General features: G+C 44.2%; 1 protein-coding gene across 1 annotated transcript; it reads left to right on the forward strand.

Annotated features, from left to right (window-relative positions):
• The first annotated feature begins 40917 nt into the window (after positions 1 to 40917).
• Positions 40918 to 425808, forward strand: LOC148442167 (alanine aminotransferase 2-like). Its single transcript, XM_088464134.1, has 11 exons — positions 40918 to 41040; positions 246231 to 246320; positions 257354 to 257462; positions 288439 to 288572; positions 297638 to 297881; positions 311070 to 311149; positions 367342 to 367478; positions 385613 to 385784; positions 396560 to 396715; positions 423951 to 424060; positions 425718 to 425808. The coding sequence occupies exons 1-11, from the start codon at positions 40918 to 40920 to the stop codon at positions 425806 to 425808; spliced, it is 1446 nt and encodes a 481-aa protein (XP_088320260.1).
• The last annotated feature ends 90390 nt before the right edge of the window (positions 425809 to 516198 follow it).

Consider the following 516198-nt stretch of genomic DNA (forward strand, 5'->3'; position numbering starts at 1 on the left):
CTGTGATAATAACGCCACCTGGAGGTGGCGTTATCCAGGGTCTCCCCCGGTTACCGGGCTCCCACTCTGCTCTAACGGGGAGAGCAGAGACGGGAGCCGGTACCAGTAATCAGCTGTGTGGTCTAAGTAGAAAAAATTAAACATTTTTTTTTTTACTTACCTGAATCCAGGGACCGGTGATCGGGCCTCCGGTGATGGCTCCTCTCCGGTCAGCCGGTCTCCCACAGTGCACTGGGGCCCGGTCATCAGGCGGGGCTTAGCGTCGGTGGGGGGGGTAGTAGCGGTGGTCGGTCGGCGCATCCGTCAATGTTTTTGCTCTGCGTATGCACCACAGAGCACATCTGCGAACCAGCTATTGCTGTGGGAATGGCGTTTGCAGAGGCTACGCAGATCCAGAGCGCAGTGACTGACAGGAAGTGCCGTTTGTGGGTGGTGACACGCGGGTGGTCGGGCAAGCGTGCTTGTGCGTTTGGACGGCGTGTCAGGGGCGTGTATAATTAAGCCCTTGTTGCGGTGGACACGGTCTGAGGTCTAGTTGCGCAGAGGAAGTCTCGCTATGTCTGCGGGAGGGTCAGGTCATCCACTATTGTGCGTATGGCTCCGATGGTTCTCGATGTTACCGATGTCTTGCCAGGTATACAGGACACAAGTAAAGGGAAGCGGGTGGTATTATGTAGTGCTGGGCGTCCGCTTATTCAGCTGTGATTGCCCTGCGTATGCATTCATTAGCATATTCTCGCAGAGGCCGTGGGCGTGCGTCCGCATCCGTGCGTTCCTTGCTGAATCAGGCCCTGTGTTATTTGTGAATAGTCTCTGGCACCATCCCCTCTGTGTCATCCCATCATGCATCTCTCCTCTCTCTTTGGCTGGAGACCTCCCCCCACTCCCACCCAATTACTCTCTAGCGCAATCCCTCCCTGTGCCACTTAGCTCACTAATCTGAGGGGAACTCAGCACAAAGCTTACTCTATATAAGGGCAGGGGGCTGACTCAGGCTGGAGCAGAACTGCAAAGCTGCACGCAGGCTATTCCATCATTGTAACTATGAAAATGTACCTGGAGGTGTATGACACCCCCTGTATGACACCCCCTGTATGACACCTCGCTGTATGACACCCCCTGTATGACACCTCGCTGTATGACACCCCCTGTATGACACCTCGCTGTATGACACCCCCTGTATGACACCCCCTGTATGACATACCCAGTATGACACCCCCTGTATGACATCCCCCTGTATGACATCCCCCTGTATGACACCCCCTGTATGACACCCCCTGTATGACACCCCCTGTATGACATCTCCTATATGACACCCCCTGTATGACATCCCCTGTATGACACCCCCTGTATGACATCCCCTGTATGACATCCCCTATATGACACCCCCTTTATGACACCCCCTGTATGACACCTCCTGTATGACACCCCCTGTATGACACCCCCAGTATGACACCCCCTGTATGACACCCCCAGTATGACACACCCAGTATGACACCCCCCTGTATGACACCCCCCTGTATGACACCCCCTGTATGACACCCCCTGCATGACACCCCCAGTATGACACCCCCTGTATGACACCCCCTGTATGACACCTCCCTGTATGACACCCCCAGTATGACACCCCCAGTATGACACCCCCAGTATGACATCCCCCTGTATGACACCCCCTGTATGACACCCCCTGTATGACATCCCCCTGTATGACACTCCCTGTATGGCACCCCCAGTATGACACCCCCAGTATGGCACCTCCTGTATGGCACCTCCTGTATGACACCCCCTGTATGACATCCCCTGTATGGCACCCCCAGTATGACACCCCCTGTATGACATCCCCTGTATGACACCCCTCTGTATGACATCCCCAGTATGACACCCCCTGTATGACATCTCCTGTATGACACCCCCTGTATGACATCCCCTGTATGACACCCCTCTGTATGACACCTTCTGAATGACACCCCCTGTATGACACCTTCTGTATGACACCTTCTGTATGACACCTCCTGTGTGACACCCCCAGTATGACACCCCCTGTATGGCATCCCCCTGTATGGCATCCCCCTGTGTGACATCCCCCTGTGTGGCATCCCCCTGTATGACACCCCCTGTATGACACACCCAGTATGACACTCCTTGTATGACATTCTCTGTATGACGCCCCCAGTATGACACCCCCTGTATGACATCCCCTATATGAGATCACCTGTATAACATCCCCTGTATGGCACCCCCTGTATGACAACTCCTGTATGACGCCCCCAGTATGACACCCCTTGTATGACACCCCATGTATGACACCCCCAGTATGACACCTCCCTGTATGACACCCCCAGTATGACACCCCCAGTATGACATCCCCCTGTATGACATCCCCCTGTATGACATTCCCCTGTATGACATCCCCCTGTATGACACCCCCTGTATGACATCCCCCTGTATGACATCCCCCTGTATGACACCTCCCTGTATGACACCCCCCAGTATGACATCCCCCAGTATGACATCCCCCAGTATGACATCCCCCTGTATGACATCCCCCTGTATGACACCTCCCTGTATGACATCCCCCTGTATGACACCCCCTGTATGACATCCCCCTGTATGACATCCCCCTGTATGACATCCCCCTGTATGACATCCCCCTGTATGACACCCCCTGTATGACACACCCAGTATGACACCCCTTGTATGACATTCTCTGTATGACTCCCCCAGTATGACACCCCCTCTATGACATCCCCTGTATGACATCCCCTATAAGAGATCACCTGTATGACATCCCCTGTATGGCACCCCCTGTATGACAACTCCTGTATGACATCCCCAGTATGACACCCCTTGTATGACACCCCCTGTATGACACCCCCTGTATGACACCTCCCTGTATGACACCCCCAGTATGACACCCCCAGTATGACATCCCCCTGTATGACATCCCCCTGTATGACACCCCCAGTATGACACCTGTTAAATTTGTAAATAAACCTTTTAATACATTCCTGCCTATAAACCTCTAAGATTCACCTGCCTAGAACCTCTAAGACAAAACCTGCCTATAAACCCCTAAGATTCACCTGCCTAGAACCTCTAAGACAAAACCTGCCTATAAACCTCTAAACACAACGCTAATTGCGTACGCAGTATGACCGCAAATAAAGACAGGAGTGGAATCTGTGGTTCCAACGCACAAGTATTATTCAGGTAAAAGTACAGTCAGTTACACGCAATCTATACATACATAATTTAGGCGTAAAAGGAAATAATACAGACCAAGTACGGTTATACATACGCTGCGCCTCTGGACCCAGAGATAGACTTCTGACTAGATATCCTCAGTTCACCCAAAATTCAGCATGAACTGGCAAACCAGTGTTTGGACACATGTATTTATTCCCCCCCAGACTGAAACAGGACAAAGGGGAAACTTCCTGCTGATCTCATTGGTTCCCAGAGGAGGAGCATATGTAACGACACATTTAACAGGTTGTTTCAAATAGACTTTCCCTGCCTCTAACAGCCGGGGTCTTTCTGGTAACGCCTCCTGTAACATTCCATCAACTAAAACATTTTGTTGCTTATAAGTTCTGCGATCCGTAACTTGAGTCTGCATGATGCGATCTCTCCACCGATAACACCGGGATTCTGTAAAAAGCTTACGCATCAGAACGAGACCAAACATATCTTGCTTATCATGTATAATACCTTAGATATCAAAAACCTCTATTTCTTAGCATTTAAACTAACTTAACCAACTTGAATCATACATTTTGATGCTTATGGAACCTTATGTGCGAATATGTAGTGTGTGGGTATTCTGGGTTTGATATAAGGACGCTAGTTATTAATGGGTGAGATTTAAGTGCATAATCTCTCATACACGAAGTGAACATCCAGCAGTGTGGATGGCTGAGGGTTGTAATTCTACATGCCCTCTGTCAGCAGGCCCCCACCTGCTGTGTTCAAATGAAAACAAAACCTCTTTTGTTCTCACAGACTCTTGTGTGAAGTGCAAATGTATTATCACCTCAAACTGTGGGATTTGGAGCCATCTTGTCTAGGATTCAGGCAAATCCAATTGTGTAGATATTATATTACAATTGCCACAACTATACTTTATCTGCATCCAGGGATTCCCAATTTGTATGTAAAAATACCCATTGTCTCTTCTTATTTACTTCTACTTAGAAAGCTGTTTTTTCCCGTTGCCCTTGGTAGGTTAACAAAAACATTGCCATCTGTTCTTAGCTCCTGGGTTATAACTTGAATTAATGCTGACCTCACAAAATGGTGCCTTGCGATCTCATTTCCAAAATGGAGTCTTGCGGCCATTCGCAAGATGGCGTCGCTGTGATTAAATTTTAAACTGAACTTGTCTCACTCAATTATTCAACTTTGACACGCCACCAGTATGGCACCTCCTGTATGACACACCCACTATGACACTCCCTGTATGACACCCCCTGTATGGCACCCCCAGTATGACATCCCCTGTATGACACCCCCTGTATGGCACCCCCAGTATGACATCCCCTGTATGACACCCCCTGTATGACACCCCTCTGTATGACATCCCCTGTATGGCACCCCCAGTATGACATCCCCTGTATGACACCCCCTGTATGACATCCCCTGTATGGCACCCCTCTGTATGACACCGTCTGAATGACACCCCCTGTATGACACCTCCTGTGTGACACCCCCAGTGTGACACCCACAGTATAACATCCCCCTGTATGACATCCCCCTGTATGGCATCCCCCTGTATGACATGCCCCTGTATGACATCCCCCTGTATGGCATCCCCTGTATGACATCCCCCTGTATGACACCCCCTGTATGACATCCCCCTGTATGGCATCCCCCTGTATGACATGCCCCTGTATGGCATCCCCCTGTATGACATCCCCTGTATGGCACCCCCAGTATGACATCCCCTGTATGGCACCCCTCTGTATGACACCGTCTGAATGACACCCCCTGTATGACACCTGTATGACACCTCCTGTATGACACCTCCTGTGTGACACCCCCAGTATGACACCCCCAGTATGACATCCCCCTGTATGGCACCCCCTGTATAACATCCCCCTGTATGACACCCCTGTATGACACCCCCTGTATGACATTCTCTGTATGATGCCCCCAGTATGACACCCCCTGTATGACATCCCCTGTATGATACCCCCTGTATGACATCCCCTGTATGATGCCCCCTGTATGGTGCCCCCTGTATGACACCCCCTGCTGCATTTACGATCCCAGCACTGCAACCAAGTTCGCAGGCTGGGATTACCACCGGTCGTGATAGTGGACGTCGCCGGGCCGCCGGCCAGCTGAGTACGCCTCACCTTACTCAGGCTATTTGGCTTGCAAGGCCAGGAAACTGCATCTGTCAAAGCAGTACCTGGCCTTGCCACCCCCGGAAAACGTGGCAGACGTGCCCCCATTTCCAGGAACGGTGGCTGACCTTGCCCCTACACCACCCCTTAAATGCCTCTGCTGTCAATCAGGCAGAGGCACAGAAGGGGCTGCATGTGATTACGCAGTACACATTCTGCACACTTGCATAATCAGGAATCTGCGTTCAGCATTCCACTTGCGTGTACTACTGAATCAGCCCCTTAAAACTTAGAATGGTGGCATAGCTTTTAGTTGGAATTATCAATTTGGCAGGAAAATGGTTTTAGCGGGCAAACCTGGGCTGAAAAGTGCTGTGGTTTTTGTGGGAAAACTGACTTTTTTTGGGAAGTGGTGGAATGGGCCTTGTGTCAAATTAATCTGATGCCCATGGCCCTTTGTGGAGATAATCTGGAGCCTATGAGCTTCTCTATACCGTGTCCCTAATGCTACACTCTCCTTCATACACCCAGTGGGGGGGCTGATTACCTTCTTCATTTTCCAGTGATAGTTCCAGGTGTTGTTCCTCTCTACCTGGACATCCAAACAGCAAAAACTAGAGAGACAATCGAGTTGTACGATGGCCCTAGTTGTTATAGGTCCACACTAGCTCTTGAATAGCTATTTTCAGTCTCTAAGGTCTGGAGCATCTACACAAGGGTTATATTGAACCGCTCAAAGTTCCTTTGTTGATGATTTGGAGTAGTCCGAGACTTATGTGAGAAACCTTCCATCAATTTCCCTTGGAAACATGCTCCTTGGTTACAATGGAACATCTTGAGTTAAAAATATCACACTACAACTGCATTTGAAATGCGGATTGTAGTAAATATGGCCCTAACACTCACACCTTTGCTCTCAAATCTATGCTCTCATACTCATTCACTAACACTCTCTCACACCTCTGCTGTCACATTCTCACCTCTGCTCTCACACTCACAAGCCATGGCGGCATCTTGTTGGATAACAGTTCTCTGAGCAGCTCTCTCAGGGCCATTGCTAGGAGACATGGACGCCGCGCTGCTACTCCGTGAAACCCTCCTAGCTGGCTGCTCCGTCATCACTGCCTTGGCTGGATTGGTTCCTTCTCCTTTTTCTTTCCCGCTTGTTGGTTGCTCAGATGCCGGTGATAGTGTTCAGTACGTGCCTTCCGGTTCCTATGTGTGGAATTCATGCTCCTATGTGTTCCAGTTTCTCGTGTCCAGCGTGTATCTACAGTCTCAGCCGCATTTCAGTGTCTGTGTGGACTTCCTGCTGTAAACAACACAGCAGTCTCAAACTGCACTACTGCATTTGTATATACCCTTGTTATTCACATCCCCACAGTCTCAGCTGCATATCAGCATCTGAGTGCACTTCTGTGTCTCTGTCACGGCACTCTCAGCCGCATTGCAGTGTCAGCATGGACTTTCTGCTATGAGCTTCGTCAGGCTTTGCCAAGTATCAATCAGCTCTCAAGGCTGTGACTTGGTCACCAGTGTCATGATCTGGGCGGCGTTGCCATGGAGCACTCGGACCTTACCTATCCGGGCACTCTGGCAGGGTCCTTCCTGCGGCGGCTCCTGGAGGTGATCCGGGCGCTGGGGGGCTGATGGCAGCGGACCTCTGTGTTCGCCGGCGGCTGCTGGGCGCCGCCATCTTGCAGCAGACACGTGACCTGGGGGAAGCCTATCCCATCCCTGCATTGCTCCTGAGCTCCAGCCAATCCCTGCACAACCCATGGTACTTAAGGGTGCCTTGCACACTCTTTCCTTGCCAGTGCAACGTCGTACACAGCGTGAGCTGTGTGTTAGTTCCTGAGCTCCCGTCCGCTGCAGGTTGTCACAGTCTGTCTGTATTCGCAGTTCAGGTCCAGCTTGTCTTCCACTATCCCCAGTTCCAGTGTGTCGCTCTCTGTTCCTGCTCCCCAGGAGGGCCCGCCGTCCCCGAGACTCTGGTCCTAGTTCTCCACTCCGGTGCCCAGGTCCGACATACCTTCACTTCTGCAGCACCTGTCCTGATCTTCTTGTCATCTCATCATTCATGATTCGCACCCCCTTGAAACCGGCTTCCTTCCAGTACCAGCAAACCGGTCCACTGACGTCCTCTGTCTCCACTCCGGCTCCTAACCCAGACCCAGCCGTGACAGTTTGCACTGGCCCTATGGATACGGCTAGTGGGCAGAGTCCTAGTGTGGACCTTTTACAGGGTATTGCCAACCGGCTAGAATGTCTGGAAGCTTCGCAGCGGCAGTTAGCCCAATTCCTGCAAGATATGTCTCTTAGGCAGGACTCCTTACAAGCCTCCCTAGTTACGGTGAACATGCCCGCTGCTACCAACTCACCATCACTTCCAGTCGCTACTCCTGCTACCACCTCATCGCATTTGCACCTACCCACTCCGAGCAAGTTCGATGGGACGCCTAAACTGTGTCGTGGTTTTTTAAACCAGTGTGACGTTCATTTTACGCTCCAACCATCGAATTTTCCTACTGACAAGTCTAAGGTAGCCTACATCGTCTCTCTGTTGTCCGGTTCAGCCCTGGACTGGGTATCCCCGCTTTGGGAAAGATCTGATCCCTTACTGGACAACTACACCGATTTTCTGACCTCTTTTCATAGAATATTCGATGAACCTGGGAGAACTACTTCCGCGTCCACTGAGATTATGCGTCTCCGCCAAGGATCCCGACCAATCAGCCAATATGTTATACAATTCCAAACCTTAGCATCCGAGCTAAAGTGGAATGAGGAATCCTTAGTCTCCGCCTTCTGGAATGGCCTCTCGGAGAGGTTAAAAGACGACCTTGCCACCCGGGAGGTTCCTGCCAAACTAAACGATATGATTTCTTTCTGCAATAAGGTAGACCTACGTTACCGCGAGAGACAGGCAGAGAGATTCAAGGGAGATCGTTTTAGGTCCCGAGTTTCTAGTCCACCTGTGGCACCGTCGTCTGAACCCCCGGCTGACGAACCCATGCAAATTAACCGGACCCGGCTCTCTATTGAAGAACGGCAAAAGCGCTGCCGTGAGAATCTGTGCTTATATTGTGGTGAGCCCGGACATCTGGTCGCCTCCTGTTCTCGGCGTCCGGGAAACCCTCGCTCCTAACTGGCACTGGAGACACCAGGTTAGGAGTCTTGTCCCCGTCTCCAATCTTAAACGAATCCGTTATGTCTCTTGTATTAGACTTAAAACAAGGACCTCAAACAATTTTTTCTCTTCTTGATTCAGGAGCTGCTGAAAATTTCATTTCTGCCGAATTGGTTCAAGATCTCCAGATCCCGGTCACTCCTCTCACCCAAGCCATCTCCTTATCAGCCGTGGATGGTAGTCGAATATTCAACGGGAATGTCTCCTTACAAACCCAGGCCGTTCAAGTTCGAGTGGGGGCCCTTCATACAGAACTCATTCGCTTCCTGGTGATTCCCAAGGCCTCCCACAGGATAATTCTGGGATATCCGTGGCTATGTAAACATAACCCGCGTATCGACTGGAGTTCCATGCAAGTCACGGCTTGGGGAAACTCCTGCTTTGCCTCTTGCCTCCCTTGTATAAAGCCTATTAAAGAGATTAAAATACCAAGAGATTCGTCCGTGCCTCTTCATTATCGGACCTTTTCCGACGTCTTCTGCAAGACCAGGGCTGACGAACTTCCTCTGCATCGGGACTGGGATTGCCCGATTGATTTGGTTCCTGACAAGAATCCGTCCCGAGGCCGCATTTATCCCTTATCGTTGCCAAAGACCCAAGCAATGTCTGACTACATACAAGAGAATCTCCAGAAGGGCTTTATTCGGCCATCTACTTCTCCCGCTGGTGCTGGGTTCTTCTTTGTATCCAAGAAGGATGGAGGTCTTCGACCCTGTATCGATTATCGGGGTTTGAACAACATTACCATTAAGAATCGATATCCTCTGCCCCTTATTACTGAATTGTTCGACCATGTCAAAGGAGCTACAGTATTCACTAAACTGGACCTACGTGGGGCGTATAACCTCATTAGAATCCGTGCCGGCGATGAATGGAAAACCGCCTTTAACACCAGAGACGGTCACTTTGAATACCTAGTGATGCCATTTGGACTCTGCAATGCCCCCGCTGTATTTCAGAACTTTGTAAATGAAATATTCAGAGATTTGTTATATGTTTCAGTTGTCGTTTATCTGGATGACATATTGATCTTCTCCTCCTCTCTTACTGAACATCGCTCAGTGAGGGAGGTCCTATCACGCCTGAGGAAAAATCATTTGTACTGCAAACTGGAAAAGTGTGAGTTCGAAGTTCCCTCCATTCCTTTCCTAGGTTATATTATCTCTGGCTCTGGGTTAGAGATGGACCCCAAGAAGGTACAGGCCATCCTGGACTGGTCCCGCCCGGATTCCTTGAAAGCAGTCCAGAGGTTTCTGGGGTTCGCAAGTTATTACAGGAAGTTCATCAAAGGATTCTCAACCCTAGCGGCGCCAATTTCCGCCCTTACTTGCAAAGGAGCTAACCCCTCTATGTGGTCCCCAGAAGCGGAGACAGCCTTTCAAATGCTAAAACAAGCATTCATCTCTGCACCCATCCTGAGACAGCCCGACATTTCCGGACCCTTTTTCATGGAGGTAGACGCCTCTTCTGAAGCGGTGGTGGCGGTACTGTCCCAGAAGTTCGAAGATAACAGAATCCAGCCCTGTGGTTATTTCTCAAAAAAATTCTTACCAGCAGAAAGAAATTATCCGATTGGGGAACAGGAACTATTGGCAGTCAAAGCGGCCTTTTCCGAGTGGCGTTATCTCCTCGAGGGAGCCCAGTTTCCCATCACGGTTTACACTGACCATCGGAATCTGCTGTACCTGAAGAACGTCCAGTGCCTCAGTTCTCGCTTAGCTAGATGGGCAATATTTTTCTCCAGGTTTAATTTTATTTTGGCCTTTCGTCCTGGAACCCAGAATCAGAAAGCAGACGCTCTCTCCCGTTCACTCTCCTCCGAAGCTTTCTCCGGTCTTCCTAAGGAAACTCCAGTACTAGAGTCCAAGGTTTTCGCTACTATCCATATCCAGCCACCTCCCGGGAAAACCTTTGTTGCTCCTGCCCTCCGTAAACGACTCCTCACTTGGGCACACACGTCTCGTTTTTCTGGACATACTGGCATCCGCAAGACACTGGAATTCTTGCGCCGTTTCTATTGGTGGCCCGCCATGAAGTCTGAAATTGCCGAGTTCATTGCCTCCTGCTCTGCGTGTGCCCAACATAAATCCTCCTGATTACCTCTGGCAGGAGCCCTCTTGCCACTCTCCATTCCTTCTCGACCCTGGACTCATTTATCTATGGATTTTGTGACGGACTTACCTACCTCCAACGGATTTACCACCATTTGGGTCGTGATTGACTGTTTTTCTAAGATGGTACATTTTATCCCACTCTCCAAGCTACCCACCGCCTCTGAGTTAGCTAGATTCTTTATTCATCACATATTCCGCCCACATGGTCTTCCATCGGAGATCGTATCGGATCGAGGGGTCCAATTTGTGGCCAAGTTCTGGAGGGCCCTATGTTCTACGTTCCAAGTTAAGTTAAAATTTTCTACCGCCTATCATCCTCAATCTAATGGATCTACAGAAAGAGTAAACCAAGACCTAGAAACCTTCCTAAGGATCTATATGTCGTCTTCCCAGGATAATTGGTCCGATTCTCTTCCATGGGCAGAATTTGCGCACACAACAATTCCTACCACTCTTTGACTGGACAAACTCCCTTTAAGATTGTTTCTGGCCTCCATCCTCGAGTGCCCAAGTTTACAGACTTACCAACCTTCGATGTGCCTGCTGTGACCTCCACTATACAAGACTACTCTAAAATTTGGACTCAAGTTCACTCCTCCCTTCTGAAAACGTCCCTTCGATACAAGCTAAAGGCTGATACTAAAAGAAGGGCCATTCCTAGTATGAAGGTGGGAGATCAAGTGTGGTTATCTACCCGAAATTTACGACTCCGAGTTCCTTCGATGAAATTCGCTCCTTGGTTTATCGGTCCTTTTTCTATCATCGATGTCATCAACCCCGTAGCCTACAAGTTAAAACTTCCTCATTATCTCAGAATTTCGAACTCCTTCCATGTCTCCTTATTGAAACCGCTAATCCTAAATCGGTTCTTCAAGGTTCTTCCTCCAACTCCCAAAGTCAAGACTGTGAGGGGAGACGAATTCGAAGTTAAACAAATTTTGGATTCAAGACTCTGTTACGGTCAATTGCAATATTTGTTGGACTGGAAAGGTTACGGTCCCGAAGAAAGGTCATGGGAAAAGGCCGAAGATGTCCAGGCTCCCCGTTTAATCCTCGATTTTCATTCTAAGAACCCTAAGAAGCCTAGGAAATGTCCGGAGGCCGTCCCTAAAGGAGGGGGTACTGTCACGATCCGGGCGGCGTTGCCACGGAGCACTCGGACCTTACCTGTCTGGGCGCTCTGGCAGGGTCCTTCCTGCGGCGGCTCCTGGAGGTGATCCGGGCGCTGGGGGGCTGATGGCAGCGGACCTCTGTGTTTGCCGGCGGCTGCTGGGCGCCGCCATCTTGCAGCAGACACGTGACCTGGGGGAAGCCTATCCCATCCCTGCATTGCTCCTGAGCTCCAGCCAATCCCTGCACAACCCATGGTACTTAAGGGTGCCTTGCACACTCTTTCCTTGCCAGTGCAACGTCGTACACAGCGTGAGCTGTGTGTTAGTTCCTGAGCTCCCGTCCGCTGCAGGTTGTCACAGTCTGTCTGTATTCGCAGTTCAGCTCCAGCTTGTCTTCCACTGTCCCCAGTTCCAGTGTGTCGCTCTCTGTTCCTGCTCCCCAGGAGGGCCCGCCGTCCCCGAGACTCTGGTCCTAGTTCTCCACTCCGGTGCCCGGGTCCGACATACCTTCACTTCTGCAGCACCTGTCCGGATCTTCTTGTCGTCTTGTCATTCATGATTCGCACCCCCTTGAAACCGGCTTCCTTCCAGTACCAGCAAACCGGTCCACTGACGTCCTCTGTCTCCACACCGGCTCCTAACCCAGACCCAGCCGTGACAACCAGTCCACAACTTTGCCAAGCATCAATCAGCCCTCAAGGCTGCGACTTGGTCACCAGACCACAACTTTGCCAAGTACCAATCAGTCCTCAATGCTGTGACTGGGTCACCAGACCACAACCTTGTCAACTATCTATCAGCCCTCAAGACTGTGACAGGGCTACCCAGCCTCTCTCCTGACAAAGACTACCTTTTCAGTTGTCCCCATTGCTTCATAAAATCCTCAGCACTATTGCCTTAAGTCATAGGTGAATCTTATCCTAGGTTCATAGCATTATCACCAGCTATAAAGTACAATTACCACTATTGTGTTGAGGATCCTAAGACCATATCATGGAGCCCACTCAAAATCATGCCCAAGTCTTAGCTGCACAGATTCAGGCTCTCACCCAAATGGTCCAGGAACTTTCTCTCCAGATCGAGAATTCACAAGTTTTATCTGCTCAGGCTGCTATTTGTGAATCCAAATTGAATTTGCCTGATCATTTTTCTGGTAAACGCAAAGACTTTTTGAACTTTAAGGAGTGCTGCAAGCTATATTTCAGGCTGTGACCCAGATCTTCTGGTTCTGAAGCCCAATGAGTGGGTATTATTATATCTCTGCTTTAGGGAGATCCTCAAACCTGGGCTTTTGGACTTCCCTCCACTCATGTAGCACTTCAATCTGTGGATTCTTTCTTCTCTGCATTGGACTTATTTATGACGATCCTAAAAGGTAGCTATGGCTTAAGAGAGCCTTCGATCTTTAAAACAGGAGTGGAGAGAAGCTGAAGATTATTGCACAGAGTTCGACAAGTGGTCAGTTGACTGTGGATGGAACGACCCCGAACTCCGGAGTCAATTTCATTTGGGTCTCTCTGACCATATAAAGGACATTCTTGTTCAATACCCTGCTCCTGAGACTTTGAATGGTCTTATGCACCTGGCCATTTGAATTGACTGACAACTTCAGGAGTGAAGACAAGAGAAAGAACTGCCTATTTCCACTCCACGATCGCCAGTCTGGCTGACACCTCTTGATGAAGAGGAGCCCATGAAGCTAGAGGTTTTTGGTCTTTCCTCTGAGGAGAAATGCAGAAGACGGTCACAAGGATTATGTTTGTACTGTGGAGGAAAAGGACATACCGCTTTAGTTTGTCCAGTCAAGTCGGGAAAAGGTAAGGTCTAGATGTAAAGGGAGAACTACATCTAGGCTTTGCATCTGTATCTCTAAATAATTCTGTCCTTATTCTCACAGTAATCCAGGTTCATTACAAACAATTTCCCATTTCTACCTTCTTGGACAGTGGTGCAGCAGATAATTTTGTGGACATTTCATTTTTTAACACATTTAGATTTAGTTTCCGAGTCCTTACCTCAACCAGTTTCTGTTATTGGTCTAGATGGCAATAATATGTCCAAAGTAGCAGTTTTCTTCCAATCGCCTCCCATCTGGTTGTCCATTGGTGCCTTACATTCAGAAAACATAACTTTTCTTCTGTTTCAGTGTCCTCTGGCTCCTCTGGTTCTGGGACTACCATGGCTCAAGAAACATAACCCTGTTATCAACTGACAGACAGGTGAAGTTCTTCAATGGGGGTCCACCTGCTCTTCACGATGTCTAAACCTTCCTGTTCAACTTGCTGCCACCATTCAACCTGATTTGTCACCTGCGATTCCTGCTCCCTATCATGACTTAGCTGAAGTGTTTTCTAAGAAGAAAGCGTATACTCTTCCTCCACAGTGCTCATATGACTGTGCGGTTGACTTGCTGCTCGGAGCAAGACTTCCCAAAGGCAGGTTGTACTCCTTGTCCATTCCTGAGAACAAGGCTATGCAGGAGTACATTCAAGATGCTTTGGAAAAGGGTTTAATTCACCTTCCAAATCTCCGGTTGGGGCGGGTTTCTTTTTTGTGCAGAAAAAAGATGTATCACTCTGACCGTGTATCGATTATCAGGGATTGCATAAGATAACCATAAAGAACACTTACCCTTTGTCTTTGATATCCGTTCTGTTCGACCAACTTTGTGAAGCACCCATCTTTTTCAAGATTGATCTGCAAGGGGCAGACAACCTGATCTGGAGCAGTTGGGAGACAAATGGAAGACAGCTTTCAATACCCATTCTGGCCACTATGAATATCTTGTCATGCCATCTGGTCTTTCCAATGCCCCAGCTGTCTTCCAAGATTTCATACTGTAAATGATGTACTCAGGGAGTATCTTGGAGTTTTCGCTGTTGTTTATTTAGATGACATTCTCATTTACTCGAAGTTTCTGGAACAACATCGCCAGCATGTGATACAGGTGCTACGGAAACTCCAAGAAAATAATTTGTATGCAAAACCAGAAAATTCTGAGCTTGAGGTGAAGGAGTTCTCCTTCTTGGGATATGTCATCTTCTCCTAAGGATTTTCCATGGACCCAAGCAAAGTCATCTTGGATTGGGATCAACCTACCACACTAAAAGTCATCCAACATTTTCTAGGTTTTGCTATTATTATTGGAGATTTATTAAATCCTTTTCGTCCATTGCCACTCCTATTATTGAACTTACCAAAAAAGGAGCTGATACTACCAAATGGTCAGCCAAGATGCTTCAAGCCATTAATTTGCTGAAATCAGCATTAATTTCAGCTCCAGTCCTTCATCATCCCAATCCGGATCTTCTGTTTATTGTTGAGGTGGATGCTTCCGGAGTTGGTGTGGGTGCCATCTTGTCTCAAGAGGACTCTAGGTATAATAAATTCCATCCACGTGCCTTCTTCTCACGGAAATTTGCTGCAGCCGAGAGAAATTATGATGTCGGTAATCAAGAATTATTGGCAATCAAATGGGCATTTGAAGACTGGAGGTACTGGGTGGAGGGAGCTAATCACGTAATTACTGTGTTGACGGATCGTAAGCTTATATTGAGGCTGCTAAGAGATTAAATGCCAGGCAAGCACGTTGGGCCTTATTCTTCACTTGTTTCAACTATATTATTTCCTTTTGACCTGGCTCCAAAAATCTCAAGGAGAATGCTCTTTCACAAAGCTTTCAACCCATTCAGTTTTTTACAGTTTTGGAAGAGACTATCATTCCCACTTTTCATATTCATCTGGCCTTGACTAGGAGTTTATCAGATGCTCTTTCTGTATGTCAGTCTGAAGCTCCTTCAGGAAAATCACTGGGATTACTCTCTGTCCCTGAGAAATTTCGCAAAGCAGTTCTGTCGGGCTTCCATTCTTAGAAATCTATTGGTAATTTAGGCATCTCCAAAGCTGCTGAGTTACTATGCCACTCAGTTTGGTAGCAATCCATGTTCCAAGACATCCGTGAATTTGTTTTGGCCTGTGACGTCTGTGCCCAGAATAAATCTCCTCGTACTGCTCCTTGGGGTCTTCTACTTCCTCTTCCTACTCCATCAAAACCCTGGACTTATATTGCAATAGACTTTGTCTTCCAGATACTACCCTCAATCAAATGGACAGAAAGAATGGGTCAACCAGTCTTTGGAGCACTACCTCCGATGTTTTGTTTCCAAATACCAAAATTATTAGGTCTCTCATTTACCATTAGCAGAATTTGCCTTCAATAACTCTTGCCTTCATCTTCCTCCATTTCTCCATGTTTTTGTAATTCTGGGCTGCATCCTAGAGTTAATTCTTTTGACACTGCCTCAATTGGAACTTCTTTCTCCACATCAGTCTCTAGACTCTGGTCTGTTTGGAAGAAGGTTCACCAGTGCCTTCTCAAACCTTCTTGCCGCTCCAAGACATGGGCTGACAGACACCGTAAGCCATGCAGCTTCAAGGTTTTATCTGGCCATCCTCTAAGAATATCAACTATTACCATCAGTCACGGAAGTTGGTTCCTAAATTCATTGGTCCTTCAGAATCATCTCTCAGATTAAACCTGTTGCATTTCATCTGAAATTACCCAACACACTCAAAATCAACAATACATTTAATTGCTCTCTGCTCAAACCATTTTTTTCTGCTAGGTTCAGTTCTAGATGACCGGCTAGACCTTCACCCATTCTCATCCAGGGCCATAAAGAATTTATCGTGGAGAAAATCTTAGATTCCAGATTTTCAGTTCTTGATTCACTGGAAGGGGTATGGGCCAGAGGAGCGCTCCTAGGTTTCCGAGAGATCTTTACATGCTCCTGCCTTGAAAAGATTTTTTGAGAACTTTCCTGATAAACCTGGTTCTAGGGGATCCTTAACCCCTCATCAAGGGAGGGTACTGTCACAAGCCGCCGCGGCATCTTGTTGGATAACAGTTCTTCAGGCAGCTCTCTATAGGCCGTTGCTAGGAGATGTGGAAGCCGCGCTACTACTCTGTGAAACCCTCGTACCTGGCTGCTCCGTCATCTTTGCCTTCACCAGATTGGTTCCTTCTCCTTTTTCTTTCCCGCTTGTTGGTTGCTCAGATGCCAGTGATAGCGTTCAGTACGTGCCTTCCGGTTCCTGTGTGTGGAATTCATGCTCCTATGTGTTCCAGTTTCTCTCGTGTCCAGCGTGTATCTACAGTCTCAGCCGCATTTCAGCATCTGTGTGGACTTCCTGCTGTAAACATCACAGCAATCTCAAACTGCACTACTGCGTTTGTCTATACCCTTGTTATTCACACCCCCACAGTCTCAGCTGCATATCAGCATCTGAGAGGACTTTCTGCAATTACATTATGGCACTCTCAGCCGCATTGCAGTGTCGGCGTGGACTTTCTGCTACAAGGTTCGGCAGGCTTTGCCAAGTATAAATCAGCCCTCAAGGCTGCGACTGGGTCACCAGACTACAACTTTGCCAAGTATCAATCAACCCTCAAGGCTGTTACTAGGTCACCAGACCACAACTTAGCCAATTATCAGTCAGCCCTCAAGGCTGCGACTTGGTCACCAGACTACAACTTTGCCAAGTATCAAGCAAACCCACAAGGCTGCGACTGGGTCACCAGACCACAACTTTGCCAATTATCAATCAACCCTCAAGGCTGTTACTAGGTCACCAGACCACAACTTTGCCAAGTATCAATCAGCCCTCAAGGCTGCGACTTGGTCACCAGACTACAGCTTTGCCAAGTATCAATCAACCCACAAGGCTGTGACTAGGTCACCAGACCACAACTTTGCCAGGTATCAATCAGCCCTCAAGGCTGCGACTTGGTCACCATACCACAACTTTGCCAAGTATCAATCAAACCCTCTAGGCCAGGGGTCTTCAAACTTGGCCCTCCAGATGCTGTGGAACTACACATCCCAGCATGCACTGCACATAGTTTTAGCATGCTGTTATATCAAAAAGGTGGCAGTGCATGCTGGGATGTGTAGTTCCACAGCAGCTGGAGGGCCAAGTTTGAAGACCCCTGCTCTAGGCTGTGACAGGGCTATCCAGCCTCTCTCCTGACAAGGACTACCTTTTTAGTTGTCCCCATAGCTTCATAAAATGCTCAGCACTATTGCTTTAAGTCAGAGGTGAATCTTATCCTAGGTTCATTACACGCACTCACTCACTCACTAACACTCACATTTTTGCATCTGTTCTCATACTAACACTCTCATACCCACTCTCACATCTGTTCTTATACTCACACCTCTGATCTCATACTCAATTACACTCTCTCACACCTCTGATCTTGCACTCTCACATCTGTTCTCATACTAACACCTCTGATCTCGCACTCTTACAACTGTACTCATACTCAAACCTCTGATCTCACACTCTCACATCTGATCTCATACTCACTAACATTTTCTCACACCTCTGATCTCACACTCTTTAACACTTTCTCACACCTCTGATCTCATACTCACTAACACTCGCACACCTCTAATCTTATACTCACTAATACTCTCTCACATCTCTGATCTCACATTCACATCTGTTATCATACTCACACCTCTGATCTCACACTCACATCTGTTCTCATACTCACACCGCTGATCTCACACTCATGAATACTTTCTCACACCTTTGATCTCACACTTACTAACACTCTCATACTTCTGATCTCACACTCATTAACATTTTCTCACACCTCTGATCTCACACTCTCACATCTGATCTCATACTCATTAACATTTTCTCACACCTCTGATCTCGCACTCTCACATCTGTTCTTATACTCACACCTCTGATCTCATATCTGATCTTGCACTCTCACATCTGTTCTCATACTAATACCTCTGATCTCGCACTCTTACAACTGTACTCATACTCAAACCTCTGATCTCACACTCTCACATCTGATCTCATACTCACTAACATTTTCTCACACCTCTGATCTCACACTCTTTAACACTTTCTCACACCTCTGATCTCATACTCACTAACACTCCTCTAATCTTATACTCACTAATACTCTCTCACATCTCTGATCTCACATTCACATCTGTTATCATACTCACACCTCTGATCTCACACTCACATCTGTTCTCATACTCACACCGCTGATCTCACACTCATGAATACTTTCTCACACCTTTGATCTCACACTTACTAACACTCTCACACCTCTGATCTCACACTCATTAACATTTTCTCACACCTCTGATCTCACACTCTCACATCTAATCTCATACTCATTAACATTTTCTCACACCTCTGATCTCGCACTCTCACATCTGTTCTTATACTCACACCTCTGATCTCGCACTCTTACAACTGTACTCATACTCAAACCTCTGATCTCACACTCTCACATCTGATCTCATACTCACTAACATTTTCTCACACCTCTGATCTCACACTCACTAACACTTTCTCACACCTCTGATCTCACACTTACTAACACTCTCACACCTCTGATCTCACACTCAATAACACTCTCTCACACCTCTGATCTCCGCACTTTCACATCTGATCTTCACACTTTCATACACCTCTGATCTCACACTCTCTAACACTCTCTCACACCTCTGATTTCACACTTACTAACACTCTCACCTTTGATCTTGCACTCTCACATCTGTTCTCATACTCAGACCTCTGATCTCACACTCACATCTGTTCTCATACACACACTGCTGATCTCACACTCATGAATACTTTGTCACACCTTTGATCTCACACTTACTAACAATCTCACACCTCTGATCTCACACTCACTAACACTTTCTCACACCTCTGATCTCACACTCACTAACACTTTCTCACACCGCTGATCTCACACTTACTAACACTTTCTCACACCGCTGATCTCACACTCACACACCTCTAATCTTACACTCACTAATACTCTCTCACACCTCTGATCTCACACTTACTAACACTCTCACACCTCTAATATTACACTAACTAATACTCTCACACCCCTGATCTCACATTCACATCTGTTCTCATACTCACACCTCTGATCTCACACTCACATTTGTTCTCATACTCACACCGCTGATCTCACACTCATGAATACTTTCTCACACCTTTGATCTCACACTTACTAACACTCTCTTACACCTTTGAGCTTACACTCACTAATACTCTCTCACACCTCTGATCTCACACTCATTAACACTTTCTCACACCGCTGATCTCTCACTCAATAACACTTTCTCACACCTCTGATCTCGCACTCTCACATTTGTTCTCATACTCACACCTCTGATCTCACACTCTCACATCTGTACTCACACTCACACCTCTGATCTCACACTTACTAACACTTTCTCACACCGCTGATCTCACACTCACACACCTCTGATCTCACACTCACTAACACTTTCTCTCACCTCTGATCTCACACTCACTAACACTTTCTCACACCGCTGATCTCACACTTACTAACACTCTCACCTTTGATCTTGCACTCTCACATCTGTTCTCATACTCACACCTCTGATCTCACACTCACATCTGTTCTCATACTCACACTGCTGATCTCACACTCATGAATACTTTGTCTCACCTTTGATCTCACACTTACTAACACGCTCACACCTCTGATGTCACACTCACTAACACTTTCTCACACCTCTGATCTCACACTCACTATCACTTTCTCACACCGCTGATCTCACACTTACTAACACTTTCTCACACCGCTGATCTCACACTCACACACCTCTAATCTTACACTCACTAATACTCTCTCACACCTCCGATCTCACACTTACTAACACTCTCACACCTCTAATCTTACACTAACTAATATTCTCACACCTCTGATCTCACATTCACATCTGTTCTCATACTCACACCTCTGATCTCACACTCATAAACACTTTCTCACACCTCTGATCTCACACTTACTAACACTCTCTTACACCTTTGAGCTTACACTCACTAATACTCTCTCAAACCTCTGATCTCACACTCATTAACACTTTCTCACACCGCTGATCTCTCACTCAATAACACTTTCTCACACCTCTGATCTCGCACTCTCACATTTGTTCTCATACTCACACCTCTGATCTCACATTCACATCTGTTCTCATACTCACCTCTGATCTCACACTCATGAACACATTCTCACACCTCTGATCTCACATTCACGTCTGTTCTCATACTCACACCTCTGATTTCACACTCTCACATCTGTACTCACACTCACACCTCTGATCTCACACTTACTAACACTTTCTCACACCGCTGATCTCACACTCACACACCTCTGATCTCACACTCTCTAACACTTTCTCACACCTCTGATCTCACACTCACTAACACTTTCTCACACCGCCGATCTCACACTTATTAACACTCTCACCTTTGATCTTGCACTCTCACATCTGTTCTCATGCTCACACATCTGATCTCACACTCACATCTGTTCTCATACACACACTGCTGATCTCACACTCAGGAATACTTTGTCACACCTTTGATCTCACACTTACTAACACTCTCACACCTCTGATCTCACACTCACGAACACTTTCTCACACCGCTGATCTCACACTTACTAACACTTTCTCACACCGCTGATCTCACACTCACACACCTCTAATCTTACACTCACTAATACTCTCTCACACCTCTGATCTCACACTTACTAACACTATCACACCTTTGATCTTACACTCACTAATACTTTCTCACACCTCTGATCTCGCACTTTCACATCTGTTCTCATACTCACACCTCTGATCTCACACTCTCACATCTGTTGTCATACTCACACCTCTGATCTCGCATGTACTAACATTCTCTCACACCTCTGATCTCACACTCATGAACACTCACACCTCTGATCTCACATTACTAATACTCTGATGAAATACCCACTAACACTCTCTCACTCCTCTGATTTTGCACTCTCACATCTGTTCTCATACTGACACCTCTGATCTCACACTCACTAACACTCCCTCACACCTCTGATCTCACACTCACTAACACTTTCTCACACCTCTGATCTCACACTCAATAACACTCTCTCACACCTCTGATCTCCGCACTTTCACATCTGTTCTCATACACACACCTCTCATCTCACACTCACTAACACTCTCTCACACCTCTGATCTCGCATTCATATCTGTTCTCATACTCACACCTCTGATCTCACACTCATTAACACTTTCTCACACCTCTGATCTCACACTTACTAACACTCTCTCATACCTCTGATCTCGCACTCACATCTGTTCTCATACTCATGCCTCTGATCTCACACTCACTAACACTCTCTCATATCGCTAATCTCACATTCACATCTGTTCTCATACTCACACCTCTGATCTCACACTCATTAACACTTTCTCACACCTCTGATTTTACACTTACTAAAACTCACACCTCAGATCTCACACTCACTAACACTCTCACACTTTTGATCTTGCACTCTCACATCTGTTCTCATACTCACACCTCAGATCTCACACTCATTAACACTCTCACACTTTTGATCTTGCACTCTCACATCTGATCTCACACTCATTAACATTTTCTCACACCTCTGATCTCACACTTACTAAAACTCTCTCACACTGCTGATCTCACACTCACACACCTCTAATCTTACACTCACAAATACTCTCTCACACCTCTGATCTCACATTCACATCTGTTCTCATACTCACACCTCTGATCTCACACTCTCACATCTGTACTCACACTCACACCTCTGATCTCACACTTACTAACACTTTCTCACACCGCTGATCTCACACTCACACACCTCTAATTTTACACTCACTAATACTCTCTCACACCTCTGATCTCACACTTACTAACACTCTCACACCTCTAATCTTACACTAATACTCTCTCACACATCTGATCTCACATTCACATCTGTGCTCATACTCACACCTTTGATCTTACACTCATTAACACTTTCTCACACTGCTGATCTCTCACTCAATAACACTCTATCACACCTCTGATCTCGCACTCTCACATCTGTTCTCATACTCACCTCTGATCTCACACTCATGAACACTTTCTCACACCTCTGATCTCACATTCATGTCTGTTCTCATACTCACACCTCTGATCTCACACTCACTAACACTCTCACACCTCTAATCTTGGACTCACTAATACTCTCTCACACATCTGATCTCACACTTACTAACACTTTCACACACCTCTAATCTTACACTCACTAATACTCTCTCACACCTCTGATCTCACATTCCCATCTGTTCTCATACTCACACCTCTGATCTCACACTCACTAACACTCTCACACCTCTAATCTTGCACTCACTAATACTCTCTCACACATCTGATCTCACACTCTCACATCTGTTCTCATACTCACACCTGTGATCTCACACTTACTAAGACTCACACTCACTAACACTTTCTCACACCTCTGATCTTGCACTCTCACAACTGTTCTCGTATACACACCTCTGATCTCACTCATTAACACTCTCCCACCTTTGATCTTACACTCACTAATACTTTCTCACACCTCTGATCTCACACTCTCACATCTGTACTCACACTCACACCTCTGATCTCACACTCATTAACACTTTCTCACACCTCTGATCTCGCACTCTCACATTTGTTCTCATACTCACCTCTGATCTCACACTCATGAACACATTCTCACACCTCTGATCTCACATTCACGTCTGTTCTCATACTCACACCTCTGATCTCACACTCTCACATCTGTACTCACACTCACACCTCTGATCTCACACTCACTAACACTCTCTCACACCTTTGATCTCAAACTCACTAACACTCTCTCACACCTCTGATCTCACACTCACTAACACTCTCTCACACCTCTGATCTCACACTCACTAACACTCTCTTACATCTCTGATCTCACACTCACTAGCACTCACACCTCTGTAGGAATTATACATTTTGGATGGACTGGAGGGACACCTCCTTATTTGTTTGTATCTACAGTAATAAGTAATATATTACTTCAGGGGAGAATGAGGTCTGGTCCCCAGGCCAGTCCCAGCACAGTCCCAGCACTGAGCCACGTCTCCTGATCACTACAGGAATAATGGTGCTGTTTGGACACAGTGGCCTCTGATCTGTTCTACGCCTACATAGTAATAACATAACTAGGGAGAGCCATATTTGGAGTATTCAGACTACAGGCTATGTGTAATCAGAGAACGGTGTGAGGTTAATGAGTAACCCCTCCTCAGATTGTGCTATTTCCTGACTAGTTAAACTGTCTGTTAATAGTTCGCTAAGATGCATTATCTTCTGTTACCCTGACAGCATCTCTACTCCTAATACACAGTGGCAGTTTTGCCAGAATCGCTCCGGAGAAACAAGATAATACTGGGGAGACATCGGAGTGACCTGTAAGATAATACTGGGGAGACATCAGAGTGACCTGTAAGATAATACTGGGGAGACATCGGAGTGACCTGTAAGATAATACTGGGGAGACATCGGAGTGACCTGTAAGATAATACTGGGGAGACATCGGAGTGACCTGTAAGATAATACTGGGGAGACATCGGAGTGACCTGTAAGATAATACTGGGGAGACATCGGAGTGACCTGTAAGATAATACTGGGGAGACATCGGAGTGACCTGTAAGATAATACTGGGGAGACATCGGAGTGACCTGTAAGATAATACTGGGGAGACATCGGAGTGACCTGTAAGATAATACTGGGGAGACATCGGAGTGACCTGTAAGATAATACTGGGGAGACATCGGAGTGACCTGTAAGAAAATACTGGGGTGATAAGTGACGTAGTTGTAATTACTGTGTGTATATGCTGCTGTAATGGGGAGACATACAGTCACAGGGTGAGGGAGGGGGGATTGCACATCCCAGATTACTGATCAGGGGATTGCACATCCCAGATTACTGATCATTATATGGTATATGTACTTCCATCTTTAGCACTGCGCAGAGTCTGGCGTTGGTACTGCGTAGGTCAGTGTGATTTGTAGGCTTTTATAGGGCAGGATGTGTATCATAGTTGTCCATTATCCCAGAGTGTCCAGAGGAAACCTGGATAATTGAGAGACCCCCAGGCTAGTAGGTTAAGCTCACAGGTCCCCCATGCTACTAAAAAATGTCCACCACCCTAAAGCAATCAGAGTTGTGCTACAAGAAAATGTTCACCACTCCCCTACACTGAGAACTGATGTCACAAAAGAGCTATAAAACAAAGGTGCATGTCTACTACAGTTTCCTACTTTCCCAGAAAGTTAGTAAGAAAAGCGAACCCGTGAGAACAGAGGGAAGGTGGGGTTCCACACAGGGCCTGATACAGAGATGAACGCAGTGGTGATTACATATGCAGATCGAGCGATTGTCATTGCGCATGCATATACGACAGTCGCACTGTGCATGCACAGCAATTGCACTGTGATTACAGGTGCACAGACGAATCCATCGCAAAGTGAGTGCCAGGCTGTCAGCATTTTGGGGTGGTCTGAGAAACACAGGCGTGCCTGTCCCTCTGAATGCCTTTACATGGGGGTGTATAAAGGCATTGCCCTTTGCAATTTCCTACACAGCTCTGCTTGTAGGAGCAGCAGGTCTGATGGCCGCTCGATGTGCATCGATGTTACCGATATTTACACAGGTAAGCAATGTTATGTGCATGTGAGAAGGCAGAGATGGGCGTCCTTAAACTCAGGTGCTCTTTGGAATAGTTAGCATATTTTCACAGCTGTGCTCATTGCAAATTCACAGCTGCGATCGCATTAACGTCCATCTGTGAATCAAGGCCTCAGTTAGTATAATTGTATAGTGGATTTACAGAGAAAAAAAGAAAGACTCTGTGTTGGGGCATCTTATTCAAACAGCAGGAATAGTAATAAAATGTTAATTTTAATTCAACATTAGAGTAAACATTTTTGTAAAATATTTGTGCTGATCTGAAAAATGGAGATGATCAATTAGCATGTACCCAACGCGCTTTGCCTGGATAGTTATATCTTCCTCAGGGAAAGGATAAGATATAACTCTATCCAGATGAAATGTGTTGGGTACTTGTTGGGTGGCCGTCTCCATTTCTCAGATAAGCACAAATATTTTACAAAAATTGCACGAGCATTACTATAAGTTTACTTAGGGGTCAATCCTAATAGGTGCGAATTGTGAGTAGCGAGTTTGTTTCTTTAAACTCGCACACTTCGCAGCGAAGCGTGCTCCCGAGAATTCTCCAATCCAATTCAAAATGCCTATTGCACTACTCGCAGCGGAAGAGTGCGAATTGACTGCCAAATGAGATTTGCGAGAAATGCATGAAAATGTGGGGAGATCATCCTGGACCCCCCAAAATGGATAATTTTGTTACCAGGACCGTATAAAAGGCTGTTTGTGGGCATTAGGAAGGTACTGTAGATTTTTAAATGGTGTCAAATTGCTGATTTGTGTTTTGTTTTTTAATGCAAGAAAATTATGTAAAACAACCTTTTTTCATTTAATCTCAAACTAATTAGATGAAAAATGCAAAAAAAATTAGGAAAAGGGTGATTTTGGTTTACCTTTAGAGTACCTTGAAAATTTTTAAAAATATTGTAATTAAATTTGGGTTGCCTAAACTAACAAAAAGTTGATTTTGGACCAATTTGGGGGAAAAAAAAATGTACCCCCAAAAATGCCATGTAATTATTGGACTAATTAAGCTAATTGGAAACTTCCAAATGCCTGATAAGTTATAAAGGGGGATGTCCAAGGGGTTCACCAAAGTGTCCCGACATTTTAACCATAAAATAAATATTTTCCTTTCCATCTCTCACCCTCAGGTAGGTGTGAATGGAAAAATGCGAATTCAGTCTGAGTTGCAAAATGAATTCGCTATGCGAATTCGAAGTGAAAATAGCAACTCGCACCTCGCTATTCGCACCCAATTGGATTGACACCATAGTGTGATTTTTGTAATTGAATTACACTAAGTATTATTGTTTGTTTTTCATGTTGAGATGTTTTATGGAGCAGTGAATAAAAGATATATATTCTTATCACAGGGATTACTTATGGAATTAGTTTGGATGTTCAGATGAGCTACATTATATTTATTTTTGGGACGGGTCCACTTTATATAATTTTTTTAAATATATTTTTTCACACTTTTGGTGATTGCCAAATATTATTGCACCAGGAGATGCCATTGTCTGTTTGTTTCACTTTCTTTTTATACAATAGGCCCTGATTAAGAGGTGGACACTAACTGATTGCATTGCCAATGCTGGTGCCGTTTAGCAATTATTTCATACTGCTCATGCGCAAATTAATCTGAAAACTTTCCGCCATGTGGGCGTCTTATGGACATGTCACATGTGTGTTTTTTAAAGCGGGCTGTGTTCTCAGATGCACAGCTGCTTCCGCATCAGTCACATTTAGATGGAGACACTGTACGGGTTGGTGGTGGAAGCAATGGTGTAACGATGGTGGACTGTCTATTTCCAACGGCGGAGTTACTGCATACAGGAGAGCAGAACATGGGTGTCACAGTGATTGCACTCTCCTGTGCTCGCACAAAGGAAGGCAGAAACTCGCATCTGCATATAATCGCACCAGCGACTCCACCAATCGTAGCTAGAGTGGTCGCAGAAATGTCCATCTTCATATCAGGCCCATAGTGCATAATATATAGATGAAGTATATTGATCATAATAATGGTGTGAGAAGGGATAATGTAATTTCAGAGCCCCCTACTATTTCCCCCCATCCTTGCCAACTACCGCCACACCGCACCCTACCAAGGGTCTAAAGAAATAATGGGGAGTTTAATAAAATAGGTGTAAAATGATGTTGCTGTGATGCAGGGTCCTGTGTGATACCCATTGCGGTGCCATCTATCTCCCTGGTGAGGAACTTGACTTCTCCCATATGGGATATTGCTGACCCCACAGTTATTACATCATTTTTTTATCTTAATTTTTAGAAGTTTTTTTTCCTGGTTTGTTTATGTAAAAAGATAAATATAATGTAATAATACAATCGTATATAGGTTTGCATGCATTTATGGATCACTGGGGTGTCATACAGGAAGGGCAGTGGTGAGACTGGTCTGAGGGGAAGGGGAAGAATAATGTGTATTCTCTGACCCGTCTATGATGGGAGAGTATTATTTAGACATTGTGGAAAATTAGGGATTTCATCATCTCAGCACACGGGGAGTTTTCCATTAAAGTTGGCATTTTAAATGTTGCAGCAATATCACCAATATTGTGCCGATGCCTGCAAATCTCCAGCTACAGTATTATGGTTGGCCTTGAGCGTTACCAGTATTTTCTGTCCATAGTTCCGCATCCTGACTTGTACAATAGGGTCCGGAATTATTAGCGCATCTGCACCAAACTTTTGAACACAGTTGTTAAAGGGTCTGCCAATAGTTCTACCTATAATCCAATAACGGGAAACTGCCATTGTCGGATGGGGCAAATTGCAGGGAGCTCATAGTAATAGTTTTCATTTATTGCAGCTACAGCTAGATTAATGGTCTCTATGTTATTAGAGGATTTGTGAGGGATAATAAAGGCCAAGAACACATCTAGGCTTATCCTACATCTGCTCCAACAATTACTGAATCTGGTGTTATCCTACTGCTACTCCCATCATTATATGGTGTTATCCTACTGCTACTCCCATCATTATCTGGTGTTATCCTACTGCTACTCCCATCATTATCTGGTGTTATCCTACTGCTACTCCCATCATTATCTGGTGTTATCCTACTGCTACTCCCATCATTATCTGGTGTTATCCTACTGCTACTCCCATCATTATCTGGTGTTATCCTACTGCTACTCCCATCATTATCTGGTGTTATCCTACTGCTACTCCCATCATTATCTGGTGTTATTCTACTGCTACTCCCATCTTTATCTGGTGTTATCCTACTGCTACTCCCATCTTTATCTGGTGTTATCCTACTGCTACTCCCATCATTATCTGGTGTTATCCTACTGCTACTCCCATCATTATCTGGTGTTATTCTACTGCTACTCCCATCTTTATCTAGTGTGATCCTACTGCTACTCCCATCATTATCTGGGGTTATCCTACTGCTACTCCCATCATTATCTGGGGTTATCCTACTGCTACTCCCATCATTATCTGGTGTTATCTTACTGCTACTCCCATCTTTATCTGGTGTTATCCTACTGCTACTCCCATCATTATCTGGGGTTATCCTACTGCTACTCCCATCATCTGGTGTTATCTTACTGCTACTCCCATCATTATCTGGTGTTATCCTACTGCTACTCCCATCATTATCTGGTGTTATCCTACTGCTACTCCCATCTTTATCTGGTGTTATCCTACTGCTACTCCCATCATTATCTGGGGTTATCCTACTGCTACTCCCATCATTATCTGGGGTTATCCTACTGCTACTCCCACCCTTCCTCTGGTGTTATTCTACTGCTACTCCCATCATAATCTGGGGTTATCTTACTGCTACTCCCATCATTATCTTGTGTTATCCTACTGCTACTCCCATCATCTGGTGTTATCTTACTGCTACTCCCATCATTATCTGGGGTTATTCTACTGCTACTCCCATCATTATCTGGGGTTATCTTACTGCTACTCCCATCATTATCTGGTGTTATCCTACTGCTACTCCCATCTTTATCTGGTGTTATCCTACTGCTACTCCCATCATTCTCCTGGGTTGGAGGATAAGAGTAGAGGTCTGTTGTATAAAACTCATATCATATTAAATCCATACTGTAGTAGATAACCTGATGAGGACATTACTTTCCCCACCAAGCTGTGTCTGCATTGGGTGGATAGATGATGTGTGGTTTCCCATTCAGACCCTCTGTGCCCCCCCACACTGAGGAGCCAGTACGGAAAAAAAGTACATTTATAATGTGACTCCTTCCATTGTTTAATATCGGCCATGATTTACCTGCGCTCATTGGGGTTCAGGGACTTGTTGCACTGACCCCCCCCTCCCCCAGCGGTGGACATTAGGGGATAGTAAGTACTGTGGCCGCTCATTGAATTAGTGAAAATGGTTTCTGCGCCGTGGTGAAGTAACTGCCAGTGGGTGCGGGGCTGTGGTGTGTGTGTGTTACCCATTCCCAGACCTTCTTCCTGGTGACTGATAGCCATGAGCAGCATAAAGAAAGAGATGAGACAGTGTTCCACCAGTCCCACCAGCTCAGAGACAAGTCAGCCATATTGAGGGTGGTCAGTGAGCCCCGATGCTAATCTACATCCGAACACCACATAGTAAAGGGATCCTCCGTCAGCTTTACTCATCCCAGAAGATTGTCACAGACTTTGTGTGTCGCATTGTTATATGGGAAATCACCACTGATTACATAAAGCTAAGAAGGCCAGCCTCTGTATTACCTGCACCAGTTATCACAGTGACAGTAGCTGACAAACAGCAGTAAGGTGCAATCAGCGCAGGTGCAGTCAGCGCAGGTGCAATCAGCGCAGGTGCAATCAGCCCGCTAGCTCACTACCAGCAGCTTTCCCAGGACACGGCCAGAGCCTCATAGCACCATATAGGATAATACGGCTCCAGGATCGTACAAAGCACAAATCATTCAGGACTCAGCACTAGAGAAATATGCAGCTTAAACTTGTTATTCCCAGTCAGATAAAGGCTACAGAGGAGGATAGAGACTTTCTGCAGCTCAGTGCAGGAGACTTTGGTTGCACTAATCCCTGAGAAGTTATAAAGTAGCCGTTTTGTCTGGCAGGAAATTGCTCATTGTCACCATTCCAGGAAGGAATCATTAGTTTTTTCTTGCAGAGAAGTCTGTTCTTACCAAGCTTTAATGTTCAATATATAAGTTTGGGCTTAGAACCCGGACATTATACCCAGGAGCTTCACCAGCTTTAGAGAGTGAACCAGCGAGAAATATGCAGCTGGACTGTACACTACATTTTATAGGGCCACGAGGTTAAAGCAATGTATAAGTTACTGTACACTACATTTTATAGGGCCACGAGGTTAAAGCAATGTATAAGTTACTGTACACTACATTTTATAGGGCCCCGAGGTTAAAGCAATGTATAAGTTACTGTACACTACACTTCATGGGTCCCCCAGGTTAAAGCAATGTATAAGTTACTGTACACTACAATTTATGGGTCCCCGAGGTTAAAGCAATGTATAAATTACTGTACACTATAATTTATGGGGCCCCGAGATTAAAGTAATGTATAAGTTACTGTACACTACAATTTATGGGGCCCCGAGGTTAAAGCAATGTATAAGTTACTGTACACTATAATTTATGGGGCCCCGAGATTAAAGTAATGTATAAGTTACTGTACACTACAGTTTATGGGGCCCCGAGGTTAAAGCAATGTATAAGTTACTGTACACTACAATTTATGGGGCCCCGAGGTTAAAGCAATGTATAAGTTACTGTACACTACAATTTATGGGTCCCCGAGGTTAAAGCAATGTATAAGTTACTGTACGCTACACTTTATGGGTCCCCGAGGTTAAACCAATGTATAAGTAACTGTACACTACACTTTATGGGGCCCCGAGGTTAAAGCAATGTATAAGTTACTGTACACTACACTTTATGGGTCCCCGAGGTTAAAGCAGTGTATAAGTTACTGTACGCTACACTTTATGGGTCCCCGAGGTTAAACCAATATATAAGTTACTGTACACTACACTTTATGGGTCCCCGAGGTTAAAGCAATGTATAAGTTACTGTACACTACACTTTATGGGTCCCCGAGGTTAAAGCAATGTATAAGTTACTGTACACTACACTTTATGGGGCCCCGAGGTTAAAGCAATGTATAAGTTACTGTACACTACACTTTATGGGGCCCCGAGGTTAAAGCAATGTATAAGTTACTGTACATTACACTTTATGGGGCCCGAGGTTAAAGCAATATATAAGTTACTGTACACTACACTTTATGGGTCCCCGAGGTTAAAGCAATGTATAAGTTACTGTACACTACACTTTATGGGTCCCCGAGGTTAAAGCAATGTATAAGTTACTGTACACTACACTTTATGGGGCCCCGAGGTTAAAGCAATGTATAAGTTACTGTACACTACACTTTATGGGGCCCCGAGGTTAAAGCAATATATAAGTTACTGTACACTACACTTTATGGGGCCCCAAGGTTAAAGCAATGTATAAGTTACTGTACACTACAATTTATGGGGCCCCGAGGTTAAAGCAATGTATAAGTTCCTGTACACTACACTTTATGGGGCCCGAGGTTAAAGCAATATATAAGTTACTGTACACTACACTTTATGGGGCCCGAGGTTAAAGCAATGTATAAGTTACTGTACACTACACTTTATGGGTCCCCGAGGTTAAAGCAGTGTATAAGTTACTGTACGCTACACTTTATGGGTCCCCGAGGTTAAAGCAATATATAAGTTACAGTACACTACACTTTATGGGTCCCTGAGATTAAAGCAATGTATAAGTTACTGTACACTACACTTTATGGGGCCCCGAGGTTAAAGCAATGTATAAGTTACTGTACACTACACTTTATGGGTCCCCGAGGTTAAAGCAATGTATAAGTTACTGTACACTACACTTTATGGGGCCCAGAGGTTAAAGCGATGTATAAATTACTGTATTGAACTTTGGCCCTGATTCAGAGCCGCTCGTTAACAGCAGTACGCTCGTTGCGTTCCGATGTTGACTAACCGCGCATGCATCGGTGTTACTCTGCGCATGTGCGTACGGCAGATTGCGAGCTTTTTTTGTCTCGTTCGTCAAATAGCGTACAGGAAGTGACATGTCAAATGTGATTGACAGAACAGGGCGTTTTTGGGTGTTGACGGGGGAGGAGATGGAAAAACGCAGGCGTGGCGAGGCGTTTTTGGGGCGTACATACATTAACAAATGCGAACGTCAAATGTGTTCATACCAACTCATACGTCACTGGATGATCCTCTTTCCCTTCAAAATGCTCGCACAGCTTAGGGGCTGGATAACTCTACCACAGTGGCGATGGCCTTCTCCTCCGTCCCGGCACTCCACTCCACGATGTAGCATCGATTAATCACGACTTGTCAGAAAATCAATTAGTGTTGGATTGAAAACCGGCTTGGTATGTGTTTGGAAAGCAGTTTTTTTGGATAGCACAAAACCGAACGCAGGTGGAAATCATAGCTGCTAATGTCTGGATTACACAATCAATTAGCGTACATTTGTGGGGGTGTATTTTGGCCGCAATGTGTTGTTTTTGGACTATTGTAACAATAATGTCATCATGTTTAGGTTTGGTGCCTCATTTTGTGTTTGCAAGGTGATTTTTCCTCCTTAGGTAATGTTTTGAACGTTCCTTAACGAGCCCTTTTTTTCCAATGTGTAATTTTTTAGGTTGAACGTTGTTGGCTTGTGGGCCCGGATTAAATGTAACCCATTTTTACAATAATGTCAGAATACAAAGTCGTACATTTGTTGTAAATTTATTGGTATCCCACAAAAAATAAATGCACATATTTAACTAAAACATTTTTCATTCCACAATATTTATTAATTGTGCAAACAATAATTTTTGGGTAAACGTAAATGCAAAAATTAAAAACAATTCACAAGAAAAGAGAGGGAAGTTTTGGCCAGAAAGGAATATGCGGCAAGCACAGAAGGAGTGTGGGAAAAGTAGCCAATGCTGTCACCGTTTTTTCACCCGTTTGGCTGGGGGAGGGAGGGCGCCAGACCGGGTCCGGGATGTCATCGGGCTGGCCTGTCCAGAGGCAGATGTTGTGGCCTCTGGACTAGGCACAGGGCCAGGTACATTTGGAGGATTGGCTGATGTTGTGCCAGAGGTGGAGGATCCTGATGTTCCGGCAGGAAGGGAGGTCGGCTCCACCATGTGCTGGCGAACGAGCTGCTCCAGGGCAGTGGCGATGCGGATGTTGGCCCTGGTATTTTCCGCCAGGGCCTGGCCAATGGTCACGTTGGCCGCAGCATTTTGCTCCAGGGCCTCAGCCACCCGTACCAGACTGGCGTCCATCCTCTGCAGAATCTCCGTATGGAAATCCGATTTAAAATTGAGTTCTGTGAGGAGGGACACTGCCTGCGAGGGGGATTGCCCTGGACTGGCTTCTGCAGGGTCCTCAGCCGGATGTACTGGTTCCTCCCCTGCAGAGCCAGCAGAAATTCTGTGGCCAAGGCTCCCCTCTTGAGCAGACTCATCCGCCTGTGTCTCTGTTGGAAAAATGAGAAAAGACTCACATTAGAATCTACATATTGGCACAATAACATTTCAGAGTTGGTGACATCACAACATTTACCTGGGACGACATGAGGAGCCGCAAAGTCTGGCATGTCCGTATCCATGTTGGACACGCCAAACACCTCCACAGGCTGCACACACCCCTGTGCCAGCTCTTCTAAATCAGTCAACTCCAATGACACAGGGGTGGGACCCCCACCTGTCCCCGTTGCATGCCTAGCACTGTCCGCCAGTTTTTGCTTCAGGCGATATTTGAAGTCGGTCCATCTGTGGGATGAAATTGGAACTATTATCCTTTTGTTTAAAATGGGTTTTGGTTTTAGGGGGGGCAAGTGTTTACTTACCGCCGTTTGACATCCCGGGCTAGACAGACATAATCACCCACCCTATTGACATCCACGGCTACCTCTTCCCACATTCTCCACTTCTGGCTAGCACTCATATTCCTGTCTGCCTGTGGCAGGATGTCCACACACTTCTGAATCAAAACCTCCATCTCCTTTCTTGTGAATTGTGGCTGCCTTTTCTTTTTGGCAGCTTTGCCCGGAAAACTGGGCCCAGCAGCCTCTTCCATGTCATCCTCCTCACCTATTTGTGTAATTTTGGAGAATTGTCAACTTCACAACTTGCACAATATTATGTTTCTAATTAATCATTGAGTCAAAATGCCTGAAATACTTACCGCCAGACTGTTGTCCATTGTTTCCCTGGTCTGTAGCCATGTCTGAGCTCCAAACAAGAAATACACCAGAATGTTTGTTTTGGCTCGTGACGTATTTATACATGCGACCTTATTTTTCGGCCGCATCATTGATTGTGCGTTCCTATGATCCCTCCTTAATTTGTGCGGGAAACTAAACACTATTTATGGCTTGGTGCGTCTTGAGTCGAGGTGGCGTTTTTTGAATGTTGGAGGTTACGTTGGTTGAGTTGATTGTTGGCTGGTGTAGGAGTTTTCGTGTTTTGAAGTTTTTTTTTTGGATATCTTCGTTTTTTTTAGTTCCGTTCGCTTTTTTTTGTTTCTACTTTTTTTGGCGGTTTCCAGTTTGAGTAAGTTTTGGGAAGTCAAACTTTGGTTCAATTTGTGTCTCCTTCTGTTTATGATTTTTATAAATTAGTTTTGGCGTCATTTCATCTCTCTTAGGTTTTATTTTGGCTCTGCCCCAAAGACCTTTTGATCCGGATTCTAATATATTATCTCTTGGTAAGTTCATTTGTTAAATTGTTTTGTAAATTTTCTTGTTTGTCTTTACGCAACTTTGGTTGGCCTTACACATGTAACCTTTGATTTTCAAAATTCGAAGTTTTTTTTTTTTTTTTTGGTTTTTATGTGCGTTTTTCTAACTTGTATTTGCGAACTAATTAGCGCATTTTTACTACTTACTATTGTGACTTGTATTTGCTAACTAATTAGCGCATTTTTACTACTTACTATTGTGACTTGTATTTGCGAACTAATTAGCGCATTTTTACTAGTTACTATTGTGACTTGTATTTGCGAACTAATTAGCGCATTTTTACTACTTACTATTGTGACTTGTATTTGCGAACTAATTAGCGCATTTTTACTACTTACTATTGTGACTTGTATTTGCGAACTAATTAGCGCATTTTTACTACTTACTATTGTGACTTGTATTTGCGAACTAATTAGCGCATTTTTACTACTTACTACTGTGACTTGTATTTGCGAACTAATTAGCACATTTTTACTACTTACTACTGTGACTTGTATTTGCGAACTAATTAGCGCATTTTTACTACTTACTATTGTGTCTTGTATTTGCGAACTAATTAGCGCATTTTTACTACTTACTATTGTGACTAGTATTTGCGAACTAATTAGCGCATTGTGAAATGCTTATTCATCCCTTAAAATTGTTTGTGTTTTCTCGGTAGCATTTGTTGCTTACATTTGGCCTCAATTTGACGTAGTGTGCGCAACGTCGTTTTGCTCTTTGCCCAAATGTGTGTGTGTCCCCCTTTATGTTTTGTCTTGCTTAAATTTTTTATACAGAAATGGCCAGCATAAAATGATGTATATTTATGTTGTGATTTTTTCCAGTTTCAACATATCATGACAATACCCCGGCATGTAAGCATCAATGGATGGTATCTTCAAGCTAAGCAATAATTTTTATTTTTGGGGTGGGGTAAAAAGCCTGACATTCCAATCTTGCCATTTCAGGTTGATATGGGTTGGATTGTTCTGGCCCTGCTCCCGGAAGCCGACCAACCTCAATCTCGTCCCAGGCATAGGCATCGTAGGCATGAAAGGCCCCAGATATTTCGAACACGTGTCACCCTTTTTGGAATGCCCGATGATGAGGTTTTAAGACGCTACCGTCTTCCACCAAAAATCATCATAGACACTCTCTCATTAATAGAGAGTGATCTTGAGCGGCAAATTGACAGTCCTACAGCAGTACCACCACTTACGCAATTTATGGCGGTGTTACATTTCTGTGCCTCAGGATCGTTCCAAACAACGGTGGGAATAGTGGCGGGCATCTCACAATCCTCCTTTTCCTGGATCCTGAGGGCAGTGATGGAGGCACTTTTCATACACCTCCATCATTTTATTCAAATGCCTTTGGATATGGGTGCCCTTAGTGTGGCCAAGGCCAATTTTTACCAAATAGCTGGCTTCCCACACATCATAGGGGTTGTGGATGGTACTCACATACCACTTCAGCCTCCAGCATGGCTGGAGGCAATATTTAGAAACCAGAAATACTATCACTCCCTCAATGTAATGGTGGTATGTGATGCCTCCCTCCAGATCCTGTCCCTGAATGCAAAATTACCAGGAAGTGCACATGACTCCTTTGTCATCCGGCAATCAGGGATATGGCACAAATTAACCAACCTACAAGCTGGTGATGCGTGGCTTCTGGGTAAGTGGAGACCTTTAGTACATAACAATGTTAAGCTTCATACAGAGTGAGCCTGATGTTGACTATTCTTTTTCACAGGAGACAGTGGCTACCCTTGCACTCCTTATTTGGCTCCCACACCAGGGCCACAAAGTGAGCATAATTCCGCACTTACAGCCACCAGGCAAGTGGTGGAGCACTGTATCAGCCTTTTAAAAGGCCGATTCAGATGCCTCCACCGCTCTGGTGGCGAGCTCATGTATTTGCCGGATATGGTTTCAAAAATTGTGGTCCTGTGTGGGATATTTCACAACATCGCCATAAGGAGTGGTGTCCCAATGCAGCCAGAGGATGCCTTACCTGAGGATGGCCCCCCCGAGGTTGGTCGGAGGTCAGTATGTGGGGGGGCCATACGCGATGATGTGGTGGCCAGATTTTTTAGGTAATTATTGACAAAACAACAGTGTTTATACCTAATGTGGTAGGGTTTGTTTGAGAACAGCTAATTATTTATTTTTATTTTCTCCATCTTCTGTTTTTTCACATAATCTTTGGCACTCCAATGATGACTACTTCCTGCTCCCCTTAAAAAACCTGTATGTGGACATTTTGGGGATATATTCTGGAACCCATATTGCAACGCCATATTTGTGGAATCATGTTGGCATGGTCCTTCGTCAACCAGTTCTTGATTTGTTGTTTTTTTATTTGGTTTTGTTGGTATGTGTTGTATTTGTGATTATCACTGTGTGTTTTGTTTGTGAGTGACCACTTTGATTTTTCAGTTATGTTGTGAGTAAATGTTTGGAGAGTGAAATGTTGTACCTTTTTTGGAACGTTACAAGCAAGTGTAACCAGGTTCACACACGTTACATTTGACTAAGGGGTAATCCAGTACTGACGCCAGTTGAGCTAAAATGTAATCAGGGTCCAAACCAACACCCAAAGGAAGCCTGTACAATCATTTGGCTTCGTAAGATTGGCCTAAGCAGCTTGCACCCCAACTAGGAACCTGTAAAATGTAGTAATATCTAATTGTGACTACACCAAAAAAGGGAAATGAGATTGTTACTGTAAGGTGTTTCTTGTGGCTGTTTTACATAAAAATACAACACACAATCTTAGTGTCAAAAAATGGAAATCCTTGCAGGAAGAGTCTACTTATGTCAGGGTAAACAATCTGTGATTTTGAAAAAACGAATGAGCCAGAACGTTACTTCGAAAATAACACTTTATTTTTAAAATGGGCCAAAAAAAAAAAAAAACTAATCCCTAAGGAGGACCGACATACGGTCAAGGACCACCTGCACCCCGATTATATTGTGGCGCATCCGGGCCATACAGGTGGATAATTCTGCCCGACGCCTCTGTTCCTCTGTGGGTGAGAAAAGTGTGGGGATTAATACAACAATACTGAAACCACATTAAAAAACAAGCCAAAACCAAAACCCAACAAAAAAAAAACATAATTACACCATTAAAACACATCAAACTAAAATGGTGTAGGCCAAAAATAGAAGGCCAATGTAGAAATTCCGACAGGTGTGATATGTGTATGTTGAAATCAGCAGTAACAGGTAAAGGCAATCGCCAAAATCCCCAAAAGTGTAGCCAAAAACCCCCAAAAAAGGAACCACATATGATTACACACAAACAGTTTGTGTCGATAAAAAAACGCAAAGAAAAACATACCGGAAGATCCAACGCCAGCCCCGGAAGGCCCTCTTTCGTCCTCCTCGGAGGTGCCTCCATTCCCCAAAGATCGGGGCGGGGTAATGACTGACTCCGGGGAGGGGGTAATTCTAAGAGGGGTGGTTGGAGGAGAGGGGGAATTGGGACGGAGGGGAAGGAGGCCCGAAATTTCAGCCTGAGGGTCTTGGAAGGCTGGGGACGAGTGGGGAATAGGGGAATTACTGTTAGTGGAGTGTTGGCTGGGGGTTGGGGAGAGTGGCCGTGAGCACCGTCTGGCCGGACGATGACAGCGTAGTCTTCGCTGGGCCCCTAAAAGATGTGAAACAAATTGTGGTTAGTTTCAACACAAATCCGCGAAAAAAACCATTTTCGAATCCCCCCCCAAAAAATTAACCATGCAGATATGAGTACAATGAATAAATATGAAATACAGGGAAAACATGGCCATGCAGATATGAGTACAATGAATAAATATGAAATACAGGGAAAACATGGCCATGCAGATATGAGTACAATGAATAAATATGAAATACAGGGAAAACATGGCCATGCAGATATGAGTACAATGAATAAATATGAAATACAGGGAAAACATGGCCATGCAGATATGAGTACAATGAATAAATATGAAATACAGGGAAAACATGGCCATGCAGATATGAGTACAATGAATAAATATGAAATACAGGGAAAACATGGCCATGCAGATATGAGTACAATGAATAAATATGAAATACAGGGAAAACATGGCCATGCAGATATGAGTACAATGAATAAATATGAAAGACAGGGAAAACATGGCCATGCAGTTAGGGCCACAAAGACAAACATGAAAACCACAATCCATAAAACTTACTTTCGGCGATCTGCATGCGAAAGCATGCCAGCAAGCGGGGCGTCCGCTGTTGCAGGTCCGACCACCTGCGCTCCAGCTGCCCGATCTGGCGGCGTGAGCCGAAGGAGCGCAGGCGGGCCCGTACCTTCGCATATGCGGAACGCTTTTCGCGGTTGGTGATGGGTGGAGGCTGGCTGGTGAACCGCCTATCCATGACCTCTGTTAGCACCAGCAGCTCGCGCCTGGTGAATGCGGAGGCTCTCATGATGGCAATGGTGTTTTTCATAAAAATCATTTTTGATAAAGTGCCCCAAAATTTTATGATTGGCTAATGTATTTGGGTAATTAACAGGACCAATTCTATTGGTTAGTGTATGAGTCATGTGTTCGCCAGGGCCAGAAATCTCTTGAGACTTATGATAGGCTTGATGCAGTGACATGCGTAAGCTAATTTAAATAAAGAAATGAACTCCGGGAAATATGCGGGTAGAAAAACAAATAGAACAATTATTTAATTGGCTCTAACATGTATTTTGACAATTTAAAGCGAATGTTTAAGCCGTACGTATTCTGCGGGTAAACACAAACACGGACATAAATAAAGTTTATTGCATTGTGTTAAAAAAAAAAAACAATTAAGCTAATTGATATATTGATTGGCATGATACGATTGAGGGAGGTAGGCAGAATAAACGAGCAGTTAATCGAAATCTGACAGTCCAACTTCCGGGTAGTACTAGTGCGTGGGTTCCCTTCAAGCCACTTTGGGGATGTACGCTCGCTATTTGGCACGCTCGTTAGTTAGAGGAGGGGTCGCTTGAGTTTGGGGAGGATGTTTGTCTGCGTGCGAAAATACGAGCGTGTGCTTGAATTTAAATATTTTTTTACGTACGCCGAAAGTACGAACTGTCACTTGCGTCCGGGTCTGAATGAGGGCCTTTGTCAGATACTGTGGAAATTGTAATCTGTAACCTGCATTTTTTCTTAAATTGTTCACAACGTATAAATGGTTCTGCTCTAAGTTTATTTTATTAAAAGGAAAGTGCAAGTGCATCCATGTATTAGTACCAAGATTTCACTATAATGTACAATTGACTCCGCTGATTGACCAGAAGTTTTTCCAGCCAGAGAAGTTTATAAAGCAAAGGTCCAGCTGAATAAATATAATTATTGTTGTCTCAAGTGAAAGTTATTGTTAAAAACTATCATTTATATTGTGCATAGAAACTGTTTGGATTAGATATAAACATTTGAAGTAACAGGAACTTTTCTCTGTTTCCTCTAAGTGTAAACTTGAGCCAATAAATACTTTGCTAGAGAAAGACCCTGGACATAGTGTCTGTGTGAGGGTGACACCAATAGCACAACCTGTATCGGTCAGACCATGGACATAGCACAGCGCATATCCCTACTTACCTCAACTTCTGATACTTACCTTTAGCCAAAAGCCTACACTGTACTTACCTGAGTATGACATATGTCTACAGGAGTGGGGTCAGTAATCTCTCCCCTGATAATGACACCACATTTCTCTCTACATCTAAGTTGGGGAACGGTGACCTGAAGACAAGATGCTGCCCAGAAAAAAGCTGCTGACTTTGGAATCAATGAATCAGAGTGTTCTAGACATCAGCGTCGCCATCTTGGGATCCCTGTCAGTCCGAGCTGTGGAGATCCAGAGAGAGATTGAGGAGGTAACAGAACTAAGGCTCACTTTAGCTGGTGCAACTTAGCTTTGGCCGATCAGTTGTCTCTACCACAATATGACATAGCTAAGAGTAGGACCTAAGTGTCTCTACCACAATGTGACATAGCTAAGTGTAGGACCTAAGTGTCTCTACCACAATGTGACATAGCTAAGTGTAGGATGTAAGTGTCTCTACCACAATGTGACATAGCTAAGTGTAGGACCTAAGTGTATCTACCACAATGTGACATAGCTAAGTGTAGGATGTAAGTGTCTCTACCACAATATGACATAGCTAAGTGTAGGACCTAAGTATCTCAACCACAATGTGACATAGCTAAGTGTAGGATGTAAGTGTCTCTACCACAATATGACATAGCTAAGTGTAGGATGTAAGTGTCTCTACCACAATATGACATAGCTAAGTGTAGGATGTAAGTGTCTCTACCACAATATGACATAGCTAAGTGTAGGATGTAAGTGTCTCTACCACAATATGACATAGCTAAGTGTAGGATGTAAGTGTCTCTACCACAATATGACATAGCTAAGTGTAGGACCTAAGTGTCTCTACCACAATGTGAAATAGCTAAGTGTAGGACCTAAGTGTCTCTACCACAATGTGACATAGCTAAGTGTAGGATGTAAGTGTCTCTACCACAATGTGACATAGCTAAGTGTAGGACCGAAGTGTCTCTACCACAATATGACATAGCTAAGAGTAGGATGTAAGTGTCTCTACCACAATATGACATAGCTAAGTGTAGGACCTAAGTGTCTCTACCACAATGTGACATAGCTAAGTGTAGGACCTAAGTGTCTCTACCACAATATGACATAGCTAAGTGTAGGACCTAAGTGTCTCTACCACAATATGACATAGCTAAGTGTAGGATGCAAGTGTCTCTACCACAATGTGACATAGCTAAGTGTAGGACCTAAGTGTCTCTACCACAATGTGACATAGCTAAGTGTAGGATGTAAGTGTCTCTACCACAATGTGACATAGCTAAGTGTAGGCTGTAAGTGTCTCTACCACAATGTGACATAGATAAGTGTAGGACCTAAGTGTCTCTACCACAATATGACATAGCTAAGTGTTGGATGTAAGTGTCTCTACCACAATGTGACAAAGCTAAGTGTAGGATGTAAGTGTCTCTACCACAATGTGAGATAGCTAAGTGTAGGACCTAAGTGTCTCAACCACAATGTTACATAGCTAAGTGTAGGACCTAAGTGTCTCTACCACAATGTGACATAGCTAAGTGTAGGATGTAAGTGTCTCTACCACAATATTACATAGCTAAGTGTAGGATGTAAGTGTCTCTACCACAATATGACATAGCTAAGTGTAGGATGTAAGTGTCTCTACCACAATATGACATAGCTAAGTGTAGGACCTAAGTGTCTCTACCACAATGTGAAATAGCTAAGTGTAGGACCTAAGTGTCTCTATCACAATGTGACATAGCTAAGAGTAGGATGTAAGTGTCTCTACCACAATGTGACATAGCTAAGTGTAGGACCTAAGTGTCTCTACCACAATATGACATAGCTAAGAGTAGGATGTAAGTGTCTCTACCACAATATGACATAGCTAAGTGTAGGACCTAAGTGTCTCTACCACAATATGACATAGCTAAGTGTAGGACCTAAGTGTCTCTACCACAATATGACATAGCTAAGTGTAGGATGTAAGTGTCTCTACCACAATGTGACATAGCTAAGTGTAGGACCTAAATGTCTCTACCACAATGTGACATAGCTAAGTGTAGGATGTAAGTGTCTCTACCACAATGTGGCAAAGCTAAGTGTAGAATGTAAGTGTCTCTACCGCAATATGACATAGCTAAGTGTAGGATGTAAGTGTCTCTACCACAATGTGACATAGCTAAGTGTAGGACCTAAGTGTCTCTACCACAATGTGACATAGCTAAGTGTAGGATGTAAGTGTCTCTACCACAATGTGACAAAGCTAAGTGTAGGATGTAAGTGTCTCTACCACAATGTGACATAGCTAAGTGTAGGACCTAAGTGTCTCTACCACAATGTTACATAGCTAAGTGTAGGATGTAAGTGTCTCTACCACAATATGACATAGCTAAGTGTAGGACCTAAGTGTCTCTACCACAATATGACATAGCTAAGTGTAGGATGTAAGTGTCTCTACCACAATGTGTTATAGCTAAGTGTAGGATGTAAGTGTCTCTACCACAATGTGACATAGCTAAGTGTAGGACCTAAGTGCCTCTACCACAATATGACATAGCTAAGTGTAGGACCTAAGTGTCTCTACCACAATGTGACATAGCTAAGTGTAGGACCTAAGTGTCTCTACCACAATGTGACATAGCTAAGTGTAGGATGTAAGTGTCTCTACCACAATGTGACATAGCTAAGTGTACTAAGAGTAGGATGTGTCTCTACCACAATATGACATAGCTAAGTGTAGGATGTGTCTCTACCACAATGTGACATAGCTAAGTGTAGGACCTAAGAGTCTCTACCACAATATGACATAGCTAAGTGTAGGATGTAAGTGTCTCTACCACAATATGACATAGCTAAGTGTAGGATGTAAGTGTCTCTACCACAATGTGACATAGCTAAGTGTACTAAGTGTAGGATGTGTCTCTACCACAATATGACATAGCTAAGTGTAGGATGTAAGTGTCTCCTCCACAATGTGACATAGCTAAGTGTACTAAGTGTAGGATGTGTCTCTACCACAATATGACATAGCTAAGTGTACTAAGTGTAGGATGTAAGTGTCTCTACCACAAATTGACATTACTAAGTGTAGTATGTAAGTGTCTCTACCACAATGTGACATAGCTAAGTGTAGGATGTGTCTCTACCACAATATGACATAGCTAAGTGTAGGATATAAGTGTCTCTACCACAATGTGACATAGCTAAGTGTAGGATGTGTCTCCAGGCCTGCCAAGAGCCGTGGCAGGCCCCAGTAATAGGGGGAATGGTGGCCTAATCACGGGAGGCGTGGCCAAGCCCCCTTGGTGACAGAAAAAAATAGAAAAAAGATTTGCAGCGCTGGGGATGGGGGGCGATCTGAGCCCCCTCCGCCCGGCGCAAAGCCAGGGGGGGCGTGATCAGTGTGATCGCTCCCCTGCACAGGCATAGGAGACTGCTGTGGCTGCTGCTCAGCAGCCACGAGCAGTCTCCAACTGCAGCTCAGCACACGCAGTGTGCTGGGCTGCTGTAAGGGGGGGGCGCCAGGCCCCTCAGGAAGCCCGGGAAGTCTGTACCCACTCCCCCCCTCTCGGCACCCCTGTGTGTCTCTACCACAATGTGACATAGCTAAGTGTACTAAGTGTAGGATGTAAGTGTCTCTACCACAATGTGACATAGCTAAGTGTAGGCTGTAAGTGTCTCTACCACAATGTGACATAGATAAGGGTAGGACCTAAGTGTCTCTACCACAATATGACATAGCTAAGTGTTGGATGTAAGTGTCTCTTCCACAATATGACATAGCTAAGTGTAGGATGTAAGTGTCTCTACCACAATGTGACATAGCTAAGTGAAGGATGTAAGTGTCTCTACCACAATGTGACATAGCTAAGTGTAGGATGTAAGTGTCTCTACCACAATGTTACATAGCTAAGTGTAGGATGTAAGTGTCTCTACCACAATGTGACATAGCTAAGTGTAGGATGTAAGTGTCTCTACCACAATGTGACATAGCTAAGTGTATGCTGTAAGTGTCTCTACCACAATGTGACATAGCTAAGTGTACTAAGTGTAGGATGTAAGTGTCTCTACCACAATGTGACATAGCTAAGTGTAGGATGTAAGTGTCTCTACCACAATGTGACATAGCTAAGTGTACTAAGTGTAGGATGTAAGTTTCTCTACCACAATGTGACATAGCTAAGTGTACTAAGTGTAGGATGTAAGTGTCTCTACCACAATGTGACATTACTAAGTGTAGGATGTAAGTGTCTCTACCACAATGTTGCATAGCTAAGTGTAGGATGTAAGTGCCTCTACCACAATGTGACATTACTAAGTGTAGGATGTAAGTGTCTCTACCACAATGTGACATAGCTAAGTGTAGGATGTAAGTGTCTCTACCACAATGTGACATAGCTAAGTGTACTAAGTGTAGGATGTGTCTCTACCACAATATGACATAGCTAAGTGTAGGATGTAAGTGTCTCCTCCACAATGTGACATAGCTAAGTGTACTAAGTGTAGGATGTGTCTCTACCACAATATGACATAGCTAAGTGTACTAAGTGTAGGATGTAAGTGTCTCTACCACAATGTGACATTACTAAGTGTAGTATGTAAGTGTCTCTACCACAATGTGACATAGCTAAGTGTAGGATGTGTCTCTACCACAATATGACATAGCTAAGTGTAGGATATAAGTGTCTCTACCACAATGTGACATAGCTAAGTGTAGGATGTGTCTCCAGGCCTGCCAAGAGCCGTGGCAGGCCCCAGTAATAGGGGGAATGGTGGCCTAATCACGGGAGGCGTGGCCAAGCCCCCATGGTGACAGAAAAAAATAGAAAAAAGATTTGCAGCGCTGGGGATGGGGGGCGCTCTGAGCCCCCTCCGCCCGGCGCAAAGCCAGGGGGGCGTGATCAGTGTGATCGCTCCCCTGCACAGGCATAGGAGACTGCTGTGGCTGCTGCTCAGCAGCCACGAGCAGTCTCCAACTGCAGCTCAGCACACGCAGTGTGCTGGGCTGCTGTAAGGGGGGGGCGCCAGGCCCCTCAGAAAGCCCGGGAAGTCTGTACCCACTCCCCCCCTCTCGGCACCCCTGTGTGTCTCTACCACAATGTGACATAGCTAAGTGTACTAAGTGTAGGATGTAAGTGTCTCTACCACAATGTGACATAGCTAAGTGTAGGATGTAAGTGTCTCTACCACAATGTGACATAGCTAAGTGTAGGCTGTAAGTGTCTCTACCACAATGTGACATAGATAAGGGTAGGACCTAAGTGTCTCTACCACAATATGACATAGCTAAGTGTTGGATGTAAGTGTCTCTTCCACAATATGACATAGCTAAGTGTAGGATGTAAGTGTCTCTACCACAATGTGACATAGCTAAGTGAAGGATGTAAGTGTCTCTACCACAATGTTACATAGCTAAGTGTAGGATGTAAGTGTCTCTACCACAATGTGACATAGCTAAGTGTAGGATGTAAGTGTCTCTACCACAATGTGACATAGCTAAGTGTATGCTGTAAGTGTCTCTACCACAATGTGACATAGCTAAGTGTACTAAGTGTAGGATGTAAGTGTCTCTACCACAATGTGACATAGCTAAGTGTAGGATGTAAGTGTCTCTACCACAATGTGACATAGCTAAGTGTACTAAGTGTAGGATGTAAGTTTCTCTACCACAATGTGACATAGCTAAGTGTACTAAGTGTAGGATGTAAGTGTCTCTACCACAATGTGACATTACTAAGTGTAGGATGTAAGTGTCTCTACCACAATGTTGCATAGCTAAGTGTAGGATGTAAGTGCCTCTACCACAATGTGACATTACTAAGTGTAGGATGTAAGTGTCTCTACCACAATGTGACATAGCTAAGTGTAGGATGTAAGTGTCTCTACCACAATGTGACATAGCTAAGTGTACTAAGTGTAGGATGTGTCTCTACCACAATATGACATAGCTAAGTGTAGGATGTAAGTGTCTCCTCCACAATGTGACATAGCTAAGTGTACTAAGTGTAGGATGTGTCTCTACCACAATATGACATAGCTAAGTGTACTAAGTGTAGGATGTAAGTGTCTCTACCACAATGTGACATTACTAAGTGTAGTATGTAAGTGTCTCTACCACAATGTGACATAGCTAAGTGTAGGATGTGTCTCTACCACAATATGACATAGCTAAGTGTAGGATATAAGTGTCTCTACCACAATGTGACATAGCTAAGTGTAGGATGTGTCTCCAGGCCTGCCAAGAGCCGTGGCAGGCCCCAGTAATAGGGGGAATGGTGGCCTAATCACGGGAGGCGTGGCCAAGCCCCCTTGGTGACAGAAAAAAATAGAAAAAAGATTTGCAGCGCTGGGGATGGGCGGCGCTCTGAGCCCCCTCCGCCCGGCGCAAAGCCAGGGGGGGCGTGATCAGTGTGATCGCTCCCCTGCACAGGCATAGGAGACTGCTGTGGCTGCTGCTCAGCAGCCACGAGCAGTCTCCAACTGCAGCTCAGCACACGCAGTGTGCTGGGCTGCTGTAAGGGGGGGGCGCCAGGCCCCTCAGAAAGCCCGGGAAGTCTGTACCCACTCCCCCCCTCTCGGCACCCCTGTGTGTCTCTACCACAATGTGACATAGCTAAGTGTACTAAGTGTAGGATGTAAGTGTCTCTACCACAATGTGACATAGCTAAGTGTAGGATGTAAGTGTCTCTACCACAATGTGACATAGCTAAGTGTAGGCTGTAAGTGTCTCTACCACAATGTGACATAGATAAGGGTAGGATCTAAGTGTCTCTACCACAATATGACATAGCTAAGTGTTGGATGTAAGTGTCTCTTCCACAATATGACATAGCTAAGTGTAGGATGTAAGTGTCTCTACCACAATGTGACATAGCTAAGTGAAGGATGTAAGTGTCTCTACCACAATGTGACATAGTTAAGTGTAGGATGTAAGTGTCTCTACCACAATGTTACATAGCTAAGTGTAGGATGTAAGTGTCTCTACCACAATGTGACATAGCTAAGTGTAGGATGTAAGTGTCTCTACCACAATGTGACATAGCTAAGTGTATGCTGTAAGTGTCTCTACCACAATGTGACATAGCTAAGTGTACTAAGTGTAGGATGTAAGTGTCTCTACCACAATGTGACATAGCTAAGTGTAGGATGTAAGTGTCTCTACCACAATGTGACATAGCTAAGTGTACTAAGTGTAGGATGTAAGTTTCTCTACCACAATGTGACATAGCTAAGTGTACTAAGTGTAGGATGTAAGTGTCTCTACCACAATGTGACATTACTAAGTGTAGGATGTAAGTGTCTCTACCACAATGTTGCATAGCTAAGTGTAGGATGTAAGTGTCTCTACCACAATATGACATAGCTAAGTGTAGGACCTAAGTGTCTCTACCACAATGTGAAATAGCTAAGTGTAGGATGTAAGTGTCTCTACCACAATATGACATAGCTAAGTGTAGGACCTAAGTGTCTCTACCACAATGTGACATAGCTAAGAGTAGGATGTAAGTGTCTCTACCACAATATGACATAGCTAAGTGTAGGATGTAAGTGTCTCTACCACAATATGACATAGCTAAGTGTAGGATGTAAGTGTCTCTACCACAATATGACATAGCTAAGTGTAGGACCTAAGTGTCTCTACCACAATGTGAAATAGCTAAGTGTAGGACCTAAGTGTCTCTACCACAATGTGACATAGCTAAGAGTAGGATGTAAGTGTCTCTACCACAATGTGACATAGCTAAGTGTAGGACCTAAGTGTCTCTACCACAATATGACATAGCTAAGAGTAGGATGTAAGTGTCTCTACCACAATATGACATAGCTAAGTGTAGGACCTAAGTGTCTCTACCACAATGTGACATAGCTAAGTGTAGGACCTAAGTGTCTCTACCACAATATGACATAGCTAAGTGTAGGATGTAAGTGTCTCTACCACAATGTGACATAGCTAAGTGTAGGACCTAAGTGTCTCTACCACAATGTGACATAGCTAAGTGTAGGCTGTAAGTGTCTCTACCACAATGTGACATAGCTAAGTGTAGGATGTAAGTGTCTCTACCACAATGTTACAAAGCTAAGTGTAGGATGTAAGTGTCTCTACCACAATGTGACATAGCTAAGTGTAGGACCTAAGTGTCTCTACCACAATGTTACATAGCTAAGTGTAGGATGTAAGTGTCTCTACCACAATTTGACATAGCTAAGTGTAGGACCTAAGTGTCTCTACCACAATGTGACATAGCTAAGTGTAGGATGTAAGTGTCTCTACCACAATGTGTTATAGCTAAGTGTAGGATGTAAGTGTCTCTACCACAATGTGACATAGCTAAGTGTAGGACCTAAGTGCCTCTACCACAATATGACATAGCTAAGTGTAGGACCTAAGTGTCTCTACCACAGTGTGACATAGCTAAGTGTAGGACCTAAGTGTCTCTACCACAATGTGACATAGCTAAGTGTAGGATGTAAGTGTCTCTACCACAATGTGACATAGCTAAGTATACTAAGAGAAGGATGTGTCTCTACCACAATATGACATAGCTAAGTGTAGGATGTGTCTCTACCACAATGTGACATAGCTAAGTGTAGGACCTAAGAGTCTCTACCACAATATGACATAGCTAAGTGTAGGATGTAAGTGTCTCTACCACAATGTGACATAGCTAAGTGTAGGACCTAAGTGTCTCTACCACAATGTGACATAGCTAAGTGTAGGACCTAAGTGTCTCTACCACAATGTGACATAGCTAAGTGTAGGACCTAAGTGTCTCTACCACAATGTGACATAGCTAAGTGTAGGATGTAAGTGTCTCTACCACAATGTGACATAGCTAAGTGTACTAAGAGTAGGATGTGTCTCTACCACAATATGACATAGCTAAGTGTAGGATGTGTCTCTACCACAATGTGACATAGCTAAGTGTAGGACCTAAGAGTCTCTACCACAATATGACATAGCTAAGTGTAGGATGTAAGTGTCTCTACCACAATATGACATAGCTAAGTGTAGGATGTAAGTGTCTCTACCACAATGTGACATAGCTAAGTGTACTAAGTGTAGGATGTGTCTCTACCACAATATGACATAGCTAAGTGTAGGATGTAAGTGTCTCCTCCACAATGTGACATAGCTAAGTGTACTAAGTGTAGGATGTGTCTCTACCACAATATGACATAGCTAAGTGTACTAAGTGTAGGATGTAAGTGTCTCTACCACAAATTGACATTACTAAGTGTAGTATGTAAGTGTCTCTACCACAATGTGACATAGCTAAGTGTAGGATGTGTCTCTACCACAATATGACATAGCTAAGTGTAGGATATAAGTGTCTCTACCACAATGTGACATAGCTAAGTGTAGGATGTGTCTCCAGGCCTGCCAAGAGCCGTGGCAGGCCCCAGTAATAGGGGGAATGGTGGCCTAATCACGGGAGGCGTGGCCAAGCCCCCTTGGTGACAGAAAAAAATAGAAAAAAGATTTGCAGCGCTGGGGATGGGGGGCGATCTGAGCCCCCTCCGCCCGGCGCAAAGCCAGGGGGGGCGTGATCAGTGTGATCGCTCCCCTGCACAGGCATAGGAGACTGCTGTGGCTGCTGCTCAGCAGCCACGAGCAGTCTCCAACTGCAGCTCAGCACACGCAGTGTGCTGGGCTGCTGTAAGGGGGGGGCGCCAGGCCCCTCAGGAAGCCCGGGAAGTCTGTACCCACACCCCCCCTCTCGGCACCCCTGTGTGTCTCTACCACAATGTGACATAGCTAAGTGTACTAAGTGTAGGATGTAAGTGTCTCTACCACAATGTGACATAGCTAAGTGTAGGCTGTAAGTGTCTCTACCACAATGTGACATAGATAAGGGTAGGACCTAAGTGTCTCTACCACAATATGACATAGCTAAGTGTTGGATGTAAGTGTCTCTTCCACAATATGACATAGCTAAGTGTAGGATGTAAGTGTCTCTACCACAATGTGACATAGCTAAGTGAAGGATGTAAGTGTCTCTACCACAATGTGACATAGCTAAGTGTAGGATGTAAGTGTCTCTACCACAATGTTACATAGCTAAGTGTAGGATGTAAGTGTCTCTACCACAATGTGACATAGCTAAGTGTAGGATGTAAGTGTCTCTACCACAATGTGACATAGCTAAGTGTATGCTGTAAGTGTCTCTACCACAATGTGACATAGCTAAGTGTACTAAGTGTAGGATGTAAGTGTCTCTACCACAATGTGACATAGCTAAGTGTAGGATGTAAGTGTCTCTACCACAATGTGACATAGCTAAGTGTACTAAGTGTAGGATGTAAGTTTCTCTACCACAATGTGACATAGCTAAGTGTACTAAGTGTAGGATGTAAGTGTCTCTACCACAATGTGACATTACTAAGTGTAGGATGTAAGTGTCTCTACCACAATGTTGCATAGCTAAGTGTAGGATGTAAGTGCCTCTACCACAATGTGACATTACTAAGTGTAGGATGTAAGTGTCTCTACCACAATGTGACATAGCTAAGTGTAGGATGTAAGTGTCTCTACCACAATGTGACATAGCTAATTGTACTAAGTGTAGGATGTAAGTTTCTCTACCACAATGTGACATAGCTAAGTGTACTAAGTGTAGGATGTAAGTGTCTCTACCACAATGTGACATTACTAAGTGTAGGATGTAAGTGTCTCTACCACAATGTTGCATAGCTAAGTGTAGGATGTAAGTGCCTCTACCACAATGTGACATTACTAAGTGTAGGATGTAAGTGTCTCTACCACAATGTGACATAGCTAAGTGTAGGATGTAAGTGTCTCTACCACAATGTGACATAGCTAAGTGTACTAAGTGTAGGATGTGTCTCTACCACAATATGACATAGCTAAGTGTAGGATGTAAGTGTCTCCTCCACAATGTGACATAGCTAAGTGTACTAAGTGTAGGATGTGTCTCTACCACAATATGACATAGCTAAGTGTACTAAGTGTAGGATGTAAGTGTCTCTACCACAATGTGACATTACTAAGTGTAGTATGTAAGTGTCTCTACCACAATGTGACATAGCTAAGTGTAGGATGTGTCTCTACCACAATATGACATAGCTAAGTGTAGGATATAAGTGTCTCTACCACAATGTGACATAGCTAAGTGTAGGATGTGTCTCCAGGCCTGCCAAGAGCCGTGGCAGGCCCCAGTAATAGGGGGAATGGTGGCCTAATCACGGGAGGCGTGGCCAAGCCCCCTTGGTGACAGAAAAAAATAGAAAAAAGATTTGCAGCGCTGGGGATGGGCGGCGCTCTGAGCCCCCTCCGCCCGGCGCAAAGCCAGGGGGGGCGTGATCAGTGTGATTGCTCCCCTGCACAGGCATAGGAGACTGCTGTGGCTGCTGCTCAGCAGCCACGAGCAGTCTCCAACTGCAGCTCAGCACACGCAGTGTGCTGGGCTGCTGTAAGGGGGGGGCGCCAGGCCCCTCAGAAAGCCCGGGAAGTCTGTACCCACTCCCCCCCTCTCGGCACCCCTGTGTGTCTCTACCACAATGTGACATAGCTAAGTGTACTAAGTGTAGGATGTAAGTGTCTCTACCACAATGTGACATAGCTAAGTGTAGGATGTAAGTGTCTCTACCACAATGTGACATAGCTAAGTGTAGGCTGTAAGTGTCTCTACCACAATGTGACATAGATAAGGGTAGGATCTAAGTGTCTCTACCACAATATGACATAGCTAAGTGTTGGATGTAAGTGTCTCTTCCACAATATGACATAGCTAAGTGTAGGATGTAAGTGTCTCTACCACAATGTGACATAGCTAAGTGAAGGATGTAAGTGTCTCTACCACAATGTGACATAGTTAAGTGTAGGATGTAAGTGTCTCTACCACAATGTTACATAGCTAAGTGTAGGATGTAAGTGTCTCTACCACAATGTGACATAGCTAAGTGTAGGATGTAAGTGTCTCTACCACAATGTGACATAGCTAAGTGTATGCTGTAAGTGTCTCTACCACAATGTGACATAGCTAAGTGTACTAAGTGTAGGATGTAAGTGTCTCTACCACAATGTGACATAGCTAAGTGTAGGATGTAAGTGTCTCTACCACAATGTGACATAGCTAAGTGTACTAAGTGTAGGATGTAAGTTTCTCTACCACAATGTGACATAGCTAAGTGTACTAAGTGTAGGATGTAAGTGTCTCTACCACAGTGTGACATTACTAAGTGTAGGATGTAAGTGTCTCTACCACAATGTTGCATAGCTAAGTGTAGGATGTAAGTGTCTCTACCACAATATGACATAGCTAAGTGTAGGACCTAAGTGTCTCTACCACAATGTGAAATAGCTAAGTGTAGGATGTAAGTGTCTCTACCACAATATGACATAGCTAAGTGTAGGACCTAAGTGTCTCTACCACAATGTGACATAGCTAAGAGTAGGATGTAAGTGTCTCTACCACAATATGACATAGCTAAGTGTAGGATGTAAGTGTCTCTACCACAATATGACATAGCTAAGTGTAGGATGTAAGTGTCTCTACCACAATATGACATAGCTAAGTGTAGGACCTAAGTGTCTCTACCACAATGTGAAATAGCTAAGTGTAGGACCTAAGTGTCTCTACCACAATGTGACATAGCTAAGAGTAGGATGTAAGTGTCTCTACCACAATGTGACATAGCTAAGTGTAGGACCTAAGTGTCTCTACCACAATATGACATAGCTAAGAGTAGGATGTAAGTGTCTCTACCACAATATGACATAGCTAAGTGTAGGACCTAAGTGTCTCTACCACAATGTGACATAGCTAAGTGTAGGACCTAAGTGTCTCTACCACAATATGACATAGCTAAGTGTAGGATGTAAGTGTCTCTACCACAATGTGACATAGCTAAGTGTAGGACCTAAGTGTCTCTACCACAATGTGACATAGCTAAGTGTAGGCTGTAAGTGTCTCTACCACAATGTGACATAGCTAAGTGTAGGATGTAAGTGTCTCTACCACAATGTTACAAAGCTAAGTGTAGGATGTAAGTGTCTCTACCACAATGTGACATAGCTAAGTGTAGGACCTAAGTGTCTCTACCACAATGTTACATAGCTAAGTGTAGGATGTAAGTGTCTCTACCACAATTTGACATAGCTAAGTGTAGGACCTAAGTGTCTCTACCACAATGTGACATAGCTAAGTGTAGGATGTAAGTGTCTCTACCACAATGTGTTATAGCTAAGTGTAGGATGTAAGTGTCTCTACCACAATGTGACATAGCTAAGTGTAGGACCTAAGTGCCTCTACCACAATATGACATAGCTAAGTGTAGGACCTAAGTGTCTCTACCACAGTGTGACATAGCTAAGTGTAGGACCTAAGTGTCTCTACCACAATGTGACATAGCTAAGTGTAGGATGTAAGTGTCTCTACCACAATGTGACATAGCTAAGTATACTAAGAGAAGGATGTGTCTCTACCACAATATGACATAGCTAAGTGTAGGATGTGTCTCTACCACAATGTGACATAGCTAAGTGTAGGACCTAAGAGTCTCTACCACAATATGACATAGCTAAGTGTAGGATGTAAGTGTCTCTACCACAATGTGACATAGCTAAGTGTAGGACCTAAGTGTCTCTACCACAATGTGACATAGCTAAGTGTAGGACCTTAATGTCTCTACCACAATGTGACATAGCTAAGTGTAGGACCTAAGTGTCTCTACCACAATGTGACATAGCTAAGTGTAGGATGTAAGTGTCTCTACCACAATGTGACATAGCTAAGTGTACTAAGAGTAGGATGTGTCTCTACCACAATATGACATAGCTAAGTGTAGGATGTGTCTCTACCACAATGTGACATAGCTAAGTGTAGGACCTAAGAGTCTCTACCACAATATGACATAGCTAAGTGTAGGATGTAAGTGTCTCTACCACAATATGACATAGCTAAGTGTAGGATGTAAGTGTCTCTACCACAATGTGACATAGCTAAGTGTACTAAGTGTAGGATGTGTCTCTACCACAATATGACATAGCTAAGTGTAGGATGTAAGTGTCTCCTCCACAATGTGACATAGCTAAGTGTACTAAGTGTAGGATGTGTCTCTACCACAATATGACATAGCTAAGTGTACTAAGTGTAGGATGTAAGTGTCTCTACCACAAATTGACATTACTAAGTGTAGTATGTAAGTGTCTCTACCACAATGTGACATAGCTAAGTGTAGGATGTGTCTCTACCACAATATGACATAGCTAAGTGTAGGATATAAGTGTCTCTACCACAATGTGACATAGCTAAGTGTAGGATGTGTCTCCAGGCCTGCCAAGAGCCGTGGCAGGCCCCAGTAATAGGGGGAATGGTGGCCTAATCACGGGAGGCGTGGCCAAGCCCCCTTGGTGACAGAAAAAAATAGAAAAAAGATTTGCAGCGCTGGGGATGGGGGGCGATCTGAGCCCCCTCCGCCCGGCGCAAAGCCAGGGGGGGCGTGATCAGTGTGATCGCTCCCCTGCACAGGCATAGGAGACTGCTGTGGCTGCTGCTCAGCAGCCACGAGCAGTCTCCAACTGCAGCTCAGCACACGCAGTGTGCTGGGCTGCTGTAAGGGGGGGGCGCCAGGCCCCTCAGGAAGCCCGGGAAGTCTGTACCCACACCCCCCCTCTCGGCACCCCTGTGTGTCTCTACCACAATGTGACATAGCTAAGTGTACTAAGTGTAGGATGTAAGTGTCTCTACCACAATGTGACATAGCTAAGTGTAGGCTGTAAGTGTCTCTACCACAATGTGACATAGATAAGGGTAAGACCTAAGTGTCTCTACCACAATATGACATAGCTAAGTGTTGGATGTAAGTGTCTCTTCCACAATATGACATAGCTAAGTGTAGGATGTAAGTGTCTCTACCACAATGTGACATAGCTAAGTGAAGGATGTAAGTGTCTCTACCACAATGTGACATAGCTAAGTGTAGGATGTAAGTGTCTCTACCACAATGTTACATAGCTAAGTGTAGGATGTAAGTGTCTCTACCACAATGTGACATAGCTAAGTGTAGGATGTAAGTGTCTCTACCACAATGTGACATAGCTAAGTGTATGCTGTAAGTGTCTCTACCACAATGTGACATAGCTAAGTGTACTAAGTGTAGGATGTAAGTGTCTCTACCACAATGTGACATAGCTAAGTGTAGGATGTAAGTGTCTCTACCACAATGTGACATAGCTAAGTGTACTAAGTGTAGGATGTAAGTTTCTCTACCACAATGTGACATAGCTAAGTGTACTAAGTGTAGGATGTAAGTGTCTCTACCACAATGTGACATTACTAAGTGTAGGATGTAAGTGTCTCTACCACAATGTTGCATAGCTAAGTGTAGGATGTAAGTGCCTCTACCACAATGTGACATTACTAAGTGTAGGATGTAAGTGTCTCTACCACAATGTGACATAGCTAAGTGTAGGATGTAAGTGTCTCTACCACAATGTGACATAGCTAAGTGTACTAAGTGTAGGATGTAAGTTTCTCTACCACAATGTGACATAGCTAAGTGTACTAAGTGTAGGATGTAAGTGTCTCTACCACAATGTGACATTACTAAGTGTAGGATGTAAGTGTCTCTACCACAATGTTGCATAGCTAAGTGTAGGATGTAAGTGCCTCTACCACAATGTGACATTACTAAGTGTAGGATGTAAGTGTCTCTACCACAATGTGACATAGCTAAGTGTAGGATGTAAGTGTCTCTACCACAATGTGACATAGCTAAGTGTACTAAGTGTAGGATGTGTCTCTACCACAATATGACATAGCTAAGTGTAGGATGTAAGTGTCTCCTCCACAATGTGACATAGCTAAGTGTACTAAGTGTAGGATGTGTCTCTACCACAATATGACATAGCTAAGTGTACTAAGTGTAGGATGTAAGTGTCTCTACCACAATGTGACATTACTAAGTGTAGTATGTAAGTGTCTCTACCACAATGTGACATAGCTAAGTGTAGGATGTGTCTCTACCACAATATGACATAGCTAAGTGTAGGATATAAGTGTCTCTACCACAATGTGACATAGCTAAGTGTAGGATGTGTCTCCAGGCCTGCCAAGAGCCGTGGCAGGCCCCAGTAATAGGGGGAATGGTGGCCTAATCACGGGAGGCGTGGCCAAGCCCCCTTGGTGACAGAAAAAAATATAAAAAAGATTTGCAGCGCTGGGGATGGGCGGCGCTCTGAGCCCCCTCCGCCCGGCGCAAAGCCAGGGGGGGCGTGATCAGTGTGATCGCTCCCCTGCACAGGCATAGGAGACTGCTGTGGCTGCTGCTCAGCAGCCACGAGCAGTCTCCAACTGCAGCTCAGCACACGCAGTGTGCTGGGCTGCTGTAAGGGGGGGGCGCCAGGCCCCTCAGAAAGCCCGGGAAGTCTGTACCCACTCCCCCCCTCTCGGCACCCCTGTGTGTCTCTACCACAATGTGACATAGCTAAGTGTACTAAGTGTAGGATGTAAGTGTCTCTACCACAATGTGACATAGCTAAGTGTAGGATGTAAGTGTCTCTACCACAATGTGACATAGCTAAGTGTAGGCTGTAAGTGTCTCTACCACAATGTGACATAGATAAGGGTAGGATCTAAGTGTCTCTACCACAATATGACATAGCTAAGTGTTGGATGTAAGTGTCTCTTCCACAATATGACATAGCTAAGTGTAGGATGTAAGTGTCTCTACCACAATGTGACATAGCTAAGTGAAGGATGTAAGTGTCTCTACCACAATGTGACATAGTTAAGTGTAGGATGTAAGTGTCTCTACCACAATGTTACATAGCTAAGTGTAGGATGTAAGTGTCTCTACCACAATGTGACATAGCTAAGTGTAGGATGTAAGTGTCTCTACCACAATGTGACATAGCTAAGTGTATGCTGTAAGTGTCTCTACCACAATGTGACATTACTAAGTGTAGGCTGTAAGTGTCTCTACCACAATGTGACATAGCTAAGTGTAGGATGTAAGTGTCTCTACCACAATGTGACATTACTAAGTGTAGTATGTAAGTGTCTCTACCACAATATGACATTACTAAGTGTAGGATGTAAGTGTCTCTACCACAATGCGACATAGCTAAGTGTAGGATGTAAGTGTCTCTACCACAATGTGACTTTACTAAGTGTAGGATGTAAGTGTCTCTACCACAATGTGACATAGCTAAGTGTACTAAGTGTAGGATGTAAGTGTCTCTACCAGAATGTGACATAGCTAAGTGTACTAAGTGAAGGATGTAAGTGTCTCTACCACAATGTGACATAGCTAAGTGTAGGATGTAAGTGTCTCTACCACAATGTGACATAGCTAAGTGTACTAAGTGTAAGATGTAAGTGTCTCTACCACAATGTGACATAGCTAAGTGTACTAAGTATAGGATGTAAGTGTCTCTACCACAATGTGACATAGCTAAGTGTACTAAGTGTAGGACCTAAGCGTCTCAACCACAATGTGACATAGCTAAGTGTACTAAGTGTAGGATGTAAGTTTCTCTACCACAATGTGACATAGCTAATTGTATGCTGTAAGCGTCTCTACCACAATGTGACATAGCTAAGTGTACTAAGTGTAGGACCTAAGCATCTCTACCACAATGTGACATAGCTAAGTGTAGGATGTAAGCATCTCTACCACAATGTGACATAGCTAAGTGTAGGACCTAAGCATCTCTACCACAATGTAACATACAGTAGCTAAGTGTAGGCTGTAAGTGTCTCTACCACAATGTGACATACAGTAGCTAAGTGTATGCTGTAAGCATCTCTACCACAATGTGACATAGCTAAGTTTACTAAGTGTAGGATGTAAGTGTCTCTACCACAATGTAACATAGCTAAGTGTACTAAGTGTAGGATGTAAGTGTCGCTACCACAATGTAACATTACTAAGTGTTGGATGTAAGTGTCTCTACCACAATGTGACATAGCTAAGTGTAGGACGTAAGTGTCTCTACCACAATGTGACATAGCTAAGTGTAGGACGTAAGTGTCTCTACCACAATGTGACATTACTAAGTGTAGGATGTAAGTGTCTCTACCACAATATGACATTACTAAGTGTAGGATGTAAGTGTCTCTACCACAATGTGACATTACTAAGTGTAGGCTGTAAGTGTCTCTACCACAATGTGACATAGCTAAGTGTACTAAGTGTAGGATGTAAGTGTCTCTACCACAATGTGACATAGCTAAGTGTACTAAGTGTAGGATGTAAGTGTCTCTACCACAATGTGACATAGCTAAGTGTAGGATGTAAGTGTCTCTACCACAATGTGACATAGCTAAGTGTACTAAGTGTAGGATGTAAGTTTCTCTACCACAATGTGACATAGCTAAGTGTACTAAGTGTAGGATGTAAGTGTCTCTACCACAATGTGACATTACTAAGTGTAGGATGTAAGTGTCTCTACCACAATGTTGCATAGCTAAGTGTAGGATGTAAGTGCCTCTACCACAATATGACATTACTAAGTGTAGGATGTAAGTGTCTCTACCACAATGTGACATAGCTAAGTGTAGGATGTAAGTGTCTCTACCACAATGTGATATAGCTAAGTGTAGGATGTAAGTGTCTCTACCACAATGTGACATAGCTAAGTGTAGGACCTAAGTGTCTCTACCACAATATGACATAGCTAAGTGTAGGACCTAAGTGTCTCTACCACAATGTGACATAGCTAAGTGTAGGACCTAAGTGTCTCTACCACAATATGACATAGCTAAGTGTAGGATGTAAGTGTCTCTACCACAATATGACATAGATAAGGGTAGGACCTAAGTGTCTCTACCACAATATGACATACCTAAGTGTAGGACCTAAGTGTCTCTACCACAATGTGACATAGCTAAGTGTAGGAAGTAAGCATCTCTACCACAATGTGACATAGCTAAGTGTAGGACCTAAGTGTCTCTACCACAATATGACATAGCTAAGTGTAGGACCTAAGTGTCTTTACAACAATGTGACTTAGCTAAGTGTAGGACCTAAGTGTCTCTACCACAATGTGACATAGCTAAGTGTAGGATGTAAGTGTCTCTACCACAATGTGACATAGCTAAGTGTACTAAGAGTAGGATGTGTCTCTACCACAATATGACATAGCTAAGTGTAGGATGTAAGTGTCTCCTCCACAATGTGACATAGCTAAGTGTAGGACCTAAGTGTCTCTACCACAATATGACATAGCTAAGTGTAGGACCTAAGTGTCTTTACCACAATGTGACATAGCTAAGTGTAGGACCTAAGTGTCTCTACCACAATGTGACATAGCTAAGTATAGGATGTAAGTGTCTCTACCACAATGTGACATAGCTAAGTGTACTAAGAGTAGGATGTGTCTCTACCACAATATGACATAGCTAAGTGTAGGACCTAAGAGTCTCTACCACAATATGACATTGCTAAGTGTAGGATGTAAGTGTCTCTACCACAATATGACATAGCTAAGTGAAGGATGTAAGTGTCTCTACCACAATGTGACATAGCTAAGTGTACTAAGTGTAGGATGTGTCTCTACCACAATATGACATAGCTAAGTGTAGGATGTAAGTGTCTCCTCCACAATGTGACATAGCTAAGTGTACTAAGTGTAGGATGTGTCTCTACCACAATATGACATAGCTAAGTGTACTAAGTGTAGGATGTAAGTGTCTCTACCACAATGTGACATTACTAAGTGTAGGATGTAAGTGTCTCTACCACAATGTGACATAGCTAAGTGTAGGATGTGTCTCTACCACAATATGACATAGCTAAGTGTAGGATATAAGTGTCTCTACCACAATGTGACATAGCTAAGTGTAGGATGTGTCTCCAGGCCTGCCAAGAGCCATGGCAGGCCCCAGTAATAGGGGGAATGGTGGCCTAATCACGGGAGGCATGGCCAAGCCCCCTTGGTGACAGAAAAAAATAGAAAAAAGATTTGCAGCGCTGGGGATGGGGGGCGCTCTGAGCCGCCTCCGCCCGGCGCAAAGCCAGGGGGGGCATGATCAGTGTGATCACTCCCCTGCACAGGCATAGGAGACTGCTGTGGCTGCTGCTCAGCAGCCACGAGCAGTCTCCAACTGCAGCTCAGCACACGCAGTGTGCTGGGCTGCTGTAAGGGGGGGGCGCCAGGCCCCTAAGGAAGCCCGGGTAATCTGTACCCACTCCCCCCCCTCTCGGCACCCCTGTGTGTCTCTACCACAATGTGACATAGCTAAGTGTACTAAGTGTAGGATGTAAGTGACTCTACCACAATGTGACATAGCTAAGTGTACTAAGTGTAGGATGTAAGTGTCTCTACCACAATGTGACATAGCTAAGTGTACTAATAGTAGGATGTAAGTGTCTCTACCACAATGTGACATAGCTAAGTGTAGGATGTAAGTGTCTCTACCACAATGTGACATAGCTAAGTGTAGGCTGTAAGTGTCTCTACCACAATGTGACATAGATAAGTGTAGGACCTAAGTGTCTCTACCACAATATGACATAGCTAAGTGTTGGATGTAAGTGTCTCTTCCACAATATGACATAGCTAAGTGTAGGATGTAAGTGTCTCTACCACAATGTGACATAGCTAAGTGTACTAAGTGTAGGATGTAAGTGTCTCTACCACAATGTGACATAGCTAAGTGTACTAAGTGTAGGATGTAAGTGTCTCTACCACAATGTGACATTACTAAGTGTAGGATGTAAGTGTCTCTACCACAATGTGACATAGCTAAGTGTAGGATGTAAGTGTCTCTACCACAATGTGACATTACTAAGTGTAGTATGTAAGTGTCTCTACCACAATATGACATTACTAAGTGTAGGATGTAAGTGTCTCTACCACAATGCGACATAGCTAAGTGTAGGATGTAAGTGTCTCTACCACAATGTGACTTTACTAAGTGTAGGATGTAAGTGTCTCTACCACAATGTGACATAGCTAAGTGTACTAAGTGTAGGATGTAAGTGTCTCTACCAGAATGTGACATAGCTAAGTGTACTAAGTGAAGGATGTAAGTGTCTCTACCACAATGTGACATAGCTAAGTGTAGGATGTAAGTGTCTCTACCACAATGTGACATAGCTAAGTGTACTAAGTGTAGGATGAATGTGTCTCTACCACAATGTGACATAGCTAAGTGTAGGATGTAAGTGTCTCTACCACAATGTGACATAGCTAAGTGTACTAAGTGTAGGATGTAAGTGTCTCTACCACAATGTAACATAGCTAAGTGTACTAAGTGTAGGATGTAAGTGTCTCTACCACAATGTGACATTACTAAGTGTAGTATGTAAGTGTCTCTACCACAATGTGACATAGCTAAGTGTAGGACGTAAGTGTCTCTAGCACAATGTAACATTACAAAGTATAGGATGTAAGTGTCTCTACCACAATATGACATTACTAAGTGTAGGATGTAAGTGTCTCGACCACAGTGCGACATAGCTAAGTGTAGGATGTAAGTGTCTCTACCACAATGTGACATTACTAAGTGTAGGATGTAAGTGTCTCTACCACAATGTGACATAGCTAAGTGTACTAAGTGTAGGACCTAAGCATCTCTACCACAATGTGACATAGCTAAGTGTACTAAGTGTAGGACCTAAGCATCTCTACCACAATGTGACATACAGTTGCTAAGTTTAGGCTGTAAGTGTCTCTACCACAATGTGACATTGTTAAGTGTACTAAATGTTGGCGGTAAGTGTCTCTACCACAATGTGACATAGGTAAGTGTACTAAGTGTAGGATGTAAGTGTCTCTACCACAATATGACATAGCTAAGTGTACTAAGTGTAGGATGTAAGTGTCTCTACCACAATGTGACATAGTTAAGTGTACTAAGTGTAGGCTGTAAGTGTCTCTACCACAATGTGACATAGCTAAGTGTACTAAGTGTAAGATGTAAGTGTCTCTACCACAATGTGACATAGCTAAGTGTACTAAGTGTAGGATGTAAGTGTCTCTACCACAATGTGACATAGCTAAGTGTACTAAGTGTAGGACCTAAGCGTCTCAACCACAATGTGACATAGCTAAGTGTACTAAGTGTAGGATGTAAGTTTCTCTACCACAATGTGACATAGCTAATTGTATGCTGTAAGCGTCTCTACCACAATGTGACATAGCTAAGTGTACTAAGTGTAGGACCTAAGCATCTCTACCACAATGTGACATAGCTAAGTGTAGGATGTAAGCATCTCTACCACAATGTGACATAGCTAAGTGTAGGACCTAAGCATCTCTACCACAATGTAACATACAGTAGCTAAGTGTAGGCTGTAAGTGTCTCTACCACAATGTGACATACAGTAGCTAAGTGTATGCTGTAAGCATCTCTACAACAATGTGACATAGCTAAGTTTACTAAGTGTAGGATGTAAGTGTCTCTACCACAATGTAACATAGCTAAGTGTACTAAGTGTAGGATGTAAGTGTCGCTACCACAATGTAACATTACTAAGTGTTGGATGTAAGTGTCTCTACCACAATGTGACATAGCTAAGTGTAGGACGTAAGTGTCTCTACCACAATGTGACATAGCTAAGTGTACTAAGTGTAGGATGTAAGTTTCTCTACCACAATGTGACATAGCTAAGTGTACTAAGTGTAGGATGTAAGTGTCTCTACCACAATGTGACATTACTAAGTGTAGGATGTAAGTGTCTCTACCACAATGTTGTATAGCTAAGTGTAGGATGTAAGTGCCTCTACCACAATATGACATTACTAAGTGTAGGATGTAAGTGTCTCTACCACAATGTGACATAGCTAAGTGTAGGATGTAAGTGTCTCTACCACAATGTGATATAGCTAAGTGTAGGATGTAAGTGTCTCTACCACAATGTGACATAGCTAAGTGTAGGACCTAAGTGTCTCTACCACAATGTGACATAGCTAAGTGTAGGAAGTAAGCATCTCTACCACAATGTGACATAGCTAAGTGTAGGACCTAAGTGTCTCTACCACAATATGACATAGCTAAGTGTAGGACCTAAGTGTCTTTACAACAATGTGACTTAGCTAAGTGTAGGACCTAAGTGTCTCTACCACAATGTGACATAGCTAAGTGTAGGATGTAAGTGTCTCTACCACAATGTGACATAGCTAAGTGTACTAAGAGTAGGATGTGTCTCTACCACAATATGACATAGCTAAGTGTAGGATGTAAGTATCTCCTCCACAATGTGACATAGCTAAGTGTAGGACCTAAGTGTCTCTACCACAATATGACATAGCTAAGTGTAGGACCTAAGTGTCTTTACCACAATGTGACATAGCTAAGTGTAGGACCTAAGTGTCTCTACCACAATGTGACATAGCTAAGTATAGGATGTAAGTGTCTCTACCACAATGTGACATAGCTAAGTGTACTAAGAGTAGGATGTGTCTCTACCACAATATGACATAGCTAAGTGTAGGACCTAAGAGTCTCTACCACAATATGACATTGCTAAGTGTAGGATGTAAGTGTCTCTACCACAATATGACATAGCTAAGTGAAGGATGTAAGTGTCTCTACCACAATGTGACATAGCTAAGTGTACTAAGTGTAGGATGTGTCTCTACCACAATATGACATAGCTAAGTGTAGGATGTAAGTGTCTCCTCCACAATGTGACATAGCTAAGTGTACTAAGTGTAGGATGTGTCTCTACCACAATATGACATAGCTAAGTGTACTAAGTGTTGGATGTAAGTGTCTCTACCACAATGTGACATTACTAAGTGTAGGATGTAAGTGTCTCTACCACAATGTGACATAGCTAAGTGTAGGATGTGTCTCTACCACAATATGACATAGCTAAGTGTAGGATATAAGTGTCTCTACCACAATGTGACATAGCTCAGTGTAGGATGTGTCTCCAGGCCTGCCAAGAGCCATGGCAGGCCCCAGTAATAGGGGGAATGGTGGCCTAATCACGGGAGGCATGGCCAAGCCCCCTTGGTGACAGAAAAAAATAGAAAAAAGATTTGCAGCGCTGGGGATGGGGGGCGCTCTGAGCCGCCTCCGCCCGGCGCAAAGCCAGGGGGGGCGTGATCAGTGTGATCGCTCCCCTGCACAGGCATAGGAGACTGCTGTGGCTGCTGCTCAGCAGCCACGAGCAGTCTCCAACTGCAGCTCAGCACACGCAGTGTGCTGGGCTGCTGTAAGGGGGGGGCGCCAGGCCCCTCAGGAAGCCCGGGTAATCTGTACCCACTCCCCCCCCTCTCGGCACCCCTGTGTGTCTCTACCACAATGTGACATAGCTAAGTGTACTAAGTGTAGGATGTAAGTGTCTCTACCACAATGTGACATAGCTAAGTGTACTAAGTGTAGGATGTAAGTGTCTCTACCACAATGTGACATAGCTAAGTGTACTAAGAGTAGGATGTAAGTGTCTCTACCACAATGTGACATAGCTAAGTGTAGGATGTAAGTGTCTCTACCACAATGTGACATAGCTAAGTGTAGGCTGTAAGTGTCTCTACCACAATGTGACATAGATAAGTGTAGGACCTAAGTGTCTCTACCACAATATGACATAGCTAAGTGTTGGATGTAAGTGTCTCTTCCACAATATGACATAGCTAAGTGCAGGATGTAAGTGTCTCTACCACAATGTGACATTGCTAAGTGTAGGATGTAAGTGTCTCTACCACAATGTGACATAGCTACGTGTAGGATGTAAGTGTCTCTACCACAATGTTACATAGCTAAGTGTAGGATGTAAGTGTCTCTACCACAATGTGACATAGCTAAGTGTAGGATGTAAGTGTCTCTACCACAATGTGACATAGCTAAGTGTAGGCTGTAAGTGTCTCTACCACAGTGTGACATTACTAAGTGTAGGCTGTAAGTGTCTCTACCACAATGTGACAGCTAAGTGTAGGATGTAAGTGTCTCTACCAAAATGTGACATAGCTAAGTGTACTAAGTGTAGGATGTAAGTGTCTCTACCACAATGTGACATAGCTAAGTGTACTAAGTGTAGGATGTAAGTGTCTCTACCACAATGTGACATTACTAAGTGTAGGATGTAAGTGTCTCTACCACAATGTGACATAGCTAAGTGTAGGATGTAAGTGTCTCTACCACAATGGGACATTACTATGTGTAGTATGTAAGTGTCTCTACCACAATATGACATTACTAAGTGTAGGATGTAAGTGTCTCTACCACAATGCGACATAGCTAAGTGTAGGATGTAAGTGTCTCTACCACAATGTGACTTTACTAAGTGTAGGATGTAAGTGTCTCTACCACAATGTGACATAGCTAAGTGTACTAAGTGTAGGATGTAAGTGTCTCTACCAGAATGTGACATAGCTAAGTGTAATAAGTGAAGGATGTAAGTGTCTCTACCACAATGTGACATAGCTAAGTGTAGGATGTAAGTGTCTCTACCACAATGTGACATAGCTAAGTGTACTAAGTGTAGGATGAATGTGTCTCTACCACAATGTGACATAGCTAAGTGTAGGATGTAAGTGTCTCTACCACAATGTGACATAGCTAAGTGTACTAAGTGTAGGATGTAAGTGTCTCTACCACAATGTAACATAGCTAAGTGTACTAAGTGTAGGATGTAAGTGTCTCTACCACAATGTGACATTACTAAGTGTAGTATGTAAGTGTCTCTACCACAATGTGACATAGCTAAGTGTAGGACGTAAGTGTCTCTAGCACAATGTAACATTACAAAGTATAGGATGTAAGTGTCTCTACCACAATATGACATTACTAAGTGTAGGATGTAAGTGTCTCGACCACAATGCGACATAGCTAAGTGTAGGATGTAAGTGTCTCTACCACAATGTGACATTACTAAGTGTAGGATGTAAGTGTCTCTACCACAATGTGACATAGCTAAGTGTACTAAGTGTAGGATGTAAGTGTCTCTACCACAATGTGACATAGCTAAGTGTACTAAGAGTAGGATGTAAGTGTCTCTACCACAATGTGACATAGCTAAGTGTAGGATGTAAGTGTCTCTACCACAATGTGACATAGCTAAGTGTACTAAGTGTAGGATGTAAGTGTCTCTACCACAATGTGACATAGCTAAGTGTACTAAGTGTAGGAAGCAAGTGCCTCTACCACAATGTGACATTACTAAATGTAGGATGTAAGTGTCTCTACCACAATGTGACATTACTAAGTGTAGGATGTAAGTGTCTCTACCACAATGCGACATAGCTAAGTGTAGGATGTAAGTGTCTCTACCACAATGTGACATAGCTAAGTGTACTAAGTGTAGGATGTAAGTGTCTCTACCACAAAGTGACATAGCTAAGTGTAGGATGTAAGTGTCTCTACCATAATGTGACAAAGCTAAGTGCACTAAGTGTAGGATGTAAGTGTCTCTACCACAATGTGACATAGCTAAGTGTACTAAGTGTAGGATGTAAGTTTCTCTACCACAATGTGACATAGCTAAGTGTACTAAGTGTAGGATGTAAGTGTCTCTACCACAATGTGACATAGCTAAGTGCAGGATGTAAGTGTCTCTACCACAATGTGACATAGCTAAGTGTACTAAGTGTAGGATGTAAGTGTCTCTACCACAATGTGACATAGCTAAATGTACTAAGTGTAGGATGTAAGTGTTTTTACCACAATGTGACATAGCTAAGTGTACTAAGTGTAGGATGTAAGTGTCTCTACCACAGTTTGACATAGCTAAGTGTACTAAGTGTGGGATGTAAGAGTCTCTACCACAATGTGACATAGCTAAGTGTACTAAGTGTAGGACCTAAGCGTCTCTACCACAATGTGACATAGCTAAGTGTACTAAGTGTAGGATGTAAGTGTCTCTACCACAATGTGACATAGCTAAGTGTACTAAGTGTAGGACCTAAGCGTCTCGACCACAATGTGACATAGCTAAGTGTATTAAGTGTAGGATGTAAGTGTCTCTACCACAATGTGACATAGCTAAGTGTACAAAGTGTAGGATGTAAGTGTCTCTACCACAATGTGACATAGCTAAGTGTACTAAGTGTAGGATGTAAGTGTCTCTACCACAATGTGACATAGCTAAGTGTACTAAGTGTAGGACCTAAGCGTCTCAACCACAATGTGACATAGCTAAGTGTACTAAGTGTAGGATGTAAGTGTCTCTACCACAATGTGACATAGCTAATTGTATGCTGTAAGCGTCTCTACCACAATGTGACATAGCTAAGTGTACTAAGTGTAGGACCTAAGCATCTCTACCACAATGTGACATAGCTAAGTGTAGGATTTAAGCATCTCTACCACAATGTGACATAGCTAAGTGTAGGACCTAAGCATCACTACCACAATGTGACATACAGTAGCTAAGTGTAGGCTGTAAGTGTCTCTACCACAATGTGACATACAGTAGCTAAGTGTATGCTGTAAGCATCTCTACCACAATGTGACATACAGTAGCTAAGTGTAGGCTGTAAGTGTCTCTAACACAATGTGACATAGTTAAGTGTACTAAATGTTGGCTGTAAGTGTCTCTACCACAATGTGACATAGCTAAGTGTACTAAGTGTAGGATGTAAGTGTCTCTACCACAATATGACATAGCTAAGTGTACTAAGTGTAGGATGTAAGTGTCTCTACCACAATGTGACATAGCTAAGTGTACTAAGTGTAGGATGTAAGTGTCTCTACCACAATGTGACATAGCTAAGTGTAGGATGTAAGTGTCTCTACCACAATGTGACATTACTAAGTGTAGGATGTAAGTGTCTCTACCACAATGTGACATTACTAAGTGTAGGATGTAAGTGTCTCTACCACAATGTGACATAGCTAAGTGTAGGATGTAAGTGTCTCTACCACAATGTGACATTACTAAGTGTAGTATGTAAGTGTCTCTACCACAATATGACATTACTAAGTGTAGGATGTAAGTGTCTCTACCACAATGCGACATAGCTAAGTGTAGGATGTAAGTGTCTCTACCACAATGTGACTTTACTAAGTGTAGGATGTAAGTGTCTCTACCACAATGTGACATAGCTAAGTGTACTAAGTGTAGGATGTAAGTGTCTCTACCAGAATGTGACATAGCTAAGTGTACTAAGTGAAGGATGTAAGTGTCTCTACCACAATGTGACATAGCTAAGTGTAGGTTGTAAGTGTCTCTACCACAATGTGACATAGCTAAGTGTACTAAGTGTAGGATGAATGTGTCTCTACCACAATGTGACATAGCTAAGTGTAGGATGTAAGTGTCTCTACCACAATGTGACATAGCTAAGTGTACTAAGTGTAGGATGTAAGTGTCTCTACCACAATGTAACATAGCTAAGTGTACTAAGTGTAGGATGTAAGTGTCTCTACCACAATGTGACATTACTAAGCGTAGTATGTAAGTGTCTCTACCACAATGTGACATAGCTAAGTGTAGGACGTAAGTGTCTCTAGCACAATGTAACATTACAAAGTATAGGATGTAAGTGTCTCTACCACAATATGACATTACTAAGTGTAGGATGTAAGTGTCTCGACCACAATGCGACATAGCTAAGTGTAGGATGTAAGTGTCTCTACCACAATGTGACATTACTAAGTGTAGGATGTAAGTGTCTCTACCACAATGTGACATAGCTAAGTGTAGGACCTAAGCATCACTACCACAATGTGACATACAGTAGCTAAGTGTAGGCTGTAAGTGTCTCTACCACAATGTGACATACAGTAGCTAAGTGTATGCTGTAAGCATCTCTACCACAATGTGACATACAGTAGCTAAGTGTAGGCTGTAAGTGTCTCTAACACAATGTGACATAGTTAAGTGTACTAAATGTTGGCTGTAAGTGTCTCTACCACAATGTGACATAGCTAAGTGTAGGATGTAAGTGTCTCTACCACAATGTGACATAGCTAAGTGTAGGATGTAAGTGTCTCTACCACAATGTGACATTACTAAGTGTAGTATGTAAGTGTCTCTACCACAATATGACATTACTAAGTGTAGGATGTAAGTGTCTCTACCACAATGCGACATAGCTAAGTGTAGGATGTAAGTGTCTCTACCACAATGTGACTTTACTAAGTGTAGGATGTAAGTGTCTCTACCACAATGTGACATAGCTAAGTGTACTAAGTGTAGGATGTAAGTGTCTCTACCAGAATGTGACATAGCTAAGTGTACTAAGTGAAGGATGTAAGTGTCTCTACCACAATGTGACATAGCTAAGTGTAGGATGTAAGTGTCTCTACCACAATGTGACATAGCTAAGTGTACTAAGTGTAGGATGAATGTGTCTCTACCACAATGTGACATAGCTAAGTGTAGGATGTAAGTGTCTCTACCACAATGTGACATAGCTAAGTGTACTAAGTGTAGGATGTAAGTGTCTCTACCACAATGTAACATAGCTAAGTGTACTAAGTGTAGGATGTAAGTGTCTCTACCACAATGTGACATTACTAAGTGTAGTATGTAAGTGTCTCTACCACAATGTGACATAGCTAAGTGTAGGACGTAAGTGTCTCTAGCACAATGTAACATTACAAAGTATAGGATGTAAGTGTCTCTACCACAATATGACATTACTAAGTGTAGGATGTAAGTGTCTCGACCACAATGCGACATAGCTAAGTGTAGGATGTAAGTGTCTCTACCACAATGTGACATTACTAAGTGTAGGATGTAAGTGTCTCTACCACAATGTGACATAGCTAAGTGTACTAAGTGTAGGATGTAAGTGTCTCTACCACAATGTGACATAGCTAAGTGTACTAAGAGTAGGATGTAAGTGTCTCTACCACAATGTGACATAGCTAAGTGTAGGATGTAAGTGTCTCTACCACAATGTGACATAGCTAAGTGTACTAAGTGTAGGATGTAAGTGTCTCTACCACAATGTGACATAGCTAAGTGTACTAAGTGTAGGAAGCAAGTGCCTCTACCACAATGTGACATTACTAAGTGTAGGATGTAAGTGTCTCTACCACAATGTGACATTACTAAGTGTAGGATGTAAGTGTCTCTACCACAATGCGACATAGCTAAGTGTAGGATGTAAGTGTCTCTACCACAATGTGACATAGCTAAGTGTACTAAGTGTAGGATGTAAGTGTCTCTACCACAAAGTGACATAGCTAAGTGTAGGATGTAAGTGTCTCTACCATAATGTGACAAAGCTAAGTGCACTAAGTGTAGGATGTAAGTGTCTCTACCACAATGTGACATAGCTAAGTGTACTAAGTGTAGGATGTAAGTTTCTCTACCACAATGTGACATAGCTAAGTGTACTAAGTGTAGGATGTAAGTGTCTCTACCACAATGTGACATAGCTAAGTGCAGGATGTAAGTGTCTCTACCACAATGTGACATAACTAAGTGTACTAAGTGTAGGATGTAAGTGTCTCTACCACAATGTGACATAGCTAAATGTACTAAGTGTAGGATGTAAGTGTTTTTACCACAATGTGACATAGCTAAGTGTACTAAGTGTAGGATGTAAGTGTCTCTACCACAGTTTGACATAGCTAAGTGTACTAAGTGTGGGATGTAAGAGTCTCTACCACAATGTGACATAGCTAAGTGTACTAAGTGTAGGACCTAAGCGTCTCTACCACAATGTGACATAGCTAAGTGTACTAAGTGTAGGATGTAAGTGTCTCTACCACAATGTGACATAGCTAAGTGTACTAAGTGTAGGACCTAAGCGTCTCGACCACAATGTGACATAGCTAAGTGTATTAAGTGTAGGATGTAAGTGTCTCTACCACAATGTGACATAGCTAAGTGTACAAAGTGTAGGATGTAAGTGTCTCTACCACAATGTTACATAGCTAAGTGTACTAAGTGTAGGATGTAAGTGTCTCTACCACAATGTGACATAGCTAAGTGTACTAAGTGTAGGACCTAAGCGTCTCAACCACAATGTGACATAGCTAAGTGTACTAAGTGTAGGATGTAAGTGTCTCTACCACAATGTGACATAGCTAATTGTATGCTGTAAGCGTCTCTACCACAATGTGACATAGCTAAGTGTACTAAGTGTAGGACCTAAGCATCTCTACCACAATGTGACATAGCTAAGTGTAGGATTTAAGCATCTCTACCACAATGTGACATAGCTAAGTGTAGGACCTAAGCATCACTACCACAATGTGACATACAGTAGCTAAGTGTAGGCTGTAAGTGTCTCTACCACAATGTGACATACAGTAGCTAAGTGTATGCTGTAAGCATCTCTACCACAATGTGACATACAGTAGCTAAGTGTAGGCTGTAAGTGTCTCTAACACAATGTGACATAGTTAAGTGTACTAAATGTTGGCTGTAAGTGTCTCTACCACAATGTGACATAGCTAAGTGTACTAAGTGTAGGATGTAAGTGTCTCTACCACAATATGACATAGCTAAGTGTACTAAGTGTAGGATGTAAGTGTCTCTACCACAATGTGACATAGCTAAGTGTACTAAGTGTAGGATGTAAGTGTCTCTACCACAATGTGACATAGCTAAGTGTAGGATGTAAGTGTCTCTACCACAATGTGACATTACTAAGTGTAGTATGTAAGTGTCTCTACCACAATATGACATTACTAAGTGTAGGATGTAAGTGTCTCTACCACAATGCGACATAGCTAAGTGTAGGATGTAAGTGTCTCTACCACAATGTGACTTTACTATGTGTAGGATGTAAGTGTCTCTACCACAATGTGACATAGCTAAGTGTACTAAGTGTAGGATGTAAGTGTCTCTACCAGAATGTGACATAGCTAAGTGTACTAAGTGAAGGATGTAAGTGTCTCTACCACAATGTGACATAGCTAAGTGTAGGTTGTAAGTGTCTCTACCACAATGTGACATAGCTAAGTGTACTAAGTGTAGGATGAATGTGTCTCTACCACAATGTGACATAGCTAAGTGTAGGATGTAAGTGTCTCTACCACAATGTGACATAGCTAAGTGTACTAAGTGTAGGATGTAAGTGTCTCTACCACAATGTAACATAGCTAAGTTTACTAAGTGTAGGATGTAAGTGTCTCTACCACAATGTGACATTACTAAGCGGAGGATGTAAGTGTCTCTACCACAATGTGACATAGCTAAGTGTAGGACGTAAGTGTCTCTAGCACAATGTAACATTACAAAGTATAGGATGTAAGTGTCTCTACCACAATATGACATTACTAAGTGTAGGATGTAAGTGTCTCGACCACAATGCGACATAGCTAAGTGTAGGATGTAAGTGTCTCTACCACAATGTGACATTACTAAGTGTAGGATGTAAGTGTCTCTACCACAATGTGACATAGCTAAGTGTAGGACCTAAGCATCACTACCACAATGTGACATACAGTAGCTAAGTGTAGGCTGTAAGTGTCTCTACCACAATGTGACATACAGTAGCTAAGTGTATGCTGTAAGCATCTCTACCACAATGTGACATACAGTAGCTAAGTGTAGGCTGTAAGTGTCTCTAACACAATGTGACATAGTTAAGTGTACTAAATGTTGGCTGTAAGTGTCTCTACCACAATGTGACATAGCTAAGTGTAGGATGTAAGTGTCTCTACCACAATGTGACATAGCTAAGTGTAGGATGTAAGTGTCTCTACCACAATGTGACATTACTAAGTGTAGTATGTAAGTGTCTCTACCACAATATGACATTACTAAGTGTAGGATGTAAGTGTCTCTACCACAATGCGACATAGCTAAGTGTAGGATGTAAGTGTCTCTACCACAATGTGACTTTACTAAGTGTAGGATGTAAGTGTCTCTACCACAATGTGACATAGCTAAGTGTACTAAGTGTAGGATGTAAGTGTCTCTACCAGAATGTGACATAGCTAAGTGTACTAAGTGAAGGATGTAAGTGTCTCTACCACAATGTGACATAGCTAAGTGTAGGATGTAAGTGTCTCTACCACAATGTGACATAGCTAAGTGTACTAAGTGTAGGATGAATGTGTCTCTACCACAATGTGACATAGCTAAGTGTAGGATGTAAGTGTCTCTACCACAATGTGACATAGCTAAGTGTACTAAGTGTAGGATGTAAGTGTCTCTACCACAATGTAACATAGCTAAGTGTACTAAGTGTAGGATGTAAGTGTCTCTACCACAATGTGACATTACTAAGTGTAGTATGTAAGTGTCTCTACCACAATGTGACATAGCTAAGTGTAGGACGTAAGTGTCTCTAGCACAATGTAACATTACAAAGTATAGGATGTAAGTGTCTCTACCACAATATGACATTACTAAGTGTAGGATGTAAGTGTCTCGACCACAATGCGACATAGCTAAGTGTAGGATGTAAGTGTCTCTACCACAATGTGACATTACTAAGTGTAGGATGTAAGTGTCTCTACCACAATGTGACATAGCTAAGTGTACTAAGTGTAGGATGTAAGTGTCTCTACCACAATGTGACATAGCTAAGTGTACTAAGAGTAGGATGTAAGTGTCTCTACCACAATGTGACATAGCTAAGTGTAGGATGTAAGTGTCTCTACCACAATGTGACATAGCTAAGTGTACTAAGTGTAGGATGTAAGTTTCTCTACCACAATGTGACATAGCTAAGTGTACTAAGTGTAGGATGTAAGTGTCTCTACCACAATGTGACATTACTAAGTGTAGGATGTAAGTGTCTCTACCACAATGTTGCATAGCTAAGTGTAGGATGTAAGTGCCTCTACCACAATGTGACATTACTAAGTGTAGGATGTAAGTGTCTCTACCACAATGTGACATTACTAAGTGTAGGATGTAAGTGTCTCTACCACAATGCGACATAGCTAAGTGTAGGATGTAAGTGTCTCTACCACAATGTGACATAGCTAAGTGTACTAAGTGTAGGATGTAAGTGTCTCTACCACAAAGTGACATAGCTAAGTGTAGGATGTAAGTGTCTCTACCATAATGTGACAAAGCTAAGTGCACTAAGTGTAGGATGTAAGTGTCTCTAACACAATGTGACATAGCTAAGTGTACTAAGTGTAGGATGTAAGTTTCTCTACCACAATGTGACATAGCTAAGTGTACTAAGTGTAGGATGTAAGTGTCTCTACCACAATGTGACATAGCTAAATGTACTAAGAGTAGGATGTAAGTGTTTTTACCACAATGTGACATAGCTAAGTGTACTAAGTGTAGGATGTAAGTGTCTCTACCACAGTTTGACATAGCTAAGTGTACTAAGTGTGGGATGTAAGAGTCTCTACCACAATGTGACATAGCTAAGTGTACTAAGTGTAGGACCTAAGCGTCTCTACCACAATGTGACATAGCTAAGTGTACTAAGTGTAGGATGTAAGTGTCTCTACCACAATGTGACATAGCTAAGTGTACTAAGTGTAGGACCTAAGCGTCTCAACCACAATGTGACATAGCTAAGTGTGCTAAGTGTAGGATGTAAGTGTCTCTACCACAATGTGACATAGCTAATTGTATGCTGTAAGCATCTCTACCACAATGTGACATAGCTAAGTGTACTAAGTGTAGGACCTAAGCATCTCTACCACAATGTGACATAGCTAAGTGTAGGATTTAAGCATCTCTACCACAATGTGACATAGCTAAGTGTAGGACCTAAGCATCACTACCACAATGTGACATACAGTAGCTAAGTGTAGGCTGTAAGTGTCTCTACCACAGTGTGACATACAGTAGCTAAGTGTATGCTGTAAGCATCTCTACCACAATGTGACATACAGTAGCTAAGTGTAGGCTGTAAGTGTCTCTAACACAATGTGACATAGTTAAGTGTACTAAATGTTGGCTGTAAGTGTCTCTACCACAATGTGACATAGCTAAGTGTACTAAGTGTAGGATGTAAGTGTCTCTACCACAATATGACATAGCTAAGTGTACTAAGTGTAGGATGTAAGTGTCTCTACCACAATGTGACATAGCTAAGTGTACTAAGTGTAGGCTGTAAGTGTCTCTACCACAATGTGACATAGCTAAGTGTTCTAAGTGTAGGATGTAAGTGTCTCTACCACAATATAACATAGCTAAGTGTACTAAGTGTAGGCTGTAAGTGTCTCTACCACAATGTGACATAGCTAAGTGTACTAAGTGTAGGATGTAAGTTTCTCTACCACAATGTGACATAGCTAAGTGTACTAAGTGTAGGATGTAAGTGTCTCTACCACAATGTGACATAGCTAAGTGCAGGATGTAAGTGTCTCTACCACAATGTGACATAGCTAAGTGTACTAAGTGTAGGATGTAAGTGTCTCTACCACAATGTGACATAGCTAAATGTACTAAGTGTAGGATGTAAGTGTTTTTACCACAATGTGACATAGCTAAGTGTACTAAGTGTAGGATGTAAGTGTCTCTACCACAGTTTGACATAGCTAAGTGTACTAAGTGTGGGATGTAAGAGTCTCTACCACAATGTGACATAGCTAAGTGTACTAAGTGTAGGACCTAAGCGTCTCTACCACAATGTGACATAGCTAAGTGTACTAAGTGTAGGATGTAAGTGTCTCTACCACAATGTGACATAGCTAAGTGTACTAAGTGTAGGACCTAAGCGTCTCGACCACAATGTGACATAGCTAAGTGTATTAAGTGTAGGATGTAAGTGTCTCTACCACAATGTGACATAGCTAAGTGTACAAAGTGTAGGATGTAAGTGTCTCTACCACAATGTGACATAGCTAAGTGTACTAAGTGTAGGATGTAAGTGTCTCTACCACAATGTGACATAGCTAAGTGTACTAAGTGTAGGACCTAAGCGTCTCAACCACAATGTGACATAGCTAAGTGTACTAAGTGTAGGATGTAAGTGTCTCTACCACAATGTGACATAGCTAATTGTATGCTGTAAGCGTCTCTACCACAATGTGACATAGCTAAGTGTACTAAGTGTAGGACCTAAGCATCTCTACCACAATGTGACATAGCTAAGTGTACAAAGTGTAGGATGTAAGTGTCTCTACCACAATGTGACATAGCTAAGTGTACTAAGTGTAGGACCTAAGCGTCTCAACCACAATGTGACATAGCTAAGTGTACTAAGTGTAGGATGTAAGTGTCTCTACCACAATGTGACATAGCTAATTGTATGCTGTAAGCATCTCTACCACAATGTGACATAGCTAAGTGTACTAAGTGTAGGACCTAAGCATCTCTACCACAATGTGACATAGCTAAGTGTAGGATTTAAGCATCTCTACGACAATGTGACATAGCTAAGTGTAGGACCTAAGCATCACTACCACAATGTGACATACAGTAGCTAAGTGTAGGCTGTAAGTGTCTCTACCACAATGTGACATACAGTAGCTAAGTGTATGCTGTAAGCATCTCTACCACAATGTGACATACAGTAGCTAAGTGTAGGCTGTAAGTGTCTCTAACACAATGTGACATAGTTAAGTGTACTAAATGTTGGCTGTAAGTGTCTCTACCACAATGTGACATAGCTAAGTGTACTAAGTGTAGGATGTAAGTGTCTCTACCACAATATGACATAGCTAAGTGTACTAAGTGTAGGATGTAAGTGTCTCTACCACAATGTGACATAGCTAAGTGTACTAAGTGTAGGATGTAAGTGTCTCTACCACAATGTGACATTACTAAGTGTAGGATGTAAGTGTCTCTACCACAATGTGACATAGCTAAGTGTAGGATGTAAGTGTCTCTACCACAATGTGACATTACTAAGTGTAGTATGTAAGTGTCTCTACCACAATATGACATTACTAAGTGTAGGATGTAAGTGTCTCTACCACAATGCGACATAGCTAAGTGTAGGATGTAAGTGTCTCTACCACAATGTGACTTTACTCAGTGTAGGATGTAAGTGTCTCTACCACAATGTGACATAGCTAAGTGTACTAAGTGTAGGATGTAAGTGTCTCTACCAGAATGTGACATAGCTAAGTGTACTAAGTGAAGGATGTAAGTGTCTCTACCACAATGTGACATAGCTAAGTGTAGGTTGTAAGTGTCTCTACCACAATGTGACATAGCTAAGTGTACTAAGTGTAGGATGAATGTGTCTCTACCACAATGTGACATAGCTAAGTGTAGGATGTAAGTGTCTCTACCACAATGTGACATAGCTAAGTGTACTAAGTGTAGGATGTAAGTGTCTCTACCACAATGTGACATTACTAAGCGTAGTATGTAAGTGTCTCTACCACAATGTGACATAGCTAAGTGTAGGACGTAAGTGTCTCTAGCACAATGTAACATTACAAAGTATAGGATGTAAGTGTCTCTACCACAATATGACATTACTAAGTGTAGGATGTAAGTGTCTCGACCACAATGCGACATAGCTAAGTGTAGGATGTAAGTGTCTCTACCACAATGTGACATTACTAAGTGTAGGATGTAAGTGTCTCTACCACAATGTGACATAGCTAAGTGTAGGACCTAAGCATCACTACCACAATGTGACATACAGTAGCTAAGTGTAGGCTGTAAGTGTCTCTACCACAATGTGACATACAGTAGCTAAGTGTATGCTGTAAGCATCTCTACCAAAATGTGACATACAGTAGCTAAGTGTAGGCTGTAAGTGTCTCTAACACAATGTGACATAGTTAAGTGTACTAAATGTTGGCTGTAAGTTTCTCTACCACAATGTGACATAGCTAAGTGTACTAAGTGTAGGATGTAAGTGTCTCTACCACAATATGACATAGCTAAGTGTACTAAGTGTAGGATGTAAGTGTCTCTACCACAATGTGACATAGCTAAGTGTACTAAGTGTAGGATGTAAGTGTCTCTACCACAATGTGACATTACTAAGTGTAGGATGTAAGTGTCTCTACCACAATGTGACATAGCTAAGTGTAGGATGTAAGTGTCTCTACCACAATGTGACATTACTAAGTGTAGTATGTAAGTGTCTCTACCACAATATGACATTACTAAGTGTAGGATGTAAGTGTCTCTACCACAATGCGACATAGCTAAGTGTAGGATGTAAGTGTCTCTACCACAATGTGACTTTACTAAGTGTAGGATGTAAGTGTCTCTACCACAATGTGACATAGCTAAGTGTACTAAGTGTAGGATGTAAGTGTCTCTACCAGAATGTGACATAGCTAAGTGTACTAAGTGAAGGATGTAAGTGTCTCTACCACAATGTGACATAGCTAAGTGTAGGATGTAAGTGTCTCTACCACAATGTGACATAGCTAAGTGTACTAAGTGTAGGATGAATGTGTCTCTACCACAATGTGACATAGCTAAGTGTAGGATGTAAGTGTCTCTACCACAATGTGACATAGCTAAGTGTAGGACGTAAGTGTCTCTAGCACAATGTAGCATTACAAAGTATAGGATGTAAGTGTCTCTACCACAATATGACATTACTAAGTGTAGGATGTAAGTGTCTCGACCACAATGCGACATAGCTAAGTGTAGGATGTAAGTGTCTCTACCACAATGTGACATTACTAAGTGTAGGATGTAAGTGTCTCTACCACAATGTGACATAGCTAAGTGTACTAAGTGTAGGATGTAAGTGTCTCTACCACAATGTGACATAGCTAAGTGTACTAAGAGTAGGATGTAAGTGTCTCTACCACAATGTGACATAGCTAAGTGTAGGATGTAAGTGTCTCTACCACAATGTGACATAGCTAAGTGTACTAAGTGTAGGATGTAAGTGTCTCTACCACAATGTGACATAGCTAAGTGTACTAAGTGTAGGAAGCAAGTGTCTCTACCACAATGTGACATTACTAAGTGTAGGATGTAAGTGTCTCTACCACAATGTTGCATAGCTAAGTGTAGGATGTAAGTGCCTCTACCACAATGTGACATTACTAAGTGTAGGATGTAAGTGTCTCTACCACAATGTGACATTACTAAGTGTAGGATGTAAGTGTCTCTACCACAATGCGACATAGCTAAGTGTAGGATGTAAGTGTCTCTACCACAATGTGACATAGCTAAGTGTACTAAGTGTAGGATGTAAGTGTCTCTACCACAAAGTGACATAGCTAAGTGTAGGATGTAAGTGTCTCTACCATAATGTGACAAAGCTAAGTGCACTAAGTGTAGGATGTAAGTGTCTCTACCACAATGTGACATAGCTAAGTGTACTAAGTGTAGGATGTAAGTTTCTCTACCACAATGTGACATAGCTAAGTGTACTAAGTGTAGGATGTAAGTGTCTCTACCACAATGTGACATAGCTAAGTGCAGGATGTAAGTGTCTCTACCACAATGTGACATAGCTAAGTGTACTAAGTGTAGGATGTAAGTGTCTCTACCACAATGTGACATAGCTAAATGTACTAAGTGTAGGATGTAAGTGTTTTTACCACAATGTGACATAGCTAAGTGTACTAAGTGTAGGATGTAAGTGTCTCTACCACAGTTTGACATAGCTAAGTGTACTAAGTGTGGGATGTAAGAGTCTCTACCACAATGTGACATAGCTAAGTGTACTAAGTGTAGGACCTAAGCGTCTCTACCACAATGTGACATAGCTAAGTGTACTAAGTGTAGGATGTAAGTGTCTCTACCACAATGTGACATAGCTAAGTGTACTAAGTGTAGGACCTAAGCGTCTCGACCACAATGTGACATAGCTAAGTGTATTAAGTGTAGGATGTAAGTGTCTCTACCACAATGTGACATAGCTAAGTGTACAAAGTGTAGGATGTAAGTGTCTCTACCACAATGTGACATAGCTAAGTGTACTAAGTGTAGGATGTAAGTGTCTCTACCACAATGTGACATAGCTAAGTGTACTAAGTGTAGGACCTAAGCGTCTCAACCACAATGTGACATAGCTAAGTGTACTAAGTGTAGGATGTAAGTGTCTCTACCACAATGTGACATAGCTAATTGTATGCTGTAAGCGTCTCTACCACAATGTGACATAGCTAAGTGTACTAAGTGTAGGACCTAAGCATCTCTACCACAATGTGACATAGCTAAGTGTAGGATTTAAGCATCTCTACCACAATGTGACATAGCTAAGTGTAGGACCTAAGCATCACTACCACAATGTGACATACAGTAGCTAAGTGTAGGCTGTAAGTGTCTCTACCACAATGTGACATACAGTAGCTAAGTGTATGCTGTAAGCATCTCTACCACAATGTGACATACAGTAGCTAAGTGTAGGCTGTAAGTGTCTCTAACATAATGTGACAAAGTTAAGTGTACTAAATGTTGGCTGTAAGTGTCTCTACCACAATGTGACATAGCTAAGTGTACTAAGTGTAGGATGTAAGTGTCTCTACCACAATATGACATAGCTAAGTGTACTAAGTGTAGGATGTAAGTGTCTCTACCACAATGTGACATAGCTAAGTGTACTAAGTGTAGGATGTAAGTGTCTCTACCACAATGTGACATAGCTAAGTGTAGGATGTAAGTGTCTCTACCACAATGTGACATTACTAAGTGTAGTATGTAAGTGTCTCTACCACAATATGACATTACTAAGTGTAGGATGTAAGTGTCTCTACCACAATGCGACATAGCTAAGTGTAGGATGTAAGTGTCTCTACCACAATGTGACTTTACGAAGTGTAGGATGTAAGTGTCTCTACCACAATGTGACATAGCTAAGTGTACTAAGTGTAGGATGTAAGTGTCTCTACCAGAATGTGACATAGCTAAGTGTACTAAGTGAAGGATGTAAGTGTCTCTACCACAATGTGACATAGCTAAGTGTAGGTTGTAAGTGTCTCTACCACAATGTGACATAGCTAAGTGTACTAAGTGTAGGATGAATGTGTCTCTACCACAATGTGACATAGCTAAGTGTAGGATGTAAGTGTCTCTACCACAATGTGACATAGCTAAGTGTACTAAGTGTAGGATGTAAGTGTCTCTACCACAATGTAACATAGCTAAGTGTACTAAGTGTAGGATGTAAGTGTCTCTACCACAATGTGACATTACTAAGCGTAGTATGTAAGTGTCTCTACCACAATGTGACATAGTTAAGTGTAGGACGTAAGTGTCTCTAGCACAATGTAACATTACAAAGTATAGGATGTAAGTGTCTCTACCACAATATGACATTACTAAGTGTAGGATGTAAGTGTCTCGACCACAATGTGACATAGCTAAGTGTAGGACCTAAGCATCACTACCACAATGTGACATACAGTAGCTAAGTGTAGGCTGTAAGTGTCTCTACCACAGTGTGACATACAGTAGCTAAGTGTATGCTGTAAGCATCTCTACCACAATGTGACATACAGTAGCTAAGTGTAGGCTGTAAGTGTCTCTAACACAATGTGACATAGTTAAGTGTACTAAATGTTGGCTGTAAGTGTCTCTACCACAATGTGACATAGCTAAGTGTACTAAGTGTAGGATGTAAGTGTCTCTACCACAATATGACATAGCTAAGTGTACTAAGTGTAGGATGTAAGTGTCTCTACCACAATGTGACATAGCTAAGTGTACTAAGTGTAGGCTGTAAGTGTCTCTACCACAATGTGACATAGCTAAGTGTTCTAAGTGTAGGATGTAAGTGTCTCTACCACAATATAACATAGCTAAGTGTACTAAGTGTAGGCTGTAAGTGTCTCTACCACAATGTGACATAGCTAAGTGTACTAAGTGTAGGATGTAAGTTTCTCTACCACAATGTGACATAGCTAAGTGTACTAAGTGTAGGATGTAAGTGTCTCTACCACAATGTGACATAGCTAAGTGCAGGATGTAAGTGTCTCTACCACAATGTGACATAGCTAAGTGTACTAAGTGTAGGATGTAAGTGTCTCTACCACAATGTGACATAGCTAAATGTACTAAGTGTAGGATGTAAGTGTTTTTACCACAATGTGACATAGCTAAGTGTACTAAGTGTAGGATGTAAGTGTCTCTACCACAGTTTGACATAGCTAAGTGTACTAAGTGTGGGATGTAAGAGTCTCTACCACAATGTGACATAGCTAAGTGTACTAAGTGTAGGACCTAAGCGTCTCTACCACAATGTGACATAGCTAAGTGTACTAAGTGTAGGATGTAAGTGTCTCTACCACAATGTGACATAGGTAAGTGTACTAAGTGTAGGACCTAAGCGTCTCGACCACAATGTGACATAGCTAAGTGTATTAAGTGTAGGATGTAAGTGTCTCTACCACAATGTGACATAGCTAAGTGTACAAAGTGTAGGATGTAAGTGTCTCTACCACAATGTGACATAGCTAAGTGTACTAAGTGTAGGATGTAAGTGTCTCTACCACAATGTGACATAGCTAAGTGTACTAAGTGTAGGACCTAAGCGTCTCAACCACAATGTGACATAGCTAAGTGTACTAAGTGTAGGATGTAAGTGTCTCTACCACAATGTGACATAGCTAATTGTATGCTGTAAGCGTCTCTACCACAATGTGACATAGCTAAGTGTACTAAGTGTAGGACCTAAGCATCTCTACCACAATGTGACATAGCTAAGTGTACAAAGTGTAGGATGTAAGTGTCTCTACCACAATGTGACATAGCTAAGTGTACTAAGTGTAGGATGTAAGTGTCTCTACCACAATGTGACATAGCTAAGTGTACTAAGTGTAGGACCTAAGCGTCTCAACCACAATGTGACATAGCTAAGTGTACTAAGTGTAGGATGTAAGTGTCTCTACCACAATGTGACATAGCTAATTGTATGCTGTAAGCATCTCTACCACAATGTGACATAGCTAAGTGTACTAAGTGTAGGACCTAAGCATCTCTACCACAATGTGACATAGCTAAGTGTAGGATTTAAGCATCTCTACGACAATGTGACATAGCTAAGTGTAGGACCTAAGCATCACTACCACAATGTGACATACAGTAGCTAAGTGTAGGCTGTAAGTGTCTCTACCACAATGTGACATACAGTAGCTAAGTGTATGCTGTAAGCATCTCTACCACAATGTGACATACAGTAGCTAAGTGTAGGCTGTAAGTGTCTCTAACACAATGTGACATAGTTAAGTGTACTAAATGTTGGCTGTAAGTGTCTCTACCACAATGTGACATAGCTAAGTGTACTAAGTGTAGGATGTAAGTGTCTCTACCACAATATGACATAGCTAAGTGTACTAAGTGTAGGATGTAAGTGTCTCTACCACAATGTGACATAGCTAAGTGTACTAAGTGTAGGATGTAAGTGTCTCTACCACAATGTGACATTACTAAGTGTAGGATGTAAGTGTCTCTACCACAATGTGACATAGCTAAGTGTAGGATGTAAGTGTCTCTACCACAATGTGACATTACTAAGTGTAGTATGTAAGTGTCTCTACCACAATATGACATTACTAAGTGTAGGATGTAAGTGTCTCTACCACAATGCGACATAGCTAAGTGTAGGATGTAAGTGTCTCTACCACAATGTGACTTTACTCAGTGTAGGATGTAAGTGTCTCTACCACAATGTGACATAGCTAAGTGTACTAAGTGTAGGATGTAAGTGTCTCTACCAGAATGTGACATAGCTAAGTGTACTAAGTGAAGGATGTAAGTGTCTCTACCACAATGTGACATAGCTAAGTGTAGGTTGTAAGTGTCTCTACCACAATGTGACATAGCTAAGTGTACTAAGTGTAGGATGAATGTGTCTCTACCACAATGTGACATAGCTAAGTGTAGGATGTAAGTGTCTCTACCACAATGTGACATAGCTAAGTGTACTAAGTGTAGGATGTAAGTGTCTCTACCACAATGTAACATAGCTAAGTGTACTAAGTGTAGGATGTAAGTGTCTCTACCACAATGTGACATTACTAAGCGTAGTATGTAAGTGTCTCTACCACAATGTGACATAGCTAAGTGTAGGACGTAAGTGTCTCTAGCACAATGTAACATTACAAAGTATAGGATGTAAGTGTCTCTACCACAATATGACATTACTAAGTGTAGGATGTAAGTGTCTCGACCACAATGCGACATAGCTAAGTGTAGGATGTAAGTGTCTCTACCACAATGTGACATTACTAAGTGTAGGATGTAAGTGTCTCTACCACAATGTGACATAGCTAAGTGTAGGACCTAAGCATCACTACCACAATGTGACATACAGTAGCTAAGTGTAGGCTGTAAGTGTCTCTACCACAATGTGACATACAGTAGCTAAGTGTATGCTGTAAGCATCTCTACCACAATGTGACATACAGTAGCTAAGTGTAGGCTGTAAGTGTCTCTAACACAATGTGACATAGTTAAGTGTACTAAATGTTGGCTGTAAGTTTCTCTACCACAATGTGACATAGCTAAGTGTACTAAGTGTAGGATGTAAGTGTCTCTACCACAATATGACATAGCTAAGTGTACTAAGTGTAGGATGTAAGTGTCTCTACCACAATGTGACATAGCTAAGTGTACTAAGTGTAGGATGTAAGTGTCTCTACCACAATGTGACATTACTAAGTGTAGGATGTAAGTGTCTCTACCACAATGTGACATAGCTAAGTGTAGGATGTAAGTGTCTCTACCACAATGTGACATTACTAAGTGTAGTATGTAAGTGTCTCTACCACAATATGACATTACTAAGTGTAGGATGTAAGTGTCTCTACCACAATGCGACATAGCTAAGTGTAGGATGTAAGTGTCTCTACCACAATGTGACTTTACTAAGTGTAGGATGTAAGTGTCTCTACCACAATGTGACATAGCTAAGTGTACTAAGTGTAGGCTGTAAGTGTCTCTAACATAATGTGACAAAGTTAAGTGTACTAAATGTTGGCTGTAAGTGTCTCTACCACAATGTGACATAGCTAAGTGTACTAAGTGTAGGATGTAAGTGTCTCTACCACAATATGACATAGCTAAGTGTACTAAGTGTAGGATGTAAGTGTCTCTACCACAATGTGACATAGCTAAGTGTACTAAGTGTAGGATGTAAGTGTCTCTACCACAATGTGACATAGCTAAGTGTAGGATGTAAGTGTCTCTACCACAATGTGACATTACTAAGTGTAGTATGTAAGTGTCTCTACCACAATATGACATTACTAAGTGTAGGATGTAAGTGTCTCTACCACAATGCGACATAGCTAAGTGTAGGATGTAAGTGTCTCTACCACAATGTGACTTTACGAAGTGTATGATGTAAGTGTCTCTACCACAATGTGACATAGCTAAGTGTACTAAGTGTAGGATGTAAGTGTCTCTACCAGAATGTGACATAGCTAAGTGTACTAAGTGAAGGATGTAAGTGTCTCTACCACAATGTGACATAGCTAAGTGTAGGTTGTAAGTGTCTCTACCACAATGTGACATAGCTAAGTGTACTAAGTGTAGGATGAATGTGTCTCTACCACAATGTGACATAGCTAAGTGTAGGATGTAAGTGTCTCTACCACAATGTGACATAGCTAAGTGTACTAAGTGTAGGATGTAAGTGTCTCTACCACAATGTAACATAGCTAAGTGTACTAAGTGTAGGATGTAAGTGTCTCTACCACAATGTGACATTACTAAGCGTAGTATGTAAGTGTCTCTACCACAATGTGACATAGTTAAGTGTAGGACGTAAGTGTCTCTAGCACAATGTAACATTACAAAGTATAGGATGTAAGTGTCTCTACCACAATATGACATTACTAAGTGTAGGATGTAAGTGTCTCGACCACAATGCGACATAGCTAAGTGTAGGATGTAAGTGTCTCTACCACAATGTGACATTACTAAGTGTAGGATGTAAGTGTCTCTACCACAATGTGACATAGCTAAGTGTACTAAGTGTAGGATGTAAGTGTCTCTACCACAATGTGACATAGCTAAGTGTACTAAGAGTAGGATGTAAGTGTCTCTACCACAATGTGACATAGCTAAGTGTAGGATGTAAGTGTCTCTACCACAATGTGACATAGCTAAGTGTACTAAGTGTAGGATGTAAGTGTCTCTACCACAATGTGACATAGCTAAGTGTACTAAGTGTAGGAAGCAAGTGTCTCTACCACAATGTGACATTACTAAGTGTAGGATGTAAGTGTCTCTACCACAATGTTGCATAGCTATGTGTAGGATGTAAGTGCCTCTACCACAATGTGACATTACTAAGTGTAGGATGTAAGTGTCTCTACCACAATGTGACATTACTAAGTGTAGGATGTAAGTGTCTCTACCACAATGCGACATAGCTAAGTGTAGGATGTAAGTGTCTCTACCACAATGTGACATAGCTAAGTGTACTAAGTGTAGGATGTAAGTGTCTCTACCACAAAGTGACATAGCTAAGTGTAGGATGTAAGTGTCTCTACCATAATGTGACAAAGCTAAGTGCACTAAGTGTAGGATGTAAGTGTCTCTACCACAATGTGACATAGCTAAGTGTACTAAGTGTAGGATGTAAGTTTCTCTACCACAATGTGACATAGCTAAGTGTACTAAGTGTAGGATGTAAGTGTCTCTACCACAATGTGACATAGCTAAGTGCAGGATGTAAGTGTCTCTACCACAATGTGACATAGCTAAGTGTACTAAGTGTAGGATGTAAGTGTCTCTACCACAATGTGACATAGCTAAATGTACTAAGTGTAGGATATAAGTGTTTTTACCACAATGTGACATAGCTAAGTGTACTAAGTGTAGGATGTAAGTGTCTCTACCACAGTTTGACATAGCTAAGTGTACTAAGTGTGGGATGTAAGAGTCTCTACCACAATGTGACATAGCTAAGTGTACTAAGTGTAGGACCTAAGCGTCTCTACCACAATGTGACATAGCTAAGTGTACTAAGTGTAGGATGTAAGCGTCTCGACCACAATGTGACATAGCTAAGTGTATTAAGTGTAGGATGTAAGTGTCTCTACCACAATGTGACATAGCTAAGTGTACAAAGTGTAGGATGTAAGTGTCTCTACCACAATGTGACATAGCTAAGTGTACTAAGTGTAGGATGTAAGTGTCTCTACCACAATGTGACATAGCTAAGTGTACTAAGTGTAGGACCTAAGCGTCTCAACCACAATGTGACATAGCTAAGTGTACTAAGTGTAGGATGTAAGTGTCTCTACCACAATGTGACATAGCTAATTGTATCCTGTAAGCGTCTCTACCACAATGTGACATAGCTAAGTGTACTAAGTGTAGGACCTAAGCATCTCTACCACAATGTGACATAGCTAAGTGTAGGATTTAAGCATCTCTACCACAATGTGACATAGCTAAGTGTAGGACCTAAGCATCACTACCACAATGTGACATACAGTAGCTAAGTGTAGGCTGTAAGTGTCTCTACCACAATGTGACATACAGTAGCTAAGTGTATGCTGTAAGCATCTCTACCACAATGTGACATACAGTAGCTAAGTGTAGGCTGTAAGTTTCTCTAACATAATGTGACAAAGTTAAGTGTACTAAATGTTGGCTGTAAGTGTCTCTACCACAATGTGACATAGCTAAGTGTACTAAGTGTAGGATGTAAGTGTCTCTACCACAATATGACATAGCTAAGTGTACTAAGTGTAGGATGTAAGTGTCTCTACCACAATGTGACATAGCTAAGTGTACTAAGTGTAGGATGTAAGTGTCTCTACCACAATGTGACATAGCTAAGTGTAGGATGTAAGTGTCTCTACCACAATGTGACATTACTAAGTGTAGTATGTAAGTGTCTCTACCACAATATGACATTACTAAGTGTAGGATGTAAGTGTCTCTACCACAATGCGACATAGCTAAGTGTAGGATGTAAGTGTCTCTACCACAATGTGACTTTACTAAGTGTAGGATGTAAGTGTCTCTACCACAATGTGACATAGCTAAGTGTACTAAGTGTAGGATGTAAGTGTCTCTACCAGAATGTGACATAGCTAAGTGTACTAAGTGAAGGATGTAAGTGTCTCTACCACAATGTGACATAGCTAAGTGTAGGTTGTAAGTGTCTCTACCACAATGTGACATAGCTAAGTGTACTAAGTGTAGGATGAATGTGTCTCTACCACAATGTGACATAGCTAAGTGTAGGATGTAAGTGTCTCTACCACAATGTGACATAGCTAAGTGTACTAAGTGTAGGATGTAAGTGTCTCTACCACAATGTAACATAGCTAAGTGTACTAAGTGTAGGATGTAAGTGTCTCTACCACAATGTGACATTACTAAGCGTAGTATGTAAGTGTCTCTACCACAATGTGACATAGTTAAGTGTAGGACGTAAGTGTCTCTAGCACAATGTAACATTACAAAGTATAGGATGTAAGTGTCTCTACCACAATATGACATTACTAAGTGTAGGATGTAAGTGTCTCGACCACAATGCGACATAGCTAAGTGTAGGATGTAAGTGTCTCTACCACAATGTGACATTACTAAGTGTAGGATGTAAGTGTCTCTACCACATTGTGACATAGCTAAGTGTAGGACCTAAGCATCACTACCACAATGTGACATACAGTAGCTAAGTGTAGGCTGTAAGTGTCTCTACCACAATGTGACATACAGTAGCTAAGTGTATGCTGTAAGCATCTCTACCACAATGTGACATACAGTAGCTAAGTGAAGGCTGTAAGTGTCTCTAACACAATGTGACATAGTTAAGTGTACTAAATGTTGGCTGTAAGTGTCTCTACCACAATGTGACATAGCTAAGTGTACTAAGTGTAGGATGTAAGTGTCTCTACCACAATATGACATAGCTAAGTGTACTAAGTGTAGGATGTAAGTGTCTCTACCACAATGTGACGTAGCTAAGTGTACTAAGTGTAGGATGTAAGTGTCTCTACCACAATGTGACATTACTAAGTGTAGGATGTAAGTGTCTCTACCACAATGTGACATAGCTAAGTGTAGGATGTAAGTGTCTCTACCACAATGTGACATTACTAAGTGTAGTATGTAAGTGTCTCTACCACAATATGACATTACTAAGTGTAGGATGTAAGTGTCTCTACCACAATGCGACATAGCTAAGTGTAGGATGTAAGTGTCTCTACCACAATGTGACTTTACTAAGTGTAGGATGTAAGTGTCTCTACCACAATGTGACATAGCTAAGTGTACTAAGTGTAGGATGTAAGTGTCTCTACCAGAATGTGACATAGCTAAGTGTACTAAGTGAAGGATGTAAGTGTCTCTACCACAATGTGACATAGCTAAGTGTAGGATGTAAGTGTCTCTACCACAATGTGACATAGCTAAGTGTACTAAGTGTAGGATGAATGTGTCTCTACCACAATGTGACATAGCTAAGTGTAGGATGTAAGTGTCTCTACCACAATGTGACATAGCTAAGTGTACTAAGTGTAGGATGTAAGTGTCTCTACCACAATGTAACATAGCTAAGTGTACTAAGTGTAGGATGTAAGTGTCTCTACCACAATGTGACATTACTAAGCGTAGTATGTAAGTGTCTCTACCACAATGTGACATAGCTAAGTGTAGGATGTAAGTGTCTCTAGCACAATGTAACATTACAAAGTATAGGATGTAAGTGTCTCTACCACAATATGACATTACTAAGTGTAGGATGTAAGTGTCTCGACCACAATGCGACATAGCTAAGTGTAGGATGTAAGTGTCTCTACCACAATGTGACATTACTAAGTGTAGGATGTAAGTGTCTCTACCACAATGTGACATAGCTAAGTGTACTAAGTGTAGGATGTAAGTGTCTCTACCACAATGTGACATAGCTAAGTGTACTAAGAGTAGGATGTAAGTGTCTCTACCACAATGTGACATAGCTAAGTGTAGGATGTAAGTGTCTCTACCACAATGTGACATAGCTAAGTGTACTAAGTGTAGGATGTAAGTTTCTCTACCACAATGTGACATAGCTAAGTGTACTAAGTGTAGGATGTAAGTGTCTCTACCACAATGTGACATTACTAAGTGTAGGATGTAAGTGTCTCTACCACAATGTTGCATAGCTAAGTGTAGGATGTAAGTGCCTCTACCACAATGTGACATTACTAAGTGTAGGATGTAAGTGTCTCTACCACAATGTGACATTACTAAGTGTAGGATGTAAGTGTCTCTACCACAATGCGACATAGCTAAGTGTAGGATGTAAGTGTCTCTACCACAATGTGACATAGCTAAGTGTACTAAGTGTAGGATGTAAGTGTCTCTACCACAAAGTGACATAGCTAAGTGTAGGATGTAAGTGTCTCTACCATAATGTGACAAAGCTAAGTGCACTAAGTGTAGGATGTAAGTGTCTCTACCACAATGTGACATAGCTAAGTGTACTAAGTGTAGGATGTAAGTTTCTCTACCACAATGTGACATAGCTAAGTGTACTAAGTGTTTGATGTAAGTGTCTCTACCACAATGTGACATAGCTAAGTGCAGGATGTAAGTGTCTCTACCACAATGTGACATAGCTAAGTGTACTAAGTGTAGGATGTAAGTGTCTCTACCACAATGTGACATAGCTAAATGTACTAAGTGTAGGATGTAAGTGTTTTTACCACAATGTGACATAGCTAAGTGTACTAAGTGTAGGATGTAAGTGTCTCTACCACAGTTTGACATAGCTAAGTGTACTAAGTGTGGGATGTAAGAGTCTCTACCACAATGTGACATAGCTAAGTGTACTAAGTGTAGGACCTAAGCGTCTCTACCACAATGTGACATAGCTAAGTGTACTAAGTGTAGGATGTAAGTGTCTCTACCACAATGTGACATAGCTAAGTGTACTAAGTGTAGGATGTAAGTGTCTCTACCACAATGTGACATAGCTAAGTGTACTAAGTGTAGGATGTAAGTGTCTCTACCACAATATGACATAGCTAAGTGTACTAAGTGTAGGATGTAAGTGTCTCTACCACAATGTGACGTAGCTAAGTGTACTAAGTGTAGGATGTAAGTGTCTCTACCACAATGTGACATTACTAAGTGTAGGATGTAAGTGTCTCTACCACAATGTGACATAGCTAAGTGTAGGATGTAAGTGTCTCTACCACAATGTGACATTACTAAGTGTAGGATGTAAGTGTCTCTACCACAATGCGACATAGCTAAGTGTAGGATGTAAGTGTCTCTACCACAATGTGACATTACTAAGTGTAGGATGTAAGTGTCTCTACCACATTGTGACATAGCTAAGTGTAGGACCTAAGCATCACTACCACAATGTGACATACAGTAGCTAAGTGTAGGCTGTAAGTGTCTCTACCACAATGTGACATACAGTAGCTAAGTGTATGCTGTAAGCATCTCTACCACAATGTGACATACAGTAGCTAAGTGAAGGCTGTAAGTGTCTCTAACACAATGTGACATAGTTAAGTGTACTAAATGTTGGCTGTAAGTGTCTCTACCACAATGTGACATAGCTAAGTGTACTAAGTGTAGGATGTAAGTGTCTCTACCACAATATGACATAGCTAAGTGTACTAAGTGTAGGATGTAAGTGTCTCTACCACAATGTGACGTAGCTAAGTGTACTAAGTGTAGGATGTAAGTGTCTCTACCACAATGTGACATTACTAAGTGTAGGATGTAAGTGTCTCTACCACAATGTGACATAGCTAAGTGTAGGATGTAAGTGTCTCTACCACAATGTGACATTACTAAGTGTAGTATGTAAGTGTCTCTACCACAATATGACATTACTAAGTGTAGGATGTAAGTGTCTCTACCACAATGCGACATAGCTAAGTGTAGGATGTAAGTGTCTCTACCACAATGTGACTTTACTAAGTGTAGGATGTAAGTGTCTCTACCACAATGTGACATAGCTAAGTGTACTAAGTGTAGGATGTAAGTGTCTCTACCAGAATGTGACATAGCTAAGTGTACTAAGTGAAGGATGTAAGTGTCTCTACCACAATGTGACATAGCTAAGTGTAGGTTGTAAGTGTCTCTACCACAATGTGACATAGCTAAGTGTACTAAGTGTAGGATGAATGTGTCTCTACCACAATGTGACATAGCTAAGTGTAGGATGTAAGTGTCTCTACCACAATGTGACATAGCTAAGTGTACTAAGTGTAGGATGTAAGTGTCTCTACCACAATGTAACATAGCTAAGTGTACTAAGTGTAGGATGTAAGTGTCTCTACCACAATGTGACATTACTAAGCGTAGTATGTAAGTGTCTCTACCACAATGTGACATAGTTAAGTGTAGGACGTAAGTGTCTCTAGCACAATGTAACATTACAAAGTATAGGATGTAAGTGTCTCTACCACAATATGACATTACTAAGTGTAGGATGTAAGTGTCTCGACCACAATGCGACATAGCTAAGTGTAGGATGTAAGTGTCTCTACCACAATGTGACATTACTAAGTGTAGGATGTAAGTGTCTCTACCACATTGTGACATAGCTAAGTGTAGGACCTAAGCATCACTACCACAATGTGACATACAGTAGCTAAGTGTAGGCTGTAAGTGTCTCTACCACAATGTGACATACAGTAGCTAAGTGTATGCTGTAAGCATCTCTACCACAATGTGACATACAGTAGCTAAGTGAAGGCTGTAAGTGTCTCTAACACAATGTGACATAGTTAAGTGTACTAAATGTTGGCTGTAAGTGTCTCTACCACAATGTGACATAGCTAAGTGTACTAAGTGTAGGATGTAAGTGTCTCTACCACAATATGACATAGCTAAGTGTACTAAGTGTAGGATGTAAGTGTCTCTACCACAATGTGACGTAGCTAAGTGTACTAAGTGTAGGATGTAAGTGTCTCTACCACAATGTGACATTACTAAGTGTAGGATGTAAGTGTCTCTACCACAATGTGACATAGCTAAGTGTAGGATGTAAGTGTCTCTACCACAATGTGACATTACTAAGTGTAGTATGTAAGTGTCTCTACCACAATATGACATTACTAAGTGTAGGATGTAAGTGTCTCTACCACAATGCGACATAGCTAAGTGTAGGATGTAAGTGTCTCTACCACAATGTGACTTTACTAAGTGTAGGATGTAAGTGTCTCTACCACAATGTGACATAGCTAAGTGTACTAAGTGTAGGATGTAAGTGTCTCTACCAGAATGTGACATAGCTAAGTGTACTAAGTGAAGGATGTAAGTGTCTCTACCACAATGTGACATAGCTAAGTGTAGGATGTAAGTGTCTCTACCACAATGTGACATAGCTAAGTGTAGGATGAATGTGTCTCTACCACAATGTGACATAGCTAAGTGTAGGATGTAAGTGTCTCTACCACAATGTGACATAGCTAAGTGTACTAAGTGTAGGATGTAAGTGTCTCTACCACAATGTAACATAGCTAAGTGTACTAAGTGTAGGATGTAAGTGTCTCTACCACAATGTGACATTACTAAGCGTAGTATGTAAGTGTCTCTACCACAATGTGACATAGCTAAGTGTAGGACGTAAGTGTCTCTAGCACAATGTAACATTACAAAGTATAGGATGTAAGTGTCTCTACCACAATATGACATTACTAAGTGTAGGATGTAAGTGTCTCGACCACAATGCGACATAGCTAAGTGTAGGATGTAAGTGTCTCTACCACAATGTGACATTACTAAGTGTAGGATGTAAGTGTCTCTACCACAATGTGACATAGCTAAGTGTACTAAGTGTAGGATGTAAGTGTCTCTACCACAATGTGACATAGCTAAGTGTACTAAGAGTAGGATGTAAGTGTCTCTACCACAATGTGACATAGCTAAGTGTAGGATGTAAGTGTCTCTACCACAATGTGACATAGCTAAGTGTACTAAGTGTAGGATGTAAGTTTCTCTACCACAATGTGACATAGCTAAGTGTACTAAGTGTAGGATGTAAGTGTCTCTACCACAATGTGACATTACTAAGTGTAGGATGTAAGTGTCTCTACCACAATGTTGCATAGCTAAGTGTAGGATGTAAGTGCCTCTACCACAATGTGACATTACTAAGTGTAGGATGTAAGTGTCTCTACCACAATGTGACATTACTAAGTGTAGGATGTAAGTGTCTCTACCACAATGCGACATAGCTAAGTGTAGGATGTAAGTGTCTCTACCACAATGTGACATAGCTAAGTGTACTAAGTGTAGGATGTAAGTGTCTCTACCACAAAGTGACATAGCTAAGTGTAGGATGTAAGTGTCTCTACCATAATGTGACAAAGCTAAGTGCACTAAGTGTAGGATGTAAGTGTCTCTACCACAATGTGACATAGCTAAGTGTACTAAGTGTAGGATGTAAGTTTCTCTACCACAATGTGACATAGCTAAGTGTACTAAGTGTTTGATGTAAGTGTCTCTACCACAATGTGACATAGCTAAGTGCAGGATGTAAGTGTCTCTACCACAATGTGACATAGCTAAGTGTACTAAGTGTAGGATGTAAGTGTCTCTACCACAATGTGACATAGCTAAATGTACTAAGTGTAGGATGTAAGTGTTTTTACCACAATGTGACATAGCTAAGTGTACTAAGTGTAGGATGTAAGTGTCTCTACCACAGTTTGACATAGCTAAGTGTACTAAGTGTGGGATGTAAGAGTCTCTACCACAATGTGACATAGCTAAGTGTACTAAGTGTAGGACCTAAGCGTCTCTACCACAATGTGACATAGCTAAGTGTACTAAGTGTAGGATGTAAGTGTCTCTACCACAATGTGACATAGCTAAGTGTACTAAGTGTAGGACCTAAGCGTCTCGACCACAATGTGACATAGCTAAGTGTATTAAGTGTAGGATGTAAGTGTCTCTACCACAATGTGACATAGCTAAGTGTACAAAGTGTAGGATGTAAGTGTCTCTACCACAATGTGACATAGCTAAGTGTACTAAGTGTAGGATGTAAGTGTCTCTACCACAATGTGACATAGCTAAGTGTACTAAGTGTAGGACCTAAGCGTCTCAACCACAATGTGACATAGCTAAGTGTGCTAAGTGTAGGATGTAAGTGTCTCTACCACAATGTGACATAGCTAATTGTATGCTGTAAGCATCTCTACCACAATGTGACATAGCTAAGTGTACTAAGTGTAGGACCTAAGCATCTCTACCACAATGTGACATAGCTAAGTGTAGGATTTAAGCATCTCTACCACAATGTGACATAGCTAAGTGTAGGACCTAAGCATCACTACCACAATGTGACATACAGTAGCTAAGTGTAGGCTGTAAGTGTCTCTACCACAGTGTGACATACAGTAGCTAAGTGTATGCTGTAAGCATCTCTACCACAATGTGACATACAGTAGCTAAGTGTAGGATGTAAGTGTCTCTACCACAATATGACATAGCTAAGTGTACTAAGTGTAGGATGTAAGTGTCTCTACCACAATGTGACATAGCTAAGTGTACTAAGTGTAGGCTGTAAGTGTCTCTACCACAATGTGACATAGCTAAGTGTTCTAAGTGTAGGATGTAAGTGTCTCTACCACAATATAACATAGCTAAATGTACTAAGTGTAGGCTGTAAGTGTCTCTACCACAATGTGACATAGCTAAGTGTACTAAGTGTAGGATGTAAGTTTCTCTACCACAATGTGACATAGCTAAGTGTACTAAGTGTAGGATGTAAGTGTCTCTACCACAATGTGACATAGCTAAGTGCAGGATGTAAGTGTCTCTACCACAATGTGACATAGCTAAGTGTACTAAGTGTAGGATGTAAGTGTCTCTACCACAATGTGACATAGCTAAATGTACTAAGTGTAGGATGTAAGTGTTTTTACCACAATGTGACATAGCTAAGTGTACTAAGTGTAGGATGTAAGTGTCTCTACCACAGTTTGACATAGCTAAGTGTACTAAGTGTGGGATGTAAGAGTCTCTACCAAATTTATGACATAGCTAAGTCTACTAAGTGTAGGACCTAAGCGTCTCTACCACAATGTGACATAGCTAAGTGTACTAAGTGTAGGACCTAAGCGTCTCAACCACAATGTGACATAGCTAAGTGTACTAAGTGTAGGATGTAAGTGTCTCTACCACAATGTGACATAGCTAAGTGTACTAAGTGTAGGACCTAAGCGTCTCAACCACAATGTGACATAGCTAAGTGTACTAAGTGTAGGATGTAAGTGTCTCTACCACAATGTGACATAGCTAATTGTATGCTGTAAGCGTCTCTACCACAATGTGACATAGCTAAGTGTACTAAGTGTAGGACCTAAGCATCTCTACCACAATGTGACATAGCTAAGTGTACAAAGTGTAGGATGTAAGTGTCTCTACCACAATGTGACATAGCTAAGTGTACTAAGTGTAGGATGTAAGTGTCTCTACCACAATGTGACATAGCTAAGTGTACTAAGTGTAGGACCTAAGCATCTCAACCACAATGTAACATAGCTAAGTGTACTAAGTGTAGGATGTAAGTGTCTCTACCACAATGTGACATAGCTAATTGTATGCTGTAAGCGTCTCTACCACAATGTGACATAGCTAAGTGTACTAAGTGTAGGACCTAAGCATCTCTACCACAATGTGACATAGCTAAGTGTAGGATTTAAGCATCTCTACCACAATGTGACATAGCTAAGTGTAGGACCTAAGCATCACTACCACAATGTGACATACAGTAGCTAAGTGTAGGCTGTAAGTGTCTCTACCACAATGTGACATACAGTAGCTAAGTGTATGCTGTAAGCATCTCTACCACAATGTGACATACAGTAGCTAAGTGTAGGCTGTAAGTGTCTCTAACACAATGTGACATAGTTAAGTGTACTAAATGTTGGCTGTAAGTGTCTCTACCACAATGTGACATAGCTAAGTGTACTAAGTGTAGGATGTAAGTGTCTCTACCACAATATGACATAGCTAAGTGTACTAAGTGTAGGATGTAAGTGTCTCTACCACAATGTGACATAGCTAAGTGTACTAAGTGTAGGATGTAAGTGTCTCTACCACAATGTGACATTACTAAGTGTAGGATGTAAGTGTCTCTACCACAATGTGACATAGCTAAGTGTAGGATGTAAGTGTCTCTACCACAATGTGACATTACTAAGTGTAGTATGTAAGTGTCTCTACCACAATATGACATTACTAAGTGTAGGATGTAAGTGTCTCTACCACAATGCGACATAGCTAAGTGTAGGATGTAAGTGTCTCTACCACAATGTGACTTTACTCAGTGTAGGATGTAAGTGTCTCTACCACAATGTGACATAGCTAAGTGTACTAAGTGTAGGATGTAAGTGTCTCTACCACAATGTGACATAGCTAAATGTACTAAGTGTAGGATGTAAGTGTTTTTACCACAATGTGACATAGATAAGTGTACTAAGTGTAGGATGTAAGTGTCTCTACCACAGTTTGACATAGCTAAGTGTACTAAGTGTGGGATGTAAGAGTCTCTACCACAATGTGACATAGCTAAGTGTACTAAGTGTAGGACCTAAGCGTCTCTACCACAATGTGACATAGCTAAGTGTACTAAGTGTAGGATGTAAGTGTCTCTACCACAATGTGACATAGCTAAGTGTACTAAGTGTAGGACCTAAGCGTCTCGACCACAATGTGACATAGCTAAGTGTATTAAGTGTAGGATGTAAGTGTCTCTACCACAATGTGACATAGCTAAGTGTACAAAGTGTAGGATGTAAGTGTCTCTACCACAATGTGACATAGCTAAGTGTACTAAGTGTAGGATGTAAGTGTCTCTACCACAATGTGACATTACTAAGCGTAGTATGTAAGTGTCTCTACCACAATGTGACATAGCTAAGTGTAGGACGTAAGTGTCTCTAGCACAATGTAACATTACAAAGTATAGGATGTAAGTGTCTCTACCACAATATGACATTACTAAGTGTAGGATGTAAGTGTCTCGACCACAATGCGACATAGCTAAGTGTAGGATGTAAGTGTCTCTACCACAATGTGACATTACTAAGTGTAGGATGTAAGTGTCTCTACCACAATGTGACATAGCTAAGTGTAGGACCTAAGCATCACTACCACAATGTGACATACAGTAGCTAAGTGTAGGCTGTAAGTGTCTCTACCACAATGTGACATACAGTAGCTAAGTGTATGCTGTAAGCATCTCTACCACAATGTGACATACAGTAGCTAAGTGTAGGCTGTAAGTGTCTCTAACACAATGTGACATAGTTAAGTGTACTAAATGTTGGCTGTAAGTGTCTCTACCACAATGTGACATAGCTAAGTGTACTAAGTGTAGGATGTAAGTGTCTCTACCACAATATGACATAGCTAAGTGTACTAAGTGTAGGATGTAAGTGTCTCTACCACAATGTGACATAGCTAAGTGTACTAAGTGTAGGATGTAAGTGTCTCTACCACAATGTGACATTACTAAGTGTAGGATGTAAGTGTCTCTACCACAATGTGACATAGCTAAGTGTAGAATGTAAGTGTCTCTACCACAATGTGACATTACTAAGTGTAGTATGTAAGTGTCTCTACCACAATATGACATTACTAAGTGTAGGATGTAAGTGTCTCTACCACAATGCGACATAGCTAAGTGTAGGATGTAAGTGTCTCTACCACAATGTGACTTTACTAAGTGTAGGATGTAAGTGTCTCTACCACAATGTGACATAGCTAAGTGTACTAAGTGTAGGATGTAAGTGTCTCTACCAGAATGTGACATAGCTATGTTTACTAAGTGAAGGATGTAAGTGTCTCTACCACAATGTGACATAGCTAAGTGTAGGATGTAAGTGTCTCTACCACAATGTGACATAGCTAAGTGTACTAAGTGTAGGATGAATGTGTCTCTACCACAATGTGACATAGCTAAGTGTAGGATGTAAGTGTCTCTACCACAATGTGACATAGCTAAGTGTACTAAGTGTAGGATGTAAGTGTCTCTACCACAATGTAACATAGCTAAGTGTACTAAGTGTAGGATGTAAGTGTCTCTACCACAATGTGACATTACTAAGCGTAGTATGTAAGTGTCTCTACCACAATGTGACATAGCTAAGTGTAGGACGTAAGTGTCTCTAGCACAATGTAACATTACAAAGTATAGGATGTAAGTGTCTCTACCACAATATGACATTACTAAGTGTAGGATGTAAGTGTCTCGACCACAATGCGACATAGCTAAGTGTAGGATGTAAGTGTCTCTACCACAATGTGACATTACTAAGTGTAGGATGTAAGTGTCTCTACCACAATGTGACATAGCTAAGTGTACTAAGTGTAGGATGTAAGTGTCTCTACCACAATGTGACATAGCTAAGTGTACTAAGAGTAGGATGTAAGTGTCTCTACCACAATGTGACATAGCTAAGTGTAGGATGTAAGTGTCTCTACCACAATGTGACATAGCTAAGTGTACTAAGTGTAGGATGTAAGTTTCTCTACCACAATGTGACATAGCTAAGTGTACTAAGTGTAGGATGTAAGTGTCTCTACCACAATGTGACATTACTAAGTGTAGGATGTAAGTGTCTCTACCACAATGTTGCATAGCTAAGTGTAGGATGTAAGTGCCTCTACCACAATGTGACATTACTAAGTGTAGGATGTAAGTGTCTCTACCACAATGTGACATTACTAAGTGTAGGATGTAAGTGTCTCTACCACAATGCGACATAGCTAAGTGTAGGATGTAAGTGTCTCTACCACAATGTGACATAGCTAAGTGTACTAAGTGTAGGATGTAAGTGTCTCTACCACAAAGTGACATAGCTAAGTGTAGGATGTAAGTGTCTCTACCATAATGTGACAAAGCTAAGTGCACTAAGTGTAGGATGTAAGTGTCTCTACCACAATGTGACATAGCTAAGTGTACTAAGTGTAGGATGTAAGTTTCTCTACCACAATGTGACATAGCTAAGTGTACTAAGTGTTTGATGTAAGTGTCTCTACCACAATGTGAAATAGCTAAGTGCAGGATGTAAGTGTCTCTACCACAATGTGACATAGCTAAGTGTACTAAGTGTAGGATGTAAGTGTCTCTACCACAATGTGACATAGCTAAATGTACTAAGTGTAGGATGTAAGTGTTTTTACCACAATGTGACATAGCTAAGTGTACTAAGTGTAGGATGTAAGTGTCTCTACCACAGTTTGACATAGCTAAGTGTACTAAGTGTGGGATGTAAGAGTCTCTACCACAATGTGACATAGCTAAGTGTACTAAGTGTAGGACCTAAGCGTCTCTACCACAATGTGACATAGCTAAGTGTACTAAGTGTAGGATGTAAGTGTCTCTACCACAATGTGACATAGCTAAGTGTACTAAGTGTAGGACCTAAGCGTCTCGACCACAATGTGACATATCTAAGTGTATTAAGTGTAGGATGTAAGTGTCTCTACCACAATGTGACATAGCTAAGTGTACAAAGTGTAGGATGTAAGTGTCTCTACCACAATGTGACATAGCTAAGTGTACTAAGTGTAGGATGTAAGTGTCTCTACCACAATGTGACATAGCTAAGTGTACTAAGTGTAGGACCTAAGCGTCTCAACCACAATGTGACATAGCTAAGTGTGCTAAGTGTAGGATGTAAGTGTCTCTACCACAATGTGACATAGCTAATTGTATGCTGTAAGCATCTCTACCACAATGTGACATAGCTAAGTGTACTAAGTGTAGGATTTAAGCATCTCTACCACAATGTGACATAGCTAAGTGTAGGACCTAAGCATCACTACCACAATGTGACATACAGTAGCTAAGTGTAGGCTGTAAGTGTCTCTACCACAGTGTGACATACAGTAGCTAAGTGTATGCTGTAAGCATCTCTACCACAATGTGACATACAGTAGCTAAGTGTAGGCTGTAAGTGTCTCTAACACAATGTGACATAGTTAAGTGTACTAAATGTTGGCTGTAAGTGTCTCTACCACAATGTGACATAGCTAAGTGTACTAAGTGTAGGATGTAAGTGTCTCTACCACAATATGACATAGCTAAGTGTACTAAGTGTAGGATGTAAGTGTCTCTACCACAATGTGACATAGCTAAGTGTACTAAGTGTAGGCTGTAAGTGTCTCTACCACAATGTGACATAGCTAAGTGTTCTAAGTGTAGGATGTAAGTGTCTCTACCACAATATAACATAGCTAAGTGTACTAAGTGTAGGCTGTGTGTCTCTACCACAATGTGACATAGCTAAGTGTACTAAGTGTAGGATGTAAGTTTCTCTACCACAATGTGACATAGCTAAGTGTACTAAGTGTAGGATGTAAGTGTCTCTACCACAATGTGACATAGCTAAGTGCAGGATGTAAGTGTCTCTACCACAATGTGACATAGCTAAGTGTACTAAGTGTAGGATGTAAGTGTCTCTACCACAATGTGACATAGCTAAATGTACTAAGTGTAGGATGTAAGTGTTTTTACCACAATGTGACATAGCTAAGTGTACTAAGTGTAGGATGTAAGTGTCTCTACCACAGTTTGACATAGCTAAGTGTACTAAGTGTGGGATGTAAGAGTCTCTACCACAATGTGACATAGCTAAGTGTACTAAGTGTAGGACCTAAGCGTCTCTACCACAATGTGACATAGCTAAGTGTACTAAGTGTAGGATGTAAGTGTCTCTACCACAATGTGACATAGCTAAGTGTACTAAGTGTAGGACCTAAGCGTCTCGACCACAATGTGACATAGCTAAGTGTATTAAGTGTAGGATGTAAGTGTCTCTACCACAATGTGACATAGCTAAGTGTACTAAGTGTAGGATGTAAGTGTCTCTACCACAATGTGACATAGCTAAGTGTACTAAGTGTAGGACCTAAGCGTCTCAACCACAATGTGACATAGCTAAGTGTACTAAGTGTAGGATGTAAGTGTCTCTACCACAATGTGACATAGCTAATTGTATGCTGTAAGCGTCTCTACCACAATGTGACATAGCTAAGTGTACTAAGTGTAGGACCTAAGCATCTCTACCACAATGTGACATAGCTAAGTGTACAAAGTGTAGGATGTAAGTGTCTCTACCACAATGTGACATAGCTAAGTGTACTAAGTGTAGGACCTAAGCATCTCAACCACAATGTGACATAGCTAAGTGTACTAAGTGTAGGATGTAAGTGTCTCTACCACAATGTGACATAGCTAATTGTATGCTGTAAGCGTCTCTACCATAATGTGACATAGCTAAGTGTACTAAGTGTAGGACTTAAGCATCTCTACCACAATGTGACATAGCTAAGTGTAGGATTTAAGCATCTCTACCACAATGTGACATAGCTAAGTGTAGGACCTAAGCATCACTACCACAATGTGACATACAGTAGCTAAGTGTAGGCTGTAAGTGTCTCTACCACAATGTGACATACAGTAGCTAAGTGTATGCTGTAAGCATCTCTACCACAATGTGACATACAGTAGCTAAGTGTAGGCTGTAAGTGTCTCTAACACAATGTGACATAGTTAAGTGTACTAAATGTTGGCTGTAAGTGTCTCTACCACAATGTGACATAGCTAAGTGTACTAAGTGTAGGATGTAAGTGTCTCTACCACAATATGACATAGCTAAGTGTACTAAGTGTAGGATGTAAGTGTTTCTACCACAATGTGACATAGCTAAGTGTACTAAGTGTAGGATGTAAGTGTCTCTACCACAATGTGACATTACTAAGTGTAGGATGTAAGTGTCTCTACCACAATGTGAAATAGCTAAGTGTAGGATGTAAGTGTCTCTACCACAATGTGACATTACTAAGTGTAGTATGTAAGTGTCTCTACCACAATATGACATTACTAAGTGTAGGATGTAAGTGTCTCTACCACAATGCGACATAGCTAAGTGTAGGATGTAAGTGTCTCTACCACAATGTGACTTTACTCAGTGTAGGATGTAAGTGTCTCTACCACAATGTGACATAGCTAAGTGTACTAAGTGTAGGATGTAAGTGTCTCTACCAGAATGTGACATAGCTAAGTGTACTAAGTGAAGGATGTAAGTGTCTCTACCACAATGTGACATAGCTAAGTGTAGGTTGTAAGTGTCTCTACCACAATGTGACATAGCTAAGTGTACTAAGTGTAGGATGAATGTGTCTCTACCACAATGTGACATAGCTAAGTGTAGGATGTAAGTGTCTCTACCACAATGTGACATAGCTAAGTGTACTAAGTGTAGGATGTAAGTGTCTCTACCACAATGTAACATAGCTAAGTGTACTAAGTGTAGGATGTAAGTGTGTCTACCACAATGTGACATTACTAAGCGTAGTATGTAAGTGTCTCTACCACAATGTGACATAGCTAAGTGTAGGACGTAAGTGTCTCTAGCACAATGTAACATTACAAAGTATAGGATGTAAGTGTCTCTACCACAATATGACATTACTAAGTGTAGGATGTAAGTGTCTCGACCACAATGCGACATAGCTAAGTGTAGGATGTAAGTGTCTCTACCACAATGTGATATTACTAAGTGTAGGATGTAAGTGTCTCTACCACAATGTGACATAGCTAAGTGTAGGACCTAAGCATCACTACCACAATGTGACATACAGTAGCTAAGTGTAGGCTGTAAGTGTCTCTACCACAATGTGACATACAGTAGCTAAGTGTATGCTGTAAGCATCTCTACCACAATGTGACATACAGTAGCTAAGTGTAGGCTGTAAGTGTCTCTAACACAATGTGACATAGTTAAGTGTACTAAATGTTGGCTGTAAGTGTCTCTACCACAATGTGACATAGCTAAGTGTACTAAGTGTAGGATGTAAGTGTCTCTACCACAATATGACATAGCTAAGTGTACTAAGTGTAGGATGTAAGTGTCTCTACCACAATGTGACATAGCTAAGTGTACTAAGTGTAGGATGTAAGTGTCTCTACCACAATGTGACATTACTAAGTGTAGGATGTAAGTGTCTCTACCACAATGTGACATAGCTAAGTGTAGGATGTAAGTGTCTCTACCACAATGTGACATGACTAAGTGTAGTATGTAAGTGTCTCTACCACAATATGACATTACTAAGTGTAGGATGTAAGTGTCTCTACCACAATGCGACATAGCTAAGTGTAGGATGTAAGTGTCTCTACCACAATGTGACTTTACTAAGTGTAGGATGTAAGTGTCTCTACCACAATGTGACATAGCTAAGTGTACTAAGTGTAGGATGTAAGTATCTCTACCAGAATGTGACATAGCTAAGTGTACTAAGTGAAGGATGTAAGTGTCTCTACCACAATGTGACATAGCTAAGTGTAGGATGTAAGTGTCTCTACCACAATGTGACATAGCTAAGTGTACTAAGTGTAGGATGAATGTGTCTCTACCACAATGTGACATAGCTAAGTGTAGGATGTAAGTGTCTCTACCACAATGTGACATAGCTAAGTGTACTAAGTGTAGGATGTAAGTGTCTCTACCACAATGTAACATAGCTAAGTGTACTAAGTGTAGGATGTAAGTGTCTCTACCACAATGTGACATTACTAAGCGTAGTATGTAAGTGTCTCTAGCACAATGTGACATAGCTAAGTGTAGGACGTAAGTGTCTCTAGCACAATGTAACATTACAAAGTATAGGATGTAAGTGTCTCTACCACAATATGACATTACTAAGTGTAGGATGTAAGTGTCTCGACCACAATGCGACATAGCTAAGTGTAGGATGTAAGTGTCTCTACCACAATGTGACATTACTAAGTGTAGGATGTAAGTGTCTCTACCACAATGTGACATAGCTAAGTGTACTAAGTGTAGGATGTAAGTGTCTCTTCCACAATGTGACATAGCTAAGTGTACTAAGAGTAGGATGTAAGTGTCTCTACCACAATGTGACATAGCTAAGTGTAGGATGTAAGTGTCTCTACCACAATGTGACATAGCTAAGTGTACTAAGTGTAGGATGTAAGTTTCTCTACCACAATGTGACATAGCTAAGTGTACTAAGTGTAGGATGTAAGTGTCTCTACCACAATGTGACATTACTAAGTGTAGGATGTAAGTGTCTCTACCACAATGTTGCATAGCTAAGTGTAGGATGTAAGTGCCTCTACCACAATGTGACATTACTAAGTGTAGGATGTAAGTGTCTCTACCACAATGTGACATTACTAAGTGTAGGATGTAAGTGTCTCTACCACAATGCGACATAGCTAAGTGTAGGATGTAAGTGTCTCTACCACAATGTGACATAGCTAAGTGTACTAAGTGTAGGATGTAAGTGTCTCTACCACAAAGTGACATAGCTAAGTGTAGGATGTAAGTGTCTCTACCATAATGTGACAAAGCTAAGTGCACTAAGTGTAGGATGTAAGTGTCTCTACCACAATGTGACATAGCTAAGTGTACTAAGTGTAGGATGTAAGTTTCTCTACCACAATGTGACATAGCTAAGTGTACTAAGTGTTTGATGTAAGTGTCTCTACCACAATGTGACATAGCTAAGTGCAGGATGTAAGTGTCTCTACCACAATGTGACATAGCTAAGTGTACTAAGTGTAGGATGTAAGTGTCTCTACCACAATGTGACATAGCTAAATGTACTAAGTGTAGGATGTAAGTGTTTTTACCACAATGTGACATAGCTAAGTGTACTAAGTGTAGGATGTAAGTGTCTCTACCACAGTTTGACATAGCTAAGTGTACTAAGTGTGGGATGTAAGAGTCTCTACCACAATGTGACATAGCTAAGTGTACTAAGTGTAGGACCTAAGCGTCTCTACCACAATGTGACATAGCTAAGTGTACTAAGTGTAGGATGTAAGTGTCTCTACCACAATGTGACATAGCTAAGTGTACAAAGTGTAGGATGTAAGTGTCTCTACCACAATGTGACATTACTAAGCGTAGTATGTAAGTGTCTCTACCACAATGTGACATAGCTAAGTGTAGGATGTAAGTGTCTCTACCACAATGTGACATAGCTAAGTGTACTAAGTGTAGGATGTAAGTGTCTCTACCACAATGTAACATAGCTAAGTGTACTAAGTGTAGGATGTAAGTGTCTCTACCACAATGTGACATTACTAAGCGTAGTATGTAAGTGTCTCTACCACAATGTGACATAGCTAAGTGTAGGACCTAAGCGTCTCGACCACAATGTGACATAGCTAAGTGTATTAAGTGTAGGATGTAAGTGTCTCTACCACAATGTGACATAGCTAAGTGTACAAAGTGTAGGATGTAAGTGTCTCTACCACAATGTGACATAGCTAAGTGTACTAAGTGTAGGATGTAAGTGTCTCTACCACAATGTGACATAGCTAAGTGTACTAAGTGTAGGACCTAAGCGTCTCAACCACAATGTGACATAGCTAAGTGTGCTAAGTGTAGGATGTAAGTGTCTCTACCACAATGTGACATAGCTAATTGTATGCTGTAAGCATCTCTACCACAATGTGACATAGCTAAGTGTACTAAGTGTAGGACCTAAGCATCTCTACCACAATGTGACATAGCTAAGTGTAGGATTTAAGCATCTCTACCACAATGTGACATAGCTAAGTGTAGGACCTAAGCATCACTACCACAATGTGACATACAGTAGCTAAGTGTAGGCTGTAAGTGTCTCTACCACAGTGTGACATACAGTAGCTAAGTGTATGCTGTAAGCATCTCTACCACAATGTGACATACAGTAGCTAAGTGTAGGATGTAAGTGTCTCTACCACAATATGACATAGCTAAGTGTACTAAGTGTAGGATGTAAGTGTCTCTACCACAATGTGACATAGCTAAGTGTACTAAGTGTAGGCTGTAAGTGTCTCTACCACAATGTGACATAGCTAAGTGTTCTAAGTGTAGGATGTAAGTGTCTCTACCACAATATAACATAGCTAAATGTACTAAGTGTAGGCTGTAAGTGTCTCTACCACAATGTGACATAGCTAAGTGTACTAAGTGTAGGATGTAAGTTTCTCTACCACAATGTGACATAGCTAAGTGTACTAAGTGTAGGATGTAAGTGTCTCTACCACAATGTGACATAGCTAAGTGCAGGATGTAAGTGTCTCTACCACAATGTGACATAGCTAAGTGTACTAAGTGTAGGATGTAAGTGTCTCTACCACAATGTGACATAGCTAAATGTACTAAGTGTAGGATGTAAGTGTTTTTACCACAATGTGACATAGCTAAGTGTACTAAGTGTAGGATGTAAGTGTCTCTACCACAGTTTGACATAGCTAAGTGTACTAAGTGTGGGATGTAAGAGTCTCTACCAAATTTGTGACATAGCTAAGTCTACTAAGTGTAGGACCTAAGCGTCTCTACCACAATGTGACATAGCTAAGTGTACTAAGTGTAGGACCTAAGCGTCTCAACCACAATGTGACATAGCTAAGTGTACTAAGTGTAGGATGTAAGTGTCTCTACCACAATGTGACATAGCTAAGTGTACTAAGTGTAGGACCTAAGCGTCTCAACCACAATGTGACATAGCTAAGTGTACTAAGTGTAGGATGTAAGTGTCTCTACCACAATGTGACATAGCTAATTGTATGCTGTAAGCGTCTCTACCACAATGTGACATAGCTAAGTGTACTAAGTGTAGGACCTAAGCATCTCTACCACAATGTGACATAGCTAAGTGTACAAAGTGTAGGATGTAAGTGTCTCTACCACAATGTGACATAGCTAAGTGTACTAAGTGTAGGATGTAAGTGTCTCTACCACAATGTGACATAGCTAAGTGTACTAAGTGTAGGACCTAAGCATCTCAACCACAATGTAACATAGCTAAGTGTACTAAGTGTAGGATGTAAGTGTCTCTACCACAATGTGACATAGCTAATTGTATGCTGTAAGCGTCTCTACCACAATGTGACATAGCTAAGTGTACTAAGTGTAGGACCTAAGCATCTCTACCACAATGTGACATAGCTAAGTGTAGGATTTAAGCATCTCTACCACAATGTGACATAGCTAAGTGTAGGACCTAAGCATCACTACCACAATGTGACATACAGTAGCTAAGTGTAGGCTGTAAGTGTCTCTACCACAATGTGACATACAGTAGCTAAGTGTATGCTGTAAGCATCTCTACCACAATGTGACATACAGTAGCTAAGTGTAGGCTGTAAGTGTCTCTAACACAATGTGACATAGTTAAGTGTACTAAATGTTGGCTGTAAGTGTCTCTACCACAATGTGACATAGCTAAGTGTACTAAGTGTAGGATGTAAGTGTCTCTACCACAATATGACATAGCTAAGTGTACTAAGTGTAGGATGTAAGTGTCTCTACCACAATGTGACATAGCTAAGTGTACTAAGTGTAGGATGTAAGTGTCTCTACCACAATGTGACATTACTAAGTGTAGGATGTAAGTGTCTCTACCACAATGTGACATAGCTAAGTGTAGGATGTAAGTGTCTCTACCACAATGTGACATTACTAAGTGTAGTATGTAAGTGTCTCTACCACAATATGACATTACTAAGTGTAGGATGTAAGTGTCTCTACCACAATGCGACATAGCTAAGTGTAGGATGTAAGTGTCTCTACCACAATGTGACTTTACTCAGTGTAGGATGTAAGTGTCTCTACCACAATGTGACATAGCTAAGTGTACTAAGTGTAGGATGTAAGTGTCTCTACCACAATGTAACATAGCTAAGTGTACTAAGTGTAGGATGTAAGTGTCTCTACCACAATGTGACATTACTAAGCGTAGTATGTAAGTGTCTCTACCACAATGTGACATAGCTAAGTGTAGGACGTAAGTGTCTCTAGCACAATGTAACATTACAAAGTATAGGATGTAAGTGTCTCTACCATAATATGACATTACTAAGTGTAGGATGTAAGTGTCTCGACCACAATGCGACATAGCTAAGTGTAGGATGTAAGTGTCTCTACCACAATGTGACATTACTAAGTGTAGGATGTAAGTGTCTCTACCACAATGTGACATAGCTAAGTGTAGGACCTAAGCATCACTACCACAATGTGACATACAGTAGCTAAGTGTAGGCTGTAAGTGTCTCTACCACAATGTGACATACAGTAGCTAAGTGTATGCTGTAAGCATCTGTACCACAATGTGACATACAGTAGCTAAGTGTAGGCTGTAAGTGTCTCTAACACAATGTGACATAGTTAAGTGTACTAAATGTTGGCTGTAAGTGTCTCTACCACAATGTGACATAGCTAAGTGTACTAAGTGTAGGATGTAAGTGTCTCTACCACAATATGACATAGCTAAGTGTACTAAGTGTAGGATGTAAGTGTCTCTACCACAATGTGACATAGCTAAGTGTACTAAGTGTAGGATGTAAGTGTCTCTACCACAATGTGACATTACTAAGTGTAGGATGTAAGTGTCTCTACCACAATGTGACATAGCTAAGTGTAGGATGTAAGTGTCTCTACCACAATGTGACATTACTAAGTGTAGTATGTAAGTGTCTCTACCACAATATGACATTACTAAGTGTAGGATGTAAGTGTCTCTACCACAATGCGACATAGCTAAGTGTAGGATGTAAGTGTCTCTACCACAATGTGACTTTACTAAGTGTAGGATGTAAGTGTCTCTACCACAATGTGACATAGCTAAGTGTACTAAGTGTAGGATGTAAGTGTCTCTACCAGAATGTGACATAGCTAAGTGTACTAAGTGAAGGATGTAAGTGTCTCTACCACAATGTGACATAGCTAAGTGTAGGATGTAAGTGTCTCTACCACAATGTGACATAGCTAAGTGTACTAAGTGTAGGATGAATGTGTCTCTACCACAATGTGACATAGCTAAGTGTAGGATGTAAGTGTCTCTACCACAATGTGACATAGCTAAGTGTACTAAGTGTAGGATGTAAGTGTCTCTACCACAATGTAACATAGCTAAGTGTACTAAGTGTAGGATGTAAGTGTCTCTACCACAATGTGACATTACTAAGCGTAGTATGTAAGTGTCTCTACCACAATGTGACATAGCTAAGTGTAGGACGTAAGTGTCTCTAGCACAATGTAACATTACAAAGTATAGGATGTAAGTGTCTCTACCACAATATGACATTACTAAGTGTAGGATGTAAGTGTCTCGACCACAATGCGACATAGCTAAGTGTAGGATGTAAGTGTCTCTACCACAATGTGACATTACTAAGTGTAGGATGTAAGTGTCTCTACCACAATGTGACATAGCTAAGTGTACTAAGTGTAGGATGTAAGTGTCTCTACCACAATGTGACATAGCTAAGTGTACTAAGAGTAGGATGTAAGTGTCTCTACCACAATGTGACATAGCTAAGTGTAGGATGTAAGTGTCTCTACCACAATGTGACATAGCTAAGTGTACTAAGTGTAGGATGTAAGTTTCTCTACCACAATGTGACATAGCTAAGTGTACTAAGTGTAGGATGTAAGTGTCTCTACCACAATGTGACATTACTAAGTGTAGGATGTAAGTGTCTCTACCACAATGTTGCATAGCTAAGTGTAGGATGTAAGTGCCTCTACCACAATGTGACATTACTAAGTGTAGGATGTAAGTGTCTCTACCACAATGTGACATTACTAAGTGTAGGATGTAAGTGTCTCTACCACAATGCGACATAGCTAAGTGTAGGATGTAAGTGTCTCTACCACAATGTGACATAGCTAAGTGTACTAAGTGTAGGATGTAAGTGTCTCTACCACAAAGTGACATAGCTAAGTGTAGGATGTAAGTTTCTCTACCATAATGTGACAAAGCTAAGTGCACTAACTGTAGGATGTAAGTGTCTCTACCACAATGTGACATAGCTAAGTGTACTAAGTGTAGGATGTAAGTTTCTCTACCACAATGTGACATAGCTAAGTGTACTAAGTGTTTGATGTAAGTGTCTCTACCACAATGTGACATAGCTAAGTGCAGGATGTAAGTGTCTCTACCACAATGTGACATAGCTAAGTGTACTAAGTGTAGGATGTAAGTGTCTCTACCACAATGTGACATAGCTAAATGTACTAAGTGTAGGATGTAAGTGTTTTTACCACAATGTGACATAGATAAGTGTACTAAGTGTAGGATGTAAGTGTCTCTACCACAGTTTGACATAGCTAAGTGTACTAAGTGTGGGATGTAAGAGTCTCTACCACAATGTGACATAGCTAAGTGTACTAAGTGTAGGACCTAAGCGTCTCTACCACAATGTGACATAGCTAAGTGTACTAAGTGTAGGATGTAAGTGTCTCTACCACAATGTGACATAGCTAAGTGTACTAAGTGTAGGACCTAAGCGTCTCGACCACAATGTGACATAGCTAAGTGTATTAAGTGTAGGATGTAAGTGTCTCTACCACAATGTGACATAGCTAAGTGTACAAAGTGTAGGATGTAAGTGTCTCTACCACAATGTGACATAGCTAAGTGTACTAAGTGTAGGATGTAAGTGTCTCTACCACAATGTGACATTACTAAGCGTAGTATGTAAGTGTCTCTACCACAATGTGACATAGCTAAGTGTAGGACGTAAGTGTCTCTAGCACAATGTAACATTACAAAGTATAGGATGTAAGTGTCTCTACCACAATATGACATTACTAAGTGTAGGATGTAAGTGTCTCGACCACAATGCGACATAGCTAAGTGTAGGATGTAAGTGTCTCTACCACAATGTGACATTACTAAGTGTAGGATGTAAGTGTCTCTACCACAATGTGACATAGCTAAGTGTAGGACCTAAGCATCACTACCACAATGTGACATACAGTAGCTAAGTGTAGGCTGTAAGTGTCTCTACCACAATGTGACATACAGTAGCTAAGTGTATGCTGTAAGCATCTCTACCACAATGTGACATACAGTAGCTAAGTGTAGGCTGTAAGTGTCTCTAACACAATGTGACATAGTTAAGTGTACTAAATGTTGGCTGTAAGTGTCTCTACCACAATGTGACATAGCTAAGTGTACTAAGTGTAGGATGTAAGTGTCTCTACCACAATATGACATAGCTAAGTGTACTAAGTGTAGGATGTAAGTGTCTCTACCACAATGTGACATAGCTAAGTGTACTAAGTGTAGGATGTAAGTGTCTCTACCACAATGTGACATTACTAAGTGTAGGATGTAAGTGTCTCTACCACAATGTGACATAGCTAAGTGTAGGATGTAAGTGTCTCTACCACAATGTGACATTACTAAGTGTAGTATGTAAGTGTCTCTACCACAATATGACATTACTAAGTGTAGGATGTAAGTGTCTCTACCACAATGCGACATAGCTAAGTGTAGGATGTAAGTGTCTCTACCACAATGTGACTTTACTAAGTGTAGGATGTAAGTGTCTCTACCACAATGTGACATAGCTAAGTGTACTAAGTGTAGGATGTAAGTGTCTCTACCAGAATGTGACATAGCTATGTTTACTAAGTGAAGGATGTAAGTGTCTCTACCACAATGTGACATAGCTAAGTGTAGGATGTAAGTGTCTCTACCACAATGTGACATAGCTAAGTGTACTAAGTGTAGGATGAATGTGTCTCTACCACAATGTGACATAGCTAAGTGTAGGATGTAAGTGTCTCTACCACAATGTGACATAGCTAAGTGTACTAAGTGTAGGATGTAAGTGTCTCTACCACAATGTAACATAGCTAAGTGTACTAAGTGTAGGATGTAAGTGTCTCTACCACAATGTGACATTACTAAGCGTAGTATGTAAGTGTCTCTACCACAATGTGACATAGCTAAGTGTAGGACGTAAGTGTCTCTAGCACAATGTAACATTACAAAGTATAGGATGTAAGTGTCTCTACCACAATATGACATTACTAAGTGTAGGATGTAAGTGTCTCGACCACAATGCGACATAGCTAAGTGTAGGATGTAAGTGTCTCTACCACAATGTGACATTACTAAGTGTAGGATGTAAGTGTCTCTACCACAATGTGACATAGCTAAGTGTACTAAGTGTAGGATGTAAGTGTCTCTACCACAATGTGACATAGCTAAGTGTACTAAGAGTAGGATGTAAGTGTCTCTACCACAATGTGACATAGCTAAGTGTAGGATGTAAGTGTCTCTACCACAATGTGACATAGCTAAGTGTACTAAGTGTAGGATGTAAGTTTCTCTACCACAATGTGACATAGCTAAGTGTACTAAGTGTAGGATGTAAGTGTCTCTACCACAATGTGACATTACTAAGTGTAGGATGTAAGTGTCTCTACCACAATGTTGCATAGCTAAGTGTAGGATGTAAGTGCCTCTACCACAATGTGACATTACTAAGTGTAGGATGTAAGTGTCTCTACCACAATGTGACATTACTAAGTGTAGGATGTAAGTGTCTCTACCACAATGCGACATAGCTAAGTGTAGGATGTAAGTGTCTCTACCACAATGTGACATAGCTAAGTGTACTAAGTGTAGGATGTAAGTGTCTCTACCACAAAGTGACATAGCTAAGTGTAGGATGTAAGTGTCTCTACCATAATGTGACAAAGCTAAGTGCACTAAGTGTAGGATGTAAGTGTCTCTACCACAATGTGACATAGCTAAGTGTACTAAGTGTAGGATGTAAGTTTCTCTACCACAATGTGACATAGCTAAGTGTACTAAGTGTTTGATGTAAGTGTCTCTACCACAATGTGAAATAGCTAAGTGCAGGATGTAAGTGTCTCTACCACAATGTGACATAGCTAAGTGTACTAAGTGTAGGATGTAAGTGTCTCTACCACAATGTGACATAGCTAAATGTACTAAGTGTAGGATGTAAGTGTTTTTACCACAATGTGACATAGCTAAGTGTACTAAGTGTAGGATGTAAGTGTCTCTACCACAGTTTGACATAGCTAAGTGTACTAAGTGTGGGATGTAAGAGTCTCTACCACAATGTGACATAGCTAAGTGTACTAAGTGTAGGACCTAAGCGTCTCTACCACAATGTGACATAGCTAAGTGTACTAAGTGTAGGATGTAAGTGTCTCTACCACAATGTGACATAGCTAAGTGTACTAAGTGTAGGACCTAAGCGTCTCGACCACAATGTGACATAGCTAAGTGTATTAAGTGTAGGATGTAAGTGTCTCTACCACAATGTGACATAGCTAAGTGTACAAAGTGTAGGATGTAAGTGTCTCTACCACAATGTGACATAGCTAAGTGTACTAAGTGTAGGATGTAAGTGTCTCTACCACAATGTGACATAGCTAAGTGTACTAAGTGTAGGACCTAAGCGTCTCAACCACAATGTGACATAGCTAAGTGTGCTAAGTGTAGGATGTAAGTGTCTCTACCACAATGTGACATAGCTAATTGTATGCTGTAAGCATCTCTACCACAATGTGACATAGCTAAGTGTACTAAGTGTAGGATTTAAGCATCTCTACCACAATGTGACATAGCTAAGTGTAGGACCTAAGCATCACTACCACAATGTGACATACAGTAGCTAAGTGTAGGCTGTAAGTGTCTCTACCACAGTGTGACATACAGTAGCTAAGTGTATGCTGTAAGCATCTCTACCACAATGTGACATACAGTAGCTAAGTGTAGGCTGTAAGTGTCTCTAACACAATGTGACATAGTTAAGTGTACTAAATGTTGGCTGTAAGTGTCTCTACCACAATGTGACATAGCTAAGTGTACTAAGTGTAGGATGTAAGTGTCTCTACCACAATATGACATAGCTAAGTGTACTAAGTGTAGGATGTAAGTGTCTCTACCACAATGTGACATAGCTAAGTGTACTAAGTGTAGGCTGTAAGTGTCTCTACCACAATGTGACATAGCTAAGTGTTCTAAGTGTAGGATGTAAGTGTCTCTACCACAATATAACATAGCTAAGTGTACTAAGTGTAGGCTGTAAGTGTCTCTACCACAATGTGACATAGCTAAGTGTACTAAGTGTAGGATGTAAGTTTCTCTACCACAATGTGACATAGCTAAGTGTACTAAGTGTAGGATGTAAGTGTCTCTACCACAATGTGACATAGCTAAGTGCAGGATGTAAGTGTCTCTACCACAATGTGACATAGCTAAGTGTACTAAGTGTAGGATGTAAGTGTCTCTACCACAATGTGACATAGCTAAATGTACTAAGTGTAGGATGTAAGTGTTTTTACCACAATGTGACATAGCTAAGTGTACTAAGTGTAGGATGTAAGTGTCTCTACCACAGTTTGACATAGCTAAGTGTACTAAGTGTGGGATGTAAGAGTCTCTACCACAATGTGACATAGCTAAGTGTACTAAGTGTAGGACCTAAGCGTCTCTACCACAATGTGACATAGCTAAGTGTACTAAGTGTAGGATGTAAGTGTCTCTACCACAATGTGACATAGCTAAGTGTACTAAGTGTAGGACCTAAGCGTCTCGACCACAATGTGACATAGCTAAGTGTATTAAGTGTAGGATGTAAGTGTCTCTACCACAATGTGACATAGCTAAGTGTACAAAGTGTAGGATGTAAGTGTCTCTACCACAATGTGACATAGCTAAGTGTACTAAGTGTAGGATGTAAGTGTCTCTACCACAATGTGACATAGCTAAGTGTACTAAGTGTAGGACCTAAGCGTCTCAACCACAATGTGACATAGCTAAGTGTACTAAGTGTAGGATGTAAGTGTCTCTACCACAATGTGACATAGCTAATTGTATGCTGTAAGCGTCTCTACCACAATGTGACATAGCTAAGTGTACTAAGTGTAGGACCTAAGCATCTCTACCACAATGTGACATAGCTAAGTGTACAAAGTGTAGGATGTAAGTGTCTCTACCACAATGTGACATAGCTAAGTGTACTAAGTGTAGGACCTAAGCATCTCAACCACAATGTGACATAGCTAAGTGTACTAAGTGTAGGATGTAAGTGTCTCTACCACAATGTGACATAGCTAATTGTATGCTGTAAGCGTCTCTACCATAATGTGACATAGCTAAGTGTACTAAGTGTAGGACTTAAGCATCTCTACCACAATGTGACATAGCTAAGTGTAGGATTTAAGCATCTCTACCACAATGTGACATAGCTAAGTGTAGGACCTAAGCATCACTACCACAATGTGACATACAGTAGCTAAGTGTAGGCTGTAAGTGTCTCTACCACAATGTGACATACAGTAGCTAAGTGTATGCTGTAAGCATCTCTACCACAATGTGACATACAGTAGCTAAGTGTAGGCTGTAAGTGTCTCTAACACAATGTGACATAGTTAAGTGTACTAAATGTTGGCTGTAAGTGTCTCTACCACAATGTGACATAGCTAAGTGTACTAAGTGTAGGATGTAAGTGTCTCTACCACAATATGACATAGCTAAGTGTACTAAGTGTAGGATGTAAGTGTTTCTACCACAATGTGACATAGCTAAGTGTACTAAGTGTAGGATGTAAGTGTCTCTACCACAATGTGACATTACTAAGTGTAGGATGTAAGTGTCTCTACCACAATGTGAAATAGCTAAGTGTAGGATGTAAGTGTCTCTACCACAATGTGACATTACTAAGTGTAGTATGTAAGTGTCTCTACCACAATATGACATTACTAAGTGTAGGATGTAAGTGTCTCTACCACAATGCGACATAGCTAAGTGTAGGATGTAAGTGTCTCTACCACAATGTGACTTTACTCAGTGTAGGATGTAAGTGTCTCTACCACAATGTGACATAGCTAAGTGTACTAAGTGTAGGATGTAAGTGTCTCTACCAGAATGTGACATAGCTAAGTGTACTAAGTGAAGGATGTAAGTGTCTCTACCACAATGTGACATAGCTAAGTGTAGGTTGTAAGTGTCTCTACCACAATGTGACATAGCTAAGTGTACTAAGTGTAGGATGAATGTGTCTCTACCACAATGTGACATAGCTAAGTGTAGGATGTAAGTGTCTCTACCACAATGTGACATAGCTAAGTGTACTAAGTGTAGGATGTAAGTGTCTCTACCACAATGTAACATAGCTAAGTGTACTAAGTGTAGGATGTAAGTGTCTCTACCACAATGTGACATTACTAAGCGTAGTATGTAAGTGTCTCTACCACAATGTGACATAGCTAAGTGTAGGACGTAAGTGTCTCTAGCACAATGTAACATTACAAAGTATAGGATGTAAGTGTCTCTACCACAATATGACATTACTAAGTGTAGGATGTAAGTGTCTCGACCACAATGCGACATAGCTAAGTGTAGGATGTAAGTGTCTCTACCACAATGTGACATTACTAAGTGTAGGATGTAAGTGTCTCTACCACAATGTGACATAGCTAAGTGTAGGACCTAAGCATCACTACCACAATGTGACATACAGTAGCTAAGTGTAGGCTGTAAGTGTCTCTACCACAATGTGACATACAGTAGCTAAGTGTATGCTGTAAGCATCTCTACCACAATGTGACATACAGTAGCTAAGTGTAGGCTGTAAGTGTCTCTAACACAATGTGACATAGTTAAGTGTACTAAATGTTGGCTGTAAGTGTCTCTACCACAATGTGACATAGCTAAGTGTACTAAGTGTAGGATGTAAGTGTCTCTACCACAATATGACATAGCTAAGTGTACTAAGTGTAGGATGTAAGTGTCTCTACCACAATGTGACATAGCTAAGTGTACTAAGTGTAGGATGTAAGTGTCTCTACCACAATGTGACATTACTAAGTGTAGGATGTAAGTGTCTCTACCACAATGTGACATAGCTAAGTGTAGGATGTAAGTGTCTCTACCACAATGTGACATTACTAAGTGTAGTATGTAAGTGTCTCTACCACAATATGACATTACTAAGTGTAGGATGTAAGTGTCTCTACCACAATGCGACATAGCTAAGTGTAGGATGTAAGTGTCTCTACCACAATGTGACTTTACTAAGTGTAGGATGTAAGTGTCTCTACCACAATGTGACATAGCTAAGTGTACTAAGTGTAGGATGTAAGTATCTCTACCAGAATGTGACATAGCTAAGTGTACTAAGTGAAGGATGTAAGTGTCTCTACCACAATGTGACATAGCTAAGTGTAGGATGTAAGTGTCTCTACCACAATGTGACATAGCTAAGTGTACTAAGTGTAGGATGAATGTGTCTCTACCACAATGTGACATAGCTAAGTGTAGGATGTAAGTGTCTCTACCACAATGTGACATAGCTAAGTGTACTAAGTGTAGGATGTAAGTGTCTCTACCACAATGTAACATAGCTAAGTGTACTAAGTGTAGGATGTAAGTGTCTCTACCACAATGTGACATTACTAAGCGTAGTATGTAAGTGTCTCTAGCACAATGTGACATAGCTAAGTGTAGGACGTAAGTGTCTCTAGCACAATGTAACATTACAAAGTATAGGATGTAAGTGTCTCTACCACAATATGACATTACTAAGTGTAGGATGTAAGTGTCTCGACCACAATGCGACATAGCTAAGTGTAGGATGTAAGTGTCTCTACCACAATGTGACATTACTAAGTGTAGGATGTAAGTGTCTCTACCACAATGTGACATAGCTAAGTGTACTAAGTGTAGGATGTAAGTGTCTCTACCACAATGTGACATAGCTAAGTGTACTAAGAGTAGGATGTAAGTGTCTCTACCACAATGTGACATAGCTAAGTGTAGGATGTAAGTGTCTCTACCACAATGTGACATAGCTAAGTGTACTAAGTGTAGGATGTAAGTTTCTCTACCACAATGTGACATAGCTAAGTGTACTAAGTGTAGGATGTAAGTGTCTCTACCACAATGTGACATTACTAAGTGTAGGATGTAAGTGTCTCTACCACAATGTTGCATAGCTAAGTGTAGGATGTAAGTGCCTCTACCACAATGTGACATTACTAAGTGTAGGATGTAAGTGTCTCTACCACAATGTGACATTACTAAGTGTAGGATGTAAGTGTCTCTACCACAATGCGACATAGCTAAGTGTAGGATGTAAGTGTCTCTACCACAATGTGACATAGCTAAGTGTACTAAGTGTAGGATGTAAGTGTCTCTACCACAAAGTGACATAGCTAAGTGTAGGATGTAAGTGTCTCTACCATAATGTGACAAAGCTAAGTGCACTAAGTGTAGGATGTAAGTGTCTCTACCACAATGTGACATAGCTAAGTGTACTAAGTGTAGGATGTAAGTTTCTCTACCACAATGTGACATAGCTAAGTGTACTAAGTGTTTGATGTAAGTGTCTCTACCACAATGTGACATAGCTAAGTGCAGGATGTAAGTGTCTCTACCACAATGTGACATAGCTAAGTGTACTAAGTGTAGGATGTAAGTGTCTCTACCACAATGTGACATAGCTAAATGTACTAAGTGTAGGATGTAAGTGTTTTTACCACAATTTGACATAGCTAAGTGTACTAAGTGTAGGATGTAAGTGTCTACCACAGTTTGACATAGCTAAGTGTACTAAGTGTGGGATGTAAGAGTCTCTACCACAATGTGACATAGCTAAGTGTACTAAGTGTAGGACCTAAGCGTCTCTACCACAATGTGACATAGCTAAGTGTACTAAGTGTAGGATGTAAGTGTCTCTACCACAATGTGACATAGCTAAGTGTACAAAGTGTAGGATGTAAGTGTCTCTACCACAATGTGACATAGCTAAGTGTACTAAGTGTAGGATGTAAGTGTCTCTACCACAATGTGACATAGCTAAGTGTACTAAGTGTAGGACCTAAGCGTCTCAACCACAATGTGACATAGCTAAGTGTACTAAGTGTAGGATGTAAGTGTCTCTACCACAATGTGACATAGCTAATTGTATGCTGTAAGCGTCTCTACCACAATGTGACATAGCTAAGTGTACTAAGTGTAGGACCTAAGCATCTCTACCACAATGTGACATAGCTAAGTGTACAAAGTGTAGGATGTAAGTGTCTCTACCACAATGTGACATAGCTAAGTGTACTAAGTGTAGGACCTAAGCATCTCAACCACAATGTGACATAGCTAAGTGTACTAAGTGTAGGATGTAAGTGTCTCTACCACAATGTGACATAGCTAATTGTATGCTGTAAGCGTCTCTACCATAATGTGACATAGCTAAGTGTACTAAGTGTAGGACTTAAGCATCTCTACCACAATGTGACATAGCTAAGTGTAGGATTTAAGCATCTCTACCACAATGTGACATAGCTAAGTGTAGGACCTAAGCATCACTACCACAATGTGACATACAGTAGCTAAGTGTAGGCTGTAAGTGTCTCTACCACAATGTGACATACAGTAGCTAAGTGTATGCTGTAAGCATCTCTACCACAATGTGACATACAGTAGCTAAGTGTAGGCTGTAAGTGTCTCTAACACAATGTGACATAGTTAAGTGTACTAAATGTTGGCTGTAAGTGTCTCTACCACAATGTGACATAGCTAAGTGTACTAAGTGTAGGATGTAAGTGTCTCTACCACAATATGACATAGCTAAGTGTACTAAGTGTAGGATGTAAGTGTTTCTACCACAATGTGACATAGCTAAGTGTACTAAGTGTAGGATGTAAGTGTCTCTACCACAATGTGACATTACTAAGTGTAGGATGTAAGTGTCTCTACCACAATGTGAAATAGCTAAGTGTAGGATGTAAGTGTCTCTACCACAATGTGACATTACTAAGTGTAGTATGTAAGTGTCTCTACCACAATATGACATTACTAAGTGTAGGATGTAAGTGTCTCTACCACAATGCGACATAGCTAAGTGTAGGATGTAAGTGTCTCTACCACAATGTGACTTTACTCAGTGTAGGATGTAAGTGTCTCTACCACAATGTGACATAGCTAAGTGTACTAAGTGTAGGATGTAAGTGTCTCTACCAGAATGTGACATAGCTAAGTGTACTAAGTGAAGGATGTAAGTGTCTCTACCACAATGTGACATAGCTAAGTGTAGGTTGTAAGTGTCTCTACCACAATGTGACATAGCTAAGTGTACTAAGTGTAGGATGAATGTGTCTCTACCACAATGTGACATAGCTAAGTGTAGGATGTAAGTGTCTCTACCACAATGTGACATAGCTAAGTGTACTAAGTGTAGGATGTAAGTGTCTCTACCACAATGTAACATAGCTAAGTGTACTAAGTGTAGGATGTAAGTGTCTCTACCACAATGTGACATTACAAAGCGTAGTATGTAAGTGTCTCTACCACAATGTGACATAGCTAAGTGTAGGAAGTAAGTGTCTCTAGCACAATGTAACATTACAAAGTATAGGATGTAAGTGTCTCTACCACAATATGACATTACTAAGTGTAGGATGTAAGTGTCTCGACCACAATGCGACATAGCTAAGTGTAGGATGTAAGTGTCTCTACCACAATGTGACATTACTAAGTGTAGGATGTAAGTGTCTCTACCACAATGTGACATAGCTAAGTGTAGGACCTAAGCATCACTACCACAATGTGACATACAGTAGCTAAGTGTAGGCTGTAAGTGTCTCTACCACAATGTGACATACAGTAGCTAAGTGTATGCTGTAAGCATCTCTAACACAATGTGACATACAGTAGCTAAGTGTAGGCTGTAAGTGTCTCTAACACAATGTGACATAGTTAAGTGTACTAAATGTTGGCTGTAAGTGTCTCTACCACAATGTGACATAGCTAAGTGTACTAAGTGTAGGATGTAAGTGTCTCTACCACAATATGACATAGCTAAGTGTACTAAGTGTAGGATGTAAGTGTCTCTACCACAATGTGACATAGCTAAGTGTACTAAGTGTAGGATGTAAGTGTCTCTACCACAATGTGACATTACTAAGTGTAGGATGTAAGTGTCTCTACCACAATGTGACATAGCTAAGTGTAGGATGTAAGTGTCTCTACCACAATGTGACATTACTAAGTGTAGTATGTAAGTGTCTCTACCACAATATGACATTACTAAGTGTAGGATGTAAGTGTCTCTACCACAATGCGACATAGCTAAGTGTAGGATGTAAGTGTCTCTACCACAATGTGACTTTACTAAGTGTAGGATGTAAGTGTCTCTACCACAATGTGACATAGCTAAGTGTACTAAGTGTAGGATGTAAGTATCTCTACCAGAATGTGACATAGCTAAGTGTACTAAGTGAAGGATGTAAGTGTCTCTACCACAATGTGACATAGCTAAGTGTAGGATGTAAGTGTCTCTACCACAATGTGACATAGCTAAGTGTACTAAGTGTAGGATGAATGTGTCTCTACCACAATGTGACATAGCTAAGTGTAGGATGTAAGTGTCTCTACCACAATGTGACATAGCTAAGTGTACTAAGTGTAGGATGTAAGTGTCTCTACCACAATGTAACATAGCTAAGTGTACTAAGTGTAGGATGTAAGTGTCTCTACCACAATGTGACATTACTAAGCATAGTATGTAAGTGTCTCTAGCACAATGTGACATAGCTAAGTGTAGGACGTAAGTGTCTCTAGCACAATGTAACATTACAAAGTATAGGATGTAAGTGTCTCTACCACAATATGACATTACTAAGTGTAGGATGTAAGTGTCTCGACCACAATGCGACATAGCTAAGTGTAGGATGTAAGTGTCTCTACCACAATGTGACATTACTAAGTGTAGGATGTAAGTGTCTCTACCACAATGTGACATAGCTAAGTGTACTAAGTGTAGGATGTAAGTGTCTCTACCACAATGTGACATAGCTAAGTGTACTAAGAGTAGGATGTAAGTGTCTCTACCACAATGTGACATAGCTAAGTGTACTAAGTGTAGGATGTAAGTGTCTCTACCACAATGTGACATAGCTAAGTGTACTAAGTGTAGGATGTAAGTTTCTCTACCACAATGTGACATAGCTAAGTGTACTAAGTGTAGGATGTAAGTGTCTCTACCACAATGTGACATTACTAAGTGTAGGATGTAAGTGTCTCTACCACAATGTTGCATAGCTAAGTGTAGGATGTAAGTGCCTCTACCACAATGTGACATTACTAAGTGTAGGATGTAAGTGTCTCTACCACAATGTGACATTACTAAGTGTAGGATGTAAGTGTCTCTACCACAATGCGACATAGCTAAGTGTAGGATGTAAGTGTCTCTACCACAATGTGACATAGCTAAGTGTACTAAGTGTAGGATGTAAGTGTCTCTACCACAAAGTGACATAGCTAAGTGTAGGATGTAAGTGTCTCTACCATAATGTGACAAAGCTAAGTGCACTAAGTGTAGGATGTAAGTGTCTCTACCACAATGTGACATAGCTAAGTGTACTAAGTGTAGGATGTAAGTTTCTCTACCACAATGTGACATAGCTAAGTGTACTAAGTGTTTGATGTAAGTGTCTCTACCACAATGTGACATAGCTAAGTGCAGGATGTAAGTGTCTCTACCACAATGTGACATAGCTAAGTGTACTAAGTGTAGGATGTAAGTGTCTCTACCACAATGTGACATAGCTAAATGTACTAAGTGTAGGATGTAAGTGTTTTTACCACAATTTGACATAGCTAAGTGTACTAAGTGTAGGATGTAAGTGTCTCTACCACAGTTTGACATAGCTAAGTGTACTAAGTGTGGGATGTAAGAGTCTCTACCACAATGTGACATAGCTAAGTGTACTAAGTGTAGGACCTAAGCGTCTCTACCACAATGTGACATAGCTAAGTGTACTAAGTGTAGGATGTAAGTGTCTCTACCACAATGTGACATAGCTAAGTGTACTAAGTGTAGGACCTAAGCGTCTCGACCACAATGTGACATAGCTAAGTGTATTAAGTGTAGGATGTAAGTGTCTCTACCACAATGTGACATAGCTAAGTGTACAAAGTGTAGGATGTAAGTGTCTCTACCACAATGTGACATAGCTAAGTGTACTAAGTGTAGGATGTAAGTGTCTCTACCACAATGTGACATTACTAAGCGTAGTATGTAAGTGTCTCTACCACAATGTGACATAGCTAAGTGTAGGACGTAAGTGTCTCTAGCACAATGTAACATTACAAAGTATAGGATGTAAGTGTCTCTACCACAATATGACATTACTAAGTGTAGGATGTAAGTGTCTCGACCACAATGCGACATAGCTAAGTGTAGGATGTAAGTGTCTCTACCACAATGTGACATTACTTAGTGTAGGATGTAAGTGTCTCTACCACAATGTGACATAGCTAAGTGTAGGACCTAAGCATCACTACCACAATGTGACATACAGTAGCTAAGTGTAGGCTGTATGTGTCTCTACCACAATGTGACATACAGTAGCTAAGTGTATGCTGTAAGCATCTCTACCACAATGTGACATACAGTAGCTAAGTGTAGGCTGTAAGTGTCTCTAACACAATGTGACATAGTTAAGTGTACTAAATGTTGGCTGTAAGTGTCTCTACCACAATGTGACATAGCTAAGTGTACTAAGTGTAGGATGTAAGTGTCTCTACCACAATATGACATAGCTAAGTGTACTAAGTGTAGGATGTAAGTGTCTCTACCACAATGTGACATAGCTAAGTGTACTAAGTGTAGGATGTAAGTGTCTCTACCACAATATGACATAGCTAAGTGTACTAAGTGTAGGATGTAAGTGTCTCTACCACAATGTAACATAGCTAAGTGTACTAAGTGTAGGATGTAAGTGTCTCTACCACAATGTGACATTACTAAGCGTAGTATGTAAGTGTCTCTAGCACAATGTGACATAGCTAAGTGTAGGACGTAAGTGTCTCTAGCACAATGTAATATTACAAAGTATAGGATGTAAGTGTCTCTACCACAATATGACATTACTAAGTGTAGGATGTAAGTGTCTCGACCACAATGCGACATAGCTAAGTGTAGGATGTAAGTGTCTCTACCACAATGTGACATTACTAAGTGTAGGATGTAAGTGTCTCTACCACAATGTGACATAGCTAAGTGTACTAAGTGTAGGATGTAAGTGTCTCTACCACAATGTGACATAGCTAAGTGTACTAAGAGTAGGATGTAAGTGTCTCTACCACAATGTGACATAGCTAAGTGTAGGATGTAAGTGTCTCTACCACAATGTGACATAGCTAAGTGTACTAAGTGTAGGATGTAAGTTTCTCTACCACAATGTGACATAGCTAAGTGTACTAAGTGTAGGATGTAAGTGTCTCTACCACAATGTGACATTACTAAGTGTAGGATGTAAGTGTCTCTACCACAATGTTGCATAGCTAAGTGTAGGATGTAAGTGCCTCTACCACAATGTGACATTACTAAGTGTAGGATGTAAGTGTCTCTACCACAATGTGACATTACTAAGTGTAGGATGTAAGTGTCTCTACCACAATGCGACATAGCTAAGTGTAGGATGTAAGTGTCTCTACCACAATGTGACATAGCTAAGTGTACTAAGTGTAGGATGTAAGTGTCTCTACCACAAAGTGACATAGCTAAGTGTAGGATGTAAGTGTCTCTACCATAATGTGACAAAGCTAAGTGCACTAAGTGTAGGATGTAAGTGTCTCTACCACAATGTGACATAGCTAAGTGTACTAAGTGTAGGATGTAAGTTTCTCTACCACAATGTGACATAGCTAAGTGTACTAAGTGTTTGATGTAAGTGTCTCTACCACAATGTGACATAGCTAAGTGCAGGATGTAAGTGTCTCTACCACAATGTGACATAGCTAAGTGTACTAAGTGTAGGATGTAAGTGTCTCTACCACAATGTGACATAGCTAAATGTACTAAGTGTAGGATGTAAGTGTTTTTACCACAATTTGACATAGCTAAGTGTACTAAGTGTAGGATGTAAGTGTCTCTACCACAGTTTGACATAGCTAAGTGTACTAAGTGTGGGATGTAAGAGTCTCTACCACAATGTGACATAGCTAAGTGTACTAAGTGTAGGACCTAAGCGTCTCTACCACAATGTGACATAGCTAAGTGTACTAAGTGTAGGATGTAAGTGTCTCTACCACAATGTGACATAGCTAAGTGTACTAAGTGTAGGACCTAAGCGTCTCGACCACAATGTGACATAGCTAAGTGTATTAAGTGTAGGATGTAAGTGTCTCTACCACAATGTGACATAGCTAAGTGTACAAAGTGTAGGATGTAAGTGTCTCTACCACAATGTGACATAGCTAAGTGTACTAAGTGTAGGATGTAAGTGTCTCTACCACAATGTGACATTACTAAGCGTAGTATGTAAGTGTCTCTACCACAATGTGACATAGCTAAGTGTAGGACGTAAGTGTCTCTAGCACAATGTAACATTACAAAGTATAGGATGTAAGTGTCTCTACCACAATATGACATTACTAAGTGTAGGATGTAAGTGTCTCGACCACAATGTGACATAGCTAAGTGTAGGATGTAAGTGTCTCTACCACAATGTGACATTACTAAGTGTAGGATGTAAGTGTCTCTACCACAATGTGACATAGCTAAGTGTAGGACCTAAGCATCACTACCACAATGTGACATACAGTAGCTAAGTGTAGGCTGTATGTGTCTCTACCACAATGTGACATACAGTAGCTAAGTGTATGCTGTAAGCATCTCTACCACAATGTGACATACAGTAGCTAAGTGTAGGCTGTAAGTGTCTCTAACACAATGTGACATAGTTAAGTGTACTAAATGTTGGCTGTAAGTGTCTCTACCACAATGTGACATAGCTAAGTGTACTAAGTGTAGGATGTAAGTGTCTCTACCACAATATGACATAGCTAAGTGTACTAAGTGTAGGATGTAAGTGTCTCTACCACAATGTGACATAGCTAAGTGTACTAAGTGTAGGATGTAAGTGTCTCTACCACAATATGACATAGCTAAGTGTACTAAGTGTAGGATGTAAGTGTCTCTACCACAATGTAACATAGCTAAGTGTACTAAGTGTAGGATGTAAGTGTCTCTACCACAATGTGACATTACTAAGCGTAGTATGTAAGTGTCTCTAGCACAATGTGACATAGCTAAGTGTAGGACGTAAGTGTCTCTAGCACAATGTAACATTACAAAGTATAGGATGTAAGTGTCTCTACCACAATATGACATTACTAAGTGTAGGATGTAAGTGTCTCGACCACAATGCGACATAGCTAAGTGTAGGATGTAAGTGTCTCTACCACAATGTGACATTACTAAGTGTAGGATGTAAGTGTCTCTACCACAATGTGACATAGCTAAGTGTACTAAGTGTAGGATGTAAGTGTCTCTACCACAATGTGACATAGCTAAGTGTACTAAGAGTAGGATGTAAGTGTCTCTACCACAATGTGACATAGCTAAGTGTAGGATGTAAGTGTCTCTACCACAATGTGACATAGCTAAGTGTACTAAGTGTAGGATGTAAGTTTCTCTACCACAATGTGACATAGCTAAGTGTACTAAGTGTAGGATGTAAGTGTCTCTACCACAATGTGACATTACTAAGTGTAGGATGTAAGTGTCTCTACCACAATGTTGCATAGCTAAGTGTAGGATGTAAGTGCCTCTACCACAATGTGACATTACTAAGTGTAGGATGTAAGTGTCTCTACCACAATGTGACATTACTAAGTGTAGGATGTAAGTGTCTCTACCACAATGCGACATAGCTAAGTGTACTAAGTGTAGGATGTAAGTGTCTCTACCACAGTTTGACATAGCTAAGTGTACTAAGTGTAGGATGTAAGTGTCTCTACCACAGTTTGACATAGCTAAGTGTACTAAGTGTGGGATGTAAGAGTCTCTACCACAATGTGACATAGCTAAGTGTACTAAGTGTAGGACCTAAGCGTCTCTACCACAATGTGACATAGCTAAGTGTACTAAGTGTAGGATGTAAGTGTCTCTACCACAATGTGACATAGCTAAGTGTACTAAGTGTAGGACCTAAGCGTCTCGACCACAATGTGACATAGCTAAGTGTATTAAGTGTAGGATGTAAGTGTCTCTACCACAATGTGACATAGCTAAGTGTACAAAGTGTAGGATGTAAGTGTCTCTACCACAATGTGACATAGCTAAGTGTACTAAGTGTAGGATGTAAGTGTCTCTACCACAATGTGACATTACTAAGCGTAGTATGTAAGTGTCTCTACCACAATGTGACATAGCTAAGTGTAGGACGTAAGTGTCTCTAGCACAATGTAACATTACAAAGTATAGGATGTAAGTGTCTCTACCACAATATGACATTACTAAGTGTAGGATGTAAGTGTCTCGACCACAATGTGACATAGCTAAGTGTAGGATGTAAGTGTCTCTACCACAATGTGACATTACTAAGTGTAGGATGTAAGTGTCTCTACCACAATGTGACATAGCTAAGTGTAGGACCTAAGCATCACTACCACAATGTGACATACAGTAGCTAAGTGTAGGCTGTATGTGTCTCTACCACAATGTGACATACAGTAGCTAAGTGTATGCTGTAAGCATCTCTACCACAATGTGACATACAGTAGCTAAGTGTAGGCTGTAAGTGTCTCTAACACAATGTGACATAGTTAAGTGTACTAAATGTTGGCTGTAAGTGTCTCTACCACAATGTGACATAGCTAAGTGTACTAAGTGTAGGATGTAAGTGTCTCTACCACAATATGACATAGCTAAGTGTACTAAGTGTAGGATGTAAGTGTCTCTACCACAATGTGACATAGCTAAGTGTACTAAGTGTAGGATGTAAGTGTCTCTACCACAATATGACATAGCTAAGTGTACTAAGTGTAGGATGTAAGTGTCTCTACCACAATGTAACATAGCTAAGTGTACTAAGTGTAGGATGTAAGTGTCTCTACCACAATGTGACATTACTAAGCGTAGTATGTAAGTGTCTCTAGCACAATGTGACATAGCTAAGTGTAGGACGTAAGTGTCTCTAGCACAATGTAACATTACAAAGTATAGGATGTAAGTGTCTCTACCACAATATGACATTACTAAGTGTAGGATGTAAGTGTCTCGACCACAATGCGACATAGCTAAGTGTAGGATGTAAGTGTCTCTACCACAATGTGACATTACTAAGTGTAGGATGTAAGTGTCTCTACCACAATGTGACATAGCTAAGTGTACTAAGTGTAGGATGTAAGTGTCTCTACCACAATGTGACATAGCTAAGTGTACTAAGAGTAGGATGTAAGTGTCTCTACCACAATGTGACATAGCTAAGTGTAGGATGTAAGTGTCTCTACCACAATGTGACATAGCTAAGTGTACTAAGTGTAGGATGTAAGTTTCTCTACCACAATGTGACATAGCTAAGTGTACTAAGTGTAGGATGTAAGTGTCTCTACCACAATGTGACATTACTAAGTGTAGGATGTAAGTGTCTCTACCACAATGTTGCATAGCTAAGTGTAGGATGTAAGTGCCTCTACCACAATGTGACATTACTAAGTGTAGGATGTAAGTGTCTCTACCACAATGTGACATTACTAAGTGTAGGATGTAAGTGTCTCTACCACAATGCGACATAGCTAAGTGTAGGATGTAAGTGTCTCTACCACAATGTGACATAGCTAAGTGTACTAAGTGTAGGATGTAAGTGTCTCTACCACAAAGTGACATAGCTAAGTGTAGGATGTAAGTGTCTCTACCATAATGTGACAAAGCTAAGTGCACTAAGTGTAGGATGTAAGTGTCTCTACCACAATGTGACATAGCTAAGTGTACTAAGTGTAGGATGTAAGTTTCTCTACCACAATGTGACATAGCTAAGTGTACTAAGTGTTTGATGTAAGTGTCTCTACCACAATGTGACATAGCTAAGTGCAGGATGTAAGTGTCTCTACCACAATGTGACATAGCTAAGTGTACTAAGTGTAGGATGTAAGTGTCTCTACCACAATGTGACATAGCTAAATGTACTAAGTGTAGGATGTAAGTGTTTTTACCACAATTTGACATAGCTAAGTGTACTAAGTGTAGGATGTAAGTGTCTCTACCACAGTTTGACATAGCTAAGTGTACTAAGTGTGGGATGTAAGAGTCTCTACCACAATGTGACATAGCTAAGTGTACTAAGTGTAGGACCTAAGCGTCTCTACCACAATGTGACATAGCTAAGTGTACTAAGTGTAGGATGTAAGTGTCTCTACCACAATGTGACATAGCTAAGTGTACTAAGTGTAGGACCTAAGCGTCTCGACCACAATGTGACATAGCTAAGTGTATTAAGTGTAGGATGTAAGTGTCTCTACCACAATGTGACATAGCTAAGTGTACAAAGTGTAGGATGTAAGTGTCTCTACCACAATGTGACATAGCTAAGTGTACTAAGTGTAGGATGTAAGTGTCTCTACCACAATGTGACATTACTAAGCGTAGTATGTAAGTGTCTCTACCACAATGTGACATAGCTAAGTGTAGGACGTAAGTGTCTCTAGCACAATGTAACATTACAAAGTATAGGATGTAAGTGTCTCTACCACAATATGACATTACTAAGTGTAGGATGTAAGTGTCTCGACCACAATGCGACATAGCTAAGTGTAGGATGTAAGTGTCTCTACCACAATGTGACATTACTAAGTGTAGGATGTAAGTGTCTCTACCACAATGTGACATAGCTAAGTGTAGGACCTAAGCATCACTACCACAATGTGACATACAGTAGCTAAGTGTAGGCTGTATGTGTCTCTACCACAATGTGACATACAGTAGCTAAGTGTATGCTGTAAGCATCTCTACCACAATGTGACATACAGTAGCTAAGTGTAGGCTGTAAGTGTCTCTAACACAATGTGACATAGTTAAGTGTACTAAATGTTGGCTGTAAGTGTCTCTACCACAATGTGACATAGCTAAGTGTACTAAGTGTAGGATGTAAGTGTCTCTACCACAATATGACATAGCTAAGTGTACTAAGTGTAGGATGTAAGTGTCTCTACCACAATGTGACATAGCTAAGTGTACTAAGTGTAGGATGTAAGTGTCTCTACCACAATGTGACATTACTAAGTGTAGGATGTAAGTGTCTCTACCACAATGTGACATAGCTAAGTGTAGGATGTAAGTGTCTCTACCACAATGTGACATTACTAAGTGTAGTATGTAAGTGTCTCTACCACAATATGACATTACTAAGTGTAGGATGTAAGTGTCTCTACCACAATGCGACATAGCTAAGTGTAGGATGTAAGTGTCTCTACCACAATGTGACTTTACTAAGTGTAGGATGTAAGTGTCTCTACCACAATGTGACATAGCTAAGTGTACTAAGTGTAGTATGTAAGTGTCTCTACCAGAATGTGACATAGCTAAGTGTACTAAGTGAAGGATGTAAGTGTCTCTACCACAATGTGACATAGCTAAGTGTAGGATGTAAGTGTCTCTACCACAATGTGACATAGCTAAGTGTACTAAGTGTAGGATGAATGTGTCTCTACCACAAAGTGACATAGCTAAGTGTAGGATGTAAGTGTCTCTACCATAATGTGACAAAGCTAAGTGCACTAAGTGTAGGATGTAAGTGTCTCTACCACAATGTGACATAGCTAAGTGTACTAAGTGTAGGATGTAAGTTTCTCTACCACAATGTGACATAGCTAAGTGTACTAAGTGTTTGATGTAAGTGTCTCTACCACAATGTGACATAGCTAAGTGCAGGATGTAAGTGTCTCTACCACAATGTGACATAGCTAAGTGTACTAAGTGTAGGATGTAAGTGTCTCTACCACAATGTGACATAGCTAAATGTACTAAGTGTAGGATGTAAGTGTTTTTACCACAATTTGACATAGCTAAGTGTACTAAGTGTAGGATGTAAGTGTCTCTACCACAGTTTGACATAGCTAAGTGTACTAAGTGTGGGATGTAAGAGTCTCTACCACAATGTGACATAGCTAAGTGTACTAAGTGTAGGACCTAAGCGTCTCTACCACAATGTGACATAGCTAAGTGTACTAAGTGTAGGATGTAAGTGTCTCTACCACAATGTGACATAGCTAAGTGTACTAAGTGTAGGACCTAAGCGTCTCGACCACAATGTGACATAGCTAAGTGTATTAAGTGTAGGATGTAAGTGTCTCTACCACAATGTGACATAGCTAAGTGTACAAAGTGTAGGATGTAAGTGTCTCTACCACAATGTGACATAGCTAAGTGTACTAAGTGTAGGATGTAAGTGTCTCTACCACAATGTGACATTACTAAGCGTAGTATGTAAGTGTCTCTACCACAATGTGACATAGCTAAGTGTAGGACGTAAGTGTCTCTAGCACAATGTAACATTACAAAGTATAGGATGTAAGTGTCTCTACCACAATATGACATTACTAAGTGTAGGATGTAAGTGTCTCGACCACAATGTGACATAGCTAAGTGTAGGATGTAAGTGTCTCTACCACAATGTGACATTACTAAGTGTAGGATGTAAGTGTCTCTACCACAATGTGACATAGCTAAGTGTAGGACCTAAGCATCACTACCACAATGTGACATACAGTAGCTAAGTGTAGGCTGTATGTGTCTCTACCACAATGTGACATACAGTAGCTAAGTGTATGCTGTAAGCATCTCTACCACAATGTGACATACAGTAGCTAAGTGTAGGCTGTAAGTGTCTCTAACACAATGTGACATAGTTAAGTGTACTAAATGTTGGCTGTAAGTGTCTCTACCACAATGTGACATAGCTAAGTGTACTAAGTGTAGGATGTAAGTGTCTCTACCACAATATGACATAGCTAAGTGTACTAAGTGTAGGATGTAAGTGTCTCTACCACAATGTGACATAGCTAAGTGTACTAAGTGTAGGATGTAAGTGTCTCTACCACAATATGACATAGCTAAGTGTACTAAGTGTAGGATGTAAGTGTCTCTACCACAATGTAACATAGCTAAGTGTACTAAGTGTAGGATGTAAGTGTCTCTACCACAATGTGACATTACTAAGCGTAGTATGTAAGTGTCTCTAGCACAATGTGACATAGCTAAGTGTAGGACGTAAGTGTCTCTAGCACAATGTAACATTACAAAGTATAGGATGTAAGTGTCTCTACTACAATATGACATTACTAAGTGTAGGATGTAAGTGTCTCGACCACAATGCGACATAGCTAAGTGTAGGATGTAAGTGTCTCTACCACAATGTGACATTACTAAGTGTAGGATGTAAGTGTCTCTACCACAATGTGACATAGCTAAGTGTACTAAGTGTAGGATGTAAGTGTCTCTACCACAATGTGACATAGCTAAGTGTACTAAGAGTAGGATGTAAGTGTCTCTACCACAATGTGACATAGCTAAGTGTAGGATGTAAGTGTCTCTACCACAATGTGACATAGCTAAGTGTACTAAGTGTAGGATGTAAGTTTCTCTACCACAATGTGACATAGCTAAGTGTACTAAGTGTAGGATGTAAGTGTCTCTACCACAATGTGACATTACTAAGTGTAGGATGTAAGTGTCTCTACCACAATGTTGCATAGCTAAGTGTAGGATGTAAGTGCCTCTACCACAATGTGACATTACTAAGTGTAGGATGTAAGTGTCTCTACCACAATGTGACATTACTAAGTGTAGGATGTAAGTGTCTCTACCACAATGCGACATAGCTAAGTGTAGGATGTAAGTGTCTCTACCACAATGTGACATAGCTAAGTGTACTAAGTGTAGGATGTAAGTGTCTCTACCACAAAGTGACATAGCTAAGTGTAGGATGTAAGTGTCTCTACCATAATGTGACAAAGCTAAGTGCACTAAGTGTAGGATGTAAGTGTCTCTACCACAATGTGACATAGCTAAGTGTACTAAGTGTAGGATGTAAGTTTCTCTACCACAATGTGACATAGCTAAGTGTACTAAGTGTTTGATGTAAGTGTCTCTACCACAATGTGACATAGCTAAGTGCAGGATGTAAGTGTCTCTACCACAATGTGACATAGCTAAGTGTACTAAGTGTAGGATGTAAGTGTCTCTACCACAATGTGACATAGCTAAATGTACTAAGTGTAGGATGTAAGTGTTTTTACCACAATTTGACATAGCTAAGTGTACTAAGTGTAGGATGTAAGTGTCTCTACCACAGTTTGACATAGCTAAGTGTACTAAGTGTGGGATGTAAGAGTCTCTACCACAATGTGACATAGCTAAGTGTACTAAGTGTAGGACCTAAGCGTCTCTACCACAATGTGACATAGCTAAGTGTACTAAGTGTAGGATGTAAGTGTCTCTACCACAATGTGACATAGCTAAGTGTACTAAGTGTAGGACCTAAGCGTCTCGACCACAATGTGACATAGCTAAGTGTATTAAGTGTAGGATGTAAGTGTCTCTACCACAATGTGACATAGCTAAGTGTACAAAGTGTAGGATGTAAGTGTCTCTACCACAATGTGACATAGCTAAGTGTACTAAGTGTAGGATGTAAGTGTCTCTACCACAATGTGACATTACTAAGCGTAGTATGTAAGTGTCTCTACCACAATGTGACATAGCTAAGTGTAGGACGTAAGTGTCTCTAGCACAATGTAACATTACAAAGTATAGGATGTAAGTGTCTCTACCACAATATGACATTACTAAGTGTAGGATGTAAGTGTCTCGACCACAATGCGACATAGCTAAGTGTAGGATGTAAGTGTCTCTACCACAATGTGACATTACTAAGTGTAGGATGTAAGTGTCTCTACCACAATGTGACATAGCTAAGTGTAGGACCTAAGCATCACTACCACAATGTGACATACAGTAGCTAAGTGTAGGCTGTATGTGTCTCTACCACAATGTGACATACAGTAGCTAAGTGTATGCTGTAAGCATCTCTACCACAATGTGACATACAGTAGCTAAGTGTAGGCTGTAAGTGTCTCTAACACAATGTTACATAGTTAAGTGTACTAAATGTTGGCTGTAAGTGTCTCTACCACAATGTGACATAGCTAAGTGTACTAAGTGTAGGATGTAAGTGTCTCTACCACAATATGACATAGCTAAGTGTACTAAGTGTAGGATGTAAGTGTCTCTACCACAATGTGACATAGCTAAGTGTACTAAGTGTAGGATGTAAGTGTCTCTACCACAATGTGACATTACTAAGTGTAGGATGTAAGTGTCTCTACCACAATGTGACATAGCTAAGTGTAGGATGTAAGTGTCTCTACCACAATGTGACATTACTAAGTGTAGTATGTAAGTGTCTCTACCACAATATGACATTACTAAGTGTAGGATGTAAGTGTCTCTACCACAATGCGACATAGCTAAGTGTAGGATGTAAGTGTCTCTACCACAATGTGACTTTACTAAGTGTAGGATGTAAGTGTCTCTACCACAATGTGACATAGCTAAGTGTACTAAGTGTAGTATGTAAGTGTCTCTACCAGAATGTGACATAGCTAAGTGTACTAAGTGAAGGATGTAAGTGTCTCTACCACAATGTGACATAGCTAAGTGTAGGATGTAAGTGTCTCTACCACAATGTGACATAGCTAAGTGTACTAAGTGTAGGATGAATGTGTCTCTACCACAATGTGACATAGCTAAGTGTAGGATGTAAGTGTCTCTACCACAATGTGACATAGCTAAGTGTACTAAGTGTAGGATGTAAGTGTCTCTACCACAATGTAACATAGCTAAGTGTACTAAGTGTAGGATGTAAGTGTCTCTACCACAATGTGACATTACTAAGCCCAGTATGTAAGTGTCTCTACCAAAATGTGACATAGCTTAGTGTAGGACGTAAGTGTCTCTAGCACAATGTAACATTACAAAGTATAGGATGTAAGTGTCTCTACCACAATATGACATTACTAAGTGTAGGATGTAAGTGTCTCGACCACAATGCGACATAGCTAAGTGTAGGATGTAAGTGTCTCTACCACAATGTGACATAGCTAAGTGTACTAAGTGTAGGATGTAAGTGTCTCTACCACAATGTGACATAGCTAAGTGTACTAAGAGTAGGATGTAAGTGTCTCTACCACAATGTGACATAGCTAAGTGTAGGATGTAAGTGTCTCTACCACAGTTTGACATAGCTAAGTGTACTAAGTGTGGGATGTAAGAGTCTCTACCACAATGTGACATAGCTAAGTGTACTAAGTGTAGGACCTAAGCGTCTCTACCACAATGTGACATAGCTAAGTGTACTAAGTGTAGGATGTAAGTGTCTCTACCACAATGTGACATAGCTAAGTGTACTAAGTGTAGGACCTAAGCGTCTCGACCACAATGTGACATAGCTAAGTGTATTAAGTGTAGGATGTAAGTGTCTCTACCACAATGTGACATAGCTAAGTGTACAAAGTGTAGGATGTAAGTGTCTCTACCACAATGTGACATAGCTAAGTGTACTAAGTGTAGGACCTAAGCGTCTCAACCACAATGTGACATAGCTAAGTGTGCTAAGTGTAGGATGTAAGTGTCTCTACCACAATGTGACATAGCTAATTGTATGCTGTAAGCATCTCTACCACAATGTGACATAGCTAAGTGTACTAAGTGTAGGACCTAAGCATCTCTACCACAATGTGACATAGCTAAGTGTAGGATTTAAGCATCTCTACCACAATGTGACATAGCTAAGTGTAGGACCTAAGCATCACTACCACAATGTGACATACAGTAGCTAAGTGTAGGCTGTAAGTGTCTCTACCACAGTGTGACATACAGTAGCTAAGTGTATGCTGTAAGCATCTCTACCACAATGTGACATACAGTAGCTAAGTGTAGGCTGTAAGTGTCTCTAACACAATGTGACATAGTTAAGTGTACTAAATGTTGGCTGTAAGTGTCTCTACCACAATGTGACATAGCTAAGTGTACTAAGTGTAGGATGTAAGTGTCTCTACCACAATATGACATAGCTAAGTGTACAAAGTGTAGGATGTAAGTGTCTCTACCACAATGTGACATAGCTAAGTGTACTAAGTGTAGGCTGTAAGTGTCTCTACCACAATGTGACATAGCTAAGTGTTCTAAGTGTAGGATGTAAGTGTCTCTACCACAATATAACATAGCTAAATGTACTAAGTGTAGGCTGTAAGTGTCTCTACCACAATGTGACATAGCTAAGTGTACTAAGTGTAGGATGTAAGTTTCTCTACCACAATGTGACATAGCTAAGTGTACTAAGTGTAGGATGTAAGTGTCTCTACCACAATGTGACATAGCTAAGTGCAGGATGTAAGTGTCTCTACCACAATGTGACATAGCTAAGTGTACTAAGTGTAGGATGTAAGTGTCTCTACCACAATGTGACATAGCTAAATGTACTAAGTGTAGGATGTAAGTGTTTTTACCACAATGTGACATAGCTAAGTGTACTAAGTGTAGGATGTAAGTGTCTCTACCACAGTTTGACATAGCTAAGTGTACTAAGTGTGGGATGTAAGAGTCTCTACCAAATTTGTGACATAGCTAAGTGTACTAAGTGTAGGACCTAAGCGTCTCTACCACAATGTGACATAGCTAAGTGTACTAAGTGTAGGATGTAAGTGTCTCTACCACAATGTGACATAGCTAAGTGTACTAAGTGTAGGACCTAAGCGTCTCGACCACAATGTGACATAGCTAAGTGTATTAAGTGTAGGATGTAAGTGTCTCTACCACAATGTGACATAGCTAAGTGTACAAAGTGTAGGATGTAAGTGTCTCTACCACAATGTGACATAGCTAAGTGTACTAAGTGTAGGATGTAAGTGTCTCTACCACAATGTGACATAGCTAAGTGTACTAAGTGTAGGACCTAAGCGTCTCAACCACAATGTGACATAGCTAAGTGTACTAAATGTAGGATGTAAGTGTCTCTACCACAATGTGACATAGCTAATTGTATGCTGTAAGCGTCTCTACCACAATGTGACATAGCTAAGTGTACTAAGTGTAGGACCTAAGTATCTCTACCACAATGTGACATAGCTAAGTGTACAAAGTGTAGGATGTAAGTGTCTCTACCACAATGTGACATAGCTAAGTGTACTAAGTGTAGGATGTAAGTGTCTCTACCACAATGTGACATAGCTAAGTGTACTAAGTGTAGGACCTAAGCATCTCAACCACAATGTGACATAGCTAAGTGTACTAAGTGTAGGATGTAAGTGTCTCTACCACAATGTGACATAGCTAATTGTATGCTGTAAGCGTCTCTACCACAATGTGACATAGCTAAGTGTACTAAGTGTAGGACCTAAGCATCTCTACCACAATGTGACATAGCTAAGTGTAGGATTTAAGCATCTCTACCACAATGTGACATAGCTAAGTGTAGGACCTAAGCATCACTACCACAATGTGACATACAGTAGCTAAGTGTAGGCTGTAAGTGTCTCTACCACAATGTGACATACAGTAGCTAAGTGTATGCTGTAAGCATCTCTACCACAATGTGACATACAGTAGCTAAGTGTAGGCTGTATGTGTCTCTAACACAATGTGACATAGTTAAGTGTACTAAATGTTGGCTGTAAGTGTCTCTACCACAATGTGACATAGCTAAGTGTACTAAGTGTAGGATGTAAGTGTCTCTACCACAATATGACATAGCTAAGTGTACTAAGTGTAGGATGTAAGTGTCTCTACCACAATGTGACATAGCTAAGTGTACTAAGTGTAGGATGTAAGTGTCTCTACCACAATGTGACATTACTAAGTGTAGGATGTAAGTGTCTCTACCACAATGTGACATAGCTAAGTGTAGGATGTAAGTGTCTCTACCACAATGTGACATTACTAAGTGTAGTATGTAAGTGTCTCTACCACAATATGACATTACTAAGTGTAGGATGTAAGTGTCTCTACCACAATGCGACATAGCTAAGTGTAGGATGTAAGTGTCTCTACCACAATGTGACTTTACTCAGTGTAGGATGTAAGTGTCTCTACCACAATGTGACATAGCTAAGTGTACTAAGTGTAGGATGTAAGTGTCTCTACCCCAATGTAACATAGCTAAGTGTACTAAGTGTAGGATGTAAGTGTCTCTACCACAATGTGACATTACTAAGCGTAGTATGTAAGTGTCTCTACCACAATGTGACATAGCTAAGTGTAGGACGTAAGTGTCTCTAGCACAATGTAACATTACAAAGTATAGGATGTAAGTGTCTCTACCACAATATGACATTACTAAGTGTAGGATGTAAGTGTCTCGACCACAATGCAACATAGCTAAGTGTAGGATGTAAGTGTCTCTACCACAATGTGACATTACTAAGTGTAGGATGTAAGTGTCTCTACCACAATGTGACATAGCTAAGTGTAGGACCTAAGCATCACTACCACAATGTGACATACAGTAGCTAAGTGTAGGCTGTAAGTGTCTCTACCACAATGTGACATACAGTAGCTAAGTGTATGCTGTAAGCATCTCTACCACAATGTGACATACAGTAGCTAAGTGTAGGCTGTAAGTGTCTCTAACACAATGTGACATAGTTAAGTGTACTAAATGTTGGCTGTAAGTGTCTCTACCACAATGTGACATAGCTAAGTGTACTAAGTGTAGGATGTAAGTGTCTCTACCACAATGTGACATTACTAAGTGTAGGATGTAAGTGTCTCTACCACAATGTGACATAGCTAAGTGTAGGATGTAAGTGTCTCTACCACAATGTGACATTACTAAGTGTAGTATGTAAGTGTCTCTACCACAATATGACATTACTAAGTGTAGGATGTAAGTGTCTCTACCACAATGCGACATAGCTAAGTGTAGGATGTAAGTGTCTCTACCACAATGTGACTTTACTCAGTGTAGGATGTAAGTGTCTCTACCACAATGTGACATAGCTAAGTGTACTAAGTGTAGGATGTAAGTGTCTCTACCCCAATGTAACATAGCTAAGTGTACTAAGTGTAGGATGTAAGTGTCTCTACCACAATGTGACATTACTAAGCGTAGTATGTAAGTGTCTCTACCACAATGTGACATAGCTAAGTGTAGGACGTAAGTGTCTCTAGCACAATGTAACATTACAAAGTATAGGATGTAAGTGTCTCTACCACAATATGACATTACTAAGTGTAGGATGTAAGTGTCTCGACCACAATGCGACATAGCTAAGTGTAGGATGTAAGTGTCTCTACCACAATGTGACATTACTAAGTGTAGGATGTAAGTGTCTCTACCACAATGTGACATAGCTAAGTGTAGGACCTAAGCATCACTACCACAATGTGACATACAGTAGCTAAGTGTAGGCTGTAAGTGTCTCTACCACAATGTGACATACAGTAGCTAAGTGTATGCTGTAAGCATCTCTACCACAATGTGACATACAGTAGCTAAGTGTAGGCTGTAAGTGTCTCTAACACAATGTGACATAGTTAAGTGTACTAAATGTTGGCTGTAAGTGTCTCTACCACAATGTGACATAGCTAAGTGTAGGATGTAAGTGTCTCTACCACAATATGACATAGCTAAGTGTACTAAGTGTAGGATGTAAGTGTCTCTACCACAATGTGACATAGCTAAGTGTACTAAGTGTAGGATGTAAGTGTCTCTACCACAATGTGACATTACTAAGTGTAGGATGTAAGTGTCTCTACCACAATGTGACATAGCTAAGTGTAGGATGTAAGTGTCTCTACCACAATGTGACATTACTAAGTGTAGTATGTAAGTGTCTCTACCACAATATGACATTACTAAGTGTAGGATGTAAGTGTCTCTACCACAATGCGACATAGCTAAGTGTAGGATGTAAGTGTCTCTACCACAATGTGACTTTACTAAGTGTAGGATGTAAGTGTCTCTACCACAATGTGACATAGCTAAGTGTACTAAGTGTAGTATGTAAGTGTCTCTACCAGAATGTGACATAGCTAAGTGTACTAAGTGAAGGATGTAAGTGTCTCTACCACAATGTGACATAGCTAAGTGTAGGATGTAAGTGTCTCTACCACAATGTGACATAGCTAAGTGTACTAAGTGTAGGATGAATGTGTCTCTACCACAATGTGACATAGCTAAGTGTAGGATGTAAGTGTCTCTACCACAATGTGACATAGCTAAGTGTACTAAGTGTAGGATGTAAGTGTCTCTACCACAATGTAACATAGCTAAGTGTACTAAGTGTAGGATGTAAGTGTCTCTACCACAATGTGACATTACTAAGCGTAGTATGTAAGTGTCTCTACCACAATGTGACATAGCTAAGTGTAGGACGTAAGTGTCTCTAGCACAATGTAACATTACAAAGTATAGGATGTAAGTGTCTCTACCACAATATGACATTACTAAGTGTAGGATGTAAGTGTCTCGACCACAATGCGACATAGCTAAGTGTAGGATGTAAGTGTCTCTACCACAATGTGACATTACTAAGTGTAGGATGTAAGTGTCTCTACCACAATGTGACATAGCTAAGTGTACTAAGTGTAGGATGTAAGTGTCTCTACCACAATGTGACATAGCTAAGTGTACTAAGAGTAGGATGTAAGTGTCTCTACCACAATGTGACATAGCTAAGTGTAGGATGTAAGTGTCTCTACCACAGTTTGACATAGCTAAGTGTACTAAGTGTGGGATGTAAGAGTCTCTACCACAATGTGACATAGCTAAGTATACTAAGTGTAGGACCTAAGCGTCTCTACCACAATGTGACATAGCTAAGTGTACTAAGTGTAGGATGTAAGTGTCTCTGCCACAATGTGACATAGCTAAGTGTACTAAGTGTAGGACCTAAGCGTCTTGACCACAATGTGACATAGCTAAGTGTATTAAGTGTAGGATGTAAGTGTCTCTACCACAATGTGACATAGCTAAGTGTACAAAGTGTAGGATGTAAGTGTCTCTACCACAATGTGACATAGCTAAGTGTACTAAGTGTAGGATGTAAGTGTCTCTACCACAATGTGACATAGCTAAGTGTACTAAGTGTAGGACCTAAGCGTCTCAACCACAATGTGACATAGCTAAGTGTGCTAAGTGTAGGATGTAAGTGTCTCTACCACAATGTGACATAGCTAATTGTATGCTGTAAGCATCTCTACCACAATGTGACATAGCTAAGTGTACTAAGTGTAGGACCTAAGCATCTCTACCACAATGTGACATAGCTAAGTGTAGGATTTAAGCATCTCTACCACAATGTGACATAGCTAAGTGTAGGACCTAAGCATCACTACCACAATGTGACATACAGTAGCTAAGTGTAGGCTGTAAGTGTCTCTACCACAGTGTGACATACAGTAGCTAAGTGTATGCTGTAAGCATCTCTACCACAATGTGACATACAGTAGCTAAGTGTAGGCTGTAAGTGTCTCTAACACAATGTGACATAGTTAAGTGTACTAAATGTTGGCTGTAAGTGTCTCTACCACAATGTGACATAGCTAAGTGTACTAAGTGTAGGATGTAAGTGTCTCTACCACAATATGACATAGCTAAGTGTACTAAGTGTAGGATGTAAGTGTCTCTACCACAATGTGACATAGCTAAGTGTACTAAGTGTAGGCTGTAAGTGTCTCTACCACAATGTGACATAGCTAAGTGTTCTAAGTGTAGGATGTAAGTGTCTCTACCACAATATAACATAGCTAAATGTACTAAGTGTAGGCTGTAAGAGTCTCTACCACAATGTGACATAGCTAAGTGTACTAAGTGTAGGATGTAAGTTTCTCTACCACAATGTGACATAGCTAAGTGTACTAAGTGTAGGATGTAAGTGTCTCTACCACAATGTGACATAGCTAAGTGCAGGATGTAAGTGTCTCTACCACAATGTGACATAGCTAAGTGTACTAAGTGTAGGATGTAAGTGTCTCTACCACAATGTGACATAGCTAAATGTACTAAGTGTAGGATGTAAGTGTTTTTACCACAATGTGACATAGCTAAGTGTACTAAGTGTAGGATGTAAGTGTCTCTACCACAGTTTGACATAGCTAAGTGTACTAAGTGTGGGATGTAAGTGTCTCTACCACAATGTGACATAGCTAAGTGTACTAAGTGTAGGATGAATGTGTCTCTACCACAATGTGACATAGCTAAGTGTAGGATGTAAGTGTCTCTACCACAATGTGACATAGCTAAGTGTACTAAGTGTAGGATGTAAGTGTCTCTACCACAATGTAACATAGCTAAGTGTACTAAGTGTAGGATGTAAGTGTCTCTACCACAATGTGACATTACTAAGCCCAGTATGTAAGTGTCTCTACCAAAATGTGACATAGCTTAGTGTAGGACGTAAGTGTCTCTAGCACAATGTAACATTACAAAGTATAGGATGTAAGTGTCTCTACCACAATATGACATTACTAAGTGTAGGATGTAAGTGTCTCGACCACAATGCGACATAGCTAAGTGTAGGATGTAAGTGTCTCTACCACAATGTGACATAGCTAAGTGTACTAAGTGTAGGATGTAAGTGTCTCTACCACAATGTGACATAGCTAAGTGTACTAAGAGTAGGATGTAAGTGTCTCTACCACAATGTGACATAGCTAAGTGTAGGATGTAAGTGTCTCTACCACAGTTTGACATAGCTAAGTGTACTAAGTGTGGGATGTAAGAGTCTCTACCACAATGTGACATAGCTAAGTGTACTAAGTGTAGGACCTAAGCGTCTCTACCACAATGTGACATAGCTAAGTGTACTAAGTGTAGGATGTAAGTGTCTCTACCACAATGTGACATAGCTAAGTGTACTAAGTGTAGGACCTAAGCGTCTCGACCACAATGTGACATAGCTAAGTGTATTAAGTGTAGGATGTAAGTGTCTCTACCACAATGTGACATAGCTAAGTGTACAAAGTGTAGGATGTAAGTGTCTCTACCACAATGTGACATAGCTAAGTGTACTAAGTGTAGGACCTAAGCGTCTCAACCACAATGTGACATAGCTAAGTGTGCTAAGTGTAGGATGTAAGTGTCTCTACCACAATGTGACATAGCTAATTGTATGCTGTAAGCATCTCTACCACAATGTGACATAGCTAAGTGTACTAAGTGTAGGACCTAAGCATCTCTACCACAATGTGACATAGCTAAGTGTAGGATTTAAGCATCTCTACCACAATGTGACATAGCTAAGTGTAGGACCTAAGCATCACTACCACAATGTGACATACAGTAGCTAAGTGTAGGCTGTAAGTGTCTCTACCACAGTGTGACATACAGTAGCTAAGTGTATGCTGTAAGCATCTCTACCACAATGTGACATACAGTAGCTAAGTGTAGGCTGTAAGTGTCTCTAACACAATGTGACATAGTTAAGTGTACTAAATGTTGGCTGTAAGTGTCTCTACCACAATGTGACATAGCTAAGTGTACTAAGTGTAGGATGTAAGTGTCTCTACCACAATATGACATAGCTAAGTGTACAAAGTGTAGGATGTAAGTGTCTCTACCACAATGTGACATAGCTAAGTGTACTATGTGTAGGCTGTAAGTGTCTCTACCACAATGTGACATAGCTAAGTGTTCTAAGTGTAGGATGTAAGTGTCTCTACCACAATATAACATAGCTAAATGTACTAAGTGTAGGCTGTAAGTGTCTCTACCACAATGTGACATAGCTAAGTGTACTAAGTGTAGGATGTAAGTTTCTCTACCACAATGTGACATAGCTAAGTGTACTAAGTGTAGGATGTAAGTGTCTCTACCACAATGTGACATAGCTAAGTGCAGGATGTAAGTGTCTCTACCACAATGTGACATAGCTAAGTGTACTAAGTGTAGGATGTAAGTGTCTCTACCACAATGTGACATAGCTAAATGTACTAAGTGTAGGATGTAAGTGTTTTTACCACAATGTGACATAGCTAAGTGTACTAAGTGTAGGATGTAAGTGTCTCTACCACAGTTTGACATAGCTAAGTGTACTAAGTGTGGGATGTAAGAGTCTCTACCAAATTTGTGACATAGCTAAGTGTACTAAGTGTAGGACCTAAGCGTCTCTACCACAATGTGACATAGCTAAGTGTACTAAGTGTAGGATGTAAGTGTCTCTACCACAATGTGACATAGCTAAGTGTACTAAGTGTAGGACCTAAGCGTCTCGACCACAATGTGACATAGCTAAGTGTATTAAGTGTAGGATGTAAGTGTCTCTACCACAATGTGACATAGCTAAGTGTACAAAGTGTAGGATGTAAGTGTCTCTACCACAATGTGACATAGCTAAGTGTACTAAGTGTAGGATGTAAGTGTCTCTACCACAATGTGACATAGCTAAGTGTACTAAGTGTAGGACCTAAGCGTCTCAACCACAATGTGACATAGCTAAGTGTACTAAATGTAGGATGTAAGTGTCTCTACCACAATGTGACATAGCTAATTGTATGCTGTAAGCGTCTCTACCACAATGTGACATAGCTAAGTGTACTAAGTGTAGGACCTAAGTATCTCTACCACAATGTGACATAGCTAAGTGTACAAAGTGTAGGATGTAAGTGTCTCTACCACAATGTGACATAGCTAAGTGTACTAAGTGTAGGATGTAAGTGTCTCTACCACAATGTGACATACCTAAGTGTACTAAGTGTAGGACCTAAGCATCTCAACCACAATGTGACATAGCTAAGTGTACTAAGTGTAGGATGTAAGTGTCTCTACCACAATGTGACATAGCTAATTGTATGCTGTAAGCGTCTCTACCACAATGTGACATAGCTAAGTGTACTAAGTGTAGGACCTAAGCATCTCTACCACAATGTGACATAGCTAAGTGTAGGATTTAAGCATCTCTACCACAATGTGACATAGCTAAGTGTAGGACCTAAGCATCACTACCACAATGTGACATACAGTAGCTAAGTGTAGGCTGTAAGTGTCTCTACCACAATGTGACATACAGTAGCTAAGTGTATGCTGTAAGCATCTCTACCACAATGTGACATACAGTAGCTAAGTGTAGGCTGTATGTGTCTCTAACACAATGTGACATAGTTAAGTGTACTAAATGTTGGCTGTAAGTGTCTCTACCACAATGTGACATAGCTAAGTGTACTAAGTGTAGGATGTAAGTGTCTCTACCACAATATGACATAGCTAAGTGTACTAAGTGTAGGATGTAAGTGTCTCTACCACAATGTGACATAGCTAAGTGTACTAAGTGTAGGATGTAAGTGTCTCTACCACAATGTGACATTACTAAGTGTAGGATGTAAGTGTCTCTACCACAATGTGACATAGCTAAGTGTAGGATGTAAGTGTCTCTACCACAATGTGACATTACTAAGTGTAGTATGTAAGTGTCTCTACCACAATATGACATTACTAAGTGTAGGATGTAAGTGTCTCTACCACAATGCGACATAGCTAAGTGTAGGATGTAAGTGTCTCTACCACAATGTGACTTTACTCAGTGTAGGATGTAAGTGTCTCTACCACAATGTGACATAGCTAAGTGTACTAAGTGTAGGATGTAAGTGTCTCTACCCCAATGTAACATAGCTAAGTGTACTAAGTGTAGGATGTAAGTGTCTCTACCACAATGTGACATTACTAAGCGTAGTATGTAAGTGTCTCTACCACAATGTGACATAGCTAAGTGTAGGACGTAAGTGTCTCTAGCACAATGTAACATTACAAAGTATAGGATGTAAGTGTCTCTACCACAATATGACATTACTAAGTGTAGGATGTAAGTGTCTCGACCACAATGCGACATAGCTAAGTGTAGGATGTAAGTGTCTCTACCACAATGTGACATTACTAAGTGTAGGATGTAAGTGTCTCTACCACAATGTGACATAGCTAAGTGTAGGACCTAAGCATCACTACCACAATGTGACATACAGTAGCTAAGTGTAGGCTGTAAGTGTCTCTACCACAATGTGACATACAGTAGCTAAGTGTATGCTGTAAGCATCTCTACCACAATGTGACATACAGTAGCTAAGTGTAGGCTGTAAGTGTCTCTAACACAATGTGACATAGTTAAGTGTACTAAATGTTGGCTGTAAGTGTCTCTACCACAATGTGACATAGCTAAGTGTAGGATGTAAGTGTCTCTACCACAATATGACATAGCTAAGTGTACTAAGTGTAGGATGTAAGTGTCTCTACCACAATGTGACATAGCTAAGTGTACTAAGTGTAGGATGTAAGTGTCTCTACCACAATGTGACATTACTAAGTGTAGGATGTAAGTGTCTCTACCACAATGTGACATAGCTAAGTGTAGGATGTAAGTGTCTCTACCACAATGTGACATTACTAAGTGTAGTATGTAAGTGTCTCTACCACAATATGACATTACTAAGTGTAGGATGTAAGTGTCTCTACCACAATGCGACATAGCTAAGTGTAGGATGTAAGTGTCTCTACCACAATGTGACTTTACTAAGTGTAGGATGTAAGTGTCTCTACCACAATGTGACATAGCTAAGTGTACTAAGTGTAGTATGTAAGTGTCTCTACCAGAATGTGACATAGCTAAGTGTACTAAGTGAAGGATGTAAGTGTCTCTACCACAATGTGACATAGCTAAGTGTAGGATGTAAGTGTCTCTACCACAATGTGACATAGCTAAGTGTACTAAGTGTAGGATGAATGTGTCTCTACCACAATGTGACATAGCTAAGTGTAGGATGTAAGTGTCTCTACCACAATGTGACATAGCTAAGTGTACTAAGTGTAGGATGTAAGTGTCTCTACCACAATGTAACATAGCTAAGTGTACTAAGTGTAGGATGTAAGTGTCTCTACCACAATGTGACATTACTAAGCGTAGTATGTAAGTGTCTCTACCACAATGTGACATAGCTAAGTGTAGGACGTAAGTGTCTCTAGCACAATGTAACATTACAAAGTATAGGATGTAAGTGTCTCTACCACAATATGACATTACTAAGTGTAGGATGTAAGTGTCTCGACCACAATGCGACATAGCTAAGTGTAGGATGTAAGTGTCTCTACCACAATGTGACATTACTAAGTGTAGGATGTAAGTGTCTCTACCACAATGTGACATAGCTAAGTGTACTAAGTGTAGGATGTAAGTGTCTCTACCACAATGTGACATAGCTAAGTGTACTAAGAGTAGGATGTAAGTGTCTCTACCACAATGTGACATAGCTAAGTGTAGGATGTAAGTGTCTCTACCACAGTTTGACATAGCTAAGTGTACTAAGTGTGGGATGTAAGAGTCTCTACCACAATGTGACATAGCTAAGTATACTAAGTGTAGGACCTAAGCGTCTCTACCACAATGTGACATAGCTAAGTGTACTAAGTGTAGGATGTAAGTGTCTCTGCCACAATGTGACATAGCTAAGTGTACTAAGTGTAGGACCTAAGCGTCTTGACCACAATGTGACATAGCTAAGTGTATTAAGTGTAGGATGTAAGTGTCTCTACCACAATGTGACATAGCTAAGTGTACAAAGTGTAGGATGTAAGTGTCTCTACCACAATGTGACATAGCTAAGTGTACTAAGTGTAGGATGTAAGTGTCTCTACCACAATGTGACATAGCTAAGTGTACTAAGTGTAGGACCTAAGCGTCTCAACCACAATGTGACATAGCTAAGTGTGCTAAGTGTAGGATGTAAGTGTCTCTACCACAATGTGACATAGCTAATTGTATGCTGTAAGCATCTCTACCACAATGTGACATAGCTAAGTGTACTAAGTGTAGGACCTAAGCATCTCTACCACAATGTGACATAGCTAAGTGTAGGATTTAAGCATCTCTACCACAATGTGACATAGCTAAGTGTAGGACCTAAGCATCACTACCACAATGTGACATACAGTAGCTAAGTGTAGGCTGTAAGTGTCTCTACCACAGTGTGACATACAGTAGCTAAGTGTATGCTGTAAGCATCTCTACCACAATGTGACATACAGTAGCTAAGTGTAGGCTGTAAGTGTCTCTAACACAATGTGACATAGTTAAGTGTACTAAATGTTGGCTGTAAGTGTCTCTACCACAATGTGACATAGCTAAGTGTACTAAGTGTAGGATGTAAGTGTCTCTACCACAATATGACATAGCTAAGTGTACTAAGTGTAGGATGTAAGTGTCTCTACCACAATGTGACATAGCTAAGTGTACTAAGTGTAGGCTGTAAGTGTCTCTACCACAATGTGACATAGCTAAGTGTTCTAAGTGTAGGATGTAAGTGTCTCTACCACAATATAACATAGCTAAATGTACTAAGTGTAGGCTGTAAGTGTCTCTACCACAATGTGACATAGCTAAGTGTACTAAGTGTAGGATGTAAGTTTCTCTACCACAATGTGACATAGCTAAGTGTACTAAGTGTAGGATGTAAGTGTCTCTACCACAATGTGACATAGCTAAGTGCAGGATGTAAGTGTCTCTACCACAATGTGACATAGCTAAGTGTACTAAGTGTAGGATGTAAGTGTCTCTACCACAATGTGACATAGCTAAATGTACTAAGTGTAGGATGTAAGTGTTTTTACCACAATGTGACATAGCTAAGTGTACTAAGTGTAGGATGTAAGTGTCTCTACCACAGTTTGACATAGCTAAGTGTACTAAGTGTGGGATGTAAGTGTCTCTACCACAATGTGACATAGCTAAGTGTACTAAGTGTAGGACCTAAGCGTCTCAACCACAATGTGACATAGCTAAGTGTACTAAGTGTAGGATGTAAGTGTCTCTACCACAATGTGACATAGCTAATTGTATGCTGTAAGCGTCTCTACCACAATGTGACATAGCTAAGTGTACTAAGTGTAGGACCTAAGTATCTCTACCACAATGTGACATAGCTAAGTGTACAAAGTGTAGGATGTAAGTGTCTCTACCACAATGTGACATAGCTAAGTGTACTAAGTGTAGGATGTAAGTGTCTCTACCACAATGTGACATAGCTAAGTGTACTAAGTGTAGGACCTAAGCATCTCAACCACAATGTGACATAGCTAAGTGTACTAAGTGTAGGATGTAAGTGTCTCTACCACAATGTGACATAGCTAATTGTATGCTGTAAGCATCTCTACCACAATGTGACATAGCTAAGTGTACTAAGTGTAGGACCTAAGCATCTCTACCACAATGTGACATAGCTAAGTGTAGGATTTAAGCATCTCTACCACAATGTGACATAGCTAAGTGTAGGACCTAAGCATCACTACCACAATGTGACATACAGTAGCTAAGTGTAGGCTGTAAGTGTCTCTACCACAATGTGACATACAGTAGCTAAGTGTATGCTGTAAGCATCTCTACCACAATGTGACATACAGTAGCTAAGTGTAGGCTGTAAGTGTCTCTAACACAATGTGACATAGTTAAGTGTACTAAATGTTGGCTGTAAGTGTCTCTACCACAATGTGACATAGCTAAGTGTACTAAGTGTAGGATGTAAGTGTCTCTACCACAATATGACATAGCTAAGTGTACTAAGTGTAGGATGTAAGTGTCTCTACCAGAATGTGACATAGCTAAGTGTACTAAGTGAAGGATGTAAGTGTCTCTACCACAATGTGACATAGCTAAGTGTAGGATGTAAGTGTCTCTACCACAATGTGACATAGCTAAGTGTACTAAGTGTAGGATGAATGTGTCTCTACCACAATGTGACATAGCTAAGTGTAGGATGTAAGTGTCTCTACCACAATGTGACATAGCTAAGTGTACTAAGTGTAGGATGTAAGTGTCTCTACCACAATGTAACATAGCTAAGTGTACTAAGTGTAGGATGTAAGTGTCTCTACCACAATGTGACATTACTAAGCGTAGTATGTAAGTGTCTCTACCACAATGTGACATAGCTAAGTGTAGGACGTAAGTGTCTCTAGCACAATGTAACATTACAAAGTATAGGATGTAAGTGTCTCTACCACAATATGACATTACTAAGTGTAGGATGTAAGTGTCTTGACCACAATGCGACATAGATAAGTGTAGGATGTAAGTGTCTCTACCACAATGTGACATTACTAAGTGTAGGATGTAAGTGTCTCTACCACAATGTGACATAGCTAAGTGTACTAAGTGTAGGATGTAAGTGTCTCTACCACAATGTGACATAGCTAAGTGTACTAAGAGTAGGATGTAAGTGTCTCTACCACAATGTGACATAGCTAAGTGTAGGATGTAAGTGTCTCTACCACAATGTGACATAGCTAAGTGTACTAAGTGTAGGATGTAAGTTTCTCTACCACAATGTGACATAGCTAAGTGTACTAAGTGTAGGATGTAAGTGTCTCTACCACAATGTGACATTACTAAGTGTAGGATGTAAGTGTCTCTACCACAATGTTGCATAGCTAAGTGTAGGATGTAAGTGCCTCTACCACAATGTGACATTACTAAGTGTAGGATGTAAGTGTCTCTACCACAATGTGACATTACTAAGTGTAGGATGTAAGTGTCTCTACCACAATGCGACATAGCTAAGTGTAGGATGTAAGTGTCTCTACCACAATGTGACATAGCTAAGTGTACTAAGTGTAGGATGTAAGTGTCTCTACCACAAAGTGACATAGCTAAGTGTAGGATGTAAGTGTCTCTACCATAATGTGACAAAGCTAAGTGCACTAAGTGTAGGATGTAAGTGTCTCTACCACAATGTGACATAGCTAAGTGTACTAAGTGTAGGATGTAAGTTTCTCTACCACAATGTGACATAGCTAAGTGTACTAAGTGTTTGATGTAAGTGTCTCTACCACAATGTAACATAGCTAAGTGTACTAAGTGTAGGATGTAAGTGTCTCTACCACAATGTGACATTACTAAGCGTAGTATGTAAGTGTCTCTACCACAATGTGACATAGCTAAGTGTACTAAGTGTAGGATGTAAGTGTCTCTACCACAATGTGACATAGCTAAATGTACTAAGTGTAGGATGTAAGTGTTTTTACCACAATGTGACATAGCTAAGTGTACTAAGTGTAGGATGTAAGTGTCTCTACCACAATGCGACATAGCTAAGTGTAGGATGTAAGTGTCTCTACCACAATGTGACTTTACTCAGTGTAGGATGTAAGTGTCTCTACCACAATGTGACATAGCTAAGTGTACTAAGTGTAGGATGTAAGTGTCTCTACCCCAATGTAACATAGCTAAGTGTACTAAGTGTAGGATGTAAGTGTCTCTACCACAATGTGACATTACTAAGCGTAGTATGTAAGTGTCTCTACCACAATGTGACATAGCTAAGTGTAGGACGTAAGTGTCTCTAGCACAATGTAACATTACAAAGTATAGGATGTAAGTGTCTCTACCACAATATGACATTACTAAGTGTAGGATGTAAGTTTCTCGACCACAATGCGACATAGCTAAGTGTAGGATGTAAGTGTCTCTACCACAATGTGACATTACTAAGTGTAGGATGTAAGTGTCTCTACCACAATGTGACATAGCTAAGTGTAGGACCTAAGCATCACTACCACAATGTGACATACAGTAGCTAAGTGTAGGCTGTAAGTGTCTCTACCACAATGTGACATACAGTAGCTAAGTGTATGCTGTAAGCATCTCTACCACAATGTGACATACAGTAGCTAAGTGTAGGCTGTAAGTGTCTCTAACACAATGTGACATAGTTAAGTGTACTAAATGTTGGCTGTAAGTGTCTCTACCACAATGTGACATAGCTAAGTGTACTAAGTGTAGGATGTAAGTGTCTCTACCACAATATGACATAGCTAAGTGTACTAAGTGTAGGATGTAAGTGTCTCTACCACAATGTGACATAGCTAAGTGTACTAAGTGTAGGATGTAAGTGTCTCTACCACAATGTGACATTACTAAGTGTAGGATGTAAGTGTCTCTACCACAATGTGACATAGCTAAGTGTAGGATGTAAGTGTCTCTACCACAATGTGACATTACTAAGTGTAGTATGTAAGTGTCTCTACCACAATATGACATTACTAAGTGTAGGATGTAAGTGTCTCTACCACAATGCGACATAGCTAAGTGTAGGATGTAAGTGTCTCTACCACAATGTGACTTTACTAAGTGTAGGATGTAAGTGTCTCTACCACAATGTGACATAGCTAAGTGTACTAAGTGTAGTATGTAAGTGTCTCTACCAGAATGTGACATAGCTAAGTGTACTAAGTGAAGGATGTAAGTGTCTCTACCACAATGTGACATAGCTAAGTGTAGGATGTAAGTGTCTCTACCACAATGTGACATAGCTAAGTGTACTAAGTGTAGGATGAATGTGTCTCTACCACAATGTGACATAGCTAAGTGTAGGATGTAAGTGTCTCTACCACAATGTGACATAGCTAAGTGTACTAAGTGTAGGATGTAAGTGTCTCTACCACAATGTAACATAGCTAAGTGTACTAAGTGTAGGATGTAAGTGTCTCTACCACAATGTGACATTACTAAGCGTAGTATGTAAGTGTCTCTACCACAATGTGACATAGCTAAGTGTAGGACGTAAGTGTCTCTAGCACAATGTAACATTACAAAGTATAGGATGTAAGTGTCTCTACCACAATATGACATTACTAAGTGTAGGATGTAAGTGTCTCGACCACAATGCGACATAGCTAAGTGTAGGATGTAAGTGTCTCTACCACAATGTGACATTACTAAGTGTAGGATGTAAGTGTCTCTACCACAATGTGACATAGCTAAGTGTACTAAGTGTAGGATGTAAGTGTCTCTACCACAATGTGACATAGCTAAGTGTACTAAGAGTAGGATGTAAGTGTCTCTACCACAATGTGACATAGCTAAGTGTAGGATGTAAGTGTCTCTACCACAGTTTGACATAGCTAAGTGTACTAAGTGTGGGATGTAAGAGTCTCTACCACAATGTGACATAGCTAAGTGTACTAAGTGTAGGACCTAAGCGTCTCTACCACAATGTGACATAGCTAAGTGTACTAAGTGTAGGATGTAAGTGTCTCTGCCACAATGTGACATAGCTAAGTGTACTAAGTGTAGGACCTAAGCGTCTTGACCACAATGTGACATAGCTAAGTGTATTAAGTGTAGGATGTAAGTGTCTCTACCACAATGTGACATAGCTAAGTGTACAAAGTGTAGGATGTAAGTGTCTCTACCACAATGTGACATAGCTAAGTGTACTAAGTGTAGGATGTAAGTGTCTCTACCACAATGTGACATAGCTCAGTGTACTAATTGTAGGACCTAAGCGTCTCAACCACAATGTGACATAGCTAAGTGTGCTAAGTGTAGGATGTAAGTGTCTCTACCACAATGTGACATAGCTAATTGTATGCTGTAAGCATCTCTACCACAATGTGACATAGCTAAGTGTACTAAGTGTAGGACCTAAGCATCTCTACCACAATGTGACATAGCTAAGTGTAGGATTTAAGCATCTCTACCACAATGTGACATAGCTAAGTGTAGGACCTAAGCATCACTACCACAATGTGACATACAGTAGCTAAGTGTAGGCTGTAAGTGTCTCTACCACAGTGTGACATACAGTAGCTAAGTGTATGCTGTAAGCATCTCTACCACAATGTGACATACAGTAGCTAAGTGTAGGCTGTAAGTGTCTCTAACACAATGTGACATAGTTAAGTGTACTAAATGTTGGCTGTAAGTGTCTCTACCACAATGTGACATAGCTAAGTGTACTAAGTGTAGGATGTAAGTGTCTCTACCACAATATGACATAGCTAAGTGTACTAAGTGTAGGATGTAAGTGTCTCTACCACAATGTGACATAGCTAAGTGTACTAAGTGTAGGCTGTAAGTGTCTCTACCACAATGTGACATAGCTAAGTGTTCTAAGTGTAGGATGTAAGTGTCTCTACCACAATATAACATAGCTAAATGTACTAAGTGTAGGCTGTAAGTGTCTCTACCACAATGTGACATAGCTAAGTGTACTAAGTGTAGGATGTAAGTTTCTCTACCACAATGTGACATAGCTAAGTGTACTAAGTGTAGGATGTAAGTGTCTCTACCACAATGTGACATAGCTAAGTGCAGGATGTAAGTGTCTCTACCACAATGTGACATAGCTAAGTGTACTAAGTGTAGGATGTAAGTGTCTCTACCACAATGTGACATAGCTAAATGTACTAAGTGTAGGATGTAAGTGTTTTTACCACAATGTGACATAGCTAAGTGTACTAAGTGTAGGATGTAAGTGTCTCTACCACAGTTTGACATAGCTAAGTGTACTAAGTGTGGGATGTAAGTGTCTCTACCACAATGTGACATAGCTAAGTGTACTAAGTGTAGGACCTAAGCGTCTCAACCACAATGTGACATAGCTAAGTGTACTAAGTGTAGGATGTAAGTGTCTCTACCACAATGTGACATAGCTAATTGTATGCTGTAAGCGTCTCTACCACAATGTGACATAGCTAAGTGTACTAAGTGTAGGACCTAAGTATCTCTACCACAATGTGACATAGCTAAGTGTACAAAGTGTAGGATGTAAGTGTCTCTACCACAATGTGACATAGCTAAGTGTACTAAGTGTAGGATGTAAGTGTCTCTACCACAATGTGACATAGCTAAGTGTACTAAGTGTAGGACCTAAGCATCTCAACCACAATGTGACATAGCTAAGTGTACTAAGTGTAGGATGTAAGTGTCTCTACCACAATGTGACATAGCTAATTGTATGCTGTAAGCGTCTCTACCACAATGTGACATAGCTAAGTGTACTAAGTGTAGGACCTAAGCATCTCTACCACAATGTGACATAGCTAAGTGTAGGATTTAAGCATCTCTACCACAATGTGACATAGCTAAGTGTAGGACCTAAGCATCACTACCACAATGTGACATACAGTAGCTAAGTGTAGGCTGTAAGTGTCTCTACCACAATGTGACATACAGTAGCTAAGTGTATGCTGTAAGCATCTCTACCACAATGTGACATACAGTAGCTAAGTGTAGGCTGTAAGTGTCTCTAACACAATGTGACATAGTTAAGTGTACTAAATGTTGGCTGTAAGTGTCTCTACCACAATGTGACATAGCTAAGTGTACTAAGTGTAGGATGTAAGTGTCTCTACCACAATATGACATAGCTAAGTGTACTAAGTGTAGGATGTAAGTGTCTCTACCAGAATGTGACATAGCTAAGTGTACTAAGTGAAGGATGTAAGTGTCTCTACCACAATGTGACATAGCTAAGTGTAGGATGTAAGTGTCTCTACCACAATGTGACATAGCTAAGTGTACTAAGTGTAGGATGAATGTGTCTCTACCACAATGTGACATAGCTAAGTGTAGGATGTAAGTGTCTCTACCACAATGTGACATAGCTAAGTGTACTAAGTGTAGGATGTAAGTGTCTCTACCACAATGTAACATAGCTAAGTGTACTAAGTGTAGGATGTAAGTGTCTCTACCACAATGTGACATTACTAAGCGTAGTATGTAAGTGTCTCTACCACAATGTGACATAGCTAAGTGTAGGACGTAAGTGTCTCTAGCACAATGTAACATTACAAAGTATAGGATGTAAGTGTCTCTACCACAATATGACATTACTAAGTGTAGGATGTAAGTGTCTTGACCACAATGCGACATAGATAAGTGTAGGATGTAAGTGTCTCTACCACAATGTGACATTACTAAGTGTAGGATGTAAGTGTCTCTACCACAATGTGACATAGCTAAGTGTACTAAGTGTAGGATGTAAGTGTCTCTACCACAATGTGACATAGCTAAGTGTACTAAGAGTAGGATGTAAGTGTCTCTACCACAATGTGACATAGCTAAGTGTAGGATGTAAGTGTCTCTACCACAATGTGACATAGCTAAGTGTACTAAGTGTAGGATGTAAGTTTCTCTACCACAATGTGACATAGCTAAGTGTACTAAGTGTAGGATGTAAGTGTCTCTACCACAATGTGACATTACTAAGTGTAGGATGTAAGTGTCTCTACCACAATGTTGCATAGCTAAGTGTAGGATGTAAGTGCCTCTACCACAATGTGACATTACTAAGTGTAGGATGTAAGTGTCTCTACCACAATGTGACATTACTAAGTGTAGGATGTAAGTGTCTCTACCACAATGCGACATAGCTAAGTGTAGGATGTAAGTGTCTCTACCACAATGTGACATAGCTAAGTGTACTAAGTGTAGGATGTAAGTGTCTCTACCACAAAGTGACATAGCTAAGTGTAGGATGTAAGTGTCTCTACCATAATGTGACAAAGCTAAGTGCACTAAGTGTAGGATGTAAGTGTCTCTACCACAATGTGACATAGCTAAGTGTACTAAGTGTAGGATGTAAGTTTCTCTACCACAATGTGACATAGCTAAGTGTACTAAGTGTTTGATGTAAGTGTCTCTACCACAATGTGACATAGCTAAGTGCAGGATGTAAGTGTCTCTACCACAATGTGACATAGCTAAGTGTACTAAGTGTAGGATATAAGTGTCTCTACCACAATGTGACATAGCTAAATGTACTAAGTGTAGGATGTAAGTGTTTTTACCACAATGTGACATAGCTAAGTGTACTAAGTGTAGGATGTAAGTGTCTCTACCACAGTTTGACATAGCTAAGTGTACTAAGTGTGGGATGTAAGAGTCTCTACCACAATGTGACATAGCTAAGTGTACTAAGTGTAGGATGTAAGTGTCTCTACCACAATGTGACATAGCTAAGTGTACTAAGTGTAGGACCTAAGCGTCTCGACCACAATGTGACATAGCTAAGTGTATTAAGTGTAGGATGTAAGTGTCTCTACCACAATGTGACATAGCTAAGTGTACAAAGTGTAGGATGTAAGTGTCTCTACCACAATGTGACATAGCTAAGTGTACTAAGTGTAGGATGTAAGTGTCTCTACCACAATGTGACATTACTAAGCGTAGTATGTAAGTGTCTCTACCACAATGTGACATAGCTAAGTGTAGGACGTAAGTGTCTCTAGCACAATGTAACATTACAAAGTATAGGATGTAAGTGTCTCTACCACAATATGACATTACTAAGTGTAGGATGTAAGTGTCTCGACCACAATGCGACATAGCTAAGTGTAGGATGTAAGTGTCTCTACCACAATGTGACATTACTAAGTGTAGGATGTAAGTGTCTCTACCACAATGTGACATAGCTAAGTGTAGGACCTAAGCATCACTACCACAATGTGACATACAGTAGCTAAGTGTAGGCTGTAAGTGTCTCTACCACAATGTGACATACAGTAGCTAAGTGTATGCTGTAAGCATCTCTACCACAATGTGACATACAGTAGCTAAGTGTAGGCTGTAAGTGTCTCTAACACAATGTGACATAGTTAAGTGTACTAAATGTTGGCTGTAAGTGTCTCTACCACAATGTGACATAGCTAAGTGTACTAAGTGTAGGATGTAAGTGTCTCTACCACAATATGACATAGCTAAGTGTACTAAGTGTAGGATGTAAGTGTCTCTACCACAATGTGACATAGCTAAGTGTACTAAGTGTAGGATGTAAGTGTCTCTACCACAATGTGACATTACTAAGTGTAGGATGTAAGTGTCTCTACCACAATGTGACATAGCTAAGTGTAGGATGTAAGTGTCTCTACCACAATGTGACATTACTAAGTGTAGTATGTAAGTGTCTCTACCACAATATGACATTACTAAGTGTAGGATGTAAGTGTCTCTACCACAATGCGACATAGCTAAGTGTAGGATGTAAGTGTCTCTACCACAATGTGACTTTACTAAGTGTAGGATGTAAGTGTCTCTACCACAATGTGACATAGCTAAGTGTACTAAGTGTAGGATGTAAGTGTCTCTACCAGAATGTGACATAGCTAAGTGTACTAAGTGAAGGATGTAAGTGTCTCTACCACAATGTGACATAGCTAAGTGTAGGATGTAAGTGTCTCTACCACAATGTGACATAGCTAAGTGTACTAAGTGTAGGATGAATGTGTCTCTACCACAATGTGACATAGCTAAGTGTAGGATGTAAGTGTCTCTACCACAATGTGACATAGCTAAGTGTACTAAGTGTAGGATGTAAGTGTCTCTACCACAATGTAACATAGCTAAGTGTACTAAGTGTAGGATGTAAGTGTCTCTACCACAATGTGACATTACTAAGCGTAGTATGTAAGTGTCTCTACCACAATGTGACATAGCTAAGTGTAGGACGTAAGTGTCTCTAGCACAATGTAACATTACAAAGTATAGGATGTAAGTGTCTCTACCACAATATGACATTACTAAGTGTAGGATGTAAGTGTCTCGACCACAATGCGACATAGCTAAGTGTAGGATGTAAGTGTCTCTACCACAATGTGACATTACTAAGTGTAGGATGTAAGTGTCTCTACCACAATGTGACATAGCTAAGTGTACTAAGTGTAGGATGTAAGTGTCTCTACCACAATGTGACATAGCTAAGTGTACTAAGAGTAGGATGTAAGTGTCTCTACCACAATGTGACATAGCTAAGTGTAGGATGTAAGTGTCTCTACCACAATGTGACATAGCTAAGTGTACTAAGTGTAGGATGTAAGTGTCTCTACCACAAAGTGACATAGCTAAGTGTAGGATGTAAGTGTCTCTACCATAATGTGACAAAGCTAAGTGCACTAAGTGTAGGATGTAAGTGTCTCTACCACAATGTTGCATAGCTAAGTGTAGGATGTAAGTGCCTCTACCACAATGTGACATTACTAAGTGTAGGATGTAAGTGTCTCTACCACAATGTGACATAGCTAAGTGTACTAAGTGTAGGATGTAAGTGTCTCTACCACAATGTGACATAGCTAAGTGTACTAAGAGTAGGATGTAAGTGTCTCTACCACAATGTGACATAGCTAAGTGTAGGATGTAAGTGTCTCTACCACAATGTGACATAGCTAAGTGTACTAAGTGTAGGATGTAAGTGTCTCTACCACAATGTGACATAGCTAAGTGTACTAAGTGTAGGATGTAAGTGTCTCTAACACAAAGTGACATAGCTAAGTGTAGGATGTAAGTGTCTCTACCATAATGTGACAAAGCTAAGTGCACTAAGTGTAGGATGTAAGTGTCTCTACCACAATGTTGCATAGCTAAGTGTAGGATGTAAGTGCCTCTACCACAATGTGACATTACTAAGTGTAGGATGTAAGTGTCTCTACCACAATGTGACATTACTAAGTGTAGGATGTAAGTGTCTCTACCACAATGCGACATAGCTAAGTGTAGGATGTAAGTGTCTCTACCACAATGTGACATAGCTAAGTGTACTAAGTGTAGGATGTAAGTGTCTCTACCACAAAGTGACATAGCTAAGTGTAGGATGTAAGTGTCTCTACCATAATGTGACAAAGCTAAGTGCACTAAGTGTAGGATGTAAGTGTCTCTACCACAATGTGACATAGCTAAGTGTACTAAGTGTAGGATGTAAGTTTCTCTACCACAATGTGACATAGCTAAGTGTACTAAGTGTTTGATGTAAGTGTCTCTACCACAATGTGACATAGCTAAGTGCAGGATGTAAGTGTCTCTACCACAATGTGACATAGCTAAGTGTACTAAGTGTAGGATGTAAGTGTCTCTACCACAATGTGACATAGCTAAATGTACTAAGTGTAGGATGTAAGTGTTTTTACCACAATGTGACATAGCTAAGTGTACTAAGTGTAGGATGTAAGTGTCTCTACCACAGTTTGACATAGCTAAGTGTACTAAGTGTGGGATGTAAGAGTCTCTACCACAATGTGACATAGCTAAGTGTACTAAGTGTAGGACCTAAGCGTCTCTACCACAATGTGACATAGCTAAGTGTACTAAGTGTAGGATGTAAGTGTCTCTACCACAATGTGACATAGCTAAGTGTACTAAGTGTAGGACCTAAGCGTCTCGACCACAATGTGACATAGCTAAGTGTATTAAGTGTAGGATGTAAGTGTCTCTACCACAATGTGACATAGCTAAGTGTACAAAGTGTAGGATGTAAGTGTCTCTACCACAATGTGACATAGCTAAGTGTACTAAGTGTAGGATGTAAGTGTCTCTACCACAATGTGACATAGCTAAGTGTACTAAGTGTAGGACCTAAGCGTCTCAACCACAATGTGACATAGCTAAGTGTGCTAAGTGTAGGATGTAAGTGTCTCTACCACAATGTGACATAGCTAATTGTATGCTGTAAGCATCTCTACCACAATGTGACATAGCTAAGTGTACTAAGTGTAGGACCTAAGCATCTCTACCACAATGTGACATAGCTAAGTGTAGGATTTAAGCATCTCTACCACAATGTGACATAGCTAAGTGTAGGACCTAAGCATCACTACCACAATGTGACATACAGTAGCTAAGTGTAGGCTGTAAGTGTCTCTACCACAGTGTGACATACAGTAGCTAAGTGTATGCTGTAAGCATCTCTACCACAATGTGACATACAGTAGCTAAGTGTAGGCTGTAAGTGTCTCTAACACAATGTGACATAGTTAAGTGTACTAAATGTTGGCTGTAAGTGTCTCTACCACAATGTGACATAGCTAAGTGTACTAAGTGTAGGATGTAAGTGTCTCTACCACAATATGACATAGCTAAGTGTACTAAGTGTAGGATGTAAGTGTCTCTACCACAATGTGACATAGCTAAGTGTACTAAGTGTAGGCTGTAAGTGTCTCTACCACAATGTGACATAGCTAAGTGTACTAAGTGTAGGATGTAAGTTTCTCTACCACAATGTGACATAGCTAAGTGTACTACGTGTAGGATGTAAGTGTCTCTACCACAATGTGACATAGCTAAGTGCAGGATGTAAGTGTCTCTACCACAATGTGACATAGCTAAGTGTACTAAGTGTAGGATGTAAGTGTCTCTACCACAATGTGACATAGCTAAATGTACTAAGTGTAGGATGTAAGTGTTTTTACCACAATGTGACATAGCTAAGTGTACTAAGTGTAGGATGTAAGTTTCTCTACCACAGTTTGACATAGCTAAGTGTACTAAGTGTGGGATGTAAGAGTCTCTACCACAATGTGACATAGCTAAGTGTACTAAGTGTAGTACCTAAGCGTCTCTACCACAATGTGACATAGCTAAGTGTACTAAGTGTAGGATGTAAGTGTCTCTACCACAATGTGACATAGCTAAGTGTACTAAGTGTAGGACCTAAGCGTCTCGACCACAATGTGACATAGCTAAGTGTATTAAGTGTAGGATGTAAGTGTCTCTACCACAATGTGACATAGCTAAGTGTACAAAGTGTAGGATGTAAGTGTCTCTACCACAATGTGACATAGCTAAGTGTACTAAGTGTAGGATGTAAGTGTCTCTACCACAATGTGACATAGCTAAGTGTACTAAGTGTAGGACCTAAGCGTCTCAACCACAATGTGACATAGCTAAGTGTACTAAGTGTAGGATGTAAGTGTCTCTACCACAATGTGACATAGCTAATTGTATGCTGTAAGCGTCTCTACCACAATGTGACATAGCTAAGTGTACTAAGTGTAGGACCTAAGCATCTCTACCACAATGTGACATAGCTAAGTGTACAAAGTGTAGGATGTAAGTGTCTCTACCACAATGTGACATAGCTAAGTGTACTAAGTGTAGGATGTAAGTGTCTCTACCACAATGTGACATAGCTAAGTGTACTAAGTGTAGGACCTAAGCATCTCAACCACAATGTGACATAGCTAAGTGTACTAAGTGTAGGATGTAAGTGTCTCTACCACAATGTGACATAGCTAATTGTATGCTGTAAGCGTCTCTACCACAATGTGACATAGCTAAGTGTACTAAGTGTAGGACTTAAGCATCTCTACCACAATGTGACATAGCTAAGTGTAGGATTTAAGCATCTCTACCACAATGTGACATAGCTAAGTGTAGGACCTAAGCATCACTACCACAATGTGACATACAGTAGCTAAGTGTAGGCTGTAAGTGTCTCTACCACAATGTGACATACAGTAGCTAAGTGTATGCTGTAAGCATCTCTACCACAATGTGACATACAGTAGCTAAGTGTAGGCTGTAAGTGTCTCTAACACAATGTGACATAGTTAAGTGTACTAAATGTTGGCTGTAAGTGTCTCTACCACAATGTGACATAGCTAAGTGTACTAAGTGTAGGATGTAAGTGTCTCTACCACAATATGACATAGCTAAGTGTACTAAGTGTAGGATGTAAGTGTCTCTACCACAATGTGACATAGCTAAGTGTACAAAGTGTAGGATGTAAGTGTCTCTACCACAATGTGACATTACTAAGTGTAGGATGTAAGTGTCTCTACCACAATGTGAAATAGCTAAGTGTAGGATGTAAGTGTCTCTACCACAATGTGACATTACTAAGTGTAGTATGTAAGTGTCTCTACCACAATATGACATTACTAAGTGTAGGATGTAAGTGTCTCTACCACAATGCGACATAGCTAAGTGTAGGATGTAAGTGTCTCTACCACAATGTGACTTTACTCAGTGTAGGATGTAAGTGTCTCTACCACAATGTGAAATAGCTAAGTGTACTAAGTGTAGGATGTAAGTGTCTCTACCAGAATGTGACATAGCTAAGTGTACTAAGTGAAGGATGTAAGTGTCTCTACCACAATGTGACATAGCTAAGTGTAGGTTGTAAGTGTCTCTACCACAATGTGACATAGCTAAGTGTACTAAGTGTAGGATGAATGTGTCTCTACCACAATGTGACATAGCTAAGTGTAGGATGTAAGTGTCTCTACCACAATGTGACATAGCTAAGTGTAGGACGTAAGTGTCTCTAGCACAATGTAACATTACAAAGTATAGGATGTAAGTGTCTCTACCACAATATGACATTACTAAGTGTAGGATGTAAGTGTCTCGACCACAATGCGACATAGCTAAGTGTAGGATGTAAGTGTCTCTACCACAATGTGACATTACTAAGTGTAGGATGTAAGTGTCTCTACCACAATGTGACATAGCTAAGTGTAGGACCTAAGCATCACTACCACAATGTGACATACAGTAGCTAAGTGTAGGCTGTAAGTGTCTCTACCACAATGTGACATACAGTAGCTAAGTGTATGCTGTAAGCATCTCTACCACAATGTGACATACAGTAGCTAAGTGTAGGCTGTAAGTGTCTCTAACACAATGTGACATAGTTAAGTGTACTAAATGTTGGCTGTAAGTGTCTCTACCACAATGTGACATAGCTAAGTGTACTAAGTGTAGGTTGTAAGTGTCTCTACCACAATATGACATAGCTAAGTGTACTAAGTGTAGGATGTAAGTGTCTCTACCACAATGTGACATAGCTAAGTGTACTAAGTGTAGGATGTAAGTGTCTCTACCACAATGTGACATTACTAAGTGTAGGATGTAAGTGTCTCTACCACAATGTGACATAGCTAAGTGTAGGATGTAAGTGTCTCTACCACAATGTGACATTACTAAGTGTAGTATGTAAGTGTCTCTACCACAATATGACATTACTAAGTGTAGGATGTAAGTGTCTCTACCACAATGCGACATAGCTAAGTGTAGGATGTAAGTTTCTCTACCACAATGTGACTTTACTAAGTGTAGGATGTAAGTGTCTCTACCACAATGTGACATAGCTAAGTGTACTAAGTGTAGGATGTAAGTATCTCTACCAGAATGTGACATAGCTAAGTGTACTAAGTGAAGGATGTAAGTGTCTCTACCACAATGTGACATAGCTAAGTGTAGGATGTAAGTGTCTCTACCACAATGTGACATAGCTAAGTGTACTAAGTGTAGGATGAATGTGTCTCTACCACAATGTGACATAGCTAAGTGTAGGATGTAAGTGTCTCTACCACAATGTGACATAGCTAAGTGTACTAAGTGTAGGATGTAAGTGTCTCTACCACAATGTAACATAGCTAAGTGTACTAAGTGTAGGATGTAAGTGTCTCTACCACAATGTGACATTACTAAGCGTAGTATGTAAGTGTCTCTACCACAATGTGACATAGCTAAGTGTAGGACGTAAGTGTCTCTAGCACAATGTAACATTACAAAGTATAGGATGTAAGTGTCTCTACCACAATATGACATTACTAAGTGTAGGATGTAAGTGTCTCGACCACAATGCGACATAGCTAAGTGTAGGATGTAAGTGTCTCTACCACAATGTGACATTACTAAGTGTAGGATGTAAGTGTCTCTACCACAATGTGACATAGCTAAGTGTACTAAGTGTAGGATGTAAGTGTCTCTACCACAATGTGACATAGCTAAGTGTACTAAGAGTAGGATGTAAGTGTCTCTACCACAATGTGACATAGCTAAGTGTAGGATGTAAGTGTCTCTACCACAATGTGACATAGCTAAGTGTACTAAGTGTAGGATGTAAGTTTCTCTACCACAATGTGACATAGCTAAGTGTACTAAGTGTAGGATGTAAGTGTCTCTACCACAATGTGACATTACTAAGTGTAGGATGTAAGTGTCTCTACCACAATGTTGCATAGCTAAGTGTAGGATGTAAGTGCCTCTACCACAATGTGACATTACTAAGTGTAGGATGTAAGTGTCTCTACCACAATGTGACATTACTAAGTGTAGGATGTAAGTGTCTCTACCACAATGCGACATAGCTAAGTGTAGGATGTAAGTGTCTCTACCACAATGTGACATAGCTAAGTGTACTAAGTGTAGGATGTAAGTGTCTCTACCACAAAGTGACATAGCTAAGTGTAGGATGTAAGTGTCTCTACCATAATGTGACAAAGCTAAGTGCACTAAGTGTAGGATGTAAGTGTCTCTACCACAATGTGACATAGCTAAGTGTACTAAGTGTAGGATGTAAGTTTCTCTACCACAATGTGACATAGCTAAGTGTACTAAGTGTTTGATGTAAGTGTCTCTACCACAATGTGACATAGCTAAGTGCAGGATGTAAGTGTCTCTACCACAATGTGACATAGCTAAGTGTACTAAGTGTAGGATGTAAGTGTCTCTACCACAATGTGACATAGCTAAATGTACTAAGTGTAGGATGTAAGTGTTTTTACCACAATTTGACATAGCTAAGTGTACTAAGTGTAGGATGTAAGTGTCTCTACCACAGTTTGACATAGCTAAGTGTACTAAGTGTGGGATGTAAGAGTCTCTACCACAATGTGACATAGCTAAGTGTACTAAGTGTAGGACCTAAGCGTCTCTACCACAATGTGACATAGCTAAGTGTACTAAGTGTAGGATGTAAGTGTCTCTACCACAATGTGACATAGCTAAGTGTACTAAGTGTAGGACCTAAGCGTCTCGACCACAATGTGACATAGCTAAGTGTATTAAGTGTAGGATGTAAGTGTCTCTACCACAATGTGACATAGCTAAGTGTACAAAGTGTAGGATGTAAGTGTCTCTACCACAATGTGACATAGCTAAGTGTACTAAGTGTAGGATGTAAGTGTCTCTACCACAATGTGACATTACTAAGCGTAGTATGTAAGTGTCTCTACCACAATGTGACATAGCTAAGTGTAGGACGTAAGTGTCTCTAGCACAATGTAACATTACAAAGTATAGGATGTAAGTGTCTCTACCACAATATGACATTACTAAGTGTAGGATGTAAGTGTCTCGACCACAATGCGACATAGCTAAGTGTAGGATGTAAGTGTCTCTACCACAATGTGACATTACTAAGTGTAGGATGTAAGTGTCTCTACCACAATGTGACATAGCTAAGTGTAGGACCTAAGCATCACTACCACAATGTGACATACAGTAGCTAAGTGTAGGCTGTAAGTGTCTCTACCACAATGTGACATACAGTAGCTAAGTGTATGCTGTAAGCATCTCTACCACAATGTGACATACAGTAGCTAAGTGTAGGCTGTAAGTGTCTCTAACACAATGTGACATAGTTAAGTGTACTAAATGTTGGCTGTAAGTGTCTCTACCACAATGTGACATAGCTAAGTGTACTAAATGTAGGATGTAAGTGTCTCTACCACAATGTGACATAGCTAAGTGTACTAAGTGTAGGATGTAAGTGTCTCTACCACAATGTGACATTACTAAGTGTAGGATGTAAGTGTCTCTACCACAATGTGACATAGCTAAGTGTAGGATGTAAGTGTCTCTACCACAATGTGACATTACTAAGTGTAGTATGTAAGTGTCTCTACCACAATATGACATTACTAAGTGTAGGATGTAAGTGTCTCTACCACAATGCGACATAGCTAAGTGTAGGATGTAAGTGTCTCTACCACAATGTGACTTTACTAAGTGTAGGATGTAAGTGTCTCTACCACAATGTGACATAGCTAAGTGTACTAAGTGTAGTATGTAAGTGTCTCTACCAGAATGTGACATAGCTAAGTGTACTAAGTGAAGGATGTAAGTGTCTCTACCACAATGTGACATAGCTAAGTGTAGGATGTAAGTGTCTCTACCACAATGTGACATTACTAAGTGTAGGATGTAAGTGTCTCTACCACAATGTGACATAGCTAAGTGTACTAAGTGTAGGATGTAAGTGTCTCTACCACAATGTAACATAGCTAAGTGTACTAAGTGTAGGATGTAAGTGTCTCTACCACAATGTGACATTACTAAGCGTAGTATGTAAGTGTCTCTACCACAATGTGACATAGCTAAGTGTAGGACGTAAGTGTCTCTAGCACAATGTAACATTACAAAGTATAGGATGTAAGTGTCTCTACCACAATATGACATTACTAAGTGTAGGATGTAAGTGTCTCGACCACAATGCGACATAGCTAAGTGTAGGATGTAAGTGTCTCTACCACAATGTGACATTACTAAGTGTAGGATGTAAGTGTCTCTACCACAATGTGACATAGCTAAGTGTACTAAGTGTAGGATGTAAGTGTCTCTACCACAATGTGACATAGCTAAGTGTACTAAGAGTAGGATGTAAGTGTCTCTACCACAATGTGACATAGCTAAGTGTAGGATGTAAGTGTCTCTACCACAATGTGACATAGCTAAGTGTACTAAGTGTAGGATGTAAGTTTCTCTACCACAATGTGACATAGCTAAGTGTACTAAGTGTAGGATGTAAGTGTCTCTACCACAATGTGACATTACTAAGTGTAGGATGTAAGTGTCTCTACCACAATGTTGCATAGCTAAGTGTAGGATGTAAGTGCCTCTACCACAATGTGACATTACTAAGTGTAGGATGTAAGTGTCTCTACCACAATGTGACATTACTAAGTGTAGGATGTAAGTGTCTCTACCACAATGCGACATAGCTAAGTGTAGGATGTAAGTGTCTCTACCACAATGTGACATAGCTAAGTGTACTAAGTGTAGGATGTAAGTGTCTCTACCACAAAGTGACATAGCTAAGTGTAGGATGTAAGTGTCTCTACCATAATGTGACAAAGCTAAGTGTACTAAGTGTAGGATGTAAGTGTCTCTACCACAATGTGACATAGCTAAATGTACTAAGTGTAGGATGTAAGTGTTTTTACCACAATGTGACATAGCTAAGTGTACTAAGTGTAGGATGTAAGTGTCTCTACCACAGTTTGACATAGCTAAGTGTACTAAGTGTGGGATGTAAGAGTCTCTACCACAATGTGACATAGCTAAGTGTACTAAGTGTAGGACCTAAGCGTCTCTACCACAATGTGACATAGCTAAGTGTACTAAGTGTAGGATGTAAGTGTCTCTACCACAATGTGACATAGCTAAGTGTACTAAGTGTAGGACCTAAGCGTCTCGACCACAATGTGACATAGCTAAGTGTATTAAGTGTAGGATGTAAGTGTCTCTACCACAATGTGACATAGCTAAGTGTACAAAGTGTAGGATGTAAGTGTCTCTACCACAATGTGACATAGCTAAGTGTACTAAGTGTAGGATGTAAGTGTCTCTACCACAATGTGACATTACTAAGTGTAGGATGTAAGTGTCTCTACCACAATGTGACATAGCTAAGTGTAGGATGTAAGTGTCTCTACCACAATGTGACATTACTAAGTGTAGTATGTAAGTGTCTCTACCACAATATGACATTACTAAGTGTAGGATGTAAGTGTCTCTACCACAATGCGACATAGCTAAGTGTAGGATGTAAGTGTCTCTACCACAATGTGACTTTACTCAGTGTAGGATGTAAGTGTCTCTACCACAATGTGACATAGCTAAGTGTACTAAGTGTAGGATGTAAGTGTCTCTACCAGAATGTGACATAGCTAAGTGTACTAAGTGAAGGATGTAAGTGTCTCTACCACAATGTGACATAGCTAAGTGTAGGTTGTAAGTGTCTCTACCACAATGTGACATAGCTAAGTGTACTAAGTGTAGGATGAATGTGTCTCTACCACAATGTGACATAGCTAAGTGTAGGATGTAAGTGTCTCTACCACAATGTGACATAGCTAAGTGTACTAAGTGTAGGATGTAAGTGTCTCTACCACAATGTAACATAGCTAAGTGTACTAAGTGTAGGATGTAAGTGTCTCTACCACAATGTGACATTACTAAGCGTAGTATGTAAGTGTCTCTACCACAATGTGACATAGCTAAGTGTAGGACGTAAGTGTCTCTAGCACAATGTAACATTACAAAGTATAGGATGTAAGTGTCTCTACCACAATATGACATTACTAAGTGTAGGATGTAAGTGTCTCGACCACAATGCGACATAGCTAAGTGTAGGATGTAAGTGTCTCTACCACAATGTGACATTACTAAGTGTAGGATGTAAGTGTCTCTACCACAATGTGACATAGCTAAGTGTAGGACCTAAGCATCACTACCACAATGTGACATACAGTAGCTAAGTGTAGGCTGTAAGTGTCTCTACCACAATGTGACATACAGTAGCTAAGTGTATGCTGTAAGCATCTCTACCACAATGTGACATACAGTAGCTAAGTGTAGGCTGTAAGTGTCTCTAACACAATGTGACATAGTTAAGTGTACTAAATGTTGGCTGTAAGTGTCTCTACCACAATGTGACATAGCTAAGTGTACTAAGTGTAGGATGTAAGTGTCTCTACCACAATATGACATAGCTAAGTGTACTAAGTGTAGGATGTAAGTGTCTCTACCACAATGTGACATAGCTAAGTGTACTAAGTGTAGGATGTAAGTGTCTCTACCACAATGTGACATTACTAAGTGTAGGATGTAAGTGTCTCTACCACAATGTGACATAGCTAAGTGTAGGATGTAAGTGTCTCTACCACAATGTGACATTACTAAGTGTAGTATGTAAGTGTCTCTACCACAATATGACATTACTAAGTGTAGGATGTAAGTGTCTCTACCACAATGCGACATAGCTAAGTGTAGGATGTAAGTGTCTCTACCACAATGTGACTTTACTAAGTGTAGGATGTAAGTGTCTCTACCACAATGTGACATAGCTAAGTGTACTAAGTGTAGGATGTAAGTGTCTCTACCAGAATGTGACATAGCTAAGTGTACTAAGTGAAGGATGTAAGTGTCTCTACCACAATGTGACATAGCTAAGTGTAGGATGTAAGTGTCTCTACCACAATGTGACATAGCTAAGTGTACTAAGTGTAGGATGAATGTGTCTCTACCACAATGTGACATAGCTAAGTGTAGGATGTAAGTGTCTCTACCACAATGTGACATAGCTAAGTGTACTAAGTGTAGGATGTAAGTGTCTCTACCACAATGTAACATAGCTAAGTGTACTAAGTGTAGGATGTAAGTGTCTCTACCACAATGTGACATTACTAAGCGTAGTATGTAAGTGTCTCTACCACAATGTGACATAGCTAAGTGTAGGACGTAAGTGTCTCTAGCACAATGTAACATTACAAAGTATAGGATGTAAGTGTCTCTACCACAATATGACATTACTAAGTGTAGGATGTAAGTGTCTCGACCACAATGCGACATAGCTAAGTGTAGGATGTAAGTGTCTCTACCACAATGTGACATTACTAAGTGTAGGATGTAAGTGTCTCTACCACAATGTGACATAGCTAAGTGTACTAAGTGTAGGATGTAAGTTTCTCTACCACAATGTGACATAGCTAAGTGTACTAAGTGTAGGATGTAAGTGTCTCTACCACAATGTGACATTACTAAGTGTAGGATGTAAGTGTCTCTACCACAATGTTGCATAGCTAAGTGTAGGATGTATGTGCCTCTACCACAAAGTGACATTACTAAGTGTAGGATGTAAGTGTCTCTACCACAATGTGACATTACTAAGTGTAGGATGTAAGTGTCTCTACCACAATGCGACATAGCTAAGTGTAGGATGTAAGTGTCTCTACCACAATGTGACATAGCTAAGTGTACTAAGTGTAGGATGTAAGTGTCTCTACCACAAAGTGACATAGCTAAGTGTAGGATGTAAGTGTCTCTACCATAATGTGACAAAGCTAAGTGCACTAAGTGTAGGATGTAAGTGTCTCTACCACAATGTGACATAGCTAAGTGTACTAAGTGTAGGATGTAAGTTTATCTACCACAATGTGACATAGCTAAGTGTACTAAGTGTTTGATGTAAGTGTCTCTACCACAATGTGACATAGCTAAGTGCAGGATGTAAGTGTCTCTACCACAATGTGACATAGCTAAGTGTACTAAGTGTAGGATGTAAGTGTCTCTACCACAATGTGACATAGCTAAATGTACTAAGTGTAGGATGTAAGTGTTTTTACCACAATGTGACATAGCTAAGTGTACTAAGTGTAGGATGTAAGTGTCTCTACCACAGTTTGACATAGCTAAGTGTACTAAGTGTGGGATGTAAGAGTCTCTACCACAATGTGACATAGCTAAGTGTACTAAGTGTAGGACCTAAGCGTCTCTACCACAATGTGACATAGCTAAGTGTACTAAGTGTAGGATGTAAGTGTCTCTACCACAATGTGACATAGCTAAGTGTACTAAGTGTAGGACCTAAGCGTCTCGACCACAATGTGACATAGCTAAGTGTATTAAGTGTAGGATGTAAGTGTCTCTACCACAATGTGACATAGCTAAGTGTACAAAGTGTAGGATGTAAGTGTCTCTACCACAATGTGACATAGCTAAGTGTACTAAGTGTAGGATGTAAGTGTCTCTACCACAATGTGACATAGCTAAGTGTACTAAGTGTAGGACCTAAGCGTCTCAACCACAATGTGACATAGCTAAGTGTGCTAAGTGTAGGATGTAAGTGTCTCTACCACAATGTGACATAGCTAATTGTATGCTGTAAGCATCTCTACCACAATGTGACATAGCTAAGTGTACTAAGTGTAGGACCTAAGCATCTCTACCACAATGTGACATAGCTAAGTGTAGGATTTAAGCATCTCTACCACAATGTGACATAGCTAAGTGTAGGACCTAAGCATCACTACCACAATGTGACATACAGTAGCTAAGTGTAGGCTGTAAGTGTCTCTACCACAGTGTGACATACAGTAGCTAAGTGTATGCTGTAAGCATCTCTATCACAATGTGACATACAGTAGATAAGTGTAGGCTGTAAGTGTCTCTAACACAATGTGACATAGTTAAGTGTACTAAATGTTGGCTGTAAGTGTCTCTACCACAATGTGACATAGCTAAGTGTACTAAGTGTAGGATGTAAGTGTCTCTACCACAATATGACATAGCTAAGTGTACTAAGTGTAGGATGTAAGTGTCTCTACCACAATGTGACATAGCTAAGTGTACTAAGTGTAGGCTGTAAGTGTCTCTACCACAATGTGACATAGCTAAGTGTTCTAAGTGTAGGATGTAAGTGTCTCTACCACAATATAACATAGCTAAGTGTACTAAGTGTAGGCTGTAAGTGTCTCTACCACAATGTGACATAGCTAAGTGTACTAAGTGTAGGATGTAAGTTTCTCTACCACAATGTGACATAGCTAAGTGTACTAAGTGTAGGATGTAAGTGTCTCTACCACAATGTGACATAGCTAAGTGCAGGATGTAAGTGTCTCTACCACAATGTGACATAGCTAAGTGTACTAAGTGTAGGATGTAAGTGTCTCTACCACAATGTGACATAGCTAAATGTACTAAGTGTAGGATGTAAGTGTTTTTACCACAATGTGACATAGCTAAGTGTACTAAGTGTAGGATGTAAGTGTCTCTACCACAGTTTGACATAGCTAAGTGTATTAAGTGTGGGATGTAAGAGTCTCTACCACAATGTGACATAGCTAAGTGTACTAAGTGTAGGACCTAAGCGTCTCTACCACAATGTGACATAGCTAAGTGTACTAAGTGTAGGATGTAAGTGTCTCTACCACAATGTGACATAGCTAAGTGTACTAAGTGTAGGACCTAAGCGTCTCGACCACAATGTGACATAGCTAAGTGTAGGATGTAAGTGTCTCTACCACAATGTGACATAGCTAAGTGTACTAAGTGTAGGATGTAAGTGTCTCTACCACAATGTGACATAGCTAAGTGTACTAAGAGTAGGATGTAAGTGTCTCTACCACAATGTGACATAGCTAAGTGTAGGATGTAAGTGTCTCTACCACAATGTGACATAGCTAAGTGTACTAAGTGTAGGATGTAAGTTTCTCTACCACAATGTGACATAGCTAAGTGTACTAAGTGTAGGATGTAAGTGTCTCTACCACAATGTTGCATAGCTAAGTGTAGGATGTAAGTGCCTCTACCACAATGTGACATTACTAAGTGTAGGATGTAAGTGTCTCTACCACAATGTGACATTACTAAGTGTAGGATGTAAGTGTCTCTACCACAATGCGACATAGCTAAGTGTAGGATGTAAGTGTCTCTACCACAATGTGACATAGCTAAGTGTACTAAGTGTAGGATGTAAGTGTCTCTACCACAAAGTGACATAGCTAAGTGTAGGATGTAAGTGTCTCTACCATAATGTGACAAAGCTAAGTGCACTAAGTGTAGGATGTAAGTGTCTCTACCACAATGTGACATAGCTAAGTGTACTAAGTGTAGGATGTAAGTTTCTCTACCACAATGTGACATAGCTAAGTGTACTAAGTGTTTGATATAAGTGTCTCTACCACAATGTGACATAGCTAAGTGCAGGATGTAAGTGTCTCTACCACAATGTGACATAGCTAAGTGTACTAAGTGTAGGATGTAAGTGTCTCTACCACAATGTGACATAGCTAAATGTACTAAGTGTAGGATGTAAGTGTTTTTACCACAATGTGACATAGCTAAGTGTACTAAGTGTAGGATGTAAGTGTCTCTACCACAGTTTGACATAGCTAAGTGTACTAAGTGTGGGATGTAAGAGTCTCTACCACAATGTGACATAGCTAAGTGTACTAAGTGTAGGACCTAAGCGTCTCTACCACAATGTGACATAGCTAAGTGTACTAAGTGTAGGATGTAAGTGTCTCTACCACAATGTGACATAGCTAAGTGTACTAAGTGTAGGACCTAAGCGTCTCGACCACAATGTGACATAGCTAAGTGTATTAAGTGTAGGATGTAAGTGTCTCTACCACAATGTGACATAGCTAAGTGTACAAAGTGTAGGATGTAAGTGTCTCTACCACAATGTGACATAGCTAAGTGTACTAAGTGTAGGATGTAAGTGTCTCTACCACAATGTGACATAGCTAAGTGTACTAAGTGTAGGACCTAAGCGTCTCAACCACAATGTGACATAGCTAAGTGTGCTAAGTGTAGGATGTAAGTGTCTCTACCACAATGTGACATAGCTAATTGTATGCTGTAAGCATCTCTACCACAATGTGACATAGCTAAGTGTACTAAGTGTAGGACCTAAGCATCTCTACCACAATGTGACATAGCTAAGTGTAGGATTTAAGCATCTCTACCACAATGTGACATAGCTAAGTGTAGGACCTAAGCATCACTACCACAATGTGACATACAGTAGCTAAGTGTAGGCTGTAAGTGTCTCTACCACAGTGTGACATACAGTAGCTAAGTGTATGCTGTAAGCATCTCTACCACAATGTGACATACAGTAGCTAAGTGTAGGCTGTAAGTGTCTCTAACACAATGTGACATAGTTAAGTGTACTAAATGTTGGCTGTAAGTGTCTCTACCACAATGTGACATAGCTAAGTGTACTAAGTGTAGGACCTAAGCGTCTCTACCACAATGTGACATAGCTAAGTGTACTAAGTGTAGGATGTAAGTGTCTCTACCACAATGTGACATAGCTAAATGTACTAAGTGTAGGACCTAAGCGTCTCGACCACAATGTGACATAGCTAAGTGTATTAAGTGTAGGATGTAAGTGTCTCTACCACAATGTGACATAGCTAAGTGTACAAAGTGTAGGATGTAAGTGTCTCTACCACAATGTGACATAGCTAAGTGTACTAAGTGTAGGATGTAAGTGTCTCTACCACAATGTGACATAGCTAAGTGTACTAAGTGTAGGACCTAAGCATCTCAACCACAATGTGACATAGCTAAGTGTGCTAAGTGTAGGATGTAAGTGTCTCTACCACAATGTGACATAGCTAATTGTATGCTGTAAGCATCTCTACCACAATGTGACATAGCTAAGTGTACTAAGTGTAGGACCTAAGCATCTCTACCACAATGTGACATAGCTAAGTGTAGGATTTAAGCATCTCTACCACAATGTGACATAGCTAAGTGTAGGACCTAAGCATCACTACCACAATGTGACATACAGTAGCTAAGTGTAGGCTGTAAGTGTCTCTACCACAGTGTGACATACAGTAGCTAAGTGTATGCTGTAAGCATCTCTACCACAATGTGACATACAGTAGATAAGTGTAGGCTGTAAGTGTCTCTAACACAATGTGACATAGTTAAGTGTACTAAATGTTGGCTGTAAGTGTCTCTACCACAATGTGACATAGCTAAGTGTACTAAGTGTAGGATGTAAGTGTCTCTACCACAATATGACATAGCTAAGTGTACTAAGTGTAGGATGTAAGTGTCTCTACCACAATGTGACATAGCTAAGTGTACTAAGTGTAGGCTGTAAGTGTCTCTACCACAATTTGACATAGCTAAGTGTTCTAAGTGTAGGATGTAAGTGTCTCTACCACAATATAACATAGCTAAGTGTACTAAGTGTAGGCTGTAAGTGTCTCTACCACAATGTGACATAGCTAAGTGTACTAAGTGTAGGATGTAAGTTTCTCTACCACAATGTGACATAGCTAAGTGTACTAAGTGTAGGATGTAAGTGTCTCTACCACAATGTGACATAGCTAAGTGCAGGATGTAAGTGTCTCTACCACAATGTGACATAGCTAAGTGTACTAAGTGTAGGATGTAAGTGTCTCTACCACAATGTGACATAGCTAAATGTACTAAGTGTAGGATGTAAGTGTTTTTACCACAATGTGACATAGCTAAGTGTACTAAGTGTAGGATGTAAGTGTCTCTACCACAGTTTGACATAGCTAAGTGTATTAAGTGTGGGATGTAAGAGTCTCTACCACAATGTGACATAGCTAAGTGTACTAAGTGTAGGACCTAAGCGTCTCTACCACAATGTGACATAGCTAAGTGTACTAAGTGTAGGATGTAAGTGTCTCTACCACAATGTGACATAGCTAAGTGTACTAAGTGTAGGACCTAAGCGTCTCGACCACAATGTGACATAGCTAAGTGTAGGATGTAAGTGTCTCTACCACAATGTGACATAGCTAAGTGTACTAAGTGTAGGCTGTAAGTGTCTCTACCACAATTTGACATAGCTAAGTGTTCTAAGTGTAGGATGTAAGTGTCTCTACCACAATATAACATAGCTAAGTGTACTAAGTGTAGGCTGTAAGTGTCTCTACCACAATGTGACATAGCTAAGTGTACTAAGTGTAGGATGTAAGTTTCTCTACCACAATGTGACATAGCTAAGTGTACTAAGTGTAGGATGTAAGTGTCTCTACCACAATGTGACATAGCTAAGTGCAGGATGTAAGTGTCTCTACCACAATGTGACATAGCTAAGTGTACTAAGTGTAGGATGTAAGTGTCTCTACCACAATGTGACATAGCTAAATGTACTAAGTGTAGGATGTAAGTGTTTTTACCACAATGTGACATAGCTAAGTGTACTAAGTGTAGGATGTAAGTGTCTCTACCACAGTTTGACATAGCTAAGTGTATTAAGTGTGGGATGTAAGAGTCTCTACCACAATGTGACATAGCTAAGTGTACTAAGTGTAGGACCTAAGCGTCTCTACCACAATGTGACATAGCTAAGTGTACTAAGTGTAGGATGTAAGTGTCTCTACCACAATGTGACATAGCTAAGTGTACTAAGTGTAGGACCTAAGCGTCTCGACCACAATGTGACATAGCTAAGTGTAGGATGTAAGTGTCTCTACCACAATGTGACATAGCTAAGTGTACTAAGTGTAGGATGTAAGTGTCTCTACCACAATGTGACATAGCTAAGTGTACTAAGAGTAGGATGTAAGTGTCTCTACCACAATGTGACATAGCTAAGTGTAGGATGTAAGTGTCTCTACCACAATGTGACATAGCTAAGTGTACTAAGTGTAGGATGTAAGTTTCTCTACCACAATGTGACATAGCTAAGTGTACTAAGTGTAGGATGTAAGTGTCTCTACCACAATGTGACATTACTAAGTGTAGGATGTAAGTGTCTCTACCACAATGTTGCATAGCTAAGTGTAGGATGTAAGTGCCTCTACCACAATGTGACATTACTAAGTGTAGGATGTAAGTGTCTCTACCACAATGTGACATTACTAAGTGTAGGATGTAAGTGTCTCTACCACAATGCGACATAGCTAAGTGTAGGATGTAAGTGTCTCTACCACAATGTGACATAGCTAAGTGTACTAAGTGCAGGATGTAAGTGTCTCTACCACAAAGTGACATAGCTAAGTGTAGGATGTAAGTGTCTCTACCATAATGTGACAAAGCTAAGTGCACTAAGTGTAGGATGTAAGTGTCTCTACCACAATGTGACATAGCTAAGTGTACTAAGTGTAGGATGTAAGTTTCTCTACCACAATGTGACATAGCTAAGTGTACTAAGTGTTTGATATAAGTGTCTCTACCACAATGTGACATAGCTAAGTGCAGGATGTAAGTGTCTCTACCACAATGTGACATAGCTAAGTGTACTAAGTGTAGGATGTAAGTGTCTCTACCACAATGTGACATAGCTAAATGTACTAAGTGTAGGATGTAAGTGTTTTTACCACAATGTGACATAGCTAAGTGTACTAAGTGTAGGATGTAAGTGTCTCTACCACAGTTTGACATAGCTAAGTGTACTAAGTGTGGGATGTAAGAGTCTCTACCACAATGTGACATAGCTAAGTGTACTAAGTGTAGGACCTAAGCGTCTCTACCACAATGTGACATAGCTAAGTGTACTAAGTGTAGGATGTAAGTGTCTCTACCACAATGTGACATAGCTAAGTGTACTAAGTGTAGGACCTAAGCGTCTCGACCACAATGTGACATAGCTAAGTGTATTAAGTGTAGGATGTAAGTGTCTCTACCACAATGTGACATAGCTAAGTGTACAAAGTGTAGGATGTAAGTGTCTCTACCACAATGTGACATAGCTAAGTGTACTAAGTGTAGGATGTAAGTGTCTCTACCACAATGTGACATAGCTAAGTGTACTAAGTGTAGGACCTAAGCGTCTCAACCACAATGTGACATAGCTAAGTGTGCTAAGTGTAGGATGTAAGTGTCTCTACCACAATGTGACATAGCTAATTGTATGCTGTAAGCATCTCTACCACAATGTGACATAGCTAAGTGTACTAAGTGTAGGACCTAAGCATCTCTACCACAATGTGACATAGCTAAGTGTAGGATTTAAGCATCTCTACCACAATGTGACATAGCTAAGTGTAGGACCTAAGCATCACTACCACAATGTGACATACAGTAGCTAAGTGTAGGCTGTAAGTGTCTCTACCACAGTGTGACATACAGTAGCTAAGTGTATGCTGTAAGCATCTCTACCACAATGTGACATACAGTAGCTAAGTGTAGGCTGTAAGTGTCTCTAACACAATGTGACATAGTTAAGTGTACTAAATGTTGGCTGTAAGTGTCTCTACCACAATGTGACATAGCTAAGTGTACTAAGTGTAGGATGTAAGTGTCTCTACCACAATATGACATAGCTAAGTGTACTAAGTGTAGGATGTAAGTGTCTCTACCACAATGTGACATAGCTAAGTGTACTAAGTGTAGGCTGTAAGTGTCTCTACCACAATGTGACATAGCTAAGTGTTCTAAGTGTAGGATGTAAGTGTCTCTACCACAATATAACATAGCTAAGTGTACTAAGTGTAGGCTGTAAGTGTCTCTACCACAATGTGACATAGCTAAGTGTACTAAGTGTAGGATGTAAGTTTCTCTACCACAATGTGACATAGCTAAGTGTACTAAGTGTAGGATGTAAGTGTCTCTACCACAATGTGACATAGCTAAGTGCAGGATGTAAGTGTCTCTACCACAATGTGACATAGCTAAGTGTACTAAGTGTAGGATGTAAGTGTCTCTACCACAATGTGACATAGCTAAATGTACTATGTGTAGGATGTAAATGTTTTTACCACAATGTGACATAGCTAAGTGTACTAAGTGTAGGATGTAAGTGTCTCTACCACAGTTTGACATAGCTAAGTGTACTAAGTGTAGGACCTAAGCGTCTCTACCACAATGTGACATAGCTAAGTGTACTAAGTGTAGGATGTAAGTGTCTCTACCACAATGTGACATAGCTAAGTGTACTAAGTGTAGGACCTAAGCATCTCGACCACAATGTGACATAGCTAAGTGTATTAAGTGTAGGATGTAAGTGTCTCTACCACAATGTGACATAGCTAAGTGTACAAAGTGTAGGATGTAAGTGTCTCTACCACAATGTGACATAGCTAAGTGTACTAAGTGTAGGATGTAAGTGTCTCTACCACAATGTGACATAGCTAAGTGTACTAAGTGTAGGACCTAAGCGTCTCAACCACAATGTGACATAGCTAAGTGTACTAAGTGTAGGATGTAAGTGTCTCTACCACAATGTGACATAGCTAATTGTATGCTGTAAGCGTCTCTACCACAATGTGACATAGCTAAGTGTACTAAGTGTAGGACCTAAGCATCTCTACCACAATGTGACATAGCTAAGTGTAGGATTTAAGCATCTCTACCACAATGTGACATAGCTAAGTGTAGGACCTAAGCATCACTACCACAATGTGACATACAGTAGCTAAGTGTAGGCTGTAAGTGTCTCTACCACAATGTGACATACAGTAGCTAAGTGTATGCTGTAAGCATCTCTACCACAATGTGACATACAGTAGCTAAGTGTAGGCTGTAAGTGTCTCTAACACAATGTGACATAGTTAAGTGTACTAAATGTTGGCTGTAAGTGTCTCTACCACAATGTGACATAGCTAAGTGTACTAAGTGTAGGATGTAAGTGTCTCTACCACAATATGACATAGCTAAGTGTACTAAGTGTAGGATGTAAGTGTCTCTACCACAATGTGACATAGCTAAGTGTACTAAGTGTAGGATGTAAGTGTCTCTACCACAATGTGACATTACTAAGTGTAGGATGTAAGTGTCTCTACCACAATGTGACATAGCTAAGTGTAGGATGTAAGTGTCTCTACCACAATGTGACATTACTAAGTGTAGTATGTAAGTGTCTCTACCACAATATGACATTACTAAGTGTAGGATGTAAGTGTCTCTACCACAATGCAACATAGCTAAGTGTAGGATGTAAGTGTCTCTACCACAATGTGACTTTACTAAGTGTAGGATGTAAGTGTCTCTACCACAATGTGACATAGCTAAGTGTACTAAGTGTAGGATGTAAGTGTCTCTACCAGAATGTGACATAGCTAAGTGTACTAAGTGAAGGATGTAAGTGTCTCTACCACAATGTGACATAGCTAAGTGTAGGATGTAAGTGTCTCTACCACAATGTGACATAGCTAAGTGTACTAAGTGTAGGATGAATGTGTCTCTACCACAATGTGACATAGCTAAGTGTAGGATGTAAGTGTCTCTACCACAATGTGACATAGCTAAGTGTACTAAGTGTAGGATGTAAGTGTCTCTACCACAATGTGACATAGCTAAGTGTACTAAGTGTAGGATGTAAGTGTCTCTACCACAATGTGACATTACTAAGCGTAGTATGTAAGTGTCTCTACCACAATGTGACATAGCTAAGTGTAGGACGTAAGTGTCTCTAGCACAATGTAACATTACAAAGTATAGGATGTAAGTGTCTCTACCACAATATGACATTACTAAGTGTAGGATGTAAGTGTCTCGACCACAATGCGACATAGCTAAGTGTATAATGTAAGTGTCTCTACCACAATGTGACATTACTAAGTGTAGGATGTAAGTGTCTCTACCACAATGTGACATAGCTAAGTGTACTAAGTGTAGGATGTAAGTGTCTCTACCACAATGTGACATAGCTAAGTGTACTAAAAGTAGGATGTAAGTGTCTCTACCACAATGTGACATAGCTAAGTGTAGGATGTAAGTGTCTCTACCACAATGGGACATAGCTAACTGTACTAAGTGTAGGATGTAAGTGTCTCTACCACAATGTGACATAGCTAAGTGTACTAAGTGTAGGATGTAAGTGTCTCTACCACAATGTGACATTACTAAGTGTAGGATGTAAGTGTCTCTACCACAATGTGACATAGCTAAGTGTAGGATGTAAGTGTCTCTACCACAATGTGACATTACTAAGTGTAGTATGTAAGTGTCTCTACCACAATATGACATTACTAAGTGTAGGATGTAAGTGTCTCTACCACAATGCGACATAGCTAAGTGTAGGATGTAAGTGTCTCTACCACAATGTGACTTTACTAAGTGTAGGATGTAAGTGTCTCTACCACAATGTGACATAGCTAAGTGTACTAAGTGTAGGATGTAAGTGTCTCTACCAGAATGTGACATAGCTAAGTGTACTAAGTGAAGGATGTAAGTGTCTCTACCACAATGTGACATAGCTAAGTGTAGGATGTAAGTGTCTCTACCACAATGTGACATAGCTAAGTGTACTAAGTGTAGGATGAATGTGTCTCTACCACAATGTGACATAGCTAAGTGTAGGATGTAAGTGTCTCTACCACAATGTGACATAGCTAAGTGTACTAAGTGTAGGATGTAAGTGTCTCTACCACAATGTGACATAGCTAAGTGTACTAAGTGTAGGATGTAAGTGTCTCTACCACAATGTGACATTACTAAGCGTAGTATGTAAGTGTCTCTACCACAATGTGACATAGCTAAGTGTAGGACGTAAGTGTCTCTAGCACAATGTAACATTACAAAGTATAGGATGTAAGTGTCTCTACCACAATATGACATTACTAAGTGTAGGATGTAAGTGTCTCGACCACAATGCGACATAGCTAAGTGTAGGATGTAAGTGTCTCTACCACAATGTGACATTACTAAGTGTAGGATGTAAGTGTCTCTACCACAATGTGACATAGCTAAGTGTACTAAGTGTAGGATGTAAGTGTCTCTACCACAATGTGACATAGCTAAGTGTACTAAGAGTAGGATGTAAGTGTCTCTACCACAATGTGACATAGCTAAGTGTAGGATGTAAGTGTCTCTACCACAATGGGACATAGCTAACTGTACTAAGTGTAGGATGTAAGTTTCTCTACCACAATGTGACATAGCTAAGTGTACTAAGTGTAGGATGTAAGTGTCTCTACCACAATGTGACATTACTAAGTGTAGGATGTAAGTGTCTCTACCACAATGTTGCATAGCTAAGTGTAGGATGTAAGTGCCTCTACCACAATGTGACATTACTAAGTGTAGGATGTAAGTGTCTCTACCACAATGTGACATTACTAAGTGTAGGATGTAAGTGTCTCTACCACAATGCGACATAGCTAAGTGTAGGATGTAAGTGTCTCTACCACAATGTGACATAGCTAAGTGTAGGATGTAAGTGTCTCTACCATAATGTGACAAAGCTAAGTGCACTAAGTGTAGGATGTAAGTGTCTCTACCACAATGTGACATAGCTAAGTGTACTAAGTGTAGGATGTAAGTTTCTCTACCACAATGTGACATAGCTAAGTGTACTAAGTGTAGGATGTAAGTGTCTCTACCACAATGTGACATAGCTAAGTGCAGGATGTAAGTGTCTTTACCACAATGTGACATAGCTAAGTGTACTAAGTGTAGGATGTAAGTGTCTCTACCAGAATGTGACATAGCTAAGTGTACTAAGTGAAGGATGTAAGTGTCTCTACCACAATGTGACATAGCTAAGTGTAGGATGTAAGTGTCTCTACCACAATGTGACATAGCTAAGTGTACTAAGTGTAGGATGAATGTGTCTCTACCACAATGTGACATAGCTAAGTGTAGGATGTAAGTGTCTCTACCACAATGTGACATAGCTAAGTGTACTAAGTGTAGGATGTAAGTGTCTCTACCACAATGTGACATAGCTAAGTGTACTAAGTGTAGGATGTAAGTGTCTCTACCACAATGTGACATTACTAAGCGTAGTATGTAAGTGTCTCTACCACAATGTGACATAGCTAAGTGTAGGACGTAAGTGTCTCTAGCACAATGTAACATTACAAAGTATAGGATGTAAGTGTCTCTACCACAATATGACATTACTAAGTGTAGGATGTAAGTGTCTCGACCACAATGCGACATAGCTAAGTGTAGGATGTAAGTGTCTCTACCACAATGTGACATTACTAAGTGTAGGATGTAAGTGTCTCTACCACAATGTGACATAGCTAAGTGTACTAAGTGTAGGATGTAAGTGTCTCTACCACAATGTGACATAGCTAAGTGTACTAAAAGTAGGATGTAAGTGTCTCTACCACAATGTGACATAGCTAAGTGTAGGATGTAAGTGTCTCTACCACAATGGGACATAGCTAACTGTACTAAGTGTAGGATGTAAGTGTCTCTACCACAATGTGACATAGCTAAGTGTACTAAGTGTAGGATGTAAGTGTCTCTACCACAATGTGACATTACTAAGTGTAGGATGTAAGTGTCTCTACCACAATGTGACATAGCTAAGTGTAGGATGTAAGTGTCTCTACCACAATGTGACATTACTAAGTGTAGTATGTAAGTGTCTCTACCACAATATGACATTACTAAGTGTAGGATGTAAGTGTCTCTACCACAATGCGACATAGCTAAGTGTAGGATGTAAGTGTCTCTACCACAATGTGACTTTACTAAGTGTAGGATGTAAGTGTCTCTACCACAATGTGACATAGCTAAGTGTACTAAGTGTAGGATGTAAGTGTCTCTACCAGAATGTGACATAGCTAAGTGTACTAAGTGAAGGATGTAAGTGTCTCTACCACAATGTGACATAGCTAAGTGTAGGATGTAAGTGTCTCTACCACAATGTGACATAGCTAAGTGTACTAAGTGTAGGATGAATGTGTCTCTACCACAATGTGACATAGCTAAGTGTAGGATGTAAGTGTCTCTACCACAATGTGACATAGCTAAGTGTACTAAGTGTAGGATGTAAGTGTCTCTACCACAATGTGACATAGCTAAGTGTACTAAGTGTAGGATGTAAGTGTCTCTACCACAATGTGACATTACTAAGCGTAGTATGTAAGTGTCTCTACCACAATGTGACATAGCTAAGTGTAGGACGTAAGTGTCTCTAGCACAATGTAACATTACAAAGTATAGGATGTAAGTGTCTCTACCACAATATGACATTACTAAGTGTAGGATGTAAGTGTCTCGACCACAATGCGACATAGCTAAGTGTAGGATGTAAGTGTCTCTACCACAATGTGACATTACTAAGTGTAGGATGTAAGTGTCTCTACCACAATGTGACATAGCTAAGTGTACTAAGTGTAGGATGTAAGTGTCTCTACCACAATGTGACATAGCTAAGTGTACTAAGAGTAGGATGTAAGTGTCTCTACCACAATGTGACATAGCTAAGTGTAGGATGTAAGTGTCTCTACCACAATGGGACATAGCTAACTGTACTAAGTGTAGGATGTAAGTTTCTCTACCACAATGTGACATAGCTAAGTGTACTAAGTGTAGGATGTAAGTGTCTCTACCACAATGTGACATTACTAAGTGTAGGATGTAAGTGTCTCTACCACAATGTTGCATAGCTAAGTGTAGGATGTAAGTGCCTCTACCACAATGTGACATTACTAAGTGTAGGATGTAAGTGTCTCTACCACAATGTGACATTACTAAGTGTAGGATGTAAGTGTCTCTACCACAATGCGACATAGCTAAGTGTAGGATGTAAGTGTCTCTACCACAATGTGACATAGCTAAGTGTAGGATGTAAGTGTCTCTACCATAATGTGACAAAGCTAAGTGCACTAAGTGTAGGATGTAAGTGTCTCTACCACAATGTGACATAGCTAAGTGTACTAAGTGTAGGATGTAAGTTTCTCTACCACAATGTGACATAGCTAAGTGTACTAAGTGTAGGATGTAAGTGTCTCTACCACAATGTGACATAGCTAAGTGCAGGATGTAAGTGTCTTTACCACAATGTGACATAGCTAAGTGTACTAAGTGTAGGATGTAAGTGTCTCTACCACAATGTGACATAGCTAAATGTACTAAGTGTAGGATGTAAGTGTTTTTACCACAATGTGACATAGCTAAGTGTACTAAGTGTAGGATGTAAGTGTCTCTACCACAGTTTGACATAGCTAAGTGTACTAAGTGTGGGATGTAAGTGTCTCTAACACAATGTGACATAGCTAAGTGTACTAAGTGTAGGACCTAAGCGTCTCTACCACAATGTGACATAGCTAAGTGTAGGACCTAAGCATCACTACCACAATGTGACATACAGTAGCTAAGTGTAGGCTGTAAGTGTCTCTACCACAGTGTGACATACAGTAGCTAAGTGTATGCTGTAAGCATCTCTACCACAATGTGACATACAGTAGCTAAGTGTAGGCTGTAAGTGTCTCTAACACAATGTGACATAGTTAAGTGTACTAAATGTTGGCTGTAAGTGTCTCTACCACAATGTGACATAGCTAAGTGTACTAAGTGTAGGATGTAAGTGTCTCTACCACAATATGACATAGCTAAGTGTACTAAGTGTAGGATGTAAGTGTCTCTACCACAATGTGACATAGCTAAGTGTACTAAGTGTAGGCTGTAAGTGTCTCTACCACAATGTGACATAGCTAAGTGTTCTAAGTGTAGGATGTAAGTGTCTCTACCACAATATAACATAGCTAAGTGTACTAAGTGTAGGCTGTAAGTGTCTCTACCACAATGTGACATAGCTAAGTGTACTAAGTGTAGGATGTAAGTTTCTCTACCACAATGTGACATAGCTAAGTGTACTAAGTGTAGGATGTAAGTGTCTCTACCACAATGTGACATAGCTAAGTGCAGGATGTAAGTGTCTCTACCACAATGTGACATAGCTAAGTGTACTAAGTGTAGGATGTAAGTGTCTCTACCACAATGTGACATAGCTAAATGTACTATGTGTAGGATGTAAATGTTTTTACCACAATGTGACATAGCTAAGTGTACTAAGTGTAGGATGTAAGTGTCTCTACCACAGTTTGACATAGCTAAGTGTACTAAGTGTAGGACCTAAGCGTCTCTACCACAATGTGACATAGCTAAGTGTACTAAGTGTAGGATGTAAGTGTCTCTACCACAATGTGACATAGCTAAGTGTACTAAGTGTAGGACCTAAGCATCTCGACCACAATGTGACATAGCTAAGTGTATTAAGTGTAGGATGTAAGTGTCTCTACCACAATGTGACATAGCTAAGTGTACAAAGTGTAGGATGTAAGTGTCTCTACCACAATGTGACATAGCTAAGTGTACTAAGTGTAGGATGTAAGTGTCTCTACCACAATGTGACATAGCTAAGTGTACTAAGTGTAGGACCTAAGCGTCTCAACCACAATGTGACATAGCTAAGTGTACTAAGTGTAGGATGTAAGTGTCTCTACCACAATGTGACATAGCTAATTGTATGCTGTAAGCGTCTCTACCACAATGTGACATAGCTAAGTGTACTAAGTGTAGGACCTAAGCATCTCTACCACAATGTGACATAGCTAAGTGTAGGATTTAAGCATCTCTACCACAATGTGACATAGCTAAGTGTAGGACCTAAGCATCACTACCACAATGTGACATACAGTAGCTAAGTGTAGGCTGTAAGTGTCTCTACCACAATGTGACATACAGTAGCTAAGTGTATGCTGTAAGCATCTCTACCACAATGTGACATACAGTAGCTAAGTGTAGGCTGTAAGTGTCTCTAACACAATGTGACATAGTTAAGTGTACTAAATGTTGGCTGTAAGTGTCTCTACCACAATGTGACATAGCTAAGTGTACTAAGTGTAGGATGTAAGTGTCTCTACCACAATATGACATAGCTAAGTGTACTAAGTGTAGGATGTAAGTGTCTCTACCACAATGTGACATAGCTAAGTGTACTAAGTGTAGGATGTAAGTGTCTCTACCACAATGTGACATTACTAAGTGTAGGATGTAAGTGTCTCTACCACAATGTGACATAGCTAAGTGTAGGATGTAAGTGTCTCTACCACAATGTGACATTACTAAGTGTAGTATGTAAGTGTCTCTACCACAATATGACATTACTAAGTGTAGGATGTAAGTGTCTCTACCACAATGCGACATAGCTAAGTGTAGGATGTAAGTGTCTCTACCACAATGTGACTTTACTAAGTGTAGGATGTAAGTGTCTCTACCACAATGTGACATAGCTAAGTGTACTAAGTGTAGGATGTAAGTGTCTCTACCAGAATGTGACATAGCTAAGTGTACTAAGTGAAGGATGTAAGTGTCTCTACCACAATGTGACATAGCTAAGTGTAGGATGTAAGTGTCTCTACCACAATGTGACATAGCTAAGTGTACTAAGTGTAGGATGAATGTGTCTCTACCACAATGTGACATAGCTAAGTGTAGGATGTAAGTGTCTCTACCACAATGTGACATAGCTAAGTGTACTAAGTGTAGGATGTAAGTGTCTCTACCACAATGTGACATAGCTAAGTGTACTAAGTGTAGGATGTAAGTGTCTCTACCACAATGTGACATTACTAAGCGTAGTATGTAAGTGTCTCTACCACAATGTGACATTACTAAGTGTAGGATGTAAGTGTCTCTACCACAGTTTGACATAGCTAAGTGTACTAAGTGTAGGACCTAAGCGTCTCTACCACAATGTGACATAGCTAAGTGTACTAAGTGTAGGATGTAAGTGTCTCTACCACAATGTGACATAGCTAAGTGTACTAAGTGTAGGACCTAAGCATCTCGACCACAATGTGACATAGCTAAGTGTATTAAGTGTAGGATGTAAGTGTCTCTACCACAATGTGACATAGCTAAGTGTACAAAGTGTAGGATGTAAGTGTCTCTACCACAATGTGACATAGCTAAGTGTACTAAGTGTAGGATGTAAGTGTCTCTACCACAATGTGACATAGCTAAGTGTACTAAGTGTAGGACCTAAGCGTCTCAACCACAATGTGACATAGCTAAGTGTACTAAGTGTAGGATGTAAGTGTCTCTACCACAATGTGACATAGCTAATTGTATGCTGTAAGCGTCTCTACCACAATGTGACATAGCTAAGTGTACTAAGTGTAGGACCTAAGCATCTCTACCACAATGTGACATAGCTAAGTGTAGGATTTAAGCATCTCTACCACAATGTGACATAGCTAAGTGTAGGACCTAAGCATCACTACCACAATGTGACATACAGTAGCTAAGTGTAGGCTGTAAGTGTCTCTACCACAATGTGACATACAGTAGCTAAGTGTATGCTGTAAGCATCTCTACCACAATGTGACATACAGTAGCTAAGTGTAGGCTGTAAGTGTCTCTAACACAATGTGACATAGTTAAGTGTACTAAATGTTGGCTGTAAGTGTCTCTACCACAATGTGACATAGCTAAGTGTACTAAGTGAAGGATGTAAGTGTCTCTACCACAATGTGACATAGCTAAGTGTAGGATGTAAGTGTCTCTACCACAATGTGACATAGCTAAGTGTACTAAGTGTAGGATGAATGTGTCTCTACCACAATGTGACATAGCTAAGTGTAGGATGTAAGTGTCTCTACCACAATGTGACATAGCTAAGTGTACTAAGTGTAGGATGTAAGTGTCTCTACCACAATGTGACATAGCTAAGTGTACTAAGTGTAGGATGTAAGTGTCTCTACCACAATGTGACATTACTAAGCGTAGTATGTAAGTGTCTCTACCACAATGTGACATTACTAAGTGTAGGATGTAAGTGTCTCTACCACAGTTTGACATAGCTAAGTGTACTAAGTGTAGGACCTAAGCGTCTCTACCACAATGTGACATAGCTAAGTGTACTAAGTGTAGGATGTAAGTGTCTCTACCACAATGTGACATAGCTAAGTGTACTAAGTGTAGGACCTAAGCATCTCGACCACAATGTGACATAGCTAAGTGTATTAAGTGTAGGATGTAAGTGTCTCTACCACAATGTGACATAGCTAAGTGTACAAAGTGTAGGATGTAAGTGTCTCTACCACAATGTGACATAGCTAAGTGTACTAAGTGTAGGATGTAAGTGTCTCTACCACAATGTGACATAGCTAAGTGTACTAAGTGTAGGACCTAAGCGTCTCAACCACAATGTGACATAGCTAAGTGTACTAAGTGTAGGATGTAAGTGTCTCTACCACAATGTGACATAGCTAATTGTATGCTGTAAGCGTCTCTACCACAATGTGACATAGCTAAGTGTACTAAGTGTAGGACCTAAGCATCTCTACCACAATGTGACATAGCTAAGTGTAGGATTTAAGCATCTCTACCACAATGTGACATAGCTAAGTGTAGGACCTAAGCATCACTACCACAATGTGACATACAGTAGCTAAGTGTAGGCTGTAAGTGTCTCTACCACAATGTGACATACAGTAGCTAAGTGTATGCTGTAAGCATCTCTACCACAATGTGACATACAGTAGCTAAGTGTAGGCTGTAAGTGTCTCTAACACAATGTGACATAGTTAAGTGTACTAAATGTTGGCTGTAAGTGTCTCTACCACAATGTGACATAGCTAAGTGTACTAAGTGTAGGATGTAAGTGTCTCTACCACAATATGACATAGCTAAGTGTACTAAGTGTAGGATGTAAGTGTCTCTACCACAATGTGACATAGCTAAGTGTACTAAGTGTAGGATGTAAGTGTCTCTACCACAATGTGACATTACTAAGTGTAGGATGTAAGTGTCTCTACCACAATGTGACATAGCTAAGTGTAGGATGTAAGTGTCTCTACCACAATGTGACATTACTAAGTGTAGTATGTAAGTGTCTCTACCACAATATGACATTACTAAGTGTAGGATGTAAGTGTCTCTACCACAATGCGACATAGCTAAGTGTAGGATGTAAGTGTCTCTACCACAATGTGACTTTACTAAGTGTAGGATGTAAGTGTCTCTACCACAATGTGACATAGCTAAGTGTACTAAGTGTAGGATGTAAGTGTCTCTACCAGAATGTGACATAGCTAAGTGTACTAAGTGAAGGATGTAAGTGTCTCTACCACAATGTGACATAGCTAAGTGTAGGATGTAAGTGTCTCTACCACAATGTGACATAGCTAAGTGTACTAAGTGTAGGATGAATGTGTCTCTACCACAATGTGACATAGCTAAGTGTAGGATGTAAGTGTCTCTACCACAATGTGACATAGCTAAGTGTACTAAGTGTAGGATGTAAGTGTCTCTACCACAATGTGACATAGCTAAGTGTACTAAGTGTAGGATGTAAGTGTCTCTACCACAATGTGACATTACTAAGCGTAGTATGTAAGTGTCTCTACCACAATGTGACATAGCTAAGTGTAAGACGTAAGTGTCTCTAGCACAATGTAACATTACAAAGTATAGGATGTAAGTGTCTCTACCACAATATGACATTACTAAGTGTAGGATGTAAGTGTCTCGACCACAATGCGACATAGCTAAGTGTAGGATGTAAGTGTCTCTACCACAATGTGACATTACTAAGTGTAGGATGTAAGTGTCTCTACCACAATGTGACATAGCTAAGTGTACCAAGTGTAGGATGTAAGTGTCTCTACCACAATGTGACATAGCTAAGTGTACTAAGAGTAGGATGTAAGTGTCTCTACCACAATGTGACATAGCTAAGTGTAGGATGTAAGTGTCTCTACCACAATGGGACATAGCTAACTGTACTAAGTGTAGGATGTAAGTTTCTCTACCACAATGTGACATAGCTAAGTGTACTAAGTGTAGGATGTAAGTGTCTCTACCACAATGTGACATTACTAAGTGTAGGATGTAAGTGTCTCTACCACAATGTTGCATAGCTAAGTGTAGGATGTAAGTGCCTCTACCACAATGTGACATTACTAAGTGTAGGATGTAAGTGTCTCTACCACAATGTGACATTACTAAGTGTAGGATGTAAGTGTCTCTACCACAATGCGACATAGCTAAGTGTAGGATGTAAGTGTCTCTACCACAATGTGACATAGCTAAGTGTACTAAGTGTAGGATGTAAGTGTCTCTACCACAAAGTGACATAGCTAAGTGTAGGATGTAAGTGTCTCTACCATAATGTGACAAAGCTAAGTGCACTAAGTGTAGGATGTAAGTGTCTCTACCACAATGTGACATAGCTAAGTGTACTAAGTGTAGGATGTAAGTTTCTCTACCACAATGTGACATAGCTAAGTGTACTAAGTGTAGGATGTAAGTGTCTCTACCACAATGTGACATAGCTAAGTGCAGGATGTAAGTGTCTTTACCACAATGTGACATAGCTAAGTGTACTAAGTGTAGGATGTAAGTGTCTCTACCACAATGTGACATAGCTAAATGTACTAAGTGTAGGATGTAAGTGTTTTTACCACAATGTGACATAGCTAAGTGTACTAAGTGTAGGATGTAAGTGTCTCTACCACAGTTTGACATAGCTAAGTGTACTAAGTGTGGGATGTAAGTGTCTCTAACACAATGTGACATAGCTAAGTGTACTAAGTGTAGGACCTAAGCGTCTCTACCACAATGTGACATAGCTAAGTGTACTAAGTGTAGGATGTAAGTGTCTCTACCACAATGTGACATAGCTAAGTGTACTAAGTGTAGGATGTAAGTTTCTCTACCACAATGTGACATAGCTAAGTGTACTAAGTGTAGGATGTAAGTGTCTCTACCACAATGTGACATAGCTAAGTGCAGGATGTAAGTGGCACTACCACAATGTGACATAGCTAAGTGTACTAAGTGTAGGATGTAAGTGTCTCTACCACAATGTGACATAGCTAAATGTACTAAGTGTAGGATGTATGTGTTTTTACCACAATGTGACATAGCTAAGTGTACAAAGTGTAGGATGTAAGTGTCTCTACCACAGTTTGACATAGCTAAGTGTACTAAGTGTGGGATGTAAGAGTCTCTACCACAATGTGACATAGCTAAGTGTACTAAGTGTAGGACCTAAGCGTCTCTACCACAATGTGACATAGCTAAGTGTACTAAGTTTAGGATGTAAGTGTCTCTACCACAATGTGACATAGCTAAGTGTACTAAGTGTAGGACCTAAGCGTCTCGACCACAATGTGACATAGCTAAGTGTATTAAGTGTAGGATGTAAGTGTCTCTACCACAATGTGACATAGCTAAGTGTACAAAGTGTAGGATGTAAGTGTCTCTACCACAATGTGACATAGCTAAGTGTGCTAAGTGTAGGATGTAAGTGTCTCTACCACAATGTGACATAGCTAAGTGTAGGACCTAAGCATCACTACCACAATGTGACATACAGTAGCTAAGTGTAGGCTGTAAGTGTCTCTACCACAATGTGACATACAGTAGCTAAGTGTATGCTGTAAGCATCTCTACCACAATGTGACATACAGTAGCTAAGTGTAGGCTGTAAGTGTCTCTAACACAATGTGACATAGTTAAGTGTACTAAATGTTGGCTGTAAGTGTCTCTACCACAATGTGACATAGCTAAGTGTACTAAGTGTAGGATGTAAGTGTCTCTACCACAATATGACATAGCTAAGTGTACTAAGTGTAGGATGTAAGTGTCTCTACCACAATGTGACATAGCTAAGTGTACTAAGTGTAGGATGTAAGTGTCTCTACCACAATGTGACATTACTAAGTGTAGGATGTAAGTGTCTCTACCACAATGTGACATAGCTAAGTGTAGGATGTAAGTGTCTCTACCACAATGTGACATTACTAAGTGTAGTATGTAAGTGTCTCTACCACAATATGACATTACTAAGTGTAGGATGTAAGTGTCTCTACCACAATGCGACATAGCTAAGTGTAGGATGTAAGTGTCTCTACCACAATGTGACTTTACTAAGTGTAGGATGTAAGTGTCTCTACCACAATGTGACATAGATAAGTGTACTAAGTGTAGGATGTAAGTGTCTCTACCAGAATGTGACATAGCTAAGTGTACTAAGTGAAGGATGTAAGTGTCTCTACCACAATGTGACATAGCTAAGTGTAGGATGTAAGTGTCTCTACCACAATGTGACATAGCTAAGTGTACTAAGTGTAGGATGAATGTGTCTCTACCACAATGTGACATAGCTAAGTGTAGGATGTAAGTGTCTCTACCACAATGTGACATAGCTAAGTGTACTAAGTGTAGGATGTAAGTGTCTCTACCACAATGTGACATAGCTAAGTGTACTAAGTGTAGGATGTAAGTGTCTCTACCACAATGTGACATTACTAAGCGTAGTATGTAAGTGTCTCTACCACAATGTGACATAGCTAAGTGTAGGACGTAAGTGTCTCTAGCACAATGTAACATTACAAAGTATAGGATGTAAGTGTCTCTACCACAATATGACATTACTAAGTGTAGGATGTAAGTGTCTCGACCACAATGCGACATAGCTAAGTGTAGGATGTAAGTGTCTCTACCACAATGTGACATTACTAAGTGTAGGATGTAAGTGTCTCTACCACAATGTGACATAGCTATGTGTACTAAGTGTAGGATGTAAGTGTCTCTACCACAATGTGACATAGCTAAGTGTACTAAGAGTAGGATGTAAGTGTCTCTACCACAATGTGACATAGCTAAGTGTAGGATGTAAGTGTCTCTACCACAATGGGACATAGCTAACTGTACTAAGTGTAGGATGTAAGTTTCTCTACCACAATGTGACATAGCTAAGTGTACTAAGTGTAGGATGTAAGTGTCTCTACCACAATGTGACATTACTAAGTGTAGGATGTAAGTGTCTCTACCACAATGTTGCATAGCTAAGTGTAGGATGTAAGTGCCTCTACCACAATGTGACATTACTAAGTGTAGGATGTAAGTGTCTCTACCACAATGTGACATTACTAAGTGTAGGATGTAAGTGTCTCTACCACAATGCGACATAGCTAAGTGTAGGATGTAAGTGTCTCTACCACAATGTGACATAGCTAAGTGTACTAAGTGTAGGATGTAAGTGTCTCTACCACAAAGTGACATAGCTAAGTGTAGGATGTAAGTGTCTCTACCATAATGTGACAAAGCTAAGTGCACTAAGTGTAGGATGTAAGTGTCTCTACCACAATGTGACATAGCTAAGTGTACTAAGTGTAGGATGTAAGTTTCTCTACCACAATGTGACATAGCTAAGTGTACTAAGTGTAGGATGTAAGTGTCTCTACCACAATGTGACATAGCTAAGTGCAGGATGTAAGTGTCTTTACCACAATGTGACATAGCTAAGTGTACTAAGTGTAGGATGTAAATGTCTCTACCACAATGTGACATAGCTAAATGTACTAAGTGTAGGATGTAAGTGTTTTTACCACAATGTGACATAGCTAAGTGTACTAAGTGTAGGATGTAAGTGTCTCTACCACAGTTTGACATAGCTAAGTGTACTAAGTGTGGGATGTAAGTGTCTCTAACACAATGTGACATAGCTAAGTGTACTAAGTGTAGGACCTAAGCGTCTCTACCACAATGTGACATAGCTAAGTGTACTAAGTGTAGGATGTAAGTGTCTCTACCACAATGTGACATAGCTAAGTGTACTAAGTGTAGGATGTAAGTTTCTCTACCACAATGTGACATAGCTAAGTGTACTAAGTGTAGGATGTAAGTGTCTCTACCACAATGTGACATAGCTAAGTGCAGGATGTAAGTGGCACTACCACAATGTGACATAGCTAAGTGTACTAAGTGTAGGATGTAAGTGTCTCTACCACAATGTGACATAGCTAAATGTACTAAGTGTAGGATGTATGTGTTTTTACCACAATGTGACATAGCTAAGTGTACAAAGTGTAGGATGTAAGTGTCTCTACCACAGTTTGACATAGCTAAGTGTACTAAGTGTGGGATGTAAGAGTCTCTACCACAATGTGACATAGCTAAGTGTACTAAGTGTAGGACCTAAGCATCTCTACCACAATGTGACATAGCTAAGTGTACTAAGTGTAGGATGTAAGTGTCTCTACCACAATGTGACATAGCTAAGTGTACTAAGTGTAGGACCTAAGCGTCTCGACCACAATGTGACATAGCTAAGTGTATTAAGTGTAGGATGTAAGTGTCTCTACCACAATGTGACATAGCTAAGTGTACAAAGTGTAGGATGTAAGTGTCTCTACCACAATGTGACATAGCTAAGTGTGCTAAGTGTAGGATGTAAGTGTCTCTACCACAATGTGACATAGCTAAGTGTAGGACCTAAGCATCACTACCACAATGTGACATACAGTAGCTAAGTGTAGGCTGTAAGTGTCTCTACCACAATGTGACATACAGTAGCTAAGTGTATGCTGTAAGCATCTCTACCACAATGTGACATACAGTAGCTAAGTGTAGGCTGTAAGTGTCTCTAACACAATGTGACATAGTTAAGTGTACTAAATGTTGGCTGTAAGTGTCTCTACCACAATGTGACATAGCTAAGTGTACTAAGTGTAGGATGTAAGTGTCTCTACCACAATATGACATAGCTAAGTGTACTAAGTGTAGGATGTAATTGTCTCTACCACAATGTGACATAGCTAAGTGTACTAAGTGTAGGATGTAAGTGTCTCTACCACAATGTGACATTACTAAGTGTAGGATGTAAGTGTCTCTACCACAATGTGACATAGCTAAGTGTAGGATGTAAGTGTCTCTACCACAATGTGACATTACTAAGTGTAGTATGTAAGTGTCTCTACCACAATATGACATTACTAAGTGTAGGATGTAAGTGTCTCTACCACAATGCGACATAGCTAAGTGTAGGATGTAAGTGTCTCTACCACAATGTGACATAGCTAAGTGTACTAAGTGTAGGATGTAAGTGTCTCTACCAGAATGTGACATAGCTAAGTGTACTAAGTGAAGGATGTAAGTGTCTCTACCACAATGTGACATAGCTAAGTGTAGGATGTAAGTGTCTCTACCACAATGTGACATAGCTAAGTGTACTAAGTGTAGGATGAATGTGTCTCTACCACAATGTGACATAGCTAAGTGTAGGATGTAAGTGTCTCTACCACAATGTGACATAGCTAAGTGTACTAAGTGTAGGATGTAAGTGTCTCTACCACAATGTGACATAGCTAAGTGTACTAAGTGTAGGATGTAAGTGTCTCTACCACAATGTGACATTACTAAGCGTAGTATGTAAGTGTCTCTACCACAATGTGACATAGCTAAGTGTAGGACGTAAGTGTCTCTAGCACAATGTAACATTACAAAGTATAGGATGTAAGTGTCTCTACCACAATATGACATTACTAAGTGTAGGATGTAAGTGTCTCGACCACAATGCGACATAGTTAAGTGTAGGATGTAAGTGTCTCTACCACAATGTGACATTACTAAGTGTAGGATGTAAGTGTCTCTACCACAATGTGACATAGCTAAGTGTACTAAGTGTAGGATGTAAGTGTCTCTACCACAATGTGACATAGCTAAGTGTACTAAGAGTAGGATGTAAGTGTCTCTACCACAATGTGACATAGCTAAGTGTAGGATGTAAGTGTCTCTACCACAATGGGACATAGCTAACTGTACTAAGTGTAGGATGTAAGTTTCTCTACCACAATGTGACATAGCTAAGTGTACTAAGTGTAGGATGTAAGTGTCTCTACCACAATGTGACATTACTAAGTGTAGGATGTAAGTGTCTCTACCACAATGTTGCATAGCTAAGTGTAGGATGTAAGTGCCTCTACCACAATGTGACATTACTAAGTGTAGGATGTAAGTGTCTCTACCACAATGTGACATTACTAAGTGTAGGATGTAAGTGTCTCTACCACAATGCGACATAGCTAAGTGTAGGATGTAAGTGTCTCTACCACAATGTGACATAGCTAAGTGTAGGATGTAAGTGTCTCTACCATAATGTGACAAAGCTAAGTGCACTAAGTGTAGGATGTAAGTGTCTCTACCACAATGTGACATAGCTAAGTGTACTAAGTGTAGGATGTAAGTTTCTCTACCACAATGTGACATAGCTAAGTGTACTAAGTGTAGGATGTAAGTGTCTCTACCACAATGTGACATAGCTAAGTGCAGGATGTAAGTGTCTTTACCACAATGTGACATAGCTAAGTGTACTAAGTGTAGGATGTAAGTGTCTCTACCACAATGTGACATAGCTAAATGTACTAAGTGTAGGATGTAAGTGTTTTTACCACAATGTGACATAGCTAAGTGTACTAAGTGTAGGATGTAAGTGTCTCTACCACAGTTTGACATAGCTAAGTGTACTAAGTGTGGGATGTAAGTGTCTCTAACACAATGTGACATAGCTAAGTGTACTAAGTGTAGGACCTAAGCGTCTCTACCACAATGTGACATAGCTAAGTGTAGGACCTAAGCATCACTACCACAATGTGACATACAGTAGCTAAGTGTAGGCTGTAAGTGTCTCTACCACAGTGTGACATACAGTAGCTAAGTGTATGCTGTAAGCATCTCTACCACAATGTGACATACAGTAGCTAAGTGTAGGCTGTAAGTGTCTCTAACACAATGTGACATAGTTAAGTGTACTAAATGTTGGCTGTAAGTGTCTCTACCACAATGTGACATAGCTAAGTGTACTAAGTGTAGGATGTAAGTGTCTCTACCACAATATGACATAGCTAAGTGTACTAAGTGTAGGATGTAAGTGTCTCTACCACAATGTGACATAGCTAAGTGTACTAAGTGTAGGCTGTAAGTGTCTCTACCACAATGTGACATAGCTAAGTGTTCTAAGTGTAGGATGTAAGTGTCTCTACCACAATATAACATAGCTAAGTGTACTAAGTGTAGGCTGTAAGTGTCTCTACCACAATGTGACATAGCTAAGTGTACTAAGTGTAGGATGTAAGTTTCTCTACCACAATGTGACATAGCTAAGTGTACTAAGTGTAGGATGTAAGTGTCTCTACCACAATGTGACATAGCTAAGTGCAGGATGTAAGTGTCTCTACCACAATGTGACATAGCTAAGTGTACTAAGTGTAGGATGTAAGTGTCTCTACCACAATGTGACATAGCTAAATGTACTATGTGTAGGATGTAAATGTTTTTACCACAATGTGACATAGCTAAGTGTACTAAGTGTAGGATGTAAGTGTCTCTACCACAGTTTGACATAGCTAAGTGTACTAAGTGTAGGACCTAAGCGTCTCTACCACAATGTGACATAGCTAAGTGTACTAAGTGTAGGATGTAAGTGTCTCTACCACAATGTGACATAGCTAAGTGTACTAAGTGTAGGACCTAAGCATCTCGACCACAATGTGACATAGCTAAGTGTATTAAGTGTAGGATGTAAGTGTCTCTACCACAATGTGACATAGCTAAGTGTACAAAGTGTAGGATGTAAGTGTCTCTACCACAATGTGACATAGCTAAGTGTACTAAGTGTAGGATGTAAGTGTCTCTACCACAATGTGACATAGCTAAGTGTACTAAGTGTAGGACCTAAGCGTCTCAACCACAATGTGACATAGCTAAGTGTACTAAGTGTAGGATGTAAGTGTCTCTACCACAATGTGACATAGCTAATTGTATGCTGTAAGCGTCTCTACCACAATGTGACATAGCTAAGTGTACTAAGTGTAGGACCTAAGCATCTCTACCACAATGTGACATAGCTAAGTGTAGGATTTAAGCATCTCTACCACAATGTGACATAGCTAAGTGTAGGACCTAAGCATCACTACCACAATGTGACATACAGTAGCTAAGTGTAGGCTGTAAGTGTCTCTACCACAATGTGACATACAGTAGCTAAGTGTATGCTGTAAGCATCTCTACCACAATGTGACATACAGTAGCTAAGTGTAGGCTGTAAGTGTCTCTAACACAATGTGACATAGTTAAGTGTACTAAATGTTGGCTGTAAGTGTCTCTACCACAATGTGACATAGCTAAGTGTACTAAGTGTAGGATGTAAGTGTCTCTACCACAATATGACATAGCTAAGTGTACTAAGTGTAGGATGTAAGTGTCTCTACCACAATGTGACATAGCTAAGTGTACTAAGTGTAGGATGTAAGTGTCTCTACCACAATGTGACATTACTAAGTGTAGGATGTAAGTGTCTCTACCACAATGTGACATAGCTAAGTGTAGGATGTAAGTGTCTCTACCACAATGTGACATTACTAAGTGTAGTATGTAAGTGTCTCTACCACAATATGACATTACTAAGTGTAGGATGTAAGTGTCTCTACCACAATGCGACATAGCTAAGTGTAGGATGTAAGTGTCTCTACCACAATGTGACTTTACTAAGTGTAGGATGTAAGTGTCTCTACCACAATGTGACATAGCTAAGTGTACTAAGTGTAGGATGTAAGTGTCTCTACCAGAATGTGACATAGCTAAGTGTACTAAGTGAAGGATGTAAGTGTCTCTACCACAATGTGACATAGCTAAGTGTAGGATGTAAGTGTCTCTACCACAATGTGACATAGCTAAGTGTACTAAGTGTAGGATGAATGTGTCTCTACCACAATGTGACATAGCTAAGTGTAGGATGTAAGTGTCTCTACCACAATGTGACATAGCTAAGTGTACTAAGTGTAGGATGTAAGTGTCTCTACCACAATGTGACATAGCTAAGTGTACTAAGTGTAGGATGTAAGTGTCTCTACCACAATGTGACATTACTAAGCGTAGTATGTAAGTGTCTCTACCACAATGTGACATAGCTAAGTGTAAGACGTAAGTGTCTCTAGCACAATGTAACATTACAAAGTATAGGATGTAAGTGTCTCTACCACAATATGACATTACTAAGTGTAGGATGTAAGTGTCTCGACCACAATGCGACATAGCTAAGTGTAGGATGTAAGTGTCTCTACCACAATGTGACATTACTAAGTGTAGGATGTAAGTGTCTCTACCACAATGTGACATAGCTAAGTGTACCAAGTGTAGGATGTAAGTGTCTCTACCACAATGTGACATAGCTAAGTGTACTAAGAGTAGGATGTAAGTGTCTCTACCACAATGTGACATAGCTAAGTGTAGGATGTAAGTGTCTCTACCACAATGGGACATAGCTAACTGTACTAAGTGTAGGATGTAAGTTTCTCTACCACAATGTGACATAGCTAAGTGTACTAAGTGTAGGATGTAAGTGTCTCTACCACAATGTGACATTACTAAGTGTAGGATGTAAGTGTCTGTACCACAATGTTGCATAGCTAAGTGTAGGATGTAAGTGCCTCTACCACAATGTGACATTACTAAGTGTAGGATGTAAGTGTCTCTACCACAATGTGACATTACTAAGTGTAGGATGTAAGTGTCTCTACCACAATGCGACATAGCTAAGTGTAGGATGTAAGTGTCTCTACCACAATGTGACATAGCTAAGTGTACTAAGTGTAGGATGTAAGTGTCTCTACCACAAAGTGACATAGCTAAGTGTAGGATGTAAGTGTCTCTACCATAATGTGACAAAGCTAAGTGCACTAAGTGTAGGATGTAAGTGTCTCTACCACAATGTGACATAGCTAAGTGTACTAAGTGTAGGATGTAAGTTTCTCTACCACAATGTGACATAGCTAAGTGTACTAAGTGTAGGATGTAAGTGTCTCTACCACAATGTGACATAGCTAAGTGCAGGATGTAAGTGTCTTTACCACAATGTGACATAGCTAAGTGTACTAAGTGTAGGATGTAAGTGTCTCTACCACAATGTGACATAGCTAAATGTACTAAGTGTAGGATGTAAGTGTTTTTACCACAATGTGACATAGCTAAGTGTACTAAGTGTAGGATGTAAGTGTCTCTACCACAGTTTGACATAGCTAAGTGTACTAAGTGTGGGATGTAAGTGTCTCTAACACAATGTGACATAGCTAAGTGTACTAAGTGTAGGACCTAAGCGTCTCTACCACAATGTGACATAGCTAAGTGTACTAAGTGTAGGATGTAAGTGTCTCTACCACAATGTGACATAGCTAAGTGTACTAAGTGTAGGATGTAAGTTTCTCTACCACAATGTGACATAGCTAAGTGTACTAAGTGTAGGATGTAAGTGTCTCTACCACAATGTGACATAGCTAAGTGCAGGATGTAAGTGGCACTACCACAATGTGACATAGCTAAGTGTACTAAGTGTAGGATGTAAGTGTCTCTACCACAATGTGACATAGCTAAATGTACTAAGTGTAGGATGTATGTGTTTTTACCACAATGTGACATAGCTAAGTGTACAAAGTGTAGGATGTAAGTGTCTCTACCACAGTTTGACATAGCTAAGTGTACTAAGTGTGGGATGTAAGAGTCTCTACCACAATGTGACATAGCTAAGTGTACTAAGTGTAGGACCTAAGCGTCTCTACCACAATGTGACATAGCTAAGTGTACTAAGTGTAGGATGTAAGTGTCTCTACCACAATGTGACATAGCTAAGTGTACTAAGTGTAGGACCTAAGCGTCTCGACCACAATGTGACATAGCTAAGTGTATTAAGTGTAGGATGTAAGTGTCTCTACCACAATGTGACATAGCTAAGTGTACAAAGTGTAGGATGTAAGTGTCTCTACCACAATGTGACATAGCTAAGTGTGCTAAGTGTAGGATGTAAGTTTCTCTACCACAATGTGACATAGCTAAGTGTAGGACCTAAGCATCACTACCACAATGTGACATACAGTAGCTAAGTGTAGGCTGTAAGTGTCTCTACCACAATGTGACATACAGTAGCTAAGTGTATGCTGTAAGCATCTCTACCACAATGTGACATACAGTAGCTAAGTGTAGGCTGTAAGTGTCTCTAACACAATGTGACATAGTTAAGTGTACTAAATGTTGGCTGTAAGTGTCTCTACCACAATGTGACATAGCTAAGTGTACTAAGTGTAGGATGTAAGTGTCTCTACCACAATATGACATAGCTAAGTGTACTAAGTGTAGGATGTAAGTGTCTCTACCACAATGTGACATAGCTAAGTGTACTAAGTGTAGGATGTAAGTGTCTCTACCACAATGTGACATTACTAAGTGTAGGATGTAAGTGTCTCTACCACAATGTGACATAGCTAAGTGTAGGATGTAAGTGTCTCTACCACAATGTGACATTACTAAGTGTAGTATGCAAGTGTCTCTACCACAATATGACATTACTAAGTGTAGGATGTAAGTGTCTCTACCACAATGCGACATAGCTAAGTGTAGGATGTAAGTGTCTCTACCACAATGTGACTTTACTAAGTGTAGGATGTAAGTGTCTCTACCACAATGTGACATAGCTAAGTGTACTAAGTGTAGGATGTAAGTCTCTCTAAAAGAATGTGACATAGCTAAGTGTACTAAGTGAAGGATGTAAGTGTCTCTACCACAATGTGACATAGCTAAGTGTAGGATGTAAGTGTCTCTACCACAATGTGACATAGCTAAGTGTACTAAGTGTAGGATGAATGTGTCTCTACCACAATGTGACATAGCTAAGTGTAGGATGTAAGTGTCTCTACCACAATGTGACATAGCTAAGTGTACTAAGTGTAGGATGAATGTGTCTCTACCACAATGTGACATAGCTAAGTGTAGGACGTAAGTGTCTCTAGCACAATGTAACATTACAAAGTATAGGATGTAAGTGTCTCTACCACAATATGACATTACTAAGTGTAGGATGTAAGTGTCTCGACCACAATGCGACATAGCTAAGTGTAGGATGTAAGTGTCTCTACCACAATGTGACATTACTAAGTGTAGGATGTAAGTGTCTCTACCACAATGTGACATAGCTAAGTGTACTAAGTGTAGGATGTAAGTGTCTCTACCACAATGTGACATAGCTAAGTGTACTAAGAGTAGGATGTAAGTGTCTCTACCACAATGTGACATATCTAAGTGTAGGATGTAAGTGTCTCTACCACAATGGGACATAGCTAACTGTACTAAGTGTAGGATGTAAGTTTCTCTACCACAATGTGACATAGCTAAGTGTACTAAGTGTAGGATGTAAGTGTCTCTACCACAATGTGACATTACTAAGTGTAGGATGTAAGTGTCTCTACCACAATGTTGCATAGCTAAGTGTAGGATGTAAGTGCCTCTACCACAATGTGACATTACTAAGTGTAGGATGTAAGTGTCTCTACCACAATGTGACATTACTAAGTGTAGGATGTAAGTGTCTCTACCACAATGTGACATAGCTAAGTGTAGGAAGTAAGTGTCTCTACCACAATGTGACATAGCTAAGTGTACTAAGTGTAGGATGTAAGTGTCTCTACCACAAAGTGACATAGCTAAGTGTAGGATGTAAGTGTCTCTACCATAATGTGACAAAGCTAAGTGCACTAAGTGTAGGATGTAAGTGTCTCTACCACAATGTGACATAGCTAAGTGTACTAAGTGTAGGATGTAAGTGTCTCTACCACAATGTGACATAGCTAAGTGTACTAAGTGTAGGATGAATGTGTCTCTACCACAATGTGACATAGCTAAGTGTAGGATATAAGTGTCTCTACCACAATGTGACATAGCTAAGTGTACTAAGTGTAGGATGTAAGTGTCTCTACCACAATGTGACATAGCTAAGTGTACTAAGTGTAGGATGTAAGTGTCTCTACCACAATGTGACATTACTAAGCGTAGTATGTAAGTGTCTCTACCACAATGTGACATAGCTAAGTGTAAGACGTAAGTGTCTCTAGCACAATGTAACATTACAAAGTATAGGATGTAAGTGTCTCTACCACAATATGACATTACTAAGTGTAGGATGTAAGTGTCTCGACCACAATGCGACATAGCTAAGTGTAGGATGTAAGTGTCTCTACCACAATGTGACATTACTAAGTGTAGGATGTAAGTGTCTCTACCACAATGTGACATAGCTAAGTGTACCAAGTGTAGGATGTAAGTGTCTCTACCACAATGTGACATAGCTAAGTGTACTAAGAGTAGGATGTAAGTGTCTCTACCACAATGTGACATAGCTAAGTGTAGGATGTAAGTGTCTCTACCACAATGGGACATAGCTAACTGTACTAAGTGTAGGATGTAAGTTTCTCTACCACAATGTGACATAGCTAAGTGTACTAAGTGTAGGATGTAAGTGTCTCTACCACAATGTGACATTACTAAGTGTAGGATGTAAGTGTCTCTACCACAATGTTGCATAGCTAAGTGTAGGATGTAAGTGCCTCTACCACAATGTGACATTACTAAGTGTAGGATGTAAGTGTCTCTACCACAATGTGACATTACTAAGTGTAGGATGTAAGTGTCTCTACCACAATGCGACATAGCTAAGTGTAGGATGTAAGTGTCTCTACCACAATGTGACATAGCTAAGTGTACTAAGTGTAGGATGTAAGTGTCTCTACCACAAAGTGACATAGCTAAGTGTAGGATGTAAGTGTCTCTCCCATAATGTGACAAAGCTAAGTGTACTAAGTGTAGGATGTAAGTTTCTCTACCACAATGTGACAAAGCTAAGTGTACTAAGTGTAGGATGTAAGTGTCTCTACCACAATGTGACATTACTAAGTGTAGGATGTAAGTGTCTCTACCACAATGTTGCATAGCTAAGTGTAGGATGTAAGTGCCTCTACCACAATATGACATTACTAAGTGTAGGATGTAAGTGTCTCTACCACAATGTGACATAGCTAAGTGTAGGATGTAAGTGTCTCTACCACAATGTGATATAGCTAAGTGTAGGATGTAAGTGTCTCTACCACAATGTGACATAGCTAAGTGTAGGACCTAAGTGTCTCTACCACAATGTGACATAGCTAAGTGTAGGACCTAAGTGTCTCTACCACAATGTGACATAGCTAAGTGTAGGACCTAAGTGTCTCTACCACAATATGACATAGCTAAGTGTAGGATGTAAGTGTCTCTACCACAATATGACATAGATAAGGGTAGGACCTAAGTGTCTCTACCACAATATGACATACCTATGTGTAGGACCTAAGTGTCTCTACCACAATGTGACATAGCTAAGTGTAGGAAGTAAGCATCTCTACCACAATGTGACATAGCTAAGTGTAGGACCTAAGTGTCTCTACCACAATATGACATAGCTAAGTGTAGGACCTAAGTGTCTTTACAACAATGTGACTTAGCTAAGTGTAGGACCTAAGTGTCTCTACCACAATGTGACATAGCTAAGTGTAGGACGTAAGTGTCTCTACCACAATGTGACATAGCTAAGTGTACTAAGAGTAGGATGTGTCTCTACCACAATATGACATAGCTAAGTGTAGGAAGTAAGTGTCTCCTCCACAATGTGACATAGCTAAGTGTAGGACCTAAGTGTCTCTACCACAATATGACATAGCTAAGTGTAGGACCTAAGTGTCTTTACCACAATGTGACATAGCTAAGTGTAGGACCTAAGTGTCTCTACCACAATGTGACATAGCTAAGTATAGGATGTAAGTGTCTCTACCACAATGTGACATAGCTAAGTGTACTAAGAGTAGGATGTGTCTCTACCACAATATGACATAGCTAAGTGTAGGATGTGTCTCTACCACAATATGACATAGCTAAGTGTAGGACCTAAGAGTCTCTACCACAATATGACATTGCTAAGTGTAGGATGTAAGTGTCTCTACCACAATATGACATAGCTAAGTGAAGGATGTAAGTGTCTCTACCACAATGTGACATAGCTAAGTGTACTAAGTGTAGGATGTGTCTCTACCACAATATGACATAGCTAAGTGTAGGATGTAAGTGTCTCTACCACAATGTGACATAGCTAAGTGTAGGATGTGTCTCTACCACAATATGACATAGCTAAGTGTAGGATATAAGTGTCTCTACCACAATGTGACATAGCTAAGTGTAGGATGTGTCTCCAGGCCTGCCAAGAGCCATGGCAGGCCCCAGTAATAGGGGGAATGGTGGCCTAATCACGGGAGGCATGGCCCCCTTGGTGACAGAAAAAAATAGAAAAAAGATTTGCAGCGCTGGGGATGGGGGGCGCTCTGAGCCCCCTCCGCCCGGCGCAAAGCCAGGGGGGGCGTGATCAGTGTGATCGCTCCCCTGCACAGGCATAGGAGACTGCTGTGGCTGCTGCTCAGCAGCCACGAGCAGTCTCCAACTGCAGCTCAGCACACGCAGTGTGCTGGGCTGCTGTAAGGGGGGGGCACCAGGCCCCTCAGGAAGCCCGGGTAATCTGTACCCACTCCCCCCCCTCTCGGCACCCCTGTGTGTCTCTACCACAATGTGACATAGCTAAGTGTACTAAGTGTAGGATGTAAGTGTCTCTTCCACAATGTGACATAGCTAAGTGTAGGATGTAAGTGTCTCTACCACAATGTGACATAGCTAAGTGTAGGCTGTAAGTGTCTCTACCACAATGTGACATAGATAAGTGTAGGACCTAAGTGTCTCTACCACAATATGACATAGCTAAGTGTTGGATGTAAGTGTCTCTTCCACAATATGACATAGCTAAGTGTAGGATGTAAGTGTCTCTACCACAATGTGACATAGCTAAGTGTAGGATGTAAGTGTCTCTACCACAATGTGACATAGCTAAGTGTAGGATGTAAGTGTCTCTACCACAATGTTACATAGCTAAGTGTAGGATGTAAGTGTCTCTACCACAATGTGACATAGCTAAGTGTAGGATGTAAGTGTCTCTACCACAATGTGACATAGCTAAGTGTAGGCTGTAAGTGTCTCTACCACAGTGTGACATTACTAAGTGTAGGCTGTAAGTGTCTCTACCACAATGTGGCATAGCTAAGTGTAGGATGTAAGTGTCTTTACCAAAATGTGACATAGCTAAGTGTACTAAGTGTAGGATGTAAGTGTCTCTACCACAATGTGACATAGCTAAGTGTACTAAGTGTAGGATGTAAGTGTCTCTACCACAATGTGACATTACTAAGTGTAGGATGTAAGTGTCTCTACCACAATGTGACATAGCTAAGTGTAGGATGTAAGTGTCTCTACCACAATGTGACATTACTAAGTGTAGTGTGTAAGTGTCTCTACCACAATATGACATTACTAAGTGTACGATGTAAGTGTCTCTACCACAATGCGACATAGCTAAGTGTAGGATGTAAGTGTCTCTACCACAATGTGACTTTACTAAGTGTAGGATGTAAGTGTCTCTACCACAATGTGACATAGCTAAGTGTACTAAGTGTAGGATGTAAGTGTCTCTACCAGAATGTGACATAGCTAAGTGTACTAAGTGAAGGATGTAAGTGTCTCTACCACAATGTGACATAGCTAAGTGTAGGATGTAAGTGTCTCTACCACAATGTGACATAGCTAAGTGTACTAAGTGTAGGATGAATGTGTCTCTACCACAATGTGACATAGCTAAGTGTAGGATGTAAGTGTCTCTACCACAATGTGACATAGCTAAGTGTACTAAGTGTAGGATGTAAGTGTCTCTACCACAATGTAACATAGCTAAGTGTACTATGTGTAGGATGTAAGTGTCTCTACCACAATGTGACATTACTAAGTGTAGTATGTAAGTGTCTCTACCACAATGTGACATAGCTAAGTGTAGGACGTAAGTGTCTCGACCACAATGCAACATAGATAAGTGTAGGATGTAAGTGTCTCTACCACAATGTGACATTACTAAGTGTAGGATGTAAGTGTCTCTACCACAATGTGACATAGCTAAGTGTACTAAGTGTAGGATGTAAGTGTCTCTACCACAATGTGACATAGCTAAGTGTACTAAGAGTAGGATGTAAGTGTCTCTACCACAATGTGACATAGCTAAGTGTAGGATGTAAGTGTCTCTACCACAATGTGACATAGCTAAGTGTACTAAGTGTAGGATGTAAGTTTCTCTACCACAATGTGACATAGCTAAGTGTACTAAGTGTAGGATGTAAGTGTCTCTACCACAATGTGACATTACTAAGTGTAGGATGTAAGTGTCTCTACCACAATGTTGCATAGCTAAGTGTAGGATGTAAGTGCCTCTACCACAATGTGACATTACTAAGTGTAGGATGTAAGTGTCTCTACCACAATGTGACATTACTAAGTGTAGGATGTAAGTGTCTCTACCACAATGCGACATAGCTAAGTGTAGGATGTAAGTGTCTCTACCACAATGTGACATAGCTAAGTGTACTAAGTGTAGGATGTAAGTGTCTCTACCACAAAGTGACATAGCTAAGTGTAGGATGTAAGTGTCTCTCCCATAATGTGACAAAGCTAAGTGTACTAAGTGTAGGATGTAAGTTTCTCTACCACAATGTGACATAGCTAAGTGTACTAAGTGTAGGATGTAAGTGTCTCTACCACAATGTGACATTACTAAGTGTAGGATGTAAGTGTCTCTACCACAATGTTGCATAGCTAAGTGTAGGATGTAAGTGCCTCTACCACAATATGACATTACTAAGTGTAGGATGTAAGTGTCTCTACCACAATGTGACATAGCTAAGTGTAGGATGTAAGTGTCTCTACCACAATGTGATATAGCTAAGTGTAGGATGTAAGTGTCTCTACCACAATGTGACATAGCTAAGTGTAGGACCTAAGTGTCTCTACCACAATATGACATAGCTAAGTGTAGGACCTAAGTGTCTCTACCACAATGTGACATAGCTAAGTGTAGGACCTAAGTGTCTCTACCACAATATGACATAGCTAAGTGTAGGATGTAAGTGTCTCTACCACAATATGACATAGATAAGGGTAGGACCTAAGTGTCTCTACCACAATATGACATACCTATGTGTAGGACCTAAGTGTCTCTACCACAATGTGACATAGCTAAGTGTAGGAAGTAAGCATCTCTACCACAATGTGACATAGCTAAGTGTAGGACCTAAGTGTCTCTACCACAATATGACATAGCTAAGTGTAGGACCTAAGTGTCTTTACAACAATGTGACTTAGCTAAGTGTAGGACCTAAGTGTCTCTACCACAATGTGACATAGCTAAGTGTAGGACGTAAGTGTCTCTACCACAATGTGACATAGCTAAGTGAACTAAGAGTAGGATGTGTCTCTACCACAATATGACATAGCTAAGTGTAGGAAGTAAGTGTCTCCTCCACAATGTGACATAGCTAAGTGTAGGACCTAAGTGTCTCTACCACAATATGACATAGCTAAGTGTAGGACCTAAGTGTCTTTACCACAATGTGACATAGCTAAGTGTAGGACCTAAGTGTCTCTACCACAATGTGACATAGCTAAGTATAGGATGTAAGTGTCTCTACCACAATGTGACATAGCTAAGTGTACTAAGAGTAGGATGTGTCTCTACCACAATATGACATAGCTAAGTGTAGGATGTGTCTCTACCACAATATGACATAGCTAAGTGTAGGACCTAAGAGTCTCTACCACAATATGACATTGCTAAATGTAGGATGTAAGTGTCTCTACCACAATATGACATAGCTAAGTGAAGGATGTAAGTGTCTCTACCACAATGTGACATAGCTAATTGTACTAAGTGTAGGATGTGTCTCTACCACAATATGACATAGCTAAGTGTAGGATGTAAGTGTCTCCTCCACAATGTGACATAGCTAAGTGTACTAAGTGTAGGATGTGTCTCTACCACAATATGACATAGCTAAGTGTACTAAGTGTAGGATGTAAGTGTCTCTACCACAATGTGACATTACTAAGTGTAGGATGTAAGTGTCTCTACCACAATGTGACATAGCTAAGTGTAGGATGTGTCTCTACCACAATATGACATAGCTAAGTGTAGGATATAAGTGTCTCTACCACAATGTGACATAGCTAAGTGTAGGATGTGTCTCCAGGCCTGCCAAGAGCCATGGCAGGCCCCAGTAATAGGGGGAATGGTGGCCTAATCACGGGAGGCATGGCCAAGCCCCCTTGGTGACAGAAAAAAATAGAAAAAAGATTTGCAGCGCTGGGGATGGGGGGCGCTCTGAGCCCCCTCCGCCCGGCGCAAAGCCAGGGGGGGCGTGATCAGTGTGATCGCTCCCCTGCACAGGCATAGGAGACTGCTGTGGCTGCTGCTCAGCAGCCACGAGCAGTCTCCAACTGCAGCTCAGCACACGCAGTGTGCTGGGCTGCTGTAAGGGGGGGGCACCAGGCCCCTCAGGAAGCCCGGGTAATCTGTACCCACTCCCCCCCCTCTCGGCACCCCTGTGTGTCTCTACCACAATGTGACATAGCTAAGTGTACTAAGTGTAGGATGTAAGTGTCTCTTCCACAATGTGACATAGCTAAGTGTAGGATGTAAGTGTCTCTACCACAATGTGACATAGCTAAGTGTAGGCTGTAAGTGTCTCTACCACAATGTGACATAGATAAGTGTAGGACCTAAGTGTCTCTACCACAATATGACATAGCTAAGTGTTGGATGTAAGTGTCTCTTCCACAATATGACATAGCTAAGTGTAGGATGTAAGTGTCTCTACCACAATGTGACATAGCTAAGTGTAGGATGTAAGTGTCTCTACCACAATGTGACATAGCTAAGTGTAGGATGTAAGTGTCTCTACCACAATGTTACATAGCTAAGTGTAGGATGTAAGTGTCTCTACCACAATGTGACATAGCTAAGTGTAGGATGTAAGTGTCTCTACCACAATGTGACATAGCTAAGTGTAGGCTGTAAGTGTCTCTACCACAGTGTGACATTACTAAGTGTAGGCTGTAAGTGTCTCTACCACAATGTGGCATAGCTAAGTGTAGGATGTAAGTGTCTTTACCAAAATGTGACATAGCTAAGTGTACTAAGTGTAGGATGTAAGTGTCTCTACCACAATGTGACATAGCTAAGTGTACTAAGTGTAGGATGTAAGTGTCTCTACCACAATGTGACATTACTAAGTGTAGGATGTAAGTGTCTCTACCACAATGTGACATAGCTAAGTGTAGGATGTAAGTGTCTCTACCACAATGTGACATTACTAAGTGTAGTGTGTAAGTGTCTCTACCACAATATGACATTACTAAGTGTAGGATGTAAGTGTCTCTACCACAATGCGACATAGCTAAGTGTAGGATGTAAGTGTCTCTACCACAATGTGACTTTACTAAGTGTAGGATGTAAGTGTCTCTACCACAATGTGACATAGCTAAGTGTACTAAGTGTAGGATGTAAGTGTCTCTACCAGAATGTGACATAGCTAAGTGTACTAAGTGAAGGATGTAAGTGTCTCTACCACAATGTGACATAGCTAAGTGTAGGATGTAAGTGTCTCTACCACAATGTGACATAGCTAAGTGTACTAAGTGTAGGATGAATGTGTCTCTACCACAATGTGACATAGCTAAGTGTAGGATGTAAGTGTCTCTACCACAATGTGACATAGCTAAGTGTACTAAGTGTAGGATGTAAGTGTCTCTACCACAATGTAACATAGCTAAGTGTACTATGTGTAGGATGTAAGTGTCTCTACCACAATGTGACATTACTAAGTGTAGTATGTAAGTGTCTCTACCACAATGTGACATAGCTAAGTGTAGGACGTAAGTGTCTCGACCACAATGCAACATAGCTAAGTGTAGGATGTAAGTGTCTCTACCACAATGTGACATTACTAAGTGTAGGATGTAAGTGTCTCTACCACAATGTGACATAGCTAAGTGTACTAAGTGTAGGATGTAAGTGTCTCTACCACAATGTGACATAGCTAAGTGTACTAAGAGTAGGATGTAAGTGTCTCTACCACAATGTGACATAGCTAAGTGTAGGATGTAAGTGTCTCTACCACAATGTGACATAGCTAAGTGTACTAAGTGTAGGATGTAAGTTTCTCTACCACAATGTGACATAGCTAAGTGTACTAAGTGTAGGATGTAAGTGTCTCTACCACAATGTGACATTACTAAGTGTAGGATGTAAGTGTCTCTACCACAATGTTGCATAGCTAAGTGTAGGATGTAAGTGCCTCTACCACAATGTGACATTACTAAGTGTAGGATGTAAGTGTCTCTACCACAATGTGACATTACTAAGTGTAGGATGTAAGTGTCTCTACCACAATGCGACATAGCTAAGTGTAGGATGTAAGTGTCTCTACCACAATGTGACATAGCTAAGTGTACTAAGTGTAGGATGTAAGTGTCTGTACCACAAAGTGACATAGCTAAGTGTAGGATGTAAGTGTCTCTCCCATAATGTGACAAAGCTAAGTGCACTAAGTTTAGGATGTAAGTGTCTCTACCACAATGTGACATAGCTAAGTGTACTAAGTGTAGGATGTAAGTTTCTCTACCACAATGTGACATAGCTAAGTGTACTAAGTGTAGGATGTAAGTGTCTCTACCACAATGTGACATAGCTAAGTGCAGGATGTAAGTGTCTCTACCACAATGTGACATAGCTAAGTGTACTAAGTGTAGATTGTAAGTATCTCTACCACAATGTGACATAGCTAAATGTACTAAGTGTAGGATGTAAGTGTCTCTACCACAGTTTGACATAGCTAAGTGTACTAAGTGTGGGATGTAAGAGTCTCTACCACAATGTGACATAGCTAAGTGTACTAAGTGTAGGACCTAAGCGTCTCTACCACAATGTGACATAGCTAAGTGTACTAAGTGTAGGATGTAAGTGTCTCTACCACAATGTGACATAGCTAAGTGTACTAAGTGTAGGACCTAAGCGTCTCGACCACAATGTGACATAGCTAAGTGTATTAAGTGTAGGATGTAAGTGTCTCTACCACAATGTGACATAGCTAAGTGTACAAAGTGTAGGATGTAAGTGTCTCTACCACAATGTGACATAGCTAAGTGTACTAAGTGTAGGATGTAAGTGTCTCTGCCACAATGTGACATAGCTAAGTGTACTAAGTGTAGGACCTAAGCGTCTCAACCACAATGTGACATAGCTAAGTGTACTAAGTGTAGAATGTAAGTGTCTCTACCACAATGTGACATAGCTAAGTGTACTAAGTGTAGGACCTAAGCATCTCGACCACAATGTGACATAGCTAAGTGTATTATGTGTAGGATGTAAGTGTCTCTACCACAATGTGACATAGCTAAGTGTACAAAGTGTAGGATGTAAGTGTCTCTACCACAATGTGACATAGCTAAGTGTACTAAGTGTAGGATGTAAGTGTCTCTGCCACAATGTGACATAGCTAAGTGTACTAAGTGTAGGACCTAAGCATCTCAACCACAATGTGACATAGCTTAGTGTACTAAGTGTAGGATGTAAGTGTCTCTACCACAATGTGACATAGCTAATTGTATGCTGTAAGCGTCTCTACCACAATGTGACATAGCTAAGTGTACTAAGTGTAGGACCTAAGCATCTCTACCACAATGTGACATAGCTAAGTGTAGGATTTAAGCATCTCTACCACAATGTGACATAGCTAAGTGTAGGACCTAAGCATCACTACCACAATGTGACATACAGTAGCTAAGTGTAGGCTGTAAGTGTCTCTAACACAATGTGACATAGTTAAGTGTACTAAATGTTGGCTGTAAGTGTCTCTACCACAATGTGACATAGCTAAGTGTACTAAGTGTAGGATGTAAGTGTCTCTACCACAATATGACATAGCTAAGTGTACTAAGTGTAGGCTGTAAGTGTCTCTACCACAATGTGACATAGCTAAGTGTACTAAGTGTAGGCTGTAATTGTCTCTACCACAATGTGACATAGCTAAGAGTTCTAAGTGTAGGATGTAAGTGTCTCTACCACAATATAACATAGCTAAGTGTACTAAGTGTAGGATGTAAGTGTCTCTACCACAATGTGACATAGCTAAGTGTAGGATGTAAGTGTCTCTACCACAATGTGACATAGCTAAGTGTACTAAGTGTAGGATGTAAGTGTCTCTACCACAATATAACCTAGCTAAGTGTACTAAGTGTAGGCTGTAAGTGTCTCTACCACAATGTGACATAGCTAAGTGTACTAAGTGTAGGATGTAAGTGTCTCTACCACAATGTGACATAGCTAAGTGAACTAAGTGTAGGACCTAAGCATCTCTACCACAATGTGACATAGCTAAGTGTAGGATGTAAGCATCTCTACCACAATGTGACATAGCTAAGTGTAGGACCTAAGCATCTCTACCACAATGTGACATACAGTAGCTAAGTGTAGGCTGTAAGTGTCTCTACCACAATGTGACATACAGTAGCTAAGTGTATGCTGTAAGCATCTCTACCACAATGTGACATACAGTAGCTAAGTGTAGGCTGTAAGTGTCTCTAACACAATGTGACATAGTTAAGTGTACTAAATGTTGGCTGTAAGTGTCTCTACCACAATGTGACATAGCTAAGTGTACTAAATGTAGGATGTAAGTGTCTCTACCACAATATGACATAGCTAAGTGTACTAAGTGTAGGATGTAAGTGTCTCTACCACAATGTGACATAGCTAAGTGTACTAAGTGTAGGACCTAAGCATCTCTACCACAATGTGACATAGCTAAGTGTAGGCTGTAAGTGTCTCTACCACAATGTGACATAGCTAAGTGTACTAAGTGTAGGACCTAAGCCTCTCTACCACAATGTGACATAGCTAAGTGTACTAAGTGTAGGACCTAAGCATCTCTACCACAATGTGACATACAGTAGCTAAGTTTAGGCTGTAAGTGTCTCTACCACAATGTGACATAGTTAAGTTTACTAAATGTTGGCGGTAAGTGTCTCTACCACAATGTGACATAGCTAAGTGTACTAAGTGTAGGATGTAAGTGTCTCTACCACAATATGACATAGCTAAGTGTACTAAGTGTAGGATGTAAGTGTCTCTACCACAATGTGACATAGCTAAGTGTACTAAGTGTAGGACCTAAGCCTCTCTACCACAATGTGACATAGCTAAGTGTACTAAGTGTAGGATCTAAGCATCTCTACCACAATGTGACATACAGTAGCTAAGTTTAGGCTGTAAGTGTCTCTACCACAATGTGACATAGTTAAGTGTACTAAATGTTGGCGGTAAGTGTCTCTACCACAATGTGACATAGCTAAGTGTACTAAGTGTAGGATGTAAGTGTCTCTACCACAATATGACATAGCTAAGTGTACTAAGTGTAGGATGTAAGTGTCTCTACCACAATGTGACATAGTTAAGTGTACTAAGTGTAGGCTGTAAGTGTCTCTACCACAATGTGACATAGCTAAGTGTACTAAGTGTAGGATATAAGTGTCTCTACCACAATGTGACATAGCTAAGTGAACTAAGTGTAGGATGTAAATGTCTCTACCACAATGTGACATAGCTAATTGTATGCTGTAAGCGTCTCTACCACAATGTGACATAGCTAAGTGTACTAAGTGTAGGACCAAAGCATCTCTACCTCAATGTGACATAGCTAAGTGTAGGATGTAAGCATCTCTACCACAATGTGACATAGCTAAGTGTAGAACCTAAGCATCTCTACCACAATGTGACATACAGTAACTAAGTGTAGGCTGTTAGTGTCTCTACCACAATGTGACATACAGTAGCTAAGTGTACGCTGTAAGCATCTCTACCACAATGTGACAAACAGTAGCTAAATGTAGGCTGTAAGTGTCTCTAACACAATGTGACATAGTTAAGTGTACTAAATGTTGTCTGTAAGTGTCTCTACCACAATGTGACATAGCTAAGTGTACTAAGTGTAGGACCAAAGCATCTCTACCTCAATGTGACATAGCTAAGTGTAGGATGTAAGCATCTCTACCACAATGTGACATAGCTAAGTGTAGAACCTAAGCATCTCTACCACAATGTGACATACAGTAACTAAGTGTAGGCTGTTAGTGTCTCTACCACAATGTGACATACAGTAGCTAAGTGTACGCTGTAAGCATCTCTACCACAATGTGACAAACAGTAGCTAAATGTAGGCTGTAAGTGTCTCTAACACAATGTGACATAGTTAAGTGTACTAAATGTTGTCTGTAAGTGTCTCTACCACAATTTGACATAGCTAAGTGTACTAAGTGTAGGATGTAAGTGTCTCTACCACAATATGACATAGCTAAGTGTACTAAGTGTAGGATGTAAGTGTCTCTACCACAATGTGACATAGCTAAGTGTACTAAGTGTAGGCTGTAAGTGTCTCTACCACAATGTGACATAGCTAAGTGTTCTAAGTGTAGGATGTAAGTGTCTCTACCACAATATAACATAGCTAAGTGTACTAAGTGTAGGATGTAAGTGTCTCTACCTCAATGTGACATAGCTAAGTGTACAAACTGTAGGATGTAAGTGTCTCTACCATAATGCGACATAGCTAAGTGTACTAAGTGTAGGATGTAAGTGTCTCTACCACAATGCGACATAGCTAAGTGTACTAAGTGTGGGATGTAAGTGTCTCTACCACAATGTGACATAGCTAAGTGTACTAAGTGTAGGATGTAAGTGTCTCTACCACAATGTGACATAGCTAAGTGTGCTAAGTGTATGATGTGTCTCTACCACAATGTGACATAGCTAAGTGTACTAAGTGTGGGATGTAAGTGTCTCTACCACAATGTGACATAGCTAAGTGTACTAAGTGTCGGATGTAAGTGTCTCTACCACAATTTGACATAGCTAAGTGTACTAAGTGTAGGATGTAAGTGTCTCTACCACAATGTGACATAGCAAAGTGTACTAAGGGCCTGATTCAGAGCCAGATGCTATTTGCGCTCGCTCGTTCAGAAAAAGGGGCCGGCTATTTAAATTGAGCGCTCGCTCTTTACGGTCTGTTGACGCCTCTATGTCTTAGCAAGCGAACGAAACATTCGCTCGCTATTTTGTAAAGATGCCCCTTGGCCGCTCGCATCCTACCTCATCTCCGATACTTATTTGATTAATCGAGTACATCGAAAGGCGTCAGAACTGCTCGCAGTGCTTGTGGTTGGATTTTCCTACCGCAATCATGCGAACAGTTCAGGCTAAGAAACAACCAAGTGACGTGGTCGATGACACTGCTTTGTTAAATGTGCACACCCTTAAAATGCCCGTTTTGACCAGTTGGCACGCCGGCGTTCGGATCACCCCTCCCCGTTTTAAAGCACCTACCCCTGTTACCACCCACAAACGCCTCATCCTGTCACTCAAATTAGCAGGCACTCGCAATTTTGCGAACACACGTTTCCCGACTGCACTGACTGGTTGGCGCAAGCGCATTATGACCCATACGCATGCGCAGATGTGCGAACATCGCTCGGAGCAAACGAGCGGCCGCTTATGAGCGGCTCTGAATCAGGCCCAAAGTGTTGGATGTAAGTGTCTCTACCACAATGTGACATAGCTAAGTGTACTAAGTGTAGGATGTAAGTGTCTCTACCACAATGTGACATAGCTAAGTGTAGGATGTAAGTTTCTCTACCACAATGTGACATAGCTAAGTGTACTAAGTGTAGGATGTAAGTGTCTCTACCACAATGTGACATAGCTAAATGTACTAAGTGTAGGATGTAAGTGTCCTTACCACAATGTGACATAGCTAAGTGTACTAAGTGTAGGATGTAAGTGTCTCTACCACAATGTGACATAGCTAAGTGTACTAAGTGTAGGACCTAAGCGTCTCTACCACAATGTGACATAGCTAAGTGTACTAAGTGTAGGATGTAAGTGTTTCTACCACAATGTGACATAGCTAAGTGTACTAAGTGTAGGATGTAAGTGTCTCTACCACAATGTGACATAGCTAAGTGTACTAAGTGTAGGACCTAAGCGTCTCTACCACAATGTGACATAGCTAAGTGTATTAAGTGTAGGATGTAAGTGTCTCTACCACAATGTGACATAGCTTAGTGTGGGATGTAAGTGTCTCTACCACAATGTGACATAGCTAAGTGTACTAAGTGTAGGATGTAAGTGTCTCTACCACAATGTGACATAGCTAAGTGTAGGATGTAAGTGTCTCTACCACAATGTGACATAGCTTAGTGTAGGCTGTAAGTGTCTCTACCACAATGTGACATAGTTAAGTGTACTAAGTGTAGGACCTAAGCATCTCTACCACAATGTGACATACAGTAGCTAAGTGAAGGATGTAAGTGCCTCTACCACAATGTGACATAGCTAAGTGTACTAAGTGTAGGATGTAAGTGTCTCTACCACAATGTGACATAGCTAAGTGTACTAAGTGTAGGATGTAAGTGTCTCTTCCACAATGTGACATAGCTAAGTGTACTAAGTGTAGGATGTAAGTGTCTCTACCACAATGTGACATAGCTAAGTGTACTAAGTGTAGGACCTAAGCATCTCAACCACAATGTGACATAGCTAAGTGCACTATGTGTAGGATGTAAGTGTCTCTACCACAATGTGACATAGCTAAGTGTATGCTGTAAGCGTCTCTACCACAATGTGACATAGCTAAGTGTACTAAGTGTAGGACCTAAGCATCTCTTCCACAATGTGACATAGCTAAGTGTAGGATGTAAGCGTCTCTACCACAATGTGACATAGCTAAGTGTAGGACCTAAGCATCTCTACCACAATGTGACATACAGTAGCTAAGTGTAGGCTGTAAGTGTCTCTACTCCAATGTGACATAGTTAAGTGTACTAAATGTTGGCTGTAAGTGTCTCTACCACAATGTGACATAGCTAAGTTTACTAAGTGTAGGATGTAAGTGTCTCTACCACAATATGACATAGCTAAGTGTACTAAGTGTAGGATGTAAGTGTCTCTACCACAATGTGACATAGTTAAGTGTACTAAGTGTAGGCTGTAAGTGTCTCTACCACAATGTGACATAGCTAAGTGTACTAAGTGTAGGATGTAAGTGTCTCAACCACAATGTGACATAGCTAAGTGAACTAAGTGTAGGATGTAAAGGTCTCTACCACAATGTGACATAGCTAATTGTATGCTGTAAGCATCTCTACCACAATGTGACATAGCTAAGTGTGCTAAGTGTAGGACCTAAGCATCTCTACCACAATGTGACATAGCTAAGTGTAGGATGTAAGCATCTCTACCACAATGTGACATAGCTAAGTGTAGGACCTAAGCATCTCTACCACAATGTGACATACAGTAGCTAAGTGTAGGCTGTAAGTGTCTCTACCACAATGTGACATACAGTAGCTAAGTGTATGCTGTAAGCATCTCTACCACAATGTGACATACAGTAGCTAAGTGTAGGCTGTAAGTGTCTCTAACACAATGTGACATAGTTAAGTGTACTAAATGTTGGCTGTAAGTGTCTCTACCACAATGTGACATAGCTAAGTGTACTAAGTGTAGGATGTAAGTGTCTCTACCACAATATGACATAGCTAAGTGTACTAAGTGTAGGATGTAAGTGTCTCTACCACAATGTGACATAGCTAAGTGTACTAAGTGTAGGCTGTAAGTGTCTCTACCACAATGTGACATAGCTAAGTGTTCTAAGTGTAGGATGTAAGTGTCTCTACCACAATATAACATAGCTAAGTGTACTAAGTGTAGGATGTAAGTGTCTCTACCACAATGTGACATAGCTAAGTGTATGCTGTAAGCGTCTCTACCACAATGTGACATAGCTAAGTGTACTAAGTGTAGGACCTAAGCATCTCTTCCACATTGTGACATAGCTAAGTGTAGGATGTAAGCGTCTCTACCACAATGTGACATAGCTAAGTGTAGGACCTAAGCATCTCTACCACAATGTGACATACAGTAGCTAAGTGTAGGCTGTAAGTGTCTCTACTCCAATGTGACATAGTTAAGTGTACTAAATGTTGGCTGTAAGTGTCTCTACCACAATGTGACATAGCTAAGTTTACTAAGTGTAGGATGTAAGTGTCTCTACCACAATATGACATAGCTAAGTGTACTAAGTGTAGGATGTAAGTGTCTCTACCACAATGTGACATAGTTAAGTGTACTAAGTGTAGGCTGTAAGTGTCTCTACCACAATGTGACATAGCTAAGTGTACTAAGTGTAGGATGTAAGTGTCTCAACCACAATGTGACATAGCTAAGTGAACTAAGTGTAGGATGTAAAGGTCTCTACCACAATGTGACATAGCTAATTGTATGCTGTAAGCATCTCTACCACAATGTGACATAGCTAAGTGTGCTAAGTGTAGGACCTAAGCATCTCTACCACAATGTGACATAGCTAAGTGTAGGATGTAAGCATCTCTACCACAATGTGACATAGCTAAGTGTAGGACCTAAGCATCTCTACCACAATGTGACATACAGTAGCTAAGTGTAGGCTGTAAGTGTCTCTACCACAATGTGACATACAGTAGCTAAGTGTATGCTGTAAGCATCTCTACCACAATGTGACATACAGTAGCTAAGTGTAGGCTGTAAGTGTCTCTAACACAATGTGACATAGTTAAGTGTACTAAATGTTGGCTGTAAGTGTCTCTACCACAATGTGACATAGCTAAGTGTACTAAGTGTAGGATGTAAGTGTCTCTACCACAATATGACATAGCTAAGTGTACTAAGTGTAGGATGTAAGTGTCTCTACCACAATGTGACATAGCTAAGTGTACTAAGTGTAGGCTGTAAGTGTCTCTACCACAATGTGACATAGCTAAGTGTTCTAAGTGTAGGATGTAAGTGTCTCTACCACAATATAACATAGCTAAGTGTACTAAGTGTAGGATGTAAGTGTCTCTACCACAATGTGACATAACTAAGTGTATGCTGTAAGCGTCTCTACCACAATGTGACATAGCTAAGTGTACTAAGTGTAGGACCTAAGCATCTCTACCACAATGTGACATAGTTAAGTGTACTAAGTGTAGGCTGTAAGTGTCTCTACCACAATGTGACATAGCTAAGTGTACTAAGTGTAGGATATAAGTGTCTCTACCACAATGTGACATAGCTAAGTGAACTAAGTGTAGGATGTAAGTGTCTCTACCACAATGTGACATAGCTAAGTGTATGCTGTAAGCGTCTCTACCACAATGTGACATAGCTAAGTGTACTAAGTGTAGGATATAAGTGTCTCTACCACAATGTGACATAGCTAAGTGTACTAAGTGTAGGATGTAAGTGTCTCTACCACAATGTGACATAGCTAAGTGTACTAAGTGTAGGATGTAAGTGTCTCTACCACAATGTGACATAGCTACGTGTACTAAGTGTAGGATGTAAGTGTCTCTACCACAATGTGACATAGCTAAGTGTACTAAGTGTAGGACCTAAGCGTCCCAACCACAGTGTGACATAGCTAAGTGTACTAAGTGTAGGATGTAAGTGTATCTACCACAATGTGACATAGCTAAGTGTACTAAGTGTAGGACCTAAGCGTCCCAACCACAGTGTGACATAGCTAAGTGTACTAAGTGTAGGATGTAAGTGTATGTACCACAATGTGACATAGCTAAGTGTAGGATGTAAGTGTCTCTACCACAATGTGACATAGCTAAGTGTACTAAGTGTAGGATGTAAGTGTCTCTACCACAATGTGACATAGCTAAGTGTAGGATGTAAGTGTCTCTTCCACAATGTGACATAGCTAAGTGTAGGATGTAAGTGTCTCTACCACAATGTGACATAGCTAAGTGTACTAAGTGTAGGATGTAAGTGTCTCTACCACAATGTGACATAGCTAAGTGTACTAAGTGTAGGATGTAAGTGTCTCTACCACAATGTGACATTGCTAAGTGTACTAAGTGTAGGACCTAAGCGTCTCAACCACAATGTGACATAGCTAAGTGTACTAAGTGTAGGATGTAAGTGTCTCTACCACAATGTGACATAGCTAAGTGTAGGATGTAAGTGTCTCTACCACAATGTGACATAGCTAAGTGTACTAAGTGTAGGATGTAAGTGTCTCTACCACAATTTGACATAGCTAAGTGTACTAAGTGTAGGATGTAAGTGTCTCTACCACAATGTGACATAGCAAAGTGTACTAAGGGCCTGATTCAGAGCCAGATGCTATTTGCGCTCGCTCGTTCAGAAAAAGGGGCCGGCTATTTAAATTGAGCGCTCGCTCTTTACGGTCTGTTGACGCCTCTATGTCTTAGCAAGCGAACGAAACATTCGCTCGCTATTTTGTAAAGATGCCCCTTGGCCGCTCGCATCCTACCTCATCTCCGATACTTATTTGATTAATCGAGTACATCGAAAGGCGTCAGAACTGCTCGCAGTGCTTGTGGTTGGATTTTCCTACCGCAATCATGCGAACAGTTCAGGCTAAGAAACAACCAAGTGACGTGGTCGATGACACTGCTTTGTTAAATGTGCACACCCTTAAAATGCCCGTTTTGACCAGTTGGCACGCCGGCGTTCGGATCACCCCTCCCCGTTTTAAAGCACCTACCCCTGTTACCACCCACAAACGCCTCATCCTGTCACTCAAATTAGCAGGCACTCGCAATTTTGCGAACACACGTTTCCCGACTGCACTGACTGGTTGGCGCAAGCGCATTATGACCCATACGCATGCGCAGATGTGCGAACATCGCTCGGAGCAAACGAGCGGCCGCTTATGAGCGGCTCTGAATCAGGCCCAAAGTGTTGGATGTAAGTGTCTCTACCACAATGTGACATAGCTAAGTGTACTAAGTGTAGGATGTAAGTGTCTCTACCACAATGTGACATAGCTAAGTGTAGGATGTAAGTTTCTCTACCACAATGTGACATAGCTAAGTGTACTAAGTGTAGGATGTAAGTGTCTCTACCACAATGTGACATAGCTAAATGTACTAAGTGTAGGATGTAAGTGTCCTTACCACAATGTGACATAGCTAAGTGTACTAAGTGTAGGATGTAAGTGTCTCTACCACAATGTGACATAGCTAAGTGTACTAAGTGTAGGACCTAAGCGTCTCTACCACAATGTGACATAGCTAAGTGTACTAAGTGTAGGATGTAAGTGTTTCTACCACAATGTGACATAGCTAAGTGTACTAAGTGTAGGATGTAAGTGTCTCTACCACAATGTGACATAGCTAAGTGTACTAAGTGTAGGACCTAAGCGTCTCTACCACAATGTGACATAGCTAAGTGTATTAAGTGTAGGATGTAAGTGTCTCTACCACAATGTGACATAGCTTAGTGTGGGATGTAAGTGTCTCTACCACAATGTGACATAGCTAAGTGTACTAAGTGTAGGATGTAAGTGTCTCTACCACAATGTGACATAGCTAAGTGTAGGATGTAAGTGTCTCTACCACAATGTGACATAGCTTAGTGTAGGCTGTAAGTGTCTCTACCACAATGTGACATAGTTAAGTGTACTAAGTGTAGGACCTAAGCATCTCTACCACAATGTGACATACAGTAGCTAAGTGAAGGATGTAAGTGCCTCTACCACAATGTGACATAGCTAAGTGTACTAAGTGTAGGATGTAAGTGTCTCTACCACAATGTGACATAGCTAAGTGTACTAAGTGTAGGATGTAAGTGTCTCTTCCACAATGTGACATAGCTAAGTGTACTAAGTGTAGGATGTAAGTGTCTCTACCACAATGTGACATAGCTAAGTGTACTAAGTGTAGGACCTAAGCATCTCAACCACAATGTGACATAGCTAAGTGCACTATGTGTAGGATGTAAGTGTCTCTACCACAATGTGACATAGCTAAGTGTATGCTGTAAGCGTCTCTACCACAATGTGACATAGCTAAGTGTACTAAGTGTAGGACCTAAGCATCTCTTCCACAATGTGACATAGCTAAGTGTAGGATGTAAGCGTCTCTACCACAATGTGACATAGCTAAGTGTAGGACCTAAGCATCTCTACCACAATGTGACATACAGTAGCTAAGTGTAGGCTGTAAGTGTCTCTACTCCAATGTGACATAGTTAAGTGTACTAAATGTTGGCTGTAAGTGTCTCTACCACAATGTGACATAGCTAAGTTTACTAAGTGTAGGATGTAAGTGTCTCTACCACAATATGACATAGCTAAGTGTACTAAGTGTAGGATGTAAGTGTCTCTACCACAATGTGACATAGTTAAGTGTACTAAGTGTAGGCTGTAAGTGTCTCTACCACAATGTGACATAGCTAAGTGTACTAAGTGTAGGATGTAAGTGTCTCAACCACAATGTGACATAGCTAAGTGAACTAAGTGTAGGATGTAAAGGTCTCTACCACAATGTGACATAGCTAATTGTATGCTGTAAGCATCTCTACCACAATGTGACATAGCTAAGTGTGCTAAGTGTAGGACCTAAGCATCTCTACCACAATGTGACATAGCTAAGTGTAGGATGTAAGCATCTCTACCACAATGTGACATAGCTAAGTGTAGGACCTAAGCATCTCTACCACAATGTGACATACAGTAGCTAAGTGTAGGCTGTAAGTGTCTCTACCACAATGTGACATACAGTAGCTAAGTGTATGCTGTAAGCATCTCTACCACAATGTGACATACAGTAGCTAAGTGTAGGCTGTAAGTGTCTCTAACACAATGTGACATAGTTAAGTGTACTAAATGTTGGCTGTAAGTGTCTCTACCACAATGTGACATAGCTAAGTGTACTAAGTGTAGGATGTAAGTGTCTCTACCACAATATGACATAGCTAAGTGTACTAAGTGTAGGATGTAAGTGTCTCTACCACAATGTGACATAGCTAAGTGTACTAAGTGTAGGCTGTAAGTGTCTCTACCACAATGTGACATAGCTAAGTGTTCTAAGTGTAGGATGTAAGTGTCTCTACCACAATATAACATAGCTAAGTGTACTAAGTGTAGGATGTAAGTGTCTCTACCACAATGTGACATAGCTAAGTGTATGCTGTAAGCGTCTCTACCACAATGTGACATAGCTAAGTGTACTAAGTGTAGGACCTAAGCATCTCTTCCACATTGTGACATAGCTAAGTGTAGGATGTAAGCGTCTCTACCACAATGTGACATAGCTAAGTGTAGGACCTAAGCATCTCTACCACAATGTGACATACAGTAGCTAAGTGTAGGCTGTAAGTGTCTCTACTCCAATGTGACATAGTTAAGTGTACTAAATGTTGGCTGTAAGTGTCTCTACCACAATGTGACATAGCTAAGTTTACTAAGTGTAGGATGTAAGTGTCTCTACCACAATATGACATAGCTAAGTGTACTAAGTGTAGGATGTAAGTGTCTCTACCACAATGTGACATAGTTAAGTGTACTAAGTGTAGGCTGTAAGTGTCTCTACCACAATGTGACATAGCTAAGTGTACTAAGTGTAGGATGTAAGTGTCTCAACCACAATGTGACATAGCTAAGTGAACTAAGTGTAGGATGTAAAGGTCTCTACCACAATGTGACATAGCTAATTGTATGCTGTAAGCATCTCTACCACAATGTGACATAGCTAAGTGTGCTAAGTGTAGGACCTAAGCATCTCTACCACAATGTGACATAGCTAAGTGTAGGATGTAAGCATCTCTACCACAATGTGACATAGCTAAGTGTAGGACCTAAGCATCTCTACCACAATGTGACATACAGTAGCTAAGTGTAGGCTGTAAGTGTCTCTACCACAATGTGACATACAGTAGCTAAGTGTATGCTGTAAGCATCTCTACCACAATGTGACATACAGTAGCTAAGTGTAGGCTGTAAGTGTCTCTAACACAATGTGACATAGTTAAGTGTACTAAATGTTGGCTGTAAGTGTCTCTACCACAATGTGACATAGCTAAGTGTACTAAGTGTAGGATGTAAGTGTCTCTACCACAATATGACATAGCTAAGTGTACTAAGTGTAGGATGTAAGTGTCTCTACCACAATGTGACATAGCTAAGTGTACTAAGTGTAGGCTGTAAGTGTCTCTACCACAATGTGACATAGCTAAGTGTTCTAAGTGTAGGATGTAAGTGTCTCTACCACAATATAACATAGCTAAGTGTACTAAGTGTAGGATGTAAGTGTCTCTACCACAATGTGACATAACTAAGTGTATGCTGTAAGCGTCTCTACCACAATGTGACATAGCTAAGTGTACTAAGTGTAGGACCTAAGCATCTCTACCACAATGTGACATAGTTAAGTGTACTAAGTGTAGGCTGTAAGTGTCTCTACCACAATGTGACATAGCTAAGTGTACTAAGTGTAGGATATAAGTGTCTCTACCACAATGTGACATAGCTAAGTGAACTAAGTGTAGGATGTAAGTGTCTCTACCACAATGTGACATAGCTAAGTGTATGCTGTAAGCGTCTCTACCACAATGTGACATAGCTAAGTGTACTAAGTGTAGGATATAAGTGTCTCTACCACAATGTGACATAGCTAAGTGTACTAAGTGTAGGATGTAAGTGTCTCTACCACAATGTGACATAGCTAAGTGTACTAAGTGTAGGATGTAAGTGTCTCTACCACAATGTGACATAGCTACGTGTACTAAGTGTAGGATGTAAGTGTCTCTACCACAATGTGACATAGCTAAGTGTACTAAGTGTAGGACCTAAGCGTCCCAACCACAGTGTGACATAGCTAAGTGTACTAAGTGTAGGATGTAAGTGTATCTACCACAATGTGACATAGCTAAGTGTACTAAGTGTAGGACCTAAGCGTCCCAACCACAGTGTGACATAGCTAAGTGTACTAAGTGTAGGATGTAAGTGTATGTACCACAATGTGACATAGCTAAGTGTAGGATGTAAGTGTCTCTACCACAATGTGACATAGCTAAGTGTACTAAGTGTAGGATGTAAGTGTCTCTACCACAATGTGACATAGCTAAGTGTAGGATGTAAGTGTCTCTTCCACAATGTGACATAGCTAAGTGTAGGATGTAAGTGTCTCTACCACAATGTGACATAGCTAAGTGTACTAAGTGTAGGATGTAAGTGTCTCTACCACAATGTGACATAGCTAAGTGTACTAAGTGTAGGATGTAAGTGTCTCTACCACAATGTGACATTGCTAAGTGTACTAAGTGTAGGACCTAAGCGTCTCAACCACAATGTGACATAGCTAAGTGTACTAAGTGTAGGATGTAAGTGTCTCTACCACAATGTGACATAGCTAAGTGTAGGATGTAAGTGTCTCTACCACAATGTGACATAGCTAAGTGTACTAAGTCTAGGATGTAAGTGTCTCTACCACAATGTGACATAGCTAAGTGTAGGATGTAAGTGTCTCTACCACAATGTGACATAGCTAAGTGTACTAAGTGTAGGATGTAAGTGTCTCTACCACAATGTGACATAGCTAAGTGTAGGATGTAAGTGTCTCTACCACAATGTGACATAGCTTAGTGTAGGCTGTAAGTGTCTCTACCACAATGTGACATAGCTAAGTGTACTAAGTGTAGGACCTAAGCATCTCTACCACAATGTGACATACAGTAGCTAAGTGTAGGATGTAAGTGTCTCTACCACAATGTGACATACAGTAGCTAAGTGTAGGCTGTAAGTGTCTCTACCACAATGTGACATAGCTAAGTGTACAAAGTGTAGGATGTAAGTGTCTCTACCACAATGTGACATAGCTAAGTGTACTAAGTGTAGGACCTAAGCATCTCAACCACAATGTGACATAGCTAAGTGTACTAAGTGTAGGATGTAAGTGTCTCTACCACAATGTGACATAGCTGAGTGTAGGATGTAAGTGTCTCTACCTCAATGTGACATAGCTAAGTGTACTAAGTGTAGGATGTAAGTGTCTCTACCACAATGTGACATAGCTAAGTGTAGGATGTAAGCGTCTCTACCACAATGTGACATAGCTAAGTGTAGGACCTAAGCATCTCTACCACAATGTGACATACAGTAGCTAAGTGTAGGCTGTAAGTGTCTCTACTCCAATGTGACATAGTTAAGTGTACTAAATGTTGGCTGTAAGTGTCTCTACCACAATGTGACATAGCTAAGTTTACTAAGTGTAGGATGTAAGTGTCTCTACCACAATATGACATAGCTAAGTGTACTAAGTGTAGGATGTAAGTGTCTCTACCACAATGTGACATAGTTAAGTGTACTAAGTGTAGGCTGTAAGTGTCTCTACCACAATGTGACATAGCTAAGTGTACTAAGTGTAGGATGTAAGTGTCTCAACCACAATGTGACATAGCTAAGTGAACTAAGTGTAGGATGTAAAGGTCTCTACCACAATGTGACATAGCTAATTGTATGCTGTAAGCATCTCTACCACAATGTGACATAGCTAAGTGTGCTAAGTGTAGGACCTAAGCATCTCTACCACAATGTGACATAGCTAAGTGTAGGATGTAAGCATCTCTACCACAATGTGACATAGCTAAGTGTAGGACCTAAGCATCTCTACCACAATGTGACATACAGTAGCTAAGTGTAGGCTGTAAGTGTCTCTACCACAATGTGACATACAGTAGCTAAGTGTATGCTGTAAGCATCTCTACCACAATGTGACATACAGTAGCTAAGTGTAGGCTGTAAGTGTCTCTAACACAATGTGACATAGTTAAGTGTACTAAATGTTGGCTGTAAGTGTCTCTACCACAATGTGACATAGCTAAGTGTACTAAGTGTAGGATGTAAGTGTCTCTACCACAATATGACATAGCTAAGTGTACTAAGTGTAGGATGTAAGTGTCTCTACCACAATGTGACATAGCTAAGTGTACTAAGTGTAGGCTGTAAGTGTCTCTACCACAATGTGACATAGCTAAGTGTTCTAAGTGTAGGATGTAAGTGTCTCTACCACAATATAACATAGCTAAGTGTACTAAGTGTAGGATGTAAGTGTCTCTACCACAATGTGACATAGCTAAGTGTATGCTGTAAGCGTCTCTACCACAATGTGACATAGCTAAGTGTACTAAGTGTAGGACCTAAGCATCTCTTCCACATTGTGACATAGCTAAGTGTAGGATGTAAGCGTCTCTACCACAATGTGACATAGCTAAGTGTAGGACCTAAGCATCTCTACCACAATGTGACATACAGTAGCTAAGTGTAGGCTGTAAGTGTCTCTACTCCAATGTGACATAGTTAAGTGTACTAAATGTTGGCTGTAAGTGTCTCTACCACAATGTGACATAGCTAAGTTTACTAAGTGTAGGATGTAAGTGTCTCTACCACAATATGACATAGCTAAGTGTACTAAGTGTAGGATGTAAGTGTCTCTACCACAATGTGACATAGTTAAGTGTACTAAGTGTAGGCTGTAAGTGTCTCTACCACAATGTGACATAGCTAAGTGTACTAAGTGTAGGATGTAAGTGTCTCAACCACAATGTGACATAGCTAAGTGAACTAAGTGTAGGATGTAAAGGTCTCTACCACAATGTGGCATAGCTAATTGTATGCTGTAAGCATCTCTACCACAATGTGACATAGCTAAGTGTGCTAAGTGTAGGACCTAAGCATCTCTACCACAATGTGACATAGCTAAGTGTAGGATGTAAGCATCTCTACCACAATGTGACATAGCTAAGTGTAGGACCTAAGCATCTCTACCACAATGTGACATACAGTAGCTAAGTGTAGGCTGTAAGTGTCTCTACCACAATGTGACATACAGTAGCTAAGTGTATGCTGTAAGCATCTCTACCACAATGTGACATACAGTAGCTAAGTGTAGGCTGTAAGTGTCTCTAACACAATGTGACATAGTTAAGTGTACTAAATGTTGGCTGTAAGTGTCTCTACCACAATGTGACATAGCTAAGTGTACTAAGTGTAGGATGTAAGTGTCTCTACCACAATATGACATAGCTAAGTGTACTAAGTGTAGGATGTAAGTGTCTCTACCACAATGTGACATAGCTAAGTGTACTAAGTGTAGGCTGTAAGTGTCTCTACCACAATGTGACATAGCTAAGTGTTCTAAGTGTAGGATGTAAGTGTCTCTACCACAATATAACATAGCTAAGTGTACTAAGTGTAGGATGTAAGTGTCTCTACCACAATGTGACATAGCTAAGTGTATGCTGTAAGCGTCTCTACCACAATGTGACATAGCTAAGTGTACTAAGTGTAGGACCTAAGCATCTCTACCACAATGTGACATAGTTAAGTGTACTAAGTGTAGGCTGTAAGTGTCTCTACCACAATGTGACATAGCTAAGTGTACTAAGTGTAGGATATAAGTGTCTCTACCACAATGTGACATAGCTAAGTGAACTAAGTGTAGGATGTAAGTGTCTCTACCACAATGTGACATAGCTAAGTGTATGCTGTAAGCGTCTCTACCACAATGTGACCTAGCTAAGTGTACTAAGTGTAGGACCTAAGCATCTGTACCACAATGTGACATAGCTAAGTGTTGGCTGTAAGTGTCTCTACCACAATGTGACATAGCTAAGTGTACTAAGTGTAGGACCTAAGCATCTCTACCTCAATGTGACATAGCTAAGTGTACTAAGTGTAGGACCTAAGCATCTCTACCACAATGTGACATAGCTAAGTGTACTAAGTGTAGGCTGTAAGTGTCTCTACCACATTGTGACATAGCTAAGTGTACTAAGTGTAGGATGTAAGTGTCTCTACCACAATGTGACATAGCTTAGTGTGGGATGTAAGTGTCTCTACCACAATGTGACATAGTTAAGTGTACTAAGTGTAGGATGTAAGTGTCTCTACCACAATGTGACATAGCTAAGTGTATTAAGTGTAGCATATAAGTGTCTCTACCACAATGTGACATAGCTAAGTGTACAAAGTGTAGGATGTAAGTGTCTCTACCACAATGTGACATAGCTAAGTGTACTAAGTGTAGGATGTAAGTGTCTCTACCACAATGTGACATAGCTACGTGTACTAAGTGTAGGATGTAAGTGTCTCTACCACAATGTGACATAGCTAAGTGTACTAAGTGTAGGACCTAAGCGTCCCAACCACAGTGTGACATAGCTAAGTGTACTAAGTGTAGGATGTAAGTGTATCTACCACAATGTGACATAGCTAAGTGTACTAAGTGTAGGACCTAAGCGTCCCAACCACAGTGTGACATAGCTAAGTGTACTAAGTGTAGGATGTAAGTGTATGTACCACAATGTGACATAGCTAAGTGTAGGATGTAAGTGTCTCTACCACAATGTGACATAGCTAAGTGTACTAAGTGTAGGATGTAAGTGTCTCTACCACAATGTGACATAGCTAAGTGTAGGATGTAAGTGTCTCTTCCACAATGTGACATAGCTAAGTGTAGGATGTAAGTGTCTCTACCACAATGTGACATAGCTAAGTGTACTAAGTGTAGGATGTAAGTGTCTCTACCACAATGTGACATAGCTAAGTGTACTAAGTGTAGGATGTAAGTGTCTCTACCACAATGTGACATAGCTAAGTGTACTAAGTGTAGGACCTAAGCATCTCAACCACAATGTGACATAGCTAAGTGTACTAAGTGTAGGATGTAAGTGTCTCTACCACAATGTGACATAGCTGAGTGTAGGATGTAAGTGTCTCTACCTCAATGTGACATAGCTAAGTGTACTAAGTGTAGGATGTAAGTGTCTCTACCACAATGTGACATAGCTAAGTGTAGGATGTAAGTGTCTCTACCACAATGTGACATAGCTAAGTGTACTAAGTGTAGGATGTAAGTGTCTCTACCACAATGTGACATAGCTAAGTGTACTAAGTGTAGGACCTAAGCGTCTCAACCACAGTGTGACATAGCTAAGTGTACTAAGTGTAGGATGTAAGTGTATCTACCACAATGTGACATAGCTAAGTGTAGGATGTAAGTGACTCTACCACAATGTGACATAGCTAAGTGTACTAAGTGTAGGATGTAAGTGTCTCTACCACAATGTGACATAGCTAAGTGTAGGATGTAAGTGTCTCTACCACAATGTGACATAGCTAAGTGTACTAAGTGTAGGTCCTAAGCGTCTCAACCACAATGTGACATAGCTAAGTGTACTAAGTGTAGGATGTAAGTGTCTCTACCACAATGTGACATAGCTAAGTGTAGGATGTAAGTGTCTCTACCATAATGTGACATAGCTAAGTGTACTATGTGTAGGATGTAAGTGTCTCTACCACAATGTTACATAGCTAAGTGTAGGATGTAAGTGTCTCTACCACAATGTGACATAGCTAAGTGTAGGATGTAAGTGTCTCTACCACAATGTGACATAGCTTAGTGTAGGCTGTAAGTGTCTCTACCACAATGTGACATAGCTAAGTGTACTAAGTGTAGGACCTAAGCATCTCTACCACAATGTGACATACAGTAGCTAAGTGTAGGATGTAGGTGTCTCTACCACAATGTGACATACAGTAGCTAAGTGTAGGCTGTAAGTGTCTCTACCACAATGTGACATAGCTAAGTGTACTAAGTGTAGGACCTAAGCATCTCTACCACAATGTGACATACAGTAGCTAAGTGTAGGATGTAGGTGTCTCTACCACAATGTGACATACAGTAGCTAAGTGTAGGATGTAAGTGTCTCTACCACAATGTGACATAGCTAAGTGTACTAAGTGTAGGACCTAAGCATCTCTACCACAATGTGACATACAGTAGCTAAGTGTAGGCTGTAAGTGTCTCTTCCACAATGTGACATAGCTAAGTGTTCTAAGTGTAGGATGTAAGTGTCTCTACCACAATGTGAAATAGCTAAGTGAACTAATTGTAGGATGTAAGTGTCTCTACCACAATGTGACATAGCTAAGTGTATGCTGTAAGCGTCTCTACCACAATGTGACATAGCTAAGTGTACTAAGTGTAGGACCTAAGCATCTCTGCCACAATGTGACATAGCTAAGTGTAGGCTGTAAGCATCTCTACCACAATGTGACATAGCTAAGTGTACTAAGTGTAGGATGTAAGTGTCTCTACCACAATGTGACATAGCTAAGTGAACTAAGTGTAGGATGTAAGTGTCTCTACCACAATGTGACATAGCTAAGTGTATGCTGTAAGCGTCTCTACCACAATGTGACCTAGCTAAGTGTACTAAGTGTAGGACCTAAGCATCTCTACCACAATGTGACATAGCTAAGTGTAGGCTGTAAGTGTCTCTACCACAATGTGACATAGCTAAGTGTACTAAGTGTAGGACCTAAGCCTCTCTACCACAATGTGACATAGCTAAGTGTACTAAGTGTAGGACCTAAGCATCTCTACCACAATGTGACATACAGTAGCTAAGTTTAGGCTGTAAGTGTCTCTACCACAATGTGACATAGTTAAGTGTACTAAATGTTGGCGGTAAGTGTCTCTACCACAATGTGACATAGCTAAGTGTACTAAGTGTAGGATGTAAGTGTCTCTACCACAATATGACATAGCTAAGTGTACTAAGTGTAGGATGTAAGTGTCTCTACCACAATGTGACATAGTTAAGTGTACTAAGTGTAGGCTGTAAGTGTCTCTACCACAATGTGACATAGCTAAGTGTACTAAGTGTAGGATATAAGTGTCTCTACCACAATGTGACATAGCTAAGTGAACTAAGTGTAGGATGTAAATGTCTCTACCACAATGTGACATAGCTAATTGTATGCTGTAAGCGTCTCTACCACAATGTGACATAGCTAAGTGTACTAAGTGTAGGACCAAAGCATCTCTACCTCAATGTGACATAGCTAAGTGTAGGATGTAAGCATCTCTACCACAATGTGACATAGCTAAGTGTAGGATGTAAGTGTCTCTACCACAATGTGACATAGCTAAGTGTAGGATGTAAGTGTCTCTACCATAATGTGACATAGCTAAGTGTACTATGTGTAGGATGTAAGTGTCTCTACCACAATGTTACATAGCTAAGTGTAGGATGTAAGTGTCTCTACCACAATGTGACATAGCTAAGTGTAGGATGTAAGTGTCTCTACCACAATGTGACATAGCTTAGTGTAGGCTGTAAGTGTCTCTACCACAATGTGACATAGCTAAGTGTACTAAGTGTAGGACCTAAGCATCTCTACCACAATGTGACATACAGTAGCTAAGTGTAGGATGTAGGTGTCTCTACCACAATGTGACATACAGTAGCTAAGTGTAGGCTGTAAGTGTCTCTACCACAATGTGACATAGCTAAGTGTACTAAGTGTAGGACCTAAGCATCTCTACCACAATGTGACATACAGTAGCTAAGTGTAGGATGTAGGTGTCTCTACCACAATGTGACATACAGTAGCTAAGTGTAGGATGTAAGTGTCTCTACCACAATGTGACATAGCTAAGTGTACTAAGTGTAGGACCTAAGCATCTCTACCACAATGTGACATACAGTAGCTAAGTGTAGGCTGTAAGTGTCTCTTCCACAATGTGACATAGCTAAGTGTTCTAAGTGTAGGATGTAAGTGTCTCTACCACAATGTGAAATAGCTAAGTGAACTAATTGTAGGATGTAAGTGTCTCTACCACAATGTGACATAGCTAAGTGTATGCTGTAAGCGTCTCTACCACAATGTGACATAGCTAAGTGTACTAAGTGTAGGACCTAAGCATCTCTGCCACAATGTGACATAGCTAAGTGTAGGCTGTAAGCATCTCTACCACAATGTGACATAGCTAAGTGTACTAAGTGTAGGATGTAAGTGTCTCTACCACAATGTGACATAGCTAAGTGAACTAAGTGTAGGATGTAAGTGTCTCTACCACAATGTGACATAGCTAAGTGTATGCTGTAAGCGTCTCTACCACAATGTGACCTAGCTAAGTGTACTAAGTGTAGGACCTAAGCATCTCTACCACAATGTGACATAGCTAAGTGTAGGCTGTAAGTGTCTCTACCACAATGTGACATAGCTAAGTGTACTAAGTGTAGGACCTAAGCCTCTCTACCACAATGTGACATAGCTAAGTGTACTAAGTGTAGGACCTAAGCATCTCTACCACAATGTGACATACAGTAGCTAAGTTTAGGCTGTAAGTGTCTCTACCACAATGTGACATAGTTAAGTGTACTAAATGTTGGCGGTAAGTGTCTCTACCACAATGTGACATAGCTAAGTGTACTAAGTGTAGGATGTAAGTGTCTCTACCACAATATGACATAGCTAAGTGTACTAAGTGTAGGATGTAAGTGTCTCTACCACAATGTGACATAGTTAAGTGTACTAAGTGTAGGCTGTAAGTGTCTCTACCACAATGTGACATAGCTAAGTGTACTAAGTGTAGGATATAAGTGTCTCTACCACAATGTGACATAGCTAAGTGAACTAAGTGTAGGATGTAAATGTCTCTACCACAATGTGACATAGCTAATTGTATGCTGTAAGCGTCTCTACCACAATGTGACATAGCTAAGTGTACTAAGTGTAGGACCAAAGCATCTCTACCTCAATGTGACATAGCTAAGTGTAGGATGTAAGCATCTCTACCACAATGTGACATAGCTAAGTGTAGAACCTAAGCATCTCTACCACAATGTGACATACAGTAACTAAGTGTAGGCTGTTAGTGTCTCTACCACAATGTGACATACAGTAGCTAAGTGTACGCTGTAAGCATCTCTACCACAATGTGACAAACAGTAGCTAAATGTAGGCTGTAAGTGTCTCTAACACAATGTGACATAGTTAAGTGTACTAAATGTTGTCTGTAAGTGTCTCTACCACAATGTGACATAGCTAAGTGTACTAAGTGTAGGATGTAAGTGTCTCTACCACAATATGACATAGCTAAGTGTACTAAGTGTAGGATGTAAGTGTCTCTACCACAATGTGACATAGCTAAGTGTACTAAGTGTAGGCTGTAAGTGTCTCTACCACAATGTGACATAGCTAAGTGTTCTAAGTGTAGGATGTAAGTGTCTCTACCACAATATAACATAGCTAAGTGTACTAAGTGTAGGATGTAAGTGTCTCTACCACAATGTGACATAGCTAAGTGTACTAAGTGTAGGATGTAAGTGTCTCTACCTCAATGTGACATAGCTAAGTGTACAAACTGTAGGATGTAAGTGTCTCTACCATAATGCGACATAGCTAAGTGTACTAAGTGTAGGATGTAAGTGTCTCTACCACAATGCGACATAGCTAAGTGTACTAAGTGTGGGATGTAAGTGTCTCTACCACAATGTGACATAGCTAAGTGTACTAAGTGTAGGATGTAAGTGTCTCTACCACAATGTGACATAGCTAAGTGTGCTAAGTGTATGATGTGTCTCTACCACAATGTGACATAGCTAAGTGTACTAAGTGTGGGATGTAAGTGTCTCTACCACAATGTGACATAGCTAAGTGTACTAAGTGTCGGATGTAAGTGTCTCTACCACAATTTGACATAGCTAAGTGTACTAAGTGTAGGATGTAAGTGTCTCTACCACAATGTGACATAGCAAAGTGTACTAAGGGCCTGATTCAGAGCCGGATGCTATTTGCGCTCGCTCGTTCAGAAAAAGGGGCCGGCTATTTAAATTGAGCGCTCGCTCTTTACGGTCTGTTGACGCCTCTATGTCTTAGCAAGCGAACGAAACATTCGCTCGCTATTTTGTAAAGACGCCCCCTGGCCGCTCGCATCCTACCTCATCTCCGATACTTATTTGATTAATCGAGTACATCGAAAGGCGTCAGAACTGCTCGCAGTGCTTGTGGTTGGATTTTCCTACCGCAATCATGCGAACAGTTCAGGCTAAGAAACAACCAAGTGACGTGGTCGATGACACTGCTTTGTTAAATGTGCACACCCTTAAAATGCCCGTTTTGACCAGTTGGCACGCCGGCGTTCGGATCACCCCTCCCCGTTTTAAAGCACCTACCCCTGTTACCACCCACAAACGCCTCATCCTGTCACTCAAATTAGCAGGCACTCGCAATTTTGCGAACACACGTTTCCCGACTGCACTGACTGGTTGGCGCAAGCGCATTATGACCCATACGCATGCGCAGATGTGCGAACATCGCTCAGAGCAAACGAGCGGCCGCTTATGAGCGGCTCTGAATCAGGCCCAAAGTGTTGGATGTAAGTGTCTCTACCACAATGTGACATAGCTAAGTGTACTAAGTGTAGGATGTAAGTGTCTCTACCACAATGTGACATAGCTAAGTGTAGGATGTAAGTGTCTCTACCACAATGTGACATAGCTAAGTGTACTAAGTGTAGGATGTAAGTGTCTCTACCACAATGTGACATAGCTAAATGTACTAAGTGTAGGATGTAAGTGTCCTTACCACAATGTGACATAGCTAAGTGTACTAAGTGTAGGATGTAAGTGTCTCTACCACAATGTGACATAGCTAAGTGTACTAAGTGTAGGACCTAAGCGTCTCTACCACAATGTGACATAGCTAAGTGTACTAAGTGTAGGATGTAAGTGTTTCTACCACAATGTGACATAGCTAAGTGTACTAAGTGTAGGATGTAAGTGTCTCTACCACAATGTGACATAGCAAAGTGTACTAAGGGCCTGATTCAGAGCCGGATGCTATTTGCGCTCGCTCGTTCAGAAAAAGGGGCCGGCTATTTAAATTGAGCGCTCGCTCTTTACGGTCTGTTGACGCCTCTATGTCTTAGCAAGCGAACGAAACATTCGCTCGCTATTTTGTAAAGACGCCCCCTGGCCGCTCGCATCCTACCTCATCTCCGATACTTATTTGATTAATCGAGTACATCGAAAGGCGTCAGAACTGCTCGCAGTGCTTGTGGTTGGATTTTCCTACCGCAATCATGCGAACAGTTCAGGCTAAGAAACAACCAAGTGACGTGGTCGATGACACTGCTTTGTTAAATGTGCACACCCTTAAAATGCCCGTTTTGACCAGTTGGCACGCCGGCGTTCGGATCACCCCTCCCCGTTTTAAAGCACCTACCCCTGTTACCACCCACAAACGCCTCATCCTGTCACTCAAATTAGCAGGCACTCGCAATTTTGCGAACACACGTTTCCCGACTGCACTGACTGGTTGGCGCAAGCGCATTATGACCCATACGCATGCGCAGATGTGCGAACATCGCTCAGAGCAAACGAGCGGCCGCTTATGAGCGGCTCTGAATCAGGCCCAAAGTGTTGGATGTAAGTGTCTCTACCACAATGTGACATAGCTAAGTGTACTAAGTGTAGGATGTAAGTGTCTCTACCACAATGTGACATAGCTAAGTGTAGGATGTAAGTGTCTCTACCACAATGTGACATAGCTAAGTGTACTAAGTGTAGGATGTAAGTGTCTCTACCACAATGTGACATAGCTAAATGTACTAAGTGTAGGATGTAAGTGTCCTTACCACAATGTGACATAGCTAAGTGTACTAAGTGTAGGATGTAAGTGTCTCTACCACAATGTGACATAGCTAAGTGTACTAAGTGTAGGACCTAAGCGTCTCTACCACAATGTGACATAGCTAAGTGTACTAAGTGTAGGATGTAAGTGTTTCTACCACAATGTGACATAGCTAAGTGTACTAAGTGTAGGATGTAAGTGTCTCTACCACAATGTGACATAGCTAAGTGTACTAAGTGTAGGACCTAAGCGTCTCTACCACAATGTGACATAGCTAAGTGTATTAAGTGTAGGATGTAAGTGTCTCTACCACAATGTGACATAGCTTAGTGTGGGATGTAAGTGTCTCTACCACAATGTGACATAGCTAAGTGTACTAAGTGTAGGATGTAAGTGTCTCTACCACAATGTGACATAGCTAAGTGTAGGATGTAAGTGTCTCTACCACAATGTGACATAGCTTAGTGTAGGCTGTAAGTGTCTCTACCACAATGTGACATAGTTAAGTGTACTAAGTGTAGGACCTAAGCATCTCTACCACAATGTGACATACAGTAGCTAAGTGAAGGATGTAAGTGCCTCTACCACAATGTGACATAGCTAAGTGTACTAAGTGTAGGATGTAAGTGTCTCTTCCACAATGTGACATAGCTAAGTGTACTAAGTGTAGGATGTAAGTGTCTCTACCACAATGTGACATAGCTAAGTGTACTAAGTGTAGGACCTAAGCATCTCAACCACAATGTGACATAGCTAAGTGCACTATGTGTAGGATGTAAGTGTCTCTACCACAATGTGACATAGCTAATTGTAGGATGTAAGTGTCTCTACCACAATGTGACATAGCTAAGTGTACTAAGTGTAGGATGTAAGTGTCTCTACCACAATGTGACATAGCTAAGTGTACTAAGTGTAGGATGTAAGTGTCTTTACCACAATGTGACATAGCTAAGTGTACTAAGTGTAGGATGTAAGTGTCTCTACCACAATGTGACATAGCTAAGTGTACTAAGTGTGGGATGTAAGTGTCTCTACCACAATGTGACATAGCTAAGTGTACTAAGTGTAGGACCTAAGCGTCTCTACCACAATGTGACATAGCTAAGTGTACTAAGTGTAGGATGTTAGTGTCTCTACCACAATGTGACATAGCTAAGTGTACTAAGTGTAGGATGTAAGTGTCTCTACCACAATGTGACATAGCTAAGTGTACTAAAGTGTAGGACCTAAGCGTCTCTACCACAATGTGACATAGCTAAGTGTATTAAGTGTAGGATGTAAGAGTCTCTACCACAATGTGACATAGCTTAGTGTGGGATGTAAGTGTCTCTACCACAATGTGACATAGCTAAGTGTACTAAGTGTAGGATGTAAGTGTCTCTACCACAATGTGACATAGCTAAGTGTAGGATGTAAGTGTCTCTTCCACAATGTGACATAGCTAAGTGTAGGCTGTAAGAGTCTCTACCACAATGTGACATAGCTAAGTGTACTAAGTGTAGGACCTAAGCATCTCTACCACAATGTGACATACAGTAGCTAAGTGTAGGATGTAAGTGTCTCTACCACAATGTGACATAGCTAAGTGAACTAAGAGTAGGATGTAAGTGTCTCTACCACAATGTGACATAGCTAAGTGTATGCTGTAAGCGACTCTACCACAATGTGACATAGCTAAGTGTACTAAGTGTAGGACCTAAGCATCTCTTCCACAATGTGACATAGCTAAGTGTAGGATGTAAGCGTCTCTACCACAATGTGACATAGCTAAGTGTAGGACCTAATCATCTCTACCACAATGTGACATACAGTAGCTAAGTGTAGGCTGTAAGTGTCTCTACTCCAATGTGACATAGTTAAGTGTACTAAATGTTGGCTGTAAGTGTCTCTACCACAATGTGACATAGCTAAGTTTACTAAGTGTAGGATGTAAGTGTCTCTACCACAATATGACATAGCTAAGTGTACTAAGTGTAGGATGTAAGTGTCTCTACCACAATGTGACATAGTTAAGTGTACTAAGTGTAGGCTGTAAGTGTCTCTACCACAATGTGACATAGCTAAGTGTACTAAGTGTAGGATGTAAGTGTCTCAACCACAATGTGACATAGCTAAGTGAACTAAGTGTAGGATGTAAAGGTCTCTACCACAATGTGACATAGCTAATTGTATGCTGTAAGCATCTCTACCACAATGTGACATAGCTAAGTGTGCTAAGTGTAGGACCTAAGCATCTCTACCACAATGTGACATAGCTAAGTGTAGGATGTAAGCATCTCTACCACAATGTGACATAGCTAAGTGTAGGACCTAAGCATCTCTACCACAATGTGACATACAGTAGCTAAGTGTAGGCTGTAAGTGTCTCTACCACAATGTGACATACAGTAGCTAAGTGTATGCTGTAAGCATCTCTACCACAATGTGACATACAGTAGCTAAGTGTAGGCTGTAAGTGTCTCTAACACAATGTGACATAGTTAAGTGTACTAAATGTTGGCTGTAAGTGTCTCTACCACAATGTGACATAGCTAAGTGTACTAAGTGTAGGATGTAAGTGTCTCTACCACAATATGACATAGCTAAGTGTACTAAGTGTAGGATGTAAGTGTCTCTACCACAATGTGACATAGCTAAGTGTACTAAGTGTAGGCTGTAAGTGTCTCTACCACAATGTGACATAGCTAAGTGTTCTAAGTGTAGGATGTAAGTGTCTCTACCACAATATAACATAGCTAAGTGTACTAAGTGTAGGATGTAAGTGTCTCTACCACAATGTGACATAGCTAAGTGTATGCTGTAAGCGTCTCTACCACAATGTGACATAGCTAAGTGTACTAAGTGTAGGACCTAAGCATCTCTACCACAATGTGACATAGTTAAGTGTACTAAGTGTAGGCTGTAAGTGTCTCTACCACAATGTGACATAGCTAAGTGTACTAAGTGTAGGATATAAGTGTCTCTACCACAATGTAACATAGCTAAGTGAACTAAGTGTAGGATGTAAGTGTCTCTACCACAATGTGACATAGCTAAGTGTATGCTGTAAGCATCTCTACCACAATGTGACCTAGCTAAGTGTACTAAGTGTAGGACCTAAGCATCTGTACCACAATGTGACATAGCTAAGTGTAGGCTGTAAGTGTCTCTACCACAATGTGACATAGCTAAGTGTATGCTGTAAGTGTCTCTACCACAATGTGACCTAGCTAAGTGTACTAAGTGTAGGACCTAAGCATCTCTACCACAATGTGACATAGCTAAGTGTACTAAGTGTAGGACCTAAGCATCTCTACCACAATGTGACATAGCTAAGTGTACTAAGTGTAGGCTGTAAGTGTCTCTACCACATTGTGACATAGCTAAGTGTACTAAGTGTAGGATGTAAGTGTCTCTACCACAATGTGACATAGCTTAGTGTGGGATGTAAGTGTCTCTACCACAATGTGACATAGCTAAGTGTACTAAGTGTAGGATGTAAGTGTCTCTACCACAATGTGACATAGCTAAGTGTATTAAGTGTAGCATATAAGTGTCTCTACCACAATGTGACATAGCTAAGTGTACAAAGTGTAGGATGTAAGTGTCTCTACCACAATGTGACATAGCTAAGTGTACTAAGTGTAGGATGTAAGTGTCTCTACCACAATGTGACATAGCTACGTGTACTAAGTGTAGGATGTAAGTGTCTCTACCACAATGTGACATAGCTAAGTGTACTAAGTGTAGGACCTAAGCGTCCCAACCACAGTGTGACATAGCTAAGTGTACTAAGTGTAGGATGTAAGTGTATCTACCACAATGTGACATAGCTAAGTGTACTAAGTGTAGGACCTAAGCGTCCCAACCACAGTGTGACATAGCTAAGTGTACTAAGTGTAGGATGTAAGTGTATCTACCACAATGTGACATAGCTAAGTGTAGGATGTAAGTGTCTCTACCACAATGTGACATAGCTAAGTGTACTAAGTGTAGGATGTAAGTGTCTCTACCACAATGTGACATAGCTAAGTGTAGGATGTAAGTGTCTCTTCCACAATGTGACATAGCTAAGTGTAGGATGTAAGTGTCTCTACCACAATGTGACATAGCTAAGTGTACTAAGTGTAGGATGTAAGTGTCTCTACCACAATGTGACATAGCTAAGTGTACTAAGTGTAGGATGTAAGTGTCTCTACCACAATGTGACATTGCTAAGTGTACTAAGTGTAGGACCTAAGCATCTCAACCACAATGTGACATAGCTAAGTGTACTAAGTGTAGGATGTAAGTGTCTCTACCACAATGTGACATAGCTAAGTGTAGGATGTAAGTGTCTCTACCACAATGTGACATAGCTAAGTGTACTAAGTCTAGGATGTAAGTGTCTCTACCACAATGTGACATAGCTAAGTGTAGGATGTAAGTGTCTCTACCACAATGTGACATAGCTAAGTGTACTAAGTGTAGGATGTAAGTGTCTCTACCACAATGTGACATAGCTAAGTGTAGGATGTAAGTGTCTCTACCACAATTTGACATAGCTAAGTGTACTAAGTGTAGGATGTAAGTGTCTCTACCACAATGTGACATAGCTTAGTGTAGGCTGTAAGTGTCTCTACCACAATGTGACATAGCTAAGTGTACTAAGTGTAGGACCTAAGCATCTCTACCACAATGTGACATACAGTAGCTAAGTGTAGGATGTAAGTGTCTCTACCACAATGTGACATACAGTAGCTAAGTGTAGGCTGTAAGTGTCTCTACCACAATGTGACATAGCTAAGTGTACAAAGTGTAGGATGTCAGTGTCTCTACCACAATGTGACATAGCTAAGTGTACTAAGTGTAGGACCTAAGCATCTCAACCACAATGTGACATAGCTAAGTGTACTAAGTGTAGGATGTAAGTGTCTCTACCACAATGTGACATAGCTGAGTGTAGGATGTAAGTGTCTCTACCTCAATGTGACATAGCTAAGTGTACTAAGTGTAGGATGTAAGTGTCTCTACCACAATGTGACATAGCTAAGTGTAGGATGTAAGTGTCTCTACCACAATGTGACATAGCTAAGTGTACTAAGTGTAGGATGTAAGTGTCTCTACCACAATGTGACATAGCTAAGTGTACAAAGTGTAGGATGTAAGTGTCTCTACCACAATGTGACATAGCTAAGTGTACTAAGTGTAGGACCTAAGCGTCTCAACCACAGTGTGACATAGCTAAGTGTACTAAGTGTAGGATGTAAGTGTATCTACCACAATGTGACATAGCTAAGTGTAGGATGTAAGTGACTCTACCACAATGTGACATAGCTAAGTGTACTAAGTGTAGGATGTAAGTGTCTCTACCACAATGTGACATAGCTAAGTGTAGGATGTAAGTGTCTCTACCACAATGTGACATAGCTAAGTGTACTAAGTGTAGGTCCTAAGCGTCTCAACCACAATGTGACATAGCTAAGTGTACTAAGTGTAGGATGTAAGTGTCTCTACCACAATGTGACATAGCTAAGTGTAGGATGTAAGTGTCTCTACCATAATGTGACATAGCTAAGTGTACTATGTGTAGGATGTAAGTGTCTCTACCACAATGTTACATAGCTAAGTGTAGGATGTAAGTGTCTCTACCACAATGTGACATAGCTAAGTGTAGGATGTAAGTGTCTCTACCACAATGTGACATAGCTTAGTGTAGGCTGTAAGTGTCTCTACCACAATGTGACATAGCTAAGTGTACTAAGTGTAGGACCTAAGCATCTCTACCACAATGTGACATACAGTAGCTAAGTGTAGGATGTAGGTGTCTCTACCACAATGTGACATACAGTAGCTAAGTGTAGGCTGTAAGTGTCTCTACCACAATGTGACATAGCTAAGTGTACTAAGTGTAGGACCTAAGCATCTCTACCACAATGTGACATACAGTAGCTAAGTGTAGGATGTAGGTGTCTCTACCACAATGTGACATACAGTAGCTAAGTGTAGGATGTAAGTGTCTCTACCACAATGTGACATAGCTAAGTGTACTAAGTGTAGGACCTAAGCATCTCTACCACAATGTGACATACAGTAGCTAAGTGTAGGCTGTAAGTGTCTCTTCCACAATGTGACATAGCTAAGTGTTCTAAGTGTAGGATGTAAGTGTCTCTACCACAATGTGACATAGCTAAGTGAACTAATTGTAGGATGTAAGTGTCTCTACCACAATGTGACATAGCTAAGTGTATGCTGTAAGCGTCTCTACCACAATGTGACATAGCTAAGTGTACTAAGTGTAGGACCTAAGCATCTCTGCCACAATGTGACATAGCTAAGTGTAGGACCTAAGCAATTCTACCACAATGTGACATACAGTAGCTAAGTGTATGCTGTAAGCATCTCTACCACAATGTGACATAGTTAAGTGTACTAAATGTTGGCTGTAAGTGTCTCTACCACAATGTGACATAGCTAAGTGTACTAAGTGTAGGATGTAAGTGTCTCTACCACAATATGACATAGCTAAGTGTACTAAGTGTAGTATGTAAGTGTCTCTACCACAATGTGACATAGCTAAGTTTACTAAGTGTAGGCTGTAAGTGTCTCTACCACAATGTGACATAGCTAAGTGTACTAAGTGTAGGATGTAAGTGTCTCTACCACAATGTGACATAGCTAAGTGAACTAAGTGTAGGATGTAAGTGTCTCTACCACAATGTGATATAGCTAAGTGTACTAAGTGTAGGATGTAAGTGTCTCTACCACAATGTGACATAGCTAAGTGTACTAAGTGTAGGATGTAAGTGTCTCTACCACAATGTGATATAGCTAAGTGTACTAAGTGTAGGATGTAAGCATCTCTACCACAATGTGACATAGCTAAGTGTACTAAGTGTAGGACCTAAGCATCTCTACCACAATGTGACATAGTTAAGTGTATGCTGTAAGCGTCTCTACCACAATATGACATAGCTAAGTGTACTAAGTGTAGGATGTAAGTGTCTCTACCACAATGTGACATAGCTAAGTGTACTAAGTGTAGGATGTAAGTGTCTCTACCACAATGTGACATAGTTAAGTGAACTAAGTGTAGGATGTAAGTGTCTCTACCACAATGTGACATAGCTAAGTGTGCTAAGTGTAGGATGTAAGCGTCTCTACCACAATGTGACATAGCTAAGTGTACTAAGTGTAGGACCTAAGCGTCTCTACTACAATGTGACATAGCTAAGTTTATCCTGTAAGCGTCCCTACCACAATGTGACATAGCTAAGTGTACTAAGTGTAGGACCTAAGCGTCTCTACCACAATGTGACATAGCTAAGTGTACTAAGTGTAGGACCTAAGTGTCTCTACCACAATGTGACATAGCTAAGTGTACTAAGTGTAGGACTTAAGCGTCTCTACCACAATGTGACATAGCTAAGTGTAGGCTGTGAGTGTCTCTACCACAATATGACATAGCTAAGTGTACTAAGTGTAGGACCTAAGTGTCTCTACCACAATGTGACATAGCTAAGTTTACTAAGTGTAGGACCTAAGCATCTCTACCACAATGTGACATAGCTAAGTGTACTAAGTGTAGGACTTAAGCGTCTCTACCACAATGTGACATAGCTAAGTGTTCTAAGTGTAGGATGTAAGTGTCTCTACCACAATGTGACATAGCTAAGTGTACTAGGTGTAGGACTTAAGCGTCTCTACCACAATATGACATAGCTAAGTGTACTAAGTGTAGGACTTAAGCGTCTCTACCACAATGTGACATAGCTAAGTTTACTAAGTGTAGGACCTAAGCGTCTCTACCACAATATGACATAGCTAAGTTTACTAAGTGCAGGACCTAAGTGTCTCTACCACAATATGATATAGCTAAGTATACTAAGTGTAGGACCTTTCTCCCTTGTCAACAATTCATAGTTTATGGTGCAGTTGTATAATGTCTCTTCTACAGGGAATAGAAAAACCTTTTGGAAAAATAACACCATGTTATTTGGGGGACCAGCAAGCAATGGGACAGAAACCAATGACCTACCTGAGACAGGTAAGCACACAAATAGATAATAAGCTGATCAACAGAGAAGGGCAGATCCGGAGTCACATGCTGCTGTGAACGCTGTAGCGTGTTTTTCATATCGAAGCCGGATAATTGGCTGAGACAGAATCTGTTTAAAATTAAATCTGTACGATGCCATTTTGCGAATAGTAACAAGACGCCATTATGCGACTACCCGCCCAGCGCCATTTTAGCGAATCTCACACATAAGTACATACGGCGATGCTATTATTTAGCATTGTGCAATTCCCACGCAATAGAAAGATGTTAAAAGTCCTCATTAGATAAATACAGACAGTTACTAAAACATATAATATGATCAACCTTGCAAAATATGTACCACGGTGTACTCCACAAACACGTAGTCGCACAACACTAACTAGCAGCATTTCCCAATACCCCAATACTTACACTCTACACACTTACATAAAAAGGTTCCCTAGCATTAAGGTTATTATTTAAGGTTTTATTCATTATTTGTAATGTTGTGAAATACATGTTATTTGATATCTAAGATTTAGTGCAGGATAAGCAGACCGTGTTTGGTGTTATTCTAAACCACTGTGTATTTGCAGATTTCCGGTTCCATCGGGGTAGAAATTGCAACATGTGTCTGCAAGTTATGGATCATAGAGAGTTAGGCATTGAAATGTATCCTGTAATATAACCAGCTTAGATTTAGTATGCAGTGGGACAATGGACACAAAGAGCTGTTGGAGGCTGGATTGTGACCATACAAACTGACCTATGAACTGTACTGTAACAGAAGAACCAGGAAGAAGAACCAATGGAATCATGCCAATCTGTTCTATTGTATTGCCTATCTCTGTAAGGGTATATATGTGAGCTCTCTGAAACTAGATTTTAGGATTCAAGCTTTGCTGTTGACGGAGGTTTCATCTTTGATGCCGGGATGTGGATTCAGAGCGCGTGTGTATGTAACGACTGTACCTCGTGTCTGTATAATTTGTGTGCGCTAATTGTATTTAGATCACAGCGTGTATCTGTTTTATGGTGAATAATAACTTTTTGTGCTTTGGAATCACAATCGAAGTCTGAAAGCAATTATTTCTTGTGCGACTCATAAACGCTAAATAGCGACAATTTTAGAGTGTATAGATAGGTAGGAATCCATAGTTGGGGGCTTCGTCAAGAGTGAGATCACTGTACTACTTACACGATAGAAACACGGTTACTGATCTCTCACCAAAAGGGTGGAAAGGCACCATAAGCAGGAAAGAACGCTTTGCCTTCCAAAACCTGCTAGCACTTGGTTGCTGAGAGACCGCTATCCGTATATTGTGTGAGTTCAAGGAGCGCTGATTAGAATCCAGGGACAAGGAAGGAAAAAGTTTGTTTTCCTTCGTTGATAGAATTTCATGGTAAAAGGGGAAGTCGCACAATAGCGTAAGGGTAATAATACATTTTGTGTAGCAGTCGCATTATTGTCTATTGTCTATGCGACTAGTCGCACAATAGCGTATACATATTTCCTGTATTGCTGCCACGTGTTTTAAACAAAGCCATTGAGATTGCATTGTGATATTGATAGAGTGATAACATTGTTGTAAATACATTGATCAGTGTTGCCATAATCTGGGAAAATGTTTATTTTTCTGCGCAGGAAAAGAGTGTGTAACAGTGAATATTTGTTGGTAGGGGTAACATGTTCCCTAGTTAAGGGTATTGTAGGACCCTTAAGTGCTAGACGCCTGGTGTCGGCCTAGTGGCTCGGTAGTAGATACCGCAGTCTATACACATAAGCAGGTGTAGTTGTCTTTGTTGTAGTTTCGGCTCTCAGTGTGATTACAGTATTCAGTGATCAGTTAGGGTTATTTGAGCATTGTAATTGAACCGCTCAGTTGTGGCTAAATTGTGATTGTGAACTGAGCAGAGGGTGGATGAAATCACTGAAAAGGGTAGGTGTTATTGGAATGCCTACATGCTAGCAGTGAAAGTTAGTCAAAAAGGGATTAGGTGCGTGGAAGCAGCCTGGTTATTCTTCCATAGGTGTGTGGGCGCATCCTGTTAATATTGTCCATAGGTAAGTGAAAGTAGCCTTGACATTCTTTCACCAGTCTAAATCTCTATTGAAAAGTTTGGCACTATTTTCCCAAACATGGGAGCCAAACAAACAGTAGAGATGTTAGATGATGTGCTGCTCTTGGAAGCGCCGCTTGGGTCGGCATGGCATATTATGCATACTAAGTACGGTGCTTATGCGATTAAGTACTGTGATATATGACGAGGAAAAGAGTTAGACCTTTCCCCAGAATTGGCAGCTTTGATAAGGAGGTATTGAACAATGTCCGAGATAGCATCTGTATGGTGCACTCTCAAATGAAAAAGATAAAGTATAACGAGTGTTTAAAGTTGTGGCAGCATGAGGGGGATGCGTGGCTTAAGGGTGTGCATGCGGCACAAACCAGTGTCGCGTGCAAGATGCAGGGGAGTGCGCACACAGCACTAAACTGCAGTGCGTGCATGCTACGAAATAGCACGCACATACAGCAAGGTAGCATTGCGGAAGGTATTACCAGTGGTTCATGCACACCACCACCGCCCTATGCGGATGGGGGTGGAGGTACAGTCGATGTAAAAACTCATAAAAATATAACAGGTAACTTGTACCCTCTTGAGTAATCATTTAATTCAATTATTCAGACCCGGTCGCAAGCGCTGAATGCTCGCAACCGGGTCGATGTTTGCCCACTGGGCATGCGCACTTCAGAGCCGTCTCCGAGGCACGGGTCTCGCACCAAAGGGGGCGAGCTGTCGATGATTGACATGACGATTGACAGCTCGCCCCGTTTTGGAGGCGGGCGGGGGGGTGGACGGCCAAACGGAGGAATTCCCGATGGAACACTTGCCATTTGGGGGCGGCCCCACTGACATCAGCAATAATGTCAGTGGGGAGCTTCCTGCAGGAAGCTCCCTGGGGCTTGCGCTTGCCAAGACCCAACCTTAGGGTCTTGTTGCAAGCCCCGATGGTTGTGATGGTCCAGACCATCGCGACCATCAATCTGGTCGCTCCCTAGAGCTGTGGGTGGTAACCCACAGCTTAGCTAGCGACCAGGAGGCCGCACTTCACACCACGACTCTGAATGAGGGCCTAAATCCCCAGCCAGGTAACAAGGTCAAAGGTAACAGTGTGGGTGGTCTCCAATAACTGTTCCCAATGGGAATCCGGATGCGAATGGTGTAGTGCCCACAAGGGAAGTAGCAATGCATTGTCCTTGGACAAGAGCGGAGCTAAATTCCATAATGAATGACTTCCCTGACCCTAAGAAGGAATTAGCAAAATGCCAAAGATTTTTGAAAAATTTGGTTAATGCTCACGAGCCAACCAATAATGATTGGCGAGTGGTGTTAAGGGCTTTTCTTCCACACAATACCGATGTAAAAAAGTTTATCACGGATTGCGTATTGGATGGAGATGGTCCCTTAACAGACGAGGGTAACCAAGGTCACATTACCCGCATAATAACTCAATTGGGTGTATATTTTCCAGTAGTAGTTAACTTGAGTAAAATTTTAACCATAAAACAAAAGGGTAGTGAATCTGCAGAGGATTACTGTACCCGAGCTCTGCAGGCTATCACCCAGTACACTGGGATAGAAGATAGTAAAGACAGCACTCACCATAGGGAAATGGTCATCACAGTGCTTATGGATGGGTCTTAAAGACAATCTAAAGACCCGAGTTCAGACCTCTCTGCCTGGCTGGAGGGGAGTTACTGTAGACACACTTAGGGAGTCCGCTATTGAGCATGATAAAAACATCCACAAGAAGAGAGAGACGCAGAGCGAGAAGCTAATGGCTGTTAGTATTTAAGCTCTAGAAAGAATGACTGTAACATCACAGCCACCAGACACACATGCACCTGCACAGCTACACATCCTCACCAATCCTGCACCACCACAAACACAGCCCTTCCCCACTTATCACACACAGCCACAAAACCCATACTATCCACAGCCACCATATTACCCTCAAAATCCTTATTCACACCCACAATCTTTCTCTAACGCTCAACCCACACAGCAACCTTTTCACCCACCCCACTCATGAAGGTGCTTTAACTGCAACCAAGTGGGACATGTAAGTAGGAACTGTAAGGTGAAGAAGGTAGGACCCCCCAACCAGGGAGTACCTGGATATCCACATAAGGGATATACACACAGTGCAGGAAATTTCCAACAGTCACCAGCTCCAATTGTGGCCTTAAATGCTGTATTGGAGAGTGAGAGTCAACGCTAGGGGTCAGGTCATACCTGTAGTCTACAGATAGTCAGGTTAACTGGAAATACTAGGGAATTTCTTAAGTCCAAACCACCTCACTTTAAACTCCACCAGTCCCAAGTAGATACATCACTTTTATGTTTGAACATCACCAACTCCAATGACCCAGGAAGTTGGGAGGTGACTGGGAATAACCAGACGATGACCTTCTCACTAAGAGCTGATCATGAGCCTATGAATTATGAACTGTTACGCACAATCAGGTCGGGTGGAAGACAATTCCGGTATAAATATACACTAAGTTCCACCAAAGAAATGGTTGGTAGGGTCCCAGAAGGATATTGTGCTTAGATATTACAACCAGAAACTTGCATGAGTCAAATGGGAGAACCTGAAATAGGGTCACTTGCTAGGGAAATGTGTGTGACAATAATGATGTTTACTATTTGTGTTATCTGGGAAGAGTAGTCCCAGAAGTTATGACCCATACACATGGTGAAATGCTTGGTATTCATAAAAACACACCATCACCATATCTTCACACACAGTATGAACACAGAGCAAAAGAAATATACCTGGTGATGTACATAAAGCCACACAGTTAATTAGTGAAACAACTGGCTTTAAAGTTTTGGTAGCATTGGATCCCACCAGCAGGATCGCTCGGGGTACACTAAATTTTAGATATATCCAAGACCTTGCTAAATTAATAGATTATATCACCGAGATGTATGATGACACATTCAGGTACACAGGTAGGGAGTTGCACGCTTACAAGAAAGAACTCGTGCAACATAGACTAGTGTTAGATTATTTATCAGCTGTCACTGGAGGGTATTGCGTAACATTGGCCACCCAATTTTGTATAAAAAGTTGCACATATATTACAAATAACACTAGTGACCCCAAGGAGGTGATAGACCGGAAGATGGATGAAATTCTGCAGCTGAAATGGGAATTCCAGAAGAACCATAATACTTCAGTGGCTGAAGTAGAGGAAAAGGTAGAAGAATGGGTTTCATGGTTGAACCCAGTGAAATGGTTCGCCGGCCTAGGAGAGTGGGTCCAGGAAATGGTTGCTAGTATAGGTAAACTCCTGATCCTCATTCTGGTTGTCATCTTAGTAATTGGCTTATGTGTCAGGTGTGCTCCTGCTGTGTTGAAATGTGGAAATGTAAAGGTAAGGTAAACCGAAAGAATGAAATTTTGATGGTGGTCACTAGTAACAATATGAATACTGAGATAAATGTAGGACTGCATTACAACCCTGAACTAGAAGGTACCATCATATGATGTATAAGATTTAGACATGCATGAAATGTATTATTAAAAAAGTTATTTTAAAACATCTTACATAATGTAAGTCCCTATTCCCCTTCAAGACTTCCTTTATAGGATTGGTGCATCCCCACATCTTTCCCATGATCTCCCAATATCCACGGTGTGCGTATAAGGGTAGTTTTATGTCCCCTCCTAGAGACACATTATTGATGGTTAAGAACCACCTTGTGCCATCCCATAATATAACATTAAATAATATGTCATAGTGTAAGCCTAAATTAAATTACCGTATATACTCGAGTATAAGTCGACCCGAATATAAGCCGAGGTACCTAATGTTACCACAAAATACTGGGAAAACTTATTGACTCGAGTATAAACCTAGGGTGGGAAATGCAGCAGCTGGTAGTGCCCCCAGTAGTAATCCCCCCTGGTAGTGCCCCCAGAAGTAATTCCCCCTGGTAGTACCCCCAGAAGTAATTCCCCCTGGTAGTGCCCCCAGTAGTAATTCCCCCTGGTAGTGCCCCCAGTAGTAATTCCCCCTGGTAGTGCCCCCAGTAGTAATCCCCCCTGGTAGTGCCCCCAGAAGTAATCCCCCCTGGTAGTGCCCCAGAAGTAATCCCCCCCTGGTAGTGCCCCCAGAAGTAATCCCCCCTGGTAGTGCCCCCAGAAGTAATCCCCCCTGGTACTGCCCCAGTAGTCCTAATAAAAATAAAAAAAACACTTCCTGAAACCCCGCTCCTGGTCCCACCGCTGTTATCAGCTCCTCCGGCTGCTTTGCATTATGGGAGAGATGTTGTCATGACGTCTCTCCCATTATCCACTGCGGGAGCCGGAAGATGGCTCCCGCAGTGGGAGCAGCAGCAGCCGATGAGAGTCTGACAGACTCTCCTTGGCTGCTGATTACAACAAACACACAGCTGCCAGCTCCGCGGCTGTGTGTTTGGCAGTGTGTAGTGCTGACCGAACTCCATCCGGTCAGCGGTACACACGCGGTACAGCTGTGTCACAGAGACACAGTCTGCACCACAGCCCGCATGGTACGCTACTCAGCTGCGTACCATGCGTGCATCACTCGAGTATAAGCCGAGGAGGTGCTTTTTCAGCACAAAAAATGTGCTGAAAAACTCGGTTTATACTCGAGTATATACAGTGATTGAAAAATCAGATTGTGATAGCATGTTATTTGCTATCAAAGGGTGGACTGTCAAAGCTGAATAATTGGCTGAGATAGAATCTGTTTAAAATTAAATCTGCACAACGCCATTTTGTGAATGGCAACAAGGCGCCATTTTGTGAATGGCCGCCCAGTGCCATTTTAGCGAATCTCACACATAAGTACATACGGTGATGCTATTTAGCGTCGTGCAATTCCCACGCAATAGAAAGATGTTTTAAAGTCCTCATCATATAAATACAGACAGTTACTAAAACATATATGATCAACCCCGCAAAACACGTACCATGGTGTACTCCACAAAACACGTAGTCGCACAACGTTAACTAACGTCTTTTCTCAATACCCCAATACTTACACACTGCACACTTACATAAAAAGGTTCCCTAGCATTAAGGTTCATATTTAAGGTTTATTCAGTAATAGTAATGTTGTGAAATAAATGTAATTTGATATGTAAGGTTTAGTACATGGTAAGCTGACCGTGTTTGGTGTCATTCTAAACTACTGTGTCTTTGCAGATTTCCGGTATAATCGGTGAGAAGATCGCAACGTGTCTGCAAACTATGGACTATAAAGAGTTAAACATTAAAATGTACTCTGTAATGTAACCAGCTTAGATTTATTATGCAGCGGGAAAATGGACACAAAGAGCTGTTGGAGGCTGGATTGTGACCATACGAACTGACCTATGAACTGTACTGTAACAGAAGAACCAGGAAGAAGAACCAATGGAATCATGCCAATCTGTTCTATTGTATTGCCTATCTCTGTAAGAGTATATATGCAGGCTCTCTGAAACTAGATGTTAGGATTCTTGCTTTGCTGTTGATGGAGGTTTCATCTTTGATGCCGGAATCTGGATTCAGAGCGTGTGTGTATGTAACGACTGTACTTTGTGTCTGTATAATTTGTTTGCGCTAATTGTATTTAGATCACAGCGTTTAACTATCTGTTTTATGGTGAATAATAACTTTTTGTGCTTTGGAACCACAACCAAAGTCTGAAAGCATTTATTTCTTGTGCGACTCATAAACGCTAAATAGTGACAATTTTAGAGTGTATAGATAGATAGGAATCCATATACCATAGTCGTGTCTGAGACTTTCTGCTAAAGCTTCCCCAGGGGTAAAAGCGGGCGTCTGACTGTGCCAGGACTGAGACGTCCACTTGGGCATCTTCAGGTGCTGTAGTACCGCTTGGTGAGTTTTTACACGTAACCATCAGACGCACCATAGAAACTTGCACAAGCCTGATGCTATATGCAGACTCTGCGGCTGTGTATGAACTCCAATGCAAGTGGTGAAGTGTCCAAGTTCACAACCAGTTATGTGACACTCCTCCAACACACCCATAACACACCCACAACATGCCCACAACACCCCCAAAACACGCCTACAACATGCTTATAACACTCCTATAACATGTCCATAACACACCCACAACATGCCCATAACACGCCCACAACACCCCCAAAACACACCTACAACATGCTTATAACACTCCTATAACAGGTCCATAACACACCCACAACATGCCCACAACACGCCCATAACACGCCCACAACACCCCAAAACATGCCTACAACATGCTTATAACACTCCTATAACATGTCCATAACACACCCATAACACACCCACAACATGCCCATAACATGCCCATAACACACCCACAACACTCCCACAACACCCCCATAACACACCCATAACAGGCCCATAACACACCCATAACACACCCATAACACTCCCACAACACCCCCAAAACACGCCTACAACATGCTTATAACACTCCTATAACATGTCCATAACACACCCATAACACACCCACAACATTCCCAAACCACTCCCATAACAAGCCTATAACATGTCCATAACACGCCTATAACACACCCACAACATGCCTATAACATGTCCATAACACACCCATAACACGCTCACAACACTCCCATAACACCCCCATAACACGCCTACAACATGCCTATAACACTCCTATAACATGTCCATAACACACCCATAACATACCCGCAACATTCCCAAACCACTCCCATAACACGCTCACAACACTCCCATAACACGCCTACAACATGTCCATCACACTCCCATAACACTCCCATAACATGCCTATAACATGTCCATAACACTCCCATAACATTTCCCTAACACTGCCATAACACTCCCATAACACGCCTATAACATGTCCATAACACACCCATAACATGCCTATAACACGCCCATAACACACCCATAACATGCCTATAACACGCCCATAACACACCCATAACATGCCTATAACATGCCTATAACATGCCCATAACACAGCCACCTCCAAGTCTCCACTCAGATACATTTCCAATGTGTTTCTGATACTGTATCTTGCAATCACCTCTGCGCCTCTGTGTATACACACTGTGGAACATGCGCTGTATGAGTTTTTAACGATTTAGATGGATGTGCAGTTCAAAAACATCAAACATTGGCACAAATATTGTCACCCTGTGTGACTCTGAAACAGGCCCATAGTGATACCTAGGAGACTGTAAATTCCAAACTATTGCACAATAAAATCTCATTTGCTAAACTTTCCATGTAATAACCATATAAAGAGAAGGTCCGGGCACCAGCACCTGCACATGTTCCAGTTTTTATCTCAGTTACTACCATGTAATAACCATGAATAGAGAAGGTCCGGGCCCCAGCACCTGCACACGTTCCAGTTCTTATCTCAGTCATTGCCATGTAATAACCATGTATAGAGAAGGTCCGGGCACCAGCACCTGCACACGTTCCAGTTCTTATCTTAGTCATTGCCATGTAATAACCATAAAAAGAGAAGGTCCGGGCACCAGCACCTGCACACGTTCCAGTTCTTATCTCAGTCATTACCATGTAATAACCATATATAGAGAAGTTCCGGACACCAGCACCTGCACACATTCCAGTTCTTATCTCAGTCATTGCCCTGTAATAACCATGTATAGAGAAGGTCCAGGCACCAGCACCTGCACATGTTCCAGTTCTTATCTTAGTCATTGCCATGTAATAACCATAAAAAGAGAAGGTCCGGGCACCAGCACCTGCACATGTTCCAGTTCTTATCTCAGTCATTGCCATGTAATAACCATGTATAGAGAAGGTCCGGGCACCAGCACCTGCACACGTTCCAGTTCTTATCTCAGTCATTGCCATGTAATAACCATGTATAGAGAAGGTCCGGGCCCCAGCACCTGCACACGTTCCAGTTCTTATCTCAGTCATTGCCATGTAATAACCATGTAGAGAGAAGGTCCGGGCACCAGCACCTGCACACCTTCCAGTTCTTATCTCAGTCATTGCCATGTAATAACCATGTATAGAGAATGTCCGGGCACTAGCAACTGCACACCTTCCAGTTCTTATCTCAGTCATTGCCATGTAATAACCATGTATAGAGAAGGTTCGGGCACCAGCACCTGCACACGTTCCAGTTCTTATCTCAGTCATTGCCATGTAATAACCATGTATAGAGAAGGTCCGGGCACCAGCACCTGCACACGTTCCAGGCTTATCTCAGTCATTGCCATGTAATAACCATGTATAGAGAAGGTCTGGGCACCAGCACCTTCACACCTTCCAGTTCTTATCTCAGTCATTGCCATGTAATAACCATGTATAGAGAAGGTCCGGGCACCACCACCTGCACACGTTCCAGTTCTTATCTTAGTCATTGCCATGTAATAACCATGTATAGAGAAGGTCCGGGCACCACCACCTGCACACGTTCCAGTTCTTATCTTAGTCATTGCCATGTAATAACCATGTATAGAGAAGGTCCGGGCACCACCACCTGCACACGTTCCAGTTCTTATCTTAGTCATTGCCATGTAATAACCACGTATAGAGAAGGTCCGGGCACCAGCACATGTTCCAGTTCTTATCTCAGTCATTGCCATGTTATTAGAATATAAATTATTAATTACTACCACCTCAGGGAACTCATCTGAAGCTGCTGATTATAGGAGGGCGACAGGGGATCAGCTGGGACAATTTCACCAAATGAATCAGTGTGTAGTGTGGCCCCATCCTAGGCAAACAAGATCCCAATTAAATATATACGATTGGATTTGATCCTACATTAAGGAGAGCCCATTGGCCAATAATCCCCAATTCTGTGTCAATGTCAGGTCACTGACGTTATATAGTAGTGATATGTGTGACGTGTCAGATCACCTGCTCAGATCTTTGCCGCTATGACCTCTGTGTACTGTATGTACTGTGACATTTGTGGCCAGGACAGTAATTCCTGCGTCTCACAGTTCTCTCCTTTATATCTTGTCCCTCCCAGGTGGCTGCTCTGTGTACTTACCCTGATCTGCTGGACAGCAGTCACTTCCCGGAAGACGCCAAGAGCAGAGCCCGAGTGATCATGAAGGAACTGGACAATGGATCTGTGGGTTAGTGGGGGGGATTCACGGGAACATGGGGGAAATCACTAATCACTGTTACTACAAGAAAGGGGCTCATTACTAAACTGCAGATTATGCTGCCATAATCTGCACACCAAACACTCTGCGTCACGGAACAAGGGCCCTCATTCAGACCAACTCGCAAGCGGGCGCACGTACGTTAGGCGTACATACAAAAATATTTAAATTCAATGGCTCGCTCGTATTTTCGTTCGCATCTAAAATTCCTCCCTAAACTCTGACGACCCCTCCTCTAACTAACGAGCGTACGAAATAGCGAGCGTACATCCCCGAAATGGCTTGAAAGGAACGCACGCACAAGTATAAACAGGAAGTGGCCTTGTCAGATGTCGATTACCTGCTCCTTTATTCTGCCTACCTCCATCAATCGTATCATGCCAATCAATGTATCAATTAGCTTAATTGTTTGTTTTTTTCAACACAATGCAAGAAACTTTACTCTTGTCCGTGTTTGTGTTTTCCCGCAGAATACGTACGGCTTAAACATTCGCTTTTATTGCTCAAAAAACATGTTACCCACAATTAAACAATTGTTCTATTGCTGTGGATCCCCGCATATTTTCCGGGGTTCATTTCTTTATTTAAATTTGCTTACGCATGTCACTGCATCAAGCCTATCCTAACTCTCCAGAGATTTCTGGCCCTGTCGAACACATGACTCATACACTAACCAATAGAATTGCTCCTGTTAATTTCCCAAATACATTAGCCAATCAGAAATTTTTTGGCCACTTTATCAAAAATGATTTTTAGGAAAAACACCATTGCCATCATGAGAGCCTCCGCATTCACCAAGCGCGAGCTGCTGGTGCTAACGGAGGTGATAGATAGACGTATCACCAGCCAGCCTCCACCCATCACCAACCGGCAGAAGCGTTCCGCATATGCGGAGGCACGGGCCCGCCTGCGCTCCTTTGGCTCACGCCACAACATCGGCCAGCTGGAGCGCAGGTGGTCGGACCTGCAACGGCGAACGCCCCGCTTGCTGGCATGCTTTCGCATGCAGATTTCAGAAAGTAAGTTTTATGTATTTTGTTTTTCATGTTTGTCTTTGTGGCCCAAACTGCGTGTGCATGTTTTCATGTCTGTCCTATGTATTCATTCTCATATTTGCCTGGCCATGTTTTCCCTCTATTTCATAATTATTCATTCTCCTCATATTTGCATGGCCATGTTTTCCCTCTATTTCATAATTATTCATTCTCCTCATATTTGCATGTTTTTTGTTGGTGGGGGGTGATTTTAAATTGTTTTTTGGCCAGGATTTGTGCTGAAACCTACCACAATTTGTTTGACATCTTTTAGAGGGACAGCCAAGACTACGCCGTCACCGTCCGGCCAGACGGCGGTCACGCCCACTCTCTCCAACCCCCAGCCAACACTCCACCCCCAATAATTCCCCTATTCCCCACTCCTCCCCAGCCTTCCAAGACCCTCTCCCAGAAATGTCGGGCCTCCTTCCCCTCTGTCCCACTTCCCCCTCTCCTCCAACCACCCCTCTTCCAATTACCCCCTCCCCGGAGTCCGTAATAACCCCGCCCCGATCTTTGGGGAATGGAGGGTCCTCCGAGGAGGACGATGGTGGGACTTCCGGAGCTGCCGTTTTGTCAACCGGTATGTTTTTCTTTAGCCTTTTTTTTTAAGCACAAACTGTTTGTATGTAATCATGTGTCGTTCCTTTATTCTGGGTTTTTGGGTCGACTTTTGGTGATTTAGCAGATTGCCTTTACCTGTTCCTGCTGATTTCAACATACACATATCACACCTGGGGGAATTTGTACATAGGCCTTGTATTTTTTGCAGCCCCCATTTTTTTTTTTTTTTTGGAGTGATTTCGTTGTTTTTTTAAATTTTTAATGTGGTTTCCCTATTGTTGTATTAATCCACACACTTTTCTCACCCACAGAGGAACAGAGGCGTCGTCAAGAAGTACAAGACTGTGTGGCCCAGATGCACCAACATATAATTGGGGTGCTCGTGGCCCTTGACCGTCTGTCTGGCATCCTTCGCCAATAGTTTTATTTGTGGTTTTTCTTTTTCAAAATAAATTGTATTTTTCAAACATACGTTCCGGCTAATTCGTTTTTTCAAACCCAAAGATTGTTTACCCTGACATAAGTAGACTGTTCCTGCAAGGATTTCCATTTTTTTAAAGTAAGATTGTGTTTTCTATTTGTATGTAAAACAGCCACAAGAAACACATAACAGTCACAATGTCATTTCCCTTTTTGGGTGTAGTGTCAATTAGATATTTCTACATTTTACAGGTTCCTAGTTGGTGTGCAAGCTGCTTAGGCCAATCTTACAAAGCCAAATGATTGTACAGGCTTCCTTTTGGTGTGGGTTTTGAACCTGAAAACATATTTCATTTTAGCTCAACTGGCGACAGTACTGGATTACCCCTTAGTCAAATGTACCGTGTGTGAACCTGGTTACACTTGCTGGTAACGTCCAAAAAAAGGAAGAACATTTCACTCTACAAACATTTATTCACAACATAACTGATAAATCAAAGTGGTCACTCTCAAAAAAAACACACAGTGATAATCTCAAATACAACACATACCAAACAAAAACAAACCAAAAACAACAAATCAAGAACTGGTTGACGAAGGACCATGCCAACATGATTCCACAAACATGGCGTTGTGATATGGGTTCCATAATATATTCCCAAAATGTCCAGATCCAGGTTTGGTAAGGGTAGCAGGAAGTAGTGAGCGTTGGAGTGCCAAAGATTATGTGAACAAACAGAAGATGGTGAAAAAAACAACAAAAAATTAGAGGTTCGCAAACAAACCCAAACACATTAGGTATAAACACTGTTGTTTTGTAAAAACTTACCTAAAAAATCTGGCCACCACATCATTGCGTATGGCCCCCCCACATACTGACCTCCGACCAACCTCGGGGGGGCCATCCTCAGGTAAGGCATCCTCTGGCTGCATTGGGACACCACTCCTTATGGCAATGTTGTGAAATATCCCACACAGGACCACAATTTTCGATACCATATCCGGCAAATACATGAGCTCGCCACCAGAGCGGTGGAGGCATCTGAATCGGCCTTTTAAAAGGCCGATACAGCGCTCCACCACTTGCCTGGTGGCTGTAAGTGCGGAATTATACGCACTTTGTGGCCCTGGTGTGGGAGCCAAATAAGGAGTGAGCAGCCAGGACATGCAAGGGTATCCACTGTCTCCTGTGAACAAAAATAGACCACATCAGGAACACTGTGTATCAAGCTTAACATTGTTATGTACTAAAGGTCTCCACTTACCCAGAAGCCACGCATCACCAGCTTGTAGGTTGGTTAATTTCTGCCATATCCCTGATTGCCGGATGACGAAGGAGTCATGAGCACTTCCGGGTAATTTAGCATTCAGGGACAGGATCTGGAGGGAGGCATCACATACCACCATTACATTCAGGGAGTGATAGTGTTTCCTGTTTCTAAATATTGCCTCCAGCCGTGCTGGAGGCTGAAGTGGTATGTGAGTACCATCCACAACCCCTATGATGTGTGGGAAGCCAGCTATTTGGTAAAAATTGGCCTTGGCCACACTAAGGGCACCCATATCCAAAGGCATTTTAATAAAATGATGGAGGTGCTTGAAAAGCGCCTCCATCACTGCCCTCAGGATCCGGGAAAAGGAGGATTGGGAGATGCCCGCCACTATTCCCACCGTTGTTTGAAATGATCCTGAGGCACAGAAATGTAACACCGCCATAAATTGCGTCAGTGGTGGTATTGCTGTTGGACTGTCAATTTGCCACTCAAGATCACTTTCTATTAATGAGAGAGTGTCGATGATGATTTTGGGAGGTAGACGGTAGCGTCTTAAAACCTCATCATCGGGCATTCCAAAAAGGGTGACACATGTTCGAAATATCTGGGGCCTTGCATGCCTACGATGCCTACGCCTGGGACGAGTTTGAGGTTGGTCGTCTTCAGGGAGCAGGGCCAGAACAATGCGCCCCAGATCTACCTGAAATTCAAAGTTTACAATGTAAGGCTTTTGAGCCACCCCAAAAGTAACAAAAAACAACTTAGCTTTCTGATACCATCCATAGCTGCTTACATGCCGGGGTATTGTCATGATACGTATAAACTGTAAAAAAGCCAAAAATGAGACATCAAAAATTTAGAGGGTGAATTTTTGTTGTTCAAATTGTTGCAAGCCAACACATAAAATAGGCGAAACACACATTTGGCCATCGAGGAAAACGACATTGCACACCGTACGTCAAATAGGGTTCAAATGGCCCCCAAAAATGGAAAAGGGAAAAGCAAAACTGGTTTACATGATGAATAAGCCGCCAAAAATGCGTTAATTAGTTTGCAAATGCAAGTCACTACACCAACAGCCAAAAATGCGTTAATTAGTTTGCAAATGCAAGTCACTACACCAACTGTCAAAAATGTGTTAATTAGTTTGCAAATGCAAGTCACTACACCAACAGCCAAAAATGCGTTAATTAGTTTGCAAATGCAAGTCACTACACCAACAGCCAAAAATGCGTTAATTAGTTTGCAAATGCAAGTCACTACACCAACAGCCAAAAATGCGTTAATTAGTTTGCAAATGCAAGTCACTACACCAACAGTCAAAAATGCGTTAAATAGATCGCAAATGCAAGTCACTACACCAACAGTCAAAAATGCGTTAAATAGATCGCAAATGCAAGTCACTACACCAACAGTCAAAAATGCGTTAATTAGTTCGCAAATGCAAGTCACTACACCAACAGTCAAAAATGCGGTAATTAATTCGCAAATGCTAGAAAAAAAATGGACTTACCCAACTCGAATATATAAGATTTCCACAAAAAAGGTCTTTGGGTCCGAAAGCCAAAACAAACTAAAAAAGATGAATTTAGTGTTAAAAAAAAATAGCTAACCAAAAAACAGAAGTAGACACCAATTGGCCACAAATTAGACTGCACAAAACTTACCAAATCAGGAAAGGATGTGGAAAAAAGCAAAAAAATGCGAACGGAAAACCAAAACAACTGTAGCAAAACCAAACAAAAAACCAACTCTGCCAAATCCTCCAACCGCAAACAACAAAATCCAAACAACTTAACCGCCAACAATCCAACAACCCAACCTCGACTCCACACACACCAAGCCATAAATAGTGTTTATTTTCCCGCACAAATTAAGGATGAATCATAGGGACGCACAATCAATGATGCGGCCGCAAACAAAGGACGCATGTATAAATACGTCATGAAATCACATTGAATTTCTGGTTGATTTCATTCTGGAAGCAGAGACATGGCTTCAGACCAGGGAAACAATGGCCAAAAATCCGGCGGTAAGGCCTTCATGCATTTTGTCTCAATGATTATTTTAAACCAAATATATTGGTCAAGTTGTGAAGTGGCTAAATCTGCATATTTACCCAAATAGGTGAGGAGGATGACATGGAAGAGACTGCTGGCCCCAGTCAACCCGCCAAAGCTGCCAAAAAAAAAGGCAGCCACATTTCACAAGCAAGGAGATGGAGGTTTTGATCCAGAAGTGCGTTGACATCCTGCCCCAGGCAGCCAGGAATATGAGCCAAAGCCAGAAGTGGAGAATGTGGGAGGAGGTCGCCGTTGCTGTCAATAGGGTGGGTGATTATGTCCGTCTAGCCCGGGATGTCAAACGGCGGTAAGTAAACACTTTCCCATCCTATAAACAAACCCCATTGTAAAAAAAAGGATAATGGGTCCAATTTCATTCCACAGATGGGCAGACTTCAAATATCGGCTCAAGCAAAAACTTGCCGACAGGGCTAGGCATGCAAGGGGGACAGGTGGGGGTCCCACCCCTGTGTCATTGGAGTTGACAGACTTAGAAGAGCTGGCACAGGGGTGTGTGCAGGCTGTGGAGGTGTTTGGCGTGTCCAACATGGATACGGCCATGCCAGACTTTGCGGCTCCTCATGTTGGCCAAGGTAAGTCTTGTGATGTCACCAACTCTGAAATGCTATTGTGCCAATATGTAGATTCTAATGTGAGTCTTTTCGCAATTTTCCTAACAGAGACAGAGGCGGATGAGTCTGCTCCAGAGGGGAGCCTTGGCCGCAGAATTTCTGCTGGCTCTGCAGGGGAGGAACCAGTACATCCGGCTGAGGACCCTGCAGAAGCCAGTCCAGGGCGTGCCCCCTCGCAGGCAGTGGGCCTCCTCACAGAACTCAATTTTAAATCGGATTGCCATACGGAGATTCTGCAGAGGATGGACGCCAGTCTGATACGGGTGGCTGAGGCCCTGGAGCAAAATGCTGCAGCCAACGTGACCATTGGTCAGGCCCTGGCGGAAAATACCAGGGCCAACATCCGCATCGCCGATGCCCTGGAGCAGCTCGTTCGCCAGCACATGGTGGAGCCGACCTCCCTTCCTGCCGGAACATCCGGATCCTCCACCTCTGGCACAACATCAGCCAATCCTCCAAATGTGCCTAGCCCTGTGCCTAGTCCAGAGGCCACAACATCTGCCTCGGGACAGGCCAGCCCGATGGCATCCCGGACCCGGTCTGGCGCCCACCCTCACCCAGCCAAACGGCCGAGAAAACGGTGACAGCAATGGCGACTTTTCCCACACTCCTCCTGTGCTTGGCTCATATTCCTTTCTGGTCAAAACTTCCCTCTCCTTTCTTGTGAAATTTTTTTAATTTTGGTATTTACGTTTATGTTAGCAGTTATGGTTTTTTATTTTTTATTAACAAATATCTTTGCCACAAAAAAAGGCAACAAAATATTAGGCCAATTTGTTTGTGTTTAAACAATAAATTTAAAACAAAAAACAGACATTGTATTGTGACATTATTGTACAAATGGGTTACATTTAATCCTGGCCCTAAAGGCAAAAACTGACCCTCTTAAAAAAAAAAAAAGGCCTCTTTAAGGAACGTTTAAAAAATCACATAGCGATGCAAATTCCACAGTAAACCAAAAAAAAGGGGAGCTAATTAAAAGATGATGACATTATTGTTACAATAGGCCATAACCAACAAATTGTGGCCAAAATAAAACCCCAAAAATGTACGCTAATTGATTGTGTAATCATGACATTAGCAGCTCTGATTTCCACCTGCGTACGCTTTTGTGCTATCCCAATAAACTGCTTTCCAAACACATACCAAGCCGGGTTTCAATCCAACACTAATTACTTTACTGACCAGCCGCGATTAATCGCAACACCATCGTTGAGTCCCGGGACGGAGGAGAAGGCCATCGCCAATGTGGTCGAGTAATCCAGACCCTAAGCTGTGCGAGCATTTTGAAGGGAAAGCGGATGTTCCAGTGACGTATGAGACGGTCCAAACACATTTGACGTTCGCATCTGCTAATGTATGTACGCCCCAAAAACGCCTCGCCACGCCTGCGTTTTTTCATCTCCACCCCCGTCAACACCCAAAAACGCCCTGTTCTGGCAATCACATTTGACATGTCACTTCCTGTACGCTATTTTAGGAACGAGAGAAAAAAAGCTCGCAATCTGCCGTACGCACATGCGCAGTGTAACACCGACGCATGCGCGGTTAGTCAACATCGGAACGCAACGAGCGTACTGTTGTTAACGTGCGGCTCTGAATGAGGGCCAAGGTCCATTCGGGCTTAGGCTGGTGTAATGTTTCTGTCGATTTTTTAAAAAATGTGTCAGAAGCTCCGTATTTCGGAACAAAATTGGTATGGATATGGCGTGTGGAAGAAACCCGCCCCTGAAGCACAGTCCCTGGAAGTAAGTTTTAGAGGGAAAGTCCCCCGTCCTAGACATCCTGGAACCTGGGGAGTGGCCAAGGGCTGGGCTGTCTCATCAGTCTCCAATGCTCTGTCCACAAGGTTAAATGTCTCCAGCTGAGTTGCCCATGATCGGTGCATGCACACAGCTGGATGCGTTACCGCTGCTGTATTCTGTGCTAGAACTAAACAAAAACTTTCTGGGCGGAATTCAATTGTTTGCGGCCCCCTTCATGCCTGATGGAGCTATTCAATTGTTGATCCCGTCGGGCGCTATCAACAGCTGGTGCCCATATTTCAGTGTGCAAGCGTGAAAAGTGACCTGTTTGGGTGCCCAAACGGCACTTTTTGCAATCGTGCCCAGCACTTTGGTCGGGTGTAGCCATTTTATGTGGTTAAACCCGACCTCATTGGGCGCGATCGGTGCGAAATTGTACTCAATTGAATCTCGCCCTGCGATCTCCTGTCACTTTAGATGGGAGATCGGGTCCGAGAAAATAATGTAATTCCGCCCTGTGAGCCCAGAAATATGTCTACTGTTAGCCAGCTGTCCTTCTCAGGGGTGTATTTGTAATGGGTGCAGGGTGAGCGGTGCACATGGGCCCACCAAGCACCCATAGTATACTTACCTCTCCGGAGTCCCACATCGGTCCCGGTGTCTGCGCTGTAAAAAAAGGCTGGAAAATGGCCACCGTGGCCATTTTCCCATCGTTTACGCAATGCACATAGTCTATAAGTGCGGAGCTGGCTGCGCAGCTGCCGGAATGAGAGGAGGGGGCCTATGACGGAGACTGCACACGGGGCCCTCTCCTCTCTAGAAATGCCCCTGGTCCTTCTGCTACATTAGCTTGTATAATATGGCCACAGAGTAGCGCAAAACACTTATCTGTTCTCAGGTTGCTAAAGGAAGAGTAACTTATGCAAATCTGTATTAAAGGCCTGATTCAGACCCGGATGCTATGCTGCGCTCACTCGCATTGACCGATTTTTTCGCAATCTGCGAATGCTTATGAGTTGCAATGCACGTGCGTCAACCAGTTATTGCAATGGGAAAGTGCTCACCCGTAGCCCGCAGTCGGGCCGCTATTTTGCGTGACAGATAGCGCCGTTTGTGGGTGGTAACAGGGGAAGGTGCTTGTAAACGGGGGTGTGGATGTGTGAACGCAGGCGTGCCCGACCGTCAGTACGGCGTTTAATGGGCGTGCATAATTAGCAAAGATGCATCATTACACACGTGACTGGGCTGTATTTTAGCCAGAACTGTTCGCAATGTCGTGGTGGGAAAAGGCTACCACAAGCGCTGCGAGCAGCTCCGATGGCTCTCCATGTTCCTGATTAATCCTTCAACTGTCGGAGATGACGTGTGGTGCGAGTGGCAAAGGGGCGTCTTTATACAGGTGCGAGCGCATAGTGCGGCCGCTCGCTATTACTTAGAGGGCGGCTTTAGGCGATGCAGTGCAAGCACATCATTTAAATAGCCGGCCCCTTTAACCAGCGAGCGAACGCAAATAGCGTCCGGGTCTGAATCAGGCCCTAATTTAGGTCATTCAGCCACAATACAGCATATACAGTAATAGGCACCAGAACAAGAGGGCAAGGGGGCATCTTGCTCCCCACATCCTTTGAGAAAGGCGCCAGTGGCACCCGGCACACTCAGTGCTCTGTGTGGTACAATACTGGCAGCTGAGTCTTATTAGACACCACAAGAGGTCAGAGAGGTATGTACTGAGCTCTGATTGGTGGAGCTCATCACATGCGTCTCTGACCCGTAGAGGAGATTAGCAGCATCCTCATGGGAGGGATTATCATAGCAAGGCAGCAATGCATGCTGGTCCTGTGTAACCTTTGCTGAATGATGAGGAAGAAAGGAGCCCCCTGTAATGAACTTAAGCAGTGAGGGATGTACTAAGTTGGATACACACCTGTATGTAACATATCTGACTTATAGTTATTAGAGGATAAAGTTTAGGAAATATTTGCTATAAAATTTACGTTTGACCATATTTGCCAACTAACAATACTGTACATCCTACTGACACCTCTATAGTATTAGCACTGTTTTCTTGTTGGTTTGTGGTCAGTAAATAGTGCCGCCTGAGCCTGTCTCCTTTCTCTGGGAGTAACTAGCACAGCACAGTGTGTGTAGTGGTGTCTGATAGTAATTCCCATGTGTGGCATGGATGTAATGTGTGACATGGATGTAATGTGTGACATGGATGTAATGTGTGGCATGGATGTAATGTGTGACATGGATGTAATGTGTGACATGGATGTAATGTGTGACATGGATGTAATGTGTGGCATGGATGTAATGTGTGACATGGATGTAATGTGTGGCATGGATGTAATGTGTGGCATGGATGTAATGTGTGACATGGATGTAATGTGTGACATGGATGTAATGTGTGACATGGATGTAATGTGTGGCATGGATGTAATGTGTGACATGGATGTAATGTGTGGCATGGATGTAATGTGTGACATGGATGTAATGTGTGGCATGGATGTAATGTGTGACATGGATGTAATGTGTGACAGGGATGTAATGTGTGACATGGATGTAATGTGTGACATGGATGTAATGTGTGGCATGGATGTAATGTGTGGCATGGATGTAATGTGTGACATGGATGTAATGTGTGGCATGGATGTAATGTGTGGCATGGATGTAATGTGTGACATGGATGTAATGTGTGGCATGGATGTAATGTGTGACATGGATGTAATGTGTGGCATGGATGTAATGTGTGACATGGATGTAATGTGTGACATGGATGTAATGTGTGGCATGGATGTAATGTGTGGCAGGGATGTAATGTGTGACATGGATGTAATGGGTGACATGGATGTAATGTGTGACATGGATGTAATGTGTGGCATGGATGTAATGTGTGACATGGATGTAATGTGTGACATGGATGTAATGTGTGGCATGGATGTAATGTGTGACATGGATGTAATGTGTGGCATGGATGTAATGTGTGACAGGGATGTAATGTGTGGCATGGATGTAATGTGTGGCATGGATGTAATGTGTGACAGGGATGTAATGTGTGGCATGGATGTAATGTGTGGCATGGATGTAATGTGTGGCATGGATGTAATGTGTGACATGGATGTAATGTGTGACATGGATGTAATGTTTGACATGGATGTAATGTGTGGCATGGATGTAATGTGTGGCATTGATGTAATGTGTGACATGGATGTAATGTGTGACATGGATGTAATGTGTGACATGGATGTAATGTGTACATCACCTCTTGTTACTTGTTACATGAATTGCTGGATTGGTGGGATTAAGAGTCCCTACAGTATGTCAGTATTTGGATGGAGTCTGACGTTGTAGTCACTATATGTGTGTGGTCACGTATGTACTGTATGTAGGACAGACAGATAAAGCAAAGTTTGCTGCATTTGATATGTCTATTTTTCATCCTTTTTTTCTTGCTTTATACCTACAGATTATACACAGAATAGTACAGGGAGTAGTAGGGAGCATACACCGGGCTCTGTCCTATTAGGTGTGTCATGTGTATAGTACAGGGAGTAGCTGGGAGCATACACCGGGCTCCGTCCTATTAGGTGTGTGATGTGTATAGTACAGGGAGTAGTAGGGAGCATACACCGGGCTCCGTCCTATTAGGTGTGTGATGTGTATAGTACAGGGAGTAGTAGGGAGCATACACCGGGCTCCGTCCTATTAGGTGTGTGATGTGTATACCACTTGGGCTCCGTCCTATTAGGTGTGTGATGTGTATAGTACAGGGAGTAGCAGGGAGCATGCACTTGGGCTCCGTCCTATTAGGTGTGTGATGTGTAAAGTACAGGGAGTAGCTGGGAGCATACACCGGGCTCCGTCCTATTAGGTGTGTGATGTGTATAGTACAGGGAGTAGCAGGGAGCATACACCGGGCTCCGTCCTATTAGGTGTGTGATGTGTATAGTACAGGGAGTAGTAGGGAGCATACACCGGGCTCCGTCCTATTAGGTGTGTGATGTGTATAGTACAGGGAGTAGTAGGGAGCATACACCGGGCTCCATCCTATTAGGTGTGTGATGTGTATAGTACAGGGAGTAGCAGGGAGCATACACCGGGCTCCGTCCTATTAGGTGTGTGATGTGTATAGTACAGGGAGTAGCAGGGAGCATACACCGGGCTCCGTCCTATTAGGTGTGTGATGTGTATAGTACAGGGAGTAGCAGGGAGCATACACCGGGCTCCGTCCTATTAGGTGTGTGATGTGTATAGTACAGGGAGTAGCAGGGAGCATACACCGGGCTCCGTCCTATTAGGTGTGTGATGTGTATAGTACAGGGAGTAGCAGGGAGCATACACCGGGCTCCGTCCTATTAGGTGTGTGATGTGTATAGTACAGGGAGTAGCAGGGAGCATACACCGGGCTCCGTCCTATTAGGGGTGTGATGTGTATAGTACAGGGAGTAGCAGGGAGCATACACCGGGCTCCGTCCTATTAGGTGTGTGATGTGTATAGTACAGGGAGTAGTAGGGAGCATACACCGGGCTCCGTCCTATTAGGTGTGTGATGTGTATAGTACAGGGAGTAGCAGGGAGCATACACCAGGCTCCGTCCTATTAGGTGTGTGATGTGTATAGTACAGGGAGTAGCAGGGAGCATACACCGGGCTCCGTCCTATTAGGTGTGTGATGTGTATAGTACAGGGAGTAGCAGGGAGCATACACCGGGCTCCATCCTATTAGGTGTGTGATGTGTATAGTACGGGGAGTAGCAGGGAGCATACACTGGGCTCCGTCCTATTAGGTGTGTGATGTGTATAGTACAGGGAGTAGTAGGGAGCATACACCGGGCTCCGTCCTATTAGGTGTGTGATGTGTATAGTACAGGGAGTAGCAGGGAGCATACACCGGGCTCCGTCCTATTAGGTGTGTGATGTGTATAGTACAGGGAGTAGTAGGGAGCATACACAGGGCTCCGTCCTATTAGGTGTGTGATGTGTATAGTACAGGGAGTAGTAGGGAGCATACACAGGGCTCCATCCTATTAGGTGTGTGATGTGTATAGTACAGGGAGTAGCAGGGAGCATACACCGGGCTCCGTCCTATTAGGTGTGTGATGTGTATAGTACAGGGAGTAGCAGGGAGCATACACCGGGCTCCGTCCTATTAGGTGTGTGACGTGTATAGTACAGGGAGTAGCAGGGAGCATACACTGGGCTCCGTCCTATTAGGTGTGTGATGTGTATAGTACAGGGAGTAGTAGGGAGCATACACCGGGCTCCATCCTATTAGGTGTGTGATGTGTATAGTACAGGGAGTAGCAGGGAGCATACACCGGGCTCCGTCCTATTAGGTGTGTGATGTGTATAGTACAGGGAGTAGCAGGGAGCATACACCGGGCTCCGTCCTATTAGGTGTGTGATGTGTATAGTACAGGGAGTAGCAGGGAGCATACACCGGGCTCCGTCCTATTAGGTGTGTGATGTGTATAGTACAGGGAGTAGCAGGGAGCATACACCGGGCTCCGTCCTATTAGGTGTGTGATGTGTATAGTACAGGGAGTAGCAGGGAGCATACACCGGGCTCCGTCCTATTAGGGGTGTGATGTGTATAGTACAGGGAGTAGCAGGGAGCATACACCGGGCTCCGTCCTATTAGGGGTGTGATGTGTATAGTACAGGGAGTAGCAGGGAGCATACACCGGGCTCCGTCCTATTAGGTGTGTGATGTGTATAGTACAGGGAGTAGTAGGGAGCATACACCGGGCTCCGTCCTATTAGGTGTGTGATGTGTATAGTACAGGGAGTAGCAGGGAGCATACACCGGGCTCCATCCTATTAGGTGTGTGATGTGTATAGTACAGGGAGTAGCAGGGAGCATACACCGGGCTCCGTCCTATTAGGTGTGTGATGTGTATAGTACAGGGAGTAGCAGGGAGCATACACCGGGCTCCATCCTATTAGGTGTGTGATGTGTATAGTACAGGGAGTAGTAGGGAGCATACACCGGGCTCCGTCCTATTAGGTGTGTGATCTGTATAGTACGGGGAGTAGCAGGGAGCATACACCGGGCTCCGTCCTATTAGGTGTGTGATCTGTATAGTACAGGGAGTAGCAGGGAGCATACACCGGGCTCCGTCCTATTAGGTGTGTGATCTGTATAGTACAGGGAGTAATAGGGAGCATACACCGGGCTCCGTCCTATTAGGTGTGTGATCTGTATAGTACAGGGAATAATAGGGAGCATACACCGGGCTCCGTCCTATTAGGTGTGTGATGTGTATAGTACAGGGAGTAGCAGGGAGCATACCTCAGGTAGATGTTGTGGAAGGTTACTCCAGCTGCCCCTGAGGGAGCGCCAAAATGAAATTTTTATCTTGCCCCCCCATCCTAAAAGAATGGTGGTGCCCCTTTATACAGTATATGCATAATGTACATATACATGAAGTAAAAAAGATGTATAATAGATTAAAATATTTAAAAAGTAAATATGGCACAAAATGCTTTGTTATAATAATAAACAATTCTCATTTATTTTAGTGTTATATATACTGCCGTGCTACTTTTATAGACTTCCCCATGTCTCCCATGCAAAGGAACGATAGTCTCAGTATCAGCAGGGCTTACAGCCAATAATAGGACCGTTGTTACCAGCACTAATCCTTTCATGTGTGGAAAGACCAAGGGTCTATTTTCTAAGTGTCAGTTTTGAGAAATTGTGATGTCAGAATACATATGAACATTGACTTAGCATCAATGATTTTACCAGTATAGGCAACAACCAAATAATGGACTACCACCTGAGAAGCCGGTTTCTGTGGACAAACACATTCTATTGTTCTATTGGTCACTTACATGAGGAATGCAGCACACCGCCATCTGACTATGAGGAGCCAGGAGGCAGAATCAGAGGATCAGCAGCATACAAAGGTACTCAGGTACTGATGCAGCAGCATACAAAGGTACTCAGGTACTGATGCAGCAGCATACAAAGGTACTCAGGAACTGATGCAGCAGCATACAAAGGTACTCAGGTACTGATGCAGCAGCATACAAAGGTACTCAGGAACTGATGCAGCAGCATACAAAGGTACTCAGGAACTGATGCAGCAGCATACAAAGGTACTCAGGAACTGATGCAGCAGCATACAAAGGTACTCAGGAACTTATGCAGCAGCATACAAAGGTACTCAGGAACTGATGCAGCAGCATACAAAGGTACTCAGGAACTGATGAAGCAGCATACAAAGGTACTCAGGAACTTATGCAGCAGCATACAAAGGTACTCAGGAACTGATGCAGCAGCATACAAAGGTACTCAGGAACTGATGCAGCAGCATACAAAGGTACTCAGGAGCCGATGCAGGCCTAGGTTTTTTTGTGGGCTTATAAACCCCAATGCCGTCTCTGGTGGAGAAGTCATACAGATGTTCTGCCTCAGCTGCACCAACTTAATGGGCATGTATGACCTCATCAATGATCAGCTCAAGGTTACTAGCTGCATCAGGCTTGCACGAGCTGCTGTGTACTCTGCATTTTTTTGCCACTGGTTCCTTCCAGTTAGTCACCTCTAGAGTGAAAAGCATCGGTCAACCTACATTCTCCTACCATTTCTCCCAGGTGTTGGCAGCCCTGAAGACCCGCTACTACTCCTCAATCTGCTTCCCCAGCCAGAAGTAACAGTGGCATGATTTTAAGGGTAGCCCTCTGTACTCTTGCAGGCATGCCTAATGTGCTCCGGGCTGTAGACTGCACACATAGAGCCGAGACCACCTAAGCAGAAAGCAGAGATCAACCATCAACATGCCCACTCTTCGTGTGCAGGTGGTTCGTGATGCAAAACTAAAAATTATGAGTGTTATAGCTGGCTATCCTGATTTCTGCCATAATGCCCATATCATCAGACAGTCATCTTCTATGCAGAGTTTAAGATGGATATAATTCCCAAAGGAAGGCTGCTGGGTAAGTGACCTGTAATGCTTTTGTAACCTTTTAGACATAATACCAAAATATATTTGCTAAAACTGTTGTTTTGTTGTTGTTTGTGTCTCTAATAAAACAGGTGATTCTGGCTATGGCTGTAGCTTCTGGCTTTTGACTCTGTTGTTGCCTCCGCAGACTCCTGCTGAGTATAAGTATCATGAATCCCATTAATCCACTAGATCAATGATACAACACACTTTTTGGGGTCATATACTATAGGTTGCGGGTTAAAAGTAAAAAAGTTAGCCTCTAACTCATCAACCACTTAGCAATGTGTGATGGATGGCATTCCAGAGTGTTTCCAGCACTAATGCTGTTTTTTTGAAGAAATAAAATTGTGTTAAGTTCACCTTTAAGCTTGACCAGCACTAGTGCTTATGCCTAGACTGGTATAGGAAAACATTTTAAAAGTTTGGGGGGTGCTGGGAGCTGAATGCATGGGGTACCCCCAATTTTTCCTTTACCAGCACTACTGTAGGTTTGAGAAGTCATGGCTACTGGAACCAAAAAGGGGTGACCTGTAGCAAGGGACTTCCCCCACCATGATTCCACCAGCCTTCAGACAGTTTGCACTAAGGCTGAATCCCCCTGGGATGCAAAAACATGTGCAACCCTCCCCAACCAGCACTAATGGCAATAGCACTGACACTTATGTGTCCCCTGGTGGCAGCAAGCCTGTCATGCCTGTTGGCACTTGGAGAACTACAAGTGTCTGCATGCCCAGGAATCAATGGCCCACTCGCATCTGTAGTCCACCTGTAAAAAAAAAACATTAAAAGAAAGGCAGTACACACATTGTAGAAAAAAACGGTATCAAATAAATACTTCCTAGATACCCTTATTTACACATTTATCTTTAATTCAAATCAAAGGTAAAACTCCTCTTTGCTTCATGTAGGCATTCCATGGGGGTCTTGGAAAAAGAAACACTTTGGGGATCTCATTGCTAATGTGAGGTAAATCTCAGACACTCTGCTAAAGAAACTGCTATGGACACGTTAAAGCTTGAAATACTGTGAGTATGGTTTATGGCTTATCTATACTTGAATCGGTCACGTTTTGGGTTGAAATACGTATGCTGATCCCACACGGTGGAGGAGAGATTGCATAGATAAAGAAACCTATATATGCTTCTGCATTTCTACCTTTGAGTGAGTATGGTACAATACCAAACGCTTACCTATATAATTTGGCATTCTGGGCTCTGGTGTTAAAATATACATCACGTGTCTATATGAGGATTGTCACCAATGGTGCTTTTCATCTACAATTTGAACGTACTACATAATATATATTTTTTTCCTCTTTTTCCCGAGCATCTATCAAGTGGATTCAGCTGTGAATATATTGAACATACAACAATGTTGGACTAAGTAAAGGCCGCCACACACGGAGCAATATAGCAGCTGATCCGACAGATTGGAACGATATTGTCCACTGCACGCTCCCATGGGGTCATCCATTGCTCCTTGAGATCTTTCTGCATGCACAAGAAATCTGGAGAACCAACGAACAATCCCATGCTGGTCTATACGGGAGGCGGCATATCGGGTGGTTGGGCACCAAATCGATGCATGTGTAGAAACCGCCCGATATGTCGGCCATCGGATCCTTGATCTCATCGCTGGATACAAATTGTACCGTGTGTACCAAGCTTCATATTGATGAACTTTTGCTAACTTGATCTATATGAAGCTTGGCAAAGCGTCTGTTGTTTTGAATTTATATTGGTATAGATTAAGGATTGAGTGGTCCTTGTATCTACAGGTGGCTGATTTTGTCACTGTTGCACCTTGGATCCTACAAATGTTTATAGCACAAACATTAATACCTGAGCAAAACAACAAGATGTAAGAGGTAATTATTGCTTTATATGAGTAAAGGTCTACTTCTGTATAATATTAAGCCTACTAAGGTAATTTATTGGCTAATAGTTGGAAGCTTTTATATATTTTTTTATGTATACTTCATTGCCAATTCTTGACATAAACCTTTCTTTTACATGTCCATGGAAAGTCACCATTTTATAAGGAAAGTCTTTTATCAATGTAATAATTGTAATAATTTTTCTTTGTATTACAGCATTGTGTATTGGGTAGCGCCAGTTCTTATACTTATAATATTTTTGTTTTATGTCTGTGGGGTTGTTTGGGTAATCCCAGGAGTTATTGGATAGGCTGCTGCACCATTTGAAGCACCATAGTCACATTCCCTTACCACTGTTTCACCCCATTGATACCTGAGTATTCCTTCCACAGAAAGTGCTATCCTACCACGCGAGGAGGCACAACTTATATCCTGTTGTTTTACTCAGGTATTAATGTTTGTGCTATAAACATCTTGTTGTCCAGTTTAATAAACTTTAGATTTATTTTTTTTTACAGGCAAATGCTGACGTCATGCTTTCATTGCTCTTAAGTGGTTGTGGCTGTCATTTTAGTAATCCTGTTTAATTATTTTAAAATGTTGGGCTACAAATAATCATTTTATATACAAACTATTGTAATTCCATTTTTAATTATTTTTTTTTTTATTAGAAAAACCATAAAAAAACAACACTTTAATCATTTGCAGTCAGCAAGGTCACCGTTACCAGCTGGCTAAACAGGACCTGCAAATGAGTCCTGGGAAAATTGTGTCATCACAGGAGCCAAACTCTCCATTCGTGGGACTTCATGAGACCCTTGATGAGCAGTCAAGCAAAAGAGACATTTTGTGCTTATATTATACTCAATTCACACGTTTTTATTTTAAAAAGAAAACATTTACATGGTAAACCACCATCATCAGTGTGTGGTCCTGGTCTGGGAGCTTTTCTTTGGTGCTATAAACAGACGGGATACTAACGTTAAAATAAATATGAAAACTTTTGTGTGTGTAACTTTATTCTGAATATTTACCAACACAAATGTACTAAGTTTACAAATAATTATATAATGATATATATAATAATATAATTATATAATGACATGTAGACGCTGTTTATAGATACACAAATAATACACATTACACTTACCACGATGTAAAGGGGGGCATTGGAGTGATGGACGTTTATCCCTTGTATGATCTCGGCTAATAGTATCCCCACACTGGCTCCTCATGGTTCAGATAGACCAGTCCTGAGTGCCGCCTTGCTTTCCTCGGCCTTCTTCTCCGTCACCTTTTTCTTGATGTCCGAGAAGCAATTCTTGTAGTGATCCAAACTCCACTTGAAATTGTCAACTGCATACACAGGGCCTGATTCAGAGGCACTCGCTATTTGCTGAATCAGGTCTGATTTTGAATTTTTTTTTAAATCCACCTCCAGGCCGCTCGCATAGCTGTGGGTGACCACCCACAGCTTTTGCGAGCGGCCTGGCGATGGTCGCAAATATCGCGACCATCAGGCTTGCGGCAGGATCCTTGTGATAGGGTCTCGGTTCCCGCAAGCCCGAGTGAACTTCCTACTCTAATAGTGGTAGGGCCGCCCACAAACGGCAGGCGTTCCGTCGGGAATGCCTCCATTTGTACAGCCACTCCCCCTCCCCGCCTACAAAACGGGGCGAGCTTTCGATCAACATCGACAGCCGCCCCATTTTGTTTTGCGAGCCCCATAGTGAGTGATTTCTCACTCGCTACGGGGCTTGCGCACGCACGTTGCATGCACATTGGCCCACCATCGACCCGCTTGCAAGCGCAATGCGCTCGCGAGTGGGTCTGAATCAGGCCCACAGCCTGCAGTCTGAATCAGGCCCATAGCTTTCTTTTCCAGCTCCACCTCCTGCACGTCCCTTCCTACCTCCTCTCTGCTCCTTCTTCACTCTCCCTCAGACTCCATCTCCACCTCCTGCACTTCCTCTCTTACATCTACTACCCTATCCTCCTTACTGCTCCTTATGCTTTCCCCCTGAGTCTCCAGCTCCACCTCCTAGACTTACTCCCAAACCTCTATGCCCCTATCCTCCTCTCTGGTCCTTCTTCGCTCCTCAGACTCCAGCTCCACCTCCTCTGCTTCCTCCTCTACCTCTACATCCCTATCCTCCTCTCTGCTGGTTCTCCCCCTCAGACTCAAGCTCTACCTCCTGCTCTTCCTCCCATACCTCTCGGTTCCTACCCTCCTCTTTGCTCCTTCTCCTTTCCCCCTGAGACTCCAGCTCCACCTCTTGTACTTCCTCCCATACCTCTACATCTCTAACCTCCTCTCCCTCTCAGACTCTAGCTCCACCTTCTGCACTTACTCCACTACATACCTCTGCTTCTGTATCCTCCTCTCTGCTCCTTCTCCCTTCGACTCCAGCTCCACCACCTTCTCTTCCTCCCCTACCTTGTTGCTCCTATCCTCCTGTCTGTTCCTTCTCCTCTTCCTCTCAGGCTTCAGCTCTACCTCCTGTGCTTCCTCCAGTACCTCTGTGTCCCTATCCTCATCACTGCTCCTTCTCCTCACCCCCTTAATCTCCAGCTCCACCTACTGCGCTTTCTACACTACCACTACATCCCTATCCCCCTCTTCTGCTCAGACACTATCTCCACCTTCTGCACTTCCTCCCATAGTGTCAGGACTGCGACTATTTGAGAACATAAAGATAGACTACTTTTGCCAAAGTTCCATTGTGGTCATTGGAGGAGCTATCCTGCTTGCTGGCATGCTTCTCATTCAGGGGATAGAGTGTTAAAGTGATCATCTGTTTCTCAGGTGTCGTCAAGTTGTGGGATTCCTAGATTGCTCATTATTTCAAACCTGATTCCATTTGGATCACATGTTCTGAAACTTCCTATGGATCACAGATCTCTAGTATAAAGCCTGTTACTAACTGTGTCTCAGTGTCTGTGCAACGTTGCTTTCAGGTCTTTCTTGGACTCCTGCCAGATCCCCACTGTGCCTGTGGATTGCTGTGGAATTTATTATATTCCAGATGAACTTCTGATGCCAGTTACCCACTGCACTACAGAGCCCAGCATTCCTATTGCCTAAGTATTGGTTACTGCTCCATCACTGTGGTTTCATCATTTTCCTGCACTATTTACTTTGCCTGTTGTCTTTCCATTCCTGTGGATATTGAACTCATCCTTGTTACAGTAGTCAACTGCACCATTACAGTATCATCTCTGCATCATGGGGCTCAACCCCATTCCAAACCATAGCCATGCTGCAGGGCTCAACCCTGTTCCGGAATCTCATCACATCACAGGGCTCAACCCTGCAACAACCTTCTCCGCATCACGGGGCTCAACCCTGCTCCGAACTCTAGCCACGTCGCAGGGCTCAACCCTGTTCCGGAATCTTACAGGGCTTAACCCTGCTCCGACTTCACTACACCACAAGGCTCAAGTTTGCTTCATCTCACACTGTACCTCAGGGCTCGGCCCTGTCTCGGAACTATAATATTCTGCAGGGATTGCTCTGCTCCGGATTTACTACAGGGTTCTACCCTGGCAAAGGTCCTCAATGCCATCCTGAGGTGTTTGCCTCATACTGGATTCGGACTTCCCTACCACATTAGTTCTTATATGTTAAAGACTGTATATATATATTTGGGGATTCTCTCCTATACATATTATTGCATATGTGAACCTCTGTGCTGTTTGAGACTTTATATGAGACCTTGCTGATTATATTTCTTTTGTTAATAAATTCTATTTTACTTTTATCCTGTGCTACTGAGTTTCATGGAAAGGTCATTCCTAATACCACCCCAGTTTATTGTGCCTAGTAGGCCTACCTCCATCCAGGAGTCTCAAGTGTCTGCAGCCGTGACAGTTTCCACAGACCTAAAAATGAATCTGGATCTGGAACAGGCTACTGGGGTACAGGTGCTTCAGGGTTTGACCGCCCGTCTGGAAGTAGAGGAAAATACTCAAGTTCAAGTTTTGCAATGTCTACAGGATCTTTCCACACGTCTTGATAAACTTAAAATTCCTGTTGCAAATACATCAGAGGTTACTGCTTCTCATTTACACCTACTGTACCTCTTATGATGGTAATCCAAAAACATGTAGAGGATTTCTCAACCAATGTGAGATTCATTTTCAATTGTTACCTCAAAGTTTTACCACCTCTCGTGTTAAAGTGGCTTATATTATGTCATTATTGTCTGATGCTGCTCTTGAGTGGACCTCTCCTTTATGGGAGAGAAATGATGCCTTAATGTCTAATTACCAAGATTTTGTTTCTACTTTTAAAAGGATATTTGACGAACCTGGAAGATCAGTGGCTGCATCTGTGGACATTTTACGAGTAAAAGAGGGAGCAGCTCCAGTTGGTCAGTATGTGGTTCGTTTTCAAACTATGGCCCTCATTCAGAGCCGCTCGCTATTTGCGGTCGTTCGTTCTAAAACAAGGGGTGGCTATTCAAATGAACCGTTCGCTAATTGCGGTCTGTTGACGCCTCTAAGTCTGAACGAGCGAGCAAAACTTGCGGTTGTAATTTTGAAAAATACGCCCCCTTGCCGCTTGCACCATACGTCATGTCCGCTATTTATTAGATTAATCGAGTACATCGTACAGCGTATGAACTGCTCGCTATTCTTGTGGCTGGTTTTTTCAACCGCTATTTTGCGAGCAGTTCTGAGTAAAAAAAAAACAAGTGACGTGGTCAATGATGCTGGTGTATTAATTATGCACTCCCTTAAAATGCCCGTTTTGACCTTTAAGCACGCCTGCGTTCGAATTCCACACCCCCATTTTCAAGCACCTTCCCCTGTTACCACCCACATACGCCTCCTTCTGTCACTCAAAATAGCAGGCATTCGCTATATAGCGAACAAACGATTTTCGGCCGCACTGACTGGTTCGCGCATGCGTATTAAAATCCGTACGCATGCGCAGATGTGCGAACATCGGTCAGAACAAACGAGCGGCCGCTTACGAGTGGCTCTGAATCAGGGCCTATAGCCGCAGAACTTAAGTGGAACAATGAGGCGTTAAGAGCAGCATATTTGAATGGTCTCTCTGAGAGACTTAAAGATGAGTTGGTGACTCTGGATCTTCCTGAGAGTTTGGATGAGTTAATTTCATTGACTATTAAAATTGATCTGTGTATGCGAGAATGAGGGGTTCAGAGGAGTCACTCTGAGTGTTCTAAAAGTTCTCTTCCCCAGTCTCGCTCTGTTCATAGTACATCTGATGAGTCTATGCAAATTAATAAAGCCAAATTGTCTGAAGTGGAGAAGCAACGTAGAAGGCGTTCTAATCTGTGCTTGTATTGTGCTTCCTCAGAACATTTTTTGGTAAATTTTCAATAAGGCCGGGAAACGGTCATCCCTAGTTGATGGAGGGGAAGTCAAACTCAGGATACTTTCTAAAGTTTCCCCCAAAAAGGATTGTTTAATTTCTGTGCACATTCCTGACTTTGGTTCTTCATGTCAAGAGTTTTCTGCATTGCTAGATTCTGGAGCAGCTGGCAATTTTATTTCATTATCTGGTTCAAAAGTTGAAAATTCCTGTTGTCAAATTAACCCGTTCTTTTTCCCTTTCTGCAGTAAATGGGACTAGAATTTCTAATGGATATGTTACACATCAAACAAAGTCTATGAAGTTGAGGGTAGGAGCTTTGCATAAAGAAAGTTTAGAGTTTGTGGTATTACCTATTTCTATGTATGATATAGTTCTTGGTTTACCATGGTTAACTCTTCATAACCCTCATATTGATTGGACTTGTTCTCAAATTCTTTCTTGGAGTCCCAAATGCAAATTAAATAGTTTGATTCCTGTGGTACGATTGGCTGAAGTGAAAGTAGATGTTCCACCTTCTCTCCTACAGCCTTTTCATGAATTTGCTGATGTCTTTTCTGAGCAGGCGGCAGACGAACTTCCACCGCACCGTCCCTGGGATTGTCCTATTGAACTTATTCCTGGTAAAATGCCACCCAAAGGTCGAGTATACCCTCTCTCTGTTCCTGAGACTCAAGCCATGTCGGAAAATGTGCAAGATAACCTGCTAAAGGGGTTTATCAGGCCTTCTTCATCTCCCGCTGGAGCGGGCTTCTTTTTGTAAAGAAAAAAGATAATGGTCTTCGTCCATGTATCGACTTTAGAGGTCTAATTGAGATCACAGTAAAAAATAAATATCCTTTACCTCTCATTATGGAATTGTTTGATAGAGTTAAGGGTTCTTGACTATTTACTAAACTTGATCTAAAGGGAGCTTATAACCTGATCAGAGTTAAAGAAGGTGATGAGTGGAAAAACTGTGTTTAATACGCAAGATGACCATTATGAGAACCTCGTCATGCCTTTTGGTTTATGTAATGCTCCCGCGGTGTTCCAGGAGTTTGTGAATTACATTTTCCGAGATATACTTTATCAGTTTGTTATTGTTTATCTTGATGATATTTTGATTTTTTCCAGGAATCTTTCTGATCATCGTACCCATGTTGAAGAGGTATTAAGTCGTCTTCGAGCTAAAATCTTTATGGTAAGATCTCCAAGTGTGTTTTTCAAGTTCCAGTTATACCTTTTTTGGGGGTATATCATCTCTTGTTCTGAACTACAGATGGACCCTGAAAAGTTAAAGGCTATTCAAGATTAATTTTTGCCCACTTCGTTAAAGTCTATTCAGAGATTTTTAGGCTTTGCCAATTATTACAGAAAGTTTATCAAAGCGTTTTCAACGATTGTAGCCCCAATTACTGCTATGACAAAAAATGAGGCTAATCCCAAAGTATGGTCCCCAGAGGCATTGAATGCCTTTCAGACTCTTAAAGATGCATTTTCTGTTCAACATGACTTTGAGAAACCATTGTTGCTAGAAGTGGATGCTTCCACTTATGGAGTTGGTCAGTGTCTTGTGGATTTTTTTCTCAAAAGTTTTCTAGTGCTGAGAGTAATTACTTCATTGGGGACCAAGAACTGTTAGCTATTAAATTAGCTTTGGAGGAGTGGAGATATTTATTGGATGGTGCAAAACATCCTGTTACTATTTTTACTGACCATAAAAATTTGTTGTATTTGAAGACTGCCCATTGTCTGAACCCGCAACAAACTCATTGGGCACTCTTCTTTTCTCGTTTTGATTTTGTCCTCATGTATCATCCAGGTTCTTTGAATAAATATGCAGATGCTCTCTCACACTCAATGTTGGAAGAGAAGGAACAAAATGAGGATCAAAGGTACCCTATAATAAACCCTCTGGCCTTTTCTTCAATTTCCATCTCTCCTGATCCTCCTCCTGAGAGGATATTTGTGGCACCTGAGTTACCAGGTAAACTTCTTTCCTGGGCTCATAATTCTTGTTTCTCTGGACATCCAGGGCTTCATAAAATGTATTCAGTTTTGCAACATTCCTATTGGTGGTCTTCTATGAAAAAAGATGTCCAAGAGTTTACGATCTTGTTCTAAGTGTGTACAACATAAGTCCTCTTGGCAGTCTCCCGTTGGTCCTCTCCATCCACTACCCATTCCCACCCTACCATGGACCAATCTTTCCATGGATTTTATTACACATCCTCCCAAGTCTAGGGGGTCTATGGTTATTTGGGTAGCGGTGGATCGTTTTACCAAGATGGCTAATTTTTGTTCTCTGGCCCGAATTCCATCAGCCCCCAAATTAGCACAAATATTTATCAAAGAAATATTTAGTTTTCATGGACTTCCTTCTGAGATAGTGTCTGATCGGGGTGTCCAGTTTGTTGCTCGGTTTTGGAGGGCTTTATGTTCATCATTGTAAATTAAATTACAGTTTTCTTCTGCATATCATCCTCAGTCAAATGGACAATCTGAGTGAACCAGGAGTTGGAGACCTTCTTAAGAATGTATATTTCTTCCTCCCAAGATGATTGTATGGCTTTTTGCCTTGGGCTGAGTTTGCTCATAACTTTCATTATTCGTCTGCTACAGGTGTAAGTCCTTTCTTTGCCAACACTGAGTTCCTGAGCTTCAGTCAATTCCTACTGTAGATGTCCCAGCAGCTAAAGCTACCCTCCAACATTTTTCGGGAATTTGGAGACAGGTACATAAGTGTCTTAGGAAAGCCTCTCATAATTATAAAACCTTTGCTGATAGAAAATGTTCGTCTGTTCCAAAATATTCTGTTGGGGATTGTGTGTGGTTGTCTTCTAGAAATCTTCATCTAAAAATACCTACCATGAAGTTTGCTCCCCGGTATATTGGTCCTTTTCGTATTATAAAAATTATCAACCCAGTAGAATGTAAGTTGCAGTTACAACCAACCATGTGTGTACCTAACTCCTTTCATGTCTCCTTGCTTAGACCATTGATTCTTAATCGATTTCATAACAACTGCTCGAGGTGTGGAGTTTGAGATCGATAAGATTCTGGATTCATGTAAGCATCAAAATCAATTGCAATATCTTGTAGACTGGAAGGGTTATGGCCCCGAGGAGAGATCTTGGATTAAAGAATCTGATGTCCATGCCCCTAAGTTGATACGTAATTTTCATGCTAAATTCCCTTTAAAACCTGGTGGGTGTTCGGAGACCACCCAAAAAGGGGGGGTACTGTCAGGACTGCGACTATTTCAGTACATAAATATAGACTACTTTTGCCAACGTTCCATTGTGGTCGTTGGAGGAGCTATCCTACTTGCTGGCATGCCTCTCATTCAGGGGATAGAGTGTTAAAGTGATCATCTGTTTCCCAGGTGTCGTCAGGTTGTGAGATTCCTAGATTGCTCATTATTTCAAACCTGATTCCATTTGGATCACATGTTCTGAAACTTCCTATGGATCACAGACCTCTAGTATAAAGCCTGTTACTAACTGTGTCTCAGTGTCTGTGCAACATTGCTTTCTGGTCTTTCTTGGACTCCTGCCAGATCCCCACTGTGCCTATGGATTGCTGTGGACTTTGTTATATTCCAGATGAACTTCTGATGCTAGTTACCCGCTGCACTACAGAGCCCAGCATTCCTATTGCCTAAGTATTGCTTATTGCACCATCACTGTGGTTTCATCATTTTCCTGCACTATTTACTTTGCCTGTTGTCTTTCCATTCCTGTGGATATTGAACTCATCCTTGTTACAGTAGTCAACTGCACCATTACAGTATCATCTCTGCATCATGGGGCTCAACCCCACTCCAAACCATAGCCATGCTGCAGGGCTCAACCCTGTTCAGGAATCACATTACAGGGCTCCCAAGCCTCTATGTCCCTATCCTCCTCTCTGCTCCTTCTTTGCTCCTCAGACTCCAGCTCCACCTGCTTCCTCCTCTACCTCTACATCCCTATCCTCCTCTCTGCTGGTTCTCCCCCTAAGACTCCAGCTCCACCACCTTCTCTTCCTCCCCTACCTCTTTGTTCCTATCCTCCTCTCTGTTCCTTCTCCTCTTCCTCTCAGGCTTCAGTTCTACCTCCTGTGCTTCCTCCACTACCTCTGTGTCCCTATCCACCTCTCTGCTTCTTCTCCTCCTGAGAGACATTGTATGTTTTTTCTTTAGCTTTTTCACCATATGTATGAAAAGTTTGACAGTTAAAGCAGAATCGATAATCTACCTGAAATCCGAAGCTCTTCGGTGATGTGAAAAATAAATGCGTAGTATGTTTTTTCGTTTTTGAAAAATAATAGCAACTGCGCATGCTCAGTCTTAGGGCCTGATTCAGAGCCGCTCGTAAGCGCCGCTCGTTCGCTCCGAGCGATGTTTGCCCAACTGCGCATGCATACGGATCGTAATACGCATGCGCGAACCAGTCAGTGCGGCCGAAAATCGTTTGTTTGCTAAATAGCGAATGCCTGCTATTTTGAGTGACAGAAGGAGGCGTATGTGGGTGGTAACAGGGGAAGGTGATTGAAAACGGGGAGTGGAGATCCGAACGCAGGCGTGCTTAAAGGTCAAAACGGGCGATTTATGGGTGTGCATAATTAATACAGCAGCGTCATTGACCACGTCACTGGGTTATTTTATAGTCCGAACTGCTCGCAAGATTGTGGTAGGAAAAACCAACCACAAGAATAGCGAGCAGTTCATACGCTGGTCGCTGTACTCGATTAATCTAATAAATAGCGGACATGACGTAGGATGCGAACGGCCAGGGGGCGTAGTTATCAAAAAAAGACCGCAAGATTTGTTCGCTCGTTCAGACATAGAGGCGTGAACAGAGCGCAAAGAGCGAACGGTTCATTTGAATAGCCACCCCTTTTCCTGAACGACCGTCCGCAAATAGCGTCCGGCTCTGAATCAGGCCCTTAGATTCATGCGCGGTGCACATAGGCTAGCAAGACCATTTCGAGCGTGGCTGACGAACAGACCAGACGTTTTGCTCCCTCATGAAGTATGGCATCAAAAGAAGGTAAGTGAAGGATATACATAGGCCCTGATATTTATTATTTTGGTGGGGGGAATTTTCTTTTAGGCTCCTGGCATTACATTTTTTAGTAGGCTTTTTTTTTTTTTTTTTTTTTTGCAGTGGGTGTTATTTGATTGCTTTTTTGAAGAAGGGTGAACTATGGATGGGGTGTATTTCCCTGGCCCTAGCACGTGGCTGCAGAATACAGCAAAAAATACTTTTGGGGGCACTTAAGTATATAATTATACACACCCATAAATAAATAAAAAAAAAAAATAAATAAATATATATATATACATATTAAAAGTAATACTGATTATTTAAATGTAATTAGTTTCATCTAAATCACAATAATTAACATAGCTTATTTCAACATCAGTGGTGCTGGAATAAAATTAACACCAGCCAAGCTATGTCGACAAAAAAAACACGATCATTTTTGTTTAAAAAAAAACGATAAAATGATGATACATAAGGCTCTCGTTGATTTCAATTACAACAAAAATAAAGATATAATAAAAAAATTAAAACCATACTTTGACGAAAAAATAAATAAAAAAAATGCAAAAAACATTGATACATTTCCTCGAAACTTCTCTAGCGAAAAAAAAACTCGAAAACCATTTTTATCACTTTTTAAAGGCAAAACACTGTTGATACATATCCCTGTATAACTCCTATTATCAGGTACAGAACTATAACTCCTATTATCAGGCACAGAGCTATAACTCCTATTATCAGGCACAGAACTATAATTCATATTATCAGGCACAGTACTATAACTCCTATTATCAGGCACAGGACTATAACTCCTATTATCAGGCACAGAACTATAACTCCTATTATCAAGCACAGAACTATAACTCCTATTACACTGTACAACAAATTAATACTTTTAATTTGTTTCCTTTCTAAAAAATAGTCATACATTACTAATTTGAGGTCAAGAAATCTAAAATGATTTCAGAATGTTTTTACTAGCTCTATTATATATAGTCATAGTGAAAAGCTATTTTAAAATGATCTGATATTTTCTTGATAGAAAATAAATAACAGTTGTTTTAATTTAATAAATCACAAATAAGAACACAAAACAAACAAACATACAGCATAGGAAACAAACATACAGCATAGGAAAGTATTATGTAATATAGTGGCCTATACATGGGGGTGCTTTCTCTTTGCTTGTCGCTTGTACTCCTCTTCTGGGGCATCTCTTGTCAATGTCACCTCCCCTGATATCTTTGTCCCATTGCTGAGATGTCTTGGTGGAATCGCTCCCTATGCTGTCACTCAGTGCACCACAGTTATCTTGTGGGGGTAATCCCGTGAATCGCATATATTTGAATAGGGGAGGGGACAAATAACTGATTCATTTAATTGGGTCATTAGGCCCCGCCCCCTCTGCGCGGAACGCATATTGCTGCAAAGATTCTCTCCATTCTGCCCACATCACTAGGAATACCCCTACATCGTCATACATGGGCTATATCTCAGAACTCAGAGCTAACTGAGAGTTTTACATGTCATATTCATTCTTTGCATGCTGACATCAATTAGAAGTAACTATTTTCACATCGGAAACATTTTCATTGTTGTGCAGTGTTATCAGGCACAGGACTCTAACTCCTATTATCAGACACAGGACTCTAACTCCTATTATCAGGCACAGAACTATAACTCCTATTATCAGGCACAGAACTATAACTCCTATTATCAGGCACAGTACTATAACTCCTATTATCAGGCACAGTACTATAACTCCTATTATCAGGCACAGTACTATAACTCCTATTATCAGGCACAGAACTATAACTCCTATTATCAGGCACAGTACTATAACTCCTATTATCAGGCACAGTACTATAACTCCTATTATCAGGCACAGGACTATAACTCCTACTATCAGACACAGTACTATAACTCCTATTATCAGGCACATAACTATAACTCCTATTATCAGGCACAGTACTATAACTCCTATTATCAGGCACAGTACTATAATTCCTATTATCAGGCACATAACTATAACTCCTATTATCAGGCATAGAACTATAACTCCTACTATCAGGCACAGAACTATAACTCCTACTATCAGGCACAGAACTATAACTCCTATTATCAGGCACAGAACTATAACTCCTACTATCAGGCACAGAACTATAACTCCTATTATCAGGCACAGAACTATAACTCCTATTATCAGGCACAGAACTATAACTCCTATTATCAGACACAGGACTATAACTCCTATTATCAGGCACAGGACTATAACTCCTATTATCAGACACAGGACTATAACTCCTACTATCAGACAAAGGACTATAACTATCAGGCACAGAACTATAACTCCTACTATCAGGCACAGTACTATAACTCCTACTATCAGGCACAGTACTATAACTCCTATTATCAGGCACAGGACTATAACTCCTATTATCAGGCACAGAACTATAACTCCTATTATCAGGCACAGGACTATAACTCCTATTATCAGGCACAGGACTATAACTCCTATTATCAGGCACAGGACTATAACTCCTATTATCAGGCACAGGACTATAATTCCTATTATAAGGCACAGGACTATAATTCCTATTATCAGGCACAGGACTATAACTCCTATTATCAGGCACAGTACTATAACTCCTATTATCAGGCACATAACTATAACTCCTATTATCAGACACAGAACTATAACTCCTATTATCAGGCACAGAACTATAACTCCTGTTATCAGGCACAGTACTATAACTCCTGTTATCAGGCACAGAACTATAACTCCTATTATCACTCACAGTACTATAACTCCTATTATCAGGCACAGAACTATAACTCCTGTTATCAGGCACAGTACTATAACTCCTATTATCAGGCACAGAACTATAACTCCTATTATCAGGCACAGAACTATAACTCCTATTATCAGGCACAGTACTATAACTCCTATTATCAGGCACAGTACTATAACTCCTATTATCAGGCACAGTACTATAGTATAACTCTTGTCTCATCTCTGTCTCTATAGGCAGCTATAATCCAGGGTATATTGGGAGCACACTGCCCTGCAAGATCGCCAATTTCATAAAGAGGAGGGACGGAGGGGTCCCCTGTGACCCCAGAAACATTATTGTATCCAGTGGAGCCTCACAGGCCATTGTGGTAAGTTAGTTATCCGGCAACTTGTTGTAGGTCAGGGCTGGCGGTCTGGCACCTCCAGCATTTGTCATAGGAGCTGGTGGGCATGAGATTATTAATGGGACCATCTGGCTACTACTGCACTGATCTGCTGCCATGGTGATGGTGAGAGTACACAGTGAGCGATGCCACCTTCTGCCAGATTGGTAGGCAGGCTCATGAACGAATCCATAATTTATGTGGTACGGAGTCTCCTTTGTTGTCCTTTTCTCCTATGCCAATGAGACTACACACACAGTCCTTGTGGGCATCTGTTAGGGATTGTCTATAAAAGCCATGTACAGTATAATAAGTAAAATCCTGGACATCAAGTGGTAAATTTACTAAGATTCGTGTTGATCCCAATTTGTCCCGTTTTTCAATTCGGATAGGATCGATCAAAAACCGCCGTTTTTTTTTCACTCTAAAAATTGTCAATTTACTAAGCTCCCGGTTTGGATAGGATCGTTTTGTTTGATGGTGTATGTTATCGATCCTGTCCGTGTTGAATCCCCGAGTTCCCTGCCCGAGTTTCTCTCCTGAACAAGCAGCCTGCACATATCAGTGAAATATGTGCAGGCTGCTTGTTTTTCTTTTTTATATGTTTAGGGTTAATTTTTAGGAAAAAATTGACGTGCCGTCCCCCACTCAAAGCCTAAGCAGTCCCGGACTAGTCAGCGAGTCCTGGTTCCAAAAATTACGGGGAACAAAATGTGTAGGGTTCCACGTGCTGGTAATTTAGGAACCAGCACCTGGCTGCAGGGCCAGTGCTGGTTTTAAATATAGGGGGGAAAAATGCATAGGGGTCCCCGTATATTTAAATCCAGCACCAGACCCAAACCTACCAGGGAGTAATGCCACAGCCAGGAGACCCTATTATCGGGTCTCCATGGCCAAAGCATTCTCATCCCAAGCCGGTCATGCTAAGCCGGGGATATCAGTGGAGGCAGGGACCCCCAAAAAAGAGGTCCCCCCCTCTCCCGAAACACCAGGCTTGGTCTGAAGCCCGGGGCTCTTCCCAGCACCTCTGGATGCTGGGATGGGGGGTAATAAAGTGTTAAATAGTATTAAACTATTGTATTTTACAGTGGAACTACAGGTGCTAGCATGCTTGCCCTTTGGCACTTGTGGAACTACAAGTGCCAGCAGGCAGCCGGCACCCATACCCCCACTGTAAAATAAATAGTTAAAAAAAGACAACACACAACCTGTATATAGTATAACTGTATTACACACCTACCTCACTCACACATACTTACCTGCTGCCAGATGTTCACGTCCACTTTTCCCATGTAGATTCCAATGGGTGTAGCTGAAAAAAAGATCCTATACTCACCTCCATCCTAGTGCTGGTCTCCATAGCATCAAGGGGTCTTGGCAACATAACAACCTGAAAAACCCCGAAGCCATACAGACAAGTATTCCTATGTGTGTTGTCAGGCACAGCAATACTTCATAGCCGACGGGCCTCCTCGGGAAATCCCATGGGCCGCCAGTTATAGTGGGGGTGCTGCCATTGCTATAGTGGGGGGTGTTGGCACAGTTATAGTGGGGTTGAAGGCACTGCTATAGTATAGCATGGAAGCACCGTCATAGCAGGATGGAAGCACTGTCATAGCAGGATGGGAGTACTGTCATAGCAGGATGGAAGCACTGTCATAGCAGGATGGGAGTACTGTCATAGCAGGTTGGGAGTACTGTCATAGCAGGATGGGAGTACTGTCCTAGCAGGATGGGAGTACTGTCATAGCAGGATGGAAGCACCGTCATAGCAGGATGGGAGTACTGTCAGAGCAGGATGGAAGCACTGTCATAGCAGGATGGAAGCACTGTCCTAGCAGGATGGGAGTACTGTCCTACCAGGATGGGAGTACTGTCATAGCAGGTTGGGAGTACTGTCCTAGCAGGATGGAAGCACTGTCATAGCAGGATGGGAGTACTGTCAGAGCAGGATGGAAGCACTGTCCTAGCAGGATGGAAGCACTGTCCTAGCAGGATGGAAGCACTGTCCTAGCAGGATGGAAGCACTGTCCTAGCAGGATGGAAGCACTGTCCTAGCAGGATGGAAGCACTGTCATAGCAGGATGGGAGTACTGTCAGCAGGATGGAAGCACTGTCATAGCAGGATGGGAGTACTGTCCTAGCAGGATGGGAGTACTGTCATAGCAGGTTGGGAGTACTGTCCTAGCAGGATGGGAGTACTGTCAGAGCTGGATGGAAGCACCATCATAGCAAGACAGGAGTAACATCCAAGTAGTATAGTACTGTCCTAGCAGTGTGGGAGTACTGTCCTAGCAGTGTGGGAGTACTGTCCTAGCAGTGTGGGAGTACTGTCCTAGCAGTGTGGGAGTACTGTCCTAGCAGTGTGGGAGTACTGTCCTAGCAGTGTGGGAGTACTGTCCTAGCAGTGTGGGAGTACTGTCATAGCAGGATGGGAGTACTGTCATCGCAGGTTGGGAGTACTGTCATCGCAGGTTGGGAGTACTGTCCTAGCAGGATGGGAGTACTGTCAGAGCAGGATGGAAGCACCATCATAGCAAGACAGGAGTAACATCCAAGTAGTATAGTACTGTTTTAGCAGTATGGGAGTACTGTCCTAGCAGTGTGGGAGTACTGTCCTAGCAGTGTGGGAGTATTGTCCTAGCAGTGTGGGAGTACAGTTTTAACAGTATGGGAGTACAGTCCTAGCAGGATGGAAGCACCTTCATAGCAGGATGGGAGTACTGTCATAGCAGGATGGGAGTACTGTCATAGCAGGATGGGAGTACTGTCATAGCAAGATGGAAGCACCGTCATAGCAGGATGGGAGTACTGTCATAGCAGGATGGGAGTACTGTCATAGCAGGATGGGAGTACTGTCATAGCAGGATGGGAGTACTATCATAGCAGGATGGGAGTACTGTCCTAGCAGGATGGAAGCACCGTCATAGCAGAATGGGAGTACTGTCCTAGCAGGATGGAAGCACCATCATAGCAGGATATGAGTAATGTCATAGCAGGATGGGAGTTTTATCCTAGCAGGTTGGGGTACTATCCTAGCAGTCTGGGAGTACTATTTTAACAGTATGGGACTACTGTCCTAGCAGGATGGAAGCACCTTCATAGCAGGATGGGAGTAACATTATAGCAGGATGGGAGTAACAACATTGCAGATTGAGAGTAACAACATTGCAGGAATGAGAGCACGATCATAGCAGGAGGAAAGTACCACTGTAGCCGGATGGAAATATTCAAATTTCAGAATACTATCATAGGAGCATGGAAATATAATCACCATCATGGCAGAATGGGTCCATCATCATTGGCGCATGGGGGTATGATCATGGGTGGATGGGAGTACTGTCATGGCAGAATGGGAACACCATCATAGCAGGAGGAAAGTACCACCATAGCAGGATGGAAATACTGTCCTTTAAAAATGGGAATGCTATCAAAGGAGCATGGAAATATCATCAGCATCATGACAGGATGGGAGTACTGTCGTGGCCGGATGGGAGTACCGTCACGGCCTGATGGGAGTACCGTCGTGGCCGGATGGGAGTACTGTCGTGGCCGTGTGGGAGTACCGTCATGACAGAATGAAAGTACTGCATAGCAAAATTGGAGTACGATGCTAGCTGAATGGGAGTAATATTATAGCAGGATGGGAGCACCGTCATATCAGGATGGGAGTACTGTCCTTTTAGAATGTAAATACTTGTAACAAAAAAGAGAAAAAGGAAAAACTCTGTTTGGTGAGCACTCTTGATTTTTGCTTGGTAGAAAAATGTATTTATTTAAAATATAAAACTTTTAATATTTTTTTTATATAAAATAAAATAAATGCCCCCAATATATCCTACATAATCTTTACATGACCCTTAGAATTGTTCAACATGTAAAACATAAATCAAATAATTAACAATAGCTTATGTCAGTCACTGTAACAACGTATAATCTGTTAGTACAATGAATGTCCAGTAGTCACTACGTGGTTTTGACTGACCATAATTATCTCACACCAGACGATACAATAAAATATACGAATAATTTCATTAACCTAAAAAACATAATTGACACACATCACTGTGACAAATTATTCATTATTAATATTAGGACTTAAAATTGTCACCCAGTGATAAGACTGAGCACGCTTGTCCCACGAATGTGGAGGAGTATTTTCCTCCTATTAAAGGTGAAATATAAAGTCACATTTATTCATCATACTTTTAAATAGTTTAATCTTATATCAGGTAAGTACCCTTTAGCGTGTCTGACCAGAATTCGTGGTACAAAATTAGAAAAGTCAGGGCCAAGGACTTTTTCTCCTATATCTGCTGCTCCTCACCTATGCTAATGCTATCTATGAGGAGTGAACGATTGCTGGAGAGCAGATTGCCCTTGGAAACAACAGTCTCACTGGGATGTAGCTGAATTTTTCGTTTCTGCTGTCGTGTCTTAAGGCCCCCATACATCAGCAATCGATTGCAGCAATCGTGCAATGCAATCGATTGTGTATAAAAATCTTTCCCTTTGTGGCAATTCTCCAATCTGCAATCGATTGAAATAGAGAAAGATTTTTATACACAATTGATTGCATTGCATGATTGCTGCAATCAATCTCTGATGTATGGGGGCCTTCACTGAATGTATTGGACACCTGATGAGAGAATTACTGATTGAAATAGACCATAGTCAATAGAGGAATAGAATAAAGTTGTAATTATATTTACTCCAAAGTACCTGCACTGGTTCTAATAAGTCTGATATGATATATATATATATATATATATATATATATATATAATTCCTGTACACAACTGTGCCCAAAGAAGTGATTCACTTTACATCTATGATACATATGAATAGATTGGACAAACATTGTTACGTATTGTTGCTATTGCATCACCCTAGACAAATGGTGCAGGGAATGCAGACGTACACAAACTATAAACTACAAGTGTGCTCTACCACAAGTATCTACCGAAAACAAATCAGGTATATAATCCTATTTACCTATGGTGTCACTATTCCAGAGAAATAAGGATGCTGAGTATGAATGTATGTAACACACAGTTATCGGTTATAATAAACTTAGGTGTTTCTGCCAATAAATAGTATGGTAACAAAGGGCCTGATTCAGACCCACTCGCAAGCGGCTGTCCGCTCGCAAGTGGGTCGATGGTGTGCACTGAGCATGCGCACGACGGAGGGAGCTCGTTGTGTCTGATCAAAGGGGGCGTGCTGTCGATGTTGATTGACAGCACGCCCCCTTTGGCAGGCGTGCCGGGGGCGTGCCTCCCTGACGGGGGCGTTCCCATGGGAACGCCTCCCGTCAGAAGCCGGCCCACTGACATCACTAGTGATGTCAGTGGGAGTGATTTTGGCTCTGATAGAGCCAAAATCACTCCGGAGCTTGCGGTTGAAAACCTCAACCGCAGGCTCCGGCTCGCAGTTTCGATGGTCGCGATGGTCAAGACCATCGCGGCCATCAAACTGCACGCTCGTATAGCCTGTGGGTGGTGACGCACAGCTATACGAGCGTCCAGGAGGACGCTCCAGAATTATGGAGGGCGGCCCTCATTCAGAGCGTGCGCTCTGCTCAGAGCGTACGGCTCTGAATGAGGGCCAAAGTGCTTTATGGCCCTCTCAGAGATAACATCCCGAAAAAATAGGGGCTGAAATATACATTGTAGCAAATATATTACCATATTATCTATATATGTGTGAAACAATAAGCCGTCTGTCAATGTTTGTTGCAATAGTACGTACACAGGGCCTGATTCAGATGCGCTCGCAAGTGGGTCGAAGGTCCCCGACTGCGCTTGCGCCGCCTTCAGTCACCCACAGCTTAGCCAGCGGCCTGGAGGCCGAAAAAACTAAATAAAATCCCTGCCTTGATTCAGAGCGAGCGCTCGCAAACAGCGAGCTGCTCTGAATCAGGCCCACAATTCATAAAGCAGAGTAACTTATATAAACATTTGTGTCTTCACGCAGTATGACCTCAGGGCCTGATTCAGAGCCGCTCGTAAGCGGCCGCTCATTCGTTCTGACCGATGTTCGCACATCTGCGCATGCGTACGGATTGTAATACGCATGCGCGAACCAGTCAGTGCAGCCGAAAATCATTGTTCGCTATATAGCGAGTGCCTGCTACTTTGAGTGACAGAATGAGGCGTATGTGGGTGGTAACAGGGGAAGGTGCTTGAAAACGGGGAGTGGAGATCAGAACGCAGGCGTGCTTAAAGGTCAAAACGGGTGTTTTATGGGTGTGCATAATTAATCCAGCAGCGTCATTGACCACGTCACTTGGTTTTTTTTAACTCAGAACTGCTCGCAAAATAGCGGTTGAAAAAACCAACCACAAGAATAGCGAGCAGTTCATACGCTGTACAATGTACTCGATTAATCTAATAAATAGCGGACATGACGTATGGTGCAAGCGGCAAGGGGGCATATTTTTCAAAATTACAACCGCAAGTTTTGTTCGCTCGTTCAGACTTAGAGGCGTGAACAGACCACAAAGTGCGAACGGTTCATTTGAATAGCCACCCTTTTTATAAAACGAACAACCGCAAATAGCGAGCGGCTCTGAATCAGGCCCTTAGTCAGACGCGCAGAAAATTTTATTCGGTAAAGTGAATCCGACCGTAATTGTCTTTTTGAAAATCCTAATCAGCATAAAGCTGCAGAGGTCCTGCATAGAGATTCATACACTGAAATCATTGTGTAATCATCAGGAATAAATATAGTGGTTTCTCGGTCAGTAAATGTTAAACACTATAGCATTTTCATATACTGTATATAAAAGAGTCTCAGTCAGCACAAACTGCTGTCCGGACCTCTTGTGAAAAGAATAATAATATGTATCATAGATCCCAATATAGGGTACAGACTTGTTGTTAGAGTGCCTCGTGCTGCGCAGTCAGGGGCACCCGTCCTGCTGCCGATGCGCGTTTCGCCATTAGAGCTTGATCATGGAGGAAGTCTCTTGGGGCTGGATTCTATTCTGTGCGAAGTGAATAGCTCTGGGAATCAGCTCCCAGAGCTATTCAATATACCGCGCTGCTAAGCCCGACTAAGGATATCTTCTCGCACCCATCCGGGGATGCGAGCAGAAATCTGACCAAAGTCCAGGCACGAGACTGTTTTCTGCCCTTCGCGCCCGGAAAAAAGCATCACGCCGGGAAGTTAGGTCGGGGAATGCCCGTTCTCGCACCTTAAACAGGGTGTTTAATCGAGAGAACGGGCATTCAACAACTAAACACCGCGCAGAATAGAATAGCTCCGGGAGCTAACTCCCAACGCTATTTACATCGCGGGCAATTGAATCGAGCCCATGGAGTGAGAATCCCGTGTTTAAGTAGTGTTGTGTTACAAGGTGTCCTAGTCCATTAATCATCTATGCAAATTGACTGACGCTTAAGCCTACAGGTGTTCTTATCCATGCATTCTGAGCTTACTGTCTGATCTATTGACTTCAGCTGTATATTAGCTGACAGTTTCTTTTATGTGTGAACTTCAATCAATGCGGTCTGAGAACATATATGAATGGAATGAAGATTTAGAAACTTAATCACAAAAAATCTAGACTGTATAATAGTGTAACCTTATAAGTTCAAAGAATGAAATGCTGTAATAGAATACAGAGCGATCATCTAGTTTACGGAAATGACAAGTGTATATGAAGTTGAGATACTACATTCTTCTGTTTAAAGTCCATAAAAATTGTGTTAAATATGCCACTGACTCACATATTTGTTATAAAAATAATAACTATAATAAAAAATATTGTAATGTCAATAATTAAATAAAATAAAAATAATAAATATAAAAATAAACATAAATATAATATATAATATAATATATAGATACAAATAACAAATAAAAAATAATAAGTGTAATTTGATTATTATGCCAATCAATTGTGATACTACTAAAAACTAGTAATTATTCATCCGTACTATTGTTTAATATAAATGACCTTCATTAGGTCTGTAAGTGGAAAAATAACAAAAATAATAATAATAATGAAGAAAAGGGGAACATTTTTTGTATAGTGTAGACGTGTATAAATAAATGAGTATATCAGTGTATATTAATATGTGTATCACTAACCACAATGAAATAAAATATATAAATATAGGTAAAATTACTTCACCTAACATAATAAATTATAGTGACCAGAGTAAGTATTATTTTATTTCATTATTGACTTCAAATTTTAGTTATTATAGTTATAATCATAGCAGGATGAGAGTAACATCATAGCAGGATGGGAGTAACAGCATAACAGGATGGGTGTAACAACATAGCAGGATGGGAGTAACATCAATGCAGGATGGGAGTGATATCATAGAGGGATGGGAGTAATATCATAGCAGGATGGGAGTAACATCATAGCAGGATGGGAGTAACAGCATAACAGGATGGGTGTAACAACATAGCAGGATGGGAGTAACATCAATGCAGGATGAGAGTGATATCATAGAGGGATGGGAGTAATATCATAGCAGGATGGGAGTAACATCATAGCAGGATGGGAGTAACATCATAGCAGGATGGGAGTAACATCATAGCAGGATGGGAGTAACAACATAGCAGGATGGCTGTAACATCATAGACGGATGAGAGTAACATCAAAGCAGGATGGGACTAACATCGTAGAAGGATGGGAGTAACATCATAGCAGGATGGGATTAACATCATAGAAGGATGAGAGTAACATCACAGCAGGATGGGACTAACATCATAAAAGGATGGGAGTAATATCATAGCAGGATGGGAGTAATATCATAATATCATAGAAAGATGGGAGTAACATCAAAGCAGGATGGGAGTAACAGCATAGCAGGATGGGAGTAACAGCATAGCAGGATGGGAGTAACAGAATAGCAGGATGGGAGTAATATCATAGCAGGATGGGAGTAACAGTATAGCAGGATGGGAGTAACAGCATAGCAGGATGGGAGTAACAGCATAGCAGGATGGAAGTACCATCTCCCATGTCTAGTCTTCTCTGCACAGACTGTAGACATATTCCTGATATAACACTTATGCTGTTCCGACAGAGCGTATTATCCCTGGTGGTAAATAATGAGGAAGGTCTGAAAACAGGGATTATGGTTTCCGTTCCCCACTACCCAGTCTATGTGGATACAATTGCGCTGTCTGAGGCGGTGAAAGTGCTATACAAGCTGGATGAAGACGGGGGGTGGTCTGTGAATGTGAGCAATATCCAGACATCTCTCCAAGAAGCGAGGAAACACTGTAACCCCAAGGCCCTCTGTGTCATTAACCCTGGAAACCCCACAGGTAATAAGCCCCGTATTATTATCACAGGAGTAACACTAAGTGAGCGCTGGTGGCTGACAGGTCACATAGTTACAGGGTTATATGATTATATGGTTACAAGTGTGATAGAAGCACTGGTAAAGTGGTCAATGGCAGGTACATTTGTCCTAGGTTTTTGGCCTCTGTGTTCTAAAAACCCCAGGAGAAGTCTGTTTTGTAAGCAGACCAGTGTATCGGCTTTTGGAAAAGCCAGTTTGGATCCTGGGGGTATGGATATGAGGAGAGGGAGGGCTCCATTCACATGCCACTCCAGGTTTTGGGCCTTTCAGCCTGGTAGCAGGCTCATTAGGGCTTACAACTGGAACTGGATGATATAAGCTGTGTTCAGTTGTAGCTGAGTGTCTCACACCTGGGGAAGTAGGCATGCAGGCTAGCATGTCCATAGACACTGTTATGACAACCCTGTAAGTACTGTGCACATGTTGTTGACGGTGTGGGCAGTAGGCCCTACTGTCCTGGTAGTGAGGGTACCTACTGTTTAGTTATTGCTCAAATGGGCTAGGATTTTGGTTTATGATTTGTTATATTTATTTGGCACAATAAAGACTGGCGCCAACCAGTTTGTATGAGAACTGCAGACTTGTGTCCTGTTTCTATAGCTGTAGAACTTATGAACTTAAAGCCTTATCACACAAACAAACTCCGTGAAGGGCCAAACATTCATACACCGTGAAGGCTGGCCCAAACATTCATACACGGTGAAGGCTAGCCCAAACATTCATACACCGTGAAGGCTGGCCCAAACATTCATACACCGTGAAGGCTGGCCCAAACATTCATACACCGTGAAGGCTGGCCCAAACACTCATACACCGTGAAGGCTAGCCCAAACATTCATACACCGTGAAGGCTGGCCCAAACATTCATACGCCGTGAAGGCTGGCCCAAACATTCATACGCCGTGAAGGCTGGCCCAAACATTCATACGCCGTGAAGGCTGGCCCAAACACTCATACGCCGTGAAGGCTGGCCCAAACACTCATACACCGTGAAGGCTGGCCCAAACACTCATACACCGTGAAGGCTGGCCCAAACATTCATACACCGTGAAGGCTGGTCCAAACACTCATACACCGTGAAGACTGGCCCAAACACATACAGTACACTCAATCATTCATAAGATAGTCAACAAGGTTGTAACAGTATTTGAAATAACAATAAAAAAAGATTGTTTAAAATATTCATTGTCCAGTCAAGAATGAAATAATAATATTGATCTTTGCTTATGCCTAATGCTGGGCATACACTGCCAGATAAAATGTCTGTCAGACCGACAGACATTTTATCTGGCTGGCTGCCAGCCGCAGATGTCCGCGGCATACACTGTGAGAGAAATCTCACAGTGTATAGCCCGACATCCGCGCTCCGCCCCCGGGGGAGGAGACATTTCCCTGTTCCTTCCCCCTGACATCCACACTCCGCCCCCGGGGGAGGAGACATTTCCCTGTTCCTTCCCCCTGACATCCGCGCTCCGCCCCCGGGGGAGGAGACATTTCCCTGTTCCTTCCCCCTGACATCCTCACTCCGCCCCCGGGGGAGGAGACATTTCCCTGTTCCTTCCCCCTGACATCTGTGCTCCGCCCACGGGGGAGGAGACATTTCCCTGTTCCTTCCGTAGGAAGGAACACAGGAAATGTCTGTCTGTCGGCTGCGCTGGGCATACACTGCCCGATGCGGCCGACAGTTTCCCAGGTAAATATCGCATCGGACGGGTATGCTGGACAATCCAGCATGCCCGACTGAGCAATATTTAACCCTCGGTCGCCCGCATACACGCTGCAATTATCGCGGCGATCCGCCGATATCGGGCGGATCGTCCCGATAATTGCAGAGTGTATGGCCAGCATAATAATTCAAGAGCAGAAAAAAAGTAAAAATACAAGGTAATAGAAAGTATCATAGTCATGTGTCTCCCCCAGCCATGCTATCCTAGAACTTCAATCCAAGGCTTCCCTGAGGACACATTAGCGCCAATATGTACAGTATACTTATCTATAGTACCAGTGATGTCATCAAGACTCATCTATAGATCCATGGGAAAGTAACCTCGATATAACACGTGAAGGCCAAAGTACATGTCTCTTTCCTCACGTGGCCTATGCATGTCTCTCCTCACGTGGCCTATGCATGTCTCTTTCCTCACTTGACCTATGCATGTCTCTTTCCTCATGTGACCTATGCATGTCTCTTTCCTCACGTGACCTATGCATGTCTCTTTCCTCACGTAGCCTATGCATGTCTCTTTCCTTACATGGCCTATGCATGTCTCTTTCCTCACTTGACCTATGCATGTCTCTTTCCTCATGTGGCCTATGCATGTCTCTTTCCTCACTTGACCTATGCATGTCTCTTTCCTCATTTGGCCTATGCATATCTCTTTCCTCACGTGGCCTATGCATATCTCTTTCCTCATGTGGCCTATGCATGTCTCTTTCCTCACTTGACCTATGCATGTCTCTTTCCTCATTTGGCCTATGCATATCTCTTTCCTCACGTGGCCTATGTATGTCTCTTTCCTCACTTGGCCTATGCATGTCTCTTTCCTCATGTGGCCTATGCATGTCTCTTTCCTCATTTGGCCTATGCATATCTCTTTCCTCATGTGGCCTATGCATGTCTCTTTCCTCATTTGGCCTATGCATATCTCTTTCCTCACGTGGCCTATGCATGTCTCTTTCCTCACGTGGCCTATGCATGTCTCTTTCCTCATTTGGCCTATGCATATCTCTTTCCTCATGTGGCCTATGCATGTCTCTTTCCTCATTTGGCCTATGCATGTCTCTTTCCTCATGTGGCCTATGCATGTCTCTTTCCTCACGTGGCCTATGCATGTCTCTTTCCTCATTTGGCCTATGCATATCTCTTTCCTCATGTGGCCTATGCATGTCTCTTTCCTCACGTGGCCTATGCATGTCTCTTTCCTCATTTGGCCTATGCATATCTCTTTCCTCATGTGGCCTATGCATGTCTCTTTCCTCATGTGGCCTATGCGTGTCTCTTTCCTCACGTGGCCTATGCAGGTCTCTTTCCTCACGTGGCCTATGCATGTCTCTTTCCTCATGTGGCCTATGCGTGTCTCTTTCCTCACGTGGCCTATGCAGGTCTCTTTCCTCATGTGGCCTTTTTTAACTCATAACTTCATGGGATTCTAGCAGCTATTTTAAATAACTTTCTAGAATATAATGAGATACAGTATCTTATATTATTTCTTATTTTTACTTTCCGATTCCTCAATACCAATTTTTATTATTAAATCATGACTACCTTAATATCTACGTTCCTATTATGTCTTAGTAAGTATCTCTTTAGCTATAACATTAATTATTGTTTTTATTGGTACTTATGTATTGTAGAAATCACGCAAAGTCCACTGGTCTGGTGCAACTGGTCTCCCCCAGGTTTATTAGGCAAACAAACAAAATAAACAGAAATAAACACCTTGCCGCCTGGCACTAACTATACAGAAGTGATCCTAGCTCACTAATAAACAAAGTATTAGAATGGTTTTCCAGGTTTAGTTTACCTGCTTTTCATCAAGCTGATGCTCTCACAGAGACACAAAAGACTGTCCTTTCCCCGGGCAGTGTCTCCCTCTAAAGGTCCCCATACATCAGAGATTGATTGCAGCAATCGTGCAATTTGCAATCGGTTGTGTATAAAAATCTTTCCCTTTTTCAATCGATTGCTGATTGCAGAGATGCCACAATCGATTGAAAAAGGGAAAGATTTTTATACACAATCGATTGCAAATTGCACGATTGCTGCAATCAATCTCTGATGTATGGGGCCTTAATGCTCAGCCTCACAGCACTAAAAACAGCCACACAGCTGAAAACACTAATTAACCTTCTGAGAAGCTAATAACCCAAAAAGCTCCTAACACAAACACCTTCCTGAGGTTTCAAAAGACATAGGTCAGGAATTTAGGGCAAATATACCTGCCTTCCACTATGATGCCAGTGACCTTGTCACATATCCCCCTCCCCTGTTTCGATCCAAGGGGCGGAACACTTGCAGCCCCCAAACAAAAGATGCAGGACAACGCATCTGCTTTAGCCAGTTGGGACCCAGGCCTATGTTCCACAGTAAATATAAATTTCTGCAAAGCTAAAAACCATCTTGATACCCTGGCATTTTGGCCTCGCTTTACTGACATCCATCTTAATGGGGCATGATCCGCTATGAGCTTAAACCGTCTGCCCAATAGGTAATACCTCAAATTGTCCAACGCCCACTTAATGGCCAACGCCTCTTTTCAACAACAGCGAAAACTTTTTTCATGGTCATTGAGTTTTCTGCTCAGATAAACAATGGGGTGCTCCTCCCCATCCCTACTTTGGGACAACACTGCTCCTACGCCTACCTCTGAGGCATCCGTCTGAACAACAAACTCTTAAGAAAAGTCTGTTGTTATCAACACAAAGACACTTTCAACGCCTGAAACGCTTCTTCAGCCTCAGGGCCCCATTTCACCAAGTTAGACTGTTGTCCTTTTGTAAGGTCTGTTAGTAGCACTGCTGTGGTGGCAAAATTTGGGATAAACCATCTGTAGTACCCAGTGATCCCTAAAAAAGCTCTAACTTGTTTTTTGTTTACGGGACGGGGCCAGTTTTGTATGGCTTCAATTTTGTTTGACTGGGGCTTAATCAGGCCTCTCCCTATGGTGTACCCCAAGTATTGAACCTCTTCCATTGCAAGGCAACATTTCTTAGGGTTGGCTGTTAGGCTGGCCTTCCTAACTGAGTCCAGTACTGCCTGTACTATGACTAATGCTGGGCATACACTATACAATTATCTATCCAATCTGGCTGGTTGGAATGAAAACCTGGTAATGTATGGGAGCAAATGACAATCGATTATATGGTTTTACACTGGAAAACAGACAAAAACGATTGTTCAAATTGGTTAAATTTGTTTTATTTAACCAATTTGGCTGAGCATTCATTTTTGTCTGTTTTCCAGTGTTTGTGAACAAATGTTTGATTGTCATTTGCTCCCATACATTACCAGATTTTCATTCCAACCAGCCAGATTGGACAGATATCTGACAGATAATTGTATAGTGTATGCCCAGCATAAGTGAGATTCCCAGTCTGGACTGTGGATTACCACATCGTCCAGATAGGCCACTGCATATTGTCTGTGGGGTTTCAAATTCTATCCATTGTATGTTGGAAGGTTGCTGGGGCACCATGCAACCCAAAAGGCAACATCCTATACTGGAATAGCCCTTCTGGAACAGAAAAGGCTGTTTATTCTTTCGCCCTATCAGTTAATGGTATTTGCCAATAACCCTTTATCAGGCCCAGTGTGGTGAGATATCTGACTGTCCCCAGCCTCTCTATCAACTCATCCACATGTGGCATGGGACAAGCATCAAATCTGGAAACTGCATTTAACTTACGGAAATCGTTACAGAAGCGTAGGCTGCCATCAGGCTTCAGAATCAGAACTATGGGAATGGACCACTCACTATTAGACTCCTCGATGGCACCAAGCTCTAGCATATTCTTAACCTCTTTAGAGACAGCCTCACGCTGCGCTTCAGGAATTCTATATGACTTTAGATTGACCTTAACCCCTGGCTCTGTAATGATATCATGCTTTATTATGGCCGTTCGGCCGGGCAGTGCTGAAAATAAATCTCCTGTTCCTAATAAGCAAATCCTTATCCTCACTCTTTTGAGCGGCTGACAGGGTTTCGGACACTTTTACTTCTGGAACCAAAGGGACTGACGCTACTGGTGAGCTTGGTTCAGCTAACAGAGCTAACCTATCTTTTTTCTAGGGTTTGATAAGGGTAACATGGTAAAGTTGTTCAGACTTCCTCTTCCCTGGTTGGTATACTTTTTAGTTAACCTCACCCACTTTCTCCCTGATTTCATACAGACCTTGCCATTTAACCAAAAACTTGCTTTCCACTGTGGGAATCAAAACAAGCACTCTGTCCCCAGGAGAAAATGTACGTACCCAGGCATTCTGGTTATAAACTCTCTGTTGGGCTTTGTTGGGCCTTCTCCATATGTTCTTTGACAATGGGCACCATGGCTGCAATCCTATCTTGCATCTGAGAGACATGTTCAATTACAGTTTTATAGGGTGTGGTTGTTCTTCCCATGTCTCCTTAGCAACATCTAGCAACCCCCTGGGATATCTTCCATACAACAGATCAAAAGGAGAGAATCCTGTGGAAGACTGAGGTACTTCTCTAACAGACATCATCAAATATGGCAACAAATAGTCCCAGTTTTTTCCCATCCTTGTCAATAACCTTTTTTGGCATACTTTTTAAAGTTTTGTTGAATCTCTCGACCAATCCATCTGTTTGAGGGTGGTAAACAGAGGTTCTCAAGTGAGTAACTTTTAACAATTTGCACAACTCCTTCATAAATCTAGACATAAAGGGGGTACCTTGGTCAGTTAAAATTTCTTTTGGTATTCCCACCCTGCTGAAAACATGCATCAGCTCTCTAGCTATACCCTTGGTTGACATATTACGCAAAGGGATTTCCTCAGGATATCAAGTAGCATAATCCACTATTACGAGGATATACTGATGTCCCCAAGTAGACTTTAACAAGGGCCCAACCAAATCCATGGCTATCCGTTCAAATGGGACCTCTATAACAGGCATGGACACTAGAGGACTCTTGAAATGGGGTCTAGGTGCATGATACTGGCACTCAGGGCAGGAAGAACAGAATTCAGACACATCTTTATATACCCCAGGCCAAAAGAACTGCTGCAAAAACCTTTCAAGGGTCTTTTCATCCCCTAGGTGTCCCGCGGTGATATGACCATGAGCTAGGTCCAATACAGTTCTTTTATATGTCTGGGGAAACACAAGCTGTTCTACCACATCCTCACCCCTTTTTGTCACTTGATACAAGAGCTCATTGTTAAGGGCCATGTGTGGAAATGTAAGCCTACTATCTGGGTCTAACGGGTTCCCATTAACAACTTTCACATATTCTCTGGCTCTTATCAAGGTGGAGTCCTTTAACTGTTCAGATGCAAACAAATCCTCTCTCACTTCAAGGGGAGGTACCTCACTTTGTTCCTCATCATCTACCACTTCCCCAGCCATACTAGCAACAAGGCAAGGATCTGAGTGTTCTGGGGTCACACCTGAGGCCAGCATATCACCAGAATGGTCTACTGGCTCTATACTGGTCACCTCTGCATTCACACGGGACTTCCACAATTTAAAAAAATGGGGAAAGTCTCTCCCTATTATAACATCATGTACTGTACTAAGCAAGGGACCATTCCCACCATTAACCACAGCTGAACCAAAAGAGGTCTCAACATTCACTTCAGCAGTATTATCATAACGGGTGTCACCATGTAGGCAAGTTACACCAACAGTTGTTCGCTGGCCCTTTAAAGCATTTACCAAACCATTTTCACAAGGGTGATTACACTTCCTGAGTCCAACAATGCCTTTTACCCGGTTATCTCCCATAACCACCTCACACATTTGTTTATCTGGCTCAGTTGAAGGTGTAACAGTATAGGCTAACCTGGCAAAGAAAGACATTCTGCGACGTTCAAAGACAGCATCACATTGCATAGGTTTTTGAACAACTGGACAATTAGCAAAAACATGTCCTAGAACACCACACCTAAAACATTTAATCACATAACTATCAAGTCTTTTAGGCATGTGAGACCTTTCTGGCCCCACTGACCCATCTTTAAACCGAGCACTCAGTCTCTTCAGTTTTAAGTTCTCTTAGCCGCCCAGGACCCTTTTCCCACGGAACAGTCTTACCAGGTTTCACCGAAGTGCATTGTCGTAGATCTAGTGGCCGCTGAGGTATAGCCAGCAGTTCCTCTGCCACCAGATACCTTTCCACCATCTACACTATCTGGTCAGCTGTCTTAGGATTCCCGTGGCTCACCCACTTGCATAAAGCCATGGACAGGGACCTCAAGTAACGGTCCATGACAACTCTTTCAACCATCTGAGGTCCAGTTAATGTCTCTGGTTGTAACCATTTTTTGGTCAGGTGAATTAGGTTGTGCATTTGTGAGTGGGGAGGTTTGTCCAAGTAGTAAACCCAACGATGCACACGTTGCGCTCGCACCGACAATGTAACTCCCAGGTGAGTCAGAATTTCTGTTTTAAGCTTTTCATAGTTCAAAGCATCCGCCATGCTTAAGTCAAAGTATGCTTTTTGAGGCTCGCTGGAGAGAAAGGGGCCCAGCAATCCAGCCCACTGATCCTTAGGCCAACTAAGGAGCCGCTCAGCCGTCCTCTCAAAGGCAGTCAAGTACGCCTCCACATCATCAGTCTCTGTCAATTTTTGAAGGAAATGGCTTGCCCTTATGGAGCTGTTTTGAACATTTGGGAAAGCATTTTCAGGCCGTGCTGCAAGATGCTGCACCACCTCTTTTAGGACCTCACGGTCCTCGTACTGTTGCTGCCGCACCTCCTCAACCTCCAGTTGATGTTGCTGCCGCGCCTCCTCAACCTCCAGTTGCTGTACCCTAGAGGTTTCTTGCTGTACTGCTGTTGCTTGTAGCAATATCCTCCATATTGTTGGGTTTTTTCCAGCAACTTTGTAGCCTCTTTCACCCAGGACCAGTGGTGTAACTAGGGTCTTCGGAGCCCATGGCAAATTTAAGATTGGAGCCCCCTCCACATAGGCAAAAAAATGGGCGTGGCCAAACAAAAGTGTCGTGGCTACTGAAAATGGTACAGGCCAACATGACACCACCAATTTCTTGTCAGTCTGGGAACATTCCGTTCTATTCCATATGCACCTTACCTATACGGTGGTTTCTCACAATGTGGAACCTCTGAAGGAATACATCCTCCCTGGGACAACTGCATCTTCAGTTGGTATTCAATATTCATGTAGGTCACATCGTCCGGAAGATGCCTGTTTGTGTAGGAATCTTAACAAGGTCATCATCATACAACAGCGGTTCAACCAGACTTGTGCCCCCTGTGTAACTTCCGTCCCCCTGCATCTCTTAGCCACACCATCATCTCACTGCATCATCTCTTAGCCACACCATCATCTCACTGCATCATCTCTTAGCCACACTATCATCTCACTGCATCATCTCTTAGCCACACTATCATCTCACTGCATCATCTCAGCCACACCATCATCTCACTGCATCATCTCTCATCACACCATCATCTCACTGCATCATCTCTCAGCCACACCATCATCTCACTGCATCATCTCAGCCACACCATCATCTCACTGCATCATCTCTCATCACACCATCATCTCACTGCATCATCTCTCATCACACCTTCATCTCACTGCATCATCTCTCATCACACCTTCATCTCACTGCATCATCTCTCATCACACCATCATCTCACTGCATCATCTCAGCCACACCATCATCTCACTGCATCATCTCAGGCACATCATCATCTCACTGCATCATCTCTCAGCCAAACTATCATCTCCCTCTGTGTCATCTCTTCTTAGCCACACCATCATCTCACTGCATCATCTCTCATCACACCATCATCTCACTGCATCATCTCTCATCACACCTTCATCTCACTGCATCATCTCTCATCACACCTTCATCTCACTGCATCATCTCTCATCACACCTTCATCTCACTGCATCATCTCTCATCACACCATCATCTCACTGCATCATCTCAGCCACACCATCATCTCACTGCATCATCTCTCATCACACCATCATCTCACTGCATCATCTCTCATCACACCTTCATCTCACTGCATCATCTCTCATCACACCTTCATCTCACTGCATCATCTCTCATCACACCATCATCTCACTGCATCATCTCAGCCACACCATCATCTCACTGCATCATTTCTTAACCACACCATCATCTCACTGCATCATCTCTCAGCCAAACTATCATCTCCCTCTGTGTCATCTCTTCTTAGCCTCACCATCGCCTCCACCCTGCATCAACTCTCAGCACACCGTCATCCCCATGCATTGTCTCTCAACACACAGACACAGATACACTGACATAGATACACACAGACATATTCACACACAGTGACACATATACACACTGACACATATACATACATACTCACTGACACATACACACTGACACATATACACACACCATGACACATATATACACACACCATGACACATATATACACACACACTGACACATATGCACAAACACCATGACACATATACACACACACTGAAAGCCTATAAAGACACACTTACACACACAAAGCCTATACATACACACACACAAAACATATATACACACACACATAAATCCTATACAGATGCATACTGAAAGCCTATACAGACACACTTACACACAAAGCCTATACAGACACACACGTGAAGCCTATACAGACAGACACTTATACACACAAAGCCTATACAGACACACTTATACACACACTGAAAGCTTATACAGATAGACACACACATATAAAGCCTATAGAGACAGACACTTACAAAACACACTCAAAGCCTATACAGACACACACATAATCACACTGAAAGCCTATACAGAGACACACAAACAAATGCAGCCAGCAGCCCACCACATAAAAAGTGAACACCTCCCCTCCCGCTGCAGTTTAGCCATACAATTCTGACCCCCCCACCCGGGGCAGTTTGGCCATCCAATACATCCCCCCAAGAACGTACCTGTGGCGAGAGGACAGCAGCGATGGAGAGCGCTGAGAGGCAAAGAATCATTCCCCACCCAGCGCATATGGCAGCTCTAGTCAGGAGGAGGATAGAGCTTGGTAGGAAGTTTATCTAGGAGGGGCTGTGTGCCTCTGCTGCATCTCCCCCTACAGGCAGCCAAGCCAGCAGGCAGGCTAGCAGGCACACTTGCCTGCTTATTAGAAAGCAGACTCAGGACACAATTGTGGTGGGGAGGGAGGGCATGCGGGTATGATGCCCTGGTCGGCAGCGCCCCCCCTCTGCAGGGCATGCCATGGTGCCCAGGGCACGTGCCCCGCTCGCCCTGCCCTAGTTATGCACTGCCCAGGACATGTATCAGTACTGGTTTCCAGCAAAAAAAGGGTATGTCTGGCCCTTTAACTGAACCAGATTCCACAACTCTGCAGGCAAAGCACCACCTGGACTTGCTTCTATGTGTGAGGCACCACAGCTCCCAGCATGTCCCACTGTGCAAAAGCCTCTGCAGAGTATCACACCTGCAGTTTTACTCTGTGCCACATTTAATTTCAGTCCAGACAGACACAGACCTGCTTTCTGCAGAACTCTCAAAGCTGCTGCTGTCTTCACCTATGCGCAGACCATTGTTGCCCGCATTCTCCACAACATGTAGCAAGGTCAGGGAATTGGTACCATATCCTGGGGTAGATGGCACTGCGCAGCAGCTGCGGAATCACACATAGTCCACTGGTCTGGTGCAACTAGTCTTCACCAGATTTATCAGGCAATGCAAACAAAATAAACAGAAATAAACACCTTGCCGCCTGGCACTAGCTATACAGAAGTGATCCTAGCTCACTAGTAAACAAAGTATAAGAAGGGTTTTCCCAGGTTAAGTTTACCTGCTTTTCATCAAGCTGATTCTCTCACAGAGACACAAAAGTCTGTCCTTTCCCCAGGCAGTGTCTCCCTGTAATGATCAGCCTCACAGCACTAAAAACAGCCACACAGAGACATGAAAGTCTGTCCTTTCCCCAGGCAGTGTCTCCCTGTAATGATCAGCCTCACAGCACTAACAGCCACACAGAGGCATGAAAGTCTGTCCTTTCCCCAGGCAGTGTCTCCCTGTAATGATCAGCCTCACAGCACTAACAGCCTCACAGAGACATGAAAGTCTGTCCTTTCCCCAGGCAATGTCACCCTGTAATGATCAGCCTCACAGCACTAACAGCCACACAGAGGCATGAAAGTCTGTCCTTTCCCCAGGCAGTGTCTCCCTGTAATGATCAGCCTCACAGCACTAACAGCCACACAGAGGCATGAAAGTCTGTCCTTTCCCCAGGCAGTGTCTCCCTGTAATGATCAGCCTCACAGCACTAACAGCCACACAGAGGCATGAAAGTCTGTCCTTTCCCCAGGCAGTGTCACCCTGTAATGATCAGCCTCACAGCACTAACAGCCACACAGAGACATGAAAGTCTGTCCTTTCCCCAGGCAGTGTCTCCCTGCAATGATCAGCCTCACAGCACTAACAGCCACACAGAGGCATGAAAGTCTGTCCTTTCCCCAGGCAGTGTCTCCCTGTAATGATCAGCCTCACAGCACTAACAGCCACACAGAGGCATGAAAGTCTGTTCTTTCCCCAGGCAGTATCTCCCTGTAATGATCAGCCTCACAGCACTAACAGCCTCACAGAGACATGAAAGTCTGTCCTTTCCCCAGGCAGTGTCTCCCTGTAATGATCAGCCTCACAGCACTAACAGCCTCATAGCTGAAAACCCTAATTAGCCTCCTGTGAAGCTAATAACCCAAAAAGCACCTAACACAAACACATTACTCAAAGCAAGTTTTACATTCTTCTTCAAAAGTGAAAGTAGTTCTCTTCCCATTTTCCTCAGTATGTATAGCAGGGCATCTTCTTCCCTCATCGCAGCCATGTTAAGATCAAACAGACAAGAATTAATTTCTTTATTTCCCACGGTCATCTTATTTTGAACACATTACGTCATAATATTTATATATGGTTCTTCATTAATCGTAGTTATCCATACCACATACCCATTTATAATTATCTAAAATACAATATAATAAATAATTTAATAACATTAAATACATTAGAAATGAATCTAACAGGACAAAAGAGATGCTACTAACATTAATAAAATAGTAAGAGACATACTAATGATAACTGCAGCCAATTAGTCTTCGAAATCCATTTAAGATCTGTTTTGTGTTTATAAATAAGATTTCTGATTTATCAGCCACAAACCCAGCCTCTACCATTCCCAGCGTGTCCTCCACCCAGCCTCTACCATTCCCAGCGTGTCCTCCACCCAGCCTCTGCCATTCCCAGCATGTCCTCCACCCAGCCTCTACCATTCCAAGCGTGTCCTCCACCCAGCCTCTACCATTCCCAATGTGTCCTCAACCCAGCCTCTACCATTACCAGCGTGTCCTCCATCCAGCCTCAACCATTTCCAGCATTGTATCCTGGTAACAGATGAACATTATTACTCTGATCTATTCACAGGACACGTACTTACCAGGGATAATATAGAGGAGATTATTCGACTGGCTGCTGAAGAGAACTTGCTGCTCTTTGCTGATGAGGTATTACCTAATTATGTATTACACACATATATATCTCCCATCCACGTACACATAACAGTCCCGACACTCATACTCCCCATTGTATAAAATAGCTTTTCCTTACATTGTCCTAGCTACCCCCTGACAGATATAGTGATATTCTGAAGATTTTTACATTATTACCCTTCTAGAGACCTGCAGAACATTACTTTCCTCCCCCATCTTCCCCCTGACAGAAACATAGTGATATTGGGGTCTATTCATCATGAGAAAATACTAATAGCTGATAATTATGTTATGAACTCACATTGAGGTCAGTGCAAATAATAGAGCATTAATCATACTGTACCTCCGTCACTAAACTATCACTCCCCGAAAGTTATTTCTGCAGATACAGCTTTTTGGAAGCGGAAGATATTTCCCTGCTTCCTCTGTACAGTCCTACACTTCCTCCCCTGCTGTCCCCTCTCCCTCCCTGTATCCACTCCCCCATCTTCTCCCCTGGTGTCCCCTCTCCCTCCATGTATCCTCTCCCCCATCTTCTCCCCCGGTGTCCCCTCTCCCTCCCTGTATCCTCTCCCCCATCTTCTCCCCTGCTGTCCCCTCTCCCTCCCTGTATCCTCTCCCCTGCTGTCCCCTCTCCCTCCCTGTATCCTGTACCCCATCTTCTCCTCTGCTGTACCCACTCCCTTCTTGTATCCACTCCCCCGGTGTCCCCTCTCCCTCCCTGTATCCACTCCCCCGGTATATGCTCTCTCCTGGTGTCTCCCTCCCTGCATCATATCCCCCAGTGTCTGCTCTCTCCTGGTGTCTCCCTCCCTGCATCATCTCCCCCAGTGTCTGCTCTCCCCTAGTGTCTCTCTCCCTGCATCATCTCCCCCAGTGTCTTCTCTCCCCTGGTGTCTCCCAACCCTGCATCCTCTCCTCCAGTGTCTGCTCTCTCCTGGTGTCTCCCTCCCAGCATCATCTCCCCCAGTGTCTGCTCTCTCCTGGTGTCTCTCTCCCTGCATCCTCTCCTCCAGTGTCTGCTCTCTCCTGGTGTCTCCCTCCCTGCATCCTCTCCTCCAGTGTTTGCTCTCCCCTGGTGTCTCCCTCCCTGCATCATCTCCCCCAGTGTCTGCTCTCCCCTGGTGTCTCCCTCCTGGCATCCTCTCCCCCAGTGTTTGCTCTCTCCTGGTGTCTCCCTCCCTACATCCTCTCCCCCAGTGTCTGCTCTCTCCTGGTGTCTCCCTCCCTGCATCCTCTCCCCCAGTGTCTGCTCTCCTCTGGTGTCTCCCTCCCTGCATCCTCTCCCCCAGTGTCTGCTCTCCCCTGGTGTCTCCCTCCCTGCATCATCTCCCCCAGTGTCTGCTCTCTCCCGGTGTCTCCCTCCCTGCATCATCTCCCCCAGTGTCTGCTCTCTCCTGGTGTCTCCCTCCCAGCATCCTCTCCCCCAGTGTCTGCTCTCTTCTGGTGTCTCCCTCCCTACATCCTCTCCCCCAGTGTCTGCTCTCTCCTGGTGTCTCCCTCCCAGCATCCTCTCCCCCAGTGTCTGCTCTCCTCTGGTGTCTCCCTCCCTGCATCCTCTCCCCCAGTGTCTGCTCTTTCCTGGTGTCTCCCTCCCTGCATCATCTCCCCCAGTGTCTGCTCTCTCCCGGTGTCTCCCTCCCAGCATCATCTCCCCCAGTGTCTGCTCTCTCCTGGTGTCTCCCTCCCAGCATCCTCTCCTCCAGTGTCTGCTCTCCCCTGGTGTCTCCCTCCCTGCATCATCTACCCCAGTGTCTGCTCTCTCCTGGTGTCTCCCTCCATGCATCCTCTCCCCCAGTGTCTGCACTCTCCTGGTGTCTCCCTCCCGGCATCCTCTCCCCCAGTGTCTGCTCTCTCCTGGTGTCTCCCTCCCAGCATCCTCTCCTCCAGTGTCTGCTCTCCCCTGGTGTCTCCCTCCCTGCATCATCTCCCCCAGTGTCTGCTCTCTCCTGGTGTCTCCCTCCCTGCATCCTCTCCCCCAGTGTCTGCTCTCTCCTGGTGTCTCTCTCCCTGCATCATCTCCCCCAGTGTCTGCTCTCTCCTGGTGTCTCTCTCCCTGCATCATCTCCTCCAGTGTCTGCTCTCCGCTGGTGTCTCCCTCCCTCCATCCTCTCCCCCTGTGTCTGCTCTCTCCTGGTCTCTCTCTCCATGCATCCTCTCCCCCAGTGTCTGCTCTCTCCTGGTGTCTCCCTCCCTGCATCATCTCCCCCAGTGTCTGCTCTCCCCTGGTGTCTCTCTCCCTGCATCATCTCCCCCAGTGTCTGCTCTCCCCTGGTGTCTTCCTCCCTGCATCATCTCCTCCAGTTTCTGCTCTCTCCTGGTGTCTCCCTCCCTACATCCTCTCCCCCAGAGTCTGCTCTCTCCTGGTGTCTCCCATCCCGGCATCCTCTCCCCCAGTGTCTGCTCTCCCCTGGTGTCTCCCTCCCTGCATCATCTCCCCCAGTGTCTGCTCTCTCCAGGTGTCTCCCTCCAGGCATCCTCTCCTCCAGTGTCTGCTCTCCCCTGGTGTCTCCCTCCCGGCATCCTCTCCCACAGTGTCTGCTCTCTCCTGGTGTCTCCCTCCCTGCATCCTCTCCCCCAGTGCCTGCTCTCTCCTGGTGTCTCCCTCCCTGCATCCTCTCCCCCAGTGTCTGCTCTCTCCGGGTGTCTCTCTCCCTGCATCCTCTCCTCCAGTGTCTACTCTCCTCTGGTGTCTCCATCCCTCCCTGCATCCTCTCCCCCAGTGTCTGCTCTTTCCTGGTGTCTCCCTCCCTGCATCATCTCCCCCAGTGTCTGCTCTCTCCTGGTGTCTCCCTCCCTGCATCCTCTCCCCCAGTGTCTGCTCTCTCCTGGTGTCTCCCTTCCCGCATCCTCTCCCCCAGTGTCTGCTCTCTCCTGGTGTCTCCCTCCCCGCATCATCTCCTCCAGTGTTTGCTCTCTCCTGGTGTCTCTCTCCCTGCATCCTCTCCCCCAGTGTCTGCTCTCTCCTGGTGTCTCCCTCCCTGCATCCTCTCCCCCAGTGTCTGCTCTCCTCTGGTGTCTCCCTCCCTGCATCCTCTCCCCCAGTGTCTGCTCTCCTCTGGTGTCTCCCTCCCTGCATCCTCTCCCCCAGTGTCTGCTCTTTCCTGGTGTCTCCCTCCCTGCATCATCTCCCCCAGTGTCTGCTCTCTCCTGGTGTCTCCCTCCCTGCATCCTCTCCCCCAGTGTCTGCTCTCCTCTGGTGTCTCCCTCCCTGCATCCTCTCCCCCAGTGTCTGCTCTCCTCTGGTGTCTCCCTCCCTGCATCCTCTCCCCCAGTGTCTGCTCTCTCCCGGTGTCTCCCTCCCAGCATCATCTCCCCCAGTGTCTGCTCTCTCCTGGTGTCTCCCTCCCAGCATCCTCTCCTCCAGTGTCTGCTCTCCCCTGGTGTCTCCCTCCCTGCATCATCTACCCCAGTGTCTGCTCTCTCCTGGTGTCTCCCTCCATGCATCCTCTCCCCCAGTGTCTGCACTCTCCTGGTGTCTCCCTCCCGGCATCCTCTCCCCCAGTGTCTGCTCTCTCCTGGTGTCTCCCTCCCAGCATCCTCTCCTCCAGTGTCTGCTCTCCCCTGGTGTCTCCCTCCCTGCATCATCTCCCCCAGTGTCTGCTCTCTCCTGGTGTCTCCCTCCCTGCATCCTCTCCCCCAGTGTCTGCTCTCTCCTGGTGTCTCTCTCCCTGCATCATCTCCCCCAGTGTCTGCTCTCTCCTGGTGTCTCTCTCCCTGCATCATCTCCTCAAGTGTCTGCTCTCCGCTGGTGTCTCCCTCCCTCCATCCTCTCCCCCTGTGTCTGCTCTCTCCTGGTCTCTCTCTCCATGCATCCTCTCCCCCAGTGTCTGCTCTCTCCTGGTGTCTCCCTCCCTGCATCATCTCCCCCAGTGTCTGCTCTCCCCTGGTGTCTTCCTCCCTGCATCATCTCCTCCAGTTTCTGCTCTCTCCTGGTGTCTCCCTCCCTACATCCTCTCCCCCAGAGTCTGCTCTCTCCTGGTGTCTCCCATCCCGGCATCCTCTCCCCCAGTGTCTGCTCTCCCCTGGTGTCTCCCTCCCTGCATCCTCTCCCCCAGTGTCTGCTCTCTCCTGGTGTCTCCCTCCCTGCATCATCTCCCCCAGTGTCTGCTCTCTCCTGGTGTCTCCCTCCCTCCATCCTCTCCCCCAGTGTCTGCTCTCCCCTGGTGTCTCCCTCCCTGCATCCTCTCCCCCAGTGTCTGCTCTCTCCTGGTGTCTCCCTCCCTGCATCCTCTCCCCCAGTGTCTGCTCTCCCCTGGTGTCTCCCTCCCTGCATCATCTCCCCCAGTGTCTGCTCTCTCCCGGTGTCTCCCTCCCTGCATCCTCTCACCCAGTGTCTGCTCTCTCCCGGTGTCTCCCTCCCTGCATGATCTCCTCCAGTGTCTGCTCTCTCCTGGTGTCTCCCTCCCTGCATCCTCTCCCCCAGTGTCTGCTCTCTCCTGGTGTCTCCCTCCCTGCATCCTCTCATCCAGTGTCTGCTCTCTCCTGGTGTCTCCCTCCCTGTTTCATCTCTTCCAGTGTCTGCTCTCCCCTGGTGTCTCCCTCCCTGCATCCTCTCCCCCAGTGTCTGCTCTCCCCTGGTGTCCTCTCTCCCTGCATCCTCTCCCCCAGTGTCTGATCTCCCCTGGTGTCTCCCTCCCAGCATCATCTCCCCCAGTGTCTGCTCTCTCCTGGTGTCTCCTCCCTGCATCCTCTCCCCCAGTGTCTGCTCTCTCCTGGTGTCTCCTCCCTCCCTGCATCCTCTCCCCTGGTGTCTCCCTCCCTGCATCCTCTCCCCCAGTGTCTGCTCTCCCCTGGTGTCTCTCTCCCTGCATCCTCTCCCCCAGTGTCTGCTCTCTCCTGGTGTCTCTTTCCCTGCATCCTCTCCCCCAGTGTCTGCTCTCTCCTGGTGTCTCCTCCCTGCATCCTCTCCCCCAGTGTCTGCTCTCCCCTGGTGTCTCTCTCCCTGCATCCTCTCCCCCAGTGTCTGCTCTCTCCTGGTGTCTCTCTCCCTGCATCCTCTCCCCCAGTGTCTGCTCTCTCCTGGTGTCTCTTTCCCTGCATCCTCTCCCCCAGTGTCTGCTCTCTCCTGGTGTCTCTCTCCCTGCATCCTCTCCCCCAGTGTCTGCTCTCCCCTGGTGTCTCTCTCCCTGCATCCTCTCCCCCAGTGTCTGCTCTCCCCTGGTGTCTCTCTCCCTGCATCCTCTCCCCAGTGTCTGCTCTCTCCTGGTGTCTCTCTCCCTGCATCCTCTCCCCCAGTGTCTGCTCTCTCCCTCCCTGCATCCTCTCCCCCAGTGTCTGCTCTCTTCCCACTATCCCATACACTGCCTCCCCGCTCATTGTCCCCAAAAGTCCTGAGTGTTGTGGCAGCTGCAGGTGGACAGAACTGAAGCTGGGAAGGGGGGAGAAGGTGAGCGTTCCTTCTGTACAGAGGGTACCAGGGAGCAAAGACATCATTCCAGGTCCCCAGCCCCACTCTTCACAGCTGTAGACGCTCCTGACCGGTCTTGTAGGCCGCAGGATCGAAGACAGAGGTGAGGATGGACTTTTGGTGGAGGCGGTAGCTGCAGCAAGGTCAGACACATCGGGTGCTGTGTAAGTGCTCTGTACACCATCCTGACACCATCAAATTACGAAAAAAAAGCTTTGTTGGAACTGGATAAATTACACTATTTCTATGTCTGTGGAAATTAACGGTGCAGACTTGTAACCAGGAGATATCAGTGCTATATTCTGCAGTACACCGTTAATGAATGGTCTCAGAACTTAATTACTACAGAAGTAGGTGAAAATGAAGGGATGATGAATAGACCCCATATTCTGCAGATTATTACATTACTGACCTCTCACTGCTCTGTCCCATATATTCCCTGACAGATACATAGCGATAATGTGTACAGTATATGTGAAATATTCTGCAGATTATTACATTATTGACCTTTCAAGAGATCTGCAGAACATTGCTCTGTTTCATCTACCCCCTGACAGGTAAGTAAGTTATATATTCTGCAGAGTCTTCGTTCCTGACCTCTGTAGATATCTGCAGAACATTGCTCTTTTCCATCTATTATATATTCTGCAGGTCCAGTCTGTGGGCCTGATTCAGCAAGGAACGCACAGCAGAGAACGCACGCACTTGGTCGATTATTTTGCACTACGCATGCGCATGCATCGCACTGCGCGTGCATAAACTAGCCAGTGCGATCGACTTTTGGTATGCAGACCACACGCAGTATGAACGCAGACCCTTCCAATATTGATTGACCGGTAGTGCCGTTTGTGGGTGGTGACGGGGGTGCTCAGGCGAACGCAGGCGTTATAATGCCATTTTAGGGGCGTACATAAAAGCGATGTACGCAGCCATACTGTAAACGGTACACAGGAAGCGGAAAAATTCCTGCGGCAGGTCAGGTCAACCACTATTGTGCGTATGAGTCTGATGGTTCTCGATGTTACCGATGTTGACTCTATCTTGCGTACTGATCAGGCTGTGAGTAAAGGGAGATGGGGCTTAGTATGGGGCTGGGCGTCTGCATCTTGTGCTGCGGTCTCCGTGCGTATGCATTGATTAGCATATTCTCGCAGCGGACGGGTGCGTGCGTACGCTAGCGAGCATTCCTTGCTGAATCAGGCCCTGTGCTTGCACTTTGTCCATGTCCTCTTTTGTACGGCCTAATATTTAACAGAACAATCCCATAACACAGGAAGATGGAGGAGATCACTTTGGACACTACGACATTATAATATTTGGTCATGTTCTGTGGATACAGGGTGGGATTCAGTAAGGATCGCTAAAGCGATAGTAGCTCTGTAATTGCATGGTCTACTGAGAAAATATGTCAATGACTGTTATCGCAATGCCGTTCCACAGCCAGCATAGAGACGCCCACTACGGCTACCTCACATCCGTAATAACTCGCAGTCCTGCGTATACCGTACATCGGTAACATCAGCCACCGCTCATCCAGCATAGAGACACCCTCTACTGCTATCTCACATCTGTAATACCTCACAGTCCTGTGAATACATCTGTAACATCAGCCACAGCTCAGCCAGCATAGAGACATCCACTACTGCTATCTCACATCCGTAATACCTCACAGTCCTGTGTATACATCTGTAACATCAGCCACAGCACAGCCAGCTTAGAGACGCCCACTACTGCTATCTCACATCTGTAATACCTCACAGTCCTGTGTATACATCTGTAACATCAGCCACAGCTCAGCCAGCATAGAGACATCCACTACTGCTATCTCACATCCGTAATACCTCACAGTCCTGTGTATACATCTGTAACATCAGCGACAGCTCAGCCAGCATAGAGACACCCACTACTGCTATCTCACATCTGTAATACCTCAGTCCTGTGTATACATCTGTAACATCAGCAACAGCTCAGCCAGCATAGAGACACCCACTACTACTATCTCACATCTGTAATACCTCACAGTCCTGTGTATACATCTGTAACATCAGCCACAGCTCAGCCAGCATAGAGACACCCACTTCTGCTATCTCACATCTGTAATTCCTCACAGTCCTGTGTATACATCTGTAACATCAGCCACAGCTCAGCCAGCATAGAGAAACCCACTACTGCTATCTCACATCTGTAATACCTCACAGTCCTGTGTATACATCTGTAACATCAGCCACAGCACAGCCAGCATAGAGACACCCACTACTACTATCTCACATCTGTAATACCTCACAGTCCTGTGTATATATCTGTAACATCAGCCACAGCACAGCCAGCATAGAGACGCCCACTACTGCTATCTCACATCTGTAAATCCTCGCAATCCTGTGTATACATCTGTAACATCAGCCACAGCTCAGCCAGCATAGAGACACCCACTACTGCTATCTCACATCTGTAATACCTCACAGTCCTGTGTATACATCTGTAACATCAGCCACAGCACAGCCAGCATAGATACACCCACTACTGCTATCTCACATCTGTAATACCTCACAGTCCTGTGTATACATCTGTAACATCAGCCACAGGTCAGCCAGCATAGAGACACCGACTACTGCTATCTCACATCTGTAATACCTCACAGTCCTGTGTATACATCTGTAACATCAGCCACAGCACAGCCAGCATAGAGATACCCACTACTGCTATTTCACATCTGTAACACCTCACAGTCCTGTGTATACATCTGTAACATCAGCCACAGGTCAGCCAGCATAGAGACACCCACTACTGCTATCTCACATCTGTAATACCTCACAGTCCTGTGTATACATCTGTAACATCAGCCACAGCACAGCCAGCATAGAGACACCCACTACTGCTATCTCACATCTGTAATACCTCACAGTCCTGTGTATACATCTGTAACATCAGCCACAGCACAGCCAGCATAGAGACGCCCACTACTGCTATCTCACATCTGTAATACCTCACAGTCCTGTGTATACATCTGTAACATCAGCCACAGCACAGCCAGCATAGAGACACCCACTACTGCTATCTCACATCTGTAATACCTCACAGTCCTGTGTATACATCTGTAACATCAGCCACAGCACAGCCAGCATAGAGACACCCACTACTGCTATCTCACGTCTGTATTACCTCCCAGTCCTGTGTATACATCAATAACATCAGCCACAGCTCAGCCAGCATAGAGACACCACTACTGCTATCTCACATCTGTAATACCTCACAGTTCTGTGTATACATCAGTAACATCAGCCACAGCTCATCCAGCATAGAGACACCCACTACTGCTATCTCACATCTGTAATACCTCACAGTCCTGTGTATACATCTGTAACATCAGCCACAGCTCAGCCAGCATAGAGACACCCACTACTGCTATCTCACATCTGTAATACCTCACAGTCCTGTGTATACATCTGTAACATCAGCCACAGCTCAGCCAGCATAGAGACGCCATCTACTGCTATCTCACATCTGTAATACCTCACAGTCCTGTGTATACATCTGTAACATCAGCCACAGCACAGCCACCATAGAGACATCCACTACTACTATCTCACATCTGTAATACCTCACAGTCCTGTGTATACATCTGTAACATCAGCGACAGCTCAGCCAGCATAGAGAAGCCCACTACTGCTATCTCACATCTGTAATACCTCACAGTCCTGTGTATACATCTGTAACATCAGCCACAGCCAGCATAGAGACATCCACTACTACTATCTCACATCTGTAATACCTCACAGTCCTGTGTATACATCTGTAACATCAGCGACAGCTCAGCCAGCATAGAGAAGCCCACTACTGCAATCTCACATCTGTAATACCTGACAGTCCTGTCTATACATCTGTAACATCAGCCACAGCACAGCCAGCACAGAGACACCCACTACTGCTATCTCACATCTGTAATACCTCACAATCCTGTGTATACATCTGTATCATCAGCCACAGCTCAGCCAGCATAGAGACACCCACTAATGCTATCTCACATCTGTAATACCTCACAGTCCTGTGTATACATCTGTAACATCAGCCACAGCTCAGCCAGCATAGAGACACCCACTACTGCTATCTCACATCTGTAATACCTCACAGTCCTGTGTATACATCTGTAACATCATCCACAGCACAGCCAGCATAGAGACACCCACTACTGTTATCTCACGTCTGTATTTCCTCCCAGTCCTGTGTATACATCAGTAACATCAGCCACAGCTCAGCCAGCATAGATACACCACTACTGCTATCTCACATCTGTAATACCTCACAGTTCTGTGTATACATCTGTAACATCAGCCACAGCACAGCCAGCATAGAGACACCCACTACTGCTATCTCACATCTGTAATACCTCACAGTCCTGTGTATACATCTGTAACATCAGCCACAGCACAGCCAGCATAGAGACGCCCACTACTGCTATCTCACATCTGTAATACCTCACAGTCCTGTGTATACATCTGTAACATCAGCCACAGCACAGCCAGCATAGAGACACCCACTACTGCTATCTCACATCTGTAATACCTCCCAGTCCTGTGTATACATCTGTAACATCAGCCACAGCACAGCCAGCATAGAGACACCCACTACTGCTATCTCACGTCTGTATTTCCTCCCAGTCCTGTGTATACATCAGTAACATCAGCCACAGCTCAGCCAGCATAGATACACCACTACTGCTATCTCACATCTGTAATACCTCACAGTTCTGTGTATACATCAGTAACATCAGCCACAGCTCATCCAGCATAGAGACACCCACTACTGCTATCTCACATCTGTAATACCTCACAGTCCTGTGTATACATCTGTAACATCAGCCACAGCTCAGCCAGCATAGAGACACCCACTACTGCTATCTCACATCTGTAATACCTCACAGTCCTGTGTATACATCTGTAACATCAGCCACAGCTCAGCCAGCATAGAGACGCCCACTACTGCTATCTCACATCTGTAATACCTCACAGTCCTGTGTATACATCTGTAACATCAGCCACTGCACAACCAGCATATAGATGCCCACTACTGCTATCTCACATCTGTAATACCTCACAGTCCTGTGTATACATCTGTAACATCAGCCACAGCACAGCCAGCATAGAGACGCCCACTACTGCTATCTCACATCTGTAATACCTCCCAGTCCTGTGTATACATCTGTAACATCAGCCACAGCACAGCCAGCATAGAGACACCCACTACTGCTATCTCACATCCCAAATACCTCACAGTCCTGTGTATACATCTGTAACATCAGCCACAGCACAGCCAGCATAGAGACACCCACTACTGCTATCTCACATCTGTAATACCTCACAGTCCTGTGTATACATCTGTAACATCAGCCACAGCACAGCCAGCATAGAGACACCCACTACTGCTATCTCACTTCTGTAATACCTCACAGTCCTGTGTATACATCTGTAACATCAGCCACAGCTCAGCCAGTATAGAGACACACACTACTGCTATCTCACATCTGTAATATCTCACAGTCCTGTGTATACATCTGTAACATCAGCCACAGCTCAGCCAGCATAGAAACACAACTACTGCTATCTCACATCTGTAATATCTCATTCCTGTGTATACATCAGTAACATCAGCCACAGCTCAGCCAGCATAGAGACACCCACTACTGCTATCTCACATCCGTAATACCTCACAGTACTGTGTATACATCTGTAACATCAGCCACAGCACAGCCAGCATAGAGACACCCACTACTGCTATCTCACATCTGTAATACCTCCCAGTCCTGTGTATACATCTGTAACATCAGCCACAGCACAGCCAGCATAGAGACACCCACTACTGCTATCTCACATCTGTAATACCTCACAGTCCTGTGTATACATCTGTAACATCAGCCACAGCTCAGCCAGCATAGAGACATCCACTACTGCTATCTCACATCTGTAATACCTCACAGTCCTGTGTATACATCTGTAACATCAGCCACAGCTCAGCCAGCATAGAGACACCCACTTCTGCTATCTCACATCTGTAATACCTCACAGTCCTGTGTATACATCTGTAACATCAGCCACAGCTCAGCCAGCATAGAGACACCCACTACTGCTATCTCACATCTGTAATACCTCACAGTCCTGTGTATACATCTGTAACATCAGCCACAGCACAGCCAGCATAGAGACACCCACTACTACTATCTCACATCTGTAATACCTCACAGTCCTGTGTATACATCTGTAACATCAGCCACAGCACAGCCAGCATAGAGATGCCCACTACTGCTATCTCACATCTGTAAATCCTCCCAATCCTGTGTATACATCTGTAACATCAGCCACAGCTCAGCCAGCATAGAGACACCCACTACTGCTATCTCACATCTGTAACACCTCACAGTCCTGTGTATACATCTGTAACATCAGCCACAGCACAGCCAGTATAGATACACCCACTACTGCTATCTCACATCTGTAATACCTCACAGTCCTGTGTATACATCTGTAACATCAGCCACAGGTCAGCCAGCATAGAGACACCGACTACTGCTATCTCACATCTGTAATACCTCACAGTCCTGTGTATACATCTGTAACATCAGCCACAGCACAGCCAGCATAGAGACACACACTACTGCTATCTCACATCTGTAATACCTCACAGTCCTGTGTATACATCTGTAACGTCAGCCACAGCACAGCCAGCATAGAGACACCGACTACTGCTATCTCACATCTGTAACACCTCACAGTCCTGTGTATACATCTGTAACATCAGCCACAGGTCAGCCAGCATAGAGACACCCACTACTGCTATCTCACATCTGTAATACCTCACAGTCCTGTGTATACATCTGTAACATCAGCCACAGCACAGCCAGCATAGAGACACCCACTACTGCTATCTAACATCTGTAATACCTCACAGTCCTGTCTATACATCTGTAACATCAGCCACAGCACAGCCAGCATAGAGACGCCCACTACTGCTATCTCACGTCTGTATTTCCTCCCAGTCCTGTGTATACATCAGTAACATCAGCCACAGCACAGCCAGCATAGAGACACCCACTACTGCTATCTCACATCTGTAATACCTCACAGTCCTGTGTATACATCTGTAACATCAGCCACAGCTCAGCCAGCATAGAGACATCCACTACTGCTATCTCACATCTGTAATACCTCACAGTCCTGTGTATACATCTGTAACATCAGCCACAGCTCAGCCAGCATAGAGACACCCACTTCTGCTATCTCACATCTGTAATACCTCACAGTCCTGTGTATACATCTGTAACATCAGCCACAGCTCAGCCAGCATAGAGACACCCACTACTGCTATCTCACATCTGTAATACCTCACAGTCCTGTGTATACATCTGTAACATCAGCCACAGCACAGCCAGCATAGAGACACCCACTACTACTATCTCACATCTGTAATACCTCACAGTCCTGTGTATACATCTGTAACATCAGCCACAGCACAGCCAGCATAGAGATGCCCACTACTGCTATCTCACATCTGTAAATCCTCCCAATCCTGTGTATACATCTGTAACATCAGCCACAGCTCAGCCAGCATAGAGACACCCACTACTGCTATCTCACATCTGTAACACCTCACAGTCCTGTGTATACATCTGTAACATCAGCCACAGCACAGCCAGTATAGATACACCCACTACTGCTATCTCACATCTGTAATACCTCACAGTCCTGTGTATACATCTGTAACATCAGCCACAGGTCAGCCAGCATAGAGACACCGACTACTGCTATCTCACATCTGTAATACCTCACAGTCCTGTGTATACATCTGTAACATCAGCCACAGCACAGCCAGCATAGAGACACACACTACTGCTATCTCACATCTGTAATACCTCACAGTCCTGTGTATACATCTGTAACGTCAGCCACAGCACAGCCAGCATAGAGACACCGACTACTGCTATCTCACATCTGTAACACCTCACAGTCCTGTGTATACATCTGTAACATCAGCCACAGGTCAGCCAGCATAGAGACACCCACTACTGCTATCTCACATCTGTAATACCTCACAGTCCTGTGTATACATCTGTAATATCAGCCACAGCACAGCCAGCATAGAGACACCCACTACTGCTATCTAACATCTGTAATACCTCACAGTCCTGTCTATACATCTGTAACATCAGCCACAGCACAGCCAGCATAGAGACGCCCACTACTGCTATCTCACGTCTGTATTTCCTCCCAGTCCTGTGTATACATCAGTAACATCAGCCACAGCTCAGCCAGCATAGAGACACCACTACTGCTATCTCACATCTGTAATACCTCACAGTTCTGTGTATACATCAGTAACATCAGCCACAGCTCATCCAGCATAGAGACACCCACTACTGCTATCTCACATCTGTAATACCTCACAGTCCTGTGTATACATCTGTAACATCAGCCACAGCTCAGCCAGCATATAGACACCCACTACTGCTATCTCACATCTGTAATACCTCACAGTCCTGTGTATACATCTGTAACATCAGCCACAGCTCAGCCAGCATAGAGACGCCCACTACTGCTATCTCACATCTGTAATACCTCACAGTCCTGTGTATACATCTGTAACATCAGCCACAGCACAGCCAGCATAGAGATGCCCACTACTGCTATCTCACATCTGTAATACCTCACAGTCCTGTGTATACATCTGTAACATCAGCCACAGCACAGCCAGCATAGAGACGCCCACTACTGCTATCTCACATCTGTAATACCTCCCAGTCCTGTGTATACATCTGTAACATCAGCCACAGCACAGCCAGCATAGAGACGCCCACTACTGCTATCTCACATCTGTAATACCTCCCAGTCCTGTGTATACATCTGTAACATCAGCCACATCTCAGCCAGCATAGAGATACCCACTACTGCTATCTCACATCTGTAATACCTCACAGTCCTGTGTATACATCTGTAACATCAGCCACAGCACAGCCAGCATAGAGACACCCACTACTGCTATCTCACATCTGTAATACCTCACAGTCCTGTGTATACATCTGTAACATCAGCCACAGCTCAGCCAGTATAGAGACACCCACTACTGCTATCTCACATCTGTAATACCTCACAGTCCTGTGTATACATCTGTAACATCAGCCACAGCTCAGCCAGTATAGAGACACCCACTACTGCTATCTCACATCTGTAATACCTCACAGTCCTGTGTATACATCTGTAACATCAGCCACAGCTCAGCCAGCATAGAAACACCCACTACTGCTATCTCACATCTGTAATATCTCATTCCTGTGTATACATCAGTAACATCAGCCACAGATCAGCCAGCATAGAGACACCAACTACTGCTATCTCACATCCGTAATACCTCACAGTCCTGTGTATACATCTGTAACATCAGCCACAGCTCAGCCAGCATAGAAACACCCACTACTGCTATCTCACATCTGTAATACCTCACAGTCCTGTGTATACATCTGTAACATCAGCCAGCATAGAGATGCCCACTACTGCTATCTCACATCTGTAATACCTCAGTCCTGTGTATACATCTGTAACATCAGCCACAGCACAGCCAGCATAGAGACACCCACTACTGCTATCTCACATCTGTAATACCTCACAGTCCTGTGTATACATCTGTAACATCAGCCACAGCACAGCCAGCATAGAGACACCCACTACTGCTATCTCACATCTGTAATACCTCACAGTCCTGTGTATACATCTGTAACATCAGCCACAGCACAGCCAGCATAGAGACACCCACTACTGCTATCTCACATCTGTAATACCTCACAGTCCTGTTTATACATCTGTAACATCAGCCACAGCACAGCCAGCATAGAGACACCCACTACTGCTATCTCACATCCGTAATACCTCACAGTCCTGTGTATACATCTGTAACATCAGCCACATCTCAGCCAGCATAGAGACACCCACTACCGCTATCTCACATCTGTAATACCTCAGTCCTGTGTATACATCTGTAACATCAGCCAGCATAGAGACACCCACTACTGCTATCTCACATCTGTAATACCTCAGTCCTGTGTATACATCTGTAACATCAGCCACAGCACAGCCAGCATAGAGACACCCACTACTGCTATCTCACATCTGTAATACCTCACAATCCTGTGTATACATCTGTAACATCAGCCACAGCTCAGCCAGTATAGAGACACTCACTACTGCTATCTCACATCTGTAATACCTCACAGTCCTGTGTATACATCTGTAACATCAGCCACAGCTCAGCCAGCATAGAAACACCCACTACTGCTATCTCACATCTGTAATATCTCATTCCTGTGTATACATCAGTAACATCAGCCACAGATCAGCCAGCATAGAGACACCCACTACTGCTATCTCACATCTGTAATACCTCACAGTCCTGTGTATACATCTGTAACATCAGCCACAGCACAGCCAGCATAGAGACACCCACTACTGCTATCTCACATCTGTAATACCTCACAGTCCTGTGTATACATATGTAACATCAGCCACAGCACAGCCAGCATAGAGACACCCACTACTGCTATCTCACATCCGTAATACCTCACAGTACTGTGTATACATCTGTAACATCAGCCACAGCACAGCCAGCATAGAGACACCCACTACTGCTATCTCACATCTGTAATACCTCACAGTCCTGTGTATACATCTGTAACATCAGCCACAGCACAGCCAGCATAGAGACACCCACTACTGCTATCTCACATCTGTAATACCTCACAGTCCTGTGTATACATATGTAACATCAGCCACAGCACAGCCAGCATAGAGACACCCACTACTGCTATCTCACATCTGTAATACCTCACAGTCCTGTGTATACATCTGTAACATCAGCCACAGGTCAGCCAGCATAGAGACACCCACTACTGCTATCTCACATCTGTAACACCTCACAGTCCTGTGTAGACATCTGTAACATCAGCCACAGGTCAGCCAGCATAGAGACACCCACTACTGCTATCTCACATCTGTAATACCTCACAGTCCTGTGAATACATCTGTAACATCAGCCACAGCACAGCCAGCATAGAGACACCCACTACTGCTATCTCACATCTGTAATACCTCACAGTCCTGTGTATACATCTGTAACATCAGCCACAGCTCAGCCAGCATAGAGACGCCACTACTGCTATCTCACATCTGTAATACCTCACAGTCCTGTGTATACATCTGTAACATCAGCCACAGCACAGCCAGTATAGAGATGCCCACTACTGCTATCTCACATCTGTAATTCTTCACAGTCCTGTGTATACATCTGTAACATCAGCCACAGCACAGCCAGCATAGAGACACCCACTACTGCTATCTCACATCCCAAATACCTCACAGTCCTGTGTATACATCTGTAACATCAGCCACAGCACAGCCAGCATAGAGACACCCACTACCGCTATCTCACATCTGTAATACCTCACAGTCCTGTGTATACATCTGTAACATCAGCCACAGCTCAGCCAGCATAGAGACACCCACTACTGCTATCTCACATCTGTAATACCTCACAGTCCTGTGTATACATCTGTAACATCAGCCACAGCTCAGCCAGCATAGAGACACCCACTACTGCTATCTCACATCCGTAATACCTCACAGTACTGTGTATACATCTGTACCATCAGCCACAGCACAGCCAGCATAGAGACACCCACTATTGCTATCTCACATCCATAATACCTCACAGTACTGTGTATACATCTGTAACATCAGCCACAGCACAGCCAGCATAGAGACACCCTCTACTGCTATATCACATCTGTAATAACTCACAGTCCTGTGTATACATCTGTAACATCAGCCACAGCTCAACCAGCATAGAGACACCCACTACTGCTATCTCACATCTGTAATACCTCACAGTCCTGTGTATACATCAGTAACATCAGCCACAGTACAGCCAGCATAGAGACACCCACTACTGCTATCTCACATCTGTAATACCTCACAGTCCTGTGTATACATCTGTAACATCAGCCACAGCACAGCCAGCATAGAGACACCCACTACGGCTATCTCACATCTGTAATACCTCACAGTCCTGTCTATACATCTGTAACATCAGCCACAGCACAGCCAGCATAGAGACACCCACTACTGCTATCTCACTTCCCAAGTACCTCACAGTCCTGTGTATACATCTGTAACATCAGCCACAGCACAGCCAGCATAGAGACACCCACTACTGCTATCTCACATCTGTAATACCTCACAGTCCTGTGTATACATCTGTAACATCAGCACAGCTCAGCCAGCATAGAGACACCCACTACTGCTATCTCACATCCCAAATACCTCACAGTCCTGTGTATACATCTGTAACATCAGCCACAGCACAGCCAGCATAGTCACCCACTACTGCTATCTAACATCTGTAATACCTCACAGTCCTGTGTATACATCTGTAACATCAGCCACAGCACAGCCAGCATAGAGACGCCCACTACTGCTATCTCACATCTGTAATACCTCACAGTCCTGTGTATACATCTGTAACATCAGCCACAGCACAGCCAGCATAGATACACCCACTACTGCTATCTCACATCTGTAATACCTCACAGTCCTGTGTATACATCTGTAACATCAGCCACAGCACAGCCAGCATAGAGATACCCACTACTGCTATCTCACATCTGTAACACCTCACAGTCCTGTCTATACATCTGTAACATCAGCCACAGGTCAGCCAGCATAGAGACACCCACTACTGCTATCTCACATCTGTAATACCCAACAGTCCTGTGTATACATCTGTAACATCAGCCACAGTACAGCCAGCATAGATACTCCCACTACTATTATCTCACATCTGTAATACCTCAGTCCTGTGTATACATCTGTAACATCAGCCACAGCACAGCCAGCATAGAGACGTCCACTACTGCTATCTCACATCCCAAGTACCTCACAGTCCTGTGTATACATCTGTAACATCAGCCACAGCACAGCCAGCATAGATACACCCACTACTGCTATCTCACATCTGTAATACCTCACCGTCCTGTGTATACATCTGTAACATCAGCCACAGCTCTGCCAGCATAGAGACACCCACTACTGCTATCTCACATCTGTAATACCTCACAGTCCTGTGTATACATCTGTAACATCAGCCACAGCACAGCCAGCATAGAGACACCCACTACTGCTATCTCACATCCGTAATACCTCACAGTCCTGTGTATACATCTGTAACATCAGCCACAGCAAAGCCAGCATAGAGACACCCTCTACTGCTATATCACATCTGTAATGCCTCCCAGTCCTGTGTATACATCTGTAACATCAGCCACAGCTCAACCAGCATAGAGACACCCACTACTGCTATCTCACATCTGTAATACCTCACAGTCCAGTGTATACATCAGTAACATCAGCCACAGTACAGCCAGCATAGAGACACCCACTACTGCTATCTCACATCTGTAATACCTCACAGTCCTGTGTATACATCTGTAACATCAGGAACAGCACAGCCAGCATAGAGACACCCACTACCGCTATCTCACATCTGTAATACCTCACAGTCCTGTCTATACATCTGTAACATCAGCCACAGCACAGCCAGCATAGAGACACCCACTACTGCTATCTCACTTCCCAAGTACCTCACAGTCCTGTGTATACATCTGTAACATCAGGAACAGCAAAGCCAGCATAGAGACACCCTCTACTGCTATATCACATCTGTAATGCCTCACAGTCCTGTGTATACATCTGTAACATCAGCCACAGCTCAACCAGCATAGAGACACCCACTACTGCTATCTCACATCTGAAATACCTCACAGTCCTGTTTATACATCTGTAACATCAGCCACAGCACAGCCAGCATAGAGACACCCACTACTGCTATCTCACATCCGTATTACCTCACAGTCCTGTGTATACATCTGTAACATCAGCCACATCTCAGCCAGCATAGAGACACCCACTAACGCTATCTCACATCTGTAATACCTCAGTCCTGTGTATACATCTGTAACATCAGCCAGCATAGAGACACCCACTACTGCTATCTCACATCTGTAATACCTCAGTCCTGTGTATACATCTGTAACATCAGCCACAGCACAGCCAGCATAGAGACACCCACTACTGCTATCTCACATCTGTAATACCTCACAGTCCTGTGTATACATCTGTAACATCAGCCACAGCTCAGCCAGTATAGAGACACCCACTACTGCTATCTCACATCTGTAATACCTCACAGTCCTGTGTATACATCTGTAACATCAGCCACAGCTCAGCCAGCATAGAAACACCCACTACTGCTATCTCACATCTGTAATATCTCATTCCTGTGTATACATCAGTAACATCAGCCACAGATCAGCCAGCATAGAGACACCCACTACTGCTATCTCACATCCGTAATACCTCACAGTACTGTGTATACATCTGTAACATCAGCCACAGCACAGCCAGCATAGAGACACCCACTACTGCTATCTCACATCTGTAATACCTCACAGTCCTGTGTATACATCTGTAACATCAGCCACAGCACAGCCAGCATAGAGACACCCACTACTGCTATCTCACATCTGTAATACCTCACAGTCCTGTGTATACATCTGTAACATCAGCCACAGCACAGCCAGCATAGAGACACCCACTACTGCTATCTCACATCTGTAATACCTCACAGTCCTGTGTATACATCTGTAACATCAGCCACAGGTCAGCCAGCATAGAGACACCCACTACTGCTATCTCACATCTGTAACACCTCACAGTCCTGTGTAGACATCTGTAACATCAGCCACAGGTCAGCCAGCATAGAGACACCCACTACTGCTATCTCACATCTGTAATACCTCACAGTCCTGTGAATACATCTGTAACATCAGCCACAGCACAGCCAGCATAGAGACACCCACTACTGCTATCTCACATCTGTAATACCTCACAGTCCTGTGTATACATCTGTAACATAAGCCACAGCTCAGCCAGCATAGAGACGCCCACTACTGCTATCTCACATCCGTAATACCTCACAGTCCTGTGTATACATCTGTAACATCAGCCACAGCACAGCCAGTATAGAGATGCCCACTACTGCTATCTCACATCTGTAATTCTTCACAGTCCTGTGTATACATCTGTAACATCAGCCACAGCACAGCCAGCATAGAGACACCCACTACTGCTATCTCACATCCCAAATACCTCACAGTCCTGTGTATACATCTGTAACATCAGCCACAGCACAGCCAGCATAGAGACACCCACTACCGCTATCTCACATCTGTAATACCTCACAGTCCTGTGTATACATCTGTAACATCAGCCACAGCTCAGCCAGCATAGAGACACCCACTACTGCTATCTCACATCTGTAATACCTCACAGTCCTGTGTATACATCAGTAACATCAGCCACAGTACAGCCAGCATAGAGACACCCACTACTGCTATCTCACATCTGTAATACCTCACAGTCCTGTGTATACATCTGTAACATCAGCCACAGCACAGCCAGCATAGAGACACCCACTACGGCTATCTCACATCTGTAATACCTCACAGTCCTGTCTATACATCTGTAACATCAGCCACAGCACAGCCAGCATAGAGACACCCACTACTGCTATCTCACTTCCCAAGTACCTCACAGTCCTGTGTATACATCTGTAACATCAGCCACAGCACAGCCAGCATAGAGACACCCACTACTGCTATCTCACATCTGTAATACCTCACAGTCCTGTGTATACATCTGTAACATCAGCACAGCTCAGCCAGCATAGAGACACCCACTACTGCTATCTCACATCCCAAATACCTCACAGTCCTGTGTATACATCTGTAACATCAGCCACAGCACAGCCAGCATAGTCACCCACTACTGCTATCTAACATCTGTAATACCTCACAGTCCTGTGTATACATCTGTAACATCAGCCACAGCACAGCCAGCATAGAGACGCCCACTACTGCTATCTCACATCTGTAATACCTCACAGTCCTGTGTATACAACTGTAACATCAGCCACAGCACAGCCAGCATAGATACACCCACTACTGCTATCTCACATCTGTAATACCTCACAGTCCTGTGTATACATCTGTAACATCAGCCACAGCACAGCCAGCATAGAGATACCCACTACTGCTATCTCACATCTGTAACACCTCACAGTCCTGTCTATACATCTGTAACATCAGCCACAGGTCAGCCAGCATAGAGACACCCACTACTGCTATCTCACATCTGTAATACCCAACAGTCCTGTGTATACATCTGTAACATCAGCCACAGTACAGCCAGCATAGATACTCCCACTACTATTATCTCACATCTGTAATACCTCAGTCCTGTGTATACATCTGTAACATCAGCCACAGCACAGCCAGCATAGAGACGTCCACTACTGCTATCTCACATCCCAAGTACCTCACAGTCCTGTGTATACATCTGTAACATCAGCCACAGCACAGCCAGCATAGATACACCCACTACTGCTATCTCACATCTGTAATACCTCACAGTCCTGTGTATACATCTGTAACATCAGCCACAGCTCTGCCAGCATAGAGACACCCACTACTGCTATCTCACATCTGTAATACCTCACAGTCCTGTGTATACATCTGTAACATCAGCCACAGCACAGCCAGCATAGAGACACCCACTACTGCTATCTCACATCCGTAATACCTCACAGTCCTGTGTATACATCTGTAACATCAGCCACAGCTCAACCAGCATAGAGACACCCACTACTGCTATCTCACATCTGTAATACCTCACAGTCCAGTGTATACATCAGTAACATCAGCCACAGTACAGCCAGCATAGAGACACCCACTACTGCTATCTCACATCTGTAATACCTCACAGTCCTGTGTATACATCTGTAACATCAGGAACAGCACAGCCAGCATAGAGACACCCACTACCGCTATCTCACATCTGTAATACCTCACAGTCCTGTCTATACATCTGTAACATCAGCCACAGCACAGCCAGCATAGAGACACCCACTACTGCTATCTCACTTCCCACGTACCTCACAGTCCTGTGTATACATCTGTAACATCAGGAACAGCAAAGCCAGCATAGAGACACCCTCTACTGCTATATCACATCTGTAATGCCTCACAGTCCTGTGTATACATCTGTAACATCAGCCACAGCTCAACCAGCATAGAGACACCCACTACTGCTATCTCACATCTGAAATACCTCACAGTCCTGTGTATACATCTGTAACATCAGCCACAGCTCAGCCAGCATAGAGACACCCACTACTGCTATCTCACATCTGTAATACATCACAGTCCTGTGTATACATCATTAACATCAGCCACATCTCAGCCAGCATAGAGACACCCACTACCGCTATCTCACATCTGTAATACCTCAGTCCTGTGTATACATCTGTAACATCAGCCACAGCTCAGCCCGCATAGAAACACCCACTACTGCTATCTCACATCTGTAATACCTCACAGTCCTGTGAATACATCTGTAACATCAGCCAGCATAGAGACACCCACTACTGCTATCTCACATCTGTAATACCTCAGTCCTGTGTATACATCTGTAACATCAGCCACAGCACAGCCAGCATAGAGACACCCACTACTGCTATCTCACATCTGTAATACCTCACAGTCCTGTGTATACATCTGTAACATCAGCCACAGCTCAGCCAGCATAGAGACACCCACTACTGCTATCTCACATCTGTAATACCTCACAGTCCTGTGTATACATCTGTAACATCAGCCACAGCACAGCCAGCATAGAGATGCCCACTAATGCTATCTCACATCTGTAATACCTCACAGTCCTGTGTATACATCTGTAACATCAGCCAAAGCACAGCCAGCATAGAGACACCCACTACCGCTATCTCACATCTGTAATACCTCAGTCCTGTGTTTACATCTGTAACATCAGCCACAGCTCAGCCCGCATAGAAACACCCACTACTGCTATCTCACATCTGTAATACCTCACAGTCCTGTGTATACATCTGTAACATCAGCCAGCATAGAGACACCCACTACTGCTATCTCACATCTGTAATACCTCAGTCCTGTGTATACATCTGTAACATCAGCCACAGCACAGCCAACATAGAGACACCCACTACTGCTATCTCACATCTGTAATACCTCAGAGTCCTGTGTATACATCTGTAACATCAGCCACAGCTCAGCCAGCATAGAGACAACCAATACTGCTATCTCACATCTGTAATACCTCACAGTCCTGTGTATACATCTGTAACATCAACCACAGCACAGCCAGCATAGAGATGCCCACTAATGCTATCTCACATCTGTAATACCTCACAGTCCTGTGTATACATCTGTAACATCAGCCAAAGCACAACCAGCATAGAGACACCCGCTACTGCTATCTCACATCTGTAATACCTCACAGTCCTGTGTATACATCTGTAACATCAGCCACAGCACAGCCAGCATAGAGACACCCACTACTGCTATCTCACATCTGTAATACCTCACAGTCCTGTGTATACATCTGTAACATCAGCCACAGCACAGTCAGCATAGAGACACCCACTACTGCTATCTCACAACTGTAATACCTCACAGTCCTGTGTATACATCTGTAACATCAGCCACAGCACAGCCAGCATAGAGACACCCACTACTGCTATCTCACATCCGTAATACCTCACAGTCCTGTGTATACATCTGTAACATCAGCACAGCTCAGCCAGCATAGAGACACCCACTACTGCTATCTCATATCTGTAATACCTCCCAGTCCTGTGTATACATCTGTAACATCAGCCACAGCACAGCCAGCATAGACACACACTACTGCTATCTCACATCCGTAATACCTCACAGTCCTGTGTATACATCTGTAACATCAGCCACAGCACAGCCAGCATAGAGATACCCACTACTGCTATCTCACATCTGTAATACCTCACAGTCCTGTGTATACATCTGTAACATCAGCCACAGCACAGCCAGCATAGAGATACCCACTACTGCTATCTCACATCTGTAATACCTCACAGTCCTGTGTATACATCTGTAACGTCAGCCACAGCACAGCCAGCATAGAGACACCCACTACTGCTATCTCACATCCGTAACACCTCACAGTCCTGTGTATACATCTGTAACATCAGCACAGCTCAGCCAGCATAGAGACACCCACTACTGCTATCTCATATCTGTAATAACTCCCAGTCCTGTGTATACATCTGTAACATCAGCCACAGCACAGCCAGCATAGACACACACTACTGCTATCTCACATCTGTAATACCTCACAGTCCTGTGTATACATCTGCAACATCAGCCACAGCACAGCCAGCATAGAGATACCCACTACTGCTATCTCACATCTGTAATACCTCACAGTCCTGTGTATACATCTGTAACAACAGCCACAGCACAGCCAGCATAGAGACACCCACTACTGCTATCTCACATCTGTAATACCTCACAGTCCTGTGTATACATCTGTAACATCAGCACAGCTCAGCCAGCATAGAGACACCCACTACTGCTATCTCACATCCCAAATACCTCACAGTCCTGTGTATACATCTGTAACATCAGCCACAGCACAGCCAGCATAGTCACCCACTACTGCTATCTCACATCTGTAATACCTCACAGTCCTGTGTATACATCTGTAACATCAGCCACAGCACAGCCAGCATAGAGACGCCCACTACTGCTATCTCACATCTGTAATACCTCACAGTCCTGTGTATACATCTGTAACATCAGCCACAGCACAGCCAGCATAGATACACCCACTACTGCTATCTCACATCTGTAATACCTCACAGTCCTGTGTATACATCTGTAACATCAGCCACAGCACAGCCAGCATAGAGATACCCACTACTGCTATCTCACATCTGTAACACCTCACAGTCCTGTCTATACATCTGTAACATCAGCCACAGGTCAGCCAGCATAGAGACACCCACTACTGCTATCTCACATCTGTAATACCTCACAGTCCTGTGTATACATCTGTAACATCAGCCACAGCACAGCCAGCATAGATACACCCACTACTGTTATCTCACATCTGTAATACCTCACAGTCCTGTGTATACATCTGTAACATCAGCACAGCTCAGCCAGCATAGACACACACTACTGCTATCTCACATCCGTAATACCTCACAGTCCTGTGTATACATCTGTAACATCAGCCACAGCACAGCCAGCATAGAGATAACCACTACTGCTATCTCACATCTGTAATACCTCACAGTCCTGTGTATACATCTGTAACATCAGCCACAGCACAGCCAGCATAGAGACACCCACTACTGCTATCTCACATCTGTAATACCTCACAGTCCTGTGTATACATCTGTAACATCAGCCACAGCACAGCCAGCATAGAGACACCCACTACTGCTATCTCACATCCGTAAAACCTCACTGTCCTGTGTATACATCTGTAACATCAGCACAGCTCAGCCAGCATAGAGACACCCACTACTGCTATCTAATATCTGTAATACCTCCCAGTCCTGTGTATACATCTGTAACATCAGCCACAGCACAGCCAGCATAGACACACACTACTGCTATCTCACATCTGTAATACCTCACAGTCCTGTGTATACATCTGCAACATCAGCCACAGCACAGCCAGCATAGAGATACCCACTACTGCTATCTCACATCTGTAATACCTCACAGTCCTGTGTATACATCTGTAACATCAGCCACAGCACAGCCAGCATAGAGACACCCACTACTGCTATCTCACATCTGTAATACCTCACAGTCCTGTGTATACATCTGTAACATCAGCACAGCTCAGCCAGCATAGAGACACCCACTACTGCTATCTCACATCCCAAATACCTCACAGTCCTGTGTATACATCTGTAACATCAGCCACAGCACAGCCAGCATAGTCACCCACTACTGCTATCTCACATCTGTAATACCTCACAGTCCTGTGTATACATCTGTAACAGCAGCCACAGCACAGCCAGCATAGAGACGCCCACTACTGCTATCTCACATCTGTAATACCTCACAGTCCTGTGTATACATCTGTAACATCAGCCACAGCACAGCCAGCATAGATACACCCACTACTGCTATCTCACATCTGTAATACCTCACAGTCCTGTGTATACATCTGTAACATCAGCCACAGCACAGCCAGCATAGAGATACCCACTACTGCTATCTCACATCTGTAACACCTCACAGTCCTGTCTATACATCTGTAACATCAGCCACAGGTCAGCCAGCATAGAGACACCCACTACTGCTATCTCACATCTGTAATACCTCACAGTCCTGTGTATACATCTGTAACATCAGCCACAGCACAGCCAGCATAGATACACCCACTACTGTTATCTCACATCTGTAATACCTCACAGTCCTGTGTATACATCTGTAACATCAGCACAGCTCAGCCAGCATAGAGACACCCACTACTGCTATCTCATATCTGTAATACCTCCCAGTCCTGTGTATACATCTGTAACATCAGCCACAGCACAGCCAGCATAGACACACACTACTGCTATCTCACATCTGTAATACCTCACAGTCCTGTGTATACATCTGTAACATCAGCCACAGCACAGCCAGCATAGAGACACCCACTACTGCTATCTCACATCTGTAATACCTCACAGTCCTGTGTATACATCTGTAACATCAGCACAGCTCAGCCAGCATAGAGACACCCACTACTGCTATCTCACATCCCAAATACCTCACAGTCCTGTGTATACATCTGTAAGTCAGCCACAGCACAGCCAGCATAGTCACCCTCTACTGCTATCTCACATCTGTAATACCTCACAGTCCTGTGTATACATCTGTAACATCAGCCACAGCACAGCCAGCATAGAGACGCCCACTACTGCTATCTCACATCTGTAATACCTCACAGTCCTGTGTATACATCTGTAACATCAGCCACAGCACAGCCAGCATAGATACACCCACTACTGCTATCTCACATCTGTAATACCTCACAGTCCTGTGTATACATCTGTAACATCAGCCACAGCTCTGCCAGCATAGAGACACCAACTACTGCTATCTCACATCTGTAATACCTCACAGTCCTGTGTATACATCTGTAACATCAGCCACAGCACAGCCAGCATAGAGACACCCACTACTGCTATCTCACATCCGTAATACCTCACAGTCCTGTGTATACATCTGTAACATCAGCCACAGCACAGCCAGCATAGAGACACCCTCTACTGCTATATCACATCTGTAATGCCTCACAGTCCTGTGTATACATCTGTAACATCAGCCACAGCTCAATCAGCATAGAGACACCCACTACTGCTATCTCACATCTGTAATACCTCACAGTCCAGTGTATACATCAGTAACATCAGCCACAGTACAGCCAGCATAGAGACACCCACTACTGCTATCTCACATCTGTAATACCTCACAGTCTTGTGTATACATCTGTAACATCAGGAACTGCACAGCCATCATAGAGACACCCACTACTGCTATCTCACATCTGTAATACCTCACAGTCCTGTGTATACATCTGTAACATCAGCCACAGCACAGCCAGCATAGAGACACCCACTACTGCTATCTCACTTCCCAAGTACCTCACAGTCCTGTGTATACATCTGTAACATCAGCCACAGCACAGCCAGCATAGAGACACCCACTACTGCTATCTCACATCTGTAATACCTCACAGTCCTGTGTATACATCTGTAACATCAGCCACAGCACAGCCAGCATAGAGACACCCACTACTGCTATCTCACATCTGTAATACCTCACAGTCCTGTGTATACATCTGTAACATCAGCCACAGCACAGTCAGCATAGAGACACCCACTACTGCTATCTCACATCTGTAATACCTCACAGTCCTGTGTATACATCTGTAACATCAGCCACAGCACAGCCAGCATAGAGACACCCACTACTGCTATCTCACATCCGTAATACCTCACAGTCCTGTGTATACATCTGTAACATCAGCACAGCTCAGCCAGCATAGAGACACCCACTACTGCTATCTCATATCTGTAATACCTCCCAGTCCTGTGTATACATCTGTAACATCAGCCACAGCACAGCCAGCATAGACACACACTACTGCTATCTCACATCCGTAATACCTCACAGTCCTGTGTATACATCTGTAACATCAGCCACAGCACAGCCAGCATAGAGATACCCACTACTGCTATCTCACATCTGTAATACCTCACAGTCCTGTGTATACATCTGTAACATCAGCCACAGCACAGCCAGCATAGAGACACCCACTACTGCTATCTCACATCTGTAATACCTCACAGTCCTGTGTATACATCTGTAACATCAGCCACAGCACAGCCAGCATAGAGACACCCACTACTGCTATCTCACATCCGTAACACCTCACAGTCCTGTGTATACATCTGTAACATCAGCACAGCTCAGCCAGCATAGAGACACCCACTACTGCTATCTCACATCTGTAATACCTCACAGTCCTGTGTATACATCTGTAACAACAGCCACAGCACAGCCAGCATAGAGACACCCACTACTGCTATCTCACATCTGTAATACCTCACAGTCCTGTGTATACATCTGTAACATCAGCACAGCTCAGCCAGCATAGAGACACCCACTACTGCTATCTCACATCCCAAATACCTCACAGTCCTGTGTATACATCTGTAACATCAGCCACAGCACAGCCAGCATAGTCACCCACTACTGCTATCTCACATCTGTAATACCTCACAGTCCTGTGTATACATCTGTAACATCAGCCACAGCACAGCCAGCATAGAGACGCCCACTACTGCTATCTCACATCTGTAATACCTCACAGTCCTGTGTATACATCTGTAACATCAGCCACAGCACAGCCAGCATAGATACACCCACTACTGCTATCTCACATCTGTAATACCTCACAGTCCTGTGTATACATCTGTAACATCAGCCACAGCACAGCCAGCATAGAGATACCCACTACTGCTATCTCACATCTGTAACACCTCACAGTCCTGTCTATACATCTGTAACATCAGCCACAGGTCAGCCAGCATAGAGACACCCACTACTGCTATCTCACATCTGTAATACCTCACAGTCCTGTGTATACATCTGTAACATCAGCCACAGCACAGCAAGCATAGATACACCCACTACTGTTATCTCACATCTGTAATACCTCACAGTCCTGTGTATACATCTGTAACATCAGCACAGCTCAGCCAGCATAGACACACACTACTGCTATCTCACATCCGTAATACCTCACAGTCCTGTGTATACATCTGTAACATCAGCCACAGCACAGCCAGCATAGAGATACCCACTACTGCTATCTCACATCTGTAATACCTCACAGTCCTGTGTATACATCTGTAACATCAGCCACAGCACAGCCAGCATAGAGACACCCACTACTGCTATCTCACATCTGTAATACCTCACAGTCCTGTGTATACATCTGTAACATCAGCCACAGCACAGCCAGCATAGATACACCCACTACTGTTATCTCACATCTGTAATACCTCACAGTCCTGTGTATACATCTGTAACATCAGCCACAGCACAGCCAGCATAGAGACGCCCACTACTGCTATCTCACATCCCAAATACCTCACAGTCCTGTGTATACATCTGTAACATCAGCCACAGCACAGCCAGCATAGATACACCCACTACTGCTATCTCACATCTGTAATACCTCACAGTCCTGTGTATACATCTGTAACATCAGCCACAGCTCTGCCAGCATAGAGACACCCACTACTGCTATCTCACATCTGTAATACCTCACAGTCCTGTGTATACATCTGTAACATCAGCCACAGCACAGCCAGCATAGAGACACCCACTACTGCTATCTCACATCCGTAATACCTCACAGTCCTGTGTATACATCTGTAACATCAGCCACAGCACAGCCAGCATAGAGACACCCTCTACTGCTATATCACATCTGTAATGCCTCACAGTCCTGTGTATACATCTGTAACATCAGCCACAGCTCAATCAGCATAGAGACACCCACTACTGCTATCTCACATCTGTAATACCTCACAGTCCAGTGTATACATCAGTAACATCAGCCACAGTACAGCCAGCATAGAGACACCCACTACTGCTATCTCACATCTGTAATACCTCACAGTCTTGTGTATACATCTGTAACATCAGGAACAGCACAGCCAGCATAGAGACACCCACTACTGCTATCTCACATCTGTAATACCTCACAGTCCTGTGTATACATCTGTAACATCAGCCACAGCACAGCCAGCATAGAGACACCCACTACTGCTATCTCACTTCCCAAGTACCTCACAGTCCTGTGTATACATCTGTAACATCAGCCACAGCACAGCCAGCATAGAGACACCCACTACTGCTATCTCACATCTGTAATACCTCACAGTCCTGTGTATACATCTGTAACATCAGCCACAGCACAGCCAGCATAGAGACACCCACTACTGCTATCTCACATCTGTAATACCTCACAGTCCTGTGTATACATCTGTAACATCAGCCACAGCACAGTCAGCATAGAGACACCCACTACTGCTATCTCACATCTGTAATACCTCACAGTCCTGTGTATACATCTGTAACATCAGCCACAGCACAGCCAGCATAGAGACACCCACTACTGCTATCTCACATCCGTAATACCTCACAGTCCTGTGTATACATCTGTAACATCAGCACAGCTCAGCCAGCATAGAGACACCCACTACTGATATCTCATATCTGTAATACCTCCCAGTCCTGTGTATACATCTGTAACATCAGCCACAGCACAGCCAGCATAGACACACACTACTGCTATCTCACATCCGTAATACCTCACAGTCCTGTGTATACATCTGTAACATCAGCCACAGCACAGCCAGCATAGAGATACCCACTACTGCTATCTCACATCTGTAATACCTCACAGTCCTGTGTATACATCTGTAACATCAGCCACAGCACAGCCAGCATAGAGACACCCACTACTGCTATCTCACATCTGTAATACCTCACAGTCCTGTGTATACATCTGTAACATCAGCCACAGCACAGCCAGCATAGAGACACCCACTACTGCTATCTCACATCCGTAACACCTCACAGTCCTGTGTATACATCTGTAACATCAGCACAGCTCAGCCAGCATAGAGACACCCACTACTGCTATCTCATATCTGTAATAACTCCCAGTCCTGTGTATACATCTGTAACATCAGCCACAGCACAGCCAGCATAGACACACACTACTGCTATCTCACATCTGTAATACCTCACAGTCCTGTGTATACATCTACAACATCAGCCACAGCACAGCCAGCATAGAGATACCCACTACTGCTATCTCACATCTGTAATACCTCACAGTCCTGTGTATACATCTGTAACAACAGCCACAGCACAGCCAGCATAGAGACACCCACTACTGCTATCTCACATCTGTAATACCTCACAGTCCTGTGTATACATCTGTAACATCAGCACAGCTCAGCCAGCATAGAGACACCCACTACTGCTATCTCACATCCCAAATACCTCACAGTCCTGTGTATACATCTGTAACATCAGCCACAGCACAGCCAGCATAGTCACCCACTACTGCTATCTCACATCTGTAATACCTCACAGTCCTGTGTATACATCTGTAACATCAGCCACAGCACAGCCAGCATAGAGACGCCCACTACTGCTATCTCACATCTGTAATACCTCACAGTCCTGTGTATACATCTGTAACATCAGCCACAGCACAGCCAGCATAGATACACCCACTACTGCTATCTCACATCTGTAATACCTCACAGTCCTGTGTATACATCTGTAACATCAGCCACAGCACAGCCAGCATAGAGATACCCACTACTGCTATCTCACATCTGTAACACCTCACAGTCCTGTCTATACATCTGTAACATCAGCCACAGGTCAGCCAGCATAGAGACACCCACTACTGCTATCTCACATCTGTAATACCTCACAGTCCTGTGTATACATCTGTAACATCAGCCACAGCACAGCAAGCATAGATACACCCACTACTGTTATCTCACATCTGTAATACCTCACAGTCCTGTGTATACATCTGTAACATCAGCACAGCTCAGCCAGCATAGACACACACTACTGCTATCTCACATCCGTAATACCTCACAGTCCTGTGTATACATCTGTAACATCAGCCACAGCACAGTCAGCATAGAGACACCCACTACTGCTATCTCACATCTGTAATACCTCACAGTCCTGTGTATACATCTGTAACATCAGCCACAGCACAGCCAGCATAGAGACACCCACTACTGCTATCTCACATCCGTAATACCTCACAGTCCTGTGTATACATCTGTAACATCAGCACAGCTCAGCCAGCATAGAGACACCCACTACTGCTATCTCATATCTGTAATACCTCCCAGTCCTGTGTATACATCTGTAACATCTGCCACAGCACAGCCAGCATAGACACACACTACTGCTATCTCACATCCGTAATACCTCACAGTCCTGTGTATACATCTGTAACATCAGCCACAGCACAGCCAGCATAGAGATACCCACTACTGCTATCTCACATCTGTAATACCTCACAGTCCTGTGTATACATCTGTAACATCAGCCACAGCACAGCCAGCATAGAGACACCCACTACTGCTATCTCACATCTGTAATACCTCACAGTCCTGTGTATACATCTGTAACATCAGCCACAGCACAGCCAGCATAGAGACACCCACTACTGCTATCTCACATCCGTAACACCTCACAGTCCTGTGTATACATCTGTAACATCAGCACAGCTCAGCCAGCATAGAGACACCCACTACTGCTATCTCATATCTGTAATAACTCCCAGTCCTGTGTATACATCTGTAAGATCAGCCACAGCACAGCCAGCATAGACACACACTACTGCTATCTCACATCTGTAATACCTCACAGTCCTGTGTATACATCTGCAACATCAGCCACAGCACAGCCAGCATAGAGATACCCACTACTGCTATCTCACATCTGTAATACCTCACAGTCCTGTGTATACATCTGTAACAACAGCCACAGCACAGCCAGCATAGAGACACCCACTACTGCTATCTCACATCTGTAATACCTCACAGTCCTGTGTATACATCTGTAACATCAGCACAGCTCAGCCAGCATAGAGACACCCACTACTGCTATCTCACATCCCAAATACCTCACAGTCCTGTGTATACATCTGTAACATCAGCCACAGCACAGCCAGCATAGTCACCCACTACTGCTATCTCACATCTGTAATACCTCACAGTCCTGTGTATACATCTGTAACATCAGCCACAGCACAGCCAGCATAGAGACGCCCACTACTGCTATCTCACATCTGTAATACCTCACAGTCCTGTGTATACATCTGTAACATCAGCCACAGCACAGCCAGCATAGATACACCCACTACTGCTATCTCACATCTGTAATACCTCACAGTCCTGTGTATACATCTGTAACATCAGCCACAGCACAGCCAGCATAGAGATACCCACTACTGCTATCTCACATCTGTAACACCTCACAGTCCTGTCTATACATCTGTAACATCAGCCACAGGTCAGCCAGCATAGAGACACCCACTACTGCTATCTCACATCTGTAATACCTCACAGTCCTGTGTATACATCTGTAACATCAGCCACAGCACAGCAAGCATAGATACACCCACTACTGTTATCTCACATCTGTAATACCTCACAGTCCTGTGTATACATCTGTAACATCAGCACAGCTCAGCCAGCATAGACACACACTACTGCTATCTCACATCCGTAATACCTCACAGTCCTGTGTATACATCTGTAACATCAGCCACAGCACAGCCAGCATAGAGATACCCACTACTGCTATCTCACATCTGTAATACCTCACAGTCCTGTGTATACATCTGTAACATCAGCCACAGCACAGCCAGCATAGAGACACCCACTACTGCTATCTCACATCTGTAATACCTCACAGTCCTGTGTATACATCTGTAACATCAGCCACAGCACAGCCAGCATAGATACACCCACTACTGTTATCTCACATCTGTAATACCTCACAGTCCTGTGTATACATCTGTAACATCAGCCACAGCACAGCCAGCATAGAGACGCCCACTACTGCTATCTCACATCCCAAATACCTCACAGTCCTGTGTATACATCTGTAACATCAGCCACAGCACAGCCAGCATAGATACACCCACTACTGCTATCTCACATCTGTAATACCTCACAGTCCTGTGTATACATCTGTAACATCAGCCACAGCTCTGCCAGCATAGAGACACCCACTACTGCTATCTCACATCTGTAATACCTCACAGTCCTGTGTATACATCTGTAACATCAGCCACAGCACAGCCAGCATAGAGACACCCACTACTGCTATCTCACATCCGTAATACCTCACAGTCCTGTGTATACATCTGTAACATCAGCCACAGCACAGCCAGCATAGAGACACCCTCTACTGCTATATCACATCTGTAATGCCTCACAGTCCTGTGTATACATCTGTAACATCAGCCACAGCTCAATCAGCATAGAGACACCCACTACTGCTATCTCACATCTGTAATACCTCACAGTCCAGTGTATACATCAGTAACATCAGCCACAGTACAGCCAGCATAGAGACACCCACTACTGCTATCTCACATCTGTAATACCTCACAGTCTTGTGTATACATCTGTAACATCAGGAACAGCACTGCCAGCATAGAGACACCCACTACTGCTATCTCACATCCGTAATACCTCACAGTCCTGTGTATACATCTGTAACATCAGCCACAGCACAGCCAGCATAGAGACACCCACTACTGCTATCTCACTTCCCAAGTACCTCACAGTCCTGTGTATACATCTGTAACATCAGCCACAGCACAGCCAGCATAGAGACACCCACTACTGCTATCTCACATCTGTAATACCTCACAGTCCTGTGTATACATCTGTAACATCAGCCACAGCACAGCCAGCATAGAGACACCCACTACTGCTATCTCACATCTGTAATACCTCACAGTCCTGTGTATACATCTGTAACATCAGCCACAGCACAGTCAGCATAGAGACACCCACTACTGCTATCTCACATCTGTAATACCTCACAGTCCTGTGTATACATCTGTAACATCAGCCACAGCACAGCCAGCATAGAGACACCCACTACTGCTATCTCACATCCGTAATACCTCACAGTCCTGTGTATACATCTGTAACATCAGCACAGCTCAGCCAGCATAGAGACACCCACTACTGATATCTCATATCTGTAATACCTCCCAGTCCTGTGTATACATCTGTAACATCAGCCACAGCACAGCCAGCATAGACACACACTACTGCTATCTCACATCCGTAATACCTCACAGTCCTGTGTATACATCTTTAACATCAGCCACAGCACAGCCAGCATAGAGATACCCACTACTGCTATCTCACATCTGTAATACCTCACAGTCCTGTGTATACATCTGTAACATCAGCCACAGCACAGCCAGCATAGAGACACCCACTACTGCTATCTCACATCTGTAATACCTCACAGTCCTGTGTATACATCTGTAACATCAGCCACAGCACAGCCAGCATAGAGACACCCACTACTGCTATCTCACATCCGTAACACCTCACAGTCCTGTGTATACATCTGTAACATCAGCACAGCTCAGCCAGCATAGAGACACCCACTACTGCTATCTCATATCTGTAATAACTCCCAGTCCTGTGTATACATCTGTAACATCAGCCACAGCACAGCCAGCATAGACACACACTACTGCTATCTCACATCTGTAATACCTCACAGTCCTGTGTATACATCTGCAACATCAGCCACAGCACAGCCAGCATAGAGATACCCACTACTGCTATCTCACATCTGTAATACCTCACAGTCCTGTGTATACATCTGTAACAACAGCCACAGCACAGCCAGCATAGAGACACCCACTACTGCTATCTCACATCTGTAATACCTCACAGTCCTGTGTATACATCTGTAACATCAGCACAGCTCAGCCAGCATAGAGACACCCACTACTGCTATCTCACATCCCAAATACCTCACAGTCCTGTGTATACATCTGTAACATCAGCCACAGCACAGCCAGCATAGTCACCCACTACTGCTATCTCACATCTGTAATACCTCACAGTCCTGTGTATACATCTGTAACATCAGCCACAGCACAGCCAGCATAGAGACGCCCACTACTGCTATCTCACATCTGTAATACCTCACAGTCCTGTGTATACATCTGTAACATCAGCCACAGCACAGCCAGCATAGATACACCCACTACTGCTATCTCACATCTGTAATACCTCACAGTCCTGTGTATACATCTGTAACATCAGCCACAGCACAGCCAGCATAGAGATACCCACTACTGCTATCTCACATCTGTAACACCTCACAGTCCTGTCTATACATCTGTAACATCAGCCACAGTTCAGCCAGCATAGAGACACCCACTACTGCTATCTCACATCTGTAATACCTCACAGTCCTGTGTATACATCTGTAACATCAGCCACAGCACAGCAAGCATAGATACACCCACTACTGTTATCTCACATCTGTAATACCTCACAGTCCTGTGTATACATCTGTAACATCAGCACAGCTCAGCCAGCATAGACACACACTACTGCTATCTCACATCCGTAATACCTCACAGTCCTGTGTATACATCTGTAACATCAGCCACAGCACAGCCAGCATAGAGATACCCACTACTGCTATCTCACATCTGTAATACCTCACAGTCCTGTGTATACATCTGTAACATCAGCCACAGCACAGCCAGCATAGAGACACCCACTACTGCTATCTCACATCTGTAATACCTCACAGTCCTGTGTATACATCTGTAACATCAGCCACAGCACAGCCAGCATAGAGACACCCACTACTGCTATCTCACATCCGTAATACCTCACAGTCCTGTGTATACATCTGTAACATCAGCACAGCTCAGCCAGCATAGAGACACCCACTACTGCTATCTAATATCTGTAATACCTCCCAGTCCTGTGTATACATCTGTAACATCAGCCACAGCACAGCCAGCATAAACACACACTACTGCTATCTCACATCTGTAATACCTCACAGTCCTGTGTATACATCTGCAACATCAGCCACAGCACAGCCAGCATAGAGATACCCACTACTGCTATCTCACATCTGTAATACCTCACAGTCCTGTGTATACATCTGTAACATCAGCCACAGCACAGCCAGCATAGAGACACCCACTACTGCTATCTCACATCTGTAATACCTCACAGTCCTGTGTATACATCTGTAACATCAGCACAGCTCAGCCAGCATAGAGACACCCACTACTGCTATCTCACATCCCAAATACCTCACAGTCCTGTGTATACATCTGTAACATCAGCCACAGCACAGCCAGCATAGTCACCCACTACTGCTATCTCACATCTGTAATACCTCACAGTCCTGTGTATACATCTGTAACAGCAGCCACAGCACAGCCAGCATAGAGACGCCCACTACTGCTATCTCACATCTGTAATACCTCACAGTCCTGTGTATACATCTGTAACATCAGCCACAGCACAGCCAGCATAGATACACCCACTACTGCTATCTCACATCTGTAATACCTCACAGTCCTGTGTATACATCTGTAACATCAGCCACAGCACAGCCAGCATAGACACACACTACTGCTATCTCACATCTGTAATACCTCACAGTCCTGTGTATACATCTGTAACATCAGCCACAGCACAGCCAGCATAGAGACACCCACTACTGCTATCTCACATCTGTAATACCTCACAGTCCTGTGTATACATCTGTAACATCAGCACAGCTCAGCCAGCATAGAGACACCCACTACTGCTATCTCACATCCCAAAAACCTCACAGTCCTGTGTATACATCTGTAACATCAGCCACAGCACAGCCAGCATAGTCACCCTCTACTGCTATCTCACATCTGTAATACCTCACAGTCCTGTGTATACATCTGTAACATCAGCCACAGCACAGCCAGCATAGAGACGCCCACTACTGTTATCTCACATCTGTAATACCTCACAGTCCTGTGTATACATCTGTAACATCAGCCACAGCACAGCCAGCATAGATACACCCACTACTGCTATCTCACATCTGTAATACCTCACAGTCCTGTGTATACATCTGTAACATCAGCCACAGCACAGCCAGCATAGAGATACCCACTACTGCTATCTCACATCTGTAACACCTCACAGTCCTGTCTATACATCTGTAACATCAGCCACAGGTCAGCCAGCATAGAGACACCCACTACTGCTATCTCACATCTGTAATACCTCACAGTCCTGTGTATACATCTGTAACATCAGCCACAGCACAGCCAGCATAGATACACCCACTACTGTTATCTCACATCTGTAATACCTCACAGTCCTGTGTATACATCTGTAACATCAGCCACAGCACAGCCAGCATAGAGACGCCCACTACTGCTATCTCACATCCCAAATACCTCACAGTCCTGTGTATACATCTGTAACATCAGCCACAGCACAGCCAGCATAGATACACCCACTACTGCTATCTCACATCTGTAATACCTCACAGTCCTGTGTATACATCTGTAACATCAGCCACAGCTCTGCCAGCATAGAGACACCCACTACTGCTATCTCACATCTGTAATACCTCACAGTCCTGTGTATACATCTGTAACATCAGCCACAGCACAGCCAGCATAGAGACACCCACTACTGCTATCTCACATCCGTAATACCTCACAGTCCTGTGTATACATCTGTAACATCAGCCACAGCACAGCCAGCATAGAGACACCCTCTACTGCTATATCACATCTGTAATGCCTCACAGTCCTGTGTATACATCTGTAACATCAGCCACAGCTCAATCAGCATAGAGACACCCACTACTGCTATCTCACATCTGTAATACCTCACAGTCCAGTGTATACATCAGTAACATCAGCCACAGTACAGCCAGCATAGAGACACCCACTACTGCTATCTCACATCTGTAATACCTCACAGTCCTGTGTATACATCTGTAACATCAGGAACAGCACAGCCAGCATAGAGACACCCACTACTGCTATCTCACATCTGTAATACCTCACAGTCCTGTGTATACATCTGTAACATCAGCCACAGCACAGCCAGCATAGAGACACCCACTACTGCTATCTCACTTCCCAAGTACCTCACAGTCCTGTGTATACATCTGTAACATCAGCCACAGCACAGCCAGCATAGAGACACCCACTACTGCTATCTCACATCTGAAATACCTCACAGTCCTGTGTATACATCTGTAACATCAGCCACAGCTCAGCCAGCATAGAGACACCCACTACTGCTATCTCACATCTGTAATACATCACAGTCCTGTGTATACATCATTAACATCAGCCACATCTCAGCCAGCATAGAGACACCCACTACCGCTATCTCACATCTGTAATACCTCAGTCCTGTGTATACATCTGTAACATCAGCCAGCATAGAGACACCCACTACTGCTATCTCACATCTGTAATACCTCAGTCCTGTGTATACATCTGTAACATCAGCCACAGCACAGCCAGCATAGAGACACCCACTACTGCTATCTCACATCTGTAATACCTCAGAGTCCTGTGTATACATCTGTAACATCAGCCACAGCTCAGCCAGCATAGAGACACCCACTACTGCTATCTCACATCTGTAATACCTCACAGTCCTTTGTATACATCTGTAACATCAGCCACAGCACAGCCAGCATAGAGATGCCCACTAATGCTATCTCACATCTGTAATACCTCACAGTCCTGTGTATACATCTGTAACATCAGCCACAGCACAGCCAGCATAGAGACACCCACTACTGCTATCTCACATCTGTAATACCTCACAGTCCTGTGTATACATCTGTAACATCAGCCACAGCACAGCCAGCATAGAGACACCCACTACTGCTATCTCACATCTGTAATACCTCACAGTCCTGTGTATACATCTGTAACATCAGCCACAGCACAGCCAGCATAGATACACCCACTACTGTTATCTCACATCTGTAATACCTCACAGTCCTGTGTATACATCTGTAACATCAGCACAGCTCAGCCAGCATAGAGACACCCACTACTGCTATCTCATATCTGTAATACCTCCCAGTCCTGTGTATACATCTGTAACATCAGCCACAGCACAGCCAGCATAGACACACACTACTGCTATCTCACATCTGTAATACCTCACAGTCCTGTGTATACATCTGCAACATCAGCCACAGCACAGCCAGCATAGAGATACCCACTACTGCTATCTCACATCTGTAATACCTCACAGTCCTGTGTATACATCTGTAACATCAGCCACAGCACAGCCAGCATAGAGACACCCACTACTGCTATCTCACATCTGTAATACCTCACAGTCCTGTGTATACATCTGTAACATCAGCACAGCTCAGCCAGCATAGAGACACCCACTACTGCTATCTCACATCCCAAATACCTCACAGTCCTGTGTATACATCTGTAACATCAGCCACAGCACAGCCAGCATAGTCACCCACTACTGCTATCTCACATCTGTAATACCTCACAGTCCTGTGTATACATCTGTAACATCAGCCACAGCACAGCCAGCATAGAGACGCCCACTACTGCTATCTCACATCTGTAATACCTCACAGTCCTGTGTATACATCTGTAACATCAGCCACAGCACAGCCAGCATAGATACACCCACTACTGCTATCTCACATCTGTAATACCTCACATTCCTGTGTATACATCTGTAACATCAGCCACAGCACAGCCAGCATAGAGATACCCACTACTGCTATCTCACATCTGTAACACCTCACAGTCCTGTCTATACATCTGTAACATCAGCCACAGGTCAGCCAGCATAGAGACACCCACTACTGCTATCTCACATCTGTAATACCTCACAGTCCTGTGTATACATCTGTAACATCAGCCACAGCACAGCCAGCATAGATACACCCACTACTGTTATCTCACATCTGTAATACCTCACAGTCCTGTGTATACATCTGTAACATCAGCCACAGCACAGCCAGCATAGAGACGCCCACTACTGCTATCTCACATCCCAAATACCTCACAGTCCTGTGTATACATCTGTAACATCAGCCACAGCACAGCCAGCATAGATACACCCACTACTGCTATCTAACATCTGTAATACCTCACAGTCCTGTGTATACATCTGTAACATCAGCCACTGCTCTGCCAGCATAGAGACACCCACTACTGCTATCTCACATCTGTAATACCTCACAGTCCTGTGTATACATCTGTAACATCAGCCACAGCACATACAGCATAGAGACACCCACTACTGCTATCTCACATCCGTAATACCTCACAGTCCTGTGTATACATCTGTAACATCAGCCACAGCACAGCCAGCATAGAGACACCCTCTACTGCTATATCACATCTGTAATGCCTCACAGTCCTGTGTATACATCTGTAACATCAGCCACAGCTCAACCAGCATAGAGACACCCACTACTGCTATCTCACATCTGTAATACCTCACAGTCCAGTGTATACATCAGTAACATCAGCCACAGTACAGCCAGCATAGAGACACCCACTACTGCTATCTCACATCTGTAATACCTCACAGTCCTGTGTATACATCTGTAACATCAGGAACAGCACAGCCAGCATAGAGACACCCACTACCGCTATATCACATCTGTAATACCTCACAGTCCTGTCTATACATCTGTAACATCAGCCACAGCACAGCCAGCATAGAGACACCCACTACTGCTATCTCACTTCCCAAGTACCTCACAGTCCTGTGTATACATCTGTAACATCAGCCACAGCACAGCCAGCATAGAGACACCCACTACTGCTATCTCACATCTGAAATACCTCACAGTCCTGTGTATACATCTGTAACATCAGCCACAGCTCAGCCAGCATAGAGACACCCACTACTGCTATCTCACATCTGTAATACATCACAGTCCTGTGTATACATCATTAACATCAGCCACATCTCAGCCAGCATAGAGACACCCACTACCGCTATCTCACATCTGTAATACCTCAGTCCTGTGTATACATCTGTAACATCAGCCAGCATAGAGACACCCACTACTGCTATCTCACATCTGTAATACCTCAGTCCTGTGTATACATCTGTAACATCAGCCACAGCACAGCCAGCATAGAGACACCCACTACTGCTATCTCACATCTGTAATACCTCAGAGTCCTGTGTATACATCTGTAACATCAGCCACAGCTCAGCCAGCATAGAGACACCCACTACTGCTATCTCACATCTGTAATACCTCACAGTCCTGTGTATACATCTTTAACATCAGCCACAGCACAGCCAGCATAGAGATGCCCACTAATGCTATCTCACATCTGTAATACCTCACAGTCCTGTGTATACATCTGTAACATCAGCCAAAGCACAGCCAGCATAGAGACACACGCTACTGCTATCTCACATCTGTAATACCTCACAGTCCTGTGTATACATCTGTAACATCAGCCACAGCACAGCCAGCATAGAGACACCCACTACTGCTATCTCACATCTGTAATACCTCACAGTCCTGTGTATACATCTGTAACATCAGCCACAGCACAGCCAGCATAGAGACACCCACTACTGCTATCTCACATCTGTAATACGTCACAGTCCTGTGTATACATCTGTAACATCAGCCACAGCACAGCCAGCATAGAGACACCCACTACTGCTATCTCACATCCGTAATACCTCACAGTCCTGTGTATACATCTGTAACATCAGCACAGCTCAGCCAGCATAGAGACACCCACTACTGCTATCTCATATCTGTAATACCTCCCAGTCCTGTGTATACATCTGTAAAATCAGCCACAGCACAGCCAGCATAGACACACATTACTGCTATCTCACATCCGTAATACCTCACAGTCTTGTGTATACATCTGTAACATCAGCCACAGCACAGCCAGCATAGAGATACATACTACTGCTATCTCACATCTGTAATACCTCACAGTCCTGTGTATACATCTGTAACATCAGCCACAGCACAGCCAGCATAGAGACACCCACTACTGCTATCTCACATCTGTAATACCTCACAGTCCTGTGTATACATCTGTAACATCAGCACAGCTCAGCCAGCATAGAGACACCCACTACTGCTATCTCACATCCCAAATACCTCACAGTCCTGTGTATACATCTGTAACATCAGCCACATCACAGCCAGCATAGTCACCCACTACTGCTATCTCACATCTGTAATACCTCACAGTCCTGTGTATACATCTGTAACATCAGCCACAGCACAGCCAGCATAGAGACGCCCACTACTGCTATCTCACATCCGTAATACCTCACAGTCCTGTCTATACATCTGTAACATCAGCCACAGCACAGCCAGCATAGAGACACCCACTACTGCTATCTCACATCTGTAATACCTCACAGTCCTGTGTATACATCTGTATCATCAGCCACAGCTCAGCCAGCATAGAGACACCCACTACTTCTATCTCACATCTGTAATACCTCACAGTCCTGTGTATACATCTGTAACATCAGCCACAGCACAGCCAGCATAGATACACCCACTACTGCTATCTCACATCTGTAATACCTCACATTCCTGTGTATACATCTGTAACATCAGCCACAGCACAGCCAGCATAGAGATACCCACTACTGCTATCTCACATCTGTAACACCTCACAGTCCTGTCTATACATCTGTAACATCAGCCACAGGTCAGCCAGCATAGAGACACCCACTACTGCTATCTCACATCTGTAATACCTCACAGTCCTGTGTATACATCTGTAACATCAGCCACAGCACAGCCAGCATAGATACACCCACTACTGTTATCTCACATCTGTAATACCTCACAGTCCTGTGTATACATCTGTAACATCAGCCACAGCACAGCCAGCATAGAGACGCCCACTACTGCTATCTCACATCCCAAATACCTCACAGTCCTGTGTATACATCTGTAACATCAGCCACAGCACAGCCAGCATAGATACACCCACTACTGCTATCTAACATCTGTAATACCTCACAGTCCTGTGTATACATCTGTAACATCAGCCACTGCTCTGCCAGCATAGAGACACCCACTACTGCTATCTCACATCTGTAATACCTCACAGTCCTGTGTATACATCTGTAACATCAGCCACAGCACATCCAGCATAGAGACACCCACTACTGCTATCTCACATCCGTAATACCTCACAGTCCTGTGTATACATCTGTAACATCAGCCACAGCACAGCCAGCATAGAGACACCCTCTACTGCTATATCACATCTGTAATGCCTCACAGTCCTGTGTATACATCTGTAACATCAGCCACAGCTCAACCAGCATAGAGACACCCACTACTGCTATCTCACATCTGTAATACCTCACAGTCCAGTGTATACATCAGTAACATCAGCCACAGTACAGCCAGCATAGAGACACCCACTACTGCTATCTCACATCTGTAATACCTCACAGTCCTGTGTATACATCTGTAACATCAGGAACAGCACAGCCAGCATAGAGACACCCACTACCGCTATATCACATCTGTAATACCTCACAGTCCTGTCTATACATCTGTAACATCAGCCACAGCACAGCCAGCATAGAGACACCCACTACTGCTATCTCACTTCCCAAGTACCTCACAGTCCTGTGTATACATCTGTAACATCAGCCACAGCACAGCCAGCATAGAGACACCCACTACTGCTATCTCACATCTGAAATACCTCACAGTCCTGTGTATACATCTGTAACATCAGCCACAGCTCAGCCAGCATAGAGACACCCACTACTGCTATCTCACATCTGTAATACATCACAGTCCTGTGTATACATCATTAACATCAGCCACATCTCAGCCAGCATAGAGACACCCACTACCGCTATCTCACATCTGTAATACCTCAGTCCTGTGTATACATCTGTAACATCAGCCAGCATAGAGACACCCACTACTGCTATCTCACATCTGTAATACCTCAGTCCTGTGTATACATCTGTAACATCAGCCACAGCACAGCCAGCATAGAGACACCCACTACTGCTATCTCACATCTGTAATACCTCAGAGTCCTGTGTATACATCTGTAACATCAGCCACAGCTCAGCCAGCATAGAGACACCCACTACTGCTATCTCACATCTGTAATACCTCACAGTCCTGTGTATACATCTTTAACATCAGCCACAGCACAGCCAGCATAGAGATGCCCACTAATGCTATCTCACATCTGTAATACCTCACAGTCCTGTGTATACATCTGTAACATCAGCCAAAGCACAGCCAGCGTAGAGACACACGCTACTGCTATCTCACATCTGTAATACCTCACAGTCCTGTGTATACATCTGTAACATCAGCCACAGCACAGCCAGCATAGAGACACCCACTACTGCTATCTCACATCTGTAATACCTCACAGTCCTGTGTATACATCTGTAACATCAGCCACAGCACAGCCAGCATAGAGACACCCACTACTGCTATCTCACATCTGTAATACCTCACAGTCCTGTGTATACATCTGTAACATCAGCCACAGCACAGCCAGCATAGAGACACCCACTACTGCTATCTCACATCCGTAATACCTCACAGTCCTGTGTATACATCTGTAAAATCAGCCACAGCACAGCCAGCATAGACACACATTACTGCTATCTCACATCCGTAATACCTCACAGTCTTGTGTATACATCTGTAACATCAGCCACAGCACAGCCAGCATAGAGATACATACTACTGCTATCTCACATCTGTAATACCTCACAGTCCTGTGTATACATCTGTAACATCAGCCACAGCACAGCCAGCATAGAGACACCCACTACTGCTATCTCACATCTGTAATACCTCACAGTCCTGTGTATACATCTGTAACATCAGCACAGCTCAGCCAGCATAGAGACACCCACTACTGCTATCTCACATCCCAAATACCTCACAGTCCTGTGTATACATCTGTAACATCAGCCACATCACAGCCAGCATAGTCACCCACTACTGCTATCTCACATCTGTAATACCTCACAGTCCTGTGTATACATCTGTAACATCAGCCACAGCACAGCCAGCATAGAGACGCCCACTACTGCTATCTCACATCCGTAATACCTCACAGTCCTGTCTATACATCTGTAACATCAGCCACAGCACAGCCAGCATAGAGACACCCACTACTGCTATCTCACATCTGTAATACCTCACAGTCCTGTGTATACATCTGTATCATCAGCCACAGCTCAGCCAGCATAGAGACACCCACTACTTCTATCTCACATCTGTAATACCTCACAGTCCTGTATATACATCTGTAACATCAGCCACAGCACAGCCAGCATAGAGACGCCCACTACTGCTATCTCACATCTGTAATACCTCATAGTCCTGTGTATACATCTGTAACATCAGTCACAGCACAGCCAGCATAGAGACACCCACTACTGCTATCTCATATCCGTAATACTTCACAGTCCTGTGTATACATCTGTAACATCAGCCACAGCTCAGCCAGCATAGAGACACCCACTAATGCTATCTCACATCTGTAATGCCTCACAGTCCTGTGTATACATCTGTAACATCAGCCACAGCTCAGCCAGCATAGAGACACCCACTACTACTATCTCACATCTGTAATACCTCACAGTCCTGTGTATACATCTGTAACATCAGCCACAGCTCAGCCAGCATAGAGACACCCACTACTGCTATCTCACATCTGTAATACCTCACAGTCCTGTGTATACATCTGTAACATCAGCCACAGCTCAGCCAGCATAGAGACGCCCACTACTGCTATCTCACATCCCAAATACCTCACAGTCCTGTGTATACATCTGTAACATCAGCCACAGTACAGCCAGCATAGAGATGCCCACTACTGCTATCTCACATCTGTAATACCTCCCAGTCCTGTTTATACATCTGTAACATCAGCCACAGCACAGCCAGCATAGAGACACCCACTACTGCTATCTCACATCCCAAATACCTCACAGTCCTGTGTATACATCTGTAACATCAGCCACAGCACAGCCAGCATAGAGACACCCACTACTGCTATCTCACATCTGTAATACCTCACAGTCCTATGTATACATCTGTAACATCAGCCACAGCTCAGCCAGCATAGACACTTACTACTGCTATCTCACATCTGTAATACCTCACAGTCCTGTGTATACATCTGTAACATCAGCCACAGCTCAGCCAGCATAGAGACACCCACTACTGCTATCTCACATCCGTAATACCTCACAGTACTGTGTATACATCTGAAACATCAGCCACAGCACAGCCAGCATAGAGACACCCACTACTGCTAAATCACATCCGTAATACCTCACAGTACTGTGTATACATCAGTAACATCAGCCACAGTACAGCCAGCATAGAGTCACCCACTACTGCTATCTCACATCTGTAATACCTCACAGTCCTGTGTATACATCTGTAACATCAGCCACAGCACAGCCAGCATAGAGACACCCACTACCGCTATCTCACATCTGTGTTACCTCACAGTCCTGTCTATACATCTGTAACATCAGCCACAGCACAGCCAGCATAGAGACACCCACTACTGCTATCTCACTTCCCAAATACCTCACAGTCCTGTATATACATCTGTAACATCAGCCACAGCACAGCCAGCATAGAGACGCCCACTACTGCTATCTCACATCTGTAATACCTCATAGTCCTGTGTATACATCTGTAACATCAGTCACAGCACAGCCAGCTTAGAGACACCCACTACTGCTATCTCATATCCGTAATACTTCACAGTCCTGTGTATACATCTGTAACATCAGCCACAGCTCAGCCAGCATAGAGACACCCACTAATGCTATCTCACATCTGTAATACCTCACAGTCCTGTGTATACATCTGTAACATCAGCCACAGCTCAGCCAGCATAGAGACACCCACTACGACTATCTCACATCTGTAATACCTCACAGTCCTGTGTATACATCTGTAACATCAGCCACAGCTCAGCCAGCATAGAGACACCCACTACTACTATCTCACATCTGTAATACCTCACAGTCCTGTGTATACATCTGTAACATCAGCCACAGCTCAGCCAGCATAGAGACACCCACTACTACTATCTCACATCTGTAATACCTCACAGTCCTGTGTATACATCTGTAACATCAGCCACAGCTCAGCCAGCATAGAGACACCCAATACTGCTATCTCACATCTGTAATACCTCACAGTCCTGTGTATACATCTGTAACATCAGCCACAGCTCAGCCAGCATAGAGACGCCCACTACTGCTATCTCACATCCGTAATACCTCACAGTCCTGTGTATATATCTGTAACATCAGCCACAGCACAGCCAGCATAGAGACGCCCACTACTGCTATCTCACATCTGTAATACCTCACAGTCCTGTGTATACATCTGTAACATCAGCCACAGCACAGCCAGCATAGAGACGCCCACTACTGCTATCTCACATCTGTAATACCTCACAGTCCTGTGTATACATCTGTAACATCAGCCACAGCACAGCCAGCATAGAGACACCCACTACTGCTATCTCACATCCCAAATACCTCACAGTCCTGTGTATACATCTGTAACATCAGCCACAGCACAGCCAGCATAGAGACACCCACTACTGCTATCTTACATCTGTAATACCTCACAGTCCTATGTATACATCTGTAACATCAGCCACAGCTCAGCCAGCATAGAGACACCCACTACTGCTATCTCACATCTGTAATACCTCACAGTCCTCTGTATACATCTGTAACATCAGCCACAGCTCAGCCAGCATAGAGACACCCACTACTGCTATCTCACATCCGTAATACCTCACAGTCCTGTGTATACATCTGTAACATCAGCCACAGCACAGCCAGCATAGAGACACCCACTACTGCTATCTCACATCCGTAATACCTCACAGTACTGTGTATACATCTGTAACATCAGCCACAGCACAGCCAGCATAGAGACACCCTCTTCTGCTATATCACATCTGTAATACCTCACAGTCCTGTGTATACATCTGTAACATCAGCCGCAGCTCAACCAGCATAGAGACACCCTCTACTGCTATCTCACATCTGTAATACCTCACAGTCCTGTGTATACATCAGTAACATCAGCCACACTACAGCCAGCATAGAGACACCCACTACTGCTATATCACATCTGTAATACCTCACAGTCCTGTTTATACATCTGTAACATCAGCCACAGCACAGCCAGCATAGAGACACCCACTACCGCTATCTCACATCTGTAATACCTCACAGTCCTGTCTATACATCTGTAACATCAGCCACAGCACAGCCAGCATAGAGACACCCACTACTGCTATCTCACATCTGTAATACATCACAGTCCTGTGTATACATCATTAACATCAGCCACATCTCAGCCAGCATAGAGACACCAACTACTGCTATCTCACATCTGTAATACCTCAAAGTCCTGTGTATACATCTGTAACATCAGCCACAGCACAGCCAGTATAGAGACGCCCACTACTGCTTTCTCACATCTGTAATACCTCACAGTCCTGTGTATACATCTGTAACATCAGCCAAAGCACAGCCAGCATAGAGACACCCACTACTGCTATCTCACATCTGTAATACCTCACAGTCCTGTATATACATCTGTAACATCAGCCACAGCACAGCCAGCATAGAGACACCCACTACTGCTATCTCACATCCGTAATACCTCACAGTCCTGTGTATACATCTGTAACATCAGCCACAGCACAGCCAGCATAGAGACACCCACTACTGCTATCTCACATCCGTAATACCTCACAGTCCTGTGTATACATCTGTAACATCAGCACAGCACAGCCAGTATAGAGATGCCCACTACTGCTATCTCACATCTGTAATGCCTCACTGTCCTGTGTATACATCTGTAACATCAGCCACAGCACAGCCAGCATAGAGACACCCACTACTGCTATCTCACATCTGTAATACCTCACAGTCCTGTGTATACATCTGTAACATCAACCACAGCACAGCCAGCATAGAGACACCCACTACTGCTATCTCACATCCGTAATACCTCACAGTCCTGTGTATACATCTGTAACATCAGCCACAGCACAGCCAGCATAGAGACACCCACTACTGCTATCTCACATCCGTAATACCTCACAGTCCTGTGTATACATCTGTAACATCAGCCACAGCACAGCCAGCATAGAGACGCCCACTACTGCTATCTCACATCTGTAATACCTCACAGTCCTGTGTATACATCTGTAACATCAGCCACAGCACAGCCAGCATAGAGACGCCCACTACTGCTATCTCACATCTGTAATACCTCACAGTCCTGTGTATACATCTGTAACATCAGCCACAGCACAGCCAGCATAGAGACACCCACTACTGCTATCTCACATCCCAAATACCTCACAGTCCTGTGTATACATCTGTAACATCAGCCACAGCACAGCCAGCATAGAGACACCCACTACTTCTATCTTACATCTGTAATACCTCACAGTCCTATGTATACATCTGTAACATCAGCCACAGCTCAGCCAGCATAGAGACACCCACTACTGCTATCTCACATCTGTAATACCTCACAGTCCTGTGTATACATCTGTAACATCAGCCACAGCTCAGCCAGCATAGAGACACCCACTACTGCTATCTCACATCCGTAATACCTCACAGTCCTGTGTATACATCTGTAACATCAGCCACAGCACAGCCAGCATAGAGACACCCACTACTGCTATCTCACATCCGTAATACCTCACAGTACTGTGTATACATCTGTAACATCAGCCACAGCACAGCCAGCATAGAGACACCCTCTTCTGCTATATCACATCTGTAATACCTCACAGTCCTGTGTATACATCTGTAACATCAGCCACAGCTCAACCAGCATAGAGACACCCTCTACTGCTATCTCACATCTGTAATACCTCACAGTCCTGTGTATACATCAGTAACATCAGCCACAGTACAGCCAGCATAGAGACACCCACTACTGCTATCTCACATCTGTAATACCTCACAGTCCTGTTTATACATCTGTAACATCAGCCACAGCACAGCCAGCATAGAGACACCCACTACCGCTATCTCACATCTGTAATACCTCACAGTCCTGTCTATACATCTGTAACATCAGCCACAGCACAGCCAGCATAGAGACACCCACTACTGTTATCTCACATCTGTAATACCTCACAGTCTTGTGTATACATCTGTAACACCAGTCACAGCTCAGCCAGCATAGAGACACCCACTACTGCTATCTCACATCTGTAATACATCACAGTCCTGTGTATACATCATTAACATCAGCCACATCTCAGCCAGCATAGAGACAACAACTACTGCTATCTCACATCCGTAATACCTCACAGTCCTGTGTATACATCTGTAACATCAGCCACAGCACAGCCAGCATAGAGACACCCACTACCGCTATCTCACATCTGTAATACCTCAGTCCTGTGTATACATCTGTAACATCAGCCACAGCTCAGCCAGCATAGAAACACCCACTACTGCTATCTCACATCTGTAATACCTCACAGTCCTGTGTATACATCTGTAACATCAGCCACAGCACAGCCAGCATAGAGACACCCACTACCGCTATCTCACATCTGTAATACCTCACAGTCCTGTGTATACATCTGTAACATCAACCACAGCACAGCCAGCATAGAGACACCCACTACTGCTATCTCACATCTGTAATACCTCACAGTCCTGTGTATACATCTGTAACATCAGCCACAGCTCAGCCAGCATAGAGACACCCACTACTGCTATCTCACATCTGTAATACCTCACAGTCCTGTGTATACATCTGTAACATCAGCCACAGCACAGCCAGCATAGAGACGCCCACTAATGCTATCTCACATCTGTAATACCTCAAAGTCCTGTGTATACATCTGTAACATCAGCCAAAGCACAGCCAGCATAGAGACGCCCACTAATGCTATCTCACATCTGTAATACCTCACAGTCCTGTGTATACATCTGTAACATCAGCCACAGCACAGCCAGCATAGAGACACCCACTACTGCTATCTCACATCCGTTATACCTCACAGTCCTGTGTATACATCTGTAACATCAGCACAGCTCAGCCAGCATAGAGACACCCACTACTGCTATCTCATATCTGTAATACCTCCCAGTCCTGTTTATACAACTGTAACATCAGCCACAGCACAGCCAGCATAGACACACACTACTGCTATCTCACATCTGTAATACCTCACAGTCCTGTGTATACATCTGTAACATCAGCCACAGCACAGCCAGCATAGAGACACCCACTACTGCTATCTCACATCTGTAATACCTCACAGTCCTGTGTATACATCTGTAACATCAGCACAGCTCAGCCAGCATAGAGACACCCACTACTGCTATCTCACATCCCAAATACCTCACAGTCCTGTGTATACATCTGTAACATCAGCCACAGCACAGCCAGCATAGAGACACCCACTACTGCTATCTCACATCTGTAATACCTCACAGTCCTGTGTATACATCTGTAACATCAGCCACAGCTCAGCCAGCATAGAGACACCCACTACTGCTATCTCACATCTGTAATACATCACAGTCCTGTGTATACATCATTAACATCAGCCACATCTCAGCCAGCATAGAGACACCAACTACTGCTATCTCACATCCGTAATACCTCACAGTCCTGTGTATACATCTGTAACATCAGCCACAGCTCAGCCAGCATAGAGACACCCACTACTGCTATCTCACATCTGTAATACCTCACAGTCCTGTGTATACATCTGTAACATCAGCCACAGCACAGCCAGCATAGAGAAACCCACTACCGCTATCTCACATCTGTAATACCTCAGTCCTGTGTATACATCAGTAACATCAGCCACAGCTCAGCCAGCATAGAGACACCCACTACTGCTATCTCACATCTGTAATACCTCACAGTCCTGTGTATACATCTGTAACATCAGCCACAGCACAGAAAGCATAGAGACACCCACTACTGCTATCTCACATCCCAAATACCTCACAGTCCTGTGTATACATCTGTAACATCAGCCACAGCATAGCCAGCATAGAGACACCCACTACTGCTATCTCACATCTGTAATACCTCACAGTCCTGTGTATACATCTGTAACATCAGCCACAGCACAGCCAGCATAGAGACACCCACTACTGCTATCTCACATCTGTAATACATCACAGTCCTGTGTATACATCATTAACATCAGCCACATCTCAGCCAGCATAGAGACACCAACTACTGCTATCTCACATCTGTAATACCTCACAGTCCTGTGTATACATCTGTAACATCAGCCACAGCACAGCCAGCATAGAGACGCCCACTACTGCTTTCTCACATCTGTAATACCTCACAGTCCTGTGTATACATCTGTAACATCAGCCAAAGCACAGCCAGCATAGAGACACCCACTACTGCTATCTCACATCTGTAATACCTCACAGTCCTGTGTATACATCTGTAACATCAGCCACAGCACAGCCAGCATAGAGACACCCACTACTGCTATCTCACATCCGTAATACCTCACAGTCCTGTGTATACATCTGTAACATCAGCCACAGCACAGCCAGCATAGAGATGCCCACTACTGCTATCTCACATCCGTAATACCTCACAGTCCTGTGTATACATCTGTAACATCAGCACAGCACAGCCAGTATAGAGACGCCCACTACTGCTATCTCACATCTGTAATGCCTCACTGTCCTGTGTATACATCTGTAACATCAGCCACAGCACAGCCAGCATAGAGACACCCACTACTGCTATCTCACATCTGTAATACCTCACAGTCCTGTGTATACATCTGTAACATCAGCCACAGCACAGCCAGCATAGAGACACCCACTACTGCTATCTCACATCTGTAATACCTCACAGTCCTGTGTATACATCTGTAACATCAGCCACAGCACAGCCAGCATAGAGACACCCACTACTGCTATCTCACATCCGTAATACCTCACAGTCCTGTGTATACATCTGTAACATCAGCACAGCACAGCCAGTATAGAGACGCCCACTACTGCTATCTCACATCTGTAATACCTCACAGTCCTGTGTATACATCTGTAACATCAGCCACAGCACAGCCAGCATAGAGACACCCACTACTGCTATCTCACATCCGTAATACCTCACAGTCCTGTGTATACATCTGTAACATCAGCACAGCACAGCCAGCATAGAGACACCCAGTACTGCTATCTCATATCTGTAATACCTCACAGTCCTGTGTATACATCTGTAACATCAGACACAGCACAGCCAGCATAGAGACACCCAATACTGCTATCTCACATCTGTAATACCTCACAGTCCTGTGTATACATCTGTAACATCAGCCACAGCTCAGCCAGCATAGAGACACCCACTACTATCTCACATCTGTAATACCTCACATTCCTGTGTATACATCTGTAACATCAGCCACAGCTCAGCCAGCATAGAGACACCCACTACTATCTCACATCTGTAATACCTCACATTCCTGTGTATACATCTGTAACATGAGCCACAGCTCAGCCAGCATAGAGATACCCACTTCCGCTATCTCACATCTGTAATACCTCACAGTCCTGTGTATACATCTGTAACATCAGCCACAGCACAGCCAGCATAGAGATACCCACTACCGCTATCTCACATCTGTAATACCTCACAGTCCTGTGTATACATCTGTAACATCAGCCACAGCACAGCCAGCATAGAGACACCCACTACTGCTATCTCACATCTGTAATATCTCACAGTCCTGTGTATACATCTGTAACATCAGCCACAGCACAGCCAGCATAGAGACACACACTACTGCTATCTCACATCTGTAATACCTCACAGTCCTGCGTATACATCTGTAACATCAGCCACAGCACAGCCAGCATAGAGACACCACTACTGCTATCTCACATCTGTAATACCTCACAGTCCTGTGTATACATCTGTAACATCAGCCACAGCACAGCCAGCATAGAGACACCCACTACTGCTATCTCACATCCGTAATACCTCACAGTCCTGTGTATACATCTGTAACATCAGCCACAGCACAGCCAGCATAGAGACACCCACTACTGCTATCTCACATCTGTAATACCTCACAGTCCTGTGTATACATCTGTAACATCGGCCCGTCATGCAGAATTAGAGCAGGTCAGACCTGCTGCAGAAAGTGTAAGTCTTGTTGCACGCAGTGAGTACAGAACAGCGTATGCCGTCTCGGTGGCTAATTTATGCACCCTAGGAAACGGCGTTCAAGAGGACAGGCACGTCTGCATTTCTCCGATCACTCCCCCCGTCACTACCCCCAAATGCTCACAGCCTGTCATGTGATGGCTTTTATTCTGCCCGAGCGATCGCAATGCTAACTTACGCATGCCCACTGCACTGCATACACATGCGCAGTACTCTCCATTGACCAATCTGCGTACACTGTTGCAGTTGGGATCTATGCTGAATCTGCCCCATTGTGTCTGGTCAGTGCTGTGTAGTCATCCTGCCTTTTGCAGCATTGACCTGAGATGTTTGTAGGCTGCTCTGTAACGTCCCTGATCTCTCTCTTCCCCTCAGGTTTACCAGGAAAACGTCTTTGGCCCAGGAGCCGCTTTTCTTTCCTTTAAGAAAGTTCTCTATGAAATGGGACCTCGCTATGCAGAGAGGGTTCAGCTGGTGTCTTTCCATTCCATCTCCAAGGGGATCAGCGCAGAGTGAGTATAACTGTGTCCTGATGTGGGACAGGCCCATAAAGGCCGCTTTACCCCTTATTGAGGGGACATTTGTGTCTTTCTGACCAGATGCATTTCGCTTTATAGAGGATGCGCCCATGTGTCTATGTGTCTATGTGTATTGTATGTGTGTTCTGTATGACCACCACCTGCATTTAGCCCGTGTGTCTGTGTCTATGTGTGTTCTGTATGACCACCGCCTGCATTTAGCTGGTATGTCTGTGTGTTGTAGTAGCGTGTTCTGCATGACCAGCACCTGCATTTAGCCTGTGTGTCTGTGTGTTGTAGTAACGTGTTCTGCATGACCAACGTCTGCATTTAGCCCATGTGTGTATGTGTGTTGTATGTGTGTTCTGCATGACCACTGCCTGCATTTAGCCCATGTGTCTATCTGTGTTGTATGTGTGTTTTGCATGACCACCGCCTGCATTTAGCCTGTGTCTATGTGTGTTGTAGTAGCGTGTTCTGCATGACCAGCACCTGCATTTAGCCCGTGTGTCTGTGTGTTGTCTAAGTGTATTCTGCATGACCAGCACCTGCATTTTGCCTGTGTGTCTATGGGTGTTCTGTATGACCACCACCTGTATTTATCCCATGTGTCTGTGTGTTGTAGTAGCGTGTTCTGCATGACCAGCACCTGCATTTAGCCTGTGTGTATGTGTGTTGTATATGTGTTCTGCATGACCAGCACCTGCATTTAGCCCGTGTGTCTATGTGTGTTGTAGCAGCATGTTCTGCATGACCACCGCCCGCATTTAGCCCATGTGTCTATGTGTGTTGTAGCAGCATGTTCTGCATGACCACCGCCTGCATTTAGCCTGTGTGTCTGTGTGTGTTGTTTGTGTGTTCTGCAAGAGCAGCACTTGCATTTAGCCTATGTGTGTTGTAGTAGCGTGTTCTGTATGATGGGCTCCTGCATTTAGCCCGAGTGTCTATGTGTGTTGTAATAGCATGTTCTGTATGATGAGCTCCTGCATTTAGCCCGTGTGTCTATGTGTGTTGTAGTAGCATGTTCTGTATGATGAGCTCCTGCATTTAGCCCGTGTGTCTATGTGTGTTGTAGTAGCATGTTCTGTATGATGAGCTCCTGCATTTAGCCCGTGTGTCTATGTGTGTTGTAGTAGCATGTTCTGTATGATGAGCTCCTGCATTTAGCCCGTGTGTCTATGTGTGTTGTAGTAGCGTGTTCTGCATGACCAGCACCTGCATTTAGCCTGTGTGTCTGTGTGTTGTAGTAGCGTGTTCTGCATGACCAACGTCTGCATTTAGCCCATGTGTGTATGTGTGTTGTAGTAGCGTGTTCTGCATGACCACCGCCTGCATTTAGCCCGTGTGTCTATCTGTGTTGTATGTGTGTTTTGCATGACCACCGCCTGCATTTAGCCTGTGTCTATGTGTGTTGTAGTAGCGTGTTCTGCATGACCAGCACCTGCATTTAGCCCGTGTGTCTGTGTGTTGTCTAAGTGTATTCTGCATGACCAGCACCTGCATTTTGCCTGTGTGTCTATGGGTGTTCTGTATGACCACCACCTGTATTTATCCCATGTGTCTGTGTGTTGTAGTAGCGTGTTCTGCATGACCAGCACCTGCATTTAGCCTGTGTGTATGTGTGTTGTATGTGTGTTCTGCATGACCAGCACCTGCATTTAGCCCGTGTGTCTATGTGTGTTGTAGCAGCATGTTCTGCATGACCACCGCCCGCATTTAGCCCATGTGTCTATGTGTGTTGTAGCAGCATCTTCTGCATGACCACCGCCCGCATTTAGCCTGTGTGTCTGTGTGTGTTGTATGTGTGTTCTGCAAGAGCAGCACCTGCATTTAGCCAATGTGTCTATGTGTGTTGTAGTAGCATGTTCTGTATGATGAGCTCCTGCATTTAGCCCGTGTGTCTATGTGTGTTGTAGTAGCATGTTCTGTATGATGAGCTCCTGCATTTAGCCAATGTGTCTATGTGTGTTGTAGCAGCGTGTTCTGTATGATGAGCTCCTGCATTTAGCCCGTGTGTCTATGTGTGTTGTAGTAGCATGTTCTGTATGATGAGCTCCTGCATTTAGCCCGTGTGTCTATGTGTGTTGTAGTAGCATGTTCTGTATGATGAGCTCCTGCATTTAGCCCGTGTGTCTGTGTGTGTTGTAGTAGCGTGTTCTGTATGATGAGCTCCTGCATTTAGCCCGTGTGTCTATGTGTGTTGTAGTAGCATGTTCTGTATGATGAGCTCCTGCATTTAGCCCGTGTGTCTGTGTGTTGTAGTAGCATGTTCTGTATGATAAGCTCCTGCATTTAGCTCGTGTGTCTATGTGTGTTGTAGTAGCATGTTCTGTATGATGAGCTCCTGCATTTAGCCCGTGTGTCTATGTGTGTTGTAGTAGCATGTTCTGTATGATGAGCTCCTGCATTTAGCCCGTGTGTCTATGTACATTGTTTGTGTGTTCTGCATGACCACCGCCCGCACTCAGCCCATCTATGTGTGTTGTAGTAGCGTGTTCTGCATGACCAGCACCTGCATTTAGCCTGTGTCTATGTGTGTTGTATGTGTGTTCTGCATGACCAGCACCTGCATTTAGCCCGTGTGTCTATGTGTGTTGTAGCAGCATGTTCTGCATGACCACCGCCCGCATTTAGCCCATGTGTCTATGTGTGTTGTAGCAGCATGTTCTGCATGACCACCGCCCGCATTTAGCCTGTGTGTCTGTGTGTGTTGTATGTGTGTTCTGCAAGAGCAGCACCTGCATTTAGCCAATGTGTCTATGTGTGTTGTAGTAGCATGTTCTGTATGATGAGCTCCTGCATTTAGCCCGTGTGTATGTGTGTTGTAGTAGCATGTTCTGTATGATGAGCTCCTGCATTTAGCCCGTGTGTCTATGTGTGTTGTAGTAGCATGTTCTGTATGATGAGCTCCTGCATTTAGCCCGTGTGTCTATGTGTGTTGTAGTAGCATGTTCTGTATGATGAGCTCCTGCATTTAGCCCGTTTGTCTATGTGCATTGTTTGTGTGTTCTGCATGACCACCGCCCGCACTCAGCCCATCTATGTGTGTTGTAGTAGCGTGTTCTGCATGACCAGCACCTGCATTTAGCCTGTGTGTATGTGTGTTGTATGTGTGTTCTGCATGACCAGCACCTGCATTTAGCCCATGTGTGTCTATGTGTGTTGTAGCAGCATGTTCTGCATGACCACCGCCCGCATTTAGCCCATGTGTCTATGTGTGTTGTAGCAGCATGTTCTGCATGACCACCGCCCGCATTTAGCCTGTGTGTCTGTGTGTGTTGTATGTGTGTTCTGCAAGAGCAGCACCTGCATTTAGCCTATGTGTCTATGTGTGTTGTAGTAGCATGTTCTGTATGATGAGCTCCTGCATTTAGCCCGTGTGTCTATGTGTGTTGTAGTAGCATGTTCTGTATGATGAGCTCCTGCATTTAGCCAATGTGTCTATGTGTGTTGTAGTAGCGTGTTCTGTATGATGAGCTCCTGCATTTAGCCTGTGTGTCTATGTGTGTTGTAGTAGCATGTTCTGTATGATGAGCTCCTGCATTTAGCCCGTGTGTCTATGTGTGTTGTAGTAGGAAGTTCTGTATGATGAGCTCCTGCATTTAGCCCGTGTGTCTATGTGTGTTGTAGAAGCGTGTTCTGTATGATGAGCTCCTGCATTTAGCCCGTGTGTCTATGTGTGTTGTAGTAGCATGTTCTGTATGATGAGCTCCTGCATTTAGCCCATGTGTCTATGTGTGTTGTAGTAGCATGTTCTGTATGATGAGCTCCTGCATTTAGCCAATGTGTCTATGTGTGTTGTAGCAGCGTGTTCTGTATGATGAGCTCCTGCATTTAGCCCGTGTGTCTATGTGTGTTGTAGTAGCATGTTCTGTATGATGAGCTCCTGCATTTAGCCCGTGTGTCTATGTGTGTTGTAGTAGCATGTTCTGTATGATGAGCTCCTGCATTTAGCCCGTGTGTCTATGTGTGTTGTAGTAGCGTGTTCTGTATGATGAGCTCCTGCATTTAGCCCGTGTGTCTATGTGTGTTGTAGTAGCATGTTCTGTATGATGAGCTCCTGCATTTAGCCCGTGTGTCTGTGTGTTGTAGTAGCATGTTCTGTATGATAAGCTCCTGCATTTAGCCCGTGTGTCTATGTGTGTTGTAGTAGCATGTTCTGTATGATGAGCTCCTGCATTTAGCCCGTGTGTCTATGTGTGTTGTAGTAGCATGTTCTGTATGATGAGCTCCTGCATTTAGCCCGTGTGTCTATGTACATTGTTTGTGTGTTCTGCATGACCACCGCCCGCACTCAGCCCATCTATGTGTGTTGTAGTAGCGTGTTCTGCATGACCAGCACCTGCATTTAGCCTGTGTCTATGTGTGTTGTATGTGTGTTCTGCATGACCAGCACCTGCATTTAGCCCGTGTGTCTATGTGTGTTGTAGCAGCATGTTCTGCATGACCACCGCCCGCATTTAGCCCATGTGTCTATGTGTGTTGTAGCAGCATGTTCTGCATGACCACCGCCCGCATTTAGCCTGTGTGTCTGTGTGTGTTGTATGTGTGTTCTGCAAGAGCAGCACCTGCATTTAGCCAATGTGTCTATGTGTGTTGTAGTAGCATGTTCTGTATGATGAGCTCCTGCATTTAGCCCGTGTGTATGTGTGTTGTAGTAGCATGTTCTGTATGATGAGCTCCTGCATTTAGCCCGTGTGTCTATGTGTGTTGTAGTAGCATGTTCTGTATGATGAGCTCCTGCATTTAGCCCGTGTGTCTATGTGTGTTGTAGTAGCATGTTCTGTATGATGAGCTCCTGCATTTAGCCCGTGTGTCTATGTGTGTTGTAGTAGCATGTTCTGTATGATGAGTTCCTGCATTTAGCCCGTTTGTCTATGTGCATTGTTTGTGTGTTCTGCATGACCACCGCCCGCACTCAGCCCATCTATGTGTGTTGTAGTAGCGTGTTCTGCATGACCAGCACCTGCATTTAGCCTGTGTGTATGTGTGTTGTATGTGTGTTCTGCATGACCAGCACCTGCATTTAGCCCATGTGTGTCTATGTGTGTTGTAGCAGCATGTTCTGCATGACCACCGCCCGCATTTAGCCCATGTGTCTATGTGTGTTGTAGCAGCATGTTCTGCATGACCACCGCCCGCATTTAGCCTGTGTGTCTGTGTGTGTTGTATGTGTGTTCTGCAAGAGCAGCACCTGCATTTAGCCAATGTGTCTATGTGTGTTGTAGTAGCATGTTCTGTATGATGAGCTCCTGCATTTAGCCCGTGTGTCTATGTGTGTTGTAGTAGCATGTTCTGTATGATGAGCTCCTGCATTTAGCCAATGTGTCTATGTGTGTTGTAGTAGCGTGTTCTGTATGATGAGCTCCTGCATTTAGCCTGTGTGTCTATGTGTGTTGTAGTAGCATGTTCTGTATGATGAGCTCCTGCATTTAGCCCGTGTGTCTATGTGTGTTGTAGTAGGAAGTTCTGTATGATGAGCTCCTGCATTTAGCCCGTGTGTCTATGTGTGTTGTAGAAGCGTGTTCTGTATGATGAGCTCCTGCATTTAGCCCGTGTGTCTATGTGTGTTGTAGTAGCATGTTCTGTATGATGAGCTCCTGCATTTAGCCCATGTGTCTATGTGTGTTGTAGTAGCATGTTCTGTATGATGAGCTCCTGCATTTAGCCCGTGTGTCTATGTGTGTTGTAGTAGCGTGTTCTGTATGATGAGCTCCTGCATTTAGCCGTGTGTCTATGTGTGTTGTAGTAGCATGTTCTGTATGATGAGCTCCTGCATTTAGCCCGTGTGTCTATGTGTGTTGTAGTAGCATGTTCTGTATGATGAGCTCCTGCATTTAGCCCGTGTGTCTATGTGTGTTGTAGTAGCATGTTCTGTATGATGAGCTCCTGCATTTAGCCCGTGTGTCTATGTGTGTTGTAGTAGCATGTTCTGTATGATGAGCTCCTGCTTTTAGCCCGTGTGTCTATGTGTGTTGTAGTAGCATGTTCTGTATGATGAGCTCCTGCTTTTAGCCCGTGTGTCTATGTGCATTGTTTGTGTGTTCTGCATGACCACCGCCCGCACTCAGCCCATCTATGTGTGTTGTAGTAGCGTGTTCTGCATGACCAGCACCTGCATTTAGCCCGTGTATCTGTGTGTTGTAGTAGCGTGTTCTGCATGACCAGCACCTGCTTGTCTCTCCTACCTCAGCATGCTGTGGGTCAGCTAACGGGTGACTCTGCTCATGTAATGTAGGTTTGATGAGTGGAACGTGTGGTCCAGGTGCAGTAATGCACAGACTTACCAGGTAACAGTATCAGGTCCCTGCTCATCTTACTTACATGGAATAGATATATAATATAAGCCCCTATTAGGGACAGGAGAAGGGAGACAGCTGGAAGGTGCGAGTAAGGTTCTACCAATCTTTCCTCATAAGTTAATAAAAATTTATTTTTAATAAAACATAAAAGTAAACACTCCTATAACAAATAGAGAAGGCATAAAAGACATCACATTGAAGTCATGTTAATTCAGTAAAACATGTAACAATATTGCAGCATGTCTAAACTGCCACACAAATAGCAATGATTGTATCAAAATCTCCACAGTTTCCATATAATCGACAAATGAATGTATCCAATGTAATCCTTGCAGCTGCGTCCAGCTGAAAATAATGTCTCTGTGTAGGGTTTTTGTTAGATCCACAGGCTCAATATACTGTATATACCTGATTCTTGAAAAAATGTGAAAAACAGAGAAATAAGTGATCACCTTGCAGGGAACGTACTTAATTGGCCCAATTCTCGAATAACAATGGAACTTCACTCTAGGTATACATGTAATTAATATAGCGGTATTATAACCACAGTCACTTACCGGTATCTGTAGTCCGCTGCTGGTCGAGCAACCTCTTCGATGTGGCAGCTAGCATAGACCACTCACTGCTTAGCTCTGTGTGATCATCAGCATAGGGAGCCAGCAGCAGGTGGCTAGTAAACCGACGTCCACAACCGACTGATCCTAATGCTGGGCATACACTATACAATTTTCTGTCAGATATCTGTCCAATCTGGCTGGTTGGAATGAAAACCTGGTAATGTATGGGAGCAAATGACAGTCGATCATATGGTTTTAAACACTGAAAAAAGGACAAAACAAATTGTTCCAATTGGTTACATTTGTGTGTTTTAACCAATTTGTCTGAACAACCATTTTTGGCTATTTTCCGGTGTTTGTAAGCAAATGCACGATTGTCATTTGCTCCCATACATTACCAGGTTTTCATTCCAACCAGCCAGATTGGACAGATATCTGACAGATCATTGTATAGTGGATGGCCAGCTTTATATCGCGGTTTTGTTTCCCAGTGCGGACGGCAGTCTGCTGCCAATAAGCGTGTATTACTCACTGTCTGCGTTCTGTCCCATATCAGTAAGCGTGTTTACGACCAGCAAATGAAACCGGGAAAGGAGCCTTTGTGGAGAATGTGTTCTGACGTCAGTGCTGGGGAGATGATTGTCCAATTACCCAAATACAGGCCATCTACCATACAATGATCTGTCTATCACTAATGCTGGCCATACACTATACAATGATCTGTCTATCACTAATGCTGGGCATACATTATACACTGATCTGTCTATCACTAATGCTGGGCATACACTATACACTGATCTATCACTAATGCTGGGCATACACTATACAATGATCTGTCTATCACTAATGCTCGGCATACACTATACAATGATCTGTCTATCACTAATGCTGGGCATACACTATACACTGATCTGTCTATCACTAATGCTGGGCATACAGTATACAATGATCTGTCTATCACTAATGCTGGGCATACACTATACAATGATCTGTCTATCACTAATGCTGGGCATACACTATACAATGATCTGTCTATCACTAATGCTGGGCATACACTATACAATGATCTGTCTATCACTAATGCTGGGCATACACTATACAATGATCTGTCTATCACTAATGCTGGCCATACACTATACACTGATCTGTCTATCACTAATGCTGGGCATACACTATACACTGATCTGTCTATCACTAATGGTGGGCATACACTATACACTTATCTGTCTATCACTAATGCTGGTTATACACTATACACTGATCTGTCTGTCACTAATGCTGGGCATACACTATACACTAATCTATCACTAATGCTGGGCATATACTATACACTTATCTGTCTATGACTAATGCTGGGCATACACTATACACTGATCTGTCTATCACTAATGCTGGGCATACACTATACACTAATCTGTCTATCACTAATGCTGGGCATACACTATACACTTATCTGTCTATGACTAATGCTGGGCATACACTATACACTGATCTGTCTATCACTAATGCTGGGCATACACTATACAATGATCTGTCTATCACTAATGCTGGGCATACACTATACACTGATCTGTCTATCTCTAATGCTGGGCATACACTATACAATGATCTGTCTATCACTAATGCTGGGCATACACTATACACTGATCTGTCTATCACTAATGCTGGGCATCCACTATACAATGATCTGTCTATCACTAATGCTGGGCATCCACTATACAATGATCTGTCTATCACTAATGCTGGCCATACACTATACAATGATCTGTCTCTCACTAATGCTGGGCATACACTATACACTGATCTGTCTATCACTAATGCTGGGCATACACTATACAATGATCTGTCTATCACTAATGCTGGGCATACACTATACAATGATCTGTCTATCACTAATGCTGGCCATACACTATACAATGATCTGTCTATCACTAATGCTGGGCATACACTATACACTGATCTGTCTATCACTAATGCTGGGCATACACTATACAATGATCTGTCTATCACTAATGCTGGGCATACACTATACACTGATCTGTCTGTCACTAATGCTGGGCATACACTATACACTGATCTGTCCGTCACTAATGCTGGGCATACACTATACACTGATCTGTCTATGACTAATGCTGGGCATACACTATACACTGATCTGTCTATGACTAATGCTGGGCATACACTATACACTGATCTGTCTATCACTAATGCTGGGCATACTCTATACACTAATCTGTCTGTCACTAATGCTGGGCATACACTATACACTGATCTGTCTATCACTAATGCTGGGCATACACTTACACTGATCTGTCTATCACTAATGCTGGTTATACACTATACACTGATCTGTCTATCACTAATGCTGGTTATACACTATACACTGATCTGTCTATCACTAATGCTGGTTATACACTATACACTGATCTGTCTATGACTAATGCTGGGCATACACTGTACACTGATCTGTCTGTCACTAATGCTGGGCATACACTATACAATGATCTGTCTGTCACTAATGCTGGGCATACACTATACACTTATCTGTCTGTCACTAATGCTGGGGATACCCTATACACTTATCTGTCTATCACTAATGCTGAGCATACACTATACACTGATCTGTCTATCACAAATGCTGGGCATACACTATACAATGATCTGTCTGTCACTAATGCTGGGCATACCCTATACACTTATCTGTCTGTCACTAATGCTGGGGATACCCTATACACTTATCTGTCTATCACTAATGCTGAGCATACACTATACAATGATCTGTCTATCACTAATGCTGGCCATACACTATACACTGATCTGTCTATCACTAATGCTGGGCATACACTATACACTGATCTGTCTATCACTAATGCTGGGCATACACTATACACTGATCTGTCTTTCACTAATGATGGTTATACACTATACACTGATCTGTCTGTCACTAATGCTGGGCATACACTATACACTGATCTATCACTAATGCTGGGCATACACTATACACTTATCTGTCTGTGACTAATGCTGGGCATACACTATACACTGATCTGTCTATCACTAATGCTGGGCATACACTATACACTGATCTGTCTATCACTAATGCTGGGCATACACTATACACTTATCTGTCTATGACTAATGCTGGGCATACTCTATACACTGATCTGTCTATCACTAATGCTGGGCATACACTATACAATGATCTGTCTATCACTAATGCTGGGCATACACTATACAATGATCTGTCTATCGCTAATGCTGGGCATACACTATACACTGATCTGTCTATCACTAATGCTGGGCATCCACTATACAATGATCTGTCTATCACTAATGCTGGGCATCCACTATACAATGATCTGTCTATCACTAATGCTGGCCATACACTAGACAATGATCTGTCTCTCACTAATGCTGGGCATACACTATACACTGATCTGTCTATCACTAATGCTGGGCATACACTATACAATGATCTGTCCATCACTAATGCTGGCCATACACTATACAATGATCTGTCTATCACTAATGCTGGGCATACACTATACAATGATCTGTCTATCACTAATGCTGGTTATACACTATACACTTATCTGTCTATGACTAATGCTGGGCATACACTATACACTGATCTGTCTATCACTAATGCTGGCCATACACTATACAATGATCTGTCTATCACTAATGCTGGGCATACACTATACACTGATCTGTCTATCACTAATGCTGGGCATACACTATACAATGATCTGTCTATCACTAATGCTGGGCATACACTATACACTGATCTGTCTGTCACTAATGCTGGGCATACACTATACACTGATCTGTCCGTCACTAATGCTGGGCATACACTATACACTGATCTGTCTATGACTAATGCTGGGCATACACTATACACTGATTTGTCTATGACTAATGCTGGGCATACACTATACACTGATCTGTCTATCACTAATGCTGGGCATACACTATACACTGATCTGTCTGTCACTAATGCTGGGCATACACTATACACTGATCTGTCTATGACTAATGCTGGCCATACACTATACACTGATCTGTCTATTACTAATGCTGGTTATACACTATACACTGATCTGTCTATGACTAATGCTGGGCATACACTTACACTGATCTGTCTATCACTAATGCTGGTTATACACTATACACTGATCTGTCTATCACTAATGCTGGTTATACACTATACACTGATCTGTCTATCACTAATGCTGGTTATACACTATACACTGATCTGTCTATGACTAATGCTGGGCATACACTGTACACTGATCTGTCTGTCACTAATGCTGGGCATACACTATACAATGATCTGTCTGTCACTAATGCTGGGCATACACTATACACTTATCTGTCTGTCACTAATGCTGGGGATACCCTATACACTTATCTGTCTATCACTAATGCTGAGCATACACTATACAATGATCTGTCTGTCACTAATGCTGGGCATACACTATACACTGATCTGTCTGTCACTAATGCTGGGGATACCCTATACACTGATCTGTCTGTCACTAATGCTGAGCATACACTATACACTGATCTGTCTATCACTAATGCTGGGCATACACTATACACTGATCTGTCTATCACTAATGCTGGGCATACACTATACAATGATCTGTCTATCACTAATGCTGGGCATACACTATACACTGATCTGTCTATCACTAATGCTGGGCATACACTATACACTTATCTGTCTATCACTAATGCTGGGGAATACACTATACAATGATCTGTCTATCACTAATGCTGGGCATACACTATACACTGATCTGTCTATCACTAATGCTGGGCATACACTATACACTGATCTGTCTATCACTAATGCTGGGCATACACTATACACTGATCTGTCTATCACTAATGCTGGGTATACACTATACACTGATCTGTCTATCACTAATGCTGGGCATACACTATACACTGATCTGTCTATCACTAATGCTGGGCATACACTATACACTGACCTGTCTATCACTAATGCTGGGCATACACTATACACTGATCTATCACTAATGCTGGGCATACACTATACACTGATCTGTCTATCACTAATGCTGGTTATACACTATACACTGATCTGTCTATCACTAATGCTGGGCATACACTATACACTGACCTGTCTATCACTAATGCTGGTTATACACTATTTACTGATCTGTCTATCACTAATGCTGGTTATACACTGATCTGTCTATCACTAATGCTGGTTATACACTATACACTGATCTGTCTATCACTAATGCTGGTTATAGACTATACACTGATCTGTCTATCACTAATGCTGGGCATACACTATACACTGATCTGTCTATCACTAATGCTGGGCATACACTATACACTGATCTGTCTATCACTAATGCTGGTTATACACTATACACTGATCTGTCTATCACTAATGCTGGTTATACACTATACACTGATCTGTCTATCACTAATGCTGGACATACACTATACACTGATCTGTCTATCACTAATGCTGGGCGTACACTATACACTGATCTGTCTATCACTAATGCTGGCCATACACTATACACTGATCTGTCTATCACTAATGCTGGGCATACACTATACAATGATCTGTCTGTCACTAATGCTGGGCATACACTATACAATGATCTGTCTATCACTAATGCTGGGCATACACTATACAATGATCTGTCTATCACTAATGCTGGGCATACACTATACAATGATCTGTCTATCACTAATGCTGGGCGTACACTATACACTGATCTGTCTATCACTAATGCTGGCCATACACTATACACTGATCTGTCTATCAGTAATGCTGGGCATACACTATACAATGATCTGTCTGTCACTAATGCTGGGCATACACTATACACTGATCTGTCTGTCACTAATGCTGGGCATACACTATACACTGATCTATCACTAATGCTGGGCATACACCATACACCTATCTGTCTGTCACTAATGCTGGGTATACACTATACACTGATCTGTCTGTCACTAATGCTGGGGATACACTATACACTGATCTGTCTGTCACTAATGCTGAGCATACACTATACACTGATCTGTCTATCACTAATGCTGGGCATACACTATACACTGATCTGTCTATCACTAAAGGGTCGCCAGGTTACTAACACCTCTATTACTCCTAATGTACCCACCCTTAACCTCTCTCTAAGTGGTGTACCATTATTTTATCAGTGCCTCCACCCAAGTATTGGTTGTCGGTATGGGTCTACTTGGGAAAACCCATAGTACATATATATAGGACTTGCCTATGTAAGCCCAAGGATACACTCAATTATTAATATTACTCCCTATAGTGTAGTGTGTAGAAGGGGCAAAGACATCTGTTCCTTATACTTTTTGGTTGCTTGCATCACACCTCCAGGTAAGTAAACACAATTACATATAGATATAACGTTCTTTATATTGACAAAATTCCAAGTAAATAAGAACATACATTCACCTCATTATATGGCATAACAGTGTACTGTGTTGTATATTGACATACATGTGTTTATCTGAACAATGCAGTAACATCATGCATAAATAATAACAATATATCAAATAGATTTCCTCCTAAATACTAAGTTCTAAAAGTCCGGTTGCAGTTCCTGTGGATCTCTGCTATCAGAAGCCAAAACGGAATATTTACTTTACTGTGTGATCAAATATCAATATACCAGTTTTCAGCTTTGTCTGAATAAGTGCAGTTAAACTGTTCTCTCCCCCACCTCTTTAGTCAGTCTGGTATTAATGTGAGAGCATTAGAGATATAGTACATGAGGCTAGTAACGGTAGGTAACACGGCCTGCTATCGGTGTGACTGCCCAGCTCTCTCACTATACTGCAGCTGTATGTGTACAGTACATGAGGCTAGTAACTGCAGGTAACACGGCCTGCTATCGGTGTGACTGCCCAGCTCTCTCACTATACTGCAGCTGTATGTGTACAGTACATGAGGCTAGTAACTGCAGGTAACACGGCCTGCTATTGGTGTGACTGCCCAGCTCTCTCTCACTATACCATAGCTGTATGTGTACAGTACATGAGGCTAGTAACTGCAGGTAACATGGCCTGCTATCGGTGTGACTGCCCAGCTCTCTCACTATACCGCAGCTGTATGTGTACAGTACATGAGGCTAGTAATGGTAGGTACCACGGCCAGCTATTGGTGTGACTGCCCAGCTCTCTCACTATACCGCAGCTGTATGTGTACAGTACATGAGGCTAGTAACTGCAGGTAACACGGCTTGCTATTGGTGTGACTGCTCAGCTCTCTCACTATACCGCAGCTGTATGTGTACAGTACATGAGGCTAGTAACTGCAGGTAACACGGCTGCTATTGGTGTGACTGCCCAGCTCTCTCACTATACCGCAGCTGTATGTGTACAGTACATGAGGCTAGTAACTGCAGGTAACACGGCCTGCTATCGGTGTGACTGCCCAGCTCTCTCACTATACCGCAGCTGTATGTGTACAGTACATGAGGCTAGTAAGTGCAGGTAACACGGCCTGCTATTGGTGTGACTGCCCAGCTTTCTCTCTCACTATACCGTAGCTGTATGTGTACAGTACATGAGGCTAGTAAGTGCAGGAAACACGGTCTGCTATTGGTGTGACTGCCCAGCTCTCTCACTATACCGCAGCTGTATGTGTACAGTACATGAGGCTAGTAACTGCAGGTAACAAGGTCTGCTATCGGTGTGACTGCCCAGCTCTCTCACTATACCGCAGCTGTATGTGTACAGTACATGAGGATAGTAACGGTAGGTACCACGGCCTGCTATTGGTGTGACTGCCCAGCTCTCTCACTATACCGCAGCTGTATGTGTACTGTACATGAGGCTAGTAACTGCAGGTAACATGCTGCTATTGGTGTGACTGCCCAGCTCTCTCACTATACCGTAGCTGTATGTGTACAGTACATGAGGCTAGTAACTGCAGGTTACATGGCTGCTATTGGTGTGACTGCCCAGCTCTCTCTCACTATACCACAGCTGTATGTGTACAGTACATGAGGATAGTAACTGCAGGTAACACGGCCTGCTATTGGTGTGACTGCCCAGCTCTCTCACTATACCGCAGCTGAATGTGTACAGTACATGAGGCTAGTAACTGCAGGTAACACGGCTGCTATTGGTGTGACTGCCCAGCTCTCTCACTATACCGCAGCTGTATGTGTACAGTACATGAGGCTAGTAACTGCAGGTAACACGGCCTGCTATTGGTGTGACTGCCCAGCTCTCTCACTATACCGCAGCTGTATGTGTACAGTACATGAGGCTAGTAAGTGCAGGTAACACAGCCTGCTATTGGTGTGACTGCCCAGCTCTCTCACTATACCGCAGCTGTATGTGTACAGTACATGAGGCTAGTAACGGCAGGTAACAAGGTCTGCTATCGGTGTGACTGCCCAGCTCTCTCACTATACCGCAGCTGTATGTGTACAGTACATGAGGATAGTAACGGTAGGTACCACGGCCTGCTATTGGTGTGACTGCCCAGCTCTCTCACTATACCGCAGCTGTATGTGTACTGTACATGAGACTAGTAACTGCAGGTAACACGGCCTGCTATTGGTGTGACTGCCCAGCTCTCTCACTATACCGCAGCTGAATGTGTACAGTACATGAGGCTAGTAACTGCAGGTAACACGGCCTGCTATTGGTGTGACTGCCCAGCTCTCTCACTATACCGCAGCTGTATGTGTACAGTACATGAGGCTAGTAACTGCAGGTAACACGGCTGCTATTGGTGTGACTGCCCAGCTCTCTCACTATACCGTAGCTGTATGTGTACAGTACATGAGGCTAGTAACTGCAGGTAACAAGGTCTGCTATCGGTGTGACTGCCCAGCTCTCTCACTATACCGCAGCTGTATGTGTACAGTACATGAGGATAGTAACGGTAGGTACCACGGCCTGCTATTGGTGTGACTGCCCAGCTCTCTCACTATACCGCAGCTGTATGTGTACAGTACATGAGGCTAGTAACTGCAGGTAACACGGCCTGCTATTGGTGTGACTGCCCAGCTCTCTCACTATACCGCAGCTGTATGTGTACAGTACATGAGGCTAGTAACTGCAGGTAACACGGCTGCTATTGGTGTGACTGCCCAGCTCTCTCACTATACCGTAGCTGTATGTGTACAGTACATGAGGCTAGTAACGGCAGGTAACAAGGTCTGCTATCGGTGTGACTGCCCAGCTCTCTCACTATACCGCAGCTGTATGTGTACAGTACATGAGGATAGTAACGGTAGGTACCACGGCCTGCTATTGGTGTGACTGCCCAGCTCTCTCACTATACCGCAGCTGTATGTGTACTGTACATGAGACTAGTAACTGCAGGTATCACGGCCTGCTATTGGTGTGACTGCCCAGCTCTCTCACTATACCGCAGCTGAATGTGTACAGTACATGAGGCTAGTAACTGCAGGTAACACGGCCTGCTATCGGTGTGACTGCCCAGCTCTCTCACTATACCGCAGCTGTATGTGTACAGTACATGAGGCTAGTAACTGCAGGTAACACGGCTGCTATTGGTGTGACTGCCCAGCTCTCTCACTATACCGTAGCTGTATGTGTACAGTACATGAGGCTAGTAACTGCAGGTAACATGGCTGCTATAGGTGTGACTGACAGATAGACAGATAGACATATAGTGATAGACAGATAATTGTTTAGTATATACCCAGCATTAGTGATAGACAAATCAGTGTAGTGTATGCCCAGCATTAGTGATAGACAGATCATTGTATAGTGTATCCCCATCATTAGTGAGACAGATCAATGTATAGTGTATGCCCAGCATTAGTGATAGACAGATATGTGTATAGTGTATGCCCAGCATTAGTGATAGACAGATCAGTGTATAGTGTATACCCAGCATTAGTGATAGACAGATCAGTGTATAGTGTATGCCCAGCATTAGTGATAGACAGATCAGTGTATAGTGTATGGCCAGAATTAGTGACAGACAGATAAGTGTATAGTGTATGCCCAGCATTAGTGATGGACAGATCATTGTATAGTGTATACCCAGCATTAGTGATAGACAGATCATTGTATAGTGTATGCCCAGCATTAGTGATATACAGATCAGTATATAGTGTATGGCCAGCATTAGTGATAGACAGATCAGTGTATAGTGTATGCCCAGCATAAGTGATAGACAGATCAGTGTATAGTGTATGCCCAGCATAAGTGATAGACAGATCAGTGTATAGTGTATGCCCAGCATTAGTGATAGATAAGTGTATAGTGTATGCCCAGCATTAGTGATAGACAAATCATTTTATAGTGTATGCCCAGCATTAGTGATAGGCAGATCATTGTATAGTGTATGCCCAGCATTAGTGATAGATAGATCATTGTATAGTGTATGCCCAGCATTAGTGATAGACAGATCAGTGTATAGTGTATGCCCAGCTTTAGTGATAGACAGATCAGTGTATAGTGTATGCCCAGCATTAGTGATAGATCAGTGTATAGTGTATGCCCAGCATTAGTGATAGACAGATCAGTGTATAGTGTATGCCCAGCTTTAGTGATTGACAGATCAGTGTATAGTGTATGCCCAGCATTAGTGATAGACAGATCAGTGTATAGTGTATGCCCAGCATTAGTGACAGATAGATCAGTGTATAGTGTATGCCCAGCATTAGTGTTAGACAGATCAGTGTATAGTGTATGCCCAGCATTAGTGATAGACAGATAAGTGTATAGTGTATGCCCAGCATTCATGTCAGACAGATCAATGTATAGTGTATGGCCAGCATTAGTGATAGACAGGTCAGTGTATAGTGTATGCCCGGCATTAGTGATAGACAGATCAGTGTATAGTGTATGGCCAGCATTAGTGATAGACAGGTCAGTGTATAGTGTATGCCCGGCATTAGTGATAGACAGATCAGTGTATAATGTATGCCCAGCATTAGTGATAGACAGATCAGTGTATAGTGTATGGCCAGCATTAGTGATAGACAGGTCATTGTATAGTGTATGCCCAGCATTAGTGATAGATAATTGTATAGTGTATGCCCAGCTTAACGCGTTTCTTCCCGTATGGGATTTATTCAGGGGGATCATCATGATCTCGCTGGACTCATCTATGTTGGGTTGCGTGTTCCCTACATCTCATTCAGGCCCAGTATGGAGGTCAGCACGGCCCACGTATTACAATAGATGTGCAGGTTAGAGATATGTACGTGGCAGATTCACTATAAATCTTCTTCTTTCCTTCCATGAGGTGCGGGCTACGTTCTGCTTATATGGAGTTTGTTAATATTGATCCATCGGTTTTTGAAACTCTGTACATCCTGAAATCTTTCAATGTGCCCCTTGTCCTTGGGGCGCTGGTGATGGACGTGATGTTGGATCCCCCACAGCCAGGAGACCAATCTTATGAGACCTACATAGCGGTGAGTGCCGTGGACTGGACGATGAGATGGAGATCTCGGAGATCGCATACATACACAGTACTTACCCACACTCACATCTTGTAGCCATAATGTCCATTTGTCCAAATAGCATAAATAACATTACATAGTCACCTACCCATTGGGCCATGTCCTCTTCATTCCATGTAGGTATTCCACAAATGCGGCATCTTCTGCAATCCCCTTTCAAAGAAAACTATGGGGAGAGCGTTCATTGGCTGAGAGAGGCCAGCCCCCGGCTCCCTCATCCAATAAATGCTTGCCCCATAGGTTTCATTGGTGGAAATTACCACTAATAGCTAATTCCCAAAATAAATGTCAGCTATGCTTCTGATCTCTACTTAGGCAAACACACCGGGGACCTCATACACGTCCCATACAGCAAATATCATTGTGACAGTGCCGTGTACAGGAAGAGCCCAGAGCACAGGAAGAGCCCAGAGCACAGGAAGAGCCCAGACTTACAGAATACAGAAGGGAGAGCAGAGCAATGACTAGAGTATAGCCAGGGATTCTGTGGAGTATATTCAGCTCTGCAGAGATTATTCTCTGGCAGGAATCCCTATAAATAGTGAGTTTTAAAGCTAGAGACAGGGGCTCAGTAACATGAGACTTGTTATTATTAAGCAGACAATTTATTTAGCCAGACGGGCACAAATTGCAGCTATACTCTCACAAAAACTATTAACAAATTAGCAAATTACAGGTAGACGATAGATATGTGGGCCTGATTCAGACCCGCTCGTGAGCGCTGAGCGCTCGCAAGCGGGTCGATGGTGCCCAAGTGCGCATGCGCACGACGGAGGCTGCTCCGTCGTGCGCATACGCGAGACCCGAATAACGATGGCCAAGCTGTCGTTATGGGTCTCGCACCAAAGGGGGCATGCTGTCGATGGTGAGTGACAGCACGCCCCTTTGGTGGGTGTGCTGGGGGCGTGGCTGCCCAGACGGAGGCATTCCAATGGGAACGCCTACCGCCTGGGTCCGGCCCCAATGACATCACTAGTGATGTCAGAGGGAGTGCTTTTGACTCTGATAAGAGCCAAAAGCACTCCAGGGCTTGCGGCCAATGAGACCCTACCGCAAGGGTCTCGTCGCAAGCCCGATGGTCGCGATGGTCTTGACCATCGCGACCATCATTTTGGCCGCTCGCATAAGCTGTGGGTGGTAAACCACAGCTATGCGAGCGGCCAAGAGGCCGCAACAAAAAAAAAAAACGCCCTGATTCAGAGCGGGCGCTTGTTCAGAGCGTCTGGCTCTGAATCAGGCCCAGTGTGCGGGATGCAGTCAGGAAGCGGACGGTCGAAATGCCGACCGCTGGCTTCCCGACTGTCTAATTTCAGCAGGGGTGTAATGATAGGCATCTGAATTTCGACGCCTATCATTATCCCTATGCCAGAAGCTCAACCCCCGGCATACCGAATGAAGGTAAGCAGGACGGCGGGCGCAGACAGGTGGAGGGTTAGGTTAGGGGCTCCCGGGCCGGACTTAGGGTTAGGCACCCCCGGGAGGGTTAGGCTAGGGGAAGGGGGGGTTAGGCACCCCTGGGGGGAGGTTAGGGTTAGGCAACCCCCTCCGGGAGACTTAGGTTTAGGCTGCGGGGACGGGGGGGCTATGTTTAGGCACTTAGGGGGGGTTAGGGTTAGGCACTAGCGGGGAGGTTAGGGATAGACACCCTAAGGGAGGGTTAGGGGTGAGAACAGGGTTAGTTTTACTTACCTAAATCCCCTGTCGGGATCCTCACTGCTGCTGGTCTTACATACTGATTCCATGTGCGCTGACCCCCGTGTTTTGGTTTTGGTTCTAGTTCATCGTTGTGCTTTGGATTTTTTTTTTTCCCAAAAATTATACAAACAGCTAAAACCAGATACTGTCATTTGGGACTGTTTTTGCTCCTACACTATTATTAACCTCAATAATATTCAATTCCAGTCAATTTTGACCTCCTCACAGCTCACAATGTTGTTTTCACTTTTCACCAATATAGGCCAAAGACTGCAGTGAGCTGGCTGACAAAACTAAGCAACAGAGCAGCGGCACAAATGCACGGCAGTTTAAAATAATATACGACGTCTATGAAACATTAGCCCACAGCAGTGGCAGACAGGATGGCAGTTTAATAAACTATAAAAATGTTTGTCGTCTTTGCAAAAAGACAGTCAGGACTGCCCCAAACAGCGCATAATGCAAAGAAAAGAGGTGCAAGATGGATTGTTTTTTGGCCCTTCCACCCACCCTTATGTGGTCACTTCAGCGACAGGGACTAACACTTATGGATGAAGTGATTAGTTTGTTTGGCCCCCCTACAAAACAAGATACCAATGGGCTTATGGCATCTAACAGGGCTGTTAATGATTTCTTCTCTACAGTGGCAAGATGTCATCATTGTCATCCTCCTCCTCACCCTCATCACTGTTAACATCATCTTCATACAATATTAACTCATCGCATCATTACAGAAGTATCTATACTTGTAACTATCAGTAAAGGACTTCATCATGGAATTTATGGTTCATTTTATGAACATCATCTTTTCCACATTTTGAGGAAGTAGCCTCCTATGCCGATCACTGACAAGGTTCCTGGCTGTGCTGAAAACTCTTTGTGAGTACACACTGGACAATGGGCAGCTTAAGTAAAACAAAGCCAGTTTGTATAAGGGCATCCAAATTGCCTTTTTGTCCTCCCAGTAGTCAAAGGAACTGTCATCCATTCTATGGATGGTGACCATATGCATTATGGTAGAGGTGTCACTAATTTTGGGCAATTCTTTTAGCACTGACCAGATGTCAAAATGTTGTGCTGACTCATCCATCTCAACAATGGGTCTCTTGGAAAAGCTCAGTTTTTTTCCTGGCAGATCGTAGTTGCCAGAGAAACTGTCATTGTGTCATGTGCCACTTGAGCTGAAACTTGCTCACCAGGAGCTCTTTGCATCTCTTAAGATCTGTGTTGGAAAGTAAGACATGACTTAAACCTAGGATCAAGCCCCGTCAACAAAATGTAGTGATCAAATTCTAGATGTTGACATCCTCTGAATAAAGGACTTGATCTACAAGTCCAAAATACTTAGTGGAATCACTTTGTTTCATCTCCTCCTTCAGTTTCTCAAGCTGCTTTAACAAAATCTAATTAGGGGATCACCTAATATAAGCTGGCAGTCTGAACTAACTTCACAGATGAATAATTTGAATGGTTTCAGCACCTTGCATAACACAGAAAGTATTCTTCACTGTATTCCCTCTACTCTCCCTATGTCATGGTTTGTTGCTGTTCCTCCATTCGCTGAAGCATATAAAGAGTGGAGTTCCACCTTGTTACTACATCTTACTTCAGTTGGTGGCAGGGCAAATTGAACTGTTCTTGCAAGTGCTGCAATCTTCAACATGCAGTTGCTGAATGGTGAAAATGTCCCAAAATTTTTCAGGCCACTGACAGTATTTACTGCATGCATGTCAGTCATTTTATTTAAAATTCCGCACCACCAAATTGATTGTGTAAGCAAAATATGGGACGTGTTCGAATTTACCCAGCTGTGATGCTCTCACAATATTTGGGCATTATGAGCTATGACAAATCCCAAGGATAGTCTAAGCAGGATAAGCCATTTTGCTATAACATCCCTTAATTTTTCTAACAGGTTGACACCGATATTCCTCTTAGTGAAGCCAATAATACAGAGAGTAGCCTGCCTGGCAATGAACTGGAATTTTGTGTTAACTACTGCTGCTGCTGCTAAAGGCAATACACCCACCCAGTGGGCTGTCACAGTCATGTAATCTTTCATTTGCCAAGCACCACTTGTCCACATATCTTTGGACAGTGGGTACAAATGCATTTTGTAGGCCAAAAATGTTTTTTCTTTTTTTTTACATCCTGATACAGACGAGGAATTGCCTTTCTGGTAAAATGGAATTGAGATGGAATTTGGTAGCGGGGACACAGGACCTCAATTAGCTGTCTAAAACCAGATGCATTAATGGAAGATATTGGATGCAAATCTAATAATAGCATTGCCATCATGGCTTCAGTGATCCACTGTGCAACTGGGTGACAGCTGTCATACTTGCTTCCTTTTGCAAACAGTCAATTGTTTTTTTAAACTATTACTAGTATGAAGATCCACCCCCTGCAGCAGCAGGTGCATCGCTGAAGGATTTTTCTAAGGGATCCTGGATAGGGGAGGAGTCAGTTAACTTTAGCAAATTGGATGTAGGATTGCCTCCAATTATTAATGAGGAGATGGATAATAAAGGTATTGGTGGTGGAGATTGCAGGTACTGGATCTAGCTGAGAGATGGGAGCTAGCTGACGCTGGACTGCATGCTGTTATTACTTTCATATTTTGCAAAACACTTTTCATGAACTCGCTGCGAATACCATAACAGTGAAGAGGTTCCTAGTTGGTTAACATCCTTACCTCTACTTACTTTGGCTTCACAAATGTTACAGATGGCATAACAATTGTTGTCAGGATTTGGGTAAAAATAATTCCATATATAAGAGGTGGATTTTTTCATCTTATACCCAGGCATGACAATTGCCTTCTTATCACAGGGAAGAACTGCTTCCACTGTTGCCTGACTTACACAAACAACATCCTACTATCAACATCCTCATTAATGGCATCAGCTACACAAATATCCCCCTCATCCTGTTGCACTTACTCAGTAGCATCCTCAATTTCTATGTCAGCATCTTTACTTGTGCCACTCATCCCCACATTGGCAGGTGTGCATAAATGGTGTAAGAAGGGTTCTCTATGTGTCCTAAATCAGAAAGGTCAGGGTCCAATATAGCACTTGTGGACACCCTTAGACTCTCCTCAGGGATTTGTGGCATTTCTGAATACACAGGGTCTGATTCACAACTGTGATTATGCACGCAATCAGCCGATTGTTGTGTTCTGTGCATGCATCGCAGTGCGCGAAGATTCCACTGCGATCGCAATGACTACATAGACCCATCGCAGAGTGATTGACAGGAAGTGACCATTTGGGGTGGTGGTCTGTGAAATGCAGGCATGTCAGTGTGTTTGAACGCCGTTTCAGGGGTGTGCATAAATTAGCCATTGTGATGCCATACCCAGCTGGGATTTCACTGCGTACAATGAAGTTAGCCATTCCTGATTGAGGTCAGACCTTGTGCAAGTGTGTACGAGGCTCCAATTGTACTCAATGTTACCGATGGTTTTGCAGACTTGCAAAGTATTATGGATGTGTGTAAGGTAAAGTGGTTGTTCTTATGTTTAGCTGCAATGGCATTGTGATAGCAATCATTAGCATATTTTCGCAGTTGAATTACGTGCGTAATCACAACTGTGATCGCAATAGCGATCCTTGCTGAATCAGGCCCACAGTTTGTTCTTCCGCCATAGTGCTTTTTTTTCAGCACTGATTTTCCTGGTTTTTTTACAACTATATTGAGAAGGTTTTGCAACGTCATGTGAGGCAGAAAAAGATTCTTGACTGACAGCAGTTGCAGAATGACCACTCACAAATAAAGGCCAAGGCCTGAGCCTTTCCTTGCCACTGTATGCAGTGTATGGCATGTTGGCAATTTTGCATTTTGCTGCAGAAAACTTTCCCTTTATTATTGTTTTGATTTTAGATGCCCTGACTTAAACCCTCTACATCCTTGTGCACTGGCTTTTGTAGATTACATTTATGGACTAGTATCATCATGACTTGTGGCAGCAGCTTCATAGCTAGTAATTGGTTGCTGCTCCTGCTGTTCTATTGATTGATCATCGTGATCCATATCGACTCACAGCGCTGATATTATTAACATGATGGCTCTTGACCTACTGACCATTAGTGTTCTTAAACACTGTATCATGGCCTGAAGTTGTTTGAACACAAAATTTGTTTATTTACATAAAACGTACAACTGCCCACCAACTGCGAGGCACTGTACAGATAATATTAAGGTGGTGGCCTTTCACAAAAAAAAACACCAGAGTGCAGTTGTGCATCAATGGTTAATCGAACTTAATGCTGCAGTGCTCAGTTAAGTTACTTACGAGCTAGCTAGGTGCTAACCTGTAAGTAACTTACACTTGTATCACTTACACTAGTACTACTACTTGTTGTTAGTGTGACAATGACAAGTAGTAGTACAGTACTAGTGTAAGTAATATTATATTATAGATGTTCCTGCACTATAAAAATAAATAAACAATGCTAATTTCCTAAAACAAAAATTGCTCAGCCAGTATTACACTATGCTGCTTTTATACCTAAATACCGGATCAGACCCAGAATTTAGCCCGTGCTGACCCAGAAAATTCCCGAGTTTGCGCCATTCACATCGGAACTGGGTTTGCAGTTACCTGGCTCTTCCGGCGTGGAAGTGGACGCTTGGAGATGACGTCATCTCCAAGCGACACTGAAGCCGGCGAAGCGGCCAGCATGCGGCGCTCTCCAGGTCATTGTGACCCGGATCGCGCTGTTTACACTGCAGGGTTTCACGTGTTATTCCCGTGTTAAACCCTGCAACTTACCTGGGTTGGATTGCCGGGTCACTCGACCTGGAAATCCAACCCTGTCCCCTTTTACACCAAGGAGCTACCCGGGTTATCCCTGCAATAACCCGGGTTTTAGGTCTGGTGTATAAGGGGTATAAGGGACATGTGGGTTCCCACTCTTCCGATCTAACATCCAACTCATCCGGTGGCCTGTGTCAAATGGCGGCTGAATCACCACGGGAGGGACTTTTATCGGATACAAAACACGTGAGATCCGACGCCGGGAAGATGATGTTTTGCCTCATTTTGTAATCTGAAAATGGCGGGGAGATCAGATTCCCTCCCGGATAGGATCCACTCAGATCAGGTAATTTCAGGTGGGCAATTATCAGTCTGGAAACCCTACGGAGATAACAAAACATAGGCTCCAGAGACAACTAAGTGTTAGAGTAACTTATACTGTAAAATATAAAAAGGAGTACATACGGGAGACCGAAAGTGACATCCCAATGTTCAGGATCCCGAAAGGGGCTAAGTAAGTGTCCTAACCCTCCCCCCTTTACTCCCTAACCCCCCCCCCTCGCAACCTAACCCTAACTCTCCCCATGCCTAAACCTAACCCAAATCCCCCCCGGTCAGTGGCAAACGCAGGATTAGGGGGGTTTCCAAATCCTTGGTTACCGAACCAATGAAAAAACATCTCGCCATAGATAGATAGATAGATAGATAGATAGATATGAGATAGATATGAGATAGATAGATAGATATGAGATAGATAGAGCTTACACAGGATTTAGGGCCACTACAGTGAAATATACCACTCAGCCTATGATGGGGTACACACACACAGACTGACACAGACACACCAATATCACTATAAAACATGAATGCAGCAGGCAAATAAATACAGCTAGTATGATTTATTAAAGACCCCCTCCCCCCAGTAGTGCCCCATATACAGTGCTCCCCTATGTAGTGCTCCCAGTAGTGGTCCCCCTAGGCAGTGCCCCTTATACAGTGCTCCCCTATGTAGTCCCCCAAGTAGTGCCCCATATACAGTACAGTGCTCCCCTATATAGTGCTCCCAGTAGTGCCCCATATACAGTACAGTGCTCCCCTATGTAGTGCTCCCAGTAGTGCCCCATATACAGTACAGTGCTCCCCTATGTAGTGCTCCCAGTAGTGGTCTCCCTAGGCAGTGCCCCTTATACAGTGCTCCCCTATGTAGTGCTCCCAGTAGTGCCCCATATACAGTACAGTGCTCCCCTATGTAGTGCTCTCAGTAGAGGTCACCCTAGGCAGTGCCGATTATACAGTGCTCCCCTATGTAGTGCCCCCAGTAGTGTCTCTTATACAGTGCCCCCAGTAGTGCCCCATTTACAGTGCTCCCCTATGTAGTGCTCCCAGTAGAGGTCCCCCTAGGCAGTGCCGATTATACAGTGCTCCCCTATGTAGTGCCCCCAGTAGTGCCTCTTATACAGTGCCCCCAGTAGTGCCCCATATACAGTGCTCCCCTATGTAGTGGTCCCCCTAGGCAGTGTCTCTTCTACAGTGCTCCCCTATGTAGTGCCCCCAGCAGTGGTCCCCCTATGCAGTGTCTCTTATACAGTGCCCCCAGAAGTGCCTCATATACAGTACCTCTTATACAGTGCCCCCAGTAGTGGTCCCCCTAGGCAGTGTAGCTTATACAGTGCCCCCAGTAGTGCCTCATATACAGTACCGCTTATACAGTGCCCCCAATAGTGGTCCCCCTAGGCAGTGTCTCTTATACAGTGCTCCCCTATGTAGTGCCCCCAGTAGTAGTCCCCCTAGGCAGTGTCTCTTATACAGTGCCCCCAGTAGTGCCTCATATACAGTACCTCTTATACAGTGCCCCCAGTAGTGCCTCATATACAGTATCTCTTATACAGTGCCCCCAGTAGTGCCTCATATACAGTACCTCTTATACAGTGCCCCCAGTAGTAGTGCCCCTGTCCACTCCTCTGTCCTCCTGCTCGGCACTATGGGAGAGACGTTATGACTAATTGACAAGCGTCTATGCCGGTAGTGCCTAAATCTAACCCCCCTGCCCACAGCCTTACCCTAACCCCCCCTCCTCCCCGCAGCCTAACTCTTACTGCCCCGGTGATGCCTAAACCTACCCCACTATACTTATGTTCGAGATGCCGACATCGGCATCTCGAATGTGCATGTCGGGATTCCGGCGCCGGTATTCTGCCTGCAGGTCAGGATTTCGGTGCTGGGATTTCAACTGCCGGCATCTTAACTGCATCCTGTATTAATATGTAACTTTGTTTAGTTTACGGGAAAGTAGACAATATTGTTCGGTATATAGTTTTCTATAAGAGCTGCTTTGTTATGTGCTATCAGTGAGAGTGTAATCCAATGACGTAGCTAATAATCTGTTTATGCTAAATTCTGAAATTGTAATCACCTGTGAATTACAGGAATTTATCTTTGTTTCCTTCTGCGGAGAGCGCGGGCCTGACGGAGGCGTCTGCTGAGCCATTCCTGCAATATACACATGTATTCATTATCTGTCATTGAATTTTATAGGAAATATTTGAAATCCAATAACAATCACATAACGGTGTATTTTATGTATAATCCTACAAAGAGGTATCCAAGGCAGATAAAACAAGAAATCCTGACCCGCTCCCAGCTAGTTAATACATAATAAAAATGAGTAGAGGAACCTGCCTCTCTGCAAGGGGTTACCGGTGTTACCTGTAAAGTCACTAGAGGTATAGCGGGCTCTTGGGGGTTACCCCCAGTATAACGCTATGAGTGTGACCTGTGTAATCTGTAAGGTCCCTCGTAGGCCCATGGGTTGGGGCTAGGGTGAGGCCTGCAGATGAGAGGGGCCTGGAGAATGTGGTCTATACACTACACCACCCTCCATTCTGCTCCACACTATGCACCCAAAACTGAGGCCAAATGGGGCCCTATAGATGCATGACCAGGTGAGCAGAGTGTATGTTTTTGGGCCTGAGGATTTCATGTGTCACCCTTGTATTGCACTCTCAGCGATCATGACTGGACACTGGGGGTTATGGGCCTCATTCAGAGGCTTTCGTAGGATGCAAGCAGTCGTTCTGAAACAGGGCGGCCGCTTGCATCCTGAACGGCCGCCTCCATGTCGGTCGTTAGGCTGTGGGTTAACACCCACAGCTCTAACGACCGCTAAGGGTGATGGTCACGATGGTCAAGACCATCGGGGCTTATGACGAGACCCTAAGGTAGGGTCTCGTCAACCTTAAGCCCCAGGGAGCTTCCTGCTCTGATCGAGCAGGAAGCTCCCCACTGACATCACTGATGATGTCAGTGGGGCCGCCCCCAAATGGCAAGCGTTCCGACAGGAATGCCTCCGTTTGGCCAGGCACGCCCCCGGCCCGCCCAGCAAACAGAGCGAGCTGTCACTCAACATCGACAGCTCGCCCCGTCTGCTACAAGATCCCTAACGACGGATCACACGTCGTTAGCCGGTTCTAGCGCATGCGCACGAGGGAGCCGGGTCCGTCGTGCGCATGCGCTGTGGAGCAACATCGACCCGGTTGCGAGCTCGTAGAGCTAACGACCAGGTCTGAATAAGCTCCTATATCCCTTATGCCGCTACAGAGCATTTGTAGATCCAAAACGCCGCTGTGACATGAGGGGAAGAGAGGGAAATCTAAGAGCATGGAGCCGGTGTGGTGCCAGAACTGTGTTCTTGTCCGTTCCAGCACACACCTGCCCCCGCCGTGCTCCTTAGTGAGTATAACTGATGGTTTTATGCAGCCGCTTCAGATATGATCATACGTCTGGATCTTCTGGAGCTCCGTCCATAGCAGCTACTAGGACGGATGGAGATGCCGAAGAATATTTGTGCGGTGAAAATCCAATTATTACTTCTAAATGAATCTTCTCTTTCCTGTACATACATAATTACAGACCCCCGCCTCCACGGCTGTGACTGTGAACCAGCGGGTATTGCTGCAGGGGGGTGGGGGGGGCTTATTGCAGAGCTGTTTGGGGAGACTGGACAGGACACAAGTCTGCAGGTAACCAAACGTCCCCTTATTTAGTGTTATACCTGCCCAAATCATCACTTCTTATGGTACTAGGGCACTGCAGATTTTCCTGTGCTCCTCCGCGAGGTGCAAAGAAAAATCTCCTACATTGATGGCCGCGGTGTGACAGAGAAACGGCCAGAACACAGTACGCTGTAGCCTTCCATGCTGTTTGAATTACCACCTATTAGTGTAAGACTGAAAAGCATACACCAGGCTAATGTCTCCTTGTTACTCCCCAGGAGAGACAAGCCCTTCTCAGTAACCTGGCAGCGAAGGCTCAGCTGGCAGAGGAGATGCTGGATCGGGCCCCAGGATTCCGCTGTAATCCCATCCATGGAGCAATGTATGCCTTTCCCAGGATCCAGATCCCAGAGAATGCTGTCAGGATGGCGCAGGTACCTGCTCTCTGCTCACCTTGTTACATCTTAGCTGCGGGAAGGGTTAGTAACCAGCTGGAGAGCCAAGGGTACGGTATATAGACAGAATGTATGTACTGGGTAATGGGGCCACACGGCCCGGGCTATGAGGACCACTGAACAAGGATATGACCTCCCATAGGGACCAGATCCTCAGCAGGCACTGAGAGCAGGCAAACTCCACTGACCTCTAGATAAACAATTCCCATCCGAGCTGGATCATCCATTAGGCCACCAGGTCTCCCATCTAAAGGCCCAGTGGACACTGAATGGCCCAGATTACCCCAACACATTTAATGTGGGGGTTTTTTCTTACAAATGGAAGGGGAGAAGGACCTAAACCAGTACTTTGTGGAAAGAGCCGGGTGATGACCATTGTATATAAATAAAGGTTTGGCCCCTTGTATGATGTGTGTTATGGTTACATTGTTTATTAAATGTTGCCAGGTGGGTTTTTTAGACACCTCTAAATTCCCTATCATGTTCCCCAAATCAGATACTATCAGTGGAGAGCATAGAGACACCCATTTCACTGGTGGCACCCTGAGGAGCTGCACCAACCACTGGCATCTATGTGTCTAGGTCGAGCTCAGAGAGGACACAAACAGTGGAGCAGTAGAAGGGTCATAAACAATGTCCCTGGAAAAGACTTCTACTTGTGTAAGGTGGGCCGGGGAGTGTGGCTGAGAAGTAGTGTTCCCACTAAGCTGTATAGCCCCCTGACCTTTACCAAAGTACCATACTGCAATCCTCGTTCCTCTCTCACTACATCATCAGCTGGCTGCCTGTGACGGCATGGCTTGGGTGCATCTCCATGTAGCTTCCATTCATTCCCTCTGGCTGCCTGTGACGGCATGGCTTGGGTGCATCTCCATGTAGCCTCCATTCATTCCCTCTGGCTGCCTGTGATGGCATGGCTTGGGTGCATCTCCATGTAGCCTCCATTCATTCCCTCTGGCTTCCTGTGACGGCATGGCTTGGGTGAATCTCCATGTAGCCTCCATTCATTCCCTCTGGCTGCCTGTGATGGCATGGCTTGGGTGCATCTCCATGTAGCCTCCATTCATTCCCTCTGGCTGCCTGTGACGGCAAGGCTTGGGTGCATCTCCATGTAGCCTCCATTCATTCCCTCTGGCTGCCTGTGATGCCATGGCTTGGGTGCATCTCCATGTAGCCTCCATTCATTCCCTCTGGCTGCCTGTGAAGCCATGGCTTGGGTGCATCTCCATGTAGCCTCCATTCATTCCCTCTGGCTGCCTGTGACGCCATGGCTTGGGTGCATCTCCATGTAGCCTCCATTTATTCCCTCTGGCTGCCTGTGACGCCATGGCTTGGGTGCATCTCCATGTAGCCTCCATTCATTCCCTCTGGCTGCCTGTGATGCCATGGCTTGGGTGCATCTCCATGTAGCCTCCATTCATTTCCTCTGGCTGCCTGTGATGCCATGGCTTGGGTGCATCTCCATGTAGCCTCCATTCATTCCCTCTGGCTGCCTGTGACGCCATGGCTTGGGTGCATCTCCATGTAGCCTCCATTTATTCCCTCTGGCTGCCTGTGACGCCATGGCTTGGGTGCATCTCCATGTAGCCTCCATTCATTCCCTCTGGCTGCCTTTGACGCCATGGCTTGGGTGCATCTCCATGTAGCCTCCATTCATTCCCTCTGGCTGCCTGTGACGGCAAGGCTTGGGTGCATCTCCATGTAGCCTCCATTCATTCCCTCTGGCTGCCTGTGATGGCATGGCTTGGGTGCATCTCCATGAAGCCTCCATTCATTCCCTCTGGCTTCCTGTGACGGCATGGCTTGGGTGCATCTCCATGTAGCCTCCATTCATTCCCTCTGGCTGCCTGTGACAGCATGGCTTGGGTGGATCTCCATGTAGCCTCCATTCATTCCCTCTGGCTGCCTGTGACGGCATGGCTTGGGTGCATCTCCATGTAGCCTCCATTCATTCCCTCTGGCTGCCTGTGACGGCATGGCTTGGGTGCATCTCCATGTAGCCTCCATTCATTCCCTCTGGCTGCCTGTGACGCCATGGCTTGGGTGCATCTCCATGTAGCCTCCATTCATTCCCTCTGGCTGCCTTGGACGGCAATGCTTGGGTGCATCTCCATGTAGCCTCCATTCATTCCCTCTGGCTGCCTGTGACGGCATGGCTTGGGTGCATCTCCATGTAGCCTCCATTCATTCCCTCTGGCTGCCTGTGACGCCATGGCTTGGGTTCATCTCCATGTAGCCTCCATTCATTCCCTCTGGCTGCCTGTGATGCCATGGCTTGGGTGCATCTCCATGTAGCCTCCATTCATTTCCTCTGGCTGCCTGTGACGCCATGGCTTGGGTGCATCTGCATGTAGCCTCCATTCATTTCCTCTGGCTGCCTGTGATGCCATGGCTTGGGTGCATCTCCATGTAGCCTCCATTCATTCCCTCTGGCTGCCTGTGACGCCATGGCTTGGGTGCATCTCCATGTAGCCTCCATTTATTCCCTCTGGCTGCCTGTGACGCCATGGCTTGGGTGCATCTCCATGTAGCCTCCATTCATTCCCTCTGGCTGCCTTTGACGCCATGGCTTGGGTGCATCTCCATGTAGCCTCCATTCATTCCCTCTGGCTGCCTGTGACGGCAAGGCTTGGGTGCATCTCCATGTAGCCTCCATTCATTCCCTCTGGCTGCCTGTGATGGCATGGCTTGGGTGCATCTCCATGAAGCCTCCATTCATTCCCTCTGGCTTCCTGTGACGGCATGGCTTGGGTGCATCTCCATGTAGCCTCCATTCATTCCCTCTGGCTGCCTGTGACAGCATGGCTTGGGTGGATCTCCATGTAGCCTCCATTCATTCCCTCTGGCTGCCTGTGACGGCATGGCTTGTGTGCATCTCCATGTAGCCTCCATTCATTCCCTCTGGCTGCCTGTGACGGCATGGCTTGGGTGCATCTCCATGTAGCCTCCATTCATTCCCTCTGGCTGCCTGTGACGCCATGGCTTGGGTTCATCTCCATGTAGCCTCCATTCATTCCCTCTGGCTGCCTGTGATGCCATGGCTTGGGTGCATCTCCATGTAGCCTCCATTCATTTCCTCTGGCTGCCTGTGACGCCATGGCTTGGGTGCATCTGCATGTAGTCTCCATTCATTTCCTCTGGCTGCCTGTGACGCCATGGCTTGGGTGCATCTCCATTGAGCCTCCATTCATTCCCTCTGGCTGCCTGTGACGCCATGGCTTGGGTGCATCTCCATGTAGCCTCCACTCATTCCCTCTGGCTGCCTGTGACGGCATGGCTTGGGTGCATCTCCATGTAGCCTCCATTCATTCCCTCTGGCTGCCTGTGACGGCAAGGCTTGGGTGCATCTCCATGTAGCCTCCATTCATTCCCTCTGGCTGCCTGTGACGCCATGGCTTGGGTGCATCTCCATGTAGCCTCCATTCATTCCCTCTGGCTGCCTGTGATGCCATGGCTTGGGTGCATCTCCATGTAGCCTCCATTCATTCCCTCTGGCTGCCTGTGACGCCATGGCTTGGGTGCATCTCCATGTAGCCTCCATTAATTCCCTCTGGAGCCTGTGACTTTGAGTCTACCCACCTGCATGTGAGACCACTTCTTGGGCTGCCTAGCTGCTCACCTGCCATCAGGAGTGATCAAGTGGATCTGTTTGCTGCACACACAGGGCCTGATTCAGCATGGATCGCTATTGCGATCGCAGATCCATAATCGCACGCGGGTCTGCTGTAAAAATATGCTAATGATTGTAATCGCACAGCCAGCATAGAGATGCCCACTGCCTCCCACTTCTGCTATCTCACATCCGTAATACTTTGCAATCCTTCACAAACATCGGTAACATTGAGCACCATCGGCCCCTCATGCAGGATTACAGCAGCCCTGACCTTACTCAGGAATTGCTAACCTCGGCGCACGCAGTGAAAGCTCAGGCTGCGTAAGCCATCGCACTGGCTTATTTATGCACGCCCCTGTAATGGCGGTCAAACGCACTGGCACGTTTGCATTTAGACGAACCCCCCCAAACGCTCACTGCCTGTCAATCACTCCGCGATGGGTCTGCGTTGTCTCTGTGATCACATCACGATCGCGGTGTAGCCTGTGCGCACTGCGATGCATATGAATGTGCATGACGCAAGTATCGGCCATCTGCATGTGTAATCGCACTTGCTATCCTTGCTGGATGAGGCCCACAGATGCTCTTACAGGAGGATGCAGCCAGCACCATCAATAAAGATTCCTTAGGCAAATAAGGATTCATTATTGCCATGAATTGCGGCTAAGTGTATTATTACTGAGTCGCTGAGACAGAGGACCTCATTCAGAGTCGGTCGTGAGTGCTGAGCGCTCACGACCGACTCGATGTTGTCCCACAGCGCATGCGCACAACGGAGCCGGCTCCGTCGTGCGCATGCGCGAGACCCGGCTAACGACAGGCACTCTGTCGTTAGGGGTCTCGTAGCAGACAGGGCGAGCTGTTGATGTTGAGTGACAGCTCGCCCCGTTTGCTGGGCAGGCCGGGGGCGTGCCCGACCAAACGGAGGCGTTCCAGTCGGAACGCTTGCCGTTTGAGGGCGGCCCCACTGACATCATTGCTGATGTCAGTGGGGAACTTCCTGCTCAAACCGAGCAGGAAGCTCCCTGGGGCTTACGAGTGCCCAGACCCTACCCTAGGGTCTGGTCGTAAGCCCGATGGTTGCGATGGTATTGACCATCGCGACCATCACCCATGTCGGTCGTTAGAGATTTGGGTGGTAACCCACAGCTTAACGATCGACAAGGAGGCGGCTGTTCAGGATGCAAGCGGCCGCCCTGATTCAGAGCGACCGCTTGCATCTAACGACCGCCTCTGAATGAGGTCCAGAATCCTTGTACTTTCCATTTCTGCCAGCTGTATACGTACTGACAATGGTCTAGAATAATTTAGAAATGATCCCGCACAGGACTTAGTTTAGAGAATATATCCAAACCAACTTGTCCTATAAATAAATAGTTAAATAAAATGTATCTTTTTTGAAGTTGGTGGTGCTCCCTAGGAATATGTGCGTTAAGGGCCACAATTATATAAGAGATTTTAGCAAGAGGCTAAAAAATAAATTCCTTTCATGGGGCGCTAATTTTTTCATATTTTAAAATGTGTGATTGTAAAGGTCATCTGTATTACAATATAACCTTTATTAATTATATAAAATATATAGGGGTTTAGGAAATTAGACTCTAAGGCCCTCATTCAGAGCCACTCGCTAGCGGCAGTACGCTCGTTCCGAGCGATGTTCGCACATCTGCGCATGCGTATGGTTTTTAGTACGCATGCGCGAACCAGTCAGTGCGGCCGAAAATCATTTGTACGCTATATAGCGAATGCCTGCTATTTTGAGTGACAGAATGAGGCGTATGTGGGTGGTAACAGGGGAATGTGCTTGAAAACGGGGAGTGGAGATCCGATCGCAGGCGTGCTTAAAGGTCAAAACGGGCGTTTTATGGGTGTGCATAATTAATACAGCAGCGTCACTGACCACGCCACTGGGTTATTTTATAGTCAGAACTGCTCGCAAAATAGCGGTTGAAAAAACCAACCACAAGAATAGCGAGCAGTTCATACGCTGTACGATGTACTCGATTAATCTAATAAATAGCGGACATGACGTATGGTGCGAGCGCCCAGGGGGCGTTTTTATCAAATAAACAAGCGTATATTTTGCTCGCTCGTTCAGACTTAGAGGTGTGAACAGACTGCAATGTGCGGACGGATCATTTGCATAGCCACCCCTTGTTTTTGAACGAACGAACGCAAATAGCGAACGGCTCTGAATGAGGGCCTAACTGTGAAGAAATGACAAGTCTACCCCATAAACACACAACATATAACAAACACAAAATATGGTATGGCGGCGAGTATATTATTATATATAAATATGAAAATGTATCTAACCATGATGTGGCGGCAAATATATTAATTGTATATAATTACGCAAATGTATCTGGCCACCAAGGAGTATAAGAATTCTGAAATAAGGATGTAAAACCCACAATTGTATCAAATAACGTATTGCTGTGTTACTCCAGAGGTTATTTTATAGGAAGAGATACATGGGGCTCTATTTACTACAATCCGCATTTGTAATACAGATTGTAGTGTGATATTACCGAGTGAATTCGCATTGCGAATTCAGGCAATATCACAGGGATTTACTACAAATCCCTTGCAGGGACAGAGCTTGCGATAAAGTTCTGTCCCTGCGAATCCCCTCCGTGACTAGTGCCCCACGCATGCGCCGACCGGCCACCGCTGCTCACCCCCGTTGCACTAAGCCCTGCCCCGACACTAAGCCCCGCCCCCCATGATCGCGGACCCCCCCACGACCCCCCCTCCCATAATAGCACTTACCTGCAGTCATCGGTGCTCCGGTGATGTCTTCCATGCCTCCGGTCAGCTGATATCCCATACTTCACTGGGACCCGATCACCTGATGACCGGGCCGCAGTGCACTATGGGAGACTAGCTGACCGGAGGGAGAACATCACCGGAGCCCCGAACACCGGTCCCTGGAGTCAGGTAAGTGAATTTTTTTTTGCAGTGTATCAGGTTGCGGTTTGTTTAGACCACACAGCTGATCACTGGGGCCGGCTCCGGGCTCTGCTCTGCCTGTTAGAGCAGGCCAGGAGCCTGGTAACCGGGGGAGACCCTGGATAACGCACCTCCAGGTAGCGTTATTATCACAGGGCTTTCCCAGGTTGTTTTTTACAATTTATTTTTAGTAACTTTGGTCGGATCACATTTCCCATTACAGTTATGGGAAATGCGTGATACTTAGGGGTTGGAGTAGAATTTTACGAATTCTACTCCAATTGCCCTGTAGTAACTATAGGTGATACTAACATAATGTGAAAAGGGTGTGAAAACAGCAAGGCAGAGATGGCTGAGGCAGGAGGGACAGAGACCTGGTAACATGGTTATGTGGTGGAAGGGTATGCTTTGATGAACAGGTGGGTTTTCAGTGCACGTTTGAAGCTCTGCAAGGTTGGGGAGAGCCTGATCGAGTGAGGAAGCTCATTCCAGTGGAGGGGTGCTGCACGGACAAAATCTTGTATACGAGCATGAGATGAAGTAACAAGGGAGGAGGAGAGGTAACAGTCATTGGCAGACTGGAGTGGATGTGGGGGAGGGAGTATGTAAGTAGATGAGGTTGGATATGTAGGTAGCAGTAGAGTTAGAGAGGGCCTTGTATGTGAAGGTGAGGAGTTTGAAGAGGATTCTGTAGGGGAATGGGAGCCAGTGCAGGTTTTGGCCAGAGGGGAGCAGCAGAAGTGAAATGGCGGGAGAGGAAGATAAGTCTAGCTGCAGCCTTGAGAACAGACTGGAGGGGGTCAAGATGGCAACGTGGGAGGCCAGTAAGGAGAAGGTTGCAGTAGTCAAGCCAAGAAATGATTAGTGAATCAGTTTGGTAGCATTCTGGGAGAGGAAAGGCCTAATACGAGCGATGTTGCGTAGCTGGAATCAACAGGATTGAGCCAGAGATTGAATATGGGGGGTGAAGGAGAGGGTGGAGTCAAGGGTGACACCCAAACAGCGAAGTTGGGGGACAGGGTAGATGATGGTGTTATTAACAGTGATAGCGAGATTGGTTGGAGTGGAGATTCTATTAGGGGGAAAAATTATGAGTTCGGTTTTGTCCATGTTGAGCTTCAGTAAGCGCTCGGACATCCAGGAAGAGATGGCGGAGAGGCAGCTGGATACCTGATAGTAAAAAATTGAGTTGTTTTGGAAGAAGAATGGTATCTGTAATTATGTGAAAACTCTGCCCATGGCAAGAGATCCACCCAGTCATCTTGGGAAGATGAAACAAAAAGTCTAATGAAGGTCTCCAACTCCTGGTTCACCCTTTCAGTTTGCCCATTAGTTTGAGGGTGGTAGGCTGATGAAAATTTTTATTTGATTCCACAGGTACTGCATAATGCTTTCCAAAATTTGGCTACAAATTGAACACCTCGGTCAGAAACGATTTCCTTCGGGAGACCATGTAGCCTGAAAATATCTCGAATAAAGACCTTTGCTAACTGAGGAGCAGACGGAAGACCCACCAGTGGTATAAAATTAGCCATTTTGGAAAAGCAGTCCACCACCACCCACACAGTGTTATGTCCCTTGGACCTGGGTAACTCTGAGATAAAGTCCATGGAGATGTGGGTCCACAGAGCGACTGATATTGGTATGGGGCATATGGACCCACAGCCTTCTTACAAGATGTTTTATGTTGAGCACACTTCACACAAGTCAACACAAAACTCCACACGTCCTCTTTCATAGTGGGCCACCAGTAAGAACGCTGGAGAAATTTGTAAGTTTTAAGAATTCCTGAAGCCCCACAAAGAGAGACACGTGAACCCAAGTTAGAAGTTTTCTCCGCAAATGAAGAGCTACAAAAATTTTCCCAGGTGGTGGAGACAGAACTTAAGTAGAAGCAAACACAATGGGATCCAAGATTGGACGAAGTTGGCGTTGATCCTCCTCCTCTTGTGAACATATAAATGAGCGAGAAAGTGCGTCAGCTTTTTTATTCAAAATGCCAGGACCTTGAGTTTAAGGTCAAATCTGGAAAAAAAATAAAAAAAAGAGACCAGCGAGCCTGTCTGGCATTCAAACGATGAGCCATCTGGAGATATATTAGATTTTTATGGTCTGTAATAATAGTAACCAGGAATTTGGCTCCTTCCAGGAGATGCCACCATTCCTCCAGTGCCAAGCGAATTGCCAGTAATTCCTGATCACCTATAGCATAATTCTTTTCTGCTGGAGAAAATTTCCGTGAAAAGAACCCACAGGGATGGGTTTTCCCATCTTTGGCAGTCTGGGACAGTACCGCTCCTACCCCAACTGAAGAAGCATCAACTTCTACAGTAAATGGTTTATCCAACAGCGGCTGACGGAGGATTGGTGCTGTAGAAAATGCTGATTTCAATTTTTGGAAAGCTCGAACAGCGGGAGCAGACCAATGAGATGGGTTAGCCCCTTTTTTTGTGAGGGCCGTAATTGGTGAAACCAACGTGGAGAAATTTGGAATGAATCTTCTGAAATAATTTGAAAACTCTAGGAAACATTGAGTGGCTTTTAGTGAACATGGCTGAGGCCATTCGTAAATGGCTTTGAGTTTGTCGGGATCCATCTGAAGAGAATTACCGGAGATGATATGACCTAAGAATGGTACTGAGGGTTGTTCAAAGAGGCATTTAAAGAGTTTCTCAAAAAGACTGACTCTGGAGACGAGATAAGACCTCCTGCACATGAAGAAGATTTTCAGAAAAGATTAAAATGTCATCCAAATAGACAACAACTGTAAAGAATATCTCGGAAGATCTCATTCACATATTCTTGGAATACCGCTGGAGCATTACCCAACCCAAAAGTCATCACTAGGTACTCAAAGTGACCATCTTTAGTATTGAATGCAGTTTTCCATTCGTCCCCCTCTTTGATGCAAATTAAATTGTAGACTCCGCAGAGATCTAACTTTGTGAAGATGTGAGCGCCACAGACCTTATCAAAAAGCTCAGATATGAGTGACAATGGATACCTATTTTTAACAGTAATTTGATTGAGTCCCCGGTAGTCTATGCAGGGTCTGAGATCCCCATCCTTCTTGCCCATAGAGAAAAAACCCGCACCAGAGGGTGACGTAGATGGTCGAATAAACCCTCTGGCCAGATTTTCTTTAATATATTCGGCCATAGTGACTGTTTCGGGAACAGAAAGGGGGTAAACCTGACCTTGAGGAGTTGTCTTCCCTGAAAACAATTCTATACTACAGTCCCAAGTACGATGTGGGGGTAGCTTGTCTGCAGCCTGTTTGCAGAACACATCTGCAAAGTCACAGTAAGCTCTGGGTAGATGGACATCAGAGGAACCTTCCAGACTCCCTGGTATAGGGGTTTTGACAACTGGACTGCCCAAGACTGATTGGTTATGCACAGGAATGACTTGAGATAGACAGACATCCATGGAAGCAGTTTGGTTCCCAGGACAAGATCTGCATACTGGTCCAGTCGAAGGTAGGACTATGACGTCTCAACCAGGGCAGACCCAAGACTAAATCGTACAGTGTTATTGGGAGAACAAAAAATTCTAGCATTTCCTGATGCAGACATCCAGTTCTGATTGATACTGGGTGAGACAGGAGAAAAATGGATTCTCCTAAAATAGTATTGCCATCTACTCCAGAGAGTAATAATCTGTTAGGTGGGTTTACTGGAATGTTCATATTTTGAACTAAAGTTTCAGAGAGAAAATTTAAAAAGCCTTAACTTTCTTTGTCCTAGACTTGTGGGAAAGGGATACATGTAAAAGGCTATCCATTAATTGGGAAGCTTTAGATACAACCCCCAACTGAATGCTCCCAACTTCAGTTAGAGTCTAGCATTTCCCGCAAGGAGAGGACAATTTTTGAGCACATGTTCTGGTGTGGCACAATACAAGCAAATTATTCTGGAAGTGCCGGTTGTGTTCAGCCATGGTCAACCTGGATTTGTTAACCTGCATAGGTTTGTCTCTGCAGGCAAATGGAGTCGAAAACCGACCACTTAGTGATGAGTGTTCCTGTAGGTGTTCTCCTCGCCCTCTACTAGCCCAACGCTGCCTATGACCGAGGTCAATTTTAATACATAAGAAGATAATGTCAGCCATGGAGGAATGCAGCTTTAAGAGCCTCCTCATTCCATTTGAGTTCAGAGAAGAGGGTCTGAAATTGGACCACGTACTGTCCAACTGTACGAGTTCCTTGTCGAACCTAAAGTAGATCCGAAGAGGTGGAGGCTGAGTGACCTGGTTCATCAAAAATCCTTTTAAAGGCCAAGATAAAGTCCTTATAGTTAGACACCAAAGGATCTGCTCGTTCCCATAGTGGAGAAACCCAGTCCAAAGCAGCTCCAGTTAAAAAGGAAATCACATATGCCACTTTCGACCGGGATGTAGGGAAATTCTGGGGTAGGCATTCAAACTGGATCTCGCATTGGTTAACAAAACCACGACACCATCAAGGGTTACCGTCAAACAGTTCCGGAGTTGCCAACTGGAAATGAGATTTTTGAGACGTAGCCCCCTGTGGGGGGACTGGAGAGGTTGGAGGAGCTGCAGCCACCGAAGTGGGAAGTATAGATGCCAGAGTAGTTTGGGGCAGCTATAGGGTTACACAGAAGTTGGTACATCTTTATATGCAAGCAGCGGGTATAAGACGGAGTCTGTGGGCATCTCGGTACACATTACAGAGGAATCACCATAACCTCATTATGCTGCATACAAAGTGGCAGCCGTGATGGGATAAGCATCCACATTTCAATCAGGCCCAATGAACTGCACTGTGACTACAAGATTCCTAACTAGGCAGAATAATAGCACACTAGCAGCACTCTACATACAGAACACGACCCATCTGATACCCACAGATATCACTGTCTGTTTATGGAAACACATTCTGTACAGAAAACAACAGCATAATATGCAGAGTCACTAAGACGATACAGGAAGTGCAGTCTCTGTGATTGGTCTGACAAATGTCTGATTATTCCCATCTTTTATCTCTGGTTGCGATTGGCTCGCTTGTCTCTGACAATATGTTCTTCTTACAAGTTGGTAGAGACAAATTGCCATTTATAGAGTACTTACACTTCCAGCAATGTGCTAAGCAGGTGACTCCCACTGACTGCAGCACAGCCTAACAGTAACCACAGAGCTGGATATTATAGGACATAGCGCCTGATTCTGTAAGGATCGCAATTGCAAAGCTGCACGCAGGCTATAGATATAGGATGTATACACGCAGGCTATAGATATATGTATACAAGCAGGCTATAGATATATGATGTATGCACGCAGGCTGTAGATATATGATGTATACACACAGGCTATAGACATATGATGTATACACTCAGGCTGGTGGAGGGAGGTCGCATGTGAACTAGCTCCTGAAAACCAGTGTGGTGTCAGATTACAGCCCACCTCCCTGAGGGCTTCCCTAGGCAGGATGCGTCCTCCTGGGGCAGGGAGACCAGGAAAGGAGACCCTGGGAAGAAGCCTGGAAGGAAAAAGAAGGCCGAGCCAGTCGGGTCAATCATTTTAGCTGGTATTGATAGCCAGCTTATCAGTAATGAAGCTGTTTCTAGCTTGCTGGAGGGAACACCAATGGATGCATGTGGGTCCCCTGTGAAAGAACAGGGGTCACGGCCTGGCAGCTCCAAACTACCTGTGGAAAACCCCTGGGGTGTAACCACCGGGGAGATTATGTGTACGCAGGATGGTAAAGAAGGAGAACCAGGTGAGGTGAAGCTATCGGATGGCGAGGATGTCCTGGCAAGTGAAGGAGAAGGTGATTGCCAGTGGCTGAGCACAGAACTTCTGGCTATGGAGGTGTACAGGCTGCAATCAAGAATTGCCTTTAAGAAAAAGAAGAGAAATAGCTGCCGTCCGTGGGAAAGGCCAAAATTCCAGGATGAAATACGGCTGCTCTCACAATCCCTTGGAAGGGTTAAGGATGTTTTGGCTGACCGGCGCAAGGCGCTGAAACTCCAGGCATCGGAGGTATCCAGCGGCCTGCCAGTGAATCCTACGGCTGGAGTGGTGTCACAGGAGGAGGAAGACCCTCTCCTCATGGAGATCCGGAGGATGGAGGAATCCCCTGTGGTTGCGGACGGCAGTGACGGCGGGCCGGAGCCAAGAGGAGGAGGCACGGAGCAGGTGAAATCGAGCATCGCTGTCCCGGCAGGCTCTGGGGCCTGCTCCAGCGGTGACGCTGTGGGGACTCCGGGGGAAACCCAGGGGAATCCCAGCGTGACGGAGGAGGGTGGAGTAACGACAACAGCATCCCAGGTTAGGGGCGGCGGGGGGGGGATCCTGGTGAGTAGGTGGAGGAAGCTACCTCCACTGTGTTGGCAGTGATTTCTTCTGACCCTGTTCTGGCCGAGGGAGTGCTGGAAGGGAGCGCGGTGCGGTCCGGGGTGCGGCGCAATAAGTCAGTGAGGGCGATGTTGAGTGTGGAGGTGAAACGTTCTACTGGGCTGACAGTGATAGGGGAATCCCTTGTTTCTGGTAGGTCAGGGCAGGTGGAAGCAATGCCGGCAGATGTAACTGTGGACTATGTGCGGGGGAAGACTGCACAAGGACAGCCGGTATTGAAAAGAAGCAGTTTATTGCCTGAAGAGGAGAGGCTGCTTACAATCATGTATGGGGAGATGGATACTCCTGTACGTGTGAAAGCAGCAATTGATCTGATAAACAAGAACAATAGGGCTAAAGGTCTTGATGACAGGAATATGAATGAGGGGGCTTCTACCTCAAAGGAAAAGGGGAATGGGGTGGAAAGTGTTAAATCTGTGCCGGGAGCGTTCTCATATGCAGGGGTTCTAGCTAGAGACCGCCCTGTAAGTAAGAAACTACTTTCTTGGGTAGAAGGGGGTCAAGGTTCCAAAAGGAAGAATTTGATACAGTTCAAGTGGGTGGGGGGGGACGTGCCTGATAAAAGTACCTTCTTGAAAATGTTGTTTTCTTTAGATACGGAGGCAAAGGACCTTTTCACCTGTATCCACCCCCCCAAGTCAGTGGATTTTGATACAAGTTTCATGACAAATGGGGGCATGCAAGATTTTTGGGACAAATGGTTGTCAAACAGATTATGCAACCCTTACTGTAAATACAGGGCAACAGTGCTTTCTGAGCCTGATATTGTGCACATCACAGTGTTGGTAAGGAATGAATCGATTCCAGTGGGGGACATAAAATTTGGGTTGGCAAGACACTGTGAGATGATGTCAGAATTGAGGAAGACCGACTTCACGTTGGGCGTCAGGGGTGGGGCTTATACGGCTCAAGTAAGATTACTTAGCACAGCGTGGGGAATAAATCACATCCCGTCAGCTACTTATATAGGGAAGGATCGGGTGCAAGTGTTCTACCAGGGACAACCCAAGACTTGTTTCAAGTGTGGAGAGGTTGGTCACCTGAGTAATGAATGTGGGGTAATTAAGTGTACGATGTGTGGGAGAGTTGGTCACACATCGAGATCATGTGAGACAGTAAGATGTAATCTATGTGGAAAGGAGGGTCATTCGTATAGTAGGTGTCTGGAGGGAGAGGAGAGAGGAGGAGAGGAGGAGCAGGAAATGAAGGAAAGGAGTGAGAGGAGGATGGGTGGAAGTGTGAGGGTGGAGGATGGGAAGGCAGTGAGTTGGAGCATGAATGGGAAGGAAGATGATGGTTTTCAGGTGGTGAAGGCAAAAGGGAAGGCTAAAAGGAAGGCAAGTGTGTAGGATACAGTGACAAGCAATCGTTTTGATGTTTTTCTACAGATGAGGAGGAGGGGGAGGTGAAAAGAATTAATGAGGAACTAGTGTTTGTTCCCAAAGTAACTAGGAGAAGGAGGGGGAGAAGTAGTCAGAAAGAGAGGAGAATAGGTTGTGGTGTTGGGAAGAAAATGAAGGAGTTAGGGAAGGAAGGAGAGGAAGGTAGGAAGCAGGAAAAGAGGAAGAAGAAGAGAGATGGGGAGGGGGAGTCACAGGAGGAGTTGAAATGGGATAACATGGGGACTGACTTGCACGGGGAAGTAAAGGAGGTGGAGGAGGCGGATCAGGAAGAAGTTGAGTCCTTAGAGATAGTGTCAGGGTTCAGCCTAGGATCGGCCTCTCTCACCTCCTTGCCGGCTTCCCCTGACTTATTTGCGGTCAGACGTCTGGTGCAGTGATGGATGTGGGCTGAGTATTCTGCCTTAGGTGCTTTTTGCGAGCTTCCATGGTCGGCTGTGTGTGCTGGGGATCGGAGTTCCCATCATGGGCGCCGCCATGACAGTTCCTCTCATGTGACAGTACTCCTAACCTATGGTAGCATGATTTCAGTCAGCTGATGCTGTGCTCCAGGAATCTGCTACCCCTGGGTATAAATCTGCCTCCAGAACTCCAGGAAGATGCTGTTCAACTTCGTTATTCCAAGTGCCTGTGTTACTCCCACTGTTGCTCTGTGCTAAATCCTTCAGCGTGTTACTTCAGCCTGCTCACAGTTTCGCAGTTTCCTGTATTAGCTTCCATGCTAAACCTTACTCTGAGACTTAGCTTTCTCACAGTACTTCAGTGTTTCATGTCCCTTCCCTGTGTGTCTTTGTATATGTGCTGCTAATTCTATTGCAGCTTTCCTGTGGCTATTACCCTGTATCACTGAAGTGTCAGATTACCTGCTGGTATTAATTAGCTCACAGCTGGACCCCCAGCACATGTCTGTGTCAATCTGCTCTGTGTCTTGTCAGTGCAAATCTGCACTTGCAGTTAGCACTCTCCCAGTGTATGCCTATCTTCTCTATATGTCTTGTCTGTGCAATCTGCACCTGCATATATAATTATTCCCAGTATTTTGCCTTTGCCCAGTACCAGCATTTCCAGCTCTCGCAGTATTTGGCCTTTGTCCAGTACCACATTTCTAGCATTCCCAATATATTCCTTGAGTCCAATCTACTCTTGTATGTGCAATCCCCAGTATATGTTTGTGTTTTCCTGCATATTTAGTAAACTCCAGTACCTGCCTGTGTCCACATCTCCCTGAGCTGCTGAGCTAGTCAGCTCCTGGATTTCTTAGTGATTCTTAGTACATTCTCAGTAATCTCATGCAAGCCGGTAATCAGGATTTCTAATTGTGTTCCAGTGTATCTCCAGTGTTCTAGCAATAACTTAACGTAATATAGTTTCCGGTCTTCTGCCATTCCCAGGTACCTGTCCAGAGGGCTGTGACCTGCTCACTTGGTGCAGCGGAAAACCAAATCCCAATTGGAGGGGTCACTGGAGAAAACCACCAAGTGAGTTAGACTCCGCGCCTCTGGGCAGGTCTAGCCAAACCAGGGTTCGGCCGCAAATAGGAGACCTAGCCACAGTCACTCCGATAGTCACCTGAACCCCCCCGGCTCACCATCCTCCACAGAGGATCACTTTCACCGGATTGTGACAGATAGGTGAGAGGGGGAAGATTCAGGACAGTGAGGCTGAAATAGACAGGTCTGTGGAAGTGCAAAGGAAATGTATGGTGATACAGTTCACTGGCAGACCGCCAGATCCTGAACCCCCTGATTTGGTGGTGGAGACAGGTGGGTTGGTTTGTGATGGTATAGGTGTTGAGGGTTTAGAGGTGGAGGGTGAGGGGGAGGAGATCCCCCGGGAGAAGTAAGAGAAAGGTAAGTATGGTTCCAGTTTCTATAACCAAGAAATGTGGATCTCCAGCCCATACAATGTGCCACGATTAATATGGCTTCCATAGTTTCTGACCAAGCTCGTTTTATGGCCTTTGATTTTTTCAACACTGTTGAGGTTGATTTTTTGTTTTTGCAAGAGACTAGGCTAAGGGAGTTGGCTGCCCTACATAGAGTAAAGAGAGAGTGGAAGAAGGGGCCATCTTTCTGGTCTCTTTCGGTCGAGCCGGGCGGTGAGGTGGCAGTACTTTTTACTGGTATGGTAACTGTACACAAGATTATAGAGTTGCAACTGGGTAGGTGTATGGTTTTGGACGTCACCCTGAGAGGGCACGACCTGAGGCTAAGTAACATCTATAGCCCGCATTCAGCGTGGGATAGGAAGTGCCCTTTCAGGGAGATAAAACCGTTCCTCTTCACGGCCCGGCAGGCAGTTTTTGGAGGTGATTTTAACACCGTAATTCAGACTTTAGACAGGGGAGGCTACAAAACAAGGCTGGGTTATGATTCAAAATTTTTAGTTAGGATGATTATGGAGGCGGGTCTTGTTGATGTGCATGTTTGTCATCACCCAGACCTCACAGGTTTCACATATTTCAGTGGTAGTCGCAGATCTAGGATAGATAGGTTTTTTGTTAAGGAGACTCTGAAGACATTGCCTCTTGAGGTGAGGTTGGTGGAGTTCTCTGATCACGTTTTTCTGAGTGTTTCCTCGAATGTTGCACAAACCCTTCAGAAGGGCAGGGGTGTGTGGTGTTTGGACTCTAACCTCCTGAATGAGGAATGGGTTAGACAATCTTTCAGGGACTTCTTCCAGGCACAGCAAATGCTGTTGGAGGCAGGGTGGAGTAGATCAGAGTGGTGGGAGGAGGCTAAGAGAAGGATTCAGAGTTTCTTTAAGCGGATCAGTAGAGATAAAAGCTTGAGAAAACATAATGTCTACCAATCTTTGAGAAGGAAATTGGATTTCCTAATCTCTGAGCAGGGAGATGATGGGGAAATCTCCCGAGTGAAGGCTCGGATGAGGGAGTTACAGTATGATCAGTTTTCCTCCTTGGTTCTGGAGAGGGATTACAGGATATACCACTCACCCGATCCTTACCAAAGCTGTAGGAGTTTAGCTGAGGTGAAAGAAATCAGGGGTCTGCGTGATGACCAGGGTGTCCTTCAGGAGAGTAGGGAAGGCATCCTGGGTGTCATTGTGGAATATTACTCTGACCTATTGTCCGAGCATCCACTTATTAGGGAGAGGATGGAGACTTTTCTAAGAAAAACACCCGAGCCAGGGAAGCCTGATGCCTCTTTTGATTGCTTGGAGAGTGATATAGGGGTGGATGAGGTCAGGAGAGCGATTGATGGATTATCCATCAAGAAATCTCCAGGCCTGGATGGGTTAACAGCCGAGTTCTACAAGACCTTCTCGGACATCCTGGCCCCACGGCTGGTGGAAATGTTCAATACTGGCTTGGGGGAGGGGAATCTCCCCCCTCCATGAGGTTGTCTGCCCTTATATTACTGTCCAAGGGTAAGGATCCCCTGTGTTGAGAACTGGCGCCCCATAGCACTTCTCAGCACAGGCAGGAAGATTTTGGCAAAAATAATTTTTACCAGGCTGATTGAGTTTTCAGAACAGCTGCTTTCAGCTTCTCAGCATTGTACGGTGAAGGGCCGTAGCACTTTTAGTGCTGCCCTAGATATCCAGGAGGCTGTTGGGCGGTGCCGTGCTGAGAAGTGGAGAAAGTATTTGCTGGCGCTGGACCAATCAAAGGCTTTTGACCAAGTTAACCATGAATACCTATGGGCTGTACTGGAAAGGTATGGGATCCCAGTGAGGGTGGTGAATTGAATAAAGGTTATTTACAGTAAGGTCGAGAGCTTCCCACTTGTGAATGGTTAGGTGGGTCCTACCTTTGATGTTGGTTCTGGAGTCCATCAGGGATGCCCGCTGAGCCCTCTTCTGTACGTGTTTGCAATCAACCCCTTCATTAGATGGCTAGAGAGCGGCATGGTGGAGCGGGTAAGGTTGGGTCCAGGGCCAACATTGAAGGTAGTTGTGAGGTTCTGAATTTGTTGTGGACCCAGGGTGGTGATAGGAGCAGATACAGAAGCAGACTTAAATGAAAAAGTGGAGTGTTTAATAAGTGACTTAGAAGACATGGGAATGGCAAATGAAAAAGTCCAGGTATAGCACTAAAGTGCACTTGATAACTGTAGTGGGGGTTAATGAAAAAATGTCCCTATAGTGACAGGCAGGAACAGTCCAGTATACAAGTATGGTGAGCTGAAAACAGAATGCAGGTATGATGAGCTGTAACTGAATGCAGGTTTGGTGAGCTGTAACTGATGCAGGCAGAGGTAGTGAAGTCCAGCTGGGAGTGAAATGAAGCAAGGTGCAGAGAAACAGCAGGTTCAGGTACTCAGGCAGGTGGGAAGGTATATGGAGGGTGCAGGGTAAGTCCAGCACTGGCAAAGGAAGGAAGGCTCTGGACCTTCCTAAATAGTCAGTGCCGCGCTGTGACTGGCTGGAATGAGCACATGACCTACCAGGATTGAACAGCTGGAATCACATGGCCGCAGGCAAGATGGCGGTGCCCATGCCAATGGAACGGAAACACCACCAGACCTCTCCAGGCCTAGTGACAATGTGCCCGCACAGAACCACGTGCAGCCAATACCCCCTCGCCAAACACCAGCACCGCTGCCAGAGACCCCCCACCATAACAACCTCACAGGTAATACCCGGTGACTACCATGCCAAGAAACCATGGCCGTGACAGTACCCCCCCTTATTGGTGGCCTCAGGACACTCACCAGGCTTCTCCGGATGGGCAGCATGGAACTTCTTGATGAGTGCAGGAGCATGGACATCTCGGGCATCGGTCCAACAACATTCCTCTGGGCCTTAGCCCCTCCAGTCCAGTAGGTACTGCAAATGTCCTCTGCGGAGATGGGAATCCAAGACCTGGGAGACCTCAAACTCTATGCCTCTTTCTGTCTGGACACGGGGAGAAGCAGGCAGGACTCTGTGGAACTTGTTTAGCACCAGGGGTTTCAACAGGGAGACATGAAAGGAATTGGGAATTTTAAGATTATGGGGTAGCTGAAGGCGATAAGCCATGGGGTTAATGACTTCTATGATGGAGAAGGGCTCAATGAAGCGTGGAGCAAATTTCATGGATGGTACTCTAAGTCGTAGGTTCCGGGTGGACAACCAGACCTGGTCTCCAACTTGCATACGTGGTACTTTCCTACGCCTCTTATCAGCTTGAAATTTGTAACGGGAGGATGCCTTCTCCAGGTCAGTACGAACTTGAGACCAGATTGAAGCAAATTTCCGTACAGTGTCTTCTATAGCTGGGACATCAAAGACGGGCAGGCTTTGAAATTCAGGGACCTAAGGATGAAGGCTGAAGACCACTTGGAATGGTGTTTGGTTCGTGGAGGAGTGGTAGGAGGCATTATGAGCAAATTCAGCCCATGGCAGCAATGCAGACCAATTGTCTTAGGAAGATGTCATAAAAATCCTCAGGAAGGTCTCAAGGTCTTGATTAACCCTCTCAGTGGAGCCGTTGCTTTGTGGGTGATACGCCATAGAAAAATGTAGCTTTACTTGCAATGCAGAACATAAGGCTCTCCAAAATTTTGCTGTGAACTGAACACCACGGTCAGAGACAATCTCAGCAGGAAGACCATGGAGACGGAAAATATGTTGAGCAAACAAGTGAGACAAGTCAGGGGCAGAAGGCAATTTCTTTAGTGGTATGTAATGGACCATTTTAGAGAATCGGTCTACTATGACCCAGATGGTAGTGAACCCTTGAGAATTCGGCAGATCCATGACGAAGTCCATTGAGAGATGCGTCCACAGATGTGATGGAATAGGTAGTGGTAATAACTCACCAGCCGGTGCCTGACATGAAGATTTATGCTGGGCACACGAAGAACATGAAGAAATAAATTCCACCACGTCTGCTTTCATGGATGGCCACCAATAGCCTCTCTTTAAAAATTCCAAGGTCTTCCGGGTACCTGAGTGACCTGCAAAGTGAGAGGAATGAACCCAGGTGAGGAGCTGCTTGCTTAACTCCGGGGCCACAAAGGACTTCCCTGTAGGGGGCTGTAACTGTAAGGTGCCAAAGACTCTTGACTCCAAAACAGGGGTATTTTGTTGATTCTCTGATTTGTCATCACAGAGGAAAGATCTGGACAAGGCATCTGCCTTTTGATTAAGGGCTCTAGACCGGAAGGTCAGGGTGAACTGGAACCGAGCAAAAAATATTGCCCATCGGGCCAAATGAGGACTCACGCACTGAAGATTCTTGAGGAAGAGAAGATTTCTATGGTCCGTGAAGACAGTGAAGGGAAACTTGGCCCCTTCCAGCAGGTATCTCCATTCTTTTAATGCTAACTTTACTGCTAAAAGTTCTTGTTCACCAATGGCATAATTTCTCTCGGCAGGAGAACATTTCTTGGAGAAGAAACCACAGGGGTGAACTCAATTATCGTCATAACACTGGGAAAGAACTGCACCCACGGCCTCTGATGACGCATCCACTTCCACTAGAAACGGCCTATCCAAATCTGGCTGTCGTAAGACTGGAGCTGAAATAAACACCTGTTTTAAAAGTTCGAAGGCGGTCTCTGCCTCAGGTGACCATAGGACAGGGTTAGCGTCTTTTCGGGTCAACGCGGTAATGGGAGCCAATAATGATGAAAATAGTTTAATAAAACATCTATAGTAGTTGGCAAACCCAAGCAATCTCTGGATGGCTTTCAAATGTTGAGGACGGGACCAATCCAAAATCGCCTGCACCTTCTTGGGGTCCATTTCTAGACTGGAGCCACAGATGACATAACCAAGGAATGGCACACTAGGAACCCCAAAAACACATTTCTCCAGTGTGCAGTAAAGGTGGTTCTTCCTCAGACGGGACAATACTTCCTTCACATGTTCATGATGTTTTGTTACAGAAGACGAAAAAATCAATATATCGTCCGGGTAAACTACAACCGAGACGTACAACAGGTCCTGAAAAACTCATTTACAAAGCCCTGAAACACGGCAGGGGCATTGCACAACCCAAAGGGTATCACAAGGTATTCAAAGTGTCCATCTCTAGTATTAAAGGCGGTCTTCCATTCATCGCCAGCATGAATGTGGATGAGATTATGAGCCCCTCTCAGATCCAGCTTTGAGAATATGATGGACCCTTTAACTCTGTCAAACAATTCTGTGATCAGGGGAAGAGGATACCGATTCTTAATCGTTATATCATTGAGGCCCCGGTAATCTATACAAGGTCTTAGGCCTCTGTCTTTCTTGCCAACGAAAAAGAAGCCGGCTCCAGCGGGAGAGGTGGAAGGTCGAATAAACCCCTTTGCTAGGTTGTCCTGGATGTACTCTGACATGGCTTGAGTCTCAGGTACGGATAGAGGATAGGTGCGACCACGGGGTGGCATCTTGTCAGGCAGCAGCTCGATAGGACAGTCCCATTCTCTGTGGGAAGGTAAGACGTTCGCCTGTTGCTCTGAAAAAACATCAGAGAACATCTGGTACTCCTCGGGTATAGCTGGAGATGGTAACGAAGCTGTCTTTCTTACAGGTCGTATTTTGGGAAGACAGGATTTCTGACAGTCAGTTCCCCATGAAAGAATCTGCATTGAACACCAGTCTATCCTGGGATTATGTTGACATAACCAGGGTAGTCCTAAAATGATTTCTTGAGAAGCCTCTGGTATCACCTAAGAACTTTAAAGACTCGGAGTGGAGTGCCCCAACATGAACTAATACTGGTTGAGTTTTCTTGGTGACCACTCCTTTAGCTAGAGGACGTCCATCTACAGAAGTCGGAGAGATTGCGTGCTTGAGAGATGAACAAGGAATCTGTAGTTTATCAACTAGGCTGGAATCATGACGTTTCCGGCTGCTCCAGAGTCTAATAGAGCAGAGACGAAGACAGGTTTGAGATCCAAAGCTAAGGAATTCTTGAAATCTTTAGTATTTGGGGACGGGCACATAACTCCTAACTTGATGTCCCCGAGGTCAGTTAGGAATGGGTGTTTCCTGACTTGTGGGAGCAGGAGGCCACCAGGTGACCCGAATCTCCGCAGTACAGACAGAGGTTTTTTAGCATCCTTCTCTGATGTTCCTCTTTGGAGAGATGGGTTTGGTTCACCTGCATGGGCTCCTCATCTGTAGGAGGATGGGGTGAATGGTTAGGCAAGGGAGACATACATGACCTTTGCTGGTCAGTTCTGTGCTTTTCAGCCTGACGTTCTCTGAAGCGTAGGTCAATTTTGTTACAGAGTGAGATCATATCATTTAAGTTGGTAGGAAGCTCACGGGTAATCAGATAATTTTTTAATCGGTCAGAAATGCCATGCCAAGAGGCTGAAGTGAGGGCCTCATCATTCCACTTAAGCTTTGATGCCAAGATTTGAAACTGTACGGCATATTGGCTGACAGGACGGGTTCCTTGTCTCAGGGTCATGATGCTGGATGATGCTGACACTGTGCATCCAGGTTCATCGAAAATCCTCCTGAATGAAGATACAAAATCTGTATAGTTATCCAGCAGCGAGTCTGAATGCTCCCAGAGTGGGGAGGTCCAATCCAAAGCTGAGCCGGTCAGCAAGGACACGATGTATGGCACTTTAGTTCTAGCGGTGGGGAAGTTATCAGGCTGTAACGTAAAGTGTATATCACACTTATTTAAAAAACCACAACAGAGCTTAGGATTGCCATCAAACTTGCTTGGCATGGGTAGATGTAGACGAGGGGACACCCTGGTCCCTGTATTACCAGGCACAGGAAGAGGTGTAGTTGCTGATACCCCAGGGGTGTTTAACGTGGTTTGCAGATTATCTTGGCGTTTAGACATCTCCTGTAGGAACTGGGCCATTTGAAGTTGCATAGCTTCCAGGTTTTCTAAACGACCGGCACTACAGCGAAATAAATCCACTCCTGACTACTGTTCCATGGCCGGATCCATGGGGCCAGTGCAAACTGCGAGGTCTGAATTTGTTGTGGACCCGGGGTGGTGATAGGAGCAGACACAGAAGCAGACTTAAATGAAAAAGTGGAGTTGTTAATAAGTGACTTAGATGACTTGGGAATGGCAAATTAAAAAGTCCAGGTATAGCACTAAAGTGCACTTGATAACTGTAGTGGGGGTTAATGAAAAAATGTCCAGATAGTGACAGGCAGGAACAGTCCAGTATACAAGTATGGTGAGCTGAAAACAGAATGCAGGTATGATGAGCTGTAACTGAATGCAGGTATGGTGAGCTGTAACTGATGCAGGCAGAGGTAGTGAAGTCCAGCTGGGAGTGAAATGAAGCAAGGTGCAGGGAAACAGCAGGTTCAGGTACTCAGGCAGGTGAGAAGGTATATTGAGGGTGCAGAGTAAGTCCAGCAGGTGGGAGCAGGCAAGGTTCAGGCTAGAAGCGTATTACAAACAGGCAGGTAAGGCACAGGTACTCTCTCTTAGCCGCAGCTGAGAAACACGTTGCACTGGCAAAGGAAGGAAGGCTCTGGACCTTCCTAAATACTCAGTGCTGCGCTGTGACTTGCTGGAATGAGCACATGACCTACCAGGATTGGACAGCTGGAATCACATGGCCGCAGGCAAGATGGCGGCGCCCATGCCAACGGAATGGAAACACCTCCAGACCTCACCAGGCCTAATGACAATGTGCCCACACCGAACCACGCGCAGCCAATGCCCCTTGCCAAACACCAGCACCGCTGCCAGAGACCCCCCGCCATAACTACCTCACAGGTAACACCCAGTGACTACCATGCGGAGAAACCCTGGCCGTGACAGTAGTGGCCTACGCAGATGATGTCACAGTGGTTTTGTCCACTGTGGCAGAGGCACAGCAGGTGGAACAACTCATCTGTGAATATTCTGGGGCCTCTTGCTCCAGGATAAACCAGGAAAAGTGTGAAGTTTTCTGGATGAGGGAAGAAGGTGATGAATTTGACCCTTCGGACAGCCTCCCCCTGGCCAGTCCACAGATAAAAATCTTAGGTATTTATTTTGATCATGGTGACTACAGCACCCTAAATTGGGTAAAGAGGCTGGAAATCGCATCCCAGAAGGAGGCGGTGGAGACTCTCCTTTAGGGAAAAGGTTGATTTGTGCAAAATCCATTTGACCCCGGTGTTTATGTACATTAGTTATGTCTGTTTTTTGCCTCAATCTCTGTGGTCCAGGATAAATGCACTGTTTTTCCTGATGTTTTGGGAAAACAGGATGAATATCAAGAGGGGCATTACCTACAGATCAAGGGAAGAGGGGGGCCAGAATATGGTTAACCCGGTTGTGTTTTTTGTCTCAATCTTTGTCAAGCTTAACCTTGGGAGTCTGTTTTTAGAGACTCCCCCCTCAATGGGTAGAGGGCTTCCAGGAATGGGTGTTGCCCATTCTCAAAGGTTGGATAGAGGGTGGTTGGGTGAAAATGCTCTGGTTCCGGCAGGGCTACCTCCCGATCTACGCGATCCTGTGCCTGAAGAGGCTGTGGGGTGTGGAAGTGGGTGATGTCAGGGACTCGGTTGGGGGCAAGTATTTTGCGGGCCTACTTTCATGTTCCACTGTCTCTGAGGGATTCCCCAGAGCAGGTGTGTTTGGAGGGGTTAGCTCTGATTAACTGTCAGAGGATACCTCTGAAATTTAGGGACATCACCTGGCTTTCCTTTCATGGAAGGCTGTATGTGAGAGGGAATCTCAAGTGTAGAAGTGCCAATGATCGTGGTTGCCCACGGGAGGAACGTCAGGGGGAGGAGGAGACCATGGACCACTTCTTCAGTGAGTGTCCCTTTAACATAAAGGTTTACCAGAGAGTTTCAAGAGCACTGCGTATCCCCTGCCTTTCGGGGCTGAGTTACCCTGAATGGGCTTATGGGGCATTCAAGGGATATGGTAGGTTTGATTTATGCACAATTTTTTTAGTTAGTTTAGCTGTTCGGTTATGCATGTGGAACGCACAAATTCAAATTGGCATTAGAGGGAAAGTCCTCCACTGTGAGGGAGTAGTGGGTGAGATTCTGCACGAGGTGAAACGGATGATGGATATTGACAAGGAAAGGATGGACGCCGTCAGTTGGTCCCGTTTGTGGCGCAATCTGAGGCCCCCTTGATTGGGTAGCGAAAGTTTTCCTTGTCAGTTCTGGAAACTTCCTTATTTCTTTCCTTTTCACGTAGGGTGGACGAAATTTTGAGGAACGCTTTACATACACTTAGGTAATTATGGTTACGTTTCTGCTACTTACGGGATAGGTTAGGTTTTGTATAAGAGTTAGGGGGGAGGAGGGGGGGAGGGTGTTCGGTTTGGTTGTTTAGTTTGTTTTTTTTCTCGGGGTTGGTGGGGGTTAGTGTGGGATTATGGTTGAGGTTGGTACGTGAAGATAAGTCGGTCTTCAAGGATTCTGAATATGGTAAAGATGTGACAATTGCTTTGTAAATATGTGTATATGTATATATGAATAATTATTTATTTATCGATTATGTATTGTCGCAATCTCCTTTAATAAAAACAAAGATATATGATGTATACACGCAGGCTATAGATATATGAAGTATGCACGCAGGCTATAGATATATAATGTATGCATGCGGGCTATAGATATATGATGTATACCCGCAGGCAGCTTTGCAATTGCAATCCTTGCAGATATGGTAATGCGGCATCACGCCTCATGTGAATTACTTATCCATTGTCCAACACAGCATCGGATACTCTGAGGAACATCAGACAGCTAAGTGACCCATGGGGTCACCGCAGATGAGAGGAAGAGGCCTGGAATCTCCATCAGCTGACGGAGATCGTGGTCTCTTCCCTCCCCCCCAATGACGGCAACATGCCTACGTTTGGGGAAACGGAGGCTATCGCTGCTTCCTCCCCTCCCCATCGGAAATCTGCGTTCTGCAGTGCACTGCTTACTGAGGCCCATAATCCGCTCATCACACCTGGCAATAAGGTTTCTGAGCTCAGTGGTGCCATGAGCGCAGAGAGTGGAGCAACTGAGCATTGTGGGAAGGTGATACGATCGGATGATTCATCCATCTACAAATTCACAAGTGCAGTTGTGACATCGACTTAGTGACCTCTGCAGCCCTGAGCGCTGCTTGTGAACGGCCAAGGGTTCTGGTGTCTCTGTGATGCTGCGGGCAGCGTTTTGCTGGCGTGATTTGGGTGCAGTCATCTCTTAGAGGTCATTGCTAATCGCTACATCATGGAACCATGCGATCATCTTTACACCATGGGATCATCCTTACACCATGTGATCGCCCTTACACCATGTGATCGCCCTTACACCATGTGATCGCCCTTACACCATGTGATCGTCCTTACACCATGTGATCGCCCTTACACCATGTGATCGCCCTTACACCATGTGATCGCCCTTACACCATGTGGCAGCATTTATATCCTGGCGGGAGCGGTGTCTGCTCTTTCCTGTCTCCTATTCCACCACTTATTGATCCTCTCCTTTCTGGTGTCTCTTTCTGCGTTCCTCAGACCACAAACACAACTCTGCACCATCCAATGTACATATTCCCCATTCAACTCTCTACTGTCTGATCCCACTGCCACTGGCTTTCTCTATGCTGATGGTGGCCATGGTCTGTGTCACCATGGTTACTCACAAGATGGTGGACATTCATCTGTCGCTATGGATACTCACAAGATAGCGTACATTTTTCTTTCTCCATGATTATTTGTCATTACAAGATGTTGGACAGTCCTCTGTCAATTATTACACACATGATGGTAAACATTCCTCCATCACCATGGTTATACACATGATGGTAAACATTCCTCCATCACCATGGTTACACACATGATGGCGGACATTACTGCAGACACACAAGAGAAGTTGATATTATTAATGTGGAACATATATATGAGTAAGATAAATGTACAGACAGCAGGGACCATATATACATAGAAATTACAATTATACAGAAACTTGCACCATCTTACAAGTGTCCGATCTTCATTAGGATGGAGGCCTAGAACCAGATGTGTTATTCTGTCACCTCCTGTTGGAGGACACGGGCATCGTACTGTGCGCTGGAAGCAGCTTTGGACAAGTAGGACCCTATCACATCCGGTAAGCGCAGAATCGTTATTTGTGTATGAAGATATTTGTTACAGTGCAAATACCTCTACCTCGTCCTTCTCACTCAGGTTATTGTGTTCCTAGATATTTATTATTTACTCATTCTCCTGTATAATGTCAGGGAATGCATAGGCACAGAGGGAAAGGAGGGGATATAACAGCACAGAGCAGGGAAAGGAGGGGGTATACCGGCACAGAGCAGGGAAAGGAGGGGGTATAACAGCATAGAGCAGGGAGGGGGTATACCGGCACAGAGCAGGGAAAGAAGGGGGTGTAACGGCACAGACCAGGGAGGGGTATACCGGCACAGAGCAGGGAAAGGAGGGGGTATAACGGCATAGAGCAGAGAAAGGAGGGGGTGTAATGGCACAGAGCAGAGAAAGGAGGGGGTATAATGGCACAGAGCAGGGAAAGGAGGGGGTGTGATGGCACAGAGCAGGGAAAGGAGGGGGTATAATGGCACAGAGCAGAGAAAGGAGGGGGTATAACGGCACAGAGCAGGGAAAGGGGGGGTATAACGGCACAGAGCAGAGAAAGGAGGGTATAACGGCACAGAGCAGGGAAAGGAGGGGGTGTAACGGCACAGAGCAGAGAAAGGAGGGGGTATAACGGCACAGGGCAGGGAAAGGAGGGGGTGTAACGGCACAGAGCAGAGAATGGAGGGGGTATAATGGCACAGAGCAGAGAAAGGAGGGGGTATAATAGTGTAGAGCAGAGAATGGAGGGGGTATAATGGCACAGAGCAGAGAAAGGAGGGGTGTGATGGCACAGAGCAGAGAAAGGAGGGGGTATAACGGCAGAGAGCAGAGAAAGGAGGGGGTATAATGGCACAGAGCAGAGAAAGGAAGGGGTATAATGGCACAGAGCAGAGAATGGAGGGGGTATAATGGCACAGAGCAGAGAAAGGAGGGGTGTGACGGCACAGAGCAGAGAAAGGAGGGGGTATAATGACACAGAGCAGGGAAAGGAGGGGTGTGACGGCACAGAGCAGAGAAAGGAGGGGGTATAATAGTGTAGAGCAGAGAAAGGAGGGGGTATAACGGCACAGAGCAGAGAAAGGAGGGGGTATAACGGCACAGAGCAGAGAAAAGAGGGGGTATAATAGTGTAGAGCAGAGAAAGGAGGGGGTATAACGGCACAGAGCAGAGAAAGGAGGGGGTATAACGGCACAGAGCAGAGAAAGGAGGGGGTATAACGGCACAGAGCAGGGAAAGGAGGGGGTGTAACGGCACAGAGCAGAGAAAGGAGGGGGTATAACGGCACAGAGCAGGGAAAGGAGGGGGTATAACAGCACAGAGCAGGGAAAGGAGGGGGTATAACGGCACAGAGCAGAGAAAGGAGGGGTGTGACGGCACAGAGCAGAGAAAGGAGGGGGTATAATAGTGTAGAGCAGAGAAAGGAGGGGGTATAACGGCACAGAGCAGGGAATGGAGGGGGTGTAACGGCACAGAGCAGGTAAAGGAGGGGGTATAATGGCACAGAGCAGAGAAAGGAGGGGGTATAATGGCACAGAGCAGAGAAAGGAGGGGGTATAATGGCACAGAGCAGGGAAAGGAGAGGGTGTTATGGGACAATTGATTATAGTGTAATAGTGAATATATAAATACACGGTTACCTGATATAAAACATAGATCTCTCTGTGTTCTAGGTTATCTCTGCTCCCTCCTATCGAGGAACTGAAAACTATTCTAGAAAAGATCATTGAGTTCCATGGAAAGTTTATGGCAGAATATTCCTAAGGGACAGAACACCTAGAGATCATATTAGCACAGTCCTTGCACATAAACCAATACCCTCTCCAAGTAATTACCCCGACTACACCCAATGAGTACTCCCCCAACTACACCCTCCGAGTACTCCCCCCGACTACACCCTCCGAGTACTCCCCCCGATTACACCCTCTGAGTACTCCCCCCGATTACACCCTCCGAGTACTCCCCCAACTACACCCTCTGAGTACTCCCCCTAGTACACCCTCCTAGTACTCCCCCCGACTACACCATCAGAGTACTCCCCCCGATTACACCCTCCGAGTACTCCCCCAACTACACCCCCAGAGAACTCCCCCCAACTACACCCTCCGAGTACTCCCCCCAACTACACCCTCCGAGTACTCCCCCAACTGCGCCCTCCGAGTACTCCCCCAACTACACCCCCAGAGAACTCCCCCGAACTACACCCTCCGAGTACTCCCCCCAACTACACCCTCCGAGTACTCCCCCCAACTACACCCTCCAACTACACCCTCTGAGAACTCCCCCCAACTACACCCTCCGATTACTCCCCCCCAACTGCATCCTCCGAGAACTCACCCCAACTACACCCTCCGATTACTCCCCCCGACTACACCCTCCGAGTACTCCCCTCGACTACACCCTCCGAGTACTCCCCTCGATTACACCCTCCGAGTACTCCCCCCGATTACACCCTCCGAGTACTCCCCCGACTACATCCTCTGAGTACTCCCCCAACTACACCCTCCGAGTACTCCCCCTAATACACCCTCCTAGTACTCCCCCAACTACACCCTCTGAGAACTCCCCCCAACTACATCCTCTGAGAACTCCCCCCAACTACACCCTCCGATTACTCCCCCCAACTACATCCTCCGAGAACTCGCCCCAACTACACCCCCCGACTACACCCTCCAAGTACTCCCCCGACTACAACATCAGAGTCCTCCCCCTGATTACACCCTCCGATTACTCCCCCCCAACTACATCCTCCGAGAACTCCCCCCAACTACACCCTCCGATTACTCCCCCCCAACTACACCCTCTGAGAACTCCCCCCAAATACACCCTCCGATTACTCCCCCCAACTACACCCTCTGATTACTCCCCCTAATACACCCTCCTAGTACTCCACCCAACTACACCCCCAGAGAACTCCCCCCAACTACACCCTCTGAGAACTCCCCCCAACTACACCCTCCGATTACTCCCCCCAACTACATCCTCCGAGAACTTGCCCCAACTACACCCCCCGACTACACCCTCCGAGTACTCCCCCCGACTACAACATCAGAGTACTCCCCCCGATTACACCCTCCGGTTACTCCCCCCAACTACATCCTCCGAGAACTCCCCCCAACTACACCCTCCGATTACTCGCCCCCAACTACACCCTCTGAGAACTCCCCCCAACTACACCCTCCGATTACTCCCCCCCAACTACACCCTCTGATTACTCCCCCCCAACTACACCCTCTGAGAACTCCCCCCAACTACACCCTCCGATTACTCCCCCCCAACTACACCCTCCGAGTACTCCCCTGACTACACCCTCCGAGTACTCCCCCCAACTACACCCTCCGAGTACTCCCCCCGACTACTCCCTTCGACTACACCCTCCGATTACTCCGCCCCAACTACACCCTCCGATTACTCCCCCCCAACTACATCCTCCGAGAACTCCCCCCAACTACACCCTCCGATTACTCCCCCCCCAACTACACCCTCCGAGTACTCCCCCGACTACACCCTCCGAGTACTCCCCCGACTACACCCTCCGAGTACTCCCCCAACTACACTCTGATTACGGCCACTGAATCAGTTCTGGAATAACAACATACTGTATGAAATTTCCTTGGACTGCCTTAGATCTCTGAGTCTAGTCCCTGGACATGTCCCTGATTTTCAGTATTGTACAATAAATGTCTCTTATTTCGGCTTGATGCAGTCATCCGCTTTACAACGTGTCTCTCTCTTTGTTATGTGCATTTAGTACATGCTGAAATCATGGTGTGATAGGGATGTCAGCGCTCCTCATTACAGGATTGGAGGCGCCGAAGTAAAGTGACCCTGGAATCCATATTCAGCCGACTCATCCGATGGTTTCCTGGGGATCATAAGACAGACTGGGCGAGGGTCCTTATTCTATGACCCCTTCCCCTTATTTGGGTGTATTTATGATGGCGGAAGAGAATATTGGTGTAGTGCTGTGCCGGTCTGTCTGAGAGACACTACCTATACTAACGCCGCTGACGGGGCGGGTACAGCACTTTTGTCTTTTCTCAGGGGAGTATGGCCCTGATTCAGACCCACTCGTGAGCGGCTGTCCGCTCGCAAGTGGGTTGATGGTGCGCATGCGCCAGACGCGACAAGCGAAGGACTTTCCTTCGCTCGTTGTGTCTGATCAAAGGGGGCGTGCTGTCGATGTTGATTGACAGCACGCCCCCTTTGGTGGGCGTGCCGGGGGCGTGCCTCCCAGACGGGGGCGTTCCGAAGGGAACGCCTACCGTCAGAAGCCGGCCCACTGACATCACTAGTGATGTCAGTGGGAGTGATTTTGGCTCTGATAGAGCCAAAATCACTCCAGGGCCTTGCGGTTGAGAAACTCAACCGCAGGCTTCTGTACACACTGGCGATGGTCGCGATGGTCAAGACCATCGCGGCCATCAATCTGCACGCTCGTATAGGCTGTGGGTGGTGACCCACAGCTATACGAGCGTCCAGGAGGACGCTCCATAGTTATGGAGGACGGCCCTCATTCAGAGCGTGCGCTCTGCTCAGAGCGTCCGGCTCTGAATGAGGGCCTATGTCAAGAGAATAACAAACTTACACAGAAAAACCTAATCAGCAGCTTCATGGCCACCTAGGGATTTACCACTTCCCACAAAGTGTACAAAAGAAGGTGCCAATATAGCGCTAATAAGTTTTACATATGTATTCATATTACATATACATATTACAACAATTAATACATTTTCCATTAAGTTCCAAAAATAAGAGAAGAAATATCTCACTTACAAAAAGTGGACGGCAATGAGAAGTGAACTTTGGGCCTGATTCAGACCCGGTCGCTAGATGCGTTCGCACGCAGCCGTCAGCTGGCAAAGTATGCAAATCCCGCCATCGCAAGCAAGACATTAGCATGCCCACTATGTCTTGCCATGCGATCGCGGTGTGTATTTAGACGCCCACCAGCCTGACATAAGACGCCCACTTTCCCTTAGTAACACACGTCATCTCCAGGTAAGTGTATGTAACAATCGGTAACATCGAGTAACATCGGACCCATACGGAGCACTCGAGGAACATCGGACCCATACGCAGCTCTCGAGTAACATCGGACCCATACGCAGCACTCGAGTAACATCGGACCCATACGCAGCACCCTACCGCAAGCACTGTGAGTGCTGCTGCGTGTAATTCAGCCATGTGATGTGTACGCTGATACTGCGATTTAATTATGCACGCCCCTGAAATAGCGATCCAACGCACAGACACGCCTGGGTTCGCACCACCACACCCCCGTTACACCCACAAATGGCTCGTCCTGTCACTCATTCTTGCGGAGTGTCTGTGTACAGGGTGCAATATGGACTGTTTCACGCACGCGCACTGCATCTTGTACGCATGCGCACACTGCAAACATCGGCAGGATACGTGCGAATGCAGCCTAGCGAACGAGTCTGAATCAGGCCCTTTGTCCCATCAAAAATAAAGAAACAGTCTTTTATTACAAAAGAATAAATCCAAGCGTGCTTGTTGCTTTAACTCCAAAACCGTCACCCTCCTCGCCTATACTTCTTATATCACAAGAGAGAGAGAAAAGGCGGCAGTTCCACCGCTGGGAAAGGATAACAATATAGTGACATTACTCTCACATTTCATTAAAACGTAAAAGCATATAAAACACATTCAGTGGTGTCTCCAGGGATATCAGACTGTCTCATTGCATCAACCGCACACTCATCTCCCACTTACCTTTCTCTCCCGGAATGGCCCAATGTCCTCATACACTAATATCACAGATATCTCCTGCTTACCTTCCTCTCCCGGAATGGCCGCTGTCCCCATACACTAATATCACACATATCTCCTGCTTACCTTCCTCTCCCGGAATGGCCGCTGTCCTCATACACTAGTATCACAGATATCTCCTGCTTACCTTTCTCTCCCGGAATGGCCCAATGTCCTCATACACTAATATCACAGATATCTCCTGCTTACCTTCCTCTCCCGGAATGACCGCTGTCCCCATACACTAGTATCACACATATCTCCTGCTTACCTTCCTCTCCCGGAATGGTCGCTGTCCTCATACAATAGTATCACAGATATCTCCTGCTTACCTTCCTCTCCCGGAATGGCCGCTGTCCTCATACACTAGTATCACAGATATCTCCTGCTTACCTTTCTCTCCTGGGATGACCGCTGTCCCCATACACTAGTATCACACATATCTCCTGCTTACCTTCCTCTCCCGGAATGGCCCGCTGTCCCCATACACTAGTATCACAGATATCTCCTGCTTACCTTCCTCTCCCGGAATGGCCGCTGTCCTCATACACTAGTATCACACAAATCTCCTGCTTACCTTCCTCTCCCGGAATGGCCCGCTGTCCCCATACACTAGTATCACAGATATCTCCTGCTTACCTTCCTCTCCCGGAATGGCCCGCTGTCCCCATACACTAGTATCACAGATATCTCCTGCTTACCTTTCTCTCCCGGGATGGCCCGCTGTCCCCATACACTAGTATCACAGATATCTCCTGCTTACCTTCCTCTCCCGGAATGGTCCAATGTCCTCATACACTAATATCACAGATATCTCCTGCTTACCTTCCTCTCCCGGAATGGCCGCTGTCCTCATACACTAGTATCACACATATCTCCTGCTTACCTTCCTCTCCCGGAATGGCCGCTGTCCTCATACACTAGTATCACACATATCTCCTGCTTACCTGTCCCCATACACTTGTATCACAGATATCTCCTGCTTACCTTCCTCTCCCAGAATGTCCCGCTGTCCTCATACACTAGTATCACAGATATCTCCTGCTTACCTTCCTCTCCCGGAATGGTCCAATGTCCTCATACACTAATATCACATATATCTCTTACTTACCTTTCTCTCCCGGAATGGCCGCTGTCCCATACACTAGTATCACAGATATCTCCTGCTTACCTTTCTCTCCCGGAATGGCCGCTGTCCCCATAAACTAGTATCACAGATATCTCCTGCTTACCTTTCTCTCCCGGAATGGCCCGCTGTCCCATACACTAGTATCACAGATATCTCCTGCTTACCTTTCTCTCCCGGAATGGCCCGCTGTCCCCATACACTAGTATCACAGATATCTCCTGCTTACCTTCCTCTCCCAGAATGTCCCGCTGTCCCCATACACTAGTATCACAGATATTTCCTGCTTACCTTTCTCTCCCGGAATGGCCCGCTGTCCTCATACACTAGTATCACACATATCTCCTGCTTACCTTCCTCTCCCGGAATGGCCCGCTGTCCCCATACACTAGTATCACACATATCTGCTTACCTTCCTCTCCCGGAATGTCTGCTGTCCCCATACACTAGTATCACAGATATCTCCTGCTTAGCTTCCTCTCCCAGAATGGCTGCTGTCCCCATACACTAGTATCACACATATCTCCTGCTTACCTTCCTCTCCCGGAATGGCTGCTGTCCCCATACACTAGTATCACAGATATCTCCTGCTTACCTTCCTCTCCCGGAATGGTCCGCTGTCCTCATACACTAGTATCACAGATATCTCCTGCTTACCTTTCTCTCCCAGAATGGCCCGCTGTCCACATACACTAGTATCACAGATATCTCCTGCTTACCTTCCTCTCTCAGAATGGCTGCTGTCCCCATACACTAGTATCACAGATATCTCCTGCTTACCTTCCTCTCCCGGAATGGCCCGCTGTCCTCATACACTAGTATCACATATATCTCCTGCTTACCTTCCTCTCCCGGAATGGCCCGCTGTCCTCATACACTAGTATCACAGATATCTCCTGCTTACCTTCCTCTCCCTAAATGGCCGGTGTCCTCATACACTAGTATCACAGATATCTCCTGCTTACGTTCCTCTCCCGGAATGGCCGCTGTCCCCATACACTAGTATCACAGATATCTCCTGCTTACCTTCCTCTCCCGGAATGGCCGCTGTCCCCATACACTAATATCACACATATCTCCTGCTTACCTTCCTCTCCCGGAATGGCCGCTGTCCTCATACACTAGTATCACAGATATCTCCTGCTTACCTTTCTCTCCCGGAATGGCACAATGTCCTCATACACTAATATCAAAGATATCTCCTGCTTACCTTCCTCTCCCGGAATGACCGCTGTCCCCATACACTAGTATCACACATATCTCCTGCTTACCTTCCTCTCCCGGAATGGTCGCTGTCCTCATACAATAGTATCACAGATATCTCCTGCTTACCTTCCTCTCCCGGAATGGCCGCTGTCCTCATACACTAGTATCACAGATATCTCCTGCTTACCTTTCTCTCCTGGGATGACCGCTGTCCCCATACACTAGTATCACACATATCTCCTGCTTACCTTCCTCTCCCGGAATGGCCCGCTGTCCCCATACACTAGTATCACAGATATCTCCTGCTTACCTTCCTCTCCCGGAATGGCCGCTGTCCTCATACACTAGTATCACACATATCTCCTGCTTACCTTCCTCTCCCGGAATCGCCCGCTGTCCCCATACACTAGTATCACAGATATCTCCTGCTTACCTTCCTCTCCCGGAATGGCCCGCTGTCCCCATACACTAGTATCACAGATATCTCCTGCTTACCTTTCTCTCCCGGGATGGCCCGCTGTCCCCATACACTAGTATCACAGATATCTCCTGCTTACCTTCCTCTCCCGGAATGGTCCAATGTCCTCATACACTAATATCACAGATATCTCCTGCTTACCTTCCTCTCCCGGAATGGCCGCTGTCCTCATACACTAGTATCACACATATCTCCTGCTTACCTTCCTCTCCCGGAATGGCCGCTGTCCTCATACACTAGTATCACACATATCTCCTGCTTACCTGTCCCCATACACTTGTATCACAGATATCTCCTGCTTACCTTCCTCTCCCAGAATGTCCCGCTGTCCTCATACACTAGTATCACAGATATCTCCTGCTTACCTTCCTCTCCCGGAATGGTCCAATGTCCTCATACACTAATATCACATATATCTCTTACTTACCTTTCTCTCCCGGAATGGCCGCTGTCCCATACACTAGTATCACAGATATCTCCTGCTTACCTTTCTCTCCCGGAATGGCCGCTGTCCCCATAAACTAGTATCACAGATATCTCCTGCTTACCTTTCTCTCCCGGAATGGCCGCTGTCCCATACACTAGTATCACAGATATCTCCTGCTTACCTTTCTCTCCCGGAATGGCCCGCTGTCCCCATACACTAGTATCACAGATATCTCCTGCTTACCTTCCTCTCCCAGAATGTCCCGCTGTCCCCATACACTAGTATCACAGATATTTCCTGCTTACCTTTCTCTCCCGGAATGGCCCGCTGTCCTCATACACTAGTATCACACATATCTCCTGCTTACCTTCCTCTCCCGGAATGGCCCGCTGTCCCCATACACTAGTATCACACATATCTGCTTACCTTCCTCTCCCGGAATGTCTGCTGTCCCCATACACTAGTATCACAGATATCTCCTGCTTAGCTTCCTCTCCCAGAATGGCTGCTGTCCCCATACACTAGTATCACACATATCTCCTGCTTACCTTCCTCTCCCAGAATGGCTGCTGTCCCCATACACTAGTATCACAGATATCTCCTGCTTACCTTCCTCTCCCGGAATGGTCCGCTGTCCTCATACACTAGTATCACAGATATCTCCTGCTTACCTTTCTCTCCCAGAATGGCCCGCTGTCCACATACACTAGTATCACAGATATCTCCTGCTTACCTTCTTCTCTCAGAATGGCTGCTGTCCCCATACACTAGTATCACAGATATCTCCTGCTTACCTTCCTCTCCCGGAATGGCCCGCTGTCCTCATACACTAGTATCACATATGTCTCCTGCTTACCTTCCTCTCCCGGAATGGCCCGCTGTCCTCATACACTAGTATCACAGATATCTCCTGCTTACCTTCCTCTCCCGGAATGGACGGTGTCCTCATACTCTAGTATCACAGATATCTCCTGCTTACGTTCCTCTCCCGGAATGGCCGCTGTCCCCATACACTAGTATCACAGATATCTCCTGCTTACCTTCCTCTCCCGGAATGGCTCGCTGTCCCCATACACTAGTATCACAGATATTTCCTGCTTACCTTCCTCTCCCGGAATGGCCGCTGTCCTCATACACTAATATCACAGATATTTCCTGCTTACCTTTCTCTCCCGGAATGGCCCGCTGTCCCCATACACTAGTATCACAGATATATCCTACTTACCTTTCTCTCCCGGAATGGCCGCTGTCCCCATACACTAGTATCACAGATATCTCCTGCTTACCTTCCTCGCCCGGAATGTCCCGCTGTCCCCATACACTAGTATCGCAGATATCTCCTGCTTACCTTCCTCTCCCAGAATGGCCAATGTCCCCATACACTAGTATCACAGATATCTCCTACTTACCTTCCTCTCCCGGAATGGCCCAATGTCCTCATACACTAGTATCACATATATCTCCTGCTTACCTTACTCTCCCGGAATGGCCACTATCCACATACACTAGTATCACTGATCTCCTGCTTACCTTCCTCTCCCGAAATGGCCCACTCTCCCCATACACAAGTATCACAGATATCTCCTGTTTACCTTCCTCTCCCGGAATGTCCGCTGTCCTCATACACTAGTATCACAGATATCTCCTGCTTACCCTCCTCTCCCGGAATGTCCCACTGTCCCCATACACTAATATCACAGATATCTCCTGCTTACTTTTCTCTCCCGGAATGACCCGCAGTCCCCCTACACTAGTATCACAGATATCTCCTGCTTACCTCTCTCTCCCGGAATGGCCCACTGTCCCCATACACTAGTATCACAGATATCTCCTACTTACCTTTCTCTCCCGGAATGGCCGCTGTCCCCATACACTTGTATCACAGATATCTCCTGCTTACCTTCCTCTCCCAGAATGTCCCGCTGTCCTCATACACTAGTATCACAGATATCTCCTGCTTACCTTCCTCTCCCGGAATGTCCCGCTGTCCTCATACACTAGTATCACATATATCTCTTACTTACCTTTCTCTCCCGGAATGGCCGCTGTCCCATACACTAGTATCACAGATATCTCCTGCTTACCTTTCTCTCCCGGAATGGCCGCTGTCCCCATACACTAGTATCACAAATATCCCCTGCTTACCTTCCTCTCCCGGAATGTCCCGCTGTCCCCATACACTAGTATCACAGATATTTCCTGCTTACCTTTCTCTCCCGGAATGGCCCGCTGTCCCCATACACTAGTATCACAGATATCTCCTGCTTACCTTTCTCTCCCGGAATGTCCCGCTGTCCTCATACACTAGTATCACAGATATCTCCTACTTACCTTTCTCTCCTGGAATGGCTGCTGTCCCCATACACTAGTATCACAGATATCTCCTGCTTACCTTTCTCTCCCAGAATGGCCGCTGTCCCCATACACTAGTATCACAGATATCTCCTACTTACCTTTCTCTCCCGGAATGGCCGCTGTCCCCATACACTTGTATCACAGATATCTCCTGCTTACCTTCCTCTCCCAGAATGTCCCGCTGTCCTCATACACTAGTATCACAGATATCTCCTGCTTACCTTCCTCTCCCGGAATGTCCCGCTGTCCTCATACACTAGTATCACATATATCTCTTACTTACCTTTCTCTCCCGGAATGGCCGCTGTCCCATACACTAGTATCACAGATATCTCCTGCTTACCTTTCTCTCCCGGAATGGCCGCTGTCCCCATACACTAGTATCACAGATATCTCCTGCTTACCTTTCTCTCCCGGAATGGCCGCTGTCCCATACATTAGTATCACAGATATCTCCTGCTTACCTTTCTCTCCCGGAATGTCCCGCTGTCCCCATACACTAGTATCACAGATATCTCCTGCTTACCTTCCTCTCCCAGAATGTCCCGCTGTCCCCATACACTAGTATCACAGATATTTCCTGCTTACCTTTCTCTCCTGGAATGGCCCGCTGTCCCCATACACTAGTATCACAGATATCTCCTGCTTACCTTTCTCTCCCGGAATGTCCCGCTGTCCTCATACACTAGTATCACAGATATCTCCTGCTTACCTTCCTCTCCCGGAATGGCTCCTGTCCCCATACACTAGTATCACAGATATCTCCTACTTACCTTCCTCTCCCGGAATGGCCCAATGTCCTCATACACTAGTATCACATATATCTCCTGCTTACCTTACTCTCCCGGAATGGCCACTATCCCCATACACTAGTATCACTGATCTCCTGCTTACCTTCCTCTCCCGAAATGGCCCACTCTCCCCATACACAAGTATCACAGATATCTCCTGTTTACCTTCCTCTCCCGGAATGTCCGCTGTCCTCATACACTAGTATCACAGATATCTCCTGCTTACCCTCCTTTCCCGGAATGTCCCACTGTCCCCATACACTAATATCACAGATATCTCCTGCTTACTTTTCTCTCCCGGAATGACCCGCAGTCCCCCTACACTAGTATCACAGATATCTCCTGCTTACCTCTCTCTCCCGGAATGGCCCACTGTCCCCATACACTAGTATCACAGATATTTCCTGCTTACCTTCCTCTCCCGGAACGGCCGCTGTCCTCATGCACTAGTATCACCAATATCCCCTGCTTACCTTCCTCTCCCGGAATGGCCCGCTGTCCCCATACACTAGTATCACAGATATTTCCAGCTTACCTTCCTCTCCCGGAATGTCCCACTGTCCCCATACACTAGTATCACATATCTCCTGCTTACCTTCCTCTCCCGGAATAGCCCGCTGTCCCCATACACTTTTATCACAGATATCTCCTACTTACCTTTCTCTCCCGGAATGGCCGCTGTCCCCATACACTAGTATCACAAATATCCCCTGCTTACCTTCCTCTCCCGGAATGTCCCGCTGTCCCCATACACTAGTATCACAGATATTTCCTGCTTACCTTTCTCTCCCGGAATGGCCCGCTGTCCCCATACACTAGTATCACAGATATCTCCTGCTTACCTTTCTCTCCCGGAATGTCCCGCTGTCCTCATACACTAGTATCACAGATATCTCCTACTTACCTTTCTCTCCTGGAATGGCTGCTGTCCCCATACACTAGTATCACAGATATCTCCTGCTTACCTTTCTCTCCCAGAATGGCCGCTGTCCCCATACACTAGTATCACAGATATCTCCTATTTACCTTTCTCTCCCGGAATGGCCGCTGTCCCCATACACTTGTATCACAGATATCTCCTGCTTACCTTCCTCTCCCAGAATGTCCCGCTGTCCTCATACACTAGTATCACAGATATCTCCTGCTTACCTTCCTCTCCCGGAATGTCCCGCTGTCCTCATACACTAGTATCACATATATCTCTTACTTACCTTTCTCTCCCGGAATGGCCGCTGTCCCATACACTAGTATCACAGATATCTCCTGCTTACCTTTCTCTCCCGGAATGGCCGCTGTCCCCATACACTAGTATCACAGATATCTCCTGCTTACCTTTCTCTCCCGGAATGGCCGCTGTCCCATACATTAGTATCACAGATATCTCCTGCTTACCTTTCTCTCCCGGAATGGCCCGCTGTCCCCATACACTAGTGTCACAGATATCTCCTGCTTACCTTCCTCTCCCAGAATGTCCCGCTGTCCCCATACACTAGTATCACAGATATTTCCTGCTTACCTTTCTCTCCTGGAATGGCCCGCTGTCCCCATACACTAGTATCACAGATATCTCCTGCTTACCTTTCTCTCCCGGAATGTCCCGCTGTCCTCATACACTAGTATCACAGATATCTCCTGCTTAGCTTCCTCTCCCGGAATGGCCGCTGTCCTCTTACACTAGTATCACAGATATCTCCTAGTTACCTTTCTCTCCCGGAATGTCCAGCTGTCCTCATACACTAGTATCACACATATCTCCTACTTACCTTTCTCTCCCGGTATGGTCCGCTGTCCTCATACACTAGTATCACATATATCTCCTGCTTACCTTTCTCTCCCGGAATGTCCAGCTGTCCTCATACACTAGTATCACAGATATCTCCTGCTTACCTTCCTCTCCCGGAATGGCTCCTGTCCCCATACACTAGTATCACAGATATCTCCTGCTTACCTTCCTCTCCCGGAATGGCCACTGTCCCCATACACTAGTATCACAGATATCTCCTGCTTACCTTTCTCTCCCGGAATGGCCGCTGTCCTCATACACTAGTATCACAGATATCTCCTGCTTAGCTTCCTCTCCCGGAATGGCTGCTGTCCTCTTACACTAGTATCACAGATATCTCCTACTTACCTTTCTCTCCCGGAATGTCCAGCTGTCCTCATACACTAGTATCACAGATATCTCCTGCTTACCTTTCTCTCCCGGAATGTCCCGCTGTCCTCATACACTAGTATCACAGATATCTCCTGCTTAGCTTCCTCTCCCGGAATGGCCGCTGTCCTCTTACACTAGTATCACAGATATCTCCTACTTACCTTTCTCTCCCGGAATGTCCAGCTGTCCTCATACACTAGTATCACACATATCTCCTACTTACCTTTCTCTCCCGGTATGGTCCGCTGTCCTCATACACTAGTATCACATATATCTCCTGCTTACCTTTCTCTCCCGGAATGTCCAGCTGTCCCCATACACTAGTATCACAGATATCTCCTACTTACCTTCCTCTCCCGGAATGGCCATCTGTCCCCATACACTAGTATCACAGATATCTCCTACTTACCTTCCTCTCCCGGAATTACCGCTGTCCCCATACACTAGTATCACAGATATCTCCTACTTACCTTCCTCTCCCAGAATGGCCCGCTGTCCCCATACACTAGTATCACAGATATCTCCTGCTTACCTTTCTCTCCCGGAATGGCCCGCTGTCCCCATACACTAGTATCACAGATATCTCCTGCTTACCTTCCTCTCCCGGAATGGCCCGCTGTCCCCATACACTAGTATCACAGATATTTCCTGCTTACCTTTCTCTCCCGGAATGGCCGCTGTCCTCATACACTAGTATCACAGATATCTCCTACTTACCTTCCTCTCCCGGAATGGCCATCTGTCCCCATACACTAGTATCACAAATATCCCCTGCTTTTTATTTACAATGTGGCCCCCTAAATTCTTCAAGCTCTGAAAATACACTATATTCAGAGCTTGACTGCGGGAGCATTTGCCATCTTAAGATGGCGTTTGCTCCCACACACCCATGTTGTGAAGAGGGATCCTTTTGGATCGCTCCACCCATGTTTGGCTCCCTCCGCCAGATGCTGGGGCTTTGTGTAAGCGCATGAACTATAGAGTCAGACGCAGCAGCGCTTAGTGTCACTGTTATGAAAGTAGCAGTGAAAATATTCGGGGAGACAGTTGATTTTTTCTCTGTCTTTTTTTTACTCAATTTATCATTGCTCCTGCGGGCATCGGGAGTAAGAATGTTAATTAGCAGAAGTGCTATTTTTTAGCAAGAGCAAGCAGGAACAATTCCTGAACCTCTCATTAATAAGTAGGGGTGAGCGGGTTCGGATTTCTGAAATCCGAACCCCCCCGAGCCCCCCCGATCCGAGTCCGATCCGAGTCAGGCTCGACTTTTCCCGCCTGACTCGGATCTGACATCGAGGCAAAACGTCATCATCCCGCCTTCCGAGTCTCGCGGGTTTTGGATCCTATATAAGGTACCCGCGTCGGCGCCATTTTCTCACTCGGCTGTGGACAGTGAAGAGGGAGGGTGGGAGTTAGTGCTGTGTAGTGTAGTGTAGTGTAGTGCTGCTGTTGTCCACTACTTCAAAGTCCATAGGGGCTGGCTGTGTTGTGCTGTGCTGCTGTTGTTAATAGGGGCTGTGTCCACTACTTCAAAGTCCATAGGGGCTGGCTGGACTGTGTTGTGCAGTCAGTTCTCCATAGGGGCTGTGTCCACTCCAAAGTCCTGTGCAGTGTCCCAGTCCTAAAGGGGTGCTGTAGTGTTGTCCAGGGGGTGCTCTGTCCATCAGGGGTGCTCCCCCCAAGTGCTAAAAAAATAATATATTTTCTGTGTTTGTGAATTGTGTGCGCAGTAGCCGCACGTGCATCAACAAAGTAGTGCCAAGCGTGCGCCTGTGTCATAAGTAAAGGGCCGGCTGGCTTGACCGTTAAAGGGTGCTGTAACCCCCGAAAGTACACTCCAGTCCAAACCAAAAAAAAATTATTTTCTGTGTTTGTGAATTGTGTGCGCAGTAGCCGCACGTGCATCAACAAAGTAGTGCCAAGCGTGCGCCTGTGTCATAAGTAAAGGGCCGGCTGGCTTGATCGTTAAGGGTGCTGTAACCCCCGAAAGTACACTCCAGTCCAAACCCAAAAAAAAATTATTTTCTGTGTTTGTGAATTGTGTGCGCAGTAGCCGCACGTGCATCAACAAAGTAGTGCCAAACGTGCGCCTGTGTCATAAGTAAAGGGCCGGCTGGCTTGACCGTTAAGGGTGCTGTAACCCCCGAAAGTACACTCCAGTCCAAACCAAAAAAAAAATTATTTTCTGTGTTTGTGAATTGTGTGCGCAGTAGCCGCACGTGCATCAACAAAGTAGTGCCAAGCGTGCGCCTGTGTCATAAGTAAAGGGCCGGCTGGCTTGACCGTTAAGGGTGCTGTAACCCCCGAAAGTACACTCCAGTCCAAACCCAAAAAAAAATTATTTTCTGTGTTTGTGAATTGTGTGCGCAGTAGCCGCACGTGCATCAACAAAGTAGTGCCAAGCGTGCGCCTGTGTCATAAGTAAAGGGCCGGCTGGCTTGACCGTTAAGGGTGCTGTAACCCCCGAAAGTACACTCCAGTCCAAACCAAAAAAAAAATTATTTTCTGTGTTTGTGAATTGTGTGCGCAGTAGCCGCACGTGCATCAACAAAGTAGTGCCAAGCGTGCGCCTGTGTCATAAGTAAAGGGCCGGCTGGCTTGACCGTTAAGGGTGCTGTAACCCCCGAAAGTACACTCCAGTCCAAACCTAAAAAAAAATTATTTTCTGTGTTTGTGAATTGTGTGCGCAGTAGCCGCACGTGCATCAACAAAGTAGTGCCAAGCGTGCGCCTGTGTCATAAGTAAAGGGCCAGCTGGCTTGACCGTTAAGGGTGCTGTAACCCCCGAAAGTACACTCCAGTCCAAACCTAAAAAAAAATTATTTTCTGTGTTTGTGAATTGTGTGCGCAGTAGCCGCACGTGCATCAACAAAGTAGTGCCAAGCGTGCGCCTGTGTCATAAGTAAAGGGCCGGCTGGCTTGACCGTTAAGGGTGCTGTAACCCCCGAAAGTACACTCCAGTCCAAACCTAAAAAAAAATTATTTTCTGTGTTTGTGAATTGTGTGCGCAGTAGCCGCACGTGCATCAACAAAGTAGTGCCAAGCGTGCGCCTGTGTCATAAGTAAAGGGCCGGCTGGCTTGACCGTTAAGGGTGCTGTAACCCCCGAAAGTACACTCCAGTCCAAACCTAAAAAAAAATTATTTTCTGTGTTTGTGAATTGTGTGCGCAGTAGCCGCACGTGCATCAACAAAGTAGTGCCAAGAGTGCGCCTGTGTCATAAGTAAAGGGCCGGCTGGCTTGACCGTTAAAGGGTGCTGTAACCCCCGAAAGTACACTCCAGTCCAAACCAAAAAAAAATTATTTTCTGTGTTTGTGAATTGTGTGCGCAGTAGCCGCACGTGCATCAACAAAGTAGTGCCAAGCGTGCGCCTGTGTCATAAGTAAAGGGCCGGCTGGCTTGACCGTTAAAGGGTGCTGTAACCCCCGAAAGTACACTCCAGTCCAAACCAAAAAAAAATTATTTTCTGTGTTTGTGAATTGTGTGCGCAGTAGCCGCACGTGCATCAACAAAGTAGTGCCAAGCGTGCGCCTGTGTCATAAGTAAAGGGCCGGCTGGCTTGACCGTTAAAGGGTGCTGTAACCCCCGAAAGTACACTCCAGTCCAAACCAAAAAAAAATTATTTTCTGTGTTTGTGAATTGTGTGCGCAGTAGCCGCACGTGCATCAACAAAGTAGTGCCAAGCGTGCGCCTGTGTCATAAGTAAAGGGCCGGCTGGCTTGACCGTTAAAGGGTGCTGTAACCCCCGAAAGTACACTCCAGTCCAAACCAAAAAAAAAATTATTTTCTGTGTTTGTGAATTGTGTGCGCAGTAGCCGCACGTGCATCAACAAAGTAGTGCCAAGCGTGCGCCTGTGTCATAAGTAAAGGGCCGGCTGGCTTGACCGTTAAGGGTGCTGTAACCCCCGAAAGTACACTCCAGTCCAAACCTAAAAAAAAATTATTTTCTGTGTTTGTGAATTGTGTGCGCAGTAGCCGCACGTGCATCAACAAAGTAGTGCCAAGTGTGCGCCTGTGTCATAAGTAAAGGGCCGGCTGGCTTGACCGTTAAAGGGTGCTGTAACCCCCGAAAGTACACTCCAGTCCAAACCAAAAAAAAATTATTTTCTGTGTTTGTGAATTGTGTGCGCAGTAGCCGCACGTGCATCAACAAAGTAGTGCCAAGCGTGCGCCTGTGTCATAAGTAAAGGGCCGGCTGGCTTGACCGTTAAAGGGTGCTGTAACCCCCGAAAGTACACTCCAGTCCAAACCAAAAAAAAATTATTTTCTGTGTTTGTGAATTGTGTGCGCAGTAGCCGCACGTACATCAACAAAGTAGTGCCAAGCGTGCGCCTGTGTCATAAGTAAAGGGCCGGCTGGCTTGACCGTTAAAGGGTGCTGTAACCCCCAAAGTACACTCCAGTCCAAACCAAAAAAAAATTATTTTCTGTGTTTGTGAATTGTGTGCGCAGTAGCCGCACGTGCATCAACAAAGTAGTGCCAAGAGTGCGCCTGTGTCATAAGTAAAGGGCCGGCTGGCTTGACCGTTAAAGGGTGCTGTAACCCACAAAGTACACTCCAGTCCAAACCAAAAAAAAAATTATTTTCTGTGTTTAGCCGCACGTATATATCAAATCGATATAACATAAATGGAGGACCAAACTTTCTCCGATAAAAATAAAATAGAGAAAGATCAAGAACCACTTCCTCCTAGTGCTGAAGCTGCTGCCACTAGTCATGACATAGACGATAACATGCCATCAACGTCGTCTGCCAAGGCCGATGCCCAATGTCATAGTAGAGGGCACATACAATCCCAAATGGCAAAGTTCAGGAAAATGACCTTGAAAAAGACATTTAAATCAGCTGAAGAGAAACGTAAACTTGCCAATATGCCATTTACGACACGGAGTGGCAAGGAACGGCTAAGGTCGATCCCTAGTATGTTCATGACTAGTGGTTCAGCTTCACATGACGATGGAAGCACTCCTCCCACTAAAAAAATCAAAAGAGTTAAGCTGGCAAAAGCACAGCGAAGAACTGTGCTTTCTAAGAAGATATCACAAATCCCCAAGGAGAGTCCAAGTGTGGTGGTGGTTGCGATGCCTGACCTTCCCAGCACTGGACGGGAAGAGGTGGCTCTTTCCACCATTTGCACGCCCCCTGCAAGTGCTGAAAGGAGCACCCACAGTCCACTTGCTGATATGCAAATTGAAGATGTCACTGTTGAAGTACAACAGGATGAGGATACTGGTGTAGCTGGCGCTGAGGAGGAAGTTGGCGAGGAGGATTCTGATGGTGATGTGGTTTGTTTAAATCAGGCTCCGGGGGAGACAGTTGTTGTCCGTGGGATGAAAAAGCCCATCACGGTCATGCCTGGGCAGAAGACCAAACATTCCACCTCTTTGGTCTGGCAATATTTCTATCCAAATCCGGACAACAACTGTCTTGCCATATGTACCATATGTAAAGGTGAAATAAGTAGGGGTAGGGACGTCAACCACCTAGGAACATCCTCCCTTATACGGCACCTGCAGCGCGTTCATAAAAAGTTACTGTCAAGTTCAGAAACTTTGGCTCAGACCGTAAGCAGTCCAGGGACACCTAAATCCCGTTGTCCTGTTGTATCCAAGCGCCTGCAAACCACACCGTCAACTCCCTCCTCGTCAATTTCCTCCTTAGTCAGGATCGGAAGTAGTCCTGCAGGCCATATCACTGGCATGACTGACTCTCCTATCCGGGATTCCTCCGGAGGATCCTGCATTGCTACGCCTACTGCTGCCGCTGCTGCTGTTGCTGCTGCTGCTGGGAGTCGTTCATCATCCCAGAGAGGAAGTAGGAACACCACTACTTTTACTAAACAATTGACCCTCCAACAGTCCTTAACGAGGAGGATGAAGTACGACAGCAGTCATCCTGAAGCAAAACGTATAACTGAGGCCTTGACTGCTATGTTGGTGTTAGACGTGCGTCCGGTATCCGCCATTAGTGCAGTGGGATTTAGACAATTGATGGAGGTAGTGTGTCCCCGGTTCCAAATCCCGTCTAGATTCCACTTCACTAGGCAGGCGATACCGAGACTGTACAGAAACGTCAGAAAAAGTGTCCTCAGTGTCCTGAAAAATGCCGTTGTACACAATGTCCACTTAACCACGGACATGTGGACAAGTGGAACAGGGCAGACTAAGGACTATATGACTGTGACAGCCCACTGGGTAGATGTATCACCTTACGCAGCAACAGCAGCAGCGTCACCAGTAGCAGCATCTCAGAAACGCCAGCTCGTTACAAGGCAGGCTACGCTGTGTATCACCGGTTTCAGTAAGAGGCACACCGCCGACAACCTCTTAGAGAAACTGAGGGAAATCATCGCCCAGTGGCTTACCCCACTTAGACTCTCCTGGGGATTTGTGATATCTGACAACGCCACCAATATTGTGCGGGCATTACATCTGGGCAAATTCCAGCACGTCCCATGTTTTGCTCACACAATAAACTTGGTGGTGCAGAATTTTCTGAAAAGCGACAGGGGCGTGCAGGAGACGCTTTGGGTGGCCCGAAAAATTTCTGGCCACTTTCGCCATTCAGCGACTGCGTGCCGAAGACTGGAGCGCCAGCAAACACTCTTGAACCTGCCCCGCCATCACCTGAAGCAAGAGGTTGTGACGCGGTGGAACTCAACCCTCTATATGCTTCAGAGGATGGAGGAGCAGCAAAAGGCCATACAAGCCTATACATCCACCTATGACATAGGCAAAGGAGGGGGTATGCACCTGACTCAAGCGCAGTGGAGAATGATTTCCGTGTTGTGCAAGGTTCTTCAGCCCTTCGAACTTGCCACACGTGAAGTCAGTTCAGACACTGCCAGCTTGAGTCAGGTCATTCCCCTCATCAGGCTTTTGCAGAAGCAGCTGGAGAAAGTGAAGGAGGAGCTAAGACGGAGCGATTCCGCTCGGCATGTGGGACTTGTGGATGAAGCCCTTCATTCGCTTTGCCAGGATTCCAGGGTGGTCAATCTGTTGAAATCAGACCACTACATTTTGGCCACCGTGCTCGATCCTAGGTTTAAAGCCTATGTGGTGTCTCTCTTTCCGGCTGACACAAGCCTGCAGAGGTGCAAAGACCTGCTGGTGAACACACTGTCAGCTGAAGCGGAACGTGACACGTCAACGGCTCCTTCTTCATTTTCTCCCGCAACTGGGGCTGCCAGGAAAAAACTTAGGTATCCTAAGCAACCCGCTGGCGGTGATGCAGGGCAGGCAGGACCAAGTTTGGACATCTGGTCCGGACTGAAGGACCTGGCAACAATTTCTGACATGTCTACTGTCACTGCATATGATACTGTCACCATTGACAGAATGGTGGAGGATTACATCGGTGACAGCATCCAAGTAGGCATGTCAGACAGTCCATACCTGTACTGGCAGGAAAAAGAGGCAATTTGGAGGCCCCTGTACAAACTGGCTCTATTTTACCTGAGTTGCCCCCCCTCCAGTGTGTACTCCGAAAGAGTGTTTAGTGCAGCCGGGAACCTTGTCAGCGAAAGGCGTAGGAGGTTGCTTCCACAGAATGTGGAGAAGATGATGTTCATCAAAATGAATTATCAGCTCTTCCAGGGAGACCAGCCTCCAGAACGTACAGAGGGACCTGTGGTGGTGGATTCAAGTGGGGACGAGTTAATACTTTGTGAGGATGAGGATGTACACACTGAAGAGGGTGAGGAATCGGTGGATGAGGAGGATGAGGATGACATCTTGCCTCCGTAGAGCCAGTTTGTGCAGGGACACATTAATTGCCAGCTTGTTTTGTGGGGGCCCAAACGAACCAATCATTTCAGCCACAGTTGTGTGGCAGACCCTGGCGCTGAAATGATTGATTTGTTAAAGTGTGCATGTCCTGTTTATACAACATAAGGGTGGGTGGGAGGGCCCAAGGACAATTCCATCTTGCACCTCTTTTTTTCTTTGCATTATGTACAGTTTGGGGCCTAGTTTTTCTAACTGCCATCCTGTCTGCCACTGCAGTGTCACTCCTAGATGGGTCACGTGTTTGTGCCGCCCACTCGTGTCGCTTAGCATAGTCATCCAGCTACCTCGGTGCAACCTTTTGGACATAAAAACACTATTGTGAGGTGTGAGGTGTTCAGAATAGACTGGAAATGAGTGGAAATTAAGGTTATTGAGGTTAATAATAGCATAGGAGCAGAAAAACCTACAAATTCTGTGATTTTAGCTGTTTTTATGCTTTTTTTCAAAAAAATACAGATCCAAAACACAAAACCCAGAACCCAAAACACGGAAGGGTGGTTTTGGCAAAACCAATCCAGATCCAAAACACGAAGAAAGATCCAGATCCAAAACCAAAACACAAAACACGAAAAGTGGCCGGTGCACACCCCTATTAATAAGTAATATATATTTAAGTATATATTATATATAATTGTTTTTCTATAGCTCCACTCACAGTTCCTGAACCTATTTTTCCAGGGAAACAGCAATGATTATCGGGTTCCAGGTAATTAACATAATAAATATGGCCCTATGTGGAAAGTGTGAGAGGTGTGCGTGAGACGTGAGTGTGAAAGGTGTGCGTGAGACGTGAGTGTGAAAGGTGTGCGTGAGACGTGAGTGTGAAAGGTGTGCGTGAGACGTGAGTGTGAAAGGTGTGCGTGAGACGTGAGTGTGAAAGGTGTGCGTGAGACGTGAGTGTGAAAGGTGTGTGTGAGACGTGAGTGTGAAAGGTGTGCTTGAGACGTGAGTGTGAAAGGTGTGCGTGAGACGTGAGTGTGAAAGGTGTGCGTGAGACGTGAGTGTGAGAGGTGAGTGTGAGATGTGTGCCTGAGATGTGAGTGTGAGAGGTGTGCGTGAGGTGAGTGTGAGATGTGTGCCTGAAACATGAGTGTGAGAGGTGTGTGTGAGAGGTGTGCATGAGGCGTGAGTGTGAGAAGTGTGTGTGAGGCATGAGTGTGAGAGGTGTGCATTAGGCGTGAGTGTGAGAGGTGTGCCTGAGACGTGAGTGTGAGAGGTGTGCCTGAGACGTGAGTGTGAGAGGTGTGCCTGAGACGTGAGTGTGAGAGGTGTGCCTGAGATGTGAGTGTGAGAGGTGTGTGTGAGACGTGAGTGTGAGAGGACTGTGAACTGTGTGATGGCTGTGTGTCAGAGGTAAGTGTGAGGTAAGTGTTAAGGTGTGTACACAGAACGATATATCGTAACGATATGAATGATAACATATATGCAACGAACGACCAACGATGCACTCTCCCGCTGGACGATAACGATATCGACCGTCATCCATGCATGCAGGCCAACCTGTACGATCTCGTTAGGTCTCCATAGGGATGTTACAAGTCACAGTCATGACTTGTCTCCTTCGAGCAGGTTACCCAGTCAGGACGGGGTTACTCCAGTTTCCTGTCACTAGGCGATCGGCACACTTCAGGAAGTGACGTGTCATCCACAGTGCAGTGTGATTGGTAGTTCCTTCTATTTGTACTCACTGAACTTTTGCTGCCTCACCGACTATAGCGTATATGTGAGTCCCGTCAGCGTTCTGTTCCTCCTCGTGGTGCAGATTTTGTCCTTCCCGAAGTGGCTTCTGTGCCACCTCTGGCTCTCCAGCTTCTTATACGACTCCCAAGCTGCACCTACATCACCGTCCTACCTCCGGCTCTCCAGCCTGTTATACGGCTCCCAAGCAGCACCTACATCACCGTGCTTCCATCGGCTCTCCAAGCTGCACCTACATCACCGTGCTACCTCCGGCTCTCCAAGCTGCACCTACATCACTGTGCTGCCATCAGCTTTCCAAGCTGCATCACTGACGTCTTATTTTTATACAATTGGCTCTTGCCGCACCTTCGGCACATTTGCCGCACCAACAGCTTCCGTGCTGTTACAGGCTTCCAAGCTGCACCTACACTGCCGTGCTGCCATCGGCTCTCCAAGCCACAGCACTGACTATTCACTCCTCTACCATCGACACTTGCTTCACCTTCAGCACATTTGCCACATCAACAGCTTCCGTGCTGTCACCAGCTCTCCAGCTTCTTCTATGGCTCCCAAGTCGCACCTACACCTCAGTGCTGCCATCGGCTCTCCAAGCCGCAGCATTTACTTCAAACTACCTACTAATGGCTATTGCCACACCATCAGCACACAAGCCACACCATCGGCACATTTGCCGCACCTTCGGCTCTCAAAGCCATAACATACCATTTGACTGTCTACTAACAGCTATTGCTGCACCATCGGCACACAAGCTGCACCATCGGCACATTTGCTGCACCTTCGGCTCTCAAAGCCATAACATACCATTTGACTGTCTACTAACAGCTATTGCTGCACCATCGGCACACAAGCTGCACCATCGGCACATTTGCTGCATCATCGGCACACTTGCCGCACCATCGGCACACCACACCATCGGCTCCCAAAGCCGTTTCTCTCCTACTGTATAAACTCCTTCTTATCACCTCAGGATTCCAGTTGACACTCCTGAAAGCTGCAACTACTGCGAGCAGTAAGTCTAGGTGGCCGCCTAAGTACCGGTGAGTGATTTATCTCTAAGGGAACAATGGGTGGTTGTTAGTGGAGGAAGACCTCGTAGCCTGAAGTTCTAGTCAGCTTACTAGGAGTGGTCACTGGTAATCATAACAAGGGATCCGCGATTGGTGATCATGGGTCCTTGGTGGTTTTTGGATGTGTGGATGAACAATATCGTTCATCTAGCACACCAGGTTTTTTAAAAGAAGATCATTCAGTGATATCATTATCACTGACGATCATTCCGTGTGTACCCAGCATAAGTGAGAGGTGTATGTGTGTGAGAGAGAGAACTGTGGTAGCTACAGGTACCCGGTTCCATCAATTATATGTCCTTGACACACAATAGTATTATGCATTGATGACATCTGTCATACGATCTATGGAACTCTGGCACAGAAGGTTCAGTCACCTTGGTTACAACAAATGTCCACAAGCTCCTAGATGGGATGGTTACAGGGATGACTGATACAGTAAAGCACATGTGTGAAAGCTGTATTACAGGTAAGCAAAGCCATTGTCCATTTCCAAAATCAGCAAGCAGACCTGAAGCCCCCCTGGGACTGGCGCACATGGATGTGTGTGGTCCATTAGAAGTTAAGGGGTCTATTTACTAAGCAGTGTTAGGAGACAGAGCTCCCAAATGTCATCTCACAGGCTGTGTTTAAAAAATGACAGTTGGGAGCTGACTGGCTGGTACCTTATCACTTTCCTATCACTTTTCACTCTGTCTCTTATCACTGCTTAGTAAATAGACCCCTTGGTCAGTAAATGGATAGAGATACTTTACAGACATTCCTCACTTAAAAACCTACTCATTTCACAAGCGCTCAGACTTACGACCAGCGCTCGTACCAGCTGGAACCCATAGTACAAATGGCTAAAATGTTATTCTGAATGTCTCTTTCTATAACTTTAATTGTACTGTACAGTATTAAAGAGTTATGCAGTTACAGTATTAAGTTTGAGTTTCCTTTAGACCTTTTCTTTATTCACAATAAATAAAAATTATTACCTATTGTGATATCTAGGGGGTAATTAGCTCGGTAGAGGGTGGATTGGTGCAGTGTTTAGGTGCTTAATAAGGGTCCACACATAGCTTTCAAGTAAATAAATGATGCTTTACTTTCCAGCATGGAAAGTCAGGAAACAAACAGAAAATAATAAACAAACTAGCCCCTATTTAGGGCTTCTAACTCACTTCTTGAACCCTCTCTATAAGGGTGCAGCTAATCTGCCAATAAAGTCTCAGCCTGCTTCTCTGCAGGTCTATCACCGGCTCCAGCCTGGCTTGGCTGCCACAGCTATACAAACACAGTCAGTTTCTATGCCTTCCCTGTATCCTCCAGGTATACAGTAGGCCCTGGCTTCCTCAGCCTGCAGCCCAGCTGCTTCAATGTCACACAGTCTGAGAGTCTTGGGGTCCACCCTGCCTCCTGCAGGTACAGACCCAGGCCTACTGGCCCCCAATGGCTTCCTCAGCTTCACTGGTCTCTCTGGCTGCCACAGTCCCACATAGACTGTCTCCAACAGCAGCCTGACTGGTCTGCCTCTTCGTCAGCCTACACCTGAGCTCTCTCCACAAGGCAGCAATTGGTCATCTTCCCACAATGCTTTTCTACTCTGTGTGGTAGGCTCTGTCCTGCCCCAAACAGAACCTGCTGCTCACCAGCACCACCTCTGGTGATATTGCCACACTATGTTAAGTTATTATGGCTCCTCATGTAGTGACCAATCCACTTAATGACTTAGTCATAGGAATGGAACTCGGGACCTAATTCAGAGGCGCTTGTTTGCGAGCGCTCACTCTGAATCAGGGTGTTATTGTTTTCGTTTTTTTTCCGCCTCCAGGCTGCTCGCATAGCTGTGGGTGACCACCCACAGCTTGTGCGAGAGGCCTGGCAATGGTCGCGATTATTGCCACCATCGGGCTTGCGACGAGACCTTGTGGTAGGGTCTCGGCTCCCACAAGCCCGAGTGGACTACCTGCTCTAATAGAGCAGGAGTCCACTACTGACATCATGAGTGATGTCAGTAGGGCCGTTCACAAATGCCAGGCATTCCTAAGGGAATGCCTGCATTTGTGCAGCCACCCCCCCTCCCCACCTACAAAACGGGGTGAGCTGTCAATCAACATCGACAGCCACCCCATCTTGTAGCGAGCCCCAGAGTGACTGAACTTCAGTCGCTCGCTGGGGCTCGCATATGTGCAGGGGCCAAACATCAACCCACCTTGTACAATGCTATGCGCTCGCGAGCTGGTCTGAATCAGGCCCTCGGTCATTAAGTGAGGGTTGTCTGTATAACATTCATCGATGGTTTCACAAGAATTACAAGTTTTCTCTATAAAAAAGAGTTGAAGTGATGAACCAGATTGCAGACTATTGGCGTGATTCACTACTGATTGCAACTGCGATTAGGCACACAATCGTTGCGTTCTCCATATGCATCGCAGTGCATGAAAAGGCCCCATGTATGCAGACCCATTGCAGAGTGATTGCAGGAAGTGCCATTTGTGGGTGGTGATGGAGGGGTAGTCGGCAAAATGCAGGTGTGCCAGTGCGTTTGAACGCCATTGCAGGGGCATGCATAAATTATCCACTGTGATGCCATATGCAGCCTGAGGACTCATAGCGTGCAATGAAGTTAGCAATTTCTTAGTAAGGTCAGATCCTGTGTAAGTGTGTGTGAGGCTGTGATGGTACTCCATGTTATGATGGTGTCTCAGTCTTGTGTAGTCACTTTGTGTGATGAGGTTAGTAATACCAGAGTAAGGTCAGAGCTGTGTAAGTGTGTGTGAGGATGTGATGGTACTCCATGTTACTGATGGTGTCTCAGTCTTGTGTAATCACTACGTGTGATAAGGTTAGTAATTCCTGAGTAAGGTCAGAGCCTGTTTAAGTGTGTGTGAGGCTGTGATGGTACTCCATGTTACTGATGGTGTCTCAGTCTTGTGTAATCACTGTGTGTGATGAGGTTAGTAATTCCTGAGTAAGGTTAGTGCCTGTGTAAGTGTGTGTGAGGCTGTGATGGTACTCCATGTTACTGATGGTCTCTCAGTCTTGTGTAGTCACTGTGTGTGATGAGGTTAGTAATTCCTGAGTAAGGTCAGAGCCTGTTTAAGTGTGTGTGAGGCTGTGATGGTACTCCATGTTACTGATGGTATCTCAGTCTTGTGTAATCACTGTGTGTGATGAGGTTAGTAATTCCTGAGTAAGGTCAGAGCCTGTTTAAGTGTGTGTGAGGCTGTGATGGTACTCCATGTTACTGATGGTATCTCAGTCTTGTGTAATCACTGTGTGTGATGAGGTTAGTAATTCCTGAGTAAGGTCAGAGCCTGTGTAAGTGTGTGTGAGGATGTGATGGTACTCCATGTTACTGATGGTTTCTCAGTCTTGTGTAATCACTGTGTGTGATGAGGTTAGTAATTCCTGAGTAAGGTCAGAGCCTGTTTAAGTGTGTGTGAGGCTGTGATGGTACTCCATGTTACTGATGGTATCTCAGTCTTGTGTAATCACTGTGTGTGATGAGGTTAGTAATTCCTGAGTAAGGTCAGAGCCTGTGTAAGTGTGTGTGAGGCTGTGATGGTACTCCATGTTACTGATGGTATCTCAGTCTTGTGTAATCACTGTGTGTGATGAGGTTAGTGATTCCTGAGTAAGGTCAGAGCTGTGTAAGTGTGTGTGAGGATGTGATGGTACTCCATGTTACTGATGGTGTCTCAGTCTTGTGTAATCACTGCGTGTGATGAGTAGTGATTCCTGAGTAAGGTCAGAGCCTGTGTAAGTGTGTGTGAGGATGTGATGGTACTCCATGTTACTGATGGTTTCTCAGTCTAATGTAATCACTGCGTGTGATGAGGTTAGTAATTCCTAAGTAAGGTCAGAGCCTGTGTAAGTGTGTGTGAGGCTGTGATGGTACTCCATGTTACTAATGGTATCTCAGTCTTGTGTAATCACTGCGTGTGATGAGGTTAGTAATTCCTGAGTAAGGTCAGAGCCTGTGTAAGTGTGTGTGAGGATGTGATGGTACTCCATGTTACTGATGGTTTCTCAGTCTTGTGTAATCACTGTGTGTGATGAGGTTAGTAATTCCTGAGTAAGGTCAGAGCCTGTGTAAGTGTGTGTGAGGCTGTGATGGTACTCCATGTTACTGATGGTGTCTCAGTCTTGTGTAGTCACTGCGTGTGATGAGGTTAGAAATTCCTGAGTAAGGTCAGAGCCTGTGTAAGTGTATGTGTGAGGATGTGATGGTACTCCATGTTACTGATGGTGTCTCAGTCTTGTGTAGTCACTGGTACTCCATGTTACCGATGGTTTCACAGTCTTGCTATGGATTCCGGATGTGTGTAAGGTTAAGTGGGCATTTCTTATGTGAAGGCCGGGGGGGGGGGGAAGTAGGGAACAGGCCACCCCTTTCCATTGTCCTGTTATGATTCTTGGAGGGAATCGATGGTATAAATGTAGAGCCAACTGATGACATCCTTGAGGGATGGAATGTATAGTACTAGTGGTGCCGAGGGCAAGAGGTGTGAAGCAGCCTTTGGGCTGTTGGAGCAGCCTTGGGGGCTGATTGTGGCCTTTATAGTCGTGTCCAAGGGACTAATGGTATGATGCTTCCTTTGGGCTGTTGCTTCAGCCTTGAGGGCTAAGTGTGTCCTGGGGCACCAGGACCGTTGCAGCCTTTGGGCTGATGACACTCAGGTGAGGTATGCAACTGAATGTGGGGCTGCTACAAGTGCCGCTGGGATGACACTGGTGATGGTGTGCTAATTTGCACACCTGGAATGCAGAGTGGCTACCATTGTTGAGGATACTGGCGATGGTGTGCTACATTGTGCACCTGGAACACAGAGCTGCTACCAGTGCCGCTGGGATGACACTGGCCACCGGATGGTGACATACGCTTCTGGGATAGGAAGCGCTCCGTGCTGCCCAGATGGTACAAGCAGCACGTGTGGATGAGATGCAGGTGGAGCCACCTGGATGGAGTAAACGGCCCACATGAAACACAGCTAGACTGACTCAGGAACTCAACTGACATGCAGGAGACAGGAACCGGAAGTACGAAAAAACTTCTATCACCAGCATGGAGTGATGGACTGGCTGGAATTTAACAATTACAAGGCCCAAACAGAGCAAGTCTCCCTTAATGATAGACCAGTGTGCAGCTGTGCAAAGACAGGGGAATTAATTAGCATGCACCTGACACTGCACACAGACAGGCAGTACTTAATGCAGTGCTTTAGGCTGGAAGTTGCAGATCCTGACATGTCCTCGGTTAGTTCACGTTTGATGCAATGTGTTATGCTGTGTCTCAACAGCTCATGCTAGGAGATAATGTTTGTGTCTTTGTAATTATTTAAATGCTGGTTTTCTTTAATGCATTATATGTTCATTAGCTGGTATCCATTTAAATGCTAATTTCTCTAATGCATTGCATGTTCATTTACTGGTACATATTTTGACTGATCAGGCATACCACTAATTTTGCAGTAGGGACCCCACCCCGCCTGACCTCAGCTGATGAAACCCCCACCACCACCATCCCGCTTGTAGTGAATTGTGTATTTAACTTTTAGCTGGATTTCTATGCATGCTCATCAGTGACCTTAGACAGAGCGAACAGTGGGCCTGATTCAGAGCCGCTCGTAAGCGGCTGTTCGCTCGCTCCAAGCGATGTTCGCACATCTGCGCATGCATATGGGTTGTAATACGCATGCGCGAACCAGTCAGTGCGGCCGGAATTCGTGTGCTCGCAAAATAGCAAATGCCTGCTAATTTGAGTGACAGGATGAGGCGTTTGTGGGTGGTAACAGGGGAAGGTGCTTGAAAACGGGGAGTGGAGATCCGAATGCAGGCGTGCCAAACGGACAAGACTGGCGTTTTAAAGGTGTGCATAATTAACAAAGAAGCGTCATTGACCACGTCACTTGGTTGTCTTTTAGCCTGAACTGCTCGCATGATTGCGGTAGGAAAATGCTACCACAAGAATAGCGAGCAGTTCAGACGCCGTTCGATGTACTCGATTAATCTAATAAATAGCGGAGATGACGTATGGTGCAAGCGGCCAGGGAGCATTTTTTTCAAAATAGCGACCGCATGTTTTGTTCGCTCGTTCAGACATAGAGGCGTCAACAGACCGCTCAATTTAAATAGCCAGCCCCTTTTTCTGAACGAACGAGCGCAAATAGCTTCCGGCTCTGAATCAGGTCCTGTGTTGCAGTATAGACATTTATTTCCTAATTCACGTTGAGGCCTATTCACTATGCAGTTTGCTTGGATATATATGCATGATCTCCAGTGACTATAGTCTGAGATAAAAGAGTCTCAGCATTGACCGTTATTCTCTAGTTCATGACAAGACCTGTACACTCCAATAATAACTGAGCAATCAGCATGTTTGACAGAGACTCTCCTTCAAATACAGTAACACAGCCAGTACAGTAACACAGCCAGTACAGTAACACAGCCAGTACAGTAACACAGCCAGTACAGTAACACAGCCAGTACAACTTACAGTAACAAAGCCAGTACAGTAACACAGCCAGTACAACATACAGTAACAAAGCCAGTACAGTAACACAGCCAGTACAGTAACACAGCCAGTACAACATACAGTAACAAAGCCAGTACAGTAACACAGCCAGCACAACTTACAGTAATACAGCCAGTACAGTAACAAAGCCAGTACAGTAACACAGCCAGTACAGTAACACAGCCAGCACAACTTACAGTAACAAAGCCAGTACAGTAACACAGCCAGCACAACTTACAGTAACAAAGCCAGTACAGTAACACAGCCAGTACAGTAACACAGCCAGTACAGTAACACAGCCAGTACAACTTACAGTAACAAAGCCAGTACAGTAACACAGCCAGTACAACTTACAGTAACAAAGCCAATACAGTAACAAAGCCAGTACAACTTACAGTAACAAAGCCAATACAGTAACAAAGCCAGTACAACTTACAGTAACAAAGCCAGCACAACTTACAGTAACACAGCCAGCACAACTTACAGTAACAAAGCCAGCACAACTTACAGTAACAAAGCCAATACAGTAACAAAGCCAATACAGTAACAAAGCCAGTACAACATACAGTAACAAAGCCAGTACAGTAACACAGCCAGTACAACTTACAGTAACAAAGCCAGTACAGTAACACAGCCAGTACAGTAACACAGCCAGCACAACTTACAGTAACAAAGCCAGTACAACATACAGTAACAAAGCCAGCACAACTTACAGTAACAAGGCCAGTACAGTAACACAGTCAGTACAGTAACAAAGCCAGCACAACTTACAGTAATACAGCCAGTACAGTAACAAAGCCAGTACAGTAACACAGCCAGTACAGTAACACAGCCAGCACAACTTACAGTAACAAAGCCAGTACAGTAACAAAGCCAGTACAGTAACACAGCCAGTACAACTTACAGTAACAAAGCCAATACAGTAACAAAGCCAGTACAACTTACAGTAACAAAGCCAATACAGTAACAAAGCCAGTACAACTTACAGTAACAAAGCCAGCACAACTTACAGTAACACAGCCAGCACAACTTACAGTAACAAAGCCAGCACAACTTACAGTAACAAAGCCAATACAGTAACAAAGCCAATACAGTAACAAAGCCAGTACAACATACAGTAACAAAGCCAGTACAGTAACACAGCCAGTACAACTTACAGTAACAAAGCCAGTACAGTAACAAAGCCAGTACAGTAACACAGCCAGTACAACTTACAGTAACAAAGCCAATACAGTAACAAAGCCAGTACAACTTACAGTAACAAAGCCAATACAGTAACAAAACCAGTACAACTTACAGTAACACAGCCAATACAGTAACACGGCCAGCACAACTTACAGTAACAAAGCCAATACAGTAACACGGCCAGCACAACTTACAGTAACAAAGCCAATACAGTAACACGGCCAGCACAACTTACAGTAACAAAGCCAGCACAACTTACAGTAACAAAGCCAGTACAGTAACAAAACCAGTACAACATACAGTAACAAAGCCAGTACAGTAACACAGCCAGTACAGTAACACAGCCAGTACAACTTACAGTAACAAAGCCAGTACAGTAACACAGCAGGTACAACTTACAGTAACAAAGCCAATACAGTAAAAAAGCCAGTACAACTTACAGTAACAAAGCCAATACAGTAACAAAGCCAGTACAACTTACAGTAACACAGCCAGCACAACTTACAGTAACACAGCCAGCACAACTTACAGTAACAAAGCCAATACAGTAACAAAGCCAATACAGTAACAAAGCCAGTACAACATACAGTAACAAAGCCAGTACAACTTACAGTAATACAGCCAGCACAACTTACAGTAACACAGCCAGTACAACATACAGTAACACAGTCAGTACAGTAACAAAGCCAGCACAACTTACAGTAATACAGCCAGTACAGTAACAAAGCCAGTACAGTAACACAGCCAGTACAGTAACACAGCCAGCACAACTTACAGTAACAAAGCCAGTACAGTAACAAAGCCAGTACAGTAACACAGCCAGTACAACTTACAGTAACAAAGCCAATACAGTAACAAAGCCAGTACAACTTACAGTAACAAAGCCAATACAGTAACAAAGCCAGTACAACTTACAGTAACAAAGCCAGCACAACTTACAGTAACACAGCCAGCACAACTTACAGTAACAAAGCCAGCACAACTTACAGTAACAAAGCCAATACAGTAACAAAGCCAATACAGTAACAAAGCCAGTACAACATACAGTAACAAAGCCAGTACAGTAACACAGCCAGTACAACTTACAGTAACAAAGCCAGTACAGTAACAAAGCCAGTACAGTAACACAGCCAGTACAACTTACAGTAACAAAGCCAATACAGTAACAAAGCCAGTACAACTTACAGTAACAAAGCCAATACAGTAACAAAACCAGTACAACTTACAGTAACACAGCCAATACAGTAACACGGCCAGCACAACTTACAGTAACAAAGCCAATACAGTAACACGGCCAGCACAACTTACAGTAACAAAGCCAATACAGTAACACGGCCAGCACAACTTACAGTAACAAAGCCAGCACAACTTACAGTAACAAAGCCAGTACAGTAACAAAACCAGTACAACATACAGTAACAAAGCCAGTACAGTAACACAGCCAGTACAGTAACACAGCCAGTACAACTTACAGTAACAAAGCCAGTACAGTAACACAGCAGGTACAACTTACAGTAACAAAGCCAATACAGTAACAAAGCCAGTACAACTTACAGTAACAAAGCCAATACAGTAACAAAGCCAGTACAACTTACAGTAACACAGCCAGCACAACTTACAGTAACACAGCCAGCACAACTTACAGTAACAAAGCCAATACAGTAACAAAGCCAATACAGTAACAAAGCCAGTACAACTTACAGTAACACAGCCAGCACAACTTACAGTAACAAAGCCAGCACAACTTACAGTAACACAGCCAATACAGTAACAAAGCCAGTACAGTAACACAGCCAGTACAACTTACAGTAACAAAGCCAGTACAGTAACAAAGCCAGTACAGTAACACAGCCAGTACAACTGACAGTAACAAAGCCAGTACAGTAACAAAGCCAGTACAGTAACAAAGCCAGTACAACTTACAGTAACAAAGCCAATACAGTAACAAAACCAGTACAACTTACAGTAACACAGCCAATACAGTAACACAGCCTGCACAACTTACAGTAACACAGCCAATACAGTAACACGGCCAGCACAACTTACAGTAACAAAGCCAATACAGTAACACGGCCAGCACAACTTACAGTAACAAAGCCAGTACAGTAACAAAACCAGTACAACATACAGTAACAAAGCCAGTACAGTAACACAGCCAGTACAGTAACACAGCCAGTACAACTTACAGTAACAAAGCCAGTACAGTAACACAGCAGGTACAACTTACAGTAACAAAGCCAATACAGTAACAAAGCCAGTACAACTTACAGTAACAAAGCCAATACAGTAACAAAGCCAGTACAACTTACAGTAACACAGCCAGCACAACTTACAGTAACACAGCCAGCACAACTTACAGTAACAAAGCCAGCACAACTTACAGTAACACAGCCAATACAGTAACAAAGCCAATACAGTAACAAAGCCAGTACAACTTACAGTAACAAAGCCAGTACAGTAACAAAGCCAGTACAGTAACACAGCCAGTACAACTTACAGTAACACAGCCAGCACAACTTACAGTAACAAAGCCAGCACAACTTACAGTAACACAGCCAATACAGTAACAAAGCCAGTACAGTAACACAGCCAGTACAACTTACAGTAACAAAGCCAGTACAGTAACAAAGCCAGTACAGTAACACAGCCAGTACAACTTACAGTAACAAAGCCAGTACAGTAACAAAGCCAGTACAGTAACAAAGCCAGTACAACTTACAGTAACAAAGCCAATACAGTAACAAAACCAGTACAACTTACAGTAACACAGCCAATACAGTAACACGGCCAGCACAACTTACAGTAACAAAGCCAATACAGTAACAAAGCCAGTACAACTTACAGTAACAAAGCCAATACAGTAACAAAACCAGTACAACTTACAGTAACACAGCCAATACAGTAACACGGCCAGCACAACTTACAGTAACAAAGCCAATACAGTAACAAAGCCAGTACAACTTACAGTAACAAAGCCAATACAGTAACAAAACCAGTACAACTTACAGTAACACAGCCAATACAGTAACACGGCCAGCACAACTTACAGTAACAAAGCCAATACAGTAACACGGCCAGCACAACTTACAGTAACAAAGCCAGTACAACTTAGTTGCTTCCTTGCCATCACTTACAAAGCAATGCTTGTTTAGCAAGTGTCCCTGTAGTTGAGCTTGGACCCTTCACTGTATTTGCTATTTGTTTCTTTCTCTGCAATTCATTAACATACGCTGCCAGATGCTAAATGTTCTGCCCCTTCCTTTTATTTGCCAGCTGAGGTCACAAGTAGAAAGCAGGCGGTCTGTTACTGCCCCGGGGATCATTGCCCCTTCGGTGTATATTAAGTACTGTCATTGTTACACTGTTCTGTGTGATCCTAGAATTTTACAGTTGTATAATTTGTTCCTATTCACTTGGTTACATACTGTACTGTAGTAGACAGAATTGTATTTCTTTGACTATCTGCTTTCAGGAGCATCTGGTTACTTAGGGCTCTATTTATTAACATTACTTTTACTAAAATAAAGTGAAAAAAGGGGGTTTGTGTTTTTACATTATTTTAGTGTCACATAAAGGGGTCTATTTACTAAGCAGTGTTAGGAGACAGAGTGAAAAGTGATAGGAAAGTGATAAGGTACCAGCCAATCAGCTCCCAACTGTCATTTTTCAAACACAGCCTGTGAGACGGCAGTTTGGAGCTTTTCACTCTGTCTCCTAACACTGCTTAGTAAATAGACCCCAAACTTACTAAAGGGCAATTGGAGTAGAATTCATAAAATTCTACTCCAAACCCTAATTGCCATATATTCTTAGTAAGCAGATCGCATTTCTCATAATTGTAATGGGAAATGTAATCTGCGCAGATTTACAAAACATAAAATGTGAAATAATACCGGGGGAAGCCCTGTGATAATAATGCCACCTGGAGGTGGCGTTATCCAAGGTCTCCCGGGTTACTGGAATCCTGCCCTGCTCTCCCAGGCAGAGCAGAGCCCAGAGCCGGCCCCCGTGATCAGTTGTGTGGTCTAAACAGATTACAAGATGCAAAAAAATAATAGAAAAAAACCCCAAACAAAACACCTGATTCCAGGGCCGGTGATTGGTGCTCCGGTGATGTCCTCTGGGGCTCCGGTCAGCTGGTCTCCCAGCTTCTGCACTGTGACCCTGGTCTGACTGGGGTCATAGTGCAGGATGGAGACCAGCTGACCGGAGCCCCAGAGGACCTCACCGGAGCAGCGATGGCCGAAGGTAAATAAAAGTAAGGATGGGGGGCATGGTCGTGGGGGGGACGTACACAAGGGGTGGGGTGGGGGAGTTGCGGTCATGGGGAGGGTAATGTGAGCCGGTCAGCACATGTGCAGAGACCTTCTCACTGAATTTTTTCTGAAAAATACAGTGAAAAGATTGCGGAGGGGATTCGCAGGGACAAAGCTCTATTGCAAGCTCTGTCCCTATGTAACCCCCCTTTGCTCTCTAAAAAGGATACTGGGTTACTAACACCTTTGTTACTCCTAATGTACCCACCCTTATCCTCTCTCTAAGTGGTGTACCTTTCCTCTATAAGTAACCCAGTGCCTCCACCCAAGTATAAGTAAATAGATAGTAGGCCTACTTGGGAAAACCCACAAAAATATATTGTAATGTGATGATAGTTGAAACCGGAAATGTTCTCATGTAAATACACGCTCCAAGTTATTCATTTGTAAACATCTTTCTTATTCTTAATTATTTTAACAGTATTTAAGTTATAACCTTTACATTGCTATAATTTATAATGAATACATTCTATTGAGTTTGCACCAATAACATACTCTTAATTTGCATTACATCAACCTCTTTTTCTCCTTTTGCACTTAAAACTATAATGTGTGATCCCTTCTCATGTACAACAATATAATAACAATATAACTACCGGTGTGAGCACCGAGCTTCACATATATTTTCTACAGCATAAGATTTGTTATACATAAATAATATATTGTAACTCTCAGTTGGTAAGGCTGCGTCCTGGCACTTTCACATGGCGGGCTTCTTGGGTATAAGGTAAGGTGCTTTCTTCATACTCTTGTTATCTGTTCTTACCTTGACAAAGGGGCGCAGTGCCCCGGAACGTTGGTATCATGTGTTTGGGTACACATTAAATGAATTTTTTGCCAAAAGCTCCAAGTGCCGCTGATCTGCTATCGCTATATATATATAAATGGGCTGGGAAGCAGATCTCTCTGTGAGAGCACTAGGGTTGTCTGTTACCCTCCTTGCTATGTATAAATTAGAAGTCTGTGTCCACTGCAGCCAACTATGTATTATTGTCTTTTATAGTCAGTTAGTGACCAGCAGTAATAGCAATAAGTGGTTACTTAGAATATAGGGCCTGATTCAGACCCGGTTGCGAGTGCTAAGCGCTTGCTACTGGGTCGTTGGTGGCCCACTGGCCATGCGCACGATGGAGCGACGGGCACTCTGTCGCTCCGGGTCTTGCAAACAAAGGGGACGAGCTGTCGATGGTGAGTGACAGCTCGCCACCTTTGGTAGGCGGGCCGGGGGCGTGGCCGGCCAAACAGAGGTGTTCCCGAAGGAACGCCTACCATTTGGGCCGCGGCCCCACTGACATCACAAGTGATGTCAGTGGGAGAGCTTCTGGCTCAATTTGACAGAAAGCTCTCTGGGGCTTGCAGCCATGAGACCCTACCACAAGGGTCTCGTCGCAAGCCCGATGGTCTTGACCATCATGACTATCATCATGGCCGCTCGCTATAGCTGTGGATGGTCACCCACAGCTATGCGAGCGGCCAGGAGGCCGCTCCAAATAAAAAAAAAAAAGCCCTGATGCAGAGCGAGCGCTCTGTCAGAGCATCCAGCTCTGAATCAGGGCCCTAGTTTGCAATGAGAACAAAGCATAACACTAGATACCACATAGTTACCTCCTGAATTCACATTTGCATTATACCATCCACGTTTAGTTTATACAGATGACAGTCTAATGCCTCCAAAGGATAAATATGACCCTAGATGAGGCAAGTGACTGCTGTAACGTCGGTGTACCCCCTTTTTCTCTGTGCCCGAGTCTTCCTTTCACTTCAACAGGAATTTGTGCTTTCTTTCTGCTCCTATGCAGACGGTAACAGTAAAGTCTATTTCCTCCCCCAGCACATTCCTTATAAGGCAGCTGCCCACCTTCTGGTGAGGGTCTGTCAGCTAGATACTTGGTGAGTGCAGTGTATATAGTTACTCACTGTTAGGAGGGCGCTGCTGCCACTGCTAACTTGTCACTCAGTGACCTTCCCATCTGCAGAGACACCCCCGGCCTCTTTCTGCTAACTGCAGCCGCCTCTGTATTACTGCTGCTGGGCTGTCCTGTAGGGAACAACCACTGACCACCGGATACAGCCACTGCCGCTCCACCTCCCCAACTGTACACACGCCCCTCCTCCTGGGATACAGCCTCTAAGCTGCTGGGCTGTCCTGCAGGGAACTACCAGTGACCACCGGATACTGCCACTGCCGCTCCACCTCCCCAACTGTACATGCGCCCCTCCTCCTGGGATACAGCCTCTAAGCTGCTGGGCTGTCCTGCAGGGAACTATCGCTGACCACTGGATACAGCCACTGCCGCTCCACCTCCCCAACTGTACACGCGCCCCTCCTCCTGGGATACAGCCTCTAAGCTGCGGGAATGTACTGCAGGGAACTACCACTGACCACCAGATACAGCCACTGCCGCTCCATCTCCCCAACTGTACACGCGCCCCTCCTCCTGGGATACAGCCTCTAAGCTGCGGGAATGTACTGCAGGGAACTACCGCTGACCACCAGATACAGCCACTGCCGCTCCACCTCCCCAACTGTACACGCGCCCCTCCTCCTGGGATACAGCCTCTAAGCTATGGGGATGTGCTGCAGGGAACTACCGCTGACCACCGGATACAGCCACTGCCGCTCCACCTCCCCAACTGTACACGCGCCCCTCCTCCTGGGATACAGCCTCTAAGCTGCGGGAATGTACTGCAGGGAACTACCACTGACCACCAGATACAGCCACTGCCGCTCCATCTCCCCAACTGTACACGCGCCCCTCCTCCTGGGATACAGCCTCTAAGCTGCGGGAATGTACTGCAGGGAACTACCGCTGACCACCAGATACAGCCACTGCCGCTCCACCTCCCCAACTGTACACGCGCCCCTCCTCCTGGGATACAGCCTCTAAGCTGCTGGGCTGTCCTGCAGGGAACAACCACTGACCACCGGATACAGCCATTGCCGCTCCACCTCCCCAACTGTACACGCGCCCCTCCTCCTGGGATACAGCCTCTAAGCTGCGGGGCTGTCCTGCAGGGAACTACCGCTGACCACCGGATACAGCCACTGCCGCTCCACCTCCCCAACTGTACACGTGCCCCTCCTCCTGGGATACAGCCTCTAAGCTGCTGGGCTGTCCTGCAGGGAACTACCACTGACCACAAGATACAGCCACTGCCGCTCCACCTCCCCAACTGTACACGCGCCCCTCCTCCTGGGATTCAGACTCTAAGCTATGGGGATGTGCTGCAGGAAACTACCGCTGACCACCGGATACAGCCACTGTCGCTCCTCCTCCCCCACTGTACACGCGCCCCTCCTCCTTGGATACAGCCTCTAAGCTGCTGGGCTGTCCTGCAGGGAACTACCGCTGACCACCGGATACAGCCACTGCCGCTCTACCTCCCCAACTGTACACGCGCCCCTCCTCCTGGGATACAGCCTCTAAGCTGCGGGGATGTACTGCAGGGAACTACCGCTGACCACCAGATACAGCCACTGCCGCTCCACCTCCCCAACTGTACACGTGCCCCTCCTCCTGGGATCCAACCTCTAAGCTATGGGGATGTGCTGCAGGGAACTACCGCTGACCACCGGATACAGCCACTGCCGCTCCACCTCCCCAACTGTACACGCGCCCCTCCTCCTGGGATACAGCCTCTAAGTTGTGGGGATGTGCTGCAGGGAACTACCGCTGACCACCAGATACAGCCACTGCCACTCCACCTCCCCAACTGTACACGTGCCCCTCCTCCTGGGATACAGCCTCTAAGCTGCGGGGATGTGCTGCAGGGAACTACCACTGACCACCGGATACAGCCACTGCCACTCCACCTCCCCAACTGTACACGCGCCCCTCCTCCTGGGATACAGCCTCTAAGCTGCTGGGCTGTCCTGCAGGGAACTACTGCTGACCACAAGACACTGCCACTGCCGCTCCACCTCCCCAACTGTACACGCGCCCCTCCTCCTGGGATACAGCCTCTAAGCTGCTGGGCTGTCCTGCAGGGAACTACCGCTGACCACCGGATACAGCCACTGCCGCTCCGCCTCCCCAACTGTACACTTGCCCCTCCTCCTGGGATACAGCCCCTAAGCTGCTGGGCTGTCCTGCAGGGAACTACCACTGACCACCGGATACAGCCACTGCCGCTCCACCTCCCCAACTGTACACGCGCCCCTCCTCCTGGGATACAGCCCCTAAGCTGCGGGGATGTACTGCAGGGAACTACCGCTGACCACCGGATACAGCCACTGCCGCTCCACCTCCCCAACTGTACACGTGCCCCTCCTCCTTGGATACAGCCTCTAAGCTATGGGGATGTGCTGCAGGGAACTACCGCTGACCACCGGATACAGCCACTGCCGCTCCACCTCCCCAACTGTACACGCGCCCCTCCTCCTGGGATACAGCCCCTAAGCTGCGGGGATGTGCTGCAGGGAACTACCGCTAACCACCGGATACAGCCACTGCCACTCCACCTCCCCAACTGTACACGTGCCCCTCCTCCTGGGATACAGCCTCTAAGCTATGGGGATGTGCTGCAGGGAACTACCGCTGACCAGCGGATACAGCCACTTCCACTCCACCTCCCCAACTGTACACGCACCCCTCCTCCTGGGATACAGCCTCTAAGCTGCTGGGCTGTCCTGCATGGAACTATAGCTGACCACCGGATACAGCCACTGCCGCTCCACCTCCCCAACTGTACACGCGCCCCTCCTCCTGGGATACAGCCTCTAAGCTGCGGGGCTGTCCTGCAGGGAACTACCGCTGACCACCGGATACAGCCACTGCCGCTCCACCTCCCAAATGTACACGTGCCCCTCCTCCTGGGATACAGCCTCTAAGCTGCGGGGATGTACTACAAGGAACTACCGCTGACCACCGGATACAGCCACTGCCGCTCCATCTCACCAACTGTACACACGCCCCTCCTCCTGGGATACAGCCTCTAAGCTGTGGGGCTGTCCTGCAGGGAACTACCGCTGACCACCGGATACAGCCACTGCCGCTCCACCTCCCCAACTGTACACGCGCCCCTCCTCCTGGGATACAGCCTCTAAGCTGCGGGGATGTCCTGCAGGGAACTACCGCTGACCACCGGATACAGCCACTGCCACTCCACCTCCCCAACTGTACACACGCCCCTCCTCCTGGGATACAGCCTCTAAGCTGCTGGGCTGTCCTGCAGGGAACTACCAGTGACCACCGGATACTGCCACTGCCGCTCTACCTCCCCAACTGTACACGCGCCCCTCCTCCTGGGAAACAGCCTCTAAGCTGCTGGGCTGTACTGCAGGGAACTACCGCTGACCACCGGATACAGCCACTGCCGCTCCACCTCCCCAACTGTACACGCGCCCCTCCTCCTGGGATACAGCCTCTAAGCTGCTGGGCTGTCCAGCAGGGAACTACCGCTAACCACCGGATACAGCCACTGCCGCTCCACCTCTCCAACTGTACACGCGCCCCTCCTCCTGGGATACAGCCTCTAAGCTGCAGGGATGTGCTGCAGGGAACTACCGCCTACCACCGGATACAGCCACTGCCACTCCACCTCCCCAACTGTACACGTGCCCCTCCTCCTGGGATACAGCCTATAAGCTATGGGGATGTGCTGCAGGGAACTACCGCTGACCACCGGATACAGCCACTGCCGCTCCACCTCCCCAACTGTACACGCGCCCCTCCTCCTGGGATACAGCCTCTAAGCTATGGGGATGTGCTGCAGGGAACTACCACTGGCCACCAGATACAGCCACTGCCGCTCCACCTCCCCAACTGTACACGCTCCCCTCCGCCTGGGATACAGCCTCTAAGCTATGGGGATGTGCTGCAGGGAACTACCACTGACCACCAGATACAGCCACTGCCACTCCACCTCCCCAACTGTACATGCGCCCCTCCTCCTGGGATACAGCCTCTAAGCTGCGGGGCTGTCCTGCAGGGAACTACCGCTGACCACCGGATACAGCCACTGCCGCTCCACCTCCCCAACTGTACGCGCGCCCTTCCTCCTGGGATACAGCCTCTAAGCTATGGGGATGTGCTGCAGGGAACTACCGCTGACCACTGGATACAGCCACTGCCGCTCCACCTCCCCAACTGTACACGCGCCCCTCCTCCTGGGATACAGCCTCTAAGCTATGGGGATGTGCTGCAGGGAACTACCGCTGACCACCGGATACAGCCACTGCCGCTCCACCTCCCCAACAGTACACGCGCCCCTCCTCCTGGGATACAGCCTCTAAGCTGCGGGAATGTACTGCAGGGAACTACCGCTGACCACCGGATACAGCCACTGCCGCTCCACCTCCCCAACTGTACACGCGCCCCTCCTCCTGGGATACAGCCTCTAAGCTGCTGGGCTGTCCTGCAGGGAACAACCACTGACCACCGGATACAGCCATTGCCGCTCCACCTCCCCAACTGTACACGCGCCCCTCCTCCTGGGATACAGCCTCTAAGCTATGGGGCTGTCCTGCAGGGAACTACCGCTGACCACCGGATACAGCCACTGCCGCTCCACCTCCCCAACTGTACACGGGCCCCTCCTCCTGGGATACAGCCTCTAAGCTGCTGGGCTGTCCTGCAGGGAACTACCACTGACCACCGGATACAGCCACTGCCGCTCCACCTCCCCAACTGTACACGCGCCCCTCCTCCTGGGATACAGCCTCTAAGCTATGGGGATGTGCTGCAGGAAACTACCGCTGACCACCGGATACAGCCACTGCCGCTCCACCTCCCCCACTGTACACGCGCCCCTCCTCCTTGGATACAGCCTCTAAGCTGCTGGGCTGTCCTGCAGGGAACTACCGCTGACCACCGGATACAGCCACTGCCGCTCTACCTCCCCAACTGTGCACGCGCCCCTCCTCCTGGGATACAGCCTCTAAGCTGCGGGGATGTACTGCAGGGAACTACCGCTGACCACCAGATACAGCCACTGCCGCTCCACCTCCCCAACTGTACACGCGCCCCTCCTCCTGGGATACAGCCTCTAAGCTGTGGGGATGTGCTGCAGGGAACTACCGCTGACCACCAGATACAGCAACTGCCGCTCCACCTCCCCAACTGTACACGTGCCCCTCCTCCTGGGATACAGCCTCTAAGCTATGGGGATGTGCTGCAGGGAACTACCGCTGACCACCGGATACAGCCACTGCCGCTCCACCTCCCCAACTGTACACGCGCCCCTCCTCCTGGGATACAGCCTCTAAGTTGTGGGGATGTGCTGCAGGGAACTACCGCTGACCACCAGATACAGCCACTGCCGCTCCACCTCCCCAACTGTACACGTGCCCCTCCTCCTGGGATACAGCCACTAAGCTGCGGGGATGTGCTGCAGGGAACTACCACTGACCACCAGATACAGCCACTGCCGCTCCACCTCCCAAACTGTACACGCGCCCCTCCTCCTGGGATACAGCCTCTAAGCTGCTGGGCTGTCCTGCAGGGAACTACCGCTGACCACCGGATACAGCCACTGCCGCTCCGCCTCCCCAACTGTACACTCGCCCCTCCTCCTGGGATACAGCCCCTAAGCTGCTGGGCTGTCCTGCAGGGAACTACCACTGACCACCGGATACAGCCACTGCCGCTCCACCTCCCCAACTGTACACTCGCCCCTCCTCCTGGGATACAGCCCCTAAGCTGCGGGGATGTACTGCAGGGAACTACCGCTGACCACCGGATACAGCCACTGCCGCTCCACCTCCCCAACTGTACACGCGCCCCTCCTCCTGGGATACAGCCTCTAAGCTATGGGGATGTGCTGCAGGGAACTACCGCTGACCACCGGATACAGCCACTGCCGCTCCACCTCCCAAACTGTACACGCGCCCCTCCTCCTGGGATACAGCCCCTAAGCTGCTGGGCTATACTGCAGGGAACTACCGCTGACCACCGGATACAGCCACTGCCGCTCCACCTCCCCAACTGTACACGCGCCCCTCCTCCTGGGATTCAGCCTCTAAGCTGCTGGGCTGTCCTGCAGGGAACTACCACTGACCACCGGATACAGCCACTGCCGCTCCACCTCCCCAACTGTACACGCGCCCCTCCTCCTGGGATACAGCCCCTAAGCTGCTGGGCTGTCCTGCAGGGAACTACCGCTGACCACCGGATACAGCCACTGCCGCTCCACCTCCCCAACTGTACACGCGCCCCTCCTCCTGGGATACAGCCTCTAAGCTGCTGGGATGTGCTGCGGCTTCGCCCACTTACAGCCTCTGCTCACCACCGGGCCCTCTGCACTGCTCCGCTACCGGGAACACCACTGCTGCTCCATGACCTCTGCCTCTGAGCCCGTTCCCCAGATCATCACCCCGATCACCCCCACAAAGAACCGCACAGTGGGATGCCTCCGTCCTCTGCATCAGCAAAGGCAGGCTGAGCACTGCTGCCCACCTGCTTCCCCCGGCTGGGCTCCCTCTCCGGCTCTGCCCCCCTGCGCCCGGCAGCATGTCGCTGCTCACTGGCTGCTCGGGTCACAGGAGGGCAGGCACTGGAGGGAGGGATCAGCAGACTGCCTGTCAGCTGCTGCTAACAGCTGTTATATATCCTCCCTCTCCCTCCCCCGGATCCTCTTTTCTTGACAGGAACCAATTCACTCCCACATATATTACTCCGCCCCTTTTCCTCCAGTGCATCCAACACATTGTAACACATCCTCTCTACAGAGATAAAAAAGTACCACATAAATTGATGTTAATACATTAAATACATATATCATGAATTGTGACTATACATATATATATATTTTACCTCCATAAATTGTACATTTATAAATATTACATAGATTTATAAGTACAGTTCTTATTTTAACCCTCAACCAGGATTACACCTGCAAAGGGTTTTTAATAAATCCCTGTGATATTTCCTAAATTCACAATGCAATTTTAGGTGAAAATATCACACTACAACCGCATTTTAAATGCGGATTATAGTAAATAGGGCCCTAAGTAGTTTGCTTTGAAGACAATTCAAACTGTCTGTAATATTGTCACGTATTGCAACAATAAAGAAATCTGTGTTTTCGAAGAACAAGGCATTCGGTCGTGTGTCTGCTCATAGGGGAAACTTTACAAGTAGAGAACTGAACCCACCTGAATTGCAGGGATCCGGGGCGATCCGAGCCAAGCTCTGATCTCCCTGCCTGCCCCGGATCCCTCATCCGAGGCAAAACCTCGTGATCCCGCTGTCGGGTTGTGAGGTTTTGTATTGAGCGAGCTTAACGCTGATTGGCTGAGAGAGCCGTCTGTCATGGCTCTCAGCCAATCAGCGTTAAGCCCATTTAATATGCACACAGGAAGCAAAAGAAGATGGCGCCCTCCATCCCCCACTGCCTCATACCCTCCAACATTTTCCTGTAACAACCCGGTACATGAGGGGGCGTGGCCGCAGATAAAGGGGCGTGGTAATGGATAAAGGGGCGTGTCTATGGGGGCTGAAGGCATCGTGCGCTGGCTGGTTTAGAACTTGCAGTTATTGTTATACTGCAAGTTCTGTATAACTACCGGCTGGCAGAGAAGCACGAAGGTCGGAGAAGATCCGGCTGTCACTCAGCAGCGCTGCCTATGAAATCTGGTGAGTGTACCCACCCGGTACAATCGGTACAGCCCCAGTTTGCCGGTATAGCCCATTAAAAAACGGTACTGTACCAACTAAAACGGCATAGTTGGAGGGTATGCTGCCTGACACCGCCGGCACCCCCTGCTGCAAACACCACTGGCACACCCACTGGCAGCATCCCCCGCTGCCAACACCACCGGCGCTGCCGACAATGCTGCCCCACGTACTGAGGACACCATCAGCGACCCCCGCACTACCTGCACTCCCACACTGGAGGACACCACTGGCACCCCTGCACTACTGACACAGTTAGCAAACATGCACTGAGGACACCGCTGGAACCCCCGCACTGCCGACATCACCGGTGCCCTTCACTGAGGACACTGCCAGCACAGCAGCACTGCCATTCCACATACTGAGGACACCGTCAGCAACCCCTGCACTGCCGACACAGCCAGCAAACCTGTACTAAAGACCGCTGGCACCCCCGCACTGCCGACATTGCTAGTACCCTTCACTGACGACACTGCCAGCACCCCCGCACTACTGCCCCACGTATTGAGGACTCTGTCATCGACCCCACACTGCCGCTACTTCCACACCGAGGGTATCCCTGCACAGCCGACACTGTCAGCACTCCTGCACTGAGGACACTGCTGACACACCCACTCTGCCAATACTGCCAGGGCCCCCAGTCTGCCAACACCTCCACACTGCCAACACTGACGGCACTTCCGCATTGAGGACACCGTCAGGAACCCCACTCTGCCGGCACTGCTGTCACAGTAAGTGCACTATTGGTGTATCCAACCCACACTGTATAACACACTGTATCCGTGTTGGGACTTGGAAGCTGAACTGCCACATGTTAGTGCCGCCCACTGTGTCAGCCAGCTAGCTGGATGCAACCTTTTGGCCTTAACAAGATGAAAAATATAATATTGTGAGGTGGTCAAAATTGATTGGAAATAAATGTTATTGAGGTTAATAATACTGTAGGCACAAAAAAGGCCAATTTTATGTGATTTTAGCTGTTTTTATGATATTTTAAGAAAAAATCCAGATCCAGACAAAAAACCAAAACCAAAAAATCCAAAACCAGGTCCAGGTCCAAAACCAGGGGAGATCCAGATCCAAAACACAGGGGTCGGTGCACATCTCTAGTAAAAATAAAACTGTGCAGTATTTGTAGGCTACATGCAAAGCAACCAGTATTTACCCTGCATGCAAACATAATACATGTATTTGCCCCCTTGCATTGCAGCATGGTTTGTCCAGGTACAGTGGACCTCATTCAGAGTCGGTCGTTGCGGCCGCTCGGTCGTAAGGTAAAAGGGGCCGGATATGCAAATGAAGCGCTCGCAAGTTGCATCGTTAAAATGGGATCGTTAGCTGGACGAGCGAGAGGAGGATGCGGCCGCAAGACTAAAAACACGCCCCCTTCTCGTTCGCATTACACGTCATCTCCGGGAATATAAGGATTAATCGAGACCATCGGGAACCATCGTAGCTGGTCGTAGAGCTTAAGGTTGACCATACCCTCTCTTAAGCTCTACGATCATGTCAGTGTAAAAACCTCCCATGTCACATGTGCCATGATGCTACTTTGTTAATTATGCACTCCCATAAACCGTATGCACTACCATAAAACGCCGTTTGCATAGTCAGGCACGCCTGCGTTCGGATCTCCACTCCCCCGTTCACAAGCACCTTCCCCTGTTACCACCCACAAACGCCTCATCCTGTCACTGAAACTAACGACCTGGCTGTGTTCCAGGAGAGAGATATTTCTGATCGTAATAGTTAGTTTGCGCATTGCGAATTTTACGCATGCGCAGTTTAGCGAACATTTGTGGCGTACGACCGTGCGGCCGCAACGACCGACTCTGAATGAGGTCCAGAGTTACTTGCTTTATCTTATTTTATTCCCAAATTTGAATCAGGCCCAGAGAACGTTGTGAGGTTAATGAGTGACCCCTCCTCAGATTGTACTGTAACCTGACTAGTTACACTGTCTGTTAATAGTTTGCTAAGATGCATTATCTTCTGTTACCCTGACGGCATCTCTACTCCTACTACACAGCGGCAGCTTCAGCAGAGTCGCACCGGAGAAACAAGATAATACTGGGGAGACATCGGAGTGACCTGTAAGATAATACTGGGGAGACATCGGAGTGACCTGTAAGATAATACTGGGGAGACATCGGAGTGACCTGTAAGATAATACTGGGGAGACATCGGAGTGACCTGTAAGAAAATACTGGGGAGACATCGGAGTGACCTGTATGATAATACTGGGGAGACATCGGAGTGACCTGTAAGATAATACTGGGGAGACATCGGAGTGACCTGTATGATAATACTGGGGAGACATCGGAGTGACCTGTAAGATAATACTGGGGTGATAAGTGACGTAGGTGTAAATACTGTATATGCTGCTGTAATGGGGAGACATACAGTCACAGGGTGAGGGAGGGGGAGGATTGCACATCACAGATTACTGATCATTATATGGTGTATGTACTTCCATCTTTAGCACTGCGCAGGGTCTGGCGTTGGTACTGCGTAGGTCAGAGTGATTTGTAGGCTTTTATAAGGCAGGATGTGTACTCTCCCGGAATGTCCAGAGAAATCACAGAATACTGGGAGACCTTCCAGGGCAGTAAGCGCCCGGGTCCCCACTATGATTCCTGAACTGACATCTTTCACGCATTATGGCTCGATGCTGCGTGCGAGTCCAGCTGAGCATCAGGGCACTAGCCAGAGTGTGTGTATATCATCAGTGTAACAGCCAGAGTGTGTGTATATCATCAGGGCACTAGCCAGAGTGTGTGTATATCATCAGGGCACTAGCCAGAGTGTGTGTATATCATCAGGGCACTAGCCAGAGTGTGTGTATATCATCAGTGTAACAGCCAGAGTGTGTGTATATCATCAGTGTAACAGCCAGAGTGTGTGTATATCATCAGGGCACTAGCCAGAGTGTGTGTATATCATCAGTGAAATAGCCAGAGTGTGTGTATATCATCAGGGCACTAGCCAGAGTGTGTGTATATCAGGGCACTAGTCAGAGTGTGTGTATATCATCAGGGCACTAGTCAGAGTGTGTGTATATCATCAGGGCATTAGCCAGAGTGTGTGTATATCAGGGCACTAGCCAGAGTGTGTGTATATCATCAGGGCACTAGCCAGAGTGTGTGTATATCAGGGCACTAGCCAGAGTGTGTGTATATCATCAGGGCACTAGCCAGAGTGTGCGTATATCATCAGTGTAACAGCCAGAGTGTGTGTATATCATCAGGGCACTAGCCAGAGTGTGTGTATATCATCAGTGAAATAGCCAGAGTGTGTGTATATCATCAGGGCACTAGCCAGAGTGTGTGTATATCATCAGAGCACTAGCCAGAGTGTGTATATCATCAGTTTAATAGCCAGAGTGTGTATATATCATCAGGGCACTAGCCAGAGTCTGTGTATATCATCAGGGCACTAGCCAGAGTCTGTGTATATCATCAGGGCACTAGCCAGAGTGCATGTATATCATCAGGGTACTACCCAGAGTGCATGTATATCATCAGGACACTAGCCAGAGTGCATGTATATCATCAGGGCACCAGCCAGAGTGCGTGTATATCATCAGGGCACCAGCCAGAGTACGTGTATATCATCAGGGCACCAGCCAGAGTGCGTGTATATCATCAGGGCACCAGCCCGAGCGCGTGTATATCATCAGGGCACCAGCCAGAGTGCGTGTATATCATCAGGGCACTAGCCAGAGTGCGTGTATATCATCAGGGCACTTGCCAGAGTGTGCGTATATCAGGGCACTAGCCAGAGTGTGTGTATATCATCAGGGCACTAGCCAGAGTGCGTGTATATCAGGGCACTAGCCAGAGTGCGTGTATATCATCATGGCACTAGCCAGAGTGTGTGTATAACAGAGCACTAGCCAGTGTGTGTGTGTATATCATCAGGGCACTAGCGTGTGTGTGTATATCAGGGCACTAGCCAGAGTGTGTGTATATCTGGGCACTAGCCAGAGTGTGTGCTTATCATCAGGGTACTAGCCAGAGTGTGTGTATATCAGGGCACTAGCCAGTGTGTGTGTATATCACGGCACTAGCCAGTGTGTGTGTGTGTATATCATCAGGGCACTAGCGTGTGTGTGTATATCATCAGGGCACTAGTCAGAGTGTGTGTATATCATCAGGCCACTAGCCAGAGTGTGTGTATATCAGGGCACTAGCCAGAGTGTGTGTATATCAGGGCACTAGCCAGAGTGTGTGTATATCATCAGGGCACTAGTCAGAGTGTGTGCATATCATCAGGGCACTAGCCAGAGTGTGTGTATATCAGGGCACTAGCCAGAGTGTGTGTATATCAGGGCACTATCCAGTGTGTGTATATCAGGGCACTAGACAGAGTGTGTGTACATCAGGTAGCAGCCAGAGTGTGTGTATATCAGGGCACTAGCCAGAGTGTGTGTATATCATCTGGGCACTAGCCAGAGTGCGAGTATATCAGGGCACTAGCCAGAGTGTGTGTGTGTATATCAGGGCACTAGCCAGAGTGTGTATGTGTATATCAGGGCACTAGCCAGAGTGCGTGTATATCAGGTAGCAGCCAGAGTGTGTGTATATCAGGGCACTAGCCAGAGTGTGTGTATATCAGGGCACTAGCCAGAGTGTGTGTATATCATCAGGGCACTAGCCAGAGTGTGTGTATATCAGGGCACTAGCCAGAGTGCGTGTATATCATCAGGGCACTAGCCAGAGTGTGTGTATATCAGGGCACTAGCCAAAGTGTGTGTATATCATCAGGGCACTAGCCAGAGTTTGTGTGTGTGTATATCAGGGCACTAGCCAGAGTGTGTGTATGTGTGTATATCAGGGCACTAGCCAGAGTGCGTGTATATCATGTAGCAGCCAGAGTGTGTGTATATCAGGGCACTAGCCAGTGTGTGTGTGTATATCATCAGGGCACTAGCGTGTGTGTGTATATCAGGGCACTAGCCAGAGTGTGTGTATATCTGGGCACTAGCCAGAGTGTGTGTATATCATCAGGGCACTAGCCAGAGTGTGTGTATATCAGGGCACTAGCCAGTGTGTGTGTATATCAGGGCACTAGCCAGTGTGTGTGTGTGTATATCATCAGGGCACTAGCCAGAGTGTGTGTGTATATCAGGGCACTAGCCAGAGTGTGTGTATATCATCAGGGCACTAGCCAGAGTGTGTGTATATCATCAGTGTAATAGCCAGAGTGTGTGTATATCATCAGGGCACTAGCCAGAGTGTGTGTATATCATCAGTGTAATAGCCAGAGTGTGTGTATATCATCAGGGCACCAGCCAGAGTGTGTGTATATCATCAGTGTAATAGCCAGAGTGCGTGTATATCATCAGGGCACCAGCCAGAGTGCGTGTATATCATCAGGGCACCAGCCAGAGTGCGTGTATATCATCAGGGCACCAGCCAGAGTGCGTGTATATCATCAGGGCACCAGCCAGAGTGCGTGTATATCATCAGGGCACCAGCCAGAGTACGTGTTTATCATCAGGGCACCAGCCAGAGTGCGTGTATATCATCAGGGCACCAGCCAGAGTGCGTACATCAGGGCACTAGCCAGAGTGCTGGTATATCAGGGCACTAGCCAGAGTGCGTGTATATCATCAGGGCACTAGCCAGAGTGTGTGTATATCAGAGCACTAGCCAGAGTGTGTGCGTGTATATCAGGGCACTAGCCAGAGTGTGTGTATATCATCAGGGCACTAGCCAGAGTGTGTGTATATCATCAGGGCACTAGCCAGAGTGTGTGTATATCATCAGGGCACTAGCCAGAGTGTGTGTATATCACAGGGCACTAGCCAGAGTGTGTGTATATCAGGGAACTAGCCAGAGTGTGTGTATATCAGGGCACTAGCCGGAGTGTGTGTATATCAGGGCACTAGCCGGAGTGTGTGTATATCATCATGGCACTAGCCAGAGTGTGTGTATATCAGGGCACTAGCCAGTGTGTGTATATCAGGGCACTAGCCAGAGTGTGTGTATATCAGATAGCAGCCAGAGTGTGTGTATATCAGGGCACTAGCCAGAGTGTGTGTATATCATCAGGGCACTAGACAGAGTGCATGTATATCAGGGCACTAGCCAGAGTGCGTGTATATCATCAGGGCACTAGCCAGAGTGTGTGTGTGTATATCAGGGCACTAGCCAGAGTTTCTGTGTGTATATCAGGGCACTAGCCAGAGTGTGTGCATATCAGGGCACTAGCCAGAGTGTGTGTGTGTGTATATCAGGGCACTAGCCAGAGTGTGTGTATATGAGGGCACTAGCCAGAGTGTGTGTGTGTATATCAGGGCACTAGCCAGAGTGCGTGTATATCAGGTAGCAGCCAGAGTGTGTGTATATCAGGGCACTAGCCAGTGTGTGTATATCAGGGCACTATCCAGAGTGTGTGTATATCAGGTAGCAGCCAGAGTGCGTGTATATCAGGGCACTAGCCAGAGTGTGTGTATATCAGGGCACTAGCCAGAGTGTGTGCGTGTATATCAGGGCACTAGCCAGAGTGTGTGTATATCATCAGGGCACTAGCCAGATTGTGTGTATATCATCATGGCACTAGCCAGAGAGTGTGTATATCACAGGGCACTAGCCAGAGTGCGTGTATATCATCAGGGCACTAGCCAGAGTGTGCGTATATCAGGGCACTAGCCAGAGTGTGTGTATATCATCATGGCACTAGCCAGAGAGTGTGTATATCACAGGGCACTAGCCAGAGTGCGTGTTTATCATCAGGGCACTAGCCAGAGTGCGTGTATATCATCAGGGCACTAGCCAGAGTGTGTGTATATCAGGGCACTAGCCAGAGTGTGTGTGTGTATATCAGGGCACTAGCCAGAGTGTGTGTATATCATCAGGGCACTAGCCAGAGTGTGTGTGTGTATATCAGGGCACTAGCCAGAGTTTCTGTGTGCATATCAGGGCACTAGCCAGAGTGTGTGTGTGTGTATATCAGGGCACTAGCCAGAGTGCGTGTATATCATCAGGGCACTAGCCAGAGTGTGTGTATATCAGGGCACTAGCCAGAGTGTGTGTGTGTATATCAGGGCACTAGCCAGAGTGCGTGTATATCATCAGGGCACTAGCCAGAGAGTGTGTGTGTATATCAGGGCACTAGCCAGAGTTTCTGTGTGTATATCATGGCACTAGCCAGAGTGTGTGCATATCAGGGCACTAGCCAGAGTGTGTGTGTGTGTATATCAGGGCCCTAGCCAGAGTGTGTGTATATGAGGGCACTAGCCAGAGTGTGTGTGTGTGTATATCAGGGCACTAGCCAGAGTGCGTGTATATCAGGTAGCAGCCAGAGTGTGTGTATATCAGGGCACTAGCCAGTGTGTGTATATCAGGGCACTATCCAGAGTGTGTGTATATCAGGTAGCAGCCAGAGTGCGTGTATATCATCAGGGCACTAGCCAGAGTGTGTGTATATCAGGGCACTAGCCAGAGTGTGTGCGTGTATATCAGGGCACTAGCCAGAGTGTGTGTATATCATCAGGGCACTAGCCAGATTGTGTGTATATCATCATGGCACTAGCCAGAGAGTGTGTATATCACAGGGCACTAGCCAGAGTGCGTGTATATCATCAGGGCACTAGCCAGAGTGTGCGTATATCAGGGCACTAGCCAGAGTGTGTGTATATCATCATGGCACTAGCCAGAGAGTGTGTATATCACAGGGCACTAGCCAGAGTGTGTGTATATCACAGGGCACTAGCCAGAGTGCGTGTATATCATCAGGGCACTAGCCAGAGTGCGTGTATATCATCAGGGCACTAGCCAGAGTGTGTGTATATCAGGGCACTAGCCAGAGTGTGTGTGTGTATATCAGGGCACTAGCCAGAGTGTGTGTATATCATCAGGGCACTAGCCAGAGTGTGTGTATATCATCAGGGCACTAGCCAGAGTGCGTGTATATCACAGGGCACTAGCCAGAGTGCGTGTATATCAGGGAACTAGCCAGAGTGTGTGTATATCAGGGCACTAGTCAGAGTGCGTGTATATCAGGGCACTAGCCAGAGTGCGTGTATATCACAGGGCACTAGCCAGAGTGCAGGTATATCAGGGAACTAGCCACAGTGTGTGTATATCAGGGCCCTAGCCAGAGTGTGTGTATATCAGGGCACTAGCCAGAGTGCGTGTATATCAGGGCACTGGCCAGAGTGCGTGTATATCATCAGGGCACTAGCCAGAGTGTGTGTATATCATCAGGGCACTAGCAGAGTGTGTTTTTGTATATCAGGGCACTAGCCAGAGTGTGTTTGTGTATATAATGGCACTAGCCAGAGTGTGTGTATATCAGGGAACTAGCCAGAGTGTGTGTATATCAGGGCACTAGCCGGAGTGTGTGTATATCATCATGGCACTAGCCAGAGTGTGTGTATATCAGGGCACTAGCCAGAGTGCGTGTATATCAGGGCACTGGCCAGAGTGCGTGTATATCATCAGGGCACTAGCCAGAGTGTGTATATATCATCAGGGCACTAGCAGAGTGTGTTTTTGTATATCAGGGCACTAGCCAGAGTGTGTTTGTGTATATAATGGCACTAGCCAGAGTGTGTGTATATCAGGGAACTAGCCAGAGTGTGTGTATATCAGGGCACTAGCCGGAGTGTGTGTATATCATCATGGCACTAGCCAGAGTGTGTGTATATCAGGGCACTAGCCAGTGTGTGTATATCAGGGCACTAGCCAGAGTGTGTGTATATCAGATAGCAGCCAGAGTGTGTGTATATCATCAGGGCACTAGACAGAGTGCATGTATATCAGGGCACTAGCCAGAGTGTGTGTATATCATCAGGGCACTAGACAGAGTGCATGTATATCAGGGCACTAGCCAGAGTGCGTGTATATCATCAGGGCACTAGCCAGAGTGTGTGTGTGTATATCAGGGCACTAGCCAGAGTTTCTGTGTGTATATCAGGGCACTAGCCAGAGTGTGTGTGTGTATATCAGGGCACTAGCCAGAGTGTGTGTGTGTGTATATCAGGGCACTAGCCAGAGTGTGTGTATATCAGGGCACTAGCCAGAGTGTGTGTATATGAGGGCACTAGCCAGAGTGTGTGTGTGTATATCAGGGCACTAGCCAGAGTGCGTGTATATCAGGTAGCAGCCAGAGTGTGTGTATATCAGGGCACTAGCCAGTGTGTGTATATCAGGGCACTATCCAGAGTGTGTGTATATCAGGTAGCAGCCAGAGTGCGTATATATCATCAGGGCACTAGCCAGAGTGTGTGTATATCAGGGCACTAGCCAGAGTGTGTGTATATGAGGGCACTAGCCAGAGTGTGTGTGTGTATATCAGGGCACTAGCCAGAGTGCGTGTATATCAGGTAGCAGCCAGAGTGTGTGTATATCAGGGCACTAGCCAGTGTGTGTATATCAGGGCACTATCCAGAGTGTGTGTATATCAGGTAGCAGCCAGAGTGCGTATATATCATCAGGGCACTAGCCAGAGTGTGTGTATATCAGGGCACTAGTCAGAGTGTGTGCGTGTATATCAGGGCACTAGCCAGAGTGTGTGTATATCATCAGGGCACTAGCCAGATTGTGTGTATATCATCATGGCACTAGCCAGAGAGTGTGTATATCACAGGGCACTAGCCAGAGTGCGTGTATATCATCAGGGCACTAGCCAGAGTGTGCGTATATCAGGGCACTAGCCAGAGTGTGTGTATATCATCATGGCACTAGCCAGAGTGTGTGTGTGTATATCAGGGCACTAGCCAGAGTGTGTGTATATCATCAGGGCACTAGCCAGAGTGCGTGTATATCAGGGCACTAGCCAGAGTGTGTGTGTGTATATCAAGGCACTAGCCAGAGTGTGTGTATATCATCAGGGCACTAGCCAGAGTGTGTGTATATCATCAGGGCACTAGCCAGAGTGTGTGTGTGTATATCAAGGCACTAGCCAGAGTGTGTGTATATCATCAGGGCACTAGCCAGAGTGTGTGTATATCATCGGGGCACTAGCCAGAGTGTGTGTATATCATCAGTGTAATAGCCAGAGTGTGTGTATATCAGGTAGCTGCCAGAGTGTGTGTATATCAGGTAGCAGCCAGAGTGTGTGCATATCAGGGCACAAGCCAGAGTGTGTGTATATCAGGGCACCAGCCAGAGTGTGTGTATATCATCAGGGCACTAGCCAGAGTGTGTGTATATCATCAGGGCACTAACCAGAGTGTGTGTATATCAGGGCACTAGCCAGAGTGTGTGTATATCAGGGCACTAGCCAGAGTGTGTGTATATCAGGGCACTAGCCAGAGTGTGTGTATATCATCATGGCACTAGCCTGAGAGTGTGTATATCACAGGGCACTAGCCAGAGTGCGTGTATATCATCAGGGCACTAGCCAGAGTGTGCGTATATCAGGGCACTAGCCAGAGTGTGTGTATATCATCATGGCACTAGCCAGAGTGTGTGTGTGTATATCAGGGCACTAGCCAGAGTGTGTGTATATCATCAGGGCACTAGCCAGAGTGCGTGTATATCAGGGCACTAGCCAGAGTGTGTGTGTGTATATCAAGGCACTAGCCAGAGTGTGTGTATATCATCAGGGCACTAGCCAGAGTGTGTGTATATCATCAGGGCACTAGCCAGAGTGTGTGTGTGTATATCAGGGCACTAGCCAGAGTGTGTGTGTGTATATCAAGGCACTAGCCAGAGTGTGTGTATATCATCAGGGCACTAGCCAGAGTGTGTGTATATCATCGGGGCACTAGCCAGAGTGTGTGTATATCATCAGTGTAATAGCCAGAGTGTGTGTATATCAGGTAGCAGCCAGAGTGTGTGTATATCAGGTAGCAGCCAGAGTGTGTGTATATCAGGGCACTAGCCAGAGTGTGTGTATATCAGGGCACAAGCCAGAGTGTGTGTATATCAGGGCACTAGCCAGAGTGTGTGTATCAGGGAAAAGCCAGAAACATGAGTCAGTGAGATAATACAATATATGGTGTTGCTACTGTACCCCGATGAGAATTTTGGAGTGCGCTGTGCATTTTTACGAGGTATCTATAATGTATTTGTTATAGTTTGATAGAGAGATTTCTAATAAAGAATTGAGAACCTTTATATCACCTCATTATCACAAGCAACTGAGCCGCCATATTTCTGCATGGAGACTATTATACAGGGGTGCGAGTACTTCTTACCCAGTCCTGGGCCAGTCAGAGGGGCCCAACAAGGGCCCGGTCAGCAATTGCCCCACTGCTCTGCCCACTACCGCTGCCCTCCTCAGTATATGAGCGCAATCCATACTTGCCGACATTCAGCTCCCTCCTTCCGGGAGGGAGTTGAATGCCTGCATTGTGGGGGGGGCGTGGCCGGGCTATGATGCCGTTTTGGGGGTGGGGCCGGGGGCGTGACCACACGATCGCGTCATCGTGGCCCCACCCCCTCTTCACAATGCCGGAAAAAAGGCATTGTAAAGCAGGGGGCGGAGCCACGATGACGCGATTCAGTGCGAATCGCGTCATCGGGCCCCCCGCAGCGGGGGGTTTTGCTAGTAGTCTGGGGGGGTAGGCAGCAGCCGGGAGGCTTGCCTGCCTTTCCGGGGGGTCTGGAGCGGCACCCGATATTCGGGAGGCTCCCGACCAAATCGGGAGGGTAGGCAAGCCTGGCGCAATCATAGCGACACATCTGGCCAGTAGCGGATTTACCGCTAAGCAACACATGCAGCCACTTAGGGCCCGGCGACAGGGCTGTGTGGAGGCTCGTTATATAGTTCCAGTAGACTGTCAGCAGTATGATCGATTGCACAGCTGCCGGGTGCTGCTCTCTGTCTCAGGGCCTGATTCACTACCGTACGCAACTGCGATTACGCACCCAATCAGACGATTGTTGCGTACTGCGCATGCATATGCCTTTCACGTGCGCGAACTAGCCATTGCGATCGGGACTGCGTTCGTAATGATTATGCAGACTCATCGCAGTGTGATTGACAGGAAATGACGTTTGCGGGTGGAAACAAGGGAGTGGCCGGAGAAATGTGGGCGTGGCAGTGCATAAATTATCCACTGCAATGCCATGCGCAGCCCGAGGCCTGATAGTGTGCAAGTGTGTGAGGCTGCCATGGTACTCGATTGTACCGATGGTTTCGCAGTCTTGATTAACATTACGGATGTGTGGTAAGTAAAGTGGGCGTCCTTATGTTATGCTGCGAGGGCAGAGCGATCACAGTGGATTAGAATACTATCGCAGTTGACCTGTGTGTGTAATCACTATTACATTTGCAGTTGGGTACGGTAGTAGATCAGGCCCTCAGTCTCCTCTGCGCTGTGTTGTGCTGTCGCTGCATGTCACCTGTTATGTCACACACAGCGAGAGGAGCCAAAGTGATGACGCCGTTCAGAGTCAGGGTACAACAAACAGACGGTGACTGTCAGCCCAGTGCCAGTGATGTTGGGTGGTGGATGGCAGTTTGGTTTGGCAGCACTTGTAAAGGGGGACTGGGGTGCCGGCCACAAGGGAGGGGAGGGGTATGCTGGCCGTGGGGGGAGGGAAGGGGTATGCTGGCTGCAAAGGGGAGAGGGCCCTTTGCAAAGTTGGTCATTTCAAGCTGCACTAACCTGCTCCATTAATACAGGTGGGAGGGGATGGTTTCAGCACTCACCTAGTCCAGTAGTATAGTGATATTAATGTACACTTACTGTACTGATTGCCGCTAATGAAAAAACTGTCATCAACTTCAATAGGAGAGGGAGAGATTACAATTCTGTGTGATCATTCCTGTAGTTCATCTGTCAGACTGGGCCAGACCATGTGATCATGATATTACATATGCTGCAGCCAGTGTAGACATGGTGCAGCCCTTGAGTTGAGAGTGACAGCTCTGCTGTCATTCAAATCTGGCATCATTCACGAGCCAATCGGCAGCAGCTATTGGTCTGCAAGCTCTGGCTGGCTGGCAATCGGCGCCAGATTCAAATGATGGGTCACTGTCTCTTTCAATTCAAGGGCTGCAGCTGCTCTGACTGCTGGTGTGGCACCAAATCAAGGCAGGAGGCTACTGATGGCACATGGGGAGCGAGGTGAGAGGCTGGAGGGGGAGGGGAGTTTCTAAGGGGAGGGCATAATGTTTTAAGGGGCATTATTGTGTGGCATAATGTTATAAGGGACATTAGTGTGTGTGGCATAATGTTATAAGGGCATTACTGTGTGTGGTTCAATGTTATAAGGGACATTGCTATGTGTGGCATTATCTTATAAGGGACATTACTGTGTGGTTTAATGTTATAATGTGCATTACTGTGAGGCATAATGTTATAAGGGGCATTACTATTTGTGGCTTAATGTTATAAGGTGCATTACTGTGTGTGGCATAATGTTATAAGGGGCATTACTGTGTGTGGCATAATGTTATAAGGGGCATTACTGTGTATGGCATAATGTTTTATAAGGGGAATTACTGTGTGGCTTAATGTTATAAGGTGCATTACTGTGTGTGACATAATGTTATAAGGGGCATTACTGTGTGTGGCATAATGTTATAAGGGGAATTACTGTCTAGCATAATGTTATAAGGGGCATTACTGTGTGTGGCATGTTATTATTGTGATTGGGGTTTTGATCCCCTCTGGGTCTTGGAGTATAATGGATCTCAGCTTACCATCAGTGACCACCTGTCATTGACTCTGCCCACTGCACCGTGGGCATGTAACGATCTTGCCACCACCAAACTCCTTCCATCGGCGTTTGGAACCACTTCCTATGTACTCTCAGGCTCCTACCTCCGGCACCTGGAACCACTTCTGCTGCATATGCGTCGATTAACTGCGGCCGCACCTCCTGATTGGTGTCGGCTGTTTCTCTCTGAAACCTCGCAATGGACCAGGCTTTGCACGGTAGCTGGCAGAGGGCTTGAGATTTGGAGATGCTTGGCCCAATCCAGAACAGCAGGAGAACAGAATAGCGTTTTGCACAATTCTGTAGGTTGCAGGATTCAGATGCAATGATAGTCAGGCAAAGATGTTTATTGCTCAGAGTCTTGAAAAAGACCCTTCCCCTTAGTTTCATTAGGTATAGCATACAGGAATCTTAACAGCAGTTTTGTTCTTCAAAAGATATACAAGGATGTACAATATTACCAGACACGCAGCCTTCTTTTATGCCACTCCAATACACATTATTACAGGGGGTAAGTCTGCCCTGTGGTTTCCAACCAATCACCTTAAGTGCCTGTGCTGTGAATGTGCTGCCCACATGCACATTTAACATTGCCCCCTATGGACAGTGGGGAGTGGTCACTCTCCTGTGCCCAAGCCCACCCACAGAGCTCGGCACACCCACGGCTCCGTCCCATCTGCAAGGGAAAAAGTTTTCCCCTCCAAAACGGACTTCCAGGGATCTGCTAAGGGACCAAGCCTGTCACCTCTGCCTGAATCTGAGCTCCAGATGTGGGCAAGCAGGGTCCCCGGGCAGGGTTTCCTGGCCATGGAGGGGAAGCCCTTTTGGAGCTCCCTAAAACCACTTAGCTGGCTGCATTAACCAGCTCCCTATGCACCCCCTCATACCATCCCCAGGCATGAGGCTGCATAGGAGGACATTTTATTTCCCTCGAAGTGGGCTGGGGGATCCAGCAGCCCACGGAGGACTCTGGATCCCCTGACCGTCCAGGGAAATCAAAGGTAAGTGCAATTTTCCTAAAATTATACATTTAAAATCATACATTAAATACATACCTTTAAAATAATTTTTTACATTGTACACCTATTCACTCTGTGCCTGTGCCCTGCATCACTCTAATCACTGCAGCTCAGGTCCTGTGAGCCCAGCTCAGGGCTGCACATACACTTTAAATAAATTTTTATTGAAATCCATGTGTTTTGGTGTATTATGTGCCCAGCGCTGGGCTTTCCTAGCCCGGCACCCGGCTCAGTGCTGGGGCTCTCTCAGCGCCCGCGGTTACCAGGAGCTTGCTTGTAATACACTGCCTAACCTCTGGGTGGCGAGTGCCACTGATGAAATTTGTACTACTGAATAACAATGTGTTAAAGTGGATGGCCCTGTAATGTGCACTATACAATGTCTACTGCACAGGTTCTCAAACTCTGTCCTCAGGACCCCAAACAGTGCATGTTTTCCAGGTCTCCTCACAGAATCACAAGTGAAATAAATTAGCTCCACCTGTGGATCTTTTAAAATGTGTCAGTGGGTAATTAATACACCTGTGCGCCTGCTGGGTGAACTGGAAAATGTGAACTGTGTGGGGTCCTGAGGACCGAGTTTGAGAATCACTGATCTACTGTATAGCGGAAATGCCAGGTGGTGGGATGTTGAGAGAAATGTTTTGAGTCTAGGGTCACAGGAGTGCTGTGTGACTCGGTAGCGCCAAGCATCATTTTGCGCATCTTTTTTACCTTCAAATGTGTCTTATTGGCACAAGCAGCGTCTGCTGATTAAAATGATATACAGCACGCCTATGTTCTGTAAGCGAGTGCGGGTGTATCTGCAAGCAAATCACTACGTTACAGTGTTACAGTCGCTGTTAGTGTAACGTAGCGTGTCACGTGCAGATACACGCGCACTGGCTCACAGAACATAGACATGCTGTATATCATTATATGTATGATTCAGACGCATTTGAAGGTAAAAGTTGCCTAAAAAGACACACCACCGAGTCACGCCTTGGCATGGCGTGACTAGAAGGCCTGTTTATCGTGCAAGGAGGCTGGATGTATGAGGACCCATCTGTATATGTATTTGTATAAATAACAGAATTCACACACCACCAAATGATTTGTTTTTAATCCTGTAGTGAAGATTTCTAAACTAAAAAAAAAATATCCCTTTCCATGGCTCGAACCCGGTACACTCAAGGTGCAAGGTGCAGACCTTAACCACTAGCCCACACACACTATCCATGTTGAGAGCTGCACCTGTCGTGTATGTGATGTGAAGTGTGTGAAGTAAAGCAGGCAATGTGTACAATGTCAATAGCGGGCAGTGTTACAGTCGCTGATACTGTAATATAGCGTTTCGCGTGCAGATACACCCGCATTCGCTCACAGAACATAGGCATGCTGCATATCATTTTAATCAGCAGAAGCTGCTTGTGCTATCAACTCCCATTGCTGTGTGATTCCGATGCATTTGAAGGTAAAAAGTTGCATAAAAGGCGCTCGCACTACCGAGTTATACTATATTAGATATTAAAGTACATGTAAACACATCATCACATCTCAGTGAAAGCTGTGCATGCCTGTGACCCCTGTCTAAGCCCTTGAGACAAAAATATTATTTTTATTTTTATTTGTTTAATGTACATGACACACATACTATACTGTAATTATTTAATACATTATTACACATTCTTCTACAGCCCTGATTCCATGACCACAATGCTGTACTATAGTGTACCCAATCACAGCTTCTGTCAGTCAATCATGGGGGGATGATACAGAAAATGCATTGGAAATCTGACGCATGCACCCTGTAGTTTAGGAAAGTGACACCTGGTGGACAAAAAGTTGTATTACACTTTATGACTTTTTTTCCAGTGCTATGCTACATTCCATTCTGAAACATTCTGTGTGGTGTGACTCAAGGCTATTGTGTGGTGTGCTGCATGGCTGTATGGAGGAAGATCTATAGTGCTCCCGACCCCCAGTGTGCAGCTATCGCAGTCTTCCCCCCAAGTGCCGCACACCGGGGGTTAAACAACGCCATGCAGGGAGCCGGCTAGCCTGGTCCCCCCTGCATGCAACGAATAGCCCAGCTGCAGTGGCTTCCTGCCGCCCGGGAGCTCCAGGAGCTTTGCCCACAGCACTGCAGCCTTGCTGTGTAGATAGGGCCCTGGGAGCTAAGCTTCCATTCCCAGCATGAAGCACTGAATGGCTCCTTACAACCCATCTCCCCCCCCCCTCCGATGCCACACACCGAGGTGTTAACACTGCCAAACTCTGGAGCTGGGCACCAGGAGCTAGGCTAGCCTCCTAGTCCCCAGCCGGAAGCACTCAGTGGCTCCGTACATCTAGCACTTGCCGCAGCTGCCAGAGATGGACCAGGGCTGCGGCACTTAGATGCAGCCCACACCCCTGGTGCAGCGTGCTGGGGGCAACACAATGGTGCTGCCGTTGCCGTGGGTCCTTGGCCTCGGCAGCATAAAAACACTTTTTTTTTCTTTAAACACCGGGCGCCTAGCGCCATTAACACATGAAAATACAGGGTGCCTAGCGCCTATTGTTATATTTAAAAAATGCTATCATGATCTACGAGTGGCCAGCCTCCAGGGGGGGGGGGGGGGCGGTTTAAAATGTTATGTATGAGAGTAACACTCTGGGCCCACAGGGGTTGAATGAGAGCATTACACTTGAATCTTTTGCTTAAATTACAACTAAAACATTACTTTTTATAGTATCATCATTATATCTATTTAAAGTTTCTTTTTAAGTAATAACCATAATATGGAACCTTCTCCTCTGCTTTGATGTTTTGAGGTTCTGCTAGATATAGATTATACTGCAGGTGTGTAATTTGCATAAACTTTCTATCGTCAGATGATAGATGTGACCCATAAACTTAAACTAAACTTAACTAAAATAAACACATAAGACCAAGTTATGACGTTTAAATTAACTGGTCAGCTTTATTTAGTTACAATGGTAGGTATGGTGGCAGGAGAAAGAACGGCAAACAACCAGCGTCCACTTGTATTAGGCCAAAAGTATATATCACAACTTGTGAGGGCCAACTATCCCAGACAAGGGTAGGGTGATCTTAAACTTGCAAGGTCCAATGCACCATTCATCCTGCTCGGTCAAGAGGTGCTGCTGACCCCAATAGGGTGAAATCAGCCTAATCAGTGCATTGAAGGGGTGTGCACCGCTATTACTGCCGCAAGATGGGCGCTTCAATATTGCCGGTCTTTCCCGCCACAGCGGTTCTCAGGAAAGAAGCAGCCCGCCACCATACTAACTAACTAAACCCCTTAATACCGCAAATACAGTATGTCTTCTAGAAACAAAAAATTACCCTCCTCAGTGAGATGTACCCCATCCATATGAATAAGATGGGCATCCTGGTTCCGAATTAAAGGATGATGCACCTTTAGCCCCCCCAACCCCAGCACGTGCCTAGCCACCCATATGTTCACTTTCCTCCTGGACCTGTCCAAAGCCACACTACTATAACAATAGCGCTAGGAAAGCCTGGCAATGATAGAGAACCATACTAACAGGCAGTTAGGCCAGAACAATCACATGGCGCACCTCTAAAGAAGTTTGTTGACCCAAATCATTGCCCCCGAGATGGATAATTAACACTAAGGGGGCTCCGAATTCAGCCACTGACCTGTGTAAGCTGCACAACAAAGCTTCCCACAGCATGCCCCTCTGTCCCAACCACCTAACACTCTCCCAATGCGGGAACACAGGCATCCTCTGCAAAGCGCGACTGCCCAGCCCAAAAAATAAGAGTGACCATTACACCAAATGGGCCTAGCGTCCTGGAAACCTGCAAATACACAGAAATATAATAGATGTGTATATATGCAACATATCAAATCATAAAGGAGGATTGGGAGGGGGGGAGGAAGACTTGACCCGAGGTGAAAACCTACAAAAAACCTGCTGGATATTTTCTATTGTAAACATTTTCCTTTTATGTATTCATTATTAATTTTATTTTAAGCTAACCAATCAATATCCAAAGCAGGGCAAAAACAGGGCAAAATCTCTCGGGACCCCCACCGGAAAGGCAGTGAGTTGGCCAAGGCACTCAAGTCAAAACAATAAAGTATAACAATTTATGGTTCCACACGAACATATCTTCTGTAGTCATTGGATTTCCATCTTCCGAGAGCCTGGATTTCCTGTGAAGAAAGACCCGAAGAGGCCAATTCTAAAAGAATGGGTGCCGTATTCCGAAGAGGAAAGCCCGAGGTGCCGTATGCAGCAATGGAAGACCAATCGAAATTGGAATTTAGTCAGAGGAGATCCATCCTCATGCATGAGCCAAGCCCCCAGCGGCATTGGCCGGCAGAGATCATATTGGGAGGCCAAGTGAACCGGACAAATCCTGTCAACAGGACAGGACTTCAGGGACACCCAGCGACCCCTACACATCTGATCAGTCTTAGAACCCTGAATATGGCACAACATCGTATCACGCAGCAGAATGTGGGAATGAAGCAGAGGGGGTTGAGCGTGATGTGAAGCCATGACCAGCTCGCTGATGCGAAAAGCCCCGTAAAAGGCCATTGAAAAAGCGAGGTGGAATAAAAGAACCTCGAACTGCGTGGAACAAATGACCGTCAAGCTTTCACCTAGCCGCACTAACAAATCAGGACCAATAGGACGACGCTGATCATCAATGGTAGGCATGGCGCGAGACCAACCCCTAAGGGCCCTTTGTATTGAAAAACCTTTTCACCTAGGCCGGCCCTGGTCACGGGTTATCACTTTTGGATTCCCACTCGCCGTCAGTGACCGCCTGTCACTGACTCCGCCCACTGCACCGTGGGCATTTAACGATGCTGCCACCACCAAACTCTACCATTGGCATTTGGAATCGCTTTATAGGTACAATCAGGCTCCTTCCTCGGCACCTGGAACCGCTTCTGCTGCGTATGCGTTTGACTAGCTGCGGCCACACCCCCTGATTGGTGTCGGCTGATTCTTCCTGATCCCTCGCAATGGACCAGGCCTGCATGGTAGCTTGGCAGAGGGCTTGAACTTGGAGACATGGAGCTCTTACCCAGAACAGCCGGAGAACGGAATAGCGTTTGGTGCAATTCTGATGGTCGCAGGATTGAGACGCAATTGAATAGGCAAAGGTGTTTATTGCTCCAAGTCTTAAAGAAGACTCAACCTTCCGAATGAAGGGGAATAATCAGCATACAGGATTCTTATCAAGTCATCAGTTCTTCTCCTCAAAGAAGTTACAGGGTTGTACACATACAGGGCTCACAGTCCCCCTTTTTATCTCATTCTTACACACAATATCACAGGGGGGTAAAACCCTTTCGCCTAGGCTGGCCCTGGTCACGGGTTAGCGCTTTTGGACTCCCACTCGCCGTCAGTGACCGCCTGTCACTGACTCAGCCCACTGCACCGTGGGCATTTAACGATGCTGCCACCACCAAACTCTACCATCGGCATTTGGAACCGCTTTATAGGTACACTCAGGCTCCTTCCTCGGCACCTGGAACAGCTTCTGCTGCGTATGCATTTGACTAGCTGCGGCCACACCCCCTGATTGGTGTCGGCTGATTCCTCCTGATCCCTCGCAATGGACCAGGTCTGCACGGTAGCTTGGCAGAGGGCTTGAACTTGGAGACATGGAGCTCTTACCCAGAACAGCCGGAGAACGGAATAGCGTTTGGTGCAACTCTGATGGTCGCAGGATTGAGACGCAATTGAATAGGCAAAGGTGTTTATTGCTCCAAGTCTTAAAGAAGACTCAACCTTCCGAATGAAGGGGAAAAATCAGCATACAGGATTCTTATCAAGTCATCAGTTCTTCTCCTCAAAGAAGTTACAGGGTTGTACACATACAGGGCTCACAGTCCCTCTTTTTATCTCATTCTTACACACAATATCACAGGGGGGTAAACCCACCCTGTGTTCCACTCAACCAATCAGGCTGTCTCACATAATATAATTTAACAACATATTACATTTCAAAGGAGTCACCCAATATCCTCCTTCCTAATCCACCACCCAAACTTTAAACACAAACTGATTTATCATACATTATACTGTCTCCTAAAATGTTGATATAACATTTCACAGGAAATGGTAAATGACATTCATCCTTATCAATCAGTTTGGCATTTCCAACCTTAACACATTCAACTTTTAGAAGTTACATCCAAAAGGATCTTCTTACAAACAACCAAATTGTCTTTACCAACCTTGCTGGCTATTGTCTTTTCAAAGGAAGTTCTGTACATGAAGGGTTTGGCTATATGACACCATTCACACCTTTACACAGAGAACTTCCAGTCACCCTATTCTTCAGACCTCCTGCTAGTATCTGCAGACACAGAGGCTGGTCATGTCATATTCAGGCATAAATTCAAGAAGTGCATTTTCTCTACAAAATATACATTTAAGCCATATAGGGCATAGCCTATTAAATATACGTTGCTTCATGCACTAATGCAGATCAGCTGCAGTGCATTACAGCAATACATATAGACCTTAATACAGTTTATTATAAACCATGTGCAGTGTGCTTTTACACTGTCCTTTTAAAAATAGTGCAATGGCATGAGGGTTAATCCCCTCAATGCCTTGGCAGCCATTTTAATCATGTGTGGTCGGCCTCCGGCCACAATGTCTCTCTGTCCCGCTAAGCACAGAAAAAATGAAATCCCGGCAAGTCTCTGGGCAACATGAGCCCGCGACCTGCCGAAATCAAACATAAACCATACAAAAGCGACCATGTTAGCATAACGAGATCTACCTGATGAACTCCGTCCTTGCAAAAAGTTCTCCCACTTTTGCCAAGATGTCTGGTAGGCAGTCAATGTCCGTGGGGCCACGGACCGACGTGTGAGATCTTCCATTCTGGTCTGATGATCTGCCAACAATGAAATGGACAAGGCTCACCACTCAATGCCATGTACGGTGCTAATTCACGAAACCTCCGCCAATCCTGCCTGGAGAGCGCATCTGCAATGGAATTGTCAGTACCCGGCACATGACAGGCTGTAAACAGTATGTTAAATTGCAAAGCGCGCAGGACTAGCCAAGCAAGGAGACGCAGCACTGGTAGCGATGACGATCTTTGGTTATTGATCGCATGTACTACACCCAGGTTATCGCACCAAAACACGACGGAAGGTCACGCCACCACTATGGGAAACTGTTCCAGCAGGAGCAAGTTCTTGGTCAGTCCTGCCTGCACCCATTCCGCCGCTCAAGCCGAAAAACACCCATCACCACCCAAAAAAGATCCAAAACCTGAGGATCCTGCAGCATCCGTGAAGAGCTGCAGGCAAGCATTAGGCTGAGAATCTGCAGGCCAGACGCGCACTCCATTAAAATCGCACAAAAAGGTCTCCCAAACCAACAGGTCCAGTTTTAATTCAGCCGACAGCCACAGAAAATGGTGCGGTTGATGTAGTCCTACCAAGGTCCTCTGCAGCTTGTGACAAAAAATCTTCCCCACGCAGGAAACCGAACTTCCCATAGGAAGACATTTGTCCATGTAATAGCCATCCGGCAACCGAAACCCCATGAAACGAAATGATTCCGTATGCAGGGGTAACAATCTGAATGCGGACTCAATGTCCACTTTTGCCATCAGAACTCGGGCCTGCTGCGCGAACTAACGCTAATGCAGAGTCGAAGGACTGGTACTGCACGCGGCAGACCTCAACTTCTATGGCGTCATTAACCGAATTACCTGCCGGATGTGACAGGTGGTGAATTAAATGGTAACTCCCGGGGGCCTTCTTGGGGACAACACCCACAGGTGAGAGGACAAGATCGGGTATCAGAGGTTGCATGAAAGGCCCAATCATGCGACTCAGCCCGACCTCCTTCATAACCTTGTCCTTAAGCACGTGAGGCAAATCTTACGCCGAGCGTAAATTCATAGGGGACCCGGAACCCACAGACCAAATTATTGGAAGCAAAAACCCCTCATTTTGCCATGGTATACGGACGGATGGGAGTTGCTGCTCTACTTAGGATTCTCGCCCCCTGCCCATTTGGCAGTGGGTGTTGTGGCGGTGGCCTGAGCTCCTCCTGGACTATGGGAGCAGTCCTTACTGGGGTGTGTTGTGCCGCAGCAGAGGCACTGGTGTCGAAAACGACACCTGTTTCCCAGGGTACAATTCCCGTTATTGTACGCATAACACTTACGCTTGTTCTGCCCTCCACTGGCTGCCCTTGGTGCCGAGGGGGATGAGGGTTGAACTGGCCGCCCAGGGAACTGATCAGACAGGACGCGTGTAGGCTGCGTCACCTCCATCCACACCTCAACATCTTTACAACCTAGGTCCATGACCTTGACACAATCCTGTTTGCGACGAAACTCCTCGTGGTATTGACGCTACGCCATACCCCGCGATGACTTGAATAGGCCGTGTATCAGGTGCAAATACCTAATCACATTAAGGTACTTGGATGGCCTTGTTTTAAGATAGCAAACCGAAAACACACAAAACCCAGATATCCAATTAGTGTAGGACTTATAGGCCTCCAGCCCGATATCCCCTTTTGCCTTTGCAGTCACAAGAGCTTTATTTGCCATAGCTGTAAGGGTGAACATGTCTACGTAGCGCCCTTTTTTGATTCGCTGCTTAACCCTGGAACGCATACCTCGAGTGACTGCTGTATTAGCGCAGTATACGACATCATCAGGACCTGCTCCTCGATCTACACTGGTACTACTCCCTGAGGACCGTTTGATAGAATGCCTTCGACGATGTGAGTGACGTCTATGAGACCTCCGTGCCCTTTTACGCCTAGCCTTACATGAACTATTGCTTGAAGAGGAGGAGGAAATGGAACTAGACCCGCAGTCAGATGTACTGTCACACTCACCGGAAGGATCGACAATGGTGTTGGTGACTCCAGTACCTGCGCTAGCGGTGACATCAGCCGCCGTGCTTCTGGTCGGGGCTGCGACCACTGGTACCTCCTCCAGACTGTCGTCCGTAAAAGAAGAGACTGAGGCAGCATCGTGCGCATTGTCTGTGTCCGCAGCCTGATTGGGCTGAGGGAGACAGCAGAGGGAGCGAAAGAGACAGAGGGAGCTGCGGGCATAGGGGCGAGGGAGAGGCCGCAAATCCAGCCTGACTGCTGCACTAGAGGACCAAGTTGCGTCTGCACGGCAGATGCCGCCGACACAGAAGGGCCTCCAGTGTCAGCAGCGTTTCTGGGCTGCTGGGTCAAAAGCGGCATCAGTGCACCCGCTACAGACACCAGCAGCCCGGCAATGGCACCGGCGTCCAACAAGAGAGCGCTCCCAGGTGCCACAGACCCTGCAGGCATAGCAACCACCTGCGCAGTTGCCACCCCCCCATGTCTGAGTCACTATCATCATTATTAACAGAGGGCAGCACAAGAGGGGGAGGAGCAACCTGCCTGTCACTGTGCAGGTGCTGGCTCCACCCCGTTTGTCTCCGCTCCACTGGCCTGAGTGCAAGCCGGCGCCATGACAGGTGTCCGGCCTGCACACTTATGTGGCCGTTTTCATCGTCCTTGCCCCCAGACAGCAGCCGACCTGAGCTAGGTGGCCCCTGGGGGACAAGGGTTGAGCGCTGTCACATTCCACGGATGCCCGCGGGAATGGCCGGAGCACGCTCCCGCGGGTGCTGTAATCTGCCCGGCCACCTCTGATGCTGGTATGTCCGCTCGCAGCACTGCCGGAGCCGCGCGACCGTGTCCGCAGCGCTCACCGCAGGTGAGGAGACCGCGCCTGACCCTCCAGACCACTGGGAGGGCAGGAGCTGTGAAGGGGGGCCCACATATGGCTCGCCGGACCCGGACGGGTGGGCACCGAGCGTCCACGTTGGAGACGGTACATTTTATATCTAACTAGAGAGTTACAGGCCAAAGTAGTGATAGAGCTAAGGTACAGATAGAGTAGGGAAAGAGATAAAGAGAAAGAAGGATGAAATAAAGTAAAAAATTAAAGGTCAGAAAACATTCAAAGAAAAAGATCTGCCAAGAAACTGCTCTTCCCTTGTCACAGATCAAATTCAAAGCGGCAGATTCCCCACACCCTCTCACATAACACGCCCCCTAACCTCTCCTCCTATCACCACACCCTCTCACATAACACGCCCCCTAACCTCTCATCCTATCATCACACCCTCTCACATAACACGCCCCCTAACCTCTCCTCCTATCACCACACCCTCTCACATAACACGCCCCCTAACCTCTCATCCTATCATCACACCCTCTCACATAACACGCCCCCTAACCTCTCATCCTATCATCACACCCTCTCACATAACACGCCCCCTAACCTCTCATCCTATCATCACACCCTCTCACATAACACGCCCCCTAACCTCTCATCCTATCACCACACCCTCTCACATAACACGCCCCCTAACCTCTCATCCTATCATCACACCCTCTCACATAACACGCCCCCTAACCTCTCCTCCTATCATCACACCCACTCATAACACGCCCCCTAACCTCTCATCCTATCATCACACCCTCTCACATAACACGCCCCCTAACCTCTCCTCTTATCACCACACCCTCTCACATAACACGCCTCCTAACCTCTCCTCCTATCATCACACCTTCTCACATAACACGCCCCCTAACCTCTCCTCCTATCATCACACCCACTCACATAACACACCCCTAACCTCTCATCCTATCATCACACCCTCTCACATAACACGCCCCCTAACCTCTCCTCCTATCACCACACCCTCTCACATAACACGCCCCCTAACCTCTCATCCTATCATCACACCCTCTCACATAACACGCCCCCTAACCTCTACTCCTATCACCACACCCTCTCACATAACACGCCCCCTAACCTCTCCTCCTATCAACACACCCTCTCACATAACACGCCCCCTAACCTCTCCTCCTATCAACACACCCTCTCACATAACACGCCCCCTAACCTCTCCTCCTATCAACACACCCTCTCACATAACACGCCCCCTAACCTCTCCTCCTATCAACACACCCTATCACATAACACGGCCCCTAACCTCTCCTCCTATCAACACACCCTATCACATAACACGGCCCCTAACCTCTCATCCTATCACCACACCCTCTCACATAACACGGCCCCTAACCTCTCATCCTATCACCACACCCTCTCACATAACATGCCCCCTAACCTCTCATCCTATCACCACACCCTCTCACATAACACGCTACCTAACCTCTCCTCCTATCACCACACCCTCTCACCTTACACGCTACCAAACCTCTCCTCCTATCACCACACCCTCTCACCTTACACACCCCCTAACCTCTCCTCCTATCACCACACCCTCTCACATAACACGCCCCCTAACCTCTCATCCTATCAACACACCCTCTCACATAACACGCCCCCTAACCTCTCATCCTATCACCACACGCTCTCACATAACACACCCCCTAATCTCTCATCCTATCACCACACCCTCTCACATAACACGCCCCTAACCTCTCATCCTATCACCACACCCTCTCACATAACACGCTACCTAACCTCTCCTCCTATCACCACACCCTCTCACATAACACGCCCCCTAACCTCTCATCCTATCACCACACCCTCTCACATAACACGCCCCCTAACCTCTCCTCCTATCACCACACCCTCACATAACACGCCCCCTAACCTCTCATCCTATCACCACACCCTCTCACATAACACGCCCCATAACCTCTCACCCTATCACCACACCCTCTCACATAACACGCCCCTAACCTCTCATCCTATCACCACACCCTCTCACATAACACGCCCCTAACCTCTCATCCTATCACCACACCCTCTCACATAACACGTCCCCTAATCTCTCATCCTATCACCGCACCCTCTCACATAACACGCCCCCTAACCTCTCATCCTATCACCACACCTCACATAACACGCCCCCTAATCTCTCATCCTATCACCACACCCTCTCACATAACATGCCCCCTAATCTCTCATCCTATCACCACACCCTCTCACATAACACACCCCCTAACCTCTCATCCTATCACCACACCCTCTCACATAACATGCCCCCTAACCTATCATCCTATCACCACACCCTCTCACATAACACACCCCCTAACCTCTCATCCTATCACCACACCCTCTCACATAACACGCCCCTAACCTCTCATCCTATCACCACACCCTCTCACATAACACACCCCCTAACCTCTCATTATATCACCACACCCTCTCACATAACACTCCCCCTAACCTCTCCTCCTATCCCCACACCCTCTCACATAACACGCCCCCTAACCTCTCCTCCTATCACCACACCCTCTCACATAACACACCCCTAACCTCTCATCCTATCACCACACCCTGTCACATAACACGCCCCCTAACCTCTCATCCTATCACCACACCCTGTCACATAACACGCCCCCTAACCTCTCATCCTATCACCACACCCTCTCACATAACACGTCCCCTAATCTCTCATCCTATCACCACACCCTCTCACATAACACGCCCCCTAACCTCTCATCCTATCATCACACCCTCTCACATAACACGCCCCCTAACCTCTCATCCTATCATCACACCCTCTCACATAACACGCCCCCTAACCTCTCATCCTATCACCACACCCTCTCACATAACACACCCCCTAACCTCTCATCCTATCACCACACCCTCTCACATAACATGCCCCCTAACCTATCATCCTATCACCACACCCTCTCACATAACACGCCCCCTAACCTCTCATCCTATCATCACACCCTCTCACATAACACGCCCCCTAACCTCTCATCCTATCATCACACCCTCTCACATAACACGCCCCCTAACCTCTCCTCCTATCACCACACCCTCTCACATAACACGCCCCCTAACCTCTCATCCTATCATCACACCCTCTCACATAACACGCCCCCTAACCTCTCCTCCTATCACCACACCCTCTCACATAACACGCCCCCTAACCTCTCATCCTATCATCACACCCTCTCACATAACACGCCCCCTAACCTCTCATCCTATCATCACACCCTCTCACATAACACGCCCCCTAACCTCTCATCCTATCATCACACCCTCTCACATAACACGCCCCCTAACCTCTCATCCTATCACCACACCCTCTCAAAATAACACGCCCCCTAACCTCTCATCCTATCACCACACCCTCTCAAAATAACACGCCCCTAACCTCTCATCCTATCATCACACCCTCTCACATAACACGCCCCCTAACCTCTCCTCCTATCATCACACCCACTCATAACACGCCCCCTAACCTCTCATCCTATCATCACACCCTCTCACATAACACGCCCCCTAACCTCTCCTCTTATCACCACACCCTCTCACATAACACGCCTCCTAACCTCTCCTCCTATCATCACACCTTCTCACATAACACGCCCCCTAACCTCTCCTCCTATCATCACACCCACTCACATAACACACCCCTAACCTCTCATCCTATCATCACACCCTCTCACATAACACGCCCCCTAACCTCTCCTCCTATCACCACACCCTCTCACATAACACGCCCCCTAACCTCTCATCCTATCATCACACCCTCTCACATAACACGCCCCCTAACCTCTACTCCTATCACCACACCCTCTCACATAACACGCCCCCTAACCTCTCCTCCTATCAACACACCCTCTCACATAACACGCCCCCTAACCTCTCCTCCTATCAACACACCCTCTCACATAACACGCCCCCTAACCTCTCCTCCTATCAACACACCCTCTCACATAACACGCCCCCTAACCTCTCCTCCTATCAACACACCCTATCACATAACACGGCCCCTAACCTCTCATCCTATCACCACACCCTCTCACATAACACGGCCCCTAACCTCTCATCCTATCACCACACCCTCTCACATAACATGCCCCCTAACCTCTCATCCTATCACCACACCCTCTCACATAACACGCTACCTAACCTCTCCTCCTATCACCACACCCTCTCACCTTACACGCTACCAAACCTCTCCTCCTATCACCACACCCTCTCACCTTACACACCCCCTAACCTCTCCTCCTATCACCACACCCTCTCACATAACACGCCCCCTAACCTCTCATCCTATCAACACACCCTCTCACATAACACGCCCCCTAACCTCTCATCCTATCACCACACGCTCTCACATAACACACCCCCTAATCTCTCATCCTATCACCACACCCTCTCACATAACACGCCCCTAACCTCTCATCCTATCACCACACCCTCTCACATAACACGCTACCTAACCTCTCCTCCTATCACCACACCCTCTCACATAACACGCCCCCTAACCTCTCATCCTATCACCACACCCTCTCACATAACACGCCCCCTAACCTCTCCTCCTATCACCACACCCTCACATAACACGCCCCCTAACCTCTCATCCTATCACCACACCCTCTCACATAACACGCCCCTAACCTCTCATCCTATCACCACACCCTCTCACATAACACGCCCCTAACCTCTCATCCTATCACCACACCCTCTCACATAACACGTCCCCTAATCTCTCATCCTATCACCGCACCCTCTCACATAACACGCCCCCTAACCTCTCATCCTATCACCACACCCTCTCACATAACACACCCCCTAACCTCTCATCCTATCACCACACCCTCTCACATAACACGCCCCTAACCTCTCATCCTATCACCACACCCTCTCACATAACACGTCCCCTAATCTCTCATCCTATCACACCACACCCTCTCACATAACACGCCCCCTAACCTCTCATCCTATCGCCACACCTCACATAACACGCCCCCTAATCTCTCATCCTATCACCACACTCTCTCACATAACACGCCCCCTAACCTCTCATCCTATCACCACACCCTCTCACATAACACACCCCCTAACCTCTCATCCTATCACCACACCCTCTCACATAACACACCCCCTAACCTATCATCCTATCACCACACCCCTCACATAACACGCCCCCTAACCTCTCCTCCTATCACCACACCCTCTCACATAACCCACCCCTAACCTCGCATCCTATCACCACACCCTCTCACATAACACGCCCCTAACCTCTCATCCTATCACCACACCCTCTCACATAACACGCCCCTAACCTCTCATCCTATCACCACACCCTCTCAAATAACACGCTACCTAACCTCTCCTCCTATCACCACACCCTCTCACATAACACGCCCCCTAATCTCTCATCCTATCACCACACTCTCTCACATAACACGCCCCCTAACCTCTCATCCTATCACCACACCCTCTCACATAACACACCCCCTAACCTCTCATCCTATCACCACACCCTCTCACATAACACACCCCCTAACCTATCATCCTATCACCACACCCCTCACATAACACGCCCCCTAACCTCTCCTCCTATCACCACACCCTCTCACATAACCCACCCCTAACCTCGCATCCTATCACCACACCCTCTCACATAACACGCCCCTAACCTCTCATCCTATCACCACACCCTCTCACATAACACGCCCCTAACCTCTCATCCTATCACCACACCCTCTCAAATAACACGCTACCTAACCTCTCCTCCTATCACCACACCCTCTCACATAACACGCCCCCTAACCTCTCATCCTATCACCACACCCTCTCACATAACACACCCCCTAATCTCTCATCCTATCACCACACCCTCTCACATAACACGCCCCCTAACCTCTCATCCTATCACCACACCCTCTCACATAACACGCCCCTAACCTCTCATCCTATCACCACACCCTCTCACATAACACGCCCCTAACCTCTCATCCTATCACCACACCCTCTCACATAACACGCCCCCTAACCTCTCATCCTATCACCACACCCTCTCACATAACACGCCCCCTAACCTCTCCTCCTATCACCACACCCTCTCACATAACACGCCCCCTAACCTCTCCTCCTATCACCACACCCTCTCACATAACCCACCCCTAACCTCGCATCCTATCACCACACCCTCTCACATAACACGCCCCTAACCTCTCATCCTATCACCACACCCTCTCACATAACACGCCCCTAACCTCTCATCCTATCACCACACCCTCTCACATAACACGCCCCTAACCTCTCATCCTATCACCACACCCTCTCACATAACACGCCCCTAACCTCTCATCCTATCACCACACCCTCTCACATAACACGCCCCCTAACCTCTCATCCTATCACCACACGCTCTCACATAACACGCCCCTAACCTCTCATCCTATCACCACACCCTCTCACATAACACGCCCCTAACCTCTCATCCTATCACCACACCCTCTCACATAACACACCCCCTAACCTTTTATCCTATCACCACACCCTCTCACATAACACGCCCCCTAACCTCTCATCCTATCACCACACCCTCTCACATAACAAGCCCCCTAACCTCTCATCCTATCACCACACCCTCTCACATAACACGCCCCCTAACCTCTTATCCTATCACCACACCCACTCACATAACACGCCCCCTAACCTCTCATCCTATCACCACACCCTATCACATAACACGCCCCCTAACCTCTCATCCTTTCACCACACCTCACATAACACGCCCCCTAACCTCTCATCCTATCACCACACCCTCTCACATAACACGCCCCCTAACCTCTCCTCCTATCACCACACCCTCTCACATAACACGCCCCCTAACCTCTCATCCTATCACCACACCCTGTCACATAACACGCCCCCTAACCTCTCATCCTATCACCACACCCTCTCACATAACACGCCCCCTAACCTCTCCTCCTATCACCACACCCTCTCACATAATACGCCCCCTAACCTCTCCTCCTATCACCACACCCTCTCACATAACACGCCCCCTACCCTCTCATCCTATCACCACACCCTCTCACCACTCCCCGTTATCAAGCACCTTCTCCTGTTACCACCCACAAACGCCTCCTCCTGTCACTCAAATTAGCAGCCCCTCGCTGTTTTACGAGCGCATGATTTCCAACCGCACTGACTGGTTGGCGCATGCGCATTATGACCCATACGCATGTGCAGATGTGCGAACATCGCTCAGAGCGAACGAGCGGCTCTGAATCAGGCCCTCTATGTGCAAGGTCATGAGTTCTAATCTGTATAACGTTTTTTTGGTTCTTGCAGCCATATTTTTGTTCTACGAGAAATAATGTATAACACCTGTGCTCCAATGAGTCAGGAGTGCAGCTTAAGTAATAGTGACCTACACACGTCACAAAATAAGCATAAAAAACAGAAAATATAAACTTGAGCGCTCCTCCTCTGGAGTAAATAATCTCAATAAATGGTTTTGAAGAAGTCCAAAGAGTCTCTTTAAATACATATATAGTAGATTCTTTCAGATGTAATATTCTTATTAGTACATAATCCTTCAACGAAAAAAATTATAATAAAATCTCCCATAGTGAAGAATTCTTCACTATGGGAGATCCCTTCTTCTGATTTGTGCTTGACAATGAAGGGGTCATATACTAATGTGTTGAAAAAGGATTTATTATTATTTATTTTGACTATGTACTAATAAGAATATTACATCTGAAAGAATCTACTATATATGTATTTAAAGAGGCTCTTTGGACTTCTTCAAAACCATTTATTGAGATTATTTACTCCAGAGGAGGAGCGCTCAAGTTTATATTTTTGTTCTAATATATAATCTTAATATTTATAGTGATTCTTTATGTTATTGAATATTAATTTAGTATATATAGATTTTTTCAATATGTGGGTTTTATTTATATTCTGATTGCAATGTTTTTCTAATCTATGTGATAGTAATATGCATGTATTTAAATGAGAGCAGCTGATTTGAGGAACAGGTGTAGGTTTAATCAATGATGGACACTGTGGAATTCAATTTATCAATCATCAATTATCTATGGGCTTTAAAAAAAGGTCGTACAGACTGAAGGCAAATCACTCTTTGTAAAAGCTCCCTCTATACAGGAGTAAAACCAGTTACACCCCTTTTCCACCTAAATTCCGGGTCTGACCCGGAGTTGGAACAAAGTTCCTATCCCCATCAGACCCGGAATTTTGCCGGCGCTGACTCGGGATATTCCCGAGTCAGCGCCGCTCACACCGCAGTCGGGTCTGCATAGACCCGGCTTTTGCGGAGTGAAAGTGGTGGCTTGGAGATGACGTCATCTCCAAGCGCCACTGAAGCCGGACCAATCGGCCGGCTAGCAGCGCACTCCAGGTCATCGTGACCCGGAGTGCGCTGTTCCCATAGCAGGGTTTCACGGGCTACGCCCATGTTAAACCCTGCTAGTTACCTGGGTTGGATTGCCGGGTCACTCGACCCGGCGATCCAACCCTCTGCCCTTTTACACCAGGGAGCTGCTCGGGTTAACCCTTCAAAATCCCGGGTTTTAGCTCCGGTGTAAAAGGGGTATTAGAGGATCCAAAGCCCTTTGCGTATGTACGACTGGACAATTGTTATCTTAGTGCATTCGCTCCTTTGCCATCGCTGGGACTGGCACATCCAGCGTCAGCATGTGTGGTCCAGGCAAACCCCCGCAGGTGGATACACGGGCGGTGTGCAGCCTCTGCACCTCTCTTTACAGCATGGGGGGTGTCGGGACTGCCTATTCCCGCGCAGCACGGGGGGTGTCGGGACTGCCTATTCCCGCGCAGCACGGGGGGTGTCGGGACTGCCTATTCCCGCGCAGCACGGGGGGTGTCGGGACTGCCTATTCCCGCGCAGCACGGGGGGTGTCGGGACTGCCTATTCCCGCGCAGCACGGGGGGTGTCGGGGCTGCCTATTCCCGCGCAGCACGGGGGGTGTCGGGGCTGCCTATTCCCGCGCAGCACGGGGGGTGTCGGGGCTGCCTATTCCCGCGCAGCACGGGGGGTGTCGGGGCTGCCTATTCCCGCGCAGCACGGGGGGTGTCGGGGCTGCCTATTCCCGCGCAGCACGGGGGGTGTCGGGGCTGCCTATTCCCGCGCAGCACGGGGGGTGTCGGGGCTGCCTATTCCCGCGCAGCACGGGGGGTGTCGGGGCTGCCTATTCCCGCGCAGCACGGGGGGTGTCGGGGCTGCCTATTCCCGCGCAGCACGGGGGGTGTCGGGGCTGCCTATTCCCGCGCAGCACGGGGGGTGTCGGGGCTGCCTATTCCCGCGCAGCACGGGGGGTGTCGGGGCTGCCTATTCCCGCGCAGCACGGGGGGTGTCGGGGCTGCCTATTCCCGCGCAGCACGGGGGGTGTCGGGGCTGCCTATTCCCGCGCAGCACGGGGGGTGTCGGGGCTGCCTATTCCCGCGCAGCACGGGGGGTGTCGGGGCTGCCTATTCCCGCGCAGCACGGGGGGTGTCGGGGCTGCCTATTCCCGCGCAGCACGGGGGGTGTCGGGGCTGCCTATTCCCGCGCAGCACGGGGGGTGTCGGGGCTGCCTATTCCCGCGCAGCACGGGGGGTGTCGGGGCTGCCTATTCCCGCGCAGCACCGGGGGTGTCGGGGCTGCCTATTCCCGCGCAGCACGGGGGGTGTCGGGGCTGCCTATTCCCGCGCAGCACGGGGGGTGTCGGGGCTGCCTATTCCCGCGCAGCACGGGGGGTGTCAGGGCTGCCTATTCCCGCGCAGCACGGGGGGTGTCAGGGCTGCCTATTCCCGCGCAGCACGGGGGGTGTCAGGGCTGCCTATTCCCGCGCAGCACGGGGGGTGTCAGGGCTGCCTATTCCCGCGCAGCACGGGGGGTGTCAGGGCTGCCTATTCCCGCGCAGCACGGGGGGTGTCAGGGCTGCCTATTCCCGCGCAGCACGGGGGGTGTTCAGGACTGCCTTGTCATGATTGGTGTCTGCGAGTTACCTGTCTCAGTTGATGATCGGGTTTCAACGGAGGCCGGCATGACTGGAATCACAGATAATGTAAATAGCTCTATTTACAAGACTTGGGTAGCAATGAAAACTGCCTTTGATGATAAATGACAGGAACTGGAGGGACCGGACTGGGACCGGCAGGAAGACTTGTTGAATTGAACTGATGAACTAAGAACTTGACTCTGGACTGAACTGATGAGCTTGGAACTTGACTCAGGACTGGAATGTTACAATGGCTGAAGGGAAGTCAGGTAATGCTGAGACGAGGGCTAAACAGGGTAATCTGGAATTACTATGACAAAGGCTAGAACTCAGGTGCAGGCTGGACAGGATAATTGGGAATAACAGGTTTCAGGAAGGAATGGGTAGGGCTGGGAATTTTAGGTTCAGGGAGGGAATAGGTAGGTTACAGGGGCAGGAGTTGATCCACAGCAGGAAGCAAGGCAGGGAGACGCGATGCTGGTTTACAGAGTGCCAGGGACCAACCAGGAGTAGGACTAACAGCAGAGCACAGGCCAGGTATGCTGTAACAGGATGTCTGGATGCCAGGTATTACTGTAGCAGGTTTTCGGGATGCACCAGGGGTTGCTGTCAGCAGGCTTACTGGATTGCCAGGTTTGGCTGTAACAGGTTTTCTGGAAGCACCGGGGGTTGCTGCCAGCAGATTTACTGGATTGCCAGGTACAGCTGAAACAGGTTTTCTGGATAGCGCCAGGGATTGTTGTAGCAGGTTACAGGGACAGACTTGAATGCAGAAACAGCATGAACCATACACCACGGGAAGACGAGATGTTCAGGCCCAGAATGCTATCAAGAGAGGATATATATATACCATGGGTCTGGCAGCAATTGGTGGATACGGACAGGTGGTCTGGTAGTAGCATTCTGAGTGGTGGAAGGCACAACATGCAGAGGGAGTATTCATCTCTGCAGCTCTGAGAATCAGAACCACACCTGCGATTCCAATCAGGGCTAGCAGTGCTCACAGACAGAGGAGGCTCAGGTGCAATAATCAGAGCAAATCCTCCAGGCAAATTACACACACAGATCCATGGGGGAGCTGACAGGGGTAAAGGCCCCCATACATCAGAGATCGATTGCAGCAATCGTGCAATTTGCAATCGATTGTGTATAAAAATCTTTACCTTTTTCAATCGATTGTGGCATCTCTGCAATCAGCAATCGATTGAAAAAGGGAAAGATTTTTATACACAATCGATTGCAAATTGCACGATTGCTGCAATCAATCTCTGATGTATGGGGGCCTTAAGTCCCAAGGCAAAAAGGTGACAACTAGACAGGGTCGTGACATGCCTATTCCCGCACAGCACGGGGGGTGTCAGGACTGCCTATTCCTGCACAGCACGGGGGGTGTCAGGACTGCCTATTCCTGCACAGCACGGGTGGTGTCAGGACTGCCTATTCCTGAACCACACAGGGGGTGTCAGGACTGCCTATGCCCGCACAGCACGGGGGGTGTTCAGGACTGCCTATTCCCGCACAGCACGGGGGGTGTTCAGGATTGCCTATCCCCGCACAGCACGGGGGGTGTTCAGGACTGCCTATTCCTGCACAGCATACTGAGTGCTGACTACTAACATTAGTGGAGAGTTGTGACTACACAAGTTTTCATGTTTCCATCTGTTTTTTTTATCTATGGCTTAAAACAAGGAGCGATATCTTCTGAATACTGCTACTCCCATCATTCTCTGGTGTGATCCTACAGCTACTCCCATCATTATCTGGTGTCATCCTACTGCTACTCCCATCGTTATCTGGTGTTATCCTACTGCTACTCCCATCATTATCTGGTGTTATCCTACTGCTACTCCCATCATTCTCTGGTGTTATCCTACTGCTACTCCCATCATTCTCTGGTATTATCCTACTGCTACTCCCATCATTCTCTGGTGTTATCCTACTGCTACTCCCATCATTATCTGGTATTATCCTACTGCTACTCCCATCATTCTCTGGTGTTATCCTACTGCTACTCCCATCATTATCTGGTGTTATCCTACTGCTACTCCCATCATTATCTGGTGTTATCCTACTGCTACTCCCATCATTATCTGGTGTTATCCTACTGCTACTCCCATCATTCTCTGGTGTTATCCTACTGCTACTCCCATCATTATCTGTGGTTATCCTACTGCTACTCCCATCAATCTCTGGTGTTATCCTACTCCCATCATTCTCTGGGGTTATCCTACTCCCATCATTCTCTGGTATTATTCTACTGCTACTCCCATCATTCTCTGGTGTTATCCTACTGCTACTCCCATCATTATCTGTGGTTATCCTACTGCTACTCCCATCATTCTCTGGTAATATCCTACTGCTACTCCCATCATTCTCTGGTGTTATCCTACTGCTACTCCCATCATTCTCTGGTATTATCCTACTGCTACTCCCATCATTCTCTGGTGTTATCCTACTGCTACTCCCATCATTATCTGGTGTTATCCTACTGCTACTCCCATCATTATCTGGTGTTATCCTACTGCTACTCCCATCATTATCTGGTGTTATCCTACTGCTACTCCCATCAGTCTCTGGTGTTATCCTACTGCTACTCCCATCAGTCTCTGGTGTTATCCTACTGCTACTCCCATCATTATATGGTGTTATCCTACTGCTACTCCCACCATTATCTGGTGTTATCCTACTGCTACTCCCATCATTCTCTGGTGTTATCCTACTGCTACTCCCATCATTATCTGGTGTTATCTTACTGCTACTCCCACCATTATCTGGTGTTATCCTACTGCTACTCCCATCATTATCTGGGGTTATCTTACTGCTACTCCCATCATTATCTGGTGTTATCTTACTGCTACTCCCATCATCTGGTGTTATCTTACTGCTACTCCCATCATTATCTGGTGTTATCCTACTGCTACTCCCATCATTATCTGGTGTTATCCTACTGCTACTCCCATCATTATCTGGTGTTATCCTACTGCTACTCCCATCATTATCTGGTGTTCTACTGCTACTCCTATTATACCCTGATGTTATCCTACTGCTACTCCCATCATTATTTGGTGTTATTCTACTGCTACTCCCATCATTATCTGGTGTTATCCTACTGCTACTCCCATCATATCCTGGTGTTATCCTACTGTACTCCCATCATTATCTGGTATTATCTTACTGCTACTCCCATCATTCTCTGGTGTTATCCTACTGCTACTCCCATCATTATCTGGTGTTATCCTACTGCTACTCCCATCATTATCTGGTGTTATCCTACTGCTACTCCCATCATTATTTGGTGTTATCCTACTGCTACTCCCATCATACCCTGGTGTTATCCTACTGTACTCCCATCATTATCTGGTTGTTATCTTACTGCTACTCCCATCATTCTCTGGTGTTATCCTACTGCTACTCCCATCATTATCTGGTGTTATCCTACTGCTACTCCCATCATTATCTGGTGTTATCCTACTGCTACTCCCATCATTATCTGGTGTTCTACTGCTACTCCTATTATACCCTGATGTTATCCTACTGCTACTCCCATCATTATTTGGTGTTATTCTACTGCTACTCCCATCATTATCTGGTGTTATCCTACTGCTACTCCCATCATACCCTGGTGTTATCCTACTGTACTCCCATCTTTATCTGGTGTTATCTTACTGCTACTCCCATCATTCTCTGGTGTTATCCTACTGCTACTCCCATCATTATCTGGTGTTATCCTACTGCTACTCCCATCATTATCTGGTGTTATCCTACTGCTATTCCCATAATTATCTGGTGTTATCCTACTGCTACTCCCATCATTATCTGGTGTTATCCTACTGCTACTACCATCATTCTATGGTGTTATCCTACTGCTACTCCCATCATTATCTGGTGTTATCCTACTGCTACTCCCATCATTATCTGGTGTTATTCTACTGCTACTCCCATCATTATTTGGTGTTATCCTACTGCTACTCCCATCATTATCTGGTGTTATCCTACTGCTACTCCCATCATACCCTGGTGTTATCCTACTGTACTCCCATCATTATCTGGTGTTATCCTACTGCTACTCCCATCATTATCTGGTGTTATACTACTGCTACTCCCATCATTATCTGGTGTTATCCTACTGCTACTCCCATCATTATCTGGTGTTATCCTACTGCTACTCCCATCATTATCTGGTGTTATCCTACTGCTACTCCCATCGTTATCTGGGGTTATCCTACTGCAACTCCAACTATTTTCTGGTGTTATCCTACTGCTACTCCCATAATTATTTGGTGTTATTCTACTGCTACTCCCATCATACCCTTGTGTTATCCTACTGTATTCCCATCATTATCTGGTGTTATCCTACTGCTACTCCCATCATTATCTGGTGTTATCCTACTGTACTCCCATCATTATCTGGTGTTATCCTACTGCTACTCCCATTATTATCTGGGGTTATCCTACTGCTACTCCCATCATTCTCTGGTGTTATTCTACTGCTACTCCCATCATTATCTGATGTTATTCTACTGCTACTCCCATCATTCTCTGGTGTTATCCTTCTGCTACTCTCATCATTCTCTGGTGTTATTCTACTGCTACTCCCATCATTATCTGGTGTTATCTTACTGCAACTCCCATCATTATCTGGTGTTGCCCTACTGCTACTCCCATCATTATCTGGTGTTATCCTACTGCTACTCCCATCATTATCTGGTGTTATGCTACTGCTACTCCCATCATTATCTGGTGTTATGCTACTGCTACTCCCATCATTATCTGGTGTTATCCTACTGCTACTCCCATCATTATCTGGTGTTATCCTACTGCTACTCCCATCATTATCTGGTGTTATCCTACTGCTACTCCCATCATTATCTGGTGTTATACTACTGCTACTCCCAACATTATCTGGTGTTATCCTACTGCTACTCCCATCATTATCTGGTGTTATCCTACTGCTACTCCCATCGTTATCTGGGGTTATCCTACTGCAACTCCAACTATTATCTGGTGTTATCCTACTGCTACTCCCATAATTATTTGATGTTATTCTACTGCTATTCCCATCATACCCTTGTGTTATCCTACTGTACTCCCATCATTATCTGGTGTTATCTTTCTGCTACTCCCATCATTCTCTGGTGTTATCCTACTGCTACTCCCATCATTATCTGGTGTTATCCTACTGCTACTCCCATCATTATCTGGTGTTATCCTACTGCTATTCCCATAATTATCTGGTGATATCCTACTGCTACTCCGATCATTATCTGGTGTTATCCTACTGCTACTCCCATCATTATATGGTGTTATCCTACTGCTACTCCCATCATTATCTGGTGTTATCCTACTGCTACTCCCATCATTATCTGGTGTTATTCTACTGCTACTCCCATCATTATTTGGTGTTATCCTACTGCTACTCCCATCATTATCTGGTGTTATCCTACTGCTACTCCCATCATACCCTGGTGGTATCCTACTGTACTCCCATCATTATCTGGTGTTATCCTACTGCTACTCCCATCATTATCTGGTGTTATGCTACTGCTACTCCCATCATTATCTGGTGTTATCCTACTGCTACTCCCATCATTATCTGGTGTTATCCTACTGCTACTCCCATCATTATCTGGTGTTATCCTACTGCTACTCCCATCATTATCTGGTGTTATACTACTGCTACTCCCATCATTATCTGGTGTTATCCTACTGCTACTCCCATCATTATCTGGTGTTATCCTACTGCTACTCCCATCGTTATCTGGGGTTATCCTACTGCAACTCCAACTATTATCTGGTGTTATCCTACTGCTACTCCCATAATTATTTGATGTTATTCTACTGCTATTCCCATCATACCCTGGTGTTATCCTACTGTACTCCCATCATTATCTGGTGTTATCCTACTGCTACTCCCATCATTATCTGGTGTTATCCTACTGTACTCCCATCATTATCTGGTGTTATCCTACTGCTACTCCCATTATTATCTGGGGTTATCCTACTGCTACTCCCATCATTCTCTGGTGTTATTCTACTGCTACTCCCATCATTATCTGATGTTATTCTACTGCTACTCCCATCATTATCTGGTGTTATCCTACTGCTACTCCCATCATTATCTGGTGTTATCCTACTGCTACTCCCATCGTTATCTGGGGTTATCCTACTGCAACTCCAACTATTATCTGGTGTTATCCTACTGCTACTCCCATAATTATTTGGTGTTATTCTACTGCTACTCCCATCATACCCTGGTGTTATCCTACTGTACTCCCATCATTATCTGGTGTTATCCTACTGCTACTCCCATCATTATCTGGTGTTATCCTACTGCTACTCCCATCATTATCTGGTGTTATCCTACTGTACTCCCATCATTATCTGGTGTTATCCTACTGCTACTCCCATTATTATCTGGGGTTATCCTACTGCTACTCCCATCATTATTTGGTGTTATTCTACTGCTACTCCCATCATTATCTGGTGTTATCCTACTGCTACTCCCATCATACCCTGGTGTTATCCTACTGTACTCCCATCATTCTCTGGTGTTATCTTTCTGCTACTCCCATCATTCTCTGGTGTTATCCTACTGCTACTCCCATCATTATCTGGTGTTATCCTACTGCTACTCCCATCATTATCTGGTGTTATCCTACTGCTACTCCCATCATTATCTGGTGTTATCCTACTGCTACTCCCATCATTATCTGGTGTTATACTACTGCTACTCCCATCATTATCTGGTGTTATCCTACTGCTACTCCCATCATTATCTGGTGTTATCCTACTGCTACTCCCATCGTTATCTGGGGTTATCCTACTGCAACTCCAACTATTATCTGGTGTTATCCTACTGCTACTCCCATAATTATTTGATGTTATTCTACTGCTATTCCCATCATACCCTGGTGTTATCCTACTGTACTCCCATCATTATCTGGTGTTATCCTACTGCTACTCCCATCATTATCTGGTGTTATCCTACTGTACTCCCATCATTATCTGGTGTTATCCTACTGCTACTCCCATTATTATCTGGGGTTATCCTACTGCTACTCCCATCATTCTCTGGTGTTATTCTACTGCTACTCCCATCATTATCTGATGTTATTCTACTGCTACTCCCATCATTATCTGGTGTTATCCTACTGCTACTCCCATCATTATCTGGTGTTATCCTACTGCTACTCCCATCGTTATCTGGGGTTATCCTACTGCAACTCCAACTATTATCTGGTGTTATCCTACTGCTACTCCCATAATTATTTGGTGTTATTCTACTGCTACTCCCATCATACCCTGGTGTTATCCTACTGTACTCCCATCATTATCTGGTGTTATCCTACTGCTACTCCCATCATTATCTGGTGTTATCCTACTGCTACTCCCATCATTATCTGGTGTTATCCTACTGTACTCCCATCATTATCTGGTGTTATCCTACTGCTACTCCCATTATTATCTGGGGTTATCCTACTGCTACTCCCATCATTATTTGGTGTTATTCTACTGCTACTCCCATCATTATCTGGTGTTATCCTACTGCTACTCCCATCATACCCTGGTGTTATCCTACTGTACTCCCATCATTCTCTGGTGTTATCTTTCTGCTACTCCCATCATTCTCTGGTGTTATCCTACTGCTACTCCCATCATTATCTGGTGTTATCCTACTGCTACTCCCATCATTATCTGGTGTTATCCTACTGCTATTCCCATAATTATCTGGTGTTATCCTACTGCTACTCCGATCATTATCTGGTGTTATCCTACTGCTACTCCCATCATTATATGGTGTTATCCTACTGCTACTCCCATCATTATCTGGTGTTATCCTACTGCTACTCCCATCATTACCTGGTGTTATTCTACTGCTACTCCCATCATTATTTGGTGTTATCCTACTGCTACTCCCATCATTATCTGGTGTTATCCTACTGCTACTCCCATCATACCCTGGTGGTATCCTACTGTACTCCCATCATTATCTGGTGTTATCCTACTGCTACTCCCATCATTATCTGGTGTTATCCTACTGCTACTCCCATCGTTATCTGGGGTTATCCTACTGCAACTCCAACTATTATCTGGTGTTATCCTACTGCTACTCCCATAATTATTTGGTGTTATTCTACTGCTACTCCCATCATACCCTGGTGTTATCCTACTGTATTCCCATCATTATCTGGTGTTATCCTACTGCTACTCCCATCATTATCTGGTGTTATCCTACTGTACTCCCATCATTATCTGGTGTTATCCTACTGCTACTCCCATTATTATCTGGGGTTATCCTACTGCTACTCCCATCATTCTCTGGTGTTATTCTACTGCTACTCCCATCATTATCTGATGTTATTCTACTGCTACTCCCATCATTCTCTGGTGTTATCCTACTGCTACTCTCATCATTCTCTGGTGTTATTCTACTGCTACTCCCATCATTATCTGGTGTTATCTTACTGCAACTCCCATCATTATCTGGTGTTGCCCTACTGCTACTCCCATCATTATCTGGTGTTATCCTACTGCTACTCCCATCATTATCTGGTGTTATGCTACTGCTACTCCCATCATTATCTGGTGTTATGCTACTGCTACTCCCATCATTATCTGGTGTTATCCTACTGCTACTCCCATCATTATCTGGTGTTATCCTACTGCTACTCCCATCATTATCTGGTGTTATACTACTGCTACTCCCATCATTATCTGGTGTTATCCTACTGCTACTCCCATCATTATCTGGTGTTATCCTACTGCTACTCCCATCATTATCTGATGTTATCCTACTGCTACTCCCATCGTTATCTGGGGTTATCCTACTGCAACTCCAACTATTATCTGGTGTTATCCTACTGCTACTCCCATAATTATTTGATGTTATTCTACTGCTACTCCCATCATACCCTGGTGTTATCCTACTGTACTCCCATCATTATCTGGTGTTATCCTACTGCTACTCCCATCATTATCTGGTGTTATCCTACTGTACTCCCATCATTATCTGGTGTTATCCTACTGCTACTCCCATTATTATCTGGGGTTATCCTACTGCTACTCCCATCATTCTCTGGTGTTATTCTACTGCTACTCCCATCATTATCTGATGTTATTCTACTGCTACTTCCATCATTCTCTGGTGTTATCCTACTGCTACTCTCATCATTCTCTGGTGTTATTCTACTGCTACTCCCATCATTATCTGGTGTTATCTTACTGCTACTCCCATCATTATCTGGTGTTGCCCTACTGCTACTCCCATCATTATCTGGTGTTATCCTACTGCTACTCCCATCATTATCTGGTGTTATCCTACTGCTACTCCCATCATTATCTGGTGTTATCCTACTGCTACTCCCATCGTTATCTGGGGTTATCCTACTACAACTCCAACTATTATCTGGTGTTATCCTACTGCTACTCCCATAATTATTTCTTGTTATTCTACTGCTACTCCCATCATACCCTGGTGTTATCCTACTGTACTCCCATCATTATCTGGTGTTATCCTACTGCTACTCCCATCATTATCTGGTGTTATCCTACTGCTACTCCCATCATTATCTGGTGTTATCCTACTGTACTCCCATCATTATCTGGTGTTATCCTACTGCTACTCCCATTATTATCTGGGGTTATCCTACTGCTACTCCCATCATTCTCTGGTGTTATTCTACTGCTACTCCCATCATTATCTGATGTTATTCTACTGCTACTCCCATCATTCTCTGGTGTTATCCTACTGCTACTCTCATCATTCTCTGGTGTTATTCTACTGCTACTCCCATCATTATCTGGTGTTATCTTACTGCTACTCCCATCATTATCTGGTGTTATCTTACTGCTACTCCCATCATTATCTGGTGTTGCCCTACTGCTACTCCCATCATTATCTGGTGTTAAGCTACTGCTACTCCCATCATTATCTGGTGTTATCCTACTGCTACTCCCATCATTATCTGTGGTTATCCTACTGCTACTCCCATCATTATCTGGTGTTATCCTACTGCTACTCCCATCATTATCTGGTGTTATACTACTGCTACTCCCATCATTATCTGGTGTTATCCTACTGCTACTCCCATCATTATCTGGTGTTATCCTACTGCTACTCCCATCGTTATCTGGGGTTATCCTACTGCAACTCCAACTATTATCTGGTGTTATCCTACTGCTACTCCCATAATTATTTGGTGTTATTCTACTGCTACTCCCATCATACCCTGGTGTTATCCTAATGTACTCCCATCATTATCTGGTGTTATCCTACTGCTACTCCCATCATTATCTGGTGTTATCCTACTGTACTCCCATCATTATCTGGTGTTATCCTACTGCTACTCCCATTATTATCTGGGGTTATCCTACTGCTACTCCCATCATTCTCTGGTGTTATTCTACTGCTACTCCCATCATTATCTGATGTTATTCTACTGCTACTCCCGTCATTCTCTGGTGTTATCCTACTGCTACTCTCATCATTCTCTGGTGTTATTCTACTGCTACTCCCATCATTATCTGGTGTTATCTTACTGCTACTCCCATCATTATCTGGTGTTGCCCTACTGCTACTCCCATCATTATCTGGTGTTATCCTAGTGCTACTCCCATCATTATCTGGTGTTATGCTACTGCTACTCCCATCATTATCTGGTGTTATGCTACTGCTACTCCCATGATTATCTGGTGTTATCCTACTGCTACTCCCATCATTATCTGGTGTTATCCTACTGCTACTCCCATCATTATCTGGTGTTATCCTACTGCTACTCCCATCATTATCTGGTGTTATCCTACTGCTACTCCCATCATTATCTGGTGTTATACTACTGCTACTCCCATCATTATCTGGTGTTATCTTACTGCTACTCCCATCATTATCTGGTGTTATCCTACTGCTACTCCCATCATTATCTGGTGTTATTCTACTGCTACTCCCACCATTCTCTGGTGTTATCCCACTGCTACTCCCATCATTCTCTGGTGTTATCCTACTGCTACTCCCATCATTCTCTGGTGTTATACTACTGCTACTCCCATCATTATCTGGTGTTATCCTACTGCTACTCCCATCATTCTCTGGTGTTATACTTCTGCTACTCCCATCATTATCTGGTGTTATCCTACTGCTACTCCCATCATTCTCTGGTGTTATCCTACTGCTACTCCCATCATTCTCTGGTGTTATCCTACTGCTACTCCCATCTTTCTCTGGTGTTATACTACTGCTACTCCCATCATTCTCTGGTG

Source organism: Taudactylus pleione, unplaced genomic scaffold, assembly GCF_031769625.1.
Source record: "Taudactylus pleione unplaced genomic scaffold, aTauple2 ptg001597l, whole genome shotgun sequence".
In the NCBI taxonomy this organism is placed as follows: Eukaryota; Metazoa; Chordata; class Amphibia; order Anura; family Myobatrachidae; genus Taudactylus; species Taudactylus pleione.

Coding starts and splice junctions, on each gene's coding strand:
- LOC148442167 (XM_088464134.1), top strand. CDS start 40,918: ATGCTGCCCAGAAAAAAGCTGCTGACTTTGGAATCAATGAATCAGAGT. Junction 41,041..246,230: donor TCCAGAGAGAGATTGAGGAG/GTAACAGAACTA, acceptor TCTCTTCTACAG/GGAATAGAAAAACCTTTTGG. Junction 396,716..423,950: donor ATGCTGTCAGGATGGCGCAG/GTACCTGCTCTC, acceptor GATCTTCATTAG/GATGGAGGCCTAGAACCAGA.